Consider the following 510,715-nt stretch of genomic DNA (forward strand, 5'->3'; position numbering starts at 1 on the left):
CCAGCCCTCCTGGATGGCAGGCAGCCCCAGGTCCATGAGAGCGTAGCGCGTGGCGGGGGTGGGGGGAGGGGATGCACTGGGAAGCAGAGTTTTCAGCTAGCTAGCGGGCCTGTAAGCTTGCTGTGGCGTGGGGGGTATTCTATGGGGACCCACCCCTTCTTCTCTCCCCTCCCCAGCACGGGCGCAGACCAGGCTCTTCTCCCAGGTTCCCTCTGATGTGGCTTTCCCCTTCTCCACTCCTGGAGTATTGCTCCCTTCCTCTGTGACAGCTTTGTTTTCTAGTCTCCCAGGCAGTCTCTGCCCTGTCAACTGGTTTCTAGACCTCCCAAGCAGTTTCCGCTCTGCCCCGCCCCCCTAGCCCGGGGACTAATCTCTGGAGCCGAGGTCTCGGTGCCCAGCCCCCACCCAGGCGGCGCCCCCCGGCCCTTTCTCGGGGACTAACCTTCTGCGGCGAGGTCTCGGTGCCCAGCCCCCACCCAGGCGTCTCAATTTTTGGTGACTCTGCCCGTAGTTCAGATGGTCCTTTGGGTTCTTGATCGGCTTTTCCGTACTCCAACTTACTGCCACACTCTTCTCTGCATCTGGAGATTCCTCCGGTTCGTTTGCTCTTTCGCCCGGTAGGTGACTTTCCAGGGTGCGGGATCCCTTTCTCCTCCGCAGTTCCCTTTCGGGAGCCCCCGTCTCGCTCGGATTCGCCTTCTCTCACTCTCCTCTTTTCTCCTGTTCTGCCCAATAATGTCACGAATTTCTTGCCGTTATTGGAGTTTAGGTTCCTCTGCCAGCGATTGGTTGCTGTTCTGTGCGAGTCATTTATTCTGTAGATGTGCTTTTTTTGTTGTGTTTGTGGGAGAGGGCGAGCGTGTCCCCTACTCCTCCGCCATCTTGTCCTCTCTCGGTTTTTGCTTTTTTATCCAGTCTGTCACTCTGTGTCTTTTGATTGGAGCATGCAGTCCATTGACATTTAAGAGAATTATTCATAGATATGTATTTATTGCCATCTTAAACCTTGCTTTCCAGTTGATTCTGTTTCTCCTTTCTTTCTTTCTTTTTTGGTTGGATGATTTCCATTTGTTTTATGCTTACTTTTCTTTTTAGTTTTTGTGAATGTAACATTTGTTTTGATTTGTGGTTGCCCTGTTTTTTAAGTTTGTTAACCTCTTCCTGTATCTGCTTGCTTTAACTTGATAATCAAATAGGCTCAAACACATTATATTAAAAAAAAGTCTATATTGCCTTACTTTCCTTCCCTGCATTCTATGATTTTTAAGTCCTTTTTTAACATCTTCACATTTGTCCTTTTGCTGTTCCTTGTGTTTATCATAGCTTTTGTATTAATTTTTTTTCCTCTTTTAGATCTGTACGCTGGCTTATTTAAATGATTGCTTTCCAATTGTGGTTTCCTCCATTCTATTTCTTCTCACTTCTTTTTTTATTTAGAGAAGTCCTTTCAGTATTTCTTTTAGAATGGGTTAAGCACTGCTATAATCTTTTAGCTTTTGTTTGTTGGAGAAATTATTTCCCCTCCTATTTTAAATGATATTCTTGCTGGATAGAGTACTCTAGGCTTCAGATTTTTTCCTTTCAAAACTTTAAATATATCTTGCCATTCCCTCCTGGCCTGTAGTGTTTCTGTAGAGAAATCAGCTGATAGCCTTATGGGGGTTCCCTTATAATTAATGCTTTGCTTTTCTCTTGCTGCCTTTAGAATCCTCTCTTTAACTTTTACCATTTTTATTATAATATGTCTTGGTGTGGGCCTGTTTGGGTTCAACTTTTTTTAGGGCCCCCTGTGCTTCCTGTATCTTGATATCAGTTTCCTTTAGATTTGGGACGTTTTCAGACATAATTTCTTCAAATATATTTTCAATCCCCTTTTCTTTTTCCTCTCCTTCTGGAATTCCCATTATGTGTAGATTGGCCTGCTTTGTATTCTCCCATAGATCTCTTATGTTGCTTTCGTGTTTTTTCATTTGGTTTTCTGTCTGCTGTCCTGAGTGGGTCATTTCCATTATTCTATCTTCTGAGTCACTAATTTGTTCCTCTGCATCATTCATTCTGCTCTTTAGTGCCTTTAGCTGACTTGGCATCTCTGCAAACGAATTTTCTAATTTTTCTATGTTCCTCCTTATATTTTCTAGTTCCTTTCTAAAGGAATCTGCAATACTGTTCATATCCGCTCTTAATTCCTTGATATTCAGCCTTAATTCCTTCAGTATTTTCACTGTCTCCCTTTTGAACTCAATGTCTGTCAGACTGCAGAGGTCCGTTTCATTGCTTGCTGCTTCTGGTGAATTCTCTTGTTCTTTTAACTGGGAATGGTTCCTGAGCTTCTTCATCTTGCTTATGTTTTTCTTTTTCTGTGAGTTCAGGGAAGCCAACCTGTAGTCTTGGAGGGCTACTTCTATGTAAGAGCACCTCCTTGTATTTTTTGGGGGGTAACTATTTATTTTTGGTGTGGGAGTTTGAATATTTGCTGTCTCTTTCTTTGGTGTGAGCAGGCTGTTATCCCCAGGGTGCTGAGTGTGTTTCCAGGGAGAAGGAGGCAGTGGGTAGGGCTAGTCGTCAGTGCTTGGTTGCTGGGCTCTTCACAGCAGCAAGGACCTGAAGGAAGGTGGCACAGGCTACTCCTCGTTGCAGGGCTCTAGGAAGTGGGAATGAGGCTTGGGCAGATTTACAAGGTGCCAGAGCATCTGGCAGTGGCAGCAGCAGGATGTGAGTTCCCAGGGTAGTGAGAGCAACAAGAGGTAGTGTTTGATTACAGTGCCCTCCTCTGAGGTGACTAGAGCCACAAGTGGTACCTGTTCAGAGACCCCTAGTAGTAGTGGGCCAGGCCTCCTTCTGGAGTCAGTGATAACTGCAGTGGTTTGCCCCCGCCACCTGCAGACCAGGCAAGAAGCACCCTGTCTCAGCCCCCACAGGAAGTGCTGCATGGGCTGCTCCTAGTTGCAGGATGCTGGGAAGGGACAGTGATTAAGCATGTGGGCACTGCCCCAGAGTGTTTAGCAGTGGCAGCAGCAGGGTCAATGTGCTCCCAGGGTTGTGAGAGCAACAACCAATGGTATTCGGTCACAATGCCCTCCTCTGGTGCCCTTGAGGTGACTGGAGCCACAAGTGGTGGCTGTTCAGGGACCCCTAGTGGCGGCAGGCCACACCCACCTCTGAAGTCAGAGATGACGGTGGTGCTTTGCCCTGGACACCTGTAGACCATGCAAGAAGCACCTCGTCCTGCTTAGCCCACACAGGAGGTGCTGTACCCACTGCTCCTAGTTGTAGGTTCCTGAGAAAGGACAGTGATCAAGCATCTGGCACTGCCCCAGAGCGTTTGGCAGTGGCAGGGGCAGGGCAGGTGTGCTCCTAGGGAGCGAGAGCAACAAGAGGTGGTGTTCCAGGGCAGTGGCCTCCTCTGTGGTGCCCTCTGAGGTGGTTGGGGCTGCCAGTGGTTCTTGTTCAGGGATCCCCAGCGGCAGCAGTCCTCGGCCACCTCTGGAGTCAGAGATAACGGCGCTGGTTTGCCTCCGCCACCTGCAGACCGCACAAGAAGCACCCGTCCTGCTTAGCCTACACAGGAGGTGCTGCACCAGCTGCTCCTAGTTGTAGGGTCTTGGAAAGGGACAGTGATCAAGCGTCTGGGTGCTGCCCAGAGAGTGTGGCAGTGGCAGTGGTAGGGCGGGTGTGTTTCTGGGGGGGTGAGGGCAATAAAGTGTGCTGCTGGTTAGTTGCAGTGCCTTCTTTTTTTTTTTTTTGCTGACCCCTGAGGTTTCTGGGGCCGCAGGAGGAGCCCACTCACAGGCCCCCAGTGGTGGCAGGCCACGCCTCCCTCTGGCCTCCAAGACGACTGCCACGGTTGGTCCCTGCCACCTGTAGATCACACAAGAGGCACCACATCGCACTCAGCCCCCCATTGCCCTTAGCCCATGCAGGAGGTGCCCAGCCACCTGTACCCCAAGCAAGTGGCTCCTTGCTTCCCAAAGCCTGTGCCAGAGGCGTCCCCACATGCGCGTGCACAGGGAGCTTCCTATGGCGCCTGCCCTTCTCCTCTCCCCTCCCCATCAATGGAGCTTTGCCTCTCCTGTGGGCCCAGACCTCCTCCCGGGTTCCCTCTGGCATGGCGTCCCACTCCCCTGCCCGTGGCACAGCACACCTTAGCCCCTCAGGCTGTCCCCACACGGCCACCCCCAGCCCGTTCCCCGGGACTCACCTCCGGAGCCTGAGTCTCAGCGCCCAGCCGCCGCCCGAGCATCTCAGGCTGTGGTTTCCGGGGAGGTGGGGCCGATGATCTGGGCGGCTCTCCATCGAGTTTGTCCTCAGTCCGGCTGCGGTGCTTTTCTTGGGGACTCTGAGGTCCCCCCGTCTCGGCCGAGCTCCCCATCAGTTAGGTGGCTTCCCAGGGTGTGGGTTCCCTTTCTCCTTCGCGGCTCCCCTCGGGAACGCGAGTCCCATCCTGATTCCTTTTCTCTCTCTCTCTTTTGTTCTACTCAGTTAATGTCAAGAGTTTCTTGCCCTTTTTGGAGGCTGAAGTTCTCCTGCCGGCGTTCAGTAGATGCTCTGTGCGAGGCATTTTACGTGTAGCTGTGTTTTCCTGATGTGCTTGTGGGAGAAGGTGAGCCCGACCTCTTACTCCTCTGCCATCGTGATCCGCCTCAGGGGCCAATTCCTCACTTCCAGGCCATGCAAACTTCCTTTTTGGAGGCAGAGGGACTTGGGGGATTGATCTGTAATTCACATACCGTGAAAGTCACTCTTTTCAGGTCTCCACGTCTGTGTGTGGTTTGTAGTACGTCCTCCGATGTGGACAATTACAACCAGCATCTCTTCCCAGCCGTTTTCATCGTCCCCCAAAGAAAGCCCACAATGACTTTTCAGTGAGCCCTGTGGCTGGTGGCCTGCGCCTCATTAAATACACCTAGAGGTGGTTTGAGGTTACGCCTTGCTGGGTTCCGATCCTGGGTGTGCCCCGTAGTGCTTACCGGGGTGACGGTGGCGTGGTGGCTCTGGGCGCCAAACCCCAGCAATGTGACTTTTTGTGGCTTTGTTATGTCCTGTGTCCAGTTTTGGCCTCTGTCAAAGAGGGGAACAGTGGCACAGCACACGCATCAGGAGGATCAACGGGCATGACACGAGCCGTCAATAAACACGAGTTGTTATTTTGTGAACGTGTGACCCCACCCTACAACCGCAATGCATGTTCCTAGAATCTTAATTGTGAGATGATTCTAGATTCACGTGAAGTTGCCAGAACCCACACAGGGACATAACTCAGTTTTCCGCAGGGATGTCATCTTGCGAAACCACCGTCCAAATCACACCCAGAAAATTGACACAACATTTCTGTCGCCACAAGAACCCCTCATGCGGCCTCGAACAGCCCTCACGCCCCATTAGTCCCTGTAAAGCCTGGATCTGCTTTCCGTTTTGCCATTTCAACCGTGTTGGGTCAGCGCCGTCACAGGGTGGTTGGGACTGAGGTTTTTCACTGAGCCCCGTTCCCCTGAGATCCGTCCAAGGCGCCGTGTATCCAAGCGGCTTCACTTCCGTTGCTCGCTCCCTCAGTGGGTGGCCGCACGGGGTTTGCCTGGCCACCCCTCGAAGGACTTGTGGGTGGCTTCCAGATTCTCGCCATCACAATAAGGCGTATGTATTCAGCCTTCACAGCTTAGAAAGACCCCCTTCGTAGACCTCACTGTTTCCATGCAAGGGCTCAGGGCGACAGACAGGGCTGTATGAGCCTCACTTTAGAGTCGAGAAAGTGGACTTGCCGGGTGTCACACAGGTTGTGCGTGACAGAGCTGCCGCTCAGATCTCCCAAGTAAACACCCTGGGCTTTTTTTTTTTTTTTTTTTTTTGCTTTTTAGGGCTACTCATGTGGCATATGGAAGTTTCAGGGCTAGGCATCGAAGCAGAGCTGCAGATGCCAGCCACAGCCACAGCCATAGCAATGCAGGATCCAAGCCACATCTGTGACCTACACCACAGCTCATGGCAATGCCAGATCCTTAACCCTCTGAGCGAGGCCAGGGATCAAACCTGCGTCCTCACCTCCTTCCATATGCTGCAGGTGTGGCCCTAAAAAAAGAAAGAAAATAATGAGAAGCTACGTGGAGTCAGGCTGAGGGAGAGGCCAGCAAGTGCCAGTTGTTAGAAGGTCAGGGGAAAAGTGAAGTTCAAGACAAAAAGTGATGCTGAGCTCATCTGCGCCTCAGTCAGCTCCGGCAGCTTCTCCTAGAAGGTGCAACAGAGTCATTCTCTTCTGAAAGCACACTGACATGTGTTCGGGGTGGAGAGTGGTTTAGAATATTCAGGAGTTCCTGTTGTGGCTCATCAGTAACGAATCCGACTAGTAGCCATGAGGATGTGGGTTCGATCCTTGGTCTCGCTCAGTGGGTTAAGGATCTGGCATTGCTGTGAGCTGTGACATAGGCCAGTAGCTGCAGCTCCAATTCCACCCCTAGCCTGGGAACCTCCATATGCCTTGGGTGTGGCCCTAAAAAGCAAAAAAAAAAAAAAAAAAAAAAAAATGTTGAGCATTATGTTTTAATAACTGTAATAGAGTTTTATTTTCTTCCTAAGTCTTCCAGAGGACACTTTTGGGGGTGCAAAGACCCCACTAGTGCACCAAACTTAGCTTGTGTCCTCTGCCGTCATCTGGCAGGTCAGCCTGATTCCCACATTCAGAGACTCCCTCCTCCCAGAAATACTCCCTTCCTGCCACGCCCAAGTCCACGACACCCGTCTCCCTGCTCCTTCTCCCTCTCTGCCTGCCTCTGTCTCTGTGGACGTAGCCTCTTCCCCTGGCTGTTCCATGTTGGCGATGCTCACGCCCAGTCCTGGGCTCGCCTTACATCTGTTCTATATTCTCGTCTCAGAGGCTGGAGGCTAAGCCCAATGCCTGTCAGCACTTCTCTGCTTTCGTGACTTTTGTACCAGGACTGGGCTTGAATGTAGATGAGAGGAAACTCCAAGTATCCGGAGCCTGAATACTAGAAAAGAGCACTTCTTGTCAGGGAACTGGCCTGCCTGTCACTCTGCCAGTCTCAACAGAGGACTTTTTACCTCATGGTCCAAGATGACTTCCTGGGCTCCAGCCATCACAACCACATTTCTGTTAGCAGGAAGGAAGAGGTCAGCGGGAAGGACACAGCCTTTCCTTTAGGGGTACTTCACAGAAGTCATACATGACACGGCTTACACTTCATGGGTTAAAATTCAGTCAGGTGGCCACTCTAGCTCAAGGGAGGTTTGGAAACGTATGGCGGCCCCTAAAAATCAGATGTTCTTCTAAAACGACACAAGGGGTTAGTGGATGGAGAGCAGGGCACGACTAGTCTTTGCTGCATCTCCCGGATACATACCTTCAGGCCAGGCTTCTCCGTAGCTCCTGCCGCTTTGGTACCCAAGACATCTCAGAATCAAATATCCAAGGCTGAACGCATGAGCTCTCCCTAACCTGTGCCACTGCCCTTACTTCCTTCCCCTGGTAAAGGGCACAGCCACCAGTGCAGCCGGCAACTAGGGGCCATGCCTGGCTCTTAAAACAGAGAGCATCGTCTGTTTGCAGTTCATCCTTGCTTCCCCGGGGCAGAGTCCAATCCCCTGCCCCCTGCCTTTGGGTTTGGCCACTTGTCATCCTTGGGCTGATGGTAAATGAACAGACGCTTGTTCGGCCTTGGCTGGCCGGGGGCTTGAAGGGCACCTGTATGTTTTTGATTGGTCTCTTGTCCTTCCACCATCTGCCATGGAACCCAGATAACTGCAGGTTCTAGAAGGAGAGACCTATGGATCACCTACGAGCTGAAGCAGATGTGCCCCAAGCCACCCGCAGACCTGTAACGAGAAAAGTAAGGGGTGGCTGTAACCCTTGAGAATTTGGGGTTGTTTGTTATGCAGCATCACAGTGGAAGCCACTGTAACTGTTGTTTCATTACAGCAGAAACCTAATTAGTCTAATTGTCTTGTACTTCCGTTCCTGCTGCTGCATTTAGTCCTGTCAGTTTATCTCAGTAGTATCTCTGGAATCTAATCACATCTCCATCTCCAGGGCTGCCGTTATCTTAGCCCAAGCTGTGGCCACTTTTTGCCTGGACCACTGCAAAACCTCCGGCCTGGGCTCACACCTCTGTTCTGGCCCCTTGGTTCACAGCTCCCCACCCCGCACGCTCCCCCTCCCTCCCCATTCGGTCCAGGATGTGATGGACTCACTTGGGATAAACTTGATGCCCCGGATCTCTTTGGGCCTTTGCTGCCCGGTTCACTGGATGCTTGGCTCTTGCATATCCCTAGAGCTTTGGCTCTCACAGCTCTTATCTCCGGGCTGGAAGTCAACGGCCAAACCTTGACCCCTGTCTTTGTCTTTGTCATCCAGGAAAGCGCAGTCCTCATCCTCTCCGGGCAGAGCCGTGCTGGTTCAGGAGAAAAAAAAAAAAAAAAGCACAGTTAGACATGAATCTATCTGAAAAATATCTTGATGCATGGTAACGCCACCGTCCCTGTCCCCTGAAAACTCTTCAATAGCTTCCTGCTGATCATAAAGAGCCAAGTCTTCAACATGGCCCCCAATGGTCTGGCTTTGACCTTGGCTCTGCTGCTGAACTCCAGCCCCTGCAGCTGCAGTCTGGACCTTGGAGGACTGTGCCCCGTCTCCCAGGCAGGTTTCCCTCCTCTGAGGAGCCCCTCTTGACCCACCCAGTCTCTGTGATAAACACCCTCAGCCTTACTCCTTTGATCTGATCCATTTCTTTCACTTGTGGGTTATTTAGCTACCATCTCGCTCTCCCTGAGTCTATAAGCTGCATGAGAACTGATGTATCAATTGCCCTCGGTGAATGAATGAATGAATGGGACAGATGGATAAACGGGTGGGTGCAGGGATGAGTTACTGGTTAAAGGCAATCTTGCAACACTAGGTCCTAATCCACTTGGGTCCATCAGAGTGATGGAGGGGCAGACACAGCCGATGAATGGTTGGAGTGTACAGCTGCCCATTTGGGAGGATTTGAAATGGAAAAACGAAGTCCTCCTAAATCACCCGCTTCCGCCCTCTGGAAATGCTACCACTTAGTGTTATTCCTCTGTGCTGGTCCTCGAGAATCTTAGACTGAAATTCCAACAATTCTAAGAGAGTTCAGGCACGCAAGCTGTACTTCAGGCTGTGGAAGGCACAGCTGAGCCCTGGAGATGGGAGGCAGGGAGGATGGGGAGCAGGACACGTGGGGAGGGAGCTGCAGGGAGGAGGACCCTGGGAGGGAGTCAGGTGCTCCACTCCGGGGTGTCTGCAGCTTCACAGACTTGCCAACATCCCATCCCTTTACTTTTATGCTTCTTGATCCAGCAACAAGTCATTTCACTGTTTGGGGTTCTCCCCCCAGGGGACAAGGACACAAACACAAATGGGGGAACTTCTTTAAAGGCAACTGGAAACACATGGACACAGAGATGGGTGGTTCAGCATCTGAACAGATCCTCTTGGAAAACTCACTCATTCATCCATTCACTCATTAAGGAAGTGCTACTGTCGGCCACGTGACTGGCCCTCGGCACTGGAAACTCAGACGGAACCAGTGTTCTTTTTTTTTTTTTTTTTTTTTTGTCTTTTTTTGCTATTTCTTTGGGCCGCTCCCGCGGCATATGGAGGTTCCCAGGCTAGGGGTCGAATCGGAGCCACAGCCACTGGCCTACGCCAGAGCCACAGCAACGTGGGATCCGAGCCGCGTCTGCGACCTACACCACAGGTCACGGCAACGCCGGATCGTTAACCCACTGAGCAAGGGCAGGGACCGAACCCGCAACCTCATGGTTCCTAGTCGGATTCGTTAACCACTGCGCCACGACGGGAACTCCGGAACCAGTGTTCTTACCTCTATAGAATAGCTGTTATTTCCCACACGGGCTTTTGGAGAAAAAGACAGGCATTCTTCTGGGTCCACCCAGACGCCCCTGGCTCGTGACTGCCTGGAAGCAGAGGGGGGTGGGGATCTGGGGAAAGTTGGGACGATAGGGAGAGGAAGCAGTATTCTCCTTCCCCATCGTTCTAAAGCTTTGGTGCCAGGACACGGGAAGAGGAGGGGAGAGAGGGATGGGGTTAGACCCTGGACTCTAGGAAGTGGCATCACTGTGGTTTGAGTCACTCTGATGGCCTGATGCCGGCCTGGAGCACTGAAGCTTTGCTGCCGAGAGAGAAAAGGTGCCTGACCTGCAAAGGAGAGGTGAACGTGCTGGTGATATGAAAATCAGTAAATCAGCTGCATCTTGTCTCATTTCACTTATTTTTCTTTTGTTTCCGATATTCAATCTCTCCCCTTCCTCAGGTATGGAAGAGCTGGAACCCGCATACTCTGGCATCCTACCCCAACGACGTTCCTTCTATTTCTTTTCTTACTTTTCTTACACATTCCTTCCCCCCAGGCCATTCCAGGGGGCATGGACAAAAATAAAGCCATTCTGCGATTTCAGTAAAAGCCATGTCATCCCTTCCTAAAGCACCGCGCTGCTTTGAAAAATCAATATTCCTCTGCTGGCCATTTCCCATAATGCAGTTTGTTCAACAAACAAAATTTGAGAAAGCAAAACTTTGTGAGAACAATTTCATTCCTCTAAGTTCTCCTTAATTTCCTACCCTGCAAGGTTTCTAAGACTCTCTCCTCATTGGTGGCTAAGGAAGGAAGTCCAGAAAAGCTGGCCTTTGAGTTCCCGTCATGGCGCAGCAGAAACAAATCTGAATAGGAACCATGAGGTTGAGGGTTCGACCCCTGGCCTCACTCAGTGGCTTAGGGATTCTGCGTGGCTGTGGCTGTGGTGTAGGCCGGCAGCTACAGCTCCCACTGGACCCCTAGCCAGGGAAGCTCCACATGCCATGGGTGCAGCCCTAAAAAGAACAACAACAAAGTAGCTACTTAAAACAATGAGACAATAGAGTTTGTTCTTCTTCCCTCTTTGAGACCAGCTTCCGTGAGAAGTAACTAGAAAGAGCACTTGGCAGAGTCGGGGGAGGAGGCTGAGGGGGGGCGGAATGGGAGGTGAACAGAGCCCATTCTCAGGTGGAAGCGAGGGTCCAGGGCCACACAGAATCACAGTCATGAAGAGACCCTGACGGTAGCCCCAGGTGGAATGTACAACACCCCAGCCAGGTGGGGGGACCCCAGGTGCACGCGCTTAGTGACACAGCAGCAGAGAGGGCGGGGGAAGCTTCGCCAGCAGTAAAGCACCCGCACCAGGGAAAGACCGGAGCATGAAAGCCAAGAGAGAAGATGCCACGTGCAGGGCATGGATGGAGAGAACGCGACCTGGCACCGTGACCCTGAAGCAGAGGGTGGAGAAGAGGACCAGAAGGTGGACTCGGAGACGTACACGAGAAACACCCCGAACGGAACTGACTCTGCAGGCGCAGCGCACATGCCACGTTCTTGTAGATTTTGACATGCAGGGCTCTGTGCCAAGGCAGATCCTGGAGAAGCTGTCGAACTTGAGGCCTAAAGAATGCTCCAGGCACCCAGGAAAACACAAATCAACTACCAAAGACACAAATGAGACTGACCTCAGAATTCTTCACAGCAATCAGAGCCTTAAGATATCAGAGCAGGAGTTCCCCGGGGGTTCAGATGGTCAAGGACCTGGCATTGTCTCTGTTGTGGCCTGGATTCAGTCCCTGGCCTGGGAACTTCCACATGTCATGGGTGTGACCAAAACAAAACGGCAACAAAAACATCAAGGGTCACGTCTACCACGTTCTGAAAGAAGTGCAACCTAAGACAATTACAGCCCAGAGAGGTGTCAGTCAAACGTAAAGGCAGCAGACAGACATCTTCAGGCAGTACCATGGGTCTCGCTAAAAGGATATTTTACAGGGAAAACTTTCCCACTGATAGATGACTTAATTTAAAAACAAACACCATCAGGAATAGGAAGCTTTGATGAAAGACTGACAGGTGGATACAAAATCCACTTAAATATGGAGTTGAAGCTGAATAATCACAGGACAATTATAGAACAATGTACATGTTGGCAATCTCGAAGATACTCAAAAATATAACCCCAAAAATTCAGACGGGCTCAAATGGAAGTATTACCTTTTTCATCTTTCAGAGATGGGAACTGATCAGTATTGTCTCAAATTGATACAGAAAATTCTAAAAAGAAACTTTTTTCCCTCATAATCACTTTCTTTAATCCTAGAGGATTTTTAGGAAACCACACTATCCTGGTGGAGAAATGTCCAAACGACAGCAATTCTGAGTCTCATTTCAATTTCTTTTGCTGAATTCGACTAAAATTAAAAAGTTTCTATGCTATCATCCCAAGTTTATAAAAGCAATTCCACTTATGAACCGTCTCTGCAATTGATATCAACGGAAAATACTCAGATCATGCTCTTGTTTATGCGTGATGGGCTTGGGAGAATAGAAGACATCTCTTCACCTTCAGGACTGTCTTTATAACAAGCATTTTTAAAACACAACAACGACGAAGGGATTGTTAATTTATTACAGAGGAAAGGCTGGAGGGAGGACGCCGAGTTCCTTCTGGGGGATGTGAATGTGGATGCACCTGTCTTCGGGGAAAAGTCTAGATTCAGAATGTTGGCGGGGCTTCCCAGTTTCCTCAAACCTGGTACTTTTCCAGCCTCAGCTTTCATATTCCCTCTCCTTCCAAGTCCTGTACTCTGAGCTGCAGCCACTCAGAGCTCCTTGCGATTTCCTGACCACGCAGCCCTCTCTCATTTCCAGACCTTTGCATTTCTGTTTGCTCTGCTCCCATCAGCGTCCTGCCCTTCCTCTCTGACCCTCTGCCACATGCTCCTTTTCCTGGGTAAGGTCTACTCAGTTTTGGAAAAAAAAATTTTTTTCTTTTACTTTTGTTATATATGTAGTACATATACAACATAGAAATGACCACTTTAGCGATTTTTAAATGTGTAAGTTGGGGCATCAAGAACATTCCTAGTGTCGTGCAACCATCACCGCTATCCATCTCATCATCCTAAACCAAAACTCTGTCCAAGTTAAACATGAGCTCCCCATTCCCGGCTTCCTGCAGCCCCATGTCAACTCTGTTCTGCTTTCTATCTCTATGGATTTGCCTATGCAAGTGGAATCAGACAGTATTTTTCCTTTTGCGTCCTCCTATTTCACTCAGAACAGTGCTTTCAAGGCTCATCCATGTTGTAGCAGGTGGCAGAATTTCCTTCCTCTTTGAGGGTGAATAATAGCCCACTGTGGGACGATACAAGTTTGCTTTTCCATTCACCTGTTTGGGTAGTTTCCACCACTTGGGTACTGCAAATGCTGCTGCTTTGAATGCTGATGTGCAAATCCTACGCATTGTCTGTGGATTCCACGTGGACATTATCCTCTCCCAAAGTCATTTGTGTTTCCCTGCTTGGGGCTGGGTATCTGCCCATTGCGTTCTCATATCTTGGGCAGACACATCATATTGGTCAGATTCCATCACCATTTCTGGCTTATCAGCTTTTTTTTTTTTAATGTCATGGATTCACATCATCTTATTTTTATTTCTTTTGGCCACACCCAAGGCCAGGGATCAAACTCTTACCAGAGCAGTGATGAGTGAAGCCACAGCAACGAGAACACTGCATCCTTAACCTGCTGAGCCACCAGGGAACTACAACTGGCTTCTAAGTTCCCCTTGTCATCTTCCCCCACTAGACCCGTGGGCTTCCTGAGAGCTAGAATTGTGTCATTTGACTCAGAATCCCTAGTGGCTTGCCTGGTGCTGAGAAAGGGGGTCACGCTCGATAACTGTGGGAAGGGACTTCTTGGCCAGGGCTGCACCATATTCTAGGAACACAACTGTACCAGTGATATCAGAGGTGGTGAGAACTTCAGAGACATCCCCATATGCAGACCTATCAGAGTTCAAAGCTGGTAGGGAAAGAGGAAAACAAAAACAAAAAAGCTAAACCAAGAAACAGTGATAGGATCTCTGAAGATGTCATATCTTTGGAAGCCACGATTCAAATAAAACACCAAAATTATGACTAAAAGTCATTTAAAAGAAGGGAAATATTCTACAACAGATGAGAAGAAAGTTTTAATTTCTTTTCACATTAAACATTGTTTGCCACAATCAGGTAACATAAATCAGTGTAACATCGGTCAAGATGGAACAGAGAACTAAGGATAAACGTTTGTTATGAGAAAGCCTCATTTAATGTGACTGATGACGTTGGATTCTGTATTTTTCATGATTAGATAAACTTATCTTGAAGAGAAAACAAATAATTCAGATCAAGGAGACATGCTAAGGTTTTAATAAAGAAGAACACAAAAGTCTAGGACAATTTAGGTAAAAGACATGAGTTAAATGCCAAGTGCCAGAGAGGGCCACAGGCCTGTGACCCAGGCTTTCTGTGGAGGACCAGGCCTCGGTGGCGCCCCCTTTCGGTGAGTGAGCCATTGTTTTCAGCAGAGGGATCTTCGATAGGAGCCTTGGATGTGATCCATCAGTTTTAACCATCAGGCAGCAAAAGGAACTATTTAAAAAGGGGTAGCTGAGTATTTTCACATATACACTATTAAGGCATCTAAATTTTTGGTGTTTTCAGTATATAATTTTACTGCTATTCTTTTTTTTTCATTTTGCACAACAGTATTAGGTATTACGTGATGTAACTCTTTCTCTACTAATAAACGAGTTTATCCATTTTGCAAACTCTAAATTGAGGTCTCGTAAAGGGAAATTTATAATAATGTGGGAACATATAGAAAAATACATTGAAAACCAAGAGAATATTTGTTAACCATCATAAAATTTCAATTGTAATTAACTGATAGTCTTTAACTCTGCAAAAACAGAAGAGTAATTAGAATTAAAATAAGTATTAAAAATAATTACCAGTAGTTTGTATTCAGAAAGAATGGCCCAATTAAGTAACTACCAGACTCTTCTTCAGTCAACACTAAGAGAATTCACATTTGAGCTAGTCAACAAAGCAAATAAATTATTTAACACCTCCTGAAGAGAACATTTTAGTGATTACAGAGACTACACAGTTCTACTCATTGTCATGACTGTGCACAAATTAACCCGGCTAAATACCAAAGACACATTGGGACTCCTCCCAAAACTAACAAGAGAATATCTGAAACCATCTTTAAAGATTCAGAAATAAAAACAGAACAATTTTAACGTGGATGAGACAGTGCCTAAACAATTATCAACCTAATCAAGACCTTTAAAATTACCACCAAAATGCACTACAATATTTTGTTTTATTTAGTTTACAGAAAGAATCTATAAGTACAGGTTGCAGAAAGAAAATGTTTAGTGCTATTTACATTCATTTTAAAACTCTGCTCTATACAAATTTAATTCTGATCAGTATGAACAGTATTTTCGTAGATCTACTGCATATAAAGCCTTTTCATCAAAGCATTAACAATGAATAAAATAACCTGGTTACCTTTAAACAAAGCTGACCATCTGAAACCTTTTACACCTGCTATTTGTAAGGGCCGTGGACACTTTTCAGTACAGAACATCATGTCAGCCTGCAACTTCATTTGTATAAAGGCTACAGTTATTTATATGGAATACTGTCCTATATACTACACGCCAATCTATATTTAAGTTCTATAGTTAGGTATTTCATAAGTTTTTTATTAAATATATTCTACACATATTTTTAATTCCATCCAGGAAGAATTCCTTCCCAGTGAAAAAAAATATAAAATCTTTTATATTTTTTACAGGTTTAGATGAAACGTAGCTCATGCTTTAGTGCTGTGCAAATTGTTGTTAGCATATCAATTTTTAAATTATTGGTACAAAACAAAAGAATGGCATCCCTAATCACGTATGCCTTAAAAATCAGCTTCTGATTTTAACACAATTGCAAGCACTAAATACCCAATGCAAACTACACAAAGAAACAAAATTAGTCCTGCGGAAAATTTTTTAATTTTAAGAATTCATCTGAGCTCTCTAATGAGTACGTGTGACAGTGGACACAGAGATGAGCACTCATGATGGAAAAAGTCAATTTGCTGATACGCAAATACAGAAAAGGGATGGATGGCTGAACGAGGTTTTCTAACGCTTCTGCGCAAATCACAGATGTCTCCGAGCGGCCAGACGCGCCCCTGCATTAAGGCTAGGCCGCGCACTCCCCGGGGGCTGCGTGAACAGCTCTCCTTACCGCCAGCCTGGGGTGCGCGTGTTAAAGGAACGGCCGTTAGGCTCATCAGCCCTCTGCTGAGGACTTGCAACACCAGGCACACTTTGTTTTTCCCCTGTTGCCGTGAAGACAGCTGCGCTCACTTTAGGATCCCGTGCCAGGGCAGCCAGCATGGCTGACTTGTGGTAGAATTCACCCAACATTTTAGTTTCTTTTCCATTTTTTCCTGTCAAGTTGGCCCAGTTATTCACTTCATTAATTGCTGAGTGTCCTCCAGTGTGGATGTGCGTGTGTGCGTATTTCTAGATACCATAAGCCATGTCACAATTTCTGCTGCGGAAGAAAATGACGTCACTTGTTTTTAGTGCAAACTGTATGTGCAACATTTGTTAGTTCTGGTGATAAAAACTTTTGTGGCAGCAAACAGTTTCTGCTATGAAAGATAACTTTTTAACTTTTCCCCTGGAGATTGATTTGCATTCAAAAACCGATACATTTTAAAACTGCTCAACATAAACAAAAATACTAGAAATAAAGAATCATAGTGAAAAATGTTCTCGGTTCTTTTTACTTTCACGAGAAAGGGTGACAGTGTTCATGTGATAGTTCAGGTCCATGAGTTTACAGGGAGACTCTTCCTAAAGGTTCTGAAGCAACGCTGGGTCTCCTGGGCGCCAGCAGCAGGAAAGACAGAGACTACGTTGCACCCGGCTCGGCAGTGGGTTTACAGGATGACACAACAGTTACTCTCGCCAGTCTTCTCGCGATTCCGCTGACCTAAGGCAAGATGAAGAAAAGCCTTGTTTATAAAAATGCTTGGGGAAAGGGGAGGCACCCAAGCATAATACGAAACAGAGCCTTTCTGAAAAAAGGTTTGCTTTTTTTAAATTAAAAAGCTATAATAAATACTCTTCATTTTAGCCCGTTTCCAAAATGTCTGGTTATTTGCTTAACGAGCTCCTATTTCTAAACTATGAAAACTCCCTTTCTCTCAGAATGTCCAAGAAACACCAAGCCATTTCTGAACGTCTGTCTCTGTGGCTCAAGGGAGAAACATCTCCAGTGCATGGCTTACCTTGGGAGTTTGGCTCTGGCAATGTCTCTCTGGCGACCAAATGCATCACTGTTGTTTTGCCAAAAGGCAGTTTCAACGCTATGTGAAAAGTAGAAGACAATGTGTTACACATACATCAACCCACTGAAATCACTGACCAGAACGGAAACCATTTCAAACACGGACGGCTTTCTGAAGGACTTTCGCAACAGAGACCCTCTTCCTGGACAGAGCCCCTCTTACAAAATGAAATCAGGCTGGTATTATCAGAAACAATTTTTTATGATGATTTTTTTTTGTCATGCTAGTTTACAGCGGTCTGTCAACTCTCCACCGTAGAGCATGGCGACCCAGTTACATACACAGACACGTACAGTCCTTTTCTCACATTCTCAGGCTCCATCGTAAGTGACTAGAGTTCCCAGTGCTACACAGCAGGATCTCATTGCTTATCCATTCCAAGGGCAACAGTCTGCATCTATTCACCCCAAATTCCCAGTCCATCCTGTTCCCTCCTCCACCCCTTGGCAACTCCAAGTCTATTCTTCAAGTCTTTGATTTTCCTTTCTGTGAAAAGGTTCATTTGTCCCATACATTAGATTCCAGACATAAGTGATATCATATGGTATTTGTCTTTCTCTTCTAACTTACTTCACTTAGTATGAGAGTCTCTAGTTCCACCCACGTTGCTGCAAATGACATTCTTTTGTTCTTTTTTATGGCCAAGTAGTATTCCATTGTGTATATATACTACTTCTTCTTCATCCAATCATCTGTCAATTTAGGTTGTTTCCATGCCTTGGCTATTGTGAATAGTGCTGTGGGTGCATGTGTCTTTTTCAAGGAAAGTTCTGTCTGAATATTTGCCCAAGAGTGGGATTGCTGGGTCATGTGGTAGTTCTATGTATAGTTTTTGAAGGTACCTCCATAATGTTCTCCACAGTGGTTGTACCAGTTTACATTCCCACCAGCAGTGCAGGAGGGTTCCCTTTTCTCCACACCCCCTCCAGCACTTGTTCCTTGTGGATTTACTAGTGATGGCCCTTCTGACCGGTGTGACGTGGTACCTTGTGGTAGTTTTGATTTGCATTTCTCTAATAATCAGGGATGCTGAGCATTGTTTCATGCGCTTGTTGGCCATCTGTATATCTTCTTTGGAGAAATGTCTACTCAGGTCTTTTACGCATTTTTCAGTTGGGTCGTTGGCTTTTTTGCTGCTGAGTTGTACAAGCTGTTTGTATATTTTTGAGATGAAGCCCTTGTCAGTTGCACCACTTCAAACTACTTTCTCCCATTCTGTAAGTTGTCTTGTTTTCTTTTTGGTTTCCTTTGCTGTGCAAAAGCTTGTCAATTTGATGAGGTCCCACTGGTTCATTTTTGCTTTTCTTTCTGTTGCCTTGGGAGACTGACCTGAGAAAACATTGGTAAGGTTGATGTCAGAGAATGTTTTGCCTCTGTTCTCTTCTAGGAGTTTGATGGTGTCTAGTCTTACATTTAAGTCTTTAAGCCATTGTGCCTTTACTTTTGTGCGTGGTATGAGGGTGTGTTCCAGTTTCACTGATTTGCATGTAGCTGTCCAGGTTTCCCAGCACCACCTGCCAAAAAGACTGTCTTTTCCCCATTTTATGTTCTTGCCTCCTTGGTCAAAGATTGATTGACCACAGGTGTCTGCGTTTATTTCTGGATTCTCTGTTCTGTTCCACTGGTCTGTACGTCTGTTTTGGTACCAGTACCACACTGTCCTGATGCCTGTGGCTCTGTAATAGTGCCTGACGTCTGTGAGAGTGATGTCTCCTACTTGGTTTTCGTTCCTCAGGACGGCTTTGGCAATTCTGGGTCTTCTGTGGTTCCATATAAATTTGTGGATGGTTTGTTCTAGTTCTGTGAAAAATGTCACAGGTAATTGGATAGGGATTGCGTTGAATCTGTAGATGGCTTTGGGTAGTATGGCCATTTTTGCAATATTAACTTTTCCAACCCAGGAGCATGGGGTATCTTTCCATTTCTTTGCATCTTCTTTAATGTCCTTACTTAACGTTGTATATAGTTCTCGGCATATAAGTCTTTCACATCCTTGGTCAGGCGTATTCCCAGGTATTTGATTTTTGGGGGTGCAATTTTTAAAGGTATTGTATTTTTGTGTTCCTTTTCTAGTATTTCATTGTTAGTATACAGAAATGCAACTCATTTCTGAATGTTAATCTTATAACCTGCTACTTTGCTGAATTTGTTGATCAGTTGGAGTAGTTTTGGGGTTGAGTCCTTAGGGTTTTCTATATATAGTATCATGTCTTCTGCATACAGTGATAATTTTGTCTCTTCTCTTCCAATTTGGATGCCTTTTCTGCCTTTTGTTTGTCTGACTGCTGTGGCTAGGACTTCCAATACTATGTTGAATAACAGGGGTGAGAGTGGGCATCCTTGTCTTGTTCCAGCTTTTAGTGGGAAGGCTTTCAGCTATTCTCCATTGAGTATTGTATTTGCTGTGGGTTTGTCACAAAGGCTTTTATTATGTTAGGGTGGGTTCCCTCTCCACCCACTTTGCAAGAGTTTTGATCATGAATGGATGCTGGATTTGGTCAAGTGCTTTTTCTGCACCTATTGAGATGATCATGTGGTTTTTGACTTTGCTTTTGTTAATGTGGTGTATGGGTGACGTTGACTGATTTGTGTATGTTGAACCATCCTTGCGAGCCTGGGACGAATCCCGCTTGGTCATGGTGTATGATCTTTTTGATATGCTATTGGAATCAGCTGGCTAAACTTTTGTTGAGAATTTTTGCGTCTATATTCATCAAAGATATTGGCCTATAGTTTTCTATTTTGGTGGTATCTTTGGTTTTGGTATTAGGGTGATGGTGGCGTCACAGGATGTCTTTGGAAGTGTTCCTTCTTGAATTTTCTGGAAAAGTTTAAGGAGGATGGGTATAAGTTCCTCTTTGTATGTTTGGTAGAATTTGCCTGAGAAGCCATCTGGTCCTGGACTTTTATTTGTAGGGAGTTTTTTTATGACATTTTCAATTTCATTTCTAGTGATAGGTCTGTTCAGTTGATCTATTTCTTCTTGATTCAGTTTTGGTGGGCTTTAAGTCTCTAGAAAGTTGTCCATTTCTTCTAGGTTGTCAAGTTAGTTGGCATACAACTGTTCATAGTATTCCCTCACGGTTTTTTGTATTCAGAAACAAATTTTTTTTTTTTTTTTTTGTCTTTTTGCCTTTTCTAGGGCAAAAAGAGCATATGGAGGTTCCCAAGTCAGGGTTCCAATCAGAGCTGTAGTCGCTGGCCTAAGCCACAGCCACAGCCACGTGGGATCCAAGCAGCGTCTGTGACCTACACCACAGCTTACGGCCACGCGAGATCCTTAACCCACTGAGCAAGGCCAGGGATCGAACCTGCAACCTCATGGTTCCTAGCTGGATTCATTAACCACTGAGCCATGAAGGGAACTCGCAGAAATAATTTTTATAATTCAAAAGTTAGTTAGCTATGGCTATTAGCTCGATCCATATATACACACTGTTTAAGGAAGGAGATAATAAAATACTTAATTGGTTAAAACTAGATAATCTTTAAAGGAGAGAAAGAATTTTTAAAAATCTTTTAAAGATTGATTTTTCTAAATTAGGGAGTGTAGATAAGAGACATTTGTTTCGAAATCTAATTATATCTAGTCATCTAAAAATTCCTGCGCCGAACAGGCCACTATAATGCAGAAACAGAAGAAATGATGAACTTAATTTTAAACCCTCAACCTTATATTCTTCAATTAGGAAATAATTTTCTTAAAAAGTATTACCCTAAAAGAGTAACTGTCTTGGCATTATTAGCAGTCACTGTTTTCTAATCAGGACTTTAAAAGGTTTTTCTCATTTATAAGCAACACAGAATATTACTATGAAATATTCTGGACACAGAGTTATGTAAGACACCCATATACCCATGAACCATGTAAGCCCACGTTTCTGTCATTCTGCGTAGAAAGTCAGAAGCAGCCAGTACACCAAATGCCCCAGAGTTGTGATGTTTTAGTTCTGACAGCTCAAACTACCCCCTCACTGACTACGAACTTCAGACAGGCTTAGATCATGACTTGGGAAGTGTGGCCCTCCTGCCACACGCTTTTAAAACCTTCTCTAGAATAGGGTGAGGGTTAAAAAGCACCCTAATTACCTTCAATATCACTAATATTTCATGTAATCAAGGTGAGTTTCCATTATAAAGCTATCTAGCCATTATTTGGTTTATCCTCTTAACTTCCAAAATTCAAATAAAGCATTCAAAACACCCACTAGAAAAGGAGAGGGCCTTTATTGGATAATCTCCTAGGCCTCATTTAACACTGAAATGCAAACAAGACCTATTGGAAAGTTCACTAAGTGCACTGGGAAAGCCTGACTGCGTTAAAAATGGCCACGTACCACACTGCCTCTGCTAAGCCAGAGCCCTGCTATTTACTGACTGTGAGATTTGCTATGAGAGTTTTTAACCCCTCCCAATGCCTCAGTTTCCGCCACCTAAACTGGAGATAGTAATTCCACCAGCGGGGCCTTTGCAATGATTAAAACAAACAATCCCAGGAAAGTGCTTACCTCAGGGCTCGGCACAGAAAAGCAGCCTGTAAACCTTACCGTCATCGTCATCATCACTCTGGGCAGCAAGGAAGAGGCCTCTCGGAGCACAGGTAAGTGAACCGTGAACCGAGGGGTACACTGGCAGCCACGCTGGACAGGCCTAAAAGCTGCTGAGGGGCTGCCCATTTGAAGCTACAAATCTGAATGATGGGGACTATGATCCTTCTCCTCTAGCTGAGTTTTAACTAGAAATAGCAGGTATTATGCTCCCAGTATCAGAGAAGGTAAAGGAAGAGGGTATCAGATCCAAGCAGCTTTCTCTCTCCCTCAGGGTGGTGCTTCTGCCTTCTACTGCCACACTGCACAGTGTCCAGGAGAGAGGTCTTCCCTCGTCCATCACTGGGTTTCACAACGGTAGCAGACTGGGATGGGGGAGGCAGGGAGCGTGCATGTGGAAACCTGTATTTTTTTTTCTTTTTTTCCCCCTTTTTTGGCCACCCTTACGACATATAAGTTCCCAGGCCAGGGATCAAATTCAAGACGGAGCTGAGACCCATGCCACAGCTGCAGCAATGCCATACCCTTAACCCATTGTGCCAGGCTGGGGACTGAACCCATGCCTCCACAGAGCAAGCTGGATCATTAACCCACTGCACCATAGTGGGAACTCCCAGAAATCTGCATGTAAAAATAAGTATCCTTTGCCTACAGAGTTATACATACAGAGCAAGTCTCAAGCCATGTGAAGCAAGCCCAGGTTTCTCCACACTAGCCATTCAGCCACACGACTCTATGCAGTGTCTCCTTTTCACCCACGTTCCAGAATTCCGGGAGACAAGAGAAAAACAGCGATCAACACCCCACAAACAGTCGAATGTTATTACCCAGGTACACTGATCAACTTGAAAGGTCTAGGATCTTACTCCTATGCTACTTGTCCAAATCACCAAGGCCAGAGATGGTTTGTTTGGCTTTTGAAAAAGATTAACGGCAACAAAGAATGACAATAATAACATAAGTCAATCTGTTAATTATTCAAAAACAAACTCCAAAACAATCAATAGGTTAATTTTACCACAAATTCTACAATATTTATTATGAGGTTGGAGCTTTGGAGTCGTAACAGAAAGGTAGTGAAAAAATTAAGCTGGTGAGAGACTGCTCGCATAGATCAACACCCAAAGTGAAATGGGGTCTCGAGACTCATTTATGTAGTCAACAGATTAAATTCAATCAACACTTACCAATCAATATAACAAGAGCTTATGTGGGGCTCAGACCGTCAAAAACAAACAAACAAAAACCAAAACACCTCAAACAAACCAAGAAGCCGTATTTTAAATGGCAGGCACCCCTTAATGCGCAGCATTACCTTTCAGGTCAGCATTACCAGTGCCACCAGAATCGGGCTCTGTGTGCAACTATGCACTGAAATGTTCAATCTCCTCGATACTGTCATCATCGTCATCATTTGCATCCACCTCCTCCAGCCTCTCCCACACTGTATTTTAACAATGAATTTTATCTGTGTCCACTATGTAATTAATATTGGAGCACTGCGAAGGAAGAGATCCTATCTTGTTCAACCCTGTATCTCCAAATGTTTAGCATAGCGTTGGCACATAAGAAATAAATACATGCTGAATGAATGAAAATATTCTACCTTTAAGGAAAAACAGGTTAAAAAATCCAATTTTTAGGTGTAGAGGGAACATATCATGACTATATATAAACAAAAATATATTAAAGTAGATCATCTGCCTACAGATTTCAAATACAATACATGCTGATGGTAGAAAATGTACCCCCATGAGGGGGCACTATTGAGCTACCTCTCTCCGTTCACATATTAAGAGCAGGAATGGGTAACATTTAAAGGGTTTAATGTGTGCCAAGCACTGTTCTAGGTGCTTTGAATATAAACCAATTTAACCCTCCCAACCTCTGAGGTAGGTACTATTTTTATCTCAATTTACCGATGAGGAAACTAGGACGCAAAGCAGTGACATAACTTGCTCAAGGTTAGAGACAGTAGAGCAGTGGAGGGAGCTAAGACACAAGTTGGACAATCTGGCTCTAAACCCTGCTCTTTCAGTCACTACATTACACTGTTTCTCTAATGTTACTCAATTCCTGCATGACCGGCAACGGTATCAGTGAGAGCTAAACTGAAAACATCCCTTCATTGTTGTATTTGCAAATCCATATCATAAACATTTCCTTGTTTGTATGTCTGATTTTAACTTTAAAAAATCACATCTGAATTATATTATCCAGAAGTACAATTAAGAGTACATTTATAAAATAACAGGTATGGACCTCCGTCTATACAGGCTTAGAGTTTATTTTACAAGGTAGTGAACACGTACCAGAGTGCTAAAACTAAACAACACAAAATGTAAAAAAAGGAAACATATCAAAAATTGGACAAAATTCACAGTTCGAAAAAAGTTTTTTAGTAGAATCAGATATTAGCATTTAAACAAATGAATACACTGCCATAAGAAGGGCATTAAATCCCATTACAAAAGTAATTATTACCTACCTCCTAATGTGACATTTCCATGTAGAAATCGTCCTTGATAAATAAGGCGCAGAATATTTGGGCTGCTGACCTGCTCTTCTTCCCAGTCTGAAAAGAACCAGGCTACTGTTAGGTGCATTTTAACACAGAATGAAGGTGTTACTGCTCTGTTCTAGAATTCTGATGCAAATTATCAGACAGATACAGCACAGGAAACACTTGGAGCTCCCCGGTGACTGCAACAGTCACTGCTCATGCAATCACTGAGGCCTTGGTTCTTACCAGTTCTTCTAATTAAACAGCAAGAGCTGCTTAAGACTAGTTTTTGCTTCTTAAAGCACATTAAAATGTGCCAGAATAGACCCCTGAAGTTTAAAAATTAAAACAAATGAGTTAGGGAACGTCTAATCCTTTAATTACCTTAATCAGTAATTAAAAGAGAATACTGTAATGTTCCAGTATTTGTACCTGATAAAATAAAATTGGAGGCTAGAAACAATGGATTTAACAAAGATTCTTAAAAGAATTAATACACTGATACACAGCATAACAAAAAAATTTCACTATAATAACTGGAGAACAAAAATTAAAAAAAAAAACGGAATAATGAAAAAAATAGTGCTTACTTCTGCATAATGTTGACATTTGGTTTTTTTGAAGCCAATTGATAAACATTAAAGAAAATACAACTTTAGTTCACTTTATCCAAAATACTCCGAAGAAAACTTGAAAAATAACATTATTAGAAGGTACAATACAAACATGAAAGCTAGGATGATGGTATACAAACTGGTGGGTAGGATGGATAACAGAACATTTCACTGTAGTGCTTAACTTACGTTAAGTAAAATATGGAACATGATCCTGTCAAAACAATGGTTTGAGAACCTTGTGTCATAACAAAGTAAGGGATCAGTAATTTTCACTAGTTTGCAGATATACAATTTACAGAGCTGATTTTGATACAGATTTGAGAATTCCATCTGCATCTTTTCTCAAGAATTCTAGTTTCATGTATTTGTTTCCTATAGAAGCTCCTGTTATTAGAGGATAACTGTCAATGCAAAAACTTGTTTAAACAGCCTGAAGAGCGAGTGACAGAAGAGAAAGGAGCTAAGTCAAGCAGTTTTCCCTTTGCCTTTGTGTGTTCAAAAGGATGAACATGAACTTGATAAAACCAGTGCCTCCGAGTGACTCAGCACAACCGAAATGGGCAAAGGAGGGCTGACCCTCAGATGCTCTGCCCAGGGCCCTGTGCCTCTCCTCCGGGCCCCCCCACCCCCTCAGGATGCCTTTGCTGACATCTGACCCGGGGGCTCTTGGGCCCCTCTTCTCTAGAAAAATCAAGTAAGTCATTAACACTTTTGTATCAATTACTTGGTCTCCCAAAATTATTGTTTAATAGAACATTTCTTTTCTTTCCTTTAATATTGTTAGTTCAGGAGTTCCCATTGTGGCATAGCGGAAATGAATCTGACTAGGAACCATAAGGTTGCAGGTTCGATCCCTGGCCTTGCTCAGTAGGTTAAGGATCCAGCGTTGCTGTCAGCTGTGGTGTAGGTTGCAGACGCAGCTTGGATCTGGCGTTGCTGTGGCTCTGGTATAGGCCGGTGGCAACAGTTCCAATTAGACCCCTAGCCTAGGAATCTCCATGTGCGGCGGGTGAGGCCCTAAAAAGACAAAAAGACCCCCCAAAAAATATATGTTAGTTCAGTTTCATCATGATAATTTCTACCTAATCTAATTTTACTTGGGTCAGATTGTGTTTTGCATTAAAATGTCCTCATTGTTAAAATGCTGGGTTAAAATATTCGGCTATAATTTTTTAAAAGTAATTTTTATTCAATTTATTCAAACTTAAAAAAAAGTTTAACCCACCTAGTCTTACACCCACCTCTTGCAACTATCAATTTGTTCTCTGTATCTATATGGGCTTGTGTTTTTTGTTTTTTAAGATTCTGCACATAAGGGAGACCATCTGGTATTCATCTTTCTCTGTTTGACTTATTTCATTTAGGATAATGCCCTCCCTCCAGGGCCAGCCATGTTGTTGCAAATGACAAGATTTCATTCTTTTTTATGGCCGTGTGTGTGTGTGTGTGTGTGTGTGTGTCTGTGTGTGTGTGACAATTTCATTACCCATCCATCCACTGATGGGAACTCAGGTTATTTCCGTATCTCAGTTAGTGTAACTAAAGCTGCCATGGACACAGGGGTGCATACATCATTTCAAACTAGTTTTGTTATTTTCTTCAGACAAACACCTGGAAGCAGAATTGCTGATCCTATAGTAGTTCTATTTTTAATTATCTGAGGAATCTTTACACTGTTTTCCAGAGCGCCTGCATTGTTGGTGGGCATGTAAATTGGCTTCCTTTTCTCCACCTCCTCACCAACATTTGCTATCTTTTATTTTTTTGATAACAGCCATTCTAACAGGTGTGAAGCAACAGCTTGCTGTGGTTTTGATTTGCATCTCCCTGATGACTAATGATGTGCAGCATCTTTTCATGTGCCTGTTGGTTGTATGTCTTCTTTGGAAAGTGTCTATTCAGATCTTCTGACTATTTTAAAGATGGATTCTTTGTTTTTGCTTTTGAGTTGTATGAGTTCTTTGTATATTTTAGATTCATCAGATACATGAAGTAATATTTCTGGTCAAGATGTTCCACAGATAGAAAGGCAAATGACAGTGATTGTCTATTTCTCAAGGAAAAAATTCTAAACATATTTCAGGTATTTTTGAAATGCAGAAACTTGAAGCCACGTATTTCATTCCCTACACAGCGTGTCACAGTCCCCATGTGTTTCTGTGGTTTAATATGCTCTCCCTTTCCCTCTTGGAGGATCTAAAATTTAGAGAGAGGCATGAAGAACAATGCTAAAGGAGGAGTTTCAGCTCCTAGCAACACTGACTTAGTGACTTTTTGGACCTCTGACTCAATACTAGCTGTGTCTGACCACTCAACCTATTAACAATATTTCACTACTTTGCACAAGAGTATACCAAAGAAAATCAATTCCTTCTAAAGATATACTGCACAAAGTTATTTCCTTCTACTGATTTAATATTCATTATGTTTTTATTATTAGCACCAATAAATATTCACACTTGCTGACCTTTATTTAGTGCATTATGTGATACAAGGCAGACGAAGATTTTAATTTAAATATGTCATATAAAATAAAAATTCAATTACTTATTTTTATTTCCTGCAGTGTCTAAAACTGCTGAGTAGACCTGGCAAGCTGAGGAAAGACTGGGTTCAAAGACTTTTTTTGTGAAAATAAGTAATGTAGGAGTTCGCGCTGTGGCTCAGTGGTAACGAACCCAACTAGAATCCATGAGGATGTGGGTTTGATCCCTGGCCCTGCTCAGTGGGTTAAGCACTGCCATGAGCTGTGTGGTATAGGTCACAGATGCGGCTCAGATCCTGAACTGCTGTGGCTGTGGCTGTGGCTGGAGCATAGGCCGGCAGCTGTAGCTCTGATGTGACCCCTAGCCTGGGAACTTCCATATGCCATAGAAGCAGCCCTTTAAAAAAACAAAAACATAAAAAAAAAAAAAAAAAAAAAAAAAAACAAAAAACAAAAAACCAAGGAAGTAATGTATAATTGATACAATCAATTTTCAACACTGCAAGATGGTTCTTTCATTTGGGAAACTATTCATGGTAAAGACTGCCGCCTGAGTTTCACTGTTGTTCATCATTAATCAGGATATTTTAAGGAATTAAAACTAGTTTTAACGTCTAGGTCAAGCAATTATAAAGGTAAAAGTACTTCTCGTCCTCTAGTTACATAGCATATAAGCTTTTACAGTTACATACAGCCTGTTACAGTGTAATCTTTTTATAGTTACAGTAATCTTGTCTACAACACCCACAGATGCCGAAAGTCATCTCTACCCTCCATCCCCCCAAAAAATCACAAAAGGCATCTTTAGGACGACCTCACTATCAGACAGCTACTTTAAAAGGCTTATCACTCTGGTAGTTATCCACCCTGCCCGGCTCTGAAGAAAATCCAGGACTCTAAGAGCCCAAGTTTAGCTTACTTTAGCTTTTCTGAAATTCCTTCTCATCTATACTCTTCAGCGTCAATCTCTTCCTGATTTAGGAAATTGTGTTTTGTCCCTTGGTTGTCAACAGGAAGAAAGATCCAGTCATTTCAAAGTATTTATCTAAATCAGTATTTCTTAAACTCAGGTCTATGAATCCACAAAGACATGTTCTTAGGGTCTGAAAGTCCACGTCAAGAATTTTTATTTTTATTTTATTTTTTATGGCCACACCCACAGCATATGGGAGTTCTGGGGCCAGCTGTGGCAATGGCAAATTTTTTAGCGCACTGAGCTGGGATGGGGATTGAACCTGTGCCTCTGCAGTCGGATTCTTAACCCACTGTGTCATAGCGGGAACTCCTCTTCAAGAATTTTTAGATTGTCTTTTCATTTTAATGATAATCTAGAAATTATCTAGATAATTCAAATAATTACCTTATAACCAAGTATTGCCTTGGGATTTTAGTGCCTATGTATGCATTTAAATTTACGATTGTGCTACAGCCAAGCAGTACTTCTTGAATTGTCCAGAGGTTAACGGGAAAGTAACAGAGGTCAACTTCCTACATAAATGATGCATTCTTGCTAAGTGAAGGCTGAATGGCAATTTGGTCCACTGCGTGAATGAAGGTTCTGTGGAAGACCTGCAGACAACTGGGTTCTCATACAGCAGGAGGGGCAGAGGCATGTCAAACTCAACAGTACCATATTCATGGTACAAGCAGAGATTTGCTTTTAGCAAAAACACATCTTGTGGCACATTAAAGTTGCTAAGTCGAACATTACTGGTTTTCGAGTTCTACCTGCATCTTCTTTGTAGATCTGTTTTAGTTATACGGCTGTGTACAAGTTAATAAGGATCTTTTAAAGAGGTGAGTTTTACGTCTCTATCTTTGAAAATAAACATTATAACAAAAATAATTTAAGTCAGCACTAGGGAATCTACTTCCTCTAGAAGAGTTCCACACATTATTTTAGGTTAAGAAACACTGATCTATTTTGTATACACTGTGTTCTTTGTTAAAATAAGTCTTGTCCTTTAAAAGTCCATATTGCAAGTAAATTAAGTGAAATCAGCTGAAACAGTCATACGCATCACTGTGCGACATGCCCTCAAAAGGTGACGATAACTCAGGTTAAGCTCAAAGGAAGAACAGAAGCTAAAGACTCACTTGAGGATGGCAGGACAGTCTTCTAACGTGGAAAAGGAGTAACGCACACAACACACACATACCAAATTGTGTCTGTCATGGACATGGGCTTGAAGACTCAAAGCATAAATGGATTTTATACCTTCTTCATCTTGTGGTAGTTTAGAGAACGCATGAAGTAACATGAATTAGAAATAAACTTTGTGTCAAACTCAATTTTAAATAGAGCAAGTACAGAATAGGCCAAAGAGAATGTACTAAATTTGCTATAGTTTTTCTTTCCTTTTATGTTTTGGTATAAACAGGGTCACGGACATGAAAGTCTGTGTGTGTTTTCTTCTAAACAATACTTTCCTTGTACATTAAAACAGCTCCAAGGTCAACCAGGGGCTTGGCACACTGGCTCCTTTTCCAGTCTGCAGGGAGCCGGCTGACAGCAAATCCCAGGAAGGCTGCGGCACTCCCAGAAACTCCAAGCCTTATGGCCTCGATTATCTGTTGGCTCTTTTATGTTTTATTTATTTACGACTTTTTCAAAATGTCCGTGTAACAAGGTAGGGTATAAAAAGAGTTACCATCATTCATAATAATGAGAAAAACGCCACTCACCCATCGGCCAGTTGTCATACACATGCTTTGCGATGTCAGAAGCAGAATCATTGGGAGAAAACAGGAACTCTTTTGTCTTCCCGCTTACCAAGATGAGGCGCAAATTTATCTGAAAAAGACAATGATTCTTTTAATACAAATATTGAAATTTTTAAAGTCAAATGACTCACAGTCTTGTCATTTCAATCACATTCTGATTTATTAACCAATGCCACTTTCCAGTGTTTATTTAAATCCTGAAAAGATTCTTTTTAAAGAATGGGAATTTGAGACATGGTTTTATTTCCATTATTTAATATCCATGTGGGGAGACGGTATATTTATGATAATAAATGAACAAAGGAAAACCAAAATTTATTACACTTTTAAACTGACTCCAGCAATGTTTGGAATTAGACTTTGACAGGTTACTCCTGAAACTACTGGACATACATTTGCCATTGAAAAGCTAACAGAAGTGGCTACCCTACAGATCACATCACTAAATACGGGAAAAAAAAAAAAAAAAATGAGTTGTTAATCTGCTTCTTGGAAGAAATAGAGAGAAAATAAATTATATGCAGCTTTCTATCCTATAAAAACTATTCAAACATAAATTAACTGGGAATTATAATTTTAAAGAACTTTATTAGATTTGATGGAAGATTCAGTAATAGTAGCTACGTTAATCCCAAATACATGATCATTTATTTTCGTGAGAGAAGGAGGAGGAGCTATTTGTGACAAAGATATACCCTCAGTGAAAAAAACTGAGGCAGATAACAGAATTAACATTTTTGAGATCCACTGGATTTACCTTTCCAAGTCAATACATCTTGCTTATGCCATTCTTAACATATTTTCCAAACTATTCACTTGTAAATCTGTATCTTTAACCATAATTAACGTTATTTTTTAAAAACCACTTAATTCATTCATTTTCCCTGTAAGTTACAGAACTACAAGTGTGATTTTCTGTACCTCTGGATCTCTTTTAAGAGAGCAAATTAACACCTTCCCAAAAGTTCAGTCCAGACCCAATCTGAGCACCGGGACCCGCCCAGCTTCTTTATACCGAGAACAGAGAATGCCGCTCTACCCGTGTCAACTGTGCCTGGTCCCAGGTTACCCAAGCTCCTCACTTCAGCTATCAATACATATTAAAAAGTACCAGGAAAATCTTTCAGATGACAGAGTCTACAATGAGCAATAAACTGTGACTACTGCAGCACCACCAATACCAGGTCATTGATTTACTATCTGCCACTGCTGTGGCGACAGCCATTCCCCGAGGGTCACCGCTATGAACATAGATTGAAAGTTGTGGAATATCTCCTCTAGAAAAATTCTACACACAAACTATTCTCTATTTAATGGAACACGGGGGGATTCCATATTAGATGAAGTAGAATTGAGTTCCATATGAAAACCTGTATTATAACTGTATGTATATTATATCACATTTTAAAAAGTATTTTAAAAGATAAAAAAAATTTACATTCCAGATGAAAAGCCCTTTCTGTATGTTCAGTAAGAATTTTCTTCTGCCTTTTTCTTAACGAAAATGCAATCAGACCAAGAACTGAATACAGGAAGAGAGCTGATGCAATCACACCTCTGTAAAACAACGTGATCCAGAAAATCTGTAAGTTTCATTAGACCAAAATTCAGGCAGCAGTTTGCAAAAACAACCAAACTGTAAGAACACACCGCCGTCTTTAGCTCCTAGAACAAATATGTAATGACTGATTCCTAAAGCAAGGAACCTAACATCTCCACAGCACGAGGTGAATTTTACTTTTCAGGCTTACATCACTACGTCTGTTTGTGAATAGTGGTAAATATGTGTTATGCTCTGAACTTATATGGAATCTTTTAATAGCTTCAAACTACTGTATAAAGGCCTTTCAGTCATTAATGCCCCCCCCAAATTATGCCCTTCATTATGGTTCAGCCACATGTGCCTGTTTAACGAGAATTAAATTAAATTAATTAATGTAATTAAATTCAGTCTTAAGAGTTAATATGGAAATGGAAAAATAAATGATAGCACATCCTATGGAAATTTTGCACAGTCATTAAACAATGTTAAGATATGGATCTATATGATTTGACATGGAAAGACATCCATAATATATTAAACGAAATAATACACACCCCCCAAAAAAACATAACACTAACTGCATTCAGGCTGCAAAGTTCTTGGCAGTTCCTATTTTAAAACTGACACAATCCCTGTCACTAATTAGCTGGTATTTCAATTTCATATTTCTTTCTTTCTTTTTTTTCTTTTTTCTGTCTTTTTTTTTTGCCATTTCTTGGGCCGTTCCCACGGCATATGGAGGTTCCCAGGCTAGGGGTCAAATCCGAGCTGTAGCCCCCAGCCTAAGCCAGAGCCACAGCAACGCGGGATCCGAGCCGTGTCTGTGATCTACACCACAGCTCACGGCAATGCCGGATCCTTAACCCACTAAGCAAGGGCAGGGACTGAACCCGCAACCTCATGGTTCCTAGTCGGATTCATTAACCACTGCGCCACGACGGGAACTCCTCAATTTCATATTTCAAAGTCAGTGGAATTTACGTCTCTCCAGATTCCAGAATGTTGAAAACTCATGGCCTGCAGATGTATTTGACACAGTTAAAAAAAATATTTTAAAATGTTTATGGCTAGGCAGGAACACATACTCTACCTATCTCAATTACTCACCCTGGCCTGCTTCATACATTTACGATACTGGCTGGCCCCGGAAAGCATTCAGTTTATAATTTATGGTGAAGTCTGAAAGGGGCTTTGGGCTACAAAATGAGATTTTAAAACCTTCCTGGAGGGAACCTAATCACCCTTTTATGTGGGGGAAGGGGAGAATGTGCCAACTGTCAGGGTAAGTCTAGAAACACATACATCTAAGAATTTATCACCTCTTACAGTTAAAGTAACTGACCGTAGCGGTGAAAGAATGCATATGGAAAGACGCTCTAGTTCAAAATTAAAACTAACAGCAATATACCCCGAAACTTAAGTGGCTAAGCCTACTCACACACTGCCAGAAACACCTCCAGTGCCTAGAACAGTGTCTGGCACAGAGCAGGTGTTGAACCAGCATGTGTTGACTAGTATTTCAGGGTCTGCAGTTTGAAGATGCAGGTAGAAATGTAGACTAGAAAAGTCAGCACCAAGATCCAAATCCAGACTCGAGCTTTCTGAGCACTTTATCAAATGACCAGGCAGTATGCAGAACGGGAATGGATAACGATGCTGAGGGGGCAATACGGACGTGTGGATATTCCAACGCTTAAACATCTCAGCATTTACTTACTCTGTTAGGCTCGGGATCTTTCGTGTCAGCGGTATGCCACAGTTTATATAAATACTATTATTTAGTAAGGTGCTCTGAAAAGTAAAATTAAGTCTGAGCTACCATATTAACATGAATATTGTGCCTGGTTTTCACATGAAGATAAAGACTAGGTTATTGACCTGTTAGGTTAACGGCTAAGCCTGGACTGCTTCCTATGCTTCTATCTGTGTGACAACCTTGTTCCCCGACTAGAAGCAGGAGTCTCTCTGCCTCAGTATGCAGTTAAGTACATCTTAGGACTGGGACATCAAGGGACGATGCAAACACTGAATTCCCCTCATTTCCTATAGAAGGACTCTCAAAAGCAATCACCCAGATGAACATCTGGCGACACAGGTTGGTCGGTAGTTAACAGTTCTTAAAGTAAGACTCTTCTCAGGTTTATGCAGATAAATAATATCAACAATTACAGCTCCACTCAGTAAATATATGGTAATTCCTACAGATGTGAGCTAGTTTCTTCTAAAATACTATGTATCAATTATTTGAATATTTTATTAATGAAAGGCCTTTTTACTTCTTTGAAGCCAAGCTAAGTTAATCTATAAAATACCTTAAAAGAACCTCTGCCTGTGAAGTAGTACAAGAGCTTAAAAACAAGACGCATATTTATAACTTAAAATATGATACATATAAAACTGTTCATCAGGACCCCTCATGCCGTGGTATGAGATGGCGTTCCCGTTATGTAATAAAATTCCCAAGGGAAGGCACTGACATCAACCTAATCAATTATATATTTTGTAATTACTTTTGAGTCAAAACAAATCAAAACAAGACTATCGGTCAGGTAGAACGACCGTCATCACTTCCCGTGAGGCCAATGCAAACTACAAAAGCTCTTCTGCGCATGTAATTTCAAGTTAAAAAAAAGTTTTCAGTCAAACTGATGGCCATTTATGTTGCTTAGATGATTATCAATTTGGAGAAGTCACATCTGAATTTAACTCAACAATCTTTCAACTGCTCAGCATAGAAAAAAATGAGAGGAAGGCAAGAGAGGGAGTGGAAGATGGGATTCGTGGGAATGGAGAGGGACGCTGCCCTGGGACAGACAGACGGCGGCGTTCTATCAAGAGACAGATCAACACGCGACGACGAAGGAAGTCCTGAACGTCTGAGGGTCTCCGAGCAAAGAGTGAGTCTGGGGGCACTCTACCCCACCTTCCCTCACAATTCCTGCTATTTGCAACTCTGCGAAAGGGAACCCGGTGGTCGTCTCCAGGAGGCCCAGTCAGAGGTACCTTCTTTCAGCTCCTCAAGGCCTTGATTCAGGTTGATCCCTGGGGTTGGAATGCCCGGGCCCGCGCCCCGACCCCAATCCACCCCCACTCTGTCTGGCTTACATGTTTGGGAGAGGACGCCGTAAATAAATTCTCCTGAGCCTAATCATCCTGGATAAAATAATAAAACTAAATTTTTGAAAAAAGAGGAGAAAAAAAAATTTCAAAGTAGAACCGGAGAAGCCAAGAAACCATTCCTACTTTTCACTGGAATGAAAGGGCGGTCCTATTCGTGAGGTTAACATAAGGCATCCACGAAAAGAGATTTTAACTTGTACGAAAATGCACCTGAATTCTTGTCTATGAAATGTACTGGTATTATGTAGCCATAAACTGGGTCTACTGAGATTTGCTAAATTGACTCAAACTATGGGATCTTTATCTTCTTTTTAACGCTTAAAATGATGCTGATTCCAATATACTTGAAATAGTAAATCTTCATGGGTAAAAATTCAGTTGGATTCCTTGCTTCAAACTGTAGAAACACTTACCTACCCTGAAAAACAGGGAAAGGGAGGTCAGAGAGCTCTCTAGCTTAAGCACCCAAGTAAAACTTTCACAACATCTCATTTTACTTGGAATGTGAATTTCCAGGACATTTAACTCACTTTAGAATGGAGGCTAAAGAACTACATTCCAAAGCAACATTTAACAGTTTCTGAATTACAGGAACTCATCAACTATTCATTGTTTTTTGACCACTGAACACAACAAGCTGTTGGGCAATAAAAATGATTTAACAATAACAGTAAATTAGCTTTCCATGTAGATTGACTCTTTTTCATCAGTGAAGAAACAGAAAATGTTCAGTTCTTACAAGCACAGTTTTGAATCAAACAATGCAGTTTACAATTTACGTAGCATTTGGTGCCTGGCAGAATTAGGTGCCTGATTAGCTCTTGTCACACATAGATCATCAATTACCTGGTCATCACAATCACTGGTGGTTTAGTAAATCACCTTGTACTAAAATAACTTTGGGAAACTTAGATAAAATGAAAATTCCTTAAGAAGATTGAATTTCTCAATATTTCTTGAGAATACTTGAAAACTATTATTAATATTATAATTTTCTCAAGTTCCAAAGCCTATAAATTAAGAAAACATGTTAGTTCTGAATTTTTTATTTGGCCTTGGCGCATGGCATATGGACATTCCCAGGCCAGGGACTGAACCCTGAGCTGCTGCAGTGACAACACCAGATCCCTAACCCATTGCACCACAAGAGAACTCCTAGCTCTGAAATTAAATTATGGTTTTGCATCACTTTAAAACCTGCTGAATAAGGATATCCCTTAAAACCTGCCCACAGTATACAAATTAGCTGCTTTAAGCAGATTTCAGTGTGAAGCATTAACAATCTAATTTCCTGCGCTTACTCTCTAAATAGGACATTTGTTTTGTTTGTTTGTTTTGTTTTTATTACTATTTTTTAAGTAGTTATTTCCCCAATACAATTTTTTTTCCTACTATACAGCATGGTGACCCAGTTGCACATACAGGTACACGTTCTATTTTCGCACATTCTCCTGCTCCATCATAAGTGACTAGACATAGTTGCCAGTACTACACAGCAGGATCTCACCACTAATCCACTTCAAAGGCAATAGTTTGTATCCATTAACCCCAAGTTCCCCACCCAACCCACTCCCTCCCCCTCCCCCTTGGCAACAAGTCTATTCTGCAAGTCCTTAATTTTCTGTGGAAAGGTTCATTTGTGCCTTAGGTTAGATTCCAGATCTAAGTGATATCATATGGTATTTGTCTTTCTCTTTGACTTACTTAATTCACTCTGAGAGTCTCTAGTCCATCCATGTTGCTGCAAATGGCATTATTTCATTCTTTTTATGGCTGAGTAGTATTCCATTGTGTATATGTACCACATCTTCCTAATCCAATCATCTGTTGATGGACATTTGGGTTGTTTCCATGTCTTGGCTATTGTGAATAGAGCTGCAATGAACATGAGGGCGCATGTGTCTTTACTAAGGGAAGTTAGGTCTGGATATATGCCCAAGAGTGGGACTGCTGGGTCATATGATAGTTCTATGTATAGATTTCTAAGGTATCTCCATACTGACCTCCATAGTGGTTGTGCCAGCTTACATTCCCACCAACAGTGCAGGAGGGTTCCCTTTTCTCCACACCCCCTCCAGCATTGTTGTTTGTGGACTTTAAATAGGACATATGAATGAAACTAAAGCACTCTCTCTGGGGCCCTGGGTTTGTATACAGGGAAATCCTTGTTTTGAGGATTTTTAGGTCTTGTAACTCACTTTACTTAAGGACAACAGTTCAGGATAATTGCTTCTGTCAACCAAGAACTGAAGATATTAAATTATAGATAAAACAAAGAGGAATGGCAAAAACAAGCAAAGTAACAAAGGTTACCAGGAAAGGCAGAGAACGACTTTTTCTATATTCATAATATATATTCATGTACTCCGGTGCTTTGGATTTGCTCTTAAGCATTCAACCACCTCTACAAACAGTGGGGCTACCATAAGAAGGTCACTGAAATTCAAGTTTGTTAACTTAAATGTCACACGGGAGGGGCCTATGTGACCACCCCAGGCTGCACTGCTCGTCACTGATTTTCCTGTTTGTGGGTCATGGTGTGCTGCTGTGGAACCTATGTGCATCCAACAGAAAATCAGCCATCAGGCCTATGGAGTATTTTATCATAAAAAATGCTGAAGTAGTTTTAAGTCATGCACACTTACTGTTAGAAGATGTCAGTGACTTTCCTCTTTACAGTGTATCTTGAACTAAATATTTCAAGGACAGAACACATCCAAAATGGTCTTTAATATTAGAGAAAATTCACATAAAACGGACCCCTTAAAAATACACAATTGATAAGCTTTATTTTTCCCATATATTTTAAAAAACGACCCAGCTGCACATACATATACAGCACTTGTGATAGAACATGATGGAAGATAATATGAGAAAAAGAATGTATGTATGTGTATAACTGGGTCACTTTGCTGTACAGCAGAAATTGACAGAACACTGTAAATCAACTATAATAAATTTTTTTTTTAAATATGAGGAAAGCATTGCCTGAGCTGTGGATACATAGGATATATAAACATACATTAATGACCAAGTTATCCCTATCAGTTACACTTTATTTTTTCTTATTTTTTTGCTTTTCAGGCCTCATGCATAATAAAATTGTTATATTCTTCAATAACGTGGCCTTTGTGTTTAATGCAATCATATGATATGAGAGGTGGAACAGTCACCTAGGACAGTCCCTCAGAGAATCTATAGCTTTTTCTTTCTTAGGGCAAAGGCACGCATTACAATTATTTTCTAGCCACAAGCAGAGCATCAAGTCTAAACTGTGGGCACAGTTCACGGCAACACTGGATACTCAACCCGCTGGGCGAGGCCAGGGTTTGAACCCACAATCTCATGGATACCAGTCAGGTTTGTTACCTGCTGAGCCACCACGGGAACTCCCTCCGCCCCCCCCACGCCCGTCACATTTTACATTTGAATTAATGGAGGTTTAATGACATAAACCCACTGCCTTTCCGTCCTTGTCACATCACTAACTCCTATCTTCAATTCCCTATAAACCAGTGCCTGCTGAGGCCAAACTTGTAAAGCTCACTTAGGCGCATCTAATAAAAAACATCAACTGCTTCTCATTTCGCATCTTCCTCCGTCTCTCTGCAACATCTGACACAGTTTAACCCCTTTTTCCTTGAAAATCTTTCCTTGTTAGGCTTCTGTAATTCCCAAAATGTGCTTTCTGGAACATGAACATCCATGAAGTATTCTGGGGGAGCAAAGTGGTCAGACCAATCCGCAAAGCATTACTTCATCTATTCACCTCTTGGAGATTTGGCATGTACGCTAACATTAAAAACCCAAAGAATTCTTGCAGTGAACAAATTCATTTACCGTTAACAGCTGTGGTATTTAACCACAGAAGCAATTTTCTTTCCCCTACCACTTGTTACCATCCCACAGATGTACGTTCAGAAAAACATACTTTGGAGAATACTACCCCTGCTCTTTGGGGCTGCTTCTTGTTATTTTTTTCCTCCTGTACTCCAAACACGGGCTTTCCGAGGTTCTTTTGTCAGTCTTCTGTCTCCTCAACATCCCCTTGAGACAGCCTCGCCAACACCCAAGGCTTCAGCTGCCCCTTATGGAACACCCCCATTCTTCATGGAGCCCCACTTTCACTTCTCCAGCTGCCAGCTGACCACATCTAATAAGACAGCCTGCTGTCCTCGCAAAACTGTATGTTTCTATTTTTTTTGGCTACACCTGTGCTAGGCAGATTCCTAGGCCAGGGATTGAACCCACACCACAGTAGTGACCAGAGCCACAGCAATGACAACCTAAATCCTTACCTGCTAGGCCACCAGGGAACTCCTCAAAACTAAATGTTCAGATTTAAACTTAGTTCTTCCTCAACAACAGGTGTCCCTCCTGAATTTATTTCTGCTAAATTCTCCAGGTCTCCCAGTCAGGCAGGCTGGAAGGCCCAGAGTGCTCCTTCACTCAGCCCTACTTTCTCCTCTCCCCTCCTTCGGTTATTGAATTCTCGCGAGGTCTCTCTGTTGCCTCTCTCGCCAATCCAGGCTGCACACTGCCAAACACTTTCAAAGACGGCAACCTGTGTCAGTGCGGCTCCGGGACTAACATTTACTTGTCAGCTCGCCAGCACCACACATACCTGGCGTGAAGGCACAACCCTGTGAGACGGCACCACTGTCTCCATCCTGAGGATGGTTAACTGGGACACCGAGGTCAGGAACCTCTGAAGATGACACAGTGGACAGTCCAACGGCAGCTGTCCCTCCGTATCCCTGGGGTCTGCTTCTGAGACCCCTGCAGATCCCATGTCACTTACACAAGATGGCTCTCTGTACCCGCAGACACGGAGAAATTTCCCTGCGCAAATTTCTATTCCAGCCAAAATGGCACATTCATTATAAATCCTATTCTGGCAAGACTCACGAGCATGACTTCCTGATTCTGCTCTTTCAGTTCTAAGGCCTCCTCTGAAGCCCTTCTGACCCACATCCTCATTCCTCCCTCAGGGTTCTACCCAATCATGGGTACAGATCAGGGGTGACCCTATGTGTCCACGTTTGCCTGAGATAACTTGGAACAACTCCAATTTGTAATGGTACCTGCTTCTCCTCTCAAAAGTATCTCAATCTAGATAACAAACTCTAAGGTCATCCTACATACATCATCTGTTGTAGCAAGAGTCAGTTTATGTCATGTGTCTTCACTCTCCAATTAAATTACAGTCCTTGAGGATGGAAAAACCTATCTCAAAACTTCGCAGTTCTCCTCTTTCATAAGTTGCTAACTTACAACAGCAAGCACAGTCGCGTATGTGTGTGGCTACGAAACAATCTTGAAGATGAGCCTTTGGCTGTATTTTATTTCCCAATTAAACCCTACTTTTAGTTCAAAAGAGGAAAAAGTGCCATTTAATTCATACAGTTAACCTCAGTTACTTGTACCTGAAAAATACTAGGTATATTTAGTACATTGGAAAATGAATGAATAATGCTATCAGAATATGCTAGACTATAACCACCATCCCTGAAACACTGCAACAATGCACATGTAACAGAAGAATACAACCAGAAGTGGATGGACCAACTATTACCATGTTATTCTAATATTTTTTACTGTTACACACAGGTGATGACAGACTCACTCTTCCACACACAACTATCATGGAACACACGCCCTGAAACAGTCCACAGCGATACTGAAAAACAGTTGCCCTGAAGAGAGAAGAAAGAAAAAGACATTTAAAAAATCCTCCTATTCTTTACAATATGTTTGTCAGTCAACTCATTATTCAAAACTGATAGCAAGTTCTCTTATTTAAGAAGAATACATTCTATCCGGCTATGAAGACGATGATTGTTCCAGGCTGCCTGTGCCTCTCAGGCCCATTCAGTCCACAGGGACAATTTGCATCAACCTGTGACTAGTGATACTGTCGCTTAGTGGTGCCCCAGATAGCTATGACCTCATGTGCTCTTAACACTGAGGTTCTCATTTATACTTGGTATACTGGAATACTCATGAATCCTTACTCAGAGACAATTGTTTTATTATTATTTATTAAAATTTTAAATTGTAGTTATCAGTTTACTTAGGGTTAGAGTGACAAATTATTTAGCAGCAGAATTCTGCATGACAAGCAGGAAATGAAAAAAACAAACATGATAAATGCATCAACATCAGTATATAACATTAAGTGTGATTATCAGTAAAATATAGCACAAAATTCTGCATTTACGCAGGATATGCCACCTAAGTTAATTAACATAATCACCAAGTGTGCATCATTGGGGGGAATGCATCACGCTAGTCACAAAAACAAACAAAAACCACACACACACACACACACACACACACACGAACTGTATGTTCACAGAAGTTGTTACTGAATGTAAATCCAGCAGCATCAAAACATTTAGCATTAAAACAAAAAGCAATGGCAGCAGATGACTTCAAAGGGGAGGAATAAAGAAGAGCACTACACAGCAGTAAAGTGCACGGTAAAATGACAGGTGAATTCCTGGGGAAAAGTAAATGACTCAGAGAGTAAAAGAAGGACCACTTATAAAGAGGAAAGATTGTCATGAGCAGATTAGACAACTGTCCAGTGTTGTGGACATGAACAAGCAGAATGCATCAGTGCCAGAGAAACAATTCAAGAATTATTAAAGAACCCCTGGCACTGAGCTAGAAAATATCACTTATGCTTTTTACAAATTTAGAAGCTTAGGTTCAGAATTAAAGAAAAATTATCTAAGGTTATTTAAAAACAAGACAAACAAACAAACAAAAAACCAGAAGATAGTTAGAAATCCAAATAAATTGGTGCCAGTTAAGTACGACAACCTTCCAACTTGGACCATACGCTATATGCTGAGCAATGATCTATTTTTTAAAATCAATAAAATAGCTTATGCTCATGTCTATTTATTTATTTATTATTTTGTCTTTTTGCCATTTCTTGGGCCACTCCTGCGGCATATGGAGGTTCCCAGGCTAGGGGTCGAATCGGAGCTGTAGCCACCAGCCTATGCCAGAACCATAGCAACACGGGATCCGAGCCGAGTCTGCGACCTACACCACAGCTCAAGGCCACGCCAGATCCTTAACCCAGTAAGCAAGGCCAGGGATCCAACCTGCAACCTCATGGTTCTTAGTTGGATTCGTTAACCACTGCGCCACGATGGGAACTTCTCATGTCTATTTAAACACAATCCACAAGAATATGTGAGTAATTTTAGAAGCTGATAACATATATCAACAATAACTCAGAGTAACCAACACCTTAAAACAGATATAAAAGTCTGGGAAAGATATTTAATGAGTCTCTGGATCTCTCATTATAAGAACTTAACACTGTTCCTGTAACTTTCATTTATTTTAGAGTTTACTACCAGAATATGCATGACATTAGTTTGAACCAATCCCTAAGATACTGTTTGAACCAATCCCTAAGTTTGAACCAATCCCTAAGATACTGTTCTTATTTTATCTTCAAAGTTTTAGAAAGTATGACTATAGGATAAACAACTGCTGTCTTAGGAAATAAAATTATTTTCCCAGTTTTCTTTAAAAGCAATTCCAGTGTTAAGAGGGAGTCTGTAATAAAACCACACACACACACACACACACACACCCATATGCATGCTGATCTTTTCTGACCTAGCTTAGTTTGTTAGGTTAAAATTAAGTAGCCAGGTAAAGGTTAATTTAACTTAGGAAATACAATGATGATTCTATAAATTAGCAGAAGATACGAAGGACGTGGTTTCTTCAACAAGAAAGGTTGCTAGTGGATATGGTTTTAAATGGTATTTTGACTGCAACTATTTTTCCATAGCTATTCAATTAACCTGTTTTCATTACTTTTTCATCCACAATATTTACTGCAAGTATTTTTTTCCCTTCATTCATCTGTCAACATTTCGTTTAGACCCTTATCACTGGGTAAGTACTACTAATTGGCCTTTCTGGCCATTCTGGGCCCGCTTCTCCCATGCATCTTGTTCTAGCCAGTCCTGGGTACTCTAACTCATTCACGTGACAATTTATCAGGCACTTATCATGAGCCCACTAAGTAAATGCTTAAATGTTCTAGACGTACAAAAGCCACAGAAATTAGCAGGTATACTTCAATACGTGCTTCTGAGACCCAAGTGGCTATGCATTTGATTATGTGTTCTTGCAGCCGTTCTGGGGACGAACTAAATGCATCGCGACTACAAATAACAAAGGTGGAAGGAATTCTGCCCAGAGTCACTGCTAGGGTTATGACCTACTACAGCCCCACAGCCTTTTCGTGGCACGCCTAAAAGATAAGACTGGAGACACTCATTTCACATTCAAGCGTTCTGGCTATTCACTCATGAATGGAGTTAGTTTTTATGTGCACAGGACCCAATGCCTTCAAGGAAGGGGTGACGCTACTATTAGTGACTTTAATCTAGCAAACACTAACCAGCTCTAATTGATAAACTTTGATGTCCCAAGGCTTCATTTGTGCATCCATTGTCTGTAACCTGGATTCCAAGTCTATAGAAAAAGGCTATTAGGCAGTTAGTTTCCCAGTGAATTCTGAAGCGTTATTTCATCTAATAACATGACTAAAATGCACCTAATAGGCAGTGAAAGGCAGTTATTAGTAACTGCAAACACACACAACTCTCACTGTAGGCCAGAGCCTCTTCTAGGTGTTTCACATACATGAACTCATTTAATCCTCACAGCAGCCCTGTAGGACAATTATTATTATGGTGCCCATGTTTACAGAAAAGGAAACTGAGCAGAGACTAAACAACCTGCCCAAACCCCACCACGAGGTACCAGGGCCGGATTCAATCCAACCCTGGTTCTAGGGCCTGCCCTTTCAGCCACTAGGTTAAACTGCTTACAACCTTTCAAATGTTTTAGTTAGTTTAGCCTGCAGAGCATCCCAAGTTGTCAAAGTACATCCTACTTTTACTTCAAGTGACTCAGCGATACTTGAAGAGCCTTCTGAGGCAGGTTTCATTACTTCACTCAGTCACTGGTATTTAATGAGTTGCTCACATAAATGGATCCTGAGTTTGCATCGGGATCAGTCTATGTGGTCAGAGCCCCAGGCCCCTCGCTGAAGCACAGGGACTGCCCTATTTGTCTCCAAAATACATGCTTCCTAAATAAACAAGTCTGAGATGCTCTGGCTTTTAACGAAGTAAATAACCTCTGTCAGGAAGTTAACTGTAGGGGCAGTTACCATGACTTTGACTAATAACTGCAGCAATACACTGAATTACTCTGACTGCTGTTCTCAGTGTTGGGTCTTCTGTGTTGTACTTCCTGGGGGCTTGAGAGCGGCGTCTCTTCATTTTCTGTAAACCTCCCCACCACCGCTCTTGGCAACAGGAATCTTGGTAGCACCATCTCCTTGCCCCAGGAAACAAAGATTCAAAGGAATTACTAAGACAGGTTCAAATCAGAAAGCTTCACTGGTGTGAGTACGGGACTAGTGTTGGACTAATAGTTTTGCTCTGTGAAGACAAGAAGGCAGAGCAGGGGTGAAGGGCTAGAGGATGGAGAGCAGCTCACTGCTGATGCAAACCAGAGAGAAAGAAACGAAGAGACAGTCTCCAAGTTAGTCCTAGCTTTTCAAATTAGCTTTAATTTTTATGCAATTTACAAATCTGTCGAAACATATCACTTACCAGTAGTTTTGACTAATTTCTTAAATTTTAAGCTGCAAGTATGAGTTGAATAAATTCTTTTTTCCTTTTTAGATATTTCAACTACCTGACAGCACATCTTCCCAATTACTAATTCCTATAAAACTAAGACACTGAATTTATAAAAACTGAACCTTAAATATGCTTGTCAATATTACAGTAATGTAAATTTATAAGTTCATGTTTATCCTAAAAATCACAAGCAAAAAGGTCAACTCAATTACATATTTCAAATTGGAAGTACACTTACTTCAGCATCATTTAGTCATCAAAGAAATAAAAATCAAACCCCACTAAGATACCACACCAAACCCTCTAGGATGTTAGTTGTAACAAAGACGACAGGCAATAACGGGTGCTGGTAAAGCTGTAGTAAAACTGGAATCCTCAAGCGCTGCTGGGGGACGTAAAACAGAGCAGCTGCTCTGGAAAACCATTTGGCAGGCCCTCAAAATGTTATACACAGAGTTATCCTTTGATCCAGCAATTCCATTCCCAGGTATGGTAGATTCTCATTATTCACTGTAGTTCTGTGAACACTGAATCAGGGAATACTGAGCCACTACTTCTAGTGGGGTTAGGATGTGAGCATCTATTCACATTTTCATCAACCAATCAACACATAACCTTATTTTACTTGACTGGTGTTTCTGTTTAAAGATACCTTAAAAAGATGTTCGCACAACTCTGTGACCATTCCAAAAAATCCACTGGACTGTACACTTCTTAAAAGGGTGAAAATTATGTGAAGTATTTCTCTCAATTTTTACAAATTGGAATTACACTGAACTTGAATCTAATCGAGTCTCTCTAGACTTCAATACCAAACTACAGAACAGCAGAAGAAATAAAACAACCCCATGAAAAAAGCAAACATAAACCAAATCCAGGTATAGTACATTCTATAGGACATATGTCCAGTTCCTTCTAAGAAATCAATGGCAAAGGGAAAGAGAGGGAAAGGGGACTAAAGAGGGAGGGAACTAAGAGAATAAAAGATATTTAAGCGATATAATCATGTGTATAAACTCTTTTAAGATCCTGATTTGAACAAACCAACCATTAAGCAAAATAACGGGACTGTAATGTAGACTGCAGAGTGAATGCTATTAAGCAACTGCAGTAAGAATGAAGTCATGAGGACATATATTTTTATTTTTTAGAGATTCATACCTAAGGATTTAAGGAGAAATGACAAGAAACTTGGGATTTCTTTTAAAATAGTCTATTAAAAACAAGTGGAGAGGGAGGATGGTGGGGAATAGGTTTAACGAGAATGGTACACACGGTGTAAACTGCTGAAGCATGGTGACAGGTATACAGTGGTCCTTGAGACTATCTTTTCTTCTTTTATGAATGTTTCAAACTTTCCATAATGAAAAGTTTTTTTAAATCATAAGGCAGTCTTATTACTTAAAGAAGTCAAATTCTCTTAACTATGAAAACTGCCAAATACAGAGATACTGCTTATTTGCGTATTCTTTCTAAAATTAATTCAAAATCTTCCAGAAAGTAAAAGATATTTGTCTAATCAAACAATTATACCATTACAAACAACTCTGGGATAACTTTCCTATGGAATTTTTAGGGTTACGAGCTCAGCTGCTAAGGTTTCTTCAAGATCAGAGAGGCTCAGGGCTAGACTCCTGCCTGCAACCACAACTGCCAGCTGAACCTGTGGTATAGCTACTGCATCAGTGGCTCCAGAACTTAAAGTACACAGGTCCCTCAGCAGCCTGCCTCCAAACTAAACGTCACCTTACTTATCTCCAAACAAGACAATGGCTGTTAGGTGCCAGAGAGTTGTCAAAAGTATTTATACAAATCACCTGTCTCTGCAGTCAACGATTATAATAAAAGGATGAAAAAACTTCCAAGATAATCAATGACTCATTTGATATGAATGGTGCCCCAACCTGGGGTGGGACAACCTGAATGACCAGAGGTAGAAACTCTGACCCCTAGCTTCAAATTTATTATTTATGTGTATATTACTTAACTTCTCTAGCTACTCAAATAAATCTATAACTCCACTCAGGTGGCTACAACATTGATTAGTTTGGCATTTATTTGAATCTTAAGATGTGTAAATGTCTTCCTATGTAACTACACAAGAACCCTGAAACTGATTTGTGCATATTTCATATATGTCCTACCTTTCAGAGCCTAAATTCTTTTAGGTGATACAAAAGTAAATGATGTAATCTTGGATCTTTCTCACAACTTGGTCTGAATTCTGATCACAACCGGTAAGGCCATTCTACTGAAAGGTGTTATTTGCAGACGCTTGCAGCTTTTTGATTAGGTACTGTTCTAAATACAGCTGCTATTCCCCAAAGGTTTCTTTCTCTAGATTTAAGGAAATTATAGGAAAATTTCAGGAAAGAACTTGAGGGCAAGAAGTCCCTGTCACATAAAGAAACCATGATTTGCTAAGTGTCCTTTTCTTTAATAACTGACATTTCAATTACAGTGCCATGGAATAAGCAGTTAATGTACTTGTTAGTCTTTTACATATTAATTAGTAAAAATACCTTAGGAAAAAACACAACCTAATCAAATAGGCTCTACAAAAAAAAAAAAAAAAAGTTAACGCCTTTTTCTTATTCTCCAAATTTTGGCACCTGTGCTCTGTTGGTCTGTCTTTGCTTCTGTCTTCCCATCAAAACTGCACACTTCTCAGGTCAGACAAAGGAGCAGAAAGAGGAAGTATGTGCTAGATGCTCTGCTACTTTGTGACTGAGATGTAGTACAGTCCACACAGCCTTAGCTGGTGAGTACATGTTCGAGGCGTACAGGCAGAATCCTAGAAGCAAAGGAAGGTGAGGTCTCTAGAGGACGTTCTCATCAGGATGCAGCTGTCTGGCAAAGACCCCTCATCTTCTCTGAGGTCGTGACGGTGCTGGAGACCATGACCCTTCTAATTCCACACTGCCATCCCCCAATATATTTTCGTATCTGGTCTTTAATTTACATACATTACTTACATGTACTGGGAAGTCCTCTACTAACTGTTACTTACCTCTAACGGCTACCGCAAAGATCAAATCAAGTATCAACAGTTACTGCAAATCCCAAGACCTTAAAGTGCTATTAGTCTCATATTTACTCATAAGGAGTAATCAGCTTCAATTAAATAAAATGGCTGTCCTTGATTTGTCCTTTTCCTAACTTTGCTCAATTATTTCCTGCCTTATACATGGGATCTGACATACATGGAGGCCTATTAATCCTTTAAGCATCAATTGAACATGTAAGTAAATTCTATCTCCTCACTTAGACTGTAAACTCCTCAAGGACAGGCATCACAAGGCCTCTATTCCTTCTGTCTTTACATTCCTCTCACCATCAGTCAGTTTTCACAGAGTGGGTCTTTGTGGTCGCAGTATTAAATATCCTTAATGAAGGCATGGTGCAAGTACCGAACCAGCTAATCACTCTCCCTAAACTGCGTCAATAAAATCACCAGGGGGCCATTAGAGAGGAAGAGAAAAATACCACGACTACCAGGATCATGAAGCCTGTGACAAGCCATGGCAACTACTGAAGAGACACCCCGAAAAAGCAGCAGCTCCATCTAACTAACAATCCTTTTCCAAAGACTCAAAAGTCCTCTGAATGTCTGCAATAAATCCACAAATTTTTCAGTCTTTAAACTATTATTGTTTTGATAATTTAAATCTAAATAAGGTAGCCTGAAGCATGTATAACTACAAAAGATGTGGAAAACAAAAACTTTCTAAGTGGTCTTATAACCCTACTGCAACACAGCTATAATGCAACTACATGAGAACTACTTCTCAAATAAGGGAATTTAGCAAATAATTTTTAAAAACTCATCAAACTACCCTTCCAGTAATTTCTGACACACTTGATATTATTAGTGGTGGTGATAATAACAAGATTTACTGACCGGTTACCATGCGTCAGAAACCGTGCTAACTATAATTATATAAAGCAGATACTATCTTTATGTTCCAGATGATGAAACGGAGGCTGAACTGAGGTTAAACATCTTGCCAAACTTAAGTGGAAGACTGAATACAGCTCTAACTCTCTCTAAGCCCAAGATCGTTAGCTAAGACAGGGTTTCTCAACCTCACCATTACTGACATTTTAGACTGGGTGATTGTTGCCGGGGGGGCTGTTTCGTATAGTGTAGGATGTGTACTATCACCCCAAGTCTCACTAGACGCCAGTGCACCCCATCCTCCAACAAGTCATAGCAGTAAACAATACCCTCAGGCAGTGCCAAATGTCTCCCTAGGAGGCAAAATCGCCTGGGTTGAGAATCACTGGTCTAAGTGCTTTAACTGGTTGAATCATCAAGATTGAATTCTTGGAGAAATGGAGGGCAATAGAATCACTTCATGTTTACACTCATCAGCAAAAAAGGCTATTTCAAACCACTTGAGATAAGACTAACTGAAGATACTACACAGCTAAGTAAAAATGTCAAGTGTGAAGTCGTCTGTTTCACCAGGTGTACACAATTGCAGCCACTGAGGGGAAAAGAATCAAAATTTACATTTGGAAGTATTTTCAGATCCCTCTGTTACTCTTCATCACTTTCTCTCCCTGTCACATACACATACAAGCTTTGCTTTGCTATTTTACAGATACATTTGGCTTCTCCTTTTGTGCCTAGAACAATGTTATGCAGTTTACCATTTTATTTTACTTCGTTTTGAATGACTTTTGCTTGTTTTTAAAATAAGCCCAAATCTTAAAGCACAAAACTGTCACAATTGTGAATAATGGAAGAAAAAGTCCAAAGAGTAAAAGTACTTTATACAACGACAGAATCAATGAATTGAGCATAAAAATTCCTAAAATGATTCTGGGGCAAGGGGGAAGGGGAAAAAAAGGACTAATTATCCAAACCTTTCAGAATCTTATTTTAAAATCCAATTGCTTATAGCCATTCCTTGTCATGTTTATATTTATGATTATTATAAGGGTTTTACTTTTGCAAACACTATAGTCCATCTGGTATTAAAGAGGAAAATTCCATAAACAATTTATACATACCAAACACTTAGATCTTTTAAAAGCAAAAGTCAGTCGTGATTTAAAAAGATGTGTTCTGCAAAGAAAGAAGGGTAGAACAGGATGCAAACCTTACAACTTAGCAGAACTGGGATCAAATGGAATATTAAATTTTAAGTTATGATTAAAATTGCATAAGATTAAAACCTATAAAAGAGAAAAATTTGTTGTGGAAAGGGGAGACTAGGGGTCAGCTGACCTTAAAAAAATGTTTATACTATAAATAAGTCAAAAGATGCAGAAAGATACTCAGTGACGCAAGAACCTGGGGGAAAGCAGACAAGAGCTTGAGACTGAGAGGCCTGTCTCCCAGAGATCGGCTCTCAGGACATTCCTGGGACCAGTGGGAGGTCCCACAAATCATCAGAGCTGGCAATAAAAGAGCCAGTTAGCTTATGAAGAAACCAGTTTCTTCACACTGCCTTGATATGATCAGAGGCCCGATCTCGGGAATCCTCAGGTAGGGGGCACTTAGAATCACTTAGGAGCTTTTTCAAATGGTATTTACAGGACTGGACCCCCCTCCCGGATGAAGTTACAGGCGTCTCTACCTTGAAAAGGCTCTTATTTACTGTCTTCTCTTTGAGAAACTGGCTATCTATGCTACACAGATTTCATAAAAATTAATCTCCCTTGAGAAAAAATAATCATTCCCTTAGTACAACTGGGAGAAATGAACTTCATTGCTATTATATTTTCAGATAATTTGTCCTCCCATATTTTTTACTGCATGGATGGTTTAAATTTAACAGCATTCAAGAAGTTGAAATGTTTGAGCACAATTTTAAATACTCAATATATATCATTTTCATACAATTAATCGAACACTATATTAACACAAGCTAGATTTAAAATTAAATTCATAACAAGCAATTCTACCTCCTCTGAAAACTACTAAGGGTTTATAGGAAACTAAGGGCACTAGAAAACCCATTCTAGAATAAATTGGAATGCATCCTAAGCAGTATCTCGTATCCTGTATTAGTAAATTACATCAAAGTCATTCAGTTAAAGTTGTGCCATGGAGGAAAAAAAAATTTCACTCAGTTAAAGAGTAGTTATTTCCTCTTTCATAGTCGCTGAGTGACTTACTAACCTTTACATCAGTCTACTTAGAAAATAATCACAAAACATTAATGCCGGTATGGAAAATGGGGTTTATCACTCTTGCCAATTGCTACTGATTTATACAGCAACTGCCAAAAGTGCTCCATGAAGAAGGGTTCTAAAGACATCTTGGGACTCCATGTAACTCGAGTTCTGATTAAGTATCCATGTCTGTCATGGGCAAAGAAGAGGGATGAGGGACCAAGAGGGTGGGCAGGGCTGCAAGGGTACCATTTATTTACTAACTCCTGTCTAACGCCTTTTTTAATTGTACCAAGATCTTTGATTCATTATGAATAAGAAGTGAGGAGCTCTTTAACTTAAATGCAGAGTGCATTTAAAATTTTTTTTTTTTTTTTACTTTTCTCTAAAATTTGCTTCTGTGTATCTTAGGGACGTTGCCTGAAAATACATATTGGCCTTGTCTCCGCCATCTCTCCTGACCTAGTGATGTCTACATATTCGTAATTCATTTCTTTTGTTTTGTAATTGGTAATGCTTTATCAGTATTGTGCGTGTCAATGGAACACTGCGTAAGCCTTACAATAATAACTTGTCTTTTTGCCCTACTGTGGGAACATATTTCCCAATTAATGTTTAATATATACTATATCATTTCAATTATAGTTATAATGATTTTAATATGTAATGTACTTTAAAATGATCAAATAGCAAACAAAGGTTGAGTATATAAAAAGGGAAATGTCCAGAATTTGCAGTTAGGTGCTTGAATCTACAAGTTTATGGTGTTCTCATTCCTTTTCCACAGAGACCATACTACTGTTAAGGAGAATCTGGGTAAGCATTAATATTTGCAGAATTCATTTTCCATAAAATCAGGGCCATGTTTCGCTGCTTTGTGTTTAGGAGAAGAATAAACTGGAAGTCAGCTTATAATACCCCTCTGTATAATCCTGGATAAATCATTCGCTGCTGAGGGCTTGATTCCCCACCCAGAAAAATGGGGAGTCAGACTAGAGCCTAGACGGCCAGTGTATCGCCCTCTACTGCTCCTGAGTTCTGCGGTTCTAGTGCCCCAGACTTCGAGCACTGCCTTTAACCCTTCATTTCTGACTTCACAAACTACTGGTCTTAACTACATGTCTACATTCAGTTTGCCTTATTAATTCTATGAATTTTTGAAGCCTTTTTTTCTCCAGCAGTGTAGCCAGTAATTGCTTTTTATTGTTTTTCATTGAAGTATGAGTTAAGTCTAATATGCATAAAAATACTGTCAAGCAAGAGTCTCAACAGCATCATTGCTTCTCAGAGGGCTGTATCTGATCTATCAGCTCTGCTTAGAGTTCTCAAAAAAAAACTGAAGAATCCTGAAGAAGCAAGGGCAAAAGCTGATTCAAGACTTATTTTTAACAACCACATGCAAGATTAACAGAAAATAAGCCAAAATATTTATACCGGTCATCTTTAGGTGGAAACAATACGGGTGACTGTTCTGACACTTTAATACTTTCTGTAATTTCCAAAGTTTTAAAATAATAGATTGGTTTGTAATGGATAAAAGTATTATTATGCAATTTATAATGTACTTTATGATTGTAGTGGGCAAAACCCACAATCATCATTAATGAACACGCTAATGAACACGCCTTAAGATGAAATTCTGAAAGCCTTCTTGCTAAAGAGGAAACCGAAGGAAGTCTGTGTGGGCAACTTTAATGATCCGTTCTAGACCATTAAACTCACCCTCCAAAAGCCCTCATGACTTAAGATGGACTGACATTATTAATTAAAAATTCAATGTAGAGCTAGCAAATGCACCTTGCATCACTTATTAAAGGGTACCATGGTATGCTTCTTCAATGAAGGAATGCATATCCAATGCACACAGTGCGCATGTGCCCCTTTAATAAGCTCGAGCAGGATTATACTATGTTAAACAGTTACAGAGTTTCAATCACTGTGTATTTGGCTTTAGGACTTTGCTGACCATATTTTTGTTTACTTAAGGCTGAGTCCTTAATTGGAGATTAACTCCAAATATGACATCATTATCATACAAAAATTTACAATTTGTTGTATGGTTTCTAGGAAAGTACACAGTGAAAAAGTAGAGAATGCCTGGGTGCCTGGGTGAGTGATGGCATCGCCTACCTGCTTAACTAGACCAGACTGCCTCTGTCCAGATTTCCTGTTATCTAACATGTACAAGATAGTTAAGTGTCTTTATTGACAGTCATTTATTATTTACTATTACTATTTTTAAGGCCCACCCCCGGCCCCAGCAGAAAGCATTCCTACCTTCCTTGAAATACCCAAGTGCAGCATTCCCTCCCTTGGTCTGGCTTTGCGTCTCCTTTCCAAGTTTCCTGGTACCAACTGTACTAACGAGCCTGACCTTGGAATGCTCTCCCTTCAAAATCAGTTCTCAAAGGGTATAACTTAATTCCTGTGTCCCTCGAGAACGGTTCCAAAGGAGCCACAGGGATCCTGTCCTGACGTCCACAATTCTCTGCAGTCATTTACTGACAGTCACTCACCAATCTCCACGTCCTTAACTTTATTCCCTTCAAATAGGCAAAGCAATTAGCCAATCTGAAATTTAATCTAAGAATTTTCAGGCTAGGAATGCAGACCACTGGCAATCTGGCTCTTGTGTTACTCTTAATGAAAGCCTAGATGCAAACTCAGGGTTACATACCTTAATAAATGCAACTTTTCTCTTCCGGATCAGTTATCCTTAAGTATAAATCAGAATGTCCGGAGTTCCCGTTGTGGCTCAGTGGTTAACGAATCCGACTAGGAACCATGAAGTTGCGGATTCGATCCCTGGGCCTTGTTCAGTGGGTTAACGATCCGGCGTTGCCCTGAGCTGTGGTGTAGGCTGCAGAAGCGGCTCGGATCCCGCGTTGCTGTGGCTCTGGCGTAGGCCAGTGGCTGCAGCTCTGATTCGATCCCTAGCCTGGGACCCTCCATATGCCACGGGAGCGGCCCAAGAAAAGGCAAAAAGACCAAAAAAAAAAAAAAAAAAAAAAAGAATGTCCCTGGGAAATTTTCCCAAAATACCTACAGGAAGAACCATCCCAAACCTACGGAATCAATTCCAAACACACACATGTCGAAGTTCCCAGCTGGTTTGAGGTGTGCAACCCTGGGTGAGATCTTCCTGCTGTAGATATTCTACAGGTGCACTGTTCAATACAGTAGCTACTTGTCACATGTGGCTGTTGAAGATCCAAAATTAATTTAAATTTAAAATCTGATAAATGAGATTCAGTTACGGGAAAACTTTACATCTGGAATGTGGGTGTGTGAATTTACTTTTGAAATGTAAATTTTAAGAAATCTAAATACAGAGAATATTTCCAGTGAAAATTAACATCTGAATTGAAATGTGCTATAGATTTCAAAGACTTGGTATGACAAATGTAAAATACTATTAATAATTATATATTAATTACATATTGAGATGACAGTATTTTGGATATGTGAGGTTAAAATACATATTTTAAAATTAATTTAACCCATTAATTTTTCTTTAATGTGGCTACTAGAAACTTTAAATTATATGCATTGCTGCATTCTATTTCTATTGGACAGTATTATCCTTTAAAGAATCATGTTACCCAACTATGTCATTTAAAACTCCCTACATTTTCTTGGGGAGAGCTATTCTCTTTTTTACCTGATGTCTCCTTTATAAAGGTCAGTGTAGGAAATTTCTCTCAGACTTCAGTTCAGTGTCAGGAAAAAAAAAATCATTTTCCTAAGCAACTGGTGTAGTTTAATTTTATGAACAATGCTAATTTTATTATAAATGAGGTACCTCTTTTTGCTTTGCCCATAGGAAGGTCAGAGCCAAATAAAAGCCAAACTTCAGTAGCTGTACAGGCTCTTCAGGAACACTTCTCTAACTAGCTCTCCTTAAGGTTCTACCTTACTTCTCTTTGCCCAGATTTTCTTTTTGAAAGTCATCAATCTTTTTTTTTTTTTCCTTTCTTTCTGGTAGTGAGGTAGCAAAGAACCTTTAGTAAGAATCAAAGCCTACATAAACACTGAAAACAAAACTCAGTTAAGTAAAATATTAAAAACTGTATTCAATTCCTTAAAATGTTATTTCTCATTTTATAAATCATTCTGTATAATTTGTTTCTTTGCAATGAAAATAAAGCAACCTTGAAACAACATACTACAATACAGTTTGGCCCTAGAACTACACAGGGATCCGGGTCCAGACCCTTGAGCAGGAAACCTTAGCGTCAGCTCTCCGTATATGCAGTACCTCCATATCCAGGGTTCTGCACCCAGGGATTCAACCAACGGCAGATCGTGTGGTACTTAGTGTTTACTATTAAAAAATCCACATATAAGTGAACCGTGCAATTCAAATTCATGTTGTTCAAGGCACTCTCATATACTCTGGAGAAGGAAAACCAGAATCACTTTTGAGATAAGCTGAAAATGATCAGAGGAGAAAGAAGTTACTGGTGAATATTAGTGACACTCTTCCACTTATCTAATGAAATAATGTTTAGAGTCACAAAAGAAAGAATCCAAATCAGTCTCCCAGAATTCATTCACGGGAGTAAATTCCTATTAGGCCTAACCTAAGAAAAAAATAGCAGTTTCAATAGGTTTTTTAAAAAGCTAAAAAAAATAAATAAATAAAAAGAGTATGTAATATTATTTGGCTACAGATTTCGTGAAATTATCTTATTTACAACCAATATGAGTAAACATAGATTTTTTAGTTACCTCAAATATCATAAATATACAAGATCTTTTTCAGCAGTTACGTATTTTACTCATGAATCCTTAACTAAAGCTGAGCCTACCTGGTAGCTTACAGATGTCATCAAAGAGAACAAATTTATATTCTACCAAACAGAAAGCTTAACCTAGAAATGAAACTCACAGTAAACATCTGAAAAAGCCTAGTAAGAGCTTCTATTCTTCAAATGAATAGACCCCTTCATATAGAGATATACACCTACTGTGTAATGAGAAAGAATAATAAAATTTTAAATTCTGACTTTGAAGCCAAATTTTGCACATAAAGGGAAGAAAAACTAACACTTTTTCAATAATTCATCAAATTGTCACTGAACACCCACTCTTTCAAGCACCCTAACAGGCCCAAGATACAAGACTGAATAAGATACACAGGTCCCATGCTCTCACTGGGGAGACAGAGGGTGACCAAGCAGCCCCTGGTGGGCTGCTGTCCAGGAATTCAGATCTACAGGAGACACCAAAGCACCACTGGAATACACTGGCCACGTATGGCTGAAGTCAGCTCGTTACAGAGCCGAACAGTAGAGAGATTTTTATCAGGATTAATAATTATTACCATCTAAATTTTAAATACCCTCTAGGAAGTTGTGCAGTTTAGAAAAATCACGGATTAAAACTACCAAAACTGGGAGTTTCCTGGTGGTCTAGTGGTTGGGACCCAGCCCTTTCACCACTGCAGCTCAGGTACAATCCCTAGGCTGAGAACTGAGATTCTACCCCAAACCACTATGTGCTGCAACCAAAACAAAACAAAACAAAGTCCAAAACCTGGGAAATGTTTTCTCCGGTTCTTGTATGTATGTATGTATGTATGTACGTATGTGTGTGTGTCTTTTTAGGGCTGCACCCGTGGCATATGGAGGTTCCCAAGGTAGGGGGTCGAATAGGAGCTGTAGCTACTGGCCTACACCAGAAGCACAGCGACGCCAGATCCGAGCCACGTCTGTGACCTATACCACAGCTGACAGCAATGCTGGACCCTAAACCCACTGAGCAAGGCCAGGGAGCGAACCAGCGCCCTCATGGACGCTAGTCACAGTCATTTCTTCTAAGCTACGACAGGAACTCCCTCTAGTTTCTTTTAGAACACTGACCCTGCTTTAGCCAGTAGAAATTAAGCTGTAAGGTATTTGTTTCTATACGGAAATGTTATGGAAATAAAATTAATTTATCTTTCTTCCATTAAATACATGTTGAGCAAATATTTTTAAAACATCATTATTAGTTCCCGACCCTGGGCAAAACAAAGTAGTCCCGGAAAAGTCAATCCGATGGGACTGAGCGCTACAACGGAAATCCCGTGTCACCGGGTACAAGGAGCCGACCAGCACCAACATACATTTAAAAGGGCCTAGAAAAGCACCCCAGAGGAAGGCGCTCCTAAACTGAGATCTCAAACAGAAATGAGTCAGGTGGAAAGTAGACAGGGGAAATGCATCTGCTTCAAACTTCTGAGATCCTCTAGTCTGGATGCTCCAGATTTTTAAATGTACATACTTGGGGAAATTGCCATGAATTACCAGACCGCCACGGATCAAAGGAGTCAAAGACATTTAACATCAAAACCACTTTACCAAGTTAGAAATTTCCTGAATAAATTTGGGAGGGCCAGAAGCCAAGGAATATATTTAACCCATTGCAAAACTAAAATTTTATTCAGAGTCTTCTATAAACTATTTAATCCCCAAATATGTACTATCTTCTCAACTCAGAACCACAGAACAAAAATTGGCGCAACATGACGGGCATTTTGCAGAAATTCTCAGGAAGCTGTGCTTCCTGAATTGCAAGAGAGATGTAACTCTAAGTTACTAGAGTGGTTCCCTACCTGGGCAAACAACTGGCTTTCTCATTCACAGACTGATTAAACCGATCCCAATCCAAACAGAAAAGCACTCCATGGAAGAGCTGAACTCTTTTAAAGAAATAAAGGAAGCCCATACAGTCCTTTCGTCACTTTATCTTCTACAGCAACTCGTGCATGCCTGCATAATCTACACTTTCTAGGGGAGATCAGCTTAGCATCCTTCAATATTGACCGAATAACCTGTCTCTGCATGAAACCATCATAAATATCATTTATCACACAGTGATGCCTTTAGCATCTATTAGGTAGGTTCTCAGCTAAGCTTCTGGGATGTTTGCTAGGAGTTCTGCCACTTTTTAGGATTTTTCAGTCTGCAGACTCTGAATTAGACGAATTAACCTATTAAGACAGTATGAATGAAAGCATTCTGTTAACTTTATGTAAAGCACTGTATAAATATACTGCAATTTTATCAGTATTACTTAATTATGTTAATTGTACAGATACTCTGTTACTCTGCGCAGAGCCCCTTCTTCCCCCGAGTTAAAGCACTGAAGGTACTGAAGAAACTGACTAGATTATGAAATATAATCACGGAATTTAGGGAAATTACTTTTAGAACCAACTGATAATGCTAAGATTTTATCATAGAAGCTGCCTGTTGTGGCTACCCAGAGAGCATACTCTGGGTGTGAGCTGAGATAATCGGGTTTAAACTGCATCTAAAATAAGAGCAACTACGTCATCAATGTTGAACTCTGGAAATCTTCTAGGAATAAAGCTTACCGATTTGGTTATAAGAATTGGTGTGATATTTTGCTGTTTGGAGGGCTTCATTGTTATTTTCTTGGTGTTGGCTAAACTCTACACAGCAGAGATTGCTATAAAGCTAGCCACCAGGTAAATCAGGGGTTAATCTACCCTGTGTTGTATCGTATCTGGATTCAAGCTAAAGAACGCAAACTCTCTTGGCTGCAAGTAACTATCCTCAAGAGCAAGACAAAAACTGTGGCAATGTTGCTGTGTTGTGTCCCTTCTATTCCTGGACATTTTGTGCTGAGGACTGTTCAGTTCCAAGCTATGGTGCTAATTGCTAAACCATGTCAGTTCTTGAAATCGCATGTAGAAGGTATTCACCATGAATTTAATTTCTTGTCTGCTTTATTTTACTCATCCTGGAATAAAAGAACAAAAGCATTTTCCAGTTTAGACTTTGAATGTCAACATGGGGTAAGGCTACTGCTATATAGCTCCATATGCTATACTGTTTAAAAATATAAATTATAAAACATAAATTTCAGTTCCTCTGTTTACTTTGCCTCCTGTTTGACAGGTCTGTAAAGGCAACAAAACCCTGAATTTTTAAAAATATGATTTAAGTTGCCCAGGCTTGCTTTTGTGATTTAATCACCACTGTGGTCCCCTCCCCCCTGTGGAGGCAGGGCTGCGTGTTGTGATGAAGCAGCTGCAGCCGTGGTACCAAGAGAATGGGTCAGGAGAGGAGCAGGGCTGTACACAAAGCAGCTCAAGGGTATTAGAAAGGACAGGGTTTCTAAAGGTTTTTGATGTTTTAAATGTCAATCTGGGATGCAATTCTAAAAGTAGAAACTGATCAGAGGCAAACAAACAAAAACCCTCCAGCCAAAAAACGATCATCAAGTTTGTTACAAGGGATATTCAAGTGCAAATTCAGAGGTACACAGGTACATGTATGGATGAACTTGCCCAAGTGGCTAGTCCCTACTTGGATCTAAAAGTGGGTTGGGTTTTGAGAGATGGGAAAGCAGGGAGCTGGGTGAATGGCAACCAGACAAGAAATGCCTTCTCTGGGGAGTTCCCGTCGTGGCGCAGTGGTTAACGAATCCGACCAGGAACCATGAGGTTGCGGGTTCATCCCTGCCCTTGCTCAGTGCGTTAACGATCCGGCGTTGCCATGAGCTGCGGTGTAGGTCGCAGACTCGGCTCGGATCCCGCGTTACTGTGGCTCTGGCGTAGGCCGGTGGCTACAGCTCTGATTCGACCCCTAGCCTGGGAACCTCCATATGCCGAGGGAGCGGCCCAAGAAATAGCAAAAAGACAAAAAAAAAAAAAAAAAAAGAAATGCCTTCTCTGCAAGCTAAGGATTCCAAATGAAATTTGACTCAAAGAATTTTTTAAACTTTTGCTTTTATTCAGTTCAAGAGTTATAGAAAAATAACTTCTAACTTAAACTGTTTACAAATGTTTATTTTTAGCTCTCCATTCACCCTTAACTGCACAAAGGAGTGAAAAAAGGATGTTAAGAAGCAAAAAAAGCTACAACATAAGAACAGCCACATTTTACTTCTAGTTCAAATACACTCCCAAGCTAATTCATGATCATGGAGTCTAAATTTAGACTGACTAAGGAAAAAAGATACTATCACACACATCCTCTTCAGTCAGGAAGAGAAAGTTAATAGTATCTGCAAAGCCTTCAAACCACAGGAATTCAGAGGCACTTAACATCAATTATTTAAATAACTACTAACCTACTACAAAGCAAAGGAAAAAGAGAACAAACTGTCTAGGTCACTCACCAACGGTACAAATACCATCTTCTTCCTTTTTCCTTTCAATAAAAAAGAACAATAGCAACCTAATGATTTCCCAGATTAAAGCCAATCAATCACCTGAAAGATATTTCTTTGTCCAAGAACAACTTTTTTTTTTTTTTTTTTTTTTTTTTTTGTCTTTTTGCTATTTCTTTGGGCCGCTCCCACGGCATATGGAGGTTACCAGGCTAGGGGTCGAATCAGAGCTGTAGCCACCGGCCTACGCCAGAGCCACAGTAACGCGGGATCCGAGCCGAGTCTGCGACCTACACCGCAGCTCATGGCAACGCCGGATCGTTAACCCACTGAGCAAGGGCAGGGACCGAACCCCCAACCTCAGGGTTCCTAGTCGGATTCGTTAACCACTGCGCCACGATGGGAACTCCCAAGAACTACTTTTAAATCTTTATGCAATTTTTTTAGCTTTGATAGTTTACTTGTTGAAAAGTTCTTAGGCCACACAGTGTGTCTGTCACCTGTGTGCTCACGCTCAACATTAGTGGCCGGTGTTCAACAGTCTGTATGTTCTGACAGCAACGTCAAAATACTTTTTACTTCTTTTAGAGTTAAGACAGAAAAAACATGGAGTTCCTGTCGTGGCGCAGTGGTTAACGAATCCGACTAGGAACCATGAGGTTGCGGGTTCATCCCTGCCCTTGCTCAGTGGGTTAACGATCCGGCGTTGCCTTGAGCTGTGGTGTAGGTCGCAGACGTGGCTCGGATCCCGCGTTGCTGTGGCTCTGGCGTAGGCCGGTGGCAACAGCTCTGATTCGACCCCCAGCCTGGGAAACTCCATAGGCCTCGGCAGCGGCCCGGGAAATAGCAAAAAGACAAAAAGACAAAAAAAAAAAAAAAAAAAAAAAAGATAGGAAAACCGTGAACTCTAAGAATTCTGACTAAAACAGAATTAGAAAAGAACTTTTCGTATGCCTTCTACACTTCTCAATGGTCAGAAGACAAAAATCACTTTAATGCTAAACACATCTTTAAGTGTTAAACTTCTCAGTTCAAAATTACTGTAAAGCACCATAAAAACTTGTCTTTATGTGCTTTATATCTGTATAGTTGATAATATTAGGTAATTATTGCTAATTTTGAAGCTGTGGTGATAACTGTGATTGTTTTAAAAGAGTCAAGATCAGGAGTTCCCATTGTGGCTCAGCAGTAACAAACCCAACCAGTATTAATGAGGATGCGGGTTCAATCCCTGCCCTTGCTCAGTGGGTTACAGATCCTATGTTGCTGTGGCTGTGGTGTGGGCCTGCAGCGGCAGCTACAATTTGACCCTTAGCCTGGGAACTTCAATGTGCTGTAGGTGAGGCCCTAAAAAGAAAAAAATAATAATAATAAAAAAAAATAAAAAGCCAGAGTGGTCCAGATATAACATGCTAAAAAGAAGCCTATTTTATTCTTTGGAAAAACCCTAAGATTTAATAAGCTTTCTTATGAGTGAATGTGTAAGCCTACACATAGTTAAATTTGCTCTTTAAGACCTCCCAAATCAGAACATTTCAAAGCGAATCATCAACAGTATACACAGACACACATTTACATGTATCACACACAGAACAAGTCAGGAGGGTAGAGAGCACAACATTAACAGCATTTACACTAAGTAACAGAATTCTATCAATGGTAATTTTTTAAAAATGCTTTACAAGTTTTTCAATAAACCTATTGCTTTTCTAATCAGTTACAAAATTTGAACAAAACAATAACAAGCAAAACAATGAAGTTTAGATTTTTAAAAGTAAATGCATAAAATAAAGAGGTTACAGCCAAGAAAGGGCAAATGAGACAAGCCAGATGAACACCTGCCCTTAGAAAACACTGGTCAAGGACATGGAGACGCCAAAGAAAAGTATAAGCGTCCTTCATCTTATTGTGGAAGAGAAGTCAAACTTCACTTTCTGCTGAGTGGCGATCCCATTTACCTACTTGACATGCACAATCACGACTACCTTTTCCTCTAAACAGTTTATTTTTTAAAATATTATATGCTAAGACTGACAAAACAAGGATGGCTGCATTAGGGAATTTAGGCTTTAGCTAAAATTAATACTATGTGACCATGTAAGTACTGACCACGTTTTCAAGTGACTGCTCCTGCCTTTGTACTACCTGCTGTGCCTGTTCTGGGACGTCTCCCTTCGTACTTCCCATTATCTTTGGTGCATTTCTCAGGTAACTAGAAGTTAATAAGTTACTCAAGTCATTTAGGAAACAGGAAAAAGGTTTTACAATCTCAGGGTAGATTGTCCTTCCTTTCATCCAACTAAGAAGGCCACCTGAACTATTCCAAGAAGACTGCGGCTCTATAGCCAGTGGTTCTACTTGAGAAATGAAACTTCAGATATGACTCATGTGTTGGCATAATTTGAAAATAAAAATACAATAATAAGTTTAAAACTGCACTATAAACAACCTAAGAGTGAACCCATCTCTACCTCAGAATAAAGATATTTAGGGAAAATGCTCCCCCTACCCATTTTTCATTCTTCTTGGCTGCCTGTCCTAAGTCCCAAAGGAGCAAGGCAGACAGCACTCTGGGAAATCAAAGAGCCATTTGCTTGCCTCCCATGCTGGCTGGGAGTCTGACAGCACCTCGGAGAGGCAAAATGTCTCAGTTTGGTAGTAAAACTGCCTTTCTCTGGGTAAGAAGAATTTAACAAGAAATAGCTCAAGATATATTACTAAAGTAAACCCTGAATCACTTTTTTTTTAATTCATCATTACTTTTCAGTTTGTGTTCATATTTACCTTTTATCAACACTTTCTATCCATCAAAACGTTTTACTTTGCTATTATATATAATCTGAACAAGCATGAATAATACCTGCTTTTTGCTCTGAAATGGATCCTTTTTATCCACACTGATGAATTTCTGTTAACCTAGTAGTAGGGTTGCTGGTTCAGCAGCAACCATTCAGAGAAAAAAAAAAAAAGTGGACATGCTGAATTCTTCTTTGCCTAGCACTTCAAGACAGAAAAAAACTCCGTAAACTATAACAAAAACACTGTTGTGATCACACTGAGATATCTGACAAGTCATGATCTGCACCTCCTTGACCAAATTCCACAATAGAGACTGTAACTGAGCCTGACCCAGTCTGCTTGCCATCGCCGCCTCTGCCCATCACTACTCCTCCTTGGGTTTCTTCTTGCATGGCTTTCAAGAGAGTCACACTTAAAAAAAAAGAAAGAAAGAAAATTTCCCATAGCTTTGTTCCTTTTCTCATTTTTAAAATTCTCTTATCTCTAAATAGACGCACTATACTTTTGGGCTGTCCCTTGTCTCTTGGTGAATTCATGTAATCTCATATTGCTATTCTTTGTCTTTAATTTAATGCCCACGCTAATTTATACTTTCGGTCCTCTCTTCTTTCCTGAGAGCTAAGTCCACATTCTTACCAGGGTTAAGGAGAAGACAAAGACGACTCCCAGGTATTTATATACCATTTTGCTTTCTTTTAAAAGAATTCCATTAGCTTGACTGCATGTCTTTCTATGGCATGTAGTTAAATCCAAAAGTTAAAAGAAAGGCTTATGACAGCATATATAATGACAGGAGCAAAAAATGAATGTGGACACTGAGAACCACAATCATAGAAAGTAAAACTAAAAACTTAGCAGTTTAGGACCTTTTGAAATACAAGCATTAAAAAAAAAAAAAAGATTTCTTTAGTGCAGTGAGAATTAATTATATAAACTATATAACCGCACTTTCATAACCCTTAGACACACATAACTATTTATATTTCAATTAAACAAAATTTTAAATTTCATTCTTCAGCCACAAAAGCCCCTTTGCAGGTGCTCAAGAGCCACATGTAGCTAGTGGCTACCTCACTGGACAGCACAGATAAAAGAATATTTCGATTACTGCAGAAAGCTCTACTGGACAAAGCTGCAGTGCCGATTCCACAGTCACTGAGCATTTTCTATATCATAGGCACAGAGCTAGGAAGAGGGGCAAAGAAAGATGAGTCGGGTAAGGCCTCTCTCTGCCCTCAAAGAGCACAGAGTTTGTCTAGCGGATGAAATAGAAAATATTTACAAGGGCTAGAGCAGAGGTAATGACATTTACGGGAGAGTAAACTGATTAAGAGCCAGTTCTGTATTCCAGACCAATCAGCTAGGATCCCATCCCTTTCCCCGAGCTTGTCTGTGGACCAGGCCTTCATCTGGTGTTATGATGATGCAGCCAGTAATGCTGAGACTCATCACTACCTAGCAACCTCTGGGTTCAGCAGAACCAGGGATGCTGAGACAAGAACAGGATTTGCGTTAGCTCTGTCCCTCTGGACTCGGTGCTTCAGGCTGCACGCAACTCCTGAAGGAAAAAGCCATCCTGTCACTCTGGCTATTCTCCCTTGGTCCCTCCTAGGGGACAGCTTGGTCTCAACTGACCCTTCATTATGGAGTTCCCAGCATGTGCTATACGTAGAGTGATAAAGTGCCTGACCAAGTAAGTAATTAAGGCATTACCAAGGAATTAACACTGCCACTGAGAACAAGTCTTCACTACAAATGGCGCCAGAAGGGAGGAGAAGGTGCCTCTAAGCAGAAAGGAAGGCTCAGCAAGGATGAAAGAGAGAAGCATAAATGTAACAGAAAGATCTCCAGGCAAGCAGAGGGTTTGCTACAACCCAAACACAGGCCAAAGGGCAACAGCAGGAGGCGAGGCTGGATGGAAGCCCAAGTGCTAAGAGCCTTACTGCCACCACCTAAGGAGCTTGGCCTGGATTGGCCTGTAAGCAACGGCCAACCACGATTAAGCAGAAGAGTCAAATGATGAAATCTGTGTCTTCAAAAGACCCACGTTGGAAAGGGTGAAAGGCAGATAAACAGTAGTGAAGAGGCAAGGTACCTGGATGAAGACTGGTAGAAGGGGAGTGGAGATAAAGAACAGGAAATGGATTCAAGAGACATTAGAGACGACTGACTGGCTCTGACCACTGACAGGACCCATCTGGCACACTAGCAGCCAATAAATGTTTGTTATACCAATTAGTGAGCAGGATAATGATCACTTAGATCACAAAGGACAGAAAACAAAAACCACGAGAAACACAAAAATTCAAGCCAAGGACAAAAGACAGCTAGAGAAACTGAAAGGGAACAAAGACACCAAATGAAGCCATACTCCTCCACCTGGCAGTGACTCCGCAAGATACCTGGATGGCTGGCATTTCCTACAGACCCTTACACGGCCAGCATCTTAGTGTGCTCTCCCCTGACGGCACTACTTAAAACTTAACAACCCAGGCATCCCTCCCAGCACCCTCCAAGCCCCTCCCCTGCTTTATTTGTCTCTGTCCTACTTACCAACATCTAAGATACTATATACTTTCCTTATTTATTGTGTTTAAAGTCTCTACTTAAATGTAAGCTCCATCAGGGGAGGAATTTTGTCTGCTTCACTCACCATTGTACACTAGAGCCTAAAAAAGTGCCTGGCATATAGCACGTGCTCAACAAATACTTGCTGATTGACTGACTGAATAATGCAGAGAAATAAAAAGAGTAGGACTGTTATGTGTAGATTAATAAGTATGAAAATGAAATGGTATCTAACTTGGAAATTCTATTAATTATAGTGAAGGATAAAAATAAAAATCTATACAACCGTCCTTTAAATAAATGCAAAAGGCTCAAAAACGTTTTCTTAGAATATGCATTTTTATATATATTCAAATACAACAAACATATAACAAAGTTGTAACAATTATAACGAATATTTTCTATTTAGTCACAAAGGAATGAAGTTTTACTGCTTGAAAAATCGCTGCAATACTTGATAGCGACATTGCAAACCCACCACTTCAAGTATTTAAATTCTATTAATACCTTTCCAACTTCCATTATAAGTTTCTAACTTTCTTTCTGAAATTGTGGCTATTTTAAAATGTTAAAAAAAACCTAAGAAGTGAAAGTTGAAATACCAGAATGTTAGTAAAATAATAGTCATTGGCTTTAAGATACAGTGAAGAGGCTATGACATTAAAACGTAAAGAATGGTCAAAAAGTTAGAAATTCAAAAATATCCAAGAACACAAAAAAGCCCACCTAGCTGGCTGGCTTCGGGAAAATGAGCAAATATCATTAAGGCTCACTTTCCTCACCAATAAAATGCAGCTAACACTAGCACCTACCTACCTGATAAGCTTATTCTGAGAGGGTTTTCTGGAGGATTAAATCTGTTTCAGGTCATCAGCTTGGCACAATGCCTCTAATCGTCATTTCTTTCTTTAACCCAGAAATATTTACGAAGAACCTACCATACAAAAGGCACCACACTTACTGGCTACAGTGGCAAATGAGACAGACACTCCTGCTTCAGAGAATCTATGACAACCACAACAAGTCTGAAGACAGATGAATTACCAAGTGTGACAGGTGCTACAGAGGAAGCCTATAGGGTGGCTTCTGGTCAGAAATCAGGGAAGTGAGGGAATTCAGCTTTCGATGTGGTCAGGAAAAGTGTCTCCGAGGACAGGAAAGCTGAGACGCTCGTTCCCCACGCACAGAGGGCACCGGATGAGGGTGTGGGTGAGGAGACTGACGTGTGCAAAGGCTGGGGCCTGTCTGAGGAGCTGAGGGGACCCGGTGCACCTGACGCCCAGGAAGCCACTCGCAGAGCCAGGCAAGAGCTGGATGACGCTGGACTCAGAAGGAAAACCACAGGAATTTGCGATTTTATTCTATGGGAATTTATTCTTCAGTGGAAAGCTGCTGAGGTTTTCTGTTTTTTTCAGAGGGAAAGATAACCCAATTTATGTCTCATAAAAATCACTCAGGCTATTTTTGCAAAATGTCTTACAGGGGAATGTGAATGGAAGCAGAAAATTAGTGCTAAGACTAAAGCCCCATCCAGGAGAGAGAGACGGTACCTGCAATAGGGTGGGAGCATGGAGATGATGAGAACTTGATGGGTTCCAGACAGAGTTCGAAATGGCGGGATTCGGGGGATGAGGGAAGGGAGAAATCACATATGACTCCTAGATGTCTGACTTAGGCAAATGCTCGGCTAAGTAACGCAGTAAAGTATTTGATTAATTTTAGCTATTCTTAGCTACCCTTAGGACTGAAGAGAAAGAAAAACTGGTGATCCTACATCCAAAATAGTAAAAACAAAAACAAAAAAGAAAGAAACTAAAGTACAAATAGGAAAGGCGACTGGGTCAAGCGATGAGGGAATAGCAGTAGCAGACCACCTTTCCCACTGAAAACAACCATGAAAGTGAGGTGAAACACCAAACCAACACACTGAGTTATCTGAAGGCTCAGAGAGAACAACCAGGAGAGCCAGGACATCAGGAACCTAGAGAAGGGGATGCAGAGAAAGAGGCCGTTTCCCCTTGGGATACCTGCCCATTACAGGGCACCCAGGCCAAGCAGAAAGCAGTAGCCCTGAGCTTGTATCACTCTCATTGGGCTGGGAAGACAAAAACTGGAGTTCTGTACTACTAAGGTAGCCAGGAATTGAGGCTCCCAGCTAAAAAGGAACCACGAAAAACAAGCCCATCATTCTGCTCAATTTTGGCCCTCAGGAATATGCTGAATCATAAACAACATGGACTGAAATGCAGGAAAACTCATCAAAAAAATGCTGCAAAGAGGCTAGAAAACTAAGCCGAGCTCTGATCAGCCTCACAATACTTAAAATTCAGGGCTTGCCAAGGAAGAGGCATCTTGGTAAATACGCCAGACTTTTAATAAACGAGCCTTCAGAAGGGCTATGCACTAGGAGGTTATTTGAATTTCCTGATTACCCTGAATCCAGGCTTACGTCTTTATCAATCACTGATGAATCAAAGCAATCAATGTTTTTCCAACTGCTTGCCAGAAAATACTAATAACATCTTTCTATCTGGAGAAAGCTAACCTCATTCAGATCCTCTACACATTTTCTTTTTGGCAACACTTGTGGTATTCGGAAACTTGGGGTTGAATCCACACCACAGCCATGACCCAAGCCGCGGAGGTGACAAGGCCAGATCTTTAAACCTACTGAGCCACAAGACAACTCCAAGATCCCCTATAACTTTTCATCACAATGTTAACATTACAGAAACAGGCTCATGGGTGACGTAAGTATTAGGGTTATCAAACAAACTTTACAACAATGTTTATATACTCAAGAAAATAGGCGAGAACGCTGTGAGAACTTGACTCTGTATATCTTTAGAACTGAAAATACAAAAACTGAAATTAAGAACTCAATACTAGGTGTAACCAGATACTGGACAGAGAAGATGTGATAAGTGAGCCTGAAGATAGCTCAACAACAATATACAAACAAATAAATACATAGAGGAAGAAAAAACAATAAAAAATTGTGACATGACTTAACATACATGTATCTGTAGTCCCAGAAGGAAATAATTGGATAGAAACAGTATTTTAAGAATCCCAACTTAAAAAATCCCCAAAATGAGAAAGACAGCAAGACACAGACTCAAGACACTCTACAAACCCATAAAGAATAAAAGTCATGTGTGCATATGCACACAACAGTAAAACTGATAAAAACCAAAGTTAAAAATCTCAAAAATGACCAAAGAAAAACACACTGACTTCAAAGGAAAAACAGTTAAGACCAAAGGCTGACTTAACAGAAACAGTGGGAGCCAGATTATAAAATAACTTGAAGATGCTAAGAGACCCTTTAAAAATGAAGGTTAATAAATACATTTCTAGGAGTTCCCATCATGGTTCAGTTGAAACAAATGTGACTAGCCTCCATGAGGACACAGGTTCAATCCCTGGCCTCACTCAGTGGCTTACGGATCTGGCATTGCCGTGAGCTGTGGTGCAGGTCACAGACACAGCTCGGATTCCACACTGCTGTGGCTGTGGCGCAGGCTGGTGGCTACGCTCCGATTCGACCCCTAGCCTGGAAACCTCTATAGGTTGTGGGTGCGGCCCTAAAAAGACGAAAAAAAAATTCCAGGTAAACAAAACCAGAATTATTACTAGAAGACCTGTACTAAAAGCAATCCTTAAGGGAGTTCCTTAGATAAAAGGAAAATTACCCCGAAGAAAATGCAGTAAAACAGGCAGAAATGCAGACTTCCAAAAAAGGTCCATGCGGACACCAACTTGAAACGAGTAACGGTTATTTCAACAACGTGAGTATTACTATTACCATAATCCCCGGAGGAAAATCCCAAATGGCTCTACCAGTGAATTCTCCCAAACACATATGGACGAAATAAAATCAATCTTTGTCACAAACCCTTCCAGAAAATTAAAACAAAACGAAACAAAGCACATTTCCCAGGTGGGGGGAGGATAGAGTGGGACTTTGGGGTTAGTGGACACACACTATTCTATTTAGAATGGATAACACCAAGGTCCTACTGTACGGCACAGGGAACTAGATACACGACCCCGGGATGAGTCAAAATGGAAAAGAATATTTTATTTTATTTTTTTGCCTTTTTTTTTTTTTTGCTATTTCTTGGGCCGCTCCCGCGGCATATGGAGGTTCCCAGGCTAGGGGTTGAATCGGAGCTGTAGCCACCGGCCTACGCCAGAGCCACAGCAACTCGGGATCCGAGCCATGTCTGCAATCTACACCACAGCTCACGGCAATGCCGGATCCTTAATCCACTGAGCAAGGGCAGGGACCGAACCCACAACCTCACGGTTCCTAGTCAGATTCGTTAACCACTGCGCCACAATGGGAACTCCGGAAAAGAATATTTTAAAAAGAATATGTATGTGTAACTGAATCCCTTTGCTGCACAGCAGAAATTAACACAATATTATAAATCAACTATACTTCAATAAAAAATAAATTTAAAAACTCTCCCAGGTCATTTTATGAAATCAGCACAACCTAAATCTGCCAAAGACTTTACAAGAAATTAAAAATTATTAGTCAGGGAGTTCCCATCATGGCTCAGTGGTAACTAATCCAACTAGTATCCATGCGGATTCGGGTTCAATCCCCTGCCTTGCTAAGTGGGTTAAGGATCCGGCGTTGCTGTAAGCTGTGGTGTAGGTCGCAGACGTGGCTTGGATCTGGCGTGGCTGTGGCTGTGGTGTGGGTCGGCAGGTGCAGCTCTGATTCGACCCCTAGCCTGGGAACCTCCATATGCTGTGGGTATGGCCCTAAAAAGACAAAAAAAAAAAATTACTAGTCAATCTTTTATGAACAAAAATGCAAACACTGTAAATGAAATGTATTGTAGCATATTAAGAAAATCATGCATAATAAAAAAAGGCCAGAAAGCCAAATAATTTAGGTACAGCTATCAAAATCAGTTCAAAATTATAACACAGTTCTACACTTATTTGTATGGATAGCAGTTAATGATATGTAACTAAATGAAAAAAGCAGGATATATAAAAGTAGGAATATTTCTACGGCAAAAACAGTAATTTTACATGAAAGTAAATACAATTAAACATAAGAAAACACTGTTTCTAGACACAATGAATTGCCATCTTAATTTATGTTCATAAACAAAAGATACATCTAACTTAAGACAACTTTCTTCAACAGAAAGAACACTTTCTTCTCAAAATCTAGTCATAGAAAATTGCCCAGGTATATATTATATTTAGACCATACAAAAAAATGCTACTACATCTGAATCAATCAACAGAGAATCTGCACCATACATACGTGGTTAGTTTGAAGACAAAACCAAAATACCCTGAAAGCATTAAATCAATGTATGTGTTACATACATAAAGCAGTAATAGTTTCTGCATTCAAAGCGGTAAAAAATTCTATTGTACAATATACATACCAAAGGACTCAAAGGTCCAATAAACTTAGAGAAAACTCCCTTTAACTTTAGCAATTAATGAGAAAATCCATCTGCATTAAAATCATTCCAACCCAGGGAGTTCCCATCGTGGCGCAGTGGTTAACGAATCCAAGAACCATGAGGTTGCGGGTTTGATCCCTGGCCTTGCTCAGTGGGTTAAGGATCCAGCGTTGCTGTGAGCTGTGGTGTAGGTTGCAGACACAGCTCGGATCCCGCGTTGCTGTGGCTCTGGTGTAAGCTGGCGGCTACAGCTCTGATTAGACCCCTAGCTTGGGAACCTCCATATGCCGCGGGAGCGGCCCTAGAAATGGCCAAAAGACAAAAAAAAAAAAAAAAAAAAATCATTCCAACCCAGAGTATTTTGCAAGCTACCTGGAGCAGGTGCTGGGAAGGACTCTGAGGTGTTCGGGCTAGGAAGGTGCCTGAGGGATTTAGCAATGTTTGCTCAGGTATGGGGGGGAGGGCTCAGTACGTTTATCACTCTTGCCACGAGACCCAAATGCCTAGCCTCGCTCTCCATTTTCCAGCTACGTGACTTCAAACAAGTGCCTCAGCCTCTCTGAACCCAGGCTGTGAGAAAGTGAAACTCAGCTCTGCTGACTGTCGCTTGGCGATGTCTCTCAAAGACAGAGACAAGAGGGACTAACTAAGTTTTCTCCCAGGGCCACACTACAGCTCCAAAGGGACTAACCATCTCCTCAGCCCCGTCCTCTCCCCTGCCTCCTAAACCAAGACAGCTGAGCGATCCAGTTACTAACCCACGTCCACTCCAGGGCCCGGGTCTCCACCGCCTCCGCTCTCTCCTGAGACTCATGCGACGCAGCCCAATCCCCACCCAACCCTTCTCCAATCCCTCTTACCGAGACTGCGCGGCTGCTCAGGCAGGAGCATCCTTGCTGCAAGTCCATCGACCAGACTTGGTTCACTACAGATGTATTCCTGTGGCCTTCACCTGGTAGGCAACAGCAGCTTCTCTGCCAATATACCAGCCTATTTACCCAGGGTCACGGTGAGGCGTCAACTAAATGTCATCCTCTAAAATGCCAAGCATCTGGCTGGTAAAGAGCCAGTACACAACAAACATTAGCATCTTTCCCCTACGAGCTCAAAATAAAGCTACGCATGTAATTTTATTTTTTAATCATCTACCCAGCTCATCACTGTCAAGGCTCTACCTCTCTGCAAAACACAGCTAGGAGCTAGAAAATAAGCCCCTCAAGTAAAGAGAACTCTAAGCAACCAAACAGAGATGTTCAAGTCCGTGAAATAAAGACCAGGCACTTTACCCGAAGAACTCCTGAAAATCCTACTTGGACACCATTTCCTCATTGTTAACATACTTTATCCCAATAAACTTTGAAAATCTGGTTACGACACCCACAGCAAATTAGAATCTGCAATGTAAAGAGTTAGAAAGGGACAGGTGGGCATACTGAGCACAAAAAAATACAACTGTTCAACAAGACAGATATTAAAAACTATAAATATCAATATAACTTAAAATGCTCAGGAATCTGAAGTCATCTTACACACAGCTTCTACAATTTTTTGACTGAACATCCCCATTATAACGTACTTCAGCATGTACCTCCATATGTGTATATTCATTTATAAATCACATTTTATGTATATTATAAAACATACACTAAAACAGAATTTAAAATTTCAAATATTTTTAATTTTCATTTTTAGCTATTTTAAATATTAACTTGTTTTAATCTTGCAATCATTAAAACTACTATTACTGTTACATGGTAAGTGAGAGCACTTTTATTGAAGATGCTTCTTTATTTTTTAAAATCTTGGTGTCCCAGTTTGCAAAGTTCCATGTATTTTGACACTTGGTTTTAAGAGCTGTCACAAGTCATAACTGGAAAACCCAGCTCACGAAGATGCGCAGATCCACAGAAAAGACTATGTCACTGACGGGTTTAAAGATCGTGTCACTTTTCAATTACCAAATACGCACAAGTTTTTGGTAAAAGTGAGTTACCTGACATCAGTGTTATTACACTTTTATTTTACCTGGTGTCAGCTATTACTAAGGAAAATGTGCTGCTTTTCATTTCTATTAAATGGGTTTCTATTAAATGGGTCTTAAGTCCAATGAAATTCGCTGTGAGGAATATTCTTCAATGGACTGAAAAAATCGAAACAGGTTTTCAAAATCTGTATGTTTTCTCTCCACAACATTTCTTCTGAAAAGCAGGTTATTTTTTCCACTTATTGGTTAGGTGTCAATTGCCCTAAAAAGACAACTTGCTGTTTGTTTTCTCAAAAATATCTGCATGTCATTGACAGCTTCTTGTCCTCATGGAAAAGATCGGCATCTAGAATATTCATCTTTTTCAAATGGGTAACTCAGCTTTGAGTTCTCCAACTCTCTTAAGTACTTTGATGCTGAACTTCTGCTCATTTTCATATAAAGTATCACAGATTCTCTTAAAAAGTATTTTTAAGAGTAACTCTATACTGTAACAGAAAAACTGCACGAACTTTGAGAAACTCATGGTGCTGCTGCAGGCCTCTACATTACAGAATTCCCAGACCTTCCCTCAGCAAACAGTGCTCATCTGAACGTGAACCTTTCAGAAGAGCCTGGAGGCTTTTTCAGAGCCAATCTATATGTTAACACAAAAGCAAAATTCCTCCCCCTTCGTGGAGCACAAAATCAACAACTAGATATTCTAATATTTTTATTCTCACATCTCCACTGACTTGCCTCATCTCACTTTGTAAATTACTGAACTAGCAGTGAAGGTGCCTAGAGCTTCACAATCTGTTTCAGGTGCTGAGGGTAGGACAGTTACAGTTGACAGAATAATGATACTATACTACACAGTGAAATACTCCATGAGCTTCACCGAGCTCAATCAGTAATATTCAAATGATGGCTCTAAGGCACCAAAATTCAGTTACATTATGCAGAGCATATTACACATAAGCAAACAGGACAGGAATCCAAAAGAGAATGGGATATTTCCAAAAACAACCTTCATTTATTCACAAAACTTACTGATTCAGAATAATTTACTACCCAGGGTTTCCAGGTACCATGAATTCTACCAGTCATTTTCAGTTTTTCCCCTGAATGAGAAGACGTCTTAAAGAGCATATTTAAGAAATATATGCTTCAGTCTCCTAAAATGTATTTACTATTCCATGTTATGAAAAGTAATAGAGCCATCAGCTCTTTATCCATAATTTAAAGTAACTTCAAGCCTTAATACTAAAAATGTATTTTTCATATCCGAAGTAGTAACAGAGCAAATATCACAGACTTCACATCTAACGTCATCATGATCAGCAGTAGTGAGCAGGATGGGACTTCCGCCTTTCCCACAAATAACAGAGAGCAAGGCTTCAAGAGTCAAGCACATCACCCAACAGTTTTTAAATGTCTGTTTTAGAAACTATGGAAGATACAATAAGCATAAGAAATGTATTCATGTAAATTTGACATCATATGAGAATGTGAACTACACCAACAGAAAATGGCTCACAGGAAGGAAAGATCACTGCGGACAAGAAGGAACTAGAATCAGGAGAGGGACAAGAGCCGGAGGAGCAGGATTCAGAGCTGGAGGGGAAAAGGCACGCAAAGCTGAGGGAAATCATGTCACCTGTTTTCTCAACAAAAATGTGTAATTCAAAACATCAAATTTTTTTTTTTTTTTTTTTGTCTTTTTGTCTTTTCTTGGGCCGCTCCCGCGGCATATGGAGGTTCCCGGGCTAGGGGTTGAATCGGAGCTGTCGCCACCGGCCTATGCCAGAGCCACAGCAACGCTGCATCCGAGCCGCGTCTGCAACCTACACCACAGCTCACGGCAACGCCGGATCGTTAACCCGCTGAGCAAGGGCAGGGACCGAACCGGCAACCTCATGGTTCCTAGTCGGATTCATTAACCACTGCGCCACGACAGGAACTCCCAGAACACCAAATTTAAGGCACTGTCAAGTACAACAATTTAGAGAGACATTCCATTAGAGATCTATTATTTACTAAGCTGTTCAGCAAATCACCTCGTGTGTGTGTGTGTGTGTGTGTGTGTGTGTGTGTGTGTGTGTCTATGTATAAATGGTACTTAGCTACTGTTTAGCTTCATAAAACCTCCCAACCTTTATTTGGAATAAAGGCTCTTGCAAGAGAAAGAAAAATGAAAAGGAGCTCGAAGTAAAGACAAATTGGGGGCATCAGATCTTAATATACTCTTTCTCCAAAGTTCAAGTTAAAATTTCTTCTGTCCTCCAGACCTTTTTCTGGTAAGGCATTTTCCTCTGGTATACCCCGTGTCTGTCATTTTACTTTAACTTGGAAAAGTGATAAAACTTCACTTTGAAAAGAAATTCATTTTCATAACTTCCTGTCCACTAGAGGGCTCCAATATTTCTTTCACACGTGGAAGAGCCAAGACATTACAATAAAAATATTAACTAAGCACTAGAAAATATCAAATTACCATTAACTTATTTAACACCAGACTAAAAATGGTTACATCTGCTACAACTTCTATGTTAACAGTATGAAAAAGATAAAGGGTTTTTCTTGAAATATTTTATCATGTAAAATGTTTCAAATACCAAAACTGCTTTGCCATTATTCTTACACAAATTGTCAATTTCTCTATCTCAGATAGGGCTTCCAATTTTATAGCTATCATAAAGTATAATTTCTCCAATGCTCTCTAAATAGGAGCTCAAATGTTTTATACAATCATTTTATAAATGCAATAATTTATTTCTTGATAACTTTCCCAGTTCAGAAAACAAAATTACCACCTTATCTACCCAGCCTTAGGCCTTGTTACTACAGAAAGGATAAACATTTCCTTTCAGAAAACCTAAGTCATTAACATAATTCATGCTACAATTATAAGCGATGAATACTGCCCCATCGTGAACTGTGATTTGGGCTGAGGGAAAAAAATGAATTATTTAAACACAATGTATTACAATGATTTCTGTTCAGATATTTTCATATTTTTCTCACAAAAAAATTATTACAGTAGAATATTAGTATATCTCTTAGTTCACTCAATCCTCTCAGTAAAGGAAAAGCCAATTATTTTAAGTAAATACATTTATATTACTTATAGGACTCTTCATAGAATACTAACTGAAAAAGTATTAACCGCAAATTTTTTTGTAAAGAATACGGAAAAATCATTCACTAGAGGTGCCACTCCCACTCCCTACACAAACCAGCCTTGCTAAATTTGACTAAAAGTAAGAGAGACCCCTTATGGTAAACATAAACATTTACTGAGTGTTAAAAAATAAATTCTAAATGTGAATTTTATTCACAAAAGAAGTGATGTTAAAAAATCGATTTTAAAGTGAGTCACAATAACTGTCATAAGACTTGACAGAACACATCAATTGATTTAGCAATTATTACAGCTCAAGAATGAATTACCTCCAACGAAAACATGACCAGGGCTATAACTTCACTGCCCCACCTCATCTCCCAAGTAAGATTTTCCTATACAACTGACAAGCACCATAAACATGTGAGAGAGCATAATATTTGTTTTCTAAACAACATGTACAACTGCTACCACTGAGAAACCTGAAAATTTTACTGCACCCAGCAAAAATCTATGTATTCATACTTGCAAGACTGTATCCTGATCAATTCAGAGTTATGCTTCAAGGGAAACGCCAGCCTGTGGAAAGAGGTGGAGGTGGCAAGGCTGACGCTTTTCAAGAGTGGTAAAATTTTTTTCACTTTAAGTCATGAATGTAAATGCAGATTGTCAGTTATTGATAGTGAAGGGTTTAACAAATTTGAAGCATTTAATCGACAACTTCTAACCCACATATATCTTCTTAAATTTCAAAAAGTTGAGCATTCCAGGTACATACCAAATGAAGGCACGTCTTAAGCAAAATGCAACAGCAACAGCATTTTTGTCGTAGCAAACGAAGGTTTTAAAGGCTTTAACACTGGAAAAGACCCTCAAGTCTTCCAACAAGTTGGGCAGGTAGAAAACGAAGACATAGAAAATACTCAGAACCATCGATTCTGAGCTGTGCCTTAGACACCCTCAGAGCATCACCAGGGCATTATACGTTTATTACATAATACTGCTTTGCCCTTGCATATCACCTTTCATCAAGGGATCTCAAAGCACCACAGAATCATCAAGGCCTTCAAGTACAGTTTAAAACATTAATAGTTTATATCTTATAACTGCAGCTATTAATAAAACCGTGTCGCTACTTCCTGGTCCCCTGATCCCACATGAGCTGCTCAACCTTCTCTCTGACTTGAAACAGTATTCCCCAAATCATCTCAATTTGTGACTGATGCTACGCACATCCTAGCTTTTCTTCATCACTGGGCCTAAAGGAAAGTGGTGGCACTGTTTAAGGACAGCAATCTATTTCACTACAACTTCCGTGACAGATAAAAAGTACTCGGGGTGATCCGATCTTACAGTGTGCATGGTGACATAAAATGGAGGCTTTCGAGAGAGAGCAAATCTTTGCTGGAGGTGATGCGCCCACAGAGCCACCATCAAACCGGGGAAGAGCATTTTCCAGCTCCGGCCAGAGACCTCCCCAGGCAACCGGGACAGTGAGGGGCAGGAAACCAAGCCCAGCTCTCCTCACGTGGGCAGGAGACTATTCGGAGTGTGCTACCGGGAAGGAAGGGAAAACTCTAAGGGCGAAGCTCGAGTTTTAACACTCGACTTGGGAAGGAGAGTTAAGGTGGCCGGGTGGCCACCCCAGAGACGGAACACTGTGGTTGCTTTGCATTTAAATAGCGCATTAAAAGGGAAATCAAACGCAAGCACAATGTCTTTAAACCAAGGTCAAAATGTGCCATTTAGAACCATTTAATTTTTTTTTTAATTTTACAGCCTGTAAATGAGGTTCAGTCCTTCGAAATATCTGACATTTTAAAATTTAGTCATCGGCAAAATTCAATTTTGTTTTTTCGCTGAAATACGAAAACACTCAAACGTTAAGTTAATGTAAGCGAGTACAACTATGTTAACTTTAATTCTTTCATAAACAAAACCATTCATCTTCCCATTAAGTGCATTAGGTTTGCCCCTAGGACGGCACAGGGTAATGTAACACTCCCACGAACCCACCTCCCAGCACTGTAAACCCACACGGTTCCTGTTAGTCGACAGTCTCCTAAGCTCAGCCTTTATAAGCAAAAAGAAACGCGTCAATCAACAAGAGTACTTTTTGTTTCCACTTCTCAACAGTGCAGGACCAAGGCTCAATCAATAATGTGTTTTACTAGCTTTTAAAAGTCCAATGATGTAATACTACTAAATACTCGGTACGAAGAGTCCTGGCACATTCATTACAAGTGGCAAAATCGAGTCAGCCTAGATTTGTGACAATTCCAAAACGTGTTCATATTTCTGCCTGCCATCCTTGTTCACCCAGACGTTTCAGAAAGCTCACAGCAAATCCTAATCGAGTCTTCCCTCGACCGGATACTGCGGCTGTGCTCTTGGAAATAGCAAGCTAGTACCCACTGCATTAACCACCCGTGTCACCGAGCCAAGATCCCCGTTTTCCTGGCCACCTCGGTATCTGTAGGGACATCCGTCCTCAGCGCTGCCCACGGCCACTGACGTTTTCAGAAGCTCCAAGACACCAGTGCTCAGAGACTGCTAGCAAAGAGGAAGAGCTCTTCGCCACTTCGAGCCACCTTGCTACATTTTCCCAACTTCTCCATCGTCTTTAATCATGTAGAAAACACAGCCCGACGAGAAAAACCGTATTAGAAGCAGTACTTCCCACACGAGGGCCAGCAGAACCCCCAACTTGGCCAAAGCCACGTCCCCGCACCGCGGCTTTTCAACCGTCCCCCGCCAGCAACCTTCACCCCACGCCTGCAGCCTTTCCGATTAAAAAAGATTGGAAACCACAAGTAAATCAAAGGGTGTCGTAACTCTTATCCTTCACTTACCATATCCGCCGGGACATTACTGGACATCTTGCCGTTTGAGATAGACCCAGATACTGGCGAAGAAAAAAAAAAAAAAAATCAAAAAAGACGAACCAAAAAGAGAAGTCTTCGGGCTACGGAAATCAACCTTCGGGATCCTGAACGGTTCGAGCTGTGCTTTCCAAAAAAAAATAAGTTCTCTCGGAGCCCAAGTGCCGGCCTGGCCGAGGTTCCGAGCGAAGAGGAACAGTCGCCGGGAGCCGAGCGGCCGGAGCGGGAGGGAACTCTCGGGGTGGCAGCGGCAGCCCCGCCGCCGTCGTCGTCGTCAGCAGCCGCCGCAGCAACAGCAGCCGCCCCAGGACCGGCCGCGCCAGGTGGACCGAGCCGAGTGACACACGGACATGGAGCGGGGTGGGAGGGGGTTAAATCGCCTGCCTCCTCTCCCAGCCCGGCAGTGATTCACACTTGCTCCCGAGTCAAGTCCTCATTAAGCAGGAGGCGAATGCCCCGGCGCCGAGGTACACAGATAACTATGTGGCTACACATGGACGCGTCCCCCGGCGGGCGGCGCGGGGAAACAGCTCAGCTCGCGCGGCCGGGGCTGCGAGCCGGGCCGCGGAAACCCGCGCTCAAGGGCATTTAACTCGTTGGGAGCCGCAGCGCAAGCCCGGGCCGGGCAGCCGAGCGGCGAACCGGGGGCGCGGGGAGATGAGGCGGGCTGGAGACCCCACGGCCCGTCGGGGCTCAGGCCGCGGGCGCCTCGGGGCAGCCGCGGGGCTCGGGGCGCATCGCCTCCGGCTTCTCGGCGCTCCTCTGCCGCCTCCGCCTCCCCCGTCTCCGCCTTCCCCTCCCCTCCCCGGCCTCGCGAGCTCCCCGCGACGCCGACTTCGGCTGGTCCCCGGAAGAGGCCGGGTCCTTCCTCTCAGCCCGGGAAGGGTTTCCTCTCAGAGCTCTGTCTCTCCGCCTCCTCCTCCACTTTTCAGTCCCCGGCGCCGCAGCCGCCCCCAGTCATCGGCCCTCAAGCCAACATGGCGGCGGCGGCGGCGGCGGCTGCCCGAGCGCGAGTCTGCGACTCGGAGAAAGCACGGGCCCCCTTCGCGGCCGCCGCCCCCGCCCTGGCCCTCACGCTCCCTCTCCCCCTCCCGCTCCGCGGACACTAAGTGCGTCACCACCAAGACCACCCTCGAGCATCACGGGAAGTGTAGTCTACGCGCTGAGGCCCCCGAACGCCTCCTCGCGGGACTCCGAAGCCACGCCTCTCTTAGCAACAGTTGCTAGGAGAGGAAAGCTCGCTTTAGCCGAGCGACTGCGCACGAGCTAGGTGATACCTGCTACTGGGAGTGCTGTGATCCTGCAAATTATTGGGGGAAAATCACTCTGCACAGAGAAATTCCTTCATGCACACTACACATGCAGAGTTAAAATATGGTTTACCTCCAAGCGGAATCATTCATTTTAACGACAGTACGCTCTCCACATCCTGCAATCTCAAAGCATTCTGTATAGTGATTTCATCTTGGTCTCTCCTCAACCAGACATTTGGAAGATCAGAAGCAATCATTGATTTCCAATAAGGTCATAGAAGTTCAACAACAGTAAGGATATCATTAAGCAGGGAGAATGTTTGAACATTGTTTCTTGAAGACCCAGGGCCATAAAGCTACAATCTAGTTAATTGAAATTACCAAAAACTGTATTAGATACAACAATATATGAACCCAAAACTGTATTACAAACAGTAGTTTCTAATCTCTATCAGGAAATAGCTACTACGAACCACATGGGGCTTACCAGGCTAGCCCTGAAATGCTATTTCAATTCAAAATGTAATTGAAAACGTCTACACCTGCCCGTGGTTAGCAAACAGCACAAAATAATACCATTTGTGAGAGAGCTAGATGCAGACAAGATCTCCCCCAGATTTAGGAACAGAACGCAGAGACCACAAATGTCTATCTGACTCTCCACTTACATCTCTCAGTGCTCCGAGTATTTTAGGCAGGGTTGCCTCAATAAGACACCTGTACAAAAATGCCAATGGATTTAGAGTCTGAAAGCCTCCTCTCTAACCGACAGCTCTGTGATTTCACCTGTAAAACAGTCTTGCCTACCTTCCAGGGGTAAAGTAGGGGCAGCTGCGAGGATGAGTTCATGCATGGAAAATAAATCACTTGGTAAATAATACTGCATCATCTGATGTGACACTTTACTACTGATTTATTCCTCAAACATGCCAGACACTCTGCTAGGCACTGGGAGTTTAAAAATGAGTAACCCAGGCGCTGTCCTCCATTGTCTAGGAGCCTCTGTCATTCCCCACGGCAATCGCTCCAGTCAGGTGTGTCTCATCAGGATGGCAACTCACAGGATGTGTCGTGTACCTGCCTCTTGAATAGTCTGGCTGGAGAAATCCCAAGCACTTCTTGGGGCCTACATCATCCTGCGGCACGTTAGGGTGGTGACCACGGAGGAAGAGGGTAGATCGAATCCCCAAGAGACCAAAAGACAGAAGAAAAGAGACCCAAAGCTGCCCCAATTAGCTTCAGGACTTGGTCTAGATATGTCTGAGTCTGTAACTGTAAGATTTTCCTTGGCCCCATTCTCCATGTTTGGCCATCACAGAGCCTTCTTTACCGGCCCTCCAGGAAATAGGGCAGCTGGAGATGCTTCCACTGATGGATGAGTTCAGAAGGAACTTTGGAACATGTTTCGAAGGCTCTTGCTCACAGACGTGGCCCTCCACCCCACTCCAAACCCCACCTCTCACCCAGCTGCTGCCCCGGCCAAGGCTCTGCTGGGCCTAAATGCAGACAAGCAAGAAGTAGAAGATGGCAGGACGTCTCGAAGCGTCAGCTCACTTCCTCTGCTGCTTCCTAATAATCATACAACCACGAGAGAGGTAATGACTATGGCCTGCAGCCCAAGACCTTGGCGTTTCTGACACATGATGTTGCCGTTTGCTGCCAGTTGGCCCTGCCCCCACAACCCAAGGCAGCATCTTTCAAAAGTAAGGACACTGCACCTAAGCTGTATTTCCAGTGGCTCTTCTAAGAGGCTGAGACATCATCCTCCATAAACTCAATCTATCTCTTCCCTCGCACAATTAATCACCAGGGAGCGTTGCTGAAGACAGGTACAGATTTTTCCACTCTGCTTCTTCTCTTTGCTCTCTAGCTCCTGACTCAGATGGCTGAGATGGGAGACTTCAGACAGCCCTGTCCACCGTGGAAAAGGATAACATCTCGACACCTTTCATCTACTGTCAGCATCCGTTGGAAGAAAGCGAGTTCCATGGCATGTTCGTATTAGGAAAAATAACTCCACAGGAAATCAAAAGGCCTGGCTCTGTTGGGGAATTTGCTGTGTGCACTTCGCCAAGGTACTTTGCTTTGCTGAGCCTCAATTTCTTCATCTGAGAAGGGTGGACTAAAATCTCTGAGGCCCCTGCTGAGAGGCTATGAAGTGAAGTCCCAGAACAACACATGACCTGTTAAAAATATCTCCCCCAAGTGACTGCTCATGGGTATGAGGGGGGTTTTTTTTAGGGGGAGGAGGGTGTGGGGTGCGATGGAAATGTTCTAAAGTGAGGCTATGGCATGGCTGTACAACTCTAAATATACCAAAACCACTGAATTGTATACTTTAAAGGGGGGGACTTACTCTCCTCTTTTTAAGATTATAGTTACATTTACATAATATAAAATTTACCACCTGAACCTTTTGGGGGGGGCACAATTCAGCGGCATTACGTACATTCATTTTTTTGTACTACCCTCACCACCATCCATCCACAGACTCTTTCATCTTGCAAAACTGAAACGCCAAACCCAGTTAACAACTTCCAGTTCTCCTTTCCCACAGCCCCTGGCAACTGCCACAATACTTTCTGTGTCCATTAACTTGGCTCCTCTAGGTGACGTATGTAAGCAGAACCACAGAGTCCTTGTCCTTCTGCGACTGGTTTATGTCACGGAACACAGTGTCTTCAAGGTTCAGCCATGTTGCAGCAGGTGTCAGAATTTCCTTCCCCTTTAAGACTAAATAAACATTCCCTTGGAGGTATGTACGTATTACATTGTGTCTCTCCGTTCACCCATCAGTGGACACTTGGATTGCTTCCCCCTTTTGGCTATTTCCAGGTGGCAGAATTTTATGAAATGTAAACTGCATCGCAATGAGGCTTTTAAAAATATACGTCCCCCATCTGCCATGTAAGGGGTCTGAAATGCTTCCTGTCTTAGGACCATTCCTTTAGGGTCTTAAATTCAGAAACTCATGAATTTAAACTAGACAAAGGCATTATTTTCTAGGAGACCAGTAACCTTTAATCAGATATTCCTTTGCCTAATGATCTCATTATTCCATTCGTTGCCATTTATTAAAGATCTAGGAGAAGGAAAATGCCACAGGAGGCAGAGAAAGGTCTGCAACGTTGAGGGGGAGGGATGGGGAGTGGGGATGGGGATTAAGGGGCGTGGCCACACCCCACGCTGCAGGCAAAGTGCAAGTAGGAACTTTGAAAGCATCTTTGCCACCTCCATCCAGTTTTACCCAAGGCTGGCCTGGTCCTCTTTGGTCCCAGAGTCACTTCAAGGTTTTACTTTGTAAAATTATACCACATTTCTTTCCCATGAGAAAATCTATATGAATCCCCCTAACACCCATGCAAGAGGCCCCGTCGAAGAAGGGTCTCAAGAAATGTTCAATTCTTACCGCAAAAAGAAAAAAAAAAAGCCAAGGTCTTCTCTGAAACCAGAGCTATTCTGCCAGTCATGGGTTTATTAACCGACGTTCCCCTGCGAGTCTTTTACTCTTGCCAGAGCAGAACGGATGTATTATGTGTGTTTGTAGATCTGAGAGCAGTGCTCGGAAAGCATTTGGGATACGAAGAAAAGAATTGTGTAAGGCAGGGGAACAGACCGGACCCCGTGGCTGACTTAGTTTCCACTCCATGCCCACGTGTTGCAAATATGTCCAGTCCCTTTAACCCTGCACTCCCCTAACCAGACCTTCTCACCTGGACTGCCGTGGGTTAAGGATCCACATGCTAGCAAAACTTTTGAATCTGTCCTGACTCTGTAGGCCAATTTATTAAGTAAAAAAATAAAACCTCTACTTTGTGGTGTTTTTCATTTTGCATGTAGATGATTTCTATCTGGTTGAGCCTTTTTCTATGTGTAAGAAATAAACAATTTTCTTTTTTCCTTTTGAGCCACCTCACAGCATAGGGAGTTCCCAGATCAGGAATCAGATGAGAGCTGCCGTTGCGACCCACGCTGCAGCTGTGGCAATGCTGGATCCTTAGCCCACTGTGCCCAGTCAGGGATCAAACCCTCGTCCCAGTGCCCCACAGAGGGAAGCCCAGGAATAGACATCTTTGACATACACTAAGATATATAAAATAAACAGCAAGGACATAATATATAGCCCAGGGAACTATATTCAGTATCTTGTAATAACCTATAATGGATAAGAATCTGAGACGAATATACATATATATATATATATAATGTATACAACTGAGTCACTTTGCTGTACACCTGAAACATTGTAAATCAATAATATGCCAATTAAAATAAAGACACTGCACTAAAAAAAAAATTTTTTTTTGAAGGCTTGACCCTGAGCAAGGAGAACAGGGCAGCAAGCACAGTAAGATCTGGGGCCAGTGTGGACAAAGCCCCAGAAGCTCGCCTCTCACAGCTGGGACCATTCTCCACTTGCGTTGCCACCTCGCCCAGCTGGGCGTGGGTGACATGACCCTGGGGTTTTAACAGCCATTTAGTACAGATATCAGTCAGACAGCATTCAGAAATTACTTTCTTCTTTATAAATAATCTATTGACATCATACAGACCCCTGAGCCACCACATCCTAAGTGGGGAGGCGACACCCAGACCTGTGACAGGTTGGCAGCTTTGCTCTTTCTCTCCTGGGCTGCAGCCACCTTTCCACCTCTTTGTACCTCGGGTCTCCAACTCCTTGCAACATCCTTAAGAGCTTCTGCTGGGTTTTACCCATCTTTGCAGCCCCAGTGTTTAACATAACAAATGAATGAACCCCAATAACCTCGATATAAGTGCATCGAAGAGATGAACCTTTAAATTCTCTTGCGGTTCCATGATTTTGTAAAGTCAGGGATTACCTTTTGATGTTCTCTTCAGACTTGGAGGTGTGCCTCATTAATGCAGAAATGATATTCAGGCGTAGCTCAATTGCTTCCCCATGACTAAGAGGATATGCCAACGGAAAGACGATTTTTATATGAAGGCTGGTGTTCACTTCTGAAAAAACATATTATGTTCTTTAATGGTAACATATTTTTAGCAAGTTTTTGCAAACCTACAGCCGTGTGAGTTGGGCAGTCTAAATTCACAGACCACTGGAAAGGTAAAACCTGTGTTTTGCCTCTTGCTGATGTCCCACAATGCCTTGCTTCCTGACCTGGCCCCTCGTTTTTCCCACACTATTGAATATCCAGTGAGAAAGCTGGGAAGGACTCTTAGGCATGACATCATCTCCAAGTCTTTCAACAAATGAGAGGATAGAAACTTCTAGAGAAGCAGCCATGTTTTTGCAGTAACTGTCAAATGTACCTGAGAATGAGTTTCCTCTAAGACGCTTCAAGAAACAAAAAAGCAGACTAGATCACTGTGGCATTATAGAATTGTTGAATTATTATATAATTTTGTGTTAAGTCATGACAAATATATCAAATGACTATAAAATGTATCATTAAATGGGTATCCAAACACAATCATTCCTCTTGGTTTTCATTGTCATAGAAACAGCTTACCATGATTAGTCAATGTAAAAACAAAAATTAATGGCAAAAGTAATAGAACTCTATTCAACAAAAAAAGAAAAAAGAAAAAACCCTGTATAAGCATCATACTCTCATCAGTGTAGGCAAGAGAATGGTCCTTTACACTAATCTGGTGGCATGAACTGTAAATTCTGTTTCTTTTGTATTCCAATAACCTCTACCACAGTCATTGGGTTTTGTTTATTTGTTTTTACTGAAGTATAGTTGATTTACAATGTTGTATTGGGGAAGAGAATAGTTATATAATTTCAGATAGAAACTGTTTTCGACACTAGTTTTTTTGATCGAGTGATCCCTAACTATTCCAATAGGATCAAACTGGTGGGGTCTTTTTTCTCTCCAGCCAGGGAGAGAGTGGCTTTATCTATCAATAAATGTATTGCACATGACATTCATATCTAAGAGAGCAGCCAGAAGAAGCAAGGTGAGACTTCTCCAAAGCCTCATGTTTGCTCCTGAAGGCTTCTGGTATATCCTACTGACAGGGAGGTGGCCAGTCACAACGGCTGGGGCCAGAGACTGGCCTCTGTCATCACTCATTCAGTCCTTGAGTCAGGCCTTTTGAGCAACTGCCCGTGTGGCTGAATTTCACGACCAAATGATCAAGACTGAATGATGAGTGAGCACACACCACCTCCTGCATGCAGTAAGAGACCTCCCAGGGGAGAGGGGGCCTGTCTTGCAGCAACAGCAGCAGCGCTGAAAGGACGAATTACCCTCTTTAACTGTTATCGCATCCAGCATACCAGGACCCTTCATAATACATCACTTTCTCAGAGTTCCCATCGCAGCTCAGTGGGTTAAGACCCCAACTAGTATCCATGAGGATTGCAGGTTCAGTCCCTGGCCTCACTCAGTGGGTTAAGGATCCGGCATTGCTGTGAGCTGTGGTGTAGACTGCAGACTGGGCTCAGATCTGGCGTTGCTGTGGCTGTGGCCTAGGCCAGCAGCTGAAACCCAATCTGACCCCTGGCCTGGGACTTCCATATACCACAGGTGTGGCCCTAAGGAAAAAAAAAAAATCACCTTCTCATCTTTCGGAGGGATCCAGATGTCATTAATCTATAACAATGAAACCTTAGACTCAAAGCAATAGGTTACAGTGAGAGAAAGAGGGAAAAATAACATATTGGTTATGAACCTGGGTCCTGGATTTGAATCCCGGCTTTGCATTTACTAGATGTGTGAACAAGGGTGAGTTACCCTTATCTTCTCACCCAAAAAAATAAAACTAAAAATAATAACTTATGAAAGTGGAAAAGTGCACACAAAATATCTAAATTTAAAGGAGAACTCTCTCTAGCACACAACGCGCTCTCAAGCATAAGCTACAATTATAGTTACAATGACTATAGTGGATATAGTGATAGATGCTTTCCTAGTTAGTGGTACAGGCGTGTCTCACTCTGTCTTTCTGCTGTGCTAGGATTTTCATATGGGACCGTCACTTGACTAAACCAACGTCCCTTAGGGCACACGGTCTCAGCTACTTGTTCAGGCGCTGCTCGGATCCTGACCCACTGCTTCTCATCACAGAGAACAATGACACCACATTTGTGAGAGGGTCGGCCTCATGGCTAGTAGAGTCAAGCAAATGAACATGGAATGTGAACCCCAAACCGGGACCTCATGGCCTCTTACTTCACAAAGAAAAGGAGTTAAGGAAGAAATCGCACACATGTATATGCAGCCCATAACCCAGCAGCCTCCATTCTTTGCCCTCGTTATGCTCCTGGGGCTCCTGGTGCCCCCCCCTTCTAAGACTCAGCCGAGGAGCCCCAGAACCTTGTCCCCAACACACAACCTCCTCTGTCCTACACCTTCTGCCTCTTCTTCTTCTCCCAAAGTTCTTCCACCTAGAGTGACTGTATAGGAAAGGGGACCTACTGACAGGGACACAGGGAGCTGGGATGACCCCAGGTCGACCTCTCTTTGCCATGGCAACATGCTCTAATGCCTCCTATCTTTTTTTTTTTTTTTTGGCTTTTTAGGGCTGCCCCTGTGGCATATGGAGGGTCCCAAGCTAGGAGCTGTAGTCACTGGCCTACGCCACAGCCACAACCATGCAGGATCTGAGTCTGCGATCTACACAACAGCTCACGGCAACACCAGATCCTTAACTCTCTGAGGGAGACCAGGGATTGAACCTGTGTCCTCATGGATACTAGTCAGATTTGTTTCCACTGAGCCACCACGGGAACTCCCTCTCCTGTCTTCAAAAAAACAAACAAAAAAGGAAAAGCAAAACCCACAGGCTCTCCCATTCTCAGCGCTCGTCCTGATCCCTCTCCTATCTTGTTCTTCCCTTAACATCGGCTTCTGGAAAGGACAGAGGAGCGAGCCACCTCATCTCCATGTAACCCTCACCCGGGGCTGCTGTCGGGGAAGCCAGGGCAGTGAGGGGCCAGGGGGCAGATGGTCCGCATAACTCTCTCACTTCAAGGACGCTTCATGCATACACATCTAAAATCCTAACCTTCCCTGTCCCCTGTCCCAAATGGTGGCAGCAAATGCCCTGAGCTGGACCTTTGGGCTGCAGGAACGAGAGTGTCTGAGGAGCCGGGCTCTGCCTCTCAGGACTCTCCTGGCATCTGCCGGCTGCGGAAACATCACTTTATAAGATTTGTCAGGTTGGAGTTCCCTTCGTGGCTCAGCAGGTGATGAACCCGACCAGTATCCATGAGGACATGGGTTCGATCCCTGGCCTCATGCTCAGTGGGCTAAGGAGCCGGTGTTGCCATGAGCTATGGTGTAGGCCAGAAGTTGTAGCGCTGATTCAACCCCTATGCCTCAGGTGCGGCCCTAAAAAAAGAGCAAAAACAAACAAAAAACAAAGACGTCTCAGAGAAGCAAGGAGAACAGTCAGCAGGGAATTACTGTGTTTCTGATTTGTAAACAAAGCTGCCCCTGGCTCGTGGGTCCGGCCAGTTCCAGCAGTTTTCAAACTTCTCTGAAGATTTGGAGAGGAAGGTGGGTAGGTTTTCCAGGAGATACTCCTCCTTAGGTTCCCCTACTATTATTTTCTCCTCTGTCGCTTTTCTGTCCCTGACCACATATCCAAGCGACATCAAAGGAGGAACCTGAGTCCTGGGGGAGATCAGGATCCCAGGGAAGAGAGAGCAACGAGGTGATTCTGTCAGTTCGTTAAAGCCCCAGAAGCAAACCTCCCAGCTTCCCTTAGTGTGTTTGTGTCTCGCCTTCCTTAAACAAAACTGAAACCGCAAGCATTGGATGTAGTGGGAAAATTAAAACACACATGGGTTCTAAACCAGCTTCAAGAGAGGAAAGGTTATTCCTACTCGTAGAAAATCTAGCACAGAGAGACTCCCCTAAAATGCATTCTTTTGTAAGTACTCCGAAACACTGCAGCGATTTGAACAAAGACACGCTTGGCGATGTTTACAAGGTGCCTGGAGCCTGGGAGCCTGGAGATTTCAGGAGCCAAGTCCAGTCATTTCCACTATCACTGAACATCTCCAGTATTCATTTGTTTATGAATTTCCCTAAATCATCATTTCCTTAAGTCCGAGGGGCCCAGAGCCCACTTCACCCCAAATATTTCTACATACTATAGAGAATACAAGACAGAAAAAAAAAAAAGACTTTAAAAAAGAGAGAGAGAGAAGGAAAAGACAAGAAGAAAAAAGAAGAGAAAGGAGCGAGCGGCAGCAGAGGAGGAGCCGGATGGTACCAGTTTCCCAGGCAACCTCCTGTCTGGGGCTTTGCGGACTGTATTTCATGTAATCTTTACAACCACCCTGTGAAGTCATGTCATCTTGCCCATTTTTACAGATGAAGAAGAGACTCGGATAACTTCCTCTCGGTCACTGGGATTCAAACTCAGATGTGTTTAATTCTGAGAAGGATCAGGGAGAGGGGCAGGGAACAAGGAGAAAAAATACCACTGGGCAGGGGGCACTCACTCACGAATGCAGAGTTGAGTTAAAACCTTAGAACAAAAGCTTCACTCTTCTCAGCTCATACCTACACGCTTTGTCTTCCATAAACAGCAAAAACAGATAAGTAGCTTTAGGGACCCAGAACTAAGTTATTGGCTTAATAAGATGCTGGCCTTTGAGTTTTGTTTCTTCCAAGGATATATATATCCATTAAACCCACTCTTATTCCTGGAAGGGTGTTTCTACTTTCTGTACAAATACAATTATAGTTAGTCCTGCATCATGATATAGTCAAAGAAATCAAAATAAAACTTTGCCATTTAAATAAAAATCACACGACAAATATTTATTAGTGTAAAAACCATGGTAAGTTTAAATGTGTCTCCTGACACTATAAAATCTTGGAGGCCTGAACACATCTTGTGCCCTTTTGCTACTGTTTCTTATAAGCTCCATCCCTTTAGGACATAAACCAGTGGCCCAAAGCTCATTTTTTCAAGTCTTCTATGGAAGCGCTTGTCAAATTTCAAATTCAAATTTCCTTCCAGGCTGCACATTGAACCAAGAGAAAGATGATTCTGTTGGAAGCTTGTGTGTGTTTTCTCTTACACCTGGAGGTTCTTTGGGGCTTATTCAGTATGGTCATTAAATTAAAAGGCCGGTGTACTCTGAATAAAATTATTTCTTTGGAATATGCTAAATAACACGTACAAAAATACGTTGGGAAGCGTTTTGCTGTCATTGGAGGTGGGTTTTTTTTTCCCCCCAGATTTAAACTCTGATGATACTTGAGTTTATGTACAGCCTTTACATTGGCACCTGCAATTCTGTGCTAGTTTTTATAGTAAAGCAAATGCACAAAGTCTCAAGTTTACAAATTAATGGTGTTAACAATAAGCCTTATGATGCCAAACATGAAATTAAAATTCTCGATTATAATCCATCCATACCTCCATTGTCAGGGATGAGCTGTGGTTCCTGGAACGGCTGCCTGCCTGGTGGTCCATGTTTTCATGCCTTTGAGCTGGCTCCCCATTCATCTTTTATTTATAGCACCATGGGTGTGTTTATTTTCATTCTTGTAAAAACTTTCTGCCAACTGCAAGACATGCAAAGCCTTCATATCAAGGATAGGGACCTATCATTTTTGGAACGGATTATTTTTTATGGGACAATTCACCATGGATTCTTTTTTTTTTTTTTTCCCTGTCTTTCTTTCTCTTGTGGCCGCCTTGTAGCATAGGGAGTTCCCGGGCCAGGGAGCCAAGGCTGTGACCTAAGCCACAGCTGTGGCAACACCAGATCCTTAACCCACTGTGCTGGGCTGGGATTGAACCCTCGTCCCAATGCTCCCAAGATGCCGTCGATCCCACCGTGCCACAGCGGGAACTCCCATCGTGGATTCTTTAGCTAAAGTGGCTGGCTTTTCACCAGCCTTTGTTTTTAGCTCAACGAACCTGACAGGTTGCGGGCTTGGAATTCGCGTTACCCACACAGACAAGTAAAGGAACATATGGTCCTGGGGGAGGGTGAGCAGTTTTAGGTTCTGATCAGCCAATATATTCTAGTCTGATTCTGGAATCAGAGGAACTGGAGAGCCAAACCTGTGAGAGTTAATTCACTGTGTTTCTGCCTTGAGTTCCTTCATGTCAGGGACCTGAGAAGATGGTGACCAGGAAGGAAGGAGGAACAAATCCCTGAGATACTGTCAACACTTTAAAAGGGTTACTAGGAAGGGGTGTTTACAATGGATGGGGCTCCCCCAGGGAATCAAGTGACAGACTTCTTGAATTTTTGGCTGGAACATAATGGCATTGATTATCTCATGGAAAAAAATCTACTAATAAAGACTTAGGAGTTCCCGTTGTGGCGCAGTAGAAATGAACCCGACTAAGAACCAAGAGGTTGCAGGTTCGATCCCTGGCCACGCTCAGGGGGTTAAGGATCTGGTGTTGCCGTGAGCTGTGGTGTAGGTTGCAGACGAGGCTTGGATCTGGCATTGCTGTGGCTCTGGCGTAGGCCAGTGGCTACAGCTCTGATTAGACTCCTAGCCTGGGAACCTCCATATGCTTCGGGGTTGGCCCAAAAAAGGACATGAGAAAAAAGAAAAGACTTAATAAATGCAGTTTAGGAGGTAAAAATCTTTCAGAAAAATGGGGTGCACTGGGAAAAGATAATAAAGAATTGTGCAGAGCTCCCATTGTGACTCAGTGGAGTAAGAATTGGATGTTTTCCCTGTGAGGACATGGGTTCAAGCCCTGACCTGGCTCAGTGGGTTAAGGATCCAATGTTGCCACAAGCTGCAACATAGATCCAAGATGTAGCTCGGATCCAGCATTGCTGTGGCTGTGGTGTAGGCTGGCAGCTGCAGCTCTGATTCCACCCCTGGCTTGGGAACTTCTACATGCCACAAGTGTGGCTGTTAAAAAAAAAAAAAAAAAAGGAATTATGCAAAACCAATGAATGTTCACCACTTTAGGATAAACCCTTAGCACTTCCTTTGAAATGATGTGGTCCACAGGGCTACAGCGTGAACAGAAGACAAACCTCTGCTCTTGTGTTTAGTGTAGAGAGACAGAAAATAAACAGTTTAAGCAAAAAAAAAAAAAAGAAAAAAAAGCCAGTAAGTTATTGTTATGGGCTGAATTGCCTTTCTCTCAAAATTCACAGGTTAAAGCTTTAATCCCCACCCCGTGCCTCAGAATATGACTATATTTGGAGAGAGGGCTTTAAAGACGTAATTACATTAAAAATGAAGCTGTTAGAGGGGGCTCTGCTGCCTTCTGACTGTGACTTTATAGGAGGAAACGGGACCCACAGAGAGACAGTAGAGGTTCAGGCACAGAAGGGGGACCACGTGTAGAGACAGCAAGAGGGCCGCCATCTGCAAGCCAAGGACAGAGGCCTCGGCAGAAACCAAGCCTGCTGGCACCTCGACCTCGGACTTCCAGCCTCCAGAACTGTGGGAAAATAAATGTCTTTTTTTTTTCCAACAAATTTCCATGGCTCATGCCACTCCATCCGCGGTCCTTTGCTAAGGCAGCTCCGGAAAACTGCTACAGCGACTAAAATAAATAAGGTGGATTCTGTACGAAGTGCTATGCGTAAAATGACCTCAGGAGACGGCGGTGGGGGGGACCCCAACTTTGACTGCAGAGAAGACGGTGCCGAGGAAGGACAGTTGGGCTGGGACCTGACGGCAAAAAAGAAACGCAACATAAAAAGCAGAGGAAAAAACGATGCCCAGAGCCCGGGTTCTAATCAAGTCACCCAGGAGATGTCACCACAGACGCCGCTTGGAAAGCCGGTCAGCTGTGCCGTTCCCCAGGTGATCCCCTGACCCCTGACCCCCGACCCGTTTCGTACTCCTGCGGAGTGTGGTCCCTTTGCCCAGCCAATGCTAGGATTTTGCACAGTATTTGTGTATGGCTGCTGTATTTGAAAACTTGCAGTTTTAAAAAGGATCTATGATAAAAACCAAAACCACCACCAAAAAGGGAGTAGGTAAGAGTTTTTCAAGCCCAGGGACCAAGAAAAGCCAAGACTCTGAGAGGAAGACAAGAGACAGGGAGAAGCTGACATAGCCTGAACTTGACCGTGGGGGCGGGAGGGCAGCGGATGAAAGCAAAGTTGGATAGAAGTGGTTCCTGCGGGTCTGGGGGCCCAGAAAAGAGTGAGGCTTGAGGTTAATACAGAATGATGTCAACGTTTGACTTCGGTTTTGCATAAACCGCTCAGGCTGCCACATGGAGGATGGACTAAGGGGTGGGCGGCAGAGGCGGGGGGTAGTGGGACACCCATCTGGAGAGTCCCACCATGAGCGAGGTGGGAAAAGATGAGGACGTGAGCTGTCTGGGTGGGAGGGAGCCGAGGAGGGGCGTGGTTGGATTCCGCGTGTGTTTTTGGGTTTTGTCTTTTACTTTTTTAGGGCTGCACCTGCAGCATGTGGAAATTCCCTGGCCGGGAGTCAAATCGGAGCTGCAGCTGCCGGCCTACACCACAGCCACAGCCACGGGAACAGGGGTCCGAACCACATGTGCATCCTACACCACAGCTCACGGCAACACCAGATCCTTAACCCACTGAGCGAGGCCAGGGATGGAACCCCCATCCTCATGGACACTATATCAGGTTCTTAACCCCCTGAATCACACGGGAACTCCCAGGATGTGTTTTAAGTTACAGTCGACCAGAGCGGCCAATTGAGGCCCTTCAGTGTCCTTGGCAAATGGTCGGGTAAGGGAGCAGGTTACTGAAAAGACAGCGATCATTGTGTAGAGACAAACTTAAATGTAGAAACACGAATTTTCCCAAGGAATTACAGCAGTGGCAATAAGAAATGCCAATTTCCCCAGCGCTGCTGCTTGTGGCAGGGATCGGGGTACTGAGGCGCGTGCTACGGACACAAAGACCTCTGTGCCCCTGCTTTTACCTCCTGAGGAGCCCGAAATTCCTCTTTCTGCCCTTGGCCCTAAGCCTATTATCCTCCCTGTACTCTTCTCCCCGGGGAGGTCACGAGAGCGCAACGCAGGCGGGTCTTTGCGAGCAGAGTGGTGAAAACCACTTTCCTCCTGATGATACTTGACAAGGGTGCAATCCGTCCACAGGCAGGTGGTTACAGGCAATAAAACAGAGCCTTACTTGGTTCCGGTAACTCAGATTCCACGTGTGGAGCGCTCTGTCCAGCCTCACCAGCCAGATCTTGTTCTCCTCCATCGTCGTCATCCCAATTTCTGCCCCATTCTGGCCAAGTCCCACTCTTCTTTGTCCAGCCAGCCGCAGGCCACACCCTTCTTCCTGACCGCCAGTGCCGTGTTTCTGCGGGACCCTGGATTCCAGTCCCAGTTGTGACAGCCCTGCCAGTTAAATTTCCCCGTCCCCAAAGAGAGTTCTTTTCTGATGCTCAGCTTCAACGGAAATAAACACTCCATCTCTCTTTGGGAACGGTCCCCTGGCTCCTGCCTGTCTTCCGTTTTAAGTTGTTCGCCAGACTTGAAGCCACCTGGCTTTCCTGGAGGAATAAAAGAAATATCTTTTGTTTACACATCCAAAGATAACCCTTAATAAATACGACATTCAACAGGCAGATGCACTGTTCCCTGTACTGCTTCTAGACGCACCCTGCCTGCATCAGCTTTCTGACCCACAAGCACGTGAGACAAGGTCATCACTACAATGGTCCTTCGGAATATCTATTTGTAGCAATATCCAATCTGTACCTAAAATCAATGCCTCATCCATACTTAAAAGGCTTCTTTAACTCTAATCTTTGCAAAAATAATAAAAGGATTAACTAAGAATGACTGAGTTCAGAAAAGGCGTAGAAATGAACCTGTCACTTAAAAACTGTCAAAAACCACAAAGACAGGAGTTCCCCTGTGGCACAGCCGGTTAAGGATCTGGCATTGTCACTGCAGGGGCTCAGGTTGTTGCTGTGGTGTGGGTTTGATCCCTGGCCCTGGGATACTTCCACATGCCATGGGTGTGGCCAAAAAAAGAGAAAGAAAATCACAAAGACAAAAGTAACTCCTCCTTATTAGAAAAACATGAAAGGACATAGAGTCAGAAAAGTAACACCTACCCATTAAACCTAACCCTAACTCTTCTCCTAGCCTACACCATTTGTCTCGTTTTCTACATTTCTTTTAAATATTTGGACAAAAACCATATTATAAAACTTCTAATCTTGCTCTTTTTTTTCACTGTCATAAACATTTTGCCAGCATCACCACTCTGTAAATATCATAGTGAATGGCTTCACATCATCCCATCGTAAAGTCATGTCATAAAGTGTATATTTACGTATGTTTACATTGTGTACACATACATTACAAAGGTAAATAAAATATAATGTATATTTATTTAACATATTAATATATATTTTACTTAATATAACATAAAATATATATAAAATTGAATATATTTTTAAAATAATAAATAATATATACGTAAATAACATATATTACATATGCTTACATAGATCTCCATTGAACATTTTCACCTGAGCTGGATGCGCATACGACTTGCATATCCTCTCTCCTGCTAAACCCAGCATCTTGGGACGATCCTAAGGAACAATCATCCAAGGTCCTATTATAATCAGGAACAAAGACGAAAAGTCCTTACATTGTATCATTAACTCTTAAACAGTCAAAGTTCAATGGATGTTAAACATGCATTTACTTTCTTCCTTTTTGATACTTACAGCTCAGTGTAGCCTCCTTTGGAACCAGGTCTTTTGAGCTCTTGGCAATTGGTAAAGACTTACACTTTGACTATTTACATGGTACAACAAATATATTCATATAAATTGGTGATCACCTTTCCACCTCCATAAATCCTTCATGCCAGCTGCCTAGCTTTTCGATTGAACTGTGTTCAACTTTACTTTGTGGTTTTTTTTTTTTTTTTGAAGAGATTTCACAATATCCTTGAAGTAGCTGGAGTGGCCCCGGCATATTACCTAACTAAGGTTTTGGAACCAGGATGGAAGTTATGTTCATTTCATGTCTTACATGACAGGAACAAGACTCTTCTGATGTTTTGATGGAGCAATAGTTTCGAGGAGCCAATAGGAAAGCAAAATGCCATTGTTTGCCCGGCTGATTTTAAGCTCTCATTTTCATGGAATGAAATTCATTTAAATGTCATTCTAAGGTAGTTTTTAGTTATTACAGTCTAGTGATGGAGGAGTTTGTAATGTATTCATAGAAATAATTAAAGGCTCATAATAGGGCTCTTGTTCTCTGTTTCTGAAAACAGCATTCTTTTAAACCATAAAAGCTCAGAACCTTCCTGTTATCTTTGACTGATCCCCTGAAATGCCCTCTCGTTCAATTTCGAGTAGTAAGGTACACTGAGGATCTGGAGAACCCAAAAGGGAAGTTCATAGAGGTCGATTGAGCTGAGCAGTCAGCATGACAGGTTTTCTTTTGAAAATGCATTACCTTGAACGGCATTCATCGAAAAATCTCGAGAAAAATTCAAATAGCTAGAGAGGCAGAGCCTTGATGTGGGGCAAATTTTTTTCCCCCTCGTTCTCACGTTGCCTGGGGTAGAGTCCCAGAAAGGAACCCTTAAAAGCAGGAAGGGTCTAGGCCAGCAACACAGCAGCCTTTATCCCAGGGGATGAAACTGTTGCCGAAGAGAAATTCTTTTTCTGCAAAACCTGCCCCCACTCCCACCATCACATTTGCTCTGATTTGGAGGACCTGTACCAGCGTTTTATGAAGGTGAGAGTCCTGATAACAAAGGGCTACGTGGCTTTGAAAGTCTGGCGGGGACAAAGCAAGATTCTTTTTTTTTTTTTTTTGTCTTTTGTCTTTTTTGTTGTTGTTGTTGTTGTTGCTATTTCTTGGGCCGCTCCAGCGGCATATGGAGGTTCCCAGGCCAGGGGTCGAATTGGAGCTGTAGCCTCCGGCCTACACCAGAGCCACAGCAACGCAGGATCCATCCGAGCCACGTCTGCAACCTACACCACAGCTCACGGCAACGCCAGATCGTTAACCCACCGAGCAAGGGCAGGGACCGAACCCGCAACCTCATGGTTCCTAGTCGGATTCGTTAACCACTGCGCCACGACGGGAACTCCGCAAGATTCTTTTTCTCCCTGGAGGACTGGATGGCGCAATGAAAGGCAAGCATGTGAGTGAGGGGACAGAGGCGACATAGAGAAGACGAGGTCCAGCCCTTCTTCAGAGGAAGGAGGACTTATCTTCAGTTTTCTGTTCTCCTGGTTAGGAAAAAAATTACTTCTCCCACTCATTTTGTCCTTTTCCTTCCCCGTGGTTTTGTTTCAACCTCAAGGGACAGATTTCCTTTCTCCGCCTTCATCTTGGCGCTGGATTCACCCTCTCGTCGTGATTACCGCTCCACCAACAGAACCTGTTGGAAATTTAGTCCTGCTTTTTCGGCTCTGGGGAGGGTCAGCATTTCCTTTTCCCTCTTTCTTTGTTTTCATAGGACGTGATCTCCCCAACAGCCTGGTAAGTGTTAAAAGAAAATCAAAGATATTCAAACTTTGGGCATGCCAGGGTCCTGACCCATTCTGCTCTGTAGCACAGTGTCCCCCCCCAGCCCCCCATACCCGACATTCCCCTTCCTTTACACCAAATTACCCTTCGCAAGTAGCCAACACTGCCAAACACAGAGTGTGACTGGAGCAATCTGGCCTTGACCCTGTCGATCTTTGACTTAAAATGAAGCCCAAAGACCAATGCTCAGAGTAGCAAATAAAGAAGGCTCTACCTGCTGTAAGAACGTCTCAGACTAAGTCAAATAAGTCAGAAGGAAAGACAAGTACCATATGATATCACTTGTACGTGGAATCTAATATACAGCACAGATGAACCTGTCTACAGAACAGAAACAGACTCACCGATACAGAGAACAGACTTGGGAGGTTGCCAAGGGGGAGGGGGAGGGAGTGGGATGGACGGGGAGTTTGGGGTTAGTAGATGCAAACGATTCCATTGAGAACGGATAAGCAATGAGGTCCTGCTGTACAGCACGGGGAACTATAGCCAGTCTCCTGCGATAGACCATGATGGAAGATAATATAAAAAAATATATATATATACACACACACACATATGTATATATATACACACACACATATACACACATACACACACACATATAATCTGTATGACTACATAGCAGAAATTTACAGAATACTGTGAATCAACCACACTTTAAAAAATTTTTTAAAATTTAAAAGTCTGAGGGATTACATTCCAGATTTGCAAAACCCATGCATTAGGATGTGATTATTGGCTTTGTAAAAGAATCCTTCACTTTGCAAAGGAGCAACTCGAGGATTAGCGGGAAAAGCTGTACTGCATTTAAAATCATTTGGTTTACCCACCTCGAATTTACACCAAGAGCCCTTCGCTTGGGTAAAGCCAGCGATGTCCTACAAATGGCCAAAGACGCCAACCGCTTATTAGAGAAAGTCTGAAAAATAACAGCAGTTGAAACCACTGCAGAGAGAAGACGGGTTGGCGGCAGCTTCTTTAAGAATGAGTGACAGGCAAACCTCTACCACATCTGCACTAAGACGTCCCCTTTTTTGGAGAAACTGAAGGGCTCTGTCCGTCAGTGGAGACCTATTTGACTTGGTGAGATAATTGAAGGTGCAGGTCTTAGGTCTTGGCTAAGATAATAAAGTTACTCAAGTACACAAAGGAGAATCGGTTCTAATACAGAACCTTGAGAAAGTTTTAGCGAGGATCCAGGATAATTAAAAAACTGTGAACGTTTTCACAGAGTTCCCACTGTGCATTTGAATTCATCGAAATGGAAAAACACGAAGTGAGTTCCTGAAAAATTTCGCAATGTTGCGAGTATAGCTTCATTATGCAGTTTTGTTAAAAATAATAAATGAACATTCCCTGAGCCCCACACACCACGGGCAGCCAGCGTGCTGGGCATTTTCTCTCTGCCTCACTGAACACAAAGTCATAAACTGATGAACCCAACAATTTAAACCATGTTTAAGGGTATGGTTTTTAAATCTAGAATTAAAAGCAAAATCTGGAGTTCCCGCTGTGGCGCAGTAGAAACGAATCCGACGAGTATCCGTGAGGATGTGGATTGGATCCCTGGCCTTGCTCAGTGGATTCAGGATCCGGCATTGCCGTGAGCTGTGGTGTAGATCACAGATGTGGCTCGGATCCCGAGTTGCTGTCGCTGTGGTGTAGGCCGGCTGTAGATCCAATTTGACCCCTAGCCTGGGAACTTCCATGTGCTACAGGTGCAGCCCTTAAAAAAAAACCCAAAAAGCAAAATCTCACTGACTGTAGGCCAGGTTTTTCTTCCTAATGGTGAGAGGGGATGGATTTGCAAAGGGACGAATTATGCTGAACACATGGATAATTAAAAATTGACTCCAGTGCCTCTAAACCGTCACTCATTTTACAAAAAGATTACGATTAGACATTACACATGCATGCTACGGCTTAGACATAAGAATAAAACCTCCCTTCACTGCCCTTCACTTCCTCCAATAGCTCTTCGGTGCAAGGGTCTGTCTTCCCTCCTCTCCTTGCAGCCGAAGCAAGATACTGGTGAAGAGGAAAAACCCCAAGCCGTTTGGTAGGCGGGACGAAGGAGAGGAGGGTTCTTCGTGCTGGGTGACTTTTCCTCCTAACCGAGGCCAATGCCAACGCCTCCAAACAGAGACCTTAACGGATTAAGCGGCGGCCAAAACACTTGCCGCTGGCAGCTCTGCAAACTCTCCCTGAAGCTGCCTGACTCACATGGCCTCCCCGGCCGCCCGGGTTCTTAGCCCTGTCCGCCTACCGAGCTCCATCCCCGTCTGCGCTCTATTCTTAGGCACCTGCCTTGTTATCTCCAGGGCTGATGGACAGCGTGACATCATCACTGGTTATCTTCGGTTGACGTGGTTCCCTGATTGCGGCCTGCATTCTGCCTTGCCTTCCCCGACAGGACATACCTGTTTGTCACGGCAGCCTTGTCACCAGGTGACTCACGTTCCCCTCCAAGGCCTAGGTGAGCACAAGCCAGTCAACCCAGGGGGCTTCCGGCTCTCAGCTCTGTGTCAGGGGCTTTGGGCGCTGACTCCGTGAACTTAGGAGGTAAGGGCCTAAAACCAGACATACAATAATAGACATTTCAAAAAAATTTATATATTGACTTATGCAAGAGTGGACACGACGAAAATTAAAAAAATAAATTTAAAAATTTAAAAACCAAAACAAACAAAAATAGTAGACACTATCTAATGGTTGCTTCCTTGACCAATAAAAATTGCATTTACTTCTCGTTCACCTTCTCAATGTACTTGACATAGTCACACTTCTACAACTATATCATAATTCTGCAAAGAGCATACACTGCAGGGCCAAGACGTACACACCACAAGTACAGTTTCTTTATCGTACAGCTTGTGTGGTTGCTGAAGCTTCAAGCAGCCTCCTCTCTTCCCGGGTATGATGCATCAGCCTCTGTCTCCCCCAGGGCTCCCTCTGATGATTTACATTTTGGAATTTTTGCTTTCTCCTGGTTATCTACCCCTAGGCCCTGCGCCCAGCTCCCACCGAGCTGGTACCTCCGCAGCCTGCTTTATAGTTATTGTTCAGGCTTCCCTTCGACCGCATCCTCGCTGGACCCACCTCTCTTATATCTCTTCTAATTTTCCTCCTTCGTTGCGCTGAGTCCATCCTCCAATACCTGGGGCCGGTCCTGGTAGAAAGCAATGGCCTTATTTTATACTCAACTTGGAACTGCCAGCTTTGCTGGGGGGGGGGGCATTTCTTCATGTGGCAAGAGGAGGGGGTTAAGTAACGGAAGGATTTTTGCTTTGGTTTTTTGTTTAACTCATTTCCTGCCAGGGGTCCACTATTGTAAACAGCGGTGGCATGGAAGACAGAGGGAGAAGGAGGAAGAGAGCAAGATAAGAGGTCACGGAGAGGTTATGTGCTCCCTGTTTTCCAAGGTCGCCTGGCGTTTCAAGGCCTGGCTGTCTTCAAGGAAGTGGGTTTACAATTACAGGCCTGTCATAAGCTGTTGCTTTGGGGTCCAGGATACAGGCTCATATTACTGTGTTTCTACAGGAAGTGATGCCAGGAGAGGCTCAGAAAACTGAGGTTGACTCAGGTGGGATTTGGTGACTTGGGGGGGCTTCTGCGTCTCCTGTCTATTTTCCTGGCTGTCGGCTAGCTCTGACTCCTACGAAGTTAGGGAAAAGCCCATGAAGACGACTACGAAAATGACAACAACTCATTACTGTTTCATACATAATTAGGAAAGTTGGCTTTGATGGTTTGAAGAGGTGAAAAACAGAAGGCTGCGACCATGCGTGGGAGCCCCATCATTTCCAGACGGAAGACTGTTGGGGTCACAGTTTTGTGGGAAGGACCAGAGCCAAGGGACTTACCTAGAAGCCGTGTTTCTGCGTGGCAGGTGCTGTTTTTCCTTAGATTCCTGCTTATTCGCGGGCAGTTGAGGGTAGCTGATGGAGATTACGGGGAGAGCCTGAAAATTGTAAAAAGTTTTCAAGCTGCTCATTTCCACACTTCTTCTCACCCAGGCTCCATGTGTCTTATTTTGAACACCGTTGGCATCGTTTTACACGTGGAAGCAATATAGAAGAGAGTTGAGATAAGCATCCGGGAATCCTAATTGAATCTGACATGCAGTGTATGTAAACTTGGAGCGGCCTGACAGTTTGCAGAACTGTATTTCTTACATCAGATGTCAAAACACCTACCTGCGGAAAATACCTACCAAAATTACCTGCCAGGTTACCTGTGTTAGTCACTCCTGGGGTCTAGTCATCCAAGACCCTATTAGAATGCTAGATTAGAATAAAAACACTCATTATTCCCTATGAATAACTTAGTATAAATTTAATTATCATATTACCTAGTCAGTTACCTGCCAGATCCTAAGGGAGATGTAGGATTGGTAAGTCTAGATATATAAAGAGTGATTAGAAAGATTATTTTTCTCGTACGTTCTGTAAGTGCAGAGACCATTACTTCTGAGCTAGATTGTACTTCATAATGTCAGGAGAACCCAAGTGCTTTTTTTGTTTGTTTCTTTGGTTGGTTGTTTTTGCACATGTACTTTCCATTCTCCAGGTCATCTCATAGCTCATGATTGCTGCTGAAGCTCCAGCCATCACATCTACATCCTCACCAACAGAAAGATGGATGGAGGAAAGAAGGGTATGACATCTCTCTTTCATTTTCACTTATCTCTCTTGGGCCAGAACTTACACATACACTTCTAAATTTAACTATAGGAGAAGTCAGAAACTCTGGGCTTTAATTTGTGCTGTGAACATGGATTCTATTATTATGGAAAAGGGGGAGAAAACCCTGAGCCCCTGATGCAGTTTACAGCTCCCATCTACGCTGGTGCCACTGTTGGGGTTCAGTCACACCTCAGCATTTCGACCAATTTTGTAGGCAGTGCTGATGCATCATCGAGGTGGAAGGCTGAGAGTCATGAGTGACCGGCAGAGCTGGTAGCGTGCTGGGGGAGCCACAGCACTCAGGACACGGCTGCCAGTCACCAGGCTTGCAGATGCAGCACTCTATTAGGGAGGAGAGGGCCCGGACACCAGGACCCCGAAAAAAAGAAAAGAAACAACATTGCAGCTGCCTCTTGAAATTCAGCTGGGCTTTTTCACAAGCACATGGAGCACAGGGGAAATTCTCAGAAACCCTTGGAGACAGGGAGGGGGCCTTCGCTTTGGACCAGGATCCGTCATTAACCAACAAGCAAAAGGAAGTGAAACACTGGCTACAGTTAAAACCTGCAATAAGTCACAATTTAAAGAGAAATTCTTTCTGTGAGTTTAGGATATGATTTGGGCAGAACTTAAAGAAGCATGCTTCTGCCTCTGAGAAAAGGTGTCTGTTCTGCTCAGGAGAACGGATGGTGGCTTAATTATCCCCAGTTGAATATCAGCAGCAGGTAAGTCGGCTCTGGTTCTTTTGTAACTCCGGCAGCGTTGACATCAAAGCCTCCATGGCCTCCGTCGGTGTCAGTATTACCCTCGCATGCGTTTTCCACTCTGCTCTGTTGCTTCCTTTTATGCATAAAACCTCAAGGCAGAATTATTTCAAAGTTATGGTCTAAAAAAAATTAGGGTTTTCATGGTAACATTAATTTATTTCCCTTTTTTCCATGTCCTAGTCTAAGATTTTGCAATTAGCATGATAATTGGAAGTTTCAAATACCGTGGTCAATACGACGGGTTTAATGTTCTGTTTTGCTTTTTCATAAAAACTTCGATGTTCTAATTTTATAGCTTTCAGTGCTTTATGGCTTTGTTATTGCCGCTGCAAAGGTTTTGTCTTAATAGATATGGAAGTTTTTAATAGTTGCATCTGCTGACATCTATTTGGCTCTTATGTTACAGTAACAAGTAAGCACATCAGAGGTGAGATTAGAATTTTGCAATAGACACAACGGAAAAAACACTGGTGACGTGAACAATATTGCTCAAGCTTAATGGATTTTGTTTCCCCCACCAGACAGCATAGATTATTACCTTGGCATCCGAAGGTTGTGTACTTATAGTAGGCCAGTGCTTTAGGCAAGAGAGTGGCAGGTGACAGACACTGTTAGGCGTCTATCCTGTTGTCCATGCTAGACTTGTTCTTTTGGATCAGAAGCCTGATGGGAGAAAAGTTCAACTTTCCCCCCGCTTTTATGTGGAGGTGCAGCCACAGGACTAAATTCTGCCCAATGAGGTTAAGAGGAAGCCTCCTAGGATGAAGGATGCTCTTCTTTCCTTTCCCTCCTTTCTGTCTCCACAATGCAGATTTTAGATCATGAAATGATGACGCAAGGTTGGTGAAACAAGAGGACAGAAGGAGCCTGGATTCCAGAAGACCTACCATCTTCGTCCTGGAGGTGAACTCTGGTTTTTTTCCCAGCAAGAGAAAGTTCTTTCTGGTGTCAGCACTACTGTTTAGGGTTTCCTCAATGAGACACCCCAGATGAATTCTGGGATTCTGAAAGGTGGGATGGAGGATACACGTCAGAAAGAGCAAAGTCAAGAACTGTCTATTCTACAAGTTGTGCCCAAATTAGGACTCATACTCCCCTTCAAGCTTCTAGACCAAGGGGTATTTGTCAGCTTTCTATCCTCTGCAGAGACTGGCCAATGCTCGAGCAGATACACAAAATAGCTGTTGAATGAATCAATAAACAAGTGAAGAAAAGGAAGGGGAGATGGAGAATGTGGAATGGGTGATTTTTTTTTTTTGCTTTTTAGGGCCACACCTGCAGTGCCATATTAAAGTTCCCAGGCTAGGGGTCTAATCAGAGCTGCAACTGCATGGAAGCTTCAGCAACGCAGGATCTGAGCGGCCTCTGTGACCTACACCACAGCTCATGGCAACACCAGATCCTTTACCCACTGAGCGAGGTCAGGGATCGAACCCACATCCTCATGGATAATAGCTGGGTTCATAACCTGCTGCGCCACAATGAGAACTCTCTGATTTTTGCTCATTAGACTAAAAATACATAAGGAAACTTGTTTGGGGGACTCAAAAATCAATTTTAAATTCATGATGGATGAGGAGTTCCCGTCGTGGCGCAGTGGTTAACGAATCCGACTAGGAACCATGAGGTTGCAGGTTCGATCCCTGGCCTTGCTCAGTGGGTTAAGGATCCAGCATTGCCATGAGCTGTGGTGTAGGTCACACATGAGCCACAGCCGCATTGCTGTGGCTCTGGTGTAGGCCAATGGCTACGGCACCAATTAGACCCCTAGCCTGGGAATTTCCATATGCCACAGAAGTGGCCCTAGAAAAGGCAAAAAGACAAAAAAAAAAAAAAAAAATTCATGATGGATGAACATGCTTCAGAGTGATTCAAATGCTAAAGTATTCTTAAACTTAGTCTTAAAATTGAATATCCATAATTAGCCCATCAGGTATGTATTGAACACCTATGAGCCCAGTGCTATGCTGGGTGTATAATAAGGTATATTTCAAAATAGTTTCTCATTTGTGGTGTATGATACTTGATGCAGCCCTCTTGAGCCTCATTCTTGCTCTTTCTCACCTCTAGGGTTGTTTCAAGGTGGTGGGAAGACAAGGGAGAGCCTTAACAAATACCCTAGTGACCCTAGAGATCTGTCTTTTTCTCTCCTGCCCACTGGTGTAGCCCATGTACCCTCTCCTGGTATGGAAACCAAAGAAGACACCTGTAAGAGCCAAAGGAATAAAGCTCTAATGGTGGAATGTCAGACATATTGCCAAATAAGGAGAGATGTAGGTAGCAAACAAATGTAGACTGGTTCTGCCCAAATGTGCTACAATGAGGGTGAGATTCTACTATTCTTAGAATCATCTTTTCGGGGCTGCTTGAAGTTCCTCAGCCTAAATCTTCTTTGCTCATTATCCAGTGCCTGGTGTTTGTGACTTTTTGGAGATATATATATATAAAAAAAAAAAGATTGTCAAAGTAGCATTATTGGCATTTTGGAGTCATCTGAAAGGACTCAGAACCACTATTATCTCAAGGGAATGCTAACGAGATCACTCTAGATTTGAATTTCCGTTTCATTACTCTTATCAGGGGACTTGGGGGAAGATGCCAAAGTCAGATTGGTCAGCCTGTGGGGGTTAGGATCTGAGCAGGAAGGTCTCTAAATCCACCCTGTTCAACTGAACTTTCTGCAATAAAGGAATGTGGCTATGCAGCCCCTGACATGTGGCAAGTGGGACCGAGGAACTGGGTTATCGCACTTTATTTAATTTCAAATGATTTAAATAGCCACACATGGCTAGTGGCTACCATAACGGACAGCATAGCCCTAGAATGTTTTGTTCTTAGTTATCATCAATGGGTCTAGAGAGCAAGGAATTAAAATCTTATCCAAAGGAGAAGGCTGAGGTCAGCCAAGAAAAAGGCTGCCAAAATGGGTGGTCAAGCTTGAGAGGTGGTGGCAAGAAATCAAAGCTGAGTGCAGAGGACCGACTGGGGCCAGAGAGAGACAAGGTCAGAGGGAGAGAATGAGGTCAGAGTCTCCAACGGGACACACGGCCAGCTTCCTAGGCCACAGCTCAGGACCCTTTGCCTAGAGCTGTATGTTTAAGAGCTCTTAGCTTGCATTCAATTGCCCCAGGCTTCTTAGAAGGTCCAGGCCTGGATCTCCAGAGCACATTTGGCAACAGAGAGAGATGCATTTGAAGACCACGTATCAGAAAGCCAGCAGCTACATTTTATAATATGCCTGTGTTATAATAGGCATAACATTTAATATGTAGATGTCCTAATATGTTGCCATATTCGGATTCGTTAAGTAAAAATCGATATTTTAAGTAAAAAATATTTTTCTGCTCATATGTGGCTTTGGGGTTTTTCATAGGGTCTTTTTTCTCCTGGTATGAGAAATCTTATTTTGCCACAAATCAACCAAATACCAAAAAAGAAAATTTGGCATTAAAGCAAAAGACACATTTTCAATTCAAAATGTTTGTAATTTTATCTAAATACATATAATTTTACTTTTCCATCTTGAAGTAAGAAAGTATGTGAAATCCTACTTTAACAAAGTGTCAGAAAGCCCACCTGGCTGTGACTGGCATTTTCAGTTGCCCTGGAAACAGGCTCAAGACTCTGCTCCATTGTTTCAACTTAATGGGACAATACAATAGTCCAGTGTCTTCGGGGTCCTGCTGTTTCATGTGTCTTGAAATTTATCACTATAGATACTGGGTACAATTAACAAAGACTTTGGAAGGAGGGATCCTGAGAGCATCACTGAATCATGCCTTTCTAGTTTTTCTCAATGTGAGGTTTCTTTGGAAATGCAGAAAAAAGTCAGGGGAAACATAATCACATAGGGAATTGGTCTCTGAAAATCCTTAAAGTGAAAGAATTTTTGAAGAGTTCGTTTTTCTCAGCCAAGGCTCAGAGGGGCTGGACTACTGGGTCGAAGACTTTTGAGGAGAGAGAAAAACCATCTCTGCTCCTTCAGTCTTAAACGTGTGAGATCAGATGTGATCTTGCGCCTTCTCAGAAAGGCTGAGATTTACACCTGTTGGCCAAGCTGACAAGTAGCAGGAGAATGAAGACTGTGGCTAGGAAGTGGTGTTGCTGGGGGTGGGATGGAGGCAGGAGAGCCAATCGTGTGCATGGACACTGTGTGATTGGCAGAGACGTTGGCCTATCCAGGCGTGGTGGGGAAGGACAAACATTCAGGATAAAGATTCACTAGTCAGGAGAACTCTGATTTTGCTAGCCCATTTCCGGGGTCTAGGTCGTGGACTGCTTGGGTCTTGATGAGAAGAAGGATGGATTGATATATTCTGGAAAGGAGGGAGACTCACTCTGTGCTCACCCTTGGCCCCACTTCTGAGACACTGAATCAGAAGGTCTGCAATTGAGGTGAGAGTGGTGGGTGGCGAGAGCGCCCCAAATGATTATTATCTTCATTCCTGGTGAAGGGTCACTGTCCTACTCGATGCAACCATAACATAGGGCAGATCTGAAGAGGAAGGTACATGCAGGCATAGGCAGTAGCGTGTATGGGAGGAGGCAATGGATTTTGCCATTTGAGATGAATAGATGGATTTTGACAGTCTGATAATAGAAAGTAGCTCACAGCGGGGTCTGCAGGTCATCAGCATCCATGTCATCTAAGAACTTATTAAAAAAATGCAGACCCTCGGGCCATATCCTAGCCTGTGTGAGTCTGCATTTCAGCAGGTTCAGCGGTCTAAGACCTCCCTTCAAATCCATCCTGCACCAGCTTCCAGTGGTGGCAGGAACACAACACCCTGCCTAGAAGGTGCCAGACTGCCTTGTTCACAGGATATTGACCTCCTGTGAACGCTCTCTGCGCCTCAGCTTCCCCGTCTGTAAACTGGGGGCAGTCCTGTCCACCACAACGCTGGGCTGTTACAGGATGAAATCAGAAATCCAAGGAAATCCCTTATCTGGAAGGGAATAGGTGCTCCATAAATGCTCGACCCTAGTCAGTGTTTTCTTAGTCTGATGGTGGACCCATCTCCTCACGTCGGGGTCGGCTTTGGGACCTCAGGTTCCACACTGAGAGTGTGAGGACAACACTGGCAGCCACTAAGCTGCACCGAGGGTTATTAGACATATCTGTGTCCTGTGGTCTGTAGACACCTCTGCAGATGGCCTGACGCTGCTGTCGACAGGCTGCCAGAGGAAGAAGGACCGTATGAGTCCAGTCCCTGCAGGGAGGCAACACCTCCCGAGGGCAAGAGGACCACCGAGGCTTTTTTGCAGCCCAGTGAGAACCAGACCACCCTCAACGCTGCCATAAGGGGAAAGGTCACTGGGCTCAAGTCATCCTGTCCTCCTGCCTTATGGTCCCCCCCTTCCCACGTGGACTGGATCGGACCACCCAGGAAGAGACGTTTGCTCAGTGGCTGGTGGGTAAATGACAAGGAGCGGCAGGGGTGGGCCACCCTCAGCTCTGTCCCAGGGTCCCCTGGACTTCTCTCTCATCCTAGACAATCCTTGGGCCTGCTGACGACCCAGGTTCTGACACCCTCAGTCCCCCCTTTTCATCTTGACTTTCCTCCGAGGGTGCAGCCAGCAGGTCTGGGATACGTTTCATTGTGTGCAGGACTGAGAGACAGATAAAATCTTCTGCATTCCCTTCCTGTAGCTTGCTCAGGGCCTGAGGGGCAGAAAAGCTGACCAGGGATTTATTGCTGCTCCTGGGAGACTTGGGAGCTTTTTGCAGGAACATTACATTTTTTTTCCCCCTGGGACTTAGTCTCAGTCCCAAGTGTCCTGGGACACGGTCAAGGCCACCATGTTAAGGCAGCCACTACTGGGCCCCTCGAGGACCCCCAGGGGCCTGAGACAATGCCCTAGCTGGGACGGAGAGAAATTCATGGGGCACCGGCTCCTTGATCCCCGTGCAATCCCCCTGCCTTGACACTTCCTTCTGCTTGGAGAATGGGGTCCACAGCCTCTCTTTCTGCAGCTTCCTGCTCCCCCAAGACAGCCTCTGTGAGTGGCCTACGTGGCCACCGTTACAGGTGCAAAATCTAAAACCTGAGTCAGCACTTGAGGAGCGGACACTCTGGGGAGCACATCTTTGCTTTTCCCTGCCATCATCTGTTGTCACCTCTAGAGCCATCTGTCAAGCCTTTGACAGCAGAACGTCATCCCCCCACTCCCCCAACCCCCCGGGAAAGAGGGTCAGATTTCCAGAAATGCCGGTTCCAACCCTCTCAGTCGTCCGATGTCCTGAAGGACACCCCCAACCCCGGCCGAGCTGCCCTATTGCATCTCCAGTTGCCTGAAGGACTTTCCGTCTGGGGAACTGTGCTTGTTACCGTTCAGAGGAAGGCACATTTGTGATGCTCCAAGGTAGTGGAGAAGGATGCCGGCTTCTCCTGGGCTCTTGAGACGACAGCGTTCTAAGGCTATTTACCACCTGCCGTGGAAGGGACTGGAGGGTTTGCTCCAGAGACGCAGCACCTGCCGGCCCTCGCTGGGCAACTGCAGACCTTCTTCTCAGAGAACAAATGGCACAGTGGAACCCTTGGTTCGGGAGCGGGGCATCCGTGTTGGGGGGGGGGTGTCTGTGTCTCTCTGGCATCCTCTAAGAGGATCCCAGGTCTCAGGTGAGTTCTCAGAAGGAGAGAGAGCTCTGTGCCCATTCACCAGCCCAGGGTAGCTGATTGGCCCCGTGTTCCAGGGCGGTGCAGCTTCCCGATGCTTCCAGGGTGTTGGGGACCCTGACCCGGGCCAGGGCAGGGGGTCGTGCAGGTCCTGCCCAGAGCACAGAGAGTGGCGAGCCTCTTTCCGCAGGGAGCATTGGGCTGCTCTGAGACAGTTCTGTCCTTCAAGACAAAAGGGTCCCTTGATGTAAGAGAAAAGGCGGGTCCCAACGTCTTAGTTCACTCCTGCTGGGGAACAAGCCTCCCATTCACTTTCCAGAGGGTCTCTTTCCCTGGGGCCGTGGAGAAGGCCGCACTGTTAGGAGACTGGAAAATGGCAACGTGGGCCGGGGAGGCCCGGCGGCTGCGAGCTCTCAGGGGCTTCGATCCTTGGAAAGAGGCCCCCTCCCTCCCCTTTCGGGGAGAGGCTTATTCAGGTTCGAGCCTCAGAAGCGTTCTCTTTTGATCCACCAACTGTGTCCTCGTTTCTTCTCAGACCAGGGGAAAAATGACTGCAATAAAACAAGCCTGGGCTTTCCTTATTTAGGACATGCTCTGTCACCTGGACTCAAACCACCAGGTCTTCAAAGCCCCAAGACATATTCTATAAAGAGCAGGGAATCGTTTGAAGACAGGTGGTCCGTTCTTCACAACAGAAAAGGATGTATTCTTTGGATAAGAGCAAAACTTCGACTCTGTCCTGTTTTGCTGGGGAGAGCAGGGGAGGCTCTCGTTTAAAGTATTAAATCACTAGAGCAGAAATCCAGGAATACTGGAACACACCAAAAAGGACCAGTTTTCAGAAGGAATGAAAACACTAACTTTGGAGTTCCCACTGTGGTGCCGTGGGTTAAGAATTAGACTGCGGTGGCTCAGGTCAACATGGAGGAGCAGGTTCAATCCCTGGCCCTGTGCTGTGAATTAAAGGATCCAGTGTTGCCACAGCCGTGGTGTAGGTCAGAGCTGTGACCCGATCTAACTGCGAGCCCAGGAACTTTCCACATGCAGCGAGGGCGTCATAAACCAAACCCAGCACTACCTCTGAGCCATCCTCTCCCGGTCCTGGGTCCTGGTCTGTCAAGTCTCATCTCTCTGTGAGCGACTCTAACACCTGCGTCTGGATGCTTCTCTCTGGAGCTGCAGATCCACTTTCCAATGGCTGCTGGATTTGTCCACCTGTGAGTATCTTGTCCCCCCAAGTTGAATGTCTCCCAGACTGGACTCCACCCTCCCCTTTGAAACGGCCCCTCCTTTTGACTTATTTCTGCGGACAGCATCAACTTTTGTTGCTGAATGTTGTCAGTTCTCTCTCAAGTGATTCCAGAACCTTCCCCCTCCCTAACAAACACCACCGTGAAAGACCTTATCCTGCTCCTTTGCTGACTGCAGCAGTCTCCTGCCTCGTCCAGCCTTTTCCCGCTCCAAGCCTTGTACACAAATCATGCAGAATTAACTTCCCAGAGCACTCGTTGTGACATCTCATTGCTGTAGTGAACACTTGTCAGGAGAAGTTGCCCAACGTCATCGAACGTCCTCAATATTTATAAATATTATAATTTATATATACTATACATATGTTATATACTCTTACATATATTACTATATTATATAGTATTGTATATAATTCTATAAAACACCAGCCCTTTAATATGCACAAAAATTTACCTGGGAACTTCCAGCAGTTTCCTGAAGACAAAACCAATGCTCCATTTATGGTTGCTCCATTTATGGCAATTAATCTATGCAGAACAAAGAAACCTTGAATTAAGTGGGGTAAGACAAACCCCCTCAAGTTTTTCAGTTTCCCTGTAAAATGCAGTCCGTAAAGACATCATAAACATGTTGGCAGTGGGATTTCCTGCCAATTTCCTGTTTCCCATTCTTAAAACTAGGCTGATACAGTTTAAAAGTGTAATTCGAAAGGCTGTCGCCCAATAGTATAAAAACGTGGGGTTTTCATCAGACTTTCTTTGCTACACTCGGGTGTTCCGTCGTGTTGTTGATGCTGCCAGGTCACGGTGATATTTGTGGCACGCATGGGAAGTGAGAACAGGAGAGGAAGGGTAATGAGTTTAAACGAACTTGGCATCCATGGTGAGCGTAGATGATAGCAAATGTTTTCTTTGCCAAGAAAAGGGAAGCGATCAAACTGTAACTAGATCCCGTGTAGAGTGTTGACAATCAAGCTGAAGTGGGGCAGCACAGCCTAAATCACTTGGGAAACCACGCTGGTTGCTACTAACAAGAACAATTTGGCTCAGAGTCAATGTGAGCAAGACAGCACCAGCCAGACCCAAGGCCACGGTCACGGGCAGCACTAGCCCTTTCCGCCGCCAAGGAATATTGATGCTTGTGGAGGCTTCACATGAAGCAAGGTCGGCAGAGGGTCCAGGTCTGATTTTTGACAACTGCTCCCATATTCGTGGGGCTCAGCAAAGTGCAGAGCTTCCTGTTCTGATCCAAACATCCTTTCCTTCATTTCATGATCTTCAACATCATCCAAGGAAGCCTGGGGAGAGGGGGGTTCACAGTTAATACTGCACCCCTTTCTATGAGCATCCTCAAAGGTTTGGGGAAGCCTCTGTCTTTCAAAAGTGGAGAAGAGCTTCTCAAAAATTAAAGATTTTTAAAAATTCATGTGAGGGTGAAGGTTGGACTGAGACAAGGAAGCGCTTGTCATCGTAGTAAAGGACACCAAGTCTCAACAAGACCGTCCATGTGGCGGAAAAGAAGAAATTAAATCCTCCAGGAGTGTTATCTGCATAACATGAAAAACTTCTTTGACTGACTTGTTCCCTTTCTTTCTTGTGTGTGATGTTGTATAGACGCAGTCACAGACAGGAGCAAACGAGAAGAAAATGAACGGTGTGCAGAAAGACATCATCAAAAATGCTTTTTGATGATAATAAAGTTCCCCTTTAATGGTTTAGAATTTTCTTCCAAGTGAGACTTGATGGGTTTTCCGTATATGTAGGTCACACATTAGCACGATCTAGGGCCTTTGGGAGCTGTTGATCTCAGGGTCTAAAAATCAAAGAGGAGAATTGAATTTTGGAATGGTCTCATCATAAAAGGCTTGTTCCTGGTGCTTATTTTAGAAAATAAGTCATTAAAGGAAGTAGACGCTAATGCAGGAAATCTAAGATCGAGGGGAAAAAATCACGAAATCAGAGGACAGGCATTTAGCAAAGGCAGCACCAATAGGAAAACAGAGACACACAACTCTGATGGCCCTGAAAGGTCTGCTGGTTTGAGGTCTTATTATAGAGGAATGTGGCTGCCAGGCTGGGGAGCATGTTTTTAGGTCACTAGGCATGGAGGAGCCATCGATATTTATTTTTCATTTTTGGTTTATCAGTTGCCAACAACAGAATCTACTCGTCCTAGTCCAAGCTGAAAGAGAATTTATCACACACTATTAGGTAGCTTTTAAAAACTTCAGGTGAGCTACCCAGCTTGACTCCAAAGCTAGGAAATAGAAGCTGCCGCCATGAAAAACACCCCACTCACACGCCTGAGGATCCAAACTCCCAGCTGCATTTGACAGAAGAACGGATTCCTAATGCAGTCATCTTCTCCCATGACTTACTTCTGGTTCCGTTGCTCTGGCAGGAACCTCAGGTACCCATGATGCATAGAGCTGAAATCATAAACCCAAGCTCAAGCTGCAAGGGAGTCTGGGATATGAGTCCGGCAGTGCCATGAGCTGTGGTGTAACATGAGCTGTGGTATAGGTTGCAGGTGCAGGGCAGATCCTGCGTAGCTGTGGTGTAGGCTGGCAGCTACAGGTCTGATTCGACCCCTAGCCTGGGAAGCTCCATATGTCACGGGTGCAGCCCTAAAAAGACAAAAGAAAAAAAAAAAGAAAGAAAACTTTCTCTGATGTTCCAAACTTATGGCATTTTTAAAAAAAATGCAAAATGAAATCAAGTAGAAAATATAAGAGTGTGTTATGTCGAGTAAGAATAACTGTTGTTGCCAGAGTCTTTTGTTTCAGCAATGTTTTTGTGGATGCGGGTACCTGGATGTGGTGTAAAATATATTTCTCACCGTGTGTCATAGTGGAGCCACTGAAGAGGGACGTGTTCTTGGGATCTGTGGCTAGAAATGCGGACAGAAGACGAAGAGGAAAGGGGAGACTGTTACGGAGGAAGACACACAAGGACTTTCACTGGACCGGGTGGGATTTTCGTTTTATGGTCTACAAGACTGCCTACACAGTACCAATTCATTCCTGTAGGTATAGACAGCTGTCCTCTAAGTTTATTCTTCTGAGTGCGTAGGCGAGACAGGTGCTGCAGAGCTGCAGATGGTCTTAGCTTTCCACACCCATCCCAGCCCAAGGATCTACTCCAACTGCCTCCACAAAGTCCATGCCAACGACAGCGAAATGTCAGATTAGCTTTGCAGGGCTTTCAAACGCCGAGCCATTTGGTCACCTCTTCTCCTGGTGGTAAAGTACATTGCAGATGTCCTTTGAAAGCTCATTAAATATAAACAGTACCCCGAAGGATCGTGATTGTACAAGATGTTCCTGATATGAAGTGATTGCTTTCATCGGGGAACAGTGACTCTTGCATAGTTTGCGCAGTTGGAAGTGTTCAGTCCCCAGAAAGAGAGAAAAAAATCCAGGGATGCTTTCAGTCTTCTGCACAAAGTCACATAAGACTCTTGGGCGTTCCAGCGCCCTTGTTTAGGTGGCATCACGTTCTGGTCTGGTCCCCAAGAGCCTGTCTCAGGCAATGGCCCCATGTGGGTCCAGGAGGCCCCACTGGTCTTTGGAAACCTTCCACCCTGGGTCACTCTTGGTCCTAAGGCCACTGGAGTGATGATTTGGTGCCAGAGGCAGGTTGCTCCTCGTGTGTCAAAGCTTCCCGGAGGTGCCAGATGACACGGAGGATACAGCCTCACGCTACCTGAGAACGTGCTATAAAAATCAACCTCTCTTAAGGTTCTTCAAGGATTGGGTACAAAGATTTTTCCTCATCCATGACATTTTCCGTCTCTTCGGAATATCAACACTTAAGGCTTCCTTTGATCGACATGTTCTCGAAAAGTCAGGTTTGTTAAATTTTGATACAATGACTCCTGGTTTCCCTGGTCTATTCCTCCAGCATCAGTTTTATAAATATCCATATCTGACTGTTCTTCAATAAAGAATGACTCCCGACAGTTTCATTTCTTACCCTACTTCCCTCTTCTGTCACAGAGAGAACTGTAAATAACCCCTGGGCAGGTATTGGATGTGTATGGGGGGTGGCAGGATGCTACTGTTTAAAAGCACCCGAGTTCCCACTGTGGCACAGTGGGTTAAGAATCTGACTGCAGCAGCTTGGGTCCCTGCAGAAGCATGGCTTTGATCCTTGGCCCAACGCAGTGGGTTCAAGGATCTGGTGTTGTTGCTTGGATTCAACCTCTGGCCCAGGAACTTCCATATGCCATGGATGTGGGCATAAAAATAAATAAATAAATAAAAGCATCCCAGCAATCCTTTTATAAAATCGAGAAAGAAAGGAACTTGAAAAAAGAAATGAGGAAGGAAGTAGCAAGTGCTGGTTCTAAGGGAGCCGTGTGGCTCCAGCGACCTACGGGGTGACACCTCCCACAGCTACTGAGGGTTCCTAGATTACCTTTGAGCAACCTTACGCTGGGCCGTGAGGACTGGACTACAGCCACGTCCTAAGAGCACAAAGTCATTCTGACCGGAGAACATCAGCAAGAAAGAGTAGAGATGTTTCCAGTGTGGGTCCTTTCGACTGAGCCCATCCCAGAAGCCAATGGAAACAAACACTTTAAATCACTACCAGACTGGACTGAGAAGACCGCATGTTATCTGACATTCTAAGAGAGTCATGTTCCTGAACTTCATGGAAATAAACACTGCAGCCGCCATAGAATCAAGCATCCGGTGCAAGGAAAGAGCTTCTGCAAAGCCCTGTCTACAGGGTAAGGGGCTGCCTCGCCCAGTGGGCTTCCCCAGAACCATGAGCTGCTTCCGTGCCCTGTTCTCGCCTCTCTTACTTGAGATGCTTGTCAGTAATTCCTCCCCTCTTCACTGTAACAGAACGTACAGGAGCCCAGGGGTCCTCAAACTAGAGCAGCCATGGCAACCGGGTAGAGGGCTTATTAAAACACAGATTACTGGCAGCCTCCCGTCCCCTGAGACTGTAATTCCCTCTCCCTGGGGTTGAGTCTGAGAATTTGCATTTCTAACAAGATCTCCAGTGATGTTGATGCTGCTAGTTCTGGGCCCGCACTCTGGGAACAACTGCTTGAAGGACTGTGCACAGAGCTGGTGTGAATGAGTAAGTGATGAATGAATGAATGAATGAATGAATGAGTGGAGGAAAACCCTCCCTCGCCTCAGAATGAATGTTTTCGCCCTACAGGAATACCTCGGCAAAACATACCTGCTACAGTAAAGGAAGGCTATTTTTTTTTTCTTCTATTTGAAGACAGTCTTTTTCATCCTCCCCAGCCAAATAGCCTGTGATAAGTAGTTTAGTCCTTTTTGCTAATTCCAGGGCACACAGAGTTCTCAACTGTGAAGGTGCCAGAAGTTCTCTGGATTCAAAGTGTGTCTATCCAGATGGACAGATTGGGAAGCCAGACTCTTCATGGCTTTCTCTGCTCTAAAAATTTTCAGCATTTCATCTGAACACATCAGAGCAGGCTGGGATGAAAAGCTGAAATGAGCTTGACCCTACAAAAATGATACCCGCTTGGCCGCCGTGATACCTGAGCATGGAGAGGGCTGGTCTCGGGCCACCGGCCAGCTGGGGCTCCACCTGGAGAGCTTGCTGCGGCTGGCCTGCCTTTTGGCCTTGGTGTGAGCATTTTTCACCCAAATTGGACCACTCCTCATCCTTGGTAACAGGGTAACAGCAGGTTCTGTCAACCGTGGTTGTTTCCCAGCTGTCCAGAGACATGTCGCATGGCACCAGGTTTGCTCTTTGATCATTTAAGCAATTAATTATATTCCATTTTGCCATTGTACTAGAATGACATATTTCCATTGAAGAGCAGAAAAAAGGGGCACATCACTTTCCTACTGGCCTAAAAATAACCCTGTTGACTTGGACATTTTGTATATATCTTTTCATTTCACTTTCTATGCTCAGAATTATTTGTTTTTAATGTTCATATGATGAGTATATTTCCATTATCTTCAGCCAAACACATTTTCTACAGAAAAGGAAGGCTTTTTGTTTTTGACGGCTATGTTTTTCATTCTGTCTGGCCAACTGACCTGTAGTGGGTCGTTTAGTGTCTTTTGTTAATTCAGAACCCATAAAATTCTCAACTGCAAAGGTGCCAGAAGTTCCCTCTTTCTAGCTTAAAAAATGATTTTATAAAGTAAAATTCACAATTCTCCCACTTTAAAAAGCTGATTTAAAAGATGTGATTACTTAGAATCATAAGCTGATTTTGTATTTTACTTTTTTTCATTTAAAGGATCACGATATGTATCTCCCAGGCATAATAGAAACTCCTGTAGAATTACTTTAAAAGTCTCGTTCAAGTCTCCTCATTTGATCAGTTATAGCCAGAAAACACAGCACTGATCTAAAAATCCAGCCCAGAACAATGGTAGGACAGAAAATGTGAAAGGCAGCACTGAAGACTTTAGCGTACAGCTCCAAGGCTGTTCCAACGAGCCGGTAGAACGTGGTAAGACTGTGGAAATTGGACAAATCAGTTATAAATTAATCCTTAAGCCTAATGATTAAGTCTCATATAAAACCAACGTTGAGGAGTTCCCGTTGTGGCGCAGTGGTTAACGAATCCGACTAGGAACCATGAGGTTGCGGGTTCGGTCCCTGCCCTTGCTCAGTGGGTTAACGATCCGGCGTTGCCGTGAGCTGTGGTGTAGGTTGCAGACGCGGCTCGGATCCTGCGTTGCTGTGGCTCTGGCGTAGGCCGGTGGCTACAGCTCCAACTAGACCCCTAGCCTGGGAACCTCCATATGCCGCGGGAGCGGCCCAAAAAATGGCAAAAAGACAAAAAAAAAAAAAAAATCAAACAACGTTGAGGCCCACATTGTCAAGTTGGGTGAGTCTTCACTTATGCAGCTCATCAAATGTCCGCTCCCTCTGGGGGAGAAGAAGCCAAGATGGCGGGAAGTGTTCTCTGGCTCAGGTAGAGATGGGTGGTTTCCAGTGGGTCTGAATTGGGGTCTTAACTCTTCCACGCAGAAGATGGGAGGAGACGCTCCAGCTGCCTTCAGGTAGCAAGCGGGTCATCCACCTGTCAGAGGGCAATTTCCTTCTCCATCGAGGCTGGTAAGCAGATATTTCTGACAGCACAGGGGACCAGTGGGGGCCAGCCAGCGCTCTTAGAGGGGCAGTAACACTGTGCCAGAGCTGTTAGGTATGATACTAAAAAGTAAATATGGGCCACTTTTTTTGTGGAAAAATATGAATTATTTAATGTGCTTCTGAACACAATGCCCTCTCACAGACTTTTTTTTTTTTTTGGCTGCTCCTGGGGCATGTGGAGGTTCCCAGGCCACGGATCAAACCCGAGCAACAACAGTGACAATGACAGATCCTTACCCTGCCGTGCCCTAAGAGAATTCCCCCTCCCAGAGCTTTTTTTTTTTTTTGTCTTTTTAGGGCTGCACCCGAGGCACATGGAGGTTCCCAGGCTAGGGGTCAAATTGGCCTACACCACAGCCACAAAAACACCTGATCCAAGCCACAACTGTGACCTACACCAGAGCTCATGGCAATGCCGGATCCTTAACCCACTGAGCGAGGCCAGGGATCAAACCTGCGACCTCGAGGATGCTAGTCAGATTTGTTTCCACTGCGCCACGATGGGAACTCCTCCCCAGAGATTTTTAAGAATGAATAGTGGATGAATATATGCATGTGCATACGTATATGCTTAATCTTTTTAAGATCATGGAATGAACATGCATTCCCAAAACAATTTTGAGGGCAAACGTCCTATCAAAATAAAAGACCAAAAAAAAAAAAAATGCTCCCTTAGACCAATAGCTGGAGGACTTCAGAGGCTCGTCTTCATTGAATCTACTTTACCTCTGGATGTCTTCCTTTTGGGGGGGACCATTTTATGATACTTCAATAGTTTATTCCTGCTGTGGCGAGCGGAGAGTTTATCTCCGTCTGACTCATCTCTCCTCTAAGATACCTGTGACCGGTCTGACTTGAGGATGCCTGGGGGGTGAGGGCAGATGCTTCATAATTAGCATCTGATGAGATTTATCTGGAAAATAGTAGTTGTTAAAAAGCCTTTAAAAATGTCCCCTCAGCAACCCACCCCCTGAAGGCACCGTACACGCTCACCCCAACTGTGGGCCAGGCCAGCCTGGGAGCTGCCATCTCTCGCTCCCAAAAGTGTGGTCAGAGGCAGTGGGGACATCACGTCCAGTATTAGGACCAAATGACTGGGGACATTAGTGTAGAAAGTGGGAGGAAATTTCCCTGAACTGATGTAATCAACACAGAACTGTCAGAGTAAAACCCAACCCAACCAAATAAAAATGTCTTCAGGTGCAAAGCAGCACATTCTCTGAATCTGCATATGTCTAAAGGCTGCACGCGCAAAACGCAGCATCAGAAGAAAATTCGATCAATATCTTATTGGTACCACCTCGAGCGAGTCAGAATTATTAAATGAGAAAAACCCCGCGACGTGTCCAAACGCTTTCCTGCTACCAGGATGCATGTGATTGAATTACAGAGAGACAATCGGTCATGTATCCATTCAGCTTATCACAGTCAAGTCTGAGTCTGGGGGAAATCAAGGTGTCATCCTGACGCCCACGGTTCCGTGATGGAGGTGACTGAGGGGCCTCGGGGCTTTTCTGAGTCCCAGCCAGAGACGGAGCCTCGTGTTTTACACTCAGAGTCACTTTCATAGAGCAATGCCGGGAACACACCAATGTCTACAGGGCTGGCCTGGCACTTAAAAGTTAAGCAGCTGAAGGCATGAAGCAAAGACTGGGCAGCAGGAAGCAGAGTGAAAATGTTCACTTGGCCCGGCTTTGAGAAATGCAGCCCTGTGAGAAGGGGGTGGGTGGGCTGTAGTGATTTTGGCCAGGAAGCCACACCCCTCCCCACGGTGTGGCTCAGAGTGGCCGCTGCCCAACCTCCACACCTGCCACAGGCCACCTCCTGTCTGTCACCTGCTTCCCTCTTCCAGCCTGGAGGAGATGCCTGGAAGCATGACTCTTGGCTCCAGATGATGGGAGCAGGGGCAGACGGCTTCTCAGTCCCATTGCGAGGAGGCCCAGTGAGTGGCCACTGCCACAGACTTCCATTCCTGTGCTCGCCTGTTTGCTCTGGGAGAACCCTCAGGACATCCTGGCTGGGGGCACCTCGGGGCTAACCCCTCACCCAGGAGTCAGGGAGAAGTCGAGCTTCTGTGGAAGATCAGGGCGCTCTTAGCAACGCGGACGGCCTGTCGCTCTAGCTTCAAGGGCGAGGGGTTGATGGGGGTCTCGCTATAGGCCAAGGTCATGTTTATTCTTAATGCCCTTGTTTCCTTCCAGCCCTCCTCCTCTGTGTGGGTGAGTCCGCCCCAAGCCTGCCCCACCCTCATCCTGCTGGGTCCCTCACTCCAGACTTCTCCTGATGTCCTATCCTTGTTAAAATGCATGCCCCTGGCATTCGACAGTTGCCCCCGCCCCATGCCCCGGAGGCTTTGGCAGGACTCTTCATTATCTGGTGGGGGGAGCAGGGCGGAGCAATAAGAGCTCCGCCTTCTATGTGCTTTGCGAGGTCTTTATACACAATGCCCCACTGAGTGCTTTTGACCGTCCTGGGAGGCAGGGGATATGAGTGAGCCCCATGTTCCAGAAAAAGCTCAGAGAGGTCAAGCAACGTGCTGAAAATCTCACAGCCAGTCCAGCGAGGAACCAGGATTCCAGCTCACTTGGAGCAGAAGCAGCCTGTGTTCTTTCCCAGCTTCGCGCTGGTGCTGGCGGGGTCACGGCTGGCGGCCTCAGTGTCAGACCACGGGATGCCTGCTCATGTGGCGTGATGGTTCCAGGCTTCTGGGGAGGCAGCCAGTTCCCCAGCTCTGCCCCTTCCCCTGTTCCCCTCAGCTCCGGTTACAGCTGGTAGCTGTCTTCTCTCCATCTGGGGAGCCTTCAAGTATCGTGATTGCGGGATTTGTGACCCTGGGGCTCGGCTCACGCCTGTGGGACCAATAAAGGTCATCTGTGGGGTAAAACGCGTTGCCGTGAAATGTACCTGCAAATGGCGTGGTTCCGAGAAGACCTGAGCCCGTGGCCTCGTCCCCGGAAGTGAATCTGGGTCCACTCTTCCACCGAAGTGCAGGTGTGAGCAGGGCCTCTGAACCGCACAGTGGGGCCAGAGCCCCTGCATGAATTCAGGAGCCAATCCCCTTCCTTATTTCTGCAGACAAACCAACACTGAGAGTTAAAAAGAGAAAGTGAAAACACATCTGTTAGGTTGATGATGCAGAGGATACAGATTTTAAAAGAAATGTCACTCCGAATGGGTATAGCCTGGAAATTGCTCTTCTTCGCCTGACCTGTGATAGGAATTAAATTTTTTTTTCATTTCCACAAAAAACTAAATTAAGGAAGCTGTTTTAAAACCAGTTCCCAATTGTTGCAATGGTAAGAAATGGCCTTAGCACCCACGCCATGGTCTCCAAATGTCCTTTCAACCGTAAGTTTCTATCCTCTTGCCCATTAATTATTTAGCCACAGTTACCAGTAGCAATAGTGGGTTGTTTTTTCTGTCTCTGCCCCAAAATATGACTTAGAGACAGCGAGCATTCTAAACTGAGGGCTGAGAAGAGGTGCCTGGTTTCCATAACCAAGACTATTGATCATGAATTGTTGAAATGCATTTAACAGATATTTATCTGGTGTCTACTGTGTGGCCCTCATTCTGCTATGATCTCTCTTTAATCACGGATGTGCTTGGAAAATGACCTCAAGGCTTGGTGATGCCTTTGGTCCTCAAGAAGCTCCCCTGGACAGGCTAATGAAGGATTGAATAAAGTGTGGAAGGAAAGAAAGAAAATAAGAAAGTGGCACTTTTTTTTTTTTTTTTTTTTTTTTTTTGGTCCACGCATGTGGCATGTAGAAGTTCCTGGGTCAGGGAGCAAATCTGAAACACAGCAGCGACCCGGCTGCTGCAATGACAATGCTGGATCCTTAACCTGCTGTGCCACCAGGGAACTCCAAGGAAGTGGTACTTTTGCTCCAGCTGAGGCCACAGGCAAGAGCTAAGGATGTGGTATGAGCACTCCCCCAGCTTTTCTAGGAAAGGTAAACAGGAAACCACAGTGGAAAATAATTCAAATGGATGGCTTATTCTCCAGGTTGGAGCCAGCAAAGGATCCTCTGGATGTGTTTGTCTGTGGTGGGGCGTGGGGAAGAGAGGAATGGGAGTTGGGGAGGGTATGAGAGAGGTCAAAGGTGATCTGGTTTTGAGGACCCCACTCCCCTCAACATCCTGCTTGCCCCCCTCCCAGCCAGACTAAAGTTCACTGCCTCCTGGATGGGTGTAGTTTGGAGCCGCCTGCGCTGCGCCTAGGCTGGCAGACCTGGAGGCCCAGAGGTGCCTGCACCAGGAATTGTCCCACATAGGGGGACCAGTCTGTCTGGTCTGCCGGCCTGGAGCCTCTGCTGACAGGCGTGGCCCTTGGGGGCTGGCCCGGGGTGACCAGTGCTGAGTGGGCAGCTGGGGGCCAATTGCCTCACCACATTCTGGCCCTGTCAGTCACCTGGGAAGAAGGGCTGGGGGACCTCCTGGGGTTTCTGGTCATGGCTGTCTTACTACCAGCTGCTGCTACTCCCGCCTGGAATCGCCCGCTTATCCGCGAAGCCAAGGGCACCATCCTCTGAGAGAAACAGGGTATAACATCATGCTATCATGCACTCATTCCACCAGCAGGCACAGGGCACGGCTGGGGACCACACACAGGGCTTGGTGCTGGGGGAGGCGCCTAAGACCGCTTCCCCATATGAGGGGCTCAATGGAGAACAAGAGCGGATATATAAACTTTAAAAAATAATCACAATAGACAGTGATACATACTGGAAAATTTCATTTATATGACCTTCTGGAAAAGGCCAAATTGGAGAGCATAGAAAGAGAATAGTGGTTGCCAGGGGCTGGTGGAGGGATGTGGGGGTGGTTGGGGGGTGCTGCGACTGCATCCGTGTCTGTTACATACTAAACATATTTATCAAAACTTGCAGGAATGTAACTAAAAAGGGTGAATTTCACCGTATGTCTGGTAATGCTATTTTTTGAACAGAAAATACATCACAGTAGAATGCGGTAAGTGCTGATGAAGGGTGAAAGGAGCAGAGGAGGAAGTAGCCAGCTCTTCCTGGAAGGGCAGGGGCGGGGGTCAGCGGAGCCTGGATGAGGAAGAGACAACTGACTTGCGTTTCTAGAGACGACACGCAACTCTGAGAGGCAGGGCGAAGAGGGCACCCCAGGTAGGGGGAACAGCACCTGCGAAGGTTCAGAGGCTGGACCGCAAGCACCTTGTGTCCTGCGAGCTGCTGGTCATTTGGTGCCCCTGACACATTAACAGGAGTCCAGCTGTGTCGTTCTAAATGTGATGCTAAGTAGAGGGAACCTACCTCAACATAATAAAGGACGTATGTGACAAACCCACAGTGAACATCATCCTCAGTGGTGAAAAGCTGAAAGAATTCCTGTTGCGATCAGGAACAAGACAAGGATGTCTGCTCTCGCCACTACTCTTCAACCTAGTTTTGGAAGTCCTGGCCACGGCAATCAGAGAAGTAAAAGAAATAAAAGGAATCCAAATTGGAAAGGAAGAAGTAAAGTAAAACTATCACTATTTGCAGATGACATGATACTATACCTAGAGAACCCTAAAGACTCTACCAGAAAACTGTTAGAGCTCATCCATGAATTTGGCAAAATCACAGGATACAAAATTAATGCACAGATATAGACGGCATTTCTATACACTAACCATGAAAGAGCAGAAAGAGAAATTAGGGAAACAATCCCATTTACCATCTCATCAAAAAGAATAAAATACTTAGTAATAAACCTACCTAGAGAGACAAAAGACCTGTCCTCTGAAAACTATAAGACTCTGATGAAAGAAACCAAAGATGACGCAAATAGATGGAAAGACATACCATACTCTTGGATTGGAAGAGTTAGTATTATCAAAATGACTATACTACCTAAGGCAATATACAGATTCAATGCAATCCCTATCAATTTACCAAGGACATTTTTCACAGAACTTGAACAAAATATTTTAAAGTTTGTTTGGAAGCACAAAAGACCCAGAATAGCCAAAGACATCCTGAGAAAGAAAAATGGAGCTGGAGGAATCAGGCTCCCGGACTTTAGACTAGACTACAAAGCAACAATCATCAAAACCGTATGGTACTGGCACAAAGACAGAAATATGGGTCAGTGGAACAGCATAGAAAGCCCAGAATTCAACTCATGCACCTACAGCCAACTAATCTATGACAAAGGAGGCAAGAATATACAATGGAGAAAAGGCAGCCCCTTCAATAAGTGGTGCTGGGAAAACTGGACAGCCACATGGAAAAGAATGAAATTAGAACACTCCCTAACACCATACACAAAAATAAACTCCAAATGGATTAAAGACCTGGATATGAGACCAGACACTATAAAACTCTTAGAGGAAAACATAGGCCAAACACTCTCTGACATAAACGACAGCAACATCTTCTCAGATCCACCTCTTAATGACAGTAAAAACAAAAATAAACAAATGGGGCCTAAACTTAAAAATTTATGCACAGCAAAGAAAACCCTAAACAAAACGAAAAGACAACCCACAGAATGGGAGAAAATCTTTGCAAATAAAGTGACTGACAAGGGATTAATCTCCAAAATCTATAAACACCTCCTACAGCTCAATACCAAAAAAAAAAAAAAAAAAAAACCAACAACTCCATCAAAAAATGGGCAGAAGATCTAAACAGACAGTTCTCCAAAGAAGACATACAGATGGCCAAAAAACACATGAAAAGATGTTCAACATCACTTGTTATTAGAGAAATGCAAATCAAAACCACGATGAGGTACCACCTTACACCAGCCAGAATGGCCATCATCCAAAAGTCTACAAACAGTGAATGCTGGAGAGGGTGTGGAGAAAAAGGAACCCTATTACACTGTTGGTGGGATTGTAAACTGGTGCAACCACTGTGGAAAACAGTATGGAGATTCCTCAGAAAACTAAACGTAGAACCACCATTTGACCCAGCAATCCCACTCCTAGGCATCTATCCAGAGAAAACCACAACTCGAAAAGACACATGTACTCCGATGTTCATTGCAGCGCTATTCACAATAGCCAAGACATGTAAACAACCTAAATGTCCATCGACATAGGAGTAGATCAAGAAGATGTGGTACATATACCCAATGGAATATCACTAAGCCACTAAAAGGAACGAAATACCAGCATTTTTAGCAACCTGGATGGACCGAGAAATTATCATGCTAAGTGAAGTCAGTCAGACAATGAGACACCCACATCCAATGCTTTCACTGACATGTGGAATCTGAAAAAAGGACACAATGCACTTCCTTGCAGAACAGATGCTGACTCACAGACTTTGAAAAATTTATGGTCTCCAAAGGAGACAGTTCGGGAGGGTGGGGGGATGTGCTGGGGGTGTGGGATGGAAATGCTGTGAAACTGGGTTGTGATGATCATTGTACAACTACAGAGGTGATAAATTCATTGAGTAAAAATATATATATATACTAAAAGCATAAAAGATAAATGTGACACTGAGGATTCGGGACGAGGACATTCTTGTTTGCCTTTCAACCTCTTTTAATTGTGCTAAAATATATATAACACAGAATTTGCCATTTTCGTCCCTTTTAAATGCACAGCTCATTGACACTAATTACCTTCACATTTGTGCTACCGGCACCGCTGTCTATTTTCAAAACCCTTTCATCGCATCCCCCCAGACAGAATCTCTGTTCCCATTAAACTGTAACTCCTCCCTCACCCCTCTACCCCCAGGCCCTGGTAACCTCCGATCCACTTTCTGGATCTTGGATTTGCCTCATCTAGATATTACATCTGAGTGGAATCATAGAATATTTGTCCTGTGTGTGACTTATTTCACACAGTATATTTTCGTTTTGTTGTTCATGAGGCCTTTGGATTTAAAAAGTGGGTCCAGACAAAAATGCTCTTATTTAAGACAGGGAGCAAGGGGAGAAAAGGGAGTCCTCCCACCTCTGGAAAGGAAGAACTGGGGACAGGGCTGACATTATTTCTGGGAGGAGGGGGATCCCACACATGCTGTGGCTTCCCCCAGTCAATCCAAGGTCAGACATGGATGGGGACCCCCCCCTCTGCCGCACACTGACGACTCCCCCATATCTCTGTGGGACCCCCAGGGTCTGTCCAGCACCCTCTCCCCAGCGATCTGTTGCACCCAACTTTCTTACCTTCTACCCAACTGCAAAAGGAATTTTTTAAAAGACTTAAGAAAATAAACGACCAAGAATTGCAAATGAGGCAACCCAAGAAGCAGGGTTTGGCGTTAATTAGCCCTTGAACTGTCAAGCCCAATTGCTTCCAGTGAGTTCTGGCATTTCTAAGAATAATTACGGGCTTGGCTGTCACATTTCACAAAGGCCCAACCACGACGCAGGAAGTTCTACCTGCTGTTCCCGCACGACGTCACACGGAGCATGAGACCCGGGGCGCAGCGCACGTGCTTGGGCGCAAGTGTCACACTTGGGGAGAACTTTTCCTCTTCCTGCACTGCGATGTAATGATCGCCCTTTAAGGGCTGGAAGATGTGAGCGGCAGGACGGTTGGCCCTTTCAAAACATCTGATCTCACTGGTGATGATAATAGCTAACATTTACCAACTGCTTCTCACGTGCCAGGATCTAATCCCAGGGCCACGAGAGCCTAGGAGGTGGCACTAGAAATGTTATCCTCAACGAATAGGGGAGGAAGCAGAGGCCCAGAGAGGTTCCACAAGGTTTTCTGGGTCACAGGGTCAAGGTCAAACCCAGGCAGCCGAGCTCCAGAGCTGGTGTTGCCATCTCCTGTCTCCGAGTGGCGCCATAAGGGGACCTGCCAGCTTTCCTGGCACGCATCACTAATCTTATCAGAAGTATTCATTCACCACAAACTTGTGTGGGATTCTGATTCCTTGGCCTCGAAGAACTCGTTTTCAAAGCAAGACATAATTTCCCTGTGATCCTTTTAACTCATCTCACACTCAAGTGACTGCTTCATCGTTATCTCCCACTATCGGGCTTACTCATCAGCTAGGTTTTTGAGCACCTACTGTGTTCAAGGCACTGTATCAAGTCATGTGAGAGACAGAGGTTAGGTGGAGTCTGTCTAGCAAGGGTTTACATTCTAGGTGAGGAAGTCACTCGTATAATACCTATAACAAAAGTTAGCACACTACAAGATCAAATACAACACAGGATAATACAGGAGTTCCCATCGTGGCTCAGTGGTTAAGGAATCCGACTAGGAACCATGAGGCTGTGGGTTCGATCCCTGGCCTTACTCAGTGGGTTAAGGATCCAGCATTGCCGTGAGCTGTGGTGTAGATCGCATACGTGGCTCGGATCCCGCGTTGCTGTGGCTCTGGCGTAGGCTGGTGGCTACAGCTCTGATTCGACCCCTAGCCTAGGAACCTCCATATGCCACAGGAGCAGCCCTAAAAAGACAAAAAAAAAAAAAAAAAAAACAGGTAATACAGTGCAAAGTAAAAATTGGCCAGCCTGTTCCACAAGGAAAAATATGTATTGCCATGGCTGTTTGGAGGAAAGAAATGACTTCCTGGGTGGGGTCTGTTGGGCAAGGTGGGAAAAGTTGTGGAGAGGGTGGAAGGAGGCATGAGAGGAGAAGGGCATCGGATAGGATGGTAGAAAGAAAGTAAGGAGCCAGGCCTTTCATGTGGGCTGCATTGTGTTCCCTCAAATTCTTGTGTTCAAGTCCTCAAAGAGACGACGGCAGAAGACGGCCACCTGCACGCCAGGGAGGTTCCCCAGCAGAAACCAGCCCTGCTGACACGGCAACAGCTGTGGTCCAGCCTCCAGAACCGTGAGAAAAGGCATTTCTGTTGTTAAAACCACTCATTCTACGGTTCTGTGTTATGACAGCCCAAGCAGATGAATACAAGCCTGCAAAAGAGGATTTGGACATGGGACTGATGAAAGGAACTCGTGTGTTGGGAACACCTGGACTTTTTTTCAGTGGATCACGGGGGGACTGAAGACAGGCTTCTGGGCAGACATGACACGAACCGCAGTCACGCAATTCATTCAGCAAACGTTGGCTGAGGACCTGCCCCATGCCAGGCGTTGCCAATAGCAACCTGAGAGCTGCGGCTGTGATAAGATTCTCCGCACTGGGTATGGGTTAGATGGGGGAGAGTATGGGGGTGGGGAGACCCGTTAGAAGTCTTTTATCCTGGCTGACTCAGTGCTTTTCAATCTTCTTTTGAGAGAGTCTAATAGACCCGCCAGTGATGTGTCCACCCTTGTCCCCATTCCTACCCGCCCCCCACCGCCGGGCCTGTTCCCAATCAGAGGTAACAGTGTCAGCACGTCTCCATAGCCCCACTGGCCAAGAAAATGTGGCTGAACTCTACTTTTTGTAATTTGCATCATGGGAACATGACTTTTTACAGTTTCTTCCAAACATAAATATTCAATTGGGTTATCTTTTCCAAACTCCACGTTACACCAGGAGATACTGAAACAACCCTCCCCTTGAAGAGGGGATTAAGATGGTGGAATGGAAGGACTGGAGCTCACCCGCTCTCCTAAAAACAACCAAATGCTGAGCAATTTACAACCAAATGCTGAGCAATCTTCAGCCAAGTGGAATGGAAACTTTCAAAAAGATACCCTACTCCAGAAGAAAAAGAGGAGGCCACATCAAGAGGTAGGAGGGGCGATTATGCGATATAAGCGACCCCACACATCCCGGGTGGGAAGCCCCACAGACTGGAAAGTACCTGGTTCACAGAGACTCACCTACAGGAGTGAGAGTTCTGAGCCTCACGTCGAACTCCCACGTGTGAGGATCTGGCACTGGGAGAAAGAGCCCCTGGAGCATCTGGCATTGAAGGCCAGTGGGGCTTGTGTGCAGGAGCTCCATGGGACTGGGGGAGACAGAGACCCCACTCTTAAAAGGCCCACACAGACTTTCACGTGCGCTGGGTCCCAGAGCAAAGCAAAGTCTCCATGGGAATCTGGGTCAAACCTGACTACAGTTCTTGGAGGACAGCCTGGGAAAACAGGGGTGAATGTGGCTTGTTGTGAGGGAAGGACATTGGAAGCAAAGCTCTCAGGAATCTTCAGCAGCATGTCTTTCTCTGGAGGGGGCCATTTGGGGAAAATCTGGCCCCACCCATCAGCTCTGAGAAGCCCCAGGGCAAACAACAACCCAGGAGGGATCATAGCCCCAACCCTCAGTCAACAGGCTGCCTAAAGACCCCCAGGCACACAGCCACCTCTAATTTCACCCGGAGACAAAGCCCCACCCACCAGATGGGTAGGAATCAGTTCCACCTACCAGTGAGGCAGGCAGGCATCAGTCCCTCCCATGAGGAAGCCTGCAGCAAGCCCCCCAACCCACCCCGTACCAACTTTGGCCACAAGCGGGGCAGACACCAGAAGTAAGAGAGGCTACAGTTCTATGATCTATAAAAAGGTCACCACACTGAAACAGCCCTCCCTTTGATCCCTGCATCTACCACCGCAGAAAACAGTCCTTGGGTGTCAAAGAGCATCTCCGAAGGATGATGACTGGAAAAACAGAAACACAGAAGCAACCCAACACGAAAGCAATCTGTAGGCTGTCTACGGTGGCAAGTCTTTTCTCAGAATGGCAGGCAGAAGACGTCCATGTCCTAGTCCCTAGACCCTGTGAATATATAACTTTACGTTGCAGATGCGATCAAGTTCACAGCTGTGAGGTGTGGAGATTAGCCTTGATTTTCCAGGTGGACTTGGTTTAATCACATGGGGTTTTAACAAAAGAAACCCTCACCCAGCGATGGTCAGAGGGAGCATGACCATGGGCCAGTGGTCGGCAAGAGGCACCAGTGCTGGATGTGAGGGGGTTGGGTCATGGGCCAAGGAATGAGAGCGGCCTCCAGAAGCTGGAAAGGGCAAAGAAGTGGAGCCTCTCCTAGACCCTGCCAATAAGGGACATGGCAGGGCCAACACCTTGATTTTGGCCCTGGAGACCCATGTTGGAATTCTGACCTACAGAGCTGTAGGGGTAAATCAGTGCTGTCGGAAGCCACTGATGTTGTGGTCATCGGTTACAAGAGCAACAGGAAAGGAATGGCTTCCACGTGCTCGAATTCTAGCCAGACCTACTTATGTCAACAGCCTCTTTTCAGGATTGACCTTTGCTGTACCTTCCAATTCATGGATGCCCTTACCTGAGTGGTGGACCAATGGCTTTTATTTTTCTCACCAGATTCTCTGCTCCCTGTGGGCAGGGACCAAGTCATACATCCTCGCACCTCCAGGGCCAGGCTGGTACGGCCACATGGTGGACCTCAGTAACTGTGAATTCAGCGATTGTGGGGAAGGCCAAAGCCACCTAGGGTTTCGTAATGTCCTCGTGGGACCCCCAAAGTGAGGCATCAGTGCTTTTTTTCAGGCACACAAGGGCCGAGTCTAATGGCACCATGATGTGTATGTAGTCATTAGGTTGAAGTGAATTGCCCTTCGCTGTAACCAAGACAACAAGGAATCCCATTCACATGGAGAGACTGGTGAGTCATGCAGACAAGCCTCCACGAAGGCCTGGCTGCCCAGGACAATCCTCGTACGATGTCCCTGCAGGCCCCTTCTCATGGAGCGTGTTTATTAACGGGACTCATTCTAAACGGCTCTCCCCATGCGATTCATCTCACGGGTCTATCCAGCAAAAGCACGGAACTTGAAAAACGCTTTATCAGTTTGGAAACACTCCTCATGAAATTACATTTCTCTTTGAAAAGAAATGACCGTTCACAGTGTTTCATTGTTGGGTAGAAAGCTCTGCGGTTGCTTTCTAGCAAAGCTGCTGGTGGGCGGTTACAGCGTAAATATCCTGGGTAAGACTGTCAGCTGTCGTCAGCAGAAACTGGGGAGCACTGGGGAAGGGAGTCCAGAGCAAGCCCTGCTGGCCAGGACCTGGTCTGCTATTCCTCTGTCTCCCGTGAGGCCGCCCTGCTGTCCCTGTCAGTGTCATCAGCTGTGCTCTGCCAAGTCCTGCCGGTGTCTGAGCTGGCAGCTTGGGGTGGGGCTGAGATGCGGCTGCTGGCATGCCTTCTGGAAGGAACTGAAGGCTGCGGTGAGGGCAGTGTCAGACCTCAACCCCCCAAGACTGGGGACTTCAAGTGGACCTGGAGATTTCATTTCCCTTTTTCTTCTCCCCATGCCCTGAGCTCCTCTCATTGGAGACCAGTTTTCCCTTCTGCTTCCATCCCCCCTCCTCAACCACCCTATACCCAGCCATGATGTTGTAACTGGTCCAATACGGCTTGAACGGGCCCCAAAGTGGCCCCTCAAGTATCCTTTTGAGGACAGTTTATTCCAGCGGATGACAGTTCTCTTCAGGGACACTTTGCTATAAACTTCAGGGTTGAGAGGCTGCTCGGACTTAGGTTTGCAACCCAGGTGTAACTTCTCCTCTGCCTTCCTTCCAGCTGCTTCCCAGCTCCTCAGGGCAGGACATAACCCTGGCAGGTGATGGTCCTAAATTTGCTGCCAAGGTCTGAGTGGAGCCAGTCTTTTCCAGCCACATCAAAACAGTCATCCAGCAGGGGTTTTGGTGACTCTTACATGCCCTGGGCAGTAGCACATACAGGTTCATCAAGTCTTTAACAGTAAACAGGAAGTGAATGGCAGGATATTAGAGCTGGGCAGTTGCCATGCAATTTTTTCTGCTTGGCTCATGTCTGCGTGTTTCTGTGGCTACAGTTCTCTGATAGAAGCATATCAAAATCAAGTATTTAAGGAGTGACTAAGGTATTTTATCTGCTGTAACTTAGCTTGGCCGGGAAAGAAAGTGGATAGACTGACAATCAGAGCAAGGGTATTTCAAAGGAACTATGACCTAATTTGCTCCAGATCCTAAGCTAGTACCAAGTGTGGTGGTGCCATGCTATTTGGTCATTGGGAGACCTGTCCTGGCATCAGAACAGGTGCCCTAGAGCAGGTTGTGGGGAGAAAGAGCCGCCACAGCCTCCCAGGCAGGAGGGTTCTGGCAGGTAAGGTTACCCCTGCCAAACACAATCTTGCCACCGAGCAGCGAGCCAGCTGCCAAGAACTGGGAAAGAGAAAGGCCTTCATTCAGTCCAAGTGAACAAAAGGTTAGGACTTAGGGAAAAACCTGACATGAATACTCCACCAAAGAGGCAACAAATCTGGAGAAAGCAGGAGCTGACAGGTGGGATGGGAAGACAGACTCCCTCAACCCTCCATCAAGATGGGATAAAGGTGAGTGAGCTGCAGAAGCCCCACGAGGAGGAAAATAATCGAAAGGCCCAGCATTAAGAGGGTTGGAGGGAGTTCCTGTTGTGGCCCACAGGTTAAGAACCCGACTAATACCCATGAGGATGCAGGTTCGATCCCCGGTTTCACTCAGGGGGTTAAGGATCAGCATTGCTGCAAGCTGCCGTGGAGGTCACAGATGTGGCTCAGATCTGGCGTCGCTGTGGCTGTGGTGTAGGCCGGCAGCTGCAGTTCTGATTCAACCCCTAGCCCGAGATCTCCCATAGGCCTAAAAAGAAAAGAAAGAGAAAAAGAGTGTGTTGGAGAGCAGAGGCTGAAGATTTGAGAGGAAGCAGGGCCTGGGGAGGGAGAGAAACACCTTGGAGTGTACGTGGGAGTCACGAGCCTCTGGATGGAGAAGGTTAAGGCGTGTGGGGATTTTTCCACGAAGATCATTGATCAAGGGAAGCTGCCTGTTGTCAGCCTGCATCGGTCACATGACCAAGACCCCCTCTTCTCCCCCAGACTCCTCTTCCCGCCTCAGGCTCCCCCGTGTAGGTTCCCACCACAGAGAATTTGGCAATTCAGACGTTCATACCCATCTATCCCTGTGGACCTGTTGCAAACAAGACAATCTTTCACTGAAAGCATTTCCCTGTAGGTCATATATGAAAAGCTGCCAACTGCTAACCCAGGCAGCTAAAACACTGGGAAAAAAAGCAAGATTTACAAGCTCTTTTCTTTGACCATAGTGAAATGATAGCTTTGAGGTGTCTTTCAAGTGACCCAGGTCCACATAAAAAACCCAGTCCTAGTCAGGACAGTCACCACGCTGTCTTGCCCAAGGGGGCGCGTGGTGGGGAGCCAGAGGCCCCCCGACTGCCAGGGGACGCCTGGTCCATCGTGACAGGAAGGGATGGATCTGCTGAGAGAATGCAGACCTTCCATGAAATTCTAAGATAAAACACAAAACTGCAAACAAATGTATGGTTTTCGTTGGCCACACCCCCCAGTCCCGAGTCCCAGGCGAAGTCCTCCGGTGGGGGGGCTGGAGGAGCTCTGCCCTCTGGGAACCCAGGGGCGTCGCAGAGAGCCCCTGCTCTTCGCTCCCGCCTCGGTGGGACCATCCGACAGGCCGTGGTGTCAAAGCCCTTGGGAAAACACGCGGTATCTCAGTAAATACACGCGCGACACCCCACATGCGCAGAGGAGATACCGCAGCCCCGCTCCCTCCCATGGAATGCCCGTAACCACCGCCTCAGCTCACAAAGAATCAATGACGCAGTGGTGGCCTGGTGGGGTCCCACCCAGCCAGGGGTGTGGTTCCTGACTGTGAGGTGGCTTTTATGCAACAGTACAGAGTAGCTCAAGGCCGGTGACATGGAACGTCAGGGCTGTCTGTCAAGTCTCGTTTCTCGGGTGTCTTAGGCATCTTTCCTTCTTCTTGGACGGCCCAGGCTTGGGCTCACGTCCTTGTCTGCATGGGACTCTCCCAGGCTCCCGAGGGCTGCGGTCACACGGAGCCTCCCACAGTCTGTGCAGATACACGCAGGGGTGGCCCGCTGCCTCCTCGGTCGTATTTAAGATCCCATCATTCAGGGCAACTTACCTGCTCAGCCTCTGCTGCTGCTTTTTAAAAAAAACCTCATCAGGAGTTCCTGTCGTGGCGCAGTGGTTAACGAATCCGACTAGGAACCATGAGGTTGCGGGTTCGGTCCCTGCCCTTGCTCAGTGGGTTAACGATCCGGCGTTGCCGTGAGCCGTGGTGTAGGTTGCAGACGTGGCTCGGATCCTGCGTTGCTGTGGCTCTGGCGTAGGCCGGTGGCTACAGCTCCGATTGGACCCCTAGCCTGGGAACCTCCATATGCCGCGGGAGCGGCCCAAGAAATAGCAACAATAACAACAACAACAACAACAACAAAAAAAAAGACCAAAAAAAAAAAACCTCATCAGACCCGGCTCGGGGCCGGCTCCCAGCTGCTTTGTGGGATGGCTGGGCCCTGTGCTTTCTCCCTGGGATGTCCTCCGTCGCAGCCCCCCGCTAGCACTGCCCACCGGCAGGGGGCTCATCCTTCAAAGCCCAGTTCATCCCTCCCTGAAGCCTCTCTGAATCCGCGCTCTCTCCCCTGGTCCCACGGTGTCCTGAGGCTCTAAGGCAGCTGCCATCACTGGTGCAGACGTCTCTGCTCCTGCAAGGAAGCACCTGGAGGGTCAGGACCCATCTCAGGCATCTTTGCATTTGCCAGCTGCCCGCACACATGTGCCTCGTGCACACACGTGCCTCCCGCACATTAGCGCTCAGGGCGTGGCCCCGTCACTGCATCTTCCTGAGCCTTGGGGCCCTTACCTATTAAATGTTATAATAGTGCTCATAACGTGTCCTTCACAGGGATCAAGGTCAGGATGAACTGAGCTGGTGCAAGTCAATGCTCAGGGCACAGGCGGCCCATGGCACGTGTTGCTTGTCGCTAGCATCAATGTTCTCTCAGTTGTACCTCACTTATTCAGCATTAAAACGGTCTCTTTTCAGCACTGGGAGGTCTCTTTCAACTCCCTCATGCAGCGAAGAAAGCAGTGCTTACTAGATGTTTCCAGGCCAGCCTATGCGTCCACATCAGCTGGGGAGCCTTTCAAAAATCCTGATGCCGCCGAACGGGCACAGCATCATCAATCAACTGCGATACAAAAAATAAAATATTGATGCCTGGATTCTCCCTTCCAGAAATTCTGCTTCAGCCGAGGGGGGCGGGGGGCAACCATCAGTAACTTTTATTCCCCAAGTGTTTCCCAGGTAGAACCTGTGGAGCCCCGTGAAAATTACTGGAGAGTTTACCATTTCTGTCACGGGTCCCCTCAGCCCTATTTCTAGAGCAAAGAGCTGGAATCTTGGGGGAACCAATCTCCAGAACATCCTGCTGTTAACAGCCAGAGAGGTACGTTTCTCCTTGTTCTGGAAAACTTCCATGGTTCAGTCTCTCCCAGCTCCTGTGATGACTCAGCGTCTTGATGGGGCAACTACTTCTTGGCGCTCCTTTTCATTCGCATAGGGTCAAGCGTTGGTTCGCGATAACCCGGTGCATTAACCGAGTGATAAAACCACAAGGGGTGACGATGGCAGAGGAGGAGGGACACGCCGAGTCCATCCAGCCCTCCATCTGTCTTTTCTCCCGTCCGGCTTGTTCTGAGAAGTGGGCTCCGTCTCAGCAGGCACGAATGGGCAGGGCCTCGGAGAGGGCACGGGGGTGGGAAGGGCACGGGCGGCCCCCCTGTGCCAGCATGAGCAGAGGGTGCCTGGACAATTGGCCTATCATAGCCATCGCAGAGGGTGACTGCGGATGGACAGATACAGATTCCTGTTTCTTGCCCTCTAGCCTTTTAAAAACCTTTATTCCTAAGCGTATGTAGAAACCTCGCAGTTCTCACTGGGCATTAGATTTCAGTGGGAATTCGGCCAAAATAAGGACTGGAAATTGGCCCCACTGTGGCCCACCTGTGCTTAGTCGGTCCAGTCCTGCTGACTCCGTTCTCCCTGTGAACCGCAGGACTTAGGTAACTTTAGCACAAGAGCCGAGCCCAGAGGTCCTATTGCCAAGGGGGCGGGGGGAAAGGAAGCTGATTAAATTCGAGATGCAGCCAATAATGCCAAAAGGCAGAGGAAATGTGATCTCCGAGGAGAGAGAAAGAGAACGCATGTTGCAGAGATATGATACTAGAACAGCAGATTCCAGGGGGTGAGATGACTTCTGTGAAGCAGGCGCTCTGAGGAACTCGCACTCCTTCCATGACGCCTTAGACCCTGATCCTGAATGGTCTCTGCTCGTCGCTGCTGTTTTTCCAGCAGATTTAAAAACCTGCATGCAGGGCCCATGAAATGTTCAGGTGATTCTGGACCGCCTCCATTCACCCCAGAGCCTAAGTTCCGGCTTAGAGGACACAGCGACCCACTTCCAAGAGGACTCACACCCCAGATCAGACTTGGAATTGATGCCCCAACTGGAAAGTGTCCCGGGCCGGAGTCCAGTCACGTGTTCAAGCTTAAAGTTTAGCTGCGTGGAACCTTGCACCTAATTTTTGCAGATCAGAAAACAAATGCCTGGAGAAATGAAGTAAATTACCCAGATCACGGAGAGAGAGAGGGAACTGGCTCCCGAACCTTCCAACCTCCCTGCATCTGCTGGCTCCCAGCTCCGAGCTGGAGAACACTGGGCTAGCGTCACAACAGCGCCAGGGGCTGGAGAAAGAGACCCTTCCTGGGCCAAAGCCCCACCCCCACCCTACCCCCACCCCTGCCCTTCTATCTTGGGGGAACACCTTTGAAGACTTGGGGCCCTAATGCACAGATGAAACCGAAGAACAGGGCAGTCAGAGCGAGCCAGCCAGGGAGGACGTGCTTCATGCATGACGTCACTGGGTCCAAGCGCAAACAGACTATGGAAACAAGGTTCTCGTGTTGAGAGCCACCAACGAGATTCTCCAAGGCTTCTTGGGGCAACAGAGAAATCGTGAAGCAAACATTCCGCAGCTTTACTCTGCTCTTCAAACTCAAATATTTGCTTTATATCAGGAAATGGCTCAGAGCACAGGCACAGTCCCACTAAGTGCATAATTATGGCAGCAGGTGGCCAGCTCAGCACCCCGAGTGATTCAGGATGTCTCCAGTCTTAGCCACGCCCCTAATCAACACCTTTAAACAACAGCAGCCCCTGAGTCAGAAGAGTCTAAAGCCCTGCCTGGGCTGGGAGCCCAACCTTCCTATTTACTCCTTTGTCTCTGGAGCCAAGAGCGGTCTAGCGCCCCCTGCTGGTGACCGTATTTTGCTCCTCTTCTGTTGGGTTTAGGAGCCTGGGCTGCAGGCATCCAACAGCCAAAGACATTCTCTTCCGTTTATACAAAAGGTCTCTCTAGGCTTAAAACGCCCAGTGCCTAGTGATGCCATGTCTTTGCTGCTCCCCAATACCTTCCTCTCAAAAGGGGAAGGAAGTTCATCTGGGAGTAGATGGGGGTGGATTATGAAATCCTTCCCTCACCTCCTGGGTACCACTAGGCTGGAGGTGATGCTGCGGTGAGCTCCATGCCGTCACCTCTGAGCACATTAGAGCCTTTCGCCAGCGTGCTTCCCACGCAGCTGAGACTTGGACGGGTTTTTAGCAGCTGCCTCATCAAATGGAATGCAAACAAACAGAGCAGGGAGAGCCCAGCTTGCTCGTGATGCTCTGGACTGTTCCGGCAGAGCACTCAGGAGGAGTGAGGGCTGCCCTCTGCCCAGCCCAGATCCCTGGCCCCTGGCTTCAGGAATCTTGAAGCTGCTGGTGCACACGTGTCCTTCCCTCAGCCACTCCTTCATGCCTACAATGCCTGCTGCAGGAGGGGGAAGGAAAGCTTCCAATTCACAGATGAAAATAAGATGTACATGCCTGAAGCCCTCTGATGAAAAATCAGTGACTCTCAAACCCACCTAAATTGGAAGTCACTGATTTTAAGTCCTTTACACAGATGGATAAGAAAAAAGGATTACGTAGGAGCTGGACACAATCTCTGGCTATGTCATAATTTTGCCCCTGGTTTACCCTCTGTCATTAAAAATATCTGTTTACCCCACTGATGGTGGTAGATCTTCCCTCCTCTCTGGACTTCCTGTTACCCTCCTTAGCTACATGGAGGCTTTCTCTATACCACCGCCAAGTTGTCCATCAACCCAGCTTTCCAGTGGGCATGTCTTGGTACCAAGCAAATGCTGAGAAGCCTCACGGAGTCACCTAATCTGTGAGCCAGGGGCGATCTAGCGGTCAGGTCCAATGTCATCCTCTGACAGACAAGGATGTGAGCTCAGGTGGTGTAAGCGAGAGGCTGACTGGGCCAAGCCCACAGTCGGGTCAGTTGCACACGTCCTCTGGTTCTCTCCGTGACCACCAACAAAACTACACCTCCGTATTCGGCTCCCACTCGGGCTTCTGGCTTCTGATACAGGAAGAGCCCAAAGGCTTCCTTTTGAGCTTTCTGTGGGATGGAAACCCTCCTTGACTAACTAGGACTCGCATCTCTGGAACTGCTGATTCTCTGCCATTAATTACACACAGGGAGCATTTTGTCTCCATAGTGGAGGAGAGCTGGACTGATACAGGTGAGTCACACAGGGATTCAAGAAAGGCGACCTTCTCTCACCGTCAGAGAATAAAGACCTGGGAGGGCGGGTGTGAATCAAGAACTAATTCCTGTCCTTGGGTTCTGACCGTGGAGAGAGACCTCGGCACGAGGGTTTGTTTATGTTCTAGTTCCTTGCACAGGGGTGGGGATGTGGGTTCTGTTTTAGAAAGTGTGCACTGCGTTGGTGGCTGGTTCTGGAGGAGGAAACTGGAGGGAAAGAACACACACACACACCCCCATGGTTGCCATGGGCCTCCTGTTTGCTCGCACGGGCTGGCTCAGCAGAAAATTTGGCTGAGTTGCAAGACTATGTTTTGAGGGTGGGCGTTGTAAAGAGCAAATACATTTTTCACGTTCAGGAAAACACCAGCCAGGGAGAGCCAAACGAGGAGGAGAGGAAAGGCTTTTTCCTAGTACTAACTTTCAAAGGCAGCGCTGAAGTTCACCTGTTAACCCGGACGATGCTGACTTACCTGGCTGGCTCTCCACACCCAGAGCCCCAAGGTGAGCCCCACTCCAGCCCTGGAGGCACGCCCTCCGCTGGCAGCTGTGATGTAACTTTGTTTTCAACACATGTTCTAAATACGCCAGGACTGACCAAGCATGACTGGGCTGGGAGCAAAAATCTCCAACCTGACTGTCATGGTAATTTCAGGAACACTTAGAAAAGCTGTAACTCAGGGCTGGTTCATGATTTCTTGGAAGAATGGTGCTTGCTTCAAAAGATATGTAATCAGTAAATGGTAGCTGTGGATGATGGGAATAATTTAGGAGGTAACCTGGGATCCTTCCATCTGGAAGAAGGAGGAAGCAAAGTCAATGCTTTTTGCAAAGGTTTCAAAACGGCCTTGGTTTGTTTGTTTTGGCCACTCCTGCAGCACTAGAAGTTCCCAGGCCAGGGATCGAACCTGTGCCACAGCAGTGACCCAAGCTGGTGCAGTGACAACGCTGGATCCTCGACCCACTACGCCACAAGAGAACCCCAAAATTTCTTTAGATTTTAATGCGTCTTAAATCCCAACAGTGTAACCAAGGACACTGCCATAGGAAATGAATTAATTCAATGTTGGCCAATTATAACAGAATGACAGGATGAATTTACGAGCTGCAAAATCACAGATGGAATTGGATTTGATCATTCTGACTTACGAAGACAAATTTTAGGAGAGAAAGGACACGGTTTTATTGTGAAGTTAGAGTTCTAGAAATCAGATAGGTATTGAAGACGGAAGGAAAGCTGGCACTTTTTAGACCTAGAGTTCTAGGAGCCCCAGTCTATAGTTTACAAGCTCCCAGAGTTATTTCAATTTGGTCAGAGGGTTTAAAGAATTTATTTTTGAAATGCCTGAAACAATATTAAATCTTTTAAACTTTTGTGGAGGGAGGGGAAGATGCCATGGTGTCTGTCTACAGACAAGAGGAAGGGCTGACTCCAACAGCAAACCAAATCATCATTGTTGAACAGGACTTTGAAATTCCAGCAGAGAACAGATCTGGATTTGCTATGTCACTTGCGCTGCTCTAAAGAGTGGGGCTCCTCGTGGGGTGGGGGGGGGCACACAGAGATCAGAGATGTAGTGCCTCAAGTCCCTTTAAGTTGGTCCCCTCTTTAGACAATAAAAGGTCTCATTGAGGATAATCCCTGTAAAAGAATCACCATTTGGTTTTTAAACTCATTTGCTTTTAGCCAGATGTCCCCTCAATGCTTCAAAATCACAAGTAAGTTGATGAAGGAGCATGTGGAGAAGGAATAAGTACTTAATATTTTGAAATTGTATGGGTTTTTCTCCTTCAGGAATTAAGAATATGGGAGTTCCCGTTGTGGCTCAGCAGGTTAAGAACCTGACGCAGGATCTGAGAGGATGCAGTTTCAAAACCTGGCCTGGCTCAGTGGGTGAAGGATCCAGCACAGCTACAAGTCGGAGTGTTGCGAGCTGCAGCATAGGTCACAGATGTGGCTTGGATCTGGCATCACCGTGGCTGTGGCTGTGGCATAGGCGGGCAGCTGCCGCTCCGATTCGACCCCTCACCCAATACAAAAGATTGCATCTCAGGACGGCCCTTCTTGGGGGAGGAGAGAAGGGGGATTTATCCACTTGCTCTCTTCTTTCCTTGGTCCAAGCTTTGCCCTGAAGGCCTCCTGAATTTCTTTTTCTCCTTTCTCATTTTCTGTCTTAAGCTGAAAATGAGACTTGCCCAACGCCCCTGCATCCCATAGGGCGTTGTTTTTTCTTCCTTTCTTCGGTTCTAGCCATACTCGGAAGCATCACACCAGCACCTTTTATTATCTAACCACACGTCACCAACCCAGGAGACATTCTGAGAATTGACAGCAGCAATGAAATAGCCCAGGTCCAGACCAGCTCTTCTCTGGAAGATCCTCCAGAGAGACCTACCAGGCCCCATCAGGCATGTTCTCCGGCTCCTTCATGGCTGGAGGGTCAGGGCAGGAGGAGAGACAGCTGGGGATAGAATTCCTTGGCAGCATCTAGAAGATCTGCCTGCCCGCCATGGGCTGGTGGGGGACAAATAAAGAGAGTATCTGCAAAACATGCCCCACAGCAGAGGAGGCATTGCGAGCAGAAAAAAACATCCTTCCGCCCTTGCAATTGCTCAGAGGCTGTTCTGTCACAGGCTAAGGGCATTAAAGGCTGGATAGTGAAGGAATGTGTGCTTCAGGCATTGTGCTTCGGGAGTTTTCCGGGAGCATCGAGTCCATGAGTGAGGGGCGGGGCAGAAGGATGAAGGCAGCGGCTTTGAGGGAGGGCTCCGGATGGGAGAACCAGGTTGCCAGCAGGGGAAACCTCGCCCAAACCCCCTGAGTCACCACCTCCTCCGCAGTCCTTCCGAGATGCTCTTCCAAGAGCCGCGCTCATCCCCCTCGGTCCCCGGCCCTCTAGCTGCAGTACCTGGCACACAGCGAGTGCGCAACATACATGTGTTGAGAAAAATCAGTCAGTGGATGCCCATGGCGACTGGGCTTTTGGCCACGGCGGTCAAGTGTGGGAAACCTCAAGAGGCACTTGCTCATCTCCCATCTAATTCCCCCAGTTGTCTTGCCAGCAGCTCCACCTTCCTTCGCTGTGTTCAGATCTCCCAGCACAGGCTTCCTTCGTGGCGTCACTGACAGGACATCCTTCAGGCACCGCCTACTGTGTTATTCCGCGTGTCACCACTGCCTCCGCTCTTGGGGAGAAATAGCTCCAGAAAGGTGGTGACCCTCACTTGTAGGCATCGCACGAGGTCTTTGCTGCATCCTCAGCGGGTCTTTACCTCCTGGATCCTCATGATAAAACCTTTGGGGAGGATGCGGGGAGCTGGACAGGTTGATAACGGCGCTGAGCCGGGGCGGTGCTGGAAACAAGCTGGGCACAGGGCCCGCTCTGGTTCTGCTAACACCTTCCTCTGGGCTCGTGGACAGACTCCCTCTGCCCTATTCCTTCACCATAGGACAGGGGTGGCTGCATCTGGCCACCTGATGGGGTTCCCGTGAGAAAAACCAATGCAGCAGCTCTTTGAAAACTTTAGCGTTCTCTTTTAAAGTGCTCTCTAGCAAATTCAATTTTCCTAGGGACAAGTCTTTCAGCTTTTCCTATTACTCCCTCCTTTTAAAGCCATTTTTTTTTTCATGGAAGAGAAAACAAACCTCTGTACGATTTTCCCCTCCACTTTTTTCTAGTTAGAATCTTTTTTTTTTTTTTTTTGTCTTTTTGCCTTTTCTAGGGCTGCTCCCACGGCATATGGAGGTTCCCAGGCTATGGGTCCAATTGGAGCTGTAGCCACCAGCCTATATCACAGTCACAGCAACGTGGGATCGGAGCTGTGTCTGCAACCTAGACCACAGCTCAAGGCAACGCCGGATCCTTAACCCACTGAGCAAGGGCAGGGATCCAACCCGAAACCTCACGGTTTCTAGTCGGATTGGTTAACCACGGTGCCACGACGGGACCTCCAGAGTCTTTTTTTTTTTTTTTTTTTTTTTTTTTAATGCGGCATCATTCTCTGAATTTCTCAGCAACTGAACTTTACACTAGGAAATTCTCAATTCAGAGGTAAAATTCACATCAAACTGATTTTCTTAACCTCCTGGTTGCTCACACGTTCAAAAGAGCTGCGTGATTCTGTCTTCCTGCCACCATGAACTCTCCGTTTCCCCGGGCTCGTCAGTCTCTGAGCAAATCTCTCGGCAACTCCTCTCCCCACAGGAAGCTCCTCCACATCTGTGCGACCCCCTTACTCTGACACCGTTACAGGTCCCCCCAAAGATAAATGACATCAACTCCATGTACTGCAGGAGGGAAGGAAATTTCTTCGCCCCCACTGAATAAAGGAGGCCTTGCAAATCCAGCCAATAAAGTTGTCTTAGTGGGAACCGTGGAAGATGCTCAACTCAGAGGTTGAGAGGTCACAGACCCTTGATAGGTTTGAAAATAACTCCAGAAGTTCCAATAGTAACAATTCAGAAAAGACCCACAGGGCAGATATTCCTTAAGGAAGGGAAGGGATGCAGAGGGAATTATGTGTAAGTACAGCCTTCCCGGGGCTTGGCCCTCAGCTGCGGCTAAGGCCTTAAGTCCACGTGCTTTTCAAAGTGGGCTCTGGAGAAGACACTCAGCATTTTCTTTCTTTCTTTAATTTATTGAAGTGTAGTTGACTTACAATGTTGTGTCCAGCATTTTCTATTTTTTCTTTGTTGGTGGTGGTGGTGGTTTGTTTTGTGTGTGTGTGCGTGTGTGTGGCTATGCCTGTGGCATGACGAAGTTCCCAGGGGGGGGATCGAACTTGCACCATAGCAACATGAGTCACTGCAGTGACAACGCCAGATCCTTAACCCACTGAGTCAACAGGGACCTCCTGTTTTCTAGAACCAGATTTTTAGGGACGAGAACAGAAGGGATCCAGGACTTATAAAAGATTTAATGTGAAATACAGACTAAGATGATGAAAACAAACTGGATCAGGGCTAGTAAAGCTTAGGGTATTCTAGGACCAAAATGTGCTGACTGATGTGAAAGCCACCTGGAGCCAGCAGGTAAAACTCTGGCGGACAGAAGCTGAGACCTCATCCCTGATCCCAAGCTGGGAAATATGTCAACAGCCTCGTGTTACTGGGGGTGGGGAACACCTGACCGTGCTTCTAGAAGACATTAAAAAGAAATCTGTCATGGAGGGAGGGAGTCATTCTTCCGGCGTCCCTGTTAGAGCCTCAGGTAACCACATGTCATCTGGATTATTGCACTTTTCAAAAGACACCGAAAAACTTGAGACAAACCAGAAAGTGACACAAGTGAGAAGACAGAGGTGTGATGGAAAAGAGGTCCCACGAGAATGATCACGTGGCGAAATAAACCTTTGTTTTCCAACATACGACAGATTTTTGGAGGCCAGCGCAAAGAAATGCAGATGCGGTAAATAAATGCCCTGGTGACTTCGTTTCCCGCAGCGCACGCAGGGTCCCAGCTCCTGACACTGCTGCCACTCACTGCAGAGCCTCGCAGGGCACGACCTTTGCCCCCTCTGCTGGGGGCCTTCCACATGGGTCCTGGTCTTCACGGGCCTGTGGACCTGCTGTGGGGGGTACCCACCCCTGCGTCTTGTTCCCCCACAATACCAGGGGCTTTCAGCTCAGCGCTGGACCAGAGTCTGAACCCAATGAAAGGCTGTTAAATCAATGAAGACCTTAAGGAGCAAAGTCTCAATGCCAAGGACAAAGACTGGGAGGGAGCTGGCTAATCAGGAATTTTAAAATGAAATTTTAAAGTCAATTCCTCTTCACCCCCAAATACCACCTTCAGTAAAACCTATGATGCTCACTCATACTTCATGAAATGGGTTTTCTCCTTGGGGATATAATTCAGTACCTTCAAGGCAGATAAGAAGTAGAAACTCACAGATCCTCAGCATCTGGGTAATACAGAAAAACCTATTTTGCCTTCTCTGAGAAAATCCTGCTGTTTTATCGCTAGATTGAAATCACTCAACAGGAATTTTCTCGAGCTCATTTCCCCCCGGTCCAAAAAAAGGGTTCAGCAGAAAAGCAGGCTGTACAGTAAACGAGAATCACTCTTTTCCTATAGCAGGTTTACAATACATTCTTGAGATCTTAGGGTAATTAAACAGCACGCCTGCTCTGGGGTAGCAGCCACTCAGTTATACAGGACGCTCCACATCTGGGCATGCCACATCCATGGATTCAATCAACGGCAAATAAAAAAAATATTTTTAAAAATTCCAGAAAGTTCCAAGAAGCAAAACTTGAGTTTGCTGTGCACCAGCAACTAATACTATGTAAATATCCCCCAACACTGGATCTGAGCTGTGCGTGCCACCTACACCACAGCTCACGGCAATGCTGGGTCCTTAACCACTGATCGAGGCCAAGGATGGAACCTGCATCCTCATGGATCCTCGTCGGGTTTGTTACTGCTGAGCCACGATGGGAACTCCTATTTGCTTCTTTCTACTTCCTTTTACTTTCCAAACTGTCTGTGATGAGTGTGTATTACAGTTATGAGCAGAAAAAACTAAGGGACATATGAGATGCAAAGTGGCGAGGGACTGAGAAGAGAAGCAGGTGTGCGGAAGGCGCCTGGGGCTGGCGGGACCCCTTGAGGGTGGGGGTGGCGGTGAGGGTGGGCTTCCCGAGGCAGGAAGAGTTGGGTGCGGGGAATCCGTGGCCCGGGTGCAGGGGCAGCTGGGAGGTAGTAGAGGGCACGGAGTTTCCACCCGGGCCTCAGGGCCTCTGAGAGAAATCCCGTCCTCAGACCTAGGAAGGGGCAGATGCAAATCACGGGCAGGGACTGGAAACCCACACCCACCCCGACACTCTTCATTCTCTTCGCCAACGGCGTGCGTTCTCCGAATACACATTCATTATGCTCTCTGGACCCTCTCCGTGGGAAGGCGAAGACGAGTAAAGATCCATAAAACACACTCTCCCTGCCCACATGAACTTGGTAATGAATGACCTTGCTGAGTGCCACCCGCGCCCACGCCTGAGTCCACATGCCTCGTCCCGCAGAAAGTTCTGCCCTTTGGAGGCTGGCGGAGGGAGCGAGGGGGCCTCGGGGGTGCTGGCCACGGGGAGGCTTTGGGGGTGCTGGCCAAGGGGAGGCTTTGGGGAGGGGCTGGAGCAGGGCTGGGACCTCGCCTGGGGAAACCGTAGAAAGACCCGAGGCTGTGATTGAGAAGGGGCCTGGGACCTGGCCCTCCTTTCAGTTCGGGAGCTGCCTCAGGCCAGGTTCCTTCCCACACGTGATTCTGCCTGAGGGACGCTCTGACCCTCTGTTCACAGCGACTGGCGTTGTCCTTTCCTGATCAGCCAGGTCTTTCTCGGACACACCCGAAACACTTTAACGTCTCCTTGGAGATGCAGAGGGTTTCTTTAGCTCATTTCTTTCCCTCCTTTACCCAGAAGACATACATCATGGCCATCCGCAGATGGGTCGCTCGCACCCCATCAAGGTCAAAGACTCCAGGCCGTGGGTTTTGAAGGCCATCAACAAACAGTCACCCGCTGGAAAACAGCCTAATAACTGGGACCAAAAGGAGTCACCGTCAAGGCGTCCTCTGCGGACGCCCTGGCTTCTGATTCCCAAAGTCCTCGTCTCATTTATTCTCGGGCAAAGGAGATGAAGACCAGTGCCTCTCAGTTGCACCAACGTACTGAAAACAGTGGCAGAAATGTTGGAAAATCTCTGAAGTCCCATTAATTGGATTGAGACAAACACCCTGCTTTCTACTCTGGAAATTGGGTCTAAAACCAGTAAAGTAAAACCACCTAATGCATGCAGATAGTGTGCCACGGGGCTACCGTGGGTACCAGTGATCGATTCTCTGCCTCCTTCCCGCGGGCAAGGTTTCCAGATGCCTTTCAGCAAAGGGAACGGGCTGCTCCCCAGATGCGGGAAAGAGGGTGTTTGTTGATCACCCATATTTTTAACCAGTTATGGACACAGATGTTTCTCCAATTTTTTTCAGACCTAAAGTTACTTCTCAAATCGAAGGCACTCAGCATAAAAATTCAGGATGCAGACTTCCTTGCTCAGAAGTGTTTTCTCCCTTCTGTATTGTTGGTTCAATGCGAATTACACTGAAAAAGACCACTTTTGAAGCCCTGAAAGATCTCCTGAATCAGCCTAACAGGTTTGCTTCCATTCACCACCGTATCCAGCGAGGTTCTGTAGGTGGGCAAAGGGGTAAGCAAGCCTCGTGCGCGTGCGGGTTCATCTTGTTCGTACCTGGGCTCGGCCTGACTCCAGGCTGCTTGCTATCAACAGGAAGCCACCCGACCTCGGAAAATCCATTGCCCTTTCCTGGCCTCCGCCTGCTTGCCCGTGGAAGGATGCTGAGCTACCTGTGTTCCTAAGTCCCCTTGGGTCAAAGCTCCGAGGTTGACGGTCCCAGCAGGACCCGTGGGAAGTAGCAGAAAGGCCACTCCACTCCCACCCGAGCCCCCTGCTGGGCGCTCCCAGCTTCAGACCTCCTTTCTTTTCTGACTAGAAAAGCCCGACTCTTGCTTCAAGGCCCAGCAAGTCCCAGGCAGCTGTTAAGGGCAGGTGGCTTTTCTCGTCCTTCCCTCTCCTCTCCATCAGGACAGGAAGGGAGACTGGAGAGGAGACGCACGAGCCAGCAGAGAGAAACACCCAGACGGTGGTTGTACAGAAATTCCTGAAGGCTCTAGACTCTTTCGAGAGCTAAAGGCAGGCTGGAAGCCAATGACAGGTGTTATCTGCAGTTCGGGGGTTAAATCATGGGTGTTCTCTGGCCGGTCATTACCCTGAGCTCCGAAGTTACAGCCGTGGTCTCACTGTGACCTCTCTGCCCAGCTGCAGGCCCGGGAGTCTGGTGCCCTTGAAGCCCTTGACTTGGGCCACTCCAGATATCCCTGGGCCTCTCTCCACGTGCTGCCGTACCTGGGACCGGCCAGTGGTGTGTGTTCACCCCTCCAAGCTCTGCAAGCTCACGACTGGTGGCTTCTGATCACCGGAAACAGGGGCGTATGCAACACCTTTCAGCCGATTCTAGATGTAGAGAAAAAGCCTTTAACTATAAAAGGAGATTCTGGATTTCTCCCCCCAGTCCCCCCCAACTTCAACTTTGGCTTTATGTCCTAAAGGGACCAGATCTGGGTTCCTGGGAGGGGTCTGTCTCTGTCTTACGCCCCCTCCCCCTACAACCCAGGCTCATGCATAACTTTTTCAGTTCCTCTTAAAAATGTAGTCAGCCATGGAAAATCAACACCTACCACTTGCTCCAAGTTTTCAGACGTTTTTGCTCCCAGGCAGACACAAGAGCTTTTAGGAATCTGCACGCAGCCGCCCTCACGCTCCCCACCCCAGAGGTGAACACTGGGCGTGTGGAATATTTAGGTCCTTCCTGCCCCTTTTACGCCCTCCGCCTCCCAGCGCGTCTCGCAGGGCACCTTAAAGGGGGCAAGACGAAGGGGAAAGGGATCGTTCCAAGTCAGGTCCCGCCTGCCCCCGTCTCCTAAAAACACTTTGGTGCTGCAGGATCTGGGAAGGCACGACAGAGGCAGGACACTGCGGGCTCACGGACGGATTTCAGTAACCTGCGTAAGAGAGTTGCACGGCAGGCCATGAAAAGAGCGTCTGCTAAGAGCTTCGATTTCTTAACGAATGAAGCGCTCTGACAAAGTCCAGATGAAAGCTGTTGGTGCGAAAATACGTCTTCCCTCTATATTCTGCACGATGCCCAGTGTGGGGTTGAGCACATAGCAGGAGCTCACTAAATACACTCAGCTCATTCGGGAATAGCTTCTCATCGAAAGTAGATTTTATCTCAGCTTCTACCGAAAGTGACAGCTCTTTCTTTGTTTTTTAGCCCTTTAAAAGCGCTTTTTCATGCACCTGTGTGCCAGGCGCTGTGATTAGCTCTTAATAGGCATTAATTGGTTTATTCTTCACAGCTGACTTGGGAGACCTGCTCCTTATGACCATTTTACAGTGAGAAAAACCCAGGCCCAGAGGGCTTAGATGTGGGGCTCACCATGTCACCAGTTAGCAGGCAGCATGACTGGGACTTAAACCCACGTCTAGCTGACTCTGTGTATCTTTATCCACTAGAAACACTGTCTTGCCAGAGCACAGGATACCCGGAGTTAACAGAGTGGGTGGCGAGCTGTACTGAAACACCCGGGAATCCACCCGCACTTCCTCCGCTGGCCTTCCTAGCACCTTAGGTCGGCAGCCCCAGTCATTCCCAGTATCTAAAGGGCCCAGAGGAGGAGGCAGCTGTGTTGCATTTTTATTAAACTCCTTGCTCTCTTTCTAGCAAAGTACTGAGCCACACCCAGAACAAGCCTGTCTCCAAATTCATGCTTCCCCTTCTCTTGATGTTGCAAGGGTCTTCTTGACGCTAAGGTTTAGGGCAGCTTCACAGACGAGGAAATTAAGTTCACTCTGTCCATCCCGAGCACCCAAGACGTCGAGACCTGCCATTCCCGGCTTTGGAATAGCCTGACGGCTGAGAGAAAGTACAAAGAAAAATGAAAACTCACTTCCTGTTGACCACTGTGGTTGCTTCTGAGAGCTAAACATAACCATCTGCTTGCTCTCTGAAGGCTTCCTCTCCTCCGTTTATTTAAGAAAACGCCCTGTAGCCTTTCCCCTACCCGCTGAGGGACAGCCCTCGCACAGCTCTCAAGACGAGCGGCCTCACGCTGCAGACCAGCGAGCGAGTTTTGGGCATTTAAGGGAAAGGACTTGGGCAGCCAACCTGAACGCGGGTGAGGGACCCAATTAGCACAAACATCACTCTACCCAGTAATCACCAGCCTTTCCTTGAGTATTTTTTGGGTTCAGAGTCACCCACTGCTGGAGCAGACTTCAGGACTCACGAAAATACCAGCAATACTGGTTCATTCCATGGTGCAGGCCTGGTGGCTGTGGGGCGGGGAGGGGGGCGGGGGTGAGGAGCAGTGTTAGCAGCCACACGACCTTTAAAAAAGAGGTGCACGGAGTTCCCATCATGACTCAGTGGAAATGAAGCTGACTAGCCTCCATGAGGACCCGGGTTCGATCCTTGGCCTCTCTCAGTGGGTTCAGGAGCTGGCGTTGCTGTGAGCTGTGGTGGAGGTTACAGACACGGCTGGGATCCCACATTGCTGTGGCTGTGGTGTAGGCTGGCGGCTACAGCTCCAATTAGACCCCTAGCCTGGGAATCTCCATATGCCTTGGGTGTGGCCCTAAAAAGACAAAAGACAAAAAAAAAAAAGAGGTGCTTTGACAATTACGGGTTAGAGATGGACCGTGAATCTGCCTCCCTCCCCTCTCTCAGAGCAAACATTTGCTGGTTGAGGTAACTTGCAAGTATTTTCCCAAGGCCTGGTTTGTCTCAAGCAGGACAAAAGCACCCAGGAAATGGCTCTCAGCCTAACCCTTCCCATCGCTGGGGTCAGACCCTGTCATTAAGCTCAGTGGACTTCTCTCTACATCCTTTTTTGTGTGTGCCAACATAGTGGAGTGATGATATCCCTCGTGCCTGGGGAGAAGTTCTACCAACCAGATTAAAAAAATAAGCAAGGTCACCCAGGCCCTTTCCTTAAAGAGGGAAAATTCTGGCGTTCCCCTGTGGCAGAGCAGGTTAAGGATCTGGCATTGTCACTGCAGTGGCTCAGGTTGCTGCTGTGGCATGAGTTCGATCTCTGGTTGGGAACAAAAAGAAAAGAGAGAGAGAGAATTCCTTAAAATTCTTGGGAAGGTGTAGGGGTTTTCCATGACTGGAATGAAAGAGTCCCCATTGTGGCTCAGTGAGTTAAGCACCCAACCAGTATCCTTGAGGATGCAGGTTTGATCCCTGGCCTTGCTCAGTGAGTTAAGGATCTGGCATTACCATGAGCTGTGGTGTGGATCACAGAGGTGGCTCAGATCCTGCATTGCCATGGCTGTGGTGTAGGCTGGCAGCTACAGCTCCGATTCAACCCCTAGCCTGGGAACTTCCATATGTCACAGGTGTGGCCCTAAAAAGAAAAAACAAAAATCCATGATTGGAATGAACTTGTGGCCACTGAAGAAACAAGACATAAAACGTGCTAGGAATTTTATACATCAAATGTCAACCCTGACTTATTCTGGAAAGAAACTCCTGTAACTCATTTGCTCCACCATCTAACAGATATTAACTGGGAGTCAGCTTCTCCCAACTGGGAGTCTATGCTTGGTACTTGGTAGAATTTAAAAAAGCAGAGCTGTCTCAGCCCAGGTGGGACCACTGAGGCTGCAGACCTCACATTCCAGGTGGCAGGAGAGCCAGAGAGATGAGGGGCTGCGGTTGGAGGAAGAAGCCAGAAATGAGCCTGGGGTGCATTTGAAGAAAACAGTTCCCTTGTGTCAACATAGCTGGTATTGTGCCCACACATTTATGTCCAGAAATAGAAGGCACACTAGCATAACAAGGAGATGTGGTTGAATTGCAATTCCTTAAAAAAAAACAAAAAACAAAACAAAAAAAACCCTGGAGGTTTTCTTTGGCCAAAAGCTTAATGTGGCACAGTAGACTGATGTACCTTTTAAAAGCTGGTATAATTGTAGGCTCCATTAAATAGAAATGCAGTGCCCAGATAATAAGTAATAGTAACAATATATGTTGGTCAGGTGACAATTAAAAGGCTTGCTCCTTTCAAGGCGCTGCAATTTAAGATGGATCGCAAGGTACAACAATGTATCTGGAAGAGAAAGATGACCACGATAACGAGCTCTGGAAACGCCAGGCAGAAAGCTGGGGGAGGCTCTGAGTGTTTAGCTTGGAAGCGAGAACACCAAGACACAATAACTGCCTCCAAAACTGGAGGAGTTGTTATGAGGAAGAAGGAATGGATGAGTTTATTCCAGTAAAAGACAGGATTGGAGCAAAAAGTGAGTACACGCCAAGGGAAGGACTGAGGAAATAAATAAAGAAGTGGCCAGAAGGTGATTTTTAGCTCAGCATAAGAAATCAACGGTCTAAAAAAAAGCTCTCTCCAAACCAAGTGTGGGTGTTGGGAGGAGCACACTCCAGAGAGAGAGAGCTCTTTGTTGTCCCCCAGAGCATAAACTAGATGGCCATTTGTGGGGACCTTGAGGACAGAGTCCCAGGGCCAGGCAAAATGTTAGCTGTCTAAGCGCTTACTCATCTCCAAGATGCCAGGTTTCCATGATAGGCCAGGCTGAAGTGGTCCTGCTAAGAGCCACGGGAAGTGGGGAACCTGGGGTTCCAAGTCCTTGCGTTCATTGATCAAAGTACATTTAAGCAGATGGGCCACTCCAGACGCATACGTTAAAGCCTCGGCCTGTTTCTCAGGGATCCTTCTAGAGAAGGGCCTTTTCTCTAAAGCAACAACAGATTCAGGGAGGAAGACTGGCAAGGTCTTCACGAGCTGTCTGGTCCTTCTGAGACAAATATGAGTGAGAAGGGTTGCTAGGATACCAGTGACAGCTCCCATCAGAGTCTAGGTGCAGCTGGGGAGAAAGGATGCTGAGAGAGGCAACGGACAAAGAGCAAAACAATCAAAGAGAAGAAGGAAACATGGGCTCCGTCCAACGTGTGTCTCTTCCCAGCGCGGTCTATGAGGACAGGCTGCCACTCTTGTGCTAGTCCAGTGCAGAGATTCAGGAAATACAGGCAATACCCCAAATGGCAATTCGCAACTGACTAGTTCATCTGATGTTTTAAAAAATAAAACGATTCATTTCAGTGCAAAATTTAATACATGGGGGTACAAAATTTTCATTTCCTTGCTATACCAAGGCCTCTTTGAGGCTTGGGACAATGTCCTATTTATTGTGGCACCCGGAGTTTAGCACAGGGTCTGGCATAGAGCAACAGTTTGCTATAAATGTTTAGTGTCCTACACAGCATGTGTTTTTTGGATGGCAGATGGGTTGAGGAATCCGGACAAGACCGCAAGGGTTTCTCCTTTCTCTGGCCGTCTCCTGCTGTCCCGGCAAAACCTCCCTCTGCTCTAGGAGGAGGATGAGGCTCTGAAGCACGGGATTCCAGTGGAAGTTTCTCTAGCACGGTCCATGGCAACCCCCCATTGAATCATTCACAAATTTACTCATCAAATGTTTACTGAACCCCTCCTTTGAGCAAAGCTCCATGCTAGGGCTGGGACACATTTAAATAAGACTAGGAAGACCCTTCAAAACTCCCTTCTGGTATCTATGGCTGGGAGAGTCATGGCCCTGGGGGTGAGTTCCTAGTATCAGCTAAACAGGTAACAAGAAGTTTCTTTGTTAAATGACCAGTTGAGATATAATGATGGAGTATATGGAAACAACTTAAAAAAAATTTTTTTTAATGTTTAAAATTTCATGGCCACACATGGGGCCCATGGAAGTTCCCAGGCCAGGAACTGAATCTGAACCACCACTGCCACTGCAACCTAGGCAGCAGCTGTGGCAATGCCGGATCCTTTAGCCCACTGTGCTGGGCTGGGGATCGAACCCTCATCTCCTTACTGGCCCGAGCCACTACCGTCAGATTCTCAACCCACTGCGCCATGGCGGGAACTCTTGGAAACAAGGCTGAGTAAAAATCTTGATTCGATTTGTTTTCTTTGATTCAAAAGTATGTTAACAATTCAGTTAAAAACAAACAAGTAGAGCTGACCCTTGAACAGTGTGGAGGGAAATCCATGTTTATTTACATTTGACCCTCCCCATCCCGGTTCTTCTTTCATCTGAGGATTCAACCAACCAAGGACCAGGCAGGGCTGTAGCATTTACTGTTGGAAAAAAATCCATCATAAGTGGATCCTTGCAGTTCCAGCCCGTGTTGTTCAAGGGTCAATTGTATAAAACAAAAAAACCCCACCATGCCCAGACCGGCTAAGTGATCCTTTGAGGGTTCCATCCAAGCTTTAACCATTTTTTATGTCAAACAAGTAACATGATTACAATCAAATACTATTCACACTCGACTTGACCTAAGCCATTGTCATAAAGAGAAATTGTTCTGACTCTCAGATGTTCGGAGGCAGAGTCGTTTTCTCTGTACCTGTCACTTGCTTGCTCATCAGCGCTTCTGAACAGATCAGCAAATAAGGAGAGGTTGGAAAGGTTCGCTGCCGCCGTACCGTGGGAAACCTGAATGTAAATTGGGCCGCCTTCTTAAAGGATTCGGTTCTTCGCTCTCATCCTTGGACAAGAATGGCAAAAAGACGACTAGAGACACAGAAAGGAGACCGTGGAGAAGAGGAAGCATGGAAAAGAGCACATCCAGCCAAACTGAGTTCATTAAGACAAGAAAACGCTGGAAGAAAGCGCACCGTGGAAAGCACAGGAGAGGAGGAAGTGAGGCATAAAAGAGGAAATCACATTTTTCAGAATCGCCAGACTCTGGCTTGAACTGGATGGCAAATGGGCATTTCCTTGTTGATGACATTCAGGTGGTCAGGCAGCGGTGTCCCCTGTTGTCGGAGGCCAGCGATGGATTGAAAGTCACCAGCTGGATGCTGCCCAGCACCTGGCAGACGTGGATGCTGGGGTAGCCTGCGTGCAAAGGAGACCCAAATACAGGAGCAGATGGCGGAGATGCTCTTAGTGTCTCCGACATGTTCAATCCCTCTGAGATGCAGCCCTGGGAAACATTTTATTTCCTCTTTCTCAATTGGTGAAGCCAGGCATTTTAATATTACCCAATTATCCCCACCCACGTAGTGTATTTTTGATAAAGGCAGCATTAAGAATGAACTGGGCATGGTTTAGCCCAAGTGCTGCTGTGATGGGAAGGCTCTTAGCAACCCATACTTCCTCCCTCCGGACAGGGCTGGACGCGTCCACAGGGAGAGGCGTCAGAGCCTCATGCCTGCCTTACATAAATATTGTAAAGACTGATATGATATGTTGGCAAGCTGTTCTGCATTCCCGAGAGCGAGAAAGTTACAAGGATGGGATTTTATTATTCATAACGGCAAGTGCTTACTGCTGGAGAACGCAGATGCAAACTGCCTGAGGGTTGTAATTCCACTCTGCTCCTTCTGTGCTGGGGACCTGCAGCTTAGATTTGAAAAGCCCGTTCTTTCATCACCAACAACTCCAAGACATCCGAGGAGAATGCAGAGAAAGTTCGATAACTGCAGTTCTATTGGCCTGGTGAGATTTGCTGGAATGGTACAGTTCAGCCAGTGAGGAAGCAATCAGACCGACCGTGGACCAGGACTCCAGGGAGTAGGGATTCTCTCTGAGCAAGACACGGCTCAGCCCCAAAATCAATAGCAGGAGAAAACAAGATCAAACCAGGTTCTGGTTTCAACACCGTGGGGAAATAACTGGGAGAAGGAAATTTTATTAAGACTGTTCGCCAACCCTACCCATTCCTCTGCAGCATGTCTGCTGTAAACATCCCAGGCCATTTTGCAGAGCAGAGGCCATCACAGGGCAGACGGATCTTGCACTGAATAGACATCTTGTTAGAAACAGGATGTGTGACATGCGACGGATTTTCTTGAGGAAGAGTGTGAGAGGGCAGCCCCAATGTGCACCCTCCAGACAGGTCCAGGGCTCACTGGGCTCCATCTTCCAGGGTGGAGAAGGAACTAGACTCTCACTCGCAGTGGAAGAGGCTCCCAGCAGAAGAGAGGAAGAACAGTCATAAGTGACTTGGAGAAATGTTGCAAGGCGGAGATTTTTGTTTCTACATATTGTGCTTAAGTTGACCACAAACCAAGGACTGCAGCTATTCAGGGCTAATCCCAGAGCAAGAAAAAAAAAAAAAAATGCTTTTTGTCTTTCTCTCCGTCTCCCTCTCAACAGCCTCCGACAGCTGCGAGCCCTTCCTCGTGCCCTGACACTGTCCTGCCAAGCTCTAAAAACGGTCAGAGGTGCATCACATTTAAGGTGGTACAATTCAGCAAGTCCTTATTTTTCTTTATTTTATTGAGTAACGGTTCCAGGCCCAATGCTTTCCTGAGCACTGTGAGGTTAGAAAAGAAAACTACAGAGTTCCCGTCGTGGCTCAGTGGAAACAAACCTGACCAGGAACCCTGAGGTTTCGGGTTCCTTCCCTGGCCTCACCCAGTGGGTTAAGGATCTGGCATTGCCATGAGCTGTGGTGAAGGTCGCAGACATGGCTGAAACCTGGTGTTGCTATGGCTCTGGCGTAGGCCGGCAGCTGTAGCTCCAGTTAGACCCCTAGCTTTGGGAACCTCCATATGCTGTGGGTGTGGCCCTAAATAGCAAGCAAGCAAGCAGGAAGGAAGGAAGGAAGGAAGGAAAGAAAAAGAGGAAGGAAGGAAAGAAAAATACTCTTTGCCCTGTCCTTACAGATTTGCGCACATGTGAAGATATTAGAAATGACTGGAGTTCTGCTGTGGCACAACAGGATGGGTGGTGTTTGGGGAGTGCTGGGACGCAGGTTCAAGCCTTGGCCCAGCACAGTGGGCTAAGGATCTGAGGTGGCCACAGCTGCGGCTGGGTCTGATCCCTGGCCTGGGAGCTCCATATGCCACTGTGGGGTGACCAAAAAAGAAAAAGAAAAAAAAAAATGTATTAGAGACTATGTCACAGATAATCTGGGGCCGAAATTCATGGGACACTGCGTAAGTGCTGTTCTCCAGCCTTGAAAGACACCCTGAGACTGACAAGGCTCCCTCTGCCACCCCCCCCCACCCCCCCTTATCAAGGTCCCAGGCATCCCACGGCTCACGCAACTGAAGGGAAGGTCAAACCTCTGTCCTTAATACCTGAATTTGAAATAGGAAGTGTGTACACAGCCTGCATCTGAGTGGAGCCTGAAAGAGAGTAAAAGGAAGGTGGTTTGGGAGCAGAGAAAGCCCCGAATCTGTTCAAACCCTATCACCCTTGAAAGTCTTTTTTTAGGTCAAGAGGCAGAAGCTCTAAAATGCTAGGTCAAGAAACTGGGAATAGCTTCCCCCCTACCTCCGGCAAAGCTGCATGGAGACATGCTAAGGTGACAAGCACTCACCCAGGACTGGGCGAAACAGGCGAAACAGGCGGTGTAGCCTAGTCAACAAGGGATGTGATAACCTGCCTCCCGCTGTTTACGCCTTTTTATTCCGCTGCACCTGCCCCTCCCAGCAGCCCTTGCTGCTCTGCTGAGCCTACCCCAACCTGACCTCTAGGAAGCTGACTGCCCTGCCAGGTCCTGGACATTGCTCCAGGTCACAGAGCAGGGCCCTTCAGTCCTATAAAAACAAAGCTACCAAACCCACGTAGGCACGAAAATCAAAGCATGCAAACACAGCACTGAGAAGGTGAGAAAGACCCAGCGCTGACCAAGATCTGGCGGGTCTGAATGGACCACACACAGTGCGGGAGTCAGCTCCTGCGCCAAGATTTTAAGAGGCTTTAACGAGCTCCGCAGGAGCTGCCCTGAAGGGCTTCTGTGGCCCGGAGGAAGAATGTGTTATGCATCCCCAGATGCTGTCCCTCTCACCTCACAAATGCACGGTCCCTGCTCTCCAGGGACGGATGATGGGACGTGATGGACAGACGGGGCAAGGCTGCATTTCTGATCAGTGAAAGTGGCAGGAGGGACCCTCAGCTGTGGGCTCTCAGCTGAAGCATGCAGGTGGAGCATGGGTTCTCCTGGGCCTCCTTCTCAGGTCACCACCCGAGCTTTGCCCCAGCCCTGGTCCTAACTGCTGTCCTGGAGGAGAAAGGCCCCCATGCCCCGCCCACTCCCCCCCCAACAGGCCAGCCCTCGGAGCTAAGTAATCGCCCAGCCAGCGTGACCCGTGCCAGGGCTGTCTCCCAAAGGGGCCACTTTTGACGAAAGCAGCCCAACAGCTGAGCTGTTGGAAGTGGCCAAAGTCCCCAAGATGTGTCGGCCCCACAGGAGGAAAAATAGCAGCCGCCGAGCCCAGGAGCCAGGACAGCGAAAGGCCAGCGCCTGAGTCCCCCATGGCCTTGGACTTGGAAAACCTCAGACTTAAACCAGAACCTCTAGGGAGTGGAATGGGGGAATTCAGATTGAAAAAAAAATTTTTTTTTAACTTTTATTTGGAAATAATTGCAAACTTACTGAAAAAATTGCAAGACTAAGACATACTACAAAGAATACCCACGTGTCCTTACACCTACTGTGAACATTTTAACTTTGATTTGATTTGATTTGTCATTTCTCTCTCTCTCTCCACACACATATTTTTAAAAGGTTTTTTTTCTGTTTTGTTTTGTTTTTTGTCTTTTTGCCATTTCTTGGGCCACTCCTGCGGCATATGGAGGTTCCCGGGCTAGGGGTCGAATCAGAGCTGTAGCTGCCAGCCTACGCCAGAGTCACAGCAACGCAGGATCCGAGCCACGTCTGCAACCTACACCACAGCTCACGGCAACGCCGGAACCTTGACCCACTGAGCAAGGGCAGGGACCGAACCCGCAACCTCATGGTTCCTAGTCAGATTTGTTAACCACTGCGCCACGACGGGAACTCCTAAAAGTTTTTTTTTCCAGAGTTTCCATCGTGGCTCAGCGGAAAGTAATCTAGCATCCATGAGGATGTGGGTTCGATCCCTGGCCTCCGTTCTGTGAGAGGTTAAGGATCCCAGGTTGCAGTGAGCTGGGGTGTAGGTCACAGATGAGGCTCAGACTTGCATTGCTGTGGCTGTGGTGTGGGCTGGCAGCTACAGCTCCGATTCTCCCCATCGCCTGGCAACTCAATATTCTGCAGCTGCAGCCCTAAACAAAAATTTTTTTTCCTGAAGCATTTGAAGGTGAGAGCTACATCATGGCCCTTTGTCCCTAAACACCCCAGTGCAAACTTCCTAGGAAGAGGAACCACAGCAGTTTCAACGGCAGTAAATAGAACGTGGACACCATACTTCTGGTCTTTACCGCTCAGGTGATTCAATGTGCAGCCAAGTGAGAGCCCCTGGGGCCCCTATGACTTACCCCTGGATCTAGGCTCCTGGTAAAGGCAGCAGAGAGGAGGTGGCTGGCCCAGATGAGGATTTGCGGTGTGCTCCGATTTTATTTTTTATTTTTAAAATTTTTTGAAGGGTATTTATTTCATAGGAAAGCCTACAAAATAAATGTTCCTCACTAGCAGCCTGGTTAAATAACAGTTGTTTTTATTTTCCTAGCCTCTTATCTTTATTTTTTTTTTCACCCGACGGTATTAACAGAGCAAAGCAGCTGCTGCTGCTCAGTCGGAGGCCTGGGTCTGGGGCGGCTCGGCAGAGTCCCGACAACCCCTTTTTTTCCCATCTCGCCGCCCTCTCTTTTTCCTCCCGAGGGACTTCTCTTGTGACCCGGCTGGTTTCACAACTAGCAGGTGGTTTCTTAACAACCTAAAATGGCACAAGGGCCTCTTGAGAAATGACCTGAGCTTTTCAGTTCAGACCGCTCTGGATTTTTATCACTAAAATGATCTCTCTCCTTTTTGGAAATTCATGCCCACAGCCTGTGAAAAGGAGTGTAGATGGTTGGGTTTTTGTTCGTTTGTTTTAATTTTAATGATTTTTATTTTTTCCATTATAGCTGGTTTACAGTGTTCCATCAATTTTCTACTGTGCAGCAAGGTGACCCAGTCACACATGCATGTATACCTTCCTTTTCCTCACATTATCCTGCTCCATCACAAGTGACTAGATAGAGTTCCCAGTGCTATACAGCAAGATCTCATTGCTTATCCATTCCAAAGGCAATAGTTTGCATCTACTAACCCCAAATTCCCAGTCCATCCCCCTCCCCCTTGGCAATGACAAGTGTGCTCTCCGAGTCCTTGAGTTTCTTTACTGTGGAAAGGTTCATTTGTGCCATATATTAGATCCCAGATATAAGTGATAGCATGTGGTACTTGTCTTTCTCTTTCAGACTTACTTCACTTGCTATGAGAGTCTCCAGTTCCATCCATGTTGCTACAAATGGCATTCTTTTGTTCTTTTTTATGGCTGTGTAGTATTCCATTGTGTATATGTACCACATCTTCCTAATCCAATCATCTGTCACTGGACATTTAGGTTTCTTACAAGACGGCTGATTTTTGCGTCAACTTGACTGGGCCCTGGGGTGCCCGGATATTTGGTTAAACATTATTCAGGGAATGTCTGTAAGCTAATTTTGTGATAAAATTAATGTTCGCATGGGCAGACTGTGTAAGCAGGGTGATCCAATATGTTCCAGTCTGAGCAGGACAAGAGGCTAGTAAGGGAGAACTCGCTCACTCTGCCTGACTGTGCTCAGAGGGGACCTTGGGCTTCCCCTGCCTTGCAGACTTGAACTTGGAACGACACACTGGCTCTCCTGGGTCTCCTGGCAGACTGCAGATCTTGGGACTTAGCCTCTGCCTCCACAGGTGCCAATTCCTTATAAGAAATAAGATAGGTCTGTTTCCCTGGAGAACCCAGATTAATGCAAGGATTGAGCTGGATTCTTCCAGAAGGGAAAGGAATGGGACAGAGAAAGCTGAAGAGGGAATTTCCAACCTGGGAGGAGGTGGCTGGATACCCAGAGATGCTGGGCTGCAGGTGCTCCAGAGACCTGACCCCCTCAAGGTAGCCTCTTGAAGGTGGCACATCCCCAGGCAGGATGGCTATAAAGAGCTGGGCGCAAAGGGCCAGGGGCCCCAGGTGCAGGTGAGGCTCCCGCAGGGCTGAGCCAGGTCCAGGCTGGCTGGAGCTGCCAGACAACAGGCAGCCTTTGAAGGAGCACTCCGGCCTGGCTGGAAGCCAGGGAGGTGAGTCCCTCCAGCTGGAGCCACCGTGCCAGGCAGGCAAGGCAGGACTAGCCTCACAGACAGCCTGGGTGCCAACTACAAGAGGTTCCAGGATGAAATACCCTTAAAACCCCAGGAATCTTATTTGCCCTTGAGAAGGGAAGGAGGCCAGAGAGGGACAGATACTGGGTTTCCAGCCGTGTTGGTTAGAGGAGACCCAGCTTTCCGCAGGGCTCACAGGGCAGTTGGCACCTGGAACATGAAGATAGTGCCCCAATCCATCCCCCTGTTCCCGTATTGCCCGAGGGGGAATCAGAGAGGCAGCTCTGTTCCTTGTAACATTCCTTTAGGCATCAGAGGAGGATCGAGAGGTTTCGTGGACTGTACCCTTGAGAGGAAGGCTCTGAATCCTCTGAAATTATTGTATTTGCAAATGTGCCTTTTTCGGGAGGGGAAACCATATATCGGATCAGATCCTCAAGAGGGGTTGGACCTAAATGAATTGCCCGCCACCGTAGAAGAGCGAAAGCATGCTTTAGGGCAAACTGCCTGCTTCCTAGCCCGCCTGCCGGGAGCTGGTCACTGGCTCATTCATTCTCTACGTAGTTTTGGAATCCCTCCCCCTCCTCAGGTCCGGTAGCTCCGAGTAGAATAGTCTGCACAGAGCGCTGTCACCCCGGTCTTTGCTCCATTGTGTGTCAGGCTCTGCTTTTTAAGCACAACTCCCTTCTCTGTTCTCTCTCCCTCTCAGTGTCTCAACGGTTCTCACCACCAACCCATCGTCAAGCAACGGCAGGCTCCAAGAAATTGAAATTTCCCACTTTCTCTCATCCTGGCCCCACTTCCACCCTGAGAGGGTCTTGAGGCTTCTTTTCAGAAAATGCCCCGTAAGGTATCAGCAGAGTCTCCTCCTACAAGGACTATGTGCAGTTTTATTGGGATGGCAGGAAGAATGGAAAATCTTTACCAGTTGAGAAATGCAGGGGACACTGAGGCCTGGAGAGATGCAGGTGGAGGGATTGATTTGGGGTGGGATCAGGCCTCCCTGGAGCCCCAGGTCCTCAGGCCACCTGGGTGGCGTCCTTCTTAGCAGGTTGGCCCTGTCTCCAGTGGCCCAGCCACATGGCCTGTCCCACAGCCTCTTACTGCCCACCTAGCACCCTTCCTCCAGGGCCTTTGCATATACTGTTAACCCCGCTGGACACCTTCTCTCCGTTTTGAGCTCACTCACGTTCCACCTCCTCTGAGTCCCTGTGCACTCAGGGACGCTCTCTGGCCAAGAGCATGTGTCTTTCACAGCTACAGCATCCTGTACCCTCTCTCACATTCAAAGCATCTATCTCGTACTTACTCTTCCTTCTGGAGTTCTCTAATTGCTTTATCTAATTTTTGTTTTCTTTTTAGGGCCACACCTGCAGCACATGGAAATTCCCAGGCTCGGGTCAAATCGGAGCTGCAGCTGCCAGACTACACCACAGCCACAGTAACAGGGGATCTGAGCCGCATCTGTGACCTACGCAGCAGCTTGCGACAATGCTGGATCCTTAACCCACTGAGCGAGGCCAGAGATTGAACTTGTGTCCTCATGGATACCTGCTAAGCCACGATGGGAACTCCTCTAATTGCTTTAAACAGGAACATCTTCCCTTCCCCACTGAAATGACTAACTTCGGGCACTATTTTTTTTCTTTCATTGTTGAGATTTCACTGGTTTTTTTGTTTGTTTGTCATGCTCAGTATAAAGACATTGTAAACAAAACACACGGAATTCAGAATGTAAGGACTAAACCAAAAAGCCACATAGTTGTAAACCTTTCCAAGCAACTATCCCATTACTTTCTAGCTTAAATTTGGAGGAAATTCTTCCTGAAAAAGGGCTGTTCACCACTAGTATTTTCGAATGTTGACAAGTTGTTTGCTCTGAAGTGCCACTAATTCATATCCTGCGTACCACATACTGACAAGTCTCCAATGTGTCACAGAAAACTAATAGGGTGATTAGGAAGAAAATGATGCGACCTCTACAGAAGCAACTGCAGATAGCACGTAGTTCCCCATTCAGACTGGGAGCGCCAAGATCAGCAAGCAGACTTCTTCAAAAAGCAATTGCACAAACAAGTATCTTGACTATAGAGAATAAATAACTTAAAATGCTCGAGATGCATTAAATTCAAGATTGGGATTCCAAATTACCATTCAGTTATGCTTCATATTATAGGTTTTAAAACCCGCCCTCACCCCACTGGTTTATGGAATGTTAGGTTGATACATGAGACTGTCAGCGCCTTCTGCAATTCAATAGCCTGCTAGATTCGAGGTGATCAGAAAAACCACTACCCAGGATGTGATTTCACCTCTTAAAAAGCTTTCACGTTTGGCTAAATAGGGAAAAAAATGAGATGCTTAGATTTATATCAATTGGCAGGGCTATGTGGTTAGGACTTAGAAACACTGAGAGAGGGAAGGCTAGCAAGGGCCTTGGGATGTTGATGGAAATGGAAGGTATTGGTGCGAATGCACGGGGTTTAAATACACACCCATGGGTACATGTGTGCGTCTGTGTGTGTTTTCTAACTCTGAGCAGTAAGAGAGCCTAGAAGCAGTGTGTACGATGAGCACCCAGATGCTGGTGTCGGAATATTACGGTCCACTAAAAGGAACCCGGGATCCTTGGAGAAATGGCTGGTTCCAAGGTTGGTGCCTTCAAAGAATTAGAAGAGTCTGGAATGTTTTGTCCAGAAAGTAAAGAGAAATTGCTTTACTTTCTGGCCAGGTCAGAAGCATCTAGACGTCAGCTTGAGGGGACTCCTACTGATTAAATCTGATTGTCAAAATTTGTAATGATATAAAGGAATTATAAAAGCCATTGGATAAAATAGAATGCATGAGTCCAGACTGATATAAATAATTGAGTACGTAAATAAAGGGGGAAGAGGGAAAGAACGACTCTTCCTTAGAGGAAAATGGTAACTTTGAATTGAGTAAATGTAGAAGAAATGGAAGAACTAGAAAAATCACCGTTTGGCAGCTCTGATGCCACGAAAAAGTACCTCTCAGATTTGCACCTGCAGAGAAGAAGGCTGACCTATGGCCGCAGACCCTGTGCTCTGAGATGCACTGCTGAATTGTCCCAAGATCCGTGTTTTTCATCAATGACTGTAAGAAGTGGGGCGTGGAACTCATCGGATGGGTGACATCCACTCGAGAACTCCCTGAGGCTTTAGCAAACATTCCTTAGAATGCACTACAAGCTACCTTTTTCTCCCCACCTTTCCTTCCCTCTCCCGTCCACTGTGTTAAACCATTGGGGTATGACAGCTCTCCGAGCCTCCTCTGGCTCTGCCCTTCTCTCACTCACCCTCACAGGCTTCCCCAGTGCACCTCTTCCACATCCAAGGCTGCCTCGGTGCCTGCTTCTCAGAGCACCCCGACCAGCCGTCATCATCAGGGGTGTCAGTTCAGGTGAGAGACAGCGATGGATCCTGAGGCTGGGGGGGCGGTCTCGACACAATACGGCCATAGTCTCCGGGTGTATTCCCGCCGATGACTTATCAATCATAAGAGATGTCTTCACAGCAGAGGAAGCCAACAGACCCCAACCAGACCAGGCGATCGAGGTAATATTACCAGTGGTGGGAGGGGTGGACGTTATGTGTCCTCCGATGGGCGAGAGGAACAGGGTGACTTCTGGGAAAGTCCCATCAAGAATATATGGTCTGAGTCTGCTCACGAGGTGACATTCATGGACCTAGGTTGGGGGACCCGCTATGGAATAACACCTCGAGTCTCATGAAAATGAGGAAAGACTATGAACTGTTTCAAACTAAAGGGGCTTAAAGAGACATGACAATTAACTGCAACCATGATTCTGAACTGGATCCTTGACCAGAGAGACAGAAGAGACCCTGTTAGGATGGTTGGGGAGATGCGGGTGGGTCTTTGAATTGGACGGACGTGTGGAATTATTGTCGACTTCCTCGCTGGGATGGTTGCCTGGTGGTTTTGCAGGAGAGTGTCTGAGCTTTGGGAAAATCCCCTGGAAATGTGTAGGAATGAGGAGGGAGTAGAAATAAGGGGCACAGACATGCCCACGCAAAAACAAATACGGTGCATGTCGGTAACTGCAGGTATCTGGGGAAAGGGGACGTTCTTTGCATAGCAGCCTCCCCATTAGCCACTGTTTCACTTTCTGTGGTTTCAGTTACCTGCAGTCAACCGCAGTCTGAAAATATCAAGTGGGAAATTTCAGAAATAAACAACTCTGGCGTTTTAAACTGCTCAGGCTTCTGGGCGAATGAAATCTCGCGCGATTCTGCTCCAAGCCAGACAGGACGTGACTCACTTCTCTGTGCAGCCCATACACACTACCTGCCTGTGGGCCACGTAGTCGCTGAGTTATCAGATTGACTGCTGCACAATCTCAGTGCTTGGGTTCGAGGCACCTTTATTTTACTTCGTAATAGCCCCCAAGCACAAGAGGAGTGATGCTGGTGATTCAGACACACCCAAGCCAAACTATTAAGTGCATCCTTTAAGCAGAAAAGTGCAAGTTCTGGACTTAATGAAGAAAAAAAATCATATTGCGAGGCTGCTAAAATCTATGATAAAAATGAATCTTCTATTTGCGAAATTGTGAGGAAGAAAAGGCAACAGATGCTAGTTTTGCTGCTGTACCTCAAACTGCAAAAGTTACAGCCACAGTGCCTGGTAAGTGCTTGGTTAAGATGGAAAGGCCTTAAATTTGAACAATAAGATATTTTGAGAGAGACAGAGTGCGCACACTTGTCCATAATTCTATTACAGTATATCTTTATAACTGTGCTATCCGATTATTAGCTGTTGTTAATCTCTTACTGTGCCCACTTTGTAAAGGAAACTTTATCCTGGGCATGTCTGCATGGGAAGAAGTGGCATATACGCTGTGTGGGGCTCCATGCCCTCCTCGAGTTCAGGCATCCACCAGGGGCCTTGGAACGCATCCCCTGCTGAAAAGGGGGACTGTTGTATTGTTACGGCATCTTTTCTGTCAATTTGAGAGTATTTCACAGAAGGGTAACAGTGCCAGGCCCTGACTCAGAGCAGTGCAGTGAGGATCTGCCAGGCCATGGCATTCTTCCTCCAACTCCCCCGGGGCCTTTAATCTGTGGCTGGGAACCAGAGCTTCATCATCTGGAGCTCCGTCTGCAGACGCAGGCCGGCCCAGGCTCTGTGACCAGCTCAGGCTCTGTCGGGTCAGCTTTAGGAACTCCAGGCTTAGCATTAAATCAGCCCTGCGCCCGTCAGCCCTGCACTGCCCTTGTCCTTGGAAACTGGGCTCTGGCTCGGCCTACGATGTCCTCCTGCCGTGTACCCCAGTGACCAAGCTCTATCGTGGTTCCCTCAGCCCCGCTGCCGAGGGCCCCCTCCTGCTCTCCCTGGAGGATGAGAGGCTCTGTCACCAGCTGTCAAGGCTCTTGGATGCCAACTGTCCCCCTGCCTGTCCACCCCCAGGCCCAGCCGCCTGGCTCCCCAAGCTGTTCTCCATTCTGTCCAGGGCACCTCCGGTCCTTCCCCTGCAGACCCTCTGTATGCCACCTTTCCGTCTGGGCCTCCTCGCGCCACCTGTCACCGCTCCCCTGGACATGCTCTCTGCCTGCTCCTGGCACAGGTGCTGCCCACCACCTGCCACAGAGAGTCCCTCCAAAACATCTGCCCTCCTCCCACCCCCACGGCCCTCTGCATGTTCATTGCCAGCAAGCACCTCATGTGCTGGCGTTTAGATGTCCACTTTATTCTCCAGCTGAAACTCCATGGGGCCAGAGCTGTGTGCTGTTCATTGCTGTGTGGCCAGTACCCATTTAGCCATAGTCCCAAGTCCATTTCAGTACCTGCTCTGTATTTGTGGAATGAATGAATGAATGAATGAACGTCCAGTGTCTAGGTCCTGCCTGGCCCTCCTTAGCAAGAGCCATCCCATCGCCAATAAATATCCCCATTTGCACGGGCCTGGACAGAGCATGTTGAGACCTCAGCAAAGCCAGCATTTAGGAAAGACCAGTGTTACACCCCCAGAAGGCAAAGCTGTGCTGACTCCTTGGACAGGCATTGGGGGGGGGCAGGCTTTCAGGGGGCTTTCTAAAAGCTCTCTCTTCTTCTCTGGTTTTTTTTTCTGTCATGCCCGAGGTATGCAGAAGTTTCCTGGCTAGAGATTGAACCCATGCTACAGAAGCAACCAGAGCCACAGCGGTGACGATGCCAGGTCCTGAACCTGCTGAGCCACTGGGGAACTCCTAAAACTCTTCTTGAAATCAAGAGGCATAACAGCACTCCGGTGAAGGAGTCTCCCACCACAGCAGAACATTTTCAGCAGCTATAGGATCCTTAAAGGGGGCCCTCAGGGCATCACTGACATGCAGGTGGTAGAGTCCTGCCCAAGGCCCCTTGAATCAGAATTATCGGGCCTGTGGTCCGGGGCTTACTTTTTTTTTTTTTTTTTTTTTTTTTTTTGTCTTTTTGCCTTTTCTAGGGCCGCTCCCACAGCATATAGAAGTTCCCAGGCTAGGGGTCTAATCGGAGCTTCAGCTGCCGGCCTACACCATGGCCACAGCAACGCGGGATCTGAGCCGCATCTGCGACCTACACCACAGCTCACGGCAACACCAGATCCTTAACCCACTGAGCAAGGCCAGGGACTGAACCCACAACCTCATGGTTCCTAGTCGGATTCGTTAACCACTGAGCCACAACGAGAACTCCCCGGGGCTTACTTTGAAATAAGCTTTATGAAGGTAGTCTTTGGAGACACTCTGAGCTGTAGAATGCAGGCAGGACCCCCACCCCTTCTCCACGACAGGATTCTGGCATGAGTTAGGTTGAAGCCAGACCCCAGCCAAACTAAGTGTGATTTGAGGTTCTTTGTGGAAAGCACCTCAAATTTTGGAAGCAGGCAGACTGTTTTGGTTTTGTATTTGTTTTTGTCTTTTCAGGGCCACTCCTGTGGCATATGGAGGTTCCCAGGCTAGGCGTTAAATAAGAGCTGCAGCTGCCGGCCTACATCACAGCCACAGCAACACCAGATCCGAGCCACATCTGTGACCTACACCACAGCTCACGGCAACGCCGGATCCTTAACCCACTGAGCAAGGCCAGGGATCGAACCTGCATCCTCATGGATACTAGTCGGATGCGTTTCTGCTGAGCCACGATGGGAACTCTGGTTTTCTTTTTTTTTAATGGCTGCAGCCTCAGCGTACGGAGGTTCCCAGGCCAGGAACTGAATCCCAGCCAAAGTTGCTGCCACTCCAGATCCCTTAACCCACTGTACTGTGCTAGGGATTGGTCTTCCACCTCTTCAGTGACCCCAGCATCTGCAGTCAGATTCTTAACCCACTGAGCCACAGTGGGAACTCCCAGACTTTTTTTTTAAATTTTATATGGAATTGATTTTCTTACATGCTTTTACTTATTTTCTCCCTGCTTGTTTTTTTTTTTTTTTTTTTTTTTTTTAACTTTAAAAATAGTTATCTTGGGAGTTCCCATTGTGGCACAGTGGTTGATGAATCCGACTAGGAGCCATGAGGTTGCGGGTTCGATCCCTGCCCTTGCTCAGTGGGTTGAGGATCTGGCGTTGCTGTGAGCTGTGGTATAGGTCTCAGGCACGGCCCGGATCCCGCGTTGCTGTGGCTCTGGTGTAAGCCGACGGCTACAGCTCCAATTCGACCCCTAGCCTGGGAACCTCCATATGCCACAGGAGCGGCCCAAGAAATGGCAAAAAGACAAAAAAAAATAATAAAATAAAATAAAAATAGTTATCTTTTAAGAAGAGTATTAAATTTCTAGAGCAATTGAGTAGGTAACATAGTTCCCACACACTCTCCTTCTCCATACAGTTTCCCCTTATTTTTTTAACATCTTGCATTAGTGGGATAAGTAATTATAACTAATAATTGCAATTAATGAACCAATATTAATACATGATTATTAACTAAGCTCTGTAATTTGCATCAAGGTTTATTTATTTATTTATTTTGTCTTTTTAGGGCTGCACCCGAGGCATACGGAGGTTCCCAGGCTGGGGGTTGAATCAGAGCTTTAACCATTGGCCTACATCACAGCCAGATCTGAGCCATGTCTGCAACCTACGCCACCGCTCACAGCAACGCTGGATCCTTAACCCACTGAGCAAGGCCAGGGATCGAACCTGCGTCCTCGTGGATGTTAGTCAGATTCGTTCCCGCTGAGCCACAACAGGAATTCCAAGGTTTACTCTTGCCAATGTACATGCTACAGGTTTTTTGACACATGGCTAATGTCACCTACCCACCATTATTGTGTCATGCAGAACTGTTTTGTAAAAATCCATGTGAGGCACCTGTTCACTCCTCGTGCCTCCCCCCAAACCCCTGGCAAGCACTATCTCTTTACTGTCTCTACAGTTTCGCCTTTTCCAGAATGTCATGTAGTTGGAATCACACAGTATATAACCTTGCACCTTGGCTTCTTTGACTCAGCAACGTGCATTTAAGTTTCCTCCACGTCTTTTTGTGTGGATTGCTCTTTGCGTTTCATTGCTGAATAACACTCCATGGTATGTCCGTACCTGCTGTTTATCCATTCACTTATTTGAGAACAGCTTGGTTGTTTTCAGTTTGGGGTAATTACGGATGAATCTGTTATAAACATTCTTCTGCAAACTTTTGTATGGACACGTTTTCAACTATAGTGTGTAAATACCAAGGAGAGTGATTGCTGGATTATATGATAAGACTGTTTAGCTTTGTAAGAACCTGCCGAACCATCTTCCAAAGTGACTGTAGCATTTTGCATTCCTGTCAGCAATGTAAGAGAGTCCCTGCTGCTCCCTGGTGTCACCAGGTATTGTCCAGTTTGGGGATTTTAGCCATTTAAGTAAGTGTATAGGGGTATCTCATTATTTAATTTGCAATTACCTAATGCTGTGGGATATTGAGCATCTTTTCAAATGCTTATTTGCCGACTGTATGTCTTTTTTGGTGAGGTGTCCATTTATACTTTTTTTTTTTAATTCAATGAATTTATCACATCTCTAGTTGTATAATGATCATCACAATCCATTTATATCTTTTGCCCCTTTTTCAACTGGGTTGTTTGTTTCTTACTGCTGAATTTTTAGAGTTCATTGCATATTTTTATCAGATATGCATTTGCAAATGTTTTCTCCTAGACTGTGGCTCATCTTTTCATTTTCCTTACTGTGTCCTTTGCAGAGCAGAAGTTTCAACTTTTAATAAAGTTTAACTTACCAATTTTTTCTTTCATGAACTGTGGTTTTCCTATTGCTGAAAACAAAAATACACTGTACTTTCAATGCGTCACCAACCTTAAGGTTATATAAATTGTCTGTCATCTTCTAGAAGTTTCACAGTTTTGCATTTTACATTTAGGTTTATGATCCATTTGGAGTTAAATTTCACAAAAGACGTAAAGTCTGTGTTTAGACTCATTCTTACCATAGATTTAGCAAGCGCAGCATATGATTTTTTTCTTTATTAAGTCCAGAACTTTCACCTTTTCACTTAAAGGGAGCATTTTATGGCTTCTGCTTGGCATATCAGAATTACCAGCATCACTCCTCTTGTGGCTACATTATTAAGTAAAAGGTCTGCTCGAGCATAGGCTCTGTGTCACCAGTTCAGTCAATCCGATAAGCACCATGGCTGCTAAATGCCAGGCAAATTTGTGGGGCAAAAGGACTCCTGGGTGGGACGGAGCAGGACTGTTTTAAGTTTCTTCACATTACTCAGAAAGGCATGCAATTTAAAATGTATGAACTGTTTGCTGTTGGACTTCCCCATTTAACATTTGGAAAGTGAAACCCCAGATAAAGGGGGAACCAGGGCAGGTAAGGTTTTTTTTCCTCCCTATGGCTTTTTTCCAGGATGTTCCTTCTGACTTTGGTTTTCTGCAGTTTGGATATAATATACCTAAGTGTGGTTTTTTGCGTGTTTGTCCTGCTTTGTATACTCTGAGCCTCCTAGATTTTTGGTTTGGTGCCTATTATTCATTTTGGAAAATTCTCACCCATTATTATTTCAGGCTGGTTTTTTAAAATCCTGCCTCTGCTGTGACGAGAGAAGTAAGCAAGCTACCTAAACTTCCTAAGCCTTAGTTTCCTTACCTGTGTACTGGTAACAGACACGTGTTACAGGATCAGTGAGGCGGAGATGAGGTCAAGCTTTGTACAGTTTTATCACTGAGTGATGGTGGGGGCTGGTGCTTAGTGTGAGCTATGGCATAAAGGGAACTGTCACGGAGCCGGCAGTGAGACGGACATCAGGCCCACAGGCCAAAGTCCTTAGTTAGTCCTGAAGCCACTCATATGATCAGGAATTCACAGAAGGGGAACGAGGGGCAGGGCCCAAAGTGAGCCTCAGAATTGACAGAACATCCTGAGCTCCAGACATCTTGGAATTGTCCCCGTGAGTTACCAGGCCCACTAGTAAACCCCATATATTTTCTCTAGCATCAGTTATGTGCTTGTGTCTCCAGAACAGTCTCACAAAATAAAAGTTTTATGAGGGCAAAAGTCAGGCCACCCCTCCCCAGACTCCGAGCTGGCTCAGTGAAGATAGCAGCTCCACATCCAGCAATGTCCCATTGTAGTCTAGCTTGGAGGTCCTGGGAGCCCTTTCCGAAGCTTCCAGCCTGGTGAACACCAACTCCTACCCCGCGAGGCTGAAGACTGCCACTCCAGGGGAAAGAGCTCTAGGCCTGTGCAAGCACAGAGCCGAATGTTCTGGGAACACGGAAAGGAGAGGAATTCAGTTTCAACGGAGCCAAAGAAAAAGACAAAATGCAAATGTAAAGATTTTTTAAATGTTCAGCCCAAGAGCCAAGCTAACCTACCTTTGATTTACCTGACTTAAAAACACGCACTCCAGAAAGCACTCAAATAGGCTTCTGGCCAACATGGAACAACGGAGACCAGATTTATTTGACATCTGAAATAATGAAAACCATGACACAAGCATGACACACTATTTGCCCAAGAGAAATGAAATCATGTGCCCACACACATTCTGGATTACTAGCCTTATTAGTAATGGCCAAAGAATGGAAACAACCCAAATGTTCACCAGGAGATGAATGGGTCAACAAATTGTGGTGCATCCATACAGTGGAATACTATACAGCAATAAAAAAGGAACTTTCCATTGATCCATGTGACAACATGGATGAATTTTAAAATATTCTCGTGGCGTGAAAGAGGCCAGACAAAAGTAGGGCTCTTTTATACATGAGTTATTTTTTGTATATAAAATACTTTAAAATCAAAACTAATCTATAGAGACAGAAAGCAAATCCATGGTTGCTTGGGGGGTGCTGGTCAAGGTGGGGGTGGGCGAATGAAAAGTGGGATTAAAGGGGGTCAGGGGGAACTTCAGGGGGTCAGAGTATGTTTATCACCCTGGTTATGGTGGCGGTTTCCTTGATGAACCCATACATCAAAACTTAAGCCACTGTGCACTTGAGATATGCGCAGCTTACTGAAGGTCAACAGAGCTGTTGACAAATCTTTTTCTATTTCCACATTACCTTCCACTGCTTCCCCCCTTTAAAAACGTTCAGTTTACTACATTTAGAATGGATAAGCAATGAGGTCCTGCTGTAAAGCACAGGGAACTATATCCAGTCTCTTGGGATAGAACATAATGGAAGATAATATGAGAAAAAGAATGTGTCTATGTCTGGGTCACATTGCTGTACAGTTGAAATCGGCACAACATGGTAAATCACCTCCACTTTAATAAAACTAAAAAGAATAAAAGACCAAAGAAAGAATTGGATTAAAACTATTGTTTCATAAATAAAGAGATGGAAATAAGAATATTGAAGAAGAATATATGTCTTCACATACATGACAAAACTTGAGAAACATAAAACATAAAACGTGAGCTCAGAGACGTAGACGTTGTCATGTGCCTTTGAAAAGGGAAACGACTTCCTTTTCACTACTCGCCGAATATGTCACTTCTGGACACCCAAGGTGGCCGTTTTCCCACTCCAAGCAATTTTGTGACATCAGCTGGGCATCCTACAGTTTAACTCAGTTCTGACACGATCTACCTGCAGATGCTACAGATTAAGGGCTCAGCCCCACAAGACTGGCGTCCTTCCCCCAGCTGAGACACTAGTCTCAAATTCAGGTTGTCACCTGGACTTCTGACCAACTAGTTAGGAATCAGAGGTTCTCATGACCCCTCTTCAAATTCAATTCATTTGTTAGGATGACTTACAGAACTCATGACATGGTTTACTTCCTAGATTCCTTGTTTATTCTAAAAGCATATGTCCCAGGAACAATCAGATGGAAGAATCGCACAGGACATGGTGGGTGGGAAGGGGCATGGGCTTCCTCTCCCTGTCTGGGGGCACCGCCCTCCCAGCACCTCCAGATATTCAGCACCCAGGAAGTTGAAAACCCCACAGTTCAGGAATTTTTTAGGACCTTCATTACTCGGGCATCTCATTACCATCAACTCAGGGGTGCTTGAAATTTGTTATCAATGACAAAAGGCACCCATTTCACCTACATTCCTATTTCAGGAACCGGAAACAACAATCAGGATCACACATAAGATGCTCCTATAGCTCTTTTACAGGGAATTATAGGAAGAGTTTTAGGTGTCATGACTCAGCAACTGTGGACAAAGACCAAAACATATATTTCACCATATCACAGCCCTCATATATTTTTGGTGGGAGTCGCCATAGGCTCAGCATTCTGAGGGCAATTTGCGAATTCATGTTTATGGCCTTAAAATGGGTCTAACATGTGTCGAACATGCCATTTTAAGAATTAGTTCTGAGGATACCTCTTGTCTTAGGATGTGGGAAAGACATAGTTTGAAGGATGTTAATTCCAGCCCAGTTTATATTTGTGAACAATTGCACGTAATCTATATGGCGCGCAGTTGGAGCCTGGCTAAACAGTTAATCATAGAGTCACACAAAAAATAGGTGCTCCAGAAACAGGTGCAAGACATGGACTTGGGTCACAGTCTATGAGAGGGAGCGGGAGGAAGCAGGATTCCTCAAGAGCACAGTGATGCAGGCCTGGCAAAGCCTTGACCAGCCCAAGGGGGCTCAGGCTGCAATGGCCAGGCTTTTGGAACCGCCCCTCAGTCACTGGATGCAGGCAAGATGGGGTGGGGGGGCGGCAGGAATGGGAGGCGGGTCTGCTGGCCCCACTCAGCTGGGGCCGGCACGACCTTCTTCCAGAGCCCATCGCCCTGTCCACCACCATCCTCAAGGCCTCCCCTTCTCTGCCCCTTCCTTCCTCTGCTCCCTCGTCTCCGTCTCTTGTCTCCACTGACTTTCAGAGTTAGTCTCTGTATGCAGTGTTTATTGTACAGTTATTGTAGAACCCTCTGGAGGAAAAAGTGCTACTCAAATTTAATTAATAGGAGAGACACTAAGTAAAATGAGATTCTGGAGAGAATTCGGTGCATGGGCACCAGAGCTACATTCCTAGTAACTTAGTTTGCTCGGCTGGTGGGAGGAGAGGGAAGAGTTCCCGCCTCTCCCAGCATCCACAGGATGAGGCTTTGCAAACCACGAGCGGGGTTTTCCTCTGTGGGTTAGAAGTCAACGAACGGGCTTCCTGTGCTGTCACCCTCCTGTCTAGATGCAGCTGGGGGCCAGGATATGAATGTGTTTGTGTGTGTGTATGTGTGCGTGTGTGGGGGGGGGTGTTTATTACCAGGATGAGGACACGGGACAGCCTCTCTCTACTCTCCGTCTGGGGAGAGGTGGGTTGAGCATCCAGGACCAGCCGCAGACAGAGCCCATCCAGGAAGGAAGACCATGAGTATCGACCGAAACATGGGCATCGGGTCAGCGAGCCAGGGCTGGGCTGTGACAGAGGAGAAACCATCATTACGGAAGGAGACAGGCAGGTGGCCGTCTGTCTGAATCTCCATGTGAGTCTTATCATCAGGCAGTGAGTCAAATGCAGAGCTGTGGTTTGACTTCTAAAAAACCAAAAGATATTAATAAAATAAACAACTTTGTCAAAAACTAGAAATCCTGCCATGGCACATAGCAGCACGGACGTGGGTCAATGGTGTCTTTCATGTCACCGGTGGGAGGGTAAACTGCTCAAGCATTTGGGAAGCGATCCGGCATCCTCTGGCAGTGCTCAGCACCTGCCTTCTCTATATTTCAAACCATCCACCCCAAGAAAATGCCCCTGAGAAACGCTTGCACGAATGCCCAGGAAATAAGGTGGTATGATGTTTACCATCATACAGCGAGAAGGGCAAAAATCGACACCCAAGTAACCCCGAAGCCCATAAACCAATGAATATAGAAATAAAATACGGAACATTACTTGGCAATAAAAGGAAGCCCTGATCCGTGCCACAAAGATGGATGAAACTCAAAAAGATTTTGCCAAATGAGAAAAGCCAGTCACAAATTATATGACTCCATTTATGCAAAATGTTCGGAACAGGCCAATGTACAGAGACGGCAAGGAGGCTAGTGGTGGTGGGGACGAGGGGACTGGAGACCCGTGAGTAACTGCTAACGACGTGCAGGGTTTCTTCTGAGGGCAGTGCAAATGGTCTGGAATTGACTGCTGGGATGGCTATACAACTCTGTGAATAAACCAGAAACCATTAACCTGTACCTTCTCATTAGTGACTTGTGTGGTATGTGAACTACATCTCTAACTGTTTATCAGGGAAAACAAACAAACACCCAGAATGCCCAAGAATAGGGGAATGAATATATACATATTTATATGGCAGTATATCATAAACAAAGAAAAGCAAATGAACCAAAAAAAAAAAAAAAGGAATTTCCATTGTGGCTCACTGGAAAGAAATCTGACTAGTATCCATGAGGACACGGGTTTGATCCCTGGCCTCCCTCAGTGGGTTAAGGATCCAGCATTGCCGTGAGCTGTGGTGTAGGTTGAAGATGCGGCTTGGATCTGGCACGGCTGTGGCTGTGGCACTGGCTGGCATCTACAGCTCCAATTCGACCCCTAGCCTGGGAACCTCCATATGCCGTACCGGTGTGACCCTAAAAGAAAGAAACAAAAAAACCAAACCAAACCAAACCAAAAGTGAATGAACCACAGTTACATGTTGGCATAGATGGATGCTGGTAACACTGATATAACAATGGTTGGTACCAGTGAATGAAAGAAGCAAGTCCCAGAAACTACACAGAGGGCGATACTCATCTTACGAAGTTCAAAGCCAAGCGAAAGTACGCGCTCGATCACCTGGGTGAATATACACGTGATAGAGCAGCCACCTCACCATCGTCATCATAACGATAATATTAGCAGCATTATAGTCCATCGCCCTCTACACGGCTGGCAGTTTACTTAATCTGCACTGTGAGATGGGAACTCCTGTGCTTCCCGCTTCGTGGAGAGAAGCTGAGATTCAGAGAGGTCCACACAGCTAGCGCGCAGGGGAGGCTTGATGTGATTTTGTGCCCCACAGACCCCAGAGCCCTTGCGGTCACTCTACCCCATGCTGACCACTCACCCCTGCCCCAATCCTCCCACGAGACAGCAGCCCACTCTGTGATGCACCCATCAGGCCCATGCAGGTACCAGGGGAGGGGATCTGAGGAAGCCGCGGGCAAGGGATGCTTCGCACCTCCCTGGAAGGGCACTGCTTAGAGTCAAAAAGAATGGCTGCCATTTGGGGAAATGAAAATGACACTGAGTCACTGGCTAATTCAGGGACATTATTAAAGACCACTTCTGGGAAACAGGAAACGAGGCGCAGGATGGTAACGCCTCTGGACCCAGCGGGCAGGCGTGAGGCCAGCGCCGATCGCCCCGGACCACCCTCCGCAGGCATTTCCAAGTGGCCCTGTCTGACTCGGTCAGGACTTGCATTACTGTTTTCTGAATTAAGTGAAGCACGAAGCATCTCTTACTGCTGAGCCGCCCCCTCACTGCCGTTTCCCCAGGCAGCTTCTCTAGCGGGTCCTCACTGCCCCACAAAGCCTTGGCTGATCTGCGGCGGCGTTTAGCACGCACAAGGGCAGCGTCTTTGAAGAGGCTTTGGCGAGCTTCAGCAGCCTCCTGAGCCACAGCGGGGGGCTTTGTCAAACAAAACACTCAGCCGGGATTAGAAGATCAATTAGGGAAGGGGAGCGGGGAGTTCCAGGCACTCGGCTTCTGTCACTTCTCTTTGGATAAGCTCAGTGTTCACACTAGTCCTCGACCCACACACCTCTTAAGCTACTTTAATTTCTGTTTGGAAGGAGGGCGGGAGCGGCTTTTGTACAACACTTCAAGAAACAAGCATTAATAAGCCTGAGGGCGCAATCCCTGGGGTCGCCACTCAGAGGTTCCACGCTGTGTCCTAAAAGGCATCCACGCTCTCTGGGAGCAGAGGGTGCCTGGCGGACAGAATCCCGAGTCAAAGACACTGAGATCTCAGGGTCACAGTCTCGGAAGGGAAGAAGCTGACTGACCCTGAGTCTGAGCCATTTATCACCAAGGGTATGGACCAACCTGTTTCCAATATGAAATAACCTTATGAGTGAAACGAAGGACGGGTCCTCATCCTTGAGAAGCCCGTATTGCAGCTAGTGAGCTTCCAGTTACCAATCAGATCCTTCCAGGGCGGCACCATCCACCCCGAAAGCAGATGATACTCCAGCTTCAGAGTTTAGGAAGCGCAAGGCAGCGTTTGCTTCCTTAACGGCGCCCTGCACTGTTAGATGTTCATAATGATTTCTCTTTGGACCTGAGTTTCGGAAGATGCAGTTTCGGTGGAGCTTGGTTTACAAAAATCTTCATGGTTTAGCGAAGATTCCTTCAAGTGTTAGCATCACGGATGCCCCCTGGGTAGCAGCGGTGAGGCCGCTGGTCTTGTTCAGGGGGCAGTTCTCAAGAGCAGCTGCGGGTGCTGGACGAAGGCCTGGGAGCTCCTCCCGCCCCTCTGGAATCTGGAGGGTGAAGGGAGCTGAGCAGCCTGAAGGCCAAGTCCTTTCCGCCAGAGCCAGACGGGGCTTGGGCGGGCTCACGTTTGTGAAGGCTTTGAAAGGAAGAGGATCCGCTCTCCCGGAGACACATGCTGCTGCCTTGCCTCATTAGCCATTTTGGAAGAGAATGTGGCATCTTCAGTCCTAGAAGAGTTCCCGGATGCGGGAACCCTCCCGTCGCCCCCAGGCCCACACAGGTGCCCCCCAGAACCCACAGCCGCAGCAGCAAGAGCAACGCAGGCCCAGCAACCTACTGGGCTTAATTCAAGGAGATGGATGAGCTCTAAAGCCATCAATTGGTGTCCCAGTCCCAGGTCTCTATGGCAACCTTTCACACAAAAAGGACATTTGTAAATATGCATTTTGCAAGGCTTCTTTTTTGATTCAAAGTATCAGCCTCTGGATAACAATTTGCTTCGCCAGCTGTGTCCTGCTGCGGGAAAGTCCAGGATTTGCCGTCTCCTCTGTTTCTTCACTGTCCTTTACTTCTGGGCTCGGTGGAGTCAGGTGGCAAAGGCACAGTGAGCTCCCTTCCTGGGCCCCGTGCCATGTGAGGAGCTGGGGACACAGCAGGGAAGGTGTATGCCGCCCTGGGGGCCCTGGGCACACTGCATCGCCACCACCTGGTCACAGAGGTGTCTGAGCCGTGGAGCGAACTGTCTTGGCTGTTTCCCTACAAGGTAGCTATTAGATTCACCTGCGGAGCTTTAAAAATGACAGGTGGCTGAACCAGCTCTCTTGCCCCCTGGCATTTATCCCAAGGAGTTCCAACTTAGGCCCACAACATACCTGCACCTGTACGTTCAGAGCAGCTGTCGTAACAATTGCCCAAACTTGAGAAGAACCCGGTGTCCTTCGGTAAGAGGATGGGTAAATAAACAGTGGAGCACTCAGACAACGGGACATTGTTCAGTCATGAAAAGAAATGAGCTCTCGAACCACAGAAAGATGTGCAGGAGACTTAAATGCATGCTGTTAGGTGAAAGAAGCCAGTCCGCGAAGGCTGCCTACTGTACGATTCCTGTCTCTGGGTGACGCTGCAGAAAAGGCAAAACGAGAACGACAGTAAAAACATCAGCGGTTGCCAGGGCTTGCTGGGGGCGGGGGGTGGGGTGGGAAGGGATGAAGAGGCAGAACACAGAGGGCTTTTAGGAAAGCGAGAATACTCTGTACGGTACTGTAATAAGAGATGCGTGTCATTGGTACACAGTTATCCAAATGCGCAGAGTACAGAACACCAAGAATGACGCCGCGGGTAGACTGTGGACGGTGCTGATAGCGATGGGCCAGGAGAGGTCCGGCAGCTGTAACAAAGGCACCATCGGGTAGGGGATGTTGACAACGGGGGAGGCTGTGCCTGCCTGGGTTCAGAGGACAAACAGGACATCTCTGCACGTTTGAACCTCGGTTCCTTGACGTCAGCGTCTGTGCTCCCGGGTCCGCGGATCCACCGCGCAGTGTAGCTTAGTTGACGGCCCAGTAAAGCACGGCGGGAGCCTCTCCTAAATGTCCATGACAGGGCCACTGTTAGGGAAGTCAACAGCTGGACTTTAGAGCTCCCTGCTGGCTCATCAGGTCAAGGACTGGGCTTTGTCATGGCCATGGCTCTGGTCACTGCTGAGGTGAGGGTTTGATCCCTGCCTGGGAACTTCCTCATGCCCAAAAGAAAAAAGGTGGCCCTTAGCCATCACAACAAGCATGCCCACTGTCCCAGGATCTAGCGGAGTGTCTAGGACCTGGCGGCACTCAGTAAAAGTGAACGCAGTGGAGAGTTATTTTCAGAATCCCCTCTCCTCTGTCTGTGACTGTTCCTGTCTTTCTCTGGGTCTCCTCTGGCGTCCTTGGTGTCTGCAGCCAAATGTGTTTCCTTTGTGCTTCTGGTCTAGGGAGGCGGCGCCAGGGGACAGGGTCAGGCCGGTGACCACAGCCTGTGCCCCAGGGCCAATCTCCTCCCCGTTGGGCCACACCCGCCCTTTCTGGGCGCTACCTCAGGATACAGTCGTTTCTTGGTCGCTTCTGTCTGAAACATCACAAAATTACTCCCCTAGATTCACCCACAATACAACTTCTTGTCCTGAAATAGCATCTTTCAGTCTCAGCAGCATTTTTTTTTTTTTCTTTTCCTGGGCTGTAAATTCCCTCAAAGCCACAGCATCATGAACAGGAAGGTTTTCTTAGGTCTCCTGGAGGAGACCACAGCTCAGGCCACATGCAGGCATCAGAGAGGGCGGCCCCCAACTTCAGTTCTGGGGGGAGGCCCAGCCCGGGAGGCCCCCTCACAGCTGTGGGCTCGTCCTCCTCCGCCTTCTCCCCCCACCATCCGAGGGAGTAAAGCCTGGCTCCTCCTCGCAAGAGGTGGTGGGAAAGGGAGAGGGAGAATCGTTTTCCAGCTGCTCCGGGAGGGTGAGCCACTGGGGTGCTTTCATCTGGGGGTTTCCAACATCTTTTCTGCAATCCCCCCCCTTCCCCGGGGGGTGGTGTGGGAAGAGTCTCACCCACATGAAAGCACCAAGAATCGAGCTGCCGCCTCCTGCAGCTATTTCCACTGGGGAAGCTTTTCGGAGCCTGGCATTTGACTCTGGGTTTGCCAGAGCCCCGAAGGCAGCTGTGCACCCCGAGGTGCCTCGGTGCCTGGGGAGCAAAGCCAGGGAGTTGGGACAGCCTGCCACAGGCCTTGAGGTCCTGCAGGCCTGGGGAGAAGCCCCCGGCTGCTGCTTTTCTCACAATGGATTGTGATTATGTCTCAATAGACACACAAAACCTACTTGGCTTCGACAGGAAGAGTTGCTTAAACTTGAGCCTAAAAGCATGAGAAACGTTTTTTTGTTAGAGGCAGAGAGAGCCACCTGTGTTGGGGACGGGGTCTCTCATGTACCTGGTGGGTCGGTGGGCTCCTCACCAAGGCGAGGAGAGACCTGTGCTGTTCCAGAAAGTTCCAGCCCATCTGTGCAGGCTCCAAAAGATCCGAGTTACACTGAGATAGTTAACATCCCAACACCCCTGCTCCTCTTTCCTCCTGTTTTGATCAGAGGGTTTCAGAGCCACCCCTGTTTATGGAGAATTTGGGGGGGTTCCCTGTATCCTCCATGACCCCAAATAATTTTATCAGTTTCATGAAGGGAAAAAAATCAAGCCAGTAATGATACATAGAACCACTTGCTACAACCTTGCCCCCTAAAAAAAAAAAAAGCTTATTTGGATTTTTTTTTCCCTGCTTTTTAGGCCCGCACCTGCACCACATGGAAGTTCCCAGGCTAGGGGGTCTAATCGGAGCTACACCTGCCGGCCTATACCACAGCTCACGGCAGCGCTGGATCCTTAACCCACTGAGCAAGGCCAGGGATCGAACCTGCATCCTCATGGATACCAGTCGGATTCATTCCAACTGGGCCACAACGAAAACTCCCTTATTTGGATTCTTAAATTTTAAACCATTTATGGAGTTCCCTTGTGGTGATAGGGGTTAAGGATCTGGAGTTGTCACTGCAGCAGCTCGGGCTGATGCTGTAGCACAGGTTCAGTCCCTGGCCTGGGAACTTCCACATGCAAGGGCACAGCCAAAAAAGAAAAAAGGAAAAAAAAAAAAAAAAAACCTTTTATCCTGTTGTTGCTTTACTGCACATTAGAATCACCAGGGGAATTTATTTATTTATTTTTAATTTTTTTTTTTTTTGTCTTTTTGCCTTTTCTAGGGCTGCTCCCTCAGCATATGGAGGTTCCCAGGCTAGGGGCCTAATTGGAGCTGTAGCCACCGGCCTACACCAGAGCCACAGCAATGCGGGATCTGAGCTGCGTCTGCGACCTACACCACAGCTCACAGCAACACTGGATCCTTAACCCACTCAGCAAGGCCAGGCATCGAACCCACAACCTCATGGCTCCTAGTCAGATTCGTTAACCACTGCACCATGACGGGAATTCCTAGAATCATCAGGGGAATTTAAACTATATGCTGCACCCTGGGCACTGGACAAGCATCAGTATTTTTTTTTTTTAAACTTTCCAGATGATCCCAACCAAAGTGCCACTGAGCTGAGGACCAGGGATCTGAACCCGGGCTTTTGCAGGCTTTAATGTGCACACGAGTCACTCGGACACCCTGGTGAAATGGAGACTTTGATCCATTTGAGAGGGTGGGGTGGGGCTGGAGCCTGGTTCTAACGAGCCCCTGGGGGACACTGTGTAGACCACACCTTGAACAGCCGCCGCCAAGGTGTACTTCCTGCTCCCTGAGGCCAAGTCATTTGTGGAGAAATAGAAAGGATTGAAGGCAGCTTGGGCAAGACAGGAATGGGAAAGCGAGAAAGCTCCCTGGACTACAGGGCAGCCCTCTGAGGTTAGGAAGTGATTTCTAGGCTCCCTGCATAGAGAGGGCTGGCAGCTGTTTAGGGGAGGGTCCAGACTTGCGCAACCCAGAATGTTTCAGAGCAAATGGTCCCGGGAGATCATGGGGTCCAGTGATCCCCATGCTGGCTGACTGTCAGAATCACCCAGGAACTTCCTAAAAATCCATATACTCCTAGGCTCCACCCAAACCGCTGCTCATTCAGCGTGTTTTAAAATAGCTGATGTGAGTTCAGATTTGGGACTCCCCCCCCCATTCAACCCCCCCACCTCCACCTCCTGCGCCCTCGCACGTACACATTTAATGAAAGAAGAACCCCAGGCCTGGGGTTCTCTGTGACAAATTGGCATTTTCCTGCTGTGACAACTGACCGAGCCAGGCACGGGAGAAAAAAGCCTAAATGAGCGATAAGCAGAGTTCCCTCCAGGCCGCGGCATTTGGGGAGCCAGATTCTAGCTAATAAATTCAGGCGAGGTGTCTGCCTTTGCTTTTTGGGCTGATTTTTATGAGACAGTAAGGACAACAGCCAGGTAGACGGAAGGCTAATAAAAAGGAGCTTGGCCCAGTGGCAGAGAAGATTCCGTGCTTCTCCAGAATGTCATGTACACACACAGAAAGGGGCACAGATGCCCTTTGGGGCTGCCCACCCCGCTAGCGTAACTGGCGCAGCCCCTGGTCATGGCCTTTTCTCTTCCTCCAGTGCCCCTAGCTTCCTTGTATCCTTTCAAAGACAGAGCCGGACGGTTTTTAAAGCCTCACGACAAAGCACAGCCACAGTCCTAACCTATGAGTGGAAAGACCTGTGCTTGTGCCCCTGGGGCTTCCAGCAGCCCCGCCCCAGTCTTTAGTTTCTATGGCTGCACATGTGGCACATGGAAGCTCTCCGCCAGGGACTGAATGGAGCCACAGCTGTGACCTAGGCTGAAGCAGCAGCAACATCAGACCTTTATGCCACTGTGCCGAGCGAGGGATCGAACCTGCTCCTCCACGGCCACCCGAGGAGCTGCAATGGGAGTCTTAACCCCCTGGGTCACAGCGGGAACCCTCCGAGTCCCCATACCATTGAGATACTCCAATGGTACCTGGCTGGGTCCATCCCACAGCTCACAACGAACGTTTGGGGAGCACTGGCCACTTCCAGGTCTGTCCAGTGCTCAACACCCAGCCTAGTGCATGCACACTTCCCCAGGCTGCCCGAGAGCCACTGAAACCTTGCCTGAGCAGGACTTAGAGAGATGGCCATGCTTATTCATGTGATTTTTGTAAAAGCGATAGACGCTTCCCTCTATAATGCTTTGTGGCGTTTTTTTTGGTTAAAATACGCATAAAAATTCAGTTTTAGGTCTAAATCCATGCTTAATTGTTCATCCATATATTTGTTTCCTGAGCACATGCAACCCACCCATAAACACCATATTTGTGTATGTTAATGCCACAATCCTGTGGGCAGCTATGACCACCTGCATGCAGTTCACATATAAAGCCTCTGATCTTCAGATATTATGAGCTATTTGTTTGAGAACACCCAGCTAGAAAGCCACTTCACTTAGGTTTGAACCCAAATCTCTCCGGCTCCAAAACATCTCCTTCCCCAAAAATCTGCCTCCAGAATGACAGTCCGTCTCCTTTCAGAGACTGCGGAAGGCTGCTAATTGCAATTGTTGGTATGGCTAAGACAAGACAAAGCCAAAAGACATAACACCATTCAAAAGTGGTGTCAACACTTTCAACAATTTAATATTCACAGTTGACTCCCAGACCCATCAATCATTAAGTTAAAATTCATGCATCTTATTTCCTCTGAGATGCCTCCTATGACTGCAGTGGAATGAAGGGCGCACGCGTTCTAGCATTTCACAGACCCGTGTCTCGCCTCCTCTGCTCGCACCTGCATCCCCAGCCCTGTACGGATGCCTGTTCTGTGCAGGCTGTCCTGCTCACCACCAACTTCAAGATGGACAAAGAACAAAAGTGACCTGCCTCACATCCCTTTTGGAAGGACGCACACTTCCAGGTATGGCTTACCTCTTTACAATAAGCTCTGTATCTTGCCACCGTTTCAGATGCACAAAGAAGTTGCAGAGGTAGCACGGAGTTCTCACCCCGTTTCCCCATCTGCACTACTGTGGCTAATTACAGTGTTTTAAAGTGATTATTTTCTCTTTCGCCGTGGAGGGTGTTGAACCGCTGGTCGTGCAGCCGCAGGACCTGAGTCTTGGGGGTTACATTGATCCCTCTGGGTCTCGATTTTCTCAGGGCACTGTCGGGTGGCGGATAACGGGATGGCTTTGCGGGGCTTTGTAGGGAGGATCAAATGAGACCGCGAAAGCCTCCAGGATGGCGCCCGGCACACTTGTTGAATAGGAGCCTAGAATCTGCCTCGAAGCAGCAGTTTCCACCAGACCGAGTGGTTCCCAGTTTTGGCCGTGCGGTTCCCCTGCACCTCTGAGCCACATCCCATCTCATGTTTACTTAATATACTCTGAATGTTCGTCTCCTTCCTGCTTCCTTCCCTCATCCCTTCCCCATAGATCCTGTTTGACAAATTCAGGCCAAGGGCAGGTGCTCTCGACAGAGAGATTGCTTCCTCCTCCGAACTGCATCTTTCACAGTCATCAGCCGAGCCAGGTGGTCCCAGCCGGGCCAGGGAGCCGCACCGATGCAAAGCCCCCGCCTCCTGAATCCTCAAGCAGCATCGGCAAAACACAGAACCTGAAGCGATGGCCGGGGTGGTGCAGAGTTGAAAATGTTTCCGTATCGGTCGTGTTACGGATGCGGAGAGCAAGGTGGGGGCTGAAGGGAGGGAGAAGACAGGCCTAATCCGGAAAAGGTGGGCTCTGGGCATTGCCCTCCCCTCCTGGCTCATGTCATCTCCCCTGAGCTGGATGCCAAGCTGGCACACACGTTTTCAGAGATAACGGGATGCTTGAAGGCTTCAGAATGAAAATGACAGTCTTCAACTGCACACTTGGTGGCAGAGGCTGCCTGCGTCTGCTCTCGGCCAGATGCCCTCCCAACCAGGAGCCTCCCCTGGGCACCTCTCACCTCGCTCACGACGTCTCAGAAGCCAGCAGGCTCGGGTTTGGGGCTGTGCCTATACAGGGATTCTTCTCTGGAAGGCCTTCTGGCTTAAGATGACTCCCCTCAAAAGGAGCAGTTGCTGAAGCCTTTGAAAGACAATGGTCCACACCCCTTAATCAGCATCCCTTAATTCAAGAGAGCTTGAAATTAAAATATTTACACGTTATTTTTCTCTTTCCTCTCTCCTTTTTTTTTTTTTTTTTTTTTTTTTTTTAAGTAAACAGAGTTGTCCTTATTTGCGTGCCCAGGTTTTTAATCGGACCACTCCCTGCGTTTTGGGTCTTTGGCAGCAGGGCCGTGCAGGGTGGAGGAAGTCTGGTCTGTCTCCTCCTCCACCGGGCAGAGCAGATGCCAGGAGAAGCCAGAGAGATCTTTCTAGAGTGGGAGAAACAAGATAGCGGAGACCAGCCAAACTGCCCCTGGTGTTCGAGTCGGGCATGGAAGGGCTCACACCCTGCCAGCTTTGGAAGGGAACAGGGGGCCATAGGCGACATGGGATTTTGAGGAGGATTATGGCTACCTTGAAAGCAATCATGGGCAGAAGATTCTAGAAATCTAGGTCTTTTTTTTCCCCCACATTGATTAGAGCTTGAAAGAAGTCTCTGTATGTTGTGAGTATGGTGTTGCTCTCGGCTCCCGGTTGAGTGAGCGCTGGCCTGTGCTCCAAAGTGAGATACAGAAAATAGAGATGTTTCTTGGCACATGGAACCGTCAGGAAGTGGGAAAGGGCTTCGAGATTTATCCTTAAGTTGCAAACCAGTGATCTTGGTTGCTCGTGTCTTCGTTCCTTCTGGGCGGATGCAAGCTCAACAAGAGTTTAAAGTAATAATAATAGCACTTACTGAATATCGAGCACATACCACTGCCAGGCATTATTTGGACTGTAACCTGCCCGACTGAATGGGGTGGGGGTGCACTCGTGGTGCCCGAGTTGCAGATGCAGGAACGGATGTAGAGCTCTAGCTAACGCCCCACGGTCGTGCGGCTCTCAGAGGCTGAGCGGGAATCCGGGATCCCCCTCCCTTGGGATGGGGGCAGTCAGTTCCCGCAGCCTCTGCCAAATGAGATGGCTTTAGATGTTTTCAAAGCCCCTCCCAGGCCTTGCTTCAGTCAGTGCAAATCCTCCCTCCCGCTTCCACTAGCCCTGCCTCAAGAAAGGGGCATCCACGCTACTGACGCTGCCCGAGGCAAAGGAGAGGTGGCATTTAACACCCAGCACTGCCTCTCACACCCCTTCCTGGGTGCTTGGAGGGGAACCTTCACACTCTGAGCAAAATACGTGGGTTCCTGCAGGCAGAGGGCCTTGGTGGCGATCTCCGCAGATGAGGCCTGCACCTTAACACGGTGTAGGAACAACCCTGAGATGCCAGAAAAGTCAGCCAAACACCGATGAACTCTGAAGACACTGCAGTAAGTGAAATCAACCAGACACAGAAGGACGCATACGGTGCAGTCCACCCCCACCAGCCCAAGAAGTACCTAAAGCAGTCAAATCCATCAAGACAGAGAGCAGAACGGTGGCTGCTGGAGGCTGAGGGAGGGCTGGGGGTGGGGGGAGCTAGAGTTTAATGGCTGAGGAGTCTCAGTTTGGGAAAAAGTTCTGGAAGTGGATGGTGCTGATGGTGGTGCCATGTGCATGCACTTAGTACCACCGAGCTCCATGCTTAAACATGGTTAGAACGGCAGATTTTCTGTTACGTGTATCTCACCACAATAAAAAAGAAAATAAATGAGTATCTCCAAAAGTATCTTATTGTTTGTTTGTGATTATATAATGTGCATTTGTTAAAATTAAATAGGGAGAAGTATAAAAATCCAATTAAAATAACAATTTTCACCAACTAGAGTTCACTGTAATTATGATGTCTATCCAATCTTTTCCCTTTGATTCTATCTTATGCACAGAATCTGCAATGTTGAGTTCATGCTCTCAAAGCAGGTATTTATTCATTTCTCTTCACTGAACATCACCTCCTGAGCCGCTCCCAGGCGATTAACATGCATCTGTAAACACAACTGTCACTGCGCCTCACAGGTCAGGCATGCTGTAATGCATAGAGCTCTCCCTCTATTTTTGGACACTTAGGTTTTTCCGATTTTTTTTTTTTCGTTTTTTTTTTTTTTTTTTTTTTTTTTACTTCATAAAGAGCATTAAAGCAGTCATCCTAGTTGGCGAACTGCTGTCCGCCTCTGATTCTTTCCTTACGACAGGCTCCTAGAAACAGAGGTACTGGGTAAAGGACAGGTTGTATATTTGAGAAACTGTTTCACTAACTCTGTGTGTGTGTGTGTGTGTGTGTGTGTGTGTGTGTGTGTGTGTGTGTGTGTGTGTGTGTGTAGATGTGTTTGAATGCTCATCATCCCTTAAACCAAACCTAGAGATCTGAGCCAAGGAGGCCTGTTTGGCAAAACTGAAAGAGACAAAGTCTGAGGTTTTGTTTGTGCAAAACACGTTTCCTTTCCCACAGGGAGGTGTGAGGTTAGGTACAGGTCAGGGGCCCCAGCTCGGTCCTGGTCCTGGCTGCTCACACAGGCCTTCAGCGAGCCTCCTGCTTGGAAGGAGCAAGGAAAGTGAACGCTTGCTGGAGCTCCCGGGGCGGCCGGTCCATAAGGGGTTAAAGGTAGCCCAGGCCACACGGACCTTTGGGCTCCCCAGTTGGTGACTCCCAGATAACACACACAAACCCACCCTAACAGGGCAAACAGCGAATCTCTGATCCCCCGGCGATTTTTGGTTTCAAAAGTCCTTCTCCATCTTTTCATCAGGGGCTACTGACCTTTTTCTCATCCTGTTTCCCCGACTTCTGCGTGACTCCCTTCCACTCCTCAGGGCTCAGCTCAAGTGGGATATTCAGGTGGAAGCGTTTGGGACCCCTTCAAGCTAGATGAACGCTCTCCTGCGCTTTTTTTCACAGTGCTTTTCACAATTTCTAATTATACTAATTTGGGTCATCGTTGGGTTAATGTAGCATTTAATGTTTTCATTCAACAGATATTTTTTAAGTGCCTCTGTGTGCCAGGAGCTGCACTATCTGCCAGGATTACAGGGACCGGCGAAATAGATTCGGTTCCTTTTCTTGGGCCGCTTACGGTCTCCCGGAAAATACGCAAATGAAAATCTGATGGCCAGAAAAAAAATAAAAATCAGTATATAAAAATCTGATGGCCATTTTCAATAATGGGATGAAGCGGGTGCAATGACGAAGGTGGGTGCAGAGGGGCCCCATCAGACGGGGTGATCCCGAAGCCCACCCTGACGACGAAAGAGCGAGGGGGCCCACTCTGGGAAGAGCTGGAAGAAAGAGGGACGCGGGACGGAGGGGAGGCGCAGGGGAGCCGGGGTGGGGGGGTGGGGCCAGTGTTGTGTGTTGGGGGAGATGGACAGCAGCAGAGACCCATGGACCTAGGCAGAAAAGTGTCCCCTGGGGTCCGTAATGTGGAGGATGTTGGTGACCCTGGCAGTGTCTCCCAGAGTGTAGTTGGCCGAGCAGCAAATGGATGGTGAGGAATTAGGAAGTATGTTCATAAGAAGAGCAGTTTCGACTACGCGGGGGAAGAGAAAAAGCGGGCTGATGGAGAGAGTTAAGGGAGGCCAAGGGCAGAATGGAAGTTGGATTTCCGGATTTTCTTTCTTTCTTTTCTTTTCTTTTCTTTTTTCTCCCTTCCTTCCTTCCTTCCTTCCTCCCTCCCTCCCTCCCTCTCTCTCTCTCTCCCTTCCTTCCTTCCTTCCTTCCTTCCTTCCTTCTTTCTTTCTTTCTTTCTTTCTTTCTTTCTTTCTTTCTGATGGGAGGTAGCAGAACATGTTTATAAGCCGTGGGATGACTCAGGGGGAGAGAGGGAAAGACGATGCTCACAGAGGCAATAAATGGAAAGCGAAGTCCTTGAGAAGCTAAGCTGGGATGGTATCCAGAACAGAGATAAACAGATAGGACTTTCATAGGAGGAGAGCCGCCTCATCAATTTTTAACACTCGATTATGGAAAATTTCAAACGTATAAAAGTAGAGAGAATAGTACAATGAAACCCCAGATACCCATCACCCGCTTCAGCACACAGCCAGTCGCACGCCATCTGAATCTCATCCAGTTTATCACCCCTTGCCCAGATTATTTTGAAACAAATCCAAGACACTAACTTTTCTTCCATAGAGAGCTTGGTAGTATTTCTAAAAATAAGGGCTTAAAAAATTGCAACAAAACTACTGTCACACTTAAAAATCAGTAATTCTTAACATCACCAAATGCCCAGGCAGTGGTCAAATTTCCCTGATAGTCACTGTTTTTATTTTTCACAAATGACTTGTTCACATCAAGACCAAACGAGCTACACAGTGAATTCAGTTCACATGTTCTTCAAAGTCTCTTTTGAGCTATATGCCCCCCCCCCTTCTTTTTTGTCCTTAACATCTGGTTAAGAAACCAGGTCTTTTATCCTATAGCATTTCTTCACATTCTGAATTTCGCTGATTACATACCCAAGGTGTGATTTGACACATTCTTTTTTCACTTGTAAATCCTCTAACCTGTTAGCTCACATCTTACACCAAAGGCTTGATCGGATGAAGTTCGGATCTGGTTTTTTTTGGAGGGGAGAACGGGAGGACCACTTGGTAGGGGCTGCCGTGTCCTTGCTGTTACATCACATCAAGAGGCACTAGGATACCTGGTTGTCCTGCGTCTTGGGATGCTAAGAGAGGTCGGTGGGTTTGGAGTGATCAGGCTGCCCCACTCACGATGAAGCATCTCATCAGCTTTTTGCTTATCTGGTTAACAAACCAGGTCTTTTATCCTATAGAATTTCTCACATTCTTTTTGCTTATTGGCTTTAGCGGTAGTGAGAGCCATTGCTGAGATCCATTATTTCTTTAGGAATTACAGCATGATACTATTCCATCATTCTCAGATGGGGTGAATCACGTTGCCTCAAATTCATATGTTGAAATCCTAATCCCCAGTATCTCCAAATGGGACTTTGTTTGGAAACTGGGTTGGCGCAGATGGAATTATTTAAGGGGAGGGCATCCTGGAGTGGGGGGGACCCTTTGTTCAACATGACTGGTGTCCCCACACAAACGGGTCATCTGGGGACTTGCCAGTGAATAGAAAAAGGATGGATGAATGCGTGACGGTGCAGGAAATACAGAGACTACCCTTTCTGCCCATCTTATAACTGCACTGGGGCGTATTCAACCCTTTGCCTTGCCTCGGTCCTTCACCTCTCTCCAGACTCGGACCTATGCTTGGGGGAGCCACTGGGAAACAGAAATGAAATTGTGAGCTCGAAAAGGAAAACGAAGTCAGCGGAAGGGCTTGTCTAATGCCAGGTCCGGAAGGGTCATGAGTCGTGCCTGTGGAAGAAAGGGCTGGGGGTGCAGGTACAGCCAGAAAGTGTTCGTGCTTGTTGACAGGAGCTGCTGGGAGGACAGGCTTAGCCGGTGAGCGGATGACCGGCTGGTTTACAGGCGAGGACAGCCTCCGTGCAGCTCCCTCCCTCCTCAGAACTGACAGGGCCCTCAGGCTCAGGCCGCAGCTCCCTTCCGCCTTCCTGACCTCCGCGCAGCCTGAGCGTGGCCACGCCAGAGACCCCATCCAACCCCATGACGGGGACAGTCGCGCCACTTGGGGATGGACTCCGTCTCGAGTCTCTGGCACACAGCTGTCGCCACGTTGTCAGACTCTCGCTTCTCCAGGAGGGACCCTTGAGGGCAGGAGCTCTGTCCTTCCTCTCTGGGTACCAGGCTCCTAGCACCTGTTCGGGCATATTTTATTTGCTTTTATTATTTATCTATTTTGTCCTCTACCTCATTTCAGAAAAGTATTCGAGGCGCTGTCAGTTAAGGTTGACTGCATTTGCTGACTGAATAAAGGCAGGCACACCTGAGAGAGCAGGTGACAGGGTGCTTTCCAGACCTTCTCATCACACCCTGAACTCCTCCTCAAGATAAATCCCAGTATCACCAAAGGACATGGCCTATGTCCCCTGAATGGGACACTCCCCAGCTGATAATACGCACCAGCATTGTGGTGGCTCTTTGGACCTTACCGACGAGTCACAGTCAGCCTGCCATAGACCAAAGCTTCGTGGCTTTTTCCGATGAACCACATCTCTACCTTGCACTTGGGGGGTCAGGTTTATTTGTTCACTTTTTGGCCTCAGCACGCAGCTGCCTGATGCGGGATCTCAGTTTCCAGACCAGAGATTGAACCTGGGCCACACCGGTGCAAGTGCCAAATCCTAACTACTGGACCACCTGGGAACTCCCAGGTCAACTTTTTTTTTAACCTGCTGGATATTAGTTTTTTAGATAGAAGATAGATAGATTGATTGATTTAGCTTTAAACTGTCAATTCAGAGTACTAAATTGGTTTGAATCTAGTTTGGGTCTTCCAACTGGCCATCCCTCCCAGTTCTAAGCCACCTGAAAGTTGGTAAGAATGGCTTCAGTTCTCTGAGGTGTTGGTAAAACCCAGGATGATACAGCAGCCTGTGACCAGCCACCTCTCACCTTTAAGATTTCCTGCCTCTGAATTCCTACAGACATGTTGCACTAATCTCCTGCCACTTAGATTGAATTCTCTTTCTCTGTTTGTCACATTTCTCCTAAAGGATATCATGAGAACTTGGCAAAATACCCCCCTGAAGTCCAGCTCTATTTTCTCCATACCAGTCCCTGGATCTATCAAAATGGTTTTACACCGCTGAACCATGGGGTTGGAAGCATATGTTAGATGTTGTTCAGCTCAGTAATTTAATGATGGGGAAGCGGAGGTAAGAGGAGCTGCCTAAGTACTCACAATGAGCACTCACACAAGTACCTGCATTAGTACCCGTGGTGAGTACTTAGTACTAGCAATGAGTACTTAGTACTCACCATGAGTACTCACAGAAGCACTCATTCATTTCAGGTCACGGAAGTGCTCAGTGACAATGTCTTGACTTGAAGCCTGGGCTTCTGACCGCACAGACAAGTGGCTTTACAAAATGTCCTGCCACTTCAAAGGAGACCATGGCGACGCCTAGTGACTGTCCCTGGCCTTTGCTCACCATCTGTCAGATAAAATTCCTCCATAACATTAGGAGGTTTTGGCTTTTACCAAGAGAAAGGAAGCCAAGAGCACAGGGCTTTAAATAAGCTAAGTCTCTGGACCAGACATGGTATGTTCCCGAATACAAAACCAACCTGTTTGTGTGACCCTTGAAACCCCGCGGCGGGGCAGCGTTTGAAAAAGTCTGAGAATAATTTCTGGAGATGATTGGAATGAGTGGACTCTGAAGAGTAGGAAAGGTGTGGATAGACAGTCCCTTACAATTGGGACGTTGAGTAGAAAACCGGGCGTGCACGTACAAGGGCAGGGGTGCTATCAGCTCATCTGAATGGAGAGGCCAGGGGTCCCCCAGGACAGCCAGGTCCAAAGACTCTACAGCCGATACACGGGTGTTTCTTTCCATCTCTCAGCTCTGCTTCCCAGGCCAACTCCTCTCTCAGCAAGGCTGTCCCAGGGACTATAAGAGCAGCTCCCACGGTCCTAGTGGGGAAAGGGTGGTCTTTGTCAATAATCCCAGAAATACCCTAAGGAGTGTTCTCATTGGTGGCTCCCTGAGTAGCGTTGCCAGAGTTAGCCAATAAAAGTACAGATGCCCCATTACATTCGAATTTCAGATAAATAGGGAATCATTTCTTAGTATAAGTTTATCCCATGCGATATTTGGGACATATACAAGAAATGATTTATTAACCTAAAACCCCAGTTTAAATTTGAATCAAACTAAATAGCATCCTCTATTGTATCTGGCTATCAGGCCCCCGCACCCATGCATGTGGCCAGGCAGAAGAGGAGTTTAGCGGGTGCCCCCCGGCTCATGTGCCTGTACTGACAGCCCAGGAGGGAGGTCAGCCCCATCCCCGACCCTACGGACCGGGTGTGGCGAATGGTCAGCAATCAGCTGCTCTCCCAGAGAAGGACTGTGTGTTGGGCAGACAAAACACAGGTGTCCCCCATCACTTGCTCCATGGACATCAGGAGACCCAGGTAAGACGGAAAAAGGTCCTTGCTGCTCTGTCGCCCCCCAGTTATGCTGGATCTTCTCCTTCTGCTTTTCCTGGGTCCCATGGCTCACGCCCACTAGTCTGTAAACTCCCAGAGGAAAGTCACACGTGCCTCTTTGCTCCTGGCACATAGTAGGATCTCAATGAAAAATTACTGAATGTCAAATGAATAAAGCACAGCATGTCCTTTCTATGTCCTTAGGCAGATTTCATTTTTCACACTAGATGTGATGCATCAAGAGACCTTCAAAATGTTTTCACATGAGCAGCAACGATGCTTTGATAACAACAGCAAACCTACCATGCTGTTCTTGCATGGGACCGTGTACTCTGGCCCTCTGTGTTCTTTGAAAAGCTCATAAATTCCATCTGATAATATCTGCACAAGACAGATGCGTATTTTCCCGTTTTACATAGAAAGGAGCTGAATCACCAGAGCCTGGGTCATCCCATCCAAACCGCAGAGTGTGGAGAGAATCTGACTGAGTCTGGGGTTCCCCTTTGGGCTGGTTCGCCACCTTCCTGAGAACCCTGTGTTAGGAGTCATCGTACTCGCTCTCCCCAAGGCAGCGTCTGAGCTTGGAGAAAGCTGACCAATTCCTGTGGAAAGGTAAACTGTGTCTACAATTTTGTTTCTGGCAAAATGTACAGAGCGTGTCCTCTTGAAAGACAGGCATATTTTCCGAAGGTGAATTTAGAGCATAAAGGCAGAGGAGCTGGAGTTCCCGCTGTGGCTCAAGGGGTTAAGAACCTGACATAGTGTCCATGAAGATGTGGGTTTGATCCTTGGCCTTGCTCAGTGGGTTAAGGTGCCAGCGTTGCCGTGAGCTGTGGTGTAGGTCACAGACGCGGCTCGGACCTGGCACTGCTGTGGCTGTGGCATAGGCCAGCAGCTGTAGCTCTGATTCAACCCCAAGCCTAGGGACTTCTATACCCCACAGGTGAGGCCCACATCCTCATGTGTACCAGTCGGGTTTGTTACCACTGAGCCACAACGGGAACTCTGAGGCAGGAGTTCTGACTCATTCGTTTTTACTCAAAGTAAATACTATACCATGAAAAAAAAAAAAAAAAGATTTTGTACATGTACATAAGGCTGGGTCCCTTTGCTGTACAGCAGAAATTGAAGGAACACTGTAAATCAATGCTAATAAGTTTTTTTAAATTACAATAATACCAAAACATAGTAAGGAGCATCACAGATGTCCTGATTATACAACAAAAAAGGGAAGCTATTTTGATTTTTAAGGACTATTTTCAGGAGCCAGCAAAGCTGACAAGGTGCAGTGCAGCCCGGCTCCTCTCAGGCCGGACCAGTCACTTGGTCTCCTTGGTAACTGAAGATGCTGAAACCTGTGGTCCAAAGTCGTTTAGAGAACACACACACACACACACGTACATAAGTACGTCCCTACATTTTTTTCCTTGGTAAGTAGGCCAATTAGTGCCTTTCAAATTCTTACGAAAAGTAACAAACCAAAAAAAAAAAAAAAAAAAAAAAAGAAGTGTTTTCAGTGACCCAGTGGCTTCTGTCTCAGCATGCTCTTGGGAGGCACTGCGGCCTGGTGGAAAGAGCCCAGGTACCCGGCTTCCACACCATCTCTTAGGCCAAGCAATCCTGAGCCACTGGCCACGGGCCTTAACATCTCCGAGTCGCAGAGTCCTCGTCTACAAAACCATAAAAGGTTGGGATGCGAGAGCTCTGAGGTTAGTCGCTGCTGGTTTTATCAGTAGGACCCGCCACGACCTTCTCCACAGCCCTTCCTCCAAGGTGAGGAGTGACAGGTGACCCCCCGGTCAAGAACCTGGGTGTGCAGGGGCCAAGCGCTGTGGGCAGGGGTGAACCAGGACCCAAGGCTGGTGCAGAAGCAACAGTCCCCACCCTCCTCCAGGAGCCTTAATTTTTATTTTATCGATTGTTTTTATTTAACTCATGGAAGAGCCCATTCCTGCTTCAAAGTCGAGGGTCACAGAAAAGAAAACAGTGACAGATGGGAGAGGCCAGGGCCCCTTGGCACCCCGCGGGCCTCCTGCCCCTGCCTCGTGGGGGGTGTCTCCTGGACAAGCCCCCGAGAGCCTGCTTTCTTGGCTGGAGCTGAAATTCTTTCCAAAATGCCAAAGAGGAAGACGATGCTGCTGAGAATAAAACATGCAGAAGTCGGTGAACTAAGAACAAGGGAGTTTGATGACAAGATTGGGAATTTTTAAGTAAAATGTAGAGAAGAATAAACAGGACAAAAAAGGGGAGAAGCAAAGGAGCAGAGCTTCAGGGAGCGACAGAAGGAGGCCGGGAGGGACATTTTGAGAAACGGGAGCAGATGGGAGGCAGCTGAGCCTAGAGCAGCAGCCCAGCGATTGTCCGCCTGCCTCCAGTGAAAGGCCCCGGGGCCAGTGGACCTTCTTGAAATCTAAAAGCAGGGATGGGAGAAGAAGGTGGAATCTTGCGTTTGCCCCCCAGGCACTGCTTCCGAGGGAATCCAGGGAGGAGGTCGGGGAGGGGGGCTGCCTGGAGCAGGGGCTGCCGAGGACACACCAGCCTTTCCCAGCTCGCGCTCTCCCAGGCCCCACCCAGCTCCCTCGCCATCAGCTCTGATGTGCATTATTCATTTTTTAAAAAGACTTTAAAACCCTATTTTTACCCAGAGCCTTTTTTTTTTGCTTCCACAGGAACAAAAGGATCACAAGCCACATGCTCCTCAAACTGGCAGCCCTGAGCAAAGGCAGGGCTGGGATCTGCCTATCGAGGGAGCTCTCCCCACCCCCCTCACTCCCACGGAAACAAAACCCAAAGGAATGCCGCGGGCTTGCTATTGCCACCCCTTCTGAAATACAGGAGCAAAAATAGTACGAAATGATGACTGATGGGGTTTCGCAGCCAATGGGATCTGCAGTAGTAGTTTTGGCCATGAATAGTTAGTGTTATGGTTCTAAGAATGGAAAGGTTCGTTCCGTCTCTCTCTTTCTCACACACACATGCACACCACAAAGAAATTCTGTTCTGCTCTTTCATCTTTCCAACTTCCCTTAACATTTCAACTAGTTGAGTATTATCGGGTCATTCGGTAGTTTAGGAAAGGCTGAAACTTCCACTCATTCTTTTCCTTGTCTTTCTTCTTCTCAAAATAACTAGTACTTAGGGGTCTTGCTCAGAAACACCCGCATGAGGTTCTTCTTGTTTCCCGTGCGGCCAGGACAGAGTTTGATAGTGCAAGACTTACCTCTGATACATGTGTATACGAGACAGATGTTTATATATACACATATTTGGGGATGGGTTTTTTTTAGGACAAAAATCTGGGGAAAGCCCCAGTCTCTCTGAACTTTCCGAATTTCTCTTAAAATGGAAAATATAAAAGCCTTACTCAGATGTTCATTTTAGAAACGGAGAGCAGAGGGAAAGCACATGATTCGCGCCAACACCAGAGACAAAGAACAAACCAAGGCTAGAATGACTTCTCCTCTCAGGCCTTTGAACTTTGGGGCATCCCCCAGGCCCACTCAGGCCTCACTCGCCCCCGTCCCCTCCCAGCCCATATGCACCCGAGATCTTGGAACGTGCCTGCCAGGGACCTTCACGTACCCAGTAGGGGATCTTGGCTCTGGGTGGAAAGCTCCTTGGGCAGGTCCTTCCAAAGTTCCAGGAAGCTGGGGCTGCCGGGAAATCGAGAACCAGGATCCCCTGCTCCTGCTACCACTGTCCCCTGGCTTCTTCATCCTGTGGCCCTGGAAACGGTCTCACCCATCAGAGGCTGAGGGACCAGGGAGACAGTGCCTGGCTGAACTCCCGAGACGTCTGGCCCCCAAATCCGCTCAGCACTTAAGGCATAAACGAGAGGCACCGAATATTTATGACAAACAAAAAAAAAAGTACAGCTATGGCTTAAGGAAAACCTGTTCTTGGGTGTCTGCTACAGAGGAAGCAATAAATCAAAGTAATGATCCTTAGACCAGGCACCTGATAACACTTTTTTGTAAAGATAAGCCAGTCTCTCTTAAGGAAGGATATGAAACAGATCCGTCAACCCCAAGCAAACTAGGTTTGCTAAATAAACTGACAATTAATAGATAGCCCAGCAGAGAAACACCATTCAGGAAAGAGTGGTGTTTTAAAAAGGGGTGTTTACTTTAGGAAGGAGAAAATGAAGTTAAAAGATCAGCCCCACGGGTCAGGAGCTGAACTACTGCTCCGTCTCTGAGACCTGAAATCCTACCTTGCGAATCACGTTGCCAGAAAGATCACCTCTCTTTAGAATGCCTGGTCTTCAAAGGGTTAACCCCCTCTCCAGTGTTTTTATTTTAAATGCAGTAAGGTCTTCCACTACCACCACCCCCCTTTATTTATTAAAGTTAACTTTCCAAACATATCATAGACACCCGGAAAGACCGTCTATCCTGTAAAATAATGGGATTTACGGCGATCTCCCAGACACATGCTGAGCCTATACATCTGAGGACATGCTTGTTTGTTATTTGCTCAGAGCCAGAGACACAAGGGGAAGCTTGAGCTCAACCTCAGGTTCATTGGCACGTTTGTCAAGTGCGGTTGCAGCCTGTCAATCTGTTCCGGATGTTAAGGGCTTAGGAAGGAGCTTCTCTGGAAGGAGTTCTGATGGAGAACTGCTGATTCGCACAGCCACGATTTGATTTTTATATGGGAGTCTCTCCCCAGTTTGCCGGCGAGCAGGGCCAGCCCCCCCCCCGCCCCCCGCAAGCAGGTGGAGCACGTCCAGGCCCAGTGGGATATCACGGCGTCTCTCCATTGGCCAAACCTCGTCGCCACCGCAGGGCCACCCGTTCCTAGGAGTGCACTTGACGTGAAACTCCTCCTTGTCACCACAGTGCCGCTAGAATGGTCTCCGTGCCAACTCGGGCCTGAGGCCCCGGGCAGGCTGTGGGAGGCTGCGGGAGGCAGGTGTGCTGCATCCTTACCCGACTGGCCCTTGTCCAGCCTTCTTTCCCAGGCAGTCAAGTGGTAGCCGGGCTCCTCTTCCCGCCTTGGCATTTTCTTTCCAGCAGGTTTAGACAGCCAGGCGTGAGTCAGGGAAGGGAGCTCTTCCCTGTTCAGCTTCAGTCTCTTGCCAAATCCCTGTGCCCTTTGCCCCCTGGGGGACCTGGCTCCACGCCTGCCTGGGCTGGGCTGGGGCGGGGCAGGGCTCCCTGGTTCTTCCACTTTGGCACCATCCAGAGCCACGGAGCAGCTTCCTGGGGTGAAACAGGCCAGCCGGCGCCTGTCGCCACTCTCGATTTTGGCCTTGGCGCTGCCTTTGGGACTTGGGTGGCTGTCCCGGCCTGTCACCTCCATCCCGGCAGTTGTACTCCCTGCCTGACTCCCACGCAGAGGCCCTGCGCCCCACCCTCCGCACCATCTGATGTTGCTAATCCAATCCCCTTCCTGGGAGCAGAGAACCACCTGCCGGAGAGCATCTCTGCAAACTGTCCTAGGAGGTCCCTCGTCTGCCTGACGGTCAGGTCTTCGCTTTTCCCTTTGAGGGGGCTTTTTAAAAATTCACTCTGGAATTCCTCAGGGCAACTATTCATCAGAATTGCCCAGAGGCTGCAGTCTTCCCTGTCCAGCTCGATCCCTGGTACCTACCGTTTCTGCGAAGCCGCATGGGTTCCCTTGACTGAGCCTGACGGGTGGGCGGCCTCACTCCCTTCCTGTCTGCCCTGTGGCGTGGGGAGTAACAGGGCTGGGGCCACGGCAGGCCGTGGCTTTCCGGGTGGACGTCGCATGGACAGGCACCTCAGTGCAGCCTGGGACAGGGCAGTCGAGGCCCAGCCACTTGGCATTGGAGAGGTCAGGCTCCTGGTTGTATGAGCTCCTCCCATCGCAACTGCGATGCCCTGGGCTGTTCCCAGACCCGCTATCTGGGCTGCAGATGTGGCCACCTGGCCAGCAGGGACCACTGACCAAGCTGCTCCAGATGTGCTTCCTCTCGCAGCATCAGCATTCAGACTTGGTGTGTGGGGGGGTTCCTCTTGCTTTTGAGCCCTGTCGTATCCTCCCCTCATTAGAACATGTCCCTTCTCTCTATTGTGGGAGAGATAATAAAACAGCTGAATAAGATCAGGAAAGCCACCGTTGTCCTTGGCAACGAAGCCGCGCTGGAGTGGCCTGCTTGGTAAACAGAGGGGGGTGTGGGCTCTGCACCTGGGCGGGGGTGCGGGGAGGGGCTACCACCCCATGTGGAGTCTCTGCCAGATCCTGGCTTCCAGGCGCCCTGACTGGCCACCTGGGAACGTGGCCTGCATTCCTAGAGAGCGAGCCTGGAATAGATGCCCTGAGAGCATCTGCCACCATAAAAGCAAGGAAGGAAGCTGCCTAAGGGCTGGGTTCTTCGACCTGCACCCTTGTGTCATCACCTGGCCTCCTGACAGCCCTGCATGGCGGATAAGCTCAGCCTGCCTCACAGACGAGGAGCCCAAGCTTTGGGGCCAATCTTGCCATTGGCCCAAGTGTCTGGGTGCCAGGTCTGTGCCTTGAAGCTGTGTGGCCCAGGACAGCCCCCGTGGGTGGGACAGCCTGTGCAGGTTTGGAGTTGGCTTTGCTGAATTCTACCTTGCAGGAAGGCCTCAGAACCTGATGATGGAAGGCCTCAGAGGGCACAGAGCCTGGTATCAGCTGCTCAGAAAGAGTTAGCAGCTCCTACTGTCTGTGAAAAAGCTCCAGTAAGAAACACCTATTAGAGCATCAGTAAGTGGTGGTGTGAGATGCTTGGACCCAATGGCTTCTGTTTGGAAGCGGGGGGGGGGACCAAGGAAGCATCCCTCGGAGCAGCAGACCCTAGAGGACTTGGCATTGAGTGGGGTAGTGAATGATATCCCCCTGGTCTTGCCAGTGAGCAGCTGGGTCAGCCCCGAGACAGCTCTGAATTTCACAGACTCTTTGAAACTCTCAGACATCTTAGGAATCCCACAGAACCATCTCAGTGGGACAAGTCTCAGAGCCTGGCTCATCTCTGAGTGACTCCTAAGGGACAGTTTGAGGAAGAACCAAGGCCTTGGGGTCCCTCTGTGCACCTCAGAGCCTGGGATGCTGGGATCCTTGGCAATTTCCTGGAAATTTCTCTTCTAAAGTCAGGCATTTCTCAGAGGAGTTAGGACGCTGCACCCCCCCACCCCCCGCAAGAAAAAAAAACACGGAGGTAACTTTGCTATAAAACAAAGCCTGCTTAAGATAAAAATCAAAGAGAGCCATGAAGGGAGAAAAAAGGGAGAGGGCCTCGGAGGAGAGCAACGCACAGCCTAGGGGCATCCACGGAGCAAGGAAGGCTGGGCAGGTATGCTGGGTAAGGCATGACAAGGCCTTTTTTTTCCCCCCTTGCAGCCTCAGATGGAATCAGCTTCTGCTCTCAAGCTGCCAATCCCAGCTTCCGGACGAAAAGAGGACGGCCCCTCAGAACTCGTGAGGCCTGTCACTCACCCCTTCAGTTGTAGGGACCCCTGGGGAGGCTTTGGGAACAAATGGCTTTGGCTGACATGTCTGTGCCAACATTGAGCTGCTCACGTTCTCCAAGGCCCTTGTATCAGCATTTATTGAGCAACTGCTTCGCACCAGAAAATGCACTCAACAGTGAGGCAGCCGCAAAACACACCCACAGGTGCAGAAGCAGGAGGGGAAGGGGGGAGCAGAGAAGGGAGGGAGCATTTGTACCCACTGTCTTTGCTGGTCTATTGATTCCAACCTCAGAAAGGAAAGAGGAAAAACACCTAAGGCAATAATAGCCCAGAGCAATATTAGTATTGATGTCTGTTTTATTTTTAAATACACTTAAATAGAATGGAGGATGTTTGTTTCTGGAATTTTCTATGTGAGCCATCAGAGATGCTAGCATCTAGGGCATGGTTAGTAGTCAGCAAGCCTTAGATGAGATTCAGTGCTGAAAACATTTTTTGCCTTTAGCACAAGCAAGCTGACAACTAGGATACATTGGCTGCAGCTAGAATTCTTTTCTTTTCCGCTTTTCTTTTAGAGTGATTTTTAAAATTTGACTTCAGAAGAAGACAGAAACAGCATCTCAACCAATGCGGTATATTTGAAAGAGATGGCAAATCATTCCACAGGGAGATTTATAATTCAGGCCATTCTTGAATTATATGCCTAGAAGCCCGCAAAGTAACTACTTTGTTGCTAAGGGGATTAATTAGTTAATATTTATAAAGGGCTTTAAAGTTGAAAAATGCTCGATAAATGTACAGTATTATTAATATCACCCATAGTTCTACTGCTCTTGTATTATGCAGCAAGACTTGTTCTTTAGGCTGGTTATGGATTCTTACGGTGAAAATGAAAAGGAGGCAAAAGAACAGGAAGAACTCACCAAAGAACACAACCCATGGGGTTTTGTTGATTTTAAAGGAATTTCCATAACTGAAGAAAGCTTTCTTGACATCTTATCCAAAACACAAGTATGCAGTTTACAATTCTTTTTATTTTACGTGTTGGCATCAAGTCCCCCTGCCTCCTCCTTTGGTCCTGCTCTCCTGGGCGAGAGGGTGGAGCTGTGGAAACTGGGTCTTGCCGAAAGAGAGGTGGCCACGGTCTCTGGCTGAGCATCGGACTGACAGGACGTACAAACTGTCCAGCCTGGGAGGGGGCGGTTGGCCCCCCTCATGCAAAAGTCTGGTTGGTGTGCTAGCCAGGTCTTGGGGGCTGGTTAGTGGGGGTGGCTTCCTTCACTGTGACTATAACGCACTGCGGGGTTTGGTGACAGCATGGCCAGGTGTGACCCAGATAATTCTCAAGGGCTCTGGAACATTAATCATTTTTGATGAACGCTGTAGCTAAGGTGGGTGAGCTAGAGGGAGGGGCCCTTTCCAGGGAGCCTCCGGTTACATCATCTGCCAGTTTAAATGCTAAAGCCTTGAGTCAAAGGACCTGGGGACCCAGGGTGGCACAGATGGGGAGAGGGCAGAGCCCTGGAAGGTTCTCGGGAGGGTGTACGTTCAGCGGTTGGTGCTGACCACCTGTGATTCTGGAAGATAGCCTTGGAGTGGCGGACACAACCGGATGGGCCAGACGGCGACCTCTGGCTCCCCTTTGCCACAGGCCAGGCATTTTCATTATCGAGCACCCACGACGTGCCTCCCCGGTGTTGCTGGTCCAGCCGCACACTTTGTGAGGCTCAGAGGGAGCTGGCATAAAGGCATGCGTGTCAAGAAGATCCGCAATAGGCAGGGGGGCTGATGGAAAGCAGAGACATCACGGGGATGCGATGGGGTCTAGCGAGGAGCTAACCTCTGCAGTCTCCAAGTGAGGGCTCAGCAGGTAACAGGCCCACACACAGGACTCGCCAACCAGAGCCCGAGGACCCGTTCTTGCAGCAGGAAAACGGATGCGCGAGACGACGAGAAGTCGCACAGCTGAGAGGCAGCCGTTTATCCTGTGTTTTGTGAATTCGGCTGTGCTTCTCCCCAGGGCTGCTCTCCTGGGCTTTACGTGCCCAATGAAAGGCGCTGTTTTGGGAAATGTGGGGAAACTCGGGCATCTTCACAAATAAAACTGGTTTTCAAATCACCAGGATCGCTGCCATGGTCGGACCAACGCGGGGCAGCCACGCCCCCATGACGTCTCCGCGGAAGGCGGGGCGTCCAGCTGTCCTGCGAAGGGGGCTGAAATGAGAAGAGGGGTGCGCTGGGCTTGGTGTGGGAGCTGCTCCAGGGAAGGCTTCGTGCCTGTTGTTCTCCAAGGCACCCTTGTTTCCGACCCACACAGTGACACCCGCAAGCCCCTTGTCTTAGAATATTTAGGCATCACACCTGACATGTACTATCTGTGTCATCTTATCACCAGCCACGTGGCAGGAATACTGGCGTCAGGGAGGAGCCCGGGTACCGAGATGCTGAGCTGAGTGTCAGAAGGAGACGGGAAGGGACGTCTAGGGGCAAACCCCTGCAGGAGAGAGGAAGTGCTGCCAAACCTGCCTCTCCCTGCCTGGGTTGATGGGACTCCCCCTTGGTCAGGGGGCGGAGGAGACAGAAACTGGGAAGAAACCTTTAAGCGGAGGAGTGCCCGCCTCACTCAGAACGCCCATTTGGGGCGGCAGAATCACCTGCGCTGTAGTTTCCCGATTCCTGCGGTGCTCAGTCCGACATCATAATAGCCATAAAATGAGCCTGAATCCAGCAAGGCAGACAGCATTTTGTTTTCTTCGAAGATAACCCCGAACCTAAAATGGACAGGGCTGCCGAAAAAGCAGCCCCTGCCCCAGCAGCCGTGCCAACCCAACAGCCTCCCGTCCCTTCGGCATCTCTCCCTCCTGTTTCCATGTGCGCATTTCAGCACAGCCCTGGTGCCACCCCCCTGCCACCAGGCAGAGCCACAGGCTGCCTTTGCCACTGGTATATCCTGCTTGTTGCTGGGCTCGCCTTGACTTTTTTATTTCCTCTGCCGTCGTTGTGTTGTATAAGGTTTGCTTTCCCAAGTGAGAGCATAAATCGCTCAAGAACAAAGACCGTGTCCTATCTGGTGTGTAATCGCCAGGCAGTTCCCAGGCAGCTCCTCCAGGTCTTCGTTCAGAAGCTCCCCACCCGCAGGTGACCTCCTTTTGGCTCCTGAAGTAAGAAGCCAGGCCTGTGGGTGAACCCTCTTGTGGGCTCTGGTCCTCACTGGCTCCGAAACACTCCTTCCTCCCCTTGCCCCTTTGGGCTGGGGTAGTACTGGCTTCCATCATTACCGCCCTGGGGGCCTGAGCATCCCTCGCTGGTCCCCTTAACCCCACCCACCCTCAGTGAACAGTCCCTGCCTTAATCTTTCCCCAGGTGAATCCTCTTTTTTTTTTTTTTTTTTTTTTTTTTGTCTTTTTAGGGCTGCACCTGCAGCATATGGAGGGTCCCAGGCTAGGGATCCAATCAGAGCTGCAGCCGCCGGTCTACGCCAGAGCAACAGCAACACGGGATCTGAGCTACGTTTTGACCTACACCACATTTCACAGCAACTCCAGATCCTGAACCCATGAGAGAGGCCAGGGATCAAACCCGCATCCTCGTGGACGCTAGTCAGGTTGGTTAACCACTGTGGCACGACAGGAACTCTGCAGATGAAGCCTTTAATGTCCCTCCCTCCTCCCCACCCACCTCCAACCTTAAGGAAGAAGCCTTGAACGATGAGCATCTCGAGGGGGCAGGGCCCTGCCTGGTCCCCAAGCTTAGCAGAGTCGGCCCACAGGTCAGTCACCAGCAGGTGTCTGCTAGTCAGACCCTGAATGGATGAAGGGTGGGTAAACTGCACGTCTGAATATCTGCGGTCATGGAGAAGGAGGCAGCGTCTTAAGAGCAAAACAGCAGAAACCCAGAGACCACAAGAGGTCTGCAGAACACCTAACTGATGGTGACACATGCCACTCGGCCAAACCACCTGACCCGGGTCCGGCCAACAGTCTGCGGCTGGAGCTCCCTGTTCAAGCCCTGGCGGCGGCGGGGGGGGGGGGGGGCTGCACAGGGCTGGCTCCTCAGGCCAATAGAGACCACGCGTGGATCCTCGGAACGCTGACCACGGCATGAACACAACCTGAGGGGGGATGGTTCCCCTTCCGAAGCCGGAGTGGGGTAGAGAGAGGAAGACCGACGGCAGCGCACTGGCCACGAGGGTAGAGGAGGGGAGGTGGGCCGAGCTGAGACCCGTTTCTCTCGTGTCTCACGCTTCCCTGGGAGGTGCTGAGCGCAGCCGCGCCCCCCACCCCCGGAAGAGAGGGCGGATTTCGAGAAAGAATGAACCACATGCACAACAGGAGACGTCTCCTGAACACCCTCCACATCTCCCACCTGGGAGCAGAACTGTTTTCAAGCAAGGGTCCCCTTGGACCCTTTGCATTACTGCCTAGAGAGGAACTGCAGGTGTGGAGGCAGTGATGAAGCACTGCCTGTCACTAGGGGGTGGGGGGACACTCCTGGACGGTCCTTCCAGGAGGCGGTGGCAGGCTCTTCCTCTCTACTACAGGGTGGAATGGCTCCAGTGGCGCTCTTCATCAGCCCCACAGCCCCCTCTGCTCCCCCCATGGAGACACAATCCTCTTCATCGACAGCGTTCCCGGCACAGGAGGGTGCATGTGTGTTAAGACAGCCCCTCCCACAACAAAGGCAAGGATGTTGATCACAGTGGACTAGCCTCGTCCAGGATGTTTTGTCTTCATGATTTAAAAGCTCTTTCCATGGATTCCCTGGTGGCTCAATGGGTTAAGGACCCAGTGTTGTCACTGCTGCATCTCTGATCGCTGCTATGGTCCAGTTCCCTGGCCTGGGAACTCCTGCATGCTGTGGGCACAGCCTAAATCAATCAATCAATCAAACAATCCATCAACCAAGCTCTTTCCTAGTCAGAGGCCATCATCAGCTCCACCAAAGCCTCAGGGGCCCTTGGGCTCACAAGAGTGATTCACGGGGCCGTATTTATTACCCATTCACAAACCCTTTAGGGGACACTTTTGTGGCCTCTCAGTCTTATGATGCTCTCCCCTCTAAAAGAATCTCACCTCTATTGAGCTGGACATCTATAATAAGAACCAACCCTACTATAGATATATTAAGGGAGATATTTCATCCTCTCTCTAAATAACACACATCATATGAAAGATCTTTATTACAGCATCTATCTCACTCTTAACCTATTTTCCATCAATGACCAATGTGCCAAGCACTATTCTAAATGCTCTGCACATTTTAACATTTAATTCTCAACAGCCATGATTTGGGTACTACTATCACCTATATTTTCAGACTAAGACTCTCTGAGGCTCAGAGAAGTTAAGCAACTTGCCTCAGGCCACACAGCTAGGAAGTGTCAGAGATGTGTCCATATCCAGGCATTCTGGTTTCACAGCCAATAAACAGTCACCCACTGCATCCCCCTGAATTTCTGAAAACAGATCTTGTACGCCATGTGGTTTCACTGGGCATAGAGACCACCCGGGCACCATCCACTGAGCAACGTCTTCCTATACTGCTGTGGTTTAGTGTCATGTCTTTAGAAAAAGCGAGCAAGAGTGTGGCTGAAGGGGGCGGCAGTCCATTCCAACAGGGACGCCATTCCCATCAGCGGGAAGGATGCTCACTTGTCCCAGTGCTTCGTCCTGAAGGATGTGAAGGGCACCTCTGATTAGACTTCACAGGGTCTTTGCCTTGGATTCCGGTCATGGAGCCCAACACCCATGCAAGCTGACGTTCTCGCAGGCTCACCAGCTTCTGCAGGCGAAGCCATGATGGCGCTTGCTGTGATGTAACAAACACAGCGGGGAAGACAATTCCCCGAGAGCGCCTGGAACACCATGGGCGGCCAGTGAATGGAGTTGAATGAATGAACGAGTGAAAAAAGGAGAAGGCGGCACCACCAAACTGGGGGGTGGGGGTGGCTGGGGGTCCTTGCCTTCCAAGGACTGAATGGACCCACACCTGCTCTCTGTGGGTGCCCGGGGGCTCCTGACAACTGGGGGATCTGGGCTCAGGGGTTAGAGTTTGGTTACGACCCAGAGTTTATGTTGACGGGGTCAGAGGAGCTCCCAAGTAGAATTTGCCTTCAAACCGCACACTCCGCCTCCCCCCACAAAAAAAGATGCTTCAGTTTTCACAAAGCAGTTATAACTATAGGGTGAATTCCCAATAGCCAGATAGCGGAAGCAACCCAAACGTCTGTCCACAGATGAATAAACAGAATGTGGTGCATGAGCCCAGCGGGATAATATGCAGGCTTACGAAGGATGAATCTTACACGGGATGGGAAAGGATGCTGAGAGGTTACCTCATCTATCTCTGCCTTCAGGCAAGCTCAGCAAAGCCCTACAAGAAAGATGAGCCTTGTTCTGCTTGCTAAGGAAGGAGAGGGCATCGGAGGTGAATTCTTAACACTCCTTGTCAGGCAATCCTCCTCACAATCCATCTTCAAGCCTGTGAGCTGGTCATGATTGTTACAGCAGCATTTTAGCTGCTGGGTTTTATTATTATGGGATTAACTGAGATTGCTGTGTGTGCCCCCAGAGGCTTTTTAAAACAACTGTTTTAAAAATTGAAAGCACCGTCAGGGAGTGGAGCTAATAAAACGTGCTTGGTGGGAGCATCCTATTTAGCAAAATTTCCTACCTCCAGCCTCCAGGACCGGTGAAAATTCACGATTTCCCCCTATTTCAGCATTCAGGGAAAACAAAAAACAAAAAACAAAAAAACCCAGCTGTGATCGTATCTTTCACGTTGATTTGGAATCCGCCCGCCCGTCATTGTGAAAGGCGGGAGGAAAGGCTGTGTGGCCCCCTCTTCTTTCCCATTTTCTTTTACTTCGTTAATGGAGCCATTTCCTGTAAAATAGCTTTTTTTCAGCACTAACTCCCAAGCAATGCATCTTGACTGCAATGTCTAGTGTTGGTGGCTGGATTCACAGAGCAAACCTTTACCCCATCAATTTAAATGACTGCCAAGCTCAGTCCAATGAATACGGGAGGCAGGGGGCTGTGGACCACCCAGTGAGGAGTGGGAGGGGGTCTGGCCCTGGGCTCCCAACAACAGGAAGTGCTCCATTCCCACTCGCATCTCCAGCCGCCACCCTCCACTCGCCCACTTTCCCTGAACCCCAGAGACCCTCCCTGCCAAACAAGCTCATTCTCTGGCCTGCCCGGGAGCGGTTCCACCTGGGCCTGTCTGTCAGGTAGAAAACACCTGGCCACTTACAGCCCTGACCTTGTCCAATCGCATAAAGTATTCATGAGCCGCATGGCGGATGCTGCTACTTATCAGTCTAGTCACAACATTGGCTCTGGTATCAGAAGGTCCAGGTTCAAACTCCACCCCATAAATCTATGTAGGTAATTCACCCCTTGAGCCTCCATTTCCTCGTCTGTAAAATGGGGCTACACATACTGATCTCGTGGTGTTGATGAGCTGATGAGATGAGCCGTGCATGCGGCTCTGACATGGTACCTGGAGCTCGGTGGGGGCACCTCTCCTCACTTCACTCCCCAGGGTGGGTTTGCATGTGGACGCCACGGGCAATGCTGTGATTCAAAAGGGTGAGAGGTGATGGTTTCAGTTCCACGCGAGGTTGCCCGTGGGCTGTATTTGGGGAACTGAAGAAAGGGTGCCCTCTTAGCACCTCTAGAATCTCTGTGCGTCCATCGCTACTGGCTCTTCTTCTAGACCACAAACGTGTCCTTGACCTTCTGCAATGACAAGTTCCCAGGCAAACTCCCACACTGCCCTCCTGCCCTGCCTGCTCCTTCTGGCCTCGGCGTTGGCTCCGCAGGGCGGATGTGTCAGATCCCACTTAACTGCTCAGGGGGACAGAGACACCCACCCGGTCCCCCGCTCCAAGCTCCAGTGACGATCGGGTGAGTCACGGTTGGAAGCCCGCAGTGCTTCTGTCTCCTTCAGAGTGTAAATTGTACAGGATGCTCCCACACGCTCCATTCTGGGACCTGGGTTCTCGGACCCAGAGGTTCCTAGGCTAGGGATCAAATCAGAGCTGCAGCTGCCGGCCTACACCACAGCCACGGCAAGGCGGGATCCGAGCTGCATCTGCGACCTACACCACAGCTCACAGCAACACCAGATCCTTAACCCACTGAGTGAGGCCAGGGATCAAACCTGTGCCCCTATGGATGCTATCCAGGTTCATAACCTGCTGAGCCGCAGTGGGAACTCCCGGCCCACTATTTCTAATGGCAACTTATACTTTTCCTTTGCTTTATTTGTCGCCATCGAATATCTCCCCATCCGCTGCTCAGGACATCCCCTCTAAGTTAATATCCTTGTGGCTTTTAACCCCTTAACTTCAAAGAGTACGCACATCTTTCAAAGCAATATTTTCTTCAGCTGAAGCTTATCGCTTGTATAGGAAAAATGTATGTGTACATTCCACTGGCTCAGTGTGACATCCGTAATAAAATGATGTACAATCGAATCTTGAGTTATGGTCCAGGGACTGTTGGTAGAAGGTCAGAAGCACGTGGGGGTGTTTGAAGGGCTTTCCGAGTGACAGCAAAGCGCTGTGCACCTCGAGGTTTCTCCGCTGCGCCAGTCTCAGAATTCTTCCCCTGGTGACGAATGCTTCAGTTCAGGAAACTGCTTTGTGTTTTTATTGTAAAAATAAAAAATGTACTGTAAATGTTATCTGCATTGTTACCTACAAATGATTAATTGAGCGGTGCTGGCCTGACTTATTTGCCATGACTCATCTTAGAGGTAATGCCGGTGACCCGGCATGCAAACCGGGTGTGTCGCTGCACACAGGTGACTGTCAGCAACCATATGAATTGGTCAGGGACCAAGAAGTGAGGCTTTACGCTTTCTTAATGACGCAGCCTCTGGGGGTTAACCGCATGTGGGTCACGTGTTAGGAAACTAACCGGAAGTTTGGGTGGATTTGCAACATCCTGATTTTTCCCACTTAATATGATGCGTTGTGCTATATTATTTATCTTGCTTATTGTCTGTCTGTCCTCCCTGAAGCATGAGGGCTGTGTGATCCAGACCTTCTGTCGGTTCTGCGTCGCCGCCCCTCACATTGCAGGAGCTCAGTTAGTCCTGGGAGGAGCTGTCTCTGGCCTCCTTGGGCTCCAGCAGGAGCTGCATAATAAGGACCTGCTAGCCTCGGCGTAGCCCTGGGCTCACCCGCTCCCCACCCAGAGGGCTGCCTTAAGGGGATGGGGTTCCACCTCGGGGAAGAGGGGAAAATCCATGCAGCTCTGGATGGCTGGGGTGGTGCCCATGGGCCATAGAATAAACCTTCTCCAAGGAGAGATGTCAGTGCAGCACTGAAGCCTGCTGCATTCATTGAGCACCAAGCATGGGAGGCAATAAGTAGCACTTTATGTATACATGGGGGCCGGGTAGGGTGCTTTGGAAATGGTTCCCAGTGAGCCCCCCCCTGGCGTCCAACCCTGCATGATCTCCTTTTATGAGGGAGATGGCTCTTGTGTCTCTCTCTCTCTTTTTTTTTTTTTCCGGCACCCTTGGCATGCAGAAGTTCCTGGGCCAGGGATGGTACCCGTAGTACAGCAGTGACAATGCTTGATCCTTAACCCACTGAGCCACCAGGGAACTCCTAGAGTCTCAGTTTTAACAAATAGAATACAGCAGAAGTATGGGATGTCCCTTCCAAGATTCGGCTACGGAATACTGTGACTTCCTTCTTCCTCTGGCTCTGCTCCCTGACTGGCTGCTATCGTGAGCTGCCCAGTGCACAGACCCACTGGGTGGGGAACTGAGGGAGGCCCCCAGCCAGCAGGCCTCAGTCCATCAGCCCACAAGAAACCGAAGCCTGCCTACAGCCACATGAGCGAGCCCTTCCTCCACGGAGCCGGGACCGCAGCCCAGCTGATGCCTGTATTGACCCCTAAAGAGACCTGAGTTAGAGGACCCAGCAGCCCAGATCCACTGTATTATGTCACAGTTTTAGGTGAGTGAGTTTGGGGGTAATTTGTTACGCAGCAGCCATAGATCACTAATACACATCATTTCCTTTACTCTTCACTAGAGCTCATTTACGGTCAGGACACAGAGGCTTGGAGAAATAAGGCAAATTGCCAAAGGTTACTATGCTCTGCAGACCAAAACGCAACCACAATTCTCCTTCCTCCTTCCTGCATTCCTCGTCCAGAGCTCCAGCTCGGACCTACCAGGAGAGAACTTCCTGGAGCTTCTATGCCTGCCCACACGTTCACAGATTTCCAGCTGTCTGTCTGACTGCAATACTCAACATAAAACCACGGATGCATCTTCAGAGAGGATCTTTCAAACCCCGCTTCCCCTCAAACAGGCTTCAAAACTTCAGGGGATAAAATCCATTTTGATTTTCAGGAAGCCCTCTGCCTGTCTTCTAGTTTAGGGATTTGACCAGAGATGGCGAAGAGCCAATCAGTGCAGGGCTGGCTCGTTGCTCTCATCGGCAATGTCTTATTTTGTTGCAGGGCTGGTACCAAGGATAAAGGAGGATTAAAGGGTCAGGGTATCGCTTATTAGCCACACCTGAAGAGTGAGCTAAGCGAGGCCAACCTTAATCTGGGAAAGGCCTGATTAGACCAGGGCCTCCCCCGGGACTCTGCCTCTCCTGTCCCACACTTTTTTGGGGTGCCATCCCTAGGACATCACTAAGGAGCCCCCCTTTCCAGGGACTGTACCCCATTCAGCATCCTCTATTCAGAGGGCAGGCCTGGCCAGCCTTTGCCTGAGCTCTTTGGGGAGGGGGGGGAACTTGGGCATCTTGTGGCTTCTTGGCACAGGTTCCTCATCCACAAATAAAACACTGAGCTGCGTGGCTTTTATTGTTTCTCAAGGGAAAAGCTACCCTAACAGATGAAAGTAAGTACTTCAGACGAGCAGCAGTCATAACAAAAAAATTTTCCCCCATAACAGTAGATGCAGAATCGCCCTGAAAACCCATCCCCTCTGTGTTTCACTCCAGGGGGCTGGCCTTTCTGCTCCACTCTCACTTCTGCACACTCCTTCTGGGTGTAGAGAAGGCAAGAGAGCCTCCCACCTCGGACTCACTTTTGAGGTCGAGAACTCTCTGGAAGTTCCCCAGCAAAGCACAGATATGTCAGCTCAGAACGTTACCTGGTCGGGTTTTTGCTCTGGCTGAATAAGTATAGTTAACCCATATCTATCCAGGAAGCAGGGGGATACATAAGGTCAAGACTGGGGTTGTACATACATTGAAATTCATCTGAAAAGATGAATGTGCCGTTTGACTCAAGGATAGATTTTTTTTATGGCAATATTTTAGGGCACATGATAGTGGAGCAGAAATTCAATTTATAAAGGCGACGGGTTGTACTAACAGATATGAGATCGATCTGCTTTGAGTGTTTATGGTTTTCTCACGTATTTGTGATAAGCGTGGTGGTCCCCGTTGTCTCCTATTCAACACACGCTCATAATTAAACAAAAGACAAAGCCGTTGATAAATGCTGCAGACCTGCGCACCCTGTCCCCCGCCCTCTCTCCGTGGCCCCATCGGCTGCGCGCGGAGACCTTACCTCGTCAGAAGAGCACAGCTTCAAGGCCTGGGCTGGGCAGGAGACACCACTCTGGCGGGGAGTGCCCAGGTTATGGGCAGCGCCCTGGGATCGTGCAGGGGGACCGGGGGCCAATCTGCGCTGACCGGGAGCGAAGAGAAGGAGGCCAGGACAAATGCAGATGGACGAAAGCTGAGCAGAGGGGCTCGGGCAGCTAAGACACTTCCGGCTGGAAGAATAAAAACCATGACAAGCACGAATCAGGACCTGACCCAGGTGCTCGGCAGAGTCCAGAGCAGAGACTGACCCCAGAGCAAGCCAGGCGAAGAAGGAATAGAAGGACCAGCAGGTGTGCATGTCTCGAGAAGTATCTCCAGTCCAGAGATGTCTGTTCCATTGCAAACATAAAATAAAATAAAATCCCAGCCCCCAGAGAGCAGTGGAACCATCAGGAAGCAGCATGTGCCCTGATCCCAAGCTTGGGCTCGCCAAGGGCCAAACACTGGGTAGCTAGGAGCTCAGTGACCTTTCCTAACTCGAAGCCCCGTCAGCTCCCTCGCCCTCCCCTTCCTCATCTGTAAAATGACGGTAGTAACAGTAGCTAACTTATTGGTTTGCTGTGAAGATTAAAAAAGATACTGTACTAATGCATGTGCTTAGCACAGCCACCGGAGCAAAGCCGATGCTCGATAACCGGAAGCAGCGTTCGCTGCTACTGTCAACAGCAAGCCGGAGTGTGGTCCAGCCTAGGGGATGGGAGGAAGCCCAGTCACACACCTGTTGCCAGGTGCCAGGGGATGCCTGTAAGAGGCTGTGGACAGGAATCTTGGACCAGCAACCCTGGAACTCTCCACAAAGCAGAATGAATTGGGTCATTCTGGCAAAGCACCCCCACAGTCCTTACCCTCGTCAGGTGTCTGCACTCTCAAAGTGCCCAGCCCCTGCTCTATGATGTGAAGCTTCCAGAACCTCAACATAACTGCAAATGAATCGTCTCTTCATGGTGCAGAGGGGGAAACCGAGGCTAGAGAGGTTAAACGGAGTGCAAAGTTCACCGGGAGTGCGGTGATAGAGCCGAGATGGAGATGGATCCAGATTCGAAGCCAAAACTCCGTCTGCTGCTCACCCTGGCCCGCCCCCCGTGCGTGGGACTGCGCGGGACTGGGCGGGACGAGTCCCCTCCTAAGATGGTGGTAGTGCGCATGCGGAGTGTCTACAGGGAGACGGGACCGGAAAGGGAGGCTCCAACGCCCGGGATACAGGCTCCAGCTTACCCCCCGGCTCCCATCTCTCCCTCGGGGGCCTTTCCAGCCGGGCGGGTCCTGGCAGGACCAAGGGTCCCAGGCCAACAGCTGCACCCAGAGCCAGAGAGAAATCCCCAGCCGGGCTTCCTCCGCCTCGATGAGCTGAGTCAGTGAGTCGGTGCCACCAGGGTTGCAGAAAGAGCGTCCTGCAAATCCAGGAGGCCCCGACGGCGGCAGCATTCCTGAGCCCAGGGATGAGGGGCTTTCTCATTTTTAAAGCAGTATCAGACAAACAAGGAATCGCCTCATTTAAGGTTAGACAGCTTCCTGGACGTCAGTCCTCCGTGTGCAGGCTAAACACAGCACCTCCCCAGCCGAGCCCTCCCCAGCTCTCCCACCAATGAAGGAGCATCAAAAGCCCACCCGCCCATCTCTGCGCACGGCTTGGGGACATGGCACTGGTCACTTTTAGGAACAAGCAATGCAGTTCAAAGTAAGCAACCCCAACCTCACAGCAGGCTGTGTTGCCAAAGATCCACGTGTTCATAGGGGGCGTGGGAGGAGGCAGGCATTTCTGCACACAGCGCTGGCATACACGGCCAGCCCACAAGCCATCAGCACGCCCCTTCACCCCAGTGCACAAACAGCAAACGAATCTATGGTAAACATTCTGTCAGGCTCAGCGCAACCCTGGAGCTGGGCTTTGCTCTGAATTTATTGAGGGGATGAATGAATTTTCCTCTCGGGAGTTACCTCATGAAAACGAGGCTTTGAGACTGTGAATCTGGATGTGTTATATGCAGTGTCAGCTAAAGCAGAGAGACCAGTAAGGGTGACACTAAAATCCCAGGTTTGGGAGTTCCCTGGTGGCCGAGCAGTTAAGGATTCAATGTTGTCACTGCTGTGATGCAGGTTCCATCCCTGGCCTGGGAACTTCCACATGCCACAGGTACGGCCAAAAAATAAATTCCAGTTTTGAGTGGATAGAGGTTTGAATTGAAGTAAGGGGATTACAGTGGAAATATACAAAAGTTTATTCAAGGTCATTAATCCAACCAATTCTCATCGAGCATCTCTGATGTACCCCGGAGATTTGTTCCTTCATTGTTCAATGATTAGACAAGTATTTATTGAGCACCTGTTATATCTGGGGGACGTGCGGGATTTGGAGACACAATGGACCCTATCCTTACGGGAGGCTGCAGTCTAGAAAGGACTTATAGATATTAAAACTCATCATTACCTGTGTGATGCACGGGAAGAAGAGGGAGGGAACAGTGCGAGGGAGCTGCGCCCCAAGGACGCGGGACCTGTAAAGGAAGGCTGAGCTGGGATCACTGATCAGGATGCAAGAGAAGCATTTTCCAGGCAGAAGGAACAGTGTGTACGGAGCTCAGGAGGGAAGAGCGAGTAAGCACGTCTGAAGAACGAAAGGAAGCTTTAATGCAGGGGGAGCAGAGTATACGGGGAAAGCTGGAAGCAGGTGCCAGGTTGCCAAAGGTTTTGTAAACCACAGAAAGAGGTTCTGCCTCAGTGCTTAGGGCTGCTATAGGCTGAAACGGGGTGGTCAAGTGATCAGATTGAGGTGGGTGATTTTTTTTTTTTTTTCCCTAAATCCCTCTTGGTTCAACCTGGACAAGGGATGGCAGAGGAGCAAGACTGGAGGCAAGAAGACCAGTGAGGAGGTTATGGATGGAGCCCAGGGAGGGAAGAGCAGGCTGTGGAGGAAAAGACAAGCTCAGTGTGGACACAGTTTGCCCTGCACTTCCAAAAGGACAAGTGCAGGTTTAAGTAGTGGGTTGGAGAGCCGGATCTGGAGCTCGGGTCATCTGAGCTCATAATGGTCTGGAAATTTTCAGCATAGAGCTGGAAATTATAGTCACGAGGAGAATGGGGCCACAGGGAAGGGGGACAGGAGAAGGTGTTTGGAATGAGAAAGAGACAAGTCAAAGCAGATGGCAGACACTGATGTCCATCTAGCTGCGAGGGACAGTGCGAGGAAGAGAAAAGGGGACCAGTGTGTCCTGAGTACGAGGACAACTGGCAGAAAGAAGAAAGTGAAGAGCCAGGGCCCCAGCCATCAAGGCGAGCACATCATGTGATGATACCCTTGGAACCTAGAGGTGTGACCAGACCCCTCCTCCTCTAAAGACAGACGTGATGAATAACGTGATAGATGGGCCACTCGATAGACGGAGTCTGTCCATATTCAGGGAACACCTGCCATGTGTTAGTCACTTTCCCTTGGTTGGAGACACCAGAAAAATAAGACGTAGTTACTCTCTGGAGAAATCCAGTCTCGGGAGGGACGACAGACTCAAAGGTAGATAATGATCCTCCCTGTGACTTGGTCACGTGAAGAAAGGAGTGGCCCTTCCACGTCCCAGAAGGGGCCCAATCCTGGGATCTGTATTGGTTTCCTGGGGCTGCCATTAGCAAAGTACCGCAAACTTGGTGGCAATAAGGTCTTTGTTCATATGTGACAGAACCTATCCTAGAAGAACAAAAATCTGTCCTCTGGAGGCTCTGGAAGCGAGAAGTCTCAAATGGAGGTGTGGACACTGCCATGGTCTCTCTGAAATCCCTAAGGAAAAGCCCCTCTTTGCTTCTGTTTAGACCCTGGTGGCTCCTGGCAATCCTTGGCTCTCCCTCATTCGTGGCAACTTCTCGGCCTCTGTCTCCACGTCCCTCTTCTCTGTGTCGCTGTGTTAAAATCCTCTCTTTCTCTTATAAAGCTGCCAGTCATCGGGCCTGGGCCCAGGCCCAGCCATCCAGGGGGAGCATATCTGAAACTGATTACCTGTGCAAAGACTCCATTTCCGTATAAAATCCCGCTCACAGGTACCCCAGGGCTGTACGTAGGATTGCCCAGATCTTGTACACATAGTAGGACTTTTGGAGAACACACGTCAACCCACCACGGTATTCTAGACATAGAAATAACATCACATCATTTAGAATTGGATTCTACTGCCTGTAACAGAAATCAGACAACCCTGGATTCAACAATTAAGAAGTTTCTTTTCAGAGTTCCCATCGTGGCTCAGTGGTTAACGAATCCGACTAGGAACCATGAGGTTGCAGGTTCGATCCCTGGCCTTGCTCAGTGGGTTAAGGATCCGTTGTTGCCGTGAGCTGTGGTCTAGGTTGCAGACGTGGCTCGGATCCTGTGTTGCTGTGGCTCTGGTATAGGCAAGTGGCTACAGCTCTGATTCGATCCCTAGCCTGGGAACCTCCATATGCCGCAGAAGTGGCCCTAGAAAAGACAAAAAGACCAAAAAAAAAAAAAAAAAAGTTTCTTTTCCCAGATAAGAAGGCCAGAAGTGGAGCTCCTTTAGTGGCGCAGCGGATTAAGGATCTGGCATTGTCACCGATCTGGCTCGGGTTGCAGCTATGGCACAGGTTTAATCCCGGGTCTGGGAACTTTGGCATGCTACAGGTGTAGCCGAAAAAAAGTCCAGAGGTCAGGGACCCAGAGCAGATGTGATGTCCTCATCCCATTCCTCAAGTCAGGATGACATGTGAGTCTCAGCTGCCCAAGCTGCCCCTAGGTTGCATATCCTCATGGGGCTCCTGTATGTACATCTTTAAATTTGTTTTTCTCCCATTAATCTTTCTGATGTTAATTTGATTAACTGAAGACCCAAGAAAGATAGAGGAAAATTGTTTCCTCCTCTACAGTATATTTGGTATTTATAATGTTTGCCACGTTTATGAGAAGTTGGGATATTGGAGCAGCTAATTGATTAGCTTTGTGAATCTAACTTGATATGCACTTGGGTGACTGATTTACATTTAAGAGTTTAAGCTGTAAATGTAAGAGCGTAGTAAACAATATTGAAATGCCCAAGAGAATTTAGGTGTTACCATATTTATAAGTTTTACTTATATTTATGAATTACCTAAATTACTAAGGTTTAGTGAGTCTACTTGGAATACTAAGGGGAAAAAAAAAAGAAACAGAATTATTTACACGTTTAAGGAAATTTAATTGACCAAATTGTAAAAGGCTTTTCAAAGTAATTGTTAAATTTTACTAATTTTTTAAAACAAAATCATAAGACACAATTTCGAAGCCCAAGGAAAGAGGTTTTTTGGGAGGGGTTTCCTTTTGTTTTTTTATATTTTCTTTTAGGTTTTATTCAGGTATAGTTAACTTACAAGGCTGTGATAATTTCTGCTGTACAACAAAGAAGTTTTTTTAATTTATAATTTAAATGAAATATTAGAGGAAGTAACAAAATAACCATAACCTACTTTTTTTTCCGCATTTCTCAAAGTTGCTTTCAGAGATCTACGACATTCTCACTGACGTCTTTGAGGCCTAAAAAGCAGAAAAGCTTCTCGAATTCCCCATGTGCCAGCCTTGCTGGTGGCTGGATTTCCACCAGGATGGCCTCCCCGATGCCCGTACAGAGGCTCACAGGGCGCCCCCTGCACAGGTGCACAGACACTCTGCACCCCCTGATCCTGCAGCGCCTGTTCCTCTCCATAGCATGAACCACTTTCAAAGAGACTTTATATTCTACTTTTTAAAAGTTATTGGTTGGGGGGGGGGTTGGTGGTAAACTTATAAGATGCAACTTCCCATGTTAACCATGTGTAAGTGTAGTTGACAGAACACACCAGTGACCTGCCTTTCCCACCTCCCTCCCTCCCCCATCGGAGCACAGAGGAGGTGCTCAGATCCCAGGTGGGTGGTGAGCACACCGGCCAGGTGCTTGACGTCATCAGTGAACAAAACGTCAGAGCTAGAACATCAGAGGACCACTGGATCCCTGACTGTGAACCTGCAATCTTATCCTAAGGGCCCCCATCCTCATTTTTCTATCCTTTGTGCCCATTTACCTGCTATTAAAACTAGAACTGCCCTGGAACAAGCCCCTGTTACAAGCTCCACGACTTACAGGATCCGTTCTGAGTACTCACCACATATGAACACTCAAGCCAGTTGCCCTAAACTGCCTAAGGCAGCGCTGCTCCAAGCGTGTCTGCGGGTCTGTAGCTGTTTGTTCCCTGCCCGTGACAAGAAATGGAGAGCCATTCATCTGTCGATGGACGTTTAGGTTGTTTCCTTGTCTTGGCTATTGTGAATAGTGGGGTTAGTAGAGCCAAACTATTGCATGTGGAGTGGATAAGCCATGAGATTCTGGTGTGCAGCACAGGGAACTGTATCTAATCACTTGTGATGGAACATGATGGAGGATAAAGTGAGGAAAAGAATATGTGTGTGTGTGTGTGTGTGTGTGTGTGTGTGTGTGTGTGTGTGTGTGTAACTGGGTCACTTTGCTGTACAGCAGAAATTGACAGACCATTGTAAATCAACTATAATTAAAAAATGTTTAAAAAAGCAATCGAGAGCCATCGGAGAAATTTTACAGCCACTTAACAAAATAGTTTTATGATTATGTCTTTTATATTGTATTTTACGTTTTTAATATTTTATGTGGACTATTTGTATGTCGTTGAACTAATAATAAAAGTTGGCTCTTATATTTTGTACCTTGGGCGATTTGCTGTTTCTCTTTCATACTCATTCTTCTAGCAATTTACACGCATTATATTTTCCAAAAGCGCCCGGCCATGATGCATTGGGAATGTTCAATGACCTGAAGGTCGTGGGCAGGCTCAGAGGTTCTCCCGAGGGCCCGTGAATCAAGCTGAGAGGCGACCCTGCCGGGAAGAAGGCTGGAAAGGCACCTGCCTCGGGCTGCAGTGCCCCAGCCCAGCTCTCAGACGCCCCGTCATATTGACCACCCATTAACGTCACCTCCTCACTCTCCTCCACCACCTGCTTCCTGGGGGAGACCAGCGAAGCAAGGCCACTGCGGAGAAGCCAAGAGACAAGTCCTTGAAAACCACCTGAATCAATGCGAGAGTCTGGTAACATGGCCAGACACAAAAGCGAAGTGGAATGAAGACCCCAAAACTCCTAACATGAGTCAGAGAGTTTGGTTCTAGTAAGAGCGTTGATATATAAAATAGCCATTCTTTTTACAGTAAAAAGCACTTAAAATAGAAATAGGGTGCCTCCATTCACAATAATAACAAAACCTATATGTCTTACTGAAGCATATAAAACAAGATCTGAATAAAGAAAAAGAGGTACTGTATGTTCAGATATATAGGCTAAATATAAAATACAACGTCGCCAAAAATTATCACATACATTTAAAGAAATTCAAATTAGAAATTTAAAAATGTGAGTGTTTTATTTGAAATAAGTAATCCTGACTTTATTTGGGAGAATAAATGCCTGAGAATTTCCCAGAAAACTATTTTTAAAATGGGAAAGAAGGAGTTCCTGTTGTGGCTCAGGAAATGAACCCTACTAGTATCCATGAGGGTGCGGGTTTGATCCCTAGCCCCACTCAGTGAGTTAAGGAGCCCATGGTGCTGTGGCTGTGCTGTAGGCCAGTGGCTGCAGCTCCAGTTTGACCCCTAGCCTGGGAACTTCCATATGTCACAGGTGTGGCAAAAAAAAAAAAAAAAAAAAAAAAAGAAGGTAAGGCAGGGTTTTGTTTTTTCTTTTTTTTTTTTTTTTTTTTTGGTCTTTTTTTTTGCTATTTCTTGGGCCGCTCCCTCGGCATATGGAGGTTTCCAGACTAGGGATCGAATCGGAGCTGTAGCTGCCAGCCTACGCCAGAGCCACAGCAACGCGGGATCCGAGCCGCATCTGCAACCTACACCACAGCTTACGGCAACGCCGGATCGTTAACCCACTGAGCAAGGGCAGGGCCTGAACCCGCAACCTCATGGTTCCTAGTCAGATTCGTTAACCACTGCGCCACGACGGGAACTCCCCAACAGGAAATTTTAATAAATAGTGTTATCACCACTGATTAGTCATCCAAAAGAAAATGTTTAGGCCATAAACAAAAATAAATTCCATTGACTCGACGGCTTGAATATAAAAAATAAAGCAAAATATTTTTAAAGGAAATCTAGGAGACTTAAAATCTAGGAGAGAAGCCCCTTTCAGCCAAGTCAAAAAACCCAGAAGTTATTTAAGAAGAATAGTAAATATATCAGACCACATACAAAAAAAGAGAAAGAAATTTTCTTAAACGGCAAAAGAAATATAAAGGAGGTCAGTAGAGGAACAATTGATTTGGAAAGATATTTTCAAATATTTTCAATATATTTTCAATATTTTCAATATAAATAATATTTCAATATTTTCAATATAAATAACCAAGGACCAGTATCTATAGCATATAAGGGACATTTACAAATCAATAAGGCAAACGAGCTTCTTTGTAAAAGTGGTCAAAGGCTCTATCACTGAATACAATAGCTCATCTCTTTCTAGTACTTGTGCAGGCTAGGCACTGCTCTTTGGGCTTTGCCTATGTTAATTCATTTAATTTTTACAGCAGTCCTATAAGTCTTATTTCTATCTTTGTTTTACATATGGGGAAACCGAGGCACAGAGATTTAAGTAACCTGCCTGAGGTCATATAACTAGTGCCTGGCAGAGCTGTGATTCTAACCCAGGCAACTCAGAGCCAGACTCTGTGCTAAACTGTCAATCCAGGTGACCAAGACCATGAAATACTGTTCAGAGCTGATGACGGTCAGGGATGCCCAAATTCAAGTAACAATAAAGACGGAGTCGCCCCTCTAAATCTACCCAGCTGGAAAAAAATTATAAAAAACATTAATACCCATTGCTCTCAGAGATATTGGGAAAAGGAGTATTCTTACATCACCGCTAGAAATGTGAATGGTAACGATTTTTGAAGAAAGCTATTTGAAAAAAAAAAAAAAAACAATCTGGCAGCATTTCTTAAAATGTTTAAAAATCCACATTCATTCTGGGCCAACAATCTCACTCTCCGGGAATCCAGCCCATAGACATAAAAGAATCGATTTGAGGAACGTAGTTATAAGGTTGTGTTAATGCGTCACTGTTGGGAGTGGGTGGGAGAAGCTGGAAGCAAGCGAGCGCTCCTCAGTGGGAAGGAGATGGATTCACGGCGGAACCTTCTCCGGGTAGTTCGCTGGAGCCAGCTCCAGACCCTGGCACACATCTCTTCCCAGCCCCGCTCTATCCTACCCGCATGTATGTAGCTTGGAATGACCCAGAGGGGGAATATTTAGGGCACCGATACGCGCAAACACTGCCAATCAGGGTTTTCCCTGGGACAGCTGGTAATTGAACATTCATCAGCACAAAATTGCCTCTGGTCCATAAAATGATATACAGCCATGAAAAATCATGCACCAAACCAGTTATGCTGTAGGTATTTTTGTGAGGTTTTATTGGGTGGAGTAAGAAAAGTATGCCTACAAGCCAGTTTTGAAATAAATAATTGAAAAAATCCTTATAGAAATTATATATGTGTTAATATTTTGCGTGGTTTCATCAACATGGAGGAACGGGAATTCCCGGTATAGCCCAGCAGGTTAAGAGCCCGAGTGGTATCCATGAGGACGAGGTTCGATCCCTGACCTTGTTCAGACAAAACAAACAAAACCAAACCATGGAGGAACGGACAAAGAATTTATAGGGGAGGGGTAACATCATTAGGGGTAGTGGGGGCGAGAGAGAAAGAGATTTTTTTTTTTAAGTAATTCTGTACACAATTCACATACACACACACACACCTGTACATATATGCATGTGTGTGTTCATAAAGAAATCGAGGAACAAAGACCAGGTAAGTTCATATCCACAGACTCATAGGGGTGTTTGTGACAGACCAGCAAATGAAAAAGCAAGTTGTAGAGGTATTTGCTTGGTGTGATTCCATTGCAATAAAAAGAAACCCCCAGATACGTGTGCATGTGCCCGTATGGGCAGCATAAAGGCTGGTAAATACATGAAACTATTATGTAGAGAACCGATAAACAGCAGGTCCTACTGTATAGCAGAGGGAACTACATTCAATACCTGCAACAAACTATCATGAAAAAGATATTTAAAAGAATATATATACAATATATATCAGAACGTGCGTAATACATACTGTACATATAACTGAGTCAGTCTGCTGTACAGCAGAAATTCACACGACATTGTCAACCAACTATACTTCAATAAAATAAATTTAAAAAGAAAAAGAAAAAAAGCTTGTAAGTGCTTAGACGGGATATCCCATCAGAGTAGGATGGGAAGTTGGTCCTGGTGAGCTTTTCTTCATTTATCTTTAAGCTATTTCACCTGTTACAACCAACAGGCTGTGTTTTCATTTTTTGAAAAAAAAATTTTAATTTGCAGAAAAAAAATAATTCTTTCTAACTATCAGTGCCCTTTCACACACTTCCTCACCTTTGTCCCTCCTGACTCTGTAAGAAGGATAAACACTCTTATCTCCACTTCACTGTCAAGGAAGCAGAGCTCGGGGTGCAAGCTGCCTCGCTCAAGACCACACAACCCTTAATGGGGGAGCCCCATCAAGTCCCATCACCCGCCCAGGCCTCTGACCTACACTCCAGAGGGCTGAGCAGGTACCCCCACGGACACAGGGGGAGAAACGCAGTAGCAACACCAGAGAGGGACCAACAGTGTCTTCCCAGGCCGGTGCATCCCCATGCAGACAGGAATGAAGTCTGCTCTGACATCAGACATCCCTGAATTCGGAATTATCTGTGTTTACCAAGGCTGTTGGTCTCACCTCGCTTGAAACAGCATTTGCCAGTCATCTGGAGCTTCAGTGCTGGTTTCACAGGGATTCACCAGGTCACATGGCCCAAAGGACGTTCTACCGGGGGGAGGAGGGAGCAGGATGCGTCCTTCCCAGGGTCCGTGAGCTGCCCGCTGGAGCCTTCGCTGCTGCTCCCACCAGAAGGGTACCATGCTGGATCCCACGCCTGTCCTTTCCTGCTGGAGGTCCCCCTCGGGGCATGGATCTTTGTGCTGCTCCTTTGCCACATCAGCATCTATAACAACACACCTGTGCTTATTTAAGAGCTCCCCGAGTCCCCGAACACTGAGGCGTGTGCGCTGTGACACAGCCAAATGAACCACAGTGGGAGCCCCCAGCAGAACCAGGCCAGCGGGCACGGCCCCTCCCATCTTACCATCCCCGATGGCAGGAAGCACATTCTCGTCCTACAGGCGATGTTTGTCTTTTGAAAGTGGAGCAGAATAATGTTCAGAGGTTCAGAAACGCTCTTTCCACATCTCCATCACCTGGGGTGCGTTTGACCAAGACCAGCAGTTTGGTGGATCTGGTTGTACCGTACTGAGGAGCGGAAGCCTGGACCCAAAGCCGCAGACACACTCAGCTCTGCTACCACCCATGGGCTCTGGAGCAAGTCAGAACCTCTTTGAAGGTCAGTGGCCTGGTCTCTAACAAAAGCATTGTAAAACCTGCTTCTCCTCTCTCATGGACCACTGTGAAAATCAAACCAGGAAATATAGGAGAAGATGCTTAGCAGGTCATAAACCACGTTGTTGTCTTGCTGTGCCTAAGAAAGGAAAAAGCTCCTCCGTAGGGTTCCTATTCTCAGACACACATATTTTAAAAAAATACATACTAGGAGTTCCCACTGTGGCACAGAGGGTTAAGGACCTGGTGTTGTCTCCGGGGTTGTGTGGGTTCGATCCACATGCAGCCAAAACATATCTACCTATCATCTACCTGTCTATCTTCGTTTTGAAATCACTCATGGTTAATACCAGTTCCCTGGAAAATCATTCGGTAGTGTTGAATGAAACTCCCTCAAAGAGATTCTGTTGATATAAGTGCAACGGTTTGTTTGCCATCAACAAATAGGAATTTTTAAAAGATGTTTTCTTCTTGGCTATAGTGATTGCTGCTTGGCACTATGCAAATGCCTTTATTTCAACAACGTTTTCTCCGTTTCTGAGACAGGCACTTTGGGAACAGGCTGGGTACAATGTGTTGCTCGAGACTTTTAAAATGCAAATAAGTCTTGCAATTCAAAGTTCAGAATAGTCTTCTAAATTTGAACAGTACTTTAGATTTTCGGAAAGCAATCTGGCAAAGATTCTTAAAATTAAAAATAATCATCTCTGTGGCTATACATGGGACAGAGCACATTGCGAAGCTAACATCCATTGAATATCTCCTACGTGCCAGGCTCCAGGCTAAGCGTTTGGCATGGATGATCTCGTTTAAACCTCCCAACTCAGTGAGCGGGTAGGTTTTTACCCCCCCCCCCTGGCCAACGAGGAAAGATCCACTTTCCCCCAAGCATATGCATGGACATGTCACTGCTACATTGGATACTGGTTACACTTACAACGTCCCCAAGCCCTGCCAGATGGGCCAACAACACAGGAAGAGCCACGTTGTCTGTACGCCAGCCACTGTGCGAGACCCTTGTCCCAAAGCGCCTCCTTCCAGCTCCCCCCGGCCCCACCATCCCCAGAGAAGGAAACGAGGCTCAGAAAGGGCGCAAACTCCTCTTGCCAACGTTGTTCTTGGCTGCCTGGCCTTAAGCGTAGTACGTTGCAGCATTTTCTCAATGAAACAGAAGGAAAGTCAGAAAATGCATAGAAACGTGGGGAGGGGAGGCTGGTCACCATCTCGGGTGGAACAGAATTACAACTTCAAACATCGGCGAGGAACCCAGGACACCTGCCAAGGGTCAGCCAGAGTGAAACGCCCGAGGCGGTGACTTCATAGTGAAGCTAATTTATGCATATATTGCTGGTGGCATTTTTACGGTGAAGTCACCGCCACGGGCGTTCCACCCTGGCTGACACGGTAGGTTGGTCCCACACCCTAAGGGACAAAGCAGATTACAAACGGGTGTGGGCTGCCCGAAGGAGACCCCGAAACGCAGGCGACACGGCAAAATGGAAACAGCCATCGTGTTGCAGGGGGAGGAATTTTTCACCTCCTAAATCCGCTTCACTGCTTTCTCCTATTGTTTTTACAATAAATAAAACTTGGGCGGGAAAGAGATGTTCTCCCGTCGCGGCATTTTACAACTGAGGGTTGCATTCCTGACTTAAATTTAACAAGAGTATCACCAATACAGGATGGAAAAGCCAAGATTCGGTCATTTTTAACTCCCGCCTTCACCGACGATAGTGAAAGCTGGCTCTAAAGCATAAACTTTTACGGACCCCATTCAACTCCTTTATTTTCTTGATGAGAAAGTGGAGGCCCAGAGACGTGGAATGCCTGGTCTGGGACAGAGAGCTGCCTACGGAGCTTGGCGCTAGCGCCTGTGGTTCCCTTTTATGAAGCTTCTATAAAATGAAAATCACATGCTATTTATATGAAACCACCTCGAGGTGTTTTACGATCGACATTTCTGACACCAGAGGTGTGGGGTTTTTCCCAACACCAGCAAATGCTCCAATTCTCTGGACACCCTGACACTCGCTCTGGGGAGGTGGGACAGGTGAGGACTCAGTCCCGCAAGACTGGTCCCACTGCAGATACCAACCCCACGCCCCAGGCTGTCACCTGTACTTCGCGTCAAATGGCTATAAATCTGGAGCTCCCATGAGCCCCTCCTCAGTTTCAAGAATTTGTTAGAATGGCTCACAGAATCCAGGAAGATGGCTTATTGTTATTACTGGTGTAGCGTAGAGGCTGTTACAGAGGACACACGTGAAACGCCCGGGGAAGCGGTGCGTAAACAGATCTGGAAGAGTCTGGAGCGTGGGAGCCTCTGTCCCCATGGAGTATGGGGACACCACCCTCCAAGCACATGGAGGCGCTCAATCAGCCTGGAAGCTCTCAGAACCCCACTGCGTAGGGAGCTTTGTGCAGATTTCTTTCAATAATTGGTCCCTGGGAAGTGAACTTACTTTCCAGCCCCTCTTCTCTCCCCGAAGGATGGGGTTGGGGCTGAATCCTGCCCCGCTCTTTCTGGCCACCAGCCCCACCCTGAAGCTAGGCAGGGGCCGCAGCCCCTCGGGCTCTCATGCAAAATCAAACCTGTGTAGGAGTTCCTGTCGTGGCGCAGTGGTTAACGAATCCGACTAGGAACCATGAGGTTGCGGGTTCGGTCCCTGCCCTTGCTCAGTGGGTTAAGGATCCGGGGTTGCCATGAGCTGTGGTGTAGGTTGCAGACGAGGCTCGGATCCTGCGTTGCTGTGGCTCTGGTGTAGGCCGGTGGCTACAGCTCCGATTCAACCCCTAGCTGGGAACCTCCATATGCTGAGGAAGCAGCCCTAGAAAAGGCAAAAAGACAAAAAACAAAAAAAAATCAAACCTGTGTTTCTTCTCTGCCCCGCAGGAAAAGTTCATCACTGAAGCAAATGCGTAGACCTCAGAATTCAAACGCTGGAGAGGTCATGTCTAGAGCTCCTTCTAGAATGTGTGGTTGAGTGTGTTGGCCACAGTCTGGAGGTGTGAGCTCTCTGGAAGGCAGAGGTCCTCACTGTGGGCCCCCTGGCCCCTCTGCAGCACATCCCCTGGGGACCTGCTGGAAACACACATCCTCAGGCTCCGTCCACACTGCGCTGAAGCAGGAACTCTGAGACGGGGACCCCGCAATCCGAATTCTCTTGGATCTTCAGGTGCTTCTGACGCACGCGAAAGGCTGAGAACCAGGCACCGAGGCCAGCTTCCAACCTCATGTGCATCAGCATCTTCTGAGGGTCCGCTAACATGTGGGTTCTGATTCACCCCTGGGGCTGGGGTGATGTGGAGAGAGAGTGCTTCTTTTTTTCTTTCAATGAATCTTTTGTTAGAGAAGCTTTGTTACTTTCTTTTTCTTTTCCTTTTTTTTTTTTAAGGCCGCACCCGCAGCATACGAAAACCCCCAGGCTAGGGGTTGAATCCGAGCTATAGTTCCCAGCCTAGGCCATAGCCACGGCAACCCTAGATCTGAGCTGTGTCTGTCACCTAAGCCACAGCTTTCAGCAATACCGGATCCTTAAGCCAGTGAGTGAGGCCAGGGATTGAACCCGCGTCCTCATGGATACTAGTTGGGTTCTTAACCCACAACGGGAACTCTGAGAAAGTGTTTCTAAGGAGCTCAGGATATGCTAATCCTGCTTCTTTGGGGACCATACCTGGAGAGGCAAGATTCTCCCAAAGCTGGAGGCCACAGGCAGGCTGCGAGTGGTCCCAGCAGCTCAGATACTGAACCTCTGCCTTCCTTGTCCTCACCAATCAGTGTGATGCAGGACCAGCAGGTTCCGCCTGCCACACACCGGGTGTCCCCTGCAGCGTGTTCCACAGGCAGAATCTCAGCACCACCCCAGACCCACTGAATCAAATCTGCATTTAAATAAGATCCTCAGATTTGTCTGTAATATTGAAGGAGGCCATGGGATGCCAAAATTGCTGAGCCAGACTCCTGCAGCCCAGGCTGCCTCAGGCTCGACTCCACGTGACTTACAAAGGTTATCACCTTCCACATGCGAAAAATGCCCTTGCTGGGGACCAGAGGTGAGAAGTTAGGGTTTCACCAGAGGCAGCAGCCAAATTGGGGATGGGGGTGGAAAAATGGGGGACAGACTTCATGCAGAACTTTTTTTGTCTTTTTAGGGCCCCACCTCCGGCATACAGCATGTCCCAAGCGAGGAGTCGAATCGGAGCTGCAGCTGCCAGCCTACACCACAGCCACAGCAACGTGGGATCCGAGCCACATCTTTGACCCACACCACAGCTCCCAGCAACACTGGATCCCCGACCCACTGAGCAAGGCCAGGGATCGAACCTGCGTCCTCATGGATACTGGTCAGGTTCGTTACTGCTGGGCCACGATGGAAACTCCAGAACCATTTTTAAATGTGAAAGCATTAAGAAATACATACTAACCCCCTGCCCCAATAAAAAAAAACCCAAAAAACCAAAAAAAAAAAAAAAAAAAACCCAACAACAACTTGCTGTTGATAGTTTTTCCAAACAGTACGACTTCCAAACCGAGGTAACCCTTACCCCCTCTTAAACCTCCACACCCTGCTCCAGAAACAAAGCCAACAGGAAGGAAGGGTGTGATGAAGAAAGGGTTCTATTAGAAGCATTTTAAGGCAATTGCCTGCAGAATGAGTTTCCTGCTGCTGCTGCAACAAATTGCACAAACGGAGCAGCTTAAAAGGACACAAGTTTACTAACTTACAGTTCTGGAGGTCGGAAGGCAGAACTTGTCTCACCGGGCTGACCTCCGCCGGGGTGGGGGCAGGCTCGTGTGCCTTCTGCAGACTCTCAGGAGGGAAAAGCATCCCCTGCCTTTTCCAGTTTCCAGCGGCACCTGCGCTCCTTGCCTGGTGGCCCTTGCCCCCATCTTCAAAGCCGACACATGGCGCTTTCAAATCTTCTCCGCTCTCCGGCCTCTGCTCTGGAATTGGTGATGGTTGAGGCTGTGTCACTCTCGTTCAGCACTGGGGACCGTGCAGCAGTTCGGTGTCAGACGTCCCACTGTCGGCAGGACTCAGCTCAAGTTATTTATAGTGTCAGTGACTTGCCTTTTGCATTAATGTAACCATTTGCATTAGATGAATTTTTAAGATAGGAGCCAGCTCAGCGCCAAGCCGGAGAGTCTTTCCTGCTCGGTGGGGCTCACAGGGACAGCTGAATGAGGCCGAATGGGTGTTTCTATTTATTAGGCCCAGCTGCCCGCATGCCAACCCCAATTACATCGGAAATACCCTTATGAAGCCTCCCTTGAAGACAAGCTCTTCTTTCTGGCTCTAAAGGACCTGGCCGAGGGGTGGGCATCAGGCAGGGGCCGGTCCCCTCGGCCTTCAGCTGCTCAGAGGGCTGTGACCTTGGGCAGGAAGCCGTGGATGCCGGGGCCCCTTCAGCCTGTAGCTGTTCTTAATTTATGCTCACGGAGTCCTCCCAGGAGGGGCTCCTTGTAGATGGTGCTAGGAGAATACATGTACCTGCAGCGCTGGAGCATCTGGACAGCTGGACACTGCACACAACAGAAAAAGGTCCAGGGCCCATCCCGCAGGGGCTGGCTTAGAATGAGGAGGACAGAGTAGCCGTGCAGAGTGGTAGGTGTCATGGTATCAATAAATAAGGGGCGTCGGGGACAAAGGGGGGGGCCTGATCCAGCCTGAGAGACAGATTCGACTGGGGTCTTGGAGACTGAGGGGTAAACAGGCGAAGGTGGGGGCACAGAGGGACGAGCATCAGGCAGGGCGAGGTCTTAGGGTTCATGTCGTTGTTATTATCATCATCATCATCATTATTATTATTATTATTATTACTACTACTTACTCTTGCCCCCATGCTTCACCCAGAGGCCGCTGTGATCCTAACACCAACACCGAACCCAGCCCTTACCCCTCACCGGCTCCAAGGGTTTTGCACCCATGGACTCGCCGAATGCTCACAACCACCTGCGAAGGAGCAGGACCATCCTTATCCAGGAAGGAGAAGGGGGCCCCGGCAGCGGGGAACGGGGACCACACACCCAGAAGAGTTGCCCTGCCTCAGAGTCTGACTCCAGAGCCCTGGCCCTGAGATGCATGATGCTCCGAGTCCTGGGTACCAGGGACCATGACAGGGGCACGCCAGGCAGGGTGAGTTGCAGCACCAGACAGGACATAAGGGTTCTGGATTCTTCCAGTCGAGAGCTCAGTGCCCTGGAGAAGTTGAAGAGGGCCCAGCCTCCTGTTTGCAGAGTGTGGACGCTGCAAGAGGGAAGCAGGAGGTGGGGACAGAGAGGGACGGAGCAGGGGTGGGGTGTCGCCGAGTTCGGTGCTCCCCCTGCAGTGGGGAAGGATTCCCGGGGACCCCGCAAAGACAACAGCACACACGCTGGCTCTCAAATCTTTGAGCCTGGAAGGAAACTGGCCCTTCGTGAGGCTGTCCCTGTGCAGCCCAGCAGGCACCCCGGTCCCAGGGGAAGAGTGAGGGTCCCTGGGCTCTGTGCTGACAAGCCCACGCCAGGTGGCCCTGGAGGGGCGATCCAGGGTGGTGGGACAGACCAACATCAGGGCCCAGGCACTGGGGCGTCCGTGGATGCTCAGAGAACAAGTCCCACAGCCCTCCCTCCTGGAAGCTTGCCCTCTGTGTCCTCTGCTACGGCCGGGGACTGCCCCGGGCTCTTCAGGGTCCAGAGCAACCTGGCGACAATCCTGTTGTTCCAACCCCGGCCTGAGGTCCCCAGAACTGCGCCTCACCCCGCAGCCTCTTCACTGGGAGGGGATGAGCCCCGCAAAGGCTCTTCTGCGACTTCCCATCTACATACTCCATTGATTTGCAGAGATGCTGCCCACGGAGATGCTGGCTCTGACCCCTGGGTGCCTCCAGGGCCGGCAGGGCCTCGGGCTGCTGCGGGGAGCAGGGAGCGCCCCAGGCCATTCTGAGGGGTCTCCCATCATCAAGTTCTCCTTAAATGCCCTTAAAAGAAAGAGTCTTCCTATCTGAGGGGAAACTGAGTGCCTCGGGCTAATCATTCCAAGTGCCTGCCAAGTATTACTGCCTTTTATTTTAATTCTCTTCATTGTTTTCCACTGTCCCGATTATCCTTTAAGGGCAGAGAATTTTGAGTTAACCAGATGAACTGACTGCATCGGTTCTTCCCCAGCAGCCGTGGTGAAGAGCTGGCAGAGTCACGTCCTGGTTGCCACCATTTAGTGGCCTGGGCAGTGCGCTCCATCTTCCTGTTAACTAGGGACAAAAACAATACCTGTCACCAGAGCTGTCGCGAGGTTGAAATGAGTAATTGCTCCTGAAACACGGAGAGCGGGGGCGGGTGTGTGGCAGATGCCATGTATGTGTTTCCTCTATTGTTATTATTATTGTTGTTTATTTAACTTTTCCTCTTCTTCCCGATCTCTGCTTCCCTTCCCCTCTGCAGAAAACCAGTCTAAAGTGCTTGATATATGGCCTGTTATCCTGGTAGGCAGGCTTTTCAAAGTCAGAATTAATTCCAGGCCACAAGTCACAGCTAACAGCCCATGATGCCCTGTTAACCATTCCCACAAGTGCCCGGTGAATTACGACCAGCTACAGGGATCAGCACTCTCTGCGCCAACAATGCCATTTGCCCATAAAATAAATTCTTTACAGGCAGATCATCTTTGCTGACAGGCTGTATGTCTGGATTCTTGGTCGCAAGCAACAGAAACTGATTCTGGCTGAGAACCTCTCAGAATGACCAGCAGTTAGTGGCAATGGGGAGCTGTTCCTTCAATCCATGCCATCCTCAGCATAGGGCATCTTCCACAAGGGGATGCCCAGGGTATCACCACCCCGAACATGAGGGGAGAAAGTGAAAAGAGGGGGTCACCGACGGGAGGTCTTATTGGCCAGGCCTAGAAGGGGCCCCAAGCCATTGGCTCGAATTGAGTCACAAGACTCGGGGACAGGGAGGCTGGGATGTCCTCTGGTCACGTGCCTCCAGGGGAGAAGGAAACAGGCTTAGTGACTAGCGAGCAGATTCTGCTGCAGAAAGCAAGCCTGGGGTCCTCCCGGTCACGGGCGCCTCCCCGAAGCCTCCACGACAACCGGCAGTTCCAGACAGTGAGACCTCCTGTGACAAGGGGCTGTCAGGATTTGCCCTGTTATTTCACTTTTGCAAACAGCTTTCTTCGCTGAGGTTGGCGGGTCCCATCTGAGCAAGAAACCACCCAGCTCCTCTCCCACCGGACAGTCCAGCCAAAGGGCAGAGGCGTGGCCAGCGTCCGACCTGGGTGGGAGCTGGCACAGTGGGCGCGGGGGAGCGGATGGACGGGGTGCATAGGCAGGGCTGTGCTTGGGGACGGGGCGGGAAGCAGGGTAGCCCCTTCCCGGCGGCTGCACCATCTCGCCTTCTCAAAGGCCTCAAAGACCTTTCCTCTTACGCCTACCAAGCCCCATGTCCCTGCATTGCTCGAAAATTCTTCAAAAGGCGGGGGGGGGGAGGGAGTTCATATTTCACGGGGACAGAGTTTCATTTTGGGACGAGGAAAAGGTTCGGGAGCTGGACGGCGGGGAAGGTGGGATCACAGTGTGAACGCACTGGCGCCGCAGAGCTGAACCCTAAAGATGATGACAACGGTGCAACGATGTCCGTTGCCACATTGTTGGAAAGGGAGGTGCTAAGGAGGAAAACAAGAGTTTGGAGGGTCCTCCAAAGGCATCGTGCTGCGCGAAAGAAGCCACACACACAGGGCTGAGCCCTGGATGATTCCATGTACAAGCAATTCTGGAAATCTCAAAATTTTTAGAGAAAAAATCAGATCCTCATTCCCAGGAGCCAGGGTGATGGAAAGACTGCTGATTGCAGAGGGGCTGGGGAGATGCTGGGCGCTGCCAAAGGTCCCTAAGGTGGTGATGCATAACCGTGTGTACTTGTCAAAACCCATCACGTATACCAATAAAGCGGGCTTTTAAATTTTGGGTAAATTATACTTCGATAAGCTGACGACAGACACTGTTACCTAAAAATTGCACCCTGTTTCCTGGGTGTCTGCTGGGGACTTGAGGGACCCCAGGCACCCCTGGTTTCCTGAATTAGAGAAGAAACAGCAGGGATTCCCACGAAGTGTCAGAGGCGCTGGGGAGATGGAAGGGCAGGTGAGTGGGACCAGGTAACAGGACTTGGCAGATCCTGTCTGTCACCGGCCCTGGCTCTCCTGTGGCCTTGCTGGATCGGCCCAGGGAAGCCAAGGTGGCTCCTAGGGGCAGGAGGGCGGCGGGGGTGGAGCCACAGCCAGTGCTCAGCCCGGCGCCCACAGCTTGGATCCCTGCGCACCTCGGGGCGCGGCTCTGAAACAGCGCCCTTCCCGTTCCTCATTCTTCTCCATGGTGCGTCCAGAAAAGCAACGTGGGCCTCGGTTGACTCTTTCATTTCTCATTTCCATTCCCTTGGTGTTCTCCCACCTTGTCCAGGGCAGGACCAGGCCCTGATGACTCACGCCAGTCAGGGAGTGAGTGGGGAGGGAGGTGTTGGTGGGGGCACAGCACCAACATGCAATTAAAGAGCAGCAGCTCCGGGCGGGCCTCCAGCTCTCCAGCCCCAGCCTCTCCATGGCATTTTGATGGCAGTGTGGAGGATGAATTTAATGGCCTTTGGCTCCCCTTGCAGTTCCCAAATATGATGGTTTACCAATTTAAAGAGACGGCAGAGAATAATAACTTGGTGTTCACATTTCTTTAAGCAGTGGAACACTTTAGGTGTGAAAGGGAATTTTACGCCAAACCCTAACCTATGAGTGGAGCTATCTGCTTGAAGCACGGTGACAGGGCTGTCCTGGCAGCCCAGGTGAGAGGCCTCAATCCCCCGCCCCCCACACCCCTGCCAGCCTCTCCCTCCCTGCAACCATCTCCAAACAGCCCCTCCAGCCCTGAGGCACCTCTGGGAACACTGGGCACTTCAGAACACAGCCTGAAGCTACAGGCACTGGGGAACCAGCACCTGCTCTGAATCAGGCATTTGGGGGCATGGATGCCAATTCCACCAATGGCCACCAGGTGGCCTCAGACAAGCCGTTGCTTCTGTGGGTCTCAGTCTTCCCATCTGTAAAATGGGGATCCTGATTCCCACCTCCTCTGATATTGGGGGGGGGGTTATTGAGGCAAAACAGACACACAGCCAACAAGCACTCCTGGGCACATCTGTCTAGAAGGTGTGAGCAGAATTATTATCTCCAGGGAAAAATCTCAAAGCTGTCCTTAATGTTGACAGGAGATATGGGAATCAAAGCATATATTTTCTTTGATCAGACCTAACTGGACAGATGTTTCATCAAATGACATTTGATTAGGCTATTGAGTCTTTAATTCATCTATTAAGCACATCATGACCTGGGCCCATCCCATGTGTGAGAAAGGCCCCCACCCCAGGAAAAGGCCAAAATACAACAGGAAACAAACTCACAGCAACGAGTTCATTCTCTCAAGTTATAAAAAAGTAAAGTATGCCTGAGAGTTCATTTTGTACCCAATAGGTTGTAAAAAACGACAAACAAAAAAACCCTAAAACGACAAACAAACAAAAAAACTCTCTATACTTATTTGCAAACAAAAAAATCCTCTATACTTATTTGCTCGAGCTGCTGTAACAAAGTATCACAACCGACCTGGGCGGCTGAAATGATAGAAATAGTCTGTCCCAGTTCTGGAGGTCAGAAGGCCAAGGTCAAGGTGTCGGCAGAGTTAGAGGGGAAGCTGTGCAGGCCGCTCTCCTAGCGTCTAGCGATACGCGTTCCTTGTACACTTCACCCTGATCTCTGCCTTCACCTTCACGTGACATCTTCCTGTGTGTGTCCCTGTCACCACGTCCAAATTGCTCCTTTTATAAGGACACCCGTCACGTTGGGTAAGGGCCACCCCACTCTAACGTGAGCTCATTTTAACTTGATCATCGATGAAGACACTGTTTCCAGAGTTTCCACTGAGGCTCAGTGGATTAAGAACCTGATTAGCATCCGTGAGGATCCAGGTTTGATCCCTGGCCTCGCTCAGTGGGATAAAGGATCCAGCATTACCATGAGCTGTGGTGTAGGTGGTAGATGTGGCTTCCATTCAACCGTAGCTGGAAACTTTCATATGCTGCAGGTGCAGCCATTAGAAACAACAACAAAAACCTAGTTCCAAATAAGGTCACATTCACAGGTCCTGGGGGGGCACTTCGGTATCTTTGGGGGAGCACAATTCAACCCATAGCAACATCCAGCACTGGCAAGGTTGGGATAAAACAGGTCTACTCAGGAGTTCTCGCCGTGGCTCAGTGGTTAACGAATCCGACTAGGAACCATGAGGTTGCGGGTTCGGTCCCTGCCCTTGCTCAGTGGGTTAAGGATCTGGCGTTGCCATGAGCTGTGGTGTAGGTTGCAGACGCAGCTCGGATCCCACGTTGCTGTGGCTCTGGCATAGGCCGGTGGCTACAGCTCCGATTCGACCCCCAGCCTGGGAACCTCCATAGGCCTCGGCAGCGGCCCAAGAAATGGCAAAAAGACAAAAACAAACGAACAAACAAAAAACCACGTCTGCTCATACAGTGATGTTTCTGGCAGTAACAAGAGCGCTAAAATGCAAGTTAAGTAACTGTAAAAGAACTATCAGGATGAACATCCTTTGGCCTCAGCTCTCACTCTCAGGAATGCTTCTGACACCTGCTGTGCTGGCCTAATCCGGGAGTGACCTTTTCCAGGGCCGTACGGATGTGAACAGAAAGGATTCGAAGCAAGAGCTCATAAAATTTTCTCTAGATCCAAGTCATTTACATCATATTTAAATATACTTCTATATCTTAGTCACCATTTATACCCTGCCAGCCCCGAAGGTTCATTTTCCACCACTGCTAGAAATTTAATGGGCAAGTCTGAAGAGATCTGTCTTCAAGAAATAATGCAACAGAAGCTGAAGCCACCAGGTACAAAGATGATTGTCGGAGCGTAATTGCCATTCCCCAACTGGAGACAAAGAAACTTTATTTATTCAGCTAATATTTACTGAGCACCTTTTATCTGTAGGGCATTCTGCTAGGGGCTGGGGACACAGGTACAAAATCTTTGTAGTCCCTGTTTGCAAAGAGCCCACATGCCCAACTGGTGAATGTTTTCATGAATTATATTAACATGTTGGCATAACATGCAGGCATTAAATGGTAATTAAGAAAGATGCATTTAAAATTCATAGAGATTAATTTAGAATGGCATTTACGCTATATTAGAGCTCTTTGAAATATGCATGCTTGTTGACTTTTGTCCATTTTGCGCACTTCTGTATGCCTGGCACATAATATATGCTCCATGAGAACATCTCGAACTCAATGAATGCACTGAAGAATGAAAGGTTTTAAGCAAAATCAAAAAATAAAAAGCAAAAACGAAGACCACTCTCATACTTGGGCAATGGAATCGTGACTACATTTTCCAAAATGTTCTTTGATACAGTTGTTACTATAGTTTGTTGAAAATAAGTCAATAAATTAAAAAAGAGAAGAGAATGAAATATACCAAGGGAATGAAAATTTTAAAGAAATTCAAAATAAAAAACTTGGAGTCTGGAGTTCCCTGGTGGCTCAGTGGCTTAAGGATCCAGTATTGTGCTGCTATAGCTCTAGTTAGTGCTGTGGCCCAGATTCAGTCCCTGGCCTGGGAAACTCTACATGCTGTGAGGGTGGCCAAAAAAAAAAAAAAAAAAAACTCTGAGCCTGGGATGTCCCCAGGGTTGAGAGGCTGTGAGCCATGGCTGTTCTTGTCTATTCTTCAATCTTGCCCAGGGTTCGAGGCAGCAGCCAAATGGGAGGCTATTGGTCTAAACCAAGAACATGAGAGGTGGCAAAGGAGGATCCTAGTGGCAAGAATTTCTCATCCTGTTTGCCAGATTCTCCCAACCAGCATTGCACCAGCTCTGGTCCCCTTTCTCTCCATGCGTTTCCAGAAAGAGTGCGACATGTTAGCCCACATTCGGGTGACTTCTGGATATCTTTAGAAAAGCTTATTTGTACAGAGTTCAGTCCAGAGGACAGAGTTCAGAGTTTTCTGAGACAGGAAAACAAGAGTTCTGCCTCTTTTGACAAACTACGTCCATGCAGATCAAACCCCAGGTGAACTCAGTGCCAGCTCCTCCCTCTCACTCCCCGCAACGTAACAGAAGCAGTCCGCTCCCAAACCTCATAGATTCCACCGAAAAATGTCTCGACTCCTTCCACACTCTCCACCCCGCAGCCCGGGTTGAGACAGGCCCAGAAACGCTTGCCTGGATTCCTGCAACGCCCCCTGCTGGTCTCATTGCTTTTCCCCTTGGCCTCCCTGATGCACGCTCTGCACAGTAGCCAGAGACCGTTTTAAAAACTCAACTCAGGTCATGTCGATCCTGCTTCCAGTCACCTTCAGTGATGCCCATTTCACTTAGGGCACCGTATAGAATCCATAACAAGGACTCCAAGGGCCCCCATGTCCTTGCCGGACCCTCCCTCACTTCACTGATGACATTGGCCTTCTTTCAAGACCCCAGTAAGTCAAGCTCTTTCATGCCTCAGGGCCTTTGCACATGCTCGTCTTCTTGCCTGCACTGTCCTCTCCACTCTCTGCCCGGTTAAGAGATACTCAGTTTTCAGCTCTCTGGAAAGTCATCTTTGAGGGGCCCCTTCTAACCTCTTCCTATAGGTTAGAGACCACTGCTATTTACTCAGCCCTTTCTTTTCATCCAATATTCTCGATAACAGACACTTGTCATTTATCTGTGTGATTATTTGCTATCGGTTTAACGTCTGTCTCTCCCATTAGCCCATCACTTCTAGGAGCACCAAGACCACGTCTTTTTTGCCCCTCGCTCTATCCCCACCCCGAGCCTAGCGAGGTGCCCAGGCCATGGTGAACCCTCAGCATGTGTCTACCAAACGAATGATCCAATGAACCAACCCTGTCATCACTTTAACCGTAAGAAATATTTCCTCGTTACGCCCTTCGTCTATTGAAGCCAAATTTATTCAAGAGTCACATAATGAAGAGTAACTGAAACACACAATAATGTGTTTGTTATCATGGACGATGTAGTCCAAGGACATACTTCTTGCTTTGACAGTTTATTTCTAGATGTAGAAGCATCGCAGGCAATCAGAGATGGCCCAGGGTGCCAGATAACGGATTGCCTTGGAAACGTCATTAAATACTTTATAAATTAGGCAATTTCAGGCTGTGAGGATACAGGCATACTCAGTTTGTCTCAGGAAATGGAAGTCTATCAGTTAGAATTCTTAATATTGTATGTGACAGAGGACCCATCTCAAAGCGCCTTAAACAACAGAGAGGATTTATTGCCTTCATAACGGAAAAGTCTGGAGACAAGGCTGTTTTTCATCAGGAGAGGCTTGATGCTGGGGCTTAGTGATGTCACCGGGGCCACTTCCTCTCTGCCTCTGATCTGCTCTCCACATGAGGCTTTGTCCTGAGGCTGCACCCCGCCACCTAGGTTCTCATTTCATGAAAGCAAAAGGGCTGCAGCTGTCCAGACCTCACGACCTCATTCCCACCCCACCCCCGAAATAGAGAAGAGAGCGCCTTTCTTCCAGAAGCTCCAGAGAAACTGACAGCTCAGCAGAAGCACAGGGCAAGCTGGTGCCTAAAGCCCACCCCAGCTCCTCCCCCACAGACTTAGTATATTTGGTAGATAGCCTGAGAATCTGTCATTTTTGATTTTTTTTGTTTTTATACAGAAAATGCTAATGGAAGAACCAAAATTGTTCCATCATTCCACCATCCAGAAGACACGTCTCAGAATTTTCCAGTAAAAGTAACCAATGCACAAAGTACGAAAATCCAATAATATAGAATGGAGGGGTAAAACTTCTCTTCCTGGAGTTCCTGTCCTGGTTCAGCAGAAATGAATCTGACTAGCAGCCAAAAGGACACAGGTTCGATCCCTGGCCTCGCTCAGTGGGTGAAGGATCCGGTGTTGCTGTGAGCTGTGGTGTAGCTCGCAGACACGGCTCAGATCCCGCGTTGCTGTGGCTGTGGTGTACGGTGGCGGCTGCAGCTCCGATTCAACCCCTAGCCTGGGAACCTCCATATGCCACAGGTGTGGCCCTAAAAAAAAAAAAAGACAAAAATAAATAAAGTAAAATAACTTCTCTTCCCATCCCTTCCCCCAAAGGTGTCACCACTGTTATCACTCTCTTGACTATTTTCCATTTTAAAAAGAATGTGTGCATTTTCAAAACTACATATGTATCTTTTTTTTATAACTTTATGGAAAAGGGATTATGTGATTTGTATCCTTCTGCTTCTTGCTTTTTTCACTACACAGTGTAACGCAGAGACTGTGCTGTCTCAGCGAATGCAGTTCCTCCTAAAGCCATTTAAAATATGTAAGAAAGGGACCCCTGTTTATTTAACCCCTTCTCTACTGATTTAGGTTGTTTGTCACACAAACAGCACTGCAGTGACCTTCTCTTGTGGGTGATGACCCAGAACCAGTTTCTGGAAGGGGTGCCTGGGCCAAAAATGACCCCCTTTTCGGGAGTTCCCTGGTGGGCTAGTGGTTAGGATTTGGTGCTTTCACCACCACGGCCTGGGTTTCAATCCCCCAGCAAGCCACTGCAGGCCACAGCCAAAAAACAAAAACAAAAAAAGAGAAGTTAACCCACATTTCTAAAATGTGGATGTATGTTGACCCTCTCGCAAGGTTCACCACTCCAGAGTCTATTCTTGGTTGAAATTTCACAACCGCGGCCCTTCATCAGACATGGGTTATAAATGGGACTCTGCATTGTTGCAAAGCCCATTGGTCATCCAGCTGTGAGGCCCACTGCCCGCCCTGCCTCCCAGGGGCCACCAATGTTGGGTTCACTGTCACTCTCTCTGTGCTGCAAAGGACCGGCTCTTCCCCCCTATTCTCAGCAGCACCGGATCTTGGGAAGCTTTATCATTTTTGCCAATCAGATCCCTAAAGAATGGTCCTGCATTGCTCTGAACAGCATCTCCTTCCTGCCCTGTAAGGCTGGATCACTCTCCCAGGGTTTACTGGCCTTTGGTATCTCTTAGCTCTGCCACTTCTCATCCTCTGCCAGCAGTTAGTAGCTAATTTGGATTATGTATTGGAGCTCTTTGCAAATTAAAGAAATTAGTGCTTGCTCATCTGTGTTCCAAATCTCACCCCCCCCCCCGGTTTTATTATGTCTTCTGACGGATTCATGGGTCTGCTTGCTTGTTTTAGCTATAAAGAAGATTTCATTTCGTTCTGTTCTAACATGGTCAAACTTTACAATCTTTTTGCCTTTGTGGTTTCTGGAGGCATCTTCTTTTTCAAACGACCCCAGGTGATTGGCCAAGTTTGTGAGTGAGGCCTCACAGGAGATAAATAAGGAAGAGAATCCAGCCCCTGTCCCAAGGGGGGTTTACAACCGCGTGGGAGAGAAAAGTCACACACATAAAAGAGCAGAGAAATGATACAGAACGCCACCCGAGAACTTTCTACGGCACCACAGCTGACCAGCCAGGCGCTCTGTCAGTCCGTGGCCCTCTCCGGGGGTCCCACCCGCAGACCCCGTTCTGGGCAGTGGCAGATCCATAGGGCAGCAGAAGGCACCAAAAAGCCAGCCACCCTGGAGGTAACAGGGTGACATTCAGGGCAGGAAAAGCGAGGCCTGCGGGCTGACAGAACACAGCCAGTGGCACAGACCCCTGGGGCCTCAAAGGGCCTGGACCCCATGGGTCCCCACCCTTTACTCTGGAGCCTGGGGACCTGCTGCGGGGCAGGCCCTGCCTGTTTCTGGACACTCGGGGTGGCGGCGGGGAGGCTTCCCTTCTACTTTTGTCTCCTCCGACCTTCAACAGTCAGCTAAACAAACCTGAGCCCTTGAGTCCGTTTCTGCTTCTCCCTCCTGATGAGTCGGAGGCGGTGGGAATTCAGAGAACAGCTCATCCCCGGGGGCGGCGTGGGGAGCGGAGAGTTTCATGGGAAAGCCCTGGTTTTCACTCCATTCTGGATCCCCCGTCGCTTCTGGAGCAGGGTCCCCGGGTAGATGCATCTTGAATGATTGACTCCGTCAGGGAAAGAGTCCATTGATCCGCCAACGAGAAAGAGCCGGGGTGGGGAGAGTCTCTTTCTCTCCCTGGGGAAAGAGCCCCTGACCCGGAGCTCCCGCACAGGGGTGCGGGCCCCACTGCAGTGAGCTGCAGACGACGGCGGGACACAGGCGCAGAAAGAGAAAACACAAAAATAACGCAGGACGGGGGCCTCTTTGACGGAGGATTTTAAGAGGACACACACATGGAAAAGGAAGGGACAGTCTCGAAGCCCAGGCTAAGGGCCGGGTCTCAACCTGTGGAAGCTCTAGTTCAGAGACACGGCTCAAATCAGCATCTCAGGCAGGCTTGTCCGACGGCTTAAGTGGGATGGATCCAGGTTCAGAAGAAATTCGAAACCATGCAGAGAAGAGGGGCTTAGAATCTGGGCTACTGTTGAAACAGTGGGAATGGAAAAGAGGGGATGGGTTCAAAGAAACTTGGCCACGGGAGAACTGCAGGGACCCAGTGACGGGTGTGGGGTGGAGGGAAAGGGGCTGGGACAGGCCTGGAGAAGTCTTAGCTGCTCCCCCACGGCAGGTGCATCTCCCTGTATTTTCCAGTCCCTGGAATCTGTCACTAGGTTTTTCTTTTTGGAAAATAATTGTCTTTCATAAAACTATTTTATGTATATTGACATGCAATGGGCTTACGGCTCTTATTTTATTTTTAAAGTATAGTCGATTTATCTCTAGGTTTATCTGAATCCCTCTCTAGTCCCCCAGTCTGCCTTCTTCAAGCAACCAGAAGGTCGACAGGAAAAGGATCAGGAAGACAAAGACTCGGGGACAATTGCCAGACAATTGCCAGAGGGGACAGGACCCCCTGGGGAGGTGGACCCCTATGGGGGGGAGGGGGTGTATGTTTTCATAAGGGACCCCCGGGGAAGATTGGAGCCACATCAGAAAAGGCCTGGAATACCAGGCTGAATTGGGGTTTTTTTCCTGCAGGAAATGGGGGGAGCCTGGCGTGTTCCAGGCAGGGGAGTGAAACTGGCTGCCAGCCCCGAGGATCACAGGAGGAGGATGGCCAGAGCCCAGCGGCAGAGGAAGAACTGACAAGAACAGGGCCTAGACTGGTGGCAGAGAGACCAAGGTGGCACAGTAGGGAAGCAGGGATAGGGCTGGGTCTGGACAACGGAGACTTGAAGCGGGAAGCTTGGAGCTGCCCTGTTCCTCCTCTGACCCCGCACCTCCTGTCCAGCCACCCCAGAGGTGCAGGCACCCTGCCACCCGCCACTGAAGGGAGGAAGGGTACAAGGGACCTTCTGGCTGCTTCCTCTGCATCCGTGTCCCCGCACGGCCCACAGGGCTGACATGAGAGTCCTTGGGTCTCTGCCGCAGGGACACGGTCTCATTAGAAGATGCAAAAGCCACGTCCTGTGCGTGGCGAGGACCAGAGCAGGACCCTGCTGACGGCTTCAATCCCAGGGCCTGCTTCCCAGAGAGACCCCAGCTCTTGCAAGCTTTGTGTCACTTCACAGTCAGGTGGTCCCTGAGGCCAGGAGGACCCTTCCTGGGCTGGATTACCTATGCAGAGTCACCTGAGCCAACAGTCCCTCCAGGAGCCTTGCAAAACATATGTCCAGGAGTTTCCTGGTGGCACGGGGGAGTCAGGCTCCGGCATGGTCACTGATGTGGCTCAGGTCACTGCTGTGGCCAGTGAACTTCTGCACGCTGAGGGAGGGGCCAAAAAAAAAGTCTAACTTTCAGCTTCCCATACACCTGAAAGGCAACGCTTTAGACTCCACGTTCGCAAGAAAACAGGGCCCCTTATCATGAAGAAAGATCAACAGCATTGCCGAGAGAGAGCGGTTCACCTCGCAGCACCTGCCCGGGCCCCGCCCCGGCCCCGATGTAGGGTTACGTCCCTCTGCACCCAGATGTCCTCAAGCCTGGTTCCTTCATCCATAAAAAGTGGAGTACGTCCATTTGTCCTTCGATGCGTCCCAACAAATCCATATTTATATAATTATAAATCCAATAATACTACGTGATTAGGAAGCCTGCTCCGGGAGAGTCTAGTCTTCCTGGGGTTGAGTGATGCCTTTGAAACCCAACACTGGAGCACTTGCACCCCTGCAGTGGGAGACAGTTACAGAGGGACGAGGGGTCTGCCAGTCCCGAAACCAGAAGGGAAAATTATTGTTCGCTGCTTTAATCATGGCGACTCATGCAATTTGGGTGTAAATAGGCTTTTCTTCTTACTCATATTTTAATTTTCAAACAAATATGCAAATGTATGCTAATGGTATAGCTAAGCCAATTATGCATTGCACTGGAGGAAACACTCCAGCAAATTACAAAATGGGACCGTGGTTCTGACAAAGAGATCCAGAAACAGACGCAGGAACAGGGACGAGATGCACTTTGAACTTGGCTCCAGAGACCCTTCTCTTGGGAGAGCGTTTGGGAGCGGGTGTCGAGGGGTTCAGAGAGAAATGAATGTGCGTGGGTCCCCTCCCCCACTCCGCCACCTCGGTTCCTTCTGAACCTTCTCGATGCAGAGCCTGGATCTACCCAGCATACAGGAGGGCTGCTTGTGTGCTAAAGCTTCTAAGGGTGTGGAATTATCCTTGCACAGTTATCCCACTGATGCCGTGATCACGTGGTCAGACCAGCATTAGAATCGAGAAACACCATCCATCATCCATCAACTCCAGTGTCCCTTCAAACTAATCCACATTCCTGGGGTTCCCACTGTGGTGCAATGGGATCAGCCGGGTCGTGGCAGGGCTCCGATGCAGGTTCGATCCCCGGCCCAGCCATGGGGTGGCCAACAAACAATAATAATAATAACCGACCTTCTTTATACTCATTTCTTAAACATGGCACCAGACGCTTGGCCCACAGCAGTGCTTCTTAAAATCTCTTTCCCTTCTGCACCTTGTTCCCCTCCATCTCTTCCTCAAATCTACCTGAAGAATCCCCCCCCAGCCTTAGGTCAAGCCCACAGGGCCACCTCTGACAACGGCAGACGCGTCCCTGTGGACGGGGCGGGGGAGGGGAGGCTCCGGGCGCAGAGCCATCCTGATGGGCCCGGAGGATGCCTGGGCCTCCGCACCCCACTCACCTCGGCCCATCCTCACGTGTCCTTTCACCTGCGTGGGACGGCGATCCCTCGCTTCAGGGGCCCCATTGTCAGCAGAGGGACCTCCAGCCACAGATGAACAGCCTGGTGACACCTTGGTGAGATCCAAGGTGTTGTGTCACCTCGGATACGACAAGCAGGATGGGGGAGGCTCTCCTGCAGGTCCAGGGATGAAATCTTTCCATCGCTAGAGGCATCAAGAATCACCAGATCTAAGTGAACAGCGAAGTCGCAACCATGAGCATCACCAGCGGGGAGGGCTCAGAACAAACCCTTGAATCCGTCTTTTTTTTTTTTTTTTTTTTTGCTTTTTAGGGCCACACTCGAGGCACATGGAGAGTCCCAGGCTAGGGGCCCAATGGACCTATAGCTGCTGGCCTACACCACAGTCACAGCCACTTGGGATCCTTAACCCACTGAGTGAGGCCAGGGATCGAACCTGCATCCTCATGGGTACTAGTCAGGTTCGTTTCCGCTGAGCCGCGACGGGAACTCCCCTTGAATCCATCTTTTTTTTTTTTTTTTTTTTTTGTCTTTTTGCCATTTCTTGGGCCGCTCCCTCGGCATATGGAGGTTCCCAGGCTAGGGGTCCAATCGGAGCTGTAGCCTCCAGCCTACGCCAGAGCCATAGCAACGCGGGATCGGAGCTGCATCTGCAACCTACACCACAGCTCACGGTAACGCCGGATCCTTAACCCACTGAGCAAGGGCAGGGACCGAAACCGCAACCTCATGGTTCTTAGTCGGGTTCGTTAACCACTGAGCCGCGACAGGAACTCCCCTTGAACCCATCTTTAAGTGCATGTGTTGGCCTTAACCCCAGGCTTCCCTCTGGTTTCTCCCTGCTCCCGAGTGGGTCCCCCTCGGCCAGTGCTCCCGTCGGAAGAGCCGGGCACGCAGAAGGAGAGCTTCAAGGAGACGAGGAAGGGAAAGCGGGCTGTGGAGACAGACCCCCCTTCACACCAGGGATCGGATCTTACCCGGCTTGTTTTTGCCTCAAAGGCAAACCGCTCTGGCCCGGCTTCCCGTATTGATCTAATCAAGAGTCCAAACACAATTTCGGGACTGTCAAAACAAGACCCGAAGACCTGACACAGACAATTAACGTAAGTCAAGGAAACCCACCCGCCTCGTCCTGGCTCATCAAGGCTCCCGCGCGATGCCAGCCGCCCGGCCCCAGGCCGCACTGTCGCCGCCGGCAGGTGGTTGTGCAGGGGACGCCTGACATCAGGCTGGAAGCTATAATTACCTGCTGTATAATTTGGCTGCTAAATAGATTGTTTACAAAGGTGCGCGTGATGAAATTGCAGGCATGGCAGCGCACAGCCGTGAGGCTGGGGGAGGGGCAGCATCCCACCTGCCACTGTGGCTGCTGCGACTCTGACCTCCCCGGGCACCTGGGCCTCGGCCCCATGATGATGGAAATACCCGGCCTTCCTCCCTCAGGTGTCATCAGGTAAGGAAGCCCGGGCAGAATCAGACTCCCGTTGGCACAAGACACGAGATGGAACCACAGGCCCCCAGGGTCAGCTTGGAAGGAAATGGGCCCAGCAGGAGCCCCAGGGGGCGGAGGGAAAGTTCAAGGTCACGGGGCTCATTCCAGGCAGGTCATGGAACTGGGGACTGTCTCATTAACATACAGGGAACAATGGAACAGCATAACCTCTCTACACCATGGCTGAGAGGGACCTTCTGAGATGAGAGAAATGACTCGTCAAAAGTAAGGTGACATCAGGCAGTACCCTTGTGGCCCAGTGGGTTAATGATCTGGTTTGTCTCTGTGGAGACTCAGGTTTGATCCCCGGCCAGGGAACTTCCCCATGCCGTGGGTGTCACCAGGGGAAAAAAAAAAAAAAAGCAAGGTGACATCCAATAAGGATAAAGACCAAGACAAGGCCCTATCTGGGAACTTGGGAAAAAGCTAGAGATCCAAAATAGGAAAAATGGGTTAAACATGAAAAGGCCTGTGGGGGGGTCAGATCATATCTGGCGTCAAAGATGCTTCTGTAACGAAATGCTCTTTTAAAACAAAACCAAGAAAAGAAACAGAAACAGGCGCACAGTCATAGAGAGCAAACTCGTGGTTACCAAAGGCGGGGCGGGGGGAGATACATGAGGAGTTTGGGATCCGCAGATGCAAACCCTACACGGAGGATGCGTCAAGAACAAGGCCTGCGGTAGACGCAGGGAGTTATGGTCAAGATCCTCGGAGAAACCACAGCGGAAAAGAATGTGAAAAAGACGTGTGTACACGGACACTCGCATAAGTGAATCGCTTTGCTGCACACCACAAGACAACACAACGTTGTGCACCAACCATGCTTCAATAATAAACAAATAAAAACAAAGAGACGCCCCAACGTAATTGATGGGCATGGATGCCAAAAGGATTCAAGAATAACAGACTTTTAAGAGTTTAAGAGAACCGATTTTCCAGCGCTAAGGCTTGCCATTTTGGACCGCATGGGGAAATCAGAGTAAAGGGGAAATAACTAAGGGACGGAAAACCGGACCAACGAGAAAGAGTAAAGACTTGGCAGTTTTCACTCCACACAAGAGGAGGTGAGAGGGGTTAGATCCTCTTGGCCCTCGGCATTCTCAGAAATTCTCGGCACAGGGGTGCCGAATTCCCTCCACCATGTCCAGGAAAGTGAGTTACTCAAGTTTTGAGATCACAGTCACATGAGTTTCATCTGCAAAGTGCTCCCACTCTCCCCGCCACAAACCCGCCAGGAGGCCGACGGCTGGGAATTCCCTGGAGGCCTAGCAGTTACGGATCTGCTGTGGTCGCTGCTGGGCCGGGAGCTGGATCCCTGGCCCAGGAACTTCCTCTTGCCCTGGGCAAGGCCGCAGGAAAAAAAAAAAAAAAAAAAAAAAAAAGGCTAGTGGCAGATAACCTCAAGCCAACACTTCTCCCTCTGCCACGGCGACATTTATGGGCTATACACGGCACCGACTGGACACCACGCCTGCTGGGAAGCCTGGCATCCTTGCCCAGCAACACGACGGGCTCCATCTGCACCCTCAAAGAGGGTCGTGATGAAGGAAGCTCCACCTGAGAGGAAGGATGATAAACTCCGCCGTAAATTCCCATCGACATTAGGGGCCCTCAGAGTAGAGACAGCTTTACATTTTGGCAGAGGGACAAAATCTGATCCCAGGACCCTTCACCTCCCACAGACAGTGGAAGGGCCTGAGACTGTTCAGAAGCCCTATCTGCTCGGGACCCTGCCCCTCTGCTCGCCAGGCAGGATGAAAGCCCAACAGCGTTTCTGTGCAGCAAATAGGAGTGCCGGCCGTCTAGTCCTGCCATCTGTCTGCCTGTCACATCTGTGTGCTAACTCTGAGCTTGGGGTCCAGAACCTTCCAGCCTGCTTTCTGATGAGGTGGACAGTCTGGGTCTAGTCCCACCCTAACAGGAGCGGGGGTTCCTGGGGACCCCGTACAGCCAGCGGGGAAGGAGCAAAGGAAGAGACACCTGACTTCTCGCCTCCGGCCACCGGCCAAGTCCAGCTGGAAGCAGAGGGCAGGAGAGCTGGGGGGCACGGGCCACAGAGAACAGCCTCTGGCACGCCGAGCAGAGTGGAGAAGGGCAGGAATCAGTGGGGACTTGGGGGACATCAGAGATGGGCCAGCACAGATGGTATAACGTGGAGCCAGGACTGGGGACGACTGTGGCATCCAGCTTGTCCCAGGGAAGAAGAGAAGGCAAGCCCCAGGACCTCAGGCCCAGCAGCCTCTGAGAAGTCCAGGAGAGCATTGTCCACCCTCGCCATCACCCACCAGGACCCCAGGAGATACCACTGCCACCTAGAGCCCCTAGCTACCCTCCCAAAAAAGCTGGGGAGGGCCAGTGTAGGAGCGTCTGAGGGCATGGCTTCTCCAGCCACCCAGCACTTACAGCCCCGCAGCACAGGGCCTCCCAAACGCCTTCTCATCTCCTGCTCTGAGGATGCCCCCCCCTTTTCTGACAATGGATTCGGTGCATTGCATTCAGAGGAGCCAGTATGTTTAGCAGAAACGGGAGACTCTGCTCAGCAACTGGGCAGGAGAGGGCCCCAGGGAAGGGGGGTACCGTGTGGGAAGGACGACGCGGGGGCGGGGGGGGGGGGAGGTCCGGAAGAGCTGCTGAAGCTTCTCAACATTGCAGACAGAGAAAACAACAGCTCCCAATAATAATAACCATTTCAGCTTTGCTCAATTATGATCTCCAGATTACGGGCATCTCATTACCACCTCAAAACGAACAAACAAAACTCTGACTTTTCTATTAACGTCACAGCCGTCAGTGTCTCATTGATTGAAGAGAGCCAACTTCAAAAGAGACTGAATTGTTTTTTCATTCTAAGCCAATCTAGAGCCTGGGCTGTGTCTGCAGACATTTTGTCTCGTCCCTGCCTCTGCCCGGGGCTCCACCTAGCGTCCGACAGCCGGTACTACACCCTCTATCCCACTTCTTAAAGCTGCCTTTTCTCACAATGAGCTGGTTTCATAGAAAATCATGAGACTTGATGGAGGGAAAAAAATGGCCTCTGTGACAGACATTTTTCAAAAGTGGTTGAGCAATAAAGACTTCCCATTTATTGGATTTCACACATGATTTCGCTTGAGCCAAACCAAAGACTCGTGACTCTTAAAAACAAGGAAGAGGCAAGAGAGTACCGAGTATTTGGGCAATTTTCTCACGGCCTTCTTGTTTTGGGGAACCATGCCTGTGTGGACACATAAAAAGGTGACTGATTTGCATATGCACATACGGAGTTTGCAGGGCCAGGCCTCGTACAGCAAAGACTTATTTAAGTCCCTGTAATGGGCTGAATTGTGCCCCAAATTCAAATAAATCCTAGCCCCCTGTGTCTCAGAAGGTCACCATTTTGGAGATGAGACAATTAAGTGAAAAGGAAGTCTTTAAGGTAGACCCTAGTCAAATCTGACTGGTGTCCTTATGAGAAGAGGAAATTTAGACACAGACTATGCAGGTAGGGGGACGGGGGGCGGTGGTAGTGGGGAGACCCTATGAGGATGAGAAGGCAGTCACCCACCAGGCAAAGGGGAGAGGCCTCAGAAGAAACTAACCTGCCAGCGCTTTGATCTTGAACTTCCAGACTCCAGAGCTGTGAGACAATATGTTTCTCTTGTTTAAGCACACACACACACACACACAGAGCCCCGTCTGCAGTGTTTTGTTATGTGGCCACAGCAAACTACAGCCCCTACATTTTTTCCTCCCACAAGCTGGGCAAACAACACCAGAGGAAACCGGCCCCATTGCTGGTAAGAGTGACCTATGCCAGCTTCGTGTCTCTGCGTTTTCTACATAATGAGTTCTGAACCCGGAAAGGTTGGGCAGTAGCTTTGGCAACTTCCTTTGTCCACTCCTCCCTCCTATCAGTAGGGAACGTGGTAAGACTTAAGCCTCTCCCGGAAGTGGCTTCCTGGTGGGGGTTTAGGAGAATCCAGACCCTCCCTCAGCGGGCAGTTGGGGGTCAGATAGGCCTCTGCCACAGCTGGGTGAGCAAGCTTGGCAAGTTTACTGCGCCTCTCTGAGCCCCGATCTTGTCCGCTGTAAAGTGAGGGTGATGGGGTTGCCTGGAAACTGAGGTTCAGCAGGGCATCTGGCTCGGACCTGCTCAGGACACACCCACCAGCCACACCTGAGCCGAAGGTGCACACCAGCATCCCCAGACTTGCCTGCGGAACCCCGACTTCGCCCCTCTTCTTGGAGAGGTGGGGAGAGGGGCTGGTTAGGCGGGAGCAGGCATTTAGGCCCCCCCCCGCCCCCCGCAGTGCCCCGTGGACGCCCGGCATAAAAGCCAACTTCAGAAAATTGCTTCCGGTGACCTTGGCTTTCAAGAGATCTCCTAGGAGGACAGAGGCCTTTGGCTGGACATTTAGGGACGTCACTTTTGAAGGCACAGAAGCAGGATGGCTGCAGCGGGTGCGGGAGGAAAGGGCACCGCCGCCAGGAGCCCGACTCCCGGGAACCGCAGCGCCGACTCAGTCCTTTCCCGCTGCGATCAATCTCTGGCCGGGCCGTTTCCGCCGCCCGCGGCTCCGGCCCCGCGGCCGCGCGGCGCATTAGTGACTCTGTGACCCGTTCGCCCAGCGCCCTGCCCGCGGCTGCCCGCCCCGCTGCGGCGGCTGCCGGGCGGGACAGGGACAGCCGGCCTGGTCCCCGCAGCCCGAGTCCCCTCTTAAAGCGGCCCGTGCGCTCCGTGCGGATGCCCCGGGCCCCCCGCCCGGTCCCCCGTCGGGGACCCCGGCTCCCCCTGGCGGACGCCAGCTCCCTCGAGTTCCCAGCCGTTTCAGATGTTCAATTTCAGTCATCTGGGGGTGCTTTTCCAGCGCGCTCGCGCAAACACACAGACACACAGACACACAGACACACAGACACACACAGACACACACACACACACACACACACACACACACACACACACACTCTCTCTCTCTCTCTCTCTCTCTCTCTCTCTCTCTCTCTCCAGGTGAGGGATTTCCGGCTGGGTGCATCAGAGATCTCGGCGGCAAGATGCACACAGGCTAAGGAGCCAAAGAACAGAAATGCAGTAAAAATGTAAAAATGGGGTAGGCCCAGCAAAGTGTCCAGAATGCTCCCTGACTGAACGCTCTGTACCAGCCTCAGAACACTCAGTGCTCCGTCTGGACTCTTCAGCCCGGGAAACAGAGGCGTTGCATTTCTGTCCTGCAAGCGCCGTATATTTGGCAGGAGGGAATGCCTTTCAGAGGCACCTTGTTTTCTTAAATATACCGAATGTATAATACGAACTCTCAGAGGCTTCTGTTTCTTAAATATACCGAATGTATAATACGAACTCTCAGAGGCTTCTGTCTGAAAAGGGAACACATCCTACAGGCTCCATGAAGAAGCATGTTCAGATAAAGCACCATAAACTTTAGTCTATGGTTTGATGGAAACAGAAATAATAAGTAAAACGTGTTTTTATGAACCTTTGAAAAAGCCTGTAGCTCTCAGTGGCAACCCCAATCCAGCCTTGTGTTTTATTCCCTTAATGAAACTTAAATGCGGAAGATGTTGTGGCGTTTCAGCGTCTATGGACCCTCTCCGATGGGCCCTGTGAGTGGGCAGGTGTGAGTCAGGGCCAGCAGCCGTGGCGGGTGGACGCTTCGGAATGGAGCCACTGGCATGGGTAAGAGAAAAAGGAAGAAGGAGCCAAGGGGGAGAAAATTCTATTCTTATTTATGTTGCAAACTAAATTGACAGACATATCCTTTTTGGACCAGGGCACCTAGGAAGGATTGTGTTGCTGTGGGCCTGGGGTCCTCAACCTTGAGGAAACCAGAGGGGCAGAGAAGCTAGGAAGGATGCGATGTCTCGCGGGCAGCCCAAGCCTGCCTCGGAGAATCGCCTGCGTGGCTGGTCCAGGCTTTTATCCATCACTCGGCCTGCCCGAGCAAGGGCTGCACTTCCAGCCCGGAAGGGGTCAGCCCCTCGGCCCTGCCGGGACCCTCTATGAGAAACGGAAGAGCCCAGGCCTGGAGGTGGACAAGGATCTAGGGAAGAGAGAGGTTCAGAAGTGGGGGAGGGGAGTGACCTCAAATCTACAGAATGTGGACCCCAAAATGGTATGTGTTTGCTTTAGCCTCTGTGTGAAGCCTTCGACCCAATTCACTGTGTGTTTACAGATGTCGTTTAGTTGGCGAGGAAGAAATAACTGGAAAACAGAGAAGAATGGAGATAGCTTGCCATCCGTATCTCGGGGGAAGTCTAACCTTTCTTGTCTAGTCAAGGTTAGTTAACACCAAAGAGAGCCAGCAGCTCGCCACGATTGTGCAGCAAATACGAATCACCTGTTGTGGCCAACGGTTCTTGCCAGGAAGCCCTGACATCTTTGTTTATCCGAGGAGGTAAAGGAACTGTGTACACTGCGCGTCCGTCAGTGGTTCTCCAAGTCTGGTTCCCGGACAGTAGCAAATGCATCACCTGGGAGCTTATTAGAAATGCAGGAGTTCCCGTCGTGGCGCAGTGGTTAACGAATCCGACTAGGAACCATGAGGTTGCGGGTTCGATCCCTGCCCTTGCTCAGTGGGTTAACGATCCGGCGTTGCCGTGAGCTGTGGTGTAGGTTGCAGACGCGGCTCGGATCCCGAGTTGCTGTGGCTCTGGTGTAGGCTGGTGGCTACAGCTCCGATTCAACCCCTAGCCTGGGAACCTCCATATGCCGAGGGAGCGGCCCAAGAAGTAGCAACAACAACAACAACAAAAAAAAAAAAAAAAAAAAAAAAGAAATGCAGATTCTCAGGTCTCTCTTGAGACCTGCTGAATCAGAAGCCCTGAAGGTGGCCCCAGCATCGGTGTGGCAACGACCCTCCCAGGTCACTCGGATGCGCCTGAAGCTGGAGGAATCTCTGCTACGCATCCTACTTTCCTGGCGGTGTCCACATTTAGCTTTGATTTGAAAGTCAGAGTGAGTCCGTGAGTGACAGGTTTAAAGGAGGGTTTGGGGAGTTCCCGTTGTGGCTCAGAGGGTTAAGAACTCGACTAGGATCCACGAGGATACAAGTTCGATCCCAGGCCTCACTCAGTGTGTGAAAGATCCAGCTTTGCCACAAGCTGCAGTGTAGGTCGCAGATGCGGCTTGGATCTGGCGTTGCTGAGGCTGTGGTGTAGGCCGGCAGCTGCAGCTCTGATTTGACTCCTAGCCTGGGACTCTCCCTATGCTGCAGGGGCGGCCGTAAAAAGACCAAAAAATGTAGGGTTTGGACTGTGGGAAAGAAGGCTTGATAAATATGAAATCATCCCGCCCAGCCTGTTCAGGGCAAGACACGCATAAATCAGCAGCGAGCCTCTGAGAAGACAGACAGGAGGAAAGGGGCGGGGAATGGGCTTAATGGAGCCTGGGGGAGGTTTCTGCTGATGCGCCACAGGGCTCTGCTTCCAGCCAGGCTCACCCAACCTTGACCGCGGATGCAAATAAACCAGTGCTTACCAAATATAAGATGTACCGATTTAAGTTCCTGGAAATCGAAAACAGTTCATCGATAGATCTGAGAAGAGAGCGACAGAATTGGGACCGTGGTTTCAAGTTAATAGCGTGTCTTGTGTTTGGGATAAGGTACTGTCGTCGGGACCCAGCCGCCAACAGCGCTGATGCAGATGAGTTAGGGTCTGTACCCACAGTATCGTCAGAGGCCAAGTCAACAGAATGATGTGACCACTGGAAAAAGCCAACGAGATAATCAGGCTCTCTTAAACTCTTGGCTTTTTTTTAGAGCCATACCCTTGGCATATAGAAGTTCCTGGAACTAGGGGTTGAACTGGAGCGGCAGCTGCCAGCCCACGCCACAGCCACAGCCGCAGCCACGGCGACACCAGATCTGAGCCGCATCTGCGACCTATACCCCAGCTTGTAGTGACACCGGATCCTTAACCCAGTGAGCAAGGCCAGGGATCAAACCCACATCCTCATGGATACTAGTCAGGTTCTTAACCCACTGAGCCACAGCGGGAACTCCCAAAAATCCTTGTCTTTTAAGGGGAGTGCAGTAGACTGGGGAAATGTCCCCCCAAAATACCCACATTCTTATCACTGGAGCCTGGAAATACTACCTTCTGTGGGAGAGGGGCTTTGTAGTTGTGACAAAGTTATGGATCTTGAGATGAGATGGGAAGAGGAGCCAGAATTATCCGGGTGGGGCCCTTACATGCGATTGGATGTGTTTTCCTAAGGGCAGCAAAGAGAGTTTGACTGAACACGAGATAGTGAGGCGAAGACAGAACAGAGGGATTTGCAAGTGCTGGCCTTGAAGCCTGGGGGATGCAGCCACACCAGAGAGTTCCAGCAGCCACCAGCAGCCCCAAGAGGTGACAGATTCCCCACCAGAGTCTCTGGGCGGCGTACGGTGGTGACTTGACTGTGGCCCCGTGGTACTGATGTTGGAATTCTGGCTTCCGGAATGTCTGTTGTTTTAGGTCATGTTTGCGGGAATTTGCTACAGCAGCCACGGGAAAAGGACACAGGGAGAGAGAAGGTTCTGTTCCATCCTTCCCTTGGCAGGACTGTGTTCCGTTCTGAGCACCACACTTGGGAGCTGTATTGACCGAAAGAGGCATTAAGAGTTGTAATGAATGGTCCCAAGAGGAAGCGCGGAGACTAGCAGTTGTCAGCTACAAGGTGACAAATTCCAACTTAAAACAAGGAAGCGCCCTCTGAGCAACGAGAGAATAAGCAGCCTCCAAAGGAGTGACTCCACCATCACTGAAGGCATTCAAACAGACACTGGGCAGTATTTGTCAGGCATGTGAATATCATACAGGGGGTTCGAGCCCCAGAGGCGGGGTGGCTGGGAGGCTGGGCAAGGCCCCTTCGAACCCGGGGATTCTAAACGGGGGTGATGTTACAGTCGCTCTCTGCTCTCACTGGAGCCGAGACAGACAGGAAGAAGGTACAAACGGTTGTAAAAGTCTGAGCGTGCAATGATTAAACCCAGGCACGGATGTGGCTTTGGAGGCAGAAAGGAAAGAATGCATTTTTAAAAAGGTTTTGGAGGCTTAAGTAATCAGTCTCTGGCAGCAGCTCGAATCTGGAAAGAGAAGCATATTTATTAGGTGCCGACTAACAGCACTGACCCAGGAGCCAGGGGCAAAAGAAAGAGAGGACGGCCGCCTGCCCTGCGAGCAAACAGAGCACAGGGAAGTGACCGGGACGTCGCCGTGATGTGGGTTCAGTCACAACGTCGCTGTGATGTGGGTAACGGCGTGGACTGGAAGGGGCGAGAGAAGCCCAGACCCATCTGAGTCGGGGCTGGTGACTGAGGAAGTGGGCTTTGAAGGAAGGTGAATGTCGTGCACGGAGGAGGCAGCAGGGGCGGAGGGAAGTGAGGCTGGGCTTAGAACCGCGGTGGCAATGACAACAAAGGCAGTGAAGGTGCAAGCCACAGACACTGGGTTGTTGTCGCCTCCAATTCAAGTGTGGCTGCAGCATCTCCAGAGAGGATCTGGATGGTCTCGAAGTGGGGAAACACTTTTAAACAAAACCTGAAAAGTGCAAAGCAGGGAGTTCCCTGAGAGCCTAGCAGTTAAGGATCCAGCGTTGGGGCTGTTGTGGTGTAGGTTCAATCCCTGGCAGGGGAACTTCTGTGAACTTTCACAGTTCGACCAAAAATAAAATAAAAATAAGAGCGCAAAGCACATGGCAAGAGCTTACTGGATTTGAATACATCCAAATTCAAGGGTTTTAATTGGAGAAAGGGCAGGGTTATCAGAGAGCTGACAGATTGGGAGAAGATACCTGCAAAGTCAAAAGTGGCAAGGGACCAGATCTAGACTGTGCGAGACCCTGCCACTGAGCAAAAGACACCAAGGTCCCCTCTCTGCAGTGAGGAAGGCAGTCACGAAAGAGAACGCGTTCCAAGTAACACGCCTGTGAAGAGATACTCAAACGCACGAGTCAGGAGAGAAATGCAAATGGAAGAGACAGCGACGTATCATTGGTACCCATTTGATTGTCCCAAAGGAGGCAGCTGAATAATGCTGCCGCCGGTCGGTGGCCAGGCGGTGGGAGGACTGGAGCTCCTGGGCCCTGGAGGTTTGCAGAACCGCTGGCCCCTGAGTCCCACTCGGTTTACTGTCTATACCCCAGTAAGGAAATCCTCCCACACGTCCTAAGGGCCCCGCAGAACATCCCTCCGTTCTGTCTGTGACAGTGTGTGTGGGGGGGTCCCTCTACGGGGGGCGGGGGCGGCGGGGACCGAGGAGGAGGCGCTCGCTCTCTGAATCCCTCCGCCAGAGTCAGAAGGAACAGCGTCGATGAACAGCGCAATAGTGCGTGCGTCCCGGACCGGAGACGCGCCGAGGGCTGCCGGAGGTGCGCGCGGCCAGCAGCAGGTGCCTGTGGAACAGCACAGGCGGACAAGGCGGTGCCAAGGGACCCGCCCTCCGTCCCTTAGAAGGGCCGCCCGGTGGGGCGGGGAAGGAAGTGGGAAACGCAACCCCCGCCCGACGCAGAGGCATGAATGAGGCCTGGACGCACCGAGGAGTGAGATGAGGCCGCGCGGGAGCCCAGGATACAGGGTCCTGTCCCCTGAGGACTGCGGTCACCCCACGCCCTGCTTCTGAGAACAAAGGGGAAAGAGCTCTTAGGCGTCACATCAATTCCTAGTGCGGTTCTGGACCCGAGTGTCACACAGATGACTTCTGAGATTCAGTGAGGAGAGGGGACCACGAAGAGCCCTTCATGGGCTCGATAAGATTGATGTCACCACACACGCACACACGCACACACACACGCACACACACACGTTCTTTTAAATGCATGGAACGACCAAGTGTTCTCAGGTTGTCTTGCTATGTAGCGGTAGCTGAAGGAGTAGATCAAACCTGCGAACCATCAGAACCACCCAGGAATCCAAGGGATGTTCAGGCCTCATCACGGACCAGCTCTGCTCTGGGAGGGGCTAGGATTCTGTGTTTCTCTACTTTGCGCCCCCCCCCGCCCCCCTGATACAGGGGTGGGACCCAGGCTGGGCCAATCACAGCCCTCGCTCGGGATGCTTCTAACTACAGGCCCAGGGGAGATGCAGTGTGACTCTACCCGCCGCCCGCGTGCCCCTCCCAGGCCCTCTTGCCAACGCGTACCCACCCACTGTGCCTGCTGCTGCCAGCCACCGAGGGGTCACAGCCTTGACCTCGGAGACTTGCCTGGGGGCTTCGGCGGGCTCCATCCCCCACCCCTCGGAGAGTGACGACTGGAAGCCAGGCTTCGGGAGTTTGTGTCCTGGAGCCTTCGCTTGCTAGCTCTGTGACCTTGGGCAGCCTACTTGACTCCTCCGTGCTCAGACATTCTTAGCAATGAACTTGAGAGAAGAGCGCTAATTCGGAGGGAAGAATTCGACACACGAAGTGTTCCAGAGCCTCGGCCCAGAGAAGGAACGCAACACGGTATCATTACGCTGTAGCTTACTTTTACCACTATTTTACCATTATAAAAGCACGGAAAGCAATATAAATACAAGCCTCTGGGGGAAGATAAGAGCCCTCTTCAGACGTCTAGAGGGACAGTGAACGAGAGAGGAATTAGACACGTTTAGAGAATCACCTGGACACACAAACATAGGTTTGTAAATGTACAGCTGTAGCTCAGCATTATTAGGTCATAGAGACCAACCTAAATACCGTAGCAGTAGGGGCCTCATTAAAGAAATGATGGGACATTCACATAATAATCAATGGCCATTAAGCACAGTACTGATAAACAGGAAAAGTGATAACGCAGACCCAGGGGTGAGGTTTGATCCCTGGGAGAGCGAAAGCGCTGACCCAGCAGAGCGGGTCCAGGCGCAGCCAGAGGCTCTGCCAGAGGCTCTACCAGGATGTCCCTGCAGGGGACTCTCCCTGTAAGAGCTATGTCCCCTGACACTCAGGGTTGTGGCCTTCATGTAAAAGCATGTACAGTGTACGTGCAAGAGAGCTGTCTGAAAGGACCGTCACCAAAAAGCAACAGCGGTTATTACCCGTGGGTGCGGCACCTTCCGGGATCTGGGTCTCAGGTCAAACATCCCGCTTCAGAGACATGCCCCTGCCCACTGCCCAGAGCGCCATCGGTCCCCTCGCCATGCTCTTCAGTGATGTGCGTGGAACCTCTCACACATCTCTGATGTGTCCACGTCTCCGTTTTACCTGGTACTGCCTGCCTCCCTCTGCCCCAGGAGGAGGGCTCCATATGTGCACAGACCCCTTGGTACCCACCGGCTCCCAGGAGCCTAGAACAGAACCTGACACGGGTCCAGGGCTGAGTAAGTAGCCAATGAAGGGATGAACAGTATGAGGTCAGGTTTTTAAAAACAACAATGCACTTTTCCGGGCTAGAGACAGGGATGGTGTTTAAAAGGAGAGGTCACAGGTGGAAGGAAGAGCGCGGCCTCTGCGAACGCGGGGCTGTGATGGGAAGGCCCTGGACGGGGGCGCTGTGGTCCCAGCTCTGCCCCCACGGGGGCTCTGAGCTGCGGCCCCACCCCCTCCTCTGGACCCTGGTTCTCTTCTCTGCAGTTTTTGAGGCTGAGTGCATTTCACACCTGGGACAACCAGATCGGGCCTTGGGGAGGAGGTGGCCCAAGGGCGAGGGTAGGGGCTGCTTGACTCTTGCCTGAGAAAGAGAACAAAGAAGCCACAAGCCCTGAAGGCAAGTGAAAATACCTAGAGGTTGAGGTTGAGCCCCTCTGGGCACTGGGGGTGCTTCCTCTGCTGCAGGCAGAGGGTGACTCTGAGAAGACCTGGGTTCTGGCTCCTCTGAAACCCCCCCCCCCCGTTTCTTTCTCTATAAATAGGGCTGCTGTTGCCAATCTCACAGGGACTTCGTGATGACTGGATCCCATAAAATACCAGCCAATATTTAGTGAGCGTTTAGAACGAGCCAGCCACTGTGCTGTTATCTACCTGTGTTACCGAATTCTTGCAATGAGCCTAGAGAGTCGGAGTCCTTGTGGCTGCTATTCAAGAGCTGAGTGGTTACATGACCCTGCTCAGGGCCCCCAGCGGCTCGGCCAGCATCCGCAGGTCTCCTGCCACTCATCTCCCTAAGCAGGAAACTCGCCTGCTTCTCCATTCGCTCCTGTGCAGGTACCTGCTGTGCCTGGTGGGGACACACACGCCAGAAACACGCATCCCTACTTCCTGTCCACTTTGCAGCGGGGCAGTAACTTGGTCCTGCAGAGAAAGGTGTTTCTCCTTCCATAAACGAACACTGGGTACCAAGGGCTTTGGAGGGTTATTTTGCCCCAAGCTCCGTGTTGCGGGGTTGCGGGGGAGGGTGTCCTGTGTGCAGAACTTCTAGCAGCTCGCTGTTGCCCTTCTGTCACCTCTGGTTCTAGCAGGAGGCTGGTGTGTTCTCTGTGCACGCGGCTTGGAGGACAGTGGGATGGATGCAGGTGCCGGCTGGATGTGAGTCACTGTAACAGGTTTGGTAAGGATAACCCACGTGAGGCCATGACAGAACAATCCAAGCAGCTTCTGAAAGCACAGAGACGTGCCTCTTGACCTTGAATCTGTGGGCTGTGTAGTGCACAGTGTTCTCTGAGCTCAGGAACTTGTCAGGCTCTGACACATTTTAAAAATCCTCATCTTCTGTTTTCAAAAATAATCTGAGTAGCCTCAAGGCTACGGATGTAAATAACTGCTGAATTGTTTTATTGATTATTCTAAACATTAATGAGTCAGGGGTCTCCAATTTTTTAATCAAAAAACTCAGGGAGAAAAATAGGATTCTTCGTTGACTCTTTTTTTTTTTTTTTTTTCTAGACACTTACACATCATCATGAGACTTGTGAGCTGGGAGGGACTGGGAAATCAGTCACATCAACCCCTTCCTGTTACAGTGAAGGGCCTGGAGATGTGACGATTTGGCCAAAGGCACACGGCAAATTAAAAGGAACCCGATCTCTTGCTGCCTTTCATTATAGCTGCTCAGCTTAGAAGGACTTTAAAGACTAAATTAGTCCAACCCTCCAAAAATTCATGTCTCTTTTACAAACAGACCACCTTCTGTGTTTGAGTCTGGGAGCCCTAAGGGGGCCTGCCCATCTTTAAGGAGTTTTTGTTGTTGTTTTTGAGGTCTGTGGGCACATGGAAATTCCCAGGCTAGAGGTTGAATCAAAGCTACAGCTGCCGACCCACACCACAGCCACAGTAATGCCAGATCCAAGCTGCATCTGTGACCTACACTGCAGCTTGTGGCAACGCCGAATCCCCAAGCCGCTGAGCAAGTCCAGGGATCGAACCTGCATCCACATGGATATAGCTGGGTTCTTAACCTGCTGAGCTACAATGGGAAGCCCTGGGTATCTTTTATAGTTTAAATTATTTAACATGATCGGGATAAAACCAGACATTAACAGCCTTGATCCGAGCTCTGGACCTGGGCATGAGGAATAAGTCAAGGTTGTCAGAGGCATGGGAGCCGTCAGGCCATGCCAGCCACGCAGGCCCAGACCAAAAGCCAAGTTTTACCAGAAGACTCAAGTTTAACCAAATCCAGCCACAAATAGCAATGCTCACGCCTTCCTGTTAAATATCAGTGATTAATAAATTCATTCACTTGTGTGTTAAAGAGGAGACGGGCCCCCTCCAGGGATAATTATTTCTATGTTACATTGAAATAAATGATCAGTTCTAAACCTATGGAACCCTGGTGCTGCGTCTGAGTTCTGAGAATTTGGTAATTATTTTCTGTCTCCTCTCCTATAATTGTTAACCTTTTTCTTGTCTTCTGAGATGAAATTTTATCCAACACATAGAGTAAGCTTTCAAGAGACATTCAGCGTCCACAGTTGGAATTTCGGCAGGCATGGGAGAGGACCGGCACTAGGGAAGAAAATGAATAAAGGAGAAAAGGGGAGAGGGAAAACCGCAGCTTTTAACATTTCAAGGATTGCCCACTTTCTCTGGGGGAGTCGAGGGCGGCAGCTCCTGTTTCTCCAAGGCAGTGTGTGGCATTACCACGTGTGACCAGCAGAGGGCGGCTTCTCCTCGTTTAAGGCAGAGAGCTCGGCACCTGGAGCTGCTGTTTTCCGGAGGAAGCAGATTTAAAAGAGCTTGGCTAAGCAGAGATCGTACCACCACCAACTGCAAACACATCTCTTAGCCTTTGCCTCTGTTGAAAAGGCAAGAAAAGGCTGGTGAAGAAACAAACGGCTTGTCAAGGTCATCAGCACACACGCACCTTCATCATCCGGCTCTGGCTGAATCAAGCTCAGGGCAGACTGAGGTTTGGAGGTGGGGCTCGGTGTGAGGACCGCAAGGAGGGTCCAGACCCGCCCTGATCGAGGGAGATCGGTGTTTGGGAGGGGGTCCGAGGTCCAAGGACGAGCAAGAGTTGCCCAGAGGCTGATCAGAGAGCCTTGTGTGGGGGGGGAATCGAGTCCCCTGCCCCTCCTTGGGTGAGCCAGGCTAGGGCGGGACCCCTGTGACCTCTCCTCCCAGCCCCACCCCCACCAGTCTCCCCTCCCATCCCTTCCCCTGGATTTCTGCTTTTCCCTGACTGTCCCCCTCAAGTCCTCGCTGCCACCAGAGCCTTTTTAATAGAGCAGTGGGTGCGGCTTCCTGGGTTCCCTTCCCTCCTCTGTCCTTCTGTCCTGTAGTTACTTTCCACTCGGCGGTGTTTGCCATCCACTCCTGAAGCTGATGGGCATGGTATGTGTGACTGTCCCCAGTCCAGGCCACAGCCCAGCCAGAGGGGGCTCTCTGGTTGGTGTGGGGGGGGGCGGCGGCGTCTGTGTCCTGAATGTCCCGGGATCCCTGGGACTTCTGGAAACCAAAGAGGTCCATTAACTTCCTCAGCAGCAAGGGATGCAGCTGGACTCAGACCTTTTCTCAGCTTCAGATCTCACCACCCGATTCCATCGCTGGTGGATGACTTATATAGTGTCTTAGGTTGACTTGTCCTTTTGTAACTAAACCACCAAAGGAAGAGTGGGGGCAAAAGAGGAAGTGGTACCAGGGTTATTATGAAGCCAGGACTCTAAAACTAGCTTCTGTAAAGAGCAGCAGACTCGATTGTGGTTTCTGTTTATCTTGCAGAAGCCGCAGCGAATGACCCTGGGGGTAGGGCTTCTGCAGCACCTCAGGTTCCCCCGGGGAACCTCAGCAGCAGCAGAGAGGGCTAAAGGTCAAAGGTCACACGGTAAGGCTATTTTAAAATAGTGATCACAGATACTTCAGTGACCGCCCCAGGAAACCAGTCACTGCCTCCCCCCCTCCCCTTCAGATCTTACTGAAATAGGAAGAGTTTCCGCAGCATTTCTAGGTGCCACCTCCTGTGCTTTGTGCTTTACTGGTATCATTTTATTGAATCGCCACAACTCGGTATGATTCCCCACTTTACAGCCTAAGAAACGAAGGCTTTACGAGGTTAAATACCTTCCCAAGATGTGCACGGCTGGCACGTTGCAGAAGCTGCATTTAAACCCGGATTTAAGTGTCTTCCCGCCGTGGTCTGAACCGCTAGGCTTGACCGCTTCAGCTGGGAAGCCACGGTTCAGTGAAAACGAATGCGCGCCCGGCCAAGCAGAAACAGTGGCCTCATCCGCAGGGTCCTCAAGCCTGAAAGTGGCTCCTGGACGAAGACACCCGCCATCCCTGAGACACGGTTTGGCTCCCTGGAGAAGAAGGCCCTGGACAGCGTGTTCCCGCAGAGGCAGAACTGAGCATCCATTCCACGCTGGGAGCAGCAGCGCGCTAGCCAAGCCCTTCCTCTGATGAACTCCTGTTCTAGAAGCACGGCAGTAATGAGTGAGTGGGAGTGAATGAGGGGGAGAAACCCAGAAATGCTGTGCCGACAGGCGAGGGACAACACGGGGGCCGGGGCAGCCCGGGTGGGGTGGTGCGGCTCGGCCTTGCGCCTGTAGCGCTGCACCTGCATTTATGGTTCACGACCTCACTCAAGAGGGATCAGCTATTTACTGTCTGGGACAGGTCCTTCCCGGCCAAGGGACCAGCAACCAGCAAAGACCCCCAGGTGGGGACAGACCTGAAACTTAACTGAAAAATAGTTAATGTGTTTAAAAAGCCATGGGCTGGGCGATGGAAGAACTGACCTGATTGGAGAGACGGTGAGCCTGGAACAGGCTGGCTGCACTGTGCCGCCTGCTCTGCCGGGGGCCCTCCCTTAGGGAAGTGGCAACGAAGCCAGGTGACACTAACTTGAGCCTGTACAGCACCCCGCACCAAGCACGTCACACGTCCCCTCTCATCTTCTCTTTCCATGACCCTGAGACGTGGCTAAATACTGTTATCCTCATTTTTTAGGTGGGGTAACTGAGGCTTAGAGATTTTAGTGAGCAATGTGCCCAGCATCTCACAGATAATAAGAAGAGACAGAGGTGGAAGTTCCTGTTGGGGCTCAGCCAGTTACAAACCCAACTAGTATCCATGAGGATGTGGGTTCGCTCCCTGGCCTCGCTCAGTGGGTTAAGGAGCCAGCGTTGCCGTGAGCTGTGGTGTAGGCTGCAGATGCAGCTCCGATTCGACCCCTAGCCTGGGAACCTCCACATGCCCCGGGTACGGCCCCAAAAAGAGCAAAAGAGAGAGAGAGGTTATACTTGAACCTGGGTCTGCGGCTCTAGCACACAGGCTCTCTAGCCTGCAGCCACGTGCTCCGGCCCCCGCTCAGATCTGGGCACCCCTGACCTCTGCAGCAGCCTGAGAACACAGCCTCGGGAGAACCAGGCCTTTGCTCAAGTTCCCAGTCTGTCCCTCTCAGTGGAGGCAACCCCACCCCTACACCAGCACCCACAGAAATCCATTTTCCCTGTTCTGACCCAGACAAACAAGGAGGCCACACTGGCTGCCCAGCACCTGGGCTGGGCAGTCCTGGGCCCTTCAAAGCCAAAGGATTGAATTTTGCATTACCCCCCACCCCACCCAACGTAGCAAACAATCAAATATTTACAAAGTCAAGCTCAGTGAGGGCCGTGGAGCTGGACAGCGAGTAAGATGCTGCCCTGCTTCCGGGGGCCAGCGGGGATGTAGCAGTGAATTCTTTGAACACAGTGCAGGACGGGAGAGACTAGAATCACGCTGGGTTCCTGTGGGAGCCCTGAAAGGGGTGCAAGGTCACTGCCGAGTCCGGAAGGACGTCGGGTGAGCTCTGTGGGCTGCAGAACCGGGCACCTGGAGGTGGCAACCCGCCAGGGCTGTGGAGGTGAGGTCCTGACACTGGCTCTGGTGTGTGGCTCCCCCCGCCCCAATACCAAGCGGTCCTCTGACGCCAGCTGAGTGTCCGACAATTCACCCCAGTTCTGAAACTACCCGGAGGCATCGTCAGATCCAAGAGTTAAGGGCTCAGCCCCGCAAGATGCCCCACCTCAGACGCCAGCCAAAGGCACGGATCAGACCACCTGACTGTAAATCAGAGGCTCCCGCCCCCACGCTGCGTCCATTCCAACTTTGAGGGGGCTCACGGGACTCAGGAGACGAGTTGATGCACTAGACCACTGGCTTCTTGGGAAGGATAAGAGTCACCAGACAGATGAAGAGATACACGGCTGAGGTTTCAGACAGAGAGGCTTCACGCCCGGTGACGTTTGGGGCCCAGCGTATCGTGGATACGTTCTGGCTCCTCAACTCGGAAGCTCTCAGAACGCCACCCTTTGGGGGTTTTACAGAGGCTCTGTCATATTGGGTGGGCACGAGTGACGAAGCCACTGGCCTTCAGTGATCGATTCACCTCCAGCTGCTCTGCCCCAGGGAGGCTTGGGGTCAGGGGGATGAAGGTTCCAACCCTCTCGTCTGGGGGTTGGTTGTTCTGGGGACCCCACCACCATCCTGCGGCGGCTGAAGGGCTTTCTAAAAGTCACCTCTTGGAGTTCCCGCTGTAGCTCAGCGGAAATGAATCTGATGAGCATCCACGCCAGGGCGTGGGCCCCAGCTGTCTCTTCCTCGGCCCTGGGTCCTTTGCCCCAAGAGCTCTCCTGCTGTAAAGCTGCCCTCCTCCCAGGCCTTTCTCAGCGTATCAAGCTTTAAGCAGCCAAGGTTGAGCCCTGGGCTGGGGACAAAGGTCAGAGTCAAGGCCGACCCAGCCCCAAATCTCATCCTATCCCAAGGCTCCAACCCGGCCCCGCTTCCACCACATACTCTCACACTTTTATTTGGAAAGGCTTTTAAACCTACAGACGACTTGAAAGAAGAGAACAATAAATACGTCTTTCCCCTGGCTCCCCCCGCTGACATCCTGCCACATGCGCCATGGCTCTGTGTCTCTGCCCTGAGCCACAGCCCAGGAGGAAGACAATGACCCAACCCTGTCATTAGTAAGGCTGACTGTGATAACAAGGAGTGACCACGGCCACATCTTCCCACGGAAGAGGCGGCCTTTCCATTCTGTAATTAATGAGAGGCTCATGGAGTGATGCGAACGGAAAGCGAAGCCACAGACCACCTCGCTAAACATCCTCGGGGCCACAGGAGGAAGCCGCGAACGCGGCAGGAAGGTGGCTGGCCTCCTGCTGCTGGAACTGAGATTCTCGCTCCCTTTAGTCTGCGTGAAATCAGGCGTGGAGATGAGGACGAGGACGGGTGTGCGGAGCGAGGGCGCCGCCAGGCTCTGCCTGGGAACCTCTCCCGGTCTTGGAGGGACGTGAAATTACCAAGGCCGGTAGGCGGGGCATCCCGTGTCCTCGTTAGCGGCCAACGGCGCTCAGGCCACCGGCTTCCGGCCTGGCTCTGTCACCGGCTCCCTCCCAGCGCGGGGCGGGCTCTGTGCGTGATGAACGCTTCTGCCTGCCCGGCTCCGAGGGCGAATCCGGGGCCCGTGTTCCTTTTATCACCGTTTTATACTCGTCAGGGTTGTTAAGTCATTTGGTATCCCAGGCAACCTGAAAGCAGCTCCCGGACGTTTTAACCCCAAAAAAGACAGTGCCAAGGGAAGAAAGACCTGTCCTTGCCAGGTGCCACTGTCGCATGCTCGCAGAAGCTAATGGATAACCTTTCAGGGGACGACTCCGCAGGGGCTGGGTGATGTCTCCGTATGTCTCGGGCTCCGGGTGGGGGGAGACGATGTCAGAGGAGACCAGCTCTGTAAGCACAGCTCTTTTTTCCAGCTATGCAAACAGACTTCTGTGAGCGTTTCCGCGGGGGACCCACAAGTTTCCCCTTCCGCCCAAAGGCAGGTTAATCTTGAGATGGTTCGGCCATGGTCATGCGATGTTGTCAGTGGTCTCCTGACACGTCCAGAGGACCCCCCCCCCCCGGACCCAAGCCCCTTCCAGAGGGCACCTCCAGCCCCACCACCCCTGACTTCGGAGCCGCCAAGTGCCCCCAAGCCAGGCTGCCTGCAGAGCTGCGCCCCACTCCGCCCACCCAGCAGCCTCTTTCGCAGCTTCCTTTGAAACCTTGCCCTGGAGTTCAGCTTCAGGATTCCTGTAAGTGCCCAGACAGAGAACCTCAGATGTCATGATTTTTCAGGCCCTCCATTCATAAAACACTGGGCTGTTTCCACGTGGGGTGTCTTGTTCCTCCCAAGAATGGAAACAGAAGAAGCTGCCAAGCCTGAGTCCCCGGGAGTCATGAACCGCATCCCCACCCCACCCCAGGATGGCGAGGCTCTGCGGCCCCAGGTCTGTACACGCGGAGGGAAAAGGAAAAGGATGTTGGAGCCTCCCGGGCCAGCAGACCCTCTGATAGACGCGTTCTTGCGGCGGAGAGTAGCCTGGGAACCCCTCGCTGCTTTTAAGCGCATCACGGGCAGGGAGGCGCGGGCTGCACAGCTGCCCACGCAGCGGAGGGCCCTGGGCACGGCAGAGCCCGGCGTCGTGCGCCCTCCGCGGTGGCACCTCTGCCGCAGCTATGGCAAGGCCCGATCCTTTTAACCCCCGTGCGGGGCTGGGGATCAAATCCGCGCCTCTGCAGTGACCTGAGCCACGGCAGTTGAATTCTCAACCCCCTGCGCCGCTGCAGGAATTCCCACTGTTTAGGTTCTTCTTATGCATACTAAAATTCCCTGTCCACAATTTAGTCCATCTGGGAGAAATTAGAAAATGCCTGAAACTGCCAAGCGTAAGGTCACCAGGACTAACACTAATTAATGAGTCGGGGGAGATGTGTAGCAGATGACAGGATGTGACGTCTGGTGGCGCCCCTCGCAGATGGTCTGAGCCTGCCTCGAGGCACTGGTCCCAGATCTTCAAGGACAGGCTTGCCATCTTCTGGTCACCAAGTAAAAATCAGTCCTCACTTGAGATAAAGGGGCCTTCTTCCCTGCCCTGGAGGCCGGGGGGGCAGCCTCAGGGGTGAGGCCATGGAAGGGCGGCGAGGGGCCCAACAGCAGGCAAGCACCAGCCGCCCCCACGGGGAGCCAGGGAGCTGCTGCGCTGGTGAACTGGTTCCCAGTGGGGACGCTACCATCTGGGCGGGGGCAGGCAATTTTAGTTGTCATAATGAAGGCGGTGTTGGGGGGGGATGTTCGTGGTATTGAGGGGCCAATGACACCGGACATCCTGAAACGTGAAGGACAGGTGCACACCAGGAAGGGTCTTCTCAAGTCCCTTAGCATACTGATGTTTATAAATCCAAGCTCAGAAATGAACTCCGTTTTACATAAGTTACCAAAAAACCACAGGTGGTACTTTTTGGGGGGGAACTACTTAAATATACATTGAAATTTTCAAGCATGCAACTACCAAGTCCTTTTTTTTTTTTTTTTTTTTTCAGAACTCTACCAAGAGTTGTTCCCAATTTCAGAAGTCACATGTCAGCCACGCCAGCTCCATTCATAGTATTTCACTTGCCATTGGAAAACGCTGGTCTGTGTCTGGTGTCACGTTCAGAGTGATTTACGTAGCGCCGCCAGCTTCTGAGTCCCTTTTCAGGTCTTAGAGGAGAGACATGATGGAGCATTTACAATTTTTTAAGTGTAATATTTTGTTATAAGTTACTTGTTCCCTAGTTGTTTTTTTTTTTTTTTTTTTTTTGTCTTTTGTCTTTTTTTTTTGTTGTTGTTGTTGTTGCTATTTCTTGGGCCGCTCCCTCGGCATATGGAGGTTCCCAGGCTAGGGGTCGAATCGGAGCTGTAGCCACCGGCCTATGCCAGAGCCACAGCAACGTGGGATCCGAGCCGCGTCTGCAACCTACATCACAGCTCACGGCAACGCCGGATCGTTAACCCACTGAGCAAGGGCAGGGACCGAACCTGCAACCTCATGGTTCCTAGTCGGATTCGTTAACCACTGCGCCACGACGGGAACTCCCCTAGTTTTTTCTTTAGAGAAATATATGGATTTTTTTTTTTTAATTCTATGAATTTGGAGTTCCCGTGTAGCTCAGCAGGTTAAGGATCCAGCACTGTCAGTGCAGTGGCTTGGGTGGCTGCTGCGGTACAGGTTCAATCCCTGCCTTGGGAACTTCCAATAAAATAAAAATTAAAAAACTTAACTCTATGCATGTACCTTGAGGAGAATAAAGGAAAGTTACGGAACATTCTTTATCCGAGCATCGTGATGGGGAGACCTTGGCCAGATGTCGATCTGGGCGTAGGCTCAGAACAAATACGGGCTGACCATGACCTCCCGTGCTTCCTGAGCAACTCCACCTTCGTCCGGCTCATTTGCAAAGCCTCCTGCCAACCTGCTGGCTGTGCTCCGTTGGCTGTAGGTTCATGGCACAGACTCAGCTCTCAAAAGCCTCCCCGATCAGCAAAGACCACGTGGTTTCCCGTGTTGCTGGCACCACCTCCCCCTGGAGGGCTTGTGACGATGTGACACAGTCATTTTGTTACCAGGGACATTCCAACATCCTTGCTTTACTCTTGGTTTCACCCAAGAACATGTTGATATGGACAGAAATCAAACTTTCAACTCTTTTTATTACCAGGGAACAAATGAAAGAGACGTCCTGTACCCACGCCTCGGCCCCCGTGTCTCACGCCATGCCAGTCCCCCCACCTTCTGGGAAGTGGGGTACTTGAGGCTCACAGATGGGCGGAAGGTCGGGAGGGTCTGCTGTGCTGATTTCTTAGGAATGAAACTCTGTTTTTACATTTATGGGTCTTTCTGTTACAGAATAGCTGCCCAAAATGGCCTCATCAAAATGACTTTCTCAAAATCCCCTTTCCGCCCAATGCCAGAGGAAATAGGGCTGAGAAATGAGGCACACCCATAAGGGCTGTCTTGGCTGACCCGAGATGAGCAGAGAGTACCTAGAAAGCTCAGCAGAGGTGATGTGACGTGGCTGTCAGGCGAGGGTGACAGCCACAGGCGATGGGGGGGACCTTACAGCCCGATGGGAGGTGGTTCTTAACCTGTTGGAATCAGCTAGGTGGCTTTAGGTAGGTCTAGATGGCTGGGTCCCATCCCAAGGGGTCCTTTTCATCTCTCTGGGTGCAGACTGGGCTCGGGTCTTTCCCAGCGCCCTCCTCGGTGATTTGACACCTACACCATCATGGAGTTCCCTGGTGGCATGGGTTCAATCCGCATGCCATGGGTGCAGCCAAAAAATAATAATTTTTTTAAAAAGAAACCTGCTTTGGTGACTAACTGCCAAGTGAAACTGTTCATTACTCCTTAATAAGATAAATTCATGTCACCACCCTAAGTCACCCTGTCTCAGCCTTGCTTCCACTCCTGGCAAGTCCCCACGTGTCATCCTGTGCTTTTCTTCACACTGATATTCTGGTAACATCAGCCCCTGGGGTTTGAAAGCCATCCTGGTCACCAAAGTGACCGGCCTGCTTGCTTGCTTTCTCTCCCTCTCCCTCTGCCCCCCCTCCTTCCTCTTTCTTGGTGGAGAGGAGAGTTAATGGCCAGTATCTCAAATTGAACCTCAGAAGATTTTGCAGAACTGGGAGGGCAGAGCGCCTCTGCAGGTCCCTGGGCCCGGAGGGAGGGCTGGCACCAGAGCACGTAAAGCCTGGGGAGAATCGGCTTCAGCTCCTTTAAGAAGCTGCCACCCTGAGTGGGCTACTCATACGCCTTGTCCTTAGGGATGCCCACCCAGCTATAAGTCCAAGTTACGTCTCCCTTGTTTGATGTTCAGTGTTGATTAAGAAGAATTGTAACGCCTGTTAAGGAGGGAATTCTGTCTCCCTCAGATAAGTTCAAGTCCTAATTCCCAGTTCTCCTGAAGGTGACCTTATTTGGAAATAGGATCATTAGGAAAGGAATTAGTTAAATTACAGAATGGTCACAGGAGGAATCTGATAGGACTCGTGTCCTTCGAAGGGGACGGCCTTGTGAAGACAGAGGGCTGGAGCGACACAGCCTCAAGCCAGGGTTCACCAAAGATTGCCACAACCCCAGAAGCTAGGGCAAAGGCAAGGGACAGCTTCTGTTCAGAGCCCTTGAGAGACCACAGCTCCGCTGACACCTTGATCTTGGACTTCTAGTTCCCAGAATGGAAGAGAACACATTTCTGTTGTTTTAAGCCACCCACCTCGGGGCTCTTTGTTACAGCAGCTGTGGGGGAGTAATATAGACCCCGGGACAGTGACCTTGTGCCACTGTGTGAAAGGGTAGGTGGTGATAGCTGAGGGCATGGGCTTCAGTGCCCAGCAGACCTGGGCTCCACACCCTCCTGTGACAACCTGTGTGTTTTCTCAACTGGAAAATGAGGACACTAAGAGCCCAATTCACAGAGCTGTCAGGAAACTTGAAACAGATGATGCCTAGGAAGTACCCAGGCTGGGCACTCACGGGCCCTCCCAGGGCACAGGGCAAGCCCGGGACAGGGTCCACACTCGATCCAGGCCGCCCCGTGCAGACGGTCCAGGCTCTGCACAGCAGGCTGTCTGTCTGGATAACAGAGGGCAGAGGCCAGGCCAGGTCCCGTCTTCCCGCGACACTGTCAGGGTGGGGGAGGCGGTATACAGGACCCCAGGACTGACCTGCGGCCTTCGCCTCATGGCAGCATCAATATTTTTCCACCTACCCAAGGCCAACTGTTCTAGGGTTTCAACAAGACGGTGTTCAGCGCAATGCAGAGAGCTGTGTGCTGGGCCTCGGTTCCCACCCCAGGCATCTGGCTGTCACGCGGCAACAGCAAACCCATTCACTTGGGTCTTACTGCTTAATTATTGCAAATTGGCACGGCTCCGGGCGCCTCGAGAGCCCTTGGACACGCACCATACGTTCCGGGCAGGAAGGCTCGCCTGGCACGGGGACGCTGCCTGTCACTTCTGCAGCTCTGCTCTGCTAAGTGGTGGATCCTCTCCAAACGCTCGGCCCCAAACACACGGGAAGCAAGAGCCTGGCATTCAGAGGTGCCAGTGCCACCTTCACACGGAACCAGCCTGTCAGCTATGCCGTCCAGCATTTGTCACCGGTGGCAGTTTCCAGCCTGGCAGTGGAAAGAGGCAAGGGGGCGGGGAGCCAGACAGCAGTCTGATGTTTCATGTATGAGGGGATTCGCAGGAAATACGAGTTCTAGAACCCAACAGTCCCTCAGCCGCCAGCCCCGAGTGAGGAGCTATGTTCCTGCCCATCTTGGTTGGCCCTGACCTTGGGCCCAGAGCAGGGGACAGCTTGACTGGAACCTATATCACTCATTCATTCGTTCCTTCCATCAGTCAACCCATATTTACTGAGCATCTGCTATGTGCTGGGCTGTGCCCAGCCCTAGGGACACAGAAAGGGTGGCGAAACGGGGCCGCAGAAGTTGTCTGGAGACAGCAGGACCTGGGTCCAGAGGAGCCGGCCAGCCAGCTTCCCTGAGCCTCCCTGTGCTGCAGGGGGAGCCTGCGCTGCAGCACCCCCTGGAGGCTGGACGAGGCTGTGCCGTCGAGGAGCCCGTTCATGACACTCACTTCAATGGGCGTCTATCAACCTCTAGGATGCGCTGGGCGGTCCTGGGATCCTGAGGGGCACTGATGACTTTTAAAAAGGTCTCAGCCCTCACAGATCTCCTATCAAGACCCCAGGGAATCTGCAGTCTGCCACCTGAGTATTTTCTAATCCTTCTTGATCTAAGAAGATTCCAGTGAAAGCCAGCATCTGCCTCACACATGGGCCAGGAGGCAAAGCACTCGGCCTGCCCTCTCCCTTGGGACGTGGGGCTGTCTCCTTCCTCATCTGCTGGCAGCTCGAGGCTGGTCGGAGGCGGGGGGCCGCGTGTGGACAGTGTTGGGGAACCATGGGTCCTGAAGGGAGGAGCTGGGGGAGGGCTGTGTTCTGAGGCCCCAATTATCTTCTCGAGAATTAGGAAGATGTCTCGACGTCTCAAATTCTCAGTGCAGCAAAAGGATAAACACAATATACTCTCTCTTTCAAAGCGCTGGACACCTAAGGGCCCAGGGCCGATCTCAGAGGTTCCTGCTGGGCAGCCACCCTCGGGTGCGGAAGAGGCAGGCCTGGCAGGAGGACCCAGCTCCTGCCTGAGGCCACCACCGAGCTGCCCGCTCCTGGGGAGACAGACACGGAGGTGACCTGCACGGTCCTCCTGGGGAGGATGGACTGACAGTGGCCGGGCAGAGGCACAGAGGAAGGGGACAGCGTCTGGTCAGGGAGGCCCTGCTGGCCTGGCGGGGCCGGCATTTCACATTCTGGAGGAAGAGGGGGCGAGGCCTGTGTCTTCAGGTGTGATTAGAGGAATATACTATATTAGGGAACAGAAAAGGAACGATATTGGGGAACAGGAATGGAGGCAGAAGGCAAATGCCATCTCAGAAGGGATTCAGGACCAAGAATCTAGGCCACGGTATCTCGGCCTTGGCCCTCTGGACATTTGGGGCCAGGCACTGAATTCTTTCCAGGGAGTACGGGGTGTCCTATGCCTTGTGGAACATTTCCCAGCATCCCTGCCCTCTGCCCATGAGCTGCCGTAGCACCCGCCACCCCCAGCTTTGGCCACCAAAACCGTCTCCAGATTTTGCCAGATGTTCCCTGAGGATGAAATCAGTCCTTGCTGAGAACCACCGGCCTGGCTGTTTCCTGGAGCCATCTCCCCCGACATCTGCCAGCCCGCTCTTAGGGTCCCTGCCTCTTATGCCGGGACTTCCCTGGGCGTTGGCCTTGAAACCCCCACGTCCCCTCAGAGGCAGGTGAACGGGGACTGGTACCTCCTTGTCCGCAGGAGGCTGATCCCATCCACCCGCCCCCCACCCCCTGCAGCCTCCCTCATTCTGCTCTTCGCCGTCTTGGTCCCACAGCGCTGCGGCTTCTAACCCATTATTCACGTTCGCCTGTTACCGGCTGTCCCTCCACCCGCCCCGCCCCCACCCCCACAAGCTGCTGTGCGGCCAGGACCTTTGCTTATTTCCCAGATGTGTCCCAAGTGCCCACGACAGTGTCAGGCGCAGGATATACGCTTGACACACACTGCTGCACGAAGGGTCAGGCCTCTGAAAACATTATGAGCATCTGTGACCTTGGCTATTTTCACTTTCCAGCATGTTGGCAGGCTGCCTGGCAGTGCTTAGCAAGAAAACCTTCACACGAGCAGGGCCTGGTATCTCTGGGACAGCTGAGATCCTGCCTCTCTGCTGCCGACGGGGAAGGGGTGTCGGGAAGGGGTGCCAACGACCGAGCAGCCCAGGGTCCTGGTAACGCAGCAGGTGAGTTCCCTGGCCCGTGACAAGGATGATGAGGGGAGAGCCTGGAGCCTGCCCTGGGGAGACCAGCGGCCACACCGATGCCACCCGGCTGTGCCCAGGCTGGCCCTTGGGCCTCCCCTGGACCCCTCCCTCCCTGATCACAGCCCCTGCCAAGTCCAGGGGGACAAGGACGAAGCAGTTGCAAGGCAGATGCTTCCTTTCTCAGTTTTGGTATTAAATCCAGGTGTTAGGATCGTGGATGATTTTGACTTTTCTGTATTTTTTTCAGTTTTACCGCAATGAACTTGTTTAATGGCGAGAAAAAAAAAATAGGGAAAAATAGAAACTTTACTCAGTTTGTGATTTTTCACCTTGACTGGTCTAAATAAAGCTGCAGGGCCTGGCTCTCCCGTGGGACACTTTGAGGTATGTCTGAAGGCCACTTCCCCCTGAGCCCCCCACTGTTTGCTAGGGGACTCAATGAGCAATCTTTGAGATGGACTGTTGGCTTTTTTTCTTTTTACGGCAGCACCTGTGGCAAATGGAAGTTTCCTCTGATTCAACAGGACACCCCCCGCCCCCCATGGGGAAGAATTCAATACCTGGCCCCAAATGTCCGGAGGGCCAAGGCTGAGATACCCTGGCCTAGATTCTTGGTCCTGAATCCTAGTCGAATCAGAGCTGCAGCTGCCAACGTATGCCACAGCCACAAAAACACCAGATCCAAGACGCATCTGTGACCTGTGCCACAGCTTGTGGCACTGCCGGACTCTTAACCCACGGAGCAGGGCCAGGGATCAAACCCGCATCCTCACAGATACAACACTGGGTTCTTAACCTGCTGAGCCACAATGGGAACTCCTGGACTGCTGACTCCTCCTTTTACATAAATTGTTTGCAAGGATTAGTGGCACATTCTGGACACATGGTTGAGACTGAGGCCAGACGGCCACTGACAAGAGGCACAGGGAACGGGCTTGTTGTCGGGATAACGCTGACCACCCCCCAAAAGTGAGCCGTGGCCTGTTTGACCTGAACAACTCCACCATCTCTCGAAAGGATCGTGCCAGAGGGAACCTGACTGTGAGGCTCACATTCAATTACTCTCATCATGAAGACGGTAATTAGCCATGTCTGACTTGCTACAAGGGGACAGCCGAGGTCCCAGGTCCAGGCTGGGAGGGACAGACATCCGGGTTTCTCATGAGAGACACCTGCGACACGTACTCACGCCGAGGCCACCCTGAGACCCGCCAGGCCTGGCTTCCACAAGCGCTTTCCTGTTTCTTCTCTGCTCCCTCTCCAGAAGCAGCTCCTCGGCGAGAATCGTCATGACAACCCGCAGCGGGCACTGAAGCAGGCAGAGCGGGACAGAGGGTCTCGGCGTCAGGATGGAAGAGGCTGATGACCACGGGCAGGCAGGCCATGCGGGGCTCCGTGGTGCGAGATCAAAGTGAAAGCTGAAGGTCACGCTGGGTTTCACAGTCGGAGGCTGGGTTAGGGGCTTCTCCACGCAGAGGCTCTGGGCCCCCAGCGCGGTCTGGAGGAAGCTCCGAGCCTGCGTGGGGCTGGCCCCACCCTGCTGGCTCCTGCCTGCTCCGCCAGGGTTAGAGCCTCCCTGTGCCTTCGACCCCGCTGACCTTTGCTCGGACAGACAGGAGCAGTGCCCTTTGACCTGCTACCTGGGGCGGTTGGGGAACACAGGTTGCTGATCTCAGAAGAGCTGTCAGAGCTGCCTCCGGGCCCCCGAAATCCCAGGGCACAGTTTCAGGCCTCGTGGGCAGCTGTTATCTTTGGGAGGGACCAGGGCTGGATGGGCATCGGAGCAGAGTTAGCGGGAGCTGAGTATCTGGCCTGATGAAAGCTGGATGGGCATCTCTCCCGCCGGGCGCGTACCTGTCAGAGGTGCCCGGAGTGGCATGTGCTGGCCACCTGAATGAAGAGGGGGTGGTGCTGGGGAAAGGCAGTAGCTGAAGAAACACCGGTAAGGTGGGGCTTGGTTATAAGTGGGGGCTGAGGAAGCCTGGAGGGTCCAAGGGGAGGCCCAGGCTTCAGGCTGGTGGCACGGGTAGAAAATCAAGAGAAACTATGGTTCTGCTTTTAGAAAGAATAACATCCAGGTAAAGAAAAAATAATTCTGCCTAAATATTCAAAGTTGCAGGCAACCTACAGTACATGTCATTAAAGGAAAAAAAGGAGGGAACAAACGCACCCCTGGAATAAAAGGCTGGGACGGCTTCCGTGAAACCAGCATCGGTGCTGGGGGAGGACGGGGCGGGAGCTTGCTGATCTGTCAACAGAGTTTGTAAAAAATGCTTTTTCTGGTTTTTCTAGTTGTTTTCAAGGAGGTGGTTGATATGATACTAGTTCGTCCACCATATCGGAAATGAAAGTCTCTACTGGAGTTTAATGCTTTTCTAGGTTGCTTAGGTTTTTATTTTAATTGTTCGGTTCTTCTATGCTTCATTAATTTTATTGTCTTTTTTCTTTTTTTTTTTTAGGGCCACACCCTCAGCATATGGAGGTTCCCAGGCTAGGGGTTGAATCGGAGGTACAGCTGCTGGACTACACCACAGCCACGGCAATGTGGGATCCGAGCCACATCTTCGACCTACACCACAGTTCACAGCAATGCCAGATCCTTAACCCACTGAGTGAGGCCAGGATACCGGTCAGGTTCAATTCTGCTGAGCCGCGATGGGCAATTCCATGCTTGCTTCATTTAAAGACGTCTCCCTGGGATGCTTGGGGACGTGAGAACCTATGTTTCCAGGCCCGTCTAGGATTGAACTCCTCAGGAGGGAGCAAGGCAGGATGAGAGGAGGGTCTGGTCGTGGATTTGGGGGACGTGTCGTCATAAACCAAGGGGCACAGTCAAAGGAGGCTCGCTGTCTGCAGGTTTCCTCAGCAGGTGAATCCTGAAGGTGCTTTTCCCTCAGCAAGTCCACCGCTCGTTTGATGAATGCTCGCTTCTCCTCCAAACAGCACAGCTTAGAAACAAGGTGAGAGAGCCCTCTCCTGGGAAGAAACGCGGTGATGGGTTGAGACGTGTCGGATTCTCAATCTGTCTGGGACCCTGTGGGTCCCGGGGGAAGGCTGGGCTTTGGGAAGGCGTTTGGAACGAGCTGATGCGCGGCCTTGTCTTCACCTCGCCCTCAACCTGCCCAGCTGCCACTCCGTCCAGTCTATGCTCCAGGTTTCTGATCAAGAGTTCCACCATGCAGAAGCTGACAACCTGTGCCACCATCCAACAAGTCTGGGAACCACCCTCTGAGCTCAACAGCTTCGTCTTATAGATAAACTGAGTTTCCAGAATTTTAAAGTGACATTCCTAGGGCTGTCCCAACCAATGATTCGTGGTAAGGCCAAGACAAAATCCAGCTGTTCTGACCCCAGTGCAAGTTCTTTTCACCACCCCACACTCTGTCACTTGGAGATTCAGTTTCTCAAAAGCTCTCTGCTTTAGAAAAATGCTTCTCTTCAAGAGCCTGGTCCTTTTTTTGTGTGTGGAGAGCTTTGCAGGCTCTTCTCACAAGCACCCCCTAGAGGACACGGAGTGAACAGGGCTGCTGTCCTCCTGATGGGACCAGAGGCCAGACTCTGCCGCCCTAGTTCTCTTGACTCACTGTGCGACACTGACAAGCCAGGCCACTTTACTGGTCCGTTTTCTCCTTGGTAAAGTCAGAAAACCAGGAGACTGAAGATCTTTGCACCTTGTTGTGGGAGGCCCTGCAGAGAATCCCCCAAGGAGGCCTGGGTCACCCCGATATGGACACATGATTCTCTCTTCTCTTGGGGAGCCGAGGATGTCAGCAAACCCAGACGACTGGCCCGTCCTGAGAGGGGGCTACTCTGCATCGAGACCACTGCATTCTGCACTGAATCACGTCACCCCCAAATTCATGTACCAAAGGCCCAACTCCCTGAATCTCTGCATGTGGCTGTTTTTGGAGGCAGGACCTTTAAATGAGACCACTAGTTTGGGTCCTACTCCAGTATGACTGGTGCCCTTATAAGAAGCCAAGGAGAGAGGTCTCAGGCCAAATCTGCCAACACCTTGATCTTGGACTTCCAGCCTCCAGAAGTGTGAGAAAATAAATGTCTGTTGTTTATGCCCCACCCCACCCCAGTCTAAGGTACTTTGTTATGGCAGCACCAGCGATCTAATACAATTGGCACGTCCCCTGCTCAACAACCCCGACCCCTCTTTAAGAATCACTCCTGTTTGCTCTTTTGAGAATCTCTCTGCCAGGGAATTGTAGAGAAAATCATCCCTTGAAATGAGTAAGAGAAATACAGCTATGATGAGATGTCACTAGGGACCTACAATTTCTGCCCTGGGGAAAAACTCACAGCGAGTCACACATATCCTTTTGCTAGAAGAGGCACTGGCTGTCCTTGTGACGGCTGGGCTAAGATGCCAGCAAATCCTGTGTCCGCCCTCATCACCAGGGGACCAGTGCCAGCTCTGGGGCGTGGGACTACCTGGATCATTGAAGAACCCCACTCCTGGCAGAGGGCTGGAGCCACGCTGGGTGGTACCTGGCATTGCATTTAGCAGGAAAAAACAGAACATGAGACCCAGAGCTGGTCTCTGCCTTTCGGTGTCTGCAATTCCCATCTCACTGGAGTGGAAGGAACCCAGGTGCCATCTGGTCCAGGAAGGTGAAGTCCACGTCTATCAGACCCTCAAACACACCTGACTGGGTTTACTGACTCAGGGCAGGTGGATGGACGCTCCATCAGCTGGGGGAAGGACGAAACAATGGCTCCCAATACAGAGAGAGGTGTGAACAAGGACCGATAAAGTCCTCTGCGACGCCGACAGGTGGCTGGTCCGGCTGGGATTCCTCAGCAATGGCGGGGCCGGCCTCTGCTCCTCCGTCAGCACGCGCAGCTCACACCTTCTCCTGAGCTCAAAGGCTGCGGAAAGAGTGGGAGCTCGGGAGCTAGGCCTGCTTTCAGATCTTGGCCCTTCTGCCCACCATGTTGCAACTCGGTCTCGCTAATCCTCAGCTCCCTGATCTGTGAAATAAGGATAATAACGCCTTTCTCGTGGCCGTGAAGAGTCCGAGAAATTACAGCGTGAAGGGCTGGGTGCTCAGGGCACAGGGGCCCTGCTGTTTTTCGGTTTTATGCCTTTTTTTTTTTTTTTTTTTTTGTCTTTTTGTTGTTGTTGTTGTTGTTGCTATTTCTTGGGCCGCTCCTGCAGCATATGGAGGTTCCCAGGCTAGGGGTCCAGTCGAAGCTGTAGCCACCAGTCTACACCAGAGCCACAGCAACGCGGGATCCGAGCCGCGTCTGCAACCTACACCACAGCTCACAGCAACGCCGGATCGTTAACCCACTGAGCAAGGGCAGGGACCGAACCCGCAACCTCACGGTTCCTAGTCGGATTCGTTAACCACTGCGCCACGACAACTCCTTTTTTTTGTCTTTTGTTGTTGTTGTTGTTGTTGTTGTTGCTATTTCTTGGGATGTTTTTCGGTTTTAGAGTCTGTGTCCCCCACTGTCCATCACTGAGCCTGCGGGGGCGGGGGTTCTGCACCCATGAAGGCATTTGCCTGGCACTTATTGTCAAGTTGAAAATTTGATCCGTTTTTTCAAGGGTGAATGGGGCTCCAAAGAGTGGAGAGATGATGTCCCCTTGACTTGGAAAGACTAGAGGGCAGGTTTCAGACAGTGTCAAAATGCCCAGAGCCCCCTCTGGTGACAAGGTGTGCAGTTTTGATGAGGCCTACCGGGAGCTCTCCCTTAGCCCACAAAGCCCCACCAGCCACTCGGCCCTAGAAGCCGGGTCCATTGGCAAAGAAACCTCAAGGGAAAGTCTCCGGCCAGTGAACTAAGTTCACTAAGAACATACTCAAGAGCACAACCGACCTCAAATCCCAGGTGACCCAGGAAGGGAAGGCCAGCACCACGAGAAAGACTCTTCTCTCGCTCTCTTTTTTTCTTATGGCTACACCTGTGATGTAGGAAGCTCCCAGGCTAGGGGTTGAATGGGGGCTGCAGCTGCCTGCCTACACCACAACCACAGCAATGCTGAATCCAAGCCACATCTTCGACCTACACTACCACTCGCAGCAACAGCGGATCCTTAACCCACTGAGCGAGGCCAGGGATCGAACCTGCGTCCTCATGGATACTAGTCGGGTTCCATGAGCCACAAGGGGAACTCTGAGAGGCTCTTCTTTAAAGCAGAACTCACGCCTCCTCCTTCTAATTAAGCAACAGATAGAGTCTGTTCTTAGGCGTGTTGGTGTTCTGTCCATCATAGCCTAAGGTAAGGGTGTCTAATAGCCCATCGTTCGTCTCCCACTGAGGTTGGGACTAAACCCAGACAAAAGCCACACAAAACCCACCATGCCTCCATACGGCCCAGGAGAGACGGCTGCCAGCCTGACATGATCTGGCAAGGTCCTACAGGCCTGCCCGCCCTTGGTTCTCTCTCCATCCTGGGTCCGACACGGTCCCCTCGAGACCCGAGTCTGAATGGACGTCGATCGCCAGAGAGGGGGGCTGGTCCTCGGTCAGTAATTACCGCCTTTGTCCAGCCAGCCCGCCTTGATCAGAAGAGAGCGCCACCGGGGAATAGGGCAGAGGCACTGCCTAGAAGAGGTGAGAGAGTCAAGGAAAGATGCTGGAAGATGGGGAAGCGCCTGGGATCCACCGGTCCCAGCAGGATGATAGATGAAGCCACCGTCTCCCCCCGTCAGACAGCCCCGGGTTCAAATCCGGCTCCTCCACTCCCCTCCTAGCTCTGTGATACTGGGACGACTACCTCACGTCTCGAAGTAACAGCATCTGCGAAGCACGGATGTTTCCTACTTGGTGGTGTTGGAGGATTGAAGGAGCTCAGGCAGGGAAAGCTAAGCAGTGTCTGGCACGTAACAGACACTCGCTAACAAGGCTTTTCCTCTCCTCCGTGGGCAGGACTGTGGCAGCCTCTTCGCCATGGTCCTTGGACCTCCCCCTTAGGATAACTTTCACATCTTGTCTTTGCTTTTCTGCTGACAGTTCAGGCAACATTACAGGTCAATTCACCTGCAGCAGCTCTGAGCTGAGGTTGCGGCTGGATACCACCTTGCCTGCAGCCCTGAGCCCTGCACACTGGGAACACCAACAGCGGTCAAACGTATTGACCTGTATGTCTTTTTACTCCCAGAGGCCTCTCTACAAGGGCAATTCAGAGGGCTATTCATTTTTTATTGTGATAGATAGTCATATCTATCTTTGGCTTAATTGCAAGGCTTGAATTTTTAACCTCTAAAGCGATAGTGAGTTGTTAATTTTCTGTTTTGCCTTGTGATGAAGTAGAAAAGCCAGGACGTCAGCAATCTGGGAAGCCCCTGCTGCTCCCCAGCACCACGCTGGGCACGAGGAAAACAGAGTCGAAGACGAACCTGTCCCCCTGGGCGTTCACAGCCTCGGTGAGGAGCCGGGAAGAATGTAAACTCAATCAAATAGAAAACGGTTGGGGGGGGGGCGAATGGAACACAGGGGTGGTGAGCCTGCGGGGGGATGGATGCGTGCCCTTGGGACTTGGAACTGGAGGCAATTCCATTGCTGAGGTAACTACACACTGACACGAGACGGGTCCGGAGGGAGGGCACGTTTCCTTCGAGAGAGAGAGGGTGACGGGAGCCGTGGCTGGGATCTTACAGAAGGTGTTCAAAGCTAAGGAATAAGTGTGTCAATCTGGAGATCCAGACTCGGTCCCCCCAAAGGCAATGGTCCCCCTTTGAGGACCAGGGGGTCTCCGTCCCAGGGGACCCAAAACAGAACATCTATTTCCATCTTGTCTGCCCGTTAAATTGTCTATGTACGGGTATGCTTTCCAGTGTGCAAAATATATTAGTCCAGGAGAATATGATTTATAAATAAGTAGATTCATTGGGTGTTTGCGCTCAAAATGGGGTTTTCCCCCTCTTGTGGGGCACATTAAAAAGGAATCTGAAAAACCATTGAAAATTGGTGTTACGGGCGGAACTGCATGCCCCCCAAGTTCACAGGTTGAAATCTAACCCCAGCTCCTCGGCATGTGACTGCGTTTGGATATGGGGTATTTCAAGTGGTAAGTTAACATGAGGTCATTAGGGTGGGCCCCGATCCACTATGACCAGTGTCCTGATCAGAAGAGGAAATTTATCACTAACAGGCAGAGGAGGGGACCTGTGAGGACAGGGGGCGAGACGCCGCAGAGGAAAGCAGCCCTGCCACACCTTGCCCTTGGACTTCAGCCTTCAGAACTGTGGGAATTTGAGTTTCTGCGGTTTGAGGCCCCCAGGTGCTGGCGGGAGATTGGAAGCCTCTCCAGTCCGCAGGGAACCCGCCCCTCTTTGGTGCCCCAGCTCCCCCAGCTCCCAGCCTCATTCCTCCCAGGCTGCCGCATTCTGAGTCCTTTGGAAGCAGCAGAAGCTGGATCAGGAAATAACTCTCCCACCAGCCCCAGACTAGCACCTGCCCAGTCTTCCGCCTGTGCCTCTTCTCCACACGTGGCTGGGGACACCCCTGTGCCAGCGCCTCCCAGGACTGAAGCCATCGCTGGTCAGTGACTTGCCCAGCTAAGTAAGTTGACAGCTATGAGCAGTATCAAAATCCATCCCTAATTATTCAGTCTATACCCTTGGCAGATGACTGCCAACATGCTCCCCATGTCTGCCAAGTGACTTCCAAACTTTTTCTCTTTTGGTCTTTTCAGGGCCGAACCCTCGGCGTACAGACGTTCCCAGGCCAGGGGTCGAACCCACACTTCATCAGCGACGGGAGCCACTACAGAGACAACACTGGATTCTTACCCTGCAGAAACTGTGAGATATTTTTACTCACATTGTGATTCCTACACAAAATGCCAAAGTGTGAAAAATAAATTCTTCCTGGGAGGTGATACGGACCTCAGGAGGGGCAGTGGACACTGTTGTGAAGAAAACTCACCGGCTTTAAGCGACATATCTAAGTTCTTTGGCCTCAGTTGTCTCATCGAGAAAGTGGGATTAAACATTTCCTTATCTGAGTGTTGTAAGCACTGCATTTGGTCCAGAGTTAAGCTTAGGAATAGTCGAGAAATAAGTTTCGAACAAAGTGTCAAGCTGCATGACAAAGAAGCATCTCTCTTTCATTAATGTCCTGTGACAGAGTGAGCGGCAGAGACACAATGAAAGGATTCCGTAGCAGTTGATTTTTCACAGAGACGAGAAAAGTGGTTTCTTTCTCTGTCCCAGAACTAAGGCTTGGTCAGAGGATTTCAACAGATAATAACCAAATGTCTGTAGGAAATTTGCAGAAACAATTGATTTCCTTCCCAAGGACTGGAAATGGCGCGGGCAGTTGGGCAATAAAGGAGCTGCCGTAATTTTCTGCTCCATTTCTACGACGGCAACAAAAACATGATGGCGGAGAACACCGCCAAGTGACAATCTTCATTTCATTCCTCGGGGCTGGAAAACACATCCGTTTATTAAGTCTCTAAAAGCTGGAACCACAGATTGCAGCAACGAGACGCGACAGAGAAAAGATTAGTTGGGTTGAGCCAACCGTATGTGGCAACCGAATGAAAAGATGGTTCGAGATGGTGCCCGTATGGAGAAGCAGCGGGCCAGTCCCTGGGAAGACCATGAACAGAGAGCGCTCATTTACATCCGACGTGAAGTGTGTCTTCCTAGGCGCCTGGCAAGCTCCCTAGAAAAGGAGATTAATGCAAGTGGGGAATATGAACTCTCTCTAGCAAACCACGTCCATTTTCCGCCTGGGGAGGGCTCTGAGTGATGGATGCCACTGACCTTGGAGGAGGAGGATGTGAATGAGGTCTGTCCCAGTGCCTTCCGCTGCTTCCCGACTCTTCCCAACTTGCCTTTCACAGTGAAGTCTCATCTGTCCCAACATCCCTGGGCAAAGAGCGAGTCCACCTGAATGCATTTCACCAAAAAGAGGCTTTCCCTCTGTTCAAATTTCAAATGCTGATTTATGTCAAGTTGAACATATTTGTGTAGAAGTCTTTTCAGAATTAATGCCAGGCTTCCCTGCCCTCTCGGCAGGTACCCGTTTGGTGAGCCGGCCTATAAGTCGGTACAGGGCACAGAGCCGGCTTAGAAGGGCACTAGACAGTGTCCCATGCTTCTTGCTCTATCACTTTATTTCTTTTTATAATTCAAGGTCATCAATGTGACTCCTGCAGAGGGAGGGGTGCCTCTGTAGAGGTGGACAATGTGTGAGATGAAGCTGGGGAGATACAAAGGGCTATATGCTTTTTGAGTATTTGCGCCTGAGATTTTTCTCCCCTACCCCTTTCACCACTAGGCTCTATGAATGGCCATTTCTTGGTCCTCTTGTCCACGGTGCCCACCCAGGCTCCGTGCCCTCCCTGAACACCAGACCTGCTCCTAAGACTCTCCGCTGGAAAGCTCCACAAGAACACGGAACAGGTAACTCAACAGACACTGCCAGAACCGGCACCTGCTCTGACTCCCCAAACCTCGGCCCCCCACTCGTCCTCCTCTCAGCAAGGGAAACTCCATCCTGCCAGTTACTAAGGTCCCAGGACTTGGAGTCACTCTTGACGACTTTCCTTCTCTCTCCCCACCTCCAGGGAAATAAGTAAATCCGGGAAGCCTGACCCTCAGAAGAGGGAGGAGGCAGAAGCTGATGACTCCTCCCCTTCCCACGGCAGCCACCCTGGTCCAAGCCACCGCCTCCTCTCTCCTAGGTCACTGCAGACTTCCCGCCTGGCCGCCTGGTTTCTGGCCTCGTCTCCCTGTAATCAATCCAAGGATTCCTCCAAGTCACACTCGGTGGGTGGCCTGTGAGGTCCATGCCTCTGGACCGTCATGAGCCCTCTGACCTTGTCACCTTCCTCCTTCCAGTCCACTCGGCTCCACCCCATCGCCACCGGCCCTCGCTGCTCCTCACACGAGCCAGACCCATTCCTCCTCGGACCCCTGCCCTTGCCCTTTCTTCTGTCTACACTGCTATTCACCTAGATACCCACATGGTTCTCCTCCCAGCTTCAGATCCTGACTCGAGCATTACTTTCCAGCAAGGCCCTCTCTTTCCTCTCCTCACTGTGCTTTATTTCAACACTCAATCCCTACCCAACATAAAACAAAGTTTGCGGATACATCTTGTTTATTGCCTCCACCCACTGGAATGTAAGCTCCCTGAGAACAGGGATGTTTTCTCCTGTCCTGTGCACAGCTATATCCCTGACCCTGGCGACAGCACCTGGCACACAGATCAACACCAAAAATATTTGCTGAACAAAGTTCTCTTCCTAATGAAGTCACGGAGCCTGCTTCTAGACATATAGGTAGTGATTATGAGCAAGGGTTTTTTTTTTTTTTTTTTTTTCCTTTCTTTTTTGGCCACCCTGTGGTGTATGGACTTCCAGGGCCAGGGATCAGGTCCAAGCCATAGCTGCGACCTAAGGTGAGGCGGTGCCAGATCCTTAACCCACTGTGCTGGGCCAGGGAAGCACCCAAGATGCCACCAATCCTGCTGCGCCGCACAGGAGATCCCATGAGCAAGGATTTTTAGTTCAGACTAATAAAGATTCAAAAACCTGCTCTAACCCCGCTTTAGCTGGGCGACTTGGGCAAGGTATTGAACTTTTCTAAATGTAGTTTTATCATCTCTAAGACAGGTATGATGATGTACAAAAAAGTATGTAAAGTACTGAGCACAGAACTCAGCAAACTAATCACTCAATACATACGTGTCATTATGCGAATGATCCTCAGAGCCACACCTCAGCACAGGTGTCTAGCATCTGTCACCTGTCGACGACAACACCCCCGACTCAGCTTCCTGACCCCAGCATTTCCCCAGACCTCCGTGTCTTCTACACTCTGGGGCCAGGGTGCTCTTCCAGAACAGAAATCGAACTGGTAATGGGGGATACATCCAAAAATTCTCTCTTCCAAAAAAAACTGGCAGTAAATTGTCAAAACCAACTGTGCCAGAACTCACAAAGTTAACCAAAGGCTTGCAGTCATCTGGGAAGCTTTTATTCACAATAAATGGCTAAACCTTGGTAAGAACAGTGAGATTTGTGGGGTTTTAACTTGCCCTATTCCAATTTCCCTACCACCGGCTCCATGGTTGCCTTGAAAACTGACCATAGGAAAAACGCAGCCTGACAGCCATCAGACGGATCAAAACAGAGCTGGAGCTCCTCTGAAGTTTCATTCCCAAGGAACTGTCATCATCGACGTCTCCAGTAGTTCCCTAGAAGACTCCGCTTGCAGAGTCATCTTTATATCCCCTGACTTGGAATTTACTCCACGTAAATATCCTTTTCCCTGGGGATGTTTATCAAAAAAAGAAAAAAAAATTAAAGGCAACTGTTTAACTATCTGGCTGGGTGCTTTGCGGCTGCCCGAGGCAGTGAGTAACAGTTGGGACAGACAATTAGCCAGCCAAAAAGCTGAGGAGGAAAAGCTGAGGAATGAACCTCCAAGGCAGCTTTGAAAAGCCGTGACACCTTCCTGGGGATTTAGAAGGCCACGTACATGCGCCTGGGCAGGGCTGGGAGTGTGCGCAGGGCTATGTGGATGCTCACACAAGACCTAAGAAGGCCCCAGGCTCTCGCTGCTGGCTGACCTCCATACGCCGCTGGACCCGGAAGTGAAAGCTAAGGCGGAGCTGTCAACTCCCTGGCTGAGTGGCCAGGGTGAAGATGAGCCCCTCCTGCACACAGAGCCCTGGGCAAAGACTGGGAGATGCACTGGCTATGGAAATGCAATGAAATCTCTCTCCACTCATTAACTGATCACTGAGTTAACTGCGCAGACAGTTTCATGTCTATACATGAAAAAGATGATCGATTTTACAGAATTAATTCAGAAAAGGGTTTGCACCAAACAGTAACAACAAAGCTTGGCAACAAGGTAGATGCTGATTTCCCAAGTTACCACCTCACAATATTCAAAATGCCAACTCTTCAACAGAAAAACCTATGAGGCATGTGAAGCAAAGAATGTATAGGGTATACACTGGAGAGAAAGAATTAACAGAGATTTTTTTCCTGAGACAGCTCAGACACTGGACTTACTAGATAAAGAGTTTAAATCACTTATTTTAATATGTTCAAAGATACAAAGGAAACGGTGTCTAAAGAACTGATGGGGAGCATGATAATGTCTCACCAAATAGAGAACAGCAATAAAGAGATGAAATTATGAAAAAGAACCAAAATGCAATTCTGTAGTTCAAAACTATAATAACTACAACAGAAAATTTACTAGAGGAGCGCCACATTAGATTTGAGCAGGTGGAAGAAGCTTGAAGGTGGGTCAATTAAGATTATCCAGTGTAAGGAATAGGAAGAAAAAAAAGGAAGAAAAAACTGAACAAAGCCTCAGAGATCTGTGGAGCACCATCAAAAATTCCAATACATGCTTAATGGGCATCTCAGAATGAGAGGAGACAAAAGGGCAGAAAGAACATTTGAAGAAATAATGGCAAAAAACTTTCCAAATTTGATGAAAAACATTAACCTGCACATTCAAGAAGGTCAAATTTAAGGTCTGGTTAGGATAAACTCAAAGAGACCCACACCCACATATCACAATCAAACTGTCTAAAACCAAAGAAAAAGAATCCTTAGAGCATCAAGATAAAAGGGACTCATCATGTCCTAGACATCCTTACTAAGACGAATAGCTCTCATCAAAAAACCATGGACGAATGGGACCTAATTAAGCTTAAAAGCTTTTGCACAGCAAAGAAATTCATCCACACCATGAAAAGACAACCTACTGAATGGGAGAAAGTATCTGCAAGTGATACGACCAACAACAACAACAAAAAACAGCTCATACAACTCAACATCAAAAAAACAAACAACCCAATTAAGAAATAGGCAGAAGACTCAGACATTTTTCAAAAAAAGACACACAGATGGCCAACAGGCTCATGAAAGGATGCTTAACTTCGTTAATCATCAGAGAAACGCATGTTAAAACCACAATGAGATATCACCTCCTACCAGTCAGAATGGCTACCATCAAAAAGGAACACAAATAACAAATATTGGAGAGGATGTGGAGAAAAGGGAACCCTCACACACTGTTGGTGGGAATGTAAATTGGTGCAGCCACTGTGGAAACAGTATGGAGGTTTCTGAAAAAACTAAAAATAGAACTACCATATGACCGAGGATTTCCACTCCTGGGAATATACATCTATGTCCAAAGAAGAAAACACTTATTTGAAAGAAATCTGCACCCCAATATTCAAAGCAGCATTATTTACAACTGCCAAGATGTGGAAGCAATCTAAGTGTCCATCAACAGATGAGTGGATAACTACTTGGCCATAAAAAATGATGAAAACTTGCCATCTGAAACACATGGACGGACTTAAAGAATATTGTGCCAACTTAAATAATTCAGAGAAAGACAAATACTACATATCACTAAAAAATAAAACAAACTAGTGAGTGTAGCAAAAAGGAAACAGACTCACAGATACAGAGAACCAACTAGCTGTACCCAGTGGGAGGAGGGAAGGGGGAGGGGCAAGGGATTAAGAGAAATAAACGACTATGTAGAAAATAATCTACAAGGATATATTGTACAACACAGGAAATACAGCCAATATTTTATCATAATTATAAATGAAATATAATCCTCAAAAATTGTGACCACTATATTGTACACCTGAAATGTAAATAATATTGTATATCAACTATACCTCAATTAAAAAAAAAAAACATGGAGGGCAGAAGGCAGTAGGATGACATGTTCAAAACGCTGAAAGAAAGAGCATCACCCAGGAACTCTATACCCAGCAAGAAAGACTATTCCTCAAGAAAATGAAAGCAGGGGAGTTCCTGTCGTGGCGCAGTGGTTAACGAATCCGACTAGGAACCATGAGGTTGCGGGTTCGGTCCCTGCCCTTGCTCAGTGGGTTAAGGATCCGGCGTTGCCGTGAGCTGTGGTGTAGGTTGCAGACGCGGCTCGGATCCCGCGTTGCTGTGGCTCTGGCGTAGGCCGGTGGCTACAGCTCCAATTCAACCCCTAGCCTGGGAACCTCCATATGCCGTGGGAGCGGCCCAAGAAATAGCAACAACAACAAAAGACAAAAGACAAAAAAAAAAAAAAAAAAAAAAAAAAAAAAAAAAAGAAAATGAAAGCAAAATTAAGATATGCTCAAATTTAAAAACAAAACAAAACAAAAAACTTGAGAGAATTTGTTACCAGCAGATGGGCCTTACAAGAAACACTAAAAGTAGTCCTTCAGAGAGTTGCCGTCATGGCACACAGAAACGAATCCCACTAGGAACCATGAGAGCGCAGGTTCCACCCCTGGCCTCGTTTGGGGGTTAAGGATTTGGCGAATATAAATAAATAAAAGTAGTCCTTCAGACTGAATTGAAAGGAAACTGGCTATCAACTCAAATCTACATAAAGCAATAAAAAGCATCAGTAGAGATAACTGCTTAGGTCAATATAAAAACTCAAATAAATATGTTTTGTTTGTAACTCGTTTTTTCTCCTCTCTGCTTTACAAGACATTTGCCTACAACAGTAATTAAAATCTGTTGTTGAGTTTACAGTTGTGTAAAGCGATCATTTGTACAGCAATAACAGCACATAGAAGGGGGACGTGAATGAAACTATTTAGAAGTACAGTTTTTGTATACTACTGAAGTTAACTGGTATTAATCCAAACTAGATGGTTATAAGTAAAGTGTTAATAAGTAACTCCGGAGCAACCCCTAAGCAATTAATTTAAATATGTACTAAAATAAATGACAAAATAATTAATACACTAGAGGATTTCCCATTGTGGCTCAGTGGGTTAAGAACCCGACTCGATCCCTGGCCCTGCTCAGTGGGTTAAAAATCCAGTGTTGCCACGAGCTGGGGTGTAGGTCACAGATGCGGCTCGGTTCCCGCACTGCTGTGGCTCTGACGTAGGCTGGCAGCTGCAGCTCCAATTAGGCCCCTAGCCTGAGAACTTCCATATGCTGCGGGTGTGGCCCCAAAAAGACAAAAAATAAAAGTAAAAAAAACATACAAAATAAAATAATACAGTAATACACTAGAAGATATCTACCCAAGTCAACTCCATTCCAGTAAAATTAAAAAAAAATCTGTTCAACATAAAAGGAGACAGTTATGGAGGAATAGAAGGATGACAAAGATGTGAGACAGAGAAAACAAATAGCAAGATGACAGACATAAATCCTACTTATCAATAAGTATGTGAACTGTAAATGATTTAAACACTCCAACCAAAAAAGACTGGTTAAGTTAAAAATGATCCAACTGCAGCAGCGTTTACAACAGCGAAGACACGGGAGCAACCTAAATGTCCACTGACAAATGAACGGATAAAGAAAATGTGGTGTATACACACACACACACACACACACACACACACACACACACACGACGACGGAATATTAGCCATAAAAAGAATGAAATAATGCCATTGGCAGCAACATGGATGGATCCAGAGATTATCATACTAGGTAAATCGGCCAGAGGAAGACAAATATCACATGCTACTGCTTATATGCATGTATGTGGAATCGAAAAAAAATTATACAAATGAACTTATTTGCAAAATAGAAAGAGCCTCGCAGACATAGAAAGCTTACAGTTATCAAGGAAGGGGAGGAGGGGTAAACAAGAAGTATGGGATCAGCAGATACAAACCACTACATAAATAACGGCTAATCAACAAGAACCTACTGGAGAGCAAAGGGAACTCAACGTTCCGTAACAACCTACATGGGAAACGAATCTGAAAAAAACAGATGTACGTGCAGTTGAATCACCGTGCTGTACAGCTGAACGTATCACACCATTGTAAATCGACCCCCCTCCAATATAAAGTAAAAATTTAAAAATAAAAAAATAAAACAGACACCCAACCAAGACCTATTGCATAGCACAGGGAACCACATTCAATATTTTAGAATAACCTCTAATGGAAAAGAATCTGAATGTGCCTTGAAAACACTGGCAAGCCGTTTGAAGTAGTCATTAGCTAAATAAGTGCTTTTTCAGCAAGGGATAATAATTGCATTAATTATAATAATAATCAGGTTCATCATGTGTTGGGTGCTACACCAGTCACTGACCAGCACTGACAGAGAACAGTGGTCTCTGTCCTTTTTACACGTCCCAGCGCTGGAACACAGCCCTCCAGCCTCACCGGGTTTCCCTAAGTGCCTATTGACTGTGAGCCCTGGGGCTGGGTGGAAAGTCATTGGAGCCAAGTGATCCAGTCCTTGAGCTTTCGAGCTTCATTTCAACAGGTCCATCTGGAGGCAGCATGACTCACCATCACCCTTGGTCCTCTGTCACCCATAGCCCGCAGGTGGTTTTTAATGGACTTGTTTAATGCCAAACTGGTGGCGGGGCGGGGGGGCGGGGGGGGGCACAAGTGGCTGTTATTTTAATGGCTCAACTGTGAACGGGCTAATTTTTGCTCAGGTTCAATAACTTTTAAAAACTCGAGTATGTTCAGGGTTAAAAGAAGCTGTGAATAGCCCTGCCTCGTAGCTCAGAAGTAGTGTAGTATTAGCTTCCGCTGCATTTCATAACCTGCAGGTGACATTCTGACCCGACTTTGGAATAAACAGACTTAAAACAGCATTTCGCAAGACGAAACCATTCTATTATATCCTAAATTTTAAGCGCTTTTAACGTTGCCTTTTTTCTCCGCTTGTAACTATTAGTGCAGACTGAGCATGGAAATAATTGGTGGGGAAGAATACCATCCTTTGTTGTTCATGTTTTTTCCTTTTACTCACTATTGCGAAATGTAATTCTTTCATAGATGATGCTGAATGGTCTGCGTTAACCTCTCTTAAAGCTCTGTTGAGCGTGACAAATGGGCGGACGATTACTTTTCTGTTTGCACTGAGAAGATAAAACATTAATATAGTAAGTTTGTATTACAGTCAAGTTCTTCTACATGAGACCTTTCATTGTTCAGCTTTGTCGTTCGCTGACACATGAGCTGCCCATTTTCCAACCAAGGCTACCTTCTCCCTTCCAGGTGCCGCTGATGCGGGCACTGTCCAGCCTCTCAGCTGCCTTCTCCACTTGGTTTTTCCAGGAGGTAGAGCTGGTGTCCACGGTGGGACCGCTCACTGCTAACTGAGAACTACCGAGCCGCTGGGTGACCGCCTCAATCCGGGGAATACAGGGCTGTCATTTTCCAACCACGCACTTCTCTCTGGCGTGAGGTCCTTAGGACACCGGAAGGATTGCAGATTCACTTCCCGGCTCAGCAACTTGTCATGGAAAGTTTCCAGCCTGTCCTTTTCATCTTCAAAGCTTGAAAGCTGTTGGATCTAAGAAGGAAATAGCTTATTTGGTTTGAAAAAGACAATCAGATTTGAGGATGGTTAAACACAGGGTTTCCGAAAAGTTAAAACCAACAACTTTTACCCTAATTAGAGTCACATGGTTATAAATTTGCTGGTAATTCTTTAGTGCCACCTAAAACCTGGCATCCTTCTGTAGGAAACAGCAATACTGAGGGGTTAATGGGCGAGTCAAGAGGATGCTTTATCAGATGTTCCGCTAACAGAGGTCAGGGAGAGCGTATTTTGGAATAGAGCTACGAACCGTGAAACAACCACGTGGTCCAAAGTTATCTTATGCACATACCCACACTCACACACAGAGCCGATTAACCTAGAGGTGTCTGCAAAAGTTACTGGCCTACCAAGCCAACAGGAGTCTCACCAACCCCATGGTCTTGGCAGGATTCTGACACATTAGGTTTGACCATAGTGATTTAAACCTAATTATTATCAGGTTATTAAGTTACTTACTGTGTGACCTTAGACATGGTGCCCAACCTCTCTGAGCCTCGGTTTCTTAATCTACGAATAGATTAAATAATTCTTTGGGGGCAGGGTTGTTGGTGACGATTAACAGTAACAGCTGAAACATCCAGCACCCCAAGTGCCCAATATATGGGACTAACTGCTGGGATTTTTGTTCCTATTGATCATCAGGGCATGAAGACCAGAGATTTGAGGAAAATGAATGGCAATGATGTTTTTAAAGGAAATGTCTAAGGGTAAAGTAGTTTTTCTTTAAAATGCTGCCCATAGTACCTTCATTAGATCTTTAAGACTGTGACTCTGTGTGTGTGTGTGATAAAACCTGCATAAATAGCTATTTTAGAATCTTTTTAAATGTGTTGAAATTGCATGTTTACAGGAAAGAGGGAGACATCCAGTTTCTGGTTCTGCAGGTCAGGGGCTTGGAGGTCGCCCCCTCTGTCCCAACAACAAGCAACAGTTGAACAGACTGAAAACCAGCAACTGTCTAGGATCCAATTAGAGAGGGAAGAGGGGACACAGGGCAAAGCTCTGCCCCAAGACGGGAGAGACGGCCAGGCAGGTAAGGAGCAGACGCAATGGGGGCTGCCAGGAACCAGTGCCTGGGAGCAAAAGCTCGGCTGTCATCCACAAATCCCTAGCGGCTCCTGCAGACAAGGCTGAGAGTTAAAAACTCAGCCGTAGGGAGGCCCCACAGTCTTATGAGATTTCCCTCCAGGAGCTCAACCAGGTTCCCAGAGTAGATAGCAGAGAAAACGCCCCCGGCTCCCAGCAGTGGGAGGGAAAAGGAAGAAGCGGGTTCAAACCCACCGGAGCTGAGCCGGAGCCATGTCCTTCTCAGCAAGGGCTGCCCGCAGGGGAAGCCAGAGCCTGGCCTGCCGGGGTCTTGAGCTTCAGAGCCTAACCGACCTGGGGAAGGGAAATACCCACCTCCAGCCCGCGCTAGCCATCCTGTCCCCCCTCAGGGTTGAGAAAAACCTGAGAAAGACTTGCGAGGCTCAGAGCCCAGAGGTTCAGACTCACCCAAACACTGCCACCTGCTCATGCACTTACAACGCGAGCCGCCCCGTGGCACCGCCCCATCACCATCACAGCATTTCCCCCACCCCCCCAGCACAGTCTCTCTGGCTGCTGAGACAAAGGCCAAAGTCCCAGCTGAAGAAACAGAGCAAGTCTCAGAGCCAGACATGGCAGGTGCGTTGCGCTGATCAGACCAGGAATTTTAAACAACTCTGAGGGCTCTAATGGGTAAAACAGCTGGACAGTGTGAGCAGAGAGGGGGTATCCTATAGAAATGCTAGAGATAAGCCCTGGGACAGAAAAGAAGGATGTGGTTTTTTTGTTTGTTTGTTTTTGTCTTTCTAGAGTTGCATCCCAGGGGTCAAATCAGAGCTGTAGCTGCTGGCATGCACCAAAGCCACAGCAATATGGGATCAGAGCTGAGTCTGCAACCTATGCCACAGCTCAGGCAACGTCGGATCCTTAACCCACTGAGAGAGGCCAGGGATCGAACCTGCATCCTCATGGACACCAGTCAGGATCGTTTCCACCGAGCCACCAGAGGAACTCCGTGAAGGATGCCTCTGATGGGCTGACAGGCACACCCCAACTTCCTGCGCTTCACAAAGAGTGCCTTTCTTTTCTTTTTTTTTTTTAACAAATTGAAGCAACCAAGCTTAGAACAAGTCTGCACCATTTTCCCAACAGCGTTTGCTTGCTGTGTCTGTGTCACATTGTGATAATTCTCACAATATTTTGAACTTTTTCATTGTCACTACATTTGGAGAACACCGTGTGATCAGTGATCTTAGGTGTCACCACTGCAGTTGTTCTGTGATGCCACGCCCCACACCATATAAGACGGCGACCTTAAATAATGAACATGTGTTCTGACCGCTCCACCAGGGCCACCCCCCTGCCGTTCTCCCTCCCTGTTCCCTGAGACACAACAAAATTGAAACTAGCCAGTTAGAAACCCTACAATGACCTCTAAGTGTTCAAGTGAAAGAGAGCACGACCGTCTCTCACGTTAAGTCAAAAGCCAGACCTATGTCAGCTTAGTGAGGAAGGACACAAAGACCTGGACAGGCCGGGAGCCGGAGCTCTTGGGCCAAACAGTTAGCCAAGTTGTGAACAAAAAAGCAAAGTTCTTACAGGAAATTAAAATGCCACCGTGGTGAACATACCGCTACTGCTGATATGGGGAACGTTGGTGTGGTCTGGGGAGAAGATCAAAGGAGCCAGAATATTCCCCTAAGCCAGAGCCGCATCCAGAACAAGACCCAACTCTTCAATTCTATGAAGGCTGAGAGAGGGAAGAAGGTGCCGAAGCAACGTTTGAAGCCAGCAGAGGTTGGTTCATGAGGTTCAAGAAAAGAGGTCATTTCCACACTTAAAAGGGCTGATGTAGAAGCTGCAGCAAGCTGGGGGGGGGGGGTGGGATGGGCTGGGGGTTTGGGATGTAAATGCTATAATGATGATCATTGGACAACTATAAATGTAATAAAATTCATTGAGTAATTAAAAAAAAAAGAAGCTGTAACAAGTTATTCAGGAAATCTGAGATAATTAATGAAGGCGGCCATACGAAGCAACAGATTTTCAATGTGGACTAAACAGCCTTCCAGGACGTTCACAGCTGGAGAGGAGAAGTCAGTGCTCAGCTTCAAAGCTTCAAAGGACAGGCTGACGCTCTTGGGCCTTTAAATTGAAGCCAGTTCCCAGGGACCATTCCCCGAATCCTAGGGCCCTTAAGAATTACACTAAATCCACTCTGCCTGTGCTCTATAAATAGAACATGAAATAGTAGCATGCTCAGGATAAATGGGCCAAAAGTTAAGATGACACAATAAATAAGCTCAAAGAGGTAAGGGAATACAAAATCATGGGAGCCAGGAAAAGAACTTGCTGAACAGGATGAGCAGTAGTTTCTGGTACCCGATTATACTCAAAGTGGGGCAGGGGGCCACCCCAAGATCCAGCAACATTCTCAGCAGAGCAGATGGAACTCCAGCCCCTTTTGTGCCTCCCCAGAGAGAGTGAGAGAGCTGATGGGGATACGGTCCGCTCTCCCCTCCTGACATGCTAAGGATGCCCCCTGTAGACCTTAGTCGGTCCTGCACACATGAGGGGGTCGCAGCACAGACGTGGAATGGTGCTCTGCGCTGCATGTAGTTTATTTCTACAGCACTGGTCTGTGCTACTCTCCAGCCTAAAAACTTTTAGTAGCTTTCTGTCATCAACGGAAAGAACTCAGAAAGACAGGGCTCCTGGCCCCAAACTACCGCCCTGACTTTGCCTCCTGCCCTTCTCTAAGCACCTCACTACCTAGCAACACAAAAGCCTGCATCTCAGATGGCAACGCTCCTTCTAAGGCCCGGTTCTGCAGACCCGAGAGTGGCCTGGAGCCTCTGGGGGGCAGGAGTGGGAGCAGTGGAGAGGGCGAGCGCTGCCGGGGCCTCTGGAGGTGGGGGAAGCCGGATGCGCTGTGAGTCAAGGAGCCGCCGCTAGGGATCCCCACACATGCTGCCTTCTTCGCAACTCCATGCTTCAGAAAATGCGGTGCCACCTGCCTAGAAGGTTCCTTCCACTCTGCCCACCAACTCAACGCCTACCCATCCTTCCAGACTCCAGCCCTGGCCAGCACGGGGCAGCAGCTGTGATTACAGGCGCGCATCACCGTCACTGGGGGGGTGTTCACGGCTTCCTCTCTTCCGCCGTGAGCGCCTGGAGGGCGGGGACCGCGTTTCCCTCTCCGCCTCCCCTGTGGGATGTGCAGTGCCTGTCACTTAGAGACACTGACTAAATGCCCGATTCATTAATTAAATACGAAGGTCTGGCTAGCTAATTAATCATCGTGGGTAATTATACATCACGAGAGGATCTGTCCAGGATGATTCTTTGGAATCCCTGCCTGGAGGGAGGGCCTTCCTAGAGGCGGGTCAGCACGATTTAATTATAGTCCCGTGTCAGGCCTCCCTCTGAACACCTGCCCGGTTCTCCAGGCAGAGGCTCCCGCCAAAGGGTCCTTCAGTTTCCTGCCAGGCACAGAGGCCGCAGCCGAGCCGGGCCGGCCACTGACAAATGGGGAAGGTGTCCAAAGTTAAAGGTTTGGTTTTCGAACCTCCTGGACCCCAGGGATGATCCTGTTCTCTGGCGGGAGCTTTCCTGTTCTTCGACACGCAGAAGACCCAGCGCTGTCAGACCAGCTGGAATGGACGGTTTTCAATATAAAGCTCAGCTTCCTGGGGAGCCAGGGCTCCTTCCAGTGAGCCCAGGGGTCCTGGCACCCTTCACCACCTCACCTCCCCCGTACACACCCCTGTCCGCGTCGTCTCTGGTCCAGGTGTTTCCTCTACCTGGAATTCTCATCCCACTCCAGCCCACCCCACTGTCCACGGTAGACACCTACTCGCTTGTGTTTTAAAAGTCAGGTCAGGCATCACCCTGGTAGGAAGCCTCTTGGACCCCTCACCCCGCCCCCTGCCACTGCCAGGCCCAGGAAGCAGAGACCCTCCCTTCTATCCCAGTCCCTCCCTCTAGAGTGTCTGCGGTGGGGCTCAGTCTGCAGAGATCTCACTGGGAGGCCAGGGCCCCTGCCACCGCAGGGAACAGTCCCAGGTCAAAGCCTGAGACACCAGCCCCAGAAGCAGCCCAGAGAGGAAGGGGCAGGTGCATGGCAGGGGAAGGGAGGTGGCCTGTGGGGTCCTCCTGGGTGGGGACGGGCAAAGACTGGCACCACGGGGGCTTCGGGCCTCCCTGGGGAATGTGTCTGCCCTCCAGGTCAGCATGGAGCTTTGAAGCACTTCTTTCTTCCCACATCTGTGAGAGAAAGGAAGCTAACTTGTGGCACAAGAACACTGCAAAATAAATTAGCGCCTTCCTTGCAAGGAATGCAAACCTCCTTGGCAAGGTGTAGAGGCCTCCTGTGGTTAAGACAGTGATAGGAGCTCAACCCTGAGGGATAAGAGCCCAGTGGGGCGACAACAAGGAGCCAGCAGCAACAGAGAAAGCTCCCATCACAAGAGCTTTGGAGCCAAGATCCTGAGTCAGTTGACAAAGAAGAATAAGAATTAGAGAAAATGGTACCAGCTTTTTGTGGGCATGTTTTCCACAGGTGTTCTTCAAGAACTGGAGTTCCCTGGTGGCTCAGAAGGTTAAGGACCCAGGGTTGTCACTGCTGTGGCTTGGGTTCAATCCCTAGCTGAGGAACTTCTGCATGCTGTGGGTACAGCCAAAATAAAAAAAAAAAAAAAATCATCTGCTTCAGGACTTAACATGAAGTTCAACTTCTTTAGGAGAGAGAGCTCTTTTAGAAAATTACAGATAGAAAAGCATCTGGAATTCCCTCCCCGACCCCTAAGCCTGGTTTTGATTTTACGCTTCTGGTTCAGGTGTGGCAGGGCACACTAAGCATGACACAATAATAGCGCTCCTGAAATTACAGAAACAGTGTCTTACAGCTGGCTTAGCTTTTACAGATTAACTTAGAAAACTAGTAAATGCCTAACACTTACTATATGCTGGGCCCTGTTCTAAATGTGTCTTGTGAATTATTTCTTTAGTCTTCCCAACAACCCCCTCAGGTAGCTACTACCACGATCTCCGTTTAATAGACATGGAATCCAAGGCTGTAAAGTGCCACCAACTTGCCTGGGACTCCCAGCTAGAGGGAGGGAAAGCTGGGGTGGGCAGCCAGACAGTGGCTGGCTCCAGGGTGCCCACTTTTAACCACCATGCCCTCCCACCCTCAGCATGAAGGCCACTCGGCGGGGTGTGCAGGACACGGAGGTTGGTCTTCCCAGCATGGTGGACTGATGGAAAGACTAAACTGGACTTGGGAGTGACTCCTCCCAAGGGAGAATGGATGAGGGCGTCAGTGGGGGCTCTGGGCCAAGAGGCAATTAGCCGGGGTGGGTGAAGACTGAGAGCAGCCAGGGGGCCATGCAGAGGGAATGTTCCAGAAGACAAGCAAAAACCAAGATGAACCCTAAGCTTGAGGATAGGGACCAGAGCAGAAGCCACCAAAGGAGGGCCAAGACCAACAGGGACGAGAAACCAGGAGGCACAACTGACCCCCCCCCCGACACCCCTTCCCCCCCATGGAGAGGCAGTGGTGGCGCAGCTGGAGTCTCCGGGGGTGTGGTTGACGCAGCCGCCTGAAGGCTTGGGGGTTGGGCCAGAGCGAGAAGGCCTTGGTTGGGGGGTTGCAGGAAGATGACCACAGGTGTTTAAAGTCCGACCACAGCGGTGAAAATGGTTCCCTAGACAGATGAACCAGGACTCACCAGGAGCCTGTGGTCCAGAAATGCTTGAACCGGACGTTGAGTTTCATGGGTGGGGAGGCCTGATTCCAGGCTCTCCCTCTAAAGGCCCCAGAAGAATCTCTGTTCTGCAACCGCTGTCTCGCTTGTCTGGCTTCTCCGCCGAGGATGCTGATGACAGGGCAAGCCTGCCACCATCACGTCCTATAATATAATTTGGGGCACTAGGCATATCCTGAGCTATAAACCAGGAGCCCAGAAATCATTAGCTGGTACCAGGGATTTCATGTCACTATGGAGATATTCCCAAGTAAATCTTTTCCTTTCCAACCACCAAACACCATCGTGTTACAACCAAGACAGGTGTCTATTTATTCCCAACCAGTCTCTCTCAGATTTACGTTCCAGTCATGAGATGGGACTTCTTGCTGCATTTCAGCGCATTACTTAATCAAATGGCATACTGGTTGACCCCAGTGTATCTTAAAGGTGGGATTATTTATGGAGATGGTTTCGCGTGTGGGGTCACCATGGGGCCTAATTTGCATGTGTATCTCAGGAGAGCTGGGATGTTATTTGCATAAGACCCCCCAGGTTTCCTGGGAGGGTCAACGAAGAGGACCCTGGCACCACTGAAGGGCAGACTCCCACGTTCAGGGACCAGCTACCCAAGGGATGACATCAGTCAAGCCCCAGAGGAGAGCACTTTGGGAAAGTAGCCCCAGCCCACCTCCAGTCCAAAGCGAGCACGTGCTCTGCGGCAGCAGACGTCTTGGCGGGGACTGCCTACCGTGGCACCATGAACAGCTCTTCTGAGGCCCTTCCAGGAGTGGGGGGGTCCTTATGAGCCAGACTGCCCAGCAGTGGACGTTCACTAAATTTAGGAGAAACATTTCTCAAGCCCCTCCTGGGGCAGTGGGAGCAAGGCCAGCAGGTATGACTCCTGCCCTCAAGGGCTGTCACAGTCCAGTGAGCAGGAGCACCTGGTGCCCTTGAAGCCAGAGCAGTGGTTTATCTTGCTGCTTTGTGTCTTCCTGGTGGCACAAGCCTTCTGTCACACATAAGGTCCCTCTCTGTCTGAGGTTACTTTCTTTGCTCTGAAGTCTACTTTGGCCAGATGTTGTAGAGCCACTCCTGCTTTCTATCTGCATCGTATATCTTTTTCTATCCACTTAATTTCAGTCTACCCACGTTGTTGTATTTGAAGTGACCTTCCTGTATCAACATATTTGGGATCACTTTTTAAAATCCATTCAGTCAATTTCTGTCTTTTAATTGGTATTAGACCATTTACATTTAAAGTAATTGTTGAGGTTTCAGGGCTTAAATCTGCTATTTTATTATTGTTTTGTTTCTTCCTTTTCTTTCTTTTTTCTTTTTTCCCTGCCCACAGCATGTGGAAGTTCCTGGGCCAGGGATCGAACTCACACCACAGCAGTGACCCGAAACCATGCAGTGACAACACCAGATCCTTAACTCACTGCACCTCAAGAGAACTCCATGTTTCTTCTATTGCTAATCCCATCATTTCTCTTTTCTTCCTCTGGGTTACTCAAGCATTTTTTTTAGGGCTCCATATTGATATATTTGTAATGTCTTTGAGTATTTTACTTGGCATAGTTTTCTTAGCAGTTGCTATAGACGTTATAATATGCATGTATAACTTATCACAGTCCACTGGTATCAAAGGTACTGGTACCAGTTTGAGTGAAGTACAGAAACCTTATTTTCATTTTGGTCCCCCTATCTTTCCCATTTTTAAAAGTTAGCTTTCTTAAGTATTTCCTCCACATATACTGAACACTACATCAGATGGTGTTAAATTTTTGCTACAATCATCAAATATGTTTTAAGAAATTCATGAGAAATAGGAGAGTCTATTTACTCCTATTTTTATCCATTCAGTGTGTAAAATGATGTTCTTTTTAAAGTTCCAAGCTTTCTTCTGTTATCATTTTCTTTATGTCTAGAGAACTTTAGACATTTGAAAAGGATCGGTTTGCAAGCAACAAAATCTCTTAGTTTTTCTTTGTCTGAGAATATGTTTACTTCCCCTTCATTCTTGAAAGATATTTTCAATGGGTATAGAATTTGTGGTTGACAGTTCTTTTCTTTCAATGCTTGAAAAACACTGTGCCACTTCCTCCCGGCAGCCATGTCTTCAGATGAGATATCTGCTGTCAGTCAGTCATTGTCCCTATATAGTAATGCACTATTGCGCTCCGGCTGCTTTCAATAATGTGTGTGTGTGTGTGTGTGTGTGTGTGTGTTTAGCTTTTAAATGTTTATTATGTGTCTTGTCATGCATTTCACACCATCTGGTTTTATCCTATTTGGATTTCACTCAGCCTCTTAAATCAATGGATTTATAGTTCAACCCCACTGACAACCCTCCCAGAAAAAGTAGGGCAAAAATTACCACTGCCCCTTGCCTCCAAGGATCACTGTGAGCTCAACTTTCCTCCAGGGTCCTGCTGTCACCTGGCAGCAGGGAGGTGGAGGGTTGACACACACAGGGTTTGGGCAGAAGTTCAGCTCCTTGCTGGGCCCTGCTGATACCTGGGAAGCAGAAGAGCTGAATCAGTATGTCGACTAGCCTCATTCTGCCCCCCCACCTCATTCTGCCTCTTTCATATCAACCAGCTATTGGATTCCACTGTCACTGGTAAGGAAACAGAGCACTGCCTGCTTCCACTGAGCACTGACAGATCCACTACCTACTTGGTCCCCAGACAGCACCCAGCTGGGGAATGAGAGTACCACCTGCTTCCACCAAGTCAGAGATAGAAGATTAGCCCTCTGCTCAGCCTTGCTGAGCAGGGCAATCAGAGTGCTGCCGGCTTCCACGGGGGCAGGGGGGCTGTGGTAGATCAGCTCCCTCTTTGGCCCTACTGACACTTGGGGATTGGCTGTAGTTTTCCCACTGGTGTTTGGCTAGAACAAGGTGAGTACTCCCAAGGTTTTTTGTTGTTAGACCACCCCTTTCTCAGTCTTTTGGCTGTGAGGAACAGGCTTTTCTTTTTTTTTTTTTTTTTTTGTCTCTTTGTCTTTTTTTGTTGTTGTTGTTGCTATTTCTTGGGCCGCTCCCGCAGCATATGGAGGTTCCCAGGCTAAGGGTTGAATCGGAGCTGTAGCCACTGGCCTATGCCAGAGCCACAGCAATGCGGGATCCAAGCCGCGCCTGCAACCTACACCACAGCTCACGGCAACGCCGGATCGTTAACCCACTAAGCAAGGGCAGGGATCGAACCCGCAACCTCATGGTTCCTAGTTGGATTCGTTAACCACTGTGCCATGACGGGAACTCCTTTTTTTTTTTTTTTTTTTGTCTTTTTGTCTTTTTTTGTTGTTGTTGTTGAAACAGGCTTTTCTTGAAGCTATTTTTGGTCTGGGTGGGCCTGCTGGCAATTCCGGGTTGGAGGCTTATGTAGAGCCCTGCTTGGAGTATATTGGAGGCAGTAGGGAAACCCCCAGGACCCATCACTGTGATGGCCCTAAAGTCAGCCAAGGAGGTCGGCCTTCTTCCTTCTACCTCTCAGAGTCATGCTTTTCTGGTGTGTTATGTCCATGGTCTTTAGTTTTAAGAGGGAGGAGCTGCAAGGAATGTAGCGACTTCATCTTGGCTGGAAGCAAAGTCTGACTGTATCTGGCATGTTTAGGAGAGATCAGATATGTTTTAAGAGACCTATAATTCCCCTTAGGGTTACAGGCAACCTCCAAGTTCCCTCATGATCAAGTGGGTGGAGAAGTAGCTTGAGAGAAAGAGCCAGTGAGCTTGCCAAAAGGTTGCCATGACATGGAAGGAAACTTTTTATTGCTTTAAACACAATGCCTTTCCCACAAATTAAAACCAAGTAATGATCCAGAAACCCTGCACACTGAACCAGTTTCAAAACATAAACTACAAACTTTATAGGGCACAGCTCACTTTCCCATGTTGGACAGATACCTTTGGTTATTATTAATCACTCAGTAGGCTACCCGAGGGACCTGAAACACCACCATGAACACCAGACGTGAGCCAACATTTCTAGAACCTCAATTCTAATGTTTCTTGACTGTGGCTTTTTAAGACATTGAATTCAAAAGCCCTTTATGAAGCATAACATATACAAGGCACCAGGGTTGCACCCAAGCATGCTGGAGCAGCACGCATGGTTTATTTAAGTGGGCTTTACCAGGAACGCGGTGTGAAGAAACCAAATCAGAAAGATGCCCATTGAAAAGGAGGACTTTGGTATGCCACAAGAAACAGTGACTTTTGTCCCCAATTTCTGACATCTCTTTTAACATGACATTTTAAAAACATCTGTTTCTGAAGTAGAGCAGGAAATCTCTAAGCAGCCATAATTCTTTGGTTGTGTCACATGGCAACTACAGGCTGTATTTTTTTCTTAAAACCTATCAGGAAATCTTTCTCTTTCCTTTTAAACTAGTTCAAAGCAGAGCACTTACTGGGCATTTATACGTAGGGAGAGTTTGAGAGGCCACTTTTACAAATAGTGTCATGAGATGAGTCATGGTATAAGGATTCTGCTTTCAGCAGGGTTAGGAATGGGGCTGCTTCATTAGCAAGCTGGGGGGGAGGAGGGAGCCACCTGATTCTGAGTCAGTCCCTGGAAAAGGAAGGCAGATTGCAAACGTATATGTCAGGTACCTCTCTTCTGGGTACCTCTTTGAAGCAAGAATAATTGTTCTGGCCCTTTGTTTGACTGAATGGCTTTCAGAACCGTGTTTCCAATCTCTGTGACAGAAGCTTATATGGCTTCAGTGGCCGTGGATTAGACAGATAGAGGGTGTGTGTGTGTGTGGTGTATGTGTGTGGGGGTGTCTATGTGCCTGCACAGTAGGGGGAGGTCAAGGTAGTTTTTTCTTTTCCTTGATGAAATATATGAGGTGCCATATGGTGGAGCAACCTGAGAATACCAGGTGTGCCTGCATCAGAATCTAATGTGCTGTTACCATGGAGACCAGAGCTCCCTCAGCAATGCACGGCCTCTACTTCCCCCATCGGAGGAGCTTACTTGTCTAATAGGAGCAGGTGCTCTGACATACAAAAGAACTAAACCTTGAAGGCAAGCCTTTAGCAATTTCTAATTTCTCTTTCCTTGATTCTTCCTAAAGAGTTTTCTCCCTCTCTACTCATGGCTCTTATTTGAGCAAAGGCTTTGTTGAACCAATAGTAATAGCAGCATTTATTAAGATGGTACTTTGTGTTATATATACTCTACCCTCTGGAATAAGTGTTTTATCTATATTTTACAGACGAGAAAACCAAGGCTTCAAGAAAGTAGGATATTTTCCCAAGTCAGAAATCTCATAAACGGCTGTCCAGGTTGGAACCTGAACCCAGATCCATCTGACCTCAGCCTGTGCACTTAACTTCCTGCCAGAGGGTGATGAATTCATTATACCTGGAATATTCTTTTCAAAGGATTATCCAGCTTTTTAGTCCTATGGACTAAAATCCGAGATGCCAAAGAAAAAGGATGTGGAGTCTCTGAAAGCTTTAGAAAAGAAAAAGAGTGACTTATTAACAGGACAAGCCACACCACGCTGAGAATGAATGGCTAAGATTTACTGAACATTTGCACCTGTCATTCATTCTTTCATCAAATGCATATTGAGACTTATCTTATGCCAAGCATTGCTCTAAGTCTAATGGGTGCAATGGTGACCAAAACTAACAAATTAGACAAAAATCCCTGCCTGTGGGGACTTCCTAGAATCCCCAATTTGTGTCTGCATCAGGCACTTTGTCGTGAGAACTCAGAAGGGGTAAAACAGGGCCCTTACCCTGAAGTTTATACTCAAGAAGTCAAGTATAAATTTGGGCACAGATGACCTAACTGTAAGGCACTGTGCTAAGTGCTAGACTCCAGAGAGGCACAAAGTTCTGGGGACAGCGGACCACGCATGGGCACAGGGGTTCCAAGGTTTTCTGGATAGCTGTAGCTGGCTAGAGCCCTCAGAGATCCCAGATCCAATGACCTCCATGGAGGCCCAACTCCTGATGAGCTGGACAGGTGACACATACTTTGTCAAGTAGTGATGGTCACCCCAGGTCTCCCTCACATGTGCGTCAGGTGGACTGCTAAGGACAGAACTTTGCAGGTGTTCCCACCTCACTGCATTTCTTTCCATTTCATTTTGCTCATTCTGGCTCTTCTTTCCACCTACTGAACTCTTTTTCAACATCGTTTCAATAATCTTCATCTGTCCTTCCCAGCTTTGTGTCTTCTGGAAATTTGCTATCTTCATCTTCTATCCAAACTCTTGGAGAACAAGGTCAAGGGCAGGCCTCTAGCAAGTTCAGGAAAGCCTTCTTTCTAGTCCAGCAGAAATCCAGAAAATGATACCTTTGATGTAGTCACTCGACCAGCCAAGAGCCCATGCGACTCTAACTCAGGATACATCTCTCTACCTTGTCCAGACGGACGTCACTGGGGATGCTGCCGAATGTCTTGGCAAAGTTCCTTTCACTGTCCCAGAGACTTGCGCGCACGCACACACACACATGCACACACAGACACTGCTGTCTTGGTGCAAGGTTGGGGAGGTGGCAATTGCTTTGATACTCAAAATATAAGATGAGAACAGGGAACTCTCCGGCTCTAGCCATGACAATAAACTCAGGCCTGTTGTTTACAAGTTGGGTTTTGTTGAAATGGTGCCAAACTGTCAGTCAAACACAAACGAAATGTTACCAAACAATTGTCCCACTTAATTTTTGAGTAGACAAGCAGTATCAGCGCAACACATAAGCAGAGTTCATTGTTGGCACTAAATCAAACTTACAATAAAGTAAATCTAAGGGAGTTTCATGAAATGCCTAGCCGTGACGGTGCCGTATGGTAATTAAAAAGACATTCACAGCAACTGAAATAACTTCCTTACACAGGAGAAAATCTTGGGGGTGCAAACTGAGTAAAGAAAGGTCAAAAACAGGGAAGGAAGATGGGGAGGGGGGGAAATGAGGGCCACGTAAGAAGATCAGGGGTGGGTTTTGCCCTTATTTAAGCCAAGCAATTCCAAGGACTAGGGAGTTTCCAGCCTGCCCTTGACTAAATCTGCAAGCTAGGAACCTGGGCATGGAGAATAAAAATCTCAGAACATTTGTTCAGCTTCTCTAAGAAAAAAGAATTCTAAAAACCAGCTAACACTGGAGTTCCTGTCGTGGCACAGTGGTTAACGAATCCGACTAGGAACCATGAGGTTGCGGGTTCGGTCCCTGCCCTTGCTCAGTGGGTTAAGGATCCGGCGTTGCCATGAGCTGTGGTGTAGGCTGCAGATGCGGCTCGGATCCCGCGTTGCTGTGGCTCTGGCGTAGGCTAGCAGCTACAGCTCCAATTCGACCCCTAGCCTGGGAACCTCCATATGCCGCGGGAGCGGCCCAAGAAATGGCAAAAGGACAAAAAAAAAAAAAAAAAAAAAAAAAAAAAACAGCTAACACTGATTCTAGGAGTAGGGTTAAGATTCTAAAGTGAAAGGTGGTGCCTCTCGCCACTAAAGCAGCAAGAGGAAAGCCGCCCTTCCTGTGCACGAACTTGGTGATTCGATTCAAATTATCTAGGAACTTATGAAACATCAGACACCTAGATCACTCCAAAGCCTACGGATCAAGATCTCAAGGAAGAGGGTTTAGGCATGCGTATTTTTAAAAGCTCCCCAAGTGGGTCCCGAGAATCACTCCAGCTGATGATGTAGAACCTTTACGTGCACAAATTTGGTGCCTAAGAGCAATGAGAAATCACAGCCAAAGAGAGAGGAAGGATCAGGGAAGGATCAAGCTGAAGAAGCAGAATATCCCAAGGGCCACAACATCAGTGTGTCTAAGAAAATCTACTGAGACCGCTTTCCTAACTCCCACCGGTACTTAGGGAAAGGGTACCCTCTGACAGAGACGGTCGATGGGGAGCTCATTTGATGCAACGTGGAGCAGGGTGTGTGGGATGTTATAACATGAGGTTTCAGAAACCCTAAGTGAGGGAACCGGGCCCTTGAGCCTCAGGGAGATGTTTTAGAAGGTGGGAGGGAGTAAGAGAACAGAAAGAGGCCTCTTCAAAACGTAGTCAGACTAACCTTGCCTGCAGTCTGCAGAGGCCAAGGCCATTTTTAATTAACTCCTTTTAGGCGTGTCCTTTCCTCCTCCTCTCCACTTGTGCTGGCACAGGCTAAAGGTGGGGACCCTGTGTCCAGGGAGGGGGCGCTCTTCCCACCCTAGAGCACAGCCCAGATGAGCCACTTAACCTCTTAACCCCAGTGTGGGGTTTGGGGGTTTGCCCCATCAGAACATCAGAAGCTCGCGGAACACCCACTGAACAGCTCTCACCCACCTCATGTCAGCCACCTACTGTCCCCCACAAAGGCTAACAGAGGCACACTGCATACTCCACACAGGTTTTATTTTAAATCAAACCAGCACGGGGTGCAGACTATTTATAAAATAGAGAGGCAATTTGCCTTGGCAGGAACTGTGACTTACTATTGTCCTAAACAACTCCTGGTGCTCTGTTGATGCTACATAATAAATTTAAGTAAGCTGCCTCTAATATGAATGTCGCTGGCGGGGGGGAACTGATAGAGAATTGAGTCAGTTTGTTTTCATCCCAAGACTGACCACTCAGGTTCTGTGTTATTTCTGTCTCCAGAAGGGTATGATTCCAGGAACGGGAAGAGCGTTTTCTTTTACAATCAGCAAGCAGATGCCATGAAGACAGCACTGTCTCGAGGTCGTGCTGTCTGATCCTGGGCAACTTACCTCACGAGGAGGCCTCAGTTCCTCTGCTAGCAAATTAAGGGCAGATCAGATCTCTAACTGTCCACACAGCGCTAAAGCTTTCTGGCTTTCCACTTCCAAAACTTCCAAGTAAGAAAAAAATGAAAATTACAAACGGAAAGCCAGACCGAGCAGCTGGGTCAGCCAGAGCGACAGGTGGCGGCCAGGCGCCCGGTTACAGGGGTGGACGCGGGTCCCACTTTTCCGCCCCTCCCTGGAGGACCTCTCTACCAGCGTGTGTGACGCCTCCTGGAGAGAACACATCCCAGTTCCACGGACAACAGGTTTGGCCATCTGACTTGTTTCAGCCAGTGGAGCCTTAACAGACGTGCTGCATGCGACCCCTGAAGAGGGGCTTTAAGGGCCCCTGAGTGCTTGCGTGTGAGCCCTCCTGCTCATCCCCCTGTGCCCTGAGAACTGGGCTACCGAAGGCGTCCTGAGTCTCAGGCACAGGCCACGGAGGGAGCAGAGTTACAGCCAAAGCAGAGAATGAGCTACGGCTTTGCTGCTGCAGGCCACTGACATCTGGAGGCCGTTCCATCCCCAAGGTCCTCCCTAGACAGAGAAGGCCGACGGACCCCCCACCCTCCACCCTGCTACACGTCTTCAAAGAGTGACAAGGGGGACTCGGCAAACGTGCCCTCAGAATGAAAGCTCCTTGTAACTCAGTGCCAGGGGCACGAGGAATACACAAGCATCCAATATGCAGCACCGGCCGGCGGCCTCCCCCAGGAACTTGGAGCTGGCGTGACACCAGCATCAGGTGATGCCCTCGACTCACTGCATGTGTGACCCGTTCAGCGTGGTGAACGGGGACCTGCACTTACTCCGCAGAGGCCCCAGGCCACTCCCTGACTCCCGGATCCCACACGTCCTATACCCGAAGCCAAGTCGTGTGAGCACTGAACACGCACAATGGTTCTCAGTTCAGAGGCCATCCCCACAGGCTAGACTGTGCTTCTGTTTTTTGGGGGGGTTGTTCGTCTGGATGAAGTTGCGGTATTTAAAATTTTCTCAGAACAAATGATTCACTAGCTCAGGATAAGACACACTGGATTCAATGATCTGTAAGGTCACTTTCTGCTCTGAAATAGATCAATCTTCAAGTATTACCTAATCTGGACATAATTTTCCTCACCATTTCACAGGCAGATATCACATCTATTAGTGGCACACGTCAACTTTATGCAGCAAATTAGGGCAGAAAAACAGATGAATTTTCCAAGTGAATTGACAGCATAAATTAGGTGAGATGAACATGGTTAGAGGGCAAACCTGCCCTTACTTATCTGTCTTTGTTCAGAGAGCAATGTGTATGTTACTTTAAGAGAGAGAGGGAAAAAAAGAACTAATTAGATTTACAATCTGTGAACAGAGTCAAAATAAAAAGCTCAAATCTATTTTTTTTCCATTCTTATACAGCCTGAGGGCAATAGCCAAAAGAAATTACTATTAAGTGGGAATAATGCAAAATAGATTGTGTGAATTTCAACCTGAAATGTGTGAATTTAATATACAACTGCAAATTAAGAAGCACCTTTTGATTTATAAAGTAGGCTTGGTTCCTATGTGGAAAGAATTCTATCCCATAGACAACTCCAGGGTGGGCTCACAGGCTGCACGTGGATCTGGAGAAATACGGGCTGTGCCGGCAGCCGTGCAGTGAAGACCAAGCCCCCCCCCGCCAAGCACACCTCTGTGGAGTCATCCTGAGAGAGCAGGCAAAGTGGCTTATCAACCACTGCACAACCAGTGATCGCAATAAGGGACCTTTAAGCTCTGTAGGAACGAAGGGGAGTGAAGCTCTGTGTTCACTGAGGCCATGTCTACAGACCGACATCCGGCTCGGCTCTAGGCTTTCTGCCTCGGAGCCGATTTCCAATCGGAGCTCTGCCACCATCATGCGGTGAAGGGTTTCTTCAAGTCAGTGTTCCTCGCAAGGGCCCTGCTTAGAGGCCACAGGGAAGAAAGCAGCCTTCCTGCAGGATTCTCACTGCCCACTGGGGACAGAGCCCCCGCAGGGGAGGAGTCCCGTGGCGGAGGCTCTGATGACCGATGTGCCCTGCCCTCCCCGCAGCTCCGCCTACCAGAGCTCCCCGTCTAGTGTGCAAAAGAACCTGCTCTGATAAAAGGTCACTACCTCCAACACGAGTCACCAAGGTCACCAAGAAGGCGGTGCCTGTCCCTGGCCTAGGAGTCCCTCTCTCGCCACACGGCAAACTCCCCTTGATGCTTCAGAACACAGCTGACGTCACCTCCTCTGTGAAGCCGTCTCTGCGCTCCTCCTCCTCCGCCCCGCTACTCGGGCACAGGCTCACTGTGGCTGATGCGTCTAGGATTCTGTGATGGTTTGTCTCAGGGCTTTTTCTACTGGGAGTTCCTCAAATCTGCTGGGCATTCAATAAGTTAAACTGACTTTGTAAAATGCTAAATAACAGGCCTGCATAAATCAAGAAATACCTGTATGAGACTCAAACTGGACAATACGGAAAAATAAGTCCCAGCTAGATCTTTCCAGGCCCCTTTCTGTGTAATCTCCCATGGGTTACACAGAAAACTTGCTTACACAGAAAAGCTTGGAAAACTCCCCTTTGTGGAAACTGAGACTCTCTGACATCATGTAGTGCTTTTTCTTTCCACGAAAAGCAAATGGGACGAACAAAGAGCAACTCTAGTCTGCAGTTCTTAAGCAAGGTACACAAAGATTCGTCTGTGTGGTCCTCTCCCGGACAGATGTGTGTATCGGCAGTCAGGAAAGATGGTGTGTGGATTGCTACTTCCCCAGTGTGCCTCTGGTTTGAGACATTTTGCTTTTTTGTTTCTGCTGGAAAGAGGGAGAAATATGATCCTCCGCATGTTAAACGAGGCAAGAAAGCTCTCAGCACTACCACCAAAGGCCATCTTTTGGTTCAGGAAGGTACTAAAAGCAGTGAGAGCAGAAGCCTCCCTGCCTCCCGCCTCTCCTACCTTTGCTGGAAAATTAGCCTAAGAGCTCTCCCGGGCACTGGGTAAAGCACTTCTGTGGGCACTTGTCCACCATGACCACTAGGAAAGCGTGGCACTTCGAGGTCCAGAACCTTCTGGGCGACTGAAGAGTATCACCTTGGGCAAAGGCCGAAAGCAGTGCAGGTACTGCCTAGGTACAGCTCAGACTGTGTCTGTCAGGGAACGAAAGGGTAGTGGGACACTCTGGTCTATTTCTCGGGTCATGTGATTTCTGTTACATCACAGGAAAAGTGGAGAAAAGTCTAGCTCGGAGAAGAGAGTGGTCCCCAACTGTGGCAGATCCAAAGCAGCCATTCCCCTTGGAGTCAAAAGGGCTCACTGCCAACACACCGACTCCATTCGCTCTGACATGCAAGGGTCAGGAGTATTACTCACCACGACACCTGCTTATTTCAGAGGGATTGACAAAGAGCCAGGCTGGGCATCTGGAACTGCTTTATTTGCAGGAAAAACCAAACAAAACCCATACGAAATAAAAACACTACCGAGTAATGTGCTGTAAACTGGCTCTGCACGGGGGGCTGTGAAAGAGGTGGTGGTTGCCCATTTCCGTGGTGTAAACATCCTCACCATAGCCAATTTTAAGTTACCCGCAGGTTGAAAGAGTTTCAACATTTTAAAATATTCAACAATTGGGTGTGAGAAAGCCTGTTAAGAGCCCCGCTCTGGGACCACTGCAGCTAATGTTTCTGAGGTTAATTACAGGTCAGAAACTGACAAGCACTGTATTTCCAGTATCTTGTTTCATCTTCCCAGCAGTCCTGTAAGGAAGGTCTCTACCACTAACTCCATTTACGGGTGAGCAGGCAGAAGCACAGGAGGACAGCTAACTCTCCCCAGTCGCCCAGCTGGGAAGCAGTGGAGCTGGACTAGAATCCAGGTTCTGACTCCAGAGTTGCCGTTCTCCCAACGCCTCTCACGAGACAGACCCCTTGCTCAAACAGCAGCAGGTCTCTAGCCATAGGAATCGGGCTTGGACCCAAATGAGTGGACATTGGTGGTTCAGGCCGGCCTTTCTCGCCCGGTCCCAGAACACGCAGAGACTCCTCTTTGAAAACTCCACCTCCTCCTTCCGTGACTCTTCCTTCCCGTCTGACTCTCCCCCCCGCCGCCCCCACGTCCGCTCGTGGTTCCCGAGCACCACACTCACGTTTAGCTGAACAGTTCTATCCCTCCATGAACACGGAGAGGTCGGCAAAAGCGTCCTGGCTGAGTGGCAGCTCCCTGAGGCCAGTATGACACCGGCACCGCCCCAGGGTGAGTTCTCCACCAGAGCTGGGGGACCTGCGGTGGACCTGGCACAGGGAAATCAAAGACAGTGACACACGCACATCATATCCTCAAGTCAGGAACTAGTTCAGGTCTGAGGAGAAATGAAAACTCAGGACAGGGGTTAACCTTGTCCTGTTGTTTAAGGACTATCATGTCCAGACTGAGCAGAACCAGGAAAACAATGGGTGGAACTGACAGAGAACTGGGTTTTGGGCCCAAGAGGCTCAGGGAGGCAGGCAGAGGGACTCTCCCAGGCCCTGACCTCCAGGATTTGTTTCCGCTGCTCTGTGATTTTGTTGCCAAAATTGATGAGTCTCTTATTAAACACTCTAACATGTGCAATGTTAACTGGAAACAATTTTCCCCGTTTCTTTAAAAAACTTCCAAACGAAGAGGGTTGAGTGGATTCCGAAGCTATCCTTACAAGATGCAACCTTCCGATTAAGGGGCAAGACCTGACTGACATCAGGGACAATGCATATTTAACAGCCCAAGTTAAATGAAAACTTCTGCATAATTAGCGGGCATGATTCAAAAATGAAGCTCATGACTTTGAACTGCAGCCAATGATTTATTTCTTCCACTTAGATCTACACACTTTTGTGAAAATAACATTTTTATCTACAAAAGTCATTAAAACTAAGCACCTGGGAGCTCTCTCCTGGCACAACGGGTCAGGGATCCAGCGTTGTCACTGCAGAGGCTTGGGTTGCTGCTGAGGTGCGGGTTAGACCCCAGGAAATTCCGTGTGCCACAGGCACAGCCAAAAATAATAAAAATAAAAAAAGCACTAAAATTAACCAAATCGCCATACCTAGTTAGCCTAGCCCAAAGTATTTTTTAATAAAATGAAGCATATTTAATCTCACGGCTCTCAGTGCAAGTATTATTCATACTTGGCACTAAAATTAACCAAATTGCCATACCTAGTTAGCCTCGCCCAAAGTATTTTTAAATAAAATGAAGCATATTTAATCTCATGGCTCTCAGTGCAAGTATTATTCCTATTTTGCACTAAAATTAACCAAATTGCCATACCTAGTTAGCCTCGCCCAAAGTATTTTTAAATAAAATGAAGCATATTTAATCTCATGGCTCTTAATGCAAATATTATTCCTATTTTGCACTAAAATTAACCAAATCGCCATACCCAGTTAGCCTCGCCCAAAGTATTTTTAAATAAAATGAAGCATATTTAATCTCATGGCTCTTAATGCAAATATTATTCCTATTTTGCACTAAAATTAACCAAATCGCCATACCCAGTTAGTCTCACCCAAAGTATTTTTTAATAAAATGAAGCATATTTAATCTCATGGCTCTCAATGCAAATATTATTCATATTTTGGAGGGGATTTTGTGCCAAAGAACTTTTTTTCATGTTTTCATATTTACAGTCCCTAGATTTTCTAATGTCGTATTTTTATAGATTATGCAGAAATACTACAGATATTCTGTAACTTATCAACAGAGTAAATACACTGTAATATAGTATACAATACGGTGTAAAACTCACAAACAGCTTCCTGATGTTGAGGCAGCATCACAGGGGCTGCTAGGGCACCGTGCCAGTGTACACAGTGAACAGCACAATCCTGTTCCACGAGTCACATGTAATAAGGACAAGAGCCACGGCTGGCTTTCAGACCAAGGGCTTTGGGGAGACAGATTAGGGCAAGCACGGACGGGGTTTCTATGATTACTGCTTTCTAAAAACCACCTCAGTAATTCTGTAAGCACACTTCCTTTGTAAAGGAAAAGATTTACCACATGGAAGAAAAACAAAGTAAAAGGTAAACGTTCCCCTTTATGCAAGAAATTTTTCATTTTGATTTTTAAAAAATTAGGTGCTAAATTTTAAAAAGAACTTATCTATCATAAAACTTTTTCCTAAAATATTTAGAGTTCATTTATAGTACAAACCAACAAAACATATAGGGAACTGGTAGACTTTGAAAAGTATGGAAAAGATGTTTTCATTGTTTAATAACGCCACACTAAAAAATTCAGGCAGAAAATGTTTTCATTAAGAATAGGAACTAAGGAGTTCCCGTTGTGGCACAGTGGTTAACGAATCCGACTAGGAACCATGAGGTTGCAGGTTCACTCCCTGGCCTTGCTCAGTGGGTTGAGGATCCGGCGTTGCCTCGAGCTGTGGTGTGGGTTGCAGACACGGCTTGGATGCCTCGTTGCTGTGGCTGTGGCGCAGGCCAGTGGCTACAGCTCCGATTAGACCCCTAGCCTGGGAACCTCCATATGCTGCAAGAGTAGCCCCAAAAAAGGCAAAAAGACAAAAAAAAAAAAAAAAAAAGAATAGGAACTAAATGGAGCTCCCACAGTGGCACAGCGGAGATGAATCCCACTAGAAACCATGATGATGCACGTTCAATCCCTGGCCTCCCTCAGTGGGTTAAGGATCTGGCGTTGTTGTGGCTGCGGTGTAGGCTCCGAATGGACCCTGAGTCTGGGAATGTCCATACATCGTGGGTGTGGCCCTAAAAAGCAAAAAAAAAAAAACAAAAAAAAACAAAACAGAATAGGAACTAAAGAGGTTGTTTCTTGTAAGCAGAAAATACCCATTTCCTACAATTCCCTAACGAGAACCCAGAAAATGGTGTTTTTCTTTTACCGTGACTATCTCTGGATGCAGTTCCTAAGGGCTGCCTTGAGCAAACTCCATTCTTAACGTTGCTGTGTTTCTGCAAATCTCTCCCAGAGCTGCTATGCTGGATGACATTTTGTCCCATTAGTTGTCACCATAGTTCCTTTTACCTTCACTGCAATAACCTTACTTTCTTCTAAGAAGATTTCAGACAATCAGCCCGTTCAATTAAAACTAGACAAAAAGCTGTTCTCAAAGACCCACTGCTAGGCAACAGGAACCTGTAGAACTAAATCTCAGGTGAAAAACAGTTCTCAAGAGAGACGAGAACAATTACGGTCATTTCACAATAAATTATTAATTTAAGCCAGCACCCAGTACTGTCTTGTTAGAGTGTAGAAGTAGCGGTCACAACAAAAAAAGCTAAGCCCTAAGAGTTTAAGCATGGTGCGAGTGTGGACATGCGTATCTGAGGAGGCAGAAACACCGCATCTACTCAGCAGACAGGATGGCTCCCCGATAAACAGCCACTGCAGCCCGTTGGGTCTGCTCAGCTCACACTGTCCCCCGAGCTGCGACTTGGGGAGACGGCCGGCACCGTCGTGCGCTGGGTTTTCAAGAGAGCACTGCCATTAGCAGCTCTTCACAGAGCCGTGCTTTGAAGAAAAGACAACTGAAGGGAGTTCTTACACGAAAGGCAGACTCCCTTATTATGCTAAATGCAGAACTAGCTTAGATTTAGAAATACAGGCTCTGCCCTGTACACCACACTAAAATATTTCATACACATGTATCTCTGAGGGGAAAAGGGTGATTAGGGAAAAGGCTTTTAAAGGCTGACAGAATTCATGAGAAGTGTTTCCTAAGGCTTCTTGGAAACCAAACTGCTCTTAAAAATTAACTTTGATGAGTTAAGCACAAATCAATCACAAACTTACGGATTAAATTTCCCTTAAAATACACAAGGGGATTTCATTAAAAATTAGAGAAAATATGCTTGGTAAAGTCTGTTTGAGAAATGTTGTAAAATATATTTCAAAATGTTGGAGAGATAGCTGGAGGTAATTTTACAAATCCCAAATGAAGCTTGATTCATTCCTCTCTAATTACAACAATGACGGCTAACACTATGGTTGAGGATCTATGTTGTGGGATACGGCAGTCATACCACGATTAGTTATTTGTTGAAAGAAGTTATTTAAGATGTGCGAATGCAAAGCATTTTGGACATTCAGAGCTAAACTCCACTCTGTCAAATACAGATACTAAGGCTGGGGCCAAGGACATGGGGCGGCTCTCCTGGTAACTGACAGCCACCCACACACGGCTAAGGACTGCGGAGCCGTCACCAGTGGGTGGAACACTGGCAGGAATCCTATTAGTAAAAATAACGGACTGAGCGCCATGTCACTTAGGCTGGGGTCTAAATTCATGGAAACACTTAGAATGATTCGTTGATTTCAAAAAGCCTGCCTGAAAGACAAGCAGGTGTATGTTTATACTTTGATACAGCAAAGGGTAGCAATACTCCTAAATTCATGTTAATCCCACAACACAAAAGCCATTACTTTTTCCTATCATTATAAACATGAACACTATAACAGAATATACTACTGGAGTCTGCCTAAAAGCCTCCTGGTTTCAAAAAAAAAAAAAAAAAAAAAAAGCATTACCAAAAGGGCACAGTAAACTGGTGATGAATAACCTCAGAGAAATGGGTGAATGTTAACAAATTTATTTTAGGAACTGAGTCCTTTTGCATTTAACACTGTTGGAAGTAACCCTCGAATGTGGCAAAAGACTGGGCTCTGGAACTAAACCGAGTCAAATCCCATCCTTCTTCTCCTTCTTAGGAGCCATGTGACTAGGGCAAGTCACCATCAGCTTCCGTTTCTTCTGCAAAAGGAGAACAGCAGTAAATAACATCTTCGAACTAGTTCATGGATTTCATAAAGCGATACAAGTATTTGGCACATGGCAAAAACATGATAAATGTTAGCTTCAGTGCTGTGATGTCAATGTATCTGATATTTCTTTTTCTTAACTACCACCAACTTGGGTGCACAGCCTTACTGGCATCATGCCACAGAAGCTTTAAGGTCCTTAATTAATGTTCTGCTGTCTGGCAGGCTTTCTTTACACCTTGTGCGCAGCATTCTCCAAGATCAGAAATGGACAGAAGTCCTACTTCCCAGTTCAGAGTGTGCCCCTGAACACGTATCTTACAATCTCCCTGGGTTCCGTTTCTTCACCTGTAAGACGAGGGGAACTGACCAAGCCATTTGCTACCAGTTTCAGGTCTCAAAGCCTCAGGCTGCTGCTGAGCCCCTCAAAGCGTAAAGGAAAGGTCCCGAGGAGATCTTAGAAAAAGGAGAATCAGGGAAGCATGGACCACAAACCTTTTCTGATCACAAAGAGCATAGGGAGCAGGCAGAGGAACAGGGGTGTCGCCTCAGCAGGAGCGGGAGGGATCCCAGGGCAACCCCCACGTCTGCTGGACCCGGGGGGCGGCCAGGCAGGCAGGGGTGGGGAGCGCGGGGGCCCAGCTCTGGAATCTGAGCCGGGGTGGATGGAATCAGCCAGGTGAGACCTGAGCTCATCCCCCCCTTTTGCCCAGCTGATGCTGACCGGGCAAGGATGCCATCTTCTCTTGAGGTTTCCAACCCAAGTCCTGGCTCCAGGCAGACCCCCAGCGCTCAAGGCGCCCCGCCCGGGAGCCAGCCAGCAAGGCACAGCGTGGCACTGGCCAACACACTGGAGGAAGCAGAAAGGATGGAAGGGAAGGCTCTAGCCACACGTGTCCTAGTTTTGTCCTTAATTAATTTTGTCCCTCACTCCTTTCCTTTATACCTTCTAAGAGACTGAATCTTCAATGGTCACAGCAAGGGAAAAAAGGGGGAACCATGGAGCTGAATTGTTGCTAGGTGCCTTGCAGCTATAAATAATATACAATTACGTGACAACATAATTATGCATAAATACCTACCTCACACTTGGTCTACCTGGAACACTCTGGGAACCAAAGATAAAGCTCGAGAGGCACACACACACACAGCCTAGCGAAAGGGCACAAACACTACCAAAGAACAGACCTCCCTCTCACTCCTTATGCCCCAACAGCCGTGCTCCTGATGTACTCATATCTCCCACACGCCTAACAACTGTTTCTTCTCGTTAGGTTTGCTGAGGACGACAGGTCAGAAATTGGAAGGGAAATAAGGTCAACAGCCCGGTAAGAGAAGAGTGAAAATGCTGGGAGAGCACACGCCAAACCTCAAAGAGCAGGCAGTGACAGGCGGAAAAGGCCTGCTGCCCCTCCGCTAGCTGCCGGGGGCAGCAAGGCAGGAGGATTAACTCTGAGTCACGAAGGAAAGGCTGTGTTCAAATTCTCTACTGTACACAGTCAAGAGAACAAGCGTGGTAGCTTTCAGCCAAGTTGCAATAAAAACCACCTGAAACACAGACGAGCACAGGGAAAGCTGTTCAACATCGTGTCACGAGAGAACTGAAGTTACAAGAGCGGTGAGAAGCCACACCAACGCCACCAGAGCCCCGACCGACCGTGCCAGGCGCCCCTGAGGTCGGGACGCAGTGGGCGCGCGCTCACGGCTGGGGAGGGAAAGTGGCACAGCCGCTTCCAGAGACAGTTCGGCAGCTTCTCACAAAACGAGACACACTCCTCGCATACGTTCCGGCGAGCGCAGTCTGGGTCTTTCCTCAAATGAGGTGAAAACTCCGGTGCACACAAAGGCCTGCACCGCTGTGTTCACAGCGCTTTCACTCGTGACTGCTCCGACTTGGAAGCCACCAAGATGCCCTCCAAGGTGAGCAGATGAACACGCTGGCACAGCCATGCAATGTCACGATAAGAAGACATGAATCATCGGGCCACAGAGAGACAAGGAGGAACCTCAAGTGCATGGTGCTAGATCAAAGAAGCCTGTCTCCAAAAGCTACACACCCATGACGCCAACCACATGACATTCTGGACAAGGCAACATGTGGAGACAGGAGAAAGATCTGGGTGCTAGGGGTTAAGAGGAGGGGCAAAGACAAACTGGCAGAGCAGGGAGGATTTGAGGGCAGTGAAACCAAACTGAGGACACTGTAATGGTGGGTACGTGACATTGTGTTTTCTGTCAAAATCCAATAAACGTAAACTATGAACTTTAGTATTGATGTATGAATACTGATCCAATTAAAATAAGTGAATCAGGGAGTTCCCGTTGTGGCTCAGAAGAAAGGAATCCGACTAGTATCCATGAGGATGTGGGTTCGATCCCTGGGCTCATTTAGTGGGTCAGGGATCCGGCGTTGCCAAGGGCTGGGGTGTAGGTCGTAGACAAAGCTCAGATCCCACGTTGCTGTGGCTGTGGTGCAGGCCAGCAGCTGTAGCTCCGATTTGACCCCTAGCCTGGGAACCTCCATATGCTGTGGGTGCAGCCCCCAAAGGCAATAAAATAAAATAAAATAAGTGAATCACACTAAGGCAAGATATTAATAAAAGGGGCAACTGTGGGGGAGGGAAGTAGATGCGACTCTCCTCATACACAGGTTTAATTTTCTGCAAACCTAACACTGCTCAAAAAATAAAGCCTATGAATCAAAGGTAGTTTTGGGGGATTCATCAAGCAAGACACAGTCATTTGGAAAATTTACCTTCTGCAACATCCGCTTGGCAATGGTGCTACACAAATAAGAAAACGGTATCTGTGAAAGCAGTTAAAATGAGTGGAAAAGCCACTCTTATATCTTACCTGCATCAACCTTGAAATTATCAGCATAATGCACACCAAACACAACATGTCAGGTTTACAATCTGTCATAAGAACTAAAACTCTGGAAAAAGTCATCCCTTACTAGGAAGCGAGGGGTTTGTTACTCCCATGGTGGCAATAAGTGGACCAGTGACTGCAGACCAAAGCTGAACCACAAAGAAAACACCGACAAGCAGCACTCTAGAAATTTATTACCAAATTACAATCTATGCACAGACACAGCTAAGCTTGTGGCACTAGCAATGTAGCTGCACATTTAATAAATACAATTTAGAAACATTTTTTTCTTTAAGTTAGGTTCAAAATACTGGCAGACAGACACTGGAACAAAAAATCTTAGCAGAACACTTAAAAGCCCTCAGAATACACACGGATCTCACGGGACCCTGTCTGCACAACGTTCACCAGAGGCACGCGCGCCGGCTGCCGCTGCGTGGAGAGCCACGCGTCCACCTCTGTGCATTTTCATACAGCACTCGAGTCCTTGAAGAACGGACCCAGGAACCCTTAGGTCCCGAGATCTTCAATGCGGTCACAAGAGTCTGTGTCTGTGGGCTGTGGGAAGATGCGAGGAGGGGGCCGTGTCTGCAGCTGCTCCAGCACATCCGGGTGAGGCAGCCGGACGTACCAACGAGGGGAGGACCAAGGCAGACGTTCCCCAGAGGCTTAGTTTGGTATACACGGCTTTGCCAGAGGAAGAATAACAGATATCTTAAGTTAAAATTTCAGTGTTAAAAAAAGTTAGGAGAGAGAGGAAGCACTTAAATGAACCTGCGTAGATGACAAACTAAACTTCAGTACGGTTTCAATGCATCCCCTAAACCTAAGCCTGGCTCACTGAGGCAGACTTTGGAAATAACGTGTGCAAACACTCAGGTTTTCCAAAGGGCAACATTTAGTCACTTCAGAGGTTGTAAAACAAAAGTGCATTTTATAGTTTTGAACATAAAATCAAACGGGAGGCCTTTCCTAGGAAGAAAACCTCCATATCAATTCCCTATTTGTTATGCCAAATTTCCAAATGTACAGAAACCTACACACTGTTGGCGACAAAGCAGAATCTAGGTTATTTCTACACAAATAAAGTCAAGTCAATCGAGAAACGAGAAATGTAAACTAAAAAGAATAAATTTGACGATGTTCCCTTAATATTCTTAACATCTTTCCTGTTTTTATTAACAAGTCACCTGAAAATTCAGAAATATTGCTAAAGCTAAAGAGTTGCTCAAAGCCAAAAAACCTAATAAAAATTCAAAGAATTATTGTTAATTTGTGAATGTTTAAAAACATATGTTATCTTAGGGACTTAATTTTTTAAGTAGCCATACAGTTGCCACAAGAGAAAACAATATTAAAAGCAAATGTTCTAAAAAATTAAATAAGTACAAAAAGCCTAATTTACAAGCATAAACAAGTAAACATAGTAATTATACAGTTTTTTTAGCTTTGTCTGCAAAAAAATAATTAGTGGAGCTGAGAATACAATTATTTGGGCTTTAAAATGTTTGTATTCCCCTGTAATTCCTACCCTTTTCTACTGTGACAGTCTAGATTCTCCTAAACATTATGTCCATCACAAAGTAAGTGCTATAAATATACTATACAATCAAAACAGTTAAGGAACAGAAGATACAAATGTTAAGAGAATAATTACTATTGTTTCTTCATATAGTTAAAGCGGCCTTTTCTTAGAAAAGGCCAGCAATCATCCTTAACATTTTATGCCTATTATACAAGACATATCCTAAGGTGACTCACCTTAACAAGAGAAAAGGAAGAGTGGGAATCTACTATTATGCCAAAAAGACTCAAGAGTCAAGCCAACACAGAAGCCGAATCCCACACAAGGCGCAATACCTGCCTCAGCCCTTCACTTCACCTCAGGGTCCTTGGGTCGGGAAAGTGAAATAGGACTGTCACCTGGTCTTTGATGCTCGTCCTAGATTCAGCAGGGTACACAGAAACTTCCAAGGAAGGAATTCGAACAAACACAAGCTGTTCACAACCTACAGTATCAATAATCTCACGTTCAAAAGAATCAGGCTACATGTAGAGAAGTGAAAGAGTGACAATTATACTGAAAATCTGGGCTGTAAACACACATTTTTCCTGACGTAGCTGTATGTTTGTTTACACTAGATTCACCAGACACTCGTTTGCTCACAGTTTGAGTAATCAGTGATTTCAACCAATTTTTTGACAGTCGAATGTCACATCAGAAAAACTGCAATCTTCAGCGCCCAAACAAAACCCCCTGTTAGGCAGCTAGACCACAACACGTTACCTCTTCCTAGTTGTCTTGGCATTTCTGGAGGCAGAGCCTGGAGCCCGGAGTGTGTCTGGTCACTCTAGATGCCTACACAGCTGGGGACTGGGAGAGGAAGTCTGTGATGCCATCGTCTATCTCCTACTTGGGTCGAAAGACGGTTTCAGCCCACATGAGAAAGCCACTTGCCTGGCACATTCCATTAATATTAATTTCCTTTTAAAAATAAAGGAATTACGCTAGAAAAATGTTGGCAAGAAACACGTAACATGTCCACATGTTTGCCATAATTATATGTGTATGTGTTTACAAATAAAACATGCAGCTTGGGAAATGACAAAAAGAGTGGAAATAGCCAGATCTACAACAGACTGCTCAAGCAACTGGATACCAGTTCTGACCTTAAAGCAAATTTAAAGAGAGGAACAAAGAGAAAAACTTCTACATACTAGCTTGCCAAAGCCCAGGCAGAGCATGGTGCCTTCTGTTCATGATCTGAACTTGTTTCACAGGTGGAGCCAGAAGCTACACCGTGTAATTACAGAAAGAGCCCAGTCGGAACCGTACCGCCTGGACCAACTCTGTGAGTCACAGAGCCCCCAGCCGGGGGCGTGTCTGCAGCAAGCAGCCACCTTGAGCCTGCTGAGCGGAGGTCTATCTATCTGATCAGACGTCTGCAAGACGGAAGAGCACAGAACTCAGTCCTTAACAGCCCTGTGTCGCACAACTCCAAACACTCAGGTTTTCAGATGAATTAAAGGAATCAACTCTTTCTAATTCAATAATGCGACAGAAAACATAAGACAAAGCAAAGCACAAACTCTATCATTCTGGGAAAGGCAACACAGTCTTGCAATAAAGACAATGTACACATCGTGTATGCTAAAGATCAGACACAACACCTCAGGGATCTCGTCCAGATCCTTTAAGAAGACACAGACTTCACCATCCACTGACAGCAAAATGAGAAACAGCGAAATAAGAAAGCACACCTGACCAACTTAACATGGTCAAGATAAGCTCCCAGGAAGCTTGAGTCTCCAAACGCTGCTCAACCGACAGTTTTTTTAAAAATCACAATTACCACGTTACGGTACATTGAGAATTCAGATAAAAATTAAAATGTAAGCCGTGACAAATGACACAAATATTTTTAAATGCTCTAACTAATCAACTAAAATACACAAACAAGTTTTAGCAAAAAACACTAAGGTTTTAACGACTGCCGCCAGGACTTCAGGGAAAAAGTAAGTTACTCGATGGCAAGAGTCTGCAGGGTTATCTTAGTGGGATTATTTCTTTATTTTAAAAGTTCATGATTAAAAGGAAACTTCCCTCATTTCAACTTTTAAGATGAACTAATCCAATTAAAATAAAATCATGGTATCTCATGATTTTAACTCCTTGTAACCTATGCCTCAGAGAAAAGGGTGGGTAAATTTAAGCCCTTGAAGAATACTGCAGTTCAAAGTCAGACCTAAGTTATCTAAGATTATACAGTTCTCGGCAGGGAAAAAAATTAAGCAAGATGCTAAGAGTTTATTTTTAGGTGTTTAAAAGCTGTATTAGTTTTAGTTTTAAACCAGTAGTTGCTGTCTGAAATTGAAAATTCAGGATATCCTCAAATGCAAATTTTTTTTTTTTTTTGTCTTTTTTTTTTTTGTTGTTGTTGTTATTGTTGTTGTTGTTGTTGTTGCTATTTCTTGGGCCGCTCCCGCGGCATATGGAGGTTCCCAGGCTAGGGGTTGAATCGGAGCTGTAGCCACCGGCCTACGCCAGAGCCACAGCAACGCGGGATCCGAGCCGCGTCTGCAACCTACACCACAGCTCACGGCAACGCCGGATCGTTAACCCACTGAGCAAGGGCAGGGACCGAACCCGCAACCTCATGGTTCCTAGTCGGATTCGTTAACCACTGCGCCACGACGGGAACTCCCTCAAATGCAAATTTTTAAATGCCTGACTATGAAAGTATCTGCTGCCCCATCAGAATAGGAGCCATGTAATTTTTCAAAACTAACAAGAGGCTACCCTCCTTGGGATTGGATCCAGGGCCTCTCCTTTTCCGGCCTCCTTCTTCCCTCTAATCCCTACTGAACTGAATGGGCACCTCAGATTTCTACTCTTAGTGTGTCTGAACAAGCTCTTAACCTGGACGAGGGGTCGTTTTTAAATTTTCAGCTGAACATCGTTCATTATGAACAATGCTATTTTATCGAAGAACGAGCTGTCTAGAAAACCATCAAGATTTTGCTTCGTTTGTTTTGTATTAGCCACAACAGAGAGTGGACTTGTTTCGAATGCCAAAGCATTTCTCTAGAATAGCGAAAGGCGAGTTCAGCAAAAAACAAACAACGGTGGAGGTAAGAAAAATAAAGGATTTATCTGTTGGACACATTGAAGGCAAAGCAAAAACGAACTCTGAATTCTGGAATGAAGAAGAGCATCCAGCAAGCACGGTGTTCACCCCACTCTTCCAAGATGAAACTCTGCCAGCACAGTGGAGACTAGAGAAGCCACGTGCCGGAACGGTTCAAAAACCACAAAGCCGGAAGATACTCCCCCTCAGAGATCAATAAACGAGTAAATAGCTAAGAGAAGAAGTGGTGAGGAAAGGGAAGGTAACAATTCATACAGAAGGGACTCTAACAGTACTCATTGAATTCTAAACGTTTAGCAGCAGAGTTGCTGCTTCATCTAAAACCATCACTCTTAACAACAAATAATGGATCTGACAAAAACCCAGTCCTGATGTTAAAAGTCAGCAGATGTGGGTCCCTCATGTTCAACGCAAAGAATAGGAAGAAAAAAAAAAAAGCCCAAAAAACAAAAAACAACCCATGCAATTGAGAAAACAGAGGTCCTTCTCAATTTTCTGTAAACAAGTTTCTACAACAGCCACTGGTCGCCTTCTCCGGCCCCCGATACTCTGGTTTTGGAGGACAATAGTAATGCATGGCTATGCAGATACCAGACTTTCTATGTAAGCTTTTCTTATTTCTCAGCTACATTTATATTCTCTGTGGTTTTACATTCTTTTTTTCCTTTAAGAAAAAAATCTCTCCATGAAAAGTTCCAAACCTGCTATTTTTTCTAAAAAAATTGCTGGAATTTCTTCATATTTTATAAACAAAAACACCAGAAATGAAAGAGCCGACAGGAATTCAAGCAGATCCAAATTCAACCATCCACTTTTCATACTTCTCCAAGTCTGCAGCCGAGACAGACTTAGCAATTTTCTTAAGAGCCAATTCAAAGTCTCCTTTGGTAACAGGCATCTGAAGTTCCTCTTTAGAAAGAGCACGGATCTCTTCGGGGCTTAAGCCATTGATTCGCCGTCTCATTGCCATTAAAGAGGCGTCCCTAAAAATACACCAAACCAGTGAATACTTATTGTTGCAAACGTTTTAAACATTTTCAGTTGTGGTAATATTAAGGGGAAATGTTCAAAAGCTCATTTTATATGTCTTTACGAGGTTACTCAGAGTTTTCCGCTTTCGAGACATCCCGAGGGTTCAGGAAAGGTTAAAACAGGATGCACAGGATTTAAACATTAAAGGTACTGTTGATGCCTTAAAAGTCTAGTTTGGGCTCAGATGGTGCTGAATCTTCTTTTCCCCACTTGCTCCTCAAATATATCCAAGAAGTCTGGGAAATTGAAGCAGAATTATGAACTACTGAATTGCACGTGTGGAAATAAACATATAGCTAATGTTACGGTAACTCCAAATTTTATACCAGTTTGTCTACAGCCTCATTAGAGGAGGTAAAGTCAGGAACCATTCTCTCTGGAGCACGGTTATATCTACATCTAGAGGACGTGGAATTCCCTATACGGAATATCTGGGGGCACCTGAAGGGATAAAATCTGGCCTCGCTGGATCCTATTTTCAGCTCTATTCTTATTTGTACATAATTATGCAGGTTGGGAAGAGACAGATAATGAGTGCTTACAAATAAGCTATTAGGGAACCAAGCCAACCAAAACTTCAGATTTTTCTGTATTTTACTACAGTAATAGTAGAAGCTCTTGTGAGCTTATTGAGTGCCACTAAATGAGTAATACAGATGTTATGGTTTTAAATAAAGGCTACTGATGTCAATTTAAGTATTGTTAGGAAAGTTAAGTACGAAAAAAATCCCCTTCACTGAGTGATGTGAATTGTCTAAAAGCTACGATGTCACTACACTGAAGGGGAAATTCACATATATATATGTATATACACACAAAATTGATCAACTTTGTCGCATATGGTAAAATAATGCTAACCTAAACTAGTGATATTATTTTCTGTTAAAACAGCTAGGCTCCAATCTAGGGCTAAATTAGGTTGTCAAATCTCTTATTACCAAATTATGCAAAACAATTTCTTAAAAATCAAAGGCTAGGGAGTTCCTCTTGTGACGCAGCAGAAACAAATCCAACTAGTATCCATGAGGATGCAGGGTTGATCTCTGGCCTTGCTCAGTGGGTTGGGGATCCGGTGTTGCTGTGAGCTGTGGTGTAGGCTGGCAGCTGCAGCTCTGATTCAACCCCTAGCCTGGGAACTTCTATATGTCACAAGTGCGGCCCTTAAAAAAAAAAAAAAAAATCAAAGGCTAGAAAAGGTGAACCTAACAGAGATCAATGAAGTTACGTAGGAAAAAACCAAGAGACAGGAAATCGTTCAAGGCAAGGGGTAGCTGTTTTAGGTCAAGGGCTACTACCTATAGTTGACCCTTGAATCACACAGGGGTTAGGGTGTGGACCCCTGGTTACAGTGAAAAATCCAGGGATAACTTATAGTCAGCCCTCTGTATATGCGATGCCTCCTTAGCCACAGCTCTGCACCCCCAGATTCAACCAACCACAGATCCTGCTGTACTATAGTATATACATACTTAGTGAAAAAATCCACTCAGTTCAAATCCACACTGTTCAATGATCAACTGCAAAGTGACTTTAAGACAAGTCCTCCTGATAATCCATAACTCATGTCTAAGGTCACAAATCATCAAAAAAATTTAAAAAATACCTGCAAACATTAGTTATATCAGCACCAGAATAGCCCTCAATCTTCTCTGCTATATCTTCCAGCTGAATATCAGGATCCAATTCAACCTCACGGAGATTGATTTTCAGAAGTTCAGTTCTTCCTTTTGCTGTTAGAAAATTTTTTGTTATTATTAGAGGTTTCACTTAACATTTTGTTAAGAAATAACCTATTAACCTATTAACATTCACGTAAAGTAAGAAAAGTAAGAGAGACTAGTGCAAAGAAGAGTCCACTGATGTTACCAACTCACTGCCTGACTCACGGAATCTTTTAACTTCCTATGTGCCTGGGCTGTAACAACTAATAACCGAAACAATACTCGTAATTTTCCTTATAGATTTGAAGATACTTGATATGAAAACAAAGGGTCTGAGATCCTTTATGAAAAATAAAAACATCAGTATTCAAGCACCAGAAATGGTTTTGTAAAAAAAAAAAAAAAAATTTAGATTTCATGGTGTAACTCCTCAGAGTCACTTTGCTCACCTTTTAGTATGGCATAGGAAAAGATTTTCATAACTCTAATTAGTATTTTTTAAAAATCCGGTTTTCTCTTCCTGGAACTCAGCAATTGGCACAGAGCATTTATTAATGTATTTTTTACTTGGAGAGCCAGCCCATAGACATTTGCTGTTCCAGTGTGATTGAAATATACCCTGAGTAAGCTGAAACAAACTACAGAATTTCTTAAAAAACCCATCTTTTACTATCAGTTTTCACGGCAAATCTGCTTAAAACAGCACACTAAGATAAAGCAAAATTAGTTTGAATCTAGCTCTCTACTATTTCCTGATATACCCAATAAAATTTAATTTCCCAGTTTTTATTTTAAAAATTTTAGGAGTTCCCGTCGTGGCGCAGTGGTTAACAAATCCGATTAGGAACCATGAGGGTGCGGGTTCAGACCCTGCCCTTGCTCAGTGGGTTGACGATCCGGCGTTGCTGTGAGCTGTGGTGCAGGTTGCAGATGCGGCTCGGATCCCGCGTTGCTGTGGCTCTGGTGTAGGCTGGTGGCTACAGCTCCGATTGGACCCCTAGCCTGGGAATCTCCATATGCCGCGGGAGCGGCCCAAGAAATAGCAAAAAGACAAAAAAAATAAAAAATTAAAAAATAAATAAATAAAAAATTTAAAATCTTTAGGTGAAAAAAAAAAAATCAGTGAATACTCAATTCCCTTTCCTCTAGAATTACCGTCAGTACTGTGCTGTTATCACACCCCTGTCCTCGACTGTCCTCCCCCACTCTCTTCTCTGAATTGAGAGCTAGCTGTGGGCCTCACAGGACTTCACCTTAAACTCTCCAGCGTGTATCTCCTAAGAACAAAGGTAGCCATACAATTATCACACTTAGGAAGTTTAGCATTGGTACAATTAGTATCGTCCAGGACACTGTCCAGATTAAAACGTCCGCATTTGCCCCAGGCCTTGTTTACTTTCTTAAAAACCATCATATGCTGCATTTAGTTACCACCTCTCTTTAGTCTTCCTCAATCTAAAACAGTTCCCCAGGAGCTCTCCTTGTGGCACGGTGGAAACAATCCGACCTGGAACCATGAGGTTGCGGGTTCGATCCCTGGCCTCGCTCAGTGGGTTAAGGATCCAGTGCTGCCATGAGCTGTGGTGTAGGCTGCAGATGCGGTTCAGACCTGGCATGGCTGTGGCTTTGGCGTAGGCCAGCAGCTGCAGCTCCAATTTGACCCCTAGCCTGGGAACTTCCATATGGCCTAAAAAAAAAAAAAAAAAGGCCATCTATAAGATAAGGAAAAAGGCCCCAGAAGGAAACCAATTCTGCCAACATCTTGATCTTGCACCCGTAGGCTACAGAACTGTGAGAAAACTAATTTCTCTTATTTAAGCCACCCAGTCTGCATTAGGGCAGGCCTAGCAAACGAATGCAGTGGAACGGCATACAGCAACAAGAGTGAACTGCATCTACATGTCACAACACGACTGAATTTCTAAAATATGCCGGGCAAAGGAGGAAGCTACAAGGGAATTAGCGTGATCTAGCTGATGTGAACCGTAAGAGGAGGTTCCACTGTTTGGGTGGGGATACAGCACTAGGTGATAAAATTATAGAGCAAAACAATAAACTACTTCCATACAAGGAGTAACAAGAAAAGTGATGACCAACTGGTAGGGGGCAGGAAGGGGGCTGCGCGGGAGGAGGTCTGACAAAGCTCCACTTCCTGCCCTAGAAGGTGGCCCTGCGGTTGTCGGCTCTGCCAATGAGTGGATAACAGAACATCGGAACACGGGTTTTTGGATCTGAGCTGCATTTCACATTCTCACTCTCTCTCTCTCCCCCTCTCGCGGGCAGGAAGCCCCCCGGCCAGAGGCTCAGCTCACAGCAGTCCTGCCACTGCTGCAAGGGCGCTCCGGGTGCCCGTGAGGGAGCAGGTTTCACAGGGCTCCCCACACACCGCAGGCGGCTGTCCATGAACGAGCCTCCCTTTGCTCTTCCGTCCCAGTGTGAGGATGCCACAGAATCTGTAAATCTAAAGGTTGGACCGCAACTTGCCCTGAGAAGGTCAAGTGTCAGATTTAACATAAGGCACCTCCCACAGGAACCGAGAGCCAGAGACCCACTTAAACGGACTCCGGAGCGAAAGCCTGTTCCCCAGGCTTAGTGGGGCACTGAACTGACGCTTAGTGGGGAAACCACCCCCTCCCCAGCAACGGTGATTTAGGGAAAATAACTTTTAATTCTGGCCATATCAGTGGTTGGTTGGAAGACTCTAAGCAGGATTTATTGTCCCTATAAAACGGAATTAATGATACTTAACAACTCTGTGATTTAATGAGGGTTAACGTGTCACTAACAGCATAAGGCACCGCCAATGCTGCACAACCAAGTTCCTACACACCTGAAATTTCAATAAACACGGGAAGAAGGATCCCACACTTTGGCAGTAACACATCTCCCTGAGGACGCGAGGCGGTCCAGCACAGCCGGGGGCCTGTGCGCCCAGGGGCCAGATGCCGGCCCGCGTCCAGGGCCCGCCCTCCCGGCAGGATGACGGCCCAGTGCGTCGGCCTCCTCGTGAGTAAAGGCTGAGGACAGATGCTACCGCACGGGGCTATTGCGAGGACGAAATGACTTCACACCTGAAAGCCTGGCCCACAGCCAGCTCTCCAGAGATATTCGTCGTCCCACCACCACCACTGTCTTCAGTCAATCAACAAACAGGATTAGAGGGGGCCAGCAGCCAGATCCCTTCTGTTAAGGACCATCTGAGAGAGAGAGATGACAGAGGAAACGCCCAGGGGAGTGAAGTCCACACGAGGGAGAGAGGCCAGGGCAAAGGAGACTTCAGAGAAGTGCTACGCCTTCCTGTCAACTTTGAAAAATCAATACCATTTAAATAGAAAGGAAGAAAGAGAACAACTGGGGAAATGAGAGTGCCATAAATTACAATGTGGAAGCAGGAAGAAGCATGAGTGGAAAAAAAGGTAAGTAGAGGAGTTCCCGTGTGGCTCAGTGGTTAATGAATCCGACTTGGAACCATGAGGTTGTGGGTTCGATCCCTGGCCTTGCTCGTGGGTTAAGGATCCGGCATTGCTGTGAGCTGTGGTGTAGGTTGCAGACACGGTGTGGATCTGGTATTGCTGTGGCTCTGGTGTAGGCTGCAGGCTACAGCTCCGATTGGACCCCTAGCCTGGGAACCTCCTTATGCCGCAGGTGTGGTCCTGGAAGAGACCGAAAGACAAAAAAAAAAAAACCAAAAAACAAACAAACAAACAGTAAGTAGAAAAGCACAAGAGAATACCAAGAAAGAATGCAAAGAGTCACCAATAGGATATGGAAGATATGAACTCAAACACTAAAAAAAAATGTGCCCTGGGCCTGATGCGATAGGAAATAAGGATCACTCGGAGCTTAAGAGACGCCGACGTCTTGGTGGTTTAGGAAGTTAGTCTAAAAGCAGGATAGGAGTTCTCCGGAGGCCTAGTGGTTGAGGATTTGGTTTGGTCACTGCTGTGGCTCAGGTCCAATCCCTGGCCTGGGAACTTCCACACGCCAGGGATCACCGGGCTCTGATGTGGGGTCATGCTCAGCTGGTGAACCTGCCAGGTGTGCACCCAGATATCATGGAACAGACACAAACCGTCCCTGTGCTGCCCTATCCAAATGCCTGGTCTGGAGGATCTGTGAGCAAAGTCAGATGGTTTGGAATGGTATGTCAAAGAGCAGGCAGAACCATGCACCGACTTTTTCTACCATCAAGTTCAAACTGCCTCTCAATCTTAAACTTTCACATTTTCACTGTAAATTAATTTATAATACGCCTTTTGGGGTGGCTTTTTTTGTTTGCTTTATTTTCATTCTTATACCGCTTGCCTTGTCCAACTAAAAATTTCTTTTCATGGTTGCTTTTGCTCATAAAACATCCTTCAATTTTTGGACTTTGATATAATCTACTTTTCTTTCCATTAATTTTTACCCTACATTTCCAAATTATTCTTTCAGGCCGCTCAGCTTTGCAAATGGTCTCTGCAGTTCTGCCCTTCCAGAGCCTTTGACCTCACCAGATGCTGCAGCCACAAGAGCTGCCTGTTCATTCTCAAGCACAAGCCTTTGTTTCTGTCCTTCTTGATGGAAAATTCAGTGAGAATGCCCCTTCCTCCGGGAGGTCTCCCCGAAGCGCCCCAGGCAGAATCTGCTCTTCCTCACTTCCCACCCCAGAAGTACCACGGGAGACCCTAGCAGCACACGCCGCCCTGCTTCCCTGCACTAGGCGGGCCTGCGCTCTCCTCCAATCACACAGTGAGTTCCCCACGGACAAGCACTGTACATCTTCACGTTCCCACAGCACCTAACACGTGTCTTTCAGACTGCACAGAACTACATACACCCCTGAGAAGTTAACGCGGATGAAAGATGAAGACAGAGTGGGTTCTAATGACGATTATTTGTCTGGGAGCCCTTTAGGCGAAGGTAACTTCTCCAGTTCTACAGTCATGAAGGACACATGCTCAGACTAGTCATGAGCAAAGAGAAGCACCTAGAAGTCATTCCCCACAACGGACACAACCTGCTCCTAAGGCCAAGTTTAGAAGAACGCCCATTCATCAGCCAGGTCTGCGTTCTTCAGTATTTCAAAGAAAGCTATATTCCTACCTTTGAACCATGAAGTCTATCTTTCCCCTCAACGTAAGCTGTTCTCAGCAGTTTACAAAATGCCTGCCATCAGTTATTTTTCTAATTCTATTTTTTCTACCATGGTAAAGTGAAGTTCGAAGTACAGGAGTTCCCGTCGTGGTGCAGCACAAACAAATCCGACTAGGAACGTTTGCGGGTTCGATCCCTGGCTTTGCTCAGTGGGTCAAGGATCTGGCGTTGCCGTGAGCTGTGGTGTAGGTCACAGACGCAGCTCAGATCTGGCGTTGCTGTGGCTGTGGTGTAGGTCAGCAGCGTAGCTCCGATTAGACCCCTAGCCTGGGAACCTCTATATGCCACGGGTGAGGGCCTAAAAAAAAAAAGAGAGAGAAAAAAAGTTCAAAGTACAATAGCTTAAATGATGTCAGTTCAAGTAGTAAAGCTTTTATGTCTCCCATGAATATTAATATTTATTTATAATCACTGTATATGACAATAAAATAAATATTTCATATAAACATACTAGATATCATACATATTTTTGTCTAGAAAGCAAGGAAGAAGAGAAAAACAGGGAAAGATAAAAGTTTGAAATTTGTTAAATCAGAAGTGATAATAAAGCAATTTCAAATCTTTACGCAACTAATGTGAGAGCAAGCCAGACACGAAGGAATTGCTTCTGGGAGGCATGATATTTCAGAAAAGCTTGATTCACTTACATTATTGCTTTTATAAATAAGTTTATTATTTTGTAAGGTCAATTAGTAAATTAAGCCCTGTTTTAAGAAATTTTTTTCTTTTTAAGTAACGATATTATTAGAATTAAGAAAATATGTAGTAGCAGCAAGGAAAGACAATATAAGATGGAATCTGTGAACTAGAAATCAACCAGTTACTTAAATACACCCTTGAGATCTAGCTGCAAAAGTGAGTACGGAGTATGTTGTAATAATTAAGTTTCAAAAGTTATAGGTAAGGCTTCCACTTCTGGCCATCATAAAAACAAACAAACAAACAAACAAAAACAACAAAAAAAACTGGTACCAGACTTATCTTTTTATGGTGAGCAACAGTAAAACAAAATATAAGAGGCAACAGACAGCAAAGAACTATCAAGTGGCTTTTTATGCTCTGCCAATAATTGGAATGCCTGCCAGAACAAAATGCAACAGGGTTTCAAGGAAAACAACATAATTGGGACTCCCTAAAATGGTAGAGCACACACTAAAAATCACTGAACGTACGAAGAAACAGAAAAACATGACCCATAAACAAAAAAAATTTTAAGTAGTAAATAGAGAAAGATATTCCAGATGTTAGAATTAGTTGACAAAAACTATAAAGCAGTATACCAAAAACAGACCCACAGTGTTGCTGGTGGCCTTGCAGGCTAAGGATCCAGCATCATCACTGCAGCGGTTCAGGTCATGCTGTGGCACCCGTTTCATCCCTGGCCCAGGAACTTCTACATGCCTCAGGCATGCCAAAAAAAAAAAAAAAAAAAAAAAAAAAAAAAATAGATCCATACATGCGTAGCAAAATAATTTTCAGCAAATGTGCCAAAGTAATTTGGTGGAAAAAGGAAACTCTTTTTAACAAATGATACAAGAATTCAATACGAAAAAAATGAAACTCAACCTCTAATTGACCTATACACACAAAATTAATTCAATATGGATCACAGATCTAATGACAACTTCTAAAAGACAGTATAGGAGAAAACCTTTGACCCCTGTGGTAAGCAAAGATTTCTTAAGATACAAAAAGCACTATCCATAAAGGGAAAACCTGACAAGAAAACGTAATCAAAATGAAAATGTCTGCTCATCAAAAGATACCATAAAGAAAACTGAAAGGCAAACCACAAACTGAAAGAAAATATTCCTAAGGCATGTATCTGATAACAAACTACAGAATATTAATAAAACAAATAAACCAATTAAAATCTGAGCCAAAGATTTGATACAACACTGCCCAGAAGATACACCCACGACCGACAGGCCCACAAAAAGGTGGGAGAAATCCAAATTAAAACCATAACGAGATGATGTTCCACACTTACCAGAATGACTAAAATCAAAATGCTAGCAACACCAAGTGTCGGCAAGGATGTGGAAGTACTGGGATTCTCATCCACTGGTGTGAGAGGCTAAGACGGTGCGACAGCCTAGGAAGAGCTGAGGCACCGCAAAGTCAAACACATGCCTACCCCATGGCGCCCCTCTTCTCTTCTTGTCTACACAGTCCAGAAGAACTAAAAACACCCCTCTATAGAAAGATCTATACAAATATTTATAGCTTCATCCGTAACAGCCAAAAACTAGAAATAACTTGAATGTCCATCAAAAAGAGAATCAGGAGTTCCCATCGTGGCGCAGTGGTTAACGAATCCGACTAGGAACCATGAGGTTGCGAGTTCGATCCCTGCCCTTGCTCAGTGGGTTAACGATCCGGCGTTGCCGTGAGCTGTGGTGTAGGTTGCAGACGCGGCTCGGATCCTGCGTTGCTGTGGCTCTGGTGTAGGCCGGTGGCTACAGCTCCGATTCAACCCCTAGCCTGGGAACCTCCATATGCCGCGGGAGCGGCCCAAGAAATAGCAACAACAACAACAAAAAAAAATAAATAAATAAACTTTAAAAAAAAAAAAAAAAAAAAGAGAATCAATTGCCATGTAATCACACCACAAATAAGCTACTGATACATGTAACCATATGAATTAATCTCAAAACACTGCTGAGTGAGTAGCCAGACACACAGGTGTACATATGTTATGATTCCATTTGTATAAAGTTTAACCATAGGTGAAATAATCTATGGAGATAAAAATCAGAAGGTAAATGTCTACTAGGGGTTTGAATTAACTGGTAAGGGCACAGAGAAACTTTCCGGGGCGACAGAAATGTCCCACGTCTTGAGTAGGTTACTGATTAAACAGGAGTATCATCTGCCAAAACTCATCAAATTAAACACTTGAGATTTGTACATCTCACCATATGTAAACTCTACCTCGATATAAAAAGAAAAAATTCACTTACGAAAATTTCAACATTCATCCAGAATGAAATTATATTTTTCAAAGCAGCATACTTTGAAAAAGATTCCAAGAGAACTTTATTTCTAATCACTTAAATTTTAAAAGAACTTAGAGGTCCCACCAACTTATTAATAAGACCACTGCTCTGAATGGAAGAATTTCTCCGAAATGTAAGGAACTTCGGCAGAGTACTATGGCCTGTTTCCATAAACAACAAATCTGTTTTCTGGGGCTATGAGCTCCTTTAGGCAGAATGCCAGTGGAATAAAGACTTAGAGAAACAGAAAAAAGACGAAAGGGAGTAAAAGAAAGATCAAAATAAGTCAAAGGACAGCATCGTACCTGTTGGGAGAGGTATATATATCCTTTTTTCTAACCTCCTTCGCAAAGCTTCATCAATGTCCCATGGGAAGTTCGTAGCAGCCAGCACCATGACCATCTTGGAAGGATCGTCATTCTCTAAAGCTCCCCCAACTCCTACAGAGTAAGGGGCGAAAGGAGAGCATTTGTCCTACAAGCCTTTGTCCTTTCATCCAACTAACACTTCTAAGCATCAGCCACAGGCTTGGTGGGACGAGGCGGTCCTTCTGACCTCTGTATGGTGTCAGAACCAGACAAAGCAACAGATAACTATAAAGGAGATAGAAGAATCCACATAACTATTGCAGATAGTCTAATCCAATATGAAAAACCAATTTTTTTTTTCTGTAAGAAAATGTTTTATTTCCTCTGAAGAGGTGAGGGAGCTTATATTGTTTTACTCCTTTCTTATTTTCTTAAGTCACAAAGTTTCTCAAAAATTTTTAAATTCTAGTTATTCTACTTGATTTTCTCTAGAAGAGGGAATAGAATAGGGTTCACATCTACTTAAGATACTAGCCTGCAATCATAATTTTGAGAGACAGATTCTACTGCAATAATTTTGTCCTTCAAACTTCTAAGTGAACTCGAAAATAAATTTAGGAATGAACCTAACCATCAGTCCCTATTAAAAACAACTTCTTTTTATTAATAACACAACTATTGTTAGTACAAAATAATAATAATACAAAACCTACTTTTTCAGAATTAAAATTTTAGAATAAACATGTCAGGTTTATAGAATGGAAACTCTGGAAAATATACATTAAAAAATGTTAAAACCTCACACACTTTATTAATAGGAGTTTCTAGCCTGGCATAACACAAATAAGCAGATTTAAAGCAACCCAATTCAACATGGTATTTTTTCATAAATTATTACTAAATTCCTATTTCAATCATTACTATAAAGACTCAAGCTGGCCAAGTAAATAATCAATAGTCACACCAACACCTAGCAACAAAATTCAGCTGACTAAAATCGTATTCAGTGATGTTTTTCAATGTCTCATGTGTTTTCGATTATATCTGTCTTCCAAATTGTAACACGTTCTTCCTCTCATACTTTAACAGAAATAAAAATGATACATTTACTGAGAAAAGATACTCCTGGTACTACATTATTTCATGCATCTTATGATGCCTGGCACTGCATACAACATATATGTTAAGAATTCAGTAACTATCCATGATTGATGGATAACCACAGCTGTTTAAAAGAACACACTCTGGAGATTATTTATATATATATATGTGTGTGTGTGTGTATATGTATATATATTTAATAGTGACTGTTAGGTTCATTCTTATATATTTATATAAATATATATACACACACACATATACACACATTTTATGTTTTCTCATAGTTTGCTTAAATAGCCTCCTGTTCACCACACAATTACCAGGGTAATATATGCGTTAAAAAAAAAATTAACTCTGGGCCCTAAAAAAATAGCACTCTCATCCTCCCATGGCTCCCCAAAGCCTTTTCTTCTGTGTCTGAATAACTTCTACCAGAGCCTCAAGCCCAAGAGTTTGGCCATTGCATACTTTTTTTTACGAGTCTTAAAGGCCCCAGGGATCCTGGGTCACTCTCTAGAAGCTTTGCTCTAAATAGTAAGCTCCCTGAAGGCCAAGACATTCCTTTTCTTTGTAACCTCAGAGTCCTAAATGGTACAAGTATGCAATAAGTATTTTTTGACTGCATGAACAAATGAACAAATGGGTGGATGAATAAATGATTACAAATAAATTCAGGCTGCCTTTTTGTCCATTTGCTGAGAATTTCAAAAGTATGAATCTATACAAAATCCGAAAAGGAACTATAACATTTTTCAGACAGTAATTAAATATCCATTACCATCCATCTGTATGAGTAGTTCAGACTTGACTCTGCGACTTGCCTCGTGTTCATCAGAGGTTCCTCTTCGACTGCAGATAGAATCTATCTCATCAATGAAGATGGTGGTGGGGGCATAAAATCTAGCCTTGGTGAAAATATTTTAAATACATCACTTAATGATCTCATCAAATAATTGAATGTTTTTAAAAATACCATTTCTTCCTTCTAAAACAATGTTTTAAAAAAAACGAGAAATTTCTTACTACTTTAATGCCACCGTTTGGCTACTGACAGAGGTTAAATCAATCATATCAGAAAAAGGAAAATTCCAAAAATAAAAGGTCAGTTAGATGGTTGGTGGAATCAGGTGACAGATACATAGGGATTCATGGTACCATTTTTTCTACTTTTGTGTTTAAAAATTTCTATAATACTAAAAAGTTTCCAAAGATAAATCACCAATCTATCCTCAAATATGCATTAAGTAACTATTACAAATCCCTTACGAAAAAGGAACAAATTTTGATAGATCAATGTCTAACTGATTTTCAAAGTCTATCTGAATATATACCTCTACTCAACCAGCTCCTAAGAGATGCAGAAATGTTAAGTCACACCACACACACCACACACACACACACACACACACACACACACACACAGAGGCCAGGTCTCTTCTGCCCTCACTGGACGGGATGCAAAGGGCTTTTACCTCAGAGAAGGGACTTTAGAGACACCCAGCTACACCATAAAACCTAGGACCTCGTATCTTATTAGTGCGTCGAGAACTACTGGACGACAACTACTCTTGCCCTTTCTAAAGACGCTCCCTAGGTGAACGGATCTGGATTACAGGCATATCATGTGCTTACACAAACAATATGTCGGAATCGAAATACATCCTCACTCACCATCTCAAACAACAGACGAACTAACTTCTCAGATTCGCCTCTGTATTTGGACGTCAGCGTAGAAGAGGAGACGTTGAAGAAAGTTGTGCCACACTCAGTGGCAACAGCTTTAGCCAGCATGGTCTTACCAGTGCCTGGGGGCCCAACCATCAGCACACCCTGAGATGTGAAAAGATGTATTAAATGTTTGGCAGATTAAAATGTTTTCTTACAAAATATCTTCAACTATTACAGGACATGAAACTTTCCCCATCAAAAGATAAGCTCAACTGCCTCAGTAAAGTCATGGTGCATCTGGCCTGAGTATCATTTTATGGATAGAAAAAAACCAAAATGAAGAGTGATTTCACAAAATGTCTCAAAGCAGAGGTACTCAGAGACGGGCTAACCAAGAGCCTAGACATCAAGGACTCTCCTGGTACATTTAGAAAGAACCTACCGAGATTTTTCTCAACTGGCAGAAGACAAATATGTATGGTTTTGAGCACCGTTTAAGAGTGACTGGTCTGGAGTTCTCGTTGTGCTGCAGTGGCTAATGAATTTGACTAGGAAGCATGAGGTTGTGGGTTCAATCCCTGGCCTTGCCCAGTGGGTTAACAATCTGGCGTTGCCGTGAGCTGTGGTGTAGGTTGCAGGCGCGGCTTGAATCCTGAGTTGCTGCGGCTCTGGTGTAGATCAGAGGCTACAGCTCCAATTAGACCCCTAGCCTGGAAACCTCCATATGCCGTGGGAACGGCCCTAGAAAAGGTAAAAAGACCAAAAAACAAACAAACAAACAAACAAACAAACACAACCAGAGTGACTGGTCTGTTTCCACAATGAAAATAGGATGACATTTTCCACCAAATGGAGAATTAAACATCCCTTGCCCTCCTAAGGGACAAAACCTATCTTCCTCAACACACTTATAACATATACTCTTCATCAGAAATAAATATCTATTTATCAGTTAATAAGGTAGCCGAAATCTAGTGGTAATTCAAACATAACCAAATTAGCTAGTATTTTATCAGTTTAATGTGCTGGACGGTAATAGTTTACATAAAATACTGTTAGTAATGAAAAAGCCACTCAATATAGACTAAAACCTAAAATTTAGTTACTTCTCACCCTTGAAAACAAACAGAAAAGCATTCCATAAGAACAAATCAATGAGGAGTAGAATTAATCCAGAACAGCAACCCTCCCGTCTTGAAGAGTAAGGAATTTTTAAACACTTACTTTCTTCTAACACTTTTTTAATAAGAGTTCAGATACATAGTTAACACATTTCTTTTGCATAACAGCTGATCTTAAGAGGAATTCTGAGCCCTTTGTTAATTTAATAAGCTTCGGGGGATTTAAACTTTGAAAACTAAGTGTATACTGAAGTTTCATAAACTCTAAATTCAGAAACTGTCCAAACCCTTTTCTAGCTATAGAATTTCGATACCCAGGACAACCAGAGATCACTAGGATTTGAAACACTAGTTGCACAAGAAAAAAATGTTGCTTCCAAGAAGCCTTTAACTATGCATGAGATTGACAGTTTGAAAACCGTGAAGACAACTAATGATACGCCTAGCGAAGCCAGAGTGCCTTTTTCCCTCTCTACGTCCCCTCTCTACGTCCCCTCCGTTCCCGGAGTGTCACTGATGTGGCCGTGACCCGAAGGAGATCATTTCCAGCGCTGGCATCTGTACAGAGATTTCAGCTCAAAGACACAGCATAGCATTTATAAATTTCACCTCCTCCTGATGTTACTTCATCAATTATCGCCTCTATTTCTTGTAGCTCCTCCACTGCTAGCTCCATTTATTTTAAAAATAAAGCCCTTCACTTGACTATACAGCTCCTCCGGCTACTGCCTACCTCTTCTTTTCCCTTCCCAGTCAACCTGCTTCGAATTTCTTCTTCACAAGCTACAGTTCGACTTCTGTCTCTACTACTTCACGAACCCAGGGGTCACTTCTCAACTCACCGCTGCTTCCTCCTCGCTGACCTCTGATGCTGCCAGTACCTTCTCCCTGACAGGCCTTCTCCCTAGGCCGGTCCTAGGACGCCGCGCTTTCCTGATGCTCCTGCCATCAGGACCATCTCCAGGGTGGCCAGGTCGCCTCTCCTTGCTGCCCTTTATGGTCCCGAAGCAAGCCTAAGTCTTCTGCTCTCTGAAAACCCCTTTATAACACTCTTTGAACAATTTCTTCCATACTCACATTATCAATCACTGCTTATACCTCCCAGTTTGAAACTTAAACTCTATCCTGAGCTCCAGACCTCTACTTCCGACTATCTGCTGAGTTTTTACCTAAATTATGTTTTGTTTCTATTTAAACCTGCTCCTCTTCTCAATTTGTTTTTTTAAATTTATTTATTTTCCCGCTGTACAGCATGGGGGCCAAGATACACTTACATGAATACATTTTTTTTCCACCCTTTGTTCTGTTGCGATATAAGTATTTAGACATAGTTCTCAATGCTACTCAGCAGGATCTCATTGTAAATCCATTCCAAGTTGTATCCCATAACCCCAGGCTCCCGATCCCTCCCACTTCCTCTCTCTCCCCCCAGGTGGCCACAAGTCTATTCTCCAGATCCATGATTTTCTTTTCTGTGGAAATGTTCATTTGTGCTGTGTATTAGATTCCAGTTATAAGTGATATCATATGGTATTTGTCTTTCGCTTTCTGACTCATTTCACTCAGTATGAGAGTCTCTAGTTCCATCCATGTTGCTATAAATGGTATTATGTCGTTCTTTTTTATGGCTGAGTAGTATTCCATTGTGTATATATACCACATCTTCCTAATCCAATCATCTGTTGATGGACATTTAGGTTGTTTCCATGTGTTGGCTATTGTGAATAGTGCTGCAGTGAACATGCGGGTGCATGTGTGTTTTTCAAGGAAACTCTTGTCCGGCTATATGCCCAAGAGTGGGATTGTGGGGTCATATGGAAGTTCTATGTATAGATTTCTAAGGTACCTCCAAACTGTTCTCCATAGTGCCTGCACCAGTTTACATTCCCACCAACAGTGCACGAGGGTTCCCTTTTCTCCACAACCCCTCAAAGCACTTGTTATTTGTGGACTTATTAATGATGGCCATTCTGATTGGTGTGAGGTGGTATCTCATGGTAGTTTTGATTTGCATTTCTCTCATAATTGGCGATGTTGAGGATTTTTTTCAATTTCTAGTATCAGTTCATTGTACCCTGCCCTGCCCTTTCCCCAGTTCCTGGGAGGCAGACTCTACCTCCTTGGAATTTCCCAGTGATGAGTGTCTTTGTTGTTCACATTGAGCCCTGAAGCTGTATGCCAATGAGGTGACTCATGATGGGCCCCTATATAGATTATGCTAGTGAGATGACTCAGCATGGGGGGTGGCCTTGCCAGAAAAACCAACCATGTGATTAGTGGGTTGGGGCTTTGAGCCATGTGATATCAACCAGCCCTCTAGGAAGAGAAAGGGGACCGGAGATTGAGACCCATGGGCAATGATTCCATCAATCGTGACTATGCAATGAAACCCCAATAAAAACCCTGGACACTGAAGCTTGAGTGAGTGCCCCTGCTGGCAGCACCGTACTGCTGTCACACTTCCACACACTCGGAGGGTAAAGCATCCTGCTCCCAAAGGAAGAGGACAACTGACCTGGCGCTCTCAGCACCCCCCAGATCTCGCCCCATGCACGCCTTCCTTTGGCTAGTTCTGATTTGCCTCCTTTCGCTGTAACCAAAACTGTAATTGGAAGTACAAGGCTAGCCTAAGCTCTGTGACTCGTTCTTGAGAATGATCAAACCTGAGGATGCAGTGAGAACCCCTAAATTTAGAGCCAGCTGTCAGAAGGGAGGATGACCTAGGGACCCCCCAATTTGCAGCCGGCAGATTTTCCACAGAACTGCCCTCCTCCTGTGAAGTTTGGCCCAATTCTGGGGAGCCGGCATCAGAGAGATCGCACATTCCTTCAACTCAAGCTTGGAACCTGGGAGTCTCTCTCCCCTATAAACCATCCATCACAATGTTATCCCTTACACCTTTCAAGCATCTCTCACAAACCCGCCCATTTTTCACAGGCCAAATAACAACTGCCTTCCTTCAGGTCCTCATCGTGTGGCTCGACTCTCCTGACAGAGCCTGATCAGACCGCTCATCCATACCCACCTACGGCCATCTCCACTCTGCTGCCAAGCTCATTTCCCCACATGTGCAAATCACCCCTGCTCAAAATGTACAGGGCTCGTCGTGAGGAGCCAGGCTGTACCTACCGTTTCAGCTGTTTTAAAACCCTTTTAAGTACCTATTTTATCAAGACCTTATTCTTTCTTTTAAACACTGTTTTCAAAGTTGTAATAAAGGGGGAATCTATGGTAATATGTTCCCCAAATGAGGTAAATTTATAACAAACAGTCCATACACGTTTTTGAGTTCTGAAAGGCAATCAAAATGCCATGGGTGTTGGAAGCCATTTGTGTAAATACACAATTTCTCCTCCTCTCTACTTCGGGGCATCTCAGACGAGGAGGCGGTACTGAGAAGAGAAGAAACTTTCTAGCTAACTCAGGAGGGCAAAGTAAGACCAAGCTTCATTTCACTCTGCCAGTCAGAGTCTACCATCGACTCTGCCAATGACTAAGACCAAAAAAAGTTCCCGGCAGACTTCCCATCATGGTCCAAAGGAAACGAATCTGACGAGCATCCATGAGGACGCAGGTGTGATCCATGGCCTTGCTCAGTGGGTTAGGGATCCAGCGTTTGCCGTGAGCTGTGGTATAGGTGGAAGATGCGGCTCGTATCTGGTGTTGCTGTGGCTGTGGTGTAGGCTGGTGGCGAAAGCTCCGATTCGACCCCTAGCCTGGGAACCTCCATATGCCTTGTGTGCAGCCCTGAAAAGACCAAAAAAAAAAAAAAAAAAAGTTCCAGGCAGAAGCTGTTGGGAGAGCTTTTCAATATGCTAAAATGAAAACACTGGACTTAGAAGGAACTAGTCCTGGGCAGGCTTCAAACTGTAAAGCACAGGACAAGCTAGAAAGAAACATTCTGATTACATCTGAGAATTACATCAAGCCTAGATAAGGTGATCAAAATAACTACTGAGAAATAGGCCAGCTTTGTAAAAGGTATTTACTTGGTCAGGCACTTAGGCTATGAATACATACTATTACTATTTAATTTGCAAGCTAACTTCTTATTTACACAAACAGACATCTAGAAAATTCTTAAAACTAATCTCTAGCTTAATGCCCCCGAGGGAAGTGACTTCAAGGACCCGAATTTTGCCACTCCAGGCCCCTCTCCTGCCACGGAGAGGCAGCACGTCTCTACTGCAAATCTAAATCCAGGTATCTGAAGTGTAATCAAAGCCTCCCAACCTTTACAGACTGTGTTAGGAAACACACAAATACACTACAATGCTGACTTTCACTATCAGGCAAGCAGCATGTTCACACCTATATTATTTTTTAAAATTCTCACCTTCCACGGCCTTCTAATCCCTTTGAAAAAGTCAGGCATCCACATGGGAAGAACCACAGCTTCCCTCAGCAACTTCTTAGCTTCCTCCAGATCTGCTATGTCATCCCTTCAGAAGAACAGCAAACATCCCTTCAGCATGCTTACACACGGACACCTCGGATTTACGATCAACACGACTTCTTTTATTTTTTTACTTATGAAATTCTTCTTACCATAAATACATTATTCTAACTTTTACTGTAAAGTGATCACAGAAAACACATGCAGTTATAAATTAGGACATGTTATTCAATTAACAACCTTTGTCAGTTGGGGCAACATCAAAGTAACATGAAAATGTCCAAGTTGTATTCTCGAAGAACCGTCCTGCCAATCCTACGCGCTCATATTATGGATGAAGTCATAATTAGGAGATGAATGGAAAACCAGACAAGACTCACACCAAGCCCACCTTCAGCTTGTTTTCCCCGCTACTTTACTTCGAGGACTCGCAGACTCACCAGTGAATGCTGGGGTTCCTGGAGACGATGTCTCTCTCAAGGGCTTCCACCAGATCCTTATCATACGCAGCACCATCAAACTTCGGAATTTCACCATCACTTGCACAGTCTTGCATGTTCTTCCTTCCCTGGGGACAGGCGTAAAAAAAGGACTGGTCAATAACAAGGTAGTTTTAATTAACATCATTAGGCTTTCAAAATATTGCAGTGTAACCATTTAAAATGATTTAGTGTTAATTTTTTAAAACAGTGTTTTCTGATAGCCCAAATGCCATCCTCCCCTACTTAATTCATCAGAAATAGGTCAACTGGCCAACGTTATTAGACACTTAAAATTTACATTCTCGAGAGGACAGCTGCATGCAGACTAAAACGAGCTGGCCACCTCCAAGTCTGTGGGTGCAGTGGATTTCCTCCACCTCCAGAAAATACTTAGGAGTATCATACAGAGGAAGAAAAAAAATCAATTCACTGAGAACCTACTGTATGGCAAGAGATCTCACATATATTATCTCATTTTCTGTAACAACCCTACCAGGTCGGTATTACTACCTTATTTTTACAGACAAGGAACTGGGACTCAGAAGGGATAGTATCATTAGCACCACAACGCGATATACTTTACCCCAAACTCCGTATTTAATAATACAGTGTCTTCAACAGAGAATTCTATGCTGTAGTTTGCATGGGGTTCTGCCAAGATTTACTCAGCTCTGAAGAGCTTTAAATGAAGTGTGCTCAGCTCCCAGAGACAGTTCAACCACTGCAACTACTCCAGCACATAGAGCCAAATACCTCCCCAGAGCTTCAGCCCCATGGTTACAGTCTAACCCAAAAAGGAAAGGAAAAATGGCCCATTCCCTGAGCTTCAATCTGAAGAGAGAGAACAAGACGAACTTCTACCACACTCCATCTGAGATAAACCACAGACTGGGTCCTAAGTGTTAAGAGGGGACTGAATGGTTCTCTGGGCAAATGCTCCAGTTCTTTGAGCCGCTGGGAAAATGACCGAACGATATTCTGGTGACTTGACTTGACTATCTCTGGGTAGCATGGCAACAACATTAAGCTAAATTTTCAGAAAGATCCTTCTATTTCAGATGACAGATCTCAAAAGTGATATTATTAAAAAGAGTAAATGCCTACACAACAAAGATAACATCAACAAATTTAAAATAAGCTCAGCCTAGGGGTTCCTGTCGTGGTGCAGTCATGCAACTAGGAACCATGAGGTTGCAGGTTCAATCTCTGGCCTCGCTCAGTGGGTTAAGGATCCGGCGTTGCTGTGAGCTGCGGTGTAGGTTGCAGACACGGCTCGGATCCTGCACTGCTGTGGCTCTGGCATAGGCTGGCAGCTGTAGCTCCGATATGACCCCTAGCCTGGGAACCTCCATATGCCATGGGTAGGGCCCTAAAAAGACAAAAAAATTAAAAATTTTCAAAAAATAAATAAAATAAGCTCAGCCTAGAATCACACTATATAACAAAGATAGGTCAGGGCTAGTCACAAATCACTGGGAACACTCTATAAACTCTTCTAGAAATAAATCAACTAAAGAATGCAACAGAAACTGATATATTTGGGATTAACAACCTCTGATACAGCACTGCAATTTGACTTACCAAAAAATTAGTATTAAAACATACAAGGAGACGGTCATGTTAATATGAATGTCTAAGTGGTGGGAAGAATTTGATAAACACTTCCGAGGGAAGGGAAAAGCTGTACACTTATCAGGAAGCAATCACAGGATTTTAAGAACAATAAATACGCGACCATCTGTGTCCAAGAAAGACACTTTACTGTGCATTCAAGTTTTAGATGAGTGAATGGAAATACATCATCTGCCCTCCTCAAGCATCTAGTCTAGTGGGGGAAACATGTAACAAGTAAGCAAACCACAAACACACATCATTATTAACTGTGAAGTGCCCTGAAAAAACTAAGCGGTCAATGAGCTCAAAGGTATTGAGCAAAAGGAACAGGATGGAGAGAGGGTCAGAGGCCAGCTCACTGGGCCCCTATAGTTCATCGGGGGGAGTTTAAAGATTTTATTTTAAGCACATGGGGAAATTCTTGAAATGTGCTAAGCAGGGGAATGATAGGATCTGATTTACATTTTAAAATGACCCTTCTAGCTGCTACATGGAAAAAGGATGGGTTGGAGGAAGAAGCAGAAGCAGAGAAATAGAAGCCTGTATAAGCAGTCAAGGTCAAGACCCTCGATTCACAGAAGGGGAAACATGGGCATAAGCCAGTCCACTTGCCCCAGTACCCAAAGTTTCTCAGTGATAGACATGAGACTTTCATACCAATTAAGTACTCCAGAGAAGATTCTAGAACTCGTTCAAGTCAAAATGTCGAGGTTATTAAAAAGAGATTTAGGAAATCAAAAAATAACTTATTTGGTTATATTGGGAAATTAACAAAATGGGTGACAATTACCCTCCCTAGCATACTCGGATAAATTAAAACAGGAATATCAAATATAAGTTAGTAGTTGTGGTTTCAGTTAACCAGACAGATTAACTTCAATACCTAAAAGAAGTTTAGTTTTTAGGCAAAAAAGCTAGCCTCACAAGAGAAATTATTACCTGTACAGTTTATAATATTAATACCAGCTGTAACGTCACCGAAATGATCTCAGAAATCTTTGTTCAGATTTCCTTATTAATTGACTAAGGTAAATATCAGTAAAATTTTGACATTTAGCATGAAGGCTGATATGCATTTTTTCCTTTTTTAAGCAAAGTATTTCAGATTTTTTTTACTAGTGTCTAAATTACCCGTATCAATCACTGTTTGTTAATGATCTTTCTTTTTTTGTCTTTGTGTCTTTACTGGGGCCGCACCAGTGGCATTTGGAGGCTCCCAGGCTAGGGGTCCAATCGGAGCTGCAGCTGCCAGCCTACACCACAGCCACAGCAACGCGGGATCCGAACCGCATCTGTGACCTCCACCATAGTTCACGGCATTGCCAGATCCTTAACCCACTGAGCAAGGCCGGGCATCGAACCCATGTCCTCACGGATGCTAGTCGGGTTCGCTAACCGCTGAGCCAGGGCAGGAAGTCCCTATTTCTTTTTTTTAAAGCTGGTTGTAACACACAAAACTGATTTTAAAAAACCAACAACACTGAGAACTATAAAATCTCTGGGGACCCTTCAATATTCATTTTCAAACCAGTAATCAGTGTTCAATGCAGTGGCTATCTGTCAGTTTCGCGGCCTCACACCCTCTCACGGCCTTCGGTGAGTGTAGGACTTCAGTCTAATGAACACCTGAGTGCTTATGATAATCATAACTGAACCAGTTCTACACCTTTTGAATTCTAATGAAGTTTCTATGAGTTTGGTTTTTTTAAGTTATAGTCCCTTTTGTTTCCAGAGTGACTCAGAAAGTATCTTTTATCTTCAAACAACTGTAGAGTTCTTTTTCATTTAATAAAGGGCTTATTTTCCAGTGACATTCTGCATACTTACATGTCAATGAAATAACCATTAAGGTTTAGAAAATTATGTGGAACTTTTAAAGTAAAAGACAATTTACAATATCCAGAAAAAATTATTTTACAATCAGCAAATGCTGCCTGATTATTCTGTTCTTTGCTTAAGAATCATATTTTAAAAATCAACCTTTATTTAATTTTTCTGCAACTCTTTTTATACAAGCATATTTTAAATCTAGTTCTTAATCTAGGAATACTGTGTAACATGAAAAATACTAAAATAAAGGGGAAAAAGAACTGTGACCTAACAAATTCCATTCCAAGCGCCATTCCTTACCCCATGACCTTTAGCTCTACCTCAGTCTCTTCGTTTGTAAAAATGGGAATTAAGGACGGCCTACTTCAAGGGCTTATTTCATAAATTACTGTGATCACTCCAAGTGGTCCCTAGTAGGGAAGCACCCAGCGCCCATGACCAAGACTTTTCTCTTACGTGACGTGAAGTTAAAGACTCAAAGTCCCTCGCCTGGGTCTGAAAATTTACTAGAACAGTGAGAGGTGGCTTTCAGCTGCTGCTTTAATGCAAACCAAGGTTTGCTGCACAAAAACGAAGAATTGAGAAAGAAACAAAGATGACATACAAAATATAGACTTTAAGTATCTGTTTATGTGGCTTTTGATAATGGGGAAAACCAGCTCAATTTTATCAGCAGGAAAACTTATTTATTAGTACCCTCTGGTAATCCCAAAGGGCTCTGAGATGGAATCATTTACTATTTTATGACATAATAGCGCCAACAAATCACAAACATAAAAAAATCCAATTCAATTTCAGTATTCTAGTGAGGTAAAGAGAGAGAATATGTCTTTGACTCTATTTCATGAATAGAAATACTTAGAAAACATAAGTTTTATTCCATTATGGTCTAAAAAACCACCCGGTATAGGGAGTTGGTCTGATAGAGTCCTTATCTACTGACTGAAATCATAGACAGTAAAAAGATTCAAATATAGTAATTTTTAAAGATAACCACTTGCTGTTAGTTATATTTTCATGATAAATATCATAGCATAAATGTGATGACATACCTTGACCCCATAGCTAAGAAAATGAAACTTCTCTGTAGCAATTCAATAGCATCCTCATTCATTTATGACATCACAAAGGAAATGGGAAATGCTGTCATTAAAAATTTACCTTTGTCCTTTCATCAAAATTAAGGCTAAGAAAAATGTCAGGTTATCCTGGCTCCCTCCTCTGTAAAATTACTTTCAGCGCATTTTTCTTTTTTTTTTTGTTGTTGTTGTTCTTGTTGTTGTTGTTATTGTTGCTATTTCTTGGGCCGCTCCCACGGCATATGGAGGTTCCCAGGCTAGGGGTTGAATCGGAGCTGTAGCCACCGGCCTACGCCAGAGCCACAGCAACGCGGGATCCGAGCTGCGTCTGCAACCTACACCACAGCTCACGGCAACGCCAGATCGTTAACCCACTGAGCAAGGGCAGGGACCGAACCCGCAACCTCATGGTTCCTAGTCGGATTCGTTAACCACTGCGCCACGACGGGAACTCCTCAGCGCATTTTTCTAAGGTCCATTTTAAGGGCAGTACAGAATTTCTTTTTTCTTTTTTTTTTGTCTTTTTTTGCTATCTCTTTGGGCCGCTCCCGCAGCATATGGAGGTTCCCAGGCTAGGGGTCGAATCGGAGCTGTAGCCACCGGCCTACGCCAGAGCCACAGCAACGCGGGATCCGAGCCGAGCCGCTTCTGCAACCTACACCACAGCTCATGGCAACGCCGGATCGTTAACCCACTGAGCAAGGGCAGGGACCGAACCCGCAACCTCATGGATCCTAGTCAGATTCGTTAACCACTGCGCCACGACGGGAACACCAGAATTTCTATCTAGTACTAGGTTTATTCACCAGCCATTTCCCAGATAGAATACATGTATATACTGAAACCTAATCAAAGAAAGCTTCCTCTTTAAGGGAAAAAAAAATCTTGTTCTACTCTAAAATTTACAGATAAATCAAACGTTTAAAAATTTTTATCAGGAGTTCCCGTCGTGGCGCAGTGGTTAACGAATCCGACTAGGAACCATGAGGTTGCGGGCTCGGATCCCGAGTTGCTGTGGCTCTGGCGTAGGCCGGTGGCTACAGCTCCAATTCAACCCCTAGCCTGGGAATCTCCATATGCCGCGGGAGCGGCCCAAGAAATAGCAACAACAACAACAACAAAAGACAAAAGACAAAAAAAAATAAAAATAAAAATAAAAATAAAAATTTTTATCAGCAGTAAACTGTATCCATCATCTTATTCTGTGAAAATGGTATAGGCATCTACTTACTTACAAATCTTTCCCCTGCAATTATGTTTTTATTTAGTGTTCACTGTAATTTAAAATACTTGTTAAAATAGTTTTTAAGTTTTAAAACTTCATTTTGAGTATTTCTACAAAAGCTCCATTTTAATCAGCATTTTTGTGTGTGTGTGGGTGTGCATATTTGTTAACACGCCTTTAAGGTCACTAGCACTGAAGAACAGCCTTCAAAAAAGGCGAAGTCTGCTTAGGTTTTTAACTCAAACTTTTTTTTTAAACCTCTTGCATGTCAAAACCATGATCCTCTATAAGCCAGCAAAAATTATAACATATGCACCCAAAGTCATGGGCTTCAAGTGGGTGAGTTAACAAGAGCTAGTCCTGCCTTGTCAAGTGGGTGAGTTAGAAAGAGCTGGTCTTGCCTTGTCATCTCGCCCTCTTGCTCTGCAGTCCTTGTCCCTACTTGCAGAGGGCTTTTCACTCTTTGATATAGGATGTGCTCGGCCTACAGGTCCCCGGGCTCCTCCTCCTGGTGTTTCTTTCCTTAGAGGTCTTACTTCTCGATTGAGACGCCTTATTTGAGGTGGTGCTCTGACAAAAAAAAAAAAAAAAAAAAAAAATCAAAATTAATCAAAGGCAAAAGTATTTCGACACTACCTTAGTCAATAAAATTATTATATCAATAAGCTCACAAGGTTAATTTTTCCTGCTTTTGCCAATTTATGGCTACAACTATTAGATCAGTTTTTAAAAGCTCCTTTCTATAAAATGTACTGGTTGATACAAATACTAAATACATATAAATGACACATATAGCAGCAATTATTTTGTCAAAAATAACAATTAATCACCAATAGAGGGCAATACAGATTATTTCCATCTAATACTCTTAATAGTATAACAGGATATCAGTTACTTTATTCAATATTGTCTTAAGCCAAATAAGTAACTTTTTAAAAAAAGCATTAAAAGCTGAAAGGAAAAGAATTCAAAAATGTCTATCTGCATAGCTTACTAGTTTATCCTTTACAACCAAAATGATTTTCTTTGCTTCTATACTGGAAAAACCAACATTTCAATCATCAAATTACGAACAGCAGGGTTTAATGAAACCTTCTTTATGTGTAAAATTTCTGTGTAAAAAATACTACTTATGCGGAGTTCCCATTGTGGGCTCAGCAGATTAAGAACTCGACTAGAATCCATGAGGATGTGGGTTCAATCCCTGACCTCACACAGTGGGTTAGGGATCCAGCGTTGCCACAAGCTGCAGCACCGGTCACAGATGTGGCTTGGACCCCGTGTTGCTGTGGCTGTGGTGTAGGCCAGCAGCTGCAGCTCTGATTTGACCCCTAGCCTGGGGACTTCCATACACTGCAGCCCTTAAAAAGAAAAAAAAAAAAATTACTTATGCATTGAAGGTGTCAAAAATCACATGATCATTCAAATTATACATGCCCCCAAATGTGAATTAAGAATTTTTATAACTATATGTAGCAAAGGGTATTAATTATGGTGGTAATCAATTCACCATATATACTAATATTGAATCATTATGTTTTACACCTGGAACTAATGTAATATATGTTAACTACACATCAGTTAAAAAAGAATGTTGATACATATATAACTATGCTCATAAGTAGCATGTTTTGTCTCATGGAGTGTGAAACCTATCATCTTAAAACAGTGACACTCTGGGTTTCCCAGCACAGTATTCAGTCACCTGTCTCTGGGTGCTGGGGAGACACTGTCACTCTGCATCTAAGCTCTTCAATCTCTGCCTCCGTTCTCCTACCTTTACTGTCTTTACAGCTCTGCCTGTATTTGCAGCCTTTCAGGTCCAGTATGTGTATTCCTTTTCCACCATATGCCAAATCTATTGCTATCCCTTTTCCAGCTTCATGCTTTTAATTCATCTAACTCATCATGGAGTGTCTGGTCCTGGGATCAGAAAAAGTTTCACGTGCATATAATTCAATGAACCCGGCAAAAAACAGGAAAATGGATGAAAAGCCGAGATGGCTGCAAATTCGAGGTAAGAAATGGTTAACATACTGCAGCATTTGAAGACTACAGGAATCAGACCCCTACATGAAGCTGCTAAGGATGAGAGAGGCTGGTGAAAAGTGTGTCTATCTAGCAGGTTACATGCACTGACAGCTGAATCTCTGGAGTCCAGTCCAGTTAAACAATGTCTACTGAACACCCACCCCCACTGGGAGGTACACAGCCTCTACTGTGCTAGGCCCTAGGAAGAGACAAAGAGGAGTAAGCAGTCTTGAGGAAAAAATCAAGGAAAATACCTTAAAAATAGTATACGGTAAAATGGTTATAAGGCCTTTTCAAATTTAAAGGTATTACTATGTTTTTGGTTCTAATACAGTATTAGTCTCTTCAGCATCTGCCAATAAGATAAAAATATGAGACTGGCAGAAGGGAACATTCCTGTCTCACACATATTCGTGTGTATATAAATGTCTTTCCTGAATCGGATTCATGGCCAAAGACAATAAAATGCGACCAACAATCCCTTCGACACAGGACACCCATCCAGTTTGTCCTTCTGCTAGCAGCTGCGCCTGCTACTTAAATAGTCTGTCATTGTTTGTGGCCCTGCTTGTCCGAGGCACAGCCAGCCCGAAGCGTTGGCTCCCGAGCAGCAGGCCCGTCCTCTCCAGCTGCACGCCAGGCGCTTGGCAGCTGCTGGGCCTGCCGCGCGGGGCTGGCTGCTGAGGGCTGAATTGCAGTGCATCCTGAAATGCTTCTCCTGCCTCCTCAGCTCGGGCTTTCCCCACCTCAGCCCGCTGTGCAGAAGTCGCTGAGGAGTCCTCCTGCTGTTGTCCATTTTGCAATCGCATCCACATCAGAAAAGCTGTTGCAGTAATTACTTCCAGGCTCGTACACAGGCTGCCCTCCGAGGGTCTGCTGCTGCCGCCCTTGCCCCGCCGCTCCATGTTCTGCTGGGCTCCTAAGTGGTCTGAATGAAACTGCTCAAGAGGCCAGAGGTGCCGTTTGCGGCACGTCCCTTGTCCCACAGAAAGTGTGCCTGCGTGTGTAAGTCTTCAGTTCCATCTCACTGCAGCTGGATGTTACATTTGAAACAGACTCCGTCAGCTTCCCAAAGGACATCCTTGATTCTGTTATACTTCTTCCTCCGTTAGCGCATCACTGCACAATGTCATGCTTCAATTTAAAGACTCAGTGACAGCTCACAGGTTGTAAAAAATAAGTCCTAAGGCTTCTTTGACTCATCTCTTTTAAAAAAGAGACTTTATTAGTAGGGCTGCACAGCATCGTCAACCTCTGCCTCAATGGTCAAAGCAGGCTCACCCTCACCAGCTTACAGCATTTCAGATAGAGAGAGTAACTGGCCATCTGCAGATAAAAGAGTAGCGTATCTACACTGTGCTCAGGGCTCCTATTGGAGGATATTTCCCTGCAGGAATGGGAAGAAATATGCCTTACCCTGTCATATGCAAATTCGATTTGCATAGGATTTCCTCCAAAAGCCCATACTTGATAAGTTATATAAAATACCAATATTCTATGCAAATGTTTTCATCAGCACTGCTTACAACAGCAAATATCTGTGAACAACCCAAATGTCCAGTATTAGAAAAGACGCATAAATTATGATACAGTCACCTAATGGCATGCTATATCCACGCGAACATGAACAAAGCCACAAGCAACAACAGCAGATGAATCTCAGGACCATAATGCTGAGTGAAAAAGTAAGTTCAAAGAACACATATAGTACGATTCCAAGCAAAAGAGGATGCGTTTGGAGATACAAGTGTATGTACTAAGAGTATAAAGAAAGGCAAGGGAATGATAGCCCCAAATCCAGGACAGAGTCCAACTCTGAAAGAGGAGGAAGGGAACAGGAGGCAGAGGAGCTCACAGGGGCCTTGAGATAACAGTAATACTCTTTATGTTAAACTCCGTGGGGGGAACATAGATGCTACTGTACTCTGGCTCCTTACTCGTTACATTAATTTTAATTATTCATATCATCTACTTGATAGTTACTAAACCTTAAATATGATGAACACAACACTAATTAAAATACCTGAGCTATGAGGAGTTCCCTTTGTGGCTCAGTGGTTAACAAACCTGACTAATATCCATGAGGATTCGGGTTCGATCCCTGGCCTTGCTCAGTGGGTTAAGGATCTGGCATTGCCATGAGCTGTGGGGTAGGTCACAGACACAGCTTGGATCTGGCGTTGCTGTGGCTGTGGCGTAGGCCGGCAGCTGTACCTCTGATTCAACCCCTAGGCTGGGAATTTCCATATGTCAAGGGTGTGCCCCCTCCCCAAAAAAAAGCAAAAAAAAAAAAAATCTGAGCGTCAAAAAAATGAAATTATAGGATTGCTACAAAGCTTCAGGCATGTTCTAAAAACACAGATATGACTGATGTAGACCCAGAGTACACATCCTGCTGAAACACATTCTAGGCAGTAATCTCTTTCAAATGACAGCTTCATAGGATGTGAGGTAAGGGGTCAAGATTTTCCTCCCCACAAGGACAGTCAATTAACCTAGAAGCGGTCACTGACTAGACCCACCTTTCCCTACTGAATTGCAGGGGTGCTTCATCCTAAGTCAAGTGACCCTACGGAATTTAACCAATGGTAAGTTCCAGTGCTAAAAGGAACTTTAGAAATTTTAGTTATGTGCTATCAGAAAATTACAAACAAATATTTTAGTACGATATATTCTGGAGTCAACTCAAAATATTAGTATTTCAATAAATAAAAGTTTCAATACCTGAACTTTTAATGAATGCAAGACACCATGCTACATAACATAAAAGGCTTTTTATCTGTTAGGTTAATCTCCCCTCATTATCCAACATGCAAATCAGTCACACCCAGAAACACAGGAAATACTGCAAGCCATGCTGATAGGATTATTCTCAAGGGTGCTTTTTGCGCAGAAAATACTCTTCAAAGGTTTACTTTGACTTTTTAAATATTCAATGTATTGAAGCTAAAAATTCAGCTAGTCCTTAAAGCAAAAATTCAGCTAGTCCTTTTTCTATGCACAAGAGTAGTAGATTTTATAAGTCACCTTTAAGAGGCTTTTAAATAATGCTTGATGCCATTTATAAACCTGGCTGATTAAATACCACTAAACTGTTTAACCTACATTTATAAATGTCATTTATTTCTTTCCTAGTTCTTCAACTGTCTTATCCAACAATGCATAATTTATACAAAAATATTTTCATAAACTTGGTAAACTAAAACAAGGTAAGCCTAAATTTCTCCTAAATGTTCCCCAAAAGTACTTAACATAAATTTTAATGTAAAAATCAGATCTAAATTATTCCATAATGTTTTAAATTGGAATTGCATGTTTATCACCCTCACTAGCCATATTTTCTTAAATTACAAGTACATAAAAATAATAAATAAATGTGCACATATTCCTTAACAAAAAATACTATTATCACAGTTTTGATTCTCTTAGACATTTCTATTCTTATTTCTAAATGTCACTGGAGTTGAAAGACGCTTACCCACTAAAGAAGACAATTAACATTCAGCCAGAAATTTCAGCTGGGTATGAGCTCTGGAGCTGCAGACATACATCTCACACTGTATTATACAATCCCACTTAGGATCCCAAGGGCTGCCTCTTAGCATTTTGATGTTGGCTATTTCAGCCAAGACAGTGACTGCATTCTCGTCAGAGACTCTGATGGGATACACTAAGCCTTATTTAGAGTTGCTAAGCCAGTCATTCTCTCACTTCTAAGGTGTGGAAAGGGATAACATCACTAGGCATTGAGTCTAATGGTAGAATGCCACCACTCCTAGGCAGGTCAGTTATTTAATTGTACCTTGCTTTTCTTTGGGTCTAGAGATAGGCTCTGGGGAGCCTTTTCTGTTTAATTCTAAAGAACTCTGAACTTGAAAAACTTAAAATATTTATCCTCTTCCTAACTTTAAAGACCTTAAAACTAGATGGACAATGGCATTCTTTCAGATTACAGGGACTATACAACTTTTACAGATTATATTAAATATTTTCAGTTGAACTTTCTCTCACAGTTGTCTAGCTTATAGTCAAGTTCTGAGATTATTCTACTAATTTTCAAAACATGGGGCATACAAAAAAAAATGACATAGTCCCTGCATTCAAGAAGCTTATAATTTAGCTCAAGATATATACGTATTTTATGTTATATTGGACATCCCTTTTTATCCACATATAAATCCTACAATTAAAGCCTTGTCAAAGAAGAGTTCCCCACTAAACTATGAGCAAGAGTCCTCAAAAAAAACAAACTGAGAGTTCCCACTGTGGCTCAGCAGGTTAAGAACCTGACTAACATCCATGAGGACGCAGATTCGATCTCTGTCCTCGCTCAGTGGGCTAAGGATCCAGTGTTGCCGCAAGCTGTGGCATATGTCTCAGACGTAGCTCAGATCCCACATTGCTGTGGCCATGGTGCAGGCCAGCAGTTGCAGCTCCAAATTTCACCTCTAGCCTGGGAACTTCCATATGCCACAGGTGAGGTTCTAAAAAAAGGCAAAAAAAACAAAAACCAAAAAAAAAGAAATCCCAACAGAATGGAGTATAAGAGACTTAAGACCTTATAATAAATATATACAGTTTATCTCTAATTAATTAAAATATCCTGCAGTTGTCTTTTCTGTAACATTTTTAAAAACAGCTAGAAATTCTGGATAAAATATAACAAATATCTGTTATATATATATAGGTGATCTTACCAAATAAGCGAAATACCTAACAGCCAAAAAATAAATTAAAAATACTCCTGACAGCATGGCAGTCCTAAGAGCTTCCAAGTCTCAGACTCCTAAGGGCCTGAGATTTAATGAATACACAGTGAGGCCTGAGACAAAGTCTGAGGCCCACATACGTCCAAGAAGATGAAGAGAGACGATGACCACATGGAGCCAGGGCAGAATTTAAACAGACACGTGGAAGAAACAACCACGTCTGTCCATCCGGGCCTATGCTGTGGATCTGTAGAGGGAGGCACAAATCTCCCCCGGAAAGAGGAACCAAGGGCCTGCGCCAGGTGATTTGGGGTTTAGTTTTCTAGTATCTTAAGCAATAAAATTTACAGTATCTTAAGCAATGAAATTTACCTAAAAGTGGTCCAGGCAGGTGACATCCCTAAAGCACCCGGCTGAAGCCAACACAGTCCCTCTGAGGAGCAACATTCCTCTAAACAAGCCATACATTAGGTGACTCAAACCAAGAAGGAACATTCTCAACTTTACCACCAACAAGAGCCATCAGAAACAACAAAAAAATATAAGGCTCCAAATAACTTCTAATAATAGAACTATTTTATAGACTGTAAAATCAATGTTTAAAAGCATAAAAAAGAATGTGAAACAAAATAAACACAAGTCGTGTGAAATAAAAATAAATCCATGCTTGGAAAATGTACAGTTAAACTATTTAATACCCATTCAAAAAATAAAATCAAAAAAACACTGCGAGAGAAAAGAGAAGTGATCTACAAACAGCAAGGAGACTGCTGATGCAAGCCAGAAGGCAAAAGCCTACCGCCGCTAAGGTCAGCCTCACAGGAGAGATGGGGGCTGGAGAGGGGGAGCTAAATGGACACAGCAAGAGCAGGGGGGTGAGGACGAGGCAAGAAGAGGAGCTAAGAGAAGGAGAAGAGAAGAGAAGAGGCCGCAATCAGGGGAAGAAAGCGGAGGGAAAACAAAACAGTGCAGTTAACCCAGGCCGAGAGAAGAAGAGCGTTCCTAGGAAGGGACTTGGTAAAACACCCGCCGGTTGTTACAAAAGCTAAATGCAGAAACTCCTGCGAGCTTGCGTTCCGTTTCAAATTAGGATTCAGTCCCAATACTGCAGCGAATGGAGATCCAGGATTTTCTCCTTATTGAGGAAAAAGAGGCAGTAAGAGGAGGTGGGGGGGAGACATCACAGCAGGAAGCAAAGGAACAAAGTGGTAAAATGCAGCAAGGCAAAGAGTTCTTTCAACAAAAATTTAAAATGAATGTGTTATGATTTCATTCTGACTTACCACTATCTTGTTCCCATTCCTTAGTTTATCTCTAATGAATTAAAATTTCTATCTTTCAGTTGTCTTTTCTGTAACATAAAAAAATGATAGAACACCGAGTTTTTAGGCATGCGTTGTAATAAACACCTAGAATTCCAAAATAAAGACTTCAAATGAGTGACTACTGATTTCTACAAAATAAGACAAAGGCTCCCTAGCAAATTTACATAAAAGAAATAGCCACACAGATTGGTGTCCCACTCTGGGGACATTTCAGATGAGAATTTAGACCCTGGAAAACACCTACACCTGTGTCCTCACTCTCGGGTGATCCTGCTTGTTTTTCTTCCCTCACCGAAATAACCAGAGGACAACTTGCACAAGTGCTCACCTCCACCTGTGCCCACTTCTCGGCATCCACACCCTCTATAATAACTGCCGCCCCTGCCCTCCCCCCAGCTGCTGGGAATCGGTTGTCCCCCAGCTCCAGTCCATGGTGTCTTGTCTGCCCAGGGACATGGCTCCAGCACTGGTCCTCTTTCTCTTACGCCTCATCACTTTTCCCCATTCTGCAGTAGCATTCTTATGAGCACAGAAACGTTTCTAAACAACAACAAATTCTGCTTCCATGTCTTTCCCAACTACCACTCAATTTCCATGCTGCTCTTTTCAAGAGGACTCTCAGAAAGAACTGCAGGCACTCCCTGTTTCTAGTTCCTCTCCTCCCAGTCCCTGTACCCGCTCCATCACTCTCCACCATTCCCCCGAAACCCTGCACCACGGTCACCAATCCAGTTCTCAATCCTTATCTTACTTGACCTATATGCAGCATTTGATAAAGTTGCTTAGAATCCCTAAACTTCAATTTCTTCTAAAAAAAAAAATAGGGATGATAATAATAGTACCTACTTCAGAGAATGGTTGGGAAAACGAAGAGTTTATTAGCACAGTGTCTGGTTCACAGTTACAAACTCAACAAATGTCAGTTATTGTGGTTAATCAGCACTGCTACCTACATTCTACCCACAGTCTATTAAATATAGAATCCATCCCATATTCTAGAAACAGAATTCTGGAAGAAAATATGACGAGGGAATGGTTAGAAATGAGTATAATCTCAACTTGCCAATTATATTAAGGCAATAACCTATTCTGCCATCTAAGAATGACCTTAAATTTCTTTCCTAAAATTCCTTACTTATTGATGATTCCTAAATAGCTACTACTAATCCCAATCTCTCTTAAACTCTGCTTCTCACTTCCAATTCCCATTCAACAGCTTGATCGAGATATTTAATTATCTGCTCCCATTTTTCTCATTCTCTACGAGTCATTAATCACCAAATCCAATCTATCCTATCTCAGTAACGGCTCTCACACCCATTTTACAAGACTCTAAGTTTAAGAAGGCAGGGGCTGTGTCTGTTTCTGCATTCTGCTGTATCCCTAGCATAGTACTGGCACCTGGCATAGTACTGTCATACCAGAGGTGACAGCATCCTAGCGTAAGCTTGCCAGGATGTCTAGATTACTTTTTCCTATTGGTTTCTTCTGGTCAAGGTCTGTGCAGGTGTTGTTTTTTGTTTTTGTTTTTGTTTTATCACCTTTATACTTTCCACAGAGCCAATGATAAAGTCAAGTGTATGATGAATGTCATAAAATATATGTTGGATAAATCAGCAACAGTCTTTTTCCTCCCGAGACTTCAAAACAATTTTACAAAACAATCTCATTATCATATGTATTTTATAAAGGTGAAAAATGAGGCACAAGGAAGTGAAATTAACTTGAAGGACCACTCAGCTAGGGGTGGAACTGGTAGAAAAACTTGCTCTTCTACCTCCCAATCCCAGGAAAATCTTCCAGAGCCTAGGTGATACACCAGTGAGGAGGACACAGCAGTTTACCCCCTACTAGTACTTGACCTTGGCCTTAACTGATCCTTTTCCAGGGCAAACTCGGATTTAAAATGTGAGCGGTTACTGAATCTATTAGGATACCCAAAGAAAACATAAAGCAAAAGTTTTAATACCATGTTAACAAGAATTTCCCCTTTGCTGAGAGTCTACAGAATAGCATAAATTTGATAAAAATCAACCGTCCTCTTTGAATACAGAAACACATTATGCCATTTCTCTGGGTTCCAGATGAAATAACTAGAGGGCCTATTAGAGCTCTCTTTTACCTACATGGAACAAGCCAAATGATTATTTCCAGGCTTGTGTATCCTATTGCTACCACCATCTCTCCCAAAAGATGTAACTTTAAAAGACCTAACCCATTTATTTTTTGAGTTGAATTAAAGAATACTTTATTGAATATATGCTATGTTAAATGCTGCAATACAGAAAATCTTAGTTTCATGGCTTCAGGTCTCACTGGGAGAGATCATTTTAAAATGGCCTCGTCAAAGAGAATGTGCTAAATCAACTTACATGGAAAATAATATAAAATGATGTAATTAATACAAAACATCTTCTAGCTTAGGACACTCAGAATGATCGGGAGGCTTCATCTCTTTGGAATTTAATTCTAATATTGCCAGTACCTCCCATCATAATCCTACTTTTACAGCTCCATTTTCTCATGTTTAAGGCAATAAACATAATTCACTTGTTTTATCCAAGCAGCTGCTGGTGATTTAAAACAGGACCATGATTAAACTCAGAGGACACAGGACATATAGGTGTAACTTCACGGGAAACCACCACGGGAACCCCCCGGAGGTGACAGAGATTGCCTAGTGTGCAGCGGCAGGGACAGAGAAGTTTGTGCTCCAAGTCATCAAGCGAAAAGTTCAGCCCGATTAGTGGCTAACAACAAACACACCAGATGCATCCCGGAAACATTTTGTATAAAACAAGGTAAATTATATTGGCCTACACTGCAATTTCAGTGTGGCATTCCTGCAGAGAAATGTTTTAAATTACATTATTTATTTCATTAAGCATTTTCAGCTTCTTTATTCTCCAACCACTTCCAGTGAGAATTTAGTCAAGTGGTTAATAGCACTACTTCTCATGCATTAAGACATCCAGATGTCCATCAAAACAGAGCACCCACAGATACCACTGAGTACGTGCAGGAAGTAACACAGCGGAGGGGATATAAACAAGACTCCTGAAGTTGAGAAGATCTGCGTTCAAATCCTGGCTCTGCCACTTTCTTGTTCAGATAACTCTGGTAAAATAACAAACTTTATAAGCTTCAATTTCCTCAGCCGTAAACGGGGTTCACAACAATAAATTAGCAACGGTACTATGGGTACACAATAACAGTACCACTTGTTGGAATCACTGGAGGTTTATAAGATAATGTTTGTAAAACATAAAATGACCGATAATTAGTTATCCTTTTCCTGAAAACCATCATCCACTGCATGAGACCTGGACACTTAGAAAACCATATCCTCTTGACCAGAGTTTCAGAAAACTAAGATCTGTATAGAATGTGCAGGAAGAAAATAAAACACCTGGAGGACTCTTATGAATGAGGCTGTATCACTTTCTAAATTCTGTTATTCTCTTACTAATTACCCACAAGAACACTGCAGTACTTTATTTCGAGTTGACAATTCACTTGAATTACTTATTCCATGCCAGACTATGTCAATTTCCACCAGAAGAAAATGAAATGATAATTATGTGACGTGGTGTTAGCTAATGCTACTGTGAGAATCATACCATAACATATAAATATATCAAATCAACACACACCTTAAACTTACACAATACTGTATGTCAACTGGAGGCAAATAAAAAGTTAGTGTCAGCTTTTAGCTTTAAACCAATAGTTTATTTCTGAATTAATGACTTTCAGAAAAAAACAAAGTATTTTAAATATGTATATAATTTTATACATACATAAAATTTCAAGTGTGATAGATCAAAATACCATTATGTCTTCTTTTCAGTATTCACTTTGGAATTTCCACAGTAACAATTCTATGACTCTTGAGACAGGGCTTTCTGTAGGGTAACAGTTACCTTAATCCAAATCCCTGAATGTGGTTCCGTCTGAGGAAAGCACTATATTATTGAAGATCTCAGAAAAGAATCAGCAGTTAGTGTTTTTGTTCGTTTTCGTTTTTGTTTTTTGCTTTTGAGGGCTACACCTATGGTATATGGAGGTTCCCAGGCTAGGGGTCAAATCAGAGCTGCAGCTGCCAGCCTACGTCACAGCAATGCTGGAAGCCCAACCCACCGAGAGAGGCCAGGGATCGCGAACCTGCATCCTCAAGGATACGAGTCAGGTTTGCAACCCAATGAGCCACAAAGGGAACTCTCATTTAATGTTTTTACAATGAGAATCATAAAATTATCTCTTACTCAGTGGAAAAACTTTTGAACTAATAAATTAACTACTTTTCATAATTCTTTAAATGCTTTTAGGAAATTTTAAGATCAAGAAGTTAAACACATGATCACAACTACTCACCAAAGAGCAATTTATTTCCTATGATGCCACAGTCTGACCACAATACCACTTCACACAAAAAAAGAGGACTGAAAGCCAGAAAGACCTAAACTCTGCTCCTTGTCTAGCCTAACTCACAGGTCAAGTCTCCCAGGCCTCAGTTTCCTTACTTATGGAATTAATGGAGTTCTTCACTCAACGTTGGCTGAATGTCTGCTATGCGCCAAACCCTGTGTGAGCAGCGGAAGTTTGCTTTTGTTATTTGTTTTGAGTAAATAAAACCAGAGGCCTTCCTCCCAAAAAACTCCTAATCTTGTTAAGAGACAAAGAAACACAGCATTACTAATATGAACAAACTGTTATGCTGGGCAAAGTGGAAAAAAACCACAGAGAGTAAAAACAAGTTTAGATGAGCTGTGAAGAATAAATATGAGTTGCTTAGATGGGGATTATGGTTATTCCTTAAATAAAGAACAGACTGGGCAAAGACAGGAAGATAGGAAAAAACAAGAAGAGAGAGCTTTAATGTGGATAACGCACAAGCTGAGCATCAAGAAAATAAACTTAAGAGCCTTAGATGCCACACTCAAAAATTTGCCCCTCAACCTTAAGGAAAAGTAAGTTTCCTCCTGCACTAAGATTCTGGGAACTGGCTGCAGGCCCAACCAGATGAATCCAATTTGCCCACCATGTCATCTACAGTTGTTAGTCTTTTAAAGCAAGAGAGTTTTGATGCTGACATTATGAAATCTAAAAGCCCTCACTTAACTAATAAATGGTAGGACTAGCGGCAGATTTCTATTGTTATGATTCCAGTAGTAAAACATTCTAAAAGTAAGACATATGACAAGCGATATACTTCTGCTCTTTATCAAATAAAACTCTGTAAACATACACGTGTGAAAACTATCAAGAGGTATTAAATTCACATGCCCCCCCCAAAACAGATTTTCATACTTAGTTCAGATAAAGCTTCACCCTCTGCACTCTGAGTATCAATTAACTACAGCAGTCCCTAAAGAGAAGACAAAGTCCCACTTACCTGTGTTCTGCAGGTACAGGGGGCGGCCACACAGCAGGGTCTCTAAATGGTTCATCTTGACAGGACACAGGGAAATCTGGGGGCTTGTCGATTTTAAAACTTTCCAAAGTGCTTACAATACTTTTAACTTGTTCGTATTCTTCCAATAATTCTTGCCGAACCTTGAAAAAAAAAAAAAATAGCCTTTCTGCTACAAACTACTTATATAAATGACAAATAACAAATTGCTATAGAATGCTAGTTGTCTTAAGATCTTTCAAAGTATGCAAAATAAGTCATTAAAACAAGAACTATTTGAAGTAATATAGATAGGAGGGCAGGAACTGGTTCGCGAAAAAGACATAACTTTTTAGGGCAAGTAGTTATACATTTTTCATGACAAAAACCTTTCTACCAAAGAATGTGATGACCATTAATACAATTTAAAACAAGCAACTAAGTTAGTACCAAGTTAACCATTCACAGAAATTTATAATGTTACGCTAAATCCTTGTAATACATAAGTAAATAGCTTCCTCAAAAATTGTGAGCCAATTTTCATCAGCATTTCCTACCCCCAATGTCACAAAATACAAAATGCCTGTCATGAGCATCTGAAAGCATGAAGAGGTGTATTACTAAGAATTACCGACTTCCAATTGAATTTAAATTTTTCTTCACCAAAGTCAGCTTTCTTCTGGCCTGGTTTAAAATCTTTCAAGTCCTGGATAAAGTTTATTTTGAGCTCAAAAGCAAAATTTTTCCCATATTTAAAAAACTTCACTGAGCACCAACTGTGTGGAAATTTTCATGTTTTCAAACTTTGGAGTCCAGACTAATTTTCAAAGGCAAACAGACTGAAAAATCACACATATAAATTAATTTTAACAATTCTAATTTTTTCAACCAGAAAGCACACTTCACTAAAAAGCAGAGCATAAGAAGCTTTCCCTTAACTTCATCTGAATAATGTATAGAAAGGAACATAAAAAAGAGTCACAGAATCAAAGAAAATATCTAAAGTAAAATTCAACTAAGACATGCGATTATATGCTGCACTTGGAGAAATGAGATTTTAGAACCTAAGGGAAAAAAAATAGTAGAAGTATCTGAATAAAAATGGTCTTTAACACAATTAAGAACATGTAAAAATATTTCCATGCTAGATGAATAAACCTTGCCTGTGGCTAGGATGCAGGCTAGAAGAACACAACCAGGAATTTCACCTTGAGTTACCACAAGCATATTGTTCTCACTCAACATAATGTGGTAACACAAGTTGGAAAATAAGCCAAAGTTATCCTAAAAACCTGTAAAAACCTCAGTTCTGACCAGTGGAAAACTTAGAAGAAATACTTAAAAGGCATTAGCACATAAAATGAAACTTCAAAGAAGTGCCTGACTTTGTACTTCTAATTTTAAAAAATGTTTAAGTTTCAAGAGTAAGTGGGGAAATTATAATTCAAGTTTTTATTAACCGTACTATTATATAATCAAGTTGTATAGTCAAGAGACACAGCAAATACATTAGTGGGTTTTTTAAAATTAGATTACCGACTTCTTTGTATTGGTAAGGAGTCTTTCAAAAGAGGAAATATTCTTACAGGAAAAGTTTTATGAAATGGGTCAAAACTACACAAAAAAATGAAAGAGGATGAGTTCCCGTTGTGGCTCAGTGGTCAACGAACCCAATTAGTATTCATGAGGATGCAGGTTTGATCCCTGGCCTCGCTCAGTGGGTTGCCATGAGCTGTGGTGTAGGCCGGCAGCTATAGCTCTGATTAGACCCCTAGCCTGGGAAGCTCCATATGCGGCAGTTATAGGCTTAAAAAAACAAAAAGAAGAAAGATAGGAAGGAAGGAAGGGAGAAAGGAAGGAAGAAAGAGGGAAGGGCAAATGGAAATAACCTACATTATTTTAAAAATTTGTAATTGCACAACTAGTCAACAGATGAGGGAAACAAAATTAAAAGCAGATTCAATTTGAATTAGGTATCTTTGAAATACATCATCAAAAATACATCAAAGATTAACTGGGAAAGACAAAAACTTATTCAGAGTGCACTTTAAACATATTTAAGTATTCAGACAAGTAAGAACTATTTACAAAATCTCAAATGAATACTTCAACTCTAAGCGCAACAGGCTGCTGCCCTCGTTCACTGAATACTTGAAGGCATCTCACCTGCTGCCATCTGCCTTTGACCGCCGGGTCTCTGACGGACTGGCAATGTCTCTGAATCTGCTGTATCACCCCCTGGTAATAGACCATTGACGAGTCATAATTTCCAAGAAGTGCATATTCTCTTCCTTTCTTTGCATTGTCACAAATCTCAGCCAAATTCATCTTTCAGAGAGACCTAAACATAAAATATAATGACTTTTTATGGGGTTTTCAGTACTGACTTTAAGGCAGTCCTTATCATGCTTTAAAAGATCTGTTTAAAACCACTTTTAAAGTCAAAATCATTCTCTCATTCTTTGAGGTTATCTGAATGCATCTTCTAAGTTTCTAATTTGGGAAATACAAAGGAGATCACAAAAGAACACCCAAGGAGACAACAGGAGAGAAATTACACAGCTCTGAACTAAAGATTTGTGTTACAGGTACCTAAACTGGACACTGACTCTCCTTGCTCATTTATCATCACCACAAGGTGCAATAACAGTAAAGATGAACTTGCTTTATTTCACTCAGTTTATTCTCGGCAATGTAAAAATAAACATACGAATACCTCATGTTTTTCACTGTCATCAATTAAGAACTGCAAAAATTATTTCTCACTATTTGGCCCCAAGAACAAAAAGTTACACTTACGGAACACATTTCAAAAGAACAGGCTATAGGTGTCCATGCATCATTTACATGCATTTAATTGTTCCATGTAACTTAAATCTGAACAAAAACTTGAGCCCTTTCTGCTCATCTTGTAGTCTGCTACAATCCTGCCATCCTCAAAAGCTTTCTGTCTGTGCAAACAGCTATCCTTAATCTTTCCCCACTACACGATGCCAGGGAAAACAGCCCTCTAGCCCAGGAATCGGGCCTTTCTTCCAGGCTTCTTCAGAGTCTCCCAGGATCACCCAGGTTTGAAGCAAAGATACTTTCCACAGAAAACTACAGAGTGCAACGTCCAGAGATACAGAAGAATGACACCCTGGAAAAGAGTCCAAATTGACCTACTCTTTTTTCCTGGAACAGTAAACCGATGCATACACTTAGTAGCAAAAAATCAAAATATTCCTCCATGCCTTCCTGAGGGAATTAAATTTTGATGTGGGTAGCTTGGCTCTTCCTCTGTACCTCTTACCTATTCCTAAGGGGCTCAAAAACTCATCCTCAAAATTAACCACATCTGGTTCTAGGCATTTCAGCTGACTCCAGTACCTCCTTGAAAATAAAACTGTTTCCTTCATGTGTTTGGGTGCGGTATTTGCCCCTTCTCCCAGCCCAAGCGCCCGGAAGGCAGCACCTCTGTCACTACGGCAGAGCACTACTTTTACACAGTAAGACACTTCGACAATCAGCAGCTCTACCCACACAAGACAGGACAACCCCGAAAAGCCTCTTCTTCAAATTAAAAGCCTTCCAGTTAGTCACTGTGAGACCAAAACATTAACTCTGCTAATACGTGCAGGCCCACAAATATGCAGAATGAAAATACCTTGATGTAAAGCAGGAATCAGCAAATTTTTTCTGTAAAAGGCCAGAGAGCAAATATTTTAGGTTTTGAAGGGCAACAGACAAAATTGAGGATATCAGGTAAATACTTAAATAAAGCCAAAAATTCCCACAATTTTTATTGATGAAATTCAAAATATTATAGTAACAGCTGAGCAAAACTTTTTGCAAAATAATTCTACTAATAACAATATGACTCTTTTGGGAAGAGGAATAATATTTCATTTAGTTGGGATTCAAAGTCAGTGTTCCCTATCATCAAAATCAATTATAAACGTTCACATGTTAATGCTGCTTTTCAATAAGATTTACGCACCTCATGTTTAAAAAGGTGGATACTGTCACATACTGATATCGAATCACAAGCATATGATTTCAATCCAGCATATTCACTGTTCAGGAGGCATTTAAAGGTTTTATTTTTCTCTTGATAGGTCTTTTAGCATGTCATTACATGGCATATTAATCACTTCCAATTGAAGGTTAGGTGGAAGTAGCTCAGTTAAATGGATTCTGTAACACGGAAATTTCCTTTGCACTTGCATCAAAGTAGTCTGAGCTCAACAACCACACTGAAAACCTGAGTGGAAATGAAGCCCTCACTTTGTTGCTTTTACTTTTTGACAGCATGGAAGGCTATATAAGACAGCTTGCTATTACTTGTTACTCCAACATTAGTCAGCATCAAAATAATTTTTAGTTTTGCATATAAGCACTGTTGGATCCTACATTCTCAGCTGAATTCATTAAGAAACACTATCCAAAAACAAAAATAGTATTAAGCCTGCAGCAAAACTGATTTCCAAAAGCCATTCAGTGTTCAATAATAGTAGATGACAGCAGTTCTTCTCCTTAAGAAGTTTTTCTTTTTTCTTTTTTTGCTTTTTAGGGCTGCTCCTGCGGCATATGGAGGTTCCCAGGCTAGGGGTCAAATTGGAACTACAGCTGCCGGTCTACACCACAGCCACAGCCACAGCCACAGCCACAGCCACATGGGATCTGAGCTGCATCTGTGACCTACACCACAGCCCATGACAACACCAGATCCTCAACCCACTGAGCAAGACCAGGGATCTAACCTGCAACCTCATGGTTCCTAGTTGGATTCATTTCCACTGCATCACAAGGGGAGCTTTTTTTTTTTTAGGGCCCCACCCGCAGCACATGGAGGTTCCAGGGTCAAATCAGAGCTACAGATGCCAGCCTACGCCAGAGCCACAGCAACATAGGATCCGAGCCACGCTGGCAACCTACACCACAGTTCATGGCAATGCCGGATCCTTAGCCCACTGAGCAAGGCCAGGGATCAAACCCATATCCTCATGGATGCTAGTTGGATTCACTTCCACTGTGCCACAATGGGAACTCCAAGAAGTTTTTCAAATCAACCCTTAGCTCAAAAGACTGTAATGTAACATTACCACCACAAGCCCCTGAACTGCTGCGCAGAAGAGGCAAGTCAGGATACTGAGCTTTTTTGGACAAAACTTCATGGAACTTACAATGGCTAAGTCCTCAAGAGTCACACTCATGGCTCCTTACCACACAATAGATTCAAATATTCTCTGCAAAATACCTGCTGGTTTCTTTTTTTAAAAAGCAGTAAATAACCATCAATTCTTATCACACCGTATCTTCAGAGGTTTGTAAATTTGTTCACCAAAGCCTTTTTCTGTTCTACGTTTATTTTTACCACCACCAGTTTCAACACATCTTAACAGATTCCATTTCAGGTTGTACAGAATTTGGGTTTTCTCAACTTTTTATAAATACTGTTGGTAACTATTCCATGAACACTAGTCATTAAATATAATTCTTCAGTAATTTCAAACTTAGCATGAACTTCTCAAATAAATGGTTGAGTTGTTTTGTCAAATCTGTCGATTCATCAACTGGTGAGGAAAACCCCTCAAAATCATTTTCCATGTTTAATTGATTATTGATGTCCTCAATTCTTCTAGCAACTGTTCTCACCAAAAGGCTAATAGTCTTAAACAAGTTTATTTCCTCCAAACATATTTTTTGGGCTGCCACAATCAAATAAGATTTAGTTATGTCACCGTCAGTAAATGACTTCCTTGTTTGGCCAATAAATGAGACACTTAGAAACTTACTCTATATAAGTGCAGCCTGATCTTTGCTTTTTTTTTTTTTTTTAATTTTGTGAAGAAATTCTGCTTACAAAGATATTCCTTTCTAAGCTTTCTAACCACTGCTTTCCTATGAATTGGACTATCAAGATGAGTAATTCACCTGGTAATGGCAGTATAAATTGTATTTCTTTAGCACAGCTATAGTGTCATTGCATAATAACCACAATGCTTTTTTACCTAGTTCAAAATTCCACTCTACAGTGCTTCAAAAGTGTAACATGTCAAGTCTATTTGTCTCATCTTTTCTCGTTTTGACATGATGGTAATCTGCTGATCATAAATAAAGTAAAAGATCACAGTACAGTTATCAGCAGGATACCTGAAACATTGCGACTGTGCCCACCAAGCAGCAGCGCAAAAGCACTGCGGACACCACAGTCTCCACTGCAACTGCTCAACCCCACCCTTTTAGCACAAAAGCAGCCACAGACAGTATGTGAACAAATGACTGTGGTTGTGAGCCAATAAAACCTCACAGATACTGAATTTTATTTATTTCTACATGTCACAAAACACTATTCTTCTTTGGACTTCTTTAACCATTAAAAAAAAAAAGAGGGAGTTTCCATTGTGGCACAGCGGAAATGAGTCCGACTAGTATCCTTGAGGACATGGGTTGATCTCTGGCCTCCCTCAGTGGGTTAAGGATCCAGTGCTGCCCTGAGCTGGGGTGTAGTTGGCAGATGGGGCCCGGATCCCACATTGCTGTGGCTGTGGTGTAGGCCGGCAGCTATAGCTCCAATTTGACTCCTAGCCAGGGAACCTCCATATGCTGTGGGTTCAGCCCTATTAAAAAAAAAAAAAAAAAAAAAAGAAAGAGGGAGTTCCCGTCGTGGCGAAGTGGTTAATGAATCCGACTAGGAACCATGAGGTTGCGGGTTCGGTCCCTGCCCTTGCTCAGTGGGTTAACGATCCGGCGTTGCCGTGAGCTGTGGTGTAGGTTGCAGATACGGCTCGGATCCTGTGTTGCTGTGGCTCTGGTGTAGGCTGGTGGCTGCAGCTCCGATTCAACCCCTAGCCTGGGACCCTCCATATGCTGCGGGAGCGGCCCAAGAAATGCCAAAAAGACAAAAAAAAAAAAAAAAGAAAGAAAGAAAGAAAGAAAAAGAAAAAACTATTGTTAGTTCAAGGGCCATTCACAAACAAGCAGCAGTCTGGATCCGGTCCCCAGACTGTAGTTTGCCAACTCCTGCTTTCAGCTTCTATCTTAAGAATCTAGGAAAATAAAAGCAAATTAAACCCAAAAGAAGTAGAAAGAAGAATATAATAAAGTTAAGCGCAAAAATCAGTAAAACAGAAACAGAAAAAAAAAAAAAAAAAGAAATTTCAACATAGCCAAAAGCTGGTTCTTTGGAAAGATCATTAAAAATGAATAAGCCAGAGTTCCTGCTATAGTGCCATGGGACTGGCAGCATTTGGGAGCTCTGCAATGCAGGTTAAATCCCTGACCTGGCATAGTGGGGAAGGATCCAGCTTTGCTGCAGCTGCAGCGTATGTTGCAACTGTGGCTCAGATCTGATCCCTGACCCAGGAGGTCCATATACTGCAGAGTGGCCAAAAATGAAAAAAAATAAAATAAAATAAACCATAGAGTTCCCGTTGTGGCTTGCCGGCTAAGAATCCTACACAGCGTCTGTGAAGATGCTGGTTCAACCCCTGGCCTCACTCAGTGGGTTAAGGATCCAGCATTACGGCAAGCTGCTGCATAGTTTGCAGATGAGGCTTAGATCCAGTATTGCTGTGGCTGTGGTGTAGGCCAGCAGCTGCAGCTCCGATTCAACCTCTAGCCCAGGGACTTCCATATGCCACAAGTGTGGCCATAAAAAGGAAAGGAGGAAAAAAAAAAAAAAAAAAGAATAAACCAGAGTTCCCACTGTGGCACAACAGGTTAAGAATCCAACTGCAGCAGCTCCAGTCACTGCAGAGGGGCAGGTTCAAGCCTCCCTCTGACACAGTGGGTTGAAGGACCCAGCACTGCCACAACTATGGTGTAGGCTGCAGCTTCGGCTTGGATGGATGGATCCAGGAACTTCCATATGCCATGGGTGCAGCCAAAAAAAGAAAAAAGTAAGTAAATAAGCCTCTAGTAATGCAGACCAAGAAAGGGAGAGAGAAAACACAAATTACCAAAATCAGAACTGAAGGAGAGGCCATCACTACAGACCTCAGAGATATTAAAAAGCAAAAGAGGGCTTAATGAGACGGACAAATTTTACAAAAGTCACAACGTGCCAAGGCTATTTCTCAAGAAGAAATAGAGGAATTAATCTGAATAGTCCTATAACAATCAATGAAATTCAATTAAAAATCTTCCCACAAAAAAAAAAAAAAAAAACACTTCAGATCCAAAAGGCTTAAAAAAACTGAATTGTCCCAAGCATTTAGGGAAAAAGTAAAACCAATTTCAAACAAATTCTCTCAGAAAAGAGAAGAGGCGGAAAAACTTCCAACTCATATTTTAAGGCCAGCGTTATCCTGATACCCAAAACAGACATCCAAAGAAAAGAAACTTACCTATCAGTATCCCTCAGGAATACAGATACAAATATACTTGAATTTTGGCTAATTAAATCCAGTAATACTTAAAAAAGATAATGCATTATGACCAAGTAGGGTTTATACCAAAAATTCAAGGTGGTTTCTATTTTTCTAAAAAAGTCAATATAATTTTAAGGGGCTAGAAATGAAGCATATGATCCTCCAAATAGATGCAGAAAAAAATACTGGACAAAATTCAACACCATTCATGATAATAACTCTGAGCAAATTAAGAACAGAATTTCCTCAACCTAGTAAACAGCATCTATGAAATACCTACAGCTAACACCACATTTATTGTCAAAAAACTGAATGCTCCTCCCCCGAATCAGGAAAGAACGAGACCAGTGTATTTGCTCTCCCCTCCTCTATTCAGCATGTGGACTAGAGGTTCCAATTAGCACACCTAGGCAAAAATAAATAAAGACATACAGAGTAGAAAAGAAGAAGTTAAATTGCTTTTACTCACATACAATATAACTGTTAATGGAGAAAATCCCGAAAATCCCAGAGATTCTACAGTAGCTACTAGAACTAATAAGAGAGTTTTGTAAGGCGGCAAGATACAAGGTCAATATACAAAAATCAACGGTATTTCTACATATTAATGATAATTAAAAACTAAAATCAAAATAATGAAATAATTCACAAACATTAAGTACTTGAGGGCTACACAAGATCTGGACATTGAGAGTAAAAGATGACCCACGTTAATGGCTGTACAAACACGTGTACGTGTGCATGTGCATTTACAAACTGAAACCCTCAATAAGGGTAAGACGTCAATACCCTTGAAAGTGATCCAGCGACTCAATGCAATTCCAATCAAACTCCCAGCAGTCTTTCCTGTAAAAATATTGACAAGCTGAATTGACAAGCTGATTCTAAAATTTAGACAGAAATACAAAGGATGGAAATGGCCAAAACAGTTTCAAAAAACAGCAAAATAGGACAACTTACATTTATTCCAATATTTACTATAAAGCCATAGGAATTAAGACAGTGTCGGATCAACATAAATTTAGATACACAGACCAATGGAACACATTACAAAATCCAGAAATAGGTCCATACATACATAGCCAATTAATTTTCAACAAAGTTGTCAAAACACGTCAACAAAAAAAGGGGGGGAGGTGCTGGAACAACCAGATATCCACAAGGAAAAAAAAAAAACAAAAAACAAAACTGAATCAACTCTTACTTTACATAATATGCAAAAATTATCTCAAAACATATGACTGACCTAAATTTAAGAGTCAAACTACACAACTTCCAGAAGGCAACCCAACAACCTTAGGGTGCTGGGGTTTGTAAGCCAGGCTAACATTTGCTCTGGAGGAAGACACTATCTCCATCTACCTTCCAAGGCTGTTCAACTTAGCGACTCATTCAAGCTAGGCAGTCTCTTTGCCTCTTCTGTAATGAATCCTTTTTGTCTATCGCATGTCTTTCTTTCCTGTGTTACTCCCTTACTTTTATGGAGCACATTTTCCACTGATGGGGGGGGAGTTTGAGACTGTGCATGTCTTAAAACGGCTCGCACTGCAGTGATAGTCTGGCTGGCTATTGAGTCCTCATTTGCAAATAATATTCCTTCAAAAATGGCTCTAATGGGAGTTCCCGTCACGGCTCAGTGGTTAAAGAATCCGACTAGGAACCATGAGGTTTCGGGTTCGATCCCTGGCCTTGCTCAGTGGGTTAAGGATCTGGTGTTGCTGTGAGCTGTGGTGTAGGTCACAGACGCAACTTGGATCCCAAGCTGCTGTGGTGCAGGCCAGCAGCCAGAGCTCCAGTCAGACCCCTAGCCTGGGAACCTCCATATGCCTCAGGTGCAGCCCTAGAAAAGACAAAAAGACAAAAAAAAAAAAAAAAAGAAAAAAGAAAAAGAAAAGAAAAAAAAGGCTTTATTACCTTCTAAGTCTCAAGATGAAGCTGAGGAAACTGAAGTCATTTAAAGTCCTGATCCCTGATTATCATCTGATTTTCCCCCCTTCGTAGGATCTCCCCTTGACACAAGCTTTCTAAAACCGTTGATGTGCTTTGAAGTGGCTCTATCTGGAACTCTTTCAATCTTGGGAAATTTTCTGAATTTATTTCACTGATGATTTGTTAGCTGCTTCTCTCTTTCTGGAACAGCTTCTATTCAGATATTCAACTTTCTAGGTTAGTCTTCTATATTTTCTTATCTTTTCTATCCTAGTTTCCATCTCTTGGTTCTTTTGCTCTTTCTTTGAGGTTTTCTCAACTTTATATTCAAATCCTTCTCTAGAGTATTTTTCTCCTTTTACATATGATTGGAGTATATAACATACAGAGTGCACAAGCTCTCCATGTACAGCTCAATGAATTTTAACACTGGCTACATCCAGGTAACACCCACATCAAGCAAGATACACAACATTTCCACGCCCCACAGGGTCTTTCATGTCTCCTCCGTCAGTACTTCTCCTGTAGGGAAATTACTACTCTGGCCTCTGTTACCATCAAGTTTTGCCTGTTTAAAAATAAATAAATAAATAAATAAATAAACAAACCAGCTCTATTGAGATATAATTTTTATACAAAGAAATTCACTAATTTTAAGAGTACCATTTGATTTCTTTTGAAAAATATATACAACTACATGCATTCTTCTGTTCACTAATCATTACAGTTTTGTCCTTTCTAGAATGTGACATAAATAGAATCACAGAGTATATTCTGGTGTTTGACTTCTTTCATTTAGAATAAGCTTTTGAGATTCAACCATGTTGCTGCATGTGACAGCAATTCAATGCTTTAATGCTGAGTAGTATCTTACTATACGAATATACTAAAATTTGTTTATTCATTCACCAGTTCTCCATAAGGCACTTCACAGAAACAAAACACAAACGTATAGGCTACATCCTTGACCAATGCTTTACAGTATTTCCACCAAGGTTACCTCTAAAATTTCCAAAATGCAACCCATTACAAATATGAGTCAAATGATATAACAGCGGAATTAGTGCTATAATGGAAAGCACTTGATAATCTATGTCACTGTAAAAGGGGTACATCTAAAAACAGGGGTAAGACATATAAACTGAATATGCAGATGTGAAAAAAAGAACTTCTAACATTAAAAAATAGTCACTGAGATTAAAAATTTCAATGGACTGAAGAAATAGCAGATTAGGCACAGATAACAGAAGAATCAAGAAACCAGAATACAAAGCTATAGACATTGCCCTGAATACAGCATATAAAGATTGAATAAGTAAGCAAAGATAAGAAATGCAGAGAGTAGGGAAAAATGGTCCATCATATGTCTATTACAAATTGCACAGGAAAAGAGAAGAGGCAATATTAAATGTATAATAGCAAAATTTCCAAAATCTATAGAAGAGAGTAACTCTCTGTCGAATAATAAAGACAAATTCACATCTAGAGACAAGGTAGTAAAGCTGAAGAACACTGAAAACAATAGAGACACAGGATAAACTTTCTATAATGGAAAGATAATATGCTGACAACTAACTTTTCAAAAGGAATTATTGGAATCCTGGTGGCAGTAGAATAATATCTTCCAAGTGCAGGGGGTGGGGGCTGCCAACCTAGAATTAGATACCAAACTAAACTAGTCAAGTGTGAAGGCAATATAAAAATTTCAGACAGAAAAACCTGGGTATGAATCCAGGCACTACTGATTTTTAGTTGTGACCTCAAGTACATCATGTAATTTCTCTAGGCCTCAGTTCTACATCTATAAAATAGGGGAAATGATATTTCTCATCATAAGGTTATTTTAAAAATTAAATGCGATAACCCATTAGCATTATTCCTAGCACTGACTCAATGTAAGCTATTATTTTAACTCCACACTAAACATTAATACAGAGGTTTGGAGCAGCCAATTTGTCCTCAAAAATAACAATAAATCAACTGACCCACTCTTCATCATAAATTCCTAGAAGCTGTAACACAACTTTAAAGACTTTCAACCATCATCTTGAAATATAGAGGGCTTTTTGAAAATTTCCTTTAATTTAAATTAGACAAGTTTCTAGGACTTTTAAAAGGTCAGGTTACATCTAAAGGAAGCATGAAATATTTTAGCAATGTCTAATACTTGACAATACTTCTCTTAGTTTGAGTTTATCATGTACTCCAAAACGAGTCAGCATCTTCTTGCAACATTTAGGCTGAACTGATCCAGTAATGTTGCCCTATACAGAATGATCCAAGGAATATCTTCAGAGTTCTGTTCTCTCAGAATGAAAAAAAGAACTCAGTTCAAGTTCACACTCAGAGCAAGAAGAAGGAATATGGCTCCCTTGGTTCTAGACAATTATGACTTGTCTCTTTAAAGACTCAGACCTAAATGTAACAAACAAAGCCCTGGTTCCAACCTACCTCTCCAGCTTTATCTCCAACCACTCCCTTCTCTCCTTTAAAAGACCATGTCACCCACAACACACACACAAATACCTTTCTCCCTCAAACATACTTGGATTTTTATTTCACACCAAGACTAAGACATATATTTGGGAAAACTCAAAACTAGATTATTTTCAAAACTCAAAACTGCTTAAGATGTCACTAATGATCCTTTTTTAAATTAAATCATAATATTTATAATTCTTCTGTCTCCACAGTAATTTTTTTTCATTTTTTGAAGTTTTACTGAAGTATAGCTGATTTACAAGGTTGTGATAGTGTCTGCTGCACAACAAAGTGATTCAGTTATTTACGTGCACACATCCATTATGTTTCAGATTCTTTTCCCATACAGATTATCAGAGAATATTGGATAGAGTTCCCTGTGCTGTCCAGCAGGTCCCCAATGGCCAGTCATTTCATGTGCCATCCAAATCCCACATTCATCTTTCTCCACACAACATGTCAGTAACAGTTTTTAAATAGGAAAGAAAACAGTTTTTCAAACTAATTTTTTACATGAGTGATATCTAAGAGTTATATATGGGGCTTAAAAAATTCTTCCTTAAACTATTTTCATTCTCATACTTTCATATTTCTCTCATACTCCTCTTCCTTCCATGAGTTGTAAATTCCTAAAAGTAGGTATTTATTTTAGAAACACTGAAGCAGCCTCAACTACAGCAATGTGAACAAAATAATACCAGTTAGAATAGCAGTAGCAAAACAACACATTAATTTTCAGCACTTTGTACCACACTGAAATCAACCAATGTCCAGGCTCCACATATTTTTGTATTGTTTATCCAAATCACCAAATTCCAGTTTACTTCACGCAATGACTGCTACAAATACAAGCAATCAAAAAAAACGCATAACCACAACTTCTCAAATTACTGCATCTTGAAGTAGTCTTAATAGCAATAAATTAATCTACTATGTGAGTGCTGACCTAGTCACCAAAATAGTTAACTCTGAAAGTCATGGCATCTCCCATCTCAAGGGCTGCGGCTTGCCAAAAAGAAAGGAGAATATGACTCAACCACACACCCAAAGATACGAGAAAAGGTCTAAGGCAGTGAAGGCTTTTCACTTGTTTCCTTATCTGAGCGCACTTCATAAATACCTGACAGAAAACACTGCGCAACAGGAAAGAATCTAGAGCCTACTTACTTCTCAGGAGTAATCACAAGAATAATTTCTGCCCTGTACTAAATTCCACAGGCATCTTTAAAACAGAAAAACAAAAAAAAAGATAGAATATGTTTACCATCTACCACTGTCTCAAAATGGCAGCTTAAATTATAAATTTTAGCTTAAGTACGTCAGTACCCTTTCAGCGTAAAAATAACAGGGACAACACTTACTGAATGCTTAGTCCACATCAAGCTACGTAAGGAAAATGGCTTTCCAGAAATGTTCGTTTACAAATAGATGCTCAAATATTAGGGAGATCATAACACGGATCAGTTCAAAACTGAGATATAGCCAGAGACGGTCAGAGCTACCGGGCTCTCAAATCAGGCCGTGGAACCCCTGTTTCTTTGAAGACGAAACCAAGGCAAAGACATGTTACTATTAATGGCCTATGAGGTAACACTTTACAGCACTTTTAAGGAAGCTTCATTTAAAGGAATAATGACGAATCCTTTTACAGATCAAATTATCACTGTGTAGTGACTACCCGGTCTACCTGCTTAATGTGGTCAAGCAAAGTCACAGAACATGGCCTTTTGTCCAAGAGACCTGACACGCTGCCAAAGCGTCGGTGAGGAAGGGGGCGAAGGGGAAGAGAACGGCCTTCCGTCGTGGAGCCCTGGAGCTTACCTCCATCAAGCTGTCCAATCGGCCCAAGAATCTGCTCAAACAGGGAGTGCTAGCATCTTTTCAGAGTCGGGCACGGGCCTGGACACGTGCCCCTGAGCACATGGAAAACGAGCGGCTCCCGAAGCGGACAAGGCGTCTGTCCGACCCCTTCCGCGGCACCACCCGCAGCCGAGGAGCCGCACGGCGCCCGCTGAGAAGACGACGTGCCGATCCAAAAGACCCGTGCGGGCCTTTCTCGCTTTCGCGGGATATTTTTGCAAATAAACAGTAATTTTCAGTTAAATGAGTATCACTCAAGTTTGAGAAACCGTCCAGTCACAAGTTCTCGGCCTGGATTCTCTTCTCAGGAACACGCTAGACCGCTGGCTCCCTCGGTATTTTGAGCTCTCTAAAGCAGTCGAAACTTAAGGAGAAGACCTGACGCTAGCTGGGGCTCTGCTGCCTCCGAACCCCACTGGAGCCTCACCTCCGCCGAGGGAAACGCCCCTCACCTGTCCCACCTCGGGCCCCTCCCCGGGGCGGCGCCCAAGCTCCCCCGCTCCGCCCGCCCGGCCGCCAGCTCCGCCCTCGGCCGCCCGCGACGCGCATCCCCTGCGGAGAGACCACAGCGTCTTTCACCTCAGCCGTTCTCCACCCAGCCTGTGAGTACCCACACCTGTTCAAACGCCGTTCTCCTGACGAGCTTCTCCCCTCCGGCCCCACCAGCGCGCTGCCCAGGAAGGCAACCAGCATCCAGGTGCTGCTTCTAAGACGCTAACAAAGTGACTCCAGACGAATCCTTCACTCGGCCCGCCGCACCCTCCCCACCTGCTCAGCCCCCTCCTCTCCTCAGCGCCTCCACCTGCAAACACTTGCTCTTTACTGTCGCTTTCCCTAACGGCTTGTTACCAGTATTTCAAAAAACCCCACAAACCTGCAAACCTTTTTTAGGCAGTGCCTCATCTCCTTCTTTTCCTCGCAGTCCAGCTTCTTTAAAAAGAAGTGCGACTGGAAAGTTTATCTTCAGGAGGTACCGTCAATGTTTTAAGTAGGATAATACTATAGCTTTATTTTTGAAAGAATCCTTAACTTTTAAAGACACCTATGGAAATAATTATAGATTTAAAGATAACCACTATAAAAAATAATACGGAGGTACCTCGGAAAACTAAGTCCAGAACTACCATATGACCCAGCAAGCCCACTCTTGGGCATAAATCGGGACCAAACTTTCACTGAAAAAGATACATGCACCCCTATGTCACTGCAGCACTATTCACAAGAGCCAAGGCATGGAAACAACCAAAATGTCCACCGACAGATGTGGCACATACACACAATGGAATACTACGCATGCATAAAAAAGAACAAAATATTGCCATTTGCAGCAACATGGATGGAACTAGAGACTCTCATACTAAGAGAAAGACAAATACCACCTGATATCACTTATATCTGAGATCTAATTTACGGCACAAATGAACCTTTCCACAGAAAAGAAACAAACTCGTGGACTGGGAGAATAGATTTGTGGTTACCAAGGGGGAGGTGGAGGGAGGACTGGGACTTTGGGTTAGTAGACCCAAACTATTGCATGTGGAGTGGATAAGCACCCACTTATTGGATTTGTATATATATGTATAACTGGGTTACTCTGCTGTACAGCAGAACTTGACAGAACACTGTAAATCAACTATAATAAAAAAAAACTTCTAAAAATAAAAGATATATCTGAGTCTAGCTTTTAAACAATCCAATTAGGGGTAGGGGTGGGAGATGAAACAAAGTTGGTTGTGCACTCATTCTTCAAGTAATGGCTATATGGGGGCTCATTATTCTATTTTCTTTCATATATGTATTAATACGGAATATTTTTAACATTTTCTCAAGTAGCCTGTGCCCAGATTCCTTTTCTTCATTTTTGCAAGGTTTAGAAATGATGGGCAGCCACCAAGTCCATTAGACACATTTCAATCTTCCCTTACCCTCCCCCAGGCACCTGGACCACTTACTCCCTGATTCCTACTCTTTGCTGTCTGTTAGGATGCTCTCTCTGGTTCTCCTTCCTCTCTGCCTCCTAACCACTCACACTCATCTGTGGACTCACCCCCGTTTCCTGTCAAACACTGAACCCCGTAAATGCTGCTGCTTCCCAAAGACTCCATATTCGAACCTCTTCCTTTTTCATTTCTTCATGTTCCCCCTATGTGAGCTGATCCATTCTCTCCTTTAACTTCTTAACTACATGTAAACCTCTACCTCCTGAACTCCAGATCCAAAAGCATCCTTCCCTGAATATCCCACAGGAACCTTGAACAAATATTCAAAAGTGAAAGGATTTATCTTTATCTATCACCCCAATAAAAACCTGCTCCTGCTCATCTCAATCAATGAGCTCACTATCCCATCTATCACCCTGGCCAGGAAACTAGGATTCATTCATCTTAGGATTCCAAATCTTTCTAGCCCCCAAGATCCAAACTCTTATTAAGTCCTATCAATTTTATCTCTTAAATATTCCTACAACCCGTCTCTTCTATAACTCCAATGGTTTACCTTAGACTCATTTCATCTCCCTACTGGACTTTTTTTTTTTTCTTCCTAAAACTGGTTTTCCCACCAACCACTCTAATTTCTCCTCCTCTGGATCCATTCCCCAAACTAGAGCCAGAGCTATCTTTCTCAGCTACAAACCCAATAATGTCACGACTCCTCTGGAAACTCTTCAATGATAGCCCCATGTTGAAGAAAAATTCTAAACTCTTTTATCATGGCAATAAGTACTCTGAGGTCTGGTCTCTCCCTACTACACTGCAAGTATTTTGGGGTTCAGTAATCAGAGTGACCCAGGGTTCCCTAGAAACAAAGCATTCAAATCTCAGCTTTTGCTTCTGTGATGCCATTTGCCTAGAGAGACTTTTCTCAGCCTCTCTCCAGCACAAGATTAATCAACTTTCTTAGCACAGGTCAAATGTCACATCATTCTGAAGACTTCTGCTAATCTCCTGAGGCAAGGACCAAAGGGTACAGAGAATGGCATCAGTGGTTGAGATTATGATTTAGATGAATTAGACTCACCTGGGTTGAAACCCCAGGTTCACACTGATGACTTTGGGCAAGGTCTCTAAGGCTGTTTCCTCATCTCTAAATAACAGCTACTTCGCAAGGATTAAGGATTAAATAAGGGGCTACATCCAAAACATGTGGCAGAGTGCCTCCCACAGAGTAAGTACTCAATACATATTACCATGACATTACTATGTGTTCACACTCTGGGGGGTATAGCAACTTACACGAGCTCTATCACACTGATGATGTGACATGGCCGTTTGCCCATGCAGGGCACAGATTATCTTCTAGCATCTCTTTATTCCACAATCTGGCACAATACCTGGCACACAACAGGTCCTTAAATTTTAAATGAATAAATAAAATACTTCAAACCCCTATACTGTATAACACAAAGCGCTGATTTTTTTTCTAGTGACCTTATTAAACCTACTTTTTAATCTCCTCATACAAAATCGCTACTTTAAGTTTATAGAGACCAGCTTCATTTAATCAAGAGAAAAGGAATTTTATAGTGGCCTTATGTTTTCTTGTCTAAATCACACACATAAAATAAGCCCACATCAGCTATTTCCCAACATACTATTGCAAAAATACCAAATTTCTAGGATGCTTATCTACCTATTGAAAAATTTTAAAAGGTAGACAAGGCAGGTTTTCTAAATCTGTTTCAGAGTTAATTTTCCTTACTATCACGGCCTGAGCAAACTTTAGGAGCCAAGGTGTATTCCAGAGCATTAGAAAAAAGGAAAGAAAAGAAAAAGGAAGGAAGGGGGAGGGAGGAAGAAAGAAAAAGGTGTTTTTTATTCTCCTGAGAACACTGGGCTAGTCAAAGAAAATATTTATCACTACTGCTTAAAAAGAAAAAAAATAAAAAGTCTACACTTTGAAAAACACTAGTAATTTAATGTAACCTTTAAGATGGAATCAAAATGTGTGCTGGCAGTGTTTAAGCTGGGGGGGGTGGAAGGGGTTCTCATTTTGTAATCTTGACTCAATAAATAAAATGCAAAATGCAACACGGTAAAAATATCAGACACTACTATCTATCAGCACTGTACCTTTCATCCACTTCTACATTTAACCTTTAAATATTACTGCCCTTTGAGTAATTATTAATCAGAGGGTTTAATTAATGCAAACACCTCTGAACTGCTTCAGAGTGAAACTGATCAAATACCTAGAAATAAACGTATCAGGAAAAGGAGAAAAGCCTGTTAAAACAGTTTTCCAGGTCTCCCAGCAAAAGTGTGCCATACCTACGGTTCTGCACCGCGAGGCAGCAACCTGGGAGGATGAGAGGTGCCGAAGGCCCGAGGCCCTGCAGCAGCCGGGCGGCCGCTCTTCCCCGAGGCTACTCGGGGCGGCGGCCCGGCCGGGGTGGGGCCAACGCTGCAGTCGGGGCGGGCCGAAAGGAGGGCGAAAAGGCCAGGTCTCGCCTCCGCTTCCCCTTCCCAGCGCTCAGAACGCCGTTCCGCGACCCCCCACAAGCCCCCTCACCACAAAGAGAGAGACTGGTCCCTCTCCGGCTCCGCTCAAACTTTATCGGTCTTTCTCAGTCGTCGGGGCCGCCGGGCTCTGTAGGCCGCCCATCCAGGCCGCCCCACCAGGCCACAAGCCTGAGGAGCCGCCGAACTACAATCCCCATAGTGCTCCGCGCCCCGCGGCGCTCCCCCTCCCGCCGGCACGCACTGCCTGTCCCGCCGCGCACTGCCCCCGGGTCTGCTGAGGCGGGGGCCGGGGAGGGACTTTCAACCCGGGGACCTCACCACGGGCTGGCTTGCTGGCGCCCGTCTCCCTCAGATTCATTACCTAGGTGCCGCAGGTCGGCCGACCGTTTTGCTGCGGGGCAGGTGGGGTGGGGGTGGGGCACAGGCCGCAGCCGCCGCGGAGTCCGTTAGTTCGCGACGTGCGTGGAGAGGCGGTGGCGGCGGCGGCGTACGGTTGCCATGGCAGCTGTGGTCCGCACGGCGGGGCGGGGGAGGAAATCGGGGGCTTGGAGTCAGCTCCAGGGAGGAGCCTGGGAACCCGCCCGGGTGCGGGGGCAGGGAGGCGCGAGGGTGCGTCTGGGAGCGGAGGGAGAGCGTGACATTGAGGAGGACGGTGACGAATTGCGCTCTCTTACCGCCGATGAGCCCTGCGCCGCAGCGTCCAATCCCCGTGGCAGGGCGCGTGTCCGTCCCCTCCGCCCGCGCGTCGATGCCTGCTCTATTCTGAGAGGATGCTTGTGGCGTCAGAGGAAGGAGCAGCGCCCGGCTCTTTAAAGGTCGCTGGTCCAGGCCCTCCCCCGCCGCCCATCCTCCTCTGGGCATCCCCCACTGGCCAGGCCCTATGGCTTGTTTGAACCCAAGCCACCTCTTTTGGAGTGTTTCACCAGTAAAACCGAATTTGCAGTTTTTCACACCCCCTTTCTGCCATTTTCTGAGTAGGATAGAAATGAACCATTTAGTAAAATACAACGCATTATTCGGGGGGGGGGGGGCTGAGACTTCAGTTGAATTTTGAGCTATAATATTTCTTTAATCGTTTGTGGACTGGCCATGACCCATCGCGGAGATGCACCATAGTCTGAACTGAGGTTAAGAGCAGGGGTTTCTAAAACCCACTTCTTAGTCCCCTACCTGCCACTACACTTGGTAGCTGAGACCTGGGGGCAGTGATGCTCAGCGTTTTAATCTGCAACGTGGAGATAATAATCTAGTTCACAGTGCTTGTGAGAAAGAAAAGCACTGATACTGATGAAGCTTTCCAGAACAAAGCCTGGCATTTAACAGTAACTTTTAAATATTAGTTCTTTAACCCATCGGTGAGACGAGCCAGAAGGTGGGAGGCCGGAGCTGAGGGTGGGGTTTGGCTGAAGAGGGAATTTTTCCGTGGTGATGGAAAAGCCCTGTACCTTGCTTAGGGATTGGGCTGTACAGGGGTGTCTGCGTTTGTCAAAACTCAGGAAATGCTACAATTAAGATTGGTACATTTCACCGTAGGTAAATTTACCCTCCAAAAAACAGTGAAATACTAGTTACCATTATTAGAGTTGTAGACTCTAATAGCGACCACAGTTCAGTCTTCAGGATATGCAGAGCAGGGAACGGACGCTAGAGGTTTAAGGGAAAGGAGGAGGAAGGAGGGGTTTCTGACCTGTCGTTTTTGGTAGTAACTGTCTCTGGAGAAATTATGATTGAAAATAGCAAGCTGCTGTGTGTGTCATCCAGCCTTCAGTCGGGGTCACCCTGTCCACACAGACTCTGTTGAAATTGACTGAAGTCCCTTTTCTACTGCCTGTGGAAGGCCCATGCTCTCTCCAAGACTGCCTGTTCCCTGGGGGTGTATGTACAACCTCAGGGTCACTTCTGGCTCTGAGTTCTTGTTTTCTCTGAACACTTAGACTCCCTCACGTCTCACCTCCTGCAACTCTTTTTTGTCTCCTGACACAGTGTGGAAAGCAGACTCTTTTCTTTGGTTGTTTGTATAGCAGACTCTTCTGAAGGTTTGGAGCAACGGAGGGGTCTTAAATGAAAGATGCAAATAACCTAAAATTATAATTTCTTGATCTTTTTTTCCCTTTTTTTAAAACTTATGGCCACACCCGCAGCATATGGAAGTTCCCAAGCCAGGGACTGAATCCAAGCCAAAGCTGTGACCCAAGCTGGATCCTTTAACCCACTGCAGCTTGGTATCTGTCCTTTTTGAGCATGAATTGCAGCTTTCCACTCTCCACCCTCTCTCTGCTCCCATCTCTCCCCTCTTTTTTCTCCTCATGCAGTGCTTATGTCTGTCTCCTAATCCATACTTCCTGGCCACCTTCCGTTCCCAAACTGTTTATCAGGGTATTTTCCTACATAGAGAAAGTGCCTTGCCAAGAGAAGCTATAATGCCAGCTATTAAAAATAATAATATTTGGAGTTCCCATTGTGGCTCAGTGGGTTAAGGACCCTTCTAGTATTCGTGAAGATGCCAGTTCAATCCATGGCCTCACACAGTGGGTTAATAAGGATTTGGCACTGCCACAAGCCATGACATAGGTTACAGATGCAGCTCTGATCTGGTGTTGCTGTGGCTGTGGCATAGGCTGGCAGTTGCAGCTCTGATTCATCCCCTAGCCTGGGACCTTCCATATGCCACGGGTGCAGCCCTAGAAAAGGCAAAAAGACAAATAAATAAATAAAGAGACAAAAAGAAAAGTATTTGCTGCAAGTGAGGAAGCAGTTGATGGTAGCTGGAGTCTGATGTCTAAGAGAAAGACAAGAAACCAAAGTCTACATGATCACATCTTACACTATACAGAAGAAATGACCGCATTCACACAGGAAAATCCAGAATACAACCTGAAGATGAAGCAATCCTCACAGAAGCAGCACCTCTAGCAACTGGATCACAACTCTGCCTATGTATTAAGTCTATAAATAGACTCTACTCCTGGGGAAGATGATACCGTCAACTCCCAGCTGAACACATGTTTAGTCGGGGTGACAGGTTCACCTGATCCATCCATCCTTCATCCAGTTTCCCTGTTAACAGTCACTTGCGTTTGCCAGGCAGCCTGCCAGGGGCACAGTGCAGCCTACAGCCACAAAGGGGTCTCCACACACAAGGTCCCAACGCATAACCCTCCTTGTTTTCTGGAGTCAGAATCCCAGAGCATCTGCTCAGTGAGACAAGCCCCTTGAGGAGAGTGGATGACGGTGCGAGAGGAAACAGCTGCTTTGCAGGAAGCCGAAGGAGGGCGGTCACGCGCAGGAAGGCACGAGCCACTGAAGCACAGCCTCAGGAAACCCAGCCCGGTTCTGGCCAGCTGGGAAGCCGTGAGGACCGCCCAGAGATTTGAGGTGGCTGTTTTCACTGGATGCTTTAGACCAGCTCAAGTTAAACACACAGCAAATTCAAAAGGGGCCAAAAGTAATCACAGATTAACCCACAGAGATGGACAACATGGCCAAGAGTCGCCATCCTCACTAATGAGATTTCTCGCCTCTGGTTCAAAGCCAGAGGTTTCCCCTCGGTCCTCCGTCTCTTGGCCTCCGTAGCCTTTGACGTTGCTGACCTCCGTAATTCGTGCTTCATGACCTTGGTTCTCTTCCAAGCATCTTCACTGTGCTCCTCACACATGGGAGTAGTTCCCGGCATTCGGGCCATGGACCCTCTCTGTGAGCCAGGGCTGGCCGCCCCCTCCCCGGCAGATGGGCGCACTTCCCTCGCGCTGACCCCCAGTCCCCGCTGCACCATGCTCACAGGTGCATCCTCACCTTCTTCTGTTTTCCGAGTGTTCTCTACACCTGGAATGCCATGCCCTCCCCTAAATTCTACCTGTTCCATCAAAACCAACTCAGGCCTTTAGAGGAAACCTTTCCAGATCATTCCTGCTCATGATCCTATTACCTTGCTCTGCAGACACAGTATTTCCTGCCCGTGTCACCCACCTGACCACTAACCATACTGTCTAATGGCAATTCACATGCTGGTTACTCACTGGCTTTTGTCTTTTCTCCTCACTAGATTTCATGTTCCTCTGATGTGCATTTCTCGGTACTCCCAAAAACATCTAATGCCTTTTATGTAAAAAAAAAAACAAAAAAAAAACAGTAATTTTTTTTGGCCACACCTGTGGCATATAGACGTTCCTGGGCCAGGGACTGAACCCAAACCACTGCAGAGATAACACTGGATCCTTAGCCCACTGTGCCACAGTGGGAACTACATAGTAAATATTTTTAGCTGGTGGTTCCTTAGCTTTTCTCCTTAGCAAAAGTTTGTCTCTGGTACCCTCCCCTTCTGAGACTATACAGGACACCTGCGGCCTCAATACATCCCTGACTCCTGGAGCAAAGTCCCCCCCCCTCCGCCCCGCCCCGTGTGTATTCAGCGGAGAGGCGGGCACATTGGGAGGCAGTTCCTTTAGGACTTTCTGGTGTGGAAGGGGTTCGGGAGGTAAGTGGCACTGAGTTCCAATGCCCAAAGTCACCGTTACGCTTGAAGATGTCCTAGAGCAGAGTTCAGAGGGCCCATCAGCTTTTTAATAGTTAAAAAGTGCTAGGGTAAGGTGAAATGGAATAGAAAATGGTAGAAGATTAAGTCTAGGGCGCACCTCGTGTTCTGGTAGAGCACCGTGAGGCACTTACGAGCTCGGTCTTTCAGCTTCAGACCTGCCCTCTACTGCTCTGCGTTGCTGGCGCTAGGACCGTGCAAGCCGCGTGTCTCCTTCTGGCTGCCAAGGGCCCTGGAGGAGCGGCACACGCTGGAGGAGAGGGCAGGGTCGTGCCCCTTCCTCTTGGCTCGCTGTGCCTGTCACCGTCAGCCCAGCGATGGCCCTCTACCCTGGCAGCAGTACTTCCTGTCTCCAGCCTCTTAATGCTCTGCCAGAACCAGCCCCCCACCCCCACCCCCACCCCTCACGTCACCAGCTCCAGGGCGCGTCCCCGCAGCTGCTGCGACCTGACGACCTGACGACCACAGCCTCCTCTCGGCGCCCGTCTCCAGCCCCCAGGGCAGTAGCCGCTCCCTGCAGATAGTACACGCGTGTGACCCCAGTGTTCCCTTTTAATTTGTTCAGTCCTCCAACATCTGTTTAAATAATTCTCTATGTCAAATTCTCCCTGCGGACACACCTACTCTTTTTGGTTTCTTTTTTCCTGACTGGTGGACCCTGACAAATATGATTGTGACGTAAAATGTATCTCCTACTGGGACTGTCACTCAGGAAGTTACAAGACAGGCTACCGTAGAGGAGCAGGGTTCTTAAATAAATAGGCAGATGCCGTGCACACCGAGGGGAATGTGGAGAACAAGACCTGGCCCCCCGGCAGCTGTCTCTGCTGGACCCCAAGCCTAGCCCGGCCCCTGGCCTCACCAGGCCTCACTGCTCATGGGCCTGCAGTGTTCCTAGAGCTTGCCGCCAACCCCAAGCTTCGTCTGGAATCTGACCTCTCTCAGAATGTGAAAACTCAGCTTTTTCATGTGCTGCCCTTCTAGTCTTCATTGGCAAGTGGGAGGGAGCAAAACTTCATGATGAAAAAATCAGGGGAGTTCCCATTCTGGCTCAGTAGTAACAAACCCGACTGGGATCCATGAGGACACAGGTGCGATCCCTGGTGCCACTCCATGAATTAAAGACACAGCTTTGCTACGAGCTGTGGAGTAGGTCACAGATGCGGCTCGGATCTGGCGTGGCTGTGGCTGCGGTGTAGGCCTAGGTCAACAACCAACTCCTATTCAACCCCTAGACTGGGTACTTCCACATGCCGTGGGTGTGGCCCTAAAAAGCTAGGATGTGATATCAGAGACCTGATACAGTGAACTGAACTTTGGTGAGTGGAAGAGAACAATTTTAAAGGTTTTCAGGAGGTCTCTTCGTGGTTCAAAGGTTAACAAACCCAACTAGGATCCATAAGGATGTGGCTTTGGTCCCTGGCCTCGCTCAGTGGGTTAAGGATCCAGCATTGCTGTGAGCTGTGGTATAGGTCACAGACGAGGCTCGGATCCCACACTCCTGTGACTGTGGTGTAGGCTGGCACCTGTGGCTCCAATTCGACCACTACCTGGGAATCTGTATGCCACCAGTGTAGCCCTAGAAAGCAAAAAAAAAAAAAAAAAAAAAAGGTTTTCAGGGTGGCAATTTGTCTCTGATGCTACCTTTTCTAAAGGTAATAGGAGGAGATGATAAACCAGGGAAGAAGATCCCCTGTGGCGCACAGGGTTAAGGATCTGGTGTGGCCACAACTGTGGCCCGAACTTCCAAATGCTGCAGACACAGCCAAAAAAAAAAAAAAAAAAGAATTTTTAAAACAAAGAAGAAAATGAAGACTCTTGCACCTATATTTCTGCCTTATCTGTTTTCTTCGTGAACTATACTTCTGCTTCAGGACTCCCATTAGAAGTGAGACACTCTTTAAAGACCAGAACTGTTTTAGACCAGCCTCACTTAATCACATATTCCTAATGAAAAGAACATTTTAAGGATTCATAATATTTCTGGCGTGTGCCAAAATAAACACAAAACCTCTTGGCAGCAGCCTATGGGGATTCTCCTTGCTTGTGATTTTGTATTTCTTTATGCTAATTTAGAAATATGAACAGAAAGCCCAGGACTCGAGGCTGTTAAATGGATTTCTAACACTCTGGAGTGTTGTGGGGACAGAATTCAGTGAATGAACACACAGTCCCCTGTGAGAGCGGGAGCCATGGTATTTCATTGAGCACTGCAGCAAGTCATCGTGGAAAGACGGCAAGATGCTAATACGTTAGCAACACTCCCTTCACCCGACTGGCAGGCCTTACACTTAGTGGAGGGATACAGAACCACATGGGCATTACTGGAAAATGCTGGCAAGAGTGACTTCGTTTGTGTCAAGCAGAATATCTGCTAGGGAATTGAAAAGCATGTCACCTTCCGATTCAGCCACTGGAGCATGTTACAATGGAGGTGGCGTGTCACAGGGCAAAAGCAGCTTGTGATCAGGTTTCCTCTTCTCAGAAGGCGGTGTTGTGCCAAGCAACCCCAGCCACAGAACATTTCAAGTCTGAATGAGAAAAGGAGCTGTACCGCAGGATCCCGTTTCCCCTGCCCGTTGTCAGGAGATACAAGCCGCTCCAGAGAAACCCTCTCGCTCCTGGAATCCTTTCCCTCAGTTTTTCTGTGTCCTGTTTGACTCTAGGATGGAGGGTGAGGGGGCTGGGGGTAGGGTGAAATTCCATTTCCGTTTTGGCTGTTTTCTGCTACATTTTAGGCCTTTGTGATTTGTGTGCATAAATGATAGCTCATAAATACGGGCTGCATGAATCATTCCTAAGTGGTTAACTATTCAAGCAAACTGTCCATCACTCCATTCTCCTTGGCCTTCTCTGCTTGTATTCACCAGGCTGCTCCCTCCTTTGTCAATTCTCACCTCCAATTTCACGTTTCCAGGAAACTGCACCGCCAGCTGTGATGACGAATTCTCAGAGCCCTTGTTCAGCCTCGGCTCTGTCCCTTTCTCGCCACTCACTGGTCACTCGCTCTCACTGTCGTTTTTAAACGTGAAGTTGCTCTGGAATGAAGGAGGATGGCGGTTACCTAGGTGCTGGAAAGTGCCTTCCTCCTTGATCGCGCCAGGCCTCGTGCCTTTGTAACAGATAAGCATTTCAATTTTGTTTTAACATTTAAAATAGACATGAAAACTATAGAGTTGAATGACAACAATAAGCAAAAACACCTGGAATCCACCACGTCCTGATTTTGATTTTGATTATTTTTCAGATACATGTTTTTGCTATTACAATATGTCTCTACATTATAAGCATTCTATACTATTATTTTACATATTTTCAAGCTTTATGTAAATGTGACTATACTATGCTTTCTCGAGACGGTCTTTTTCTATTCAGTGTTATGTTTCTGAGGCATATTCACGTTTGTAAATGTAAAGTTTGTTCATTTTAATTGTTATAATACTCTAACAGCTCATCTGTCTTCTATGGATGGATATTTAGGTTCTCTCCAACCTTGATGTCTTAGTGCATTCTGGCTGCTATAACAAAAAACAGAGACTGGGTGGCTTATGAACAACAGAAATTTACTTCTCACAGTTCTGGAAGCTAGGAACCAGAAGACTGAGGGTCAGATTTCTGGTCATGCATGGACAGCTGTCTTCCTGCTGAGTCCTCACGTGGCAGAAGGGGAGAGGGAGCTCTCTGGGGTCTCTTTTAAAAGGGCACTCATCCCTTTCATGAGCGCTCCACTCTCATGACCTCTTCACCTCCCCAAAGCCCCCCCTGATTTTCCCATCCTGATTTCTACCAATATTCTGCTCAGGATTACTTCAGAAGATCAAAGCTTCATTGCACTGGGGGTTAGCAGTTCAACCTATGAACTGGGGCGGTGGGACACAAACAAGCAGTCTACAGTGTTCCCCCCTTGGCCCTCCAAAACCCAAGTCCTACTCACACGTCATCAACGCAAAAATCTACAGTCCAAAATTTCATTCAAATACCATCTAAATCAGAAATGGGTGAGACTCAGGATCTTACCCTAAGATTCAGCCTGAGGCAGAGTCCCTGGCTGGAAGCCTGTGAAACCAAACCTGCCCTGTGCTTCCAAAACGCAAAGCAGTGGGGACAGGCCCAGGACAGCCACGCCCAGTCCAAAGGGGAGAAGTGGGAAAGAAGAGAGGAGCGAGAGGTCCCACCCCTGGGGCTCCAGGAGAGGTTGGTCCTGTCCTTGAAACCTAAGTGGGGGAGGCCATGCCCTCAGGGCTTGTCCACCCCTTAGCCAGTGTAGACGCAGCCAGTTTGCTGCCTGAGCCACACCTATCCCTGCGGCTTGTCACCTGGGGCAGCGGAGGACCGCCAGGTGGGCGGCAGGTGCAGCCTCACAACTCCCTCTGAGCTCCTGCTCTCTCCCGCCCTGAACCCAGGGGCTGTGAGGGAAGTGGCAGTCCTGCAGCTCTGAATCAGGGGTGGAGGGAAGAGGGCTATTGCTCCATTGTCCTGGAGAAGAGCCTCTGGCTTCTGTGGCGCCGCGGATCCACAGTCATCTCCTTTACGATGGTCGCTGGGCCACATCCTTAGTTCACTCCCAAAGAGCTCTTCATTTCAACATGGACATTCTGAGAATTTTCCCAAGCTGGAAGTTCTGCTTGCTTTTTGATCAACAATTTCATCTTTAAGTCTTTTCTCTCTTTTCCATTTTCCCCAAGGAGTCAGGAAGAACCAGGCTGCTTCAGCAACTCTTTGCTTAGAAACCACTTCCTGTTATGTATCCAGCTTTGTTGCTTGCAAGTTTTAATTCCCACAAAACACTAGAACATGAACCCAATTCAGTTCTTAGCCATTTTATTAAAAGGATAGCTTTTCCTCCATTATCCAATAAAATGTTCCTCGTGTCCAGCTAAAACTTCAGAAGGGCTTTTTCCATCCTGATTTCTACCAATATTCTGCTCAGGATTACTTCAGAAGATCAAAGCTTCCTTTACAGCTCTCACCAGAATCACCCCTAATGGTCTGCTCATGGCTTTTTCTAGCAGGCACCTCAAAACTCTTCCAGCCTCAGATTTCCCTTCATGGCTCTGTGGTTAAGGAGGCCCACTAGGATCCATGAGGATGCAGATTCGATCCCTGGCCCCACTCAGTGGGTGAAGGATCCAGCGTTGTAGTGAAGTGTGGTGTATGTTGCAGACGTGACTCAGATCTGGCATTGCTGTGGCTGTGGTGTGTGCCAGCAGCTGTAGCTCCGATTCGACCCCTAGCCTGGGAACTTCCATACGCCTTGGGTGTGGCCCTAAAAAGCAAAAGCAAAAACAAAAACAAAAACAAAACCCCACTTCTTCCAGCATCTATTCATCACCCAGTTCCAAGGCCACGTCCACATTTTTAAGTATTTGTTACGGCAGCACCCCACTCTGGGGACTTCACTAATACTAGAGATTGTATGAATATTCACAATGAGTAAGCTATGAACATGTACGATGAATATTCTTCGACATCACCTTGTGCATATGCATAGAAGTTCTTGTAGGGTTTTTGCCGAGAGGTAGAATAATGTGTAGCAAAGCACATTCATTTTGAATTTTCCTAGATTTTGCCAATTATTTCCAAAGATGGTTCTATTTACACTCACAAATGCAAGACAATTTCTGCTTCACCATATCTTGCAATTACCCAATATTTTTATTTTCCTGGTCTGATGAGCATGAAACTATGAAGGTGTACTTGGCTCTGAAATGGGTGTTGCTGATGAGTGTTGTCAGTCGGGAATACAGAAGCGGGAACCAAAGAAGCAGAGGAAGTCAAATATAAACTAGGCGATTTATTAGTTTTCCATTGCTGCATAACCAATTCCTACAATCTTACAGGCTCAGGACAGCACGTGTTTATCATCACAGGAATCCAGGGGTAATTGAGCTGGGTTCTCAGCTTCAGGGCATCTCCTGAGGCTGTAATCAGGGTGTTGACCAGGACTAGGGTCTCAGGTGAGAGCTTCACTGGGGAATGACCCACTTCCAAACTCATATGGTAATTGGCAGACTTCAGCTCTTTGCAGGCAGTGGGACTGAGGTCCTTAGTTCTTGGCTGGCTGTCAGCCAGAAGCTGCCTTCAGTTCTCTGCCATCCAAGCCTCTTCATAAGGCAGCTCATAACATGCCAGCTTGCTCCATCACAGCCAGCAAAGGTAAGACTTGCTAACAGAATGGAAATCAGAATCAGAATGGAAATGTCATCCTTTGCAAATTCTACTGGTTAGAGGCAGATGACAGATCCTATCCATACTCAAGGGGAGGGGATCACCCAGAAATGTGATACTAAGATGCAGGAATCATTAGGGGTCAAAGGCGGCTCCATCTACCACAGGCAAGGTATAATAGTCAAAGACATTGGTGAGCCTGCCATTACAGACTCAAATGACAGGGGGCTAAACCAGACTAGAGATTCATTTCTCTTTCATTTAGAAGTCTGGATGGGGGTTCGGGGCTGGCATGGAAGCTCCACAGCGATCAGCGACCCCCGCTCCTTCTGTCTCACTGATCTGCCATTCACCACATGGGGCTCCTGCCTTGCTGTACAAGAGAGCTGCCCCAGCCCTTGCCGCTGTGCTGCATTCCAACCACGCAAATCCATTCTACACACTAAATAACGGCTAAATTGCAAATCCAATCCTGTCACTGCTCTGGGTAAAAGCCCTTCGGTGGCACTTCCAGTCCACAACAGAGTATCTCGAACATTTTTTACCATTAAGCCCTCTACTCAGTACAGACATACGTGTATATGTACCAACACACACATTTCTATAACTGGAATATAAGTTTCATGGAACAAAACTCACCCATGCTACATATCATACGCTCTGATATTTGCTATTTCCATTTCATTTACATTTAATTTGCAAACTACGAAGGAAGGTGGGAAAACACTGGCCTACCCACATCGTCCAGGGTATGCTCTTGCCAGCTCTCTCTGCTCCAAACCCCTCAGGCTCCCGGACCTCCTCCTCCCGCCTGCGATCACGTCTCCCCACCCCCACCTGTGCATCTCACCTCCCAGCGCCTCTCGCTCATCCAGGATCAGCTCACACATTCCCTCTGGGCCGCGTGTCCCGGCCCCCGGGCCCCTTCCATGCGCCTCCCACCATCAAGCCCTTATGCTGGTTCTAGTCATCTGTTCACATCCTGCTTCCCCACTAAACAGTGAGTTCCTTAAAAATGGGAACCGCACCCTTACGGCTGTTCATCCTCAGCTCGTGCGCAGTGCCTGACATCCAGCAAAAACTGAATAAATGTTTCTCGGAGGAATAAATGAATGAATGAATGTCATAGAGAAAGAAGTTCCTGCTGACATTTATTGAAAGTCTCTTGAATGTAAAATATTGTTCTGGAGAGAATTATAAAAAAAAATAGTGGAACTTGACAGTGATAAATTTTTTTAAATAGGTATAAAATGACCTGTATTTATAAACAAGAAGTGTCTTTATCTACAACTAAGTGCCATCCGATGTCTCACTGACAGTGCACTGAAGGATGAAAGTGGGCCTGAAGGAATGCATTTCTTTCATCCTCTTCTTAACTGATTCCCTATCTTCATCTCTTATGAGAGAACCTCAGACATCTGTCTTCTAATCAGGTCTGCTCCAGAGCAAAGAACAGAGCTGTTCAAGTGATACTGATCAAGTACTCACTTGACAAATGCAGGGCCCGCCAAGTAGGCCCAGGAACTACAATGAGATATCACCTCACACTTGTCAGAACGGCTATTATCAAAACATGCTGGCAAGGATGTGGAGGCAAAGGAGCCTTCGTGTACTGTTGGTAGGAATGTAAACTGGTTCAGTCACTGTGGAAAACAGTATGAACGTTCCTCAAATAATTAAGAGTAGAACCACCATATGATCCACCTATTCCACTTCTGCATATTTATCCAAAGAATGTGAAGACACCAATTAGAAAAGATACCCACACCACCATGTTCACTGCAGCATTATTTACAACAGCCAAAACATGTAAACAACCTAAGTGCCCATCAATGGAGGAATGAAAAAAGATGTGGTATGTACATGCGTGTGTGTATACATGTTTCATCACACACACACACACACACACACACACATAATGGAATACTACACAGCTATAGAAAGGAATGAAATCTTGCCGTGCATGACAACATGAATGAATCTTGAGGAGACTGTGCCATGTGAAACAAAGTCAGAGAAATTCAACCCCCACATGATTTCACTCATATGTGGACTCTAAAGAGAAAAAAAAAAAAAAAAAAAAAAAAAAAAGGCCGCAGGAGCCCAAATGAGGGAATATGACATGTTACAGATTTTAAAGTCGTTCAGGACACATACAGCAGGTGCTTCAGATGCCATTACAAACCAGAACATTCAGAAACACAGGAAGAAGGGACATATGAATCCAAAGTGGATTCAGTGTCTCACTCAGATGGTCCTTTGACACTGGGAAGCCCAGCCTGCGCTGGTTATCAATTCTATAATCCCGGCTGGTAAATCGATACATAAGCTAGGCCAAAAACATAAGCAGATATATTGGAAAGACTGAAATACTGTCAGGTAACAACTTATACTTTGCTGTTAACTTTAAATCCCAAGGGCAAGAAAACAGCATTATTAATAACCTGACTTCTCTGAAACCACCGCTTCTTCCCTCTGGTAATAAGAGCCACAGCTTATATTCGTACTGAGTTTGATAGTCTACAAGAAGCTTATCCCATCCGATCCTGGAACAGCCCTGTGAGCTAGGCCCACTAGCATCCGCATTTTACAGATGAGCAAACTGGCACGTCACACAGTAGTGCACAGGTCACACAGTGAGCGAATAATGGGAACCGTATGGGACTGGAATTCATAAGAGCACCGCTTGTGACCGGGAACAGCAGTCAGAAGCCTGGATTCCAGCCACCGCTGCAAGCTGCTGAGCTGTGTGATCTTGGACGTGTCATTCGGCCTGTCTGAGCTTCATTTCCTCACCTGTGCAACACGTGCATAACAACACCTTCCCTGTCCCTGCCTCACGGGGTCCTGACGTGGACAAAGCTGGTGGGACGTGTGAACGTGTTTCATAACTGCGAGCGTATTACACAGGCGTCAGGTCTTAGCGATCTTTCCTAACAAAATAATGAGAGTAATACTTGCTATCATCTTTTTACTTTGACAGAGCCTTTCATTGCAGTCTTTTGATAATTTCACAGGGTATTATTGCCTATGTAACACCCCTGTGGCTACCATCTCTGCAGGTAAACCAGCAGCTGGCCGATGCGGGAGGGGAAGCTCTTCTAGAGCCTTTAGCGCAGTGATTAGCATCACCTTGGGAACTTCAAATATACAGGCGTCTAGGCCCCACACGTGGCCAATTAAAATTTAATTGGGGGTGGGGAGGAACCGGGCATCGGTATTTTTTAAAGCTCCCCAAGCGATTCTCATTTGCAGCTCAGGCTGGGCCCCACTGCTGTAGAGACTGCAGGTCTGTCTCTTTGTTCCAGAGATGGCAGCGCAGAAGCTGAGGATTTCTGAGGTCACTTGGGAAAGCGATCCAGGAGTTGGACCTTGGACTACAAAGACCCAACAGGCCCACCATCACATGAGGTCCAACCTCCTTTCCGGCCGGGCGCCGTGGGAGGAAAGCGTGGGCGGTGTGTGCGGTGGGAAGGATGCTGAGCCCAGGAGAAGCCTGTGCAGTGCGGAGCCCTGTCCTCGTCACTGCTCCTCTACTAAGACCTGCTTCTCAAACACCTTCCACAGCAACTCCCTTCGTCATAGGGATTGGAAAACAGAACACATTTGTCACAGGGATTGAAAAAGAAATCTCAGAAGATGAGCACATATTCTACAAGCGGACAATCCTATAAATTTCCCCACTGATAACAAGGAAATAATCATGCATTACTTGATATTAACTTCTTCCACTCAATTCCAATGTACTTGCAAATTAACATGTGCTGTATGATGCATTTTAGGGTTATAGCCAAGTAAGCATAAAGCTACTTTACAAATATGATATATTTCATATCTATTGAAAGTATTTAGTTTCTAGTAAAAACATAAGTTTAGCTGTTTGGCTCAACTTTCTTAAAGAAATTTCCATTACTGGAAGAAAAGATCCAGCAAAAAGCCAGAGTCTTACTACAATCAGATTTTCTGTCTTCATAGGAGACGATATAACACCTCCTCAACTGTTCACTTTTGAATTCTCTTCTCATACCAGAAATGGGGGAACAAAATAAATAAAAAGGCTGCATTTTTCAGGATCTCCCTTCAGATGTGGGGAGTAGAATTTCAAAAAGGGACATCTCCTTAAAATGGTCCCATTAGAAATGATCTTCGGGAGTTCCTGCTGTGGCGCAGTGGTAATGAACCTGACTAACATCCACAAGGAAGTGGGTTCGATCCCCGGCCTCCATCAGTGTTGCCGTGAGCTATGGTATAGGTCACAAGGTGGCTCAGATCTGGTGTTGCTGTGGCTGTGGTGTAGACCAGCGTCTATATCTCCGATTGGACCCCTAGCCTGGGAACTTGCATATGCCGAGGGTGCAGCCCTAAAAAGATTGAAAAAAGAATGATCTGGGGATGAGTCACGTTGTCTCATTTGATGACTTCTCACAAGACTGGAAACAATTTGGTTGGATGGAGTAAACTCTTGTTACAAGGCTTGGGATTTAAATACCGAAGAGGTTTATCTGCCATCTGAGAAGAGTTTACAGTCCACAGCGACGGCCTGGAGAAAAGTACTCCGGCCTCTGGGCCCCCACAGAGGCAGGAATTAGGCAGCATTTTTACTGTGGTGCAGTGAGGGTGCGAAAGATGGACCAGAGCTGCTCTCCAGGGTTTAGCAACAAGACTGGTTTCCTGGAGAGTCCACGGAAGAAATCCCGCAACCTAAACATTCTTAAAGAGCCCAGGACTCCCAAGGGAGAAAGTCCAGCTCTAGAAGCGGAAAAGATTAAGAACCTGCTAAGTCCGAAAAGATTTTTTTTCCCCAATGGAAACCTCACCAAAGTGCGGACTTCTGTAAGACATCTGTAAAGGTAACGATAATGAAGATCATGCCTGTCACGTACCGAGGAATCAAATTAGAGACTTTATATTTTCTTTACAACGACTTAGGAACAAGGATCTAAAAAGGGGCTCTACAGATAACAAACTGTTCCTTCTCCCGAGTTTGTCAGAATCCGCCGCCTTCATCGTACAAGGCATCTCTCAGGCGTAAATCTTGACATTGGTCTTCAAGATCTTCTCCTCTGGCCTCTAATTACAATGTGGATTCTTATCCCTCAACGCCGTCCACACTTCGTGTGCACCTTACGTGAAAGAGATGCAGTGCGCGCTGAGGCTCAACTCCTGGGTACCAGGGCCAGCTGCTGGCCCAAGCTCTCTGACCACGGCAGTGACTCTCCTTTTTGCCTTCATCTCCTTGGCTGTATAGTGGGGCTAACAGCCTCAGTGGGTTGTCAGGGGAATTAAAGCTGTTAGTTCATGGAAAAGCCCTGGGAAAGCTGTCCGACACCGTTAGAACTCAATACAGATTTGCTATTGGTATTATCACACTTTGCATTTCCTTAGCGCCAATAAAAACATTTAACATATATTTAACATTTAAAAAAAAAAAACAAGATACATGGTCTAACAAAGGACTGTTTTCAGAGTCTTGGATTTATGTGGAAAGTTTTTATGTATGAGTTTCACATTTAGAGGTTCTCTTGTTTTAATGTACAATCCTATATACAGCCTTGGAAGTATGCTACAGTGTGGCGCCCGATCACAGCCAGTTCATTCTGGTTATTTCAGGGACCAAATAATTCGCTCATGAAATGCTCGTTAAAAGTCCGGAGCAGTTCGTGATTGTGTATAAAGCAATTAATTCAGACAGCAATAGCTACAAAACTGTAGAAGAGAAAGACTTCGGAGCCAGTGAAGCCCTCACTGTGTCCATCAAGTTGACAGAGAACAGCGTGTAGAGCAGGAGATACAGGGAGGAAGAGGGCGGTGCCCCCAGGGGGGCCGCCATGAAGTGAATGGAACCGTTCACCTGCACCGGCGATGTGGGTTTGGAATTAGGTGACGTGAGTTAATGACGCTACTCCAGACACAGACTGCATCGTTGAGGGTTTCAAATGCCAGACTAAAGAGTTTGATTCTGCCCGGAGAGTTCCTGAAGTTTTGGTCCTGGACCAAAGTGGTCCTAGACCAAGGTGGGGACGTGAGGAAGAGAAAGGAAGTGACAGCCTCACTCCATGCTAACAGCCAACGTGTTCCCCAGACTGTTATCTGAGCACACCAGCTGTGTTCCTGAGGTTTCTGGGGCGTCTCTCCCCCTTTTCAGGTGCCTGATTCTAGAAAACGATTTCAAGGTCCTGATTCCCACCTATTCCCTCCTGCCCTTCCCCTAAATTCCAGACAAGGAGACAGTCAAATTCATGCCTTGCTCTCTGTGAAGGTCACGTGGTATTTCCCAACGGTGCAGGTTCTTCAGATTCTTTTTTATTTGTATTGGTGAATAATTTTTAATTTGCAAGTCATTATTAAGTTAGCAGTTTAAAGGGTTAAAAGGATATATACTTTATAGAGTTCCTGTCGTGGCGCAGTGGTTAACGAACCCGACTAGGAACCATGAGGTTGCGGGTTCGGTCCCTGCCCTTACTCAGTGGGTTAACGATCCGGCGTTGCCGTGAGCTGTGGTGTAGGTTGCAGACGCGGCTCGGATCCCGCGTGGCTGTGGCTCTGGCGTAGGCCGGTGGCTACAGCTCCGATTCAACCCCTAGCCTGGGAACCTCCATATGCCGCGGGAGCGGCCCAAAGAAATAGCAAAAAGACAAAAAATTAAAAAAAAAAAAAGGATATATACTTTAAATGAATGTAGTTTGTTTTACCTAAATTATTCCTCAATAAAATTGATAAGAAAAAAAACAGGTCTGATAAGAGAAGACACAGAGAAGTGACAAAGCTTAAAGATCCAGTTTAGAAAAAACTCCACTTCAGTGTCAAGGCATTAGCGCTCATAGTTTAGAAGTCTGTTGAACTCACAGTTTGCATCATTTGTTTCACGTATGATAACATATCTCATATTGTATCATGGGATCGTTTTCCATCCGAGATTAACAAAATGCAATAACCAGAACAACCAACTTCTATTCCCGTGAGTGTCGGGACCTGAAACGGAGGTTGTCTGTGTCTACTTAACGCCTCAGTGGCGCAGCCGCCGTCACGCCTGGGAAAACAGTTTGAAGTGATGATTAGTCTAGATAACCTCTTAAAATGCCTTTCAACTCAGCAAGTAACGTACGGATTAGTGTTTTCTGTGTTGGATTTGGAGGTGGAGCCGGGAGCGGGTGGAGCAGTGCTAGTCGGAGAGGGATCTCTGCGTGGGCAGCGTTAGCATCACCGGGAGCTTGGGTTCGAGACGGACTGGGAATGCCGATGCTCGATGCTCGAGCCCCAGCAGACACTTCCCAGTCCCTGGGGGCGGGGCCCCAAGCCCAGGGAAGCTCTCCTTGTGTGTGTGGGGGGGGGTGTGGGGGGGTGTGGGTGTGTAAGCCACAGTCCATGAAGCGGGCAGGAAACAGGAACATAATGAATGAAGAGCCACGTGGCCAAAAGTAAACTAAATTAATAACAGAGAACTATATGGTACAGAGAAATGCTTTATGGTTATATATCTCCATAGAGATAGAATATGTCTCAATTTTTAAATTTTGGAACTTGCTGTTTCCAGGCAAATTTTAACAACACTTACGTACCTGAAGTACTCTCTTCTAGCAATTTCTGGGAAGGGAAGGTAGAAGGGAAAGAGAGCAGGAAGACGTTATTTATTTTATATATTGTATATTCTGGTCGAAGCACTGAGAAACAGAATCTTACTCTTTCCCTAATGCTGCGATCATTAGGGGAATGAGAAAACCCTTTGGAAGATGTTACTACAAACTGACATTCTCGCCTACATTTCTGAAAGCACACATCTTCCTGAAAGGCTCGGCTCCTGGAATCTCATCTCACGTGCCATCCGATGCAGGAGTCCTGCAGCTTCTGCTCTGGGGTCTTGCTGGACCTCCCCTCTACCTTACAAGCGGCTCGTGTTCCACCAAAGCCCACAGCCACCGTGCAGAGCTGGCATTCGAATAACGTGGACCCTCCCTTCCCAAGGGTGCCCTGCTCTGTGCTGTCACTGGTGCCCCTTCTCCAGCCTGAAATTCCCTCCTGCCACTTGTCTACCAGGCAAAACCCTCCCTATCCACCGAGCCTCAGCTCAAATGCTCTGTCCTATGGAAGCTCTTCCAGAATCGCCCAGGCAGAGGTAGGGGCCTCTTCTTCTGGACCCTCACAAACCAACACAGACACACACGTGTACACGCAAATCCATCACAGCCACTCTGTCTTCTCTCCTTACATATATGATCCTCAAGTTCATCTTCCGAGGGCGGGAAGCATGCCTCTCCTTTGCATCCTCAGCAGCTGGCTTACTGCCCAGTAATACACTATTGTTTAATGACCAGATCAAACAAATGAATGGATGAATGAATAAATGCTATTTAAACAAAGTCCTACAGGAGCACAGAAATGGGAGCTATAACCACCAGCCACACGGAAGAGAGCATTTGACCGGGTACCGAGGGACAAATTTGATTTACCTGGAAGGAAAAAGCAGGGAAGAATTACAAACAGAAGGATAGGGCGAACAAAGGCCGGGGTGGGTGGGACAGTACATGGCCTTCTCCGAGGGCAACCCAGAGCCCCGGGCCAGCAGAAGACAGCATGAAAGAGGAAACTGGGCCGAGGCAAGGGCCAGAATCACGTGCTCAGGAGCTCAGGCCTTCCTCTGGACATGATGAAGCTCCATGAAAGAACTGTGAACAGGACAGCGATGCAATCGGATGTATACTGGACTGGAGACTGTTTCAGAGGAAAATGCTAGCGTCCAGGCAGTTCTAGTCACAGCCTGATGGAGCAGCGTGGCAGCGGAAGGAGGAAAACACGGGGAGTGTGAGCAGCATTTTATTTATTTATTTTTTTTGTCTTTTTTGTCTCTTTTTTGTCTTTTTGTTGTTGTTGTTGCTATTTCTTGGGGCGCTCCTGCGACATATGGAGGTTCCCAGGCTAGGGGTTGAATCGGAGCTGTAGCCACCGGCCTATGCCAGAGCCACAGCAACGCGGGATCCGAGCCGCGTCTGCAACCTACACCACAGCTCACGGCAACGCCGGATCGTTAACCCACTGAGCAAGGGCAGGGACCGAACCCGCAACCTCATGGTTCCTAGTCGGATTCGTTAACCACTGCGCCACAACGGGAACTCCCTGAGCAGCATTTTAGAAACAGGGTCAAGAGGACTTGGCAGCCAGGTGGGTGTGGGAAGGGAGGAAGCGGCGCAGGCCAAGGGGCCCAAGCTCTGACCGGGTGGCTGGGTGGACACTCAGCCACCCGCCCCCCACCAGGTGCCTGGTCTTTGCAAGCAGATAGTAAGCTCCCAGAGGACAAGGATCTTAGCATGTTCCTTGCACCTCCGGCAATTCCTAACACACAACCATGTGACCATGTGTTCAGAGGCACTTAGTAAACACTCGTCGAGAGAATTAACATTTCCAACATGCACCAAAGATAGAAAAAGGAAAAGAGTGCGACACTCGTAATGTCTCTTTTTCAGAGATCCTCTGCGTTTTTCTTAGATTCTCAGCATGTTTTTCAACCGAAAATGGATTCACGACTGCATCAACCATATCCTTCGACTTGTGCACCCAGCAAACAGACCCCGCCGGTCACGGGACACACGAAACCCCCTCCAGGACTGTGTGTGCTGGGGCCCCAGCCAGGGGTTGGTGTTTGTACATTTTTGGAAGGAAGGCTACGATTGCGTCAGTTCTCTGAAACATGAATCGAAAACAATAAAACAGTCTGAATATTTTCCTCCAGTGGAAGAAGAGAAAGCACACCCTACGACAGGTAAATTGAAATCTTCAAACAGAACCATAACGCATGCCTGAGACAGTCTCGAGATAATGGCTTTACTTAGACTGGGGCCACAAATCTTTACGTGTCTTCATTCGCCTGGCAGGACTAATGAGATTTTATGGCAGGCAAGCTGTTTATCCCTTGGGTGACATTGGCGAGAACAACTGTATCTTTATCAATCAAGAGTTCTCTGCACTGCAGCTTCCTTCCCCGCAAAAGACCGCCCCAGCCCAGATCACACCACCCAGTGTGCCTAAGAAGCTCCTTTCTTCCCTGCACACCGCCAGCCCCTTCTGCTGCTCGGATCCAATCATTCCTTCCTAAAGTCACATTCCTCCACAAAAGGGGCTGGCAGAGGAATCAGAGAAACTCGAAAGAGAAGAAGAGTTTCAGAAAGGGACCTGGGAAGTGATGCAGGGCTGACAGCTCCAAATCTAGATGTGACGTGTGCCACAGGCCATTAGGAAGGGAGCCGAGTGCCAGCCTCTGCCCGCAGGCTGGTCACCGTAGTGGCTGAGAGGCAGAGCGGGCTCTGCTCCCACCAGCAGTGTCTGGGAATGAGACGAGGGGGCCAGCACTCCACTCTGGGACAAGGATTTGGCCCCTCTGGAGGTTTCCTGTTGCCATGACAGTCTGCAACGTCTTTTTCAGCACTTAAGTAGCACTCATACACACACAAATATACAAACTCACCTATCTGACAAGTGTCACCATAACGCCTATGATGACATGTCCATTCTCCCTCTGTAACTGGGAAAAGGTCCCCAGTTCTCAGCACGAGTCAATGAAGAGCCTTAGTTCTGAGCACGATGGAGGAGACACCCCCCTCTCTACCTTGGGCTCCCACGGAACCCCAGACACAATGCAGGGAGCAGCTCTCTGAGGACCAAGCAGGTCAACTGGGAAGGAAACGTGAACATGCCGTGCCGTCAGCTGACTGTGCACCTGTCATTTCCCCTCCGGCACTCCCTGGAAGGGACTCAAGGCGGCCTGAAGCCCAGAAGTGGGCATCAGCATGGGCAGAGCTCCAGCACAAATCTAGCTCAGCCCCCAGGTGTGAGGAAGGAGTCCCCTGGCCGGGGCCGTGTCAGCAGTGCAGGTTCACAACCCCGGAGCTTCCTGCATGAAATCGGGTACAGCGAGGCCAGGGAGATGGAGGAAAGAAGCAGATCACTCCAGCTGGGTAGGTGGCAGGTTTAACAAGGACGGGAACTTACATAAGAGGCTCGTGTGGAGCGGCCGTGAGACGAATAGATCTGTGCACCCGCCCGCCGCCGGAATCTTAAAGGGTTATACAGAGGCCTTAACTGGGTCCAGTCCCGTACACCCTCCAGACGGTCTCGACATCACCTCTCAAGGCTGCGTCCTCGGAGCAGCACCCGCCGCGGGAAAGGTGGGCAGAATGTTCGTTCAGGGCAGGGGAGGGGGCGGGGGCCCAGCTCTGGGTCAGCTGGCAGGTCGCCGTTGCCGCCTCTGACCAGCGAGGAAGGCTGGCAGCCTGGAAATGCCAAGGAAAGGGAACTTCCTCGCCGGTAAAGGAGGGCTGGTCCCCCAAACACACTCTTCTCCTCTCTCAGCGCCTCACCGGTTGGCTCTGGATGCGGGCAAAGTTACAGGAACTGCAGAGAAGCGCGGGGAAAAGAAAACCCCAGCCTTCTGGAAGGACAACCAAAAATGGGAAACCCCAGGAAACCAGAAAATATCAGGAAGATGACAGAGAGAAAGGAGGGTGGGAAAACAAACCCATGACGTTATCTGCTAACTTCTGGGCTCGCCGCCAAGCCACGCGTACTTGGATTTGGTCACAAACAGCGTAACAAAGACTCAGAACTGAACTAACAGACACGCCACCGTCTAGGTCCCAGCCTGACGGTGGGCATCCAGGAGAAATCGGAAGAGCATTGCAAAGACTTCGAAAATGGAACTCACATTGGAACCACAAGCCACAGAAATCTGGTCAGAACTTGCAGCCTGAACCCAGCTGTGTCAGTCATCTGCTTTAAAGAAAAAAAAAAAAAAAAAAAAAAAACATTCTCTACTGGGTTTAAACAGACCTAGTATCCCATGTCATAACACTCCAAATGTCTGTGATATGATCCAAAAATATCTGGCACATGAATCAGGAAAATCTCAACTCCCATGGGAAAATACAATCATGGAGGTCAGTGCCAAGACGGTGCAGACGTGAAAGTTCCCCAACAAAGGTTCAGCAACAATTACAAAAACGCTCCAAAAAGTAAAAACAAACACTCTAGAAAGCCCAGCCAAAAGGGGGGGGGGGAATGAACCAAATAGATACTTTAGAACTGAAAATACATTACCAAAAAAAGTGAAACAGAATGGGTTAAAAAACAGAATGGAGACCTTCCTGTCATGGCTCAGTGGTTAACAAACCCAACTAGCACCCATGTGGACGAGAGCTCCATGCCTGGACTCACTCAGTGGGTTAAGGACCCAGTGTTGCCATGAGCTCTGGTGTAGGTCGCAGACATGGCTCGGATCCCGCATCGATGTGGCTGTGGTGTCGGCCAGGGGCTTCAGCTCCGATTGGACCCCTAGCCTGGGAACCTCCATATGCCGTGGGAACGGCCCAAGAAATAGCAAAAAGACAAAAGAAACAAAACAAACAAACAAACAAACAAAAACCAGAATTGAGGTAACAGGGAAAAGTTGATCCATTTGAAGAGAGAGCAGTAGAAATTATCCCATCTCAACAAGCGAGAATGAAGAGGGGGGCAAAAAAATGAACAGAGCTTAAGAGTCCCACATAACAATTCCCAAAAGTCTAATATTTGTGTCATTCAAGTCCCAGAGAACAGGAGACAGAGTATTTTGGAGAAAAATAGATGAAAAGTATAAACTAGAAACTTTCAAAATTTATCAAAAGGCATAAACCCACAGATGAAAGAATCTCAGCAAACCCTAAACAAAATAAACTCAAGGAATCCATGCCCAGACACATCATAACTAAACTGCTAAAAGCTAAAAAAAAATTTTAATTTTAAAAAATCATGGAAGCAACCAGAGAAAACCACCACCTTGTGTTGGAACAACACCTGAGCGGCTAGAATTCTCACCTAGAACAAATGGAGGAGAGAAGATGGTTCAACAGAAGCATTTATGTACAGAACGGAAAAGAACTGTCATCCTGGAAGTCCATGTTCTGAGCAATACCCTTCAGAAATGAAGGCGAAATATAAACCTCCTCAGGCAGATAAGAAATACAAGAATTTCTCAGAAGCAGACTTGCTCCAGAAGGACTGCTACAGAAAGATCTTCATACAAAATTACCCTGTGTGGAAGAGCCAGACTCAAAAAGGTCATGTGCTGTGATGATTTCATTTATACGATGCCCTCAAAGAGATCCACTGGGGTGATGGAGAAGCCATCAGTGGCTGCTCGGGGTCGTGTGGGATGAGGGTGTAGAATGGGACAACAGGAGAGACTTTGGAGGGATGAGCTGTCTGCATCCTGACTGTGACCGTGCTTGGAAAAATCTCTCCACGCAGAGAAACCCATGGAACTCTCTGCACACGCATACAAAGTCAATACTGCTACATCTCAATTTCTTTTAAAAAGAATCTACAGGAGTTCCCGTCGTGGCGCAGTGGTTAACGAATCCGACTAGGAACCATGAGGTTGCGGGTTCGGTCCCTGCCCTTGCTCAGTGGGTTAACGATCCGGCGTTGCCGTGAGCTGTGGTGTAGGTTGCAGACGTGGCTCGGATCCCGAGTTGCTGTGGCTCTGGCGTAGGCTGGTGGCTACAGCTCCGATTCAACCCCTAGTCTGGGAACCTCCATATGCCGCGGGAGCGGCCCAAGAAATAGCAAAAAGACCAAAAAAAAAAAAAAAAACAAAAAAAAACAAAACTACAGAGATGTTGTGCCCTAATAACCTTCTAGTCTTTGAGTAATACTTGAGGCTGAACCACCTCTGCTGGACTCCTGCTTGCAGGGCCACCACTAAGGCCATGGCCATGGTCTGTACCAGGCTGTTTCTGCTGCCCTTGAGTGCAGCTAATGGCTGGATTGACCCTTCCCACCTGCCTGGCTACCAGTTCAAGGGAAGCATGTATCACAGGTGTGAAGTAAACAACGAATAACAAGTCAGGGGGCATGTTGTGTGGCAGCCTCGTAGTTTCACAAAAACTGGAAAGCTGACCTCCCCTCACCCATGCCGCCAAGCAAGGAAAAACCCACTGGTCTCATCAGCATCATGGCTCAGGGACTGCTAGGTCCCCTCACTGCTGGAACACAAGCTGCTTAGCTGCCACACCCACAGAAGAGCAGCAGAGGCTCTAGAGTCCCTCCCAGCTGCACCACTCTGCCACTTGGCTGACACAAAGGCTACTTCTCTGGTAACAGAAACGCTTCTAGTCAAGGTCATGACCCTCCTATTGCACTGCAGTTTTTGCCTTTGGCAGAGCTGCCGAGGAAGAGGGACTCTGCCCCTCTGCAGAGGAAGGACGAAAGTAAAAGTAAGGCCTTGAGCACCGTGTGGATACTGCTCTTCTGCATTGTTTAAAAGTTGTGTTTATGCGATTTCCCCCGCCCCTGCCGCCTCCAGAGGCAGGAATTGTGCTGTACTCAGCTTTGTCTCCAGAGATGGACACAGTGACGGGCAGAGGCTGCACGCTGGCAATGGACGCATATATGACGGAATAAGTGGACTGTGTGGCTGACAGAGGCAAAGTCCTGCAGCACATCGGGTGACCGTGCTCCCCTGTCCAATCTTGTCTCTTGCCATTGGTGGCAGGTGATGGACCCTGGTGATCCAGCAGCCTAGGAGAGACAAGGATCCAACAGAGGGACTCAGTCTGACCAGGAGGAGGCAGGAGCATCAGGCCACAGCTTCGGACTCACCATCCTGCCCCAGGGACTGGCCTGAGCTATTCCTCTCTGCGTCCAGCAGGAAGGAGAAGAGCCGCAGAGAACACCCAGCAGGTGAGATGCACTAAGTCAGACTGCAACGCAAACCATCCTCTAAAGCATCTTCCAGCCCCTGGATGCACCTCCCAAGTGTGGCCTGTCCTCGAATGCGGTTAAGAAACAGTCTATCCTGCCTCTCCTTCTTAAAGATGTGCAATACGCACCTGCTTCATGAACACTTCTGAAGAGTCTCATGGGAAAGAAGTACGTTGCACGTTTGGAAAGATCGTTTTGTAAGTACAGACCTTGAGGATTCAGGTGAACGAGCTCTGAGGGCTGAATGGTCAATCTACCACCACCCAAACACGATATGGAACTTCTCCATCATCCCAGGAAGCATCCGCGTCCCAGTCCATCCCCTCTCCTGTCCAGCAGCAACCAGGGTCTGACTTTTCCTCATCACCACAGTCTGGCTTCACTCACTCAGCTTCACGAAAACTGAATCAGGCTGCATGGATGTATTGGGTGGGGTAAGAGGGGAGGGTATCTGGCTTCTGTGAGGGTTTTGAGTTTTATCAAAGCTACTGTGTCTATCAGCTCTTTGTTTTGTTTTTGTTTTTCTTTTAGGGCCACATGTGCAGCATATGGAAGTTCCCAGGCTAGAGGTCAAAATGGAGCTGTAGCTGCCAGCCTACACCACAGACACAGCAACCCGGGATCCAAGCCATCCCACCTACACTGAAGTTCATGGCAATGCCGGATCCTTAACCCACTGAGCAGGGCCAGGGATCGAACCCACACCCTCATGGATATGAGTCTGGATCAGAGCCCGCTGAGTCACAACGGGAACTCCCTATCAGCTCATTCTTTTTTTTTTCTTTGCTGAGCTGTATTCCTTTGTGCATAAATGGATATACATACGTTTATCCCATGATCTATTAAGCAACTTTCCTTCTTCTTTTTTTTTTTTTTTTTTTTTGTCTTTTATCTTTTCAGGGCTGCACCCATGGCATAAGGAGTTTCCCAGGCTAAGGGTACAATTGGAGCTGCAGCTGCTGGCCTACACCACAGCTCACGGCAACGGCAGATCTGAGCCTCGTCTGCGACCTACACCACAGCTCACGTCAATGCCAGACCCTTAACCCACTGAGCAAGGCCAGGGATCAAATCTGAAACCTCATGGTTCCTAGTCGGATTCATTTCCCGCTGCACCACGACAGGAACTCCGTAACTTTCCTTTCGATGGACATTGGGTTGTTTCCGGGTTTAATTATCATGAATGAGGGAGGTACAACCATTCTGTGCAAGTTCTTTTGTAGTCACGTGTTTTATTTTTCTTGGGTAAATACTTAAGAGAAGAATTGCTGGGCCATAGGGTAGATAACTGTTAACTTCATAAAAACTACCAAACAGTTCTCCAGAGTGGTCGCGCCTGTTTAACTTTTTAAACTTAGCATTTCCTGTATTCATCTGACCACAGCTGTAAAATGAGCAGGTAGAATTAGATGGATTTTCACATTCCCTCCCGTTTTATGCTATGAGAAAATGACCAAAGCAGAATTGCTTTGTCTTCTCTGTGTAGATCTTGCAGACGAAAGCAAATGAAGTGAAAGCCAGGATGACCAGAAAGAATTAAAAAGGCTGTGAGTGGGAAGAGAGAAGATGGCTCTGAGCTGGGGAGTTCAAGGAGGTGCCAGCAGGCAGTCCTTTGGAAAGAGGCATGAAAAAGCCAACGGGAATCTGAGAGACCTAAGTCGGAAAAAATTAAAGTGGAGACAATGGTGTGCCGAGACCCCCACAGTGTTTAAGAAGTTTCTCTAATCCCAGGGCACCAATAATGATGAGATACTAATAAAAACTCTTCAACACAATTAAAAAAAAAAAAAAAAGGAGAGCTGGAGAAACAATTTGGGGTAAAAGTAAAAATGAGATACGGGATAATTTTATTCATTCTAACTCCATTTATGAAGAATTTAAGTTTAGAAAGACATTGCTGTAGGGACACCATTCTTCATGGATCTCTCAAAGTTGTGCACAGCTTGAGCAGAGAGACTGCCTTTTGTTCTAGACTATGAAGGATGTTTAAAGAGAGACAGGGTCTCCCTCTAGAGAAAAATGCAGGTTTGCTTATATCCTTATAAGGGAGATACGGTCTATCTACCTCTGAAGCAAAGGGCATGTGTGCTTACTGCCCTTTATAAAAGATTCGGGTTCCCTAAACTCAGGATTATTCCTCTCCTGAAATGCAACCCACTGCAGGTACAGGTATAACTCAGCCATCTGTGCATCACCCTCTGGGAACGAAGGGTTGGGGAATCGGTAACCCCCCAAAATGCTGATAGTCTGCCCACTGTGAGTAATATAAATAGCCTTCCCTGATCGGGGAGTCTCCTGTCGTTACTGCATCCGCAACATTGCAGCTGGCTAACTCAGCATGCAAGTGGGGTAAAAGCTCAGTCCTGTCAAACTTCCTGACAATTACACATGAACTTCATAACTATGAACTTCTTGAATAATAACAGCAAAAATCCTTCATCTATACTTTTCCTAAGTCTAATTTGTGAGCAAGGGGAATTAATTCTAAAACCAGATTTTTTTTTAAAAAAAAGGAGTTCAAGAAATTAAAAATTTCTCAATACGTTGTTAATTTCTAAACCTAGGTGCTCTGGGGCAAGTATTATCCTGCCCATTTTAGGAAGTTATTTTGCTGGCACCAGTTGGGTTCATTATAGATCCAACACAAAGAAACTTCTCTCTCAGATTCTGCTTCACAAGAGGAGACTCAGACTCCACCTCAGCTGCTCAAATCCCTGGTCTTGCCCAAGGTCAAGGGCCTCCCTGCTTCTCAGAGGCTGACTGGTTCATGGCTCCCCAGGAAGCCCTGAGGAGGGCATATTTCTTCCATGGTTTCTGAAAGGGAGAGGACAATGTCTGTCGACACTGCGAACAGGTGAAGAACACTTAACTCTCCAGCCAGAAAGCAGAGGGTCAGCGTCAGGGTGTCCATCACCCGACTTGCCGGGAACAATCACCATTTGAATAGCGAATTGGTCATCCTGGTCAAAGGGTCCAGGGAGACCCCACACCCCTTAATTCCAGCCTCCAGAGCCCATGGGTCACCTCCTTGTATGTTCTAGTCCCTTCACGGAGTCATCTTTGGAAATGACGAAGGCATGTGGGTGCTCCCCACAGCTGGCACCATCTTCGTGCGAATTCCATCCATCCTCAAATCAGGACCTTCCCTTACCCGCTTCTCTGCAGGACCAGATCATCCATCTGGGGGAGCGCACCCTTCTCGACTTTGAAATCAGTGATCTTCTTCATCACCAGCATTCACCTTCATTTTCAACCGATGAACCAGATGACTTCTTGAGATTTCTCTCCGATCTAATATTTATCATTTGATGTTCCCCAGTCCCTCATTCATCCTCCTTAAAAAATACATATCACCCCAAAATGACAGTGACCCCTCCCCTTCTAGTGCAACCCCCTAAAGTGCCCACTTTACAAGTCGATTTACTCCTGGATGGTTTCCAAGCTATATTTTACGTCTGTATGCCACAGAGGCACGTGCTGCATAAGCTCCCCAAAGGCCCACTCATTTTATTTTATTTTTATTATTATTATTTTGTCTTTTTGCCATTTCTTGGGCCGCTCCCGTGGCATATGGGAGGTTCCCAGGCTAGGGGTCTAATCGGAGCTGTAGCCCCCAGCCTAAGCCAGAGCCACAGCCACGCGGGATCTGAGCCGCGTCTGTGAACTACACCACAGCTCATGGCAACACCGGATCATTAACCCACTGAGCAAGGGCAAGGATCGAACCCGCAACCTCATGGTTCCTAGTCGGATTCGTTAACCACTGTGCCACGATGGGAACTCCCGACCCCCTCATTTTAGATCCCTCCTCCTCACTGCCTTTTATCTGAGGGGGTGTGTGCACGCATGTGTGTGTCCACACACACACACACAGACACAAGCATGCAGTTTATTGATCTGTAATCTTCTTATGTCTGGAAAACTATTAAACTGTGGTTTTCTTAGGGTCCTGCGTAGAATATACACTCTACATAGTACAGTCCACGTAGTGAATGATTCTGCTCAGGCTGCCATAACGAAATACTACAAACAGGAGGTGCCTAAACAACAGAAACTTACTTTCTCACAGTTCTGGGGACGAGAAGTCCAAGATGAAGGTGCAAGCAGGCCTGGGTCTGGGGAGACCTCTCCTCCTGGCTTGCAGATGGCTGCTCTCTCCCCAGGTCCTCACGTGGCCTTTTTCTGAGCAGGGGAGGGACACTGGGGGGGGGGTTCTGGTGTCCCTTCCTCTTTTTATAAGGACACCTGTCCTATCCAACTAGGGTTAGGGGTTAGGGTTAGGATTAGGGGTTAGGGGTTAGGGTTAGGGTTCTGACCTCTTTTAACCTTACTTACTTCCTTAAAGGTCCTATTTCCCTTTATAGACACAGGGGGCTGAGGACTTCACTACACGAATTTGGGAAGACATGGTTCGGTCCATTACAGCAGGATGCAAAACATACATGAAACGTTCGATAATTACAGACAGGCAAAGCTAAAAGTCAAGGTCTCGCCGTACACAGTGTATGTTCAACCGCCTGACAAGTCTCTCCTAGTGTAGAGGTTCGCCCTCCATAATTTTTATTTCCCTTGCAATTTCTGCGGCAGAAACTGGTCAGTTTGCCCTGCAGGGCTTCCCAAAGTCCGCATCTTGGTAACTGCATTTCTGGGGTGGTCACCATCTCCTCTCTTACCCGTAAATTGGCAGGTATATCTAGAAGCTCGACCAGATTCAAGTTTGCCTTTTTAACGAAAAGACTTCCTAGGAGAATACACCTATCACAAGGCACAAGATAATAAACGGTGCTTCTTTGGGTCAGTGAGTAGCCACTGCTCGATCGCTACTAAGATCCCCATTGCCCAGTGTGTGTTTGATTTGCACTAAAACGGGAGCCCCTTAGGCAGGTGGCACGGACAATCCAGGGCGTGGCTCCTCTTCTCCCCAGGCCAGCGGACACTTCCCTGGTTACCTGGCCTGGCTCCCAAGCACCCTGAGCTGTTGGGAGGGTTAGGGTGGTGCCTGCAGTAGACATACAAGCAGCGGGCCTTGTCCTAAAGGTGTTTATAGTGCGAGTGTCATGAACACATGACAGTAACAATAAAAGAAGTGTCATTAAGTGGTAGAAATAGCTCCTGCAGTGGCCCCTCTGGGGGTACAGAGGAGACAGGAGCCAGCAGCTGGGACAGGGAAGGACCTTGACCCAAACACGACTTCTCCAATGGAAAGAGAATCTTGTACTGATGACCGCTGATGTGGTCCCAGGTACAAGTCAGTGAGCGCCCCCCCCTCCCAGGGGTCCTTTGCAAACCATCCTATCCTTCTTCACTGAGGGGCCAAATGGCTCACAGGTGTCTGGCTCCCTCTGTGTTACATGTCACATGCCACCCCGTGGTACAACCACCAGTTATATTTTCCAACCATGAAGAAGGGGGACAAGATCAACCATCATGTGCTGGGGGCACATAGGGAGAAAAACACCTGTTGCAGGTCTGCCCCGGGCGGGCCCGGCGTGTTCCTTCTGTCACGTGTTACCCCATTCACACCGGAGAGCTCAGTATCTGCGGCAAGCGCTGCCGGTACCAGCCGCTTACTCAGGGTCCACACTCACCTTCTTCCTTTCCAACGGAATCCCAAGTCTGTTCCCGGTGGCAAAGTGCCTGCTAACACGTGCTCCCTCAGACGCCCCAGTAACCGAGAATGATCACGTGGAGGGATGCTGATGGTGGGGTCTAGCTGGAGGTTGGCAGGGGAGGTCCGGGATAGTTTGGGGGGCCACCCTTTCTTCCTCGTCTTCTTCACCTTCCTGCCTGGGATGGAGAGTTCAGTGGAAGGTAGAGCAGCCACCTTGTGACGACGAGGAGACCAACGTGAAGACAAAAGCCTCACACTGAGGACCGTACAGCAGAAAGAAGAAAGCAACCTCCCTGGTGCCACCAAGCCTGCCCTAAATGCCTGCCTCTGGGTTTCCTGAGAAGGGTGAAAAAAGAACCACCAGAGTCAGCTTTCTGCTACAAACAGCCCCAATGTAACCTATCTGACACTTGTTATTATGATAATTCGACTTATTTGTATTAAGACACTGATGTTCAGAAAGGTGAAGAAACTTGGCCAAGTTGCCCTGTGCCGCTGGTGCTCAGCACTTACACCCTCCCCACCACCTGATTACCAAATGCATGCACCTCTTGCAACCCGTAAGGCCCCGAGTTGGGCAGGCCAGAGGCTGGCTCGGTGTCCCAACACCAGGTGGTAAGGGCATTTTTCTATTCCCCGGAGTCTCTGCCATCCTTGGCTCCAGTACGAGGCCACCGTGTTCCTCTGCCAGGCAGAGCCTAGGCTCTAGCAGTGAGGACATCATCCCTTCCTTTCCAGGCCAGTCCTCCCGAGAACAGACCAGACCAACAGCAGCTGCTGGAAACCCCTTCTCCCCTCCTCCACCTGGTCCTTCTACCACGTGGCCCACGGTCCACCTCTGGAGTATAACCAGAACATTCCTGGGAAAACAGGGCTACCTGGCCCAATAATGCCCCGCCAAGTGTTCCACAAAACCCCAGGCTCAAGGGAAGTTACTGTGTATTACTGGATTTACTGAAGACTGAGACGCAGAATCTTTCACATTTTAACACCTCTACAATCAGGAAGTTTGTTACAATCAACGTACCATACAATCGTCACGGACCATTTTTCTCCTTAACATCTCTGAAATAATAATGCATTTTATAGGCACTGTGTCTTAGTTTTGGTGTACAGTGCTTGAAAATAAAAAGGGTTCCATGGTCAAATAAGTGGAGAACTTATTAGGGATGAAGAAACTAAATTAAACACAGGTTTTTTTAATGCAGACCTTCTCAGAGACTTCAGCATGCTAAAGTACACCTCGAGAGATTTGCTAAAATTATTTGGCCATGGAAATCTCCCTTTTTGGAGCAGCTTATAGTACTAGTGTTACATGGAGCACAAATTTTAAAACACTGCATTAAGCCATTATATTCTGGATTAACTGGTCAGATTTGCCAACCAACTCTCCTCTATCAGAGAATTCTAAGAAAGTTGGTTAGAAAATACTTAATATGCAAACTGTGAAACTGGCAAGTTTGAAACACAGCCATTTAGGGGGAGGCCAAAGGCCGCAGAGGCACCATCTACCTGAGTAAATGCCTGGAAAACTTGGCAGATACCTCAGGGGTACTGGAGAGGGGGTGCTGGAAAGGGGGTACTGGAAAGAGGGTACTGGAGAGGGGGTATTGGAAAGGGGGTACTGGGAGGGGGCGTAATACTGCGAAACTTGATCCACTTGACTCTGTTGGCAGCCAAGCCTGCTTGCCCTCATCCAGGCCAAAGAGACAAGAGTGTGGTTCGAATCATACCCCCTAATGCCTGGGGATGGTGTCTGACCCCCAGAACCTTAGGCAAACACCTTGGGTCTCAGAGACATGAAGAATCCCGACGTGGCTCCTGCAACGCTGACAGCCCAGTGCTGTGATGCTGCACATCATTCTGAGCACTTTGAAATTCTCCAGGTAATTCAATATGCAGACAAAATCGAGGGCCATACTTTTGAGGAAGGAACTGACTTGATTAAGCAGAATTTAAACTGTGACAGCTGGTGAAAGATGTATTTAGCTATTGCAGTCATCTAAGCCCTAGGCGATCAAGGCAAAAAGGACGGTGGAAATAGAAAACGAGAGATGGAGACGAGACGTATTTTAGAGGAAGAATCCATGGGGGGGGGGGGGCTTAAAAATAACCCAGATTTAGAGAAGGATGAAAGAACACCGAAAAGCACAGGAAGTGACAGGAGGGGTGGGCAGGTCCTGGGTTTGGAGAGAAGAGAGTAGAGTTGACACGTGGAGCTGTGGTTTTTAGAATGACGTCCAGGACGCACGTGGCCAAGGGGACTGGGTCTTAGAGGGAAGACTGGAAACTTTGAGGTCGTTTGTGCCCAGGTGATGTGGGAAGCCTTCGGAGTTTAAAGATGGTCTTTCCTACATGGTGACACTCTTCAGGTTGGCACACATTTGTAACTGCTGAGAGTCAGTGTGAAAGACTCAAGCTCAAGTTCTCTGCTACCAGCCAGCTGTGCAGCCAGGCACACGATCCTCTACCTTCAGAGCCTCGGGCTCCTTAACTGGAAAACAGGAACAGCGATACCAGCCTCTCTGGGCTGCTGCGAATCCTCGTACAGGTCCCAGCGTGATGCCCGGTGCAGAGTGTAACCTTAGGTCTCCCTGATTCCCGTCGTCCGGGCTCACGCAGGCCACGACACGAGCCCACTTCTCTTTAGGGTCAAGAGCAAGTCCAGCAACAAGGAGCAATCAATTTACACTCACCTCGACCGTATGCGAAGATCAACTCTTGGCAGGCCGACTGAATCTTCCTCAATGATGGACAGGCCATGTCGATAAGGAAAGAGCAAGAGATGTAATCTCTCCGGGCTGGAGTCTGACCTTAGATTCCGTCACCGCCGACATTTCATCAAAGAGACAGAAGGAAATACAACTCTTCTTTCTTAGGTGCCGCAGCCAGAGCTGAATGATCTCACCCGAAACGTGGCTTGCGGATGACGGAGCCTCAACCTGGAAGCATCCTGCACGCTCTCGCTCGTGTCAGGGCTGCAGCCCGTGCCGGGCATCTCTGTCTTTACCCAGTGATGTAACCGAGGCCTTCCTAATTAAGATCACAGACGACACCGCGTCGTGAGGCACCAATAGGAAGGTAAGAACGGAAACCAAAATAGCATCAACCACGCAAAGAAATAGTTCATAGAGTGTGCGGTTCAACAGGAACGAGTGCACATTTTTAAAAAAACAACTTATGGAGACAAAAAGGAGGCTCTATTTGGACTGATTCACTGGATCATCAACTAGTTTCACCCAGAGCGGCAGCCAGTAAGCAATGCTCAAGGCTGGTCAGGCTGCCCTGATGCTCCCGATGCGGTCTGCACCTAAGAGGGAAGAAAGCAAGAAGACAGAGCAAAGGGAAAGAGAGGCAGGAGGAGGAAGAGAGAGCGAGTGGAGGGCCTGCTAACGGCAATCTAGTTCACGGACACAGTCACTAAGTGACTGACGGGGCACACGGTGCCGGCAGGCTCTGCACCAGGGCTGGGGATGGGGCCGGGAAGAAGACACGCACTCCGTGGGTTCTGCCTTGTCACAGGGCCTGTTCTGAGTCCTTCTGCTGCTCCTTTCTATCCGAACTCAGCCCCAGGCTTTCCCTGCCCTTGTCTGCTGGTGATGCGAAAATTCAGACATGCACCCCAGACCTGGGTGACCTGTGGTCTGCTTGTCCTCTCAACCAATCACAAACCGCTCCTGCCACGTGGAGTCTTCCCTGCCCAAACCTTTCCCTCCCGTCTGTCTCCCCAGCTCCACACATGGCTCTGAGCAGCCAAAGCAGAGGCCTTGGCCTCGGCTCCCGCCTCCCTCGCCCTGCCGGGTCTCATTCTTTAGAGTGAGGATTAGACCCCACAGCTGAAAAACCGCAAGTCCTGACTATCTCATGGTCTAAAGGTCCCCACGGACAGCTGGGCAGACCCTCCCTCCTCCTGCCCTGTCCCACCTCCCTCGGCCCCCAAAGGTGACCTTGGCTGTGCGGCCCCGGGAGCAGGGCGCGAGGACAGCGGCCGGCCCTCCCTGGGGGGAAGGCCAGGAGAGGGATTCCGAAGCGCCAGGAGGCTCCGAGGCAGAGGCCAGACGAACACCGTGGGATGTGCTGGCCAGGCGGCGTACGCGGCGCAGTCCCCACTCGTCAATGCGGCCACGTTAGTGTGACAGCAGCCACCAAAGTCACAATCAAGACCTACGTGAATGAGCGAGGCTGGGCTCCAATAAAGCTACTTGCGGCACTTAAATTTGCATTCCGCATGATTTTCACACGTCACGAAATAGTATTCCTTTGAATTTTTTCAAACACTTCATAGGTTAAAAAAATATATCTTAGCTCACGGGCTATACAGAAACAGGCAATGGGCCAGATTTGAGCCCTGGTCTGTAGTGTGCTAACCCTTAATCCAAGAGAGTCTCGCAGCCACTGGGGGCCAGGTCCCCAGCAGAGAGAGCACGGGGACAAATGTGTCCTCTGGTGGCTGCGGACACACGTGGCAAGAGGCTGGGGCTGCTTCCTCGCGGGGCATCTGGGGGCAGGACCCTTGGTGGAGCAGCCCCTGCCCCAGGAGGAATAGGCTGATTCTTACTTGTAACTCCCCCCAAAATACCCCATATTTTTATAGAACTCTGTCTCCTAAACGCCAGCTCTCTCTGCAGGAAATGCAAACTGTAGCAACATGGCTGCAGGAGGTTTATGGAAGTGGCGCGTGTCTGCGTGGATTTTTGCAATTTTAAATTTGCCACTATTGTTGGTGTGATTTAAAAGGAAAAAAAAGTTATGCAGATGAAAGCTGGTTAAGCAGCGACACCAGCTAACAAGGGAGGCTGCAGAATGTCTATCCTGGGATCTTGAAAACTCTGATCCACAGCCATCTCTTTCAGAGGTTTTAAGGAGAGCCTGGCCCGCCTCAAGGGGCTCGGGGGATCACCACGCCAGGCTTCCTGGCTCCATAATTCCAGGGCACAAAAGGAGAGAGACGCCTGCAGGGAAGAGTAGTTTGAAAAAGTAGCTCTTCTTTCCTTTTCCCCACGACTGAAACAGCGAAGATTAACACCCCAAATCCCTGTGTCACACTGAGTACCCAGCGAAAGAAGCCTCCTTTGAAATTGCATCTGTCTGCATAAGAGGTCCACAAAGCCTGCATTTTAAGGCTGAAATAACTCCAGTTACTTGAGCCGCTGTTACTGCTTAGAGATTTTTGAAGAGGAAAAAGAAAAAAGGTTCTCCAGATGACAAGGAATTCGTCGGAAAGGACTCCGTACAAACAAGGTGCTGGCTTTCTCCCTACTGAAGGGGTGGGTGTAGTTGAGGAGCTGTCGCCGGCTTTCTGGCCATCTCTCAGGGAGACGGATGGACCTTTTCGGGTCACAAGTTTCACGGCATCAGGTGGCCACTTAGCCTCTGCCGAGTGTAAGTCGGGCCGTTCTCGCTCCGCTTTGAGTTTTCCCTGGTGCTGGAGATTCTGCAAATCCAACTGTGACCGGTAAACGGACTTGACATCAAAGAGAGCAAAATGCAGTGCTGCTTGCTCTCCCCTGGCTGACTTCAAACCACCGAGGTAACGAGAGCCAGCTCTAAGGTTCTGTCCCCTCAGATTAGACGACAGAGCCTATTTTTAAAAATAACACAGGAATAGATATTATGTAAGATTTTCTGAAATTTTTTTCTGGCCATCACCTAGTCATGAGCCACTTACTCGGGCGGCAAAAGATTGGCAGCTTTGTGATAGTTTTTATGCTGTGTCACCATCAATCCAAGTGTCCAGATAAATCACGTAACAGTGAGGCAGTAGAGACGCAGCTAAATTGGCTCCATAACCATCCAGCTGAGAAAAGAGTCTTCAGTCACTCCCGTCTGTCCTGGACAGAATTGTGTGCTGTACATTTGCCAGAAATAGAGTTGCAAATAGTTCCTCTTGGCTGCACTTCCTTCTCTCTATTGTAGTATCAATAATTATGAAAGGTGGATACAGAAAAAGAGCAGCATCGCTTTTGATAATCGCCACCCGTCAGGCACCTGCCCAGACCTGCCTCCCAGGAGAGAGGCCTCCTCCCCTCCCCCAGCCACGGCACCAGAAGGCATCATTCATCCACTTTTACATCTCCGTAAACTAAGTGCAGGAAGTTAAAGAACGTGTCTGGACTCATACTTGTGGTATGAAGTGGGGCCTGGCTGCCAGCCGAGCTCCGTTTGCCGGGCCTCGCTCTCTCCAACATTCAGCAACTCCCGCACTTCGCGTGATGGTCCCTCTAGCACGTTCCCTGGCCTCTGGACGGGAACTTCTTTCAGACTTGCTACTTTTCACTATAACCACACAACGACGACTTGAAAGACAAATTCCAAACATGGGGTGTCACCCTCTCTCACAACTGTTTTCAGTGTCTTCGCTTTCCTCCAATCTTCACCTGTGTGGACTTAACTAGGATATCGTTTTAAATGCTAAAAATGTAGATCCTTCGTTCGCACTTACCATTCTATCATGAACATCATGTTTCTACAGGAGCGCGGTCATGACTAACGTGACAATGGCCGAGCACTCCCTCCAGGAGATGTGCCCCAGCGTCTTCATCCATTTCTCCTCCGCCGAGCTGCTTACTGTGTTTCCCGACTCTAGGTAATGCTGCAGTGTCCTTTTTTCAAGTATGGACCCTTTTTCCTTTCAGTGGGACTTTTCTTTAGGCTAAAGTCCAGAAAGTATAATTACCGGACCAAAGCATTTGAATACTGTATGTCTGGCCATGCTTTTTACAAGCTGAACACATACAGAAAAGTTGGGGCAGGACAGAGTCAACTCATGGCTTCATTTCCTTCACCCTCAACCAGGTGTTGGGCAGGAGCGGCGCTTGCTCACACATGAAGCTGCTGCCAACTTCTGAACGTAAGCTAGACTGCTCCCAAATCCTTGTGTTTCCCATTCAGACACCAGGCCAGAAAGATACAAATAATTACGCAGTGCCGACAAAGGTATGAAGAGTTAGACCCATGGATTCTTTGCAAGGCGATGTGGCAGTAGGTAGGAAAAGGTCAAACATGTATATATGCTTTAAGCTAACTATTCTACTTTAATAATTTTAAAAAGTCAAGGAGAGGTACAAATACTTAGCTACAAACATTGGTTACAGCATTTCGCATAAAAGCAAAAATTGAAACAAATTTATGTCCAACAAAAAGAACTGGCTTAAAAAATTACGACATTTGTATCATGGAGTGCTATTGCAATCATTTTAAATTATACTGTAGATGACTTAATAAGTTAATGACATAAACACAGGTTCATAATACATTTAATGAAAAGATAAGTCACAAAAGAGCACTTATACTACCCATTTGTATAAAATATATAGAGAGATAAAAAGAGTTATAAAAATACTCAAGTTATGAGCAGCATTTATATCTTCATAGTGGAATTATGGGTGTTTAATGGTCTTGCATTTTTTATTTTTGACTGGCTGCACCTGCAGCATGCGTAAGTTTCCAGGCCAGGGATGGAACCCTGTACCACAGCAGAAACCACAGCAGTCACAATACCACATCCTTAACCCATGAGCCACCAGCTAACTCCAATGGTCTTACTTTTTTATTTTTTATTTTTATTTTTTGCTTTTTAGGGCTGCACCCATGGCATGTGGAGATTCCTGGGCTAGGGGTCTAATCGGAGCTACAGTTGCCGGCCTACACCACAGCCATGGCAACTCAGTTTCCGAGCTGTAGCTGCCAGCGTAGGCCACAGCCGCAGCAACGCCAGATCCTTAACCCACTGAGCAAGGCCAGGGATCGAACCCGCAACCTCATGGTTCCTAGTTGGATTCGTTAACCACTGTGCCACGACGAGAACTCCCACATACCCATTTCTAAAGCCTACATGCACAAAAACGCTTTCCGCACTCTACCCAGTTGGGACAAGGACAAACAGAGCCATCTGTGTCATCCTGTAGATTCTGTGTCTCCCATCCCTTCATCTAAACAACCAGGGGTATCACAGGTGTAACACTGAGAGCAAAAGAAGTGAGGGTGCCTCCACCCCTAGAACCAGGGGCCCGGACAACTCCCCCTGCGGGAGTCAGGAAGGGCTCCTTGAGAGAGTCCGGGTGGTGGGGCCTAAACGCCGCTCCCGGCTTGTATTAACTACCTATTGCTACGCATCAATTCACGCCCAGACTCAGCAGCATCAGACGGCAGGTGCGTGTGGTCTCCATTTCTGAGGGTCGGGATCTGGGGGGCAGCTCACCGGGCAGCTCTGACGCAGCCATTCAAGGCTCCGGGACCCACTCCCCTCAATGGCTGTTAGCGACGGCCTCTGTTCCCTGCCTCGTGTCACCATGCGTCCTTGTGACATGACAGCTGGCTTCCTGAATGAGTGATTCAAGAGAGAGTCAGAGAGAAAGCCCTCGACAGGGAAGCTGCAGTGTCTTTAAAACCAACCTTGGAAATAAACCGCAGTCCCTCCTGCCGTACCCTGCCGGCCACACGGACCAGCTCTGACAGTTCGGGAGGGACTGTGCCGGAGTGCGGACGCCAGGAGGCAGGTATCACGGAGGTCTTCTTGCAAGCGGCCTACCTACCCCCCTCCCCGTTCAAAGGACTACAGCTCTGAAGTCGCCTCCGCAAGACAAATGGGGACTTGGGGACTTAAAGCTGCCTGAGAAGTAAAGCTGGGGGCCCGTGGTCAAAAGGGAATCTACCAAAGCTCTAACAGCTCATTTTTACTTTCATTGAAATAAGAGACAATGCAGCACAGAGAGAGCTTGTAAAGGACGCATTAAATTGGAATGGGTTCTGTACAACTAATTTCCATCTCATTACTCTGCTTACTAGAAACTCTTTCAGATTTCCTGGCCCGCAATTCTACGGAGGTTCTTATAAATGTATTTAGCTTAGTTAGATGCAGCTACTAGATACACCACGAAGGCTCTTCCATGTCTGGTCCTCTGTGCGAAGAGAGGGCCTCTCTCACTGATTTGCTGAGTGTGGCTCTGGCCAAAATCCTAAAGGCACAACTTGGCCAGATGTCGTTTGCTCTTGCTTCCACGGAGGTGAGAATGCCCGCAGCCCGTCGGGGCTTAGCGTCAGGGTTCTGAAGCCTCAGCCTCACCCTTACCTACTCCATTTCCAAGTCAGAGCACAGAGGCCACTTGGCCACTGGCCTCCCTTAGCTCCAGGCTGCAGCCTTGCAGGGCAGCTGTGCCCTTTGCTGGCCCAGTACCCACACCTGCCCCGAGGCCGCACTGCATCAGCCTCGAGAGACTGGCTTCTCCTTCACCGCCTCTTCCTGGCTTCCAGCTCACTTTTTAAATTATTGCCAACGAGAACAACTGACAATTTCCTTACCCTCTTCCCTGCATTCTGGAAGGAGATGACAGGCATCAAGTGAAGAGTGGCTTTTTAGGAAGGAGAATCAGTGTGCCCTGCATAGGCACCTAGTGACTTGACTGGTAAGGGTGCTTTATACCCTCAGGGCTTGCAGCAGGGTATCCACTAGACTTGTTAATAAACAAATGAATGAATGAGTGAAAACTTGAGAAGGATAAATTTAAGACCACTAACCCTGATGAGCAAAATAAAAAGCTGACAACTCTATGATGTTCCCCCAACCCCTACCCTATTAAAAAAAAAAAAAAAAAAAAATTCCGGCTTGTGAAATCCTGCAGGCCTCAGAAGGGAGCCCGCAGTGTCATCACTCTGCTTTTGTATTGTCAGCACCACAGCTTTTCTCCTGCCTCTTGGAGTCAGAAGACGGAGGCGTCACATGGACTCTAAGCTGGCTACGTTACCGCAGTACACCACATGTGCATCAGGAGTCTCGAGCCAAAAGATAGAGAAGAATCTTACGAATGAGATACACGGTGTGTCTAGAAGTGGAACGGCTGTGCTGCGGGGAAAGCACAATAAACCCCTTGGGTTAAGTCCCAGGGCCACACAGCAGGCTCTCCTCCTCTCCCTGCAACTACGGTCGCCTCTGGCAGGGGGACAGCAGGTGCCTCAACACCGCACTGGTCAGGGCTCTCCCAGGACGCAAGGGACAAAAGCTGAACTCAAAGTAGCTTAGATGAGGGAGGCAGGGACTTGAATTCCATTGGAATTCTTTCTCCCCATCCTCAACTCTGCTTTTCTGTGTGTGGATTTCATTCTCTCTTCCCACAGAGAGCTTTCTTCACACAGCAGTGGACATGGGGGCCCACCTTACTGGCCCACAGTCAAATGATGATTCTGTGACCAGAGGAGGAAGGGTTCTGCTGCGGGGTCCAGCCCAGAATATCCTGTGTAGGCCACTGTTGGGTGGCAGGTCCATCTCCACACCAATCACTGCAGCCAAGAGGCCAGCTGTGTTTCCTTCAACTCTATAAGCTTCACCTTCCTCGTCTATAAAATAGGGGTAGTATTAACACCAACCACAAATGGTTACTGTGAAGATTAAAATAATTTAAATGAGGCAATGCATATAAAGTACTCGATTCCATATGTGGCACGTAGTAAATCCTCAGAAAGCCCCTGGCCTATTTTGGCAACTGTTAATGCTTTGTGATCGGCACAAGATGGAGACCAAACCGCAGCATCCGGTCTTCTGCTTGTTTCCCAAATGGTGCAGCCTTCTGCTCTTTTTACACTCTCCTATTCCTACAGCCAGACTGAAGCTATGTTAAATAACGCACACAAAATACTATGAGCGCCTATGGACATGTGAGGGTGTGAGAGGGTCAATAAAGGTCAAAATCAGAATCACACAACTTAGGACTTAAAAGGACTTACTGGTATTTCAGATAAAAAAAAAAAAAAAAAAAAAAAAAACTTACTTGAGTAGGTAGAGGCAGAAAATATGAATCAGTGCCTAGATCCTATCATCACGAAACGACAGCATGGTAGATCTGCAGGCTGACAAGCCAGTCTCAGCTACTGCTGATTTGCTTGAAGGCCTCTGTTTTTTCCTTCTGTAAAATGGGGCTAATGATATTCCCCTTCGGCTCCCACACTGGGTGCAGTGAGACTTAATGAGGCGCTTTTGGGGAACATGCTTTGAGCGGAGCTAATGAAAGGCTCTGGGCAGCCACTTGACGCTATTACGTGGACCCTGCATGGTCATGTGTCATGTGTGCCAGGAGTGAGAGGCTGGTTGGCACTACTTCAGAGAACTGCTGAGAAACACAGATACACTAAATGGTCTTTTTAAAAACTGAGATTAAATCAAAACAGAAAGTTTGGCCCAGTCACTGCCTTGTCCTAAGAGACCCCATGCCCAGTGGTGTTTGTTGGCATCCCTTTCCTGAGAACCACCTGTACTGACTACCGACTCGCTCCTCATTTAGTGGAAGCCTTCTGTTTACTCCACAAGTCCAGCACCATTCCCTCCACCGAGGCGCATCCTTCCTAGACCGCAGTTTGAGAGTTACAGTTCGCTAATGTGAATTTGGGATGAGTTAACCCCTGTGTCAACAAAACAGTTATATAACTCTATGAGTTACTTGTCGATTTTATCTCAATAAAAATGAGGGGGAACCCCCAATAGATGAGGAAAGAGAACTGTATGCTATTAGAGCAGCAAGTTGCAAAACAGTTGTGGTTTTCTTTTTTCTTTTTTTTTTCCTCTTTATGGCAGAACCTGTGGCATACGTAAGTTCCCAGGCCAGGGGTTGAATGGAACTGCATTGCCGGCCTACGACACGGCCACAGCAACGCCAGATCCAAGCCTACCTGTGATCTATGCCGCAGTTCCTGGCAACACTGGATCCTCAACCCACTGAGCGAGGCCAGGGATCAACTCCACACCCTCAGAGACACTATGTAGTGTTCTTAACCCACTGAGCCACGACAGGAACTACTATAGTTGTTTTTTTTTTAACTGAAGTATACTTGGTTTACTATATTGCATTAGTTTCCGGTGTACAGCAAAGGGACTCAGGATTTCTGTGGATTACAGGTTGCATTATATGTTATTATAAGATGACAGGTGTAACTCCCTGTGCTCTCCAGTACTTCCCTGCTCCTTATCTATTGATACAGAGTAGTCTGTATCTGCTCATCTCTTTGTCCCTCCCCCTTCCCTCTCCCCTTTGGTAACCACTAGTGCCTCTCTATTTTCCATATCTGCCAGTCTGTTTCTGTTTTGCACATATATTCACTTGTATTATTTTTTCCATTCCACGTATAAGTGATGTCATGTAGTATTTGTCTTTCTCTAATTTATTTCACCAAGCATGGTATTCTCTAGGCCCATCCATGTTGCTGCAAATGGCATTATTTCCTTCTTTTTTATGGTTGAGTAATAGTTTATTGTGTATGTATTCAACAGCTTCTTAATACAATCACCTGTTGATGGGACTTGGGTTGTTCTTGGTTTTGTAAACAGTGCTGCTATGAACACTGGGGCGCATGTATCTTTTCAAATTAGTGTTTTCATTTGAAAATCAGTTTTTCAATAATATACTGAAATGACAAGTAAACCATTAAAAAGGCATTAACCCAGTGGTATGCCAGGGCCAGCTGACACAGGCTTGTGAGAACTGACTGTTCAATTTTCAGGAATTTTTTTTGAACCAGTTGTTACATATGACAATTTTTTTTTTTTTTTGTCTTTTTGCCTTTTCTAGGGCCGCTTCCCGTGGCATATGGAGGTTCCCAGGCTAGGGGTCGAATCAGAGCTGTAGCCACCGACCTACACCATAGCTCACAGCAACGCCAGATCCTTAACCCACTGAGCAAGGCCAGGGACCGAACCTGCAACTTCATGGTTCCTAGTCGGATTCGTTAACCACTGAGCCACAATGGGAACTCCCACGTACAGCTATTTTTAAAACTAAATTATACAAGCTTACCATTTTTAAAATTCCATCAAAGACAAAGCTAATAAATTCTCAAAACTTATCACTTCATAGTAATTTTACAACTATACATTCTCCTGAGGTTATTTATAGCTAGTGTTGATTTCTACTCTATCGATTGTGCTGAAAACAGTACATAACGAGTGCTACTCCACACTTCTTCACGTCTGCACGTTCAGTGACGTCTTTTGCTTGCTTGAAACAGCCACAGCAGCAGCGTTCACATCACCGAAACTAGACTCTTCACGTCAGGGCGCCCCCTTTCCTGACGGGCGACTTGCCAGCACACCTTGTCTAGACCCATAAAGACACAGAGGGAACAGGACTGCAGACAACAGCAGACCAAAAGGTCAACAATATCCTAGAAATTTTAGAAGTCGATGAATGAGAGGTCATTAGTTTAGCAGAGAAGATACTTTCACAGGGAGGGAAGCCTGGAAGAAGCAAACCAGCTTCCACAGAACCCTAGAAAGAAAGAGAAATTGGCCCCCTCCGTACAGAGCATGGGTGCAGGTGCGCTGAAAACAAATGTGCTGAAAGTGTGTGCAGGGAACAAGGAGGTGCCTCACATTTCTCCCCAACGCCTGCGCAGCCAGGCCATGCCCTGCCCAGCCCTGGGAGAAAAGGGTGAACCAGATCATCCGGACAGCAGACGCAATGGGGAGCTGGCAGGTAGGTGACCCACTGCTGAAATGGGATTAAATGACGGTCTGCATTTTGGATTGTAACAGCCTGCAGTCTCCTCCCTAGTCTTGGCTCCCAGGATGCTGGCAGTGAGGCTTCTACCCCCTAGACAGAAGATCAGATGATCCATCTCTAGAGGAGCAACGAGTCCAAGAGGAAAGACTTGCAGAGACTGACCTAGTACGGTCCCCTTGGGAAACCTCCAGATAGCTGCAGAATCCCAACAAGCTTCCCACACCTCACCTTACTGTGAGCAGTAAATCACCGGACATTGGCGGGAAGCCTCTAACACGAAGCAAAATTAATTCCAAAGTCGAGCTCTATGTCCAGACAAGCTGTCAAGTACAACAGTACAATGAAGACACTTACAAGGTGCCCAAACATCTACCTGCCATGAACCCTCTCTCAGGAATCTACTGGGGCATGTGCTCCAACAAAACAAAGAATTACCGGAGTTCCCATTGTGGCACAGTGGAAATGAGTTCGACTAGGAACCATGAAGTTTTGGGTTGGATCCCTGGCCTCACTCAGTGGGTTAAGGATCCGGCGTTGCTGTGAGCTGTGGTGTAGGTCACAGATATGGCTCGGATCCTGTGTTGCTGTGGCTCTGGCGTAGGCCGGCAGCTGCAGCTCTGATTGGACCCCTGGCCTGGCACCCTCCATATGCCACAGGCGCAGCCATAAAAAGAAAAAAAATAATTACACAAGAAAGGAGATAAGAGTGCCAGGAAACAGGGATTCCAAAGAAGGAGAGAAGGAAAGAGGGTACCCAGGGTGATGCTGAAGGGAAGCTCCGAGCAGGACCATCCAGAAAGATGTCCCCAGAGGGAGACGCAACTGAGATCCCAACATGTTCTCCTGTTGAGGAGAGTCTGAGGCGAGTCACTCATAAACACCCAAAGAACCACACAATTAAAACAGGATCAAGTCCAGGGTTGGGGGGGCAGGGGGAGGAGGAGACATTCAAGGGCAAAAACGTAATTACAGTGCACCATGCGCACGGCCAAATGATGCAAATACAGATCCGTGATTTCATCCCAACTGGGATGGCCCATCATTTATAATATTCCAACATGCACGCTCCTCTCACATTTTAACATCCTGAAAGTCGGGCTGCCTCTTGCCGTCAGTGTGATAAGGAAGTACCGTTTCGTAGTTTACCTGGAAGCATGTCGTTTCTTTTGTAGTGACACGTAAATGATGGTGTATCTTCCGACAGGCGGCATCGAAGCTGGAAGGGAATCTGTGGGGAAGGGAGGGAAAGGTGTGGACGCCCGCGTGCAGGACGGGGACGAACGCTAAGCCCTCGTCCCAGTGAGAAGTCAGCGGAAGATTTCTCACATTATCAAAGTAGAAAAGCAGCTTTGTAAACAGGTTTTTCAGTATGACGGCTGCAAATTCCAGGAGTACAACCAAAACCACAGCCAGCGGTTGACTCTGGGAGTGGAACCTGGAGGTCAGGAGGCACTGGGCTGTGACGTTTATAAGCCTCATAAACATGTGAATTTTTAAACAATATATAGGTATTAGAAGTAAAAGTAATATGCATGGAAATGAGAATAATAAAATGCAGCGCCCGTCCAGTCTCGCCAGAAGACTGTGAAAATGAAAAGGGGACTTTATGGCCTCCTCCTTCAGGACAAGGCATCTAGCCGCCCTGCTCGCTGTCCCAGGCCGGTCTTGGGAAGTGAGGCTCCCCGGCCTCTGGCACATGGCCTCACCGCCACCGCTGGCCTCCCATCCCTTGAAACTCCGCTGCCTGATTTTTCACTCTCTAGGGGACCAGACAGCTGGTCTTAGGGCAGGTGGAAACTGCATAGGGCACGTTTTTCAAATACTGGAGCTCCCTAGAGCCCTTGAGAATGAGAAAGGAAGCTGGTGGCTTGGCAGGTGCGGAGGCCCTTCTCGCAGACATCTGTCGGTGGTGCTGGGAGCCCAGGCCCCTCCTCTTTACGGAGGAAGAGCCCTGGCTTCCGGATGGGATGAGGCACCGGCCTGTGCCAGCTGCATGGCATCCTGGGTGAGAAAACAAGAGGAAGACTGCTCCTGGCAGAGCACGAGCTACCTGCTCCTCACATGTCAGACCTCCGCCCGAGCCCCTGCAGGCCAGGAGGCACCCACTGCTCCCGGGGGACATCCGGGCACTGCCCGCTCTGCCCCGGGCGGGGGGAGAACAAACACCTGCAGTTCTGCCCGTGAACTGGGTGAGGCTCTGCTGCCGAGCGATTGGGAATCAGCATCCAGGGAGTTTGAGGCGACGAGGACGGCAGCTCTCGCCCGCATGCCACTTGCTGTGAAACGCCGCAGCCGCACCCCGCGTTCGTGTGGAAACACTTCACACCGGTTGGTAAACAGCCACAGCCCGGCCCCTCCCCTCGGTCCCCCACACCTCCCACCACCCTGCAACCAAAGGGGAACATACGGCCCAGCAGGGGGCCTCCAGGAGCTGGCACACGGAGGCCCCACCGCGGGTGACAGCCCTGATTGGTCAGGCTTGCTTGTTAAATATGTCAAGTATCACTGCCAGCGCCTAGATCAGTGAGAGACCGGAAAGCCCACTTCCCGCAGTAAGCCCTCCACCTTCCTCTCCCGCCTCCCTTCTCCCGGCCCAGCGTTTACAACACCAGAGTCTTCTGGAGTAAAAAGGTCTTTTTCTATGGACAAGAAGAGAAGCCCCTTTTTTTCATTCCCTGGGGGCCCCTGATGCTCCAGACTGCAAGGAAATTTTCCTATGTGCCTCTTCCTCCTGCTTCCCTAACTTGTTTATCCTGATGAAATTAGGTTACAATGGCCAGGGCGAGCGGCCTAAAAGGGGAAAATAAAGTTAGCGGAGTCCAACGCGCGGCCTCGGCGCGGGCTGGCTGGGAGGCCTGGGGGGGACATGTGCTTTCCCGGCTGCCAGGGACCCTCTTCCCTCCCCCTCAGGTGCCACTTCCCGTTCCCAGCCCCTGCAGGAGAGGGATCCCCTGGGCCCTGTGCAGGGGCCCTGGCACAGCCTGAGGATTTCCGCAGGGATACCTGGTCCTCCGATGCAGCCAAGGAGGGGTGGGGAGGGGCGCTCTCTCCCCGCAGTGGAAGTTTTACTGCTCTCTTACCCTTGGGTGGAGGCCGGCTCAGGCCTTCCCAGCTCTGCCAGGTCACTGAGGACCCTACCCAGGGGCACCCCACACATGACCTCGGCCCTCACAGATGCGCACTGTGACCTGGAGACCAGTCCAGTGTGTTTCCTGGGTCTCCACTGAAAACCTATTCAAGGAGTTCTCCTGTGGCACAGTGGGTTAGGGATCCAGCATTGCCACTGCAGTGGCTTGGGATGCTGCTGTGGCCCGGGTTTGATCCCTGGCCTGAGGAACTTCTGTATGCCGTGGATGCAGCCAAAACAAAGGAAAAAAAACTTTCTCAGTCTGTCAAAATTATGACTTGGGACAATTTAGCAAATGGTCTCTTCGGTTTGGGTTTTGTTTTGCTTGTTTTTTGGTTTGTTTTTACGTGACATCAAAGGCAGACTGCAGAGCGGAAGGGGTCCACCAGGAAGGACCTAGAGGGACCAATGCAAATTCTGCTCTTCTGACCGAGACCTCCTCTTCCAGAAATGCCTACCCCCAAAGGCCGTAAGGAGGGTAAAGGTGCAGCCAAATCAATGAATAACGTACACAATTTTTTAAAAAAGTTAATTTTTGTTGCTTCTGTTGATTTGTAGAAGTTCTTTATATATTCTGTATATTAATCTGTTATCAGACACATGATTTGCAAATATTTTTCTCCCATTCTGTAGGTTGCCTTATCACTGTTGATTACTTTCTTTGATGCACAGAAGCTTTTAAGTCTAATGTAGTCCCATTTGTTTACTTTGCTTTTGTTGCCTGAAGGCACATTTTTAAAGTTTTTAACGTGATACATTTAAAAAAAATGCAAAAGAAAAAATACATATACAAACACATGTATATGCCTACTATACATATAGTCATACACATACATACATAAAATTCTCCCTTGCACCCCTGACACCCAGTCTCAGTTTCCTCTCCCAGAGGCCACCACAAGTGCCGATATCCTTCTATTGATGTGTGTCCTTCTTTTCGATTATATGAATGTCCTAAGTGTTACTGAGCCAATCCCTTTCTCTCCGTCATTACCATAACCAGGGCTGGAAAAGCCAGTGTACGGACTGTCCCCTGTCAGTGTGTGAGGATGGTTTAATTGTTTGACAGCTGCCTGACAGTCCACAGAACAGACATTCCATAACTTGTTTAATCAGTCCCCTGGTTAAAAATTTAAATTGTTTACAGCCCTCTGCTGCAATGAAAATGTTTGCACACATGTCTTTGAGCCCCTGAGGGCTATATCTGTAGGATAAATTATTAAAAGTGGAATTGCTGGTCAAAGGCTTTGTGAATTTTAAACTTTGATAGATATATCCACATAGTGGATAGATTTTACCCCAAAGTAAGAAAGAATTTTAGCAACCAAAACTGCCCAAAGTTACTTTAGGAGATTGTGGGTGGGTTTTTTTTTTTTTCCCCTTTTATTTTTTTAAATTATTTTAAGTCACTCAATGAATTTTATTAGATTTATATCTGTACAACGATCATCACAACACGATTGTACAGCATTTCTATCCCAAACCCCCAGCGCACCCCTCCACCCCCCAACCTGTCTCATTTGGAGACCATAAGTTTTTCAAAGTCTGTGAGTCAGTATCTGTTCTGCAAAGAAGGTCATTCTGTCCTTTTTTTTAATTTCACAAGTGATAGCATATGATGTTGGTATCTCACTGTCTTGACTGACTTCACTTAGCATGACAATCTCCAGGTCCAGCCATGTTGCTGCAAATGCCATTATTTCCTTTTAATGGCTGAGTAATATTCCATTGTGTATATGTACCACATCTTCTTGATCCACTCCTCTGTTGATGGACATTTAGGTTGTTTCCATGTCTTGGCTACTGTATATAGTACTGCAGTGAACTCTGGAGCACATCTATATTTTCGAGTCATGGTTTTCTCTGGAGAGATGCCCAGGAGATTGTGAGTGTTTTAAGGAAATCAATCCCCAGCCTAGGAACTTATGTACGCCCCAGGTGTGACCATTTAAAAAAAAAAAAAAAAAGAGTGCTATTGGATATATTCAAGCATTTGTAAATTCATTGATCACAGAATCCTTTCCAACTCTGATATTGTAGCTTTCTGATAGAAGGCACAGCCCAAAAGACGTCACATATTTTTTTCGGAATGTCGTTCAGTGATAAAGCAAGATGTGGACCTGGTTCACACTGAGAGGTGCATGAAGGATACACGTTAATACGACGCATCCCAAGAGAGGCCCCGGGTGAAGCAAGGCTCTAAATTAAGGACTCGCACGTGGTCTGCCTGCACCATGTGGCCCTGGGCAGGTGGTGAGAGAGGCTACGCAGAGGCCTTTCTGTCTGCCCTGTCCGTCACCGCTCACACTGTGCACACCCAGAGCTCCACAGATGGAAACGTGATCTGCAGCAGATGCGGCCGAACAGGGAGCGCTGTCCCCTTGAGGGCCCTTGGTCAGGGTCCTCAGCAGCAGGGCCATGGCATGATGTGTTGTAACCTGATGTGAGGTGTGTGCTCACAGCTCTTGCTAATTAAAGAACTGAGGCTTCCCGGGGATGGAAAGTTCCCTACCTTGCGCCAACTCATTTATTTCCAGCTGTTGATTTTTCGAAAGATCTTTCTCATATATACTCAACTGAGCCAAAATCTGTTCCCCTTTAAAATGTTTACCGGTTTCAGTTCCTTGTATGGCCATTAAATACAAAATTCTCCTTTTTCTACATACCAGACCTTCGGGTACCTGAGAACTGCCATTAGATGCCCGCTCAGTCTTGTCTTCTCTGGGCTCAACCTCCTCAGTTCTTCACCCGTTTCTCATGTGTCATGTTTTCCAGGTGTTCACCATCCTAGTTACTCTTTGGAACGCCTCCCAAGCAGTCAAACGCCTCTGAAAGGGTGCTGCCCAGAAGAGGCCCTGATTATAGCCAGGGGAAGGACAAAGTGAAATCATTTCCTTGTTTTTCTTACTCCTTTCTTGTAAACAGTGGGGCCTAAAATTGGCACGCCGGAGATCCCTTTCTTTGGCCTGTCAAACATGCCTTTCCACTTTTTTGGGTAAAAACGCCCCGACTTTCCGTGAGGGAATTGCTCTTCACTGATTCTGAGACGTTCTGAGGGCATCTCAGTCAAGGTTCCCCCTGCCCCTCCTCCTGGAGAATCGTGGCACAGAGAACCCAGTTTAGGCCATTTAGACTCTGGGTGCTCGGGTTTTGAGCTTTGGGGAAAATGATGTAACATAAGCCACGAGAGTGGAGACGTTCTGATGGGGCTGGGGGGAGACACAGGATCTGTCCATTCATTCCTGCTAGTGGCCCAACCCTCTTCTTCCTGAGGCTTGGTCCTTCAGCATCCAACAGCTCTTCGTGCCTTTTCAGCCAAGTCTTCCACACTGAGAGTCCCCTTCCATCGCCTGCAACTAAGGAACCTAACACATCAGATCACCCTGTCTGCCCCAATCCCAACAGGGGCACTTTGTGGGCCAGACTCCTGAACATACTTCACAGGTTATGACCGGTTTCTGCTCACACTTCTGACACCAAATGTGTGGGGGATGCTATCTGTACTTCTTACCTGACCAGCTATGAAGTGAAGAGGTTCCCACAACTCCCTCTTCAGATTCAATCATCTGTCAGAACTCAGGGAAATACTTGACTTACTAGTACCAGTTAATTACAAATGAAGAGTCAAATGGAAGAGACGCCTGGGGCAAGGGATCAGGGGAGGGGTAGGTGGGGCTTCCATGTCCCCTCTGGGCACATCACCCTCCCAGAACCCTCAGCGTGTTCACCAACCCAGAAGCTCTCTAAACTCCATCATTTAGGGGTTCTGATGAAACTTTCATTACATAAGTATAACTGATCAAATCATTGGCTATTTGGTGATTAATTCAGACTCCAGCCCCTCTCCCCTCCCAAAAGGCCAGAAGGTGGGGCTGAAAATTCCAACATCTAATCACAGAGTTGGTTCCTCTGGCAACCAGCCCCCATCCTGAAGCTCTCAAGCCACCACCACTCCAAACAAAAGTAACTTCACTACTGTAAAAACAAACAAACAAACAACAACAACAGCAGCAACAAAAAAACAGGTTTGGTCGAAAGGGGCTTATTATGAATAACACAAGAAGCTCCTCTCAGACTTACTACTCAGGAAATTCCCAGGGCTTCGGAAGCTCTTGTGCTGGGAATGAGGAATGAAGACCTAACGCAGATTTCTTAGATCACAGGAACACACAGGTGCTGCCATTAAATGACACATCCCGTGAGTTCCTGTGGGGGCGCAGCAGAAACGAATCCGACTAGGAACCATGAGGTTGCGGGTTCGATCCCTGGCTTTGCTCAGTGGGTTGGGGATCCAGTGTGGCCGTGAGCTGTGGTGTAGGTCGCAGATGTGGCTTGGATCCCGCGTTGCTGTGGCTCTGGCGTAGGCTGGTGGCTACAGTTCCGATTAGACCCCTAGCCTGGGAACCTCCATATGCCACGGGAGCGGCCCTAGAAAAGGCAAAGAGACAAAAAATAAATAGATACCGTTTAAAAAAAGAAAAATAAAAATGACACGTCCCCAAGTTCAGTACTGGGAAAGGTGACTTGGGACAAAAACACCGTTTTGAGGATCATGAGTCTCTCTTGCTTGCTCTCCTCTATCCATTAGCGATAACTGGCTACCTTACGAATGAGACCCATTCAAGCCATCAGCAAAAATGTTAAGCAACTAATGATAGCTTGTGCATCGGCTGCTTACTTACTCCGTGCCTCCCCTCAAGGCAAGAAAATCAGTGTTCTCAGAGGTTTCCCCACTGGCCAATGAGCAACGGGATGGACCTGAGCTTTAAACCCAAGTCAGAAAGTCCTAAAGCCAGGGAGAAATGAAGGATTCTCTTGGGACTCACAGCCCATAGCTGAACTGGGGAGAAGCTGTATCTTCTACTATTTTGGAAGACCTGAAAGAAAAGGGTGAAAGAAATACACAGAGCCTGCTTTAGGATGCAAAGGCCTGGCTCAGACTGCACATGCCAAGTGACAGTGGTACAGCTAGAAGAGGCGGGCACTGAGTGCAGAGGTGGAGGCTTGAGGCATCAGATTTCCAGTGACACTGAGACCTGGGTGGGGAGGAGGCTCCTCCTGCCTAGGCTTGCTCCACACCTGGAGCACTGGACCGCGTGCCTGTGACAGTGTCGGGTGGAGCCCTCTTTCCACCTGGATTCAGAGGTCACAAGAAAGACACTCCCGCTTCCTCACCATGCCACCCAGCTCCTCTCCCCAGCTCCCCGCCTTGTTCCAAGAGGGACAGCTCTTGGAACAGGGAATTAACAACGTAAGAGATCTGACACGACCCAAGAAAAGGCACATATTGTGGGAAAACCTAAGTTATACTAAGGTAGACGCCACTGTTGCTTTTACTCCAGTTTTTTTCTTTTCACCCAGATTTGGTAAAGATCCTAATTTTATAACCTTGGTCATTGGAGACCCCACTGGTTCCCGTCACTTTAAACAGCCTTTTATAGTCACAGCATCTCAAGTACATTTCCTCTTCTTTTTCAGCATATCACAGTTCTTGGCAGAAATCTCTAGCAGAAAGCACCAAAATTTTTATAATGAGGATAAAATAAAAATTTCACACATCAGATTTCTCTTGTAGACTATTTCTTCCTGTTCAATCTTGCCCTGCTTTTATTTTAGTGGCTAACAATCTAAAATTTGCTATCAGCGTTGTTTGTTCCTGGTATAGGATTTTGCTGCCAAAGGGCATACGTTCTCTGCTCTGACTTTAAAGTTCCCAAGTGGAAAGACTCTGCCTGTGTCGTGGTCAGGAGCCCGGCTTTTCCATTTTAAGATGTGTGCTATGCTCTTGCTTCCACTGCAAAGGTTGTTTGTGCCTGCTGTTAGGAGCAAAGATCAAGTTCAAACCCCCGGTACCAACAAGACACGTTGAAGAATCTTCTACTTCATGACCAGACTGGGCCAGGAGGCGCAAGTGGCCTTTGCCACTTCCAGCCGAGTCACATGGCCCCCAAACATTTTGCTTTTTCCCCTGAAAGTGCCTTCCTGTCTCTGCTCAGTGACTAACTCCATCACGAATGTGACCCAGTTTGTTTGGCAAGATGTGATTTTTTTTTAACTCTCGCTGCTTTTCCTGGTCACGACTCTCTCGCAGGCATTTAGCGACTCCCTCCTGGCATCCGGCTGGCCCTGCTGCCAAGCTGGATTGACGGCTTTCTCCCCAGCTGTTCCCTTCCAGCCCTCTCTCCACTCCCCGGCAAAGCCATATTCCATTTGCTTTTCTGCAGCGTTTTGATACCTCCAGAGTCTCCTTAAAATAGACAGATAAACACTAATCTCCAAGGAAGTAGCAAGGCAGCGTCCACAGGTTTGTACGAGCTCAGTGATCTGCTCAGAGGGCGGATGGATGGCAAACATAACCTGGGAGTCCCCGTGTGCGAGTCTTGCCATCATTTCCAAAGTGCTCTGGACCCACGAGGTCTCATTTAATACCCACGACCACGCACAGCCCAGCGTTTTACAGGTAGGAAAGCAAGGCTCGAGAGGCGAAGAGCCCGTCTACACAGAGAGCGAGAGAGAGGCCAGGAACTGAACGTGCCCTTTTAAAAACGGCGCTTTTTACATTCAATAAAACGCCTAGATCTTCAGTGCCATGCGAGGAATTCTGACACGTGCACACTTGTGTGAAGCATACAGACCATCTCCGTCACCCACAAACTCCGCGCCCCCCCCAGCATCCTCCCCCGCCACGCCCCTTCCCAGGAAAGCCCGCACCGCTCTCTGGCTTCTACAGCCTAGATTAATCTGCCTTGAACGTGGCTCCTGACTCCTCAGTCCACGTTCAGTCCCTTTTCTGTTACACAGACCAGGTCTGTGAAATGAACTCAGTGGCACCCACCAGGCTGCACTCTGCAGCCAGAGGACTTTAGAAAGCCAGGCCACAGTCCTTCGCCGAAACACCAGGTCAGCTGGTGGAGTGGACCTTGCGGCCTGCAGTCTGGGGCAATGTAGGGAGCAGAGTCCCAAAGCCACCCAGAGACCCTCTCTCTGCAGTCCACTCCCTGCTCTTGGCCTCGACAGCACATCTCTGTACAGGGGGTCACTGGAGGGAAGTCGCTATGAGGTTTAAAGAGAGAGGTCCGAATTCAGCTTGGAGACTCCAGCCCACACTTGCAGGCCCGCCCCATCCCTGAGCTGCCACCACGGTTTCTAGGGCCTCCAGGGACAGGCCACACTCTGACTGTTTACGCTGGACGCCTGGACTTTTCATGAACATCAGGTGTGTGTCATCTGTCAACTGGGAGTTTTACAACTGGAGGCCTCCACTTTAGGGGAAAAAAAGGAGAGAAAAGAAATAATAAAAGCCCATTCGACTAGTTCCAAGGATAGACAGTAAATGAACTAACGGATTAGTCACCTGAGGCCAAATCCCTCTCAGGCTGTCCTGAACCAAGGGACACATGATACAATTAACCTGATCTGCTTACCTGCCCACAGTCTGATGCTGAAATCTTGTTCACGTAGCAGGTTAACTGGTTCCTCTTGGATCGGTTTATACACAGCAGCGGGCTGGTCAATGTTAAGCAGAGATTTTCTGGGAAGGGAAAAGAGCCCAGGTTGGTAGCACTTGCCGGCTTCGGCCTGGGGTTGGGAGGCCGCCTGTGTGACCGGCTCTAGTGCCCTCCGACCCACAAGGATGCCTTCCACTGGTCAAACACGCCATTTCCTTTGTAGGCAGCACGGGCAGGGGTGGCAGGGGTCGGCCGCCACCCAGCACACCAACGACCTCAAGGGCGAGTGGTCTGCAGGTGGCCGGTCCCCTCTGCCTGCGCTTCCAGGCTCTGCCTCAACACTTCTCTTTCCAGGAGACAGGGTTCAGTCTGGGGTTTGCAAGCGACGCCTCTCCAGGGCTGGAATTTCCAAATAAACCTTCAAAGTCATTTGAAGTGCAGAATAAACATAAACTAGCCCAAGATGAACTCCCACAAATCCTCAATCTAGAGAATCCGAGTGACCCCAGCCTCTACTCTGCATCCCTTGCCTGCATCAATAGCTAGTCTTTCGAAGTTTTTAGAATAGCCCTAAACATCCAGCTGTCCTGTTTTGTTCTGTTCTCCTCTTTAGAAGGCTAACTGCAGAGAGGCATGAGCATGCCATCATTTCCTGCTCCCGGACGAGCGCCTACAGGCCTGCGGAGAGGAAGGGGACGGCAGGAAGGGGCCTCGGCCCAGGCTGCAGCCAGGAGCGGCTTCTATCCGGAAGCCCCTCCTGCCGTCACGCCTCTGTGTACAAAGCGATGATGGAGAAGACAAGATTCCTGGATGTTTGCAGGTTCACAAAATGATTTGTGTGGCGGAAAAGACTCTTTTCCTTTGTCATACACGTGCGTTAGGTCAGCTGGGCAGCGCGGCACCGCCCTGCTGGCTTTCACTGCACCACTGCAGTGACTGCTCGCGCCTCCCTCCAGAACGTGGCCTGATTCTGCGCGACCTTTCCCCACGGCTACTCCACTTTCGGTGCCAACTTGTCCCTGCTCAGCGTTCCGCTCGGCATATTTTTCTCAGAGGAGCTTTGGCATTACATTTGTCTTTTTAGAGCCGCAGCCATGTCACATGGACGTTCCCAGGCCAGCGGTCGAATCGGAGCTATAGCTGCTGGCCTACACCACAGCCACAGCAACACGGGATCCAAGCCATGTCTGCAACCTACACCACAGCTTTTGGCAACACGGAATCCTTAACCCACCAAGTGAGGTCAGGAATCAAACCCACATCCTCACAGACACCATGTCGGGTTCTTAACCTGCGGAGCCACAGCAGGACTCCAGCATTACACTTGCCAGCCTTCTGATGCCTTGACCTAGTCCATACAACTGTCTCAGCTCCCAGTCGCTTATGTGCCATATGGTCATTAACTTCCTCGTGGGGCCCTTTGCTGACTGTTACGGAGAGACTCCCCAAAGACGTCTGCGAGGACACCCCACCCTCGGAGATTCTGTATGGTAGGAGAGGGTGGTGCCAATAAAAATATCTACACAAAATTGACAGCGTTCTCTGTGTCAGGCAGTTTCCTTCCATTACCTTCGGCCTCGTAATAATCCCTGAAATAGACACTAAGGTTACTCTCTTTTTACATGTGTGATAACTGACACTCCGAGAGGTTAAGTAACTTGCAAAAGTCACAAAGCTGGTTAACGGTGAGTGTGGTTATGACCTGGGGGCAGATTCTTACCCGAATGATTCCAAAACCCGAGCCTTTGTCACTGTGTGACGTGGCTAAGCGCCCAGGTAACAATAATACGAGGAGGAGGAGGCTGATGGCAAAAATGGGGTGGATGTTAAGAGCCAGGTGATTTTGGAAGACAAGATAAAAAACCAAAAGTGCTGGCTGAGACCTCTCCTGTGGGAAGGAGTGGGCTCCCTGGCCCTGGGTCCTCGGGCAGACACTGGAGCCATCTGTGACGTTCTGGGCGAGCGACAGACCTGGCAGAGGCCTCTGCAATCCTGCAGCTCCCGGTGTGATGGTTTTGGCAAGTGGCCTATAAGCCGAGCCTGGCAGGAAGGCTTCTTGTCGGTGTGGACTGAGGGGAGAAGGTGTTGGGGGTAGAGAGAACCCAAGGACCAAATCTCTAGAGGCACAGCACACAGAGAGTGCTTGTCATTTCGACCAGAGGCCTCAGAGGCCACGAAGCTCACACATTACTCAGGTCAGGAAATACACATAAACCACTGGTCCTATTTGACAGTTAAAGAAGCAATAAATGTGACTGTTTAAGCCGGAGGTTCTCCAATTATGCCCTGAACTTTTAATCCATGAGGTAGAGTCAGGTGTTCTACAGGTAAAATAAAATAATTGCCATTATTGGGAGTTCCCTAGTGGCCTAGTGGTTAAGGATCCAATGTCATCACTGCTGTGGCACAGGTTCAATCCCTGGCCTAGGAACTGCTGCACACTGCAGGCATGGCCAAAAAACAAAACACAAAAAACCTACAGTTATTACCCACTTTCAGGGACAGTAGAAGCATTCAGTTGTCCCAAAGGCAACTTGACCTCGGTATATTCATTTGAAATTGGCTTCTTGAATTTTTCTTCAAACTTTGGCAACTGCTACCCTTTATGTGCCAGTGAACAGTGATACAATAAAACAAATAAGTGAGCAGAGCTAACAAAAATCAGCAGAAAAACACAGACACAACCAGTTAGGCTTGGCGTAACGGCCTGATTTTTTTTCATGGACAGTCGGTGGTAATCTTGGATTATACACGTACATTATAGAGTTGTACTTTCCACCCGTAAAATCGTTCTTAGATCATTTAACAGAAACAAATACATCCATATTTCATGGTGTTCAGCAAAGATCACAGTGGCTTCAGGTGCTCTCCTTTGCCTTCTTAATGTGCCACGTGGCTGAGTGATGACTGTAGAATTCTTTTGCTGCCAGGTAGATAAAAGCATAGAAATTCTACACGGTGGGACTGTACTGTGAGGCTCGTGGAGGACATTTGCAAACGCTGCTAGAAAATGGTTCGGTTCAGGGTACAAAAGACAAGGTGGGGGGAGGTCCCCACGCCGCCTCTCCCATTGGTTGTGACCCCCCGCCCTCCCCGCCCACAGCAGGAGCCCTCCACCATGAGGACGGGTCCAAATCACCCCAAGAGCTCTTCCCACATGGACCTGTCCTGCCACCTCCCTGAGGACAGCTCTCTCCAGGCCCGTCTCAAGGCTCTAGCTTGTGGGACGCTGCGGCCCGGGGAGCAGGAGGGCAGGCACAGCGGGCAAGGCCCTCACAGGCAATTTCCACCCCTTCGCCTGCCTGAGAACCTCTGCCGAGGCCTCGGTGATGAGGGCCTCCGATGGCGTTTCACCAATGGTCTAAATGTTCCCACTTTAAACAGTCCCTTAGGCCGACGTGGGCCATGACTCACGTCTCCTCCCCACGCCCACACTTCTGCCCTGCCCTGAGATAGAACAAGCACTGCAACACAACAGCCCAAGCCCTGAAAGAGGCCTGCTGGGCCCCATCCTCCTGCAAAGCCAGCAAAGACCGCAGCATCTCTGCCCACAGGAGCCTGGCTGCACCAGGGCCCCAAACGGCTCAGCAGAAGATGCCCAGAGATGATGCCACCCCAGCCTCACGCTGCCGGCCCTGACAGAGTCCCCTGTCTGCTCCCAACTGAGCCCAGCTCTCCTCTAAGCTGATAACAGTCTGCCAGATCCTGATGATGTCAGCGGAGGCTTCCAGAACCACCTCCGGGACCTTCTACCCAAATCCCCACCAGGAACCTCCAACTCAACATATTTAATACTGACCTCATCATCTCCTGTTCCAAGCCAGCTCCTCTCCCACAGCTTCAAACTCAGTGGGTAGGACCACCATCCACCTGGCTGTCCAAGCACAAACTGGGAGCCACCACTGAATTCTCAGTCCTCCCGACCCTTCCCCCCAAACTGGTCAAGCAGGAAGGAAGACCTGTCCATTTTATTTACCTGGCTCTCCTCTGGTCACAGCCTGGCTCAAGCCCTCATCACCCCATCTGGATTTACTGTAACAGGTCTCCCCGGCTCAGCCCTTCCCCCCACCAATTCCATCCTCCATAGCGTTGTCAGAGGGATCTATTTCTAGCCCGACTCACGTGGCCAACGACCCCGTCGTTGCTGGACAGCCGATGAAGCCCAGGCTCCTTCACAGAGCACACAAGCCCGACTCCGCACCGCACCCCGCCCTCACCTTGCCTAATACTTTAAGTCCCGTCAAGACAAACTGTTCCTCATTTCCCTCCCTGTTAAATCAATCTGATGATGCTGCCGCCTCCGTCTGCCTTGAAGGCTAACACTCGACAGATGTCACCAGCCACCTCTGACCCCCTGTGGTGACACACTCTTCCCGTGATGCCCAGTGCTGCCCGCAGGCTGCCCTATCAGCTTTTCTTGTCTGCTTACATGTGTCTCTTCCAATGAACGTGAGCTCCTGGAGGACAGGGACTATATTCTCTATTATCTGGGAATTGCCGGCCCTAGGGCAGCCAGAGAGCAGAATTTCAAGGAGGATGAAAATGTAAAGCAAACCGCAGCCCAGAAGCACTGGCGTCTCCATCCTTCCCTGAGGCAGCACCAGAGCCATGGCCACCCCCAAATCTGTACCGGGCGACTCTTTACCATGAAGACATCTCCCCTAGTCCCTAAACGGAGCCCTGGGGGAGAAGATGGTGCCTTTGGCCTTCTCCCACTCAGCCCTGATTATCGTCTCAGTCTCCACGTGTGAATCTACGAGAGACACCTGCCAGCACCCCGCCAAGCTCTGTTTCCCAGGACTGGAAGCCACCTAAGGCGTTCTGTCACCTCCCTAGACACACACACACAGGACAAGCGTCCTCCCTGCCCAGCCGGGCTCCCATGCGACCCCCACCCACTTTCCCCCACGGCCTGAGGTGCCCTCCACTGGCCCGATTCAGGAGCAACCCATTGGCATCTTACCATCCCACAATGACCGCTGGCTTGACACCCCACCAGACTTCTGGATGCCCAGCCTCCTTGTGGCCTCAGAGAAGGAACCAACCCTCCGCGAAGCAGACAGTACTATCAGGCCTTCAAAGGGCCACCCAGGCCTCTACGACTAGCACCAAAGACGAGAAACACGGCTTCGGGCATGGGAATCTGCTCCGTTCCCCCTTTCTGATATTTACTGGGTATTCACCAAGCACACAGCCTCACCAAGCGTCTTACAAAGGGCAATTTAATGTCATGGGTGAGAACACAGGCTGTACAGACAAGCCTGGTTCAGAGCCCAGGTCTGGCACTTAGTAGTGGCTGTGTGATCTTGGGCAGGTCACTCCCTGTGCCTTTCTGTGCCTCACCTGTAAAATGTGGGTACTGTCCTAGGACGGCTCTGAGGAGCCAACGAGCTCATGAAGATCAGCGCCTGGGGTGCTGCGAGGGCCACCCCAGTACCAGCTACCATCACTGATGTAGCTTATCACTGCTCACTACCACCTCATTTTCCGGAGGAGGAAAGGGAGTGCTGAGCCAGGGCTGAACTCCTCCAGCACCCACATCCTCAGCTGCAAAGGTGCTGCCCGGCCCAGATCCCCTCACCATGAAGCCAGGCCTCCATTCCCAAGGGTGAGACAGAATAAGACGTTCTGCATCCTCGTACAGATATGGCTTATCTCTTTAGCAGCAAACATGCGCTAAGCTAATTCAGAAGTAGGAAATGGCTCATACTAAAACACTGTTGTTTTTAGGAAGCAAAGCAAACAAGCGCCCTAGCCAACTAACACCCGACCAAGCCACTCCAAGAACAGGAGAATGATAGGCTGGCACAGCAAGGGCTCAGGGAGCCGAGTTTGGACTGGATGTTTTCAGCAGGCACCTCCACGATGCCCGGCCCACCAGAGAGCTGTGTGCACACAGACAGCGGCTGCAGGTGGGGGCGCCCGTGCCTCCAGCTGCCCAAGGTCATCTGGCAGGAAGCACGTGGGGGCCCTGGCAGTTTCTGGGGCCACGAGCTAACTGCCAGGTTGCACTTCTGCAATTATGGCCCCCAGGGACCAGCCACGTGAAAGACACTGGTTGCTGTGACTGAGAGCGGCTAAAGCAGTAGCCCTTCTAGTCCAAGGGAGAACTCGGGAAGGAGAAATTGGCAAGTTCAGGGTTTGCGGTGACAAACAGCATGATCAACAGGAGCGCTGCAGCTGGATGATTAACGAGGCACAGGGCCCTGTTTGTTTGGCTTTGAAAGATTATAAATATATCAGGCTTGTCAAGCACAGCCAGTTGGTTACGAATTACGAGTCATCTTTCAATTGTTGTCCCATTTCACCTCCTGTCTTTAACGGAGTGAGCAAACAACTTTCCCCCAGCAGCTGTGGTGGTCCAGGCACCCGGGAGCCTGGCGACACTCCTTCACCCAGGCTGCTGTGCGAGGGAGGGCACGGCTAACTAGACACGCGGCAGGAGTCAGCTAGAAACATCCCTCGGCCCCCCTGCACACTTGGGGTGGATCTGGAGGCTCGGCCCTGAGGCCCCGATGGGTCTGCATCCAGGGATGGTTACTTCCTTGACACTCTTGGATCCCGCCTCTGCAGGTATCACCAGTCACAGAGACAAAGCTGTAAGGGTGTTACTTCTAAAATGCAGTGAAGGTATCTGAGTTTCGAGAGGCTTAAGGATACACTCAAGGACCCACTATTAGATGTTGCTTGCTTTCAAGAAGAGAACATTACACCTGAAAGATGTGTTTAAAGAAAATCACCACACGGCAGCAATCCACAGTACGCCAGTCACTACACCTGCAAACTGGGGCGTCTCTGTGACTTCAGTCTTTGGCGTGAGATAAATACACACATACACACCAACAATAAGCACACATGCTCTGCAGCTTAAAATCTCAGGCTCAGCAATACAAAAGATACTTGAATCATCAGTTCTGGATCCAGTCAGCACCTCCTTCTGACATGGATTCCCTCACCTGTTGAAATCCAGGACAGCAGATATTTAGTTTACCCGGGTTCTTTGTAGTTAAACTCCACATTCATTAATTGGAAGAAAAATTCTCTTTGAAACTTAGGAAACAGTTGCCCTCCAAGTTGACCCAAATCTGAGAAAAGTACAACTTGATCGTTTTTGTTTTCATTCTTTTCCTTAAACGCACTGGCCAGGACTGTTCCTGTTCCTTAAGCCGGTCAGTTGAGCAATATCTCAACAACACAGTTCCCTCTCCTCGCTGCATTTCTCCCATACAATGAAAGCATTCAATATTGCACAACCTATGGGGCTGGCACCTGGCAGCCGAGCCAGAGCTGTCCGGGCCTCACACAGAACTGCCCTCGGCCACGCCGCCCCTCACCCCTCTGCTCTCTAGAAGGCTGGGCGAGTCAACAGCAAGAACAGGACCTGGGAGTTCCCGTCGTGGCGCAGTGGTTAACGAATCCAACTAGGAACCATGAGGTTGCGGGTTCGATCCCTGGCTTTGCTCAGTGGGTTAACGATCCGGCGTTGCCGTGAGCTGTGGTGTAGGTTGCAGACGCGGCTCAGATCCCGCGTTGCTGTGGCTCTGGCGTAGGCCGGTGGCTACAGATCCGATTCGACCCCTGGCCTGGGAACCTCCATATGCCGCGGGTGAGGCCCAAGAAATAGCAACAACAACAACAAAAAAGACAAAAAAAAAAAGAACAGGACCTGAAGGGCTTCCTACCAGGCGAGAAAAAAGGCAAAGACCCCAGCCTTATCCTGCTCTCATTCACAATCCCTGCTAGTTATGGGATAGGAGTTCCTAAGAAAAGATGGGACAATTAAATAAACTCTGGTTCCAAAAGTAGCCCACAGGTAATGAGAGTTACTAAGAATACCTCATGATTTTTGCTTGTTGGGTTCAAAGGAAGTGTGGATGCAAGCACGACCACCCACCCAGTCACATGAGCCAGAAGTCACCAGTACCCTTGCCTCTCGACTTCACCCCTGCACGAAGGAGGGCACCTGGTCCTGTCGAGCATAGCTCCCATGGGCCTAGAATCCACCGCTGTCCCCGGACTGGTGGTCTCTGTGCTGCAGTCCTGCCTTCCCCACCCCTCCAGCCAGACGCAGCAGTGAGGGCCCCAAATGCAAGCTCAACCAGATCTCCTTCCTGCCAGGCTCCTCATCACCCACAAAATAGAGTCCCAACACCTAAGCGTGGTGTGCAAAGCCCTGCAGGACCAGCTGCCCCTCTTCTGGGCTCCCAGCACCGACCGTGCCTCCCTGTGACCCACATATCTCACTGTCGCGCGATCGGATGTGTGTGTCATCGTCTCCCTCTTCACTGTGAGACCCTCGAGGGCAGGCCCTGTGCCTTTCGTGTCTGGCCCACCAGCACCTGACATGGGAAAGGCTCATGTACTAAATAGATGTAAAACCTAAAAAATAATTTTTATACCTTGCCTTATTCAAGACAGGACTCGCGATGGCAAATGAGTAAAGTTTACAAATTGAGCTTCCATCCCAATCACACCACGAATTTACTGGGATGAGCACACAGGTTTGTGAACACAGCAAATGAGCCGTACGGTCTGAGACCACCTTCGGGAGTCTTCACATAAATATTAATGATCACGGCCATCTGACATATGTATCAAGCACTTCATACTAAATCCCCGGAAGTCTCTAAAGCAGAGTTTTCTTCTTTTTACAGGTGAAGAAACTAGGGAAGGAAAGGTTAAAAACGTGTCCAGAGTCACGCCATCACTAAAGAGAAAAGATCTGGGCCGGAGACTTTTTCTCTCCAAGCCCCGGGCTCCTCCTGTTGTGTCATGCCGCCTCTCTGTTCACAGCTTGGCTCCTGACCCAGTGAGCACGCCAGCATCTTAGAACAGTTTCCTTATGTCACGGTCAGCAACGACTGTGGCAGACACTGCAGTGTGGCCTTAAAGGAAGAGGCTGGCACTCATGCCTAGAGGAAGCACTGCCGAATGCCTGGTCATGCCTGTCCTTCCCCATGACCTGCACCTCCAGCTCACGCTCAGGAGATGAAGCAAGCCTTAGCAGATGCCAAAAAAATACCCCGACCTAAACAAGTGAAGAGGCAACTGCCCGGAGGGACCCTGGAAACAACTGTAAGACCTGCAAGCCCCTGGGAGGGAGGGTTCGCTCCAAACCCCTCTGCGACTCCTCCGTGGCAGGGCACCAGGTCTGCTTTCCAGGAGTGGGCTCGGTCTCAGAGACACTCAAGACAGAGGTGGCTCACCTGGGTTTCAGGCTCTGGGGATGACGATGGGGAGGGATGGGCTGGGGGAGAGATGGCTCCAGGCAAAGACACAGTGACGTACAGCCCCCATGAGCCCAGTGGGATGAGCTCCTAGATGGGAACAGCCTCAGGCGGACTTGTTACTACAAAACTGCTGCTCCTCCACGTAGAGTGAGCCCGTTCAAAGAGCCCCCCCGCATCACTGGAAAAGGCAGAGAGAAGTTCCCAGCCATGAGTCAGGCCAACTTCACCAGCAGGGCAACCCACAGCCAGGACAAGGCAGCACACTGCAGCAGCAAGACTGAGGCTGGCTGAGAGGGAGGGAGAGGGGAGAAGGGAACCATTGCTCACTGAGAGCCTGCTCTGCGCCAAGTCCTGGGGTTCAGGCCCTGGCCCCAGATGAAAAACACCATCCAGGGAGTTCCGGTCGTGGCTCAGGGTTAACAAATCCAACTAGGAACCATGAGGTTGCGGGTTCGATCTCTGCCCTTGCTCAGTGGGTTAACGATCCGGCGTTGCCGTGAGCTGTGGTGTAGGTTGCAGACGCAGCTCGGATCCCGAGTTGCTGTGGCTCTGGCGTAGGCCGATGGCTACAGCTCCGATTAGACCCCTAGCCTGGGAACCTCCATATGCCGAGGGAGCAGCCCAAGAAATGGCAAAGAGACAAAAAAAAAAAAAAAAGGAAAGAAAGAAAGAAAAAAGAAAAACACCATCCATAGCAGATGCTGCTCTTGCTCCACTCAAAACCACTCCAGCCTCCTCTATCAAGACTCCCTATGCACTAAAGTCCATAAAGCTAAAGACTCCATTTTCCAAACTCCCTGCCCAATCGTAAGAACAATAGCAACTTATTCCAGGCATACTCCCTGCTCCGGGCACAGGATGCAGTGTGAGAATGTTAAGTGCCCACCACGAGGCCAAGCAGAAGCTGGGGGGAGGGTGGGGCCTCTGGACCTTCCCCAGCAGGAGTGATGAAGGCGCTAATGTCTAGTCAGTCTCTAATCTCGTGGGCACCAGGCGGCACCAGCACAGCTTCCTGGTTCAGCAGCAGAGGGAGTGTGGTTTGGGGCTAGCAGTGGAGCAGAGGTGCAGCACCTACCAGGCCCAGACCGGTTGGCACCTCCTTCCGCAGCCATTCTGTAGCCCAGGGGATCTCAAAGGAGGGGGTCACTGGACCAGCAGTATCAGCGGCACCTCAGAACTTGCAACAAATGCAAACACTCGGAGCCCACCCCAGACCCACGGTATTAGAAACACTGTGTGGCCCAGTAACTTGACTTTATCGAGACTTTGGTAACCATGATACATGCTAAAGCTGCAGAACCCAAGCTACAAGCCATGGCCTAGAATAAAGCCACCTTGGCTAAAACTAACTGGAGTGGAACCTGTTGTCTGCAACTGAACCCTGACTGATACGCAGCCCTGTCCTCATGCTGTCCATGGGGAGAGCAATCCATTATGACAAAACAGCAGGATGTTTGGGAGAACAAAAAAGGGCACTTCACCCAGTCAAGAAGTGTAATTTCCCAACGATTTCTGTTGCATATCCTCAAAATTTTCTGAACACGTACCCTTGGTAGTTATGCTTAGTTCGAAATTTTATACATATTCTATTTACGTATCCTAAAACCCATACAGAGATAACCTTAACAGATGAGGGTTTAAAATGAACATAAACATGGAGTTCCCACTGTGGTGCAATGGGTTAAGAATCAGACCACAGAGGATCAAGTTCCTGCAAAGGCACAGGTTCCACCCCTGGCCTAGCACAGTGGGTTAAAGGATCTGATGTTGCCACAGCTGTAGCAATCCATCGCAGCCGTGGCTCGGATTCAATCCCTAGCCCAGGAACTTCCATATGCTGTGGGTTTGGGAAAAAAAAAATTCAATAAGAAAGCAAACAACCCAATTAAAAAACAGGCAAAAGATCTGAGTAGACACATCATTTAAAAGAAGATATATGGATGGCACGGATGCTCAACACTACTAGGGAAGTGCAAATTAACATCACAGTGCTATACCACTACTTACCGACTGGGATGGCTAAAATCAAAACGACCAACTATACCAAGCACTGGCAAAGATGGAGAGGAACTGGAGCTCCCGCACACCGCAGGCGCTACAGCAAAGTGATACGGTCACTTTGGGAAAGCCTGGCAGGTTTTAAAAGTTAAACACACTTCCATGCCACTTCTACGTACCTTCTCAGAAGAAAGAAAAGAATGTATCCATACAAAGACTTGTGCATAAAAGTTTACAGCACCTCTATTCAGAATCTCAAAAAATTGTAAACAAAAAAGTAGATTAAACCAGATGGAAAGAGGAGACAAAACCATTATGGTTAAAGATAATAATACAGTATAGTCAAGAATCACCTAAAATGGAGTTCCTGTTGTGGCACAGCAGAAACAAACTGGATTAGGAACCATGAGGTTGTGGGTTGGATCCCTGGCCTTGCTCAATGGGTTAAGGATGTGGCGTTGCTGTGAGCTGTGCTGTAGGTCACGGATGAGCTCGGATCTGGCATTGCCGTGGCTGTGGTGAAGTCCAGCAGCTGTAGCTCTGATTGGAGGTTCCTAGCCTGGGAACCTCCATGTGCAGTGGGTATGGCCCTAAAAAGCAAAAAAAAAAAAAAAAAAAAATCAACTAAAATGAAAATAATGCTCTTGAAACTCCCATTCTAAGAGACTACAATATTAAGCAATTAAACCTTTAAAAGAAAACAGCAGGGAACTTTATCAGCGGAAAACTATTATAATTATTCTCTCATTTTTAAAATTACGTAGCACGGGTAAGACAGTAAGTAAAGACAATGTGGTACTTTATCACCTTATATTATTTCTATTAATATAGAGAAACATTTTTCATTAGGAAAAAACTATAAACAAGCCTTGACAAGTAAATGGATTAACTGTGGTTTGTCCATCCCAAAGAAGACTACTTAGCCAGAAAAGGAATGAACTCCTGACATACGAACAACCTGGATCAATTTCCCAATAATCACACAAAGTGGGAGAAGTGAGACTAAAGGGAGGCATACTACATGATTCTATTTCTATAAAACTCTAGAAACAGCAAATTAACCTACAGTGACAAAGAACAGTTTCAGTAGTGGCCTGGAAATAACAGGACGAGGAGGGAGGGACAGATTATCAGAAAGGAGCTCAAAGAAACTTGAAGGCAACAGATAAACTCATTATCTTGCTCACGGCGATGGTTTCTTGAGTGTAGATACACGTCAAAATTGATCACATTGCACATTTACAATATGTACAGATTACTGTATGCTAGTTATCTCTCAATGAAAGTGTTGAAAAGAAAAAAAGTAGGAGTTCCCGTCGTGGCGCAGTGGTTAACGAATCCGACTAAGAACCATGACGTTGCGGGTTCGGTCCCTGCCCTTGCTCAGTGGGTTAACGATCCGGCGTTGCCGAGAGCTGTGGTGTAGGTTGCAGATGCGGCTCAGATCCTGCGTTGCTGTGGCTCTGGCGTAGGCCAGTGGCTACAGCTCCGATTCAACCCCTAGCCTGGGAAATAGCGACAACAACAACAACAAAAAGACAAAAGACAAAAGACAAAAAAAAAAAAAAAGAAAAAAGTACACTCAATTTACACGGTAATTTTTAAAAAGAGGTGCCCCACAGCCTTTGTGAATGGGTTAGCTAAAATCAGTGTAGCTATGATTTAACCATTCACTGGTCTGGGAGGCTTAAACGACAGCAATGTATTGGCTTAGACTCTGGAGGCTAGAAGTCCAAGTTCAAGGTGTGGGCAGGGTTGGTTCCTCAGAGGCCTCGCTCCTCGGTCTGCGGACGGCCACCTTCCCCTGCGTCCGCACGCGCTCCTCCCTCTGTGCAAGGGCCTGTCTGTGTCTTCGTCATCTTTTCTCATGACTCATATGTGATTACCGCCCACCTTAGTGGCCTCACTGTAATTTAACCCCCTCTCTAAAACCCCACCTCCCAATACAGTCACGTTCCGAGGGCCTGAGCGTTAGGGCTTCAACATATGAACAGGGGAAAAGAGCGAATTCAGCCCATGACAAACCATGTTTTCCAGCTGCATTCCAGCACTTTCCACACAGTTCATTCAGACACAGGCTAATTTCTTTTAGGATATTCTGGTTGTGTGAACTGCATGATTCACAGACAGCTTTTCTTGAATTAGTAATTCTACTAAACGACCAAAGGCGATACCTGAGTCCCTGAAACCCCACACAGACAGGAGATACACAGGGAGGCGGTGCGGTGGGAGGCAGGCCTGGGAGCCGGTCTTTCCAACATGTCCAAGAGGAACAGGAAGAGATGGGATCGCAGAGTAGCCCTCTCTTTATCTCAGGTCGTATCTTACCCCCACTACTTGGGTGGACCCACAGGAGGTTTTGTCAGGTTTGGTCTGAAGCCTGTTGGTGCCCGACACCTGCATAGACACCCCGAGTCCCAAGGTGAAACCATGACTTGATGACCAAAATAAGTGGCCGAGTTTCCAGGCAGAGCTCCTTCCTGGCTGTGAGGCCAAGCTGGCAGCTGCTGCATTTGTGAGCCCCCCTTTCTACTGATGCCAAGGGTCGGAAATTCAAGCCTGAGTTCAGCAGGTGGGGAGACCAGGAGTGATGTGAAGCGGGATGCTCATCCACCAGCCACCTGCCGAGTGAGACCCCCATGTGGGCCTTTCAAAGGCCTCAGGTCTCTAGTCCATACGCTGAAATGTGTTTTGGTTCAGATGATCTAACAAAGTTCAATTTATAATTTGCAATTTAAAAATACTTTTATTTTGAACTAGATTAAGACTCATTTGGAATTCCCCAGTGGCTCAGTGGGTTAAGGATCTGATATTGTCACTGCTGTAGCTTGGGTTGCTGCTGTGACACGAGTTCAATCCCTGCCCCGGGAACTTCTGCATGCTGTGGGAGTAGCCAAAAAAAAAAAAAGGCTCATATAAAGTTGCAAAATAACACAGAGAATTCCCATGTACACTTCACTCCGCTTCCCTGACAATACAACCTTAGACAACAACAGCATGTTGTCAAAACCAGGAGCCTCACATTGGTACAATACTCTTGAGTCAGATATAGACCTTCAAGTAACATTTTAAAGATAAAAATTCGTGTATTCTGCTAAACAAAGCCAGAAAAAGACACTATCTTTTCATATCAAGGCGCTTACATTTTAAATAGACATACAAAGATAGCTCTCCAAATAACACTCAAATAAAATCCAAAATATATTTTAAGGCCTTTTTTTTTTTTTTCCCCAAAAATGTGAGAGGTGGTACAGAGGGTATGGGCTTTGAAATTAGACAAATCTAGGTCTGACTTCAGCTTTGCTGCTTAAGATTTGTGTGTCGCTGGGCAAGGACTATCCCTGAACCTGGTTTTCTTGGTATAAGATGGTGAATATTGTGCTGTATGGAAGAAACAGAACCTGGGTCCCAGGTTCCAAAGTGGCTCTGCAATAACCAGCTGTGCGGTGGCTCTGTGTAAGACCCACGTCTACCTGTGGCCTGCTCAAGTCCAGATGTCCCATTTTAGCTAAGAGCTATAATTTCTGTTATTTAAAAAAAATACATCCAAGGGAGTTCCTGGCATGGTGCAGCAGAAACGAATCCAACTAGGAACCATGAGGTTTCAGGTTCGATCCCTGGCCTCACTCAGTGGGTTAAAGATCCGGCGTTGCCGTGAGCTGTGGTATAGGCTGCAGACGCGGCTTGGATCCTGCATTGCTGTGGCTGTGGCGTAGGCTGGCAGCAACAGCTCCGATTCGACCCCTAGCCTGGGAACTTCCATAGGTCATGGGTACGGCCCTAAAAAGACAAAAGATAAAAAAAAAAAAAAATACATTCTAGACTTCCACTTTCAGATGTAAGAGTGAATATACACATCTAACTCGCTCCCTCCCCAGATACACGAAGACCATAGTAAAGAGCTGTTTTAAAGACACATCCACCGGACAGGCAGGACAGGAGAGGAGACAACGACAGCAACGTCACAGAGCTAGGAAGCGGATGAGTGAGTGATGACAGGCTGAGGGACAGGCCTGGAGGTGGCAGCGATAAAGGTAAGGGGGGACGCACTTCACACTCTGGAACCTGAGCAAAGCTCAGGAACCAACCACACCAGGTGCTTCTGGAGACACAAAAAGGGCTGGGTGAGAAGCCGAGACACAGATTTCTGGATTGCATCCCCTGCTCCTGCCACGGGGAGACGGAGTTCCCCCCACCCGCCCAGAGACTAGAGAGTTAACTCTTTTAAGTGCAAAACAGGAGTGTGTGGACTGGAAAGGTGAAAGCAATATATCAAAACCAAGGGAAAAAATGACTGTACACACAATGAATGCTGAATGCTGAGACCCCCCCGCCCTCTTCCCCTGCTTAGCTTCCAGAACACAAGTGGCCAGATCTTAAGCCTCTAGGCAGGAGGTGAAAATTCTGCTATGGAGTATCTGACCAACCCAAGGGAAATGATCCAAAGACACTGAAATCAGGGAATGCTCAACAAATGGTTCACCCAGCCAGCTCACCCTACAAGGAAACTCACACTTAACAAAAAAATAATTCTTGGAGCTCAGAGCTTCCAGTAAGTACTTTGGTTATCAATTCTATCATGAAGACAAATACAAAACAAACAAAAGAGGAGTTCCCGTCAAGTCGTGGTGCAGTGAAAACCAATCTGACTAGGAACCATGAGGTCACAGGTTCAATCCCTGGCCTTGCTCAGTGGGTTAGGATCCTGACTTGCCTCGAGCTGTGGTGTAGGTCGCAGATGCGGCTCTGATCTGGTGTTGCTGTGGCTCTGGTATAGGCCAGTGGCTACAGGTCCAATTAGACCCCTAGCCTGGGGACCTCCGTGTGCCATGGGTTCAGCCCTAACAAAACAAAAAAAGACAGACAGACAGACAGACAGACAGAAAGAAAGAAAAAGAAAAAAGCAACTGGGAGTTAATGCAGAGAGAAGAAAACTTTCCCCAAAATAATTAATATCCTCAAAGATGACAGCAGATGTATGCAAAAGGAATAGAGTAGTGTTTAAAAGAAAGAAAGAAACAAACAAACATGCAGCAAAAAGCAAAAAGAGCTGAGGAAATTAAAAACATGAAACACAGATGACAGATTAAAGAGGCTGAAAATAAAGTTGATGGGAAATATCCCAGAAACGACAGCAAAAAGACAGACAGAAAATGTAAGATAAAGAAAAAACAGAGAATGAGTCCAGTAGGTACGACATTAAATAAAAGTCTCAGAAAGAGAGGAAAGAAAAATAGAAAAGGGAAACAGTCTCAGAAAGAAAAGAGAGGGAGTTCCCATCAAGGTGCAGTGAATCCAATTAGTATCCATGAGGATGCGAGTTCAATCCCTGGCCTCACTCAGTGGGTTAAGGATCCAGCGTTGCTGTGAGCTGTAGTGCAGGTCACAGAAGTGGCCTAGATCCTGTGTTGCTGTGGCTAGGTCGGCCCTAGCCTGGGAACCTCCATATGCCATGAGTGAGGCCCTAAAAAGCAAAAAAAAAAAAAAAAGCAAAGAAAAAAAAAAGAGAAATGGAAAAGAGGAAAGCATCAACAAAACTATTGAAGAGGATTCCCCAGAACAGAAGTGCATAAGATTCCAGAATGAAAGGGTGCACCAAGCACCGAACACAATGGATGAAAATAGACCAAGGAACATCATCTGGAAATTTCTAAACACTGGGGACCACTGGGACCGAAAAAGATCCTACAGGTTTGCATAAAGCTAAAACAGGTCTAATACAAGAATCAGGAAACACATTGACATCAGACTTTTAAAAGCAAAAAGACAATGGACGGAGGGTCCAGTTGTAGGTAAGACGGCCAACAGACCCTCCACCCAGACTCTCCCTTGGACTGCCTTTATAAAACCTGGACAGAATGACACAGCAGCTGTTTGAGGAATCTGAAAAGTAAACAGGCAGATTGAGAAAAAAAGACCAGAATCCAAAGTACCACCAAACCAACAACAAACCTCTAAAATATCCAGCTTTGACTCAAGATGGTATGACAGTCACGGCAGCAAGAGCCTGGAGTACCAAAAACATGGACTATTATTCAGCAATAAAAAGGAACAAATTATTTATTCATGTAATAGAAAGGATGACTCATGCATTTTGCTAAATGAAATAAGCCAAGTCCAAAAGACTATACTATGGTTCCATTTATTTAACATTCTGGAAAAGGCCACATGATAGGCAGGGACAGAAAACAGATCAATGATTGCTAGGGGACAAGGTACAGGGAAGGGTTGACAGAAAGGGGAGGCATGAGGGCATTTTTGTGATAGAACTATTCTGTACTGTAACTGTGGTGGTGGAGATACAACACTATGCATCTGTCAAAACCCACAGAACTATGCACCACAAAAAGTGAAATTTGCTATGGGTAAATTAAAAAAAAAAAAACAGGATGTGGAAGGAACACCCTCAAAAATATAAGCCATAACAACCATGACCAATGAATACCATAACTACACTGAAAGGGTGAAGAAAAGTACTTTGGAGCTTTGAAAACAGTACTTAACAGGATACTGTAGGGTTTGAGACAAAAAGAACGCCCCAAACACCTTCTGTGGTCAGTAAATTTGTTTCTTAGAGAGGATGGCCTAGGAATTCTCAAATTAATTTATGTGCATGCTGGCGTTGAACAGCACAATAAATACAGCATAGTTCATGAGAGCCAGGTTTCCCACTGTCAGAGAAAGAAGTTAAAAATAAGGAAAGGAATTATAATTAGAATGGATAAGCAATGAGGTCCTACTGCATAACCCAGAGAACTATATCCAAATGCTAGGGATAGACCATGACTGAGGAAATACGAGAAAAAGAACGTATATATGTATAACTGGGTCACTTTGCTGTACAAATTGGCACAACATTGTAAATCAACTATAATTTTTTAAAAAAATTTTTGATAAAAAAAAATAAGGAAAGGGGGAAAGTCAGAATGAATCCTGTGGTATTGGGTTAGAATCAGAGGTAACAGTATGAACTCACGAGATTTAAGTATGTATACAGATGGATAGATAAATAAGCAAATAAATGTATGTGTATAATGTGTTATTAGACATACATATATTTCTCAGTCCCATCTTCTGATAAGACTTATAAGCAATGACACCCCAACAACTGTGAGCAGACCTAGTGCCTAGATGGTGGTCTCTAAATACCTTGATCCATTAAAGGGAACCAGGGATCCTTGAAGAAGTCGTTGATCCAGCTGAGAAAGGGGAAACATAAAATGAGACTGGAGTGTCTTGTGGGATCAGAAAATAAGAAAGTATTCAAAAAAGGATGGAGGAGTTCCCGTCATGGCTCAGTGACTAACAAACCCAACTGGCATCCATGAGGACGTGGGTTCAATCCCTGGCCTTGCTCAGTGGGATCCGGCATTGTCGTGTACTGTGGTGTAGGTCTCAGACTTGGCTGGATGTGGCTATGGCATAGGCCAGCAGCTATAGCTCAGAATCAACTCCTAGACTGGAAACCATATGCCGTGAGTATGGCCTGAAAAACACACACACACACATACACACAGAAGAGGATGGAGACACAAGACTGAAATAACATAGGAACCAGCATGAAAGTGTCCCCAGTGGCCAAAGCTGAACAATTCAAGGTACAATATAAATAAGTAATTACATTAGAGCCAATAGGATAAAATAAATACCCATGGGTCAGTACTAACATACATACATACATACATACATGGGGGAGAAAAGGCAGCTCTTCCTTACAGAATTCCAATTAACAAATGGAGATGAAATGAGGAAAATACAAAAGCACCATTAGAACATCATAGTAATAATTGCTGCAGGCAAGAGTCACCAACAAATGCTACTGTCAGTGGGCAAAAGCTTGAGGAGAAACTCGATATTTGCGTAATACAACAGTATTGCCCAAGATATATATTAACTACAAAAAAGGAAAAATAGTAACTTTACCCAGTGTCTTAGGCCAAGTGAGGAAGGCACACACCACCAGGAATAAGAATGAGCAACAGGGAGTTCCCATCGTGGCTCAGTGGTTAACAAATCCGACTAGGAACCATGAGGTTGCGGGTTCGATCCCTGGCCTCGCTCAGTGGGTTAAGGATCCGGTGTTGCCGTGAGCTGTGGTGTAGGCCGAAGACGCGGCTTGGATCCCGAGTTGCTGTGGCTCTGGCATAGACTGGCAGCTACAGCTCCGATTCGACCCCTAGCCTGGGAACCTCCATATGCCGCAGGAGCGGCCCAAAAAAATGGCAAAAAAAGACAAAAAAAGACAAAAAGAAAAAAAGAAAAGAATGACCAACAGCCCAAATCCCTTGACCTGATACACTGAGAAGAACAGAGCCCCTCTTGTCACATCCTTGCTAAAAACCCACCATGAGAAATCAACAGACTGCAGGAACAGTCTACAAAATAACAAATTCATATTCTTTCAATAGTGACAAAATCATGAACATGAGGAGGTAAAGACTGAGGAACTATCACCGACTGGGAGGAACTAAGCAGAAATAACATCTAAATGGAACGTGGCATCTTGCATTGGCTCCTTTCACAGAAAAGGGGCATTGGTGGAAAAACGGATGAACCCCACATAAAGATGCAGTCTAGTTAATAGTATTACACCAAAGCCAATGTCTTGGTTTTGATAACCATAATATGATTATCTAAGATGTAAACATTAGGGGAAGCTGGGTGAAGAATATAGGAAAACCCTCTGCTATTTGCACTTTTCATACAAGTCTAAGATCACTGCAAAATAAAAGTTGTTTAAAGTACCTACTATGTGAAAATGTCATCTTACACCCTAAGCTGACCTGTCACAGCCAGCGGCTAAGGTTTACTCAGTAACGCCATGGACTCATAGATGACCCCAGAGCTCAACCCCCACGGACCGTCTGAGCTGGTGCCCGGGCCACCCGGCTGCTCCTTTAGCCTTTTTTTCTACATTAGCCAATGGGTCTGGCTATCATTCCAAGGCCTTGGGCTTTGCTGGACCAGAAAAAGGAAGAGGAAGGGGAAGCAAATAGCCTCGGGGATGGAAGCCGCCTTCCTGTGCTCTTCTACGCTGCTCTCGGCTCCAGTTGTGTGGAGCTCAAACCTCCACGGAAGCCACTCTTTCACTGTGTCCAAAAGATTACAGAATGAGACTGTAGGCTGGACCTGGGCCACCTGCTTTTACCCTCAGAATTTTTAAAACCATCTTCATGTTGACAAATATGAGCTTATATGTCCCATTTGCAGGGAAATACCTAAGCAGCTGCCAGGCGGTAGCAAGACTGTTCATGTTCAGAAGCTCCTCCACATAAAAGCAGGTCAAGTCCTGAAAGCCTTTCTTAAGCACACCGTCAGCCTCCAGGTCGCCTGGGAGGGGTTTACGTTTGCAGCCCAGAGATTCTCTTCAAAGCCAGGCCTGGGCTCCTCCCCTGGGCCGGTGTGTGTTCTCTCAGGCCTACTTCCCCAGCAAATCCGTGTTTTCTACATGGAGATGCGCTGAGGGAGATACTGCCTGCCTGTGCGGGGACAATCCCCTCAGCAGCTCCACACCCACCACCCCAAAGCGCTCTGGGTCAGGCAAACCGAGAGGGGCCGTGGACGGAGGACGTGTCCACGGCTTGGGGCCAACATTTCCTCACTCCGGCCTCCAGGTCTTCGGACAAACTCCCGGCGTCCCCCAGAAGGGGGCTGCTAGGCTGCCGTGTGGAGCCTCCTGGCCAGGACACTTCGAATCCTTTGTCTCTGCCTGTCATCTGTCCTGTCGCTCCTGATGCCTGTGGACTGCGGAGCTTCACCCATTACACAGGAACCGCGCCCTCTCGAACCTTTCCTAGCATCAAGTGGCTCGGTTCACACGCGAGGCCAACATGCATGGATTTTTCACTGGTTTCCACTGTCTTAAATTACTTCTTGTTTGTAATTCATATTAGTAAACACTTCATGGACATGATACGGGGTTTAAAACGTTTGTAAGATGCCTCAGGTTCAGCACGAGCAGAACAAGCACAGTGTAGACCACAGGGCTGGGGGCCAAGCCCCTGACCCTGGTCACCGGTGATGAGCAGCGCTCTCTCGAGAGAATGGCTTTGTGGTAACCATGGAGAGGGCGTCTGCGCCTCCCGTGATGCACGAGAGGAGATTCTAGAGCCGATGGATGCTTGGTATGCTGTTTCCAGAATCAACATAGCAGGAGGCTGACACAATGGTGCGGAAGATTTTGGGCAGAAATCTACTGATCTACCCAATGTTTAAAAACAATCAAAGACTGATTCAAAAAAGAGTTCTACGGGTTACACTGCTGAGGCCCTTCCTATGTGTCAGGCACAGGCATGGCCACAACGAACTCTGAGAACAACGCCACAATGGAGACGTTCCCATTCCCAGATGATAACAAGGGAACCAGGGTCCTGACCAGGAAAGGAACTTGTCCAAAGTCACATGGCTAATTAGGGGCGACACAGAGATTCAGACTGGGTCTCTGACTACAGAACCCCTAACTACCAAGTTAACATTTCAGGTAACCACCTCGGGCTCAGGTTAACTCTGTGGAGGAACGCGCGTGCTTCTCTAACCAAAGGCACGATCCTTTTCCTCACAACACTCATCCAAGAGGGCTGGCCTGTGAGCCCCGTGTCAACCTCACAACACCCCTCTCAGGGCTGGTCTCCCCGCATCAGCCTCACAACACCCGCACAGGGCTGGTCTCCCCGCGCCGCTGACCCCACGCCTTGGGAATCCACACTACTGGAAGCCCGGCGCGCCTGTCCACTGCCAGGGCTCAGGAAGTGGCTCTCTACCAGGGGCCATACGGCCCCCAGGGGACCCTGGGCAATGCCAGAAGATATTTTTGTCACAACTGGGGTGTCTTTTGCTGGGTGGGTAGTCCTGGGGAGCAGCCAGTTGGCGAGTAATCATCCTACAGCACACGGGGCTCCCGACTCCCCACCCAGACCAGCCCACGATGACAAAGGTGTTGCTGAGGTTGAAAAGCTACAGGAGCAGCAGTGTCCCAGAGGGGCAGGTGAGATGAAGGATCACTGCCACGAGGTCAGGAAGCCGGGTCAGAGGGCAGCTCTCTCTCTGCCACTCACCTGCGGGCTCCTTCCCTGCAGCTAATGAGTGCATTTAGGGCTAGCTGTGACAGCTTCCCATGAACAGTATGCTGGCAAGAGTTTTCAAATTCAAAATACTGTCCTGACTAGCTAAGGTGACTGTGGCGGCCTGTCTTAGGGCACTCTAGGGGAGAGCGAGGTGTGGCATGGCTAAGGTCTCAGGGGTTCTGGCAGGCAGGGGCCAGGAGAGGGGGGGCCTCTGAGGCTGGTCAGGAGGCCTGGGGCTGCTCCCTAAGGGGTTCTGCAGGAAGCGGGCAGGTAAGGGGGCTCAAACCCGACCCCTGCAAACACAGCCAGCTCCACTCCAGGAACTAAAACAAGACCTGTGTGACATTCCCTTGGCGAGAAGTTTAAGGTCAGAGTTCTGTCAGGAAGGAAGCAGCCTGAGAAGTCAGACAGACCTGGTTTTGGGTTCCAGCCTTAAACTGCTCTGGCCACGTGACCACGGCCAGGAAACAATCTCTCTGAGCTCCCTGGGCCTCTCGTATGGGAGCAGGACTACTGGCCACATCACTGGGCGCCCCTGAGGAGCGAGAGAGTGATGCATGGACAAAGCACGCGGGGTAGCTGGGCGCAGAGCACGTCCCTGGGCTGCCCTCCCCACCGCCTCCCACACGGAAGGGAGACTGGTTTTCCCAGAGTGTGGCTGGGAGAAGGGACTGTGCGAGGGACTGAGTCAGAGCCCAACAGAGGCTTTTTATTAAACGGAACTTACCCTGACAAACCATTCCAAGAGAGACGTCCAGATAAGTCAGCTTGCCTCCAACAAGCATTTCTGAATATGGGACCCAGAAAATGACTCGAGATACAGTTACTACGTACCCAGAAGCAGATTTAGCAGGGAGCCTAGGAAAATGAAACTTCAGGCCTCTCCCTTGGAGGCCCAGGCAGGAGCCCCAGCCACACATTCACGGTTATTTGCTTTTGTAAACTTGGCAGTGCAAAGATACTATGACCTTAATTGCTTAAGATCGCTGCCTCTTTCTACCCTGAATTCTCTTTGGCCATATTCCTCCTCCTTCTGGGTTACTTTGGAGTGGCCATGGACATTCTGGGTCTGGCAAAGAGGAATCTGAGCTAAAGATACCTTTACTTTGGCTTAAGATAGATTTATAAATTTACAGGTTATATTTATAGTTAAGTTACTGAAGGCGGTTCTGGAGTAGGGAAGGTTTCCAGGAATATTCCTACGGCCCGCTGTGCCCACTCACCCGGCAGGGAGACGGCAAGGCTCAGATCCAGAGGTCATGTCACAATGTGAGTGTGTCCTGCAGGGCCTGGCACCAGAAGCAGTGTGGGCGGGGAGGAGAAACAAGATTCCAAACGGCACCAGAAGAGACTAGTCAGCAGCTAGGCTGCAGAAAATTGTTCAGTCGCCAAACTGGTACAATCATAGGCACACGTAAAACTGATTAAGTGGTCAAGACATTTACGCCCTTCCAGAATATGAGACCGTCAAAGAAGATGCACCCCAAATGCAGATTTAGAGGGATTTCAGACGTGTGTCAAGCCAGTAATGAGAAGTAAGTTTTTTCTGAATTTTGTGCTACTTTTTAACCTAATTTTCTCTATAATTTTCTATTCTGTTCAAAAGGGCCTCCCAAATTGTAAAAGCTTCAGGCCCTACAAAACCTGGCTCCATCTGGCTAGGTTAGGTACTTTGATCTTTTGGAGGACAGCAGCATGGGAAAGTAAAGAGGGAGACATCTAAACTCCATAACTAAGTTTCCTGAAATAATTATATTTTGGTGATACAGTGAACCTAGAAAATTGGAGATTCGTTGTGTATTGGTTCTTTCTGAAAAGTGATGAATAAAACATGAATATAAGGCTCCAGATTACGCCAGAGGATTTTCTTCTAAGGCTGAGGCCCTACTGCAGTGTTTTGGAAAGTACTCTATGTATAATGTGAAATAAAACACATGTAGGTTGGGGGGTGGGCTGTCAGTTTCTGCTTGGGCCTTTTAGCTGCATTGAGCTATCCTTTCCCTCCACAGCCAAGAGCCTAAGCTCTTTACTCACTCCCACTACTGTCGCTTGTACACTAAAATCAAACAACCCCAGCCTGATAATCACAGTTTCTGAAAGCACAAAGTAACACTATACAAGTCCCAGAAAGTGAAAGAACTTCTTTCTAAATTCAAACGACTGAACAAGGAAACATTCAGGTGGGCAGAGTCCTTGCAGTTTCAGTTCTCGCCACAGGAAGATTTAAAGGAGCCGCATTCTGGACGCTGGTTTTCCTTTTAATGAAAATCCAGAAGCGCCCACGTTTCCCGGGCCTTTCCCCGCCCCTCGCCCCTCCCCAGCTCCATCCCCCAGAAGCGCGGATCTGCTTGGGAAGAGAAAACCGGCTCTGTGCTCCTTGCAAAACGCTGTCCTCCTCCTCCCAAGCGCCGGCCGGCACCCAGGCCGCCTGCGCCTCCCGCTGCCCGAGGCCCCGCCGCAGCAGCCGCCGCTCCGCCGGAGAAGGGGGCTGCGCTGGGCCGGTTTGTCAAGTCCTTGAAGCAGAGCAAAACCAGGGAGTGTTTGCTGGCTCCTTTCCTTTCCTTGGAAAGCACTGAGCCAGAGGAAGACGCGCCCCCCCCGCCCCGTATACCTTCTACTGCCGTCCTGGTTGTTTATAAAAATAGCGTTCTTGTCTTTAAAACCTGCATTTTGCTCCCCGGCAGTAAGCAGTTGTTAATGATTGCCAGGCGGTTTCTGTGTCTCAGCACCACGTGACCGGGACACGTGACCTGGAGCCGGCTGTGGCTGTTCCTTGTAGTTGAATAAAAAGATCAAGCTTATTATTGCATGAAAAGCCTGGGGAGCTCATCAGCGCAACGTGATTCCCAGGCGGGTTACACAACGCGCGGCTGCGCTGGGTTCGCTCCGCCCGGCGCAGGGAGCCTTGTCTAAGGAACACTGAACAAACACGGTTTTATGCTTTCCAGAGTGAGAGTCCATTTTCCCCTAGGAAAAATGCACGATGAGCCTAGGGAAAGCAGACACCCAGCTTCTCCGAGCCCTCTTGCTGGGCCGAAGTGGGAGGACCCGGCAGCACACAAAGCAGGAAAGAGAAGACCCAGGCCTGTTCTCAACTAAAGATCCGGGACTATTTCCCTTTCTCCCTCCCTGGAAGCCTTCGGAATCGGCTCTTCTCCACTTATAAAAAATGGAAACTAAAAATGACATTTGAGAATTTAAAATTTAAATGACATGTTCGTGTTTTTTTCCTGAAGATTTCTAGAACCTTAGCAATTAAATTTTGATTCAGCACATCCTGCAAAGGAAAGAGCAAGATTAGTCTCTTTCTAGGTGGGAAAAGCCTGTCCCCCTGTGCAGGTTAGGCTACGGATGGGTGGTGCGCGGGCAAACACTTGCATGCTGGCCTCCAAAGGGCCCCTCCCCCACCCAGACGGTGCCAGCCTTCCTATGCCCTTTTTCATACAGTCCTCCCCCAACACCCCTATTCTGAAGAAGCCCTGCAACATTTGGCTTCCTCTTGTCTCTAAGGGTAGCGGGTCCTCAGTGATGACTCAATTACAGGGAAAAGTGGGGAGGAACAATGACTCTGGTTATCTCCAGCCCAAGGCCTCCCCTAAATGCAACTGCAAAGATGAGCCCCAGCAGTCACTTTCCCACCAGCACCTGTTTTGGAACAAGAGGAGAACTCTTCTACAGCCCAGGCCGTGTTTCAGCTGTGGATTCGTTCATTCCACAAACGCTGAGGGGTAACTCCTCTGCCTGGTGCTATTCCAGGTGCTGAGGGACAGGAGTGAGTCAGGGAGACAGATCCTGCTGCCTGGAGTTTGGCTTGAGAAAGGGGGCGTTATCTCCAAGAGGCCAAGCCCAGGAGGCTGGTCCAGCCAGGAGACTGCGGTGGGGACAGGGCTTGTGAAACCTCCTTCCGCAGAACTGCCACTGCTCCCACGGCCAGGAGCCCTTCTCCACTAGCCATTAAGGGCTGATGCTTTGGAAACAAGAGTTACAGCTTTGCCCATAGGCTGATGTGACCCTGTTTCTTAGACACCATCTAAGTCTGCATTGAGGAGTCTTCACTCAGGTTTCTGATCCTCTGCAGTCAAGAGCCTTTGTGTAGACGTCTCACTGCTGCTGGCGGCGGGACTGAAAAGACAGCAGAGCTTCTCGGGCGTGGTCACCCCACGAGCTGTGATCAAAGCACTGCACGGAGAACCAGCCAAGCACCAGCAGCTCGCCTCCCTGCTTCCCCACAGCCCTCCTTCACAGGACACCTGCGCAGCTCTGGCAGGAAGTCCCCGAGAGGCCAGGCTGTCCAAGCCCCAGGGGGAGCGAGGTACAGCCTCAGGTAGCCTCCCCAAGGACAAGGTGTCAGCGCAGCTGGTATTCTTCGTGGGAGATGGGCAGAGGCCTCCCTACCTTGTCAGACCTGATGTGGATCAGAGAGCAAAGGTGTGTTCTGCAACTGGCAGAACTTCTGACATTCTGAATGCGAACTGGCCAGGGAACGGGAGGGGGAAACAGAGGGAAAGGCTGAGCTATTACATTCTTTTTTTTTTTTTTTTTTTTGTCTTTTTTGCTATTTTTGGGGGTCGCTCCCGCGGCATATGGAGGTTCCCAGGCTAGGGGTCCAATCGGAGCTGTAGCCACCAGCCTACGCCAGAGCCACAGCAACGTGGGATCCAAGCCGCGTCTACAACCTACACCACAGCTCAAGGCAACGCCGGATCGTTAACCCACCGAGCAAGGGCAGGGACCAAACCCGCAACCTCATGGTTCCTAGTCGGATTCGTCAACCACTGCGCCACGACGGCAACTCCTGAGCTATTACATTCTTAATGAAGTCTTGATTGGATTCGGATGGAAACTTAGCGAACACTCTTTCCCCTAGAACTGTATAGTCAGCCCTCTGTACCTACAGGTTCCACATCCTCAGATACAACCAACCACAGATTCAAAATATTCACACACCAAAAAAAATTCCAGAAAGTTCCAGTAAGCAAAAGTTGAATTTGCAGCACACCAGCAACTATTTATATAGCATTTACAACTGCTGACATTATATTGGGTATTATAAGTAATCTACAGATGATTTAATGTATACAGAAGGATGTGTGTAAGTTATATGCAAATACTGCACCATTTTATGTCGGGGACTCAGGCATCTGCAGATTATGGCCTTCTCAGGGTCCTGGAACCAATCCTCCACAGACACTGAGAGGCAACTGTATACCCTATCAAAGGGAAAGGAACTGTATACCCTATCAAAGGGAAGGGAAGATGGCAAGCTTAAATGAAAGTCAGAAATGGGTTTGACGGTGAAATTTCAGTGCCGTGAGCAGTGAGGGGAGTTTTCAGCAGGCAGCAGGCAGCATTTCAGGTGACAGAGGCCATCTCCTTTACCTGCATGCAGAGCTGCCCCCATGGGAAAAGTCTCCCCCTTATGACCACGTCCTATGCAGCCACTAGCACAATAGCATTCTCACAGCCCTTCAGAAATCAGGCAGAGGGCATTGTTGGGGCACAGAGGCAGTAGCTACAGGAGAACCTGCAGATGGAACACCCCGCAAAGCTGGTCTAACCCTACTCCCAATCCCAAGATGAGAAAGAGCATCACTTCTTCAACATAAGAGACTACTACAGCCTTCTTGAGCTATTTTCTTCCTGCAACCATGGCCAAGTTTAACACTGCCAAGGACATTAGCACCTACTCAGGGGCCCTTCTGATACTAGCATTGAAAGATGGAGAGGGTGCAGAATTTGGAAGAAAGCAGCAGAGCAGCAATGCCTATGGGATGGGTTAGCATCTTCAGACATGGATTTGGGACATTTCTGGCTCAGCTCATCCTAGGCCTTCTATATATACATTTTTAATTCTATTGACTTACAATGTTAATTTCTGATTTATAGAAAAATGATTCAGTTATATATATATACTTTTCCGTATTCTTTTCCAATGTGGTTTATCACAGGATGTTGAATCTAGTTCCCTGTGCCATAAAGTAGGACCTTGTTTATCCATCGTATATGTACTAGTTTGCATCTCCTAATTCCAAACTCCCCACCCCCTCTCCTTTGGCAACCACAGGTCTGTTCTCTATGTCTGTAGTCTGTTCCTGTTTCATAGATAAGTTCATTTGTGTCTTTTTTTTCTTTCTTTTTTGCTCTTTATGGCTCCACCTGCAGCATATGGAGGTTCCCAGTCTAGGGGTCGAATGGGAGCTGCAGCTACCACCCTACATCACAGCCACAGCAACACAGGATTCAAACTGCGTCTTTGACCTACACCACAGCTCAAGGCAACGCTGAGCCTTAACCCACTGAGCAAGGCCAGGGATCGAACCCAAACCTCATGGTTCCTAGTCAGATTTGTTTCCACTGTGCCACAACAGGAACTCCACTCCCATATTTTAGATTCCACCTATAATCAGTATCATATGATACCTGTCTTTGACTTTCTTCACTTAGTAGGATAATCTCTAGGTTCATCCATGTTGAAGCAAATGGTATTATTTCCTTCTTTTTTACGGCTGAATAGTATTCTAGGCCTTCCATATTCACTAAGTGATAGTATGACTTGAACTGTTTCCCAAACAGGCTCCTCTGTCAGAAAGAAAGATTCAACAAATATACCGATCCTCTCAGCCAGAATGAAAGAATGTGGGTTGGTAGGAAAGGCAGATGGCAGTACCGAGAGGCTTTCTGGGTGTATACAACCACCAAGGGAAGCCCGCTGAGGCAGCCCCTGAGTCAGAGGGACAGGACAGGGAAAACTGCTGACTGGAAGATGCTTGGATACTGAAGGGCAAGTGCGATTCTGAGAGACCAAGTGAGGCAGGCATCCTGGGATGAGGGCTCCATATGGATGATCCGGGCTGCCCAAGCTGTCCTGCCCACCTCTTTGGAACAACCCCTCGGAGCTATGTGAGAGGATGCCACCCTGGGCGACAGTCGTAAGGCTACCAAGTAAAATAACTCTCACTTTTTACATCGTGCATTTTTTTTCCCGGTCAACATACCTTAAATCATGATGTTGAATTCCCCTCCTCTTGTGGGTTTGGTCTGCCAAGCCAGCCATCCTGGGACCACATCACCCACCCTAGTCTGGTTTCTGAATTTCAAAGCTGCAGCCTAGAGAATGTAGGAAGCCAGTCCTTGGAATTCTGATATGTGGCCAAGATTTGCCTTTTACCCCACCTGGAGCAGAGGCCATGGCAACAAGCTGCCACATGTCTCATAAGCAAAGAATTGCCTTATGTTACCAATGTGTTCTGTTTTCACCTTGACGTAGAAAGGACACATTTAAGCCTACAACACATTGTTGAAAGTGGTGATTTGCTGAGTTCCCGTCGTCGTGGCTCAGCAGTAACAAAGCCGACTAGCATCCATGAGGACACAGGTTCAATCCCTGGCCTTGCTCAGTGGGTTAAGGATTTGGTGTTGCCATGAGCTGCAGTGAAGGTCACAGACATGGCTCAGATCTGGCGTTGCTGTGCCGGTGGCATAGGCTGGTGGTTACAGCTCCAATTTGACCCCTAGCCTGGGAACCTCCATATGCTGCAGGTACAGCCCTAAAAAGCCAAAAAAAGGAAAGCAAGCAGTGATCTGCCAACCACTCTCCTGCCCCTTACGCAGCCCACAGGGAGGCAGTGGGGGACACACCAGCACTAAAGCCGGGCAGAAATGACAGATGGTTGTCCACTGCCTCATCAGCTTCCATCTAAATTAATGGGAAGTGGCTTTCTGTTCCCTTTACTCTTCAGATTTGCTGCTGGCTCCCTTGTGTACCTGAGGGGGAAAGCTCAGGTGGGGAGGTGATATATCTCAGGCCTTGTTCAAGAGTGGAACTCGCTTCTCAAGTCTCAATTCCAAAAAAAAAATATGTTGTTCCTGCCAGGCGTTTAGCTTCCAGAAACACAGGCATGACTAAAATGCTTCATGCGATACAATGCCAGAGGCCCCATCAAATTTCAAAAGTTGACATGATCAGCTGCATCATGTCAGGAAAAGCGCCGAGAAAGAAAAGTGCCTCTAAAACCTGAAACATCCCCCCACCTCAGTTCACCTCGGGGAAAAGGAAAAGAAAGCGGGGTGATGCCCTGGGGCCCATCTGCTCCAGGATCCTCTGTTCACACTGTGTCGGAAAGGCAGTGTACAGATCTGTGTCCAGCTGTGTCCAACTCTACTCTTTATAAACAACTTCCAGGAGTCTCATTACCATCATGCGTCCGGAGCAAAAGAGGTAAGGAAACATTTAAAAAACAAACTAAGAGTTCTCATCATGGTGCAGCAGAAACGAATCTGACTAGTATCCATGAGGATGCAGGTTCAATCCCCGGCCTCACTCAGTGGGTTAAGGACCTGGTATTGCCATGAGCTGTGGTGTAGCCTGCAGATGCGGCTCGGATCCGGCGTGGCTGTGGCTGTGGCTGTGGCTATGGTCAGTGGCTACAGCTCCGATTAGACCCCTAGCCTGGGGACCTCCAAGTGCCGTGGGTGTGGCCCTAAAAAGATAAAAAAAAAACAAAAACCTATATAACTGTCACATGCTAATATTATTCAGTCTTTTTAGATCTTGTCGGGGGAGGGGGGAATGAAGAGCAAGGCTCTAGAGACAGACGGACTGTGTCCAATTCTAGCCGAGTCTTTCAGCTCCATGACCTTGGGTTAGATTAACTGACTTTCTGAGCCTCAGTTTCCCCAGGTATAAAATACAGACAATAATTCACATCTACCTTGAAAACCTGTGGCAATTCCTGAGTCACCTACAGGAAAATTCAGGACTCTGAGAGGCACATACTAAATAGCTAATACATATTAACACTTACTATAGGTGAGAATATTCCCACCATGAGTCAGGGTCTCAGGCTCTGTTTGGGGCACAGGAGCTTGTTTTGTAAAGACAGACTCTGCCCTGTAGCTAAAATGTCTGCCTCTCACCTCCACTAACACCTTTAAATGTACGTTTTTAAGCGCCGAGGTAAGAGGGGGAGGATGAGTCAGCAACCAAACATCAAATTAGAGTCAGCGGCATCCTGTCCATAATATAAGAAGCAACACTTGTACTATGAAACAGTATGGATTTTTAAGGAAGAATCATGACAGGAGGGTCTCCATTCTAAACCCACTTAAATAAAGGCACATCAAGCAGAGAAGCAATATATGCCACCATTCAAAAATCCCAAAAGTCACACTGTGCCAAAACTTCAAATCAGGATGAGATCAGTAGACAGAAATCCGAGGGAAAATGAACAAAACTAAAACAAACAAACAAAACCCAACACCTTGCAAAGGAAATCCTAGCTCCTTTTATACCTGTCTGTAGCTGCCCAGGCTTGTTTAACATTGATTAAAAAAAAAAAAAAAAAAAAAAAGCCAAATCAACTTTCACGAACTAATCTATGTGGTTTATAAAAAGGTAATCATTTGCTTTGTCAAACGGTTGGCAGCCTGGCTTCCGATTTTAAATTTTGTCACTCTGAAGAACTGTAATCTTAAAAAATAAGGAAAGTAGAGGCAAACCCTTGCCCTTAACGTTTTCTAGGCTCCCTTGTTTGCTTGAAGTGAGACTCTATTTAATACCTTCAGAATTTGCTCTTGCCTTGAAGCAACAGACAAGTATGTGCTGCTCTGTTCTAAATATGGGAACAGCGAGTCCAAATAGAAGATTGAAGATTTGCTTTGAAGCTTGATGTTGCCACTGCAGAGCCCCTCCCAAACGCTGGCAGCAGGCAGCAGGGCCCTGCAGCAGGAGAGCTCCCTGCTTCTAACAGTAACTTATTAATTCTGGCCTGTGTCTGGTCAGAGGGAAGGTCAGGAATCTGATTTTGACCTTGGGGCTTATAAGAATCCCATGGGAATCCTGAGAAAGGCTGAATGAGTGCTGTGATATTACTAATAATTAATAATGATGATAATGTCCCAAGTTTCTTATTTTAGTGCTTTTTATCTCCCAAAGGTTTCAAATCATTTCACAGACCAATGGGTTCACTCACTGTTGACCTGTAACCGACTCAGCCGTAGACTATTGCCCTGTTGTCAAGAACACAGCCACACTAAGCCTGTTTAAGCATGAACTGAAGAAAGATACCCACTGAAAATTAAAGTGTAAATTTTAGGTAGGCAGGTTATAATTATCCACTTGAAATCAAGCCAAGAAATGAAGTTCAATACCCTTCTTTTGTGAAAAGCACCTGGGCAGCTTTCCTGACCATGAACAGACCTCAGATCTTCAGCTTCTTGTCCCAGGGTTTCTCAACCTCGGCACTATTGACATTTGAGCCTGCATCATTTCTGTTGTGGGGTGTTTAACACCAACCCTGGCTTCAACCTACTAGATGCCAGAAACAACACACACACACACAAAATTGTGACAGCTGAAAATGGATCCAGGGAATTCCCTGGTGGTTCAGTGGGTTAAGGACACTGTGGTACAGGTTAGATCCCTGCCCAGGATGCAGCCAAAATAAACAAATTAATTAAATTTGCCACACATTGCCAAAATGTCACACATTGCCAAATGTCTCCTGGGGGGCGAAAATGCCGAGCTAGGAACCACTCTAACTCTATACAGTTTCAAGGGAGGTTAAAAACTACTGAATGACCAGAGCCTTTCATGGCTCCAGAAAGAGAGACACTTACCTGCTTTTAGGATTCAGAGAAACTTCAGTTATGAAATTGGTCTTCAATGATAATAACTTCAGTTATGAAACTTAGATTATGAAACAGGGACCTGAAATTAGGGTCCCCCCTCCAAAAAAAATTTTTTTTAAACTTGCAACCCTAGACTATTAAATGCACCATCCCCTGGGTATCGGGGGACGCCTTCCTGGCAGGTAACTTCCCCCAGAGGGCTGCTGTAGGTTATAACAAGCTAGCTCAGCGACATCCAGACATGTGCAGAGCCCACCAGCTCTCAGACTTCCTGGAGTCAGGACTCTCCCTCCTGGAATGTACAGTCTCTGTCAAACTGCGGGATGGAGGCCTGCATCTAATCCTCTGAAGACATGGTGATAACCACAGCCCCCTCTCTGACCACAACCTGTGGTCTGCAGCTTCTCACCCTCCACCATGACACCCATAAAACTCCTGGGACCTCAGCTCCAGGAAGGCTCCCTCATTGCCTGGGCCTCACACCCCCTACACCTAGAGAGCGGGATCTCAAACTGTCTCTTATTTTGTATCATGAACTCCCTCTCAGCTCACATCTACAAAACACATTTTGTACTTTTAAACTTTTGATTTTGAACTTATTTCATATTTTTAGGGCCGCACCAGTGGCATATGCAAGTTCCCAGGCTAGGGGTCAAATTGGAGCTGCTGCTGCCAGCCTACACCACAGTCACCGCAAGGCCAGATCAGAGCAGCCTCAGTGACCTACACCACAGCTCGCAGCAATGCGGGGTCCTTAATTAATGCAGTGAGAGAGGCCAGGGGTAGAACCTGCGTGCTCATAGATATTAGTCCGGTTGTTATCACTGAGTCAGGACAGGAACTCCTGAACTAATTTTAGATTTACAGAAGACCTGCAAAAATAGTACAGAAAATTTCCATATATCCCTTGCTATGATCTGAATGCTGCGTTCCACCCCACCCCTCACCCCAAATTCATATGTTGAAACCTTATTCCTCAAAGTGACAGTATTAGGAGGTGTGGTTTGGGGAGGCAATTAAGTCATGAGTGAAATTAGTACCTTATAAAAGACGCTCCAGATCGCTCGCCCCTAGGACACAGCAAGAAGGCAGCATCTTTGAACCAGGAAGCGGGCTCCCAGCAGACACAGAATCTGTCAGCACCATGATTCTGGATTTCCAGCCTCCAGAATGGTGAGAAATAAGTGTCTGTTGTTTACGAGCCACCCGGTCGACAGCACTTTGTTGGAGCAGCCAGAACGGACCAAGAGCTCCTGGGCGGGCTTCCCTGAGTGTTAAAGTCTTACAGAACCACAGTGCAACCGTCAAAACTGTCACTGCCAAGGCCCACCTCTTGAGCTTAGCACAGTCTCTCCGACCTGTGGGTGCCCATGTGCAGAGGCGGCGCACCTAACACGCTGGGTTAGTTCCCGGCGCCGGACGGCCGCGTCCAGCTCTGCGGGCGCCGTGTGCACAAGCGCTGCGCACGTCACCAGGATTCAAGATGGCGGCGGCCAACCCGCCTTGTGCAAAGACGCGCTGCACCCGGCAACGGAGCTGGAGCCCGAGCAGCGGCCTGCGCCTGCGCCTGCGGCAAACCCCGCCCCTCCCCGCTGGGTTATTAACCAAAGTCGAGGCCTCGCTTTTTCACTTAATGTTTGTTTTCTGTTGTGGGATCCTGTCTAGGATTGCGTTTTGCTGTTTCTCCACAGTCCCCTGAATCTGTGACAGCGCCTCAGTCTTCTCTTGACTCTTAAGATCTTGACGCTTTTGAAGAGCACTGATCAGGTTTTTGTCAAATGCACGTCAATTCTGGTTCGTGTGATTTTTTTACATGTTTGCCCCGCAGTTACACATTTTTAGCAAGAATGTCACAAAAATGATGATGTATCCCCCCCAAAAAAAATAGATCAAACAAAAATTTCACAAAACTGTATCTTTGCTATGTAAGATACATGCTGACATTTTCAATTATTGTTTTAAATGCTGGTTTCACAACCCTATTGCTTCACAGCCATATAATGTGTCAGGAAACACTGCCCTAGGCCAGCTGCTGTCTGAGGTCTTCTTCCTCTGGTTCTTCCTTCAGTCTCTTTGATTTCTCTGCCTTGGTGCCTGGCACAGACGCAGTTTTCCATTTTGACCAGCTCTTCCCTGTAAGTTTTGGACTTTTTGCCCCACCCTCGCCCCGAGCCCTAGATGGTGGTGATGGGTGTACAACACTGCAAATACTCTGTCTGATCATATCTCACTAGATTTATTTCCTCTGTGAGCTGACCCACTCCTATTTCCGCTCCACACAGTTGCCCCCATCCCTGCTCTCCCCCCTGTGTTTCAGCCTCTGCAGTCCAGCTGCCTCCAGGAATTTCCATTTGGGTTCCCTGCCCTCATGTCAGCAAGAACCAAAATGACATTTACTTAGCACTCTCTCCCTCAGTCAACTGAATCCCCTTCCCCCCATCCTACACCTGTCAGTGTTACACCCTTATTTCTCTTTATTTATTCACAAGAAGTGAATTCCCAGTGCCCAGCACCAGGAATGCCACCCAGTCGGCTCCTTTATTCTCCATTTCCTGATGCAAGGGTTCTCAAACTTAAGAGGACACCACGACCACCTAGAGGGGCTGTTACAGACTGACGGCTTGGGCTGCCCCCAGAAACTGATTCTTGTGCCTAGGTTGTGGCCCCCCAGTTTTTACTTCTAAAAATTGAGTTCCCAGGAGAGTTCCCAGGAGAGACTTACGCCACTTTGAGAGACATAGCTGTAACCACCCCACATAGTAATTTCAGACTCTTCATGCACTTTGGGGCCTGCAGGAAATGAGCAGCAGCAGGCAGTATTCCATCTACCCAACCCAGCCAGGCTCAGTTCACCTTAAGCCACTGTTTTCCTTTCATGGAATGCCCCGTCCACTCCCTTGCCTTCCAAAGAATCCAATCCCACTCCCTCGCCCCGTTCTGAAGGGATTCACTCCAGACCAGCAGCACCAAGACGTTTTTCTTCTCCAGGCTTCATGGTCTGGCTTCTCTTAGTGCTTGGTGGCAAGGAACGTGGTGATCACAGTTGCAAAGTTAGTCCCGCCTCAATAGCCAGATGTGCTGCAAGGTCCCAGGCTCATAGCAAGTTGTTCTTCTATGCTCACTGCATTTTGCTTGCTTCTTTCCTTGTGACTTCTAGTACATCCCATCCAGGTTTCATCTGGTACACCCTTCCATACACGCGCAGACACATGCATGCACAAACACACACATGTGCAAGCACTAGGTTAGGGCTCCGCCTGAAGCAGAGCGTGGACAACTGTTTGCCTGAGCTCAATCTGGCTAGTCTACGTGAACTCGAAAGAAACCCAGTAAAGCCTTGCCCTGTCTTTAAAGAACCCGCTAATTGCCGACGGCGGCTTGCGTGTTCTTCCCGCCCAGCAGGTCCGGGAACAGTCGCTGCAGGGAGCCGGGGTGGCGGGTGATGTCGAGAGGGGTCAAGGCTAGGGGACGACTGGTCTGTCCTATACGTGAACAGATGTCTTTTAAAATCTTTCGGAGAATGTCCAAAGAAGAGATCATGTTGAGTCCTTGGAGGCGGAATCAAGAACTGGCTCGCAAAAGAGAAGGACGTCTCACGCTGAGCATCCCCTCCCCGGCTCGCGGCTCCGGGGCCCAGGGCGCGCGGCGGAGGGCGGGACCCGCAGTGCCGCGCGCCGCCGGCAGGGGTCTCCTTCCTGGCTCCGGAGCCTATTGTGAACTCACCAAAAGGAGGCCCCCGAGCAGGGAGCGCCGCCCTGCACCGCCGCCACATTTCTTCCGTCCTCACCTTTGAAACATTCGGTGGCTGCGCGGATCCGGCGGGAGCGGGAGGTGTGACCTTGTCACGTGAGGAAGCAAATACCTCCTCGCCTCCCAACCTGGCGATTCATGTTCTGGGGCTTTTCTTGGCCTGATCAGCCAGGCCAGGAGCGCCCGCTCAGCTCTGCAACCCGAGGCCATCAGTCCCTGCAGGACCAGGACCCTGGGAAGTTTGGTCCCGGGTTTCTCACCTTCCCAGAGAGCGCTAGGTAAAGGGCTGCTGTCTTAACATCTTTGCCCCTCGGAGAAATTCAGTTTCCTAACACGCCTCTTTTTGAAAGAGGCCTGTATGTATACTGGGTAATGGCAGCAGTCAGTAGGTGCAAGTGGGGGAAGTAGGTTTTTCTCTTAACACGTGCTCATTGGTCATCTCTGGGGGGCAGGCACTGTACCCAAGATTTAGCCCTGAGCAAGGACTCAGACCCGGTCCTCACTCCCCAGACCGCCAAAGAACTGAGTTTTCCGGTGACCATTACTTTCAAATGGGCTTCTAGTGCCACTATTTGGACATCCAAGACCATACGGGGGATGAGAACCGCTCTCAAACCAAAGCGCAGTCCGTGCCACCGAGAAGCAGGTTAGTGCAGGGCTTGTGTTAACCTTTGGGACCTTTTCGCTTCATTTAAGAGTAACTTGCAAAAAAAACCTTAACTGACAACGACAGGCTTTGGGGCTGGATGGTGCTACCTCTTGGGACACCATGGTGAACAAGATGAGTCCATGTCCTGGGCATAGGCCCCTAAAGCATAAACAAGAAATTGCAGGAGTTCCCGCTGTGGCACCAGGGGATACGCGGTGTCTCTGCAGTGCCGCCACGGAGATCCGATCCCCGAGCCCGGCACACAGGGATCTGGCGTTGCCACAACTGTGGCTTGGATCTAATGCCTGGTCTGGCAACTCCGTCTGCTGCAGGCGGCCGGGGAAAGAAGGAAAAGAAATTGCGGTGTGGCTGAGGCCCTGGTTGGGTAGTCCTGACAAGGAGGAGCCAGGAGAGGCCCCGCCCACCCCACTGGGTCAGACCCAAAGGCCACCCTCAATGACACAGAGTCCCATAGGAAAGCCATCATCTGGTGCTGATGCGAGGACACATCAGCTGTCCTCCATCCAGGAGGAAGTAACAGCAGTAGCCCCGCTTCTGATCCTGGGTCCTCTCAGTGTCACTGATTCCACTGCCCTTCAAATTATTTACTGGGAAGTTCCTAAGGAGCTAATATTCAACAGCCATCTACTTCCTTTGCCCTCTCATGAAACTGTGTTCTAGAATCTGGCTGATGATGGGAGAGAGAAGCTTCACTCTTTACACAGCTTAGTTTTTGTTCATTGTTTTAGTGTGCCGGGATTATGTCTGGGCTTTCTTTTTGCTTTTTGAAATAAGTTTTTAAGATTCAGACTTCCAGGAAAGACTTTCTTTTCTACTTATTAGGTTAACAGAACACTAGCCGTGGGCTTCCAACCTCAGACATTTCTAGCAGTAAACATCTCATCACATAGCCAGAGAAAGAGTCACAAATTCCCATGACACACTTTCAGGCCGTATCTCTTGGCCTGCTTCAGGCTGTGGGAGTAAGTCAGTGCCGGAGAGATTAGCTGGAAGGCACTTGGAATCCCTCCATGCTGATATTTTGTGCCTTTCCCCTGAGTAAGAAACACAGAGTCCTGTACAAGCACTGTTAGGTATTTTTGTTTGTTTTAATTTATAAAAATACACAGACCTCTATGTTCCATGTTCCCTGAGCTCTGTGTAAACACTCAACAGTTAGTGCTATTTAGTAAAAGGAAAGCCTTGCCTCATTAAAAAAGCATACACCAGGAGTTCCCGTCGTGGCTCAGTGGTTAACGAGTCTGACTGGAATCCATGAGGATGCGGGTTCAATCCCTGGCCTCGCTCGGTGGGTTGAGGATCCGGCATTGCGTGAGCTGTGGTGTAGGCCGAAGACGTGGCTCGGATCCTGAGTTGCTGTGGCTGTGGCATAGACTGGAGGCTACAGCTCCAATTGGACCCCTAGCCTGGAACCTCCATATGCGATGGGTGTGGCCCTAGAAAAGTCAAAAAGACAAAAAAAAGGAGTTCCCGTCGTGGCGCAGTGGTTAACGAATCCAACTAGGAACCATGAGGTTGCGGGTTCAGTCCCTGCCCTTGCTCAGTGAGTCAGGGTTCCGGCGTTGCCGTGAGCTGTGGTGTAGGTCGCAGACGCGGCTTGAATCCTGAGTTGCTGTGGCTCTGGAGTAGGCTGGCGGTACAGCTCCGATTGGACCCCTAGCCTGAGAACCTCCATATGCCGCAGGAGCGGCCCAAGAAATAACAAAAAGACAAAAAAAAAAAAAAAAAAAGCATATACCAGAGGAGTTCCCATGTGGTGCAGCCAGTCAAGAATCAGGTGTTGTCACTGCAATGACTCAGGTCGCTGCTGTGGCACAGGTTTGATCCTTGACTCAGGAATTTCCACAAGCTGTGGGTGCAGCCAAAAAAAAAAAAAAAAAAAACCCCAAAACAAAAAACATACCAGAGTCTTGTTTACCTTTTGTCTGTCTGTCTGTCTATACCAGGATAATTCCTGACCACCTCAAGTGCCCTGGTAGTTTCAAAGGGATAATTCACTTCCTTTCTCAGCCGTTGAGTGCTAACATCATTCTCCTTGGGAGAGACACCATGTCTTATCTAGAAAGAGCCTCCGGAAGCAACATTTCTGATTATTTATAAGGGTGGTAAGCACCTCGGACAGGGGAAGGAGAAACACGAAGGACACTGGGCTCATTCTTAGGAGGTTCTCGGAAAGGACACACATTTCCCATGAAATCAAAGCTTTCTCCTCTGAATCAAATATATTCCCTTCCATGTTTCAGAAAACAGGCATCGTTTCTACAAATCGAGCCCCATGATCACAGGCAAGACACTGGAGATGTGTTCACATATGAAAACTATTCCAGAAGACTAAACTCAGAATGGTTTTCACGAGACAGAGGTGGGCTGACCTGTGACCATCTCACAAAACTTTGAAATGGAAGAAAAGTCTTTGATACGGGCAAATTCAACTTCCGAACAATATCCCTGCCAGGTGGCCTCCTCAGCCCCCAGGAAACAGGCACAGAGCCCCACCCGTTCCAACTCTTGGGAAAGTTCCTTTTCGTGTATTTATTTATTTATTTATTTTTGCTGCCCTGCAACATACGGAGTTCCTGGGCCAGGGATCAGATCCCAGTTGCAACCTATACCACAGCTGCGGCAATGAGGAATCCTTAACCCACTGTGTCAGGCCAGGGATCAACCCTGCTCCAGAGATGCCACAGACCTGTCGTGCCACAGCGGGAATCCCGGGAAAGAGTTCTTTACCCAGAGCCTGAGATTCCTGAAGCTCTCTCCCCGGCACCCACTCATTGCTCCAGCCTGGCCACGTGGGAAAAGCCTCGTGGCCCCTTCCGTGTCTGAGAGGTTCTCAGAGGCTTTGCGTCCTCGGGTTTGCAGTAGGGCCTTGCTGTATTCACTGTGTCCATTACAAATTGTTCACTGAGGTGTACCAGTCGGGATGTGAGAGGGCAGCAGACAAAGTCCCATCCCTCCGGGCCTTGTCCTCTATTTCAGAAGACAGAGAATAAACAGTTACACGTGAATGGAGAATGTCGGGTCATAGAATAATAAAAACACTGAAGGAAAGGCAAGCTCAGAGACTCGGACAGGGGCATGCTGCTCTGGGTCAGGAGGCAAGGGAGCCCCGATGAGGAGGTGACATCTGAGCCGAGACCCGACTGGACTGAGGGATGAGCCATTTGAAATGGGGGGAGGGGAGCCAAGGCCCTGCAATGACACATCCTTGATGTCTGCGGAGGACAAGGAGGTCGGGGACGCTGGAGGGCAGACAGTCAGGGGGCGCGGGTGGGAAATGAGGTTTGAGAGGTCGCCAGGAGACCCGGAGCCTTGACAGGGTCTCGCTCCGCAGAGTTGGGCGCAGGGATGTGATGTGATTTCAGGACCCTTTCATCTCAGTTGCTGTCATCTCTCTTTTTCTGGCTGGTCAAAGTCTCTGTATAAAGGTAAGAACCCAGACTTGCCTGCAAAATTCCAGGTGAGACCTAACTTACGCGGGACTATCCCTCCTTTATTCTGGACGTAATATTCCTATTAATACGCTCTGAGGCCTCTCCTGTTGCGCGTTAGGAAGCCATTGACGCAGGTGGCTGTTGTCTTTTGCACACGGCCCTCTTTAACCACACTCCCCACCTGAGTGTCTTTGCCACTCTCACCCTCCTGCCCCCTACCCTAATACCTCCTGATAACATGGAGCTTCAGGAAACATCCTAGAAGCCAAGTTGTAGCCCACTCATAAGCTCATAACTTTACAGACACATTTTTTTTCTCCTAAGTTTTTTTTTTTGTTTTTTTTGTTTGTTTGTTTGTTTTTGTCTTTTTGCCATTTCTTGGGCCACTCCTGCGGCATATGGAGGTTCCCAGGCTAGGGGTCCAATCGGAGCTGTAGCCACCGGCCTACGCCAGAGCTACAGCAACACGGGATCCGAGCCTCGTCTGCAACCTACACCACAGCTCACGGCAACGCCAGATCCTTAACCCACTGAGCAAGGGCAGGGACCGAACCCGAAACCTCATGGTTCCTAGTCGGATTCGTTAACCACTGCACCACGACGGGAAATCCTACAGACACATTTTTATATTTGCCTCATCCCGGTTCCATTTAAACATGCCAGGTTCCAAACATCCTCAATTTGCTTGGATGGCTTTAGGGGGCCTAATTGTGGGATACGTCCCTATTATCTTCTGTCTTATTAGACTTGGCACATGTTTTCAGTTTTAAAAGATATTTTCGGACCCTGGTTTTAGCATCTCAGTGTATAAGCTATTTCTCCCATCTTTGCCATCAACAGATTTCTTCAGCAGATATTTAAGGATATCACTTAAAATAATACTGTGTTGAGTTCTCTTGTGGTGCAGCAGGTTAAGGATCTAGCATTGTCACTGCAGTGCCTAGGGTCACTGCTGTGGCTCAGGTTTGATCCCTGGCCGGCCCAGGAACTTCCACATGCATGGGTTTAGCACCCCCATACACACCCAAAAAAAGTTGGAACGGATCCATCGCCAATTCTTTGGGGAAATGATTGTTCAAGAAACAGCAAATCAACCTAATTGCCCTACAGCTACCCCACAACAAAGTCCATTAATCAGCAAGGACACTATAAAAGATTTTTGTCTAAATACTGATGAACACACACCACCTTGAACTTCCAGCCCAGCTATGCTTTTATTTTATTTTATTTTTGTCTTTTTGCCATTTCTTGGGCCACTCCGCGGCACATGGAGGTTCCCAGGCAAGGGGTCTAATCTGAGCTGTAGCCGCCGGCCTACGCCAGAGCCACAGCAACACTGGATCCTTAACCCACTGAGCAAGGCCAGGGATCAAACCCCCAACCTCATGGTTCCTGGTTGGATTCGTTAACCACTGAGCCACGACCGGAACTCCCCCAGCTATGCTTTTAAAGAAATGCAGTTCATATTTTCTTTGGCATTTCTCTTTTACCAACTCTGGACTTTTTCTCCTGGCCTGAGCTCACCTAATATTAGACACGGACCACACCTAGAAGCTTGCTTCCTTCTTTTCCTTTTTTTTTTTTTTTTTTTTAGGGCCACACCTGCATATGGAAGTTCCCAGGCTAGGGGTCAAATTGGAACTATAGCTGCCAGCCAATGCCACAGCCAAAGCAACACGGGATCCGAGCCGAGTCTTCGACCTACACCGCAGCTCACGGCAACGCCGGATCTTAACCTACTGAGCAAGGCCAGGGATCGAACCTGCATCTTCATGGATACTAGTCGGATTCGTTTCTGCTGAGCCACGGTGGGAGCGCCTTGCCTCCTTCTCTTTTACGATAACGTACAATGTAGTTTTGTCTTCCTAGATGCATCATACATGTTATGGAAAAGTTATGATCATTTGAATCATATTTTAAGTATACAATAAACTGTTTATTCCATCAATAAAGTTGTTGAGGAGTTCCCTGATGGCCTAGTGGGTTAAGGATCCGGTGTTGTCACTGCTATGGCTCAGGTCATTGCTGTGGTGGGGGTTCTATCCTTGGCCCAGGAACTTCCACATACCACAGAAGTGGCCAAAAAAATTTTTTTAATAAAATAAAAAAAAGGTCACATTTATTTTTTAAGCAATTAAAATACAGTTTTTGATCAATCCCTCCAGAAACCCAATATTTCCAAAATGAAAAATCTTTTGAAATACAAGTATAGTATTTTCTAATCTAGATTTTTGTTGATTTATACTGAATTTTGTCAAAACATGTCACATGGTTAAAGACAATAATAACAGACTAGGGCTGCTGTCACCTGAAACACCAGTAAATTCATACCTGGTCTGTGATGTCCTCAACCCTTCAGGCTCAATAAAATAGGTAGTATTCTTTTTAACTGGCAGTTCCTGTGAAGATAAACAAAAGCTGTTTCCATCTGATTTTACGTCGATCCTGAATTATTTTCAAGTCATTATTGCTCCCCCTTTGCAACTAGATCACAAGTCTAGGTGAGGGCAGGGGTCATGTCTGTCTTGCCCTTTGCTGTCTTCAGAACCAGATACCCACCTGGAACATATATAACAGGTGTTCAGTACATGTTTTTTGAACAGGTAAAATGAGCAATGAATGAATGTTATGTGTATAAAAATAATACTTGATCTATTCATGAAAGGATTTTAGTTTTGCACAGGATCAGAGACATGCCCAATGTCTTCTAAAAAGGAACTTTGGGGGCAAAATTCACCATCGCAGATACATAAATAACATTAAGATGCTCCATAACAGTTCTCAAACATTTTGGATCCAGGACCCCTTTGCACTGCTAAAAATTGCTGAGAACCCCAAAGAGTTGTTGCTTATATGGTATATATCCATCCATACTTAACATATTAAGAATTAAAAACGAAATTAAATATTTATTAACGCATTTAAAATGACAGCATAGGAGTTCCTGCTGTGGTGCAACAGGATTGGCAGGGTCTTAGGAGCGCTGGAATGCAGGTTCGATCCCTGGCCGCTCACTGGGTTAAGGATCTGGCATTGCCATGAGCTGCAGTGTAGGTCGAAGACTTGGCTTAGATCCCATGGTGCTGTGGCTCTGGTGTAGGCCATCGGCTACAGCTCCAATTAGAGCCCTAGCCTGGGAACCTCCATTTGCCATGGGTGCGGCCCTAGAAAAGACAAAAAAAAAAAAAATCAGACCAGGAGTTAAAGCCTGACCATCTCTGCCAACTGGCTTAACTGCAGCCTGCTTGCTTCTTGACTTTTACTTCTTTTTTTAGTGTTAGTGAGCTTTTGTCATACTTCTGTGTTTTTGCTAGAAGTCATTTCCCGTCATGGCTCAGCTGTCATGAACCTGCATGAGGACGCAGGTTCGATCTCTAGCCTTTCTCAGTGGGTTAGGTATCCATCGTTGCCGTGAGCTGTGGTGCAGTTTGTAGACGCGGCTCAGATCCCAACGTTTTTCCGTTGCTGTGGCTGTGGTGTAGGCAGGCAGCTACAGCTCCAATTGACACCTAGCCTGGGAACTTCCATATGCCACAGGTACGGTCCTAAAAAGAAAAAAAAAAAAAAGAAGAAGTTGCTTCCAAATCCAAGTTGCTTCCAAGTAGGTTGGGTGTTTAAAAATACAGTCGGTATGTGTACCTGTATATATCAATACCTACAAACTTAAAATTACACTTTCATTAATTTTCAGTGTCTATCTAGCCAACACACTTCAACAAGATAAAAATGTACGTGATAATAACCACTAAAAGATTAATAAGACATTCCTCTGAATGGCTTTCTTGGAGCCCAGATGACAGGATTGAACTGCAAGGAAATCGCTCTCTAACCACAGCTCCATGACAGAGAATTTATCACTCAAGAATTTAGGCAAATCAGGAGTTCCCATTGCGGCTCAGCGGAAACAAATCTGACCAGCATCCATGAGGACACAGGTTTGATCCCTGGCCTCTCTCAATGGATTAAGGATCCGGTGTTGCCATGAGCTGCAGGGTAGGTCGCAGATGTGGCTCAGATCCCGAGTTGCTGTGGCTGTGGCATAGGCTGGTGGCTACAGTACTGATTTGACCCCTCGCCGGGAATCTCCATATGCCTCAGGTGCGGCCCTAAAAAAAAGATTAAAAAAAAACAACAACAATTATTTAGGCAAATTAAGTCTCCAGAGTGTCTGAACCGTCCCAGACTCCCACCTGTACCATACCACTTTTTTCTATCAACAACTAATTTGATCGAAGCCCGTAATAGTCACTCTCTAGAAATGTCTGCCCATCCCCCTGGACTCTCCCTCCGGGAGAACTGCCCCTCTGGCTGTCTCTCAGGGCACCCTGCCTGTGGTCACCCTGCTTAGATCAAGTTGTGTACCTGCCCCAGGCTGGGACAATTGCATTCTCCTTCCCGGGAACGTGGTACTGGACCAAGAGGAGATGCAAATGTGGTGACTGTAGCAGGATCACCCACGGAGAAGAAAGGAAAGGCCATTGCAGGGCGAGAGCGAGGCGAGGGCGAGGGGGGGAGAGCGAGAGAGCGCGCGAGAGGAAGCAGAGACAAAGCTGGAGAAAGGGTCCTGCCTGGGTGTCTGGCAGCCATCTGTCCTTGGACTTGATGAGGCACTGCTTAATGCTTAAGCCAGCTCAAGTTGATTCCTTGCAGCCCAAAAGGCTTTTTTTTTTTTTTTTTTTTTTTTTTTTTTGGGTCTATTTAGGGCCTCACCTTCGGCATATGGAGATTCCAGACTAGGAATCGAATTAGAGCTATAGCCACTAGCCTACACCACAGCCACAGCAACTCAGCACCTGAGTCGCATCTGCCACCTACACCATAGCTCATGGCAACACTAGATCCTTAACCCACTGAGCGAGGCCAGGAATCGAACCTGCATCCTCATAGACGCTAGTCAGATTCTTTTCCGCTGAGCCACGAGGGGAACTCCTGCAACCCAAAGGGCTTAATGAGGTAAAGACAAAGCCAGAACCATCTGTGGGTTTTTCTCGGCAGCCATGTCCCTTAAAGGATCCTGAGGGCACCGCAGGCCCTAAAGACACATTTACTCTCTGAAGGCTTCCACCCACCCCACCGGGCAAAAATATCTTGCGGTCCAAGCCCCAAGGAGATTAGGAAATGGCATTTCCTCCAGCTTTCCATCCCCAGAGGGCAAATGCACAGATGACTGGAGTTGGCAACACACTCTGTGGGTTAGTATTTGCTGAGGGCACACACCCAGGGACTTGAAGGACAGAATCGCCAGGTGCCAGGGAGGAGGCTTGGCCACGATGCTTCCAACCGTCTCCAAATCAGCACTCACCGGAGCCCCGACCCTTGGTAACTGGCAGGACAATTGACTTCTAAAAGTACCAATTTTTAGCAGCTGGAAACAACAAATGTAGTTGGAGGTGAAGATGCCGGAGGGCAGATTTCTCTTTACCTGTTTTCAAGAGTCGAAAGGTGCTCTAGGAGCAGTGGACAGCAGAGACGTGGACGTGGACGGAGAGCCAGGGGAGCTGTGCAAGCCCGCCTCGGGGCCTCGGGTTTTACAGCTGTGGAATGAGGAGGTAGAAGGAGACAGCCTTTCATATCCCTTTCATCTTCAACTTTCTACCATCTTTGTGAGCTGGAAAGATTTACACAGAACTTCATCTTGATTTTATGACCTGTAGTTCATCTTCTTGTGACAGCGCCAGCAGCAGGCTGTGCGTGCAGAAGTGGCTCTCTCCCCGGAATGATTTAAGAGGCGCTGAAAACCCAGAGCACCTCCCTGACTGTTCTGCCACAGCAGAGGCCTGGAGCTACCCTGTCCCCGAGCCAGCCCTGGGAGCCAAGCATTGTCTGTGCATGGGCTCCGTCAAATGGCAAACATCCCCGTGGCCCGTTGTTTCTCACGGATCGTATCCGCCTGGACTTGCTTCTGCATTGCCCGGGAATGGCATCCAGCAGAGGCACAAGGGCCAGGAAGGGTCTGGGGCCCCAGGCTTGGCAGTGGCAGACAAGCCCTGGCAGGAGAGGGTGCAGGGTGGCCCACAAGGAGCAGAGGCTCCAAGGCCAGAGCAGGCAGCAGCTCTGGGCCAACGGCATTGACTCCCCTGATTCCTCCCTCCCCTTCAGGGTGCCTGGCAGGAAGCAGGAGAGGCTCTGACCAGCCTCCAGCAGTTGCTCCTCAATATAAGGAAAGCTTGACCTCGGGCCCCTGTAGGCTGTCATGACCAACAGACCAGAGAAGTTGACGACCCTGGAGAAAATGGCCCGAACCACTGAGGCCCCTTCCAATGCAGGGGTTCACGGCCACTCGCCCAGCTGGCCAGTGGAACTGGCTTCCTCCTCTCTTGGCTGTCTGCCTTGGGAGCTGCAGGCCCACGATGGCATGTGCCCACCCCCCCACCAAACAGGGCTTGGGTGCCAGGTTTTACTAATCCCCCCCTTTTGGTGGCTTCAGTTCTTAGCCTGTACAAATAGAGGCAGGATAACCAGGAGAACTTCCTAGTGCTCCCATGGAGGGGGTGGGTATCAATATGGGAGCTATATGAGGTTTAGAAATAAATGAACCATCAAATAGCACCCTGAGGTATTATTCTACGACACAGCACTTAAACACCCATTCCCCTGCCCTGCACAGGAACACATGTAAAACACTATTTGAGAAGCAGGCTTCCCACAGACTTTCTTAGAAGGCGAGGCATGTCAAATCTTGATCTTGGGGGATGGCGATTTGGGTGTGTCTGGTAACTCCAGTGCCTAGATATCAAGTAGAAGTAAATATAGCAACCGAAGCAAAACACATCCTTGGTGGCATCTTGAAATCTTCTGAAACTACTGAAGGGCCTAAGAGAACAGGGTGTGCGTTTTTATTCACTGGGGGGAAGCAGGAAGGGAACACACGTACAGGGTGGACCACAAAGTGTCCCATCACGATCGCCACCTGGGTACCCATCTCCTTAGTCCCCAGGTAAATACCTTATAAAATAGCAAAGGGGCCAAGAATCCCCATGTTTTTTCACAGCCCAGCAGAGCTTCCTGAGTGTGTTGCAAGAGTCCCATTAAACCTTCAAGTGTCACTTGCTTTGCTGGTCTCCCCCTCCTACTGTAGCTTTCCCTTTGTAGAAAAATGGGAATTTGGGGGATTTAAAAAACCCTATTGGATTGCCCAGTAATTTTGCACCGGGATACCAGACGAGGGCTCAAGGAATTTCCCTAACAAGCCACAAGGAGACTTGGGTTAACCGGACACAACGGCTCCCAAGTATTTACTCTGCAGAGGGTCTAGGAATTCAGAGATTCCTGCTAATGAAAGGCCTCCTTAACATCCCGAAGGGTAAAGATAGAACTGATTATGTCCATCGTGAGATAGGAGCCTGGAAGAATTCTGAGCACATACCTACCTGCAGATCTACCTGCCTGTCCTCCAAATAAGGTGGCGCTTGCATCTGCGCTAAAACGGAACCATTCGTCTTACACCAGCAAATACTAGGTCATAGTATAATATGAGTTTTGGAGTCACAGAGACGTAGGTTTGAGTCCGGAGTAGGCCCCCAAGACGTGTGCGATCCTGGTCTATCCCGGCCTCCGTGGCCTCACGTGCAAAACGGGAATAAAAGAGACTCACACGATCTGGATCTACTGAGCCTGTAGACAGGAAAGTGGGAAGCAAGATTGTGTGGCCATCATGTCCAGCAACAGAAATACACCTTCTTCCCCTCGGACCCTGTTGTCCAGGCCACCCAGTCTTTCCAGCGGCCTACCCCTGCGCAGCGCGGACGAGATCAAACAGGCAATTCAGCCCAAAGGCTCCTCCATCCCCAGGCCGCCCGCGCCAACTCGCACCCCTGTTCTCTCGCCTCCCCCTCGCCTCTCTCCCTCTCAGTCCCCCTTTCCGCCCTCGTTTTCTCCTCTAAAACAGTAAGTCCCGCTGCGCATTAACGGGTGCTCAACGTCAAGGGTACGATCACGGTGAAAGTGAGAAGAAAAGCGGAGAGCGCAGCCCCCTCGCCCTTCTGCGAGCGCCGCGCTTTCCGGACGCGGACGGGCCGGGCTCGAGGGGGGCCGGGCAGCGGGAGCCGCCAGCCAACTTTTCCCATCTCAGTTCTTGACCGAGAGCCTGGGAACCACATTCTGCGCAAATGCGTGTGCTCCAGCGAAACCCGGGAGCCGCCCGCAGCCCTGGGGGTTGGAGTGGGGGGGGAGGGAGAGGGAGGGAGAGGGGGGAGGAAGCAGGAGGCGGGGAAGTTGGAGAAAGGGAGGTGGGAGGTGGGGAGGGGAAAGGAGGAGGTGGGGAGGGGAAAGGAGGAAGCGGGGGCTGGGGGAGGAGGGAGGGGAGGGGGATGGAGGAGCGGGGAGGGGGATGCTGGATGGGAGGCGACTGGAGGCCGAGGGGGAAGGGAGGTAGGCGGCGTGGGGGAGGGGCGAGGTGGTACCGGGAGGGGGAGGCCGCGGAGCCCTCCCGGCGCTGCGGACTGTGAGCGCTGCTCTCGGGCAGCGGACGCGCCTTGGAAGATTAGATTAGCTCCGCTGAGCTTTCCAGAAACAGCCAACCCCACCCACCCTCCAAACCAGCGAACCCACCCCCACCCCTGGCCCCGCCCGGGCCGCGGCGGCTGCAGCACGCGGCCGGCGGGCGGGCGCGGGGCGCGGGGCTCGGGGGCGCTCCCGGTGGCGGCGGCGGCGGCGGCGGCGGCGCGCGCTCGGCCAACTCGGCCCCGCTAGACTTCCGGGAAAGAGGAGGCTTTTCTTCTCCAAAATTCTCCAGGCTGCTGTGGTGCGCTTTTGTTTTACGGTGGAACACTACCGTTAAAAAGCGTAGCCGTGAAACTAAGTGAGACTAAAACCTGCCGCCTACTTCCTGGAGGCTTTTGTTGGGTCTTGAAACTAGGAATCTTTGCGGGTCATCCTTGTAAGTGCCATTTTAATCCGTTCACACCGCTGCTTGTGCGCCTATCCTGCGTTTAACATCATTAGACTGGTGAGACTGGTGACATTGTGACATTGTGTGATGTTGATTTAATGATGATTTCTGCTTTGGTCGGTTAATATTGCCTCACTTGGTAACACGACATAAATGCGTGCACGTTGCAAAAAGAAAAGCAGAGGGAGAGGTTATCTTTTTAACCCTGCTGTGTGTAAAATGGATATGAAAATCTTCCCTAAAGTGTTGCCAATACTGAGAGTCAAGTGTTTTTTAGACCGTGGAAGTGTTTAAAACAAAACAAAACAAAACAATTCATTGGCTAGTTCATTGTTATTCTACTTGTTAACATTACATGTCATTAAATAATAGGGATGAAAACCCTATTCGTTGTTCTCAACTTCCTGGTTTAGAACGCGTGTCTTTTATAGTAAATCACACATTATCAGGTATGTATTGCGCGCCAGAGAATTTCTGCTCTGAAACACAGCAGCTTTGATGCTTCAGTACCAAGGTCTTAGGAAATCTCCAAATGCGATTAGTTTTTATAAAGAAGGAGGGTTGCTTACGAAAACTGAAGTCTCTTCCCAGAGAATTTACTCTATTTTCCTGTGAAATGAACTGAAAGGCTAGGGAATCATTCATTTGTAAGTTGCTCAGTGCCAGAATGAGGCATCCTCCCAGTCGTTAATAGAAAGGCCCAATTCAGTTTATAAAAATGTGGCCTTCAAGCCACAACTCATAAACCTGAATAAGATCAAAGGTGATGTGATGCATGCTTTAGCAAATTAAACCAGCAATAGTGATAGGATGTACCCTCACGTGAATAGGGTGCAAAGACATACGCTTCAGTGGACACTACCCTAGTTACTCCGTGTTGCTTAAGTTCCTGGGAGTTAGCTCCAGACCAGAGATTGTAGGCTGGAGCTCATCGGCTGGTCCTTGTTTTCCAGACCTGTTTGTTTGCCCTTTGAAGTGTATTTTCAACTTTTGACCTCCTTATCTATATTTAAAAATCAGGGTATTTCCCAGGGAAAGTTGGACTTTTGGCTGCTCTTTGAAATCTGAGAAGACCTGTCCCCCTGGGCGGGGTTGTAGGCGGGACCAGTGTCAGATGTGACAGCCTCCACCTCCCCTCTTGCCCACTTAAGGTGCTTGTCTGCCTCTGCCCCTGAATTTCCTGCCCCAGACAGGAACCACTTCATCCGGGGTTCGGCCTTTTTATAAGGATTATTTAAGTCGTAGGTGGTTTAGACACTCTCTGCCTAGGCCTAAGGCATATATGCTTAAATTGTGATTCCCAGAAATCCATCATGATAGAGTCAACCAGTCCGAAACTGAGTCTGTGGCCATTTCCTAAAAAAACGGCTACTACGGAAGGTCGGGGTGCCCTCCACTCTGCATTTCCCCAAGAAGTAGCAAGACACAGGGGAGCATGTGGTCTCGGGAATTGAACAGACCTGCTCTGGATTGCCACTTGGTACTTGCTGTGCAAATATTAGGCAAGTTCTTAGCTATCCTTGAGCTCGCATCCTTAAAAGTAGATATGATAAAACTACCCTTTGAATGATCGAATATTAAGTTATCATATGTGAAAGCATCTCGAACAGTCCCTGGTCCATGGGAACCACCCCAAATAACAATGTCCTGTGCCCTTAGGATTTCAGTGACGAATGCGGATACTTGAGAAGGAATTCATACTAGATCTGTTCACTAGTCTACAAAATCCTACTTCAGTAGAATCCAAACTTTGGTATGTGCAGGAGACTTACCTGGATACTTGTTTATGATGCTACGGTCTGGGTGCCTCTCTCAAGATTTTGATACAGGAGCTCCCGTCGTGGCGCAGTGGTTAACGAATCCGACTAGGAACCATGAGGTTGTGGGTCCGATCCCTGCCCTTGCTCGGTGGGTTGAGGATCGGGCGTTGCCCTGAGCTGTGGTGTAGGTTGCAGACGCGGCTCGGATCCCGTGTTGCTGTGGCTCTGGCGTAGGCCAGGGGCTACAGCTCCGATTGGACCCCTAGCCTGGGAAGCTCCCTATGCCGCAGGAGCAGCCCAAGAAATAGCAAAAAGACAAAAAAAAAAAAAAAAAAAAAAAAAAAAGATTTTGATACAGGAAGTCCCAACCAGGGCCCTGGGGCCTGAGTTCCCAGGCTTCACTCTGACAGTCTCGGTTCTAGCCCGGCCCCGGCCATTCAAGTGAGTGAGCTGGAGATGGAGGAAGGAAGCCAGGCCGAGTCCCTGACTGTTCCCCCCCAGCTTGCTGATCCTCCAGCTGGATTGGATCCCTCTCGCCAGCTTATCAATTCACAGGCTTCTGTTGAGCACCTGCTGGAAGTGCCCTGAGCTGGCACCGGGCACACAAGGCAGATGAAGCAGTTCCTGTTGGCAGGGGAGCTCAGGGAACTGAATTCCAAGACCAGGCCTAGCATTTGGGTCCCAGTTCCTGCCTTTCCTACCATCCAGCATTTAGTAAACCCCCTCAGGGTGCATCCCCATTGCCACTCTGTAGTGACTTCTGTATCCCATGAGGACGCTTAGCATGGCACTGCTCAGGTGCTCATTAGACATCTGTGGAATTTAATTTCCTTGGGCAAATCTGTCTTCTGAAACTCAGTTTATGTTCATTCACTCATCAGCTATCTAGGAGCCAGGAACTGTTGCAGAAGCTGGGGATCCAGCCATGAGCAAAATGTCAAATCACTGCCCACATGGAACTTCTATTCCTGTTGAGGAAGACAGGCCCTATGAACAACCTGCTTTGAATTCCAGTGTATTCGATTGCTATCTGTACCCTGACGTTGGCTGCAATCTTGTTTGCTCTGACTGCTACCTCAGTTCCCTGCCAATGCTGGTCTAAACAGTCCTTCCTCAGTGGCGAAACTGTCTGTGGCCAAAGAACCTACCAGTTATCTTTCTGCTTCTTGAATCAGAGTGTCTGCCTATCTCTGATCAGCCATTCATTTCCAAACTCCAGAAGCTTCCACAATCAATGCAAGTTGTCTTTTCTCTTCTTACAGAATATTAGGCAGAAACCTTGTTAGAAGCCAAGTGACTCTGCTGTCCCATTGTTTTGTTCTGTTCTAATATTGCTTTTCTTTTAAAGCGTCTTAGCTATGATGCCAGATATAAAAGTAACTCTAACTGCTTTGCATTCATATTCTGCACCATAGTTGGAGTGGACTTTTAATATTTTATCAGCAAAAGATGGTCAGCCTTACCTTGAGATGTGTGATTTTGGAGGGTACGTCTTGCTGCATTCTTACCGAACTCTTTGTATCTTTCTGGGTCCGATACTTGTTACTAGAGAAATACAAGTCCAATTTTGTCATAAAAATGAGAGAGGATTTCAGTTTTCCAAGCATTCTACAAAGTGAATGCTTTACCTCTGGAAATTCAGGTACAATTTCCTCTCTAAAAGGCAACTTTTTGTGAAAATGCCCCCAAACGGATTATTTCTGTCTCTTTGCGTGTATATACTTTTCTCTTTCTCCTCTGTCTGTGATCATCACTGGCTCTCAGCTGCACATATTTTATCACTTTCCAAGTCTATATGAATTGCTGTTGAGAAATACAAAGTGGGCCAGTGGAAATTCTTTAGGGGGAAAAACTCAGACACCCAGGAATTCCCTTTGTGCTGTGAGATGCAAGGTAGGCATTTCAATCTGGACATAATATCAGTCTTCAGTCAAGCACCTGGCGAATAAGCAGGTAGAATTCAAACGTGTTTGACCACAGATGGTCACTCTAGCGCGTGGGCCAATTGCTGGGCTCTGCACCATTTCAGACTGCTCTGTCAGAACTTAATTTGAGAGTCTGTCTATACGCACCAGTGAAAGTGGATATTAATAGATGCACCTACCCAGCAGAGCCGTTAGAGTTGTAAAAAACCCTAAGATCTGGCTGTTCTGATGTGATGAGCACTCAGACATCATGATGTGGGCACAGAGTCTGCCAGAACCTAGAGAACTGAAAGGGAAGACGTTCCATGCTCGTTCCTTCTTCCCCCGCCCCCCCACCCAGGAAGGACTGAGGCGGGGGGGGGGTGTGTGTGTGAAAACTTTGAACCTGGGCCTCTGCCAGCCACGGTGATAATTGTGGAAAATCCACTTTTGTTTTAACGGACGGTTCCCCTCACTGAACTGACATTTGGGGATTACACACCTGGAGTGCACACCGTCACTGTCCCTGGGATGTCTTTGGGTTACAGGTGCAGACAGCAGAAGGTAAGGTACAAGGGGCTCAGATGACACCGGTGAAGGGAACAAACCCAATGCGAATTTCACCGGCAACCAAGGTAGCCTCTCCACCTCTAGGTTGGGCGAGGCTGCTCTGGAGCCGCATCTTTTTTCGAGCCCCTTAATGACATCGTCAGGACCGCCCTTCCAGGAAGATCTTGAACAGGCGCTGGGACTCCGGCTCTTCTGTGTGGCAGCAGACAGTAGGATGTCTCCTGCAGTACAGATGTGCATAGATTTGCTCACTCTGCTGCTTTTATGATATCGTTTTAGAAAATGAGTTGTGAAAGGTTGCATTTGAACACTTTTTGAACCAGCACGTTAATTAAGGGATCAAAAAGCTTAAGCTCATGCTTTTTAATAACTGAAACCAATGTCTCTCATATTTCATATCTAAAATCTATAGACACTGTTATCAGCCTAGCTTCTTTTACTTCCAACTGGTTATGAAAGTTTTCCTTCTTAAGTTCACCTTTTCCATATCCAGCAGGACCAGCTCTTGTGATGATCATTAAAAGAAACCTGTATACCACAGTGGGCAACGTTAAATTGCCAGGTTGCCAAGAATTCTAGGGATTTTCTTTCTTCTCTAGTCATTGTCACAGCCAGTGTCTTTTTGAAAAAAGACGTTTTTCATTGCATTGCCATATCAGGTGGCTAAGAGTTTCCCGGTCGGCTTGGTAAACTTTTGACTGGATAGAATTTAGTTAGCTCAATAAAGTGGCCTAAGGAACTTACAGATCAGCACGGATACAAATGCATATGAAATAAAAGATACAGGCTGACTAGGCTGGGTGGACCACACCTCCTAGTAGTCTGGGGAGTGTGTGTGAGTTGTTTTGGTTTTGTTTGGGAAGGTGAGGACTACTGGTGTGGGTAGATTTCCAAACTACCCCAGAGAATGGAATCAGGAAACTCACAGCAGGCTCAGAAAGAGTCCCGCAGCTGGCCGGCCAGGGAGCTAGAAGGAGATGGGCTTGTCAAAGAAACTAGAATTGTTTCACATCCAAGCATGAAGCAGAGGCTAGAGAACTGTTGTGTCCGCACAGGAGTGGAAGAACCAAGGTGGTTCCAACCAACTTCTAAGATTATTTTATTGCATCAGAGAAAATAGGAGTTTCAACCACAGCAGAATCTAAAAAGGGGAGACTTTTCATTTAGAACCAGTCATTGACACACATTGATTAATATTAATTGGGGAATTCTTGCTATGGCGCAGTGGGTTAATGATCTGGCTTGTCTCTGTGGAGGCGCCAGTTCCAGCCCTAGCCCAGTGCAGTGGGTTGCAGAATCCAGTGTTGCTGGATCCAGCTGTGGCATAGGTTGCAGATGTGGTTCGGATTCAGTCCCTGGCCCCAGGAACTTCCATATGCCGCAGGTATGGCTGAAACAGGAAAAACAGGAACAAAAACTATTAATTGGGCTGAAGGTGGTGTCCCAGACTGCCAGTGTGCGGGAGAGGCTTGTTCAGGTGCCCAAGGACTCCCATCCCCCCTGCCATCTTGTCCCCAGCATGAGCCTCCGGGAAGGACAGGAAAAGGGGCTCTTTGGAAAGTCCCCTTTCACCCAAACGTAAGAAAATTGTTTGTGTCCAGTGGGCTTAGTTGTTGCTCTTGCCACTCAGAGGCCTTTTCCCCACCATTGGGATGGGGGTGACGCCAGTCATGAGGGCTCAGACCTGCACCGAAAAATCCCCTTCAAAAGCTGCAGCTAGGAGTTCCCGTCGTGGCGCAGTGGTTAACGAATCCGACTAGGAACCCTGAGGTTGGGGGTTCGGTCCCTGCCCTTGCTCAGTGGGTTAACGATCCGGCGTTGCCGTGAGCTGTGGTGTAGGTTGCAGACGCGGCTCGGATCCCGCGTTGCTGTGGCTCTGGCGTAGGCCGGTGGCTACAGCTCCGATTCGACCCCTAGCCTGGGAACCTCCATATGCCGCGGGAGCGGCCCAAGAAATAGCAACAACAACAACAACAACAACAACAAAAAAGACAAAAGACAGAAAAAAAAAAAAAAAAAAAGCTGCAGCTAGCTTTCGAATAGGCTTTTCCGGCTTCATAATAAATAACCCAGCTGTAGAGTTATCACAAGAGAACTCCTCTACACACTTTGCTGAATATATTTTTGTTTTCACTTTGTTGGCTTGGGAGCAGGGAGTAAACACTCAGTGAGCCCCCCCCCCCAAATGAAGCTCCCCAAATGAAGAAATACCTCCTGCTGTATAAACAGCCAGCCCTCAAACTGACTCAGAAACCGCCCAGGCAGGTATTCTGAGTCCCTGTGTGATTCAGGACCTGTCGACCTCTCCTCTCCGCAGGCCTAAGAGAACTTAACGCTTTCCCCTCCCACCAGCTCGCAGCGGTGCCTTGGGGATGGAAAAACTCAATGTGGCAAAGTGCAGGGCAGATTTTTTTAAATGCCGCAGGAAAGATCCGGTAAAAAGCACCTGTGTTTCGTGAGACGGAGCTGCTGTGGAAAAGACCCGTGGCGCACTGTCTTCTTGGGTCCGGGGCCAGCAGATCCATCTTCTAGAATTCAAGACCAAAGGTGGGAGGACACGGCGGAAGGTTTTGAGAAAGGAAGTGGAGCGTCCTCTTTAGACCCACGGGGCTCATCCTGTTTTTTCCGACGTCTCTGGACAGAGGATGCAGTCAGCATAAAGACGTCGTGTTGATGATGCTGCCAGAAGGAGCCCGCAGTGTTCCCGTCGCAGGAACGTGGCTTCAGGTGCAGTTTCACCTCGAAAAGTGAGCAGGACCAGCTTTCCTCAAGGAAGCTCTGGCTCCTGGTGTCATTATAGGCCTTGGGGAGGGGGCCCTGGCTGCGGTCCTTTGTCCTGTCTCCACTGTCACTCCTTCCTCAAAACATACATATTCATGCCCGGGCGTCATCCTTTGCCGAAGGGACCCACTCTGTGCCTGAGCACCTGTCCCCGCGAGGGGCCATGCCAGCCGAGTCCTTTTCCGGCACAGGGTCATCAGCTGAGCCGTCTGACGGGCAGCACGTGCTCTGACGCACCTGCCCCCACCTTCCTCCACGAATGGACACCGTTAATCCCAAGTCAGGCCGGCTGGGATTCTGGCCACACAGGGGCAAGGCCTTCGTCAAAGAAGAACTGTCTCAAAGGGCAGCAAGCACCACGTAAGTGTTCGCTTTTTTCTTGATGCCACCGTGCTACACACAAACCCCCACGGAGGCGGCGGCAAGAAACCACCCCCAAAGGGAGGGAGGCCAGCGGGAGACGCGGGCCTGCGTTTCAGAGGGAAGGAGCGGGTCAGGGCCGCGGCCAGTCAGCTTCGGAAGTTTAAGGCTGCCCCTCAGAGCGGGGACACGCTCTGCTGTGGCTCCCAGCCGTCGATGGGGAAGCTTGAAGGGTGTCTGGGGGTTTGATTTGGCTGGTCGTTGGGTGTTTGGGGTCTCGCCAAAGTAGCCACCCGGTTTGGAGACATAACTTAGGAAAAAAAAAGCATTGATGCCCACCTCCAGATTAGGGTGCCCTCCTGTTCCGTGGAAACTTCAGACAAGCAGCCCTTCACTCTACTAAGGCATACAGTCCTGGCGCATCTTCGCGGGCCTGGGCACTGACTGTGTGAGCACTGAGACCAGGCCTGGAGGAGCCCCAAACCCTCTGCCTCCCGGAGCGTCCAGTCTGCACGCCATTCCGGTTCTGCAGGTGTGGCTTCAGGCGAATGTCCCCACCTGGACCACCTGTTCTGAACATCAGAATCGGAGACAAGTGATTGCTTGAACTCATCCAGGAATCGAAGCGATCCCTATGACCTGTTTTCAAAGATTTCATTCAGGAATACACTCGAAAAACAGAACAGTGGACCTCTTAATTCTAAAATGAGGAGGCGTGGAGTTCCCACTAGGGCACAGTGGGTTGAGAACCCCACTGCAGCGGCTCAGGTTGCTGGTGAAGCGTGGGTTCCATTCCAGGCCTGGTGCAGCAGGTTAAAGGATCCAACGTTGCCGCCCCGCTTGGATTCAGTCCCTGGCCCCCCAGGAACTTCCATATGCCAGGGTGCCACCCTAAAAATTAACAATAAATGAAAAAATAAACTGAGGAGGTGTGAGGGGCACCCATACATTCTTGTGTTTCTACAACAGCCGAGCAGCAAAGGGGAGACTTGCTGGGGCCCCTCAGTTCATTGTTGTAGCATCATAATCCCTCTTCCCCGCATTTGAGAGGCTTAAGGGCTGTCACCCGCAAGAGGCCAGAGGAGGCAAATCCAGCGGTAATGGCCTCACACACTGTCATCAGAGAGACTCAGTAAAAAGCCTTTCAGTTTCGTTAATCAGAAAAAGCCTTACGGTTAATGAGACTGTGCAAAGCCTGGACGTGGAGGTAAAAGTCCAGCCTTGAAATGACCCCTCGGGTATGTGCCACGTGGTCTGCCATTGGCATTGGGTCTTTGGGCCCCAGGGTCCTCACTTGTAAAATAAGGCCGTGCTGGACTACACCTGGCAGCCCTCCTCGTCGTAACCTTCTCTAATCTGTGACGAAGGTGGCACTGTCCTTTTGTGATTTGAATTCATCGATTAGGCATTTCATCAATGGCCAGTGTTGCTTCACTGCTGAGATTACAATAATGATGGTGAGGCTTCAGGGTTAACAATTAACTAAAATAAATGAGCTATTTCACACCTCTGCCAGTGCTCTCCTTTCCAACTCTTGATAGAACAAACAGCAAACAGCAATGAATGAATTCACAAGCAAAGATTATTTTTGGCAATTAGAAAAGTTAGACACTTCTCTGTACATACACATTATGTACAGAAATAGGTGTGCACATTTATAACTGTGTGTATACATGCTACCATTTGCTATTAAATGTGAATGTTCCCAAATAGTAAATTACAAGAGCTTGTAATATTTGTAATATTTAGTGAGCACAGACTATGCACCAAACACTGTTGAAAACTTGATTTACAGTATCTGTAACTTCTTATCAGTAATTTCTTCTGTTTCCAGTCTTAACACCCAAAAGTGATTTCTCATAATATGGAAGTTTATAAAGTTTATTGCAAACATCTTGTCTGGGAGGCATAAGTGTTAGAGCATCGAGAGACAATATTTCATAAAAAAGGACTCCAACTTGTCTGAATTCTGGGGCGAAGCCTCACTGGAAAGGCATGCATTTGATCATGTTTATGTCTGGGGGCGGGAATTCCGTCCCTAAATAATTCTTCCCTTTTGCAGAGAGAGGGAAAATCTTGGAGTTTATGGAGAATGGGAAACATTTCCATCTCTAGTGAGATTGGAAAAAAAAGTCTCGAGTTCTCAGTGTGGCTCAGCGGGTTAAGAATCCAACTAGTATCCAATAGGATTCGGGTTCGATCCCTGGCCTAGCTCGTTGGATTAAAGGATCTGGCATTGCTGTGGCCATGGCGTAGACCGGCAGCCCTGATTCGACCCCTAGACTGGGAACTTCCATGTGCTGCAGGTGCAGCCCTAAAAAGAAAAAAAAAAAAAAAAAAAAAAAAACTCAGTAAGGCTCAAGGAAGATGTTCCTGGTAATATTTGAAAAGTTACTATGATTTTGAAACACATCTTCTGAAAGCAAGTTATAGAATAAATTTTTATATAACAGAAAATTCAAGGGTGATTCTTTCTGTCCAGGCCTTACGAAATCCACACTGGGACTGAAATTTCGGGGATCACTCATTTCCACACTCTTTGCCCATGCAGCGCTCCCTGAGCAGTGATGGAGCATTCAGTAGCATAAGGGACTCGTTTCATATTATGATGATCATAATTCTACATGTTTTCCCAAAATGTACAAATATAAAATGTGCTATGTTCTCCTCATATGCCTGCCTATGGAAAACAGAAATAAAAATTGTTTACTTGGGCTACAACAAATGTCATTCTCTTGTTTGGTGGCTTTTGATATCCTTCAGCCAAACCAAACATGCAGCTTCCCAAGATCCAAGAATCCGTATTTAATACCGTAATGAGTTTCTCACTCCGAGTTTCCCTTTTCTCTCTCTTTTTTAATGACTCCATTGTTAAATAAGAAATGGCTAATGTCAGCTTTCTCACTGGCACCAGTAGTAGTTGTTGCTGTTTCATAACTAATTTAGGAAAGCAACTGAAGCAGAAAGAAGCTACATTATTTATTACCGTATGCTCCCCTCCTGGATGTCACTATCATCTTCAGTATTAATGCCTCCTTTACAAGTGTAAGGGTAGGAAATGGAAGCTAGTGGATTTAATTGATAAACTGTACAACTATGAAATGTTTTCAGCTGAATAGTTCTGATTTTTATCCTCAAACCAAAATAGTGCCTCACTTAATGACTGCATTGTCTAAACATTTATCTCCTACGTGTTGAAGTATTCTTTTTTTTTAAATAGGGCTGTTCTACCTGAGGCATATGGAAGTTCCCAGGTTAGGGATCAAATCAGAGCTACAGCTGCCACAGCCACAGCCACAACAATGGTATTGTTAACCATTGTAATACCTTCTTCATTTTTTTATTTTTTGGCCTCACCCTCGGCATGAGGACGTTCCAGGGCCAAGAATCGAACCCAAGGCACAGCAGTGACAACTTCCAGATCCTTAACTCGCTGAGCTGCCAGGAACCTCCTTCTATAAATGATTCCCTTTGAGGGTCACATGCCATTCGATTCAGTTCTCCGAAGGGCAAGCTCACCGTGAATTCGGTGGCAGCCGGAACTGAGCAGTGCCCTCAACAGTGAAAACTGGGGGTCAGAGCTGGAATGTGGGCAGTGTACAGGTTAACTCAGAAACTCTGGTTCGCAGAGGCGCGTCCGCCGTGGGTGTTGCATGGGAGTTTGTGCAACGCGCTGCCGGACAAAGTCAGAAGAGACACTGGTTCTGGTGTGTTTCTCTTCAGCTGAACAGGAAAGACTTTAGGCAAAGGTCATTAAGCAAATGAATAACCAAAAAAAAGCATAGGCTATTCTTTGCCTGGTTCAGTTACCACCTCTGACCAGAGTTCTGCTAAGATCTGCGCCAGTCACCCTGATTTCTCATCTGCTTGCCCGGGGAACGTCTTTATTCAAGGCGTACCTGAAGTTTTTCAGCTAAAACGTGACGTCATCCTCATAAATGAGCATCACCTCTTCCCATTTTTCTTGGAATCAGTGACACTACCTGTCCTCCTGATTCTGTGCAATTTTTTGTGACCCTGTCCCTCACTGTCCATTTCAGCGGCCACACTCTGACTCAGTCTCCCGGCTCCAGCTGCCCTGGACACCAGCGGAATACCCTGCCTGCGTCACCGTTTTTATCACTGCCCGTTTCCGACTTCAGAACCTACAGTGGCCTCTGCCTGCTTTACCCCTCGTGCCCTCCCTGTGACCCCTTGCTGTCCCCAAAGGCTGAGTGACTCTGCTTTTCCTGAGCCAGTCTATTTGTTATATCCCCCTGAACTTGGCCTAGAAACGCAGAGCCCAAGCCTTACCGTTTGCTCTCCCCCACCCTGCTGTTTGCATTTCCTTCTCCGCCTCCCCTCCCGCATCTCCTTAAGCCACGCCCACATCCCTTTTGCTTTTAAGACTCCGTTGGTTTGTGCCTTCTCCTCTTGGGGGCCTATCTGTGATGGGGCAGGTGTCGGGCAGCCCTTCTCTGTACACCTGGAAGCGTGAGTACCCAGAGAGGGGATGAAGGCACCTGTAAAGGAACGTTGGGATGGTAGAGGCTGCTCTGGCCATACAGTGGCATGGCTAGAAAAATCTCGTAATATTTTTTCCAGCACTCAATAAAGAAAATACTGGAGTTCCCGTCGTGGCGCAGTGGTTAACGAATCCGACTAGGAACCATGAGGTTGCGGGTTCGGTCCCTGCCCTTGCTCAGTGGGTTAACGATCTGGCGTTGCCGTGAGCTGTGGTGTAGGTTGCAGACTCAGCTCGGATCCTGCGTTGCTGTGGCTGTGGTGTAGGCTGGTGGCTACAGCTCCGACTGGACCCCTAGCCTGGGAATCTCCATATGCCGCGGGAGCAGCCCAAGACCAAGAAATAGCAAAAAGACCAAAAAAAAAAAAAAAAAAAAAAAAGCTATACTGAAGCAAATGAGTATGTCTTGAGAGGATGTAGAGCGCAAGAGAATTTTCTTTTTTTTTTTAATGGCTGCACCTGCAGCATGTGGACATTCCCAGGCTAGGCGTGGAATTGGAGCTGCAGCTGCCGGCCTACACCACAGCCACAGCAACAGCAACTCCCAGATCCAAGCCTGGTCTGTGATCTACACCGCAGCTCAAGGTAACACTGGATTCCTAACCCACTGAGTGAGGCCAGGGATGGAACCCGCATCCCCATGGATGCTAGTCGGGTTCTTAACCTGCTGAGCCACAATGGGAACTTTGGAATTCCTTTTTAAATGCTGTTTGGAAAGAGAAGTTGAGAAGACAGTGGACGAATGAATGTGACTGATGTCTCCCAATAGACAAGGAAGGGGACATAAATTTGGGGTTTGTTTTTGTTTGTTTGCTTTTAGGGCTGCAGCCACTGCATATGGAGGTTCCCAGGCTAGGAGTCTAATTGGAGCTGTAGCTGCCGGCCTACACCACAGCCACGGCACACATACTATGTGATGTTTGAGTAGAATCAGAAAAGTCAAATTCCATAGCCCCAAAATAGTAGGCATGACTAAGGGATGAATAGGTTAGTCACAAAAGATGGGATCCAAGCCGCATTTGTGACCCACACCACAGCTCACGGCAGCACTGGATCCTTAGCCCACTGAGCGAGGCCAGGGATGGAACTCTCAAGCTCATGATTCCTAGTTGGATTCGTTAACCACTGAGCCACAACAGGAACTTTGGGACATAAATTTGTGATGGGAGATATCACACTGCTGCCTTCACACACCCACATACTATGTGATGTTTGAGTAGAATCAGAAAAGTCAAATTCCATAGCCCCAAAATAGTAGGCACGACTAAGGGATGAATAGGTTAGTCCAAAAGACAGCTCCCAACTGCCCCCTGGCCCTAGACCAATTAAAGTAACTTCTAGAAATAATTCTTCAAGTTGAATTATCTATGCAAACAATTCCTTATTAATAATCCATATCCGGGTTTGGCAAACAATCCATGGGCCAAACCCAGCCCACTTCTGGTTTTGGTAACTAAAATTTTTTTGGAACATAGCCCCCTCCTTTGCGTGTATTGTCCATGGCTGTGTCCCACTCTAAGGCCCCAGCCAGTAGTGACAGAGACCCTGTGACCCACAGATAAAAAAAGGCCCTAGAGGGGAAAAATTCATTGGCCCTTGACCTACATGATCTAAGGAAATAGTAATTTGGTCAGAATTGTCATTAATTTGCTTTCTGCAGTAGGACTGTGATATAGCTGGATATATTTCTTATCTTCTGAAATAAGTGAGGGATTCAGCAACCCCCATCTTTCCCACAAGGGCCAGACCTGGGGCCTGGAACTGGCTGGCTGGCTAAGAGCCAGTAACCTCTGGTTACCAAGTAGAATAACCCACTTGTCCTGGTGTCCTGGGATCTGTCATGGTTTTAAAACTGAGTCCTGGGAGTTCCCGTCCTGGCGCAGTGGTTAATGAATACGACTAGGAACCATGGGGTTGCAGGTTCGATCCCTGGCCTTGCTCAGTGGGTTGAGGAGCTGGTGTTGCCATGAGCTGTGGTATGGGTCGCAGACTCGGCTCGGATCCCACGTTGCTGTGGCTCTGGCGTAGGCTGGCGGCTACAGCTCCGATTCAACCCCTAGCCTGGAAACTTCCATATACCTTGGATGCAGCCCTAAAAAGCAAAAAATAAACACACACACAAACAAAATACCTCTCTTGTGCCATTTTCCAGTGATGTCATTTCTTTGCCCCTTACAAATAAATACCCTAATAACAAATTACATGGACTGTGGTGGGGAAAGTAGCCCATATACGTAAAAGTGCCTGATTTTCCACTTGATAAACTGTTTTATGCTTTAAACATAAACACTTGGAGACAAGTGGCAGTTGAATTCTGGTCCAAGGATGGCTCCATCCCAGGAGGTTGTGGTGCCCAGCTAGTTAACGTAGCTTGTGATGCCCAGGTCCACTGCCAGATGCTGAACTTCTGGGAACCAGGTTCAGGGACTTTTTCTAATCTAGCATTTCGTGCCTCTAACGGAAAATGTTGACAGGAAGTTGATAGAGGCTGAGTGCTCCCTCACTCATGATTCATCTGATGGATCGCTATGACCGAAGCGCTAAGTGGACCGCACGCTCATTAATTTTTTAAAGAGGATAATAACACACAGACAGCGGTGTCCAAATCTGATAGCAACTATGTGCCATCAAAGGTCCCCAGGACCAGATCAAAAAGATGAGACAACATTAATCTCATTCTATCAGCTGCCTTTTTTTTTTTTTTTGCCCCCCCACCCTGCCCCACCCACGTGGCAAATGGCATTCCCCAGGGGCCAGGGACCAGATTCCAGCGGCAATTGCAACCTGTGCTGCAGACGGATCCTTTAACCCACTGTGCCAAGCCAGGGATGGAACCTTCGTCCTGGTGCTGCAGAGACACGGAGATCCTGTGGTGCCACGGCAGCAGGAACTCTCAGCCTTTTGACTTCACATCCAGTGGGTTAGCAAATGTGCAGGATGCACCTAGATACTGGGTACTCCTGGAGCAGTTCTCCCAGTTACACTCAACATCCTAACTTGGTCCCCAACAAATTCAATTTCCTTTAGCCTATAGCTATAGGACTTGGAGAAATCAAATTTTTTACTGAATGAATTGGTCAAATCAATCCAAAACTATCAGCATTTTTATTTAATTGTCAGTTTCTTAGCAAATGTATAGAATGGGGTTGGGTAACAAGAACTTCTATGGTACTGTAGATTCCAAAAAGTTCCAAATACCTATACCACAGAGCTGATTCCCAACAAATTCATTTTACTTGAGGCTATAGCCACGTGATTTGAATGAATAAAACTTTTTACCAAATTAATCAGTCAAATCAAAATGTATAAATTCAGTGAAAAAAAATCAAACAAGGTATTTGGCTGATTTGAATGGCTAATGCAGCAAAATAAGTCAAATTATTAGCTCAGAATATATACTGCTTTAATTTTATTTAAACTATAAACATCTATTTGCCTTTTTAAGGAGGACAACGCAAAAAAAAGCACCGCTTTTCAAAGTTGGCTGTACATTAGCCTCACTTAGGGAGATTTCAAAACTTCCAAAACCCAGGCCACAGCCCAGATCATTTAAATCAGCATCCCTGTGGCTGAGACCCGGCCATCAGTCCCTTGGGCATAAGCTGCGCAGGTGGTTGGGAACCACTGGCATCAAGGTCAAATAATTAGGAATGAAACCCCTAGAGTATGTATCCATTAAGGTGGAAGCCCAAATTGGGAGAGAAAACAATGAGACCTTGTAAAAACATAACAGTAATTATCAAAAGTAATTAATTATTATTAAAAGCAATTAACACATTATATTTATTATTATAAAAATAAGTTTATAATTTGCTATTGTTATGTTAAAAGTAACAGCCAACTAATTATTGAATTCTAACCAAGTGCCAAGCACTGTGCCAGATTTAAAAATTTTTTTTATTTTATGAAATTCTCACACATGCCAAGGAAGCCTTTTGAAGTCAATTATTGTGCCCATTTTACAAATGGGGAAATGGAGGCACTGGAGGTTAAATACTTGCCCAAGGACACACATCTAGCAAGGGGTTGGGTGAGAGCCAGCACAAAACAGTATGAGTCCAAAGCCTGTGCCTGAACTCTTTTTGAAAACCAGTGGCTTGAAACTCAGTGCTTTAACGGTCTTTGGACTTTATGCTCTTATTTCTTTGGGGCATTGTTTTTTGGTCTTGTTTTTGTTTTGTTTTGTTTTCACTTTTCTTTGTTTCTGGATGGGAAGGCCTCTCCAAACAGTGCACAAAGGCAATTTCCGATCCCCCTGGGAGAGAGGTAGGCCTGGCTTCATGCGTATAATAGACAGAGGAGTTAATATTCTGCATTAAGAGCTCCGTGTCTCTCCAGGGAGTTTCTGGCAGACTTAAAGCACTCTCAGGCAGCAGAAAAGAAACCTGAAACAAAACCCCCACCTGGGGGAAGCAGACATATTTGCTAAAGCATGTTTAAAATTTAATTGAAAAAGAGTAAGAATATAATGGGGCTTCCTATTCACTGCAAATCTGGTTATTTCACAAAATCTTCAGCTGGTGACCCGTCAACCTGTATGGGTTTATTTTAAAAGTTTTTTTTTTTTTTTTTTTTTTTTGAGGTAGGTCCCTTGAGCAACATGTCCTCAATATGAGCTGAATTCTGAACATTTAGCTGATAAATGTTAACATTTTTGGTTGCATAATGAAAAACAAAATAAAACAGAAGAAGAAAGAAAGGAAGATGAAAATACAATATAATGTCACGGTCAGTTTCAGCCATTTCCTGTGACAATTGTGGTGCTGTACAGTCATTTCTGAATTGTGTCTTGTCTCTCCTTTTCACATAAAAACTGAGAGAGGAGCTAAAAATGCCCCGAGAAGCTCCCAGAGGACCAAGGCCGACCGGCAGAGCAGAATCTGGGCCAATCTCAGCAGTTGTGTTTTTTTTTTTCTCAGCCTACTTACCTCAGGAGAGCAGTTTTTCTCTTTCTGAGGACTCGTCCACACGCAGCACAGCCACGCAGAGAGGAGCATGGCGCTCCGGCTCTGCCCCGTGGTCTCCAGGCCACTGCCCGGCTGGCACTGGGCCTGCAGCAAGCACGCGTGCTCCAGCCACCCTGCGGAAGCACCTTGGCCTCGGAAGAGACCAGAACTCCCCTCCAGCACCAGGCAGGGCTGGGGAGGAAACACCCCACGTCCGCCTGCAAGGCTGAGTCCTGGACGCCCAGTGCCGCCAGGTGGCCCACTGTTTCAGGGCAAAGCTGCACACCCGTCAGGCGGGGCACCTACCTTCGAAAAGGGTGAAGGCTTTGGGCGCTCACAACACTCTGCTTCTCTGATATCGCCTCCCACTTTCCTTTGGGGAAAACTCACGGGGGCTGGACATGGCCAGGACCCCACTGCTGGAGACCAGTGAAACTGCCGACCGAAGCAATAAACAAACTCAGCGCATGTGCAAAAGCACAGCCACCGAGAGAGTTTTATCATTACCTGCACCTGATTTTGCTCACGAACCTACGTCACCTTCCCTGATAAAAGGCATGTGGGCTAAAGCCTGGGCGCCTTGGTTCTGCGGAACGGAGGGCCCCTGGTCCCCCACTTTCTAGATGCGAAAGAGTCTTGTGTGTTTTATTACGCTGCGTGGCCCCTCTTCCAGGATCTCCTGTTGCCCTGAAGCGCCGGATGTGGCACCCCACATCTGTCCTGACTGTGTGGACGGAGCAAGGGGTCCGTTTTAATTTCCTTTGAGGTTTCCTTCTTTATTTATTTTTCTTTTTAGGGCCTTACCTGCGGCATACAGAGGCTCCCAGGCTAGGGGTCCAATCAGAGCTGTAGCTGCCAGCCAATGCCACAACAACACAAGATCCTTGCTGAGTCTTCGACCTACCCCACAGCTGTCGGCAATGCCGGATCCTGAGCAAGGGCAGGGATTGAACCCGCATCCTCTTGGATACTAAGGGGATTCTTAACCCGTCGAGCCACAAGGGGACACCGAGGCTTCCTTCTTTAAAGACAAGCTTCCCATGGTGTTTTCTCAATAATACTTCTGTTTGCAAGTTTGGGAGTGTGGCCAGAGGAGACTGTGAGTCTTGTAACTAGCAGAAAACTCAGGAGAAAAATATTTTAAGGAGATGATGGAAAAAGACCGAACAAATCCTGAAGAAAGGCCAAGCACCAAGACGACGATGGGCTGGGTTGGCTTCCTGGTTCCCTGCTCCTCAGCTCTGCTCAGAGGGTCCCAGGCCTCTGCGCCTGGTGCCGCAGAGGTCATCCCTGGTGCTGGCCGCCCCCAGACCATCTGGGGGAGCAGCAGCAAGTGTTTAAGGGCACGCGTTCCTTCCTCTCCGCCGCCCTCCATCCTCCGGTGTGCAGCCCTAAGAGGATAAAAGCCACCCTCTGGCCGGGCCAGTTGGCCTACATCAGCGCGGTTCTGCCCGGCTGCTCCCGGCGCGGGGAGGCCGGGCCGCAGTGGCAGCAGCTGGCCCGCTTCCCGGCGGCTCCTCCGGCCGCAGCTGTCCGTGCTATTTGCAGCTCTCCACATCCTGAGAGCCGAGAGCAGGCCTCTCCTTGGGCTGTGTGAGTAAGACACAGGCAGACAGTGCGCCGGAGTAACTGGTCAACGGGAGGCCAGGCAGGGCCTTCCTGCATCGCGGCGAGGCCGGGAAGTTGGGAAACGGTGACCTGCAGGGGCCTGAGGAAGAGCTGCCGGGGCCGCCCCCGCTCGCCAGCGCCCCTAAAAGAGGGGGAGCAGGCAGAGAGCAGGAACTTCTGGTGCACGTCCCCGGTCTTTCCAGACTGTCCCCCACGGCGCCCGCCCCCATCGCTCACCCTTGACCCCATTCCCCGAGCAGCGGGCGCGATCATCTCATGTATTTGTTTGGTTGTGCAGCGGCTGCCTCTTCCCTGAACAGTAAGCGCCTGGAGGCCCCTGGGGTGATGTTTCCCGCGGAACCTCCGGGGCCAAGCAGGCTGCCTGGCGCCTTTGCAAGTGAATACCGGCCGGCTCACTCCTCCGGCGGGAGCTGATCTCTCCACTTGCCTTCTGAGGAGGTGTCTCAACCTGGGGAGATAAACTGGACTTCTTGGGCGCGGAAGGAAACGCCTTCTCCCTGGTTTCATGTATCTTCCAACCCACCGTGTGGGATCAGCTAAATAGGAGTGGTCTTTATGTGATCTATACCACTTGTCACTCTTTAATGTAATCTTATGTCATTTAAAGGTTAAATTATAGGGTAACTAAAAAGCGACGGTAATATGTTAAGCACAATCATTTAGAGGGAGATTTTCCCCTAAAACCTGGTTAAAAGAAATTTGAGAAAGACTCAGTTCCATTCATTCAACAAATAGGACTTAGTGACAATCCAGCCTGTTGTGTTTAATAAGAATTCACCCTGTAAAGGAAGAGGTAATGACATCAGTGAAATTACCTTTATGTATTAATGGAACCGAAGGAGTCTTAACTCTAAAAGCAAATGTTCTCTAAACCTAAATATTTTATACTCAAGAAGAAAATCAGCCGCGAAGAAAGCTTGTCAAAAGTGACAGCTCTATCTGATAATGATAGCCGCATCTGAAGATCCTGTGCAAATTAAAACATTCAGTGAACAAATTAATGTCCGTTCTTCCCAGGAGCTCAGAGTTCATAATTTATTTCTCTATAATTATAATGAAATGTCCCCATTTTTGGCTAGCACTTTCCCAAATCCCTCCAGGCACCTGGGTGGTAGGGTATGCCAACGTAAAGTTCTAGAAATGACCTGTTATCCTATGCAGTGTTAGGTAGAACCCACCTGCTAGACCTTGTAGTTTGCCACAGCGTAGAAAATAAATTGATCCCGCAAGCACTTATTTAGGAACACCTGCCCAGGCGATCCAGCGCTCAAGCAGACGGGAGCAGCCCCAGCCCTGCTGGAACGGCTAGAAAAACCTGACCCCATCATTTGAACAGAATGGCAAACAGTTATGCAATTTGAATTGCATTTTGCCTCTCTCTCCGCTTTTTTAATAGAAAGTGGAAAATAGAAATCTCGTGCAAACGGACTTGGCTTGAAAGTAGTGTGGCTAGAAGGTAGGCAACTGGGAATCCAGCATCCCTGCCCGCACATTTTTGGAGAACTCTGGGCAGGGATGGGGAGCCTGGCACAGCCCCAGTGGAGAGCCCTGGGGGATGTACACTGACCTGGGAGTGGTTGGAGGTTCCGGCCACCTCCCTGCGGTGGCCATGGGTGCCCTGTTTCACTGGAGATAGGGGTCAGGAGAGGATTGGAGAGACGGGGGTCCGCCTTCCCACAGAATCTGCAGATCCTGCGGGCTCCTCCAACCCTTACACTCTCTCTCAAGGAAAAGACATTCAGGTGTTTGCCCTATTTTTAATCATCTTATCGTAAGTTTGCAGTCTTGCTGGGTGGTTTAAGCTAAGACCCCCCCACACAGTAAAAGCATACGTTGAATGGTATGATATCATGGTCTTGTAGCAGCCACATTTCGATGAATACAATGTCTTTTAAAACCCTTTTATAACAATCGTACTGGGTGAAAACTTAGATTTCAGACCTAATTTTGATCATTTTTATCATGAATGCATTTTGCTAGTTTATTCCTTAAAAATCTCTCTCAGACTTCCTCAACTCTCTGAAGTGATACCAGATGGGTTTTATTTTATGTTTCTCGCTAAAATTGGATCCTGGGAAAGACTCGAGTAGATGATAGGAAGATGACTGTCAGAGTTCTCTTGTGCTACAGCAAGTCAAGGATCCAGCGATGTCACTGTAGAGGCTTGGGTCACTGCTATGGAGCGGGTTCCATCCCTGGCCTGGAAACCTCTGCATGCTTCAGGCAAGGCCACTCTCTCCAAAAATAACAATATTTGAAATTAAAATGAAAATGACAGTCTTGTAGAAAAATGAACTGAGAATATAAGCCACAATTCACAGAAAAAAAAAATTTAGATTTTGCCTTAAAATGAAGACATGGCAAAAACCAAAATACTAAAACTGCATCTCAGTTGTTTCTTCCCAAGTCAGTTTTTTTTTTTCTTTTTTTTTTGGTCTTTTTAGGGCCACACCTGCCACATAAGGAAGTTCCCAGGCTAGAGGTCAAATCAGAGCTGCAGCTGCCGGCCTACGTCACAGCCACAGCAACTCCAGATCTGAACTGCGTCTGTGACCTACACCACAACTCACAGCAACGCCAGATCCTTAACCCACTGAGCGAGGCCATGGATCGAACCTGAATCATGGATACAAATAACTAATAAGTTTTGGAAATTATGTAGATTATTATGAAGAACAATGATACAATGAAATGAAAAGCAGAAACACTGTTTTGCAAAATTTTGTTTTTTCACCCATTCCAGTTGATCTGGGTCGTCTTTTTGAAGTCCTGCAATTACTTGAATATAATAGCTCTTTCTGTTAATCTTCAACCAGAAAAGCAGTAAAATAACAGAAGCATAAAGGGGAATGGATATTTCAACCCAATGGCTCTCCAGGATTTTCAGGCTTTTCATCTTCTCGCTTTTGAAGGTTTACCTCTCACAATTTCCTCTACTGCTATAGGCTCGAATGCTTATAAAATCTTGGAAATTATGACCCTACTCCATTTCCCTTATATGTAAAATTGTCTCAATAGCCTTTTAAAAAATGATTTATTTGGGTGAAAACTTGCTGAAGACAACTAGGTAAAACTCACCAAATTCACATTTCATTTCACTCAAAAACTCAAAACCTGACTTCAAATTCAGCCATTTCACTTTGAGGAATATATTTATAACCTAACAAAATAATCATGGACACAAAAGTATGAGTATAAAGAAAGGCTAGTCATCTTAGCCTTAATCATAGCAGTAAAAATAATCAGAAACTAAACAAATATCTAGCAACATAGGATTGCCTAGATAAATTTATTCACTGGAATACCATACTGGCAGTAAAAATGATGCAGCATAGAGCAGAATATGTGATGACATAAAGTTTTAAGATATACTGTTAGTAGTAAAAGTAGTTTTCAAATAGTATTGATAAATATATTGCTTTTTTTTTTCCTAGGGCCACACCGAGGCATATGGAAGTTCCCAGGCTAGGGGTCTAATCAGTGCTGTAGCCCCTGGCCTACACCAGAGCTGCAGCAACACCAGATCCGAGACGCATCTTTGACCTACACCACAGCTCACAGCACCGCTGGATCCTTAATGCACTGAGGGAGACCAGGGATTGAACCCACAACCTCATGGTTCCTAGTTAGATTCATTAACCACTGAGCCACGACAGGAACTCCTATATTGCCATTTTTGATAAGACAAATTATATTCTATATACAACCGAAAGACAACCCAGTTTAAAAAGGGCTTGAATTAGTTATCCAAAGAAGGTATACAAATGGCCAAAAAGTACATGAAAAGATGCTCAATATCATTTGTCACTAAGAAATGCAAATCAAAAGCAAATGAGATATCACTTCACACCCTCTAGGATGGCTATTAAAAAAAAAAAAAAAAGAGAAAGCAGGAAGTGTTGGTGATGTTGTACAGAAAGCGGAATGCTGGAGGGAATGTAAAATGGCTCTGCAGCTGTGGAAGTGTCTCCTTAGCCTTTGCGGTCCCTCAAAAAGTTAAACATAGAAATTACCATTTGAGGAGTTCCCGTCGTGGCTGGCGCGGTGGAAACGAATCCGACTAGGAGCCATGAGGTTTCGAGTTCCATCCCTGGCCTCGCTCAGTGGGTTAAAGATCCGGTGTTGCCGTGAGCTGTGGTGTAGGTCGAAGACTCGGCTTGGATCTGGCGTTGCTGTGGCTCTGGTGTAGGCCGGCAGCAATAGCTCCGATTAGACCCCTAGACTGGGAACCTCCATTTGCTGCGGATGGGGCCCTAAAAAAAGGACAAAAGACAAAAAGAAAAAAAAAAAAAATCATTTGATTCAGCAACTTCATTCCCAGGTATGTACCCCTCAAAATTGAAAATAGGGATTCAAACAAACATGTATACATGCATATTCATAGCAGCACTAATAACTAAAAGGAGGCAGCAAGAGTACCCACTGTGGCTCAGCTGGTTAAGAACCCAACTAGTGTCCATGAGGATGTGGGTTCAATCCCTGGCCTTCCGCTCAGCAGGTTGAAGGATCCAGCATTGCTGTGAGCTGCAGGGTAGGTTGCAGATGTGGCTCGGATTCAGCGTTGCTGTGGTTGTACCACAGGCCAGCAAGCTGCAGCTCTGATTCCACCACTAGCCTGGGAACCTCCATATGCTGTGGGTACAGTCCTAAAAAGCACAATTAATAAATAAATTTTAAAAAAGAATGCAAATTTCTTTTGTAACAAGGATAAACAGTTTTCCAAAAGTGACTGCAGTGTTAAGTCAATCCTTCCTTCCACCCTTCCACTTCTGGAAGTTCATGCTGCAATTCTATGGACACATAAGCAGTACTTACACATGTTTTTGGTGCTTCCCAGCCCTTAGGTAGCTTATAACTTTCTATATGATGAGCAGTGAACAGGAGGAGCATGACTGGAGAGAAATCACAGCGATGGCAGAATGTGCTGACTGTCCCCAATATCCACAAGTAGAGCCAAGGCAGGAGTACCCAGCTTAAGAAAAGTGAGGGTTAGGGAGGAAGCCTCTCAGCCCATTGTCACTGAAGAAGAAACACTTTTTTTGTACCTACTGTTAGCCTGGCACTGCTAGTTTTGATGCTGCTTTTGGTCCTTGAGCAAGCCTCTGAACTTTTTTTTTTTTTTTTTTTTACTTCATGCAGTGGCTTGATGTGGGATCTCATTTCCCAGACCAGGGACTGAACCTGGGTGGCAGTGATGAAAGCACCAAATCCTATCTCTAGACTACCAGGGAACTCCCATCAACCTCTGAATCTTGATGGGCCTCTGCCCACTACTCTGTGAAAAATGCATAAGCTGGACTGCGAAAGCCTGGAGCCTTTCACTTCTGACGCATTATGACCTTACACTCACTGGAGGCAGACTTTACTCTGATGGCCCCCAAAGCAATGGTAACTCTCGCTCCTCTTGTAAAGAGGCTGTCTGGTGGGCCACCTTCCCAGTCTGAGTGTGCTCAGCCCATTCACTCTGCTCACCCCAGCCAGGCGAAGACCAGATGGCAGATCAAGACCTGAGCTTCCCTGGAATGTAGGCTGGGGAGTGGGGAAGGGGCTGCCATATCCTTGCTCTGAATATCCAACTCTCTCACCCTCTGCCTGTACTTTTTTTTGCTTTAGGACTTTTTATTTTCTTACCTGGTTATGTTCAGAAGACTTCATAAGATGGTCTCTAGTTGAAACCCACCAAACAAAAACATAGTAAAACCTGTAATTAGAAATTCTATGTAACTCTAAGGAATTCAGTTTAATTCCACTTTAAAGTCTGTTAATACAATGTTTGGGGTTTGCCCTTTATTATCTCCTGCAAGGTGAAGAGGTGGTCAACTTTATTCCATGTAAGGCAGATCCTCCGCATCCATTCCTTTTTTGCCAATAACCCATCAGCTCCTAATGCCCAGAGTCCAGCCCCTGCAATCCTCCACTGCAATTTGTTTCCAACACTGTTGGCTGCAGCTCTGTAAACACTGACACGCAATCTCTGCTAGAAAAAGCCCTCCCCAGATAAGGCTACTGGACGGAGGATGCCAAAACAGGAAGGAAGAGCCTCATTTTCACACAATGGATTACTTTAAATATTAGCTATTAAAGTAACTTTTTAGAGAAATAACTTGTTCAGTGGTTTAATCGTTAAGTCAACCCGTTTCTTTCGGTTCTGATTCTACCTTCTTGTGTTTGGGTGGCCCTGAACAAATGGTAGTAGCTCTGTATTTTAATTCCTCATCTTTTAAATGGATAGGTATTTCATGGAGCCAAAGAATAACCAGTAAAAATCCTGATTTACCATAAAAATGGTGAAGTTTCACAATAAGTATAGCCTTGGGGTAGGGGTCATTATCTGCCAAATTCTTCAACGCATTTATCTGTTAAGTCATCCTACTTTGAGGTATCCAAAGACCTACACATCTAACAAAAATGTACACAGATGCTCAGTGCAGTGTTAGGACTAGCAAGACAGGAGACATGAATGACCAGATGTATTATGGAGCATCACACTATGAAATCATCACTTTTGTGTCTGAATTGTGTGATGAAAGAAAAAAAACAAAACCCTACATTATAAAAATGTGTTAGGAATCTCTCTAATCCCTTTTCACTGATTTTCTGGCCACTGTTGCCTTTGTCTCCATACACTGGACCCTACCACTCCTCATATTGACAACTTAAGAGATCTATCATAATTCCTCGTGTTGCTCAATCTGTTACTTTTCAGTGGGTGACCAATAAATCCGGCTACATAGAAGGTCCATGCCAATGGACACACCTAAAGGCCTGAGTGATTAGGCTGCCTCCTGGTAGATGCCATCTATTTCACCCTCACTGGAAGATGGGCTTTATATATTGTGGACTGTGCCAAGTTAAGCTATGCCTCTCATTCCACATATGGTCTATCATTAAATAGCAGCATTCCTAGAACAGAGCCACATTTTGCCTTATTCCTCCAGGGAGCAACTTGGCTTAGACCCAGGGAACTTCCCAAGTTCCGGCAAGTGTTAGCACTGCTGCTCATGTGTGCTGTTTGAAGGGGACAAGACATGGACCGGCTCGCATCTTTTGTTGCATTGGTATCCAAACCCGTTTCCTGGCTTCTAGGTCATTTTAGAGGCATTCCAAGATTCATTTTAAAATGACAAACATAAAATAGGAAAAAAACTTTTAAATAACTTTCTAAGCTAATTTGATTTGTGCACATTTGTAGTCACATGCGCAGTGCCTGGCAGGTAGCTCTTTTGAGAAGTCCTTTCAGGCTTGCCCTACCAAGGGAGACCTAGGTTTGAACTTTTGTCAGTTTCTATGATACCAAGCAATGGAGTTGGCCATACTTTCTATCCAAAATCTGATTTGTTGAACAGCTTCTGGCACAAAGGACACACACAGATTTCCTTTTTCAGATTTCACTCTAAGAAAATTAATGAATACAGCAAGTATCAACACCTGATGGACGATCATGAGAACAATTAAAAGCCAACCAGCCAGCAACAGCTCCCAACCTTTAGGAAACAATTACTTTGGTTAA

General features: G+C 46.9%; 3 protein-coding genes and 6 long non-coding RNA genes across 29 annotated transcripts; 2 read left to right on the forward strand and 7 right to left on the reverse strand.

The window, feature by feature from the left end:
• UBL3 (ubiquitin like 3) lies at positions 14,019-79,628 on the reverse strand. Of its 3 annotated transcripts, none has more exons than XR_001299454.2 (5): positions 78,111-78,432; positions 30,099-30,207; positions 24,297-24,383; positions 17,202-17,279; positions 14,019-16,903 (listed from the first exon to the last, which is right to left on the reverse strand). XR_001299454.2 is itself a non-coding variant. In XM_003130919.4 (5 exons), the coding sequence occupies exons 1-5, from the start codon at positions 78,522-78,524 to the stop codon at positions 16,851-16,853; spliced, it is 354 nt and encodes a 117-aa protein (XP_003130967.1). In that variant the 5' UTR covers positions 78,525-79,628; the 3' UTR covers positions 14,019-16,850. The 3 variants fall into 3 exon arrangements, 2 of the variants coding, with proteins under 2 accessions (XP_003130967.1, XP_020920835.1); XM_003130919.4 differs by lacking the exon at positions 78,111-78,432 and adding an exon at positions 78,498-79,628; XM_021065176.1 differs by lacking the exon at positions 78,111-78,432 and adding an exon at positions 76,999-77,022.
• On the forward strand, positions 79,160-82,752 carry LOC102165571 (formin-like protein 3). The gene is made up of 2 exons (XM_005668309.3): positions 79,160-81,375; positions 81,651-82,752. The coding sequence occupies exon 1, from the start codon at positions 79,185-79,187 to the stop codon at positions 79,752-79,754; it is 570 nt and encodes a 189-aa protein (XP_005668366.1). The 5' UTR covers positions 79,160-79,184; the 3' UTR covers positions 79,755-81,375; positions 81,651-82,752.
• On the reverse strand, positions 88,078-96,552 carry LOC106505246. The gene is made up of 4 exons (XR_002336483.1): positions 95,407-96,552; positions 95,178-95,291; positions 93,843-94,212; positions 88,078-90,300 (listed from the first exon to the last, which is right to left on the reverse strand). It is a non-coding gene; the product is annotated as an uncharacterized LOC106505246 (long non-coding RNA).
• Positions 96,729-311,908, reverse strand: LOC106505250. 2 transcript variants are annotated; one of them, XR_002336641.1, is made up of 12 exons: positions 310,420-311,908; positions 309,651-309,795; positions 221,847-222,111; positions 211,004-211,211; positions 146,895-147,002; positions 120,568-120,732; positions 111,011-112,369; positions 101,101-101,198; positions 100,337-100,406; positions 99,658-99,807; positions 98,068-98,156; positions 96,729-97,183 (listed from the first exon to the last, which is right to left on the reverse strand). It is a non-coding gene; the product is annotated as an uncharacterized LOC106505250 (long non-coding RNA). The 2 variants fall into 2 exon arrangements; XR_001299465.2 differs by lacking the exons at positions 211,004-211,211; positions 221,847-222,111; positions 309,651-309,795; positions 310,420-311,908 and adding an exon at positions 147,227-149,050.
• LOC110255800 lies at positions 277,078-285,693 on the reverse strand. The gene is made up of 2 exons (XR_002336642.1): positions 281,421-285,693; positions 277,078-281,319 (listed from the first exon to the last, which is right to left on the reverse strand). It is a non-coding gene; the product is annotated as an uncharacterized LOC110255800 (long non-coding RNA).
• Positions 314,019-381,002, reverse strand: KATNAL1 (katanin catalytic subunit A1 like 1). 15 transcript variants are annotated; one of them, XM_021065541.1, is made up of 13 exons: positions 380,041-380,187; positions 364,554-364,585; positions 363,074-363,248; positions 360,911-361,071; positions 347,852-348,020; positions 341,661-341,788; positions 341,161-341,266; positions 335,707-335,865; positions 334,814-334,940; positions 332,932-333,066; positions 324,434-324,560; positions 322,620-322,781; positions 314,019-314,270 (listed from the first exon to the last, which is right to left on the reverse strand). In XM_021065541.1, exons 3-13 carry the CDS (start codon positions 363,233-363,235, stop codon positions 314,255-314,257), a joined length of 1,452 nt encoding a protein of 483 aa, XP_020921200.1. In that variant the 5' UTR covers positions 363,236-363,248; positions 364,554-364,585; positions 380,041-380,187; the 3' UTR covers positions 314,019-314,254. The 15 variants fall into 15 exon arrangements, with proteins under 15 accessions (XP_020921200.1, XP_020921201.1, XP_020921203.1 ...); XM_013980418.2 differs by lacking the exon at positions 314,019-314,270 and adding an exon at positions 371,176-371,758 and having other exon boundaries at positions 322,395-322,781; positions 380,041-380,192; XM_021065532.1 differs by lacking the exon at positions 314,019-314,270 and adding an exon at positions 371,176-371,758 and having other exon boundaries at positions 322,395-322,781; positions 379,800-380,182.
• LOC110255292 lies at positions 418,764-436,279 on the reverse strand. Its single transcript, XR_002336643.1, has 3 exons — positions 435,064-436,279; positions 425,659-425,740; positions 418,764-419,349 (listed from the first exon to the last, which is right to left on the reverse strand). It is a non-coding gene; the product is annotated as an uncharacterized LOC110255292 (long non-coding RNA).
• Positions 458,464-460,587, forward strand: LOC102166871. The gene is made up of 2 exons (XR_306105.3): positions 458,464-458,913; positions 460,350-460,587. It is a non-coding gene; the product is annotated as an uncharacterized LOC102166871 (long non-coding RNA).
• LOC102166670 lies at positions 474,301-484,426 on the reverse strand. Of its 4 annotated transcripts, XR_002336644.1 has the most exons (5): positions 484,264-484,426; positions 483,232-483,475; positions 481,284-481,395; positions 478,193-478,260; positions 474,301-475,845 (listed from the first exon to the last, which is right to left on the reverse strand). It is a non-coding gene; the product is annotated as an uncharacterized LOC102166670 (long non-coding RNA). The 4 variants fall into 4 exon arrangements; XR_002336645.1 differs by lacking the exon at positions 484,264-484,426 and having other exon boundaries at positions 481,284-481,469; positions 483,232-484,034; XR_001299457.2 differs by lacking the exon at positions 484,264-484,426 and having other exon boundaries at positions 474,301-475,397; positions 483,232-484,028.

This window comes from Sus scrofa, chromosome 11 (genome assembly GCF_000003025.6).
Source record: "Sus scrofa isolate TJ Tabasco breed Duroc chromosome 11, Sscrofa11.1, whole genome shotgun sequence".
In the NCBI taxonomy this organism is placed as follows: Eukaryota; Metazoa; Chordata; class Mammalia; order Artiodactyla; family Suidae; genus Sus; species Sus scrofa.

Coding starts and splice junctions, on each gene's coding strand:
- UBL3 (XM_003130919.4), bottom strand. CDS start 78,524: ATGTCCAGTAATGTCCCGGCGGATATG. Junction 24,384..30,098: donor GTATGACAACTGGCCGATGG/GTGAGTGGCGTT, acceptor GGTTCTTTTCAG/ACTGGGAAGAAGAGCAGGTC. Junction 17,280..24,296: donor TGGAAATGTCACATTAGGAG/GTAGGTAATAAT, acceptor CTTTTCACATAG/CGTTGAAACTGCCTTTTGGC.
- LOC102165571 (XM_005668309.3), top strand. CDS start 79,185: ATGAGGCGGGCTGGAGACCCCACGGCCCGTCGGGGCTCAGGCCGCGGG.
- KATNAL1 (XM_021065529.1), bottom strand. CDS start 363,235: ATGAATTTGGCTGAGATTTGTGACAATGCAAAGAAAGGAAGAGAATAT. Junction 341,267..341,660: donor AGGAACCCCAGCATTCACTG/GTGAGTCTGCGA, acceptor GTTCTTCTGAAG/GGATGACATAGCAGATCTGG. Junction 333,067..334,813: donor ACTACTCATACAGATGGATG/GTAATGGATATT, acceptor CTTACTCTGTAG/GAGTTGGGGGAGCTTTAGAG.